The following is a 441,306-nucleotide window of genomic DNA, read 5'->3' on the forward strand; positions in this document are numbered from 1 at the left end:
CTCTGGGTCTTACGCGTCACAAACGCTCCATAAATGTTTTGGATCGAATATTATTTCTTTCACACTCGAAATGATATTTTTTTACTAAGCAGTCCTTGGCTAAATGCATGACCTGGATTAAATATATATATACCATTGGGCACAATCTTAATGACTACAGATGAAAAGAACACTGGTAAAAATTCTGAGCTTAGGGGGAACCCTCATCCTTGAATTCCTTGCTTTGAGTTAAAGAATTATCCTTCCATGATTTCTTCTTTAAAACATATTGACCCTAAAAAAAAAAATAAATTTTCAGTGCCTTTACTAACGTAAGTTGGAAGGTATGGAATAAAACTGAGAATCCAGAAATAAATCATTAAGCACTCATATTAACAGTCAATTCGTTTTTCAGCAAGAATACCAAGACAATTCAATGGTAAAAGGATAGTCTTTTCAACAAATTGTGTTGGAACAACTGGATATCTACCTGCAAAAGAATGAAATTGAACCAGTACGCCATGCCTTACAAAAAATAAAATAGACCGAAGGCCTAAATATAGTAGCTAAAACTATAAAACTCTTAGAAGAAAACAAACATAGGCATAAATCTTAGTGACTTCGGATTAGGCAAAAATTTCTTAGATGTGACACTAAAAGCACAAGCAAAGAAAAATAGATAAATTGAACTTCATCAGAATTTAAAAACTTTGTGCTTCAAAGAACAGTATCAAAATAGTAAAAAAAACAGCCGAAAGAATGGGAGAAAATATTTGCAAATCATTAATGGGAGTCTAATATCCAGAATATATAAGGAACAGCTATGGCTCAACAACAAAAAGACAATTTAAAATTAATTTAAAAATGAGAAAGGGTCTGATTAAACATTTCTCCAAACATATACAAGTGATCAATAAGCACCAGAGAAATGCAAATCAAACCACAGTGAGATACCACTTCACACACAACAGTACTACTATAATAAAAAAGAGAGTCAGTATCAAATGATAACAAGGATGTGCAAGAGTTGGAACCCTCACACTGTTGATGAGAATGTTACAGTACTTTGGAAAACAATTGGGAGTTCCTGAAAATGTTAAACACAAAGTTACCATACTACCCAGCAATTCTATGACCAGGTATATTGCCAACAGAATTGAAAACATATGTATACACAAAAACAGGTATGCTAATGTTCATAGTGGCATTATTCATAATAGCCAAAAAGTGGAAACAACCAAAATATCCATTAACTGATTGTATTAGTTAAGATTCTCTAGAGAAACAGAATCAACAGGAAATATCTATAAATATATAATTTATGAAAGTATCTCTTGTAACCTGGGGAACGTACAGTCCAAAATCGGTAGGGCAGGCTAGGAAGCTGATGATTCTGATGGAGGTCTGGATGAACTCCACAGGAGAGGCTCGCCGGCTGAAGCAGGAAAAAAGACTGTCTCTTCTGAATCTTCCTTAAAAGCCTTCCATTGATTAGATTAAACATCGGTCATTGCAGAAGACTCTCCCCTTGGCTGATTACAAATGGAATCAGCTGTGGATGCAGCTGACGTGATCATGATTTAATTCATAGCAACAGACAGGCCAGCACCTGCCCAACCAGACAAACGGGTACCACCACCTGGCCAAGTTGACGCATGAAACTGACCATGACAGACCACCCCTTGTCAACTTGGCAGGTATATACATCACCTTAAACCATACTTAATTTCTAAATAGAAAACAATAAAAGGAACATTTTTTCCTCACCTAACAATACTTAACTGTCCTGCATACACTGGAAATGCATTAAATCTCCCCAGAATACGGTGCAAGTCCTTGGGTAATATTCATTCTTAAACTTGATACCTTACAGCTTAAATACTACAACATGAACAAAACAGCATTAAGTTCTCATATCTGTAACTGATCACATGGTCGTAGTTCATATTGATCACTACCTTCATCCACTACCCATTCCATGTTCCCTTTTACCCTCAGCAAGCACTTCAGCTGGCCATGGTTCTTTGCCTGGTGGGGTGACTCAAACCTTCATCCCGGAAGTTTCAGAGCCATTGGTAGTCCTGCCTGGATTGAGTTAAGGCAGTTTTCCATTGATTTTAATCACAGGGCATGGTAGTACTAAAAGATGCCCTAGGGGATCTCCTATATTCCAGAAATAGTCTTCTTTACCTCCATTGTGTAGTTGCAGTCCTATTTTCCCCTAATAGTCAGGGTCAGTCACACTAGTCAGTAATGAAATCTCCATGGCTTGCCAGTCCAGGGACATGAGCAGCCCAAAGTGACAAGGTGGCAGTCTTAGATTCCAGTTCAATGGAATCATTGTTGTTTCTCCTGGTGGAAGCACTCCCCCTTTTGGAACTAAAACCTGTAGCCCAGCAGAAGTCAAGGTCGCAGGGAGAAGAAGCAAAAATTTTCCTTGTGGATCACTATTTCACCCCTTTGTTCCTGGACCCATGAATCCTGGCTATGGGAGAAACAGCACCATACAGCAGATGCTGATTCAGAGCATACACAGCTTCCTGAAGAACATACCCCAGCCCTTCAAGGCATTGCCTCCTAGTTGGCACTGCAATTGAGTTTTCAAAAGGCCAGTGCACTGTTCTATCAATTCAGCTGCCTCTAGATGATGGGAAACATGGTAAGATCAGAGAATTCCATGAGCATGTGCCCATTCCCATATTTCATTTGCCATGAAGTGTGTTCCTTGATCAGAAACAAAGCTGTGTAGTATACCATGACAATGGATAAGGCATCCTGTGAGTCCACAGATGGTAGTTTTGGCAGAAGCATTGTGTGCAGCGAAAGCAAACCCATATCCAGAGAATGTATCTATTCCAGTTAGAGCAAATCGCTGGCCCTTCCATGAAGGGAGTGGTCCAATGTAGTCAACCTGCCACCATGTAGCTGGCTGGTCACCTCCGGGAATGGTGCCATATCAGGGGCTGAGTGTGGGTCTTGGCTGCTGGCAGATTGGGTACTCAGAGTGACTTTAGCCAAGTCAGTCTTGGTGAGTGGAAGTCTGTGTTGCCGAGCCCATGCATAACCTCCATTCCTACCACCGTGACCACTTTGTTCATGAGCCCATTGGGCAATGACAAGAGTTGCTGGGGAAAGAGGCTGACAGGTATCCACAGAATGGGTCCTCTTATCCACTTGATTATTAAAACCTTCCTCTGCTAAAGTCGCCCTCTGGTGCACATTCACATGGATACAAATATCTTTATGTTTTTAGTACACTCAGAAACGTCTATCCGCATACCTCTTCCCCAGACCTCTTTGTCACCAATTTTCCAATTATCGTCTTCCCAAGTCCCTGACCATCCAGCCAAACCATTAGCAACAGCCCATGAGTCAGTATACAAATGCACCTCTGGCCAGTTCTCCTTCCAAGCAAAATAAACCACCAGGTGCACTGCTCGAACATTTTCGGGTGGTACCTACATATCATGCTGAACCATCTGTAAACCAGGCCCAAGTTTTCTGTTCCTCAGTCAGTTCACTGTAAGGAACTCCCCCAGGAGGCCACAGTTCTGGTCTGGGAAAGAGAAGGTAATGTGGCAGGAGTGGAGACCATGGGCATTTGGGCCACTTCCTCATGTAACTTATTTGTGCCTTCAGACCTGCTCTGGCACTATCTCATATATTCCATTTCCATTTTATGATGGAGTGCTGCTGCACATGCCCAACTTTATGGTTTGGTGGGTCAGACAACACCCAGCTCATGATAGGCAACTCAGGTCTCATGGTAACTTGGTGGCCCATGGTTTAAGCATTCAGTCTCTACTAAGGCCCAGTAGCCAGCCCAAAGCTGTTTCTCAAAAGAAGAGTAGTTATCTGCAGCAGATGGTAAGGCTTTGCTCCAAAATCTTAAGGGTCTGAGTTGTGATTCTCCTATAGGGGCCTGCCAAAGGCTCCAGACAGCATCTCTGTTTGCCATTTACACTTCCAGCACCATAGGATCTGCTGGATCATATGGTCCAAGTGGCAGAGCAGCTTGTACAGCAGCCTGGACCTGTCGCAGAGCCTCCTCTTGTTCGAGCTCCCACTCAAAATTAGCAGCTTTTCTGGTCACTCAATAAATGGGCTGGAGTAGCACACCCAAATGAGGAATATGTTGTTGCCAAAATCCAAAGAGACCCAGTAGGTGCTGTGCTTCTTTTTTGGTCATAGGAGGAGCCAGATGCAGCAACTTATCCTTCACCTTAGAAGAGATATCTCAACATGCCCCACATCACTGGACACCTAGAAATCTGACTGAGGTGGAAGGCCCCTGTATTTTTGTTGGATTTATATCCCATCCTCTGACACACAAATGCCTTATCAATAAATCTAGAGTAGTTGCTACATCTTGCTCACTAGGTCCAATGGACATGATATCATCAATATAATGGACCAGTGTGATGTCTTATGTGGGGGGGGGGAGAAACAATCAAGGTTCCTGTGGACAAGATTATGACATAGGGCTGGAGAGTTTATATACCCCTGAGGTAGGGCAGTGAAAGTATATTGCTGACCTTGCCAGCTGAAAGCAAACTGTTTCTGGTGATCCTTGCTAACAGCTATTGAGAAAAAAGCATTTGCCAGTTACCAGGGGATGTATTGATTTGCTCAAACAATATACCACATCTGGAGCAGCAGCTGCAATTGGAGTTTCCACCTGGTTGAGCTTACAATAATGTACTATCATCCTCCAAGACCCATCTGTTTTCCACACAGGCCAAATAGGAGAGTTGAATGGGGATGTGGTGGGAATCACCACCCCTGCATCCTTCAAGTCCTTAAGAGTGGCAGTAATCTCTGCAGTCCCTCCAGGAATCCAGTATTGCTTCTGATTTACTATTTTGTTAGGTAGGGGTAGTTCTGTGGCTTCCACTTGGCCTTTCCCACAATAATAGCCCTTACTCCATGAATTAGAGAGCCAATGTGGAGATTCTGCCAGTTGCTCCATATGTCTATTCCAATTATGCATTCTGGAACTGGGGAAATAACTACAGAATGGGTCTGGGGGCCCACTGGACCCACTGTGAGATGGGTCTGAGCTAAAACCCCATCGATTACCTGACCTCCATAAGCCCCCACTCTGACTGGTGGACCAGAGTGACATTTTGAATCCCCTGGAATTAATGTCACTTCTGAACCAGTGTCTAATAATCCCCGAAATATCTTATCATTTCCTTTTCCCCAGTGCACAGTTACCCTGGTAAAAGGCCATCGGTCTCCTTGGGGAAGGCTTGGAGGAAGATTAACAGTATAAATTTGTGGCAGTGTAACAGGGTCCTCCCCCAAAGGGACCTTGCCTCCCCCTCATTTTAGGACTCTGGATCTGTAAACTGTCTCATGTCTAGAAATTGATTAAGGGGACATGACCCTTTGTTTTTGTAATTCAAGTTAGACTTCTGTTGTTCACTTGACCTAGAACTATTTTGTTTATACAGCTGAAACAAAAATTTAGTAGACTGCCCATCTATTGTACTTCTAGGTACCCCATGATTTACTAGCCAGAGCCACAAGTCTCTGCTTAAAATAATCTGAATCAGATTATTTTAACTCTTACTTTGAGTCTGCTGTCTATTATCATAGCCATGTCCACCTTGCCTTTGGCGATTAAGTGCTGCCACCTGGCTTCTGCCAACTCGGGATCCCGTCATCCCCATTGTGTTTAAGGATTCCAGCTCAGTGACAGCAGTTCTCACAGTAATATCTGGCTTACAGAGAAGGGCAACTACAGAGCTTTTCAGAATGATAGCACTTGTTTCACATGCTTCTCACTGTTCTGGTGAAAGGTGCATCCTCCGGACATCCCTGGGGTGTAAAAGTAGGCTTTGCATGACAAATCTGCTGTAAAATGCCAATCTCTTTAAGCCTCTGGATCCCCTCATATACATTATACCAGGGCAGTTCTGGCATTTCAACCTCAGGTAATGTTGGCCACCTTTTGATTCATGTTTCAGTCAACCATCCAAACAGTTAATGGCTTTTCTAACCCCTTGAGCTATAATATTGAACGCAGAATCTCTGCTTAGTGGGCCCATATCAATAAATTCAGCCTGATCCAGCTTTATATTCCTCTGGCATTATCTCACACCCTTAAAATCCATTGTCATACATATTCCCCTGATTTCTGTCTATATAAATTGGAAAACTCACACAGTTCTTTTGGAGTATAACATACGTCCTCATGAGTCATACTTTGTACCTAACTTTTTTGGGCCTGTTGGAAATTAAGTCTAGTTATAGGTCTGGAAGAAATGAGAGGTGGTGGGGTGGGTCATGAAAGGAATTAGAAGTATCTTCCAAGCCATTTGCTTCAGGGCATTCATTTACAGTTTCATCTGATGAAACAAGATCAATCACTCTAGGGCTAATTCTTTCAGGTGGAGGTTAGGTGGCCAACTCCTCAGGGCAGGCTGGAGGTGGGGTGGCTATGTCTTCAGGGCAGACTATTACAGGGTTATCTAGAGAAGACTCAGCATGACCTAGGGTTTCATCCTTTCTACTGAAATCATTATCAATCCATATGTTGCTTCCTATTTTTCAGGGTCCCACTCCTTTCCAATCAATGCCCTCACTTTAATGGCAGACACCATGCAAGATTGAGATTTCGTTTACCTTGTAAAGTTGCTACTCTAACAATAAGATTCTGAGTCTGATTTTCGGAGAACTCAAGTCTACGGGTACAGGAAATAAGATTTTCCTTCAGGACACTCATAGAAACATTTACATCTGTCAGATAGCACAAAAAATTCTCATTTGAAGCCTTAAGCCCATCCCTTTCACTCATTAATGTATACAGTGTCTAGCAACAACCAGCCAACATCTCTATTCCTCCTTTTTCCACAAAACTCTGTAAAGATGTCAATAACATTATCCCCCAGAGCCTGGCTTTGTACAAGCAAGCATTAGAAGAATCAAATGGTGATATTTTGACTATCTCTTTTGCTCATACCATGGATTGGCAGTATTATTCTGATTGTGGGAATCAGAGTCCCTTAGTGCCTTTGAGTCCAATCACAGTAGAAAACCAATTGTAAAAATCAATTTTTAAGATTCTGTTTCTTAAGAACCACTCTTGGTACCAAGCTATATTAATTAGGGTTCTCCAGAGAAAAATAATCAGCAGGAAATATCTGTAAATACAAAATTTATAAAAGTATCACACATAACCATGAAAACATAGAGTCCAAAATCTGTACGGCAGGCTGTGAAGCTGATGACTCCAATGGAGTGTCTGGATGAACTCCACAGGAGAGTCTCGCCGGCTGAAGCAGGAAGAAAGATGGTCTCTTCTGAATCCTCCTTAAAAGCCTTCCATTGATTAGATTAAACATCAGTCATTGCAGAAAACACTTCCCTTGGCTGATTACAAATGGAATCAGCTGTGGATGCAGCCAACGTGATCGTGATTTAATTCTATGAAATGTCCTCACAGCAAAACACAGTCCAGCACTTGCCCAACCAGACAAATGGGTACCACCACCTGGCCAAGTTGACACATGAACCTGACCATGACACTGATATATAATTATTGTTTGGCCATAAAAATAATTACATACTGATACATGCTATAACATGGATAAAATTTGAAAACAGTATACTAAGGGAAAGAAGCTAGTCACAAAGGATCACATGTATGATACCATTCATATGACATGTCCAGAATAGGTAAATCTATGGAGACAGAAAGTGAAGTAGTGGTTACTAGGGTTGGGGTGGTTGGTGGAGGGTGGGGAATGGAGAATGATTGCTAATGGATACATGGTTCCTTTGGGTCATGATGAAAATGAACTAAAATGGATTGTGGTATGGTTGCACAAGTCTGTGAATATGCTAAAAGCCATTGAATTGTATATTTTAAATAACTGAATTCTATAAAGTGTTAATCATATCTCAATAAAGCTTTTATATAAAAAACAAAAGTAAAATAATACAATCACACTGAGAAAAGCAGTCAATGATAAATACAATATAGGGTATTATTAACAGAGAATGTAGGCAGGACATCCAGACCTAACCAGGATGGTCAGGAAAAACTTCCAAGAACATCTAAATTGAAATTCGAAGGGTAAGGTAAAATAAACTATAGTAGTGGTTTCTAAACCTTTAGGTCTCAGGACTCGTTAAACTTTAAAAATTATTGAAGACCCCAAAGAGCCTTTGTTTAAGTGTGTCGATATTTACCATATTAGAAATTAAAACTGAAAAACTTCAAAAATATTTAATAATTCATTGAAATAAGCCTTTTATATTTTAACACAAATAAGATTTTTATGAAAAATAATCATGTTTTCCAAAAACAAAAAAAAAATAAAAAGAGTGGCATTGTTTTTTCATTTTTGCAAATGTCCCTAATCTCTTTAATGCCTGGCTTGATAGAAGACAATAGGGTAGTTATATCAGCTCCAATCAATTGCTGCAACATTGTAATGTTGTAATCAATTGAATTATATAAATAAAATCCAGCCTCAAACAGAAATAAATTTGGAAAAGAAGCCCTTTTCAAGTAATAGTGGATATACTTTGATAGCATAGTTTCTTAATTGAAATGCGGAATCTGAAACCATATTAATGAACTTTTGTGCTCAATTACATTAAAATCCAGTGGTCTATCTTGCACTTGGAATATATATTTTATTCATGCATAACTTCATAATTTAGAAAACCTTAATTACCTGAGTTACTCAGATCTTCTCAATGTTGACATGTTTCATTATACAATATACAAAAATTGCATTCGTTATTTTTACAGACTCATCAGAAAAAGTCTTTAAGTGTTAGAAAACTGTCAAATTTTTTTCCAAATTCTAATATTGTTTGAAAGTTCAAATTTTGTCATTAACAACACTGTCAATTGTTTTCTTTAAAGTGACAGGCTTATTTGTTCATTTGTTCTTTCATATAAAAGCTTTGTTACATTAAAAAAAAAAAAAGTATCTAGAGAAGCTTTGAGCAACCAGCAAGAACTGGCAGAAATATCTTCCTCAAAGTAGTTTCTGGACAACTTGAAGTTGTTCAGAAAACAGTTAAAAGCAAGCACCAAATCAAGAAAAGACAACCTAAAAGAGCTAGGATTTAGGGGATACACGGGTAGTTCAGTGGTAGAATTCTCACCTGCCATAAGGGAGTCCTGGGTTCAATTCCAGCCCGTGCACTTACCCACCCCCTCCTCCCCCCAAAAAAGAGGTAGGATCTTATGGTTCCCTGAATGGCTCCTTCTCCATTCCTTACTGGCTTGGCATGGAGCCAGTTCAGGCTCTCAATGTCTTCAAGGAAAATGATATAAGCAACCTACTCTGAGATGTTCAGATAAATGGTAGAATAATGCAGCAAAGGTGGAAAATCAGGGTATCTGGTGGGTGTGGGTATGCTGGAGTTCTCTATATGGGGTTTGTATTATTTTGCAACTGGTCTGTAATTGTTTTGTTATTTCGAAGTAAAACTTTTTTTAAAAAAGTGGCTAATTAACCTTGTAATTGAAACAATCTTGTGTGCTTTTCCTCAGATAGCTATCATATGGAGAAGAAGTAGCTGCATTTCTTCACATAGAACATTAAAAATATATTACTCATTGTGCTGGTTTGAAAGGAAGTATGCCCCCTAAGAAAAGCCATGTTTTAATATAAATTCCATTTCATAAAGGTAGAATAATCCCTATTCAATACTGTATATTTGAGACTGTAATGAGATCATCTCCCTGGTTGATGTGATTTAGTCAAGAGTGGTTGTTAAACTGGATTAAGGGACGGCATGTCTCCACCCATTTGGGTGGGTCTTGATTGGGTTTACTGGAGTCCTATAAAAGAGGAAACATTTTGGAGAAAGAGAGTCAGAGAGAGCAGAGAATGCTGCAGCACCCAAAGCGGAGAGAGTCCATTGGAGATGAAGAAGGAAAACGCCTCCCGGGGAGCTTCATGAAACCAGAAGCCAGGAGAGTAAGCTAGCAGATGACGCCGTATTTGCCATGTGCCCTTCCAGCCGAGAGAGAAGCCCTGACTGTGTTCTCCATGTGCCTTCTCATTTGAGAGAGAAACCCTGAACTTCATCGGCCTTCTTGAACCAAGGTATCTTTCCCTGGATGCCTCTGATTGGACTTTTCTATAGACTTGTTTTAATTCTCGGCCTTAGAACTGTAAAATAGCAACTCATTAAATTCCCCTTGTTAAAAGCCCTTCCATTTCTGGTATATTACATTCCAGCAGCTAGCAAACTAGAACACTCACGTACTGACTTTTAATAAAATTAATATATTAGTTTCCTATTATTGTTGTTAGAAATTGCCACAGCCATTGCTCTCTGAGCCATGAATGCCATCCTTTCTTCACTGACCTTTAGACTCAACCTACATTTTGCCTCTCTATTCACCATGACCTCCACTTTTGTAAAGTCAGCCCTGTTTATCTTACTCTACCTGATTCCCCAGCCTCTGCTTCTTACTTCTCTCTCAGCTGGGGGCATAATGTTTCCCCCAGTGTTGCTAAAACTTTCTCTTAATTTTTTTAGCATATTTTTCACATTGTTATTTTGATGATTACAGGCTGACTGCTTGACTTTGAACAATTTGAGTGTGAATGGTGATCATCTCCTTTGTTTAAATCTCAGTAATTAGCATGGTTTCTACTAGAAGAGACTAGATAATACATACTGTAGTAGTTAGGTTTAGGTGTCAACTTGGCCAGGTGATGGTGTCCAGTTGCTCTGTTACTATGGACTTAAATCATCAGCATGTGAATCTCATCTATGGCTGATTACATCTGCAGTCGGCTAAGGGGAGTGTCTTTGCAATGAGTAATGTTTAATTTAATTAGCTAGATGCTTGAAAGGAGTCAAAAGCGAGAGAGCAACTGGGCCCGGCACAGCTCAGCATTCAGACCCAGACATTTGGAGATGCGGAAGGGAAATGCCTGAGGAAAGCCATTTGAACCCAGAAACCAGAAGAGAGGGCCAGTAACCATCTCCATGTGTCTTCCCATGTGACAGAGAAATTCAGATGAAAGCCGGTTAGTTGCCTTTCCTCTGAAGAACTGTAAATTTGTAACTAAATAAATTCCCTTTATTAAAAAAAAAAATTGCCTCAGACTTTTTTAAACAACACAAGTTTATTATCTTACAGATTTAGAAGTAGGAGTTCCTAAAATCAAGATTTTAGTGCAATTGTATTCCTTCTGGAGGCTCTAGGCCTCCATTTCCTTGCCTTTCCCCTTTGGAAGCTACCTACATTCCTTAGTTTAGCATTAGCATCTAAGATTAGCATCTTCAAATATCTTTATCTCTGACCCCTGCTTCTGCTAGCACGTCTTCTTTTCTGATTCTGACCCTCCTGTCACCCTCTTACAAGGACTCCTGTTTTTACATTAAGCCCACTCAGATAATCCAAGATAATTTCTCCATCTCAAAATCCTCAATCACATTGGCAAAATCCTTTTTTTTCCCTGTAAGGTAACATATTCACAGATCTCCAGCATTAGGAAGTGGATATCTTTGAGAGGCCATTATTCAGCCTACATAATTAATTTTTACTGTTTCATCAAAGACATTCTTAAGTAAAATTGATTTTTTTTATTTCAAGTACATCACAGTGAAGAATACAGTGAATACTAGTGCAGTTGGTGTCCCTGTTTCGATTCATGCTAAGATGCCAGCAGTGTTACAAACCATTGATTTTGCACCATCAGTGCAAATGTCAACACAGTGAAAAGGGCAAATAATGTCTTGTTATTATTATTATAAGAAGAAGGTGTCTTCAGGACTTGTAATGTCCTTAAAATTTCTCAGGAACTCCAGGGCTCCTCTGACCATACTTCGAGAATTGCTGAGCTAAAGGAAAGGAAAAACATATTTTTCAGGCCAAGAAAAGTGACAAGGGGGAACACAGCAAGCATGACAAGTTCTGTAAGACCGTGGTTTTGGAGGCAGGAGCTAGAAAAAGAACCCCAGAAAAGAAAGCAAGGGCCCATTCACAGAAATCCTATTAAAACATCCTAAGAAATATGGACATAATCCTGAAAGGATTGGGGTTGGATGTAGAGGGGGTGGGAGGCATTAAACTGTTTTTAAGAAGGGGAGTGATAACACCTGCTTCAGTGTGGAGATGCAAGACAGAAGGGAGGGAAATAGGTTAAAATGTTGTTGCAATTACTCAGAAGAAAAAAAAAGAAAGTGACTGGGAATTTGATTGTGATAGTGGAGATGGTAATTGAAATGGTACAACCAGCAGGTTTTGGTGATTGACTAAAGTCTTACTAACTAGGGCATGGTGATACCATTTAAGATAGAAAATCATGGAGAAGAGGTGCAGATTTGCAATGAAAAACTGATACGTTTTAGACATAAGTTTTAGTACCCAGAGTCATCCAAGGAGAGGTGTCCAGAAGGCAATTGGATATGATTTGGAGTCTGGGCTGAAGATAAGGGATTTAGAAGTCATTGGTATATAGATGTGATGATGATGATGACATCATCATTAATTGTTAACATTTATTGATTGCTAGATACTCTTCCAAGTACTGTACATTTATTATTTCACTTAATCCTCACAAAAACCCTATAAGGTCATAACAGTACTGTTTTAAGTTTTCTGGCTGCCAAAGCAAATACCAAGCAATCAGCTGGCTTAAACAATGAGAATTTACTGGCTCATGATTTTGAGGCTAAGAGAAGCCCCAAATCAAGGCATCATCAAGGTGAGGCTTTCTCCAGAAGATGAAGACACTCTAGGGCAGGATGCCAGGAATTCCTGGTCCCCAGCTTTTTTTGTCACAAGACAATACACATGGTCACCCCCTTGGCTTTTTGGTTCTGCTGACTGCCAGCTTCTGACTACTTCCTTTGTCTTTTTTTCTGTTTATCACTCTGCCTATATATGTCTCCAGTGATCCAGATTAAAACCCAATCTAATTCTTTTGGGCCACACCTTAACTGAAGTAGCATCCTCTGTTTATAGATGAGGAAACAGGCAAGAAAGGTTGATAACTCACCCAAATAAGTGAGAGAGTCAGTATCTGAACCAGGAGATCTTGGCTCCTGTATCATAACTAATGTACAACAGGTAGAGAGTGCAGGGGGAAATGTTCCCTACAGGAGATACATTTAAATCACCTGCAGGTTTTCAAATTAAGCAAACCCTATAAGCTCTGACACCCACTGCAGGTGACATCACCTTTACATCTACTTTCTCAGCTCCACCTAATGACTTTAAGACTGAATAGTTCAAGCAGGGGAACAAAGGATAGGTCAAGTCTACTTAAAATTTAGGCCTAAGAGTCACCCCCAAGAGAGCCTCTTTTGTTGCTCAGATGTGACCTCTCTCTCCAGCCAACACAACAAGCAAGTTCACCACACTCCCCCTGACTACGTGGGACATGACTCCCAGGGGTGTGGACCTTCCTGGCAACGTGGGACAGAAATCCTAGAATGAGCTGAGACTCAGCATCAAGGGATTGAGAAAACCTTCTTGACCAAAACGGGGCAGAGTGAAATGAGACAAAGTATCAATGGCTGAGAGATTCCAACAGAGTGGAGAGGTTATCCTGGAGGTTATTCTTATGCATTGAGTAGATATCACCTTGTTATTCAAGATGTAGTGGAGAGGCTGGAGGGAACTGCCTGAAAATGTAGAGCTGTGTTCCAGTAGCCATGTTTCTTGAGGATGATTGAATAATGATATAGTTTTCACTTTGTGACTGTGTGATTGTGAAAACCTTGTATCTGATGCTCCTCTTATCTACCTTGTCAACAGACAAGTAGAATATATGGAATAAAAATAAATGATAGGGGGAACAAATGTTAAAATAAATTTAGTTTGAAATGCTAGTGATCAATGAAGGCGAGGGGTAAGGGGTATGGTATGTATATGTATATTTTTTCTGTTTTCGTTTTATTTCTTTTTCTGTCGTCTTTTTATTTCTTTTTCTGAATTAATGCAAATGTTCTAAGAAATGATGAATATGCAACTAAGTGATGATATTGTGAATTACTGATTATATATGTAGAACGGAATGATCACATATTGTTTTAGTTTGTTTGTTAAATTTTTTAAATTAATAAATAAATAAATTTTAAAAAAGTTAAAAGAAGAAGGGGAAAAAGAAAAAATAAGGGAAAGGGATGGCAGAAAAGGAAGAGGTAAAGCTCAAAACCTTTCTTAATCCCATTTCTTATGATTGGGGGCTAGATGCAGTCAGTATTTCCCACCTGGAAGGCCCCAAATTTCTAAATTCTATTTCCTTCCATTTCTGCTTACAGATTCATCAATTATTTCCTGAACTCATCTTTATCTTGTAATATCTTGCCAAACGCTCCTAAAAAAATAATTGGTATTGGGGAGTTCTGGGAAGAGGGCAGAATAGGTTAGGTCACATTCACCCCTGCTCCAAGGAACAGCTAGAGAAGGGGCGGGAAGGCAACTGGGAAGGTGATTCCATGTGTAAGTGACCTGGGAGGGTCTTCTGTACCACATAGGGGGGCTCTGGTTGCAAAAGCTGAAGAACTGAGATACAGAGAACCAGAGACTATCCAGCTGGTGCAAATAGCTTAGTGCGCCCATATCCACATGGAGGCCCAGAGCCCTTGGGAGTGCATGACAGGGAGACAAGAACAAGGAAGTATGCCAAGCTGCGCTCCTTGAATGCCCTCACCCTGAGCCCCGTGACTCCCCCCACATCACCAGCGCTACAGCACTCCAAGCTCTCCTGCCCAAAGCCCACACTCGACCCACTTCACCGAGGCAAGCGCACACTCTCGCCCCGCCCCTCCCAAAACCAGTGCACCAATGCCCAACCCTTCGACCCCCACCTTCCCCTCCCTGCCCCCTGCAGGCAGTCCCCTGTGCATCCAGACCAAGGCAGCTCACTTTCCTACCAGCCACACCAGTCCCAAGTCTCCCTCCCCAGCTCTGCGCAAGTGTACATTAGTGTAAGAGTCTTCCAGATGCGTGCACACGCCCCAAGCCACGCCCCCCACCTCTGGGCAAGCTCTGACCTCAGCATCCCCGCCACACTCTCAGCCCAAGCAGGCTCACCCCCAGACCGTGCAGGCTCGACCCCAGCCTGCTGCCCCTGAGCCCAGTGTATGCACAAACCAGGTTTCTGCCCCCTAGACCCAGGCACATCAGGGCCTCACCCCACAGACACCACCCCCCCACACGTGCATAGCAACATTCCCCACACTGGGCGCCCATGCATCTATCCAGCGACCTCTTGACCCTGCACTCCATGCTTCTTTCCCACACACGTGCATACACTTGCCCCACTCCCCTGCACAAGCACCCTGTTTTCACACCTGGCAGGTGCTCATGTGTGCATCTGTGGAACATAGCCTAGTCTGCACACATGTGCACCACTGCCCCAACCCCACACACACATGCACACTTGTGCCAGGGCCCCATCTACCAGACATCACCGGCTCCTAACCTACCATACGCAACTCCCGCAACCTGTGCTCTGCCCCCTATACACTTGCACATCCACATCCCAGGCCCCCTGAATCCCTCCACCTACACAAGTACACACCTGCCCCCTGCTTTCCCTGTGCCCCAACCTCTGTGCCACCTACCTCACACTCTGACACCAATGACCCCCATGCTCCATGCACCCACCCACATTCTGCCTGTGTACCAGCTCCCGTGAACCCACTCAGCCTCCCCATCTGCCTCCCACTGCACCCTACCTCTGTGTTCCCCACACCACCCTCTGCTCCTGCGCTCCAAGGCCTACCTAAGCTGCACCCCACCCCCACAGCCCCCGCATTGTGCCTCCAGAACCCCGCAGACTGTGCCCAGGATCACAGGCACCAGCACAATATCCCCAACCCATGCCTATACCTGCACTGCAACCTATCACTGCACTGTTGTGCCCCGGATCCTGCTCCACATCCATCCCACAAATTCAAAGCTTTAGTCTACTGAAGGAAATCAACCTTCAAAGTAACCCTATCAAGATATTTACATGTCATGAAGGCAAGAGAAGATCACTAAGCATATCATGATGCAGACAGATATAGCCCAGTCTAATGACCAAATTAAAACACCAGAGGAGACACAGACTTTGGAACAACCAATCAAAGATGATCATACAACTACACTAAATAAAATCAATGGGATGGCTAATGACATAGAGGAGATTAAAAAGATACTAGAAGAGCATAAAGAGGAATTTGAAAGAATGAATAGAAAAATAGCAGATATCACAGAGATTAAAGATGCTGTAAGCCAAATATAAAATATACTAGAGACACAGAGCGGATTTGAAGAGGTGGAAGAAAGAATAAGTGAACTAAAAGACAGGGCAACTGATTTTGAATGCACAAAAGAGCAAAAGGCAAAAAAGATAGAAAATTTTTAATTGGATCTTGTGTTAGTTAGATTCAGTTGTCAGCTTGGCCAGGTGAAGGTGCCTAGTTCTGTTGCTGCAGACACAAGCCAATGGTACGTGAACCTCATCTGTTGCTAATTACATCTGCGGTCAGCTAGGAGGCGTGTCTGCTGCAATGAGTGACATTTGACTTAATTGGCTGGTGCTTAAATGACAGAACGCAATGTAGCACAGCCTAAGCAGCTCTGCATTCCTCATCTTAGCACTAGCAGCTCAGCCCAGGCCTTTGGAGATGCAGAAAGTCACCCCGGGGAAAGTTGTTGGAACCCAGGGGCCTGGAGAGAAGACCAGCAGAGAACATCTTGTGCCTTACACGTAAGAAAGAACCTCAGTGGAAAGTTAGCTGCCTTTCCTCTGAAGAACCAACAAAATAAATCCCCTTTTATTAAAAGCCAATCTGTCTCTGATATGTTGCATTCCAGCAGCTAGCAAACTAGAACAGATCTCATGGAGATGATGAACAAAACAAAGTGCACAGATAGAAGAATCATCACTGTCACAGAAGGAGAAGAGAAGAGTGAAAGGGTTAGGAAGAGTAGTTAAGGATGTAACGGGGGAAACTTCCCAACCCTCATAAAGGACATAAAAATGCAGGTCAAAGAAGTCCAACGAACTCCAAATAGAATAAATCCAAGTAGGCCTATTGTTCTAGTTTGCTAGCTGCCAGAATGCAATATACCAGAAACGGAATGGCTTTTAAAAGAGGAATTTAATAAGTTGCTAGTTTACAGTTCTAAGGTCAAGAAAATGTCCCAATCACAACAAGTCTATAGAAATGTCCAATCAAAGGCATCCAGGGAAAGATACCTTGGTTCAAGAAGGCCAATGAAGTTCACGGTTTCTTTCTCAAGTGGAAGGGCACATGGCAAACACAGTCAGAGTTTCTCTCTCAGCTGGAAGGGCACATAGTGAACACAGAGTCTTCTGCTAGCTTTCTCTCCTGGCTTCTGGTTTCGTGAAGCTCCCTGGGAGGCATTTTCCTTCTTCATCTCCAAAGGTCACTGGCTCATGGACTCTCTGCTTTGTGGTGCTGCTCTCTCTGAATCTTCCATTCTCCCAAATGTTTCCTCTTTTATAGGACTCCAGTAAACCAATCAAAACCCACCCAAATGGGTGGAGACATGTCATCACCTAATCCAGTTTAACAACCACTCTTGAGGAAATCTCATCATCCAGGGAGATGATCTGATTACAGTTTCAAACATACAGTATTGAATAGGGATTATTCTACCTTTAAGAAATGGGATTTTGATTAAAACATGGACTTTCTAGGGGGCATACTTTCTTTCAAACCAGCACACCTACCCAAGACACATTCTAATCAGTCTGTCAAATGTTGAAGAGAAGCAGAAAATCCTGAAAATGGAAAGAAAAAAACAATCTACTACATAGAAGGTGAACCACATAAGACTGAGGTCAGACTACTCAGCTAGTGCTTTGGAGATGAGAAGGTATGATATACTTAAGAATCTGAATGATAAAAGACTTCCAGCCAAGAATTCTGTACCCAGCCAGATTGTCCGTCTGTCGAAACTGAGGAAGAGATTAAAATTTTCACTGACAAACAAATGCTGAGCAAATTTGTCAACAAGAGACTGGCCCTGTAAGAAATACTAAAGGTTGTTCCGCCAGTTGAAAAGAAAAGACAGAAGAGGGAGGTCTGGAGGAGAGCATAGAATTGAAGAGTACCAGTAAGGGTAAGTTAAAGGATAAAAAGAGAGAGGGAATATAACATAGATCTGACAAATGAAATCCGAAGGATAAGATAGTGGATTCAAGAAATGCTTTTACAGTTATTATATTGAATGTTAATGAACTAAATTTAGCAATTAAAAGATACATATTCATAGAAGGGATTAAGAAATAATCCAGCTGTATGCTGCTTATAAGAGACTCATTTTAGAAACAAGGATACAAATATATGGAAAGTGAAAGGATGGAAAAAGATGTTTCATGCAAGCTGTAATCAGGAGAAAGCAAGAGTAGCTATACTAATATCAGGCAAAATATTAATTGATTTTAAATTTAAAGATATCATAAGAGACAAGAAGGACACTATATATTAATAAAGGGACAATTCACCAAGAAGAAATAACAATCATAAATGTTTATGCTCCCAATCAAGGACCTCCAAAATGCATGAGACAGACTGGCAAAACTGAAGACATTTCAACAATAGAAGGAGGTTTCAAAAATAATCCGTATTAGGTTTCTATTTTCTCTTCCCTTCTCTCAGGCCTGCACACCCAGTAGGCATATGGTCTGTTGCTAAAGTAACTACAGGCAACATTTTTGCCAAATTTTTGCCACTCCTTCTAATGGCTCGCCCCCTTTTTAGCCTCCGATATTAGGTTCACAGCAGTCTACCACCTACTTGCTGAGTCAATACCTATAGTCAAGTAGTTTTTCTAAAGAAACCCTCCTCTTCAAGCAGAGAACAAATCAAAATCTCTTTATGTGGAGCTCATGGAGGCATCTCCTAATTGCTCATCCAGTTTTATTTTAGGACGGGCATTCTGCTCCCTCTGACTAGAAGACCATGCTAGCGCATACCAAGTCCCTTTCACTTGGATTACTTCTACCTACCAACAAGGCTCAGATGGTGTCTCTTTCAGGCATCTTTTCTCAACCCCAATTACGCAACATCCAGATTTTTTAAATCATCAAGATTTTTCACACTTCCTCCTCCCCCCTCCTGAATTATTTTAAAACGAACTCCAGACGTCATTTCACTCCCATATACTTCAGAATGCGTCACTTCAAAACTGAATATTTCCTTAAATTTCCATACCATTTATAGGTAACTAGAAATAAAATCACTCTTAACAACCAAAAAGAGCAAACAATTTGTTGATAGTCACGGTGCTTGACTGTGGTAGGTGGAGGAATAGCACCCCAACAGTGTCCATGGCCTCATCTCCACAACCTAGGAATATGTTAGGCTATCTTACATAGAAAAGGGACTCTGCAGATGTTGTTAAATTAAGGATTTTGAGTTTGGTAAGTAATCCTGGATTATCTGGGTGGGCCCAATATAATCACAGGGGTCCTTGTAAGTAAAAGAAGGAGGCAAGTGCCAGAGTCTGCTTCCTCAGAGAACTACTATATGATCCGGCAATCCCACTTCTCAGTATGTACCCCAAAATAAGGCAACAGTGGCTAAGTTTGTGGTGATTTGTTAAAGTAGCAATCGAATTTGGCAAACTGTGGCAATTAGCAATATCTTGCTGAAGCTTGCATGGGATTAGTCTCCAGAAGAGCCTCTCAACTCTCTTTGAACTCTCTTAGCCACTGATACCTTATTTTGTTACATTTCCTTTCCCCCTTTCGGGCAGGAAGTTATTGTTGATCCCACGGTGCCAGGGCCAGACTCACACCCCTGGACATCATGTCCCATGTTGGGGGAGGGTAATGATTTTACTTGCAGAGTTGGGCTGAAAGAGAAAGGTCAGGGCTTCTGACCGCTGAATAATATTCTATTGTATGTATGTACTGTACCACATTTTGTTAACCATTCATTTATTGACAGACACTTGGTTTGCTTCTACCTTTTGGCTATTGTGAATGATTCTGCTATAAATATTGGTGTACAAATATCTTGTTGTGTTCCTGCTTTCAATTCTTTGGGATATACACTGAGAAGTGGGATTATTATTTTGAATTTAGGGTTTTTATTTGAGAAGGACACAATTTAAGAGATTTGTCAGAAGAGACAAGAAATAAGCATAACTCATTTAAGTACTCATTCATTTCTATAAGCCAATTAAAGCAGGAGCACTGTTAAATTTAAGATAACATAATCAAATGTAATGTTTCTTTCTGGAGTTAGAAAAGTATGCTAATATGTTTGTTCAGAAATTATTGCAAACACACAATGGAAGAATCATCTAAATTTTGGAAAAGCTTGGGATTTCTGAACAATTTTATAACTAGATCTCTCTCTATTTCATTGTGCACTGTGTTTGTAATACTTATTCAGACAGATTATGGATCAATCTAAGGATATAACTTTAAGATTTATTGACACCTTGTCCATACATGGAGCTTTCCCTCACACCATGACTTAGTTCAGTGGCATGTATCTATGGGACTCTCCTACACTCCTCTGAGAAATAAAACAAAACAAAACAAAAAGAAAGCGTCGTGCACTCCAGGATCCTTTAGGTTTCTTAGGAGGTCTTGACCTCCAAACTGGTTGTCAGAAGCATTCAGTCCTAATCTATCTGGATTTCCATTTCACAAGTTTAGGCTCATTCATACAGCTATTATATAAATCATGTAAATCTATTTTAAATTCTCTATTTCTTGTTCTAAATCCATATAAAAGCAGTTGCAATTTTTTTTCTTTCCTTATATACATTTTCTCCCCATTAAGGGTAGATCATTCTGATTGCATACAAATGGCAGATTTTTATGACCAATTCATCTCCAACAGTTTTCAGAGAGAGAAAGGAAGATAGCCATAGATAGAGAACTATAAATGAATCACAGCAAAAGCTAGGTACTTTTCTTTTGTGGGGAGGAGGAAAGCTTCTTTTCACTTAGGGCCAAATAAAGCCAACAGTTGATAGAAAACACAAAGCACAAAACTCACTAGTTGGTTATAGCAATTTCAGATCTCAGAAAGCTATTTTCTGTTCACACGCATAAATTTTTTTAGTTATTTAGCTCATAATGACTCACAGACAGGACAAATAGCGTAAAGGATGTCAGGACAAATCATCAAATTTGCTGCTTCTGTTATCCAACTTGACCGGATTACCTATGTCTGTCTACCATCTGGCCCAGACCAAATGGTTATACAATAAATAAATGAATGGATGAATGAGTGAATGAATACTAGATTTCCACGTTGCTGCCATCAGCAGTTGTACAGAAATCAAAACCACAGCTGGATCCAGCCTTGGCCAGTAGCTTGAAATCTAGAACAGAAATAGATTTAGTCAAAGTAAAGCTTTATTGTCAGATGAGAGTCAAGTCAGCAGCCAAAAAAGTGATGCTATAGACCGAAGATGAAATCTTCAAATTTGCCAAAAGGCAATTGGCTCATAGGACTCACTCCCACAGATAAGGATGTGACATTTTGGTGCTCATAGGATTTTCTAAGTAGTTCCCTGAAGAGCTTGAATTTGCCAGAAGTCTTTAGAGCTATCTAGAGTTTTATTTAGTTCAGCAATTGGAGAGGTTAGACAAGCAACCTAGTTCTTAGGGTTCTTGAAGGGAGTATGGTTTACAGGAAGGGTATGAACAAGATTTCTTCCGAACATCCCATTTCCCTGGCTTTTTATATGTTAACTTACATTTCAGATTTAGATGAGTATAGGATGTGAAAATTTTGCATCCTGATACAAGGATTCCTCTTTTGAAATCCTGACATATGGCTTTTTGATCCAGGTTTCCATATAGTATAATTACAAGTAGTTTCATTATGTTGATCTGCAAGTACCCAGGCACTTGTTAGAATTGGTACATCTGGGATAGGGGAGAGCAGGGTTAAAGTTCTTGTTTTGTCTTTTCCATAACTAAATGATTGGTTCTGAAAAGAAGTCAAAACATGGAAAATGACCATAGGTTATCAATTTTCCTTTAAAGGAAGTTCAAGTTTTGAATATTGTTGGCCCATAGGAGGGGTTAGGTCTGGGACATGATGGAGGTTTTGAACTGGTGTAACAATATGAGAGGAGGATTTGGTGTAGGAGTTGGGATGGCATGCTCAGCAATTCTTTAACTGGCTTACTCAAGATAGAGCTTTGTAGAGTTGCGTTCCCCTTCCATTACTATCTTATTGATCAGGACACATAGTAAAAACAAACTAGTAAAAGGCAATAGTGCGAAGACACTGTTCCAGCAATAGAAGTGATTCCACCCTTCAGGCAATAAGCAAGTTTGTTGTAAAGTAATAAAGATTATTAAAATCAACCAGGCTAGGAAAAGCAGCAAAATATAAGGCCAGGCAGAGTGTTCAGCTCTATTCATTTCTTATCTGCCTTCAGCTTGAAGGGAAATTTGAGATCATAAGAGATCAGGTTCCAAGTGTATTCCCATGGTGGTGGTTGGGTGCTTTTTCTTCCAATGGAAGGAGTATCTCCTTCCTGGAACACCTGGTTTTTAACTCTTGAGTGATGGATTGAAGGCTTGATGTCCTGCAACTTAACAGAAGAGTGAATAACAAACAAGACAAGGTAGTGTGCCTCCCATCTCAGCTGGAGTTGATTTCAGGGTGTAGTAAAATCTTCCAGATTTTAAGAAACACCCAATCTCCAGGTTTTACATTGTGGAGGGGGACATCTATGGGAAATAAAAGGCAGTCAGGAACACATTCATGGATTGCCATAAGGTAGCCCCTAGTGATCTGGCATATTTAATAATCTATGTTTCAGAGGCCAGGTGTGCATCTTTGGGATGCTCACTTTGGAAGAATAGTCTCCCATATACCATTTCATAAACATTTAATCCAAATCCATTTCTGGGGGTTACCTTTATCCAAAGTAGGGCGAATTTTAAGGCTTTGTCCCATGTCAAGATGAGTTCTTGGCAAATCTTTAAGATTTGATTGATTCATTCTTCCAGTTTTTCAAGTAGATTGAGGCCTCCATGGAGTACATAGATTCCAATTAATGTATAATGCCTTTGATACTTGTTGGGTGATTTTAGAGACAAAAGCACCTCCACTGTCACTTCAAATGAAGTGAAGTACTCCAAACCTGGGAATAATTTATTTTAATAAGGATTTAGCTGCTTTTGATGCTTTTTCTGCTCTGCCAGGAAAGGCTTCAATCCATCCTAAGAATGTGTCTACAAACACAAGTAAGTATTTGTAATTTCTTTGGACTCTTGACGTAAAAGTAAAGTCTATTTGCCAGTTTTTTCAGAGCTTAATCCCCTGTATTTTACTCTTTTAGCAAGAGCAGACAGAGAGGGGGTGGGACACCATTTTGGGATTGACCTTGGCATATGTTTCACAGCTATGGCTAACGTTTTGAATAATCTTCCTCATATCTGGTATCACTATAAATTTGTGCAACCAGTGATAAATAGTTTCTCAGCCATAGTGTGTGAATTGGTTTAAGTGTGATATGATTGGCTCCATTAGTTTCTCAGGCATGAATATGGTACCTGCTTCACTTTCGAACCACCAGTTGAATTACGATTAGTAAATTCCCATTCTTTTGCCTAGGCTAAGTCTTTTGGAATATATTCGGGAGATTTAAAAGGGCTGAGATCAATTGCCACAGAAGAGATCAGAATAAGTGCAATTATTAGCCCCAGTTTTCTCTGTCCTAGTAACCTGTTTTGCTGCTAGGTTGGCTTTGTTTACCAAAAGTCTGTGGGCGTGTTTCCTTTTTGGTACCCTGTACAATGAAGTATGGCTACTTCATTAGGCAGCATAACTGCTTCTAATAAGGCAAGAATGGTGTCAGTGGTCCACAGAGAAGGCACACTTAGAGTCAGTGTAGATATCAACTCTTTTTCCATTGCCAAGATGCAATTGCACTTGCACCGAACTCATTGCACTTCGGGGCATTGTGCTGACATACTTGGGGGAGAGGCTTCAGCTTCCAGGGTATTGGAATCTGTAAAGAGACAATGGCATACCCTGCTCTCCGATGTCCATGATCCATGAAGCTGCTTCCATCAGTGAACTTCTTCAGGTCTGGGTCTTGTAAGACCTAGTCTAGAAGATGAGGTCAGCTAAAATAGATTTCTTCAATTACCTGTATACAGTCATGTTTAGATTCCTCCCAGTTATTTTACACTAGGAGAGTTGCTGGGTTTAAAAAAGAAACTACCCTGAGTTTCACACTGGAATTATTGAGAAGGATAGCCCAGTATTTGCTGAGACATCTTGTCATAAGCCAAAATTCCCCCTTTTGTTTTAGAACAGATAATACATATAAGGAGTGAACACAGTCGTAGGTTGGCCAGGGTAAATTTTTCTGCCTCCTGCAGGTCACAAGTTGCAGTTACTGCTCTCATGCATGTTGGCAATTCTTGAGCCACAGGATCCAGCTGTTTGGTGAAATAAGCAACTGGTCTTTGGGCATTTCTAAAAATTTAAGTAGGACCCTAGGCCAATGTCTTGTCTTTCATGGACAAAGAGGAATAAGGCTTTTCAGGGGTCTGGCAGGCCTAAGGTAGGTGCTGTCATCAGCTTTTCTTTGATAATAGGGATTCTGGAGTCTATTCTAATAGTTCTTTTTCTTCCCCTTTTAAGGCTATATAGAGAGGCTTATCTATAAATATGTAACTTAGTATCCAAATGCAGTAGGATCCTTCCATTAGTAAAAATCCAAAAAGCAATTGCTTTTTGATGGTAGATGCAGCTACTCTGGCTAAAGTCTATTTCCTGTCGAGTAGTAAATTTTTTTGTCCTTTTGAAAATTCAAAGACTAAATATTTTACAAGTGGTTGTGATATTTAGGCTTTTTTCTTAGATACTTTGTGAGCCTGATCTGCCAGGAAATTTAAGGTTAAGCTAGTGTTATTGTCTGGATTTTCTTTAGATATAATAGTAATTAGAATTGCATCTACATATTGTAAAAGCATTCCTTCTTGAAACTGTAATTCTCCTAAGTCTTTAGCTAAAGCCTCTCCAAATAAAGTAAAGGCATTCTTAAATTCCTGGGGAAGTATAGTCCAACAAAATTGCTGTTTTACATTGGTTCAGGGATTCTCCCATTCAAAAGCAAATAGTTCCTGAGATTCAGGGATTAATGGCATGCAATATAAGGCTTCCTTTAAATCTAGCACAGTAAACCAACAGAATTCCCCAGATAGAGAGGACGGTAACATGTATAGGTTTCGTACCACCAGATGAATGTTCTCCACTATTTGACTGATGGCCCTTAGATCTTATACAAATTGTTATTCTTTTTTCCTACCTGATTTAGGACAGTTAAGATGGGAGTGTAGCATGGAGATTGGCATGGCAAATTAAATGGCATTTGAGAAAAGAATCTGTCAGAGAGTCTATACCTTCTGGAGTTTCCTTCTTTAAGGGATATTGCTTGAGCTTAAGAATGTTTGTATTGGGCCAGACTTTTACTTTTATTGGTTCTACAATCCTGGCCCTTCCCAATATCCCATCAACTCATATTTCTGGTCTTACCTTTGTAAGGATGTCGTCAGTTATCTCAGACAGAGTTTCTTCCTTTATGTGCAGCAGGGCAGCTTAAAGGGCATAAGCTGGGTCTGCTGGAACTTTAATGTTCAGGGTATCTGCTGAAAAGGTATTTGAGCATTTAATTTAGCAAGTCAAAGTAATGGCTTGCGACAACCAGGCATGTATAGGCAACTGTGCTTTAAATGAGTATTCCCCAGTTGACATGTGAGAGATTGTAAGAATGGTTTACTGAAGACTTCCAGCAAGAGGGCGAAATAGGAGAGGCTGATTTCACCCTGGCTCCTTACAACAAGAGATGCGATAGAAGAATGACCGGGACAGTGGTTCCAGGGTGAGAGTGATTATAGAGGGTCTTCTACCCTATATAGGGAGGCCCTAGGAGAAAAACCGGAGAAATTGGGACAGAGAAAACAGGGTGAATGTACTCAGTTAAGACTCTACCTACCCCTGCAGCTGGCTTGGGAAGATTTCCCCTTTGACTACATACCTAGGAGCTCCCATGATGAACTTGGAACATAACAGACGTGCTTTTCCTGTGCACAGACTCCACTTAGTCAAGGTATAGTGCCTACTCCTTTCCCCTGTGACACTCTGCTGTGGGTGCCTTTTTTTTTTTTTTTTTGGCAAAGACTGGAGGCCCTTCCCCAGGGTGGAGGGGTTGATGTAGAGTGATACCAGTCTGACATCCAACCAGCGAAAGAGACTTGTTTGGGTCCTGACACTGCTCCCAATGATTATTTGGAAACTTTATTTAAATATGCCTATGGATAAGCTAACTGAGATATCCTTTTTTGGTAGTTCTAAGTGTATTGTTGGTTTTCTTAAATAAAAATATTTAAATTAAAAAAAGAATAATTTGTCATCAATGGTTCCAGATATTCTGATTACTGAAATAGTTTTGAAGAGTTCCTTGTTTCTTATTTGAGACAAAGTGGTTCCAGTGTCTGTTAAAAAGTCTATTAATTGTTCTCCAACCAATAGATTCTCAGGGCTCCTGTTGGGAAATGACAACATGGTTAAAGTTGGAAGGTGCCCCTGGGCCCTGTTATTCTTTCATTCCCTATAAGTTGAGACATTTGACAAGTGGGTTTGCAAGATGCTTGAGTCACCCTTCTCTGAGATTGATTGGGCATTCCTTCCTCCAGTGGCCTTCTTCCTTGCAGTAGGCACATTACTCTGGCTTTAGAGTGTGGAGGAATTTTGAGTTATTTATTAAAGGGCCCGAGGGTCTTCATTGGTCTTCCCCTCTGGTTGGCCAGTCTCGTCTCAGTCTGGATAAACTTTGGCTGATGGCTGCTCCTAGTAAAGCGGCTTGACTTTACTTGAAGTTGGCCCTGATTATTAAACACTTTAAATGTAATCTCAACAGGTTGTGACATAGGCATCCCTAGTCCTCCTTCTAATTTAGACAATATCTTCCTTATATCTGGAGTACTTTGACTATGAAAGTCATATTAATCAGTCTCAAATTTTCTAGATATTTAGGATTTAAGTCAGTATATTGCCTGTATGCCTCAAATAGCCGCTCAAGAAATGCAGAGAATATAGGGGACCTAGAGATACATGGAAGTTGAGATGGGTGAACAGTTAGCTAATTAGGTTGAACTTAATTGTAAGGGAATAGATAGAAGTGAAGACAGTTCACTAGTGAGTCTGTAAGTAATACTCCAATATTGAAGGTGAACATGATTGAAAGGGGTTGTATAGACTCATATGTCCCACCAATTAACACTACAAATATACATAAGTTCTTTCATGAACTATTGCAAAGGTATGAATCTTGTACAAGGAGTGTATAATTGCGGGGCATGGGGGAAAACTGCTACTTCATGCTATTGGCTATGTTTAACAGGAAAGCATCAACAGTATCACAGCAATACCAGGGGCAGGTAATATGGGGAAAGACAAGCATTAGAAGGAGGTTTGGATTTTCTATTTAGTGAGGGTATGTTTATTGGTTATTTTTCTCTTGGGGGCAATGAAATTATCTAAAATTGAGAGTATTGATGGATTGTTGACTTTGGATTTTATACATGAAGCCCAGTAGATGGAGGTGGCTGAAAGATGCACTGAGAAGTAGATTGGCAACTAATGGTATATACATATGATCAGACACTGTGCCGCTATAAAAAGAAATGAAGTTCTGAGGCATGCAATGATGTGAACGAACCTGTGGGACATTTGGCAAGGCTAAATAAGCCAGAAACAAAAGAGTAAATATTGTATGATTTCATTTAGAAAATACTCATAAGAAAACAAGGGCCTAGATTGTAAGCTCTTATATGTATAACCTGCTCTTTAGAGATAAGAACAAAGGTGACCAGGTCATGATTAAGGTAATTCAGAACGTGGGGGTAAGGAAGACATTGTCTGTATTTTAGATCTTCACCTACTCTTTGAGACAAAAGAAAGAAAGGCTTATTTTTTCCAGAACCTAAATTTTCTGTAGCACATAATCTAACTCAACCTGTCTGGATAAATCTTTTAAAAAAATCCAAATGCAGGGAGCCCAGAAAAAGAATCAGAACCCTGTATAGCTTAATGCAATGCCTGGATACAGCCCAGAGTTTATTAAACATATAATCAAAGAGTATTGGCAAGGTGGGCCATGGTGGCTCAGCAGGCAGAGTTCTTGCCTGCTGTGCCAGAGACCCGGGTTCTATTCCCAGTGCCTGCCCATGCAAAAAAAAAAAAAAGAAAAAAGAAAAAAATATTGGCAAAGTCCCTTGAGGGATGGGAGAAAAATTATGGAACTATTAAACTTTACCACTGAGGAAACCCTGGATGCTTTGTCAAATATTAGGGACATCCAAATTAATAGGCTAAGCCCTTGATCTTGAGGCTTGCTCTTGGGAAGTTTATGTATGTAGCAGAGAAGCTCAGCCTACCTATAAGTGTGCCTAAGAGTCGCGTCCAGAAGACTTCTTTTGTTGCTCAGATGTGGCCCCTCTCTCTCTAAGATCAACTCTGCAAGTGAAACCATTACCCTCCCTGCTATGTGGGACATGACATCCAGGGATGAAAGTCTCCCTAGCGGCATGGGAGATGACTCCCAGGGATGAGCCTGGCCCTGGCACTATGGAATCAACAAGGCCATCTTGACCAAAATGGGGCAAAGAAGTACAACAAATAGGGTATCATTGGCTGGTGGGATCAACAATGCCATCCTGACCAAAATGAAGTGTAACAAATAAGGTATCAGTGGCTCAGAGTTCAAATACAGCTGAGAGGCTACTCTGGAGGTCACTGTTATGCAAACTTCAGTTAGACATTGCTACCTATCATAACTTGCCAAACACCAACCAAAATCATTCCTGCCAATCCTAAAGAATACTAGGGCATTATATAAGATTCTACAAAGATTTCATGCACTAAGATAACTTTCCAGAAACTACAACCTCCAGATGGGTCCCTGGACCAGATAAGCCCTGAAAGGCAGAGGGGCCAGCCTCTTCAGAACATTAACTAGTTCCATCCCCCTACCCCATATTATTGACAACCCCTTCCAACATGAAAAAGTTAGAATGGCCATAGCCCAAATACTCCTAAAGAGTTAAGAGAAAGATCAAAATAAAAGTTAAGTTATACAGAGAAGGTAGGGTTTAAAAAATGAGTATGACTGCTGAATCATTATATTGATATTCCTTTTAGTCTCCAGTGTCTTGGAGCAGCTAAAAGCAAAAACCTAAAATTGTGGAAATGTTAACTCTGAAATCTGTTCTATAACTAATTGTCGCGATATACTTTGAAATTTATTGCTTTTTTGTATATATGTTATTTTTCACAAAAAAAGAGAAAAGAGAGAAGGAAGAGTATAACAGAGAAGATAGGATTTAACAAATGAGTGTGACTGCTGAATCACATTGATTTTTCTTTTGGTCTTCAGTGTCTTGGAACAGTAGAAGAAAAAATGAAAAATCATGGAACTGTAAGCCATATCAAACTTTAAAATCTGTTCTATAACTACTTGTTAAAATGTACTTGGAAATTTATTGCTTTTTTGTATATATTGTAAGAATTTGAGAATTTTGCCACGCAAAGGAGGACTTTAAGAGACGTTTTTTCATGCAACACGCAAGGGGTTTATTTTTTACACATGTGTGGGGCTCGCTGAACACGCAGGAACAGAGAGCCCCCCACCTGAGTTTGTAAAAGTTTTTTAAAAGGGGTAAGATGAGGGGGGGTGGGGGTCGAGCATGGGTCACAGGTGCTGTTTTGCAAAAAGCAGATAAGAGCAGTTTTACAACAAGCACTTTTAACAGTTGCACAGCGAGCATTTCTTGAGCATGAGTCGTGGGAGTGGCTATTGCAGATAGCCGCAGTTTTACAACAAGTGATTTAGGCGCAAGGAGTCATGGGGGGGGGGGGGGCGAGAAACACATAACCGCCCTAGGAAAGTCTCGGATTGTTTACTTTTAACCTGATGGGGCCCATAATTCTTTTCTTTATAATTCTTAACTCACACCAAATGCATAGCCATGAATATAAAATGACACAAATGCTTTTGCTGGATATTTCAGAAGTTAAAATATATGTAAATAGCAAAATTAAGCAGGAAAAATTAGCTACTGTTAAGCTTTATAAAATCCCTTTTTACAATATGTTACATTTCACAATAAGAAAAAAAACATTAAAAGAGATGCAGAGGGCGGGCCACGGTGGCTCAGCAGGCAAAATTCTTACCTGCCACGCCAGAGATCTGGGTTCGATTCCCGGTGCCTGCCTATGCAAAAAAAAAAAAAAAAAAAGAAGAGAGAGAGAGATGCAGAGGCATTTTCTTTGAGTTCCTGTATCCTGAACTTCCTCTATTTTCTTTAAGCTTTTAGGTTTTGGGCCCCTTTCTACATTCCAATAACTATGCACCCTCTGCAGTGGTCTAATTAGCTTGACCCCCTTCTTTATTGGGGTTCCAATGGGGCTCTGTTAATGGAATGGCTCAGGCTTTCTGGGCTTGAATGGGACTGTTTGGTGGTAAATTGTGTAGTGTGTCAACCTCCTATCCAATTTTTTCAAAAAACATTCTGCCTTTTTCTGCAGTGAGAAGGATATTAGTAGTGCCTGAATGTCAGCCCAGGTTGGATTGTGTGTGGCAAAAACAGAAACAAAGAGGGTCTCTATCTTTTGGGGGTCCTCCTGGTAGGAAGGCATATTATTTTATCCTATTGAGTGAATCTAAAGTAGAGAAAAGATTGTGCACAAATATAAATCCTCTTGGGTGTCCTTGGTCATCAATCCAGGTTGGAACTTGCCTTAATGGAAACTGCACCACCTGGAATTGGCTAGGCCCCCAGCCAAATTGAATACCCTGTTGGGTTGGATTTGGGGAGACCATTTCTTCTTGACCAGGGATTAAAGAGCCTGTGTCTTCCTCCTCTTCCCCCTCCTCTTTCCCCCTCTTTCACCATGGCATAGGAAGGTGGAGGAGCAGTGAGGAAATCTAAGTGTAACTGTGAAAAATCTTTCTCTGTGTCCAAATCAGCCAGTATTTGTTTGGCCTGAGATTTTCCACTGTTCTTAATATTTTTATGTTTAGTCACCATTTTCATGTGAATGATGATCTTTCTGAAGCATGATGTGAAAGCTCTTCCGTATATTCTCATTTTGGGACAAGTATACAAAGCATTGAACATAAGGCATTTCATCCCATTTCTCTTCCCTCTTACAAAACAATTCTAATTGTAAAATGGTATTATGATTTAGAGACCTGTCATAGGGCCATTGTTCCCCATACTCTAATTTATACTGGGATCAGGCATTAGTACACAGAATCATCATCCTTTTTTTTTCATAGTTTATATCCAAATACTGACCAATTATCAAGGAGACATTTTAAGGGACTGCAGTAATTATTGCCAGTACCATTGACATTTCCCATGATCCCTGTGGCACCTTAACTAAGTCTTATAAAGTTTAAACTGGTAGGAAAAAAGAAAGCTAGACTGTGACTCCATTTCAGTTTCCTAAAGCTGATGAAATGCAATATATCAGAAATGGATTGGCTTTTACAATAGGGATTTACTAACTGTTAATTGTATTAACAGTTCTTAGGCCGTGAAAATGTCCAAATCAAGGCATCAACAGGATGATGCCTGAACTCTGAAGACAGGCTGCAGGCATCTGGGACTCATCTGTCACATGACAAGGCACATGATGACATCTGCTCGTCCTTCTCTCCCTGGTTTCATTGCTTCCAGCTTCTGCTTCAGTGGTTTCCCTCTCTCAGCTTCTATGGGTGTGTCCTTTTCTCACAACTTCTTTGGGGTTTCTCTGAGCTCTGCAGGCTTTTCTGTGTGTCAGGGATAGAGTTGCTTTTGTTTGTTTTATTTTCTTTTCACATGTTATATATTAAAAGCCATAATTAAAGTACTTTAAAAAAAAACTTTATACAGGGTGGAATAGGATAGGTTGAACTGAATTCAACCCTGTTTCATGGAACAACTAGAGAAGTGACCAAAAAATGACCAGGACAGCAGTTCCAGGGTATGAGTGATCACAGAGGAAGTTCTACATTATATTGAGAGGACCTGGATGAAAAAGCAAAGAAATTACGACTGAGAGTCAGGCATGACTGTACCTGTGGCGGGCTGCAGTGCACAGACAGGAGCAAGTGTCAAAGAAGCTGTATGCTCCCACACTATTGCCTATCTCTGCAGCTAGCTTAGGAGATCTTCTTTCTCAGCTCCACAGCTGGGAGCTTCTGTGTGGGAACCCAGAAGCCATCAGACTTGGTTTACCTATGCAGAGACATCTTGTGCACCTGCCCTGAGGTAGATTGCTGTGGATTCCTGGTTTTGGCTGAGACTGGGGGCCCTCTCTTCAGGAGAAGAGGGAACACAAAGTAGAGCTGATCTGACATTTGGTTAGCAAAAAAAGACTCCCTGGGTTCTGCTACTTCTATCCTATCTCCATGTAGTCCCAGAGTGCTCACAGAGTACACGGGTGGAGAGGCAGGGATGAGGGAGCGAGCCATGCTGCACTGCCAAGCACTGCTGGCCTGGTTGTGGGCAGAGGTAGTAGAAATACCCAATCTCATGGCCCAAGATCATCACATGTGGGAGCTTGGAGACCATCAGTCCCACAAGCAGACTCTCTGCCAAGGTATACAATGTCTACTCCTAAGTCCCAGGGTTGGCAGCTTTCAATGTGGACCAAGACTCGTAGCCTTGACTGGATTTGTACCTGGTAGGGTCCTGGCCCAGCCAAGTGATTTAATCAGGGGAGGAGGGCATGAGGTGAAGAGGTGACCCAAGACCACCATCTGCTGGGAAGATGTGGAAAGTGCAGTCAGGCAAACAGCCTTTCTTACTAGCTTTTAATAAATCTGCAGTTAGAGTTGCATTTCCTGTGCGAGGTCCCAACTTTGGTTTGGCAGGGAATTACTGACAAACCAAGTGCAAAAGGAGACCTTCAGGGCAAACCCAAGGAACTACAAAATCTTAGACAAGCAAGAGATAATCAGATGCCACAAAGTCAACAGAAAATCAAAAAGCACGTGAAGATGCAAGAAAATATGGCCTAACCAAATGACCAAATTAAAACACTGGAGGAGACACAGAATTTGGAACAACTAATCAAAGACGTTCCTACAAATCTCCTAAATAAGTACAATAGGTTGGTTAAAAACATAAAGGAGATATAAGTGAATATCCTTGTTCTTAGGAAATGCACATGAAAGTATTATGTGTTCAAGGAGTATGATGTGTGAGACTTTTTCTCAGATGTTTGATAGAAAAAATGATACAGCGAAGCTGGCAAAAAATTAACTTTGGATCTGGGTTTCTGGGGAGAGTTGAAGGTGTGTTGGAATTTTCTGTATGAGGATTGTATTATTTTTGCAACTGCCTTATAAGTTTGAATTAATTCAAAATAAAAAGTTTAAAAATTGGGGAAAGTGTAATTTAAATGACAAACAGAAGTCTTAATACGCTTTTGGGGTGATGGAAAAGTTTTGTAGTGGATGATGATGATGATAGCACAATATTGTGTTGCATTATTATACATTTGAATGTGGTTAAAAGGGGAAGTTTATGTTACTAGAATAAAAATTTAAAACAAAAGCCTGTAGGACTAAAAATCATCCAGTCTGAGGAGCAGAAAAAGAAAATAAGAAAAGTGAACAGAGCCTGAGGATCCTGAGGGACACCATCAAGCACACCAACATACACATAATTGGAGTCCCAGAAGAAGAAAGACTATTCAAAGAAATAATGGCTGACAATTTCTCAAGTTTAACCAAAGATATGATGATACACATCCAATGTATAACTGTATAACACAAATAATGAAACTATTGGCTGCAGATAATAGACTTTTATTAGTTGTTATCCATAGTAATGCAAAAGTAATAACAGAAGTTAATAATGGGGGCAGTATATGAGGACTCTATTTTCTGCATGGTTTTTGTATAAACCTATAACTTCTCAAATAAATATACATAATTTTAATAGGTGCTTAATAATTATTTGTTGAATGAATAAAAAAAACATAAAGGATATCAAGAAGACAATAAAAGACCATAAATAAGAATTTGAAAGAATAAATAGAAAAATATCAGATTTTATAGAAATGGAAGATACTATAGATAAAATTTTAAATATGTTAGAGACACACAACAGCAGATATGAAGAAGCAGAAGAAAGAACAAACGAACTAGAGGTCAGGACATCTGAATTTGAAGTGCAAAAGAACAAAGAGCAAAAAGATGGAAAAATTGGAATTGGATCTCAGGGAAATGATGCACAATGTGAAGCACACAAATATAAGGATCATTGGTGTCCCAAAAGGAAAAGAGAAGAGTAAAGGGATAGAAATATTTGAGGAGATAATTGGGGAAAACTTTCCAACCATTATAAAAACCATATATACGCAAATCAAAGAAACCCAATGAACTCCAGATAGAATAAACCCAAATAGAACCACTTTAAGATACATGCTAATCAGACTGTAAAATGTTGAAGGGAAGCAGAAGGTCCTGAAAAAAGTAAAAGAAAAGTAATTTACCATATACAGGAAAAGCCACATAAGACTTAGTTCAGAGTACTCAACAGGCACCATGGAGGTAAGAAGGCAGTGGGATGATATATTCAAGATTCTGAAAGAAAAAAATTTATATATTTATTTATATAGCAAAGTTGTCCTTCAAAAGCTAAGGGAATATATTAGTCAGGGCTCATCAGAGAAACAGAACTAACAGGAGATATCTGTAAGTATGAGATTTATAAATGTGTCTCACGCAACCATGGGAATGGAAGAGTCCAAAATTCACAGTTCAGGCTGTGAAGTTGACAGATCTGATGAAGGGTCCAGATGAAATCCACAGGAGAGGCTTGCTGGCTGAAGAAGCAATAGAAAAGTCTCTCTTCTTCCTTAAAAGTCTTCACCTGACTGGATTATTTCATTGGTGGGAGACATGCCTTAGTGGATCATAGATGTAATCAGCCACAAATGCAATCAACTGACTGATGATTTAATACACCAGCATTCTGGCTTATCAACAAGCCATGTAAAATCCTTGCAGCAATGGTCAGCCCAGTGTTTGCCTAACCAGAAAACTGGGCATCATCACTTGGTGACACCAGAAACTAACCATCACAGTCCACCTTTATCAACTGGCAGCTACACACATCACCTTGAAACATGCTTAATTTTCAAATAGAACACAATAACAGATATGTATTTCACCTAACAATACTCAACTGCCCTGCATACAACCAGAAATGCACTCTATCTCTCCAGAATAGGGTGCAAATTCTTAGGTAACATTCACTGTTAAACTTCATATCCTATGACTTAAAAACTATAACATGGTGGACCTTCCTGGCAACTTGGAACAAAAATCCTAGAATGAGCTGAAACTCAGCATCAAGGGATTGAGAAAACCTTCTCGACCAAAAAGGGGGAAGAGTGAAATGAGACAAAGTGTCAATGGCTGAGAGATTCCAAACAGAGTCGAGAGGTTATCCTGGAGGTTATTCTTACGCATTAAGTAGATATCACCTTGTTATTTAAGATGTAGTGGAGAAGCTGGAGGAACTGCCTGAAAATGTAAAACTGTGTTCCAGTAGCCATGTTTCTTGAAGATGATTGTATAATGATAATAGCATTCACAATGTGACTGTGTGATTGTGAAAACCTTGGGTCTGATATTCCTTTTATCTACCTTGTCAACAGACAAATAGAACATATGGAATACAAATCAATAATAGGGGGAACAAATGTTAAAATAAATTTAGTTTGAAATGCTAGTGATCAATGAAAGGGAGGGGTAAGGGGTATGGTATATATAATTTTTTTTTCTGTTTTTGTTTTATTTTTTTTTCTGAATAGATGCAAATGTTCCAAGAAATGATCATGATGATGAATATGCAACTATGTGATGATATTGTGAATTACTGATTATATATGTAGAATGGAATGATCAAAATAGGAATGTTTGCGTTTATTTGATGTTTTGGTATTTAAAAAAATAAAATAAAAGAGAAAATGGTTACAAAAGAAAAAACTTGACTGTAAAAAAAAACTATAACATAAAGAATGCAATTTATATCATATGATAAGAGGAAAACAAGATATTTACTTATGTACAAATGCAAACAAAATCATAACAAAACAAGGAGGAAGTAGTCATACAATCATATTCCTCATTTCTGTAACTGGTCACATGGTCTTATCTCATATTTATCATTACTTTCTTCTACTACCCATTCCATATTCCCTTTACCCTCAGCAAGCACTTCAGCTGGCCGTGATTCTTTGCCTGATGTGGTGACCCAAACCTTCATTCCTGAAGTTTCTGGACCATTGGTAGTCCTGCCTGGGTTGGGTTGTTACTGTTTTCCATTGACTTTAATCACAAGGCATGGTAATACTAAGAGATGCCTGAGGAGATCTCTTGTATTCCAGGAAAACTCTTCTTTACTTCCATTGTGTAGCTTTAGTTCTATTTACCCTTGATTATTAGAATCAATCTCCCCCAACAGAACAGTAATTTCCTTTTGTTCTTGTTGGTTCAGGGCCATGAGAAGCCCAAAGTGGCCGTGTGGCGTCTTAACTTCCAGCTCAATGGAGTCATTGTTGTGTCTCCTGGTAGGAGCATTCCTCTTTTTGGAATTAAGACTTGTAGGCCAGTAGAGCTTAAGATTTCGGGGAAAGGAAGCAAAAAATTCCCCAGTAGATCACTAGGGGTGATAGGGAGTGGTGCCACCCCACCCCCTGATTCCTGAACCCGTAAATCTTGGCTAAGGGAGAAATAGCACCATACAGTGAACACTGATTCAGAGCATACACAGCCTCCTGGAGAACACTGCCCCAGCCCTGCAAGGTTGCTAGTTGGCACTGTAATCCACCTAGTTGGCACTGTAATCGGGTCTTCAAAAAGCTATTCCAGCTGGAGACCTGGGTTTGATTCCTAGTGCCTGCCCATAAAAAAAAAAAAAGCTATTCCATAATTCTATCAAACCAGCTGCCTCTGGATAATGGGGAACATGGTAAGACCAGAGAATTCCACACATGGCCCATTTCCACACTACATTTGCTGTGTAGTAGGTTCCTTGATCAAAAGCAATGCTGTGTGGAATACCATGATGGTAGATAAGGCATTTGGTAAGTACACAGATGATAGGTTTTGCAGAAGGATTGCATTCAGGGAAGGCAAACCCATATCCAGAACATATGTCTATTCCAGTTAGAACAAATCACTGCCCCTTCCATGATGGAAGTGGTCCAATGTAATTAATATGCTACCAGGTAGTAGGCTGATTACCTTGGGAAATAGTGGCATATCAGGGACTGAGTGTGGGTCTCTATTGCTGGCAGATTGGGCACTCAGCAGTGGCCGTAGCCAGGTTGGCTTTAATGAGTGGAAGTCCATGTTGTTGAGCCCATGCATAACCTTCATTCCTACAACTATGCCCACTTTGTTCATGAGACTATTGGACAATGGCAGGAGTGGCTGAGAAAGAGGATGACTTGTATCCACAGGACAGGTCACCTTATTCACTTGATTATTATAATCTTTGCCACTGAAGACACCCTCTGGTGAGCATTCACTTGAGTCGCATATATGTTCATGTTCTTTGCCCACTCAGAAAGATCTATCCACATACCTCTTCCCCAGACCTCTTTGTCACCAGTCTTCCAATCATGCTCCTTCCAAGTCCCTGACCATCCAGCCCAAAGACTATATACAAATGCACCTTTGGCCAGTTCCCCTTCCAAGCAAAATGAACAACCAGGTGCACTGTTCAAAGTTCTGCTCACTGGGAGGATTTCCCCTCACCACTGTCCTTTAAGGACACCCCATAAAGGGTTTGTAGTGCTGTAGCTTTCCTTTTCTGGGTGGCCCCTGAATATCGTGCAGCACCATCTATAAACCAGGCTTGAGTTTTCTCTTCCTCAATCAATTGACTGTAAGGAACTCCCCAAGAGGCCATAACTCTGATCTGGGAAGGAGAAGGTAATGCGGCAGGAGTGGGGGCCATGGGCATTTGGACTGCTTCTTATGTAACTTACTTGTGCCTTCAGGACCTGCTTGAACCCTATCTCTTATATACCCTTTCCATTTTATGATAGAGTGCTGTTGTGCATGCCCAACTTTATGACTTGGTGGGTCAGACAACACCCAGCTCATGATAGGCAACTCAGGTCTCATAGTAACTTGGTGGCCCATGGTTCAGCGTTCAGTCTCTACTAAGGCCCAGTAGCAAGCTAAAAGCTGTTTCTAAAAGAGAGTAGTTATCTGCAGTGGATGGTAAGGCTTTGCTCCAAAATCCTAAGAGTCTGTGTTGTGATTCTCCTATAGTGACCTGCCAAAGGTTCCATACAGCATCGCTATTTGCCATGGACACACCAAGCAGTGTTGGATCTGCTGGATCATATGGCCCAAGTGGCAGAGCAGCTTGCCCAGCCTGGACCCATTGCAGAGCCTCCTCTTTTTCTTGTCCCCACTCAAAACTAGCAGCTTTTCTGGTCACTTAGTAAATGAGCCAGAGTAGTACACCCAAATGAGGAATATGCTGTTTCCAAAATCCAAAGAGGCCAACTAGGCATTGTGCCTCTTTTTTGGTTATAGGAGGGGTGAGCTGCAACACCGTATCCTTCACCTTAGACGGGATCTCTTGACATGCCTCACATCACTGGGTACCTAGAAATTTCACTGAGGTGGAAGACCCCTGTATTTTCGTTAGATTTATCTCCCATCCCCTGACACACAGATGCCTTACCGATAAGTCTAGAGTAGTTGCTACATCTTGCTCACTATGTTTAATCAATATAATATCATCAATATAATGGACCAGTGTAATGTCTTGTGGAAGGGAGAAATGATCAAGGTCCCTGGGAATAAGACTGTGACATAGGGCTGGAGAATTGATATACCCTTGAGGCAGGACAGTGAAGGTATACTGCTGGCCTCACCAACTGAATGCAAAGGTTTCTGGTGGTCCTACAGACAGCTATCAAGAAAAAAAGCATTTGCCAGATCAATAGCTGCATGTCAGGTACCAGGCAATGTGCTGATTTGCTCAAGCAATGATACTATATCTGATAACAGCAGCTGCAACTGGAGTCACCACTGACTGAGTTAACAATAATCCACTGCCATCCTCTAAGATTCATCTGTTTTCTGCAAGGGCCAAATAAGAGAGTTGAATGGGAATGTGGTGTGAGTCACCTCCCCATTCATCCTTCAGGTCCTTAAGAGTGACTCTAATCTCCCCAATCCCTCCAGGAATACAGTATTGTTTCTGATTCACTATTTTGCTAGGTAGGGGCAGTTTTAGTGGCTTCCACTTGGCCTTTCCTACCATGATAACCCTCACTCCACAAGTCAGAGAACCAATGTGGGGATTCTACCAGCTGCTGAGTATGTCAATTCCAATTATGCATTCTGGAAATGGGGAAATGACCACAAAATGGGTCTGGGTACCCACTGGGCCCACTGTGAGATGAATCTGAGCTAAAATTCCATCAATCAACTGACATTCATAAGCCCCTACACTGACTGGTGGACCAGAGTGATGTTTTGGGTCTCCTGGAGTTAGTGTCACTTCTGAGTCAGTGTCTAATAATCCCCCAAATATCTGATAATTTCCTTTTCCCCAGTGCACCATCATCCTGGTAAAAGGTCATAGTTCTCCTTGGGGAAGGCTGGGAGGAAGGTTAACAGTGTAAATTTGGGGCAGTGTTAAAGCATTCTTCCACAATAATACCCAGCCCTCCCTTCATTCAATGGGCTCTGGGTTTGTACAGCATCTCAAGTCTGTGAATTGATTAAGGGGCCATGACTCTGTTTTTGTAATTCAAGTTAGACTTTTGTTCACTTGACCTAGAATTCTTCTGCTTATACAGCTCAAACAAGAATTTAGTAGACTGTCCATCTATTTTACTTCTAGGTACCACATGATCTGCTAGCTAATGCCACAAGTCTCTGTGAGTCAGATTATTTTGACTGTTGCTTTGAGTCTGCTGTCCATTATGGTGGCCACACCAACCTTGTCTATGGTGATTAACTGTCACCACATGTATTCTGCCAACTCAGGATCCAATCGTCTCCATTCTGTTCAAGGATTCCAAGCCAGTGAAAGCAGTTCCCACAGTAATATCTGACCTACAGAGAAGAGTGACTACAGAGCTCTTCAGGGATGATAGAGCTAGTCTCATGAATTTTTTTTCAAGGTTCTGGTGAAAGATGTATTCTCTGGACATTACTGTGGTATGTTAGCTGGTCTTCTACGATCCACTCTAACATTCCAATCTCGCTAAGCCACTGAATCCCCTCATCTACGTTATACCAGGGCAGTTCTAACATTTCAACCTGGGGTAATGTCGGCCACCTTCTGATCCATATTACAGCCAACCATTCAAACAAACTGTTAATGCCCTTTCTAACTCCTCAAGCTACAATATATAGTCTCTGCTTAGTGGGTCCATATCAATAAATTCAGCTTGATCCAACTTTATATTCCCTCCATCATTGTCCTACACCCTTAATATCCATTCCCACACATATTCTCCTGATTTCTGTCTATATAGATGGGAAAATTCATGCAGTTCTTTTGGAGTATAGCATACCTCCTCATGGGTCACACTTTGTACCTCATCTTTCAGGGCCTGTTGGGACTTCAGTCTAATTATAGGTCTTGAAGAAGAGTGGTGGTGGTGGTGGGGGGTTCATGAAAAGAAATAGCAATGTCTTTCAAGCCAATTACCTCAGGGCATTCTGTTGCAGTTTTATCTGGTGAAACAGAATTAGTTGTTCCAGACAGAGGAGTGAGGGCTGTTTCCCCAGGGGAAGTGGTTACAGGTTTAGCGGGCACTGAAGGGTTAACCTTGTTAGGTGGAGTTTGGTTAGCAGACTTCTCTGAACAGACTGGAGGCTGGGAAGTTGTTTCCTCAAGGCAGACTAGAGGTCAGGAAGCACTTTCCTCAGGGCCGTCCATTACAAGTCTATCTAGCAGAGGCTCAGCAGATTCCAGGGAGTACATCTCTCCCTTACCATCCTCATCAAGCCACATATCCCCATCCCAAGTTTCAGGATCCCATTCTTTTCCCTTGCTTTAATAGCAGACACCTGCAAGGTTGAGATTTTAGTTGACGTAGTCAATCTGCCACTTGCACAATGAGGCTCTGTGTCTGGTTTTCAGAGTCTGCAATCACAGGAAATAAGACTTTCTTTTAGGGCAAACATGGGAACTTTTACATCATTTATATGGTGCTCATGTTCCAAATTTGAAGCCTTCAACTCATCCCTTTCCCTCATCACTGTATCCAGCACATTTAACAAAAAGCAGCCAACATCATTATACCTCTTAATTCCACAAACTCCAAAGGTGTCAAAAACTCTCTCACCCAAAGCCTTGACTCACATAAGTACACAATTAGCAGAATCTAATGGTGATATTTTGAGTATCTCTCTTGCCAACTCACCCACATGGACTGGCAATGCCATCTTGATTATTGGAAACAAAGTCTTTAGTGCCTCTGTGTCTAATAAGAGAGTATAAAACCAGTTGTAAAAGCCCATTTTAAAGATTCTGATTCTCAAGAGCCACTCCTGGTACCAAGCTGTATTAGTTACGATTCTCTAGAGAAACAGAATTGACAGGAAAGAACTGTAAATATGAGATTTATAAAGGTGTCTCACTCAACCATGGAATGCAAAAGTCCAAAATCTGCAGGGCAGGCTGTGAAGCTGGCAGCTTCAATGAAGGGTATGGACATAGTTGGTGCCTTATTTGGACATTTTCATAGCCTTGTCTTAATTTGGACATTTTCATGGCCTTAGAACTGTAAACTTGCAACATATTAAATTCCCCTTTTAAAAAGCTGTTCTGATTCTCTTATATCAAATTATGGCAGCTTGCAAACTAGAAATCTAACCATCACAGGAAGAGACTAAAATTTTCCCAGACAAACAAATGCTGAGAGAATTTTTAAATAAGAGACCTGACCTACATCAAATACTAAAGGGAGTTCTATTGACTGAAAAGAAAACAGGAGAGAGGTCTGGGCTAGGGCACATTATTGAAGAGTATTAGTAAGGGTAACTTAAAGAATAAAAATAGAAAGAGAGAAAAAAATATATAAAGAGAGCTGAGAAATAAAAGCCAAAGGATAAGATGAAAGATTCAAGAACTGCCTTTACAGTAATAACTTTGTGTGTTAATAGAATTAACAACATTTGCAACTTAAAAGATACAGATTGGCAGAATGGATTAAAAAATATGATTCATCTATATGCTGTTTACAAATGACTCATCCTAGATACAAGAATACAAATAGATTGAAAGCGAAAGGATGGAAAAAGATATTTTACACAAGTTGTAACCAAAAAAAAAAAAAAGCAAGATTAGGTATGCTAATATCAGACAAAATAGGCTTTAAATGCAAAGATTTCATAAGATACAAGGAAAGACAGTATATATTGATGGAAGTAACAATTCACGAAGAAGAACTAGCAATCATAAAAGTTTATGCACCCAATCAGGAGCTCCAATGTACATGTGGTAAACATTGGCAAAACTGAAGGGATCAACAGGTGTTTCAACAGTAATACTGAGAGACTTCAATACACCACTCTCTTCTATAGAAAGAACAACCAGACAGAGGAACAATGACGAAATAGAATACCTAAACAATGAATTAGACCTATGAGACATATATAGATCATTAGAACCTCCCAAACACTAACGTACATATTCTTCTCTAGTGCTCATGGAATGTTCTCCAGGATAGATCAAATTCTGGGGCTCAAAACAGGTCTTAATAAATTTAAAAAGATTGAAATTATTTAAATCACTTTCTCTGATCACAATGGAGTGAAGCTGGAAATCAATAACCATCAAAGAATCAGAAATATATGGAGGTTAAATAAAACACTCGGGTACACAGGTGGTTCAGTGGTAGAATGTTCACCTGCCATGCGGGAAACCTGGGTTTGATTCCTGGCCCATGCACTCTCCTGCTCCCCCAAAAAAGCAGAAAAATAAAAATAGCACACTCTTAAACAATGAGCGGGTCAAAGAAGAAATTGCAAGAGAAAACGGTAAATATCTGGAGACAAATGAAAATGAGAATACAACATATCAAAACTTATGAGATGTGACAACAGCAGGGCTGAGAAAGAAAGTTATTGCCCTAAATACCTATATTTAAAAAGAATAAAGAACAAAAACCAATGACTAAACAGCTCTGGAGGAACTATAGTACGAATTTCAAACTAACCCCAAAAGCAAATAGAAGAAGAGAAATAACACAAGATTAAAGCAGAAATAAATGAATTGGAGAAAAAAAAAAAACAGAAAGCATCAACAAAACCCAAAGTTGGTTATTTGAGAAAATTAATAGAGCCTTAGCTAGGCTGACAAAGAAAAAAAACAGAGAGAGGATGCGTGTAAATAAATCATAAATGAGAGAAGAGTCATTATAATGGATGCTGAAGAAATAAAAAAAAAACAAAACTAGACAACTTAGATGAAATGGAAAAATTCCTAGAAACACATGAACAACCTACACTGACTTGAGAAGAAATAGAAGTTCTCAACAAACCAATCACAAGTAAAGAGTTTCAACCAGTCATCTAAACAAACCCAGGGCCAGACAGATTCACAGGGGAATTTTATCAATCATTCCAAAAAGAACTGACACCATTCCTGCTCAAACTACTCCAAAATTGAGGGGAAAAAGAAACCCACCTAATTCATTTTATGAAGCTAACATCACTCTAATATCAAAACCAGATAAAGACACTACAAGAAAAGATACTACATGGCTAAGAGATTTCAAATAGAGTTGAGAAGCTATTCTGGAGGTTACTCTCATGCAAGCTTCAGTTTGCCATGGTATACCAAGTCCCAACCAACAGTATTCCTGTAAACCCTTCGTGTTTCACGAAGCACGAGGCCTCTAGAGGAAGCTAGTAGATGTTGCCACGTTTGCCAGGGGCCTTTCCATTTGAGAGAGAAACCCGGAACTTTCCATTTGAGAGAGAGACCCAGAACTTCAAATGGCCTTTCTTAAGTGAAGGTAACCTCTTGTTGATGCCTTAGTTTGGACATTTTTATAGACTTGCTATAATCTGGACATTTCATGGCCTTAGAACTGTAAATTTGCAACTTATTAAATTCCCCTTTTTAAAAGCCGTTCCATTTATGGTATATTGCCTTCTGGCAGCTAGCAAACTAGAATAGGATTTAACAAATGAGTGTGACTACTGAATCATTATATTGATATTTCTTTTTAGTCTCCAGTGTCTTAGAGCAGCTAGAAGGGAATACCTGAAATGGTGGAACTGTAACCCATACCATACTTTGAAATTTGTTCTAAAACTGCTTGTTAAAATGTATTTTGAAATTTATCACTTTTTTGTATATATGTTATATTTTACAATAAAAATGTTAACAAAAACTTGAGAGGATTTTTCCTAGTTTAGAGTTCGCTAACCTAGGATAAAAAGTGGGAAGCAGAAGCAATAACTGGGACATTTGTATCTTAATCTTCTATCACCCACCAGCAACTACTATCACCCTCCAGCGACTACTATCATTTCAGAAAATCTCAAATCCATTTACTCAAGCATAGCAACTCACCCAAATACACAGCTATTTTTACCTGGATAAAGAGATTATAGAAAGTTGACAATTATTCGAAATCCTAAAATGTTCCATTTCAGCAGGAAACGCTCTAGTTTAAAACACTAAAATACTTCATTAATGAGGGTATTGCGTATTTAATGAAATTAATTAAGAATGTAAAATTATGTATAAATGGGAGGGCTAGATTGGTGTTTTTCAAACAGTGTTATAGGAAACTTGTTCAGAGGCTACACGGGGGCCTTGGAAAGTGAGCAGCTAAAGCCCTGGGATTCTTTACCTATTCTCTACTACCAGAGTAGTATTATTCTACATATTGAACATTCACATACTTCTTTTGAATGAAGAATCAGATGAATTTTAGGAGTCTATCCCAGGAAAAGTCTATGTTACCACAATTAAATATTTTATTTTATTTATTTATTTATTGCATGGGAAGCCTCCAGTAATCAAACCTGGGATTTCTCGCATGGCAGGTGGGAAATCTGCCACTGAGCCAACTATATTTATTTTGAATACATTCATATATATATATATATGAATATATCTCAGGTTCTGTCTCAGGTGGTCAAAATCCACAGGGGTCATAGCTCTTTCCCAGTGAGCCCATCAATTCTCCTTAGCAATAATCTAATTAGTTGTTGCATTTAATTTTTCTCCCATGTGAATCCACAGACTTGCTTCATCTATCCTCTAAGAATACCTCCTCCACAGCAATTTTTACAGAAACGCATCTATATCAGAAAAATCTTTGTCTTAGGAATAACTTCATATCCAAGTTGAGTGCTGAATTAGCTAGGGTTTTCTAGAGAAACAGAATCAGCAGGAGATATCCATTTATACGAAATTTATTAAAGTGTCTCACGTAACCGTAGGAACGTAGAGTCCAAAATCCGTAGGGCAGACTGTGAAGCTGACGACTCCAATGAAAGGTATGGATGAACTCCACAGGATAGGTTTGCCAACCGAAGCAGGAAGAGAGATTGTCTCTTCTGAGTCCTCCTTAAAAGCTCTCTAGTGATTAGATTAAGCATCATTCATTGCAGAAGACAGTCCCCTTGGCTGATTATAAATGCAGTCAGCTATGGATGCAGCCAATGTGATCACGATTTAATTCTATGGAATGTCTTATAGCAACAGACAGACCAGCACTTGCCCAACCAGACAAATGGGCACCACCTCCTAGCCAAGTTGACACATGAACCCGACCATGACAACTGCCAATACCCCAATCTCTAATTCAGCCTTGCCAACCCCTCAGGATCCCAGATGTTGAGGATTCCATCTTCATGCACAGTCCCCCACAAAACAAACAAGTAAATTTTGATCTCTGGTTTAATTCTTTTTTAATCATTTATTTACTTTTATCATCACAATCAACCTTTTTTCTTTTTTGTGAAAAATAACACGTACAAAAAAAAGAAATATATTTTAAAGCACATCACAACAATTAGTTGTACAACAGATTTCAGAGTTTGTTATGGGTTACAATTCCACATTTTTAGGTTTTTACTACTAGTTGCTTCCAGACACTGCAGATTAAAAGAAATATCAGTAGTCATACACATTTGTTAAACCCTGCCTTCTCTGTATAACTCCACCATCACCATCTTTCTTCCACTCTTTAGGCCTATCTGGGTTATGCCCTTTCTATTTCATGTTGGAAGGGGCTCTCAATAATATGAAGTAGGGGGATGGAACTAGTTGATGTTCAGGATGTATCTGGGCCAGGGACCATCTGGAGGTTGCAGGTTTCTGGAAAGTTATGCAAGTGCGTGGAACCTTTATAGAATCTTATATAATGCCTACGTGTTCTTTAGGATTTGCAGGAATGGTTTTAGTTGGGATTTGGTAAATTATGATGGATAGCAATGTCTAACTGAAGCCTGAGTAACAGTGACTTCCAGAGTAGCCTCTCGACTCTATTTGAACTCTCTCAGCCGATGATATCTGGCTTAATTCTTAAACAATGGTGACACTTCCTAGCCTCTGCCTTGATCTTAGTTGTCAGTCATGAATTTTCCAGCATTCTTCGGTTTTCCTGACCTTCCATAAAACATAAATTCTCTATAATTTCCAGTTTAAAGCCTTAGGCCTTGACTACAATTCAGATTTTCATGCTCCCTACTCCAACCTTCAAAGGACAGATGGCTACCCACTTCTGTTTTGTCCAAGATTGGATTTAAGTACCTTTGGTCCAAACGAAGAAAGATCAGATGATCAGCAAATCCCATATCACTGCTCCAGGGACTCCCCTCAGGTATGGAGGTGTTCTGTAAGCTCAAATACCCTCAGAGGGCCACTCCTCATATGGGTTCCTGGCTGAGCTGGGTAGTGTCAACCTTATGGAAGTAGGAAGGAGACCACATATGGAGGAATGGGGAAAAGAGGAAGCAGAGATAACTCAGTGCTTTCTACACAGCTCCACCTACCCTAGTTAATAGCAATTAGCCAGGGACTGTTTTCTGTTCTTTTTTTTTTGGTCATGAACAAGCATACTGTAGTTTAAGAAATAGTCATGCTTATCAGAACTTTGTTACAGTAGTCTCTCACATTGTTCTAGTTTGCTAGCTGCCAGAATGCAATATAGCAGAAATGGAATGGCTTTTAATAAGTTGCTAGTTTGCAGTTCTATGGCCGAGAAATTGTCTTAATTAAAATAAGTCTACAGAAATGTCTAATCTAAGGCATCCAGGGAAAAATAGCTTGTTTCAAGAAGGCCGATGAAGTTCAAGGTTTCTCTCTCAAGTGGAAGGGCACATGGCAAATACAGAGTTTCTCTTTCATCTGGAAAGGCACATGGTGAATAAGGCATCATCTGCCAGCTTCTTCTCCTGGCTTCCTGTTTCAGGATGCTTCCCAGAGGGATTTTTCTTCTTCATCTCCAAAGGTCGCAGGCTGGTGAACTCTGCTTCTCGTGGCTATGTCCTTCTCTGCTCTCTCAGAAATGTCTCTTTGAATCTCCCTCATTCTCCAAAATGTTTCCTCTTTTATAGGACTCCAGAAACTAATGAAGACACACCCAAATGGGCGGAGACAACCTTCCACCTAATCCAGTTTAAGAACACTCTTGATTAAATCACATCTCCAGGGAAATGATCTAATTACAGTTTCAAACATACAATACTGAATAGGGATTAGAAGAAATGGCTGCCTTTACAAAATGGAATTAGGATTAAAATATGGCTTTTCGGGCTACGCTGGCTCAGCAGGCAAGAATGCTTGCCTGCTATGCCAGAGGACCCGGGTTCAATTCCCGGTGCCTGCCCGTGTAAAAAAAAAAAAGATTCCAAAAAATATATATATATGGCTTTTCTAGGGTATATTCATCATTTCAAACCAGTACACACACCTAGATCTTTCTATGTCCAGCTATGGACCTCTATTATGCTCCTAAATCTCCTGACAGTCTTTTGCTGGAAGTCACAATTGTGGTTTCAAATAGTTGGGTTTGTTTTTTTTTAAGGATGAAGGGAATTACAATGGCTGAAAAATTATTTTTCTTCCTCTTCTTAAAAGTGGGGCAGATGGGAGCACAAATGAAATCAGAAGGAAAGATATGCAATAAATACTGAGATGGTATAATCTAGAAATGCCTAGAGTATATAATGATAGTGACTAAATGTACAAATTTTAAAATGTTTTGCATGAGGAAAAACAAAGGAATGTCATTAATGCAGGGTGTTGAAAACCGATGGTAATTAATATTTTAAAACTTTAATTTATGTGTGAGACTAAAGCAAAAAAATGTTTATTTGGCACAAAATTTATATTTCAACTAGTGCATTTCCTAATATAACTTATGTGGACAGCTTAATTGAACACCATAAGTACATGGAACCTTGAGTAGGGCATGAGATTTTGTATGTTTGTCCAGAGTGATGCCTTGATATATCCCAGAAGGATTTGAACAGTGACTAAAAAAGTATTTGCAATGTCCTCTTGGGGGAATGGTGAGAAAGTGGGAAACTTCAACTTCCCCAAGAGGAGAATTCTTGGTATTCTCACAAGCAGTGGGGAAAACAAAAGCAATAGGCTGAGCCACCAATCTTGGGGTTTGTTCATATGAAACTTAACCCCACAAAGGATAGGCTAAGCCTACTTAAAATTAGGCCTAAGAGTCACCCCCAAGAGAACCTCTTTGCTCAGATGTGGCCTCTCTCTCTCTCTCTCAGTCAACACGACAGGCAAACTCACTGCCCTCCCCCTCTCCATGTGGGACATGACTTACAGGGGTCTGGACCTTCCTGGCAACGTGGGACAGAAATCCTAGAATAAGCTGGGACTCAGCACGAAGGGATTGAGAAAACCTTCTAAACCGAAAGGGGGAAGAGAGAAATGAGACAAAATAAAGTGTCAATGGCTGAGAGATTCCAGAGTCGAGACTTTATCCTGGAGGTTATTCTTATGCATTAAATAGATATCATCTTTTAAATTAAGGCATAACAGAGAGGCTGGAGGGAACAGCCTGAATATGTACAGCTGCATTCCAGTAGCCATGTTTCCTGATGATGATTGTATAATGGTATAGCTTTCACAGTGTGACTGTGTGATTGTGAAAACCTTGTGTCTGATGCTTCTTTTATCTACCTTATGGACAGATGAGTAAAACATACGGATTAAAAATAAATAAACAATGGGGGAACAAATGTTAAAATAAATTTAGTAGATTGAAATGCTAGTGATCAATGAGAGGGGGTGTAATGGGTATGGTATGTATGATTTTTTTTCTATTTTCTTTTTATTTCTTTTTCTGAATTGATGCAAATGTTCTAAGAAATGATCATGATGATGAATATACAACTATGTGATAAAAAGAAGGATGCTCATATTGTAGGTTGATTGGCTTTATTCACAAAATTTTTTTTTAAAAGCGGGGCAGACATTAAAAATGTATAACCTGGTATTTAGAAATAAGAACAAAGCCAACCAGGTTGGAATTAAGGGAATTCAGAAGTCAGGGGTAAGGAAACGTCTATATTTTAGAACTTCACCTCCTTTTTAAGACCAAAGGAAGAAAGGTTTATTTAGTTCAGAACCTAAGTTTTCTATAGTAAATGATTTAACTCAACCTGTCTGGATGGATCATTTAAACAGTCCAAACATAGGGACTCCAGAATAAGAATGAGGGCCTTTAATCCTGTATTGCTTAAGGTAATGCCTGAATACATCCCAGAGTATACTAAGGATATAATCAAAAAGTATTGGCAAAGTCCCTTGAGGGATGGGAGAAAAAAATACGAAACTATTAAAATTTACCACTGGGGAAACCCTGGATACTGGGTGTGATAGTTAGATTCAGTTGTCAACTTGGCCAGGTGAAGGCACCTAGTTTTGTTACTGCGGACATGAGCCAATGGTACGTGAACTTCATCTGTTGCTAATTACATCTGCAGTCAGTTAGGAGGTGTGCCTGCTGCGATGAATGACGTTTGACTTAATTGGCTGGTGCTTAAATGAGAGAGTGCAATGTAGCACAGCCAAAGCAGCTCAGCATACCTCATCTCAGCACTTGCAGCTCAGCCCAGGCCTTTGGGGATGCAGAAAGGAATCACCCCTGGGAAGGTGTTGGAACCCAGAGGCCTGGAGAGAAGGCTAGCAGAGATCGTCCTGAGCCTTCCCACATAAGAAAGAACCTCGGATGGAAGTTAGCTGCCTTTCCTGTGAAGAGCTAATGAAATAAATCCCCTTTTATTAAAAGCCAATCTGTCTCTGGTGTGTTGCATTCCAGCAGCTAGCAAACTTGTACACTGGGTCAAATATTAGAGACACCCAAATCAATAGGCCAAGTCCTTGATTTCAAGACTTGCTCTTGTGAAGCTTATGTATGTAGTAGAGAAGCTTAGACTACCTATGGGTATGCCTAACAGTCATGTCCAGAGGACCTCTTTTGTTGCTCAGATGTGGCCCCTCTCTCTTTAAGACCAACTCTGCAAATGAAACCATTACCCTCCCCCTTAAATGGGAAATGAAATCCAAGGATAAACGTCTCCCTGGCAGCATGGGAGATGACTCCCAGGCACAAGCCTGGCCCTAGCATTGTGGGATCACAATGCCATCCTAACTAAAAGGGGGAAAAGAAGTGTAACAAATTAGGTATCAATGGCTGAGAGAGTTCAAGTAGAGTCAAGAGGCTACTCTGGAGGTCACTCTTATATAAGCTTCAGTTAGAGATTGCTACCTATCACAGTTTACCAAAACCATTCCTGACAACCCTAAAGAACACTTAGGGCTTTATATGAGATTCTACAAAGGTCCCATGCACTAGGATTACTTTCCAGAAACCTACAACCTCCGGATGGATTCCTAGGCCAGAAAAGTCCTGAAACGCAAAGGGGCCAGCCTCTTTAGAACATCAAATAGTTCCATCCCCCATTCCATATTATTGACAGCCCCTTCCAGCATGAAAACATTAGAATGTACATAACCCAAGTAACCCTAAAAAGTGGGCAAAAGATCAAAGGAGATGGCGGAGTTATATAAAGAAGATAGGGTTTAACAAATGAGTACGATTGCTAAATTATTATATTGATGTTTCTTTTAGTCTCCTGTGTCTTGGAGCAGCTAGTGGTCAAAACTTAAAATTGTGGAATTGCAACCCATACCAAACTTTGAAATCTGTTCTACAACTAATTGTTGCAGTGTGCTTTGAAATTTATTTCTTTTTTGTATATATGTTATTTTTCACAAAAAAAAAGAAAAAAAGTCAATTGTGATAATGAATGAACAGCTATATGATGATACTGTGAATCACTGTACACTTTGGATGATACATGGTAAGTAATTGTGTATCAACAAAATTGTATTAAAATAACATAAAGAATGGCTAGCACAGAGTAGACAGTTTAATATTTGTTAATAGAGGAAAGGTGTTCACCATCCAGATTATTCCCTTCCCGATGCGTTACTAGGCACCTGAATGGTCTCTAAGCAAAATAAAAACCTTTTCGCTAACTTCAGTAGGTCTCAAAGGGGGTCTGGGGTCTCTACTAGTACTTCAAAATACTTTAATCCCATCATTCATTCATTCACTTATTTACTCATTCATTATTCATACTTATAAAGCCCATATCATGTAACGGACATAGCCTAGTGCTGGCCATCCATCAGTAAGTTTTCATGGAACTTTTATTCTAGTTGGGTCAGGGGTGGCATTTAGGGCGGAAGAATAATGGGAGAAGCATGTTTCTGATCTCTGTGATTTCATCCTGTTAAGTCATTCCTAAAAATATAAGACCCTCTGGTTATTTATATTCTCCCCTATTTTTCTCCCCATACTGCTTTGTGCTTTTCCCCTTGACCTGGTATATTAGCCAAGTATTGAGTCTCTTGCTTTTCCTTGCAGTAGGAAATTTCCAGACGATTATTGTATTTGGCCAAGATCCAAAATCATAGTCAGCTCTGGACCCCTGACTGATGCATCATTCTGAGCTGATTATGTAAATGGTAAAGTGCAAGGACAACAGAGATGCCATGGTAAAGAGGTTTGCCATTTGAATAAGTGATTTCATTTCTCTTTGGGTAAAAGATGAAAGGCTTTAGCTGCAAGGAAAATAATTTTACTTCCTGCAGACACTCTTTAATTAACTGTTTAATAATTACTTAACAGGACTTGTGATAAACAGAATTTGAGTCCTTGTAGAGATACAAGCAGTGTAAGATACAGACTCCATAGAAAATGGCACTTTGTTTGTGGAGAGTAGACAAAAACGTATTATGAAGGTGAGCCACATTATAAAGACTCTGCTTCCACCTCATGCATTATCCTACTTTACCCCAACTCTCCGTGTAGCCATTTTGTTTTCTTTTGATTCTCTGACCACATTGGATCCTATGACTATAATCAACCTGTTTTTTGGCTTTCTCCCTCTTTCATCTTTTCTACTATTCAAACCAAGATTTTCTTTTCTCTTCTTCCCAGATTGAAGAGTTGCTGGAGAAAATCACATCACCTCATCACCTAAATAGTTGCTCTGTAACCTTTAGCAGGTTACCGTTCAAAGCTTACAGGCAATCTGCATCTAAGGCCGGAGAAGTGAGAAAGGAAATTTTACTCCCGTTGGAAGTCAGAGTTATGGAAGAACTGGGTTAAGTGCAGTCACTGAGAGTGAAAGTTCCTGAACAGCAATTTACACTAGATGAGGAGACAAGTCTTCAATTCATGACCTAGGGTAATTTTTACAAATGCAGCAAAAATAGGGAGAGGCCTATGTGTATTTGAAAGAAAGCGTGCTGAAAATCAGTTTGGCCAAACAGAAGAGAAAGGCCAAGAGCCCTCATAGATAACAGTGACAGTGACTGTCATTCTGAGGCCTTCATTCAAGGTAAGGGAGTAAAGCATTTACAGGAGTAAAGCATTAGCTAGCATTTCCCAAATTCCAGATGACCCGGACAGATAGATGGCTTCTCATTTGTCTCAAAGTAAAATATATCATTTTGCTGAATTTAGGAAACAACAACCCAAAAACCCCAGAAAAACTTTTCGGATTTCCGCCCCGCCGCGTAAAAACTCAGGTCAAGCCCTCAAAACTCTCGCGATATTCGCGACTTCCCCTCTCCGCCCCCCGCCCTCCCTACGGCGGGAAAATTCCGGAAGTAACGACAGGCTACACGTACGTAAACGTCACCTGTCGGAAGTGATGTAGAGATCCCAGAAACCTTAGAGAAGAAGCGTGCTTAAGTGTGCTGTATGCTGCCGATTGTGGGTCTTTTAGGCATCGTGTTCTGAGTTTCTGCGTGGTGGCGTGTGGTATTCTGTGCCAGTTGCGGCCCTGCGGGCCTTTGGTGGGTTACACATTTGGGAATTTCCCGCTGGTATCAGAGCTCGTGGCTGGCCGCGCTGCACCCTGACCCGGCCTCACCATGTTGGTGCTGTTTGAAACGTCCGTTGGCTACGCCATCTTTAAGGTAGGTGGAAGATTGAACCATTGGGGAAGTGGGGGGAATGTCGGTGTTGAACAGGCTAAGGAAGAGAAAGAGCTAGGAGAAGAAGAGACTACTCCGATTTACTTGGGTATCTTTTATGTCTGGAAGGAAGGGAAAGGGTTAAGTCTAGGAAAACGCATGTTTCAGTGGGCACGTGGTCCCACCGTTTGGGGCTCCCTGTTCTGTTTTAGAATTTGGTCAGATTGGAGAGGTGGGCAGAATCCGTATTCTCAGACCTTTGGAGATTTTGATAAAAATTAGGATTTTATTGAGTGTTTTCGAGGCATCATTGAAAGGTTTTAAGTACAGGAATGATCCGGTCTAATTTATCTTTTAATAAGATAAATAACCTTTTAATAAAATTACTTTGCTGTCTAGAGAATAGAATACAGGAGGACAAGAAAAGCAGCGGGGACGTTTTTGCATTAATATAGACAAAATGAAATGGTTTGGATTAAGCTTGATGTTGAGGGAAACAACTATCGAGAGAAACTTTGAATATGGAACTGATAGGATTGACCGATAGGTTGTGTGGGTTTTTGGTTTAAATAAGTGGGTGCGTAATCCATTTACCGAGATGAGAAAGGTTGAAAGAAACAAAGTGTTCTTTTGTTATTTGTTCTTAAGCGGAAGGGGGATACTAAAAAGTTGGAACGTTAGCTCTGTGAAGTTTGCGATGCCTGTTAGATGTAGAAGTTCAGTTGTCATAGATCGGGCAGTTAAGTTTGGAGCTTTATGGGAGAAATCTGGGCTGGTAATATCAGTGGATTGTTTTGTTTGTTTGTTTGTTTGTTTGTTTGCATGGGCAGGCATCGGGAATCGAACCCGGGTCTCCGGCCTAGCAGGCGAGAACTCTGCCTGCTGAGCCACCGTGGCCCGCCCTCAGTGGATTGTTTTAATAGGGAAAATTTGGAATTAATTTACAAGTTCATCAGCATAGGACTGATTGAACAATGTAATACTTGGTAAATAGAATACTATTAATGTATAAGGAAGGATGAGGTAGAGTATCATCGAAGTGCCAGGCGCTCTTCTGGCCTCTGCTAATGTATCAACCGACCCCAAAGCTTGCACATGTTTTTTAGATTTATATATGCTGAAATAAAGCAGAGTTTTAGATTAAATACACGTGATGTGTTTCTAGTCATGACTTAACCCTTTCTATTTGTTTTTTTGAAGGATGCAGAAAGTTTAAGTTTCACTTCTGACATTTGAAAGTATACTTCTGTTTGCTCTTGTTGCATCAAATACTTATTATTTGTAAGGAAGCCAATAAAATACAAAATCAAAAGATAACTTTACCTGTTATTTCACTCATTAGAATATTTGTAATTGCATTGCTAGTTATTTTATGAACTTTATTCCTGTTAGAGCCCCCAGAACATGTCTATTTTGTTTATCCCTGGGTTTTTGAAATCTTTTCTAAATTTTTAAATACAGTTCTGAATATGCTCACTCAAAGTGATCTGTCCAATTTTGAGTCGTTGCATGGCGATTAATTTCTTCTTAAACTATTTTTATGTATACTGTCCTAAGTTGCTAAGAGGAGCAACTGCATAGTCAACTAGTTGTCTCCAAAGGCAGGAAGAAATTGGTGTATAAATTAATAGTATGGCTTCTGGACTTAATGCCATAAGATAATTTCATTTGATTTCTATTAATGAAGACTGTGCTGTACCAAAAAGGAAATCGAATAATCTGTCACAGTTTTCAGTGTTACATACCTCCAGTTATGGTGCAAAATTTTTAAAATTTTAATTTGTGTAACTAGGTGTTAGAGAAATAACTAGTCAGGTTCAAGTATGTTGAAATACTGTTTTGCATAAAATTATTTGAAATTCATAGCACTTATTACTTGACTGAATAAAAGCAAACATGCAGAGTGTTCTGGGATTCATGGTGATGGTTGCAAATCTTTGTGAATACACTAAAAACCACTTAAGTATAAACTTAAAAAGCATATATAAACAGGGCGGGCCATGGTGCCTCAGCAGGCAGAGTTCTCGCCTGCCATGCCAGAGACCTGGGTTCGATTCCAGGTGACTGCCCATGCAAAAAAAAACCAAAATGCATATAAGTACTTCTGGTGTGTGGATATTCCTAGAGATAGAATAGATTAGCGATTACCAGGGAAAGGGGGAAAGGAGTTGTTGCTTTCGTGGATACAGAGTACTTGTTTTAAATTTTTGAGATGTTATATTTCAGTGTCCACTGTACAAGGTTACTAGCTCCCTTTCATGATTTCTTTCACATTACTAAGTTATACATTTATTTTGGTTGATAAAATTTATGATTTCATGAGAATGCTTTAAACATTTCTTCAAACATTTTTAACCTTCACTCAGTAAGATTTACATTCTGTATCACTCCCCAGTATACACAGACTGACCAAGTATACACATACATGTATATCTATATATAGAAATTAATTATAAATTGTATTAAAGAAAATTATGGTTATTTCTAGAATATTACAAAGATTTAATCTGGGTCTCATGTTACAAGGCACACAGCTTAAATCTAAAGACATCCTTTAGTCTTATTCATCACAAACCTTTTGTAAAAGCTGAGGTGTCCAATGGGATAGTCACTATCCAGATGTGGCTGTTGAGCACTTTAAATGTGGCTAGTGTGACTGAGAAGAATTTTTTAAGTTTTTCACTTTAGATGGCCACATTGAACAGTGCTATGTAGCATGGCATTGTGTGTTCGTTTCCCCAAGATTTAGAGGAAGAGATTTTTGGTGTGTATACCAGATGTTCATATGATAAATGATTACTGAGCAATTTATTTTTTCCAGCTTCTGTGAGGTATAATTTACATAAATATATATAATATACCCTTTATAAATGTACAGCTCGGTATGTTTTAGTACATTTTGTATAACTGCAAAAGAATTTCCACAATTGAGTTTTAGAACACATCCCAAAAAGTTAACCTCCCGCTCATTTGCAAGTCGGTCTGAGCTGTAGGAAACCAATGATAAGCTTTCTGTCTGTGTAGTTGCGTCTTCTCTGGAAGTTTTATGTAAATGGAATAATATTGTAGTTTTTGTGTCTAATCTTTGTTTATATAATTTTTAATGTCACCACCATGCTTTGCAATCATTTACTGCTCCATTCATGTGATCCTTGGTATTTTTTCCGGTTTGGTTTATTCTGGCCAACTTTGCAGGTTCTGGAAATAAATCTAATTCAGTTGTATGTGAGGTTACATTTAAACACAATAAATCCTTAAAATTATCTTGTACACTCATCTGACATAAATTAAAGCTGGTATGCATCTTACAGTCTCATATTTCTTTGAATTTTATCCCAAAAATCTATGCCAGGTTATAACTAGGCAATAAATTTTACTGTGTGAATGTTCTGTGATGGTATTAATACGAATAATTGATGTTATCAGGAGATGTAGTTTTTAATTTATCATTGGATCTTTTCATAAAAATACATGCATAGTATCTATGCATACTATATTTCATCAAATTTTAGACTCCATTATATTACAGTGTCAATTAAATTGACCTGTCATCATTTCTAAGACTCCCAATTTCAGGGGTGTTAAATGTGGAGAGGAAAGAAGGTGCATTTTGGGATTGATAAACCCTATCCTATATGTGCGAAGTTGACTTTCATCATATAGAGTATTGGCAAGGTGTGGGGAAATAAGAACTTTTATTCACTGTTTAAGGTGAAACTTACCGAATATGTTGAGGGCAATTTGGAGGCATCTGTCAAAGTAAAATATGTATGTCATATATGATCCATTAACTCCACTTCCAGGAATATGTCCTATGGAAATGTAATATGTATTCATAGGTGTTTTCTAAAGTATTGTAATAAGAAAAAAATTGTCAGAAAGTACAAATGGTAGTACATGCATTTAGTACAATACCGAGAACTTATGCTAAGTCCATGATATGCTAAGTATATAGTATCATTCCTGAAAGTATGAATAAATAACATGTTGCATAGACTTAAAAAAGAGTCTTGAAGAATATGTATCTAAAGGTTAGTGACAGTGTTTCATAGGTTTAAGTGCCTGTTTTTTTTTCCGTTTTGCAGTTTCTTACATCAAGGTCTCATAATTGATGGTGTTTTAGTTTTAGTAAACTCCATAATAATTTCATGTGCTGATGATCATAGCAGTAAATAACAGGGTGTGTTCTGTTGAACGTGGGCAAATTAGGTAGTCTTTTGATGATGTTCTATGAATGTTATACGTTGTAGATGATTGTGAAAGGCTAGGTGCTCCTTAAAAATAGGTTATCAAAAAGATCCTAACTGGATCTGAATTCCATTTGACTTGTATGGGTGTCTTGAATCACTAATTTGACCAAAAATTTATGCTGGATAAAGAAAAAACTGGTTCATTATTTCATTTCAAAGAGAGAATTAGCTTCTACTACCCTCATTTAGCACCTGCAGTTGTACTTGAGTAGTGTAGTTTTGTATGTCTATTCTGTACCATTTAAATAAATGTATTCAAATATTTATTGCAGGTTCTGAATGAGAAGAAACTTCAAGAGGTTGATAGTCTGTGGAAAGAATTTGAAACGCCAGAAAAAGCAAATAAGATGTAAGTAATCTTGAAACAAAATTTAGCAGTTAATTTTTTAACATACTTTTGTCTGATTTGTATAATGTTATATTTGTAATTAATTTTTGCTTTCAAATCTGGTTCAAAACCAGATATAGGAAAAAAAAAAAGCCCATATCAATGTGATCCTGATTATTACAGGATTATTACAGATGTTTTATTTGAAACATAGGACATTACAGCTAACTTGCACACATTGCATTTTAGATTGGGTGGCATCCCCAAATTATTATTATGTAAGGTATTTGAAAGCACAAATTGATTTTGAATAAAGTGTGAATTTCTGTTAAGAGTAATAATTGTCAAAGACATGGAACACTGGTTATGATTAGTTCAACTTTTAATTTCTCTTAGTGATATTCAGATGTGTTTGAACTTATTCATAGCTTATTCATTCTTTATGACTTCTACTCACAACTGCCTCTGGAGTGATAAAATAACTAGTGAAGCAATGTAATAGCTAGTAAGGCTTAGAAAGATACACCTGAGTTCCCCAAGATCTCTGAATGCCAAGGTAAATAAAATAAAACTTTGGGACTCGGCTTCAGGAAGGAGAATTGGCTCTTCCTCAAGATTTAGAGAAAGATGGTTATTTCACTCTGTGAATCACTTTGTCAAATAGCCTGTTTTGTGAATGTAGTCCTAAGAAGAACTTAATTGATTGTTGTGATATCTGTGGATTTGGAGGGATCTTTATGCAATTGTATCTGTGGATACCAAAAGGGTATTTGATAATTCATCTGCTTTTGCTAATAAAAACTCTGAGGAATAGAAGGAGACTACTTAAACTTATCAGCCTCAGAGGAACAACATACTACGCAATTAGAGAAACAAAATACAGAGATGGTTGCTGTATTTCTGGTGGCACAGACCCCAAATTTGAAGCAATCTAGTTTTCCATCAGCACTGGAATGATTGAAAAAATGTACATTTTTACATTTCTTGTTGGTCCATGATGTACTGAGAAAACCAAAAGTTCCACAGTAATTTACATAATGTAATTTCATTTTTACAGTGTCGTACATCAATATATGCATTTACATGAGTATGGAGGGTGAAATTGGGGTTAGGACAGGGTAGAATAAGATGAAATAATTACTTTTTCCTTAAGTCTTTGCATTGTCAAGTATGTATCTTAAGGAACCTTAAGATTCTCAGAGCCAAAAAAACAAACTTTATTTGAGGTATATTACTAAGGCACATTGAAATAATATTTTTCTTTCTTAAGGAGTCATTTGCTTCAGTTGGCTGACTTAACCTGATTCAGTGTTGTCAATGATGTATTGTTGGAACTGAATCTAAGTGATCTAACTCACATATTCGTCACTACCACTGAGACAACAGTGAATTAACTATGTAATGATTGTTTTAATATAAAATCATATTATAAAATCTTGCATGTAAGTGTTTGGAAGAGAAGAGAGATACAATAAGGAAACAGAAATTAGAGCTGAGAATAAGCTATTTATTTATTTATTTATTTTACATTTAAATTGGTTTAATCAAAACTTCTTTGGGAGACTTCTTGCTCTTCAAATTTGGGCAAAATGTTCAATGGCGCACTCCACATCTGTTTCTCATCTGTTCCTCTTTTTTCAGGACTCTCTTTGAAGGAAGGCAGGGCTTATGCCTGATGATCTCTTAAGTGTCCATTTGGATTCTCAGATCAGCAAAATTAAAGCTTTGGAAATATCTTTAGGAGTCTACATTCACAGTGAAATTCATAGGACAGTGAAAATGTTCTCACGTGAATCATTACAAGAATCACCTCTGTTTTATTTTTATTTTACAGAGTAATGATTTAAATTGGAAACATTTGGGCACAGTAGATATTTGACATGAAAAGTAGTTGTATCAGAATGGGCATTAGAAAAATAGCTACTCATTTTACACATAATAACGAGAAAATATTCCTCTGTCTGAACACTTAAGTGTTACAAGTTCTGAGAATGCTGTACACTGAATACTACCTTATAATTAAATCTTGCTCGGAAATAATCCTTTAAAAAATGCTTTGAGGTACAAATCATCTAGTTATTACACATGAAGTCTTTTACATTTTACAAAGAGTTTAAACAAATATATCAAATAATTACAGTTCAGTATCTCTTAAAACAGCTATCAATCAGGTTCAAGGACACATTGTTCTATGATTTCCCGTAAGTTGGGGTTCTCCATTGCAGCTGCCACTCGTTCTTTGTCATTTATCTGCTTGTTGATGTCCTCTTCTGTTGAGTGGTTCCTTCAGAAATGTAGATTTCCAACTTATGTTTAAATGGTAAACATCACTGAAGTTTTACTCTTAAGCATAGACCAATAAGAGTCACCAAAGAGCAATGAGGTACTGTTGGTGTGAACCTGATAATAACCAGATAGTCTTCTTCATTTATCTCCTGAACTTCTACGCAACTTTCCGTTACCACTTCCAGTTCTTCTAAAGTATTGGGCTTCTCTGGGTCTCGGATAGTTCGAATCAAATCATAAACCTCTAGTGCTTTCTCCTCCATGATCCCGGGCCGCCGGGCAGTTCCTGGCTCAGAAAGGCCGGAGAGCCATAGGTCTCTGTTCAGCGTCCGGGAGAGCAGCCCAGACAACCGCTCCATCCTGACGCTCCGCCATCCCTGGCGACTGTCCCACTCAAGCTACCGTCTGTCAGTAGCCGGCCTCGAGAATTACCCACTTCCTGGTCTTCAAATCAGCTAAAAGAAGTCTAAAGGTCAAAGGGAGCAAAGAGTAGGTGGGACCAGACTTGGTAGCGCGGAGGAGCTAGGGAAGGCACTATTTATTTTTTAATGGCACATGTACTGGATGGGCAAATGAACATGATGAGATTTCCGACCTGAAAGGAACTAGCACTTTTTTCTGGACTATTCTATTCTGTATAGTAGAAAGGTATGCCCAGTCTTTAAATTCTAGTATCTTTGTTGTGGTTTAGATGTGGTAGTATACTTCTTTTCTTTGCTGTTAGCCTAAGTTTCCTTCAAAGTTTACAACATTCAAGTACTAATGTAAACATCATAGCCCAATATTTAGAAAACGAGTCATTTTATGAAGGATAGCTTTTTTCCATTTTCATATTTAGATTATATCTTATCTTCATTTTTAAAATTTTTTATTAATAAAACCGACATACAATATGAACATTCTTTTTTTGTCACATAGTTGTATATTCATCATGATCATTTCTCAGAACATTTGCATCAATTCAGAAAAAGAAATAAAAAGAAAACAGAAAAAAATTCATGCATACCCTGTCATTGATCACTAGCATATCAATCTACTAAATTTATTTTGACATTTGCTTCCCCGTTGTTTATTTTTAATCCTTATGTTTTACTCATCTATCCATACGGTAGATAAAAGAAGCATCAGACACAAGATTTTCACAATCACTCAGTCACATTGAGAAAGCTGTATCATTATACAGTCATCTTCAAGAAACATGGCTACTGGAACACGGCTCTGCATTTTCAGGCATTTCCCTCCAGCCTCTCTGTTATGCCTTAACTAAAGGTGATATCTATTTAATGCATAAGAATAACCTCCAGGATAACCTGGACTCTGTTTGAAATCTCTCAGCCTTTGACACTTTATTTTGTCTCATTTCTCTCTTCTCCCTTTCAGTCGAGAAGATTTTCTCAGTCCCTTGGTGCTGAGTCCCAGCTCATTCTAGGATTTCTGTCCTATGTTGCCAGGACGGTCCACATGCCTGGGAGTCATGTCCCATGTAGAGATGGGGAGGGCAGTGAGTTTGCTTTTCGTGTTGGCTGAGAGAGAGGCCACATCTGAGCAACTAAAGAGGTTCTCTTGGGGGTGACTCTTAGGCTTAATTTTAAGTAAATTTAGCTTATCCTTTGCAGGGGTAAGGTTCTTATGAACAAACCCCAGGATTGGTGGCTCAGCCTGTTGTGTTGGTTGTCCCCACTGCTTGTGAGAATATCAAGAATTCTCCACTTGAAAAAGTTGAGTTTTCCCTCTTTCTCACCAAAGAATAGCTAACTTTTCACCTTGATGCGCAGTAACAGGCACATTTCTTTTATTGGTGTGTGCTTTAGAAACCATCTAACACCTCCTTCCCAGGTTTGTGTCTTACATGGCTTTTGCAGCATCAGTGTACCCCCATAACATCAAAAATATTTAAAATTTTTTATTTTTAAATAACTTCAAACTTGTAAGGCAATAGCAAAGTAATACAAACCCCATGTCACCCCCTCCCCCTCCATTCCCACTCAAATATCCAGATCCACAGGTTTTAATATAAGGCCGCTTCTGCTGTATTATTCTGTTTACTGAACATTTGAGAGCAGATTGCACACATAACTCCTTGAACATAATATTTTATATTCCAGTTTTTCTTATGTCCCATTAATGTGCTTTTGACCCTTTTCGCTTCATTCTTAGATCCCATCCAGTATCGTGTATTGCATTTAATTGTCATCTCTTGAGTTTTTCTTTCCTTTTTTTCTTTCAACCTAAATCTTCCCATCCTAACCCCTTCCAAGCCTACCATCAGTGTGGGATTGTGTAATATTCATGTTGCATTTTCCTCACCACCTTACATTACTCACTTCCCCTTCATCCCAAACAGAAACTCTACATTTGTTTTGCATTAACTTCCCCATAGCCCCTGTCCTCCACCCCAGTAACCTGCACTCTACCTTCTGTCTCTATAAGTTGCATCTTTTCTAATGTTTTTATTTTTGTAGTTAACACAGGGCTTAAATTTAACATCCTCAATTTGTAGCAGTCTCATTTACTTTGAATACCAATTTAATAGCTTCAACAACATGCATAAAATATGTTCTTCCTATACACCTCTGTCCCACCATCTTTGTGTTGTTTTTGTCATAAGTTATATTTTCATATTATGAATCCAACCATTGTTTTTTGTTTGTTTGTTTGATTATAGTAAAAAGAAACTTGTATTTAGAATTCACCAGCTGGACTCAGTTTAGATGATCCCAGTTTTGTTGCCAACATCCTAAGTGTCATAGACAGGAACCAGTCGAGCACATGCCTTTTTCTCTCCATCAGACCTGATCAGAGTGTTGACCTTGGCCATGTCAATGTCGTAAAGCTTCTTCACAGCCTGTTTGATTTGATGCTTGTTGGCCTTGACATTCAGTGAACATAGGTGTATTGTCTTCAGTCTTCTTCATGGCTGATCATTGATCACAGGGGGCTTGGTGATGTCATAGTAAATCAAGCTTGTTTCTTCCTAGGATAATTGGGTTGTCTTCTGAGACACAGCGTCTTGGGCTGGTGAAATATGTGTGAAGTGCCATGATCTTTTGTGTGTGTGTGTGGTTGTGGATGCCTTTCATTCTTCTTGGCTTTCATAGCCTTTGCTTTGACTTTGGTTTTTGGAGAGGCAGTGGCTTCCTTCTCTGCTTTTGATTCCATCTTTGTGGAAAGGATTTCTGAAGCTCCATTTATTTGTTACTACACTTTATGTATTTCCTTTTATATCCTATAGTAAGTAAAAAGTGGGCTTACAAATAAAATACAGTGGTATAGGCATTTATATTTAGTCAGGTCATTATCCTCAGTGAAGGTCTTTATTTTTTCGTGTCACTTTATTCTGTTGCCTCTTGTCTATTAATCCTTTTCTTTCAATTTGTAAAACTCCTTAGCATCTCTTGTAGGGCTGGTCTAGTGATGATAAACTTCCTTAGTTTATCTGGAAATGTCTTGATTCATCCTTGGATGAATTCTGGATATAGAATTCTTGGTTGGCAATTTTTTGCTTTTGGCATTTTTAAATACTGCATGCCACTGCCTTCTTGCCTCCATGTTTTCTGGTGAGAACTTCATGCTTATTTTTATTTATTTATTTGTTTTGGCTCTTCATACATTTATTATATTCTTAGGCAGTTTAAACTGTGCATGACAAAACTGTCTTTATATTAATTATGGGCTATCTCACCAAAATGAAATCCTAGCTAAAATGAACTGAAATCCATGCCTGATGGATTTTTGTTTGTTTGGTTTGGTTTTTTTTACATAGGCAGGCACCCCAAAACCAATCCCAGTCTATGGCATGGTGGGCGAGAACTCTGCCACTGAGCCACCATTGCCTGCTCCACAGATTATTTTTATAAATATTTATAATTATTTTATAAATAATTTTATAAATTATTTTATAGTTTCTTCCCAACACGATCTTTTCTATGTTGAGTAAGATTTGAACTATATACTAAACTCTTCCCACATTCCTTGCATCTGTAGTTTCTCACTGTTAGGAATTCTCTGGTGTTGAGAAAGGTCTGAAGAACAATGAAAGGTGTTTCCACATTCCTTATGTGTCATGTGGTTTGTCATCACTGTGAATTCCCCGATGTTGACTAAGGCCTGAGGGTTGATAAAAAGTCTTCCCACATTTGGGCAGTGCAACGGTGGCGCAGTGGCAGAATTCTCGCCTGCCATGCTGGAGACCCGACCTGGGTTTGATTCCCGGAGCCTGCCCATGCCAAAAAAAAAAAAAATTAAAAGTCTTCCTACATTCTTTACAGATGTAACATACGGTTTTTTTTCACCTGTGTGAATTCTCTGACATTCTGTGAGTAAGAAACTGTTACAAGAGGCCATTCCACATGCCGTATATATAGGGTTTCTCACCTGTGTGACTCCTCTGATGTTCTATGAGTTTTAAGCTGCTACAGAAATTCTTTCCACAATCCTTACATATATAGGGTTTTTCACCAGTATGCATTCTCCGATGTTGATTAAGGACTGAATTACTTCCAAATGTCTTAGCACAATTGTTCCATTCACAGGGTTTCTCACCACTATGACTTATTGACTGATAAGTGACACATTGCTTCTCTCTAGATCTTTCAGAATTCTCTATTTTTGGCATTTCACAGTTTGATTACAATGTGACACAATGTGGGTCTGTTTGGGTTTATCCAACTGGAGTTCATTGAATTTTTTTTATGTCTATATGCACAGCTTTCTTTAAATTTGGGCAGTTCTCAGCTCTTATTTCTTTGAGTGTTCTCTGTGCCCACTGCTCTTTTTCTTCCTCTGGACTCCCACAATATGTATATTTGTATGCTTGATGGTGACCCACAGGTTCTGCAGCCTCTTTTCTTCTTTCCTGTCCTCAGACTGGGTGATTTCACTGATGTTTTCTTCAGATTCATCTACTCTTCTGCCAGCTTCAATCTGCTGTTTAAACACCATCACCACCACCACCACCTGAAGGAATTTTTTATTTCCTTTACTATGGTCTTGAACACAGTTTGGTTCTTTCTTATAATTTCTGTCTCTGTTAATCTTTATGTTTGTCTGTCATTTTCCTAGTTTCCTTTAGTTCTTTGTCCATGTTTTCCTTTAGCTCTTTGATCATAGTTAGGACTATTTTTAAAGTCTTTGTGTAGTATGTCTCAAGGCTGCGTCACCTCATTGTTGGTTTCTAATTATTTTTCTCCTGTTTCTTTGTATGTTTTTTAATCTTTGGGTGATATCTGTACATTTTGATATTTTAAGGTGTTATCACTGGAATCTAGACTCTGAGGCATCTGTTCCTCAAGTTTCTGTCTAGCTAATGTTATGTCAGAGCTTTCCTTGATTGCCAGCAGTTAAAGGGGGGAAAAAAAGAAAACATACCTTATCCAGTCTTTGCAGATTGACCAGTATAAGTGCACTCCTTCAGAGCTTATCCATATCATGAGTTTGAAGAACAGTTCCAGACCAAAGCATAAGGGCCTCCCTGATCCTTTCTGGTGTGCATGTGCCCATACCCCTAGGAATTTCCCCTGATTGAATACTCTGATTTTCTTTTTTCCTAGGAAAAGTTTCTTCACAGGCCTGGGCACTGTGCTGGATGTCTGTCCTACAGCCAGCATTCCGGTGCCCCTGGCAACACAGGTTGACTGCTGTCCCACAGTGTTCTGTAGGAGAGCTTGATGAGCCACCTTATACATACAGGGCAAGTTCTGGGATGGCGTGTCCCTCGCTCAAGTTACCACCAGACAAATGCTCCCAGTATGTGCACACTGATGACTCTCTCCAGAATTGGGACCTAGGATCTGTACTGGGAGCAATGGACAGCTCTGTACAGTAAGAGTAGGATGGGGCCAGCCAGGTCACCAGGAAATCATAATATTTTTAAATGGTCTAAAGCAGCCACTGTTATAAAAATCCTTTCACTTGTTTGGAGATTTTAGAAAAATGTTTCTGTCTGTTATGTTCAAAGCTTTTGTGGAAGGTCATAGCCTGGTGCATCTTACTGTCATCTTGATCTGACTTTTTTTTTTGCAGAGTAAAGCTAAAACATTTTGAGAAATTTCAAGATACAGCAGAAGCATTAGCAGGTAAAGTCAAAGACTGGGAGTTTTTTTTTTTTTTTTAATATTAGTAATTTGTATTCCTTAATAAAGGATTGTTTGCTTCAGTTGCCTGAGTTAACCTTATTCAATGTTGTCAATGATGTATTTTTGTTGGAACTGAATTGAAGTGATCTAAATCAAATTCGTCACTACCACTGAGACAACATTGAGTTAGCTTTTTTCACCTTAGGGCTGTTCCCCCCCACCCTCCATTGATGAGAGGTGAGAAGTGTTAAGGTGATCTCCCCGTGGAAACCACAGCATAATGCTGAAGCACAATTCAGTAAAAAGTTTTCTACATGGGACTAAGGTAATGTGGTTGAGTACACGGCTCTGAAAATTTTAATTCAAGGTTAAAGTTGAAATTAGCCAAGATTCACAGTTGATCATGATGGGCGGGGTAGGGTTGGGGAAGTAATAAAGTTCTTCAGGGGGTATACATTTTTAGTTGTAAAAAAACACATATTCAGTATTATTTTTTAAAAAAACCTACAGAGTAACGTAAGAGTCTTTTAAAGGGAGCATGGTCTTCAAAGAATAAGGATTGGATGATTCATATCTCTTCAGCTAGTCCTCAGGTTGGAACAACAGAAATACAGTGAATGTTAAAATGAATAACAGAGGACCAAGTATAAAGCCAATTTCATCCATTTTTCAGTAGTTTAACTTCTCATCACCACTCAGATTCTTGGTGGTATCATCACTCCTTGGTGGCTTAAAATTAGGCAAGAATTTGACAGATCCAAATATTTTGTTCATCAGCCACAATAGGAAAAGAGTATGATTCTCTTAGGGAAACTGTTAATGTCATCTGGACTTAACAAAGGGCCTTGGTGGAGGGAGGACCCAAGAATAGCCCCCTCCCCCCATAGTTGCATAGCGCAACTATGCTATGGAGATTTCTTAAATAGATGTGTTCATCACTGCCTTGAAGTTAAATATGGATAGAATTTTGGTTAAGTCCCAAGATTATGTTTAGCTATGCACTGCATTAGCTAGAAGGCACTAGCTAGAAGAAGAAGGCATTAGCTAGAAGGCATTACTCATAAAGACTGTGATATAGACACCCTCACGTGGAATTTTAAAATATTGCAACTTTGGTTACAAGTGGCTTCTTTTGCATTCTTTTTTTTTGCATATAGCCTTTTTAATCTAATTGGGATATTTCTGACTGGTTCTTCTAAAACTGTTTCTAAATGAGCAAGCCCAGACTTTGCACAAATATGAAGCAGGTTTTTGCTATTAATAGCTAAGATACATATATCATTCATATATATATCATATAATTGTCAGATACTGTTCTCAGCATTTCACAATTAACTTATTTAATCCTTAATAATCATTTGATACAGATAGTATTATAATACCCAGATGACAAAACTGATACCTAAAAATATATCTGAATTTCCTTACTTAGCTTCTATATATTGCTTAAAATAGCAGATGATAAATTGGGAGAATGCCCTATTACATAAGAATTTAAAGTTCTCGGATTCCTCTTGCACCGTCATCCCAGTGTGCTCCCTGGAAGCCAATTCTTGTTCATTGTCAAATCCCTAGATTTACAATAAATGTTTTGTGTAAATGAATGAAAGTAGTGAACTCTGTTGGGAATCCACTTATAGAAACAACTGGTGCCTTTTCTGATCTACTTTTATTAATAAGTTAAATATCACTTTATTATTAAGAAGGAATTAACTTCTGTATGTTGTAAGGCAGTTTTTACATTACATAACCAAACTAGTGGCTCTAGTTGCTAGAAAAAGATATAAAAACAAAACAAGAAGATTCATACATACCATACCCTTTACCCCTCCCTTTCATTGATCACTGGCATTTCAATCTACTAAATTTAACATTTGTTTCCCCTATTATTTATTTATTTTTAATCCGTGTTTTACTCACCTGTCCATAAGGTAGATAAAAGAAGCATCAGACACAAGATTTTCACAATCACACAGTAGCATTGCAAAAGCTATATCATTATGCAGTCATCTTCAAGAAACATTGCTACTGGAACGCAGCTCTACATTTTCAGGCAGTTCCCTCCAGCTTCTCTGTTATGCCTTAACTAAAAAGATGTTATCTGTTTAATGCATAAGAATAACCGCCAGGATAACCTCTCTACTCGGTTTGAAATCTCTCAGCCATGGACACTTTATTTTGTCTCATTTCTCTCTTCCCTTTTTCGGTCAAGAAGGTTTTCTCAGTCCCTTGGTGCTGAGTCCCAGCTCATTCTAGGATTTCTGTCCCACGTTGCCAGAAAGGTGCACATGTCTGGGAGTCATGTCCCACGTAGAGATGGGGGAGGGCGGTGAGTTTGCTTTTTGTGTTGGCTGAGAGAGAGAAGCCACATCTGAGCAAAGAGGTGCTCTTAGGGGTGACTTTTAGGCCTAATTTTAAGTAGGCTTAGCCTATTCTTTGCAGAGGTAAGTTTCTTATGAACAAACCTCAAGATTGGTGGCTCAGCCTATTGTGTTGGTTGTCCCCACTGCTTGTGAGAATTTTCCTCTTGGGGAAGTTGAAGTTTCCCACTTTCTTACCATTGCCCCAAGGGAACTTTGCAAATACTTTTTTATTCACTGTTCAAATCCTTCTGGGATATATCAAGGCATCACTCTGGACAAACCTACAAAATCTCATGCCCTATTCAAGGTTTCATGTACATATGGTGTTGAATTAAGCTGTCCACATACATTATATTAGGAAATGCACTAGTCAAAATATAAATTTTGTACCAAATAAACATGTTTCGCTTTAGTCTCACACATAAGTTAAAGTTTTAAAATATTAATTACCATCGGTTTTCAACACCCTGCATTAATGACATTCCTTTGTTCTTCTTCATGCAAAACATTTTTAAATTTGTACATTTCATCACTATCATTATACACTCTATACGTTCCTAGATTATACCATCTCAATCTTTGTTGTCTATCTTTCCTTCTGATCTCACTTGTGCCCCCAGCCCTCCTCCCTCTATCATTCTCACATTCAGCTTCATTCACTGTACTAACATTATTGTATTACAGTTAAGGTAGTATTGTGCTATCCATTTCTGAGTTTTTACAGTCAGTCCCATTTCACAATTTGTATCCCTTCTGCTCCAATTACCCAATATCTACCCTATTTCTATCTACTGATGACTTCTGTTCTTAACTGAAATTACCTATGTTCGTTCATTAATGTTAGTTCATATCAGACCATACAGTATTTGTCCTTTCGTTTCTGGCTAATCTCACTCAGCATAATGTCCGTAAGGTCCATCCATGTTGTTACATACTTCATAACTTTATTCTATCTTAACAGCTGCATAATATTCCATCGTATGTATATACAACAGCTTGTTTAGCCACTCATCTGTTGATGGACATTTGGGCTGATTCCATCTCTTGGCATTTGTAAATAACGCTGCTATAAACACTGGTGTGCAAATGTCCGTTTGTGTCTTTGCTGTCATGTCCTCTGAGTAGATATCTAACAATGGTATTGCCGGATTATATGACAATTCTATACTTAGCTTCCTGAGGAACTGCCAAACTACGGTCCACAGCCATTGTACCATTTGACATTCCCACCAATAGTAGATAAGTGCCTCTTTCTCCACATCCTCTCTAGCACTTGTCGTTTTTTGTTTGATTGATAATGGCCATTCTGGTGGGTGTGAGATATCTTATTGTGGTTTTGATTTGCATTTCCCTAATAGCCAGGGAAGTTGAGCATCTTTGCATGTGCCTTTTGGCCATTTGTATTTCCTTATCTGAGAAGTGTCTGTTCGAACAAAGTCTTTTGCGCATTTTGTAATTGGGTTGTCTGTCTTTTTATTGTTGAGTTGGACAACCTCTTTATATATTCTGGATACTAGACCTTTATCTGATATGTCGTTTCCAAATATTGTCTCCCATTGTGTAGACTTTTTACTTTCTTGACAAAGTTCTTTGATGCACAAAAGTGTTTAATTTTGAGGAGTTCCCATTTCTTTCTTCAGTGCTTGTGCATTGGGTGAAAGGTCTAGGAAACTGCCTCCTGTAATAAAATTTATAAGATATGTACCTCCATTTTCTTCTAACAGTTTTATGGTCTTAAGTCTTTGATGTTTAGGTCTTTGATCCATTTTTGAGTTAATTTTTGTACAGGGTATGAGATGTGGATCCTCTTTCATACTTTTGCATGTGATATCCAATTCTCTAGGCACCATTTACTGACAAGAATGTTCTGTCCCAGGTGAGTTGGCTTGACTGCCTTATCAAAGTCGGTTGTCCATAGATGAGACGGTCTATATCTGAGCACTATATTCGATTTCATTGGTCAGTATATCTGTCTTTATGCCAGTACCCATGCTGTTTTGACCACTGTAGCTTTGCCTGAAAATGTTTTAAATTCTCCCTCATTTTTGAAGGATAATTTTGCTGGATATAGAATTTTTGGTTGGCAGTTTTTCTCTTTTAGTATCTTAAATATATCATCCCACTGTCTTCTCGCCTCCGTGGTTTCTGCTGTGAGAAATCTACACATAGTCTTAGTGGGCTTCCTTGTATGTGATGGATTGCTTTTCTCTTGCTGCTTTCAAGATTCTCTCTTTCCCTTTGACCTCTGACATTCTGATTAGTGTCTTGGAGTACGTCTGTTTGGATCAATTCTGTTTGGGGTACACTGCATTTCCTGGATCTATAATTTTAAGTCTTTCGTAAGAGTTGGGAAATTTTCAGTGTTAATTTCCTCCATTAGTTTTTCTCTTCCTTTTCCCTTCTCTTCTTCTGGGACACCCACAACACATATATTTGTGCACTTCATGTTGTCATTCAGTTCCCTGAGTCTCTGCTCATATTTTTCAATTCTTTTCCCTTTATTTTCTTTGGCTTATCATATTTCAGATGTCCCATCCTCCAGTTCACTAATCCTATCTTCTGCCTCTTGAAATCTGACATTGTAGGTTTCCATTGTTTTTTTCATCTCTTCTACTCTACCTTTCATTTCCATAAGTTCAGTGATTTGTTTTTTCAGACTTTTGATTTCTTCTTTTTGTTCATTCCTTGCCTTCTTTATATCCTCCCTCAATTCACTGTTTTGATTTTTGATGAGGTTTCCCATGTCTGTTCGAACATTCTGAATTATTTGTTTCAACTCCCATATCTCATTTGAATTGTTGGTTTGTTCCTTTCACTAGGCCATAACTTCAATTTTCCTAGTGTGATGTTATTTTTTGCTGGTGTCTAGGCATTTAATTACCTTAATTAGTTTATTTTGGAGATTGCTTTCCCTTTTTACCTAGGATTTTCTTGCTGGATGACTTTGTTGTCTCTCTGTTCTTTGACATTCAGTTCAGCTTATTCTGGACCTCTAGCTTAGGTTTTGTTTAACATATCAGAATTTTTGAGTTGTTTTCTTGTTTCTTGCCCTGCCTGTATGGTGCCTTTTTTCCCCCCTTAGGAAGGTCTACTTAGGTATTATAGACCCCAGCCAGATTCTCCCAGACCAAACTGTCCTTCTGTCAGGAGTCACCTGCATCAGTTTTCCCTGAGGGTGAGACCCAGCAGGTTGAAAGACTTTCCTGTGAAGTCTGTGGGCTCTGTTTTTCTTATCCTGCCCAGTATGTGGCGCTTGTCTGCCTGTAGGTCCCACCAGCATAAGGTGGTGCAGTAACTTGAACTTCAGCAGACTCTTCCTGCTGGGAATGTGGTGGAGACAGAGGAGAGGTTGTATAGTCTTGTTTTAATAGCTTCTTTTTTCCGGACCCTGGGGTCTGAACACCTTGAGGGAGGGATTCCACCTGAGGTAGGCCCCAACCCCTCTCCTGGGGAAGGCACAGGCTCCAAACAAATACTCAAACAAACTTAATTCTGCCTATACCTGGGGCAGTGGAGCCCGAGAAGCCTTGCAGCTGTATCCAAAGAGCAGTCGAGCCATAGGAACACAGCTTCCAAAATGAAAAAGAAAAATCCTTTTCAGAGCAGGACCCCCATTCCTTGAGTTTGCCAATCAAGAGCTTAAGTTGGTACGTTGCTCTGTGTATCTCCAGGTCCTGTGTGCCCCCTCCTTTTCTTCAGGGCCTAGACCTTTTCAAATCTAAAAAAAACTTCTGTGTTTTTGGTTTTTTTTTTTTGTTTTTCTTTTTCCGTCAGCCCTGCCCCCTCTGTGCGAGGACAAAAACCAGCGACCTCCACTTTTACTGGAGGTTCAGCTGAGCTGGGGGCCTATTTTTAGTAGTCAGGATTTGTTTGTTAATTCCACAGTTGGAGTTGGGTTGAGCTCAGCCCTTGCTGCTGGTGAACTCTCTTTCCTTTGCCCTCTGGGAAGCAGCCTGTTGGGCAGGGCTGCTGGCCACCGCAGTTGGCGAACTCATGGTTCTTTCTGGGTGGGCTCACAGCTGGTTCAGCTGGTCCAGACTGGTGTACACTGTGTGTCCATTCACGGATGTGTCCCCAGGAGTTGTTCTGTACTATTCCTGGCTATTTATTAGCTGCTCTGGAGGACAAACTAAATCCCACACCTTGCTAAGCTGTCATCTTGGCCCCATCTCCAGAACACGTATTTTAAACCCCAAATTTTTAAAGGGTCTGGAGTGTGATGTCAGAAATCTCTTTTGATCCAGAGTCTGATGCATCATTTGCACCGAGATGTTTCTTTTTACTCGTGTCCTGTTATTAAGTTATAAATCTTCCAATTAGCTGTGTTAAGATTTGGGGCCAGTCTACAGTTGGTGAGATGAAAGGATTACTAGGGGATGCTGAAAAGTGGCTGCAGAGACAAGTAGAGGAAAGAGTAGCCTTCCCCTTATCCCTGCTACCATTCCTTTGTACTAGCATTTAAAAGTACATATTATGAAGTGTAATTAACAAGCTTCTCAATGAAGAGAAAAAAAATGTTTTCATAAATGTTTGAATAAATCTGGAATAGAAATTAAGAACTTAATTTTAAATAAGGGAGAAAATTAGGTTTACATGTTAAAGTGGGTAGTATGAAAGATTGAGAAAAAGAAACAAGAGGTTGACAGATTATTTTTTTATTGTAAAAGGATTACTAGTATATAAGGAAAGGTTAAAAAGAAAACTTATTAAAAAGGTAGACTTTAAGGAATCAACCCTGTACAAAATGTAAGAGGTTAAAATCCAACAGTAATAGCCTGAATCCTAGTTTCTCAGAATGGAGACCCCTGCAAGAGCTGTATGATAGCCAGAATTTTTTGTCCCCACCTTTAATCTGCCAGGTATCAGATGGACTAGCAATTCAAATGAAGATTGCATCAGGAGGGAGGAACAAGTACCTGGCTGCTTAAGCATAGAATGCAAACTGACAGACCTTCTTTCCTACCAGACATATTTCAGATCAGAGAAAAGCCAGATAAATATCAGAATATAGTTCATAAAGGCCCAAAAGATGGAAGTACAAGAATAAGAAAGGATGAAGGTTAAAAAGTGGCACATATAGAATGTCCAAGAAATAAAAGCAGTCCTGAAATAAAATAGGCTGCCTTAAGAGTAGAAAGTTCTTTTTTTTTTTTTTTTTTTTTTTTTTTAGAGAGAGGGAGGAAGGGAAGGAAAGACAGAGAGAAGGAAGGAAGGATGGAAGGAAGAAAGGGAAACATCTTTAAACATTTTCTTGTTTTATTATATTTTGTTTGTTTGTTTGTTTTTTACATGGGCTGGGGCCGGGAATCGAACCGAGGTCCTCCGGCATGGCAGGCAAGCACTCTTGCCCGCTGAGCCACCGCGGCCCGAGTAGAAAGTTCTTATTGCCGTTTTATAAACAGTCCTAATGACATATCTGGACTGGAGATTTGCTAAAATAAAGCATAAAAGGACATTACTCAGCCATGTTTACCCTGTGGCAGAGCCTCCGAATACCCCTATTCACAAAGTCTTGGCATGATTTTAGTATTTCACAAATCAGAATGTAAGACAGTCCATCAGAAATTACATGGTGTAAATCGATTTGTCCTCCCAAAACAGACTGTTCCCAAGATAATTTAGCTTCAGATTATTAGAAGAGTCTTGTGACACAGGAAAGGCACTGTGTACCTGGCTTAAATCCTGGCTCTGGAGCAAAAATGGGGGTAATTGTTGAGATGATCAAGTGAGATTGTGAAAAGCATAGCTTGTAAAACATTTTTACAATTATTATTTTACTTTAGCAATAAAGAAATATTTAGTACAGTCCTTTGGAATGGAAGTGGTTTTTTTTGTTGTTTTTTTTAATTTAAAGGAGGTAATAAAAAGCACTCACAATTAAAGATTTCAGAGTTAATTGTCTTACTTTTGGATTTCTTTTTCTTGAAAAGCATTCACAGCTCTGATGGAGGGCAAAATCAATAAGCAGCTAAAGAAAGTTCTGAAGAAAATAGTAAAAGAAGCCCATGAACCCCTGGCTGTAGCAGATGCTAAACTAGGAGGAGTCATAAAGGTAAATCATGATTTTCTTTGATGCCTACTAGTCAGGGCTCACCATAAATTAAATTTATTAAAATATTTAAATTTCATTTAAGCACATCTAATATGGTCAGGTAATACTGTTTTCTATAATGGTGCCGCTCTCTATATTCTTTGATGCACCCATATTCTTTTTTATTTTTATTTTTTGCATGGATAGACACCAGGAATCAAACCCAGGTCTCTGGAATGGCAAGGTGAGAACTCTGCCTGCTGAGTCACCATGGCCCACCCCGCATTCTTTGTTTCATGTTTTTCCATTAAAATTTTTCAGTTTAGCATATTTTGAATTGAGCAAATATTTTCAGCCTTCTAGGAATTAAAGCATCATTCAATTTTTGTTTCAAGTTGAGCCTTGTTTATATATGTTATGTGCAAGAAAATGAAAGCCTTTGAGAATGTAAATAAATAGTACTGCTTGAAGGTTTTTCTTTTCAGTTTATTTTAAAGCTTTTTTAATGCTAAATGTCACTCATAATATTAAATATTGTGTTTAAGTATATAATGTGACATAAACAATTGTACATGCTGTCATTTGCATACCATGAAACAGAATTGTATAAAAGAGTTGTCAGGGCGGGCCATGGTGGCTCAGCTGGCAGAGTTCTCCCCTACCATGCCAGAGACCTGGCTTTGATTCCCAGTGCCTGCCCATGTCAAAAAAAAAAAAGAGAGAGAGAGAGAGAGAGAGTTGTCCATTACACTATAACGTGAAAAAATAGTCTGCAGAACAAACTTTATTTTGTTTGTGTGTGGTGTATGGAAGTTTGGTCTATTTTTAAAGATGTGTGTGTGTGATAAGTAAGAGTTATCAGTGGCTGAGAGAGTTCAAATAGAGTCAAGAGGCTACCCTTGAGACTACCCTTTCTTTTTTTTTAAATAATTTTATTGTAAAAACTTAATATACAAACATTCTATACATAGTGTACAATCAGTGGCTCACAGTATCACATAGTTATGTATTTATCACTGTGATCATTTTTTTGAACATTTGCATCACTCCAGAAAAAAAGTAAAAAAGAAAAGTCATACATACCATACCCCTTAACCCCCCCTCATTGACCACTAGTATTTCAATCTACTGAACTTATATTTTAACCTTTGTTCCCCCTGTTATTTATTTTTTTCTGTTTTTTACTCATCTGTCCATATCCTAGATAAAAGGAGCATCAACGCAAGGTTTTTACAATCACACAGTCACATTGTAAATGTTATATCTTTATACAAGCATCTTAAAGAAACAAGGCTACTGGAACACAACTGTACAGTTTTAGGCACTTCCCTCTAGTCACTCCAATGCACTATAAACTGAAAAGGGATATCTATAGAATGTGTAAGAATAACCTCCAGGATAACCTCTCAACTCTTTGAAATCTCTCAGCCTCTGACACTTTATTTTCTCATTTCTCTCTTCCCTCTTCCCTCTTTTGGTCAAGAAGGTTTTCTCAGTCCCTTCATGCCGGGTCCCAAGCTCATCCCAGGATTTCTATTCCACGTTGCCAGGAAGCTTTACGCCTCTGGAAGTCATGTCCCACGTAGTGGGGGAGGGCAGTGGGTTCACTAGCCATGTCAGTTTAGAGAGAGGGGCCATATCTGAGCAACAAAAGATATTCTCTAGGGGTGGCTGTTAGGCTTAATTTTAAGTAGGCTTAGCCTATCCTTTACAGAAATAAGTTTCATAGAGGTGAACCCCAAGATCGGGGGCTCGGCCTATTGATTTGTTTGCCCCCATTGTTTGCAAGAATATCAGAAATTCTCCAAAAGGGAAAGTTGAATCTTTCCCCCTCTGGAGACTACTCTTACACAAACTTCAGCTAGACATTGCTCCTTACCATGGTTTGCCAGACCCCAACCAAAATCATTCTGACAACCCTAAAGAACACCTAGGGCTTTATTTGAGATTCTCCAAAGGTTGCATGCACTATTATTACTTTCCAGAAACCTACAGCCTCCAGATGGATTCCTAGGCAAAACAAGTCCTGAAACCCAGAGGGACTCGCCTTTCCATAACATTAACTAGTTCCATCCCCCTATCCCATATTATCAACAGCCCTTTCCAACATGAAAAAGTTAAAATGGACATATCCCTGGGTTGGGAGAAAGATCAAAGGAAAAGGTGGAGTTATAACAGAGAAGAAAGGATTTGACAAATGAATATGATTGCTGATTCATCATATTGTTATTTCTTTTAGTCTCCAGTGTCTTGGAGCAGCTAGAAGTAAAAATCTAAAATTGTGGAATTGTAACCAATACCAAACTCTGAAATCTATTCTACTAATTGATGCGGTGTGCTTTGAAATTTTTTGCTTTTTTAGGTATGTTATTTTCTCAATAAAAAAACTAAAAAAAAAAAAGGTGTGTGTAGATACATACATATCAACACATATTTGGGCATATTTATGGGGTGATACTAGTAGATAGTTATCTGTAGGGAAAGTGCCTATGGCTTAGAACTTTTACTTTTCATTCAGTTCTCTTCTATACAGTACTATTGATTAAAATCTTGTGTATGTGTAACTTTTTTAGTTTCAAAAAGAAATATAATAGTATAAATATTTTAAAAAATCCCCTTAAGCCAACAAACAAGAATGAAAGTATTCTTTTTCATCCTTTCATGGCTTTTGATTAATATAGCCAAACTGCCTTCCAAGAACTTATACCCATTTCACCTTCCACCAACAATATATACAGATGTTCTTTCCACAAATACAACTAAAAACTGTAAACCATTGATCAAACTGAGAAATGTGTATATTTAGATCAGTGCTGTTTTAATACTTAAGAAATAGTTTGGGGGAAGCGTTCATTTTCTTTATTTAATACAAATGTTCTTGTTCTTACAGGAAAAGCTGAATCTCAGTTGCATCCATAGCCCTGTTGTTAATGAACTTATGAGAGGAATCCGTTCACAGATGGATGGATTGATCCCTGGGGTAGAACCACGTGAAATGGCAGCTATGTGTCTTGGATTGGCCCATAGGTGAGATTTGCTGAAAAGTAAAATCAACTTATTTTTATTTAATAAACACTTACATAGTACTGTTCTAAACAAATTGCAAATAGTAATTTAATCTTCATAATAACCTTGGGAGTCAGGTGTTGAAATTGCCCTCATTTTACGTATAAGGAAAGTGATACCCAAGGTCAAAACGACTGGTAAATAGTGAAGCCAGGATTTGAATCCAGGCAGTCTGGCTCCAATGCCTTGGCTCTACCCCTCCTCGTAGGAATTCTCAACTCCTCTTACATTGGATCCCCACATATCCTGGACTTTCTCTTTTCTGTGCCAAGTCATTTCCCCCTCCTTCATCTACCTGCCAGCTCCCAATCTTATCTGTTATGTTTTCCTCTTCTGTTTTGTGTAAAAGAGATTCTTTTACTCTGATTTTTATTGAGATTTTAGAAAGAGACTAAGAAGAATACATTACCCTACCATGTTTAATGAGAGGTGCTCTGAAACAGCCGTGTTTTTTTTGCTGTACTGTGATAGTGGCATTCCTGAAAAATGTAGTGTTCTGTGAAATTGTACATTAAAAAAACAGGAGAAAAAAAATAAGATTAAAGGTAGGCTACTTAAAATCTGTACAACTTTGTAACCAGAACACTATCAAAACCAACAAATTAATATACGTTTTAACATACTAAAGGCGTGTGAAAAAGGGTGTGTACCTTTAACCAAAAGAAAGGTGACATACTTTGAAAGGGTTAAAACTGATGAATAAAGTGTACAAAGATTGAGAAGACCCTTGCAATAAATATTTCTAAGAGAAAACAGCTAAAACTGAGTCAGAATCTGAATGTGTGATTAAATGGCATTGCTTGCAGCAGTGGTTTTCAACCAAGGGCAGTTTGTTCCCTAGGGGACTTTTGGCAACATCTGGAGATATTTTTGGTTATCACAAGTCAGAGGGCATGCTACTAATATCTAATGAGTAGATCCCAGGGACACTACTAAAATAAACATCCTACAATGTACAGGATAATTCCCTACAAAAAAGAATTATTAGATCTGAATTATCAATAGTTGAAAGGTTAAGAATCCTTCATATATAGTAGTATTCCTCCACGGCATTCCATTTTTCAGTTGCAGAGTTCTGCGTTTCTTTTTTTTTCTTTTTACTTTGTTCATGTGGTAATCTATTTATTCAGGATTCTTAGCTTGTTGGGAGTATAAACACGAGATGGCTTTATTGCTGGCAGCATCTGCTCCCAACTATTACTGTTGAATTCCCGTTTCCCACAGGTAGACGGATATCAGTGATCAGACTGGCAAGATTGAATCATTTCCTAAATTTTTGGTCTGTGTTTCTTACTTACTGGTATATGGCATTAATATGCTGCAAAAAAAAATCACATTATGAGCCAATATGACCTCGTACTGTACTGACATCATTATCCTATTAATCATTTATGTATCAACAGGTTCATGTTACAGAAATACAGATTAGGTTTTTTGTTTATTTTGTTTTGTTTTGGCATGGACAGGCACCAGGAATCCAACCTGGGTCCCTGGCATGGCAGGCAAGAATTCTGCCACTGAGTCACCATTGCATCACCCTACAGATTAGGGGGGTTTTGTTTTTATTTTTGTTTTGCATGGGCAGGTACTGGGAATCAAACCCAGGTCTCCGGCATGGCAGGCAAGAACTCTCCTGAGCCATTGTGGTATACCCCAGATGAGGTTTTAAGCAGAATTAAAAATATATATTTTTTTATTGTAAACAACAAAATACAAACGTTCTTGACATGGTTATAATCAGTGGCTCACAGTATCATCACATAGTTGTGTATTCATCACCATGATCATCTTTTTTTTTTTTTTTGAACATTTGCATCTCTCCAGCAAAAGAAGGAAAAAAGAAAAAACCCATACATGCCATATCTCTTACTCCTCCCTCTCATTGACCATCAGTATTTCAGTCTACTCAATTTATTTTAACCTTTGTTCCTCCTAATATTTATTTCTTGTCCACATTTTTTACTCATCTGTTCATACCATAGATAAAAAGAGCATCAGACACAAGGTTTTCACAATCACACAGTCACATTGCAAAAGATATATCATTGTACAGTCATCTTCAAACAAACATGGCTACTGGAACACAGCTCTACAGTTTCAGGTACTTCCCTCTAGCCACTCTAATACACCATAAACTTTTTGGAGATATTTATATAATGCATAACAGTAACCTCCAGGATAACCTCTCGACTCTTGTTTGGAATCTCTCAATCACCAACACTTTCATCTCGTTTTTCTCTTTTGGTTGAGAAGGTTTTCTCAATCCCTTGATGCCAAGTCCCAGCTCATCCTATGATTTCTATCCCACATTGCCAGGGAGGTTTATACCCCTGGATGTCATATCCCACGTAGTGGGAGAGGGCAGTGAGTTTACTTGCCATGTAGGCTGAGAAGGAGGCCACATCTGAGCAACAAAAGGATTTTGTTTTAAAATGTGTTCTTTGATCTTGCAAAGTATATTGCTGTTCAGCTGATTTTCCTGTTTCCTATGTTTTAGAAAAAATAAAACAATGCAGTTCTGAAGAGGTGGATTTGTGCTAAAAAGTAATATGAAAGACATTAACATAAATACATTTCCTGGGTGCAACAGTCTTACAGATTGTTTCTCTCCTCCACAGTCTTTCTAGATATCGGTTGAAATTTAGTGCTGATAAAGTGGACACAATGATTGTTCAGGCAATTTGTAAGTATAGTACATGTGATGTCTAACCTGTTTCTATATTCCTAATTTTTTCCCATACTTTTGAAAGTTGTATCTTTTATGGTTCTATCTGTTGAAAAAGAAATCAGCGAGAACTTTAGTAAGTAAATTAGATGAATGAGAAAATGCAGAATAGAAAAAGTAAAAATTACCCCTAATTTTGACTAAATGGAGACCATGTGAATCACAGTATTTAATATTAATAAACTGATCATTTTTTCCTATGAAAAATGTTAAAGTATATGTGTATAGTTTTGTATTCTCACCCTTCACTCCTGCAAACTTGGCTTGTGTCATTAAACATTTTTTGAAAGCATAAAAGTCTTAACCATTTTCACTTTAAAAAATCCAAGTTTTATTTTCTTTTTATTTTCTTTGACTTCAGCCTTGTTAGACGATTTGGACAAAGAGCTAAACAACTACATTATGCGGTGTAGAGAATGGTATGGCTGGCATTTTCCTGAACTAGGAAAAATAATTTCAGATAATTTGACATACTGCAAGTGTTTGCAGAAAGTTGGTGAGTAACTCGTTTCTCCTTTAAGGCATTTAAAATAACTGAATTTATTTGCATCCCAAGATATCAGTTATAGTAAAAAAAAATTTCTGTTGTGTGACTCGGTATGGTTAAATTAGTGGATTCCATTTGTTTATACTAACCTCCTACATCAGAATTTTTAGGGAGTGGAGTCAGGAATATGTATTTAACAAGCTCTGCAGGGCTTTGTGGTTTATAAGCTTGGGCAGCATAGCCATTAATACCTATTAAATTTCAGAAACAAGGTGAATTTTAACTTTGTGATGGTCATTTGGCAACAGAGAACATAGCTCTCTAACTTGGATTTTCTTAAAATGGCTTCTCATAGTGAATTGGTCTTGTGGTGAATTTGCCATTAATTGGAATAGCTATAGACTTGGGGGGATATCCTATAATATAATGCTAATAATCTCTAATGTTAGTAGTATTAGTGTTATATTCTACACTAGTAGTGCAGTAGAACTGTTAATAAAAGTACATGAGTATTGTAAATAAACATGGATTACTTGACTTGTTACTAGTGTTACATTATCCTCTTACCACCCTAGAATTCCTAGTCCTGGTTTGTTCATTTCATTATAGCTGTAACTACAAACTTTATTTGCAAATATTGTCAGTTCTGTATCCTTTCCTTTTTCCCAGCTTTTCATGGAAAAATTTTCAGGGAAATTTGTATCTCTAAAACCAAGCCTCGACATAGGTAAAGCTACTAGGTCAGACTTGTTCACTTTTGTTTTGTTTAGGTGCCCTGTTCATTGGCTTTATTTCTGCATCTTCTTTTGACTGTTTGGTGGATTTTGTATAATTTGTTGAAGAGTGATTCTCCCTCCTCCTCTGCAAACATTCTGTAGGTGATAGGAAGAACTATGCCTCTGCCAAACTTTCTGAGTTACTGCCAGAAGATATTGAAGCAGAAGTGAAAGCAGCTGCAGAGATATCTATGGGAACAGAAGTTTCAGAAGAAGATATTTGCAATATTCTGCATCTCTGTACCCAGGTAAATTGATACACATAAAGTAATTGTGGTATAATTAATTTTCTGATGGCAATGATGATAGTTTTTAACTTATTGTTCACCTGATATGCAAATATGAGGGTGTACAGTCACTACCTCATCTGATGCCATCCATCTTGATTTTTATATTTGAGGTGGAAAATATATGCTAAAACCAAAGTTAGAACTACTGTTTTAATGGCATTATCTGAGTAATGAATTAATCAGAATTACATTAAGAAATCAGAGGAGTAGTTTGAGTTGTTTAATTTTGAGTTTTGTGGTGTTTATGGCCTTTAGTTTTTTCTCTGGTTAGGAGATGGGCATATAAGAATCACAAGAGAAGATGATACAAATATCTACCCTTTGGAGTTTAAAAAAGATAATAACATTGACACAGTAATTTCAGGCAGTGTAGTAAGTCGTTTATATTTGTGATGCGGTAAAATCCTCATACTAGCTCTGTGAGTCTAGGTACTTATCTCCGTCTTACAGGAAATTGTGATTAGAGATGGTTAATTCACCCAGGGTTGTACAGCGTCTCTGTGATAATCTATGTTTTTCAGAGTTTAGGCAAATGAGAATTTTGTATTCTTACCTGATCAAGTATTTATGGTTTATTTATTTTGTTCCTTATACTAGGTGATTGAAATCTCAGAATATAGAACCCAGCTCTATGAGTATCTCCAAAATCGAATGATGGCCATTGCACCCAATGTTACAGTCATGGTTGGAGAATTAGTTGGAGCCCGGCTTATTGCTCATGCAGGTGATGATTTTTAATAATTTGCAAACAGGGTCTTAAAAGGTCAGAAGTTTCTAGTTAGGACTTTTTTTTCTTTAAACTACATTTATTAAAGAAATACTAAGTAATAAAAAGAGATACATGGTATATGGGTGAGGACTAAGGACTGAGTGTTCAATGATGACTTTTACTTGATGCCTGACTTCCTGTTGGATAATGAAGGCATCTTTAGTCACTACCTCTTCTGAGACACTTCTGGTTCATAGTCATGTTTGTTATGGTTGATTAAAACAATCAGATAAATGCAATAGGAAGAAATCAGTTAACATGTTACTATAAACTCATTAGGTTAAGATTGAATAGTTTTAAGAAATTGCTACAGGTGATGTATACCCTTAATTAAGAATCTCAATTTCACTATTAAGTCTGCTTTTTTCATATGTTTGACTTTCAGAAATATTTCAGGTTAACAGATTTATAATAAACTTAATACTTGTGTATAATGATAATGTAAATATGGTATGGTATAGTGTAAATGCTGTATAATTGAATAGCTGAAAATGTGGTGAAGTTCATTATTTTATATCACTGAAGTCGTTGTAACTCATCAGAGAAGAGTATCATGTATATCAAAGTTATATTTTTGGGAACTAAGTTTTTGTTGTTGCTTTTATATTTTTATTGCTATGTTATCACACACCATACAGTTCATCGAGAGTGTACAGTCAGTGGCTCCCAGTATCATCACATTGTTGTGCACATCCATTGCCTGGTCATTCTTAGAACATTTGCATCACTCCAGAAAAAGAAACATAAAGAAAAAACTCATACATCCCATACATACCCTTTACCCCTCTCTCCCACTGACCACCAGTATTGCAGTCAATCCAATCTTTTCCTACTCCTCATCTCCCCTTTTATTTACTTATTTTTTGTCCTTATTTTTTTACTCATCTGTCCATACCCTGGATAAAGGGAGCATCAGCCACAAAGTTTTCACAATCACATGGTCACCATTGTAAAAACTCTTATAATTATACAATCGACTTCAGAAATCAAGGCTACTGGAAATACAGTTCGACAGTTTCAGCCACTTCAGTACACTATAAACTAAAAAGGAATATCTGAGGCGGGCAATGGTGGCACTGTGACAGAGTTCTCACCTGCCATGCCAGAGACCCAGGTTCGATTCCCAGTACCTGCCCATGCGGGGGGAAAAAAAAAGGATATCTGTATAATGCATAAGATTAACCTCTAGATAACCTCTTGACTCTGTTTGAAATCTCTCAGCCACTGAAATGTTATCTTGTCTAATTTCACTCTTCCCCCTTTGGTCAAGAAGTCTTTCTTAATCCCATGATACTGGGTCCCAGCAAATTCTGGGAGTTCTGTCCCATCTTCCAGGAAAATTTAGGCCACTGGAGTCATGACCTATGTAGCAGAGAGAGCAGTGAGTTCATCTGTGGAGTTGGCTGAGAGAGGCTGCATCTGAGCAACAGAAGAGGTTCTCTGAGGGCGATTTTTAGCTTAATTATAAGTAGGCTTAGCTTCTCCTTTGCAGAAATAAGTTTCGTTGTGGCAAACCTCAAGATCAAGGGCTCAGCCTGTTGAATTGGTTATCCCCACTGCTTTTGAGAGTATCAGGAATTCCCCGCATGGGGAAATTTAATATTTCTTCCCTTCTTCCTAGTCCTCCAAGGGGACCTTGCAAATATTTATATATTCTCTGCCGAAATTACTCTGAGATGTATCGGGGCATCACACTAACCTGTACAAACCAGCAGATCTCATTCCCTATTCAAGATTGCATGTAATTATGGTGTTTGAATAAACTGACCATACAAGTTAAATTAGATCATTTATGTGCTACCAAAAATATAAATTTTACACCAAATGAACATCTCTTCCTTGGCCTTACACAGAAGTTGAAGTTTTAAAATAGACTCTATCATCCCTTACCCTATACTCTGATTTATGTTAGTTCTATCCAGATCAGCTTACTTCACATCTTCAGTCAATTTCTGATCATTTTTTCAACCTTTTTAGCAGTTGCTGTATGGAGTAATGCTGACTTTCATAGCTTTAGAGCTGAGTATCAGGAGTGGAAACTTAATCACTAAAATCTTTAAATAGTAGGATAACTCTTTTAGATGTATCCATAATCAGACAAATATTTCACTGAAGTACACTTAGCTACAAGGTCATTATCATTTGGGCTGATTTCATTGTCTTCACCAAACTTTCGTAGATGTAGTAAAACTTGTAGCAGTAAAATAGTAGGGATTAACAAAAGTTTGTTGCAGTAGCTTGATACCTAGTTTTAGGCATATCTTCTTTGTCATCCATGTCTTGAAGCAATAGGGATAAATAAAGTATGAATAACTTACATAACTTTTCTACTACTGAGATGTCCTACTAAGTTTTTGTTTATTTGTTTATTTTTAGTTTGTTTATTTATTTATTTTGCATGGGCAGGCACTGGGAATCGAACCCAGGTCTCCAGCATGGCAGGCAAGAATTCTGCCACTGACCCACAGTCACAACGCCCTCAATTTATTTTTATATTTCTTGTTTAAAGCACTAGAATATTGGTAGACTTACAAAATCTCAGAAAATGAGATTAAACTTGTGTGTGTGTATGAATATATGCTTATATGTTTATATCATTCCTATGGTATACTAATGGAATGCAGAATAATAATAAGCCTTACCTTCCAATTTGTCATAGGAATTCATCACAGCTGTTTAATACATGGAACTTTCAAATACTTGGAAATGCATTTTTATAACTACTTTTTTGCTTTTGTTAGGTTCTCTTTTGAATTTGGCCAAGCATGCAGCTTCTACAGTTCAGATTCTTGGAGCAGAAAAGGCACTCTTCAGAGCCCTCAAGTCTAGACGGGATACCCCTAAGTATGGTCTCATTTATCATGCATCACTTGTAGGGCAGACAAGTCCCAAACACAAAGGAAAGGTGAGTTAAAATTGTTTTCCCACGGTAGGGTTTTTTTTCCCCCAAACAACCCATTTTCCTCCAGATCTGTATTATGAACTAACCTTTCTTGTTGTTCCTTTTTTCATTAAATGAAGAATAGTGAATTATTTAATGTAAATAGGAAGCTCTTGTGTGTACTGAAAGAAAAGGTAAAAAATCGTGATTGGCCCTGTTAAAGCCATTTTTTTTTGCTGATTTAAAGTTTATGTAAATTCTGAGATGACTTATTGGGGGCGAATATACATGTAGAATTGAAAGCTGCATAATGTGAAAATCATCAGTAAACCCTCAAATGCATTTTAGGACATGGATATCAATATTTGCCAATGACTAGTATTAATAATTGCTTTTGTTTTTCTGGGATTTACTTGGTGAGGGGTGGAGGGGTAGCACACAAAGTATTTTGCTTGGGTAGGAAAAAAAAACAATTCAACATCAACATTTAATAAATTTTGTAGAGTAATAGTGCATGAACCATGCTTAACATTTTAACGGAATCCTTTTAATAACCCTATGAAATCTAGGTGTCTGTTTTACAGATGAGAAAACTAAGGCTTAAAGTACTTCAAATCTTTTTGTTGGATGCCTAGTTGATAAAATTAACTAAAATTTAACAAATTTAGGGCCAGCATATTAGAAGAAGTGAGGAGATCAATAAAACAAAATACTAACTGGCTTGGGAAAGGATCCACAAATATTTGCTAAGCTTTTGGGGAATAGGGACTATACTGTTCTGTGATGACTTGAAGAGGTAGAACTAGAGTCACTAAGTAGAAACTAAATAAAGACAGTGGAAGAAATAGTTTTGAATATGAAATAAAAAAATATATAGTTTTGTTTTTTTCTTTCTCTAGTTTGAGGTTCAAATTTTTACTTTTTTTTTTTTTTGACATGCGCATGCTCCAAGAATTGAACCCAGGTCTCCGGCACAGGAGGGTAGAATTCTGCCACTGAGCCACCGGTGCATTGCTCAGTCTTTTACTTTTAATCATGAAATTTAAAAGCTATTATCTATCTCATGCACATTTGGAAAGATTTTCCTTAGTTGTATCTTTTTAGCCACCAAAGTGATGGAGATGATATATTATCCAATTGGCCATTACATTACGGAAAAGATTCAAGTATAAGATGCGTGGCTGAAGTATGATTCGTAATGCTTTTGTTGTTCTTGATTTTTAAAATATCTTAGAATGAATGGTGGTGTGATCATTTGCTGTAATTCTGTAATGAAAAATTATTGGGAGGATTTTTATATCGAATTAGAATATAGTTTGGAAATCCTGTTAATTTCATGGTCTCTTACTAGATTTCTCGAATGCTGGCAGCCAAAACTGTTTTGGCTATCCGTTATGATGCTTTTGGTGAGGACTCTAGTTCTGCAATGGGAGTTGAGAACAGAGCCAAATTAGAGGCCAGGTTGAGGACCTTAGAAGATAGAGGGGTAAGAACCACATCCTGCCTGTTTGTGTATCTTTATAATGTAAAAATAAGTTTATTCTTATAATTTATTTAGTTTTTAAAAATTACTGCGATACTATTGCCTGTCTTATTTTTTTCTAACTGAAAAAAATATTAGAATTCTGTGATTTAGATATTTTTATTATTATTTTAAAAGTTTTATTCACATACCATATAATCCATCCGAAGTATAAAATTAATAGCTCCTGGTATAATTACATAGCTATGCATTAACCACTATAATCTATATGAGAACATTCCCATTTCTTCTGGAAGAGAAGAAAAAGAAAAAAATACCATATATCTCTTATATCCTCCTATTACTGACATTTAGCTTTGGTTATAGTGTCTTTGTTACAGTTCATGAAAGGATATTGCAGTGGTTCTACTAACTATAGACCTTAGTTTCATTAATTGTATTTTTTCCCGTGTACCACCCTATTATTAACACCTTGTAATAATGACATACATTTGTTCTAGTTCATGTAAAAATCTTATGTTTGTACAATTAGCTATGTCATTGTTTGCTCTATGTTTCACTAAGTTATACTGTCCCTGTTTTTATCCTCTAGTTTTCTGGTGACCCTAACCTTTCTTTTTCAACCATATACACGCTCAGCTTTGTTCCTTTTACGTACGATGTTGTGCTATCATCGCACACTTTGGCTATTCATTTATGAACCTTTGCAATCAACTTTATTAAACATTTGCACTCCTTAGGCATCAAATGCCCAATCTCTCCTCTCCTTCTATCTCCTGATAACCTATGCTCTCAAATTTAAACATTAATTTGTTTATTTGGGGGGAGGGGGCAGGGAAACAAACCTGGGTCTCCTGCATGTAGGCAAGCATTCTGTCACTGAATCACCTGTACACCTTTCACATTTAAAACTGACAAAAATAGTAATTGATATTTTAGTTTGTATAAGCTACGTAGGATTGTAGTATACACCCAGATAAGTTGCTTTTTCGGTTTATAGATATTAATAATCTTGTTTCATCACTCCATTTCCCCATTTTAGTTCCATTTAGTGTCATTCCTAATAAGCTATGGTAGTTTTAGGTGCTGATTTACTTCAACTGCTAAACAGTTTTATATTATGATACATTTTATTGTGTTTGGTGTATTCCTTCTGTGCCTGTTAATATTTTCTTGTGTATTTACCAAAAATTAATATGTTGAACAGTATTTGCCATACATATATACTATTCCAAGTAAGCAAGAAGAAGATTCTCAGGTATTGCTTGCTGAACTATATATATTACATATTTCTTAACTATATTTTCTTGCCTATTAGACTATATTAAAAATAACATGGCTTAGAATTTTATTAGTAATTTTTCTTCTTAGATAAGGAAAATAAGTGGAACAGGAAAAGCATTAGCAAAAACAGAAAAGTATGAACATAAAAGGTGAGTAACATTTGGGGGAAGAAGAGAAAACTTATTGTACTCAATTAAATGCTAATTATTGACAACAGTTTTTTATTATAAACAACTGCCACCGTATCCTCCTGATTTTTTTCTTTGTCATTTACGGTTTTCTAGATTCGCTTCTAGTTTTTAATCATACCTATTTTTACATTGTTGTAATGAGTACATATAGCATAATATGTTTGGCTGTTTTCCCTGTTAATATTTAACTTACTCATTTCCAGATTTTATGGTAAATGTTTGTCATTCAGAGTCCTTATACTATGCCATTTATCCAGAAAAAAGTCTTTGTGGGTAATCCAGAATCAAACCTATAAAAAAGAGTCAAAAGACTAAAGACGGGTCTAAATATGGCTATTAGTACTATATAGTATTCAAACCTCACCATCAAATTGATAAAAGATTTGAATGTGGGTGAGTGGTTTGATTATTATCTGAGGTAATACTGGTATACGTGTATACTGGTGAAATAGTGATAAGAGGTGCATTCTGGAATATACACTATTCGTGAATATTACACTGTTCGTGAAATATTACGCTGTTCATGAAAGTAAAATGTGGTACACCTTTTCTGGGAATCAGTTTGACATTGAACTGAGAGCCTTAAAAATGTGCCTAGTTTCGTGCCTAGAACCCACGAAATTCTCCTTTTAGGACTCCTGTAGTATTATGATATAATTAGAAATTTAAGCACAGATTTAGGTAGAAAGGAATTCTGTGTATTCATTATTAATCCTTTAAGAATTTTAATAGTAAAATCTTATGCTATTAAAGGGTAGGGTGTATAAAGCAATGTACATTAACATCCCAACTATAAATATATATTCACATACATTATATTTTTAAAATATGCATGTTTAGAACAATTATTTTACTGTTTTAAAGAAAGAAAATAATTATGTGCACTTATGGGCATTAACATTTTCTTTTTTATATTGTGAATTTTCCAAGTGTTCTACAGGATCATTTTTTGTATGTGATTTTAAAAGTCTTTAATTTGGTATGTTTATTTGATGAACATGGGTCTTCTTAAAATTGTAAATGTTTAAACCTTTAAAAAGTAAAACAGCCATACATCTACATGTTCACTTAAAAATAGAGCATTACTTGGCTTGTTTTGAAATACTCTTGCATGTTCCTGTTAGTCTTATTATTTTAAATACAAAATGCTTGAAAGCACTAATTAGAATTAGTTCACATTTTAGGCACTACGTATTTCCTTTTTTGTTTTCCTGCCAGGTTAAAACAAAAGTAGACCTTTGGTTTTAGGGAATTGCCATTCTTCTGTATCTCCTTTTATTCCTCTCCCTTTGAGGATCTTGTAATAAATTCCTTTGTATAAACATTTTCATTTGTTTTCATTTAATTACCGAATGTTCTAAAACCTGAATTGGCTGCATATTACTTTCTAGTATAAGCAGATGGTGAAAAGACATTTTCTCCATTCAGTTTTCCCCTATGTTGATTGAATATTTTTCTATACCATTGTAACTGCACAGGTTGGTAAATCAGAATTCATTTAGCTTACAACTTCTCAAGTTATTGGCCTACTTGGAAAACATTAGTATCTTTATATTTTAGAAACTGTTAGTCTTCCTAAACTGGCCCAAAGCAACTAAAATGAAACAATTTCATGTGCTTATATGATATTGCCTAATGGCATTTTCTTTATATCTCCTTTGAGATTGTTTATGGAGATTTTCTAAAAATCTGGCTCTTACAGTGAAGTGAAAACTTATGACCCTTCTGGTGACTCTACACTGCCAACCTGTTCTAAAAAACGCAAGATAGAACAAGTAGATAAAGACGAAACTACTGAAAAGAAGGCAAAGAAAGCCAAGATTAAGATCAAAGGTTGGTTTGCATTTTTTATGTCATTTGTACTCTTATTCCTTAAGAACCACAGTCTTAGAGAAATACCTGCCATTGCACATTATTGTGAAACAACCCATATTGAGAGCTAATGGTGTTTTAATAAGCTATCGTGTTCTATGTAATAGTTAGATTATTGTTAAATTTATTATATTTCACAGAGGAGTGTGAAGTATTTCTTTGTGTTTGAAATTAGTATTATAGTAACTATACCAAAACTTTGCTACTTTACTACCACATGAATATAAAAATTAGAATAGAAGAAAAAGGATATGAGGTTTTGGTTTCTAAACTGTTTGCTGAAAATTGTCGTGTAGTTAAGAATGAGTGTCGGATTAGTGCAGCAATGGTTTTCTTCATTGTTTCTCTTACATGGAGTTGACTAGAAGAGTGTAACATACTGGGTATCCTGCCACCATGGTCATAATAGTTAATAGATGTTCAACAGTGAACCAGGCTGCCTTGCAAATCTTCATCTGTTTATTGAGTGCCTGCCAACTAACTAGTCTAGCAAGTATCTAAATAGCTTAGAGGTCAAAAGTGTGCTACTTTTAATGAACATGACCTACTACTACTGTCCGTCTGCCATTTACTCAGAACATGAATGAGTTCTTTAACTTCTCTGCTTCTATTTCCTTTTTAAAAAGTAAGGAAGTTATTAAACCTACCTCTGAATATTATAAAGATTCAATGAAATGATATAAAAATAAGCAAAAAAATAAAAAATAAGCACAGTATCTGGCATGTTAACTGAGCTAGCCTTCAAGTATTAGCTGTATATAGCATCAATACGACCATAATTAGAGCTACTAAGAAATGTTGAATGCCCTAATTCTAAGGGGAGAGTGTCAGGGAAGCTTTCCTAAGGAAGTAATATTTAAGCTAAGACCTAAAGAATAAGTAAGAGTGAGATCCGGATGCATACCTGGTATATTATTACTCAGTTAAAAGGGGGAATGAAGTTCAGATGCATGGTGAGTGAAACAAACCAGAAACAAAAAAGACAAGTATTGTATTATTTTGCAAGTTAAAAAAAAAAAAGCTTAGGGAGGTTGGGGGGTGGGCATGCGGTTGGTAAACCAAGAACCGATCAGAGACCATATAAGGAAGTGAAAGGAGATCTTTTGCCACCATGAGAGCTAAAAGGAAAGTAGTGTAAGATGATACGTGAGGTTTACAAAAGGAAATAAGTCATAGGAAGGCATTAACCAGTTTGAGCAAGGGTGGATACATGAATACAGGCACAGGTGGCAATGGCTTGGATTATTTTAAAAAATGGCTTTGTGTCTAAATCCTTAGCACTTGGTTCTTGATAGTAGGATAAGTGGAACAGTATTGCTATATTTCCTTTTACTTTTTAGTTTAATGACTATTAATGTGGGTCTTGGAATACAGTAATAAACAAATTAATCATAGTTTGACCCTGCCCTCTGAATCTTACTCTCTAGTACTGTGTGTCTGTGTCTGTGTAAGTTAATGTGGCTTGAGAAAGATAATAATGTTAACACTTTTGATTAGTCTACTCTTTAAATTCATGATCAGGAACTTCAGGTGGACCCCTAATACTGCCCAGCAGTCATACTGTAGTGTATTTATACTCCTAGATGACTGTATCATTGTTTTTCCTCTCTTAACTAGCACTTTATACTTTACTTAGCTGATGACTTTCCTTTTTGTTTCATGGAGAAAAGCAGTCTTAATTCCCACAAGCCCAAAGAACTATACACACCTACCTATAGTATGGGTCTCTTTATGCTTCATTTGCTTCTATTAGTATAGATGTAAAGCTGTCAATACTTCACCAAGGCTACCTCTCTACTGATGTACAGGATTACCTTCCATGTCTCCTATTCTAAGATTTGCTTGAGCAGTTTTCCCATTTCTTGCAATATCAGCTTATTTCTAAAATGCTTTTGACATAAGTCTAGAATATAGTGTATTCTCTGTTTAAAAAAGATTTTTCTTAACACCCTTCCAACCACTGCCCTTTTTTCCCCTTCGTTTATAAGAAAAGTCCTTGAAGTGATTGATTTCTAGTTCTTTAGGCTTTAGTTCATTTGTCTTAAATGTCTCCAATTTTTCTCCATTTATTTATCTATCTGTCTTTCTGTCTGTCTATTTATTTATTTATTTATTTATTTATTTTATTTTATTTTTTTTGCATGGGCAGGCACCAGGAATCAAATCCGAGTCTCCGGCATGGCAGGTGAGAACTTTGCCTGCTGAGCCACTGTGGCCCACCCTCCCGTTATTTCTTGAACTGAATATAGATGAACTTTTGCCCTGTCATTCCACTGAAACCTACTCTTTTCATCAGTTACCCCCTACGTTGCTGAAATTAAGGCCTTTATCTTATTTGATCCATTAGGAGCAGTTGAAACACCCAACTCCAAATTTTTATATTCATTTATATAACCAATAAGCTTTTCAGATTCAGTAAATAAACTAAATAGAGATCCCCACCACTCACCATCTTTTTAGCTGCACAATTTTTCCTGTCTCGTAAATGCTTTAACCATCAGCACTGGAGTCATCCTTGACTCCTCTCTCATACTCAATCTATTCTGGCAGCATATCTTGATTCTATTTTTAAAGTATATCCAGAGTCTCACCAATTCTTAGCAATGTTCACCACTACCATTCTTTTTTTTTTTTTTTTGTATGGGCAGGCATCAGGAATTGAACCCAGGTCTCCTGCATGGCAGGCGAGAACTCTACCACTGTACCACTGTCGCCCTTGCCATTCTTAATGTATCATCCACAGTGCAACCCATTAACACTGATCTCTTCTCAATTTTTACTCTCCTTACTCACTGTTCTCCAGCCACATAAGAATATTTACTATTCCTTGAACCTGCCAACACCACCTCATATACCACATCCCTACCCCCCACCCAAAAAAAAACAAAATCTAGCACTTCTGTTTTTATTTTGTCTTCGTGGAATGTTTCATTCCCAGCCTTGCCTAACCATATTGTCTAAAATGTCTACATGAATTGCCTCCCTCCAGCTTACCTTTTCTTGCTTTATTTTATTCTTAGCACCAATTATTGTCTAATATGTATAGTTTCGTTTATTTTATGTCTCCACCCCTACTAAAATACAGATTTTATTAGGATGGCAATTTTTGTTTTGTTTTCTGTTATCCAATGTCACCATTGTCTATGACAGAGCCTAACGTAAAGTAGGTGCAAATAAGTATTTGTTAAATAAATTGGATGTATATTACCGTTTTTCCACGTCTTCTTCATTTTGAAATACAAGGCAGTTATAAAAAATAGTACAGACCACACATAGAGCTCTTACATACCTCTCCCCCCCCACCAGATACCCAGATCCACCAGTTTTAACGTTTTGTCACATTTGCTATATCATTCTATTGATCCATTTTCTGAACACTTTCCTGTAGGTTGTGTACATCATGCTCCTTGAACACAGTACTGCCGTGTACACTTCCTAAGAAAAAGGGATTTCACTTATGTAACCTCCTTGAATACAACTATCAAGTTTAAGAAAGTTAACAATGCCATAAAGCTCACAGTCAATATTCCGGTTTTTTACATAGGTCCCATTAATGTCCAATTGGGCCTTTTCTTCCTCCCTTGCTAGATGCCATCCAGGACCATGTATCACATTTAGTTGTCTCTGTCAATTGTCTCTTTAATTTCTCTCTTTTAAAATTGTGAACATATGTATACATCAAACGCTTTCCCTTATCAATCCTTCACAAGCATACAATTCAGTGAGATTAATCACACTCACACTATTATGGTATCCTCGCCACCTTCCATTACTAAAATCTCCTCATCTCTACAAACAGAAGCTCTACACCCATTATGCATTAACTCCTCATTGACCCTTTCCCCCATCCTTGACAACTTGTACTTGTAGTTTGTGTCTCTGTGAGCTTGCGTATTCTCTTTGTAGTTACCATGGTACTTGCATTTAACATTATAAAATATGTTCCTATACCCCCTTGTTCCCCCCACCTTTATATCGCTCATCACAGATTACATGTTTATGGCTTATGAGTCCAAAACCACTAATTTATCATTATCCTTTATATATTTGCCTTTTAGATCCTATGGGCAGTAAGTAGAATAACAAGCCAAAAATACAGTAGTACAGGCATTTATATTGATCCATAATTTCCTAACCAGAGAGCTTTATTTCTTTATGGGCCTTTGATTTGCTATCTCATCCTTCATCTCAACCTCCAAAACTCACCTTATCATCTCTTGTAGGGCCTGTCTGGTGGTGACAAACTCCTTCCACTTTAGTTTATCTGTTGGTTATTTCTTAATCTCTCCCTCATTTTTGAAAGACAGTTTTGCCAGATACGTGAATCTTTGCTGACAGTTTTTGCTTTCAGGGCTTCAGAAAACTTCATCCCACTGCCTTATTGCCTCTATGGTTTCCAATAAGAAAAAAGTACTTGATCTTATTGGGGCTCCCTTGTATGTGACACATTACTACTCTCCTGTGGCTTTCAGAACTCTATATTTGGCACTTGACAGGTTGATTATAACATGGTATGCACAGTATTGTTCTATTTGAATTTATCCTGTTTGGAGTTCATTGAGCATCTTGGATATGTATGTTCATGTTTTTCATTACATTTAGAAAGTTTTCAGCCATTATTTTTTTGTGTATTTTCTCTGTAGATGGCCTTTATTTTAGTCATATATCTTTATATAGCTATAGGATCATGAAAAAATTCTCTTTGAGCTTCATCCCTATCATATTTATAAATTAGTGGTGTTGGAATAGACATGTCTTGAAGTATTTGTCCAAATGTATAATTAACATTGGGTAGTTGGTCAAAATGACAAAAAAACAAGGCCTTACATTTTTTGCAGAGTTCTCATACAATGTTAATTGCTATACCTTTACACTTTTCCTATTTAGTTGAAGAAGAGGAAGTAGAAGAAGAAGAGGAAGAAGAAATAATAGTGGTAGAAGAGACTTCCGTGAAGAAGAAGAAAAAAAAGGATAAAAAGAAACACATTAAAGAAGAACCACTTTCTGAGGAAGAGCCATGTACCAGCACAGCAGTTCCTGTATGTATATTTTTACATACCAATATGTATTTTACCTGGACAGAGTCTCCATATTTTAATTTACTCTGTATATAATACATTACAAAAAATGAACAGGCATTGCAAAAAATGGTTTTCGTTGAGAGGTAAAAATAAAATATGACTTTTTATATTTATACTTATAAAAGAGCGTTTCCCTAACTCTTAGTACAAAATGGGTTTGCTTTGAAGAAGTGAGAAAATGTAATATGATTTGCTAAAAGATTACTATTGTGGGTGGTTTTAAAATTTTTAGATTATTAAAAAAAATCTTAAATCTGTAATAAAATCTTTTTCTTCCCCAATTTGTCTTGATGGGAAATAAAATAGATTTGTTTTTTAATAAAGGAAGGTTCTTTTACTCATCCATTTAATCACAGCTCTCTCAAAAGCTTTTTTGTTGGTTGTTTTCAGAGTCCAGAAAAAAAGAAGAAGAAGAAAAAAAAGAGAGATAATGAAGATTAATGGAAGAAAACCATAATTGAAACTCACCTGAACATAAAATGCTTAAGATTCAATCAGGATCATCTCTTGCTTTGAAATCTAAATAAGACATTTTATTTGTCTTGACATACTCTGTTAACCTTATGTCATCTTTTCTTAGTCTTTGATATACAAATAAAAATATTTTCTTTGTATTTTAAGGCTGTGATATCTATATTTGAGGTAGAGAATCTTTGGCCCTTTCTATATTTTACTTGGCATCTGTTTTGGTAATTACAAGTGAAAGTGAGGATTGGGAATGGCTAATTTAAAACTTAGCCTTTTGGAAGGCATTGATTAGATGGACCAAGTTATAGATACCTCACTCTGTTGTGTTTCTCTTGCCTTTTTGAGCTGTTTTGTTTTTTTGTTTTTATGCTTTTCCACAATCATTCTACCCCTGTATTTATTTAAATATAGGTTTATTTTATTGTTCATTGTTTTAAATTAGATGAGCAAGACCTTTTAGCATCTCTTCAAAAGATTTTTTATATCCCTGAATTTATTTACTTGTTAGCAAATCTGAAAGGTGCAACAAAATAATTATCTTAATCACGCAGACTCAGATGTTTCTACAGTAATCTAAAATGACTTTAAAAGGAGATACGAAATGATTTTAAAGTAAATAGGGATAAAAGGAAGACAAGATGAAGAAAAAATGTCGATATAGGAGTAAGATATCTTGAGTTTCTGAGAGATGGTGTTTAATATATAAACAGCAGCTGTAAAATTAGCATGGCCACAAGTTTATGTCTTGCCTCTCTCAGTATATGCCATAATATCACGCTAAAGCCCAGTTCATTAAAAAGCATTTGGCTATACAGAATGCTAGAATCGCTATAGTTTTGAATTTCACCCCTGCTTTTCATGTGACCATGGGCAAGTCAGCAGCCCCTCTGAATTTGAGTTCCTCATCTATAATCAGAGATGATGGTCAGCTTTACCTCTCCTGATAATGGTTTGTGGAAAATGAGATGCTACAAATTGTCAAAGATGTAAATAAGTTTCAAATTTAGAATATTTGCTGGCAGTAAATGTGATAAAAATATGGCCACCCCTGTACAAAATCCTGTAATAAAGCTTGTTGTCTTGCTGTCCAGGAGAATGTTGTCATTTTGCATCACCCAATAGTAAATAAAACTATAGTCTCTAGATACCCTGTTTAATTGACATAACAAGTTAGTTTTATTTTTAACAACTTTCAATCATTACACCAGCCAAGGCCCAATACCTTCCTTATATCCTCCCTCAACTCAATTTGATTTTTGATGAGATTTTCCACGTCTGTTTGAACATCCTGAATTTTAACATGTGAAACAATATAAACCTTTGAGGACACCAATCACTAAACTACCTACTTGTTTTAAGTAGTCTTCTGCAAGATTTGGGAAGGCCTAGTTGAATTGTACAGCCCTGACCTTTTCCTGAGTGCTGGAGGGAGAATTGTGCTGCTTGAATGAGTTTTATGGATTTGGTCTGGAATGGAAAGCTCAGATAAATTTTATATACCTTAATTTGATTGGCAAACTTGAAAAAATTATGTAATTGGAAATCTACCTTTTTTTCAGGCTCCTCAGTCTGTTTACAAGGCCTTGGTTAAGCTGTTGCCTGTCCTCCAACCTCAGAACACTATCTGTATGCAGTGCTCTATCCCCAGGACTTGAGGAAAGAAGCTTCCTTTACTACCTATTAACAGCTTACTTCAGTCCATTTGTTGCATCTCTGAGGTCATCTTTAAAGATTTGGTTTAGGCTTATCCTCTATCTCAGCTCTACGACTTAGAATAATATGCAGTAGGCCTTGCTTCTTAAATCTTAATGTGCATAGGAGCTACCTATGGGTCTGGGTAAAAGGCAAGTCTGGGTTAGAACCTAATATTCTGCACTATTATTAGCAAGCTCCTAGGTGATGATGGTCTAAGATCCACACTAAGGGTAGCAAGGTACTAAGGTGAATTACTTAAACTCTTAGAGCCTGTTTGCTTATCTGAAATAGAATTGCTATGATGAGTTAATTTGTGAAGGGCTTTTCAAATGTTAATTTCCTTCTGTCAGTGTTCTTGAACACCCATTCCCCATTTAGATCATCCTTGTTCTTAACCTATCACAAATGATTCCTGGTATAAAACAGGGTCTTAATGTTTGTTTAATGATAAGTGAATGAACCATGGAGGATTTTGTGTGTATTAGAATATATATAATATGTATATCTTATAAATGAAAGTAAGATTGTTACTTCTGATTTTCCTTTCTTTATAGTTTATTTTGAGAGCCCCATTAATTGTTAGGTTCCAAGCAATAGGGCCAATATTTAACTCCAGATTTTTGGACTCTGAAGTTAATTTTTTAATTGTGTAATATATATACAAAGCAAAGAAAAAAAGCAATAGTTTTCAAAGCACTCTTCAACAAGTAGTTACAGGACAAATCCCAGAGTTTGTCGTGGGCTACCATACCATCTCAGATTTTTCCTTCTAGCTGCTCCAAAACATAGGCTAGATGGAATAAATATTTTCATCATCACAATCACCTTTTTTTTTTCTTTTTTGTGAAAACATAGAACAATAAGTTTCAAGGCACAACACAAAAGTTAGTTGTAGAACAGATTTCAGAGTTTGGTATGGGCTACAATCCCACAATTTTAGGTTTTTCTAGCTGCACTAAGATACTGGAGACTAAAATACCAGTTTAATGATTCAGCAATCATTCATTTGTTAAACCCTACCTTCTCTGTATAACTTTTTCATGTTGGAAGAGGCTGTCAGTAATAAGGGTTAGGGAGATGAAACTAGCTGATGTTCTGGAGAGGCTAGCCCCTCTAGATTTCAGGTTCAGGGATCCATCTGGAGGTTGTAGGTTTCTGGAAAGTTACCCTAGTGCATGGAACCTTTGTACAATCTTAATATAGCACCCTAGGTTTTCTTTAGGATTGGCTGGAATACTTTTGGTTGGGGTTTGGCAAGTTATGATAGGTGGCAATGTCTGAAGCTTGTGTTAAGAGTTGACCTTCAGAGTAGCCACTCTACTCTTTTTGAACTCTGTCACGGATCCCTTATTTGTTACATTTCTTTCCCCCCTTTTGGTCAGAATGGCATTGTGGATCCCATGGTATCAGGGCCAGACTCATCCCTGGGAGTCACCTCCCACGCTGCCTGGGAGACTTTCACCCCTGGATGTCATGTCCCACATAGTGGGGAAGAAAATTATTTCACTTGTAGAGTTGGGGTTAGAGTGAGGCCACATCTCGGCAACAAAAAAAGTCCTCCAAAAGTAAATATTCCTATAAATAAACCTATAGGTAGGCTAAACTTCTCCGTGACATAACTTCACATAAACTTCACAAGAGTAAGCCTCAAGATCTAGAGCTTGGCCTATTGATTTGGGTGTCCCTAATGTTTGATACTTCCCCAGTGGTAAAGTTTAATACTTCATATTTTTCTCCCATTCCTGAGGGACTTTGCCAGTAATTTTTAAAAATGTTATTGATAAAACAACATGCAAACATTCTTAACATACAAACATTCCATTCATGGTGAATCAGTGCCTCACAATATCATCACAGAGTTGTGTATTCATTACCGTGATCATTTTTTTAGAACATTTGCATCACTCCAGAAGAAGAAAGAAAAAGAAAAAAACCTCATACATACAATACCCCTTACCCCTCCCTCTCATTGACCACTAGTATTTCCATCTACCCAATATATTTTAACCTTTGTTCCCCCTATTATATGTCTTTTTTTTAATTCGTATTTTTTACTCAGCTATCTGTACCCTAGATAAACGGAGCATTAGACACAAGGTTTTCAGAATCACAGTCACATTGTAAACATTCTATCTTTATCAATCACCTTCAAGAAAAAAGGCTACTGGAACACAACTCTATAGGCATTCCCTTTAGCCACTACAATACACCATAAACTGAAAAGGGATATCTATATAATGCATAAGCATAACCTCCAGGATAACCTCTTGACTGTTTGAAATCTCTCAGCTGCTGACACTTTATTTTTTCTCATTTCTCTCTTCTCCCTTTTATGTCAAGAGGTTTTCTCAGTCCCTTGATGCTGGGTCCCAGCTCATCCCAGGATTTTTGTCCCACGTTGCTATGTAGAGGGCAAGGGCAGTAGGTTCACTTGCTGTGTTGACTTAGAGAGAGACCACATCTAAGCAACAAAAGTTGTTCTCTGGAGATGACTGTTAGGCCTAATTTTAAGTAGGCTTAGCCTATCCTTTGCAGGAGTAAGTTTCATAGGGGCAAACCCCAAGATCAGGGGCTTGGCCTAATGATTTGGTTGTACCCATTTTTTGCGAGAGCATCAGAAATTCTTGAAATGTGAAAGGTGAATCTTTCCCCCTTTTTCCCCATTCTCCTAAAGGGACTTGACAACTACTTAAATCACTCGGGGATTTATTGGGGCATCATACTAACCATCAAAATCTCATGCCCTATTCAAGATTTCCTGTACTTATGGTGTTCATCTAAACTGACCATACAAGTTAAATTAGGAAATGTGCTACCCAAAATATAAATTTTGCACCAAATAAACATCTCTATCTTTCATCTCTTACAGAAGTTGAAGTTATAAAATGTGGGCGATATCATCCTTTACCCAGTCTTCTGATATACCTTAGTCCTATCCAGAACAGCTTCATTCATATCTCTACTCAATGTCTGATCACTTTTTCAACTTTTTAAACAGTTCTTGTATGAGGTACTACTGAGTTTCATAGCTTTAGAGCTCTGCCTCTGAATCTCAGGTGTCACATAAATGCCCGGAGTTTCAGGGAGAGACCAAGTTATATACAAACAGCTCAGTATCTCAGAATTTAGAATTAATAGTTACACCTCCTGAATATATTTGACTGCTGTAAGCGCTTACAATCTAGGACACTTTACAACTTGATAACCCATGCTCTCGAGTTTAGTTCACCGAATTTTTATATTATAGTTAGTCCATATAAATGAGGCATAATAATATTTGTCTTTTTATTTTTGACATTTTATTCAACACACAGCTCTCAAGATTCATTCATCTAGTTGCATGCCTCATATCTAGTTGAATGCCTTCATTCCTTCTTGTGGTGGCTCAGTAGTCCATTGCATGTATACACCATAGTTCCCCCTTCCATTCCTCATTGTACCCTTAGGCCACCTCCATTCATTGTGGATCATGATCACTGCTGCTAGAAACACCAGTGTACAAATGTCCATTTGTGTACCCACAATTCCTTCAGGTATGTACTGAACAACGGGGTTTCAGGATCTTATGGCAACCCACCCCTAGCCTCCTGTGGTACCACCGCACTACTCTCTACAAGGGGCTCCACCTCTCATATCCCTACTGACAATGAATAGGTGCATCTCTTTCTCCACATTTTCTCTAGCACTTGTTTCTCACTGACCATTTTTAAATAGTTATATTCATACATCATACAACCCAGCCTAAGTGTATAGATGTGCCTTTGCCACCATACTCTGTCTGAAGACATTTCCTTTTCTTCCACAAAGAATACATACCCCTTTCCCAATCCCTCTGCCTGTTGACATTTAATTTTGGCATAATGCCCTTGTTGCATTCAGTGGAAGCATATTACAATGTTACTGTTGACTATAGACCCTAGCTTACAGTGATTGTACTTTTTCCCATATACCATCTATTTTCAACACCCTGCAATACTGACATTTCTTTGTTCTTCCTCCTGCAAGAACATTTTTTAATTTGTGCATTTAATCACTACCATTGTACACTCTAGGCATTCCTAAATTATACCATCTCAGACTTTATCCTCATCCTATCTTCTGATTTCACAAGTGCCCCCAGCCCTTCTCTCTCAACCATATTCACATTCAGCTTCCTTCCGTGTACTTACATTATTGTGCTACAATCAGATAATGTGCTATCCATATCTGAATTTTTACAACTGGTATTGTTGCACAGTATGTATTCCTTCAGCACCAATTGCCCAATCTCAACCCAATTTCTATCTCCTAATAACCTGTGTTCTTTACTTAAATTCTCGAAGTTCACTCATAATGTTAGTTCGTATCGGTAAGACCATACAGTGTTGGTCCTTTTGCTTCTGGTTAATTTCACTCAGCATAATGTCCTCAAGGTCTGTGCTGGTTTGAAAGGAAGTATGCCCCCTAAGAAAAGCCATGTTTTAATATAAATCCCATTTCTTAAAGGTAGAATAATCCCTATTCAATACTGTATATTTGAAACTGTAATGAGATCATCTCCCTGGTTGATGTGATTTAGTTAGGAATGGTTGTTAAACTGGATTAGGGGATGACATGTCTCCACCCATTTGAGTGGGTCTTGATTAGTTTCTGAAGTCCTATAAAAGAGGAAACATTTTGGAGAATGAGAGATTCAGAGAGAGCAGAGAAGAACGACATAGCTGAGAGAAGCAGAGAGCCCACAAGCCAGTGACCTTTGGAGATGAAGAAGGAAAGTGCCTCCCGGGGAGCTTCATGAAACAGGAAGCCAGGAGAGAAAGTTAGCAGATGACGCCTTGCTTGCCATGTGCCCTTCCAGCTGAGAGAGAAACTGTGACTGTGTTCGCCATGTGCCTTCTGACTTGACAGAGAAACCCTGAACTTCATCGGCCTTCTTGAACCAAGGTATCTTTCCCTGGATGCCTTTGATTGGATATTTCTATAGAGTTGTTATAATTGGGACATTTTCTCGGCCTTAGAACTGTAAACCAGCAACTCATTAAATTCTCCCTTTTAAAAGCCATTCCATTTCTGGTATATTGCATTCCAGCAGCTAGCAAACCAGAACAAGGTTCATCCATGTTGTTACATGTTTCAAGGCTTTATTCTGTGTTACAGCTACATAATATTTTATCATATGTATATACCACAGCTTGTTGAGCTACTCATCCATTGGTGGGCATTTGGGCTGTTTCCATCTCTTGGCAAGTATAAATAATGCTGCTATAAACATTGGTATGCAAATGTCCCTTGGTCTCCTTGCTGTCATGTCCTCGGATTAGATACTTAGCAATGGGATTGCTATATCATATGGCAATTCTTTACTTAGCTTCCTGAGGAACTGCCAAACCACAGTGTGTATACCATTTTACATTCCTACCAACAGTGGATAAGTGTGCCTCTTTCTCTACATCTTCTCCAGCACTTGTCATTTTCTGTTTGTTTGTTTATAATGGCCATTATAGTGAGTGTGAGATGATATCTCATTGTGGTTTTGATTTTCATTTCCCTAATAGCCAGTGAAGTTGAGCATCTTTTCATGTGCCTTTTAGCCATTCGTAATTCCTCTTTTGAAAAGTGTTCATGTCTTTTTTTTTTTTTTCATTGTTAAGTGACAGTGTTTACTTTAATCATTAAAATCCCCAAGGCATGTCACAGAATCTCCAAAGGCTGGACCAAATCCCTGAGATAAAAGTTCAGTTTTTTTTTTTTTATTAATTAACAGAAAAAAAGAAATTAACCCAACATTTAGAAATCATACCATTCTATATATGCAATCAGTAATTCTTAACATCATCACATAGATGCATAATCATCGTTTCTTAGTACATTTGCATTAGTTTAGAACTAGCAACACAACAGAAAAAGATATAGAATCTTAAGATAGAGAAAAAAAATAAAAGTAATAATAAAAAAAAGACAAACAACCAGACAGACAAAAAAAAAAAAAATAACAAAAATACCTATAGCTCAGATGCAGCTTCATTCAGTGTTTTAACATGATTACTTTACAATTAGGTATTATTGTGCTGTCCATTTTTGAGTTTTTGTATCTAGTCCTGTTGCATAGTCTGTATCCCTTCAGCTCCAATTACCCATTATCTTACCCTGTTTCTAACTCCTGCTGGACTCTGTTACCAATGACATATTCCAAGTTTTATCTCGAATGTTGGTTCACATCAGTGGGACCATACAGTATTTGTCCTTTAGTTTTTTGCTAGACTCACTCAGCATAATGTTCTCTAGGTCCATCCATGTTATTACATGCTTCATAAGTTTATCCTGTCTTAAAGCTGCATAATATTCCACCATATGTATATACCACAGTTTGTTTAGCAACTCTTCTGTTGATGGACATTTTGGCTGTTTCCATCTCTTTGCAATTGTAAATAACGCTGCTATAAACATTGGTGTGCAAATGTCCGTTTGTGTCTTTGCCCTTAAGTCCTTTGAGTAGATACCCAGCAATGGTATTGCTGGGTCGTATGGCAATTCTATATTCAGCTTTTTGAGGAACCGCCAAACTGCCTTCCACAGTGGTTGCACCATTTGACATTCCCACCAACAGTGGATAAGTGTGCCTCTTTCTCCGCATCCTCTCCAGCACTTGTCATTTTCTGTTTTGTTGATAATGGCCATTCTGGTGGGTGTGAGATGATATCTCATTGTGGTTTTGATTTGCATTTCTCTAATGGCCAAGGACATTGAGCATCTCTTCATGTGCCTTTTGGCCATTTGTATTTCCTCTTCTGAGAGATGTCCAAGTCTTTTTCCCATTTTGTAATTGGTTTGGCTCTCTTTTTGTTGTTGAGTTGAACAATCTCTTTATAAATTCTGGATACTAGACCTTTATCTGATATGTCATTTCCAAATATTGTCTCCCATTGTGTAGGCTGTCTTTCTACTTTCTTGATGAAGTTCTTTGATGCACAAAAGTGTTTAATTTTGAGGAGCTCCCATTTATTTATTTCCTTCTTCAGTGCTCTTGCTTTAGGTTTAAGGTCCATAAAACCGCCTCCAATTGTAAGTTTCATAAGATATCTCCCAACATTTTCCTCTAACTGTTTTATGGTCTTAGACCTAATGTTTAGATCTTTGATCCATTTTGAGTTAACTTTTGTATAGGGTGTGAGACATGGGTCTTCTTTCATTCTTTTGCATATGGATATCCAGTTCTCTAGGCACCATTTACTGAAGAGACTGTTCTGTCCCAGGTGAGTTGGCTTGACTGACTTATCAAAGATCAAATGTCCATAGATGAGAGGGTCTATATCTGAGCACTCTATTCGATTCCATTGGTCGATATATCTATCTTTATGCCAATACCATGCTGTTTGACCACTGTGGCTTCATAATATGCCTTAAAGTCAGGCAGCGTGAGATCTCCAGCTTCGTTTTTTTTCCTCAAGATGTTTTTAGCAATTCGGGGCACCCTGCCCTTCCAGATAAATTTGCTTATTGGTTTTTCTATTTCTGCAAAATATGTTGTTGGGATTTTGATTGGTATTGCATTGAATCTGTAAATCAATTTAGGTAGGATTGACATCTTAAAAAAATACTATATTTAGTCTTCCGATCCATGAACACGGTATGCCCTTCCATCTATTTAGGTCTTCTGTGATTTCTTTTAACAGTTTTTTGTAGTTTTCTTTATATAGGTTTTTTGTCTCTTTAGTTAAATTTATTCCTAGGTATTTTATTCTTTTAGTTGCAATTGTAAATGGGATTCGTTTCTTGATTTCCCCCTCAGCTTGTTCATTACTAGTGTATAGAAATGCTACAGATTTTTGAATGTTGATCTTGTAACCTGCTACTTTGCTGTACTCATTTATTAGCTCTAGTAGTTTTGTTGTGGATTTTTCCGGGTTTTCGACGTATAGTATCATATCGCCTGCAAACAGTGATAGTTTTACTTCTTCCTTTCCAATTTTGATGCCTTGTATTTCTTTTTCTTGTCTAATTGCTCTGGCTAGAACCTGCAACACAATGTTGAATAATAGTGGTGATAGTGGACATCCTTGTCTTGTTCCTGATCTTAGGGGGAAAGTTTTCAATTTTTCCCCATTGAGGATGATATTAGCTGTGGGTTTTTCATATATTCCCTCTATCATTTTAAGGAAGTTCCCTCATGTCTTTTTTTAATTGGGTTGTTTGTCTTTTTGTTGTTGAGTTGAATAATCTCTTTATATATTCTGGATACTAAACTCTTATCTGATAGGTGGTTTCCAAATATTGTCTTCCACTGTGTAGGCTATTTTACTTTCTTGACGAAGTTCTTTGATGCATAAATGTGTTTAATTTTGAGGAGTTACAACTTTTATAGGACATTTCCCTACATGTTCTTCCAGAAGTTCTGTGGTCTTAGCTCTAATGTTTAAGTCTTTGATCCATTTTTGAGTTAATTTTTGTCAAGGGTGTGAGATATGGATCCTCTTTCATTCTTTTGCATATGCATATCCAGTTCTCCAAGCATCGTTTATATGAAGAGGCTGCTCTGTCCCTGGTGAGTTGGCTTGACTGCCTTATCAAATATCAATTGTCCATAGATGAGAGGGTCTACATCTGAACATTCTATTTGATTCCATTGGTCAGTATATTTATCTTTATGCCAGAACAATGCTATTTTGGCCACTGTAGCTTTGTAATATGCTTTAAAGTCGGGTAGAGTGAGACCTCCCACTTCATTTTTCTTTCTCAAGATATTTTTAGCTATTTGGGTCACCCTGCCCTTCCAAATAAATTTGGTTATTGGATTTTTCTATTTCTGCAAAGTAAGTTTTGGGGATTTTAATTGGTATTGGATTGAATTTATAAATCAATTTGGTAGAATTGATATCTTAACTCTATTTAATTAGTCTTCCAAGCCATGAACATGGTATGTCCTTCCATTTATTTAGGTCTTCTCTGATTTCTTTTAGCAATTTCTTATAGTTTTCTGTGTATAAGTCTTTTGTATCCTTGGTTAAATTTATTCCTAAATATTTTATTCTTTTGGTTGCTATTGTAAATGGAATTTTTTTCTGGATTTCATCCTCATATTGCTCATTACTAGTGTATAGAAACACTGCTGATATTGGGGTGTTGATCTTGTATCCTGTCACTTTGCTGTGCTCATTTATTAGCTCTTTGCTTTGCTGTGGATTTTTCAGGATTTTCGACATATAATATCATATCATCTGCAAACAGAGAGTTTTACTTCTTCCTTTTCAATTTGTATGCCTTTTATTTCTTTTCCTTGTTCAATTGTTCTGGCTAGAACTTCCAGCACATTGTTGAATCACAATGGTGACAGTGAACTTCCTTGTCTTATTCTTGATCCTAGGGGGAAAGCTTTCTGTCTTTCCCCATTGAAGATTATATTAGCTGTGGGTTTTTTATATATTCCCGTTACCATTTTGAGGAAGTTCCTTTCTATTCCTATCCTTTGCAGTGTTTTCATCAAGAAAGGATGTTGAATTTTGTTAAATGCCTTTTCTGCATCAGTTGAGATGATCATGTGTTTTTTTTTTTTGCTTTGATTTGTTGCTATGGTGTATTACATTAATTGATTTTCTTATGTTGAACCATCCTTGTATACCTGGTATAAATCCCACTTGGTCATGGTGTATAATTCTTTTAATGTGCTGCTGGATTCGATTTGCAAGTTTGTTGAGGATTTTTGCATCTATATTCATTAGAGAGATTGGTCTAAGTTTTCTTTTCTTGTAGTAACAGTGTCTGCCTTTTGATATGAGGGTGATGTTGGCTTCATAGAATGAGTTAAGTAGCCTTCCCTCCTGTGGCAGTTTGAATCTGTGGTGGACCCCAGAAAAGCCATGCCCATTAATCCTCATTCAATATTGCTGGGTGGGAGCATTTTGATTGTTTCCATGAAGATGTGACCCACCCAATTGTGGGTGGTAACTTTTGATTAGATGATTTCCATGGAGGTATGTCTCTACCCATTGAATGTGGAGTTGTTTACTAGAATCCTTTTAAAGAGGAAACGTTATGGAGAGAGTCCTTTTTTTTTAGAGCCATGAGAAAGCCAGCAGATGCTGCCATGTTCACCATGTGCCCTTCCAGCTGAGAGAGAAATGTTGAACATCATCAGCCTGCTTGAATCAAGATATCATTCCCTGGATGTCCTAGATTGGACATTTCTATAAGCTTGTTTTAATTGGGACATTTTCTCGACCTTAGAACTGTAAACTTGCAACTTATTAAATTCCCCTTTTAAAAAGCCATTCTATTTCTGGTATATTGCATTCCAGCAGCTAGCGAACTAGAACACCTCCTCTTCAATTTTTTTAAAGCGTTTGAGCAGAATTGGAACTAATTCTTTCTTGAAAGCTTGGTAGAATGTATATGTGAAGCCATCTGGTCCTGGACTTTTCTTTTTCTTTTTTGGGAGCTTCTTGATGACTGGTTCAATTGTTGAGGTCATCTATTTCTTCTCAAGTCAATGTTGGTTGTTATTGCCTTTCTAGGACGTTATCCATTTCATCTACACTGGCTGGTTGATTAGCATATAATTACTCATAGTATCCTCTCATTACCTTATTTATTTCTATGGGGTCAGTGGTTATGTCTCCTCTTCCATTTCTGATTTTATTTATTTACATCCTCTTTCTTTTTCTTTTTGTCAACCTTTCTAAGGGTCCATTGATTTTATTGAGTTTCTCAAAGAACCAATTTCTGGTTTTGTTGATTTTCTTGATTGTTTTCATGTTCTCAATTTCATTTATTTCTGCTCTAATCTTCATTATTTCTTTCCTTTTGCTACCTTTGCAGTTAGTTTGCTGTTCTTTCTCTAGTTCTTCCAACTGAACAGCTAATTCCTCAAAGGCAATAAATTTCCCTCTTAGCACTGCCTTTGCAGCATCCCATAAATTTTGATATGTTGTGTTTTCATTTTCATTTGCCTCAAAATATTTACTGGCTTCTCTTGTAATTTCTTCCTTCACCCACTGGTTGTTTAAGAGTGTGTTGTTTAGCCTCCATATATTTGTCAATTTTCTGGCCCTCTGCCTGTTATTGATTTCCAATTTCATTCCTTTATTATATAAGAAAGTGATTTCTATGATTTCAATTTTTTTTTAAATTTATTGAGACTTGCTTTGTGACCCAGCATATGGTCTATCCTTGAGAATGATCCATGAGCATTTATGAAAAAGGTATATCCTGTTGCTGTGGGGTGTAGTGTTCTGTAAATGTCTGTTAAATCTAGTTCATTTATCATATTATTCAAATTTTCTTTTGAACATCTGTCTAGCTGTTTATCCATGATGAGAGTGGGGAATTGAAGTCTCCAACTATTATGGTAGAGGTGTCTATTCCTCCCTTCAATGTTTTCAGTGTTTGCCTCATGTATTTTGGAGCACTCTGGCTTGATGCATAAATACTTATGATTGTTATGTCTTCTTGTTGAATTATTTCTTTTATTAATACCTAATGTCTTCCTTTGTGTCTTTTACTTGTTTTACATTTGAAGTCTAATTTGTTGATATTAGTATAACTCCTCCTGCTCTTTTTGATTGTTTGCATGGAATATTTTTTCCCCACCTTTCGCTTTCAGCCTATTTTCAGCCTTGGATCTAAAATGAGTCTCTTGAGGACAGCATATAGATGGGTCCTGTTTTTCAATCTATTCTGCCAGTCTATGTCTTTTGATTGAGGAGTTTAATCCATTACCATTTAGTGTCATTACTATAAAGGCAGTACTTTCTTCCACCATTTTGGATTTTATATGTCATATCTGTTTTTTTTTTTTTTCTCTTTTTGTCTTTACTGATAGGCTTCATTTCTACACTCTTCTCCACACCTCTCTCTCCTACTTTTTCCTATCTGCCTGTAGTGCTCCCTTTAGTATTTCTTGCAGAGCCGATCTCTTGGTCTCAAATTCTCTGTGATTGTTTGTCTGAAAATGTTTTAATCTCCCCCTCATTTTTGAATGACAATTATGCTGGATATAGAATTCTTGGTTGGCAATTTTTCTCTTATAGAATCATAAATATATCATACCACTGCCTTCTCACCTCTATGGTTTCTGCTGAGAAATCTACACATGGTCTTATTGGGCTTCCATTGTATGTGATGGGTTGCTTGTCTCTTGCTGCTTTCAAAATTCTCTTTCTCTTTGATGTCTGACAGTCTGATTAGTAAGTGTCTTGGAGTGTGTCTATGTGGATCTATTCTATTTGAGCTATGTTGTACTTCTTGGATCTGTAATTTTATGTCTTTTATAAGAGATGGGAAATTTTAGTGATTATTTTCTCCATTAGTCTTTCTCCTCCTTTGCCCTTCTCTTCTCCTTCTGGGACATTCACAACACATATATTCATGTGCTTCATGTTGTCATTCAGTCCTCTGAAACCCTGCTCATATTTTTCCATTCTTTTCCCTATATACTTTCTTTTGTTTTTCAGATTTCAGATATGCAGTTTTCTAGTTCACTAATCCTTTCTTCGGCCTCTTCAAATCTATCATTGTAGGTTTCCATTGTTTTGTTTTGTTTTTTACCTCTTCTACTGTGCCTTTCATTCCTATAAGTTCTGTAATTTGTTTTTTCAAACTTTTGATTTCTTTTCTTTGTTCTCCCAATGCCTTCTTTATATCCTCCTTCAACTCATTGATTTGATTTTTGATGAGATTTTCCATGTCTGTTTGAACATCCTGAATTAGTTGTTTCAACTCCTGTCTCTCATTTGAATTGTTGGTTTGTTCCTTTGACTAGGCCTTATCCTTGATTTTCCTAGTATGACTCATTTTTTTGCTGGCATCTAGGCATTCGATTTCCTTAATTACTGTATTCTGGAAGTTGTTTTCACTCTTTTACCTAGGATTTTCTTGCTGGATGGCTTTGTTCTCTATCTGTTCTTTGACATTCAGTTCAACTTATTCTAGACCTCTAGCATGGGTTCTGTTTAACTGATCAGAATTTTCCAGTTCTTGTTTTTCTGTTTCTTGCCCTATCTATACAGAGACTTTTTGTGTGTGTGTGGAGGGTCTCCTCAGATATTGTAGACCCCTGTCAGATTTTCCCAGACAAGACTGGCCTTCTTTCAGGAGAAAAGCATCTCCTGCATCATTTTTCCCTGAGGGTGTGACCCAGCAGGTTGATAGACTTTCCTATGAAGCCTCTGGACTCTGTGCTTTTCCTACCCTGCCCAATATGTGGCACTTGTCTGCCTGCAGGTCCCACCAATGTAAAGTGGTGTGGTGCCTTTAACTTCAGCAGACTCTCCATGCTGGGGGCCTGGTTGAGACAGAGGGGAGGTTGTAGGCTAGCCTTAATTTCCTCAGTTTTCCAGTCCCTGGCGCCTGAATTCATTGAGGGAGGGATTTCACTTGATATAGGCCCCACCTTTCTCTTGGGGAAAGTACATTGTTTAGGGAATTAATTCCTTTCACCTGACTTTGACTCTCAGCCAAGCTTAGTTCCCCCCTTGCCTGGAGCAGTGCTGGAGACTGAGGAGGCTTACAGTTCTATCTAATGAACTGTTAACTAGTAGAAACAAAGCAGGGGGAGAAAAAAAAAAGATCCTTTTCAGAGCGGGACCTCTGCTCCGCAGGTTTTTTTCAATCAAGAGCTTAAGTTGGTACATGGCTCTATGTATCTCTAGGTTTTATGAGCCCCCTGTTTTTAGGATCTAGCCTTTTCAAGTATTTTGTGCTGTCCGACTCAAAAAACCTGTTTTTTGTTTGTTTGTTTGTTTGTTTGTTTTTCCCATCATCCCCACCCTCTCTCTGCTGGGACAAAAACTCCTAGTACCTTTATCTCTTATTCCAAGTTTATCTGAGCTGGGGGTCTAATTTCAGTACTCAGAATTTGTTAGTTAATTCTGCAGTTGGAGCTTGGCTGAAGTAAGCCTCATTGGGGAGGGGCACCAGCCTCCATGTCTTGGGGGAACTTACGGTTCTTTGTGGGGTTGCAGCCAGTCCAGCTTGTTCAAACTAGTGTACAGTGTTTGTCCGGTCACTGTTGTGGGGCCAGCAGTTGTGCTGTACTGTTCCAGGCTATTTACTAGCTGCTTTGGAGGACGAACTAAATTCCATACCTCACTAAGCTGCCATCTTGCCCCAACCAAGAAAAATATATACTTTTTTATTATCTGCTTAATATACTCTAGTATTTATCCAGGTGTTACATTAAGCTATACAGGATTAAAGGCCCTTATTCTTATTCTGGGCCTCCTGTGTTTCAGTTGTTCAAATGAGCTATCAGACAGGTTGAGTTAGATTATGTGCTACAGAAGATTTAGGTTCCAGACAAACAAAATAAACCTTTCTTCCTTTGGTCTTGAAAAGTAGGTGCAGTTCTGAAATATAGAAAATGTCTTCCTTAGCCCTGTGTTCTGAATTACCTTAATCCCAACCTGATTGGCTTCATTCTTATCTCTAAGATATATAAAACATATATATTTATAACATATATAAAAGCCTCTAAAAAATCCAGAAGTAATAATTACCACTCCGGACTAAATGTGTCTGCTATAAGAGCTTACAAAGTAGGCCCCTGTTTTCTTATAAGCATTTTCTACAGGAGACCATAATTATTCTTTCATTGCTGCCTTATTTTGCTTCCCCAAATGCCCCACAGATTCATTCACATTTTTGCATGCCTCATGAGTTCGTTTCTTTTTATAGCTGCACAATATTCGATCACACATATACACTGTTGTTCACCAATCTACTTCTCAGCCAGTGCATCCTTTAGCCACCTGCATCCATTAAGCATCATGTATAATGCCCAAAGTACACAGTGCAACAACACTCTCAATTTTAGATAATTTCATTGTTCCCAAGAGAAAGATAAGCAATAAACACACCCTCACCAAATAGGAGATCTGAACCTCCCCTTAACTCTTGTCCCTGCCCCCTAATATTATTTACCTGCTCTTGCTGTGGTACTGTTGATGTTTTCCTGTTAAACATAGCCATATAACATGCAATAGCAGTTTTTCCTGTACTTTGGACTTAAACACTCTTTGTACATGAATCATACCTTTCAAGTAGTTCTTACAAGAACTTATTTATATTTCTAGTGTTAATCAGTGGGACACATAGGTCTATACAACCCATTTCAATCATAATCACCTTCAATAGGGTAATATCACTTACAGACCCACTAGAGCCCTTATTATGTCAGACATTGTTCTAATTTATTTTACTATTTTAATCTATCAATCCTTTCTAAAAGATACTTTACACCTTCTTTACACAAAAGGAAATTGATAACAGGAAAATTAAGGAGAATGCAATTCAAATCATTGGTAATTTTGGGGGTATGATTTGAATCTAATCAATCTGCATCTAAAGCTTGTGCCCAGTGATTCTGGAAAATGCAAGCTACTCTTTGTTGGAACATTTAGTAGTAGTTAGAAGGTAACTAGAATCTTGTCATTTGAAAATCAAAATAAATAATTTGAGTCCAGCAATGAGCTATGCTTGCTACTCTTGTAGGACAGTTTGACAGTATGGTCTGTGGAGTGGTAGCTCCTTGGAGGTTTTTCACAGAACCTGCAGACCCAGAGGCTGGCATTTACATTACCTCATTTAAGCCATGTCCCAAAAGCCTGCAAGCCACCAGGCAGTAGCTTGGGAAATGACTCCCTAGAATTCTCTGGAGTACCATGCTGGTTTAAGTCAAAGGGCCCCCAGCGCTCAGCTTCAAGATACTCATTTAAGTACCAAGTCCTATGAATGCTTCTGCAATTCCTATGCTGTGTCAGAAAATGGAGGCCTTCAAAGTTGGAAGGTAAGCTATCATTTGTATAGCTGTGAGTGCATCCCTTATAAAAGTAACCAATGGTGAAGAAACCCTCATAAAATCTACAGCCCCTGATTACTCAGGATGTGGCAATACTTGAGAACTAATAGTTGTACATGAGACAAAAAAGAACATCATACCTTTCAAAAATTTGGTCTGCTTGTTTACTCATGGCAGAGAATAAAAATAAGGAGAGAAGGACTCGAAGCAATCGCCTAGCACAACGTCATTCATATCTGAGGATGCTGAGGGCCAGAGAGACCGTCACCACACATGTGGACAGAATGCTGGCGTACTCAAAGACTTTAGGCCTTTCTTTTTCTCTTACCCTCAGTGAGAAAACAATTTGTTTTATGAAAAGTGAGTACAGTCCTGAAAACCTTCAACTTCTCAATAAAGAAAACAAAATAGTACACATTTAATCAAGCCTTTAAATTTGTCTTCCAGTTTGCAGGAACTACTGAGGATAGAGAAGCAATGGAACAATACCATAAGGAGGCAATCAGATGCAGAATGTACAACATTCTTCTCATTAAAACAATAGATGGCGTGGGGGGACTGTCCTAGATCAAGGTGAGCAAAGACAGTCTGAGGTCCAGATCCAGCCCACAGCCTAATTTTGTAAATAAAGTTTAACTGGAACACAGTTATGCTCATTCATTTAAGTACTGTCCCATGACTATTTTTATGCTGCAATAGGAAAATTAAATGATTACAACAGAGATCATATGGTCCTTTATTGAAAAAGTTTGCTGGCAAAGAAACTTAAATGACAATCAAATACAATGTGTGAACTTGATTGATCTTATTTAAAAAAACTATAAAAGACACTTTGGGTATAGTTATGGAAATTTTAATATGGAACTGGGTATTAAATCGGTTCGAGGAATAATTGTTAAATTTTTTTAGATGTGCTACAAGTATTGTAGTTATGTATAAGAATGTCCTTATTTTTTTTTCAGTTTTAAAAAATATTTTTATTAATAAAACCAGTCAACATGCAATATGAACATTCTTTTATTTTCATCACATAGTTGTATATTTATCATCATTATCATTTCTTAGAACATTTGCATCAATTCAGGAAAAGAAATAAAAAGAAAACAGAAAAAAATTCATATATACCATACCCCTTACTCCTCCCTTTCATTGATCACTAGCATTTCAATCTACTGTTTATTTTAACATTTGTTCCCCCTATTATTTAATTATTTTTAATCCATATGTTTTACTCATCTGTCCATAAGGTAGATAAAAGGCGCATCAGACACAAGGTTTTCACAATCACACAGTCACATTGCAAAAGCTATGTCATTATACAATCATCTTCAAGAAACATGGCTACTGGAACATGGCTCTGTATTTTCAGGCAGTTCCTTCCAACCTCTCTGTTACGCCTTAAGTAAAAAGGTGATACCTATTTAATGCATAAGAATAACCTTCAGGATAACCTCTCGACTCTGTTTGGAATCTCTCAGCTGTTGACACTTTATTTTGTCTCATTTTTCTCTTCCCCTCTTTGGTCAAGAAGTTTTTGTCAATTCCTTGGTGCTGAGTTCCAGCTCAGAATGTCCTTACTTTTGCAGATGCATGCCGAAGGGAAGAAATATCCTGATGTCTATAATTTATTTTGAAGCAATTCAACAAATATATGGATATAAATAGATAAAGCAAAAATAGCAGAATATTAGCATTTGTTGAAATGTGTGGTGGTGCATATATGAATGTTTTCTGTACTATTTTCTGTATGCTTGAGAATGATCAGAATAAAAATAATTTTTAGAAGCAATAATACATTATTTATTTTGCTTTAATTCTTAGTTCTTTATCTCTGAAAACATGCAAGATCTTTACAGCATTCTTATTCAACAAGCATTTGCAGATATCCACCTTGAGGCAGGCACTGTGTTAGCCAGGAGAACTCAAAGAAACAAACAATGCAGCATCTACTCACAGCAAGGAGTTCACAATTGTGAACCTCAGACCTTCTTCCTGAAGGAGAGGTCATGTTCTTATTTAAGTCCTTTCTTGAGGAAAGGGAGAATGCAAGAAGCAGCAGATAAAGATCTCAATGAAAGATGAGAATCATGGAAATTATGAAGATAAAAACTGCCAAGTGGAATATGAATCTACAGAAGAGAAATTATTCCTCTCCCTTCCTCTACTAAGCACACGATCCTATATACTGAAGAAAACAAAAATCAGAAATAGCAGTGGAGCCCACTGCTTGACCAGTAATAGAGAGTTGGAGTGCATCTCACCCCAACACACTCTCTCTCGCCACCCCAGAACTACCCTCCAACATCGTTTGAGTTTTATCAATTTGGTACTCACCTGGAGAGCTGCAAGGTGCATAGAAGTGTAGGTAAGTTATCGTGTGCATTCTCAGGGCCTCGTTAAACTTGGGCTTCCTAACCTGAGCCAAGAGGCAGGGATGGGCTTGGTTCCCAGCAAGGGTAAATGTGCCTGACTCCAGGAAAATAATGCCTCAGACAACAAATGCATCTACTTATATCCTAAAATCTGCTGGGCTAGCAACATGCCAATAACCAGCTAGGCATGATGAAGAGACCACAAGCAAACTGCCAGAATGGGAAGGGACATACACTAGTAGTAAGAGAAAGTAATATATATGAAAGTGCTGGATAAGTAAAAAAAAATAAATAAAATTATATAAAGTATACTTGCTGCTATAATTATGAGCAAGTTTCACTACTTAATAGTTTGTATCCTTGGACAAGTCAACCCGTGCCCTCTCTGAACCTCAGTTTCTTCATCTATAAAGTGGAAATAATAACACTTTTATTTAGAGCTCTTTAAACTCAAAGGAAAATTTATGCAAAAGTTCTTTGTAAACTGTAAAATGTAAGGTGTTTTTTAAAAATGTGGTAACGTTAATATAAAATGTGCCATTTTATGTTAAAATAAATTTAGTTTGAAATGCTAGTGATCAATGAAAGGGAGGAGTAAGGGGTATGGTATGTATAATTTTTTTTTCTGTTTTTATTTTTCTGTTATCTTTTTATTTCTTTTTCTGAATTGATGCAAATGTTCTAAGAAATGATCATGATGATGAATATGCAACTATGTGATGATATTGTGAATTACTGATTATATATGTAGAATGAAATTAGCATATGTTAAGAATGTGTTTCTTTCTTGTAATATATTTTTTTAATTTTTAAAAAGTGCCATTTTAGCCATTTAAGTGTTCAATTCAGTGGCATTAATTACTTTTCCAATGTTGTGGAAACTATCACTACCTTCCATTACAAAAATTTATTCATCACCCAAAGCATGGACTCTTTACTCCTTAAGCAATAACTCCTCATTCCCTCTCTCCCTTACCCCTGGTAACCTCTGAAATTGCTCATTCTAGATATTTCATATAAGTGGAACCATTTGCACTAACTGAAAACAGGGTTATGTATTCTAGGACAGAGGTCAGTGAGAGGCCTGAGGGGAAAATGTGGTTACCAGCCAGCCGCTTACCAGATTCATTTACTGTTTTTTCAGGGGCAAAGCTAGACTACATTTCTCAGTCTTCCTTGTAGTTAGGAGTGGCCATGGGACTAAGTTTTGACCAATGGAATGGTAGTGGAAGTTATGTGCACTACTTTGATGCCTGGTCCATAAAAATCTCCCATCACACTCCTCAATGCCATATCCCCCTCTGCTGGTTTGATTTAGGTAACTATTCTTCTAGTTTGCTAGCTGCCAGAATGCAACACACCAGAGACGAATTGGCTTTTAATAAAAGGGGATTTATTTTGTTGGTTCTTCAGAGGAAAGGCAGCTAACTTTCCACTGAGGTTCTTTCTTACGTGGAAGGCACAAGATGGTCTCTGCTGGTCTTCTCTCCAGGCCCCTGGGTTCCAACAACTTTCCCCGGGGTGATTTCTTTCTCCATCTCCAAAGGCCTGGGCTGAGCTGCAAGTGCTGAGATGAGGAATGCCAAGCTGCTTAGGCTGTGCTGCATTGCGCTCTGTCATTTAAGCACCAGCCAGTCAAGTCAAATGTCACTCATTGCAGCAGACACGCCTCCTAACTGACTGCAGATGTAATTGGCAACAGATGAGGTTCACATACAGTTGGCTTATGTCCGCAGCAACAAGATTAGATATGCTCACCTGGCCAAGTTGACAACTGAATCTAACTAACACATGTCCACCCCTTGTCAACTCGGCAACTTCAAGCATCACCTTAAACAGGTGCAAAGACTTCTCTTCTTGCTGTGGGCCTGTGAATCTCAAAACAAGTTATTTGATGCCAATATGCAAAGGAGGATAAACACCGGATCCATGGGTAGGAACTAGGGGGAAAACCTGCAGGCAAACACCATTGGATTTCAAAGTCTGAAAGTCATTTATCCTTCAGCTGTAGAAAGTGGCAATCCTACCCTTTCTGAGGGCCTATGCAGTGGCCCGCCTCTTTCCAAATCAACCTCAGGGAACATCGAGGAGACCACTCTGGGTTCCACTCTCTCCAGGCATCAAGGCCACCCCTGGGCTCTCTGCCATTTCTGGGGCACACGCTCAACCCCTCCACATGGTGGCAGCCAGGCTCTCCCAGTCCCTCAAGGAGCGTGCTACGCCTTTTCCAAGGCCCGAGGCTGCACAACTATTCCACTGCAATGAGAGGGGAGACTCATCCTTGCCCTTCAGGGTAAACTCACCCTCTCCACACATCCAGGTGGGTCCACTCTCCTGGCCGAGGTTTCTTGGCTTCAGACCCGAACTTCCACGGTTCTCACTCTGCAAACTCCAATCTCTCCTTTTTGTGTCCTCCTCTGTCAAGATTGGTAGTAGTTCCATTTACACCAACAGTCTCTTCAAACCCTCCAGGACTTCATCATTCTCTTCACGGTTCCTCCAAAATCTTCCCTTTAGCCATCCAAAAACTGTTCCAACATATCTGGTATTTGCAAACTGCAGCAGCACCCCATTCTCCGGTACCAAATCTGTTCTAGTTTGCTGGCTGCCGGAATGCAACACACCAGAGACGGATTAGCTTTTAATAAAAGGGGATTTATTTTGTTGGTTCTTCAGAGGAAAGGCAGCTAACTTTCCACTGAGGTTCTTTCTTACGTGGAAGGCACAAGATAGTTTCTGCTGGTCTTCTCTCCAGGCCCCTGGGTTCCAACAACTTTCCCCAGGGTGACTTTTTTCTCCATCTCCAAACTGGGCTGAGCTGCAAGTGCTGAGATGAGGAATGCCAAGCTGCTTAGGCTGTGCTACATTGTGCTCTCTCATTTAAGCACCAGCCAATTAAGTCAAATGTCACTCATTGCAGCAGACACGCCTCCTAGCTGACTGCAGATGTAATTGGCAACAGATGAGGTTCATGTACAGTTGGCTTATGTCAGCAGCAACAAGATTAGATATGCTCACCTGGCCAAGTTGACAACTGAATCTAACTAACACAGTAACTATGGTCTTTGTTAAAGATAGAGAAGCTATAAGATAGGACCTAGGGTCCTGGACCCCCACTGGCATGGAGGACAGCTGCCCACGGAACAGGAAGATCCATTTTGAGCTTTATAGAAAAAGAAATAAACTTTCGTCATGTGTGAGCCATAATATTAGGTTGAAGCCATGTGAAATTGCCAATATTTGACTCTTTTGACCTACAAAAATGACAAATTTTATAGATATTTTGGCTTGTAACCTTAATGTACCATTAAGGAAGTCTTTTTAATAGCCACATTTTCAAAGATGAGAAGGGAAATTAGGTTAGGGGGCTTGAGTTCATGGGGTCAGAGATTGTAAACAGCCTATCTTGGTCCATATTTTGGCACAAAAATATTTTATTTGCTCTACAAAACGTTGGCCCACGTAGTTTTAGTAAGTTGAATTCATTGCTGATATTTAAAAAGCATTCAGTTAAAATAATTTTCCTTTGTCATTTGTCTCAACATTCAGCATCAATGTAGCAAGGCAAAAAACCTAAAGCCAAACTAAACAAAGCTAAAAGAACAAAACCTCAAAAACTAAATGAATGAATGAATAAATAAATAAATAAATAAATAAGAACAAAACCTCTCTAATAAACAAAGAATTAAACTGTGTAGGTCTTAAAAAAAGGGGGAGGGAAAATTTATTTATAGTTTGTGGTCAAGGAAGTTCTTTCTAAACTATAACAGAAATTCAGAGAACAGAAAGTTTGAGAAGATTGACAAATATGACCACATAAAATTAAAACTCTTGTAGGCCCAAAATACTGTAAAATAGTCGAAATATGATGAGAAGATATTTTCTTCAATATATAAAGATATTGAATAAGTTAATAAAAAAGGAGGAAATGTACAAATGTTAACAGGCAGCTCTAGAAAAAAGCTTACGAATGATAAATAAACTTAATAAAAGCTGTACTCTATCAAATTGCTGAAATTAAAAATAATGATAATATCCATCATTGGCAAGAAAAAGAGAAATAGACACATTATAGGGGGGTATAATATAGTGGATACTTTCTGGAACGCATTTTGCTAATAACTACTAACTTTAGTCAGTAATAACACTGCAGTAATAACACTGACTAAAGTGATGGTATTGATAATTTAATGTATGACAATAATAACGAAGGTCAGTAAGAAATAACCACAAGGATGTTATAGCATTTTTCATGATAATAAAAGGCAAAACCAAAAAACAATAAAAAATGAATGTCAGAAATAACCACAATGCCTATAAATATAGGATAATAAAAAATAGCTGTCCAAAAAGAGGCAACCATTAAAAATAACGTGATAGCTTTGCCACAGCATTGCAAGAATAAAGAACATTCTTAGCAACTAGACTGTCAACATTCCAGAAAATGTTGACATTACACTGACGGGACGTACAGTTATTGTGAAAGGCCCCAAAGAAACCCTGTGGAGATACTTTAATCACATCAGTGTAGAACTCAGTCTTCTTGGAATGGAAAAAAAAAAAAAGGTTTCCGGATGACAAATGGTGGGAAATAGAAAGGAACTGGCTACAGCTTGCGTTTTCTGTAGTCATGTACAGAACATGATCAAGGCTGTTAACGCTGAGCTTCCCGTTATAAAATGACGCTATTTATGCTCACTTCCTCACGAATGGGTCTCTTGTTGAAATCTGAAATTTCTTGAAAAATAGACCTACAGGGTTCAGATGAGGCCAGGCATGGCTTGTTCAGTATCTCAAGCCCAGAAAGTTGAGTGAATTCTTGAAGAAAATGACACTGAAGTTTTATCAAATTTAGCTACTTTGATTCATTCAGCAAGGCTCAAGAGTTAAACACAAAGATACTAAAAAAAATGGGGGGATGGTATCTATGTCTCTAAAAAAGGAACAATTCAGCAGGCTGATGGATAAAGATTTAAGAGTGGTCCAGCTATGGGAAGCAGATGCTACACCTAGGTGTGATATTTTAAAGATGTAAAAAAATTCATCTGTTGAAAAAAAATAGTGTGATAGATTTGTAGGTGCAAATTCAGAACAACGATCTCACAGATAGACTATTTAGTGGAAAAAGCAAAGTGCAAAAGAGGGTGAAACCATTTGGGTAAAAATTTCGAAGGATATATTATATTGTAGTATATGTATATGTATATATATATATATATATATATATATATATATATATATATATATATATATATATATATATATATATATATATATATATATATATAGAACCATTACCATTTTTTGAAAGAAGGATCAGAGATATGGAGATCAGAGGATGGTGAGGGAGATTTTGCTTTTCATTCCTTTCTGTGCTGTTTCATTGTTTTAAAAACCTACTTGTATTATTTTTGCCATGTATGATTTTTATTTTTTAAAAATTGTGAAGTAAATGAAACTATAGATCAAAACTACAACAGTGTATGTTTTATCTAAAGCTATGATATTGGCTATTTTGTTGTTGTTTTGTTTTCTCCCCCTACAGAGACTGACGGTTAGACATTCTTTGGTAGCTCTTTGGTTTCACTAGTGTAATTACCAAGATTTTTTCAGTAAAAAACAAAGTGGGACATGAAGGTATGAATGAACAGATTGTGTGAGATTCATCAGTTCCTAGCATATGGCTCTCCCTCAAGCCTCCATTCACTATTCTTTATACTTCCGGCTGAGAAATCACTCCATGGTTTTGAAAGTATTAAGGTCTCAACCTTATTTTAGAGCAGGAGAACGAAAATCACAGAAGAGTTAGGGTGTCAGAATTACAGAATCAGCTTCCACCTGTACAGTATTTTAGAGAAACATAATGTTTGTAAAATACAAAGGGTTGTAGTAAGGGTGAGTTCATGCAAATTATCTTATTTGATCTTAAATGATCTGTCATGAACTGAAAGAATGCAGAACTAAACATTAAATTTTATTTAATTCTATTTTTACTATTCATTCTCTGCTTGTTCCAGATGTGCTTTTGTCTTTTTCATCATCTTCCTTAGAGCTTTCCTCCATTTCTCATCAATTCTTGGAATTGAATTTCCTGTTCTCTTTCCAGGTCACAGATCTTTTCCCACCCTGTGAAATCTAGGGACTGGCTGGCCAGAATGTTACTGCATTTGTGCTCTTCTGGAGGAAATCCTTTCTTTCACTGCCAGGAATTTCAGGCTCCAACCTGAGGTGAACACATTCTGGCACACAGCCAGGTAATTGCCTTCTTTTCCTTTTAGCCATCTGCAGGCGACTGGCTGGAGCCCAAGGGTAAAATCACAGCCTCCCAGGGCTGGAAGGGACAGACTCAGGACTCCTGGGAAGTTAAAGCCAGACATTCCTTCTACATATGGAAAGGACCTCATTTAAACCATAGCCTGCCCTATTTTAATGCCTTCAAAAGGAGAGATCACACATCCCACTGTTTAAAATAGTATCATGTAAAAAATAAATAAATAATAGGGGGGACAAAGGGTAAAATAAATTGGGTAGATAGAAATACTAGCCATCAATGAGAGGGAGGGGTAAGGAGTATGGTGTGTATGAGTTTTTTCTTTTTTTAATTTTTTTTTCTGGAGTGATGCAAATGTTCTAAAAAAATGATCATGGTGATGAATACACAACTATGTGTGATATTGTGAGCCACTGATTGTACGCCATGTATGGAATGGACGCCTGTGAAGATTTATCAATAAAATATATCTTAAAAAAAACAGCAGTATCATGAAATTTTTGGTTTCATCTAAACCAAAGGTGGGCATACTTTTTCTGCAAAGAGCCAGAAAGATTTTAGGCATGGCAGACCATATGGTCTCTAATGTAACTATTCAATTTTGCTAATGTAGTAAGAAAGTAGCCATAGATAATAGCTAAACAAATGAACGTGACTGTGTCCCAACAAAATTTTATTTATGGACCCTGAAATTTGAATTTCATATAGTTTTCATGTCACATAATATTCATTTTTTCCCAATCATTTAAAAATGTAAAAGCCATTTTTAGCCTTTGGACCATACAAACACAGGTACTGGCCCATCATTTGTTGACCCCTGATATAAAATATTGGTTTTTAAACTGTGCTTTGCCAAGCCCTAGGTGCTCTCCAAGCCCACTGAGTGGAGAAAGGAGAGAGAGTTGGCTGGGCTAGGGAACCCCCAACCAGCCTTCAACTGGAGCCACTCTTCTTTTTTCACTATCGTATATTGGGCTTCCAGCTTTTGCTTTATTTAAAGAAAGGGTTCCATAGCCCAAAGTTTAAAAGTCACTGATCTACTCAGAATCCCTTCTTTTGCAACTTCAGTCCATTTTCTTATGTTCTTCCCTGAGTGGAGATAGAGAATAGTTTGTTATCTAGCTCATTTTTAGGACCTTTCAAGAATACCATCGTTAAATAATCAACAGTTCAATCTTCAAAAAGGTTTGTTCCTTCATACAACTCATAAGTCTGTCATATTTTTCCAGTATTTTCATTTACATTTGTGACCCTTCTCTCCAAATTCTTAAACGTCTACTAATTTCTCAAAGTGAAATAATCCATCAGAAAGGAAGAGCACCTTTCTGTGCATATCATCATCACACTTTCTCTTCTCTCTTTTATTTAGGGTAGCCACCAGCTCCATGGCCAGGAGGAGAGCCCAGGTTGTAGTAGAAGAGAGAGACAAGTGGCCAGGCCAGGAAGACTATGCTTGGAGTCTGGCCTGAGATGCTATGAGTGCCTCTAAGAGGGAAAATAAGTCTTGAGGTCAGGATCTGGGAAAAACTTGGGTGGAAAGGAAGCAAAGTATAAAGTAGGCAAGAGCAAGCAATTCAAGATAGATATATGTTTTGATTTGCTAAAGCTTCCGAAATACAATATACCAGAAATGCACTGGCTCGTACAATTCTAAAGCCATGAAAACGGCCAAATTAAGGCATCTACAAGAGGGTATCTGCACTCAAGAAAGGCTGATCACATCCAGGATTTCTCTGTCATGTGGGAAGGCACGTGGCGATGTCTGCTGTCCTTCTTTCCCAGCTTCTGGTTTCACACAGTTCTCTCAGCACTGTGGGTCCTTCTGACATCCCCTAGAGCATCTTCCATCTGTATCTTCAAATGCTTGTGTCTAGGAGTCCACTCTCTCTGTCGGCTCTGAGCTCTCTCTATGTTCTCTTTTATTCCCTTCTTACAGAGCCCAGTGAAAGGACTAAGATCCCTCTTGAATTGGGTGAGTCCATCTCCATGGGAACAGTTTAATCAAAAGGTCCCACCTGCAATTTGTCTGCACACACAAGATTGGATTAAAAGAGCCTGGCTTTTCTGGGATACAAAACAGTTTCAAACCAGCACAGTATCACAAGCAACATAGGGGGTGCCTCAGCCCTATCTCCCTCTCTTGCAAAAAGACTTTACAAATAAATAAGAATGGTCATTATAGCCTAAAAAAATTATCAATATACACTAACTGAGAGTTAAACTCACCCATAAATCTATCACTCAGAGACAATTACTGTTAAAAATTTAATGAATGCCCTTTCAGAATTTTTGTTATGAGCATACGATTGTATAAAACGTATATGCCACTTGAATGATTCACATGTACCTCAATTTCACCATGTCCCCCCAGAATGTCTCCTTCTGCAACCAATTCTCTATATAGATGCAAATTACCTTTTTAAATGTAAACCTATGGGACCAACCAGCATCATGTGTCATCCGATGAGGCACTGAGAATAATATATCACTTCTGTGGTATTCCTGCCCCAAATGGAAAATCTGAGTCAAACCATGAGGAAACATCAGACAAACCCAAATGGAACAATATTCTACAAAACAACTGGCCTGCACTCTTCAAAGTATCAAGGTCTTGAAAAACAAAGAATGACGAAACTAGTCTAGACGGAAGAACCAGTGATTAAAAAGACATAACTAAATACAATGCATTGTCCCAAATTGGATCTGGGGCTGGGAAACTAAATAGCTGTAATAACATTATTGGGACAATTGATGAAATTTGACTATGACCTACAGATTAGACAATAGTATTGTTTCAGTGTTAAATTTTCTGGTTTTGGCAATTAAGTTATCTAAGGGAATATCCTTGTTCTTAGGAAATACATTAATCGTTTAGGAGTGAAAAGGCATGACGTTTGCAATTTCTGCTCAAATGCTTAGAAAATGTATGTGTGTGTGTGAGAGAGAGAGAGAGACAGAGAGACAGAGAGACAGAGAGAGAGAGAGAGGAGGGGGGAGAGAGAGAGAAAGAGAAGAAATAATGAAACAATTCATGATTAAATGTAAATAGTTAGTGAATTGGAGTAGAGGGTATATAAAAGAAGTTACCTCTACCACCACCAAAAAGAGGAATCCCATCATACTAGTCTGCTGCTTATAACTCCCTAATGGCTTTCCGTGACACTAAAATGAAAATTGCTTATTAGGACCCAAAAGATCCTTAAACTGTGGATTCTGCTTCTATCACTGGTCTCATCCCCTTTCATTCCGTTATTTGATGACAGTCTTCCAGCTGCACAGGTATGATTTCTGATCCAGAATACCGTACGCTTATTCCTGCCTCAGAGCCTTAGGACTTCTGGTTCCCTCTGTCTGAAATACTCTTCCTCCAATTCACAGGGCTGACTCCTCAGTATGCAGGTTTTAGTTCATGTATTACCTCCTTGAGGTAATTTATTGCCTCTTCCCTCTACTCAAGAGACTTCAATATTTCAGTTATTTGATTTCTTACACGTTTGCCTCCTCTATTTCGTCTTTTGCATCACTTTTTATCTCCTGCGCCTAAAGAGAACATGCTCAATAAAAATTTTTTGAATGAATAAATGAACAAAGAAGGAAGGAGGTTTTGGCCGGAGAGTATATTAGTGAAGGAAGTGATGATGAGGTCTGGTATAAAAATGGGTTTGACTCTCTGAAGTGTAGTGGAGGAGATTACTTGAATGATAAATGGGGAAAGTAGATGTCTATGAAGTATTGAGGAAGGAAGTTTCAGAAGAGGAAAAGACAGTCTCTATTGCTTCCCTATTTCCCTTCACTTCTGGTTTGCTAGCTGCCAGAATGTGATATACCCGAAACAAATGGCTTTTAAAAGGAGGAATTTATTAAGTTGCAAGTTAGTTCTAGGGCCATGCAAGTCTATAAAAATGTCCAAATTAAGGCCCAACAAGAGGTCACCTTCACTGAAGAAAGGCCAATGAAGTTCAGGGTTTCTTTCTCAACTTGAAAGGCACATGGTGAACATGGTGATGTCTGCTAGCTTTCTCTCCAGTCTTCTTGTTTCATGAAGCTCCCCCAGGGGCATATTCCTTCTTCATCTCCAAAGGTCTCTGGCTTTTGGGCTCTGTGGTTCTCATGGCTCTGCTGTGGCCCTGCTGCTGTCTCCAAAATGCTCCCTCTTTTAAAGGATTTCAGTAACCTAATCAAACCCCAGCTGGAATAGGTGGAGTCACATCTCCCTCTCATCAAAGGGTGTGTCGCATTTGGCCACGTCACATCTTTGTGGAGATAATCTAATTAAGTCTCCAAAATATGGTACTGAATAGGGATTAAAAGAAAGTCTGCCTCCACAAGTGGATCAGGATTGAAACATGGCTTTTCTAGGGCACATAATCCTTTCAAACCGGCACACCTTTCTTCTTCAGAAGCTGGGAAAGGAGATGCCAGGGATTAAGACATTTGTTCTACACATTCTTGGAAACCTTTAAAACTACATTTAAATCTTTGGTGCACTCGTAGAGTACAGAAGCTGGAGAACAGCACAAGGAGTAAAAACCCTGTCAAAAAAGAAAGAAAGGAAGAAAGGAGGGGTGGAGGAGAGAGAGAAAGAGAGAGAGAGAGGGAGGAAGGGAGGGAGGGAGGGAGGGAGGGAGAGACAGAGAGAGAGAAAGAAAGTAGTTATGACATTGTAACCAAGAAATTAGAATTTAAGGGATGATTATGGTTGCTGGATAGTTATATAGACATTCCTTTTGATTTCTGATATCTTAGAGTAGACAGAAAGAAATACCTGAAATCTCTGAACTGTAATCCAGCTGCCTTGATCTCTGATAATGATTGTATAGCCTTTATCTTGTGCACTTGTGATTGTAAAACCTTGTGACTAACCTTCACTTATACCCATTTATCCAGTTTTTTTACTTTAGAGTCTGTGATCGCTAAAGACAGCCCCTAATGTTTATTTCCAACTTCATTCCTTTATGATCCGAGTAAGTGTTTTGCATGATTTCAGTTTTTTTTTAATTTACTGAGACTTTGCTTTGTGACCCAGCATATGGTCTATCCTTGAGAATGATCCATGAGCACTTGAGAAAAGCTGTATACTACTGTTGTAGGGTGTAATGTTCTGTAAATGTCGTTAAATCTAGTTCATTTATTGTGTTATTCAAATTCTCTGTTTCTTTATTGATCCTCTGTCTAGACGGTCTATCCATTAATGAGAGCGGGGAATTGAAGCCTCCAACTATTATGGTAGAGGTATTTCTCTTTTCAGTGTTTTCAGTATTTGCCTCATGTATTTTGGAGCATTCTGGCTTAGTGCATAAATATCTATGATTGTTATGTCTTCTTGTTGAATTGTTCTTTTATTAATACATAGTGTCCTTCTTTGTCTCTTTTAATTGTTTTATATTTGAAGTCTAATTTATCAGATATTAGTATAGCTATTCCTGCTCTTTTCTGATTGTTGTTTGCATGAAATATCTTTTCCCAACCTTTAACTTTCAACCGATTTTTGTCCTTGGGTCTAAAATGAGTCTCCAGTAGACAGCATATACCAGTCTACATCTTTTGATTGGGGAGTTTAACCCATTAACATTTGATGTTATTACTGTATAGGCAGTACTTTCTTCTATCACTTTGCCTTTTGGATTTTATATGTCATATCTCATTTTTTTTCTCTCTTTTTTACTTTACTGATAGTCTTCATTTCTGTAGTCTTCTCCACACCTCTCTCTCCTACCTTTTCCTATCTGCCTATAGTGGTCCCTTTAGTATTTTTTGCAGTTTCAGTCTCTTAGTCACAAATTCTCTCAGTGATTGTTTGTCAGAGGATGTTTTAATATCCCCCTCATTTTTGAAGGACAATTTTGCTGGATGTAGAATTCTTGATTGGCAGTTTTTCTCTTTTAGAATCTTAAAAATACTATACCATTGCATTCTTGCCTCCATGGTTTCTGCTGAAAAATCAGTGCAGTCTTATTGGGCTTCCCTTGTATGTGATGGATTGCTTTTCTCTTGCTGCTTTCAAAATTTTCTTTCTCTTTGACATCTGACAGTCTGATTAGTAAGTGTTTTGGAGTATGTCTATTTGGATCTATTCTGTTTGTGGTATGTTGTATTTCTTGGGTCTTTAGTTTTATGTCTTTCATTAGAGATGGGAAATTTTCAGTAATTATTTCCTCCGTTAGTCTTTTTCTTCCTTTTCCCTTCTTTTCTCCTTTTGGAACACCCACAACACATATATTTGTAAGCTTCATGTTGTCATTCATTTCCCTGAGACCCTGCTCATATTTTTCCATTCTTTTCCCTATATTTTCTTCTGTGTGTCAGATTTCAGATGTCCAGTCCCCAGGTTCAGTAATCCTTTCTTCTGCCTCTTTAAATCTATTATTGTAGGTTTCCATGGTTTTTTGTCTCTTCTGCTGTGACTTTCATTCCAATAAGTTCCGTGATTTGTTTTTTTGAACTTTTGATTTCTTCTTTTTGTTTGCCCAATGCTTTCTTTATATTGTCCCTCAACTCACTGATTGGACTTTTGATGAGATTTTTCCATGTCTGTTTGAACATCCTGAATTTGTTGTTTCAACTCCCTTATCTCATTTGAATTGTTGGTTTGTTCCTTTGTTCCTTTGGCCATACGTTTGATTTTCCTAGTAAAACTCATCATTTTTTGTAGGTGTCTAGGCATTTGATTTCCTTAATTAGTTTATTCTGGAGGTTGATTTCACTCTTTTACCTAGGATTTTCTTGTTGGATGGCCTTGTTCTCTATCTGTTCTTTGACATTCAGTTCAACTTATTCTAGACCTCTAGCACAGGTTCTCTTTAACTGATTGGAAATTTTCTGTTCTTTGTTTTTCTCTTTCTTGCCATACTTACATGGAGACTTTTTTTTTTCAGGAGAGTCTTCTCAGATACTATAGACCCCAGTCATATTTTCCCAGACCAGACTGGCCTTCTCTAAGGAGGAAAGAGTTGCCTGCATCAGTTTTTCCTGAGGGTGAGACCCAGCAAGTTGACAGACTTTCCTATGAAGCCTCTAGACTCTGTACTTTTCTTATCCTGTCCAGTATGTGGCACTTGTCTGCCTGCAGCTTCCCACCAGTGTAAAGTGGTGTGGTGCCTTTAACTTCAGCAGACTTTCCCTGCTGGAGGCATGGTTGAGGCAGAGTGGAGGTTGTAGGTTGGCTTTAATTTCTTCAGTTTTCCAGTCCCTGGGGCCTGAATTCCTAGATGGAGGAATTTCACTTGATCTGGGTCCCACCTTTCTCTTAGGGAAGGTACAGCCTTTAGGGAATTAATTCCTTTTACCTGACTCCTTACTTTGTTTCTCAGATAAGCTTAAGCCTCCCCTTGCCTGGAGCAGTGCTGGAGCCTGAGAAGCCTTGCAATTCTATCTAATGAGCTGTTAAGTAGTAGAAACGAAGTTAAAAAAAAAAAATTCCTTTTCAGAGCAGGATCCCCACCCCTTGAGTTTGTCAATCAAAAGTTTAAGTTGGTGCATTGCTCTATGCATCTCCAGTCCTTTTCAAGTATTTTGTCCTGTCTGGCTCCAAAAGCTTCTGTTTTTCTTTTTCCATCAGTCCCACCCCCTCTGCTGGGGCCAAAACTCCTAGTACCTTTATCTCTTATTCCAGGCTCATCTGAGCTGGGGGCCTATTTTTAGTAGTCAGAATTTGTTAATTAATTCCACGAATGGAGCTTGGTTGAGCTAAGCCTTTGCTGCTAGTGAAGTCTATTTCCTTTCCCCACAGAGATCCAGCCTGTGGGTTTGGGGCACCAACCTCCATGGCTTGGGTGACTTAGAGTTCTTTGTGGGATCTCAGGTGGTCCAGCCTGTCCAGACTGGTATATGCTGTGTCTTGGTCACTGATGTGGCCCCAGCAGTTGTTCTGTACTGTTCCTGGCTATTTACTAGCAGCTCTGGAGGATGAACTAAATTCCACACCTCACTAAGCAGACATCTTGCCCCCTCCCAATCCTAATGTTTATTAATGAAGGATCTTGGGTCAGCCCAGAACTAAACCACCCCAAGTCCAGAGTTATCTTGATAAACAAAACTGGTTTTAACCAAAATGGGTTCACCTGACCTGCACAGTTAGCTTAGACTTTAACTTATAAGTCACCTATACCTCATTATAATACTAAAAATCATATCCAGCATCATACTAAGGCCACCATTTTCTTATATACATTCTGTGACTAAGCATATAATCAATCTGTGCATACTAAATAATTAAATCACCTCTAATTACGGCATCTGAGGCCATTGTGCTCATTATCCTAAAAACTGCCCTTCTTTTAATACTATAAAACTATCAGAATTATTGCAGTTCAGGGAGACAGATTTTTGGCCTGATAGGCCATCTGATTTCCTGCTTCATTCTTTCTTTTGCAATAAACTCTTTTCTTTTAAACCTAGTGTCTCAGATTTGGTCACTGAGCTCATTGAACAAGACTCTGCCGCTTTTGCCTGATAACATCCTAACCTTAGTCAAGAAATTGCTTCGACTTTCTTTGGTCTGATATTAATCAGTGCCTTTAATCTTCAGAACTCTGTACTTGTGCTGCCAAGTGAAGGAAAGGAAAGCTCTGTCTGCATAATGACCAGTCTGCTGGCCTTCCCCAAATTCAGAGCTCGCCTTGAAGGGTCACCCTTCTGGTCCTGAGAAGCCCCAGGCTAGCCATAGAAATTAATGTGAAAATGTCCCTTTAGATGTCAAATCAGTAGCTTCTACCAGAAAACAGGAACAGATGAATAACGCTGCAGTCAAGGACAGGCATGTTGCTTATGTGAACATTCTAAAAATTTCCTCATAAAATACTGATACACTCCATCCTAAAACACAGTTTATAAAACCTAACCTCTATGGCCTCTTTATCTCTTGTTAGGAGCCCTTTCAAAGAGGGATGATTTATTTAAAGGTACGTTTTCCAAGACTTGTGGCTCCCACCAAAGAATTACCTTTTCTCCCATTTTCTATAAAAATTTTAAATATGTATATATATTTTTAAATTTTAAAATAGCTTTAGATTTACAGAAAAGCTTCAAAGATAGTACAGAAAGTTCCCATATACCCCTCACTGAGTTCCCCCATTGCTGACATCTTAAGTTACTGTGGTACATTTGTCACAACTAAGGAACCAACACTGGTATGTCACTATTAACTACACTCTCCACTGTATTCAACTATCACTAATTTTTCCCTAATTGTCCTTTTTCTATTTCAGAAGCCCATCTAGAATATCAGATTACATTCAGTCATCAGCTCCTTCGGGCTCTGACAACTTCTCAAATTTTCTTGTTTTTTGAGGAGTACTGGTCAGGTATTTTGTAGAATGTCTCTCAATTTGGAGTTTTCTTATATTTTTCTCACAATTAAATTGAAGTTATGAGGTTTGGAATGAATGTCTCAGAGATAAAGTTTGGAATGAATGTCTCAGAGATAAATGAATGTCTCATTATGTCAGGAGGTACATGATATCCACATGCCATCACTAGATATTGTTAACCTTCATTCCTTGGCTAACGTTCTGTTTGCCAGATTTCTCCACTGTGAAGTTACTGTTTCTCCTGCTTTATAATCTATTCCTTGGAAGTAAGCGCAAAGTCTAGTCTGCCGTCAAGAAGGTAGAGGAGGGCTGGAGGCTGGGTGGGGGGATGAAGCTCACCTGGGAAGAGAAGGTATCTACATATATTAAATGGAATTCTTCCGCAAAAAAGATTTGTTTCTTCTTCTCAATTAATTAATCCTTTCATTTATATCAGTACAGATTCATATATATATTCATATGAATATATATGAAGAATATATATATATATATACTTAATTTATACTTTGGGTCATAAACTCATATTATGTTGTTTATTTTTTCACTCAAATTGTTCCGGCTTTGGCCATGTGGAGGTTTTTCAAGTTGGCTTCTTTGTCCCTTTGACATGCTCCCATCCTTATACAAATTTTTAAACATACAAATGAAAGATAATAATTTGTCTTCTGATGAACTTTATTTTTAGCATTACATATGTGGACTTGACATTCCCTCATGAATGTAGAAGAGACTTCGTTTTAAAAGGTAATGTTTTCCTAATCTGATTGTGCTATTATACTGAGTCATGGTTTTTATTTAACTATTTTTCTTACTTGGCAAAAATTTACCCTAGTAATCTGGCTTCATTGTAGAAAATTCAGATGAGAAATGGAGAAATTACCCATAGCCTCACTATCCAGTGATAACTGCTGTTACTATTTGGTGTACTCTCCTTCTTTCCAGATAATATGCATGTGGCTATATTTAATGGCTATTTAAGTTGCTGTCTACTTTTTTGCTATTATAAATATACTTGTATATATTTAAATTCCTTATTTGTACCATGCAAATGAACCAAACTTAATTGTTTCCAGCCCTTAAAGGTTTTCAAATTCCAGCTTCCTAGGTTTCTACTGAAATCATTCAACATGGCTTCTAAATGTATTTATAGTGCCTATTATATGCCCTGTGCCATGGTAAATATCATAGCAGTTGAAGAATGAGCCCTGCTTAAAATATGAACATGGAGGCAAGAGACATAATTGTAAGGCAATTTATAATAATATATGACATAGCATGGTATGTGGTATATGTAAATGCTGAAGAATTTCAAAGAATGAAAAATAATTTCTGATCCCTAATGGTGGTTTTACATGTTTGCTTATGTGAGGCAGAGGCTGTTGGTGTTCATCAATAACTGTGTTCTTCTTATCTTCCTGGCCCATGTCGGATCTGTTTCCTAGTTTCTAATGCAATTAAATGTGGCCCTATGTCTTCATGCTGGCCAATGGAATGTGAGCAGGAGTGACAGGCACCACTTCTAGGCATGGTCCACAAAAACCTCCCAGGTGTAATCTTTTGCTATCCATCCAATTGCTGAATAGAGAGGACTTGTAGGACAATGAAAAGAGTGGAGCCATAAGATGAAGAAAAAACTGGATCCCTGGATGGCTATATGGAGCAGAGTCACTCTCCCTCCTTGTCCTATGTCCTCCTTTCCCTCCCCCTCCTCCCCGTTTTCCAGCCATTTCTTTTACTTCCTCCCTCGCCCCATCCTTCTGCTAGCCCACATTGTACTATGAAAAAAAGAAATAGGCTTTTATTATCTTAAACCACTTGGATTTCAGAGTTTATTTATTGCAGCAGCTGGAGTGGTTTACCTATATAATATACAAAAGGATATACCTTATGGGATATTTCCTTAAGGAGATACCCTGCTTGTCCGAGAACATTTCCCCTCCTCTACAAATGGGAGTGAACCCTACTGCTAAATTTATACTATGAGATGGTGAATCTCCCTTTTCCAAAATGAACCAAAGTCTTTCTCCTGGCAATTAGGACTAAGATTTAGTTAGTTCCTGCTAAGTGCTTGAACTAGAATGTCAGGCAACTTAAAAGGTATCTAGTGGTTCTTTCCTACTAAAAGCATAGAGATGTAGAGGTAAGTGCAGAAATAGAGGGAAATCAAATGGATGAAAGATCATTTGGCTCCAGAGAGATACAGTAAGAATGTGATGAATTAAGTAGCTTTTTGATTTCTGATACCTTTCCAGTTCCTGGTTCTCATCCCTTCTGAGGGCTAGTCACTTACTGTTCTTGTATCTTTATAATAAATTACCCTTTAGGAAGGTTTCTCCTGCTTGCAATAAAAAGAAGCTTCACTGAACTCACTTGTAAGGGAATAGATAGAAGTGAAGGCAGTTCACTAGTGGGTCTATAAGTAACATTACCATACTGAAGGTGAACATAATTGAAAAGGGTGGTATAGCCTTATGTGTCCCACTGATTAATACTACAAATAAAGATAAATTCTTGCATGACTACTACAAAGGTATGATTTCTATACAAAGAGTGTTTATGTTCAGAGTATAGGGGGAAAACTGTTATTGCATGCTATGGTTTAACAGGAAAACATCAACAGTAGTACCACAGCAATGCCAGGGGTAAATAATGGGGGGAGGGACAAGAGTTAAGGGGAGGTTTACATCTCCTATTTGGTGAGGGTGTGCTTATTAGTTATCTTTCTCTTGGGAACAATGAAATTATCTAAAATTGGAGAGTATTGATGGACTGTGGACTTTGGGAGCTATACATGATGCCTAATGAATGCAGCTGGCTGAAAGATGCACTGACTGAGAAGTAGATTGGTGAAGGATGGTATAAACATATAATTGAATATTGTGCTGCTACAAAAAGGAATGAAATTGTGAGGCATGAAGCATTGTGAATGAACATGTGGGACATTTGGTGAGGCAAAATAAGCTAGAAACAAAGAGCAAATATTATATGGTCTCATTTAGAAAATGCTTATAAGAAAACAGGGGTCTAGATTGCAAGCGCCTTAATGTAATACACCATATCAACAAATCAAAGCAGAAAAATCACATGATCATCTCAATTGATGCAGAGAAGGCATTCGACAAAATTCTACATCCTTTCCTGTTGAAAACACTTCAAAGGATAGGAATACAAGGGAACTTCCTTAAAATGATAAAGGGAATATATGAAAAACCCACAGCTAATATCATCCTCAATGGGGAAAAACTGAAAACTTTCCCCCTAAGATCAGGAACAAGACAAGGATGTCCACTATCACCACTGTTATTCAACATTTTGTTGGAAGTTCTAGCCAGAGCAATTAGACAAGAAAAAGAAATACAAGTCATCAAAATTGGAAAGGAAGAAATAAAACTATCACTGTTTGCAGATGATATGATACTATATGTTGAAAACCCTGAAAAATCCACAGCAAAACTACTAGAGCTAATAAACGAGTACAGCAAAGTAGCAGGTTACAAGATCAACATTCAAAAATCTGTAGTGTTTCTATACACTAGTAATGAACAATCTGAGGGGGAAATCAAGAAAAGAATCCCATTTACAATTGCAACTAAAAGAATAAAATACCTAGGAATAAATTTAACTAAAGAGACAAAAGACCTATACAAAGAAAACTACAAGAAATTGTTAAAAGAAATCACCGAAGACCTAAATAGATGGAAGGGCATACCGTGTTCATGGATTGGAAGACTAAATATAGTTAAGATGTCAATTCTACCTAAATTGATTTACAGATTTAACACAATACCAATCAAAATCCCAACAACTTACTTTTCAGAAATAGAAAAACCAATAACCAAATTTATCTGGAAGGGCAGGGTGCCCCGAATTGCTGAAAATATCTTGAGGGGGAAAAAACGAAGCTGGAGGTCTCACGCTGCCTGACTTTAAGGCATTTTATGAAGCCATAGTGGTCAAAACAGCATGGTACTGGCATAAAGATAGATATATTGACCAATGGAATCGAATAGAGTGTTCAGATATAGACTCACTCATCTATGGACATTTGATCTTTGATAAGGCAGTCAAGCCAACTCACCTGGGACAGAACAGTCTCTTCAATAAATGGTGCCTAGAGAACTAGATTGCAAGCTCTTATAGTAGTTAGTCCTGAGTGGTAATTATTATCTCTGGATTTTGAGATTTGTTTTATATATGTATAACCTGATATTTAAAGATGAGAATGAAGCCAATCAGGTCAGGATTAAGGTAATTCAGAACACAGGGGTAAAGGAGACATTGTCTATATTTTAGAACTTCATCTACTCTTTGAGACCAAAGGAAGAATGTTCATTTTGTCCAGAACCTAAATCTTTCTGTAGCACATAATCTAACTCAACCTGTCTGGAAAGCTCATTTAAGCAATTGAAACACAGGGAGCCAAGAATAAGAATGAGCACCTTTAATCCTGTATTGCTTAATGTAATGCCTGGATACATCCTAGAATATATTAAGCAGATAATCAAAAAGTATTGGCAAAGTCCCTTGAGGAATGGGAGAAAAAATATGGAACTATTAAACTTTACCACTGGGGAAACACCTGATACTGTGTCAAACATTACGGACACTAAAATCTATAGGCCAAGCCCTTGATCTTGATGCTTGCTCTTGTGAAACTTATATATGTAGCAGTAAGTTTAGCCTACTTATAGGTATTACCTGTAGGAAGAATTATTTCTGGAGGACCTTTTCTGTTGCTCAGATGTGGCCTCACTCTCTCTAAGTCCAACTCTGTATGTGAAATCATTGCCCTCCCCACTATGTGGGACATGACATCCAGGGGTGAAAGTCGCCCTGGTGGAGTGGAAGATGACTCCCAGGGATGAGTTTGGCCCTGGCACCATGGGATCAACAATGCCATCCTGACCAAAAAGGGGGAAAGAAGTGTAACAAAGTATCAGTGGCTGAGAGAGTTCAAATAGAGTCAAGAGGCTACTCTGGAAGTCACTCTTATGCAAGCTTCAGTAGACATTGCTACCTATAATAACTTGCCAAACCCCAGCCAAAACCATTCCAGCCAATCCTAAAGAATACCTCAGGCAATATATAAGATTTCACAAAGGTCCCATGCACTAAGGTAATTTTCCAGGAACCTACAACTTCCAGATGACTTCCTGGACCAGATAAGTCCTGAAACCTAGAGGGCCCCAGCCTCTCCAGAACATCAACTAGTTCCATCTCCCTACCCCATATTACTGACAGCTCCCGCCCCAACATGAAAATGTTAGAATGGGTATAACCGAAATACCCCCAAAGAGTGGGAGAAAGACCAAAGGTCTTGATGGTGGAGTTATATGGAGAGGGTCGTGTTTAACAAATGAGTATGATTCCTTAATCACTGAATTGATTTTTTTGTCTCCAGTATCTTAGAGTAGCTAGAAGTAAAAATCTAAAATTGTAACCTATACCAAACTCTGAAATCTGTTCTACAACTAATTGTTGTGCTGTGCATTGAAATTTATTGGGGCTTTGTGTGTGTGTGTGTGTGTGTGTGTATGTTATTTTTCAGAAAAAAGGAAAAAAATTCTATTGTGATGATAAAAAATATCTATTCCTTCTAGCCTCCTATGTTGTGGAGCAGCTAGAAGTGAAAAATCTGAGATGACGGTATGGTAGTCCATGACAAACTCTGGGATCTGTTCTGTAACTACTTGTTGAAGAGTACTTTGAAAACTATTGCTTTTTTCTTTCTTTGCTTTGTATATATGTTATTTTATACAATTTAAAAAGTTAAAATTTTTAAAAAAAGAAGCTTGACTAAGATGCTATATATTTTTGAAGTAATTTGCATATAATGCAAGGTAATGTAGTATAGAAGGGAAAAGTGCCAGTCTGCCAGATTTATGTTCTAGATGTCCTTGCCACTTACACGTCAGTATGACCTCAACATGTCCTAACCTCTTTGAACCTCAGTTTCATCATCGGTAAAATGCAGGTTGGAACTAGATGATGTCTAATAGCACTCACAACTCTATACTGTTTGATTTTTTTCATATGATTCTGAATTTAACCATGTAAAATAGGCAGTATTTTCTCCATCTTACAATCAAGTTAACCAATTTATCAGAGATAGAGTTCCTGATGGAAACAAGGCCCAGTAGCATCCCATGGTCTGGGGCTGGAATGGTGGAGCAGTGTAAAAGATTGTAGTTTTTTTTTGTTCACTGTTTCTAAAAAATAAAAGGAAACTCAAAAATGAGATTCTACTTTGCAAAAAAAAAAAAAAAAAACTTTTTTGGTCTTTCTCTATACATGCATAACCTCAATGACTCTTGCATGATTTTTATCAGGTGAAATCATGTCAGTGTGAACCAAGGAGAAGTTCTAAAGGGAATAATGTCACAAGTAAGCATTTTGCAGCCAGGGTTATGTTAACTTAGGAATAATTCTGTTCCAAAAGGTTAAAGTTTTGCCTCAAAGTTAAAGAGCAGGTTAGCAGCAGACATAGACACAATCCAGTCTTCTACCACAGGACTCTGGGCCCTCCACCATGTGGAAAGGTTTCAGAGAGCAAGGTCAAGATCAAGGAGATGGCTTTTCCCATAAGGTGGCACGAGGTGATTGCTAAAAATGGTTCACTATTCACTTGACCCAGAAAACCCTACAAAATCATGCAAATCAAGAGGTTCAAATCTTCATGTTCACTTTAAGAACACCCGAGAAACTGCTCAGGCCATCAAGGGTATGCATATTGGAAAAGCCACCAGGTATCTAAAATACGTCACTTTACAGAAGCCATGTGTTCCATTCCATCTACAATGGTGGTGTTGGTAGGTGTGTGTAGTAGTTAGATTTAGTTGTTAACTTGGCCAGGTGAAGGCACCTAGTTCTGTTGCCGTGGACATGAGCCAATGGTACATGAACCTCATCTGTTGCTCATTACATCTGCAGTTGGCTAGGAGGCGTGCCTGCTGCAATGAGTGACGTTTGACTTAATTGGCTGGTGCTTAAATGAGAGAGCGCAACGTAGCACATCCCAAGCAGCTCCGCATACCTCATCTCAGCACTCGCAGCTCAGCCCAGGCCTTTGGAGATGCAGAAAGGAATCACCCCAGGGAAAGTTGTTGGAACCCAGAGGCCTGGAGAGAAGGCCAGCAGAGATCGTCCTGTGCCTTCCCACATAAGAAAGAACCTCAGATGAAAGTTAGCTGCCTTTCCTCTGAAGAACTAATGAAATAAATCCCCTTCTAATAAAAGCAAACCTGTCTCTGGTGTGTTGCATTCTGGCAGCTAGCAAACTAGAACAGTGTGCCCAGGCCAAACAGTGGGGATGGACGCAGGGTCGGTGGCCCAAAAAGAAAACTAAATTTTTGTTGCATGTGCTTAAAAATGCAGAGAGTAATGCTCAACTTAAGGGTTTAGAAGTAGATTCTCTGATCATTGAGCACATCCAGGTGAACAAAGCCCCTAAGATGCGCCGCAAGACTTATAGAGCTCATGGTTTAATTAACCCATACATGAGCTCCACTGGCCACATCGAGGTGATCCTTACTGAAAAAGAACAGATTGTTCCTAAACCAGAAGAGAAGGTTGCACAGAAGAAAAAGATATCCCAGGAGAAACTGAAGAAACAAAGACTTACGGCTCGAGAATAAATTCAGTTTAAAATAAATACAAATGAAAGCTAAAAAAAAAAAAAAAAAAGATCAAGGAGATCTCAATTTTCTCTTAGTAGTCATTCTTGATTAATATGAAGCCCCAGAGTCATTACAACAAAATCAGAACAATGCCATATAACAAACTTCTGTTAAGGCAAACAACATGTACATGAAGTTCTGTCTGCTTTCCCACATTTGATCACTCAAACGTGTGCCCTGAATAGTTAGAAAATGCCCCTGGAAGCTTAAATATTGCCTTTTCCTATATATCTCTACTCTTAGCAAGCACCCTTGGGAATTGCTGTCTAGTGACCATTTGTCAAACCGCTGACATTCAATGTCATCCTTCTTCACTGGCAACCTCTCTTGGGAGAGGTACTCTGCCATGGGCCCTGAGCATCCCTGCACTTTTTTGCTAAGTATGCCAGACTACAAGACTTATCATTTTCCTGATGCTAATCAGTTTTTATAGATAGTCTCATAGGAATTAAATAGGTCAAAGCAACTATACTGACTGTGGTGTAATTGGCTGTGACTCCCCAGAAAGGAGGGGAGACTGGCTTGCTTGCCACTTGCTCAAAAAGTGCTGGGGCCTTGACCCAGGGTCCCTTTTCTGTAACACAACTCACTGGATGTATAGATGTCATCTGGACCCATTGCACTGTTCCCTTGGTACTTGAGCTAATGCTCATTCTATTCACTATGCCATGAGTAACAAAATTCGCTATCTTTGACCAGTAGTCTCATGTTTTCTGCAGCATCCATGAAACAGTAACAAGCTAATTTGTTAAGTTTGCAAGTGGCCTTTACAGTTCTTTCATTCTCTTTTCCAATTTTGCACTCATCCCACAGCTTCCCAATGTTTGGTCTCCTGGAGTATGGGGTTATTTGACTTTTGGAATATGCAGAGAAGATAAAGATCTGCAAAAGTCAAGGACTTCAAAGCTCTGGGCTCTTCATTCATCATTCATTCCACAAGCACAACAAATGTATGTACAAAGGATCACTGAAATTCGCAAGAACAGATGGCAACTCTTTTAGGAAAGTCCAGGAAGGTTTCACCAGGAAGGTTGCAGGATAACTGGGATTTGAAGTATGAGTAGAATTTTGCCAGGTAAACAAAGAGAAGGTTTTGTTCAGGTGGAGAAAATAGCATAAACCTTATTCGATTATAAAATACTTCTTTAAATGCAAATATTTCATTGTGGATTTCAAACATGGATAATACGAACATCTTAATATAAATTATACTATTGCCTAATTTTACTCACAGATTGAAGGTTCCAGGATAGCATAAAAATTCTGAGTTCCTAGAAACAGGGGACAGAAGTATGGAGGTAGAGGTGCTAAAGACAACTCTGTGGATCTCAGGAAAGCTTTGGCTTAATGCTCAATTGTCTGGTACTTGTTAAATACATGATGGTAGAGGAACTGGTGTTGATACTAATCTCAAGGATAATTAAAGGGTTCTAAACTATCAGGACTGATTTACTAATGCTGACTTCAAAGTAAAAGAGTTAACAATAGTATTTTACCTTTACATAGCATCTTAGAATGCTCATAGCATTTTGTATCCAATAACTTATGTGCTGGTTTGAAAGGAAGTATGCCCCTTAAGAAAACCCATGTTTTAATATAAATCCCATTTCTTAAAGGTAGAATAATCCCTATTCAATATTGTATATTTGAAACTATAATGAGATTATTTCCTTGGTTGATGTGATTTAGTTAAGAAAGGTTGTTAAACTGGATTAGGGATGACATGTCTCCACCCATTTGAGTGGGTCTTGATTAGTTTCTGAAGTCCTATAAAAGAGGAAACATTTTGGAGATTCAGAGAGACTCAGAGAGAGCAGAGAATGCTGCAGCACCATGAAACAGAGAGTCCACCAACCAGTGACCGTTGGAGATGAAGGAAGACGCCTCCCGGGGAGCTTCATGAAATAGGAAGGCAGGAGAGAAAGCTAGCAGATGATGCCGTGTTCACCATGTGCCCTTCCAGCTGAGAGAGAAGCCCTGACTGTGTTCGCCATGTGCCTTCTCACTTGAGAGAGAAAACCTGAACTTCATCGGCCTTCTTGAACCAAGGTATCTTTCCCTAGATGCCTTTGATTGGACATTTCTTTAGACTTGTTTTAATTGGGACATTTTCTCGGCCTTAGAACTATAAACTAGCAACTCATTAAATTCCCCTTTTAAAAGCCGTTCCGTTTCTGGTATATTGCATTCCAGCAGCTAGCAAACTAGAACAACTTATTTGAACACTGAGGCTCAGAAAAAGTGTTTTGATCACTAACCCCAAGGATGACTTTCCTAACTAGCAATGCTGGACTAGTAACCAGGTGCCTTGACTAGGGCTAACATTCTTTTCATTGTACTTCCGGAACAAATCCGACTCTTAGGGTGAGGATGATGAGAAACTTTCAGAGGATTTGCAGGAAGGGATATAGTCAGTAAACAGAAAGCTCATAATCAAGGCCAAGATTGTGAAAAATCATAGTGTTCTGAAAAACAAAGCCCCAAATAGTGTAATGTTGGATGACTGTTTTTGAATTCCTTTAATTCTCTATCAAGTTGGGTCTTGCACAGACCTTGAGTTTCACCTTTTGTTTATTACTTGGCTTGAGTCACTAAGTCAGTTGATCACACAGCTGTAGTATGCAGGCCAAACACCTGAGGGCTGATTTTTTCCCACCTCTGCTTTATGATTAAAATTTTTCAAGTGAGTAGGTGTTACTTGCCAAGAGGGAGCTTAGTTTAAAAAGACCTAACAAGGAACAAAGAGTCCTAGTTTCTTTTCCTCAGGAAACTTCTGAGCAAAAAAGTAAAGAAACTTAGTTGAACATTAATTTCATTTATTTGATTATAAGTCAGTAAAGTCAAACTCAGTATTTCTTGATCATTGTTCACTTTCTTTTATATCATCATAGCTTTTCCTGTTCAAGAGTTGTTTAAGTTAAAAGATTTGGAGTTCAGCTAGAATAGTTCTGAGTAATATTTTTCTACAGAATGTGCATGGATAATATATTTTTTGGGTCCTTGAATCATCGATTATGTGTGAGAATATTCTCTATTGACACTGCACATGAACAGCTTAGCCTGGGTGTAGGATTCTTGGATCACAATCTGTTTCCCTCAAACTCTGCGGATATTATTTGACTGTTTTCTGGCATTTGGTGTTAAAGTAGTGAAGTGTGATGATATTTTCTCTGAGGCAGCCTTTATTTTAAAATAAATTCTCAAATGTCGGATTTCATTTTTATATCCCTAAGATTAAAAAAAAAATTCTGATTATAAAAGAAGGTTGGAGAGGGTGGTACAATAGTAGCTCAGTGGCAGAATTCTCACCTGCTATGCTGGAGACCTGGGTTCGATAGCCAGAGCCTGCCCATGTAAAAAAAAAAAAAAAAAAAAAAAGGCAAATTGGAGATTATAGAAAATTTGGAAAGTACAGAAAATATAAGAAGAAAATTGAAATAGCTTATGAATCTAAACCCCAAGTAAACCACTGTTCATATTTTTTTTTTGGTGTGTTCCCTTCTAATCTTTGACTGGGGTGGTTGGGGTTGGGAAAGGAGGAAGGGTGTGTGTGCCAAACCACTTTATTTAAAGTATAGGTACAAATGAAAAAACTTGGTAAATGTTTTGGTTTTTTTTTTTACAAGAGAAAAATTTCATTCAAATTAGAAAAAAAATTGTTCTAGTTTGCTAGCTGCTGGAATGCCATATACCAGTGTTCTAGTTTGCTACTGCTGGAATGCAATATACCAGAAATGGAATGGCTTTTAAAAAGGGAAATTTAATGAGCTGCTAGTTTATAGTTCTAAGACCCAGAAAATGTCCCAATTAAAACAAGTCTATAGAAATGTTCAATCAAAGGCATCCAGGGAAAGATACCTTGGTTCAAGAAGGCCGATGAAGTTCAGGGTTTCTCTCAAGTGAGATGGCACATGGCGAACACAATCAGGGCTTCTCTCTCAGCTAGAAGGGCACATGGTGAACATGGCGCCGTTATCTGCTAGTTTTCTCTCCTGGCTTCTGGTTTCATGAAGCTCCCTGGGAGGCGTTTTCCTTCTTCATCTCCAAAGGTTGCTGGCCCATGGACTCTCTGCATCGTGGTGCTTCAGCATTCTCTGCTCTCTCTGAAGCTCTCATTCTCCAAAATATTTCCTCTTTTATAGGACTTCAGAAACTAATCAAGACCTACCCAAATGGGTGGAGACATGTTGTCCCTTAATCTAGTTTAACAACCACTCTTGACTAAATCACATCATCCAGGGAGATGATCCAATCACAGTTTCAAACATACAGTATTGAACAGGGATTATTCTACCTTTACAAAATGAGACTTATATTAAAACATGGTTTTCTTAGGGGGCATACTTCCTTTCAAACCAGCACAACCAGAAATGGAATGGCTTTTAAAAAGAGAAATTTAATATTTGCTAGTTTACCGTTCTAAGGCTGAGAAAATGTCCCAATTAAAACAAGTCTATAGAAATGCCCAATCAAAGGCATCCAGAGAAAGATACCTTAGCGCAAGAAGGCCAATAAAGTTCAGGGTCTCTCTCAAGTGAGAAAGCACATGGTGAACACAGTCAGGGTTTCTCTTTCATCTGGAAGGGCACATGGTGAACATGGCATCATCTGCTAGCTTTCTCTCCTGGCTTCCTGTTTCATGAAGCTCCCTGGGAGGCGTTTTCCTTCTTCATCTCCAAAGGTCGCCTGCTGGTGAACTCTGCTTCATGGTATTATAGCATTCTCTGCTCTCTCCAAATCTCTCTCATTCTCCAAAATGTTTCCTCCTTTATAAGACTCCAGAAACTAATCAAGACCCATCCAAATGGGTGGAGACACGCCTCCACCTAATCCAGCTTAACAACCACTGTTGATTAAATCACACCTCCAGGGAGATGATCTAATTACAGTTTCAAACATACAATGCTGAAATAGGGATTAGAAGAAACGCTGCATTTACAAAATGGGATTACGATTAAAACATGGCTTTTCTAGGGTACATACATCATTTCAAACTAGCACACTGCTTTATTTTTTCAAATGAGCAATGGGCTATTTACAAATAAGCAGATCTCCAATAACGTTCATTTAAATGGCAATTCTATCACTGTCTGAAGTCTAAATTAAAAAATGTATTAAGGATTATTTGATCTGTGAGTTAAAAACAAACTTTCTGGTGTAATGACAGATTAATTTTATTTTTGTCCCCCCAAATACATGATTACAAAAATTGTCAAAGAACATTTAATATTTATTAAAACAGTAGGGAATATAAAAATTAAGGAGGGGAGCATTTTCAAAAGGAAATCTTTGGAGAGCAGTTTATTGCAAATAATACATACTAAACAGTGAGTGCACACTCCTGATAAACATAATACTAATATCTAACAGGTACTCCAGAAATGGCAGAGCCCAAAACAATGGGTATTAAATAAATTAAAGGTACTTCAGATACAAAGGAGAAACCAAAACAGTAATTAAAGAATGAAATAACTATTTCCGTCAACATAACACTGACAGCAAGGATGAAGTGAACAAAACCCGGTGCAAGTTTTTCCCCAATGTTTCTTTTTAACGCCTTTTTTTTTTTTTTTTGCACGAGCAGGCACCAGGGACAGAACCTGGGTCTCCGGCATGGCAGGCGAGAATTCAGCCTGCTGAGTCACTGTGGCCGTCCTCCCCCATGTTTTAATCAGGGCATTTAAGGCTTGCATATATTAAGTTTATTACAATAATTCTTCTTTGCCACTCTAAATATTAATATTTTACCCTTAAAAAGAAGAGTCAGGAAGAGAGAAAAATGCCAAATTCTTTTTGAAATTTACTGCCAGGTCCACTTAGGCTAAACTACTGACAGTCTGTACAACTAGAAAAGCCACATGCATTTTTCTTTCCTCATGTCACTTGCTTTAGCACCTATAGGACCACAGGAAGCATAGTTTAGGGGAAATAATCAACATAGATGATGATACAACTATGACCACACTTCCTTACTTTACAACTGAAACAATAAATGACTTAAAAAAAAAATAGTTGTTGTTATAGAAAACCCAAAAGATAGAATCTGTGCAGTGTTAATAGACACAACTGAACATCTGTTAGAGTGACAGTGTTCTGTTATAATAATGCTTTGTAGGAGCATCCATGTTGTCTGCCATAGGATTGTAGAAAAAGATTTGTAAAGGAAATATAAAAAAGTTTCGTTCTGGCAGTGTGCGGTGGCTCAGTGTCAGAATTCTCACCTGCATACCAGGAGACCTAGGTTCAATTCCGGTGCCTGCCCATGCAGACAAAAAAAAGAGGAAAAAAGTTTTGTCTGTTAGGTACGTTTGAAGTCATGATTAAGCAGGTCTGCTACATAATGTTTCAGTAAGATGTGTTTAAAGGCAAGCAATAATCATGTTTTTGTTCAAAAAGCTCGATCTTAATCTTAAAGGAGTAAGAAAATTATATGTAAAATATATCCTTGTATGGATTTCAAAAACTCATCATATAAAATTTTTAAAAAATAAATTAGATAATTCAAAGTGCCTTTTCCAGGAGAGCTGGACATAGCTGCCCTCCCTGAGCTGTTCTTATTGCTGCTTTTACTAACTTGTTTTTTCCTAATCACATTTTAGTTTAATTGCTTTGTGAACCTATATGTGGCTGCTTTGGTGAACGTTTTGATACAACTTCTAGAGAAGGTAAAGGTAAACCCAACATGCATGGAATGCTATTGGGACAATGGAAGTCACCCTTGTGGCTATGGGGAAACCAGCATAAGGTTTAGCTCTCATGATTACTGCTTGGTTAAGTAGGCAACAATTCTTCAGTGGATTTCAGGTAATGAGGCTCAGTGAAGTCACACAAGTACGGTCAATTTGTGGCCAGTTTGTGCAATTCCAATTGTGTTTTATTCACCTTTTTTCCAAGTGTAACTCACACTCCTTTGCATTTAGCCCTCTCTACTACCAGTTCTCACATCCTGATTTCTTGATATCCTGAAGGAAGATTTGATCACCTCCTTGGTTCTGCAGCCTCCTGAGTATCTTAGCATGTTCCCTGTACTCATGAGATTGGTAAAAAAGATATTTGACCGAAGTTCTTCAAAGCCACGTCATTATGGTCAAGGTAGTAAGAGATGGGCAGGTAGATGTAAGAGACATAGAACTCCAGGTTAATCTAGTGATTGATGCCAGTCTTTGAGTCCTGGTTATAGTTCTGCCACCCCTGTGTGGTAAATGGTTATTAAGGCAGGTGGTTGAGGAGAAACAGAGGTGGCTGCCCTACACTGGAGCAGCAGTGAGGCCTTGAGGCAGTCTATGGGCACAGTGAGGAGGTGGTGGAAGACTGGCTCTGAGTAGCCACTAGCAGGCCAGAGGTCTGTCTTCTGTTCAAGCACTGTTTGAAGCAGGAAACTGGGGCAACTCTCTGAGATGATGTCTGGCCCAGTCTTTTACTTAATGCATTACAAAATAAAGTAAGATTTTCTGCTCCTCTGTATTCAACAGAGAGTCACATTTTTTAGTGCAGTGCCAGCCACATGGCAAAGATTGGAGCAAATATATTTGGCCATTTTGGGCTTCTGGTCACCAGAGCTGTTTCTAATTTTTGTAAAGTGAAGGTTGTTGTCATCAGCAATTTCATTGACCTCTACTACATGGTGTACATGTTGCAATATGATTTTACCTATGGCAAGTTCAAAGGCAGGGTCAAGGCTGAGAACAGGAAGCTTGTTATCATTGAGAAGACCATTTCTATCCTCCAGGAATAAAACCACACCAACATCAAGTGGGATGATGCTGAATATGTTGTGGAGTCCACTGGTGTCTTCACTACACTGGAGAAGCCTGGGGGTCACATAAAGCATAAAGCCAAAAGGGTCATCATCTCTGACCCTTCCATCAATGTCCCCATATTTGTGATAGGTGTGAACCATGAGAAATATGACAATATCCTCAAGATTATTAGCAATGCTTCCTGTTCCACCAACTGCCTGACTCTCCTGGCCAAAGCCATCCATGACAACTTTGGCATCATGAAGATACTCATGACCACAGTACATGCCATCATTGCCACCCAGATGACTGTGATGGCTCATCTAGGAAACTGTTGGCATGATGGTTTAGAATATCATCCCTGCATCTACAAGTGCTGCCAAGGCAGTGGGCAAGGTAATCCTTGAACTGAATGGGAAGCTCACTGGTATGGCCTTCCACATCCCCACCTGCAATATGTCTGTCATGGATCTGACCTGCCAAATACAATGACATCGAGAAGATGGTGAAGCAGGTGTCAGAGATCCCCCTAAAGGGCATCCTGGGCTACACTAAGGACTAGCTTGTGACGTGTAACTTTAAAAGTGACACCTCACGCTTCCACCTTTAATACTGGAGCTGGCATTGCCCTCAATGACCACTTTCTCCAACTCATTTCCTGGTATGATAATGAATTTGGCTACAGCTACAGAAATGTCCACATGGCCTCCAAGAAGTAAGAGCCAGACCATCAGCCCATAGAGGAAAAGAGAATCAGACAGCTACTGGAAAGTCCTTGTTCCAACTCTACCCCTTAATACCAAGAATCTCCAGTCCTCCACAGTTTTCATCCCAGACCCCAAGAAGAAGGGGAGGGGCTTAGAGAGCCCTATCTTGTCTTGTACCATCAATAAAGTACCCTGTATCCTGCCAAAAAAAAGAAAATAATAATACTTACAATTTTGCATACAGTAGAGAAACTTTTAAAATTATGTGAATTTGTGAACAAGTCTAAGATATTTAATTCAAAGATACTTGGACATTTGCAGCTATGGATGCTCATTGAGAACATGATAAAATAGAAACCTTCCAGAAAATGCAATATATACATACTAGCACAATTCTGCACACAATTTCAAAGAATTTATGACGCTCCTCTATATATTCTTAATTAAGAAGCCTTGATAATAATAACTAACCTTTATTAAGTACTTTATATGTGTCAGGCACTCTTCTAAATGTTTTATATGTATTAATGAGTTTTAACTTTATAATAACCCCATGAGGAAGCTGTGGCAGATTGAGTCATATACCCTAGAAAAAAATGTGTTCTTAATTTTAATCCATTCCTGTGGGTGTGAAACCATTGTAAATAGAATCTTTTAAAAATGTTATTTTTATTTAAGGTGTGCCAACTGAATAAGGGTGGGTCTTAACCCCATTATTGAAGGCCTTATAGGAAAAAAAGCTATGAGAAGAGTTAGAATCCAGAAGTCAATGGAACCCAGAAGAGAAAGCAGAGGACATTGACATGTGATGGGAAAGCCAAGGAACTCAAGGATGGATGCCAGCAAGAACACTACCAACCCTGGGAGGAAGAACGCCTTCTAGACTCTGAAACCACAAGTCAATAATTTCCTATTGTTAGTAAAGTAAGAAAGAGGGTAATATTATCTCCAATTTTCATGTGAGGAGCTTAAACCAGGGGGAAGTTAGTCAACTTATTTAAAGACACAAATTAGAAAACGGTGGAACTGAAATTTTAGTATAAGTGATCTAACTTCAGAGCTATACTTTTAGCCATTAATCTATGATGCTTCAAATGAGTTTTTGTGAAGGCTCCATTGATATAACTTCTAAGAATATTATTGTGCTGATACATTAAGGCAGACTCAGGACACCTAGGAATACAGACTTAATAACGACTACTACAGTTTGAAGAGCCCTCTTCTGTATTAAACCATTAATGGGACCAAAAAGAGCTTTGAGGCTACCACATAGTTATAGACACTGAATGTAACTATTTTAAAACATGTTCCCAAATTATTTGAAACACTTCCCATTGAGTGGTGGAGTCTAGGTATCTTTCCCTTAAACTTTGGAGCATCTCTGTGACTGCCTCATCCAAAAGAGAATGACACAAGTGATGCTATGTGAATTTTCAAGGCTAGATCATAAAAGTGCCACACACCATCTGCCTTGAACTCTTGGGATGCTTGCTTTTAGAAACTAACCATCACTGTGTGAGAAAGTCCAAGCAGGCACATGAAGACACCACATGAGAGCCTAACTGTGATCTCATCCAACAGCCAGCATCAACCCCAAACATGTGAAGGCATCAGATGATTCCAGCCTTCAGCTGCTAAGTAACCCCAACCTTTGAGTCTTTCCAGCTTAGTCTCCATATGTCACAGAGCATAGATAAGCCATCCTTGTTGAGACCTTGCCCAATTGCAGATTTGTGAGCAAAGGAAATTTTATTATTGTTTTAAGACACTAGGGTTTGGGATAGTTTATTGTGCAGCAATGGTAATTGGAAAACTTGAGTATATTTTATGCTCTTCACCTCCACATTCCTTTTTACATACACATACACACACACACACCAGGCTCATGGATTCCAGCTGATATCGTACTTAATCAGTTGCTATACATGATGAGTCTGTCTCCCTCAAATTGCTTTCCAACTAACTTTGGGTTTAACTTCAAAAGTAAAAACAAAGACTGTGGCAAATAGCAAAAACAAGGCTGCTATGTAGAGTCTTTTAGTCACCCCAAATACCTGTTCTCCCCTGCTTTGGTCATGGAAACTCCAATTTTTAGTTGTGTGGCCATGTGACTTCGTTCTTGTCAATGATATGGATGGAAAAGTTTTGAGAATTAAAAGAGTTATACATGGAAAGTACTTAGAACAATGACTGGAACATAAAAAGTCCTTAATGTAAATGAGGGAACAGCTTGGGTCCTGAGGGCATTCCTGACAGGGCAAATTTGACTTGTAGGTTTGATAATACAAAAGGGTAAGAAATCAAAGCCCAGGGTCTGCCCCATGCGGAGAGTCTTCATACCTTCAGAGGGCAATACTATCAGAGATAGAGTGAACTGGAAGTTGACCAGCTCTTGGAAGATTGGCAGTCACATCACCTGGGAGGCACATCCATGCATTTATTGTAATGTGGTCCAGAACTGGTGGTATTCTTACTTCTGCACATTCTCTGTAGGAGAAGTCACCTTCATCCTAGACCTCATATTATTCCTAAAAATAACTTTTCAAGGACAATGAACAGGACATAGTTAAAGATAACAAGAATAGAAATTATTAGGCAAGTATTTGTGGAGATAGCTTACTTAAAGTTAATATAACAAATTGAGCAAATTACCAACAATGTGCTAAGAACCATTAAAAATGTTTGAAGCATGAATATCCTTTTTAAATTTCTGTAGGAGTTATCTTAGTTTTCTCTGTTTCCCCACCCTCACATCTAATCAGCTCAGTAGATTCTATGCCCCAAATATGATAATCCATGTCTGTGCCTTAGCTTAAACACTTATCTGTTCTCATCTAGGTGCTTTTTTTTTTTCTGGCTGTTCTAGCTTGCTAGCTGCCAGAATGCAACACACCAGAGATGGAATAGCTTTCAATAAAAGGGGATTTATTCAGTTAACATATAGTTAACGTATAGTTCTTCAGAGAAAAGGCAGCTAACTTTCATCTGAGGTTCTTTCTTTCGTGGGAAGGCTCAGGATAATCTCTGCTGGCCTTTCCCCCAGGTTTCTGGGTTCCAACAACTTTCCCCAGGGTGATTCCTTTCTGCATTTCCAAAGGCCTGGGCTGAGCTGCGAGTGCTGAGATGAGGTATGCCGAGATGATTGGGCTGCGCTATGTTGTGCTCTCTCATTTAAGCACCAGCCAATTAAGTCAAACGCCATTCATTGCAGCAGGCACACCTCCTAACCGACTGCAGATGTAATGAGCAACAGATGAGGTTCAGGTACCACTGGTTCACGTCTACAGCAACAGAACTAGATGCCTTCACCTGGCCAAGGTGACAACTGAATCTAACTACCACAGGTGGGATATATGAGTTTTTTCTTTCTGTTTTGTTTTGTGGAGTGATGCAAATGTTCTAAAAATGATCATGGTGATGAATACACAACTATGTGATGATATTGTGAGCCATTGATTGTACACCATGTATGGACTGTATGTGTGTGGAGATTTGTCAATAAAAATGTTAAAAAAACAAAAAAAAAAAAACAAAGGCTACAATATAAGAGAAAAAAAAGGTCAAGAGCTTGGCCTATTAACTTGGGAGTCTGTAATGTTTGAGACAGTATCAGGGGTTTCCCTGGTGGTAAAATTTCAAATTTCCATATTTTATCTCCCATCCCTCCAAGGACTTTGCCAATACTATTTTATTATCTGCTTAACCTACTCTGGGATATATCTGGGCATTACATTAAACTATACAGAATTATAAGCTTTCATCCCCATTCTGGGCTCCATGTGTTTTGGTTGCTTAAATGATCTATCCAGACAAGTTGAGTTAGAGTATGTGCTACAGAAAATTTAGGTTTTAGACAAAATATACCTCTCTTCCTTTGGCCTCATAGAGTAGGTGAGGTTCTAAAATACAATGTCCTCTTTACCCCCATATTCTGACTTACCTTAGTACTGACTGGATTGGCTTTGTTCTTTTCTCTAACTGAAGCCTGATCTCTTTTTCAATTTTGTTAAAAGTTGTTATATATGGCAATGCTGCCTTTCACACCTGCAGAATTCCTACTCTGAGTCTTAGGTGTCACACAGTGCTTTGGTTTGTAAAAGCTATTGGAATGCAATACACCAGAAATGGAATGGCTTTTAGAAAGAAAATTTATTAAGTTGCAGGTTTACAGTTCTAAGGCCATAGAAATGTCCAAATGAAGGTATCCAGGGAAAGATATCTTAATTCCAAAGAAAGGGCTGATGAAATTTGAGATTTTGCTCTCAGCTGGGAGGGCACATGGAGATGTCTGCTAACTTCCTGTACTCATTTCATAAGGCGTCCCCAGGGAGCATTTTCCTTCTGGATCACCATAGGTCTCTGGCTGTGTGAGTCTTGTTGGCACTGGTGGCTCTAAAGCTTTTTCCAAAATGGTTCCCTCCTAAAGGACTCCAATAAGCAACCCTACCTTGAATGGGTGGAGACACACCTCCATGGAAACCATCTAATCAAAAGTTACCACCCACAATTGGGTTGGTCACATCTCCATGGAAACAATCAGAAAGATACCACCCAGCAATATTGAATGAAGACTACAGGACATGACTTTTCTGGGGTGTGTAATAGCTTCAAATTGGCACACACTGGTACCCAAAGTTCCAGAGAAATACCAGTTTATACATATATAGCACAGCCTCTCAAATCTAGAAATAACAATTACAGCTCTAGAGTAAATGTGACTGCTATAAAAACTTACTGCCTAGGCCCCGATTTTCTTATAAGTATTTTCTAAATGAAACCGTTCAATATTTGCTCTTTTTTTTCTGGCTTATTTTGCATCACATAATGTCCCCCAGTTTCATTCACATCTTTGCATGCCTCATGACTTCATTCCTTTGTGTAGCAGCACAATATGCCATCATATGTATACACCACAGTTTGCCATTCTACTTCTCAGTCAGTGTATTCTTCAGCCACCTCCATCCATTGGGCATCATGTATAATGCCCAAAGTCAATAGTCCATGTCTCAAACATTATCCTCACTTATAATCATCAGTAGTATAATCATCAACACTCTCAATTTTAGACAATTTTCATTGCTCCCAAGAGAAAAATAACTGATGAATACACCCTCATCAAATAGAAAATCTAAATCTCAGAATTCTCTCTTTAGCTTTAGCATTTGATTGTTTGATTATAACTTGGCATGCAGTGGGTCTATTTGGGTTTATCTTGTTTTATTCATTAAACATTTTTAGTATCCATATTTATATATTTCATTAAACTTGGGAAGTTTTCAGCCATTATTCCTTTGAATATTCTCTCTCCCCCTTTCCCTCTTTCTTCTCCTTCCAAGATTTTCACAATGTCAGTATTGGTACACCTGATAGTGTCCCACAGGTTCGTCGTGTTCTGTTCACTTTTCTTCTTTCTTTCTACTCCTCAGACTGAATGCTTTCAATTGTATTCTCTTCAAGTTCACTGATTCTTTGTTCAATCTAATTTTGAACCCCTCTAGGGAATTTTGAATTTCTGTTACTGTGGTCTTCTGCTTGATTTGATTCCTTTTCACAATTTCCACTGCACTACTCATAGTTCCTGTTCATCTATCATTTTCTTGATTTTCTTTCATCCTTTGTCCATATTTTCCTTTATCTTTGAACATATTTAGGACCATTTTATTACAGTCATTGTCTGGTATGTCCCAGGTCTGGTCCTCCTTATTGATAGTTTCTGATGTTTTCATCTTCTCCTTTGCCTGGACCATCACTTCCTGTTGCTTTGTATGTTTTGTAACCTTTTGTTGAAACCTGGACATTTTGATATTTCCATGTTTAATCCCTGGAATTTAGACTTTGAGGTGTCTGTTTCTTAAGATTATGTCTAGCTAGTGTTATTAAAGAGCTTTCCTTGAATGCCAGGAGCTAACAACAACGACAGGAAAAATAAACAGAAGAAGGAAAAAATAAAACATCTTTCCCAGTCTTTGCAGCTTGGCCTATGTAAGTACTCTACTTCAGGTCTTTTCCATACAATGAGCTGAGAAAATAGACTCAAGTCATAGTATAGATCTCCCTGATACTTTCTGCTCATGCCTCTTATCTTGGGCATGTATGCATGTCCCTAAGAACTCCCCCCATTTATACAGTTATGAATGTCCCCTCTATTCTTAGAAACAGTTTCCTCATGGTCCTGGGCACTGGGCACTGCGCAGTATATCCTACAGCCAGCAATCCCTTGTCCCAGGCAGCACAACTTTATTGCTGTCCCATAGCATTCTATAGGAGAGTTCAGTGAGCTGCCTTCTACATGCAGGTCAAATTCTGGGGCAGTGATACCATCTAGCCATGACCAAACAGATTGGGACAGATATACATGCCCCCAGTGTAGAGGTTACTCTTCTCTCTCTGGAACTGAGACCAGAAGTCTGCACTGGAAGTCTGGGCCAGCTCTGTGCCCAAACAGTGAGCCAGCCTGAGCTCCACAAGATCCTGCCACTGTAAAAGTTGCTTTCTTGATTCAGTACCCACTTTATTATTGCAGTCCTTTAACTGTTTTCTGGAGCTTTGGAAAAGATGTTTCTCTCAGTTCTTTCTGATTATTCATTATTCAAAGCTTCTGTGAAGGGACAGAACCCTGAAGCGTCTCACTCTGCCATCTTGATATGTAGTTCTTTTATTTTTATGGAGTCAAATATATCATTCTTTTCTTTTATGGCTTCTGAACATTACCTGTTCAGAGAATCCTTTCTCAATCAAAACAATTTTTCATAACAGTGTTACTAGTCACATGTAATAAAATTCATCCTTGGAAAGTGCATAATTCAGTGGGTTTTAGTATATTCCAGAGTCATATAACCATCATTATTATCTTATTTTAGAACATTTCATCTCCCCCAAAAGAAACTCCATACCCATTAGCAATCAATCCCTATTTCCCCTTCTTTCCAGCCCTGACAACCACTAACCTACTTTCTGTCTCCATAGATTTGCCTATTCTGAGCATTTCATATAAATGTAATTATATAATATGTGGACTTTTGTATCTGGCTCTTTCACTTAGCATACTATTTTCAAGGTTCGCCCATGTTGTAGTATGTATCAGTACTTCATTCCTTTTTATGGCTGAATAGTAATATTTATCCATATAATTTGGTTGATGAAACTTTGGATGGTTTCCACCTTTTGGCTATTATGAACAAGGCTGCTATCACCATTTGTGTATAAGCTTTTGCTTGAAGACCTGTTTTTAATTATTTGGGGTATTTATCTAAAAGTGGAATTGCTAGGTGTTCTGATAACTCTATGTTTAACATTTTGAGGAACTGCCAAGCTGTGTTCCAAAGCAGCTACAACATTTTTCAATTCTGCCAGCAGTGTATGAAGGTTCCAATCCATGTCCTTGTCATCACTTGTTATTGTCTTTTTTTTAATTTTAGCTATCCTATTGAGTGTGAATGGCATCTCATTGTGGTTTTTTTGTGTTTTTTTTGCATGGGCAGGCACTGGGAATCGAACTCCAATCTCTAGCATGGCAGGTGAGAACTCTGCCTGCTGGGCCACTGTGGACCGCCCTCTCAGTGTGGTTTTGATTTGTGTTTCCCAAATGACTAAATGTTGAGCATCTTTTCATGTTTTTATTGGACATTTGTATATCTTCTTTGAAGGTAATTCTATTTGTATTAGTCAGAGGGAATTGGCTCACGTGAGTGTGGAGATTGGCAAGTTCAAATTCTGAAGGACAGTTCTCAAGTTAAAGTATTCAATGCATTAACCACAAGAAGTTGACAAAATCTTCAGAACTTCAATTGATTGGACGAGACTTCTTTTATTGCTAAAGGCAATGATTATAGATGTAATCAGTCATAGGTACAAACCACCAACTAATGATTTAAATTCATATAATAACTTTACAATAACAATCAGGCCAGTGCTTACTTGACCAAACAACTGGACGTCAAAACCTAGCCAAGGGGACACATGAACTTAATCAGCTCACTACTCAAATTCTATATACATTTTAAATTGAATTTTCTTTTTTGTTGTTGCTGGGTTGACTTTTTTATGTATTGTGGTTATTGGATGCTTATCAGATGTGGGTTGGCAGGTATTAGCTCCCTTTCTGTGGATTGTCTTTTCTCTTTCTTGATAGTGTTCTTTAAAGCAGAAATATTTTTAATTTTGATGAAATCCAATTTAGCTATTTTTGTTTAGTTGCTATTACCAAATCCAAGGCCACAAACATCTGTTTTCTTCTAAGAGTATTAAAATTTTATCTTTTACATTTAGGTCTTTGATACATTTTGAGTTGAGTGAGGTAGAGGTCCACCTTTATTCTTTCACATATGGCTATCCAGTTGTACCAGCATCATTTGTTGTGAAGATTAGCCTTTCCCCACTGAATTGTCTTTCTATCATTGTCATAATCAATTGGCCATAAATGTATGGGTTTATTTATGAACTGAGAGTTCTATTCCATTGATTTATCCTTATGCTAGTACCACGCTGCCCTGGTTACTGTTACTTTGTATTAAGTCTTACATTCAGGAAGTTTGAATTTTCCAGTTTTGTTCTTTTTCAAGATTGTTTTTGGCTTTTCTAGGTCCCTTTCCTTTCCATAAGAATTTTAGGATCAGCTTGTCAATTTCTGCAAAAAAAAGAAAAAAAAAACAGCTTGGATTTTTATAAGGATTGTTCCCATTCAAATTTTATTAATATATTTACTCATAATTTCTTCTGGTACTTTTGCATGCCAGTATTATTAACAAATCTCTCTCAAACCCTCTTTAAATATTTCAGCCTTGCAATCCAGAAACAGGCTGCTAAAAGATGCAGATTTTTCAGGCACTCTGAACATTTGCCTTCTCCATCCAACTTGGTATAAAAGATGCCAAATACTGTAGTACTTGATTATTACCTACAGGGAACCATTAACTTCCAACATAAATGTAACAGTATTATACCCACATTCAGAAACCAGATTTTGAATCAGATGCTATAGTAATTGGTTTGCCACCTCTACCTTGAAAACTTTTCTCCCATGTTATATGTCCATGTGCCAAATGACTGAGACTTTAATTCATGCCTAATGGTACCTGGCTCATGCCTGATTATCTTGATAGTATGGCATGGTGATGAAGAACAAGACATTCAATTAATAAGCAAACTCTATACTCTGTATCTTATTTTATAAAGCATCTCTTAATGTAATACAAAAAATGAATTATGATTTGACTTGACTCTAACTGTCCTGTCCAAAATTAGAATTCTGAAAATTATTCTCTATTATATCACCTAATACCATTTAAATCTCATTTGATAGGGTTAGTTGAAAATACCTTTTTGTGGCTGTTTTGGTTTGCTAAAGCTGCTGGAATGCAACATACTAGAAATGGAATGGTTTTTGAAAAGGGAATTTATTAAGCTGCAAGTTTACAGTTCTGAGGCCATAGAAATGTCTCAAAATTAAGGCATCCAGAGAAAGATACCTTAATTCCAAAGAAAGGACCGATGAAGTTCAGGGTTTTTCTCTCAGTTGGAAAAGCACATGGTGATGTCTGCTAGCTTTTCTCCTCATTTCATAAGGTTTCCAAGGGGTCATTTTCCTTCTGCATCTCCAAAGTTCTCTGGTTGTATGGGCTCTGTTGGCACTAAAGCTATTTCCCAAATGGTTCCTTCTCAAAGGACTCCAGTAAGCAACCCCATTTTGAATGGGCAGAGACGCATCTCCATGGAAACCATCTAATCAAATTTATCATTCACAATTGGGTGGGTCACATCTCTATGGAAACAATAAAAAAGATCCCACCCAGCAATATTGAATGAGGATTAACGAGCATGGCTTTTCTGGGGTACACAACAGTTTCAAACTGGCACATTCCACCCTCTGGATCCCAAAAAGACATGTTCTTTCCATAAACAAAAAACATTCATTCCATTACAATATCAGGAAGGCTTAACTATTTCAATAAAATTACAAATACAATACAAAGTCAGAAAGAGTACAAAATTTCATTAAAGTCAGCTACAGACATGGTCTGTACTAAGGCAAAATTCTTCTCTGGCTCTGGACCTCTAAAACTCAGAACAAGTTATCTGCTGCCAATATACAAAGGAGGAAAAGTCATAGTATACATATTTCCATTCCCCTAGGGAGAAATTGGAAGGAACATAGGGGTCATCTGACCCAAACAGTTCTGAAAACCTGCATGGCAAATTCTATTAGATTTCAAAATCTGAGAGTCATTTGTCTTCAGGGCTTTAGAAAGCAGCATTCCCACCCTTTCCAAGGGTTGTGCAACAGACCTATTCTCTCCAACTGTAACCTTGGAGAACATTGGGGAAGACGACCTTTTTCTTGGCTCTACCCTTGCCAAGCATTGGGGCATCACCTAGGCTCTCAGCTTTCTCTGAAGCACCAGCTTAACCCCTCAGAACAATGTCGTGGCAGTGAGACTCTCCCCAGTCATCCACAAGGAATGTGTGCTCCATTTTCTCCAAGGCCTGAGGCAGCATAACTCTTCCAGAACATCTAGGAAGAAGGACCGCCCCCTGTTTTCGGGGCAAACTCACCCTGTCCAAGCGCATGGGTGAGTCTGCTCTCCTGGCCTAAGGTTTCTTTCTTTCTTTCTTTTTTTTTTTAAATTTTATTTCGTTTTATTTTTTTAAATACCAAAAAACACCAAACAAACGCAAACATTCCTATTTTGATCATTCCATTCTACATATATAATCAGTAATTCAGAATATCATCACTTAGTTGCATATTCGTCATCATGATCATTTCTTGGAACATTTGCATCTATTCAGACAGAGAAATAAAACGAAAACAGAAAAAAAATGTATATATACCATATCCCTTACCCCTCCCTTTCATTGATCACTAGCATTTCAAACTAAATTTAACATTTGTTCCCCCTATAATTTATTTTTATTCCATATGTTCTACTCGTCTGTTGACAAGGTAGATAAAAGGAGCATCAGACACAAGGTTTTCACAATCATCACATTGTGAAAGCTATATCATTATACAATCATCTTCCAGAAATATGGCTACTGGAACACAGCTCTACATTTTCAGGCAGTTCCCTCCAGCCTCTCCATTACATTTTGAATAACAAGGTGATAACTACTTAATGTGTAAGAATAACCTCCAGGAAAACCTCTGGACTCTGTTTGGAATCTCTCAGCCATTGACACTTTGTCTCATTTCACTCTTCCCCCTTTTGGTCGAGAAGTTTTCTCAATCCCTTGATGCTGAGTCTCAGCTCATTCTAGGGTTTTTCTCAATCCCTTGATGCTGAGGCTCAGCTCATTCTAGGATTTCTGTCCCACGTTGCCAGGAAGGTCCACACCTCTGGGAGTCATGTCCCACGTGGACAGGGGGAGGGTGGTGAGTTTGCTTGTTGTGTTGGCTGGAGAGAGAGGCCACACCTGAGCAACAAAAGAGGTTCTCTTGGGAGTGACTCTTAGGCCTAATTTTAAGTTTGGCCTGAGGTTTCTTGTCTTTAGACCTTAGCTTCCATGGTTCTGCCTTCAAAGTTTTTTTCCTTCAATATGTCCCATTTCTGTCTCTTTTTAGTCCAGACTGGCAGTAGTTCCTTTTATGCAGATCCCACAACACTTTCATTGGTTTTCTTTGCTGTGCACTCAGATCATGCCCATCAAACAAAAGGACTTTCCAAAAATCCTTTCTGGATAACTGCATCTCAAATGCTCACGTGTTCTGTAATGGCTGACTGCTTCCATGTTTAGTTAAATCTTCATGTAGGGCACTAACCAGACCATCAATTTCTGGTTTCTTTGTACTGGAGAGGTCAGTTCTCACCTTACCTCTTTCCTGTTGTATTTTACTAGAAGCTTCAGGAAGAAACCAGGCTGCTTTTTCCAGTTAGTTTGGAAATTTCCTCAGCTAAGTATCCTGGGTTGTCACCTTTACATTCTAACCTCCATCTGATAGCAGTATTTCATTTGGCCAAATTATCTGCCATTTTAAAACAAGGTCGCCTTCCTTCCAGTTTGCAGTGACACATTCCTCATTTCTGTCTAAAGCCTCATCAGAGATGAGTCCACATTTCTACCAACAGTCTCTCCAAAGCACTCTATGTCTTCTCTATCAAGCATCTCACAACTCTTCCAGAATCTTCCCCTATCCTTTTAAAAAGCTGTTGCAACATGTTTGGTATTTGCAAACCACAGCAGCACCCCACTTCTCCAATACCAAAACATGTTTTGATTTGCTAAAGCTACAGGAATGCAATATACCAGAAAGGGAATGGTTTTTGAAATGGGAATTTATTAAGTTGCAACTTTACAGTTCTAAGGCCATAGAAATGTCCAAACTAAGGCATCCAGACAGAGATACTTTAACTCCACAGAAAAGGCTGATGAAGTTCGGGGTTCTCTCTCAGCTGGGAAGGCACATGGTGATGTCTGCTAGTTTCTCTCCTCATTTCATAAGGTTTCCCAGGGAGCATTTTCCTTCTACATCTCCAAAGCTCTCTGACTGTGTGGGCTCTGTTGGCACTAAAGCTTCTTCCAAATTGGTTCCCTCTCAAAGGACTCCAGTAAGTGACCCCACCTTGAATGAGTGGAGACATCTCCATGGAAACCACCTATAATCAAAAGTTACCACCAATGTTATGTTGAAAAAAGAATCTGTAAGCAGCAAATCCACTGTGACTTGCTCATAGTTACAGGTGCATAATTTCTGTTTTAGAAATGAGTGTAAAAAGTACGATATGGAAAAGATGTGATGTATCCATTCTGGAGAAGAACTGTGTTGAGAGCATCACAACAAGCTCTTATTTTTGAGCAGATCTAACCAAAGGCAATGCTCCCTTCCTTTGTTACATCAGTCCTTCGTTGTTCCTACAGTATTTTTTTTTTTTGATTTTACAAAAGGGATTTATTTGGTTACAAATTTACAGTTCAAAGGCCATGAAAATATCTGAACTCAGGCATCGACAAGAAGATACCTTCACTGAAGAAAGGCCGATGGCATTCAGGGTTCCTCTGTCTCATGGGAAGGCACATGGTGATGTCTGCTGGTCCCTTGCACTACAGTATTCTTGTAAGGACAGATTATCTCTGTCTCACAAAATAATCGCAATAAAATTCTAAAAAAAAAAAAAAGTTGCCACCAACAATTGAGTGGGTCACATTTCCATGGAAACCATAATAAAGATCCCACCCAACAATATTGTTTGAGGATTGAAGAACATGGCTTTTCTGGGGTACACGACAGTTTCAAACCAGCACAGTGGCTTTGCCCTATTTTTGCAATCTATTCTCCCATGTGTTTTCTTATTCCATTTGTATAAGTCTTCTCATGTTACCATTGATGATATATCTTTTTAACCAATAATTTAAAAACAAGAGTTAAACCAACTTTATATTTCAATATACATTGTCTTCCAAGTCATAAACTTTTTCACCAGCAAGAAAATCAAATGAATGAACAGCTCTAAACTTTGAAACAGACCCAACGGTAGTCTGTCAGAGTCACACAGAAGGCTATCATATGACGAAATGAACAGGGAAGAGATTTACTGATCAACTAGTGAAAGGAACCAGGGTTTAGAATTAGTTGCCTTTCATTTTTCACATTCTGTCCTTTAGATCCATCTTCCCCAGTACTTTTCTTTTGCAAGTCAAGAATCTTTTAACTTAAAGTAACAGAAATCCATCTCAAACTTGTTTAAGCAAAGAAACAAATTGAGAGTTGAAAGATCAAGATGGCAAACCTGAAGGAGTTCAGACAAGTGTAGGATCCAGAAGCTCAAATGATGCCATTAGAGCTAAGTCTCTTTTGTCCTCTCTCACCTTCTCTTTACTGTGTATTGGTTTCATTCTTAGGCAGGTTCTCTTTACTTTGGCCTGGGCAATGTAAGGCAAAAGAGCTTTTCTTTCCTATTAGCTAATAACAATAATAGCACTCATTGAGAACTTTTTAAATATTTGCTCTAGTTCCCAATGCGAATGTAAACCTCCTGAGGCTTGTCCTTACGTATCATTGGACCCTCTAATATGATAATGAATACATGGGCACTCAAATATTTGTTTAATGAAAACAGGAAGCTAAGTCTAGAGGCAGGAAGGCTATTTGGAGGATGGCCAGCGTGGTAGTTAGATTCAGGTGTCAACTTGGCCAGGTTAAGGTGCCTAGTTCTATTGCTGTGGACATGAGCCAATGGCATGTGAACCTCATCTGTTGCTGATTACATCTGCAGTCAGCTAGGAGGCGGGCCTGCTGCAATGAATGATGTTTGATTTAATTGGCTGGTGCTTAAATGAGAGAGCTCAACATAGCACAGCCCAAGCAGCTCAGCATACCTCATCTCAGCACTTGCAGCTCAGCCCAGGCCTTTGGAGATGCAGAAAGGAATCACCTCTGGATTCTGAAACCCAGAGGCCTGGAGAGAATGCCAACAGAGATTATCCTGAGACTTCCCACATAAGAAAGAACCTCAGGTGAGAGTTAGCTGCCTTTCCTCTGAAGAACTAATGAAATAAATCCCCTTTTGTTAAAAGCCAATCCGTCTCTGGTGTGTTGCATTCTGGCCGCTAGCAACTAGAACACCACCCATACTCCTTACCCCTCCCTCTCATTTGCCACTGGTATTTAAATCTACCTAATTTATTTTACCCTTATTTCCCTATTATTTATTTATTTTTATCCGTATTTCCTTTAACCATCTGTCAATACCCTGCATAAAATGAGATCAGACTACAAGGTTTTCACAATCACACAGTCACATTTTTTAAAAAAAATTTTTATTAATTAAAAAAAAAATTACAAGCACAAACATTCCCAACACATACACTCAGCAATTCACAATATCATCACATAGTTGCATATCCATCATCATGATCATTTCCCACACATTTGTATCAATTCAGAAAAAGACATAAAAAGACAACAGAAAAATAAAACAAAAACAGGAAAAAAAAATTTTACATACCATACCCCTTACCCCGCGCTTTCATTGATCACTAGCATTTCAAACTAAATTTATTTTAACATTTGTTCCCCCTATTATTTATTTTTATTCCATATTTTCTACTCATCTGTTGACAAGGTAGATAAAAGGAGCATCAGACACAAGGTTTTCACGATCACACAGTCACATTTTATAAGCTATATAATCATCTTCAAGAATCACGTCTACTTGAACACAGTTCAACAGTTTCAGGTACTTCCCTCCAACCAGTCCAATACACCATAAACTAAAAAAGGGATATCTATATAATGTATAAGAATAACCTCCAGGATAATCTCTCAACTCTGTTTGAAATCTCTCAGCCACTGAGACGTTGTCTCATTTCACTCTTCCCCCTTTTGGTCAAGAAGGCTTTCTCAATCCCATGATGTCAGGTCCTGGTGAATCCCAGTTCGTTTCACATTGCCAGGGACATTTACACCCCTGGGAGTCATGTCCCACATAGAGAGGAGGGCAGTGATTTTCCTGCTTAGTTCCAAACCCTTGATCTTGAGGCTTGTTCTTGTGAAGCTTATTTATGTAGTGGAGATGCTAAGCATATCTATAATTATGCCTAAGAGTTACTTCCAGAGGGCCTCTTGTTGCTCAGATTTTTCTCTTTAAGCCCAACTGTGCAAGTAAAATCATTATACTCCCCCCATGTGAGGCATGACATCCAAGGGTGAAAATCTCCCTGGCAACGTGTGGGACATGACTCCCAGTGATGAGCCTGGGATCAACAATACCTTCCTGACCAAAAGGTAGAAAAGAATTGTGACAAAATAAGGTATCAGTGACTGAGAGAGTTCAAATAGCATCAAGAGGCTACTCTTATGCTAGGTATCTTCAGCTAGATATTACCATTTACCATGTGTTCTAGTTTGCTAGCTGCTGGAATGCAATATACCAGAAACAGAATGGGTTTTAAAAAGAGGAATTTAATAAGTTGCTAGCTTGCAGTTCTAAGGCTGAAAAAATGTCTCAATTAAAGCAAGTCCATAAAAATGTCTAAATTAAAGCATCCAGGCAAAGATACCTTGGTTCAAGAAGGCTGATAATGTTCAGCATTTCTCTGTCAGCTGGAAGGGCACACGGGGAACCTGGCAGCATCTGCTAGATTTCTCTCCAGCCCTCTTGTTTCATGACGCTCCCTGGGAGGCATTTTCCTTTTTTCACCTCCAAAGGTCACTGGCCGGTGGACTCTGTGGTTCTCCCATCCTTCTGTCCTGGTTCTGTGGCCCTCTCCTCATTCTCAAAAGGAACTCTCTCCAAAATGTCTCCTCTTTTATAGGATTCGAGTAAACTAATCAAGACTCATGTAGAATGGGTGGAGACATGTGTCCATCTAATCAAGTTTAATATCCACAATTGATTGAGTCATGTCTCCAATGAGATAACCTAATCAAGTTTCCAACCTACAGTACTAAATAGGGATTAGAAGAAACCATTACCCCCACAAGATTAATTAGGATTAAAACATGGCTTTTCTAGGGTACATGCATCCTTTTAAAGTGGCACACCATGGTTTGCCGAATCCCACCCAAAACTATTCCTGCCAACCTTAAAGAACACTTAGGGCTCAATCTGAGATTCTACAAAAGTGCCATGTACTATGATTACTTTCCAGAAAACTACAACCTCCAGATGGGTTCCTAGGCCAGATAAAGTTTTGAAACTCAGAGGGGCCAGCCTCTCTAGAACATCGACTAGTTCTATCTCCCTATCCCATATTATTGACAGCCCTTTCCTACATGAAAAAGTTATAATAGGCATAACCCAAATATCCACAAAGGTTGGTAGAAAGATCGAAGGAGAAGGAGTAGTTATAGCAGAGTAGATAGGATTTAACAAGTGAGTATGACTGCTGAATCATTATATTGATATTTCTTTTAGTTTCCAGTGTCGTGAAGCTACTAGACAGAAAAAAAAAAAAACAAAATTGTGGATCTGTAAGCCATACCAAGCTCTGAAATCTGTTCTGTAACTAATTGTTAAGGTGGGTAAATAAGTAAACATTCTTCTTCTACCCTAGGAGATGTACATGGCAGTATTAACTGTTCAAAGAGCATCATGTATACAACCTACACTCAAACGCTTGGAAAATGAAGAGAGAGAGAGAGAGAGAGAATATGACATGGCAAATGTAGCAAAATTGTAAAATTAGTTACACTGGCTATGTGGGAGGAAGGGGTGTGTTGTGTCTGGTTTGTAGTATTTTTGTACTGTCCTGTAAGATTGCGAGTATTTCAAAATAAAAAGTGTTTTTTTTTTAAATAAAAGAACTGCAAAAAAACCAAGCAAATAATAAACCAAAGATCAAGTAACATCAAGAAACAATTGACACAAAACGGTCTGGGGAGAAGAATTTTCAAACTATATTTAGGAAAGGACTGAAATCCCTAATATACAAAATTCTTTTATAAAATTTAGAAAAAAGAATATTGGGGGGAAATGGGCAAAGAACAAGCAGAAGTGATTCTCAAAAAAATAATACAAATGTCTAATTAAGAGGGGAAAATGTCCAACATTATTTAAAGAAATGCAAGTTAAAAATAAATCAAACTATCATTTTCACATATTTTCTTTTTAACTTTTTTTATTGTATAATATAATATATATACAAAGCAAAGAAAAAAGTGATAGTTTTCAAAGCACTTTTCAACAAGTACTTACAAGACAGATCCCAGAGTTTGTCATAGGCTAAAAATTCATAATAGACATAGCTGGTCAGAGTGTTAGGGAACAGGCATTGTGGATGAGAGTGTAAATTAGCACAAACTATTTTGAGGGCAGAACACCTTTGTTATAAAAGAGAAAAGTAAGTTCATAATAGACTTTGAGCCAGTTAAACTCTGCGGGAAAAATTAAGTAATAAAAAAAAAATGAGTGACATACTTTTGAAACATGCATTTAAAAAATTGTATAACTATTTCCTCTGCTAAATAATTCTTGCCAAGTAGAAATTCAAGTTACACACAGGAGACAATTTTTGCTTTTAGATGAATAGTGTCTTCCTGTCAATGCTTTACCTGTCTCTCTTAAAGACTAGATTAAGTTTCTTTCGTATGGGAATTTCTAAACAGTTTAAAGGCATTCATTTGTTCTCACAACTCTGTGAAGTGGGTATGTTCGCAATGAAACTGAGAATGCAGTAAATTAAATGCTATTAATTCATTGGCCTTTTTTTTCTTGAAAAGACATAAAGCAATTTTTGAGTGGATAAGGCAAACTAAAATTCACATTCATATTTCAATTTCTCTAAAACACAGGTATTTTATTTTTTTCTGCTTTCTAAATAATCTGAAATATTTAAATTTAGTTTATGTTCCAATAGTTGAATGGGACTTTGTTTCCTAAAATAAAAAAAATTATTCTGAAGTATACAGTCAAAAGTTAAAGCTCTGTTGTAGCTTTATTAGAGATCTGCTTTCTTCAATTATCAGAAATACTTATAGCTGAAGTGTGAGTGATGTGGTTTAATGACAAAAAGACCTATTTTTAAAGATGTTGGCCTGGCACTATATAAGTGTACAATACATTGTTGAAAATGGCAGCATGTTTTCACTTGTGCCATGCATTGTGCTAAACATTTTGTATACATTATCTCATTTAACCCCACACAGTAACATGTGAAATAGTTACTATCATATAAATCTTATTTTACAGAAGGAGACTGACATGAGGCTTACTTAACATCTCATTGAAGGTACCTAGTCAGGCAGGATTTTTTTTTTCTCTTTTTTGATGGGGGGTGGAGGGGTTGGCGTGTGGTGCAAGATCGGGGAATCGAACCCGGGTCTCCCGCATGAAAGATGAGCATTCTACCACTGAACCACCCGTGCACCCCGCTAGTCAGACAGAATTCTAATCATCAAGTCAAGTATGCCATTTTTTTTTTTAAATTTTTTTATTAACGGAAAGAAAAAAAAAAAAGAAATTAACACAACATTTAGAAATCATACCATTCTACATATGCACTCAGTAATTCTTAACATCATCACATAGATGCATGATCATTGTTTCTTAGTACATTTGCATCGGTTTAGAGGAACTAGCAACACAACAGAAAAAGATATAAAATGTTAATATAAAGAAAAGAAATAAAAGTAGTAGTAATAGTAAAAAACAACAACAACAAACAAACCAACAAGCAAACAAAAACAAAAAAAAAACCCTATAGCTCAGATGCAGCTTCATTCAGTATTTTAACATGATTACTTTACAATTAGGTATTATTGTGCTGTCCATTTTTGAGTTTTTGTATCTAGTCCTGTTGCACAGTCTGTATCCCTTCAGCTTCAATTACCCATTGTCTTACCATGTTTCTAACTCCTGCTGAACTCTGTTACCAATGACATATTTCAAGTTTATTCTCGAATGTCCGTTCACATCAGTGGGACCATACAGTATTTGTCCTTTAGTTTTTGGCTGGATTCACTCAGCATAATATTCTCTAGGTCCATCCATGTTATTACATGGTTCATAAGTTTATCTTGTCTTAAAGCTGCATAATATTCCATCGTATGTATATACCACAGTTTGTTTAGCCACTCTTCTGTTGATGGAGATTTTGGCTGTTTCCATCTCTTTGCAATTGTAAATAACGCTGCTATAAACATTGGTGTGCAAATGTCCGTTTGTGTCTTTGCCCTTAAGTCCTTTGAGTAGATACCTAGCAATGGTATTGCTGGGTCGTATGGCAATTCTATATTCAGCTTTTTGAGGAACCGCCAAACTGCCTTCCACAGTGGTTGCACCCTTTGACATTCCCACCAACAGTGGATAAGTGTGCCTCTTTCTCCGCATCCTCTCCAGCACTTGTCATTTTCTGTTTTGTTGATAATGGCCATTCTGGTGGGTGTGAGATGATATCTCATTGTGGTTTTGATTTGCATTTCTCTAATGGCCAGGGACATTGAGCATCTCTTCATGTGCCTCTTGGCCATCCGTATTTCTTCTTCTGGTAGGTGTCTGTTTAAGTCTTTTTCCCATTTTGTAATTGGGTTGGCTGTCTTTTTGTTGTTGAGTTGAATAATCTCTTTATAAATTCTGGATACTAGACCTTTATCTGATATGTCGTTTCCAAATATTGTCTCCCATTGTGAAGGCTGTCTTTCTACTTTCTTGATGAAGTTCTCTGATGCACAAAAGTGTTTAATTTTGAGGAGCTCCCATTTATTTATTTCCTTCTTCAGTGTTCTTGCTTTAGGTTTAAGGTCCATAAAACCACCTCCAGTTGTAAGATCCATAAGATATCTCCCAACATTTTCCTCTAACTGTTTTATGGTCTTAGACCTAATGTTTAGATCTTTGATCCATTTTGAGTTAACTTTTGTATAGGGTGTGAGAGATGAGTCTTTTTTCATTCTTTTGCATATGGATATCCAGTTCTCTAGGCACCATTTATTGAAGAGACTGTTCTGTCCCAGGTGAGTTGGCTTGACTGCCTTATCAAAGATCAAATGTCCATAGATGAGAGGGTCTATATCTGAGCACTCTATTCGATTCCATTGGTCGATATATCTATCTTTATGCCAATACCATGCTGTTTTGACCACTGTGGCTTCATAATATACCTTAAAGTCAGGCAGCGCGAGACCTCCAGCTTCGTTTTTTTTCCTCAAGATGTTTTTAGCAATTCGGGGTACCCTGCCCTTCCAGATAAATTTGCTTATTGGTTTTTCTATTTCTGAAAAATAAGTTGTTGGGATTTTGATTGGTATTGCATTGAATCTGTAAATCAATTTAGGTAGGATTGACATCTTAACTATATTTAGTCTTCCAATCCATGAACACGGTATGCCCTTCCATCTATTTAGGTCTTCTGTGATTTCTTTTAACAGTTTTTTGTAGTTTTCTTTATATAGGTTTTTTGTCTCTTTGGTTAAATTTATTCCTAGGTATTTTATTCTTTTAGTTGTGATTGTAAATGGGATTTGTTTCTTGATTTCCGCCTCAGCTTGTTCATTACTAGTGTATAGAAAAGCTACAGATTTTTGAATGTTGATCTTGTAGCCTGCTACTTTGCTGTACTCATTTATTAGCTCTAGTAATTTTGTTGTGGATTTTTCTGGGTTTTCTACATATAGTATCATATCGTCTGCAAACAGTGATAGTTTTACTTCTTCCTTTCCAATTTTGATGCCTTGTATTTCTTTTTCTTGCCTAATTGCTCTGGCTAGAACTTCCAACACAATGTTGAATAATAGTGGTGATAGTGGACATCCTTGTCTTGTTCCTGATCTTAGGGGGAAAGTTTTCAATTTTTCCCCATTGAGGATGATATTAGCTGTGGGTTTTTCATATATTCCCTCTATCATTTTAAGGAAGTTCCCTTGTATTCCTATCTTTTGAAGTGTTTTCAGCAGGAAAGGATGTTGAATCTTGTCAAATGCCTTCTCTGCATCAATTGAGATGATCATGTGATTTTTCTGCTTTGATTTGTTGATATGGTGTATTACATTAATTGATTTTCTTATTTTGAACCATCCTTGCATACCTGGGATGAATCCTACTTGGTCATGATGTATAATTCTCTTAATGTGTTGTTGGATACGATTTGCTAGAATTTTATTGAGGATTTTTGCATCTGTATTCATTAGAGAGATTGGTCTGCAGTTTTCTTTTTTTGTAATATCTTTGCCTGGTTTTGGTATGAGGGTGATGTTGGCTTCATAGAATGAATTAGGTAGTTTTCCCTCCACTTCGATTATGTTGAAGAGTTTGAGGAGAGTAGGTACTAATTCTTTCTGGAACGTTTGGTAGAATTCACATGTGAAGCCGTCTGGTCCTGGACTTTTCTTTTTAGGGAGCTTTTGAATAACTAATTCAATCCCTTTACTTGTGATTGGTTTGTTGAGGTCGTCTATTTCTTCTTGAGTCAAAGTTGGTTGTTCATGTCTTTCCAGGAACCTGTCCATTTCTTCTAAATTGTTGTATTTATTAGCGTAAAGTTGTTCATAGTATCCTGTTATTACCTCCTTTATTTCTGTGAGGTCAGTAGTTATGTCTCCTCTTTCATTTCTAATCTTATTTATTTGCATCCTCTCTCTTCTTCTTTTTGTCAATCTTGCTAAGGGCCCATCAATCTTGTTGATTTTCTCATAGAACCAACTTCTGGTCTTATTGATTTTCTCTATTGTTTTCATGTTTTCAATTTCATTTATTTCTGCTCTAATCTTTGTTATTTCTTTCCTTTTGCTTGCTTTGGGATTAGTTTGCTGTTCTTTCTCCAGTTCTTCCAAGTGGACAGTTAATTCCTGCATTTTTGCCTTTTCTTCTTTTCTGATAAAGGCATTTAGGGCAATAAATTTCCCTCTTAGCACTGCCTTTGCTGCGTCCCATAAGTTTTGATATGTTGTGTGTTCATTTTCATTTGCCTCTAGGTATTTACTAATTTCTCTTGCAATTTCTTCTTTGACCCACTTGTTGTTTAAGAGTGTGTTGTTGAGCCTCCATGTATTTATGAATTTTCTGGCACTCTGCCTATTATTGATTTCCAACTTCATTCCTTTATGATCCGAGAAAGTGTTGTGTATGATTTCAATATTTTTAAATTTGTTAAGACTTGCTTTGTGACCCAGCATATGGTCTATCTTTGAGAATGATCCATGAGCACTTGAAAAAAAGGTGTATCCTGCTGTTGTGGGATGTAATGTCCTATAAATGTCTGTTAAGTCAAGTTCATTTATAGTAATATTCAGATTTTCTATTTCTTTATTGATCCTCTGTCTAGATGTTCTGTCCATTGATGAGAGTGGTGAATTGAAGTCTCCAACTATTATGGTAGATGTGTCTATTTCCCTCTTCAGTATTGCAGTGTATTCCTCACGTATTTTGGGGCATTCTGGTTCGGTGCATAAATATTTATGATTGTTATGTCTTCTTGCTTAATTGTTCCTTTTAATAGTATATAGTGTCCTTCTTTGTCTCTTTTAACTGTTTTACATTTGAAGTCTAATTTGTTATATATAGTATAGCCACTCCTGCTCTTTTCTGGTTGTTGTTTGCATGAAATATCTTTTCCCAACCTTTCACTTTCAACCTATATTTATCTTTGGGTCTAAGATGTGTTTCCTGTAGACAGCATATAGAAGGATCCTGTTTTTTAATCCATTCTGCCAGTCTATGTCTTTTAATTGGGGAATTCAGTCCATTGACATTTAGAGTTATTACTGTTTGGATAATATTTTCCTCTACCATTTTGCCTTTTGTATTATATATATCATATTTGACTTTCCTTCTTTCTACACTTTTCTCCATGTCTCTCTCTTCTGTCTTTTTGTATCTGACTCTAGTGTTTCCTTTAGTATTTCTTGCAGAGCTGGTCTCTTGGTCACAAATTCTCTTAGTGACTTTTTGTCTGAGAATGTTTTAATTTCTCCCTCATTTTTGAAGGACAATTTTGCTGGATATAGGAGTCTTGGCTGGCAGTTTTTCTCTTTTAGTAACTTAAATATATCATCCCACTGTCTTCTAGCTTCCATGATTTCTGCTGAGAAATCTACACATAGTCTTATTGGGTTTCCCTTGTATTTGACGGATTGTTTTTCTCTCGCTGCCTTCAAGATCCTCTCTTTCTCTTTGACCTCTGACATTCTAACTAGTAAGTGTCTTGGGGAACGCCTATTTGTGTCTAATCTCTTTGGGGTGCGCTGCACTTCTTGGATCTGTAATTTTAGGTCTTTCATAAGAGTTGGGAAATTTTCAGTGATAATTTCTTCCATTAGTTTTTCTCCTCCTTTTCCCTTCTCTTCTCCTTCTGGGATACCCACTACACGTATATTTGTATGGTTCACATTGTCCTTGAGTTCCCTGATACCTTGTTCAAATTTTTCCATTCTTTTCCAGATAGTTTCTGTTTCTTTTTGGAATTCAGATGTTTCATCCTCCAAATCACTAATTCTATCTTCTGTTTCTTTAAATCTGTCGTTGTAGGTATCCATTGTTTTTTCCATCTTTTCTACTTTATCTTTCACTTCCATAAGTTCTGTGATTTGTTTTTTCAGTTTTTCTATTTCTTCTTTATGTTCAGCCCATGTCTTCTTCATGTCCTCCCTCAATTTATCGATTTCATTTTTGAAGAGGTTTTCCATTTCTGTTCGTATATTCAGCATTAGTTGTTTCAGCTCCTGTATCTCATTTGAACTATTGGTTTCTTCGTTTGACTGGGCCATGTGTTCAATTTTCTGAGCGTGATCCGTTATCTTCTGCTGGCGTCTGGGCATTTAGTCAGATTTCCCCGGGTGTTCGACCCCACAGGTTGAAAGATTTTTCTGTGCAATCTCTGGGTTCTGTTCTTCCTATCCTGCCCAGTAGGTGGCGCTCGTGGCACACGCCTGTCTGTGGGTTCCACCAGCGAAAGTTGCTGTGGGTCCCTCAGCTCTGGAAAACTCTCGCCGTAGGGGAGGTTCGGCAGCCGAAGCGTCTTGGAAGAATGCCAGCCGGCCTGGGGTTCCAAACGCGGGGAGGGTCGCCGGCCGTCGCAGCACAGGAGAGCGTCCGGCCAAATTAGCCAGTCGGCCCGGGGCACCAAGCGTGGCGGGAGGGCGCCAGCTGTCGCAGCCCGGGAGAGTGCACTGTTCCCAGCTGACGGGGGAGTCACGTGTTTGGAAGGGATCCCCCGGTCACTGTTCTCCGCAGTCTGGGGATTTCCGACCCAACTATATCAGTTGTTCCGGGGGGCCTCGTGTGGTGGGGGCACCAGCCGCCGCGGCCTAAGGGGACCGCCTGTCCAATTCTACCAGCTGGCCCGGGAAGGTGGAAGGGAGGGACTCCGGTCGCTTGCCGTCCCACCCAGGAAAGCCCGTGCCCCTTGGTGATCTCACCAGAGCTGGTTCTCCCAGATAGTCAGCCGTTCCAGGATGGGGTACGCTGTCCCTTTGATCTCCCTCGTGGCTCTGGGAGCTGCTCTGTATTATCTCCACTCCCCCAGTAGCTGTTCTGGAGGAGGAAAGGTGAGGGCGGCAAGGCTGTCGAGGCTGGTAGCGGAGGAGCTCAGTGAAGGTGGGGGAAGAGGGCACCATGGTGGTTGGAGAGCAGCCGGAGCAGGAGGGGGAGGAGGGGGGAGGAGGAGGGCGGGCGGCTCGGCTGCTGCGGGGCGTGGGCGCCGCGCGGCGGGCCGGCGGAGAAAGAGAGGGGAGAAGGAGGGCGGGCGGCTCGGCTGCTGCGGGGCGTGGGCGCCGCGCGGCGGGCCGGCGGAGAAAGAGAGGGGAGAAGGAGGGCGGGCGGCTCGGCTGCTGCGGGGCGTGGGCGCCGCGCGGCGGGCCGGCGGAGAAAGAGAGCGGAGAAGGAGGGCGGGCGGCTCGGCTGCTGCGGGGCGTGGGCGCTGCGCGGCGCGCCGGCGGAGAAAGAGCCAAGTATGCCATTTTGATCATGCCATTTTGACCGCATTTTTATTCCCCTATTTGAAGGAAATGGGTGTTTTTAACCTGCCATTTTGAATGCTACATTTATTAATATATCCATTTAAACTACAGTTATAACCAATTTAATCTTTAATTAAATTTCTAAGCAGTACATTCAAACAACTTCCAGGGTTTTTTTCTACCTCGTTTTTAGTTTACAAAATTATGCTTAGGATCAAATTTTTCCATGTATATTTTACAATGGCATTCATTTCAGTCATCAGGTTTTTATCCTCATCAAATTTTGTCAATTATAATATTGCTATCATAAGCTTTCTTTTGTAGCTATTATTCCCATGAAATTTGATTTTCCCTCTGATCCAGTTAAAACATTCTTCAGATCAAACTGGGGTCTAAACATCCTATTTTAACCTGGGGTATAAGAACATAGGGTCATTTCTTATAACGATAATGGTAATGATGAGACAAGTAATGCCTGCTCTAGCCACTTCATAGAAGGCTCAAATGTAAAAATAGATGTGAAAGTGCTTTGTAACATGTAAAAGTTAAATAAGTGTTGATTTTCTGGAACCCTGCTAGAAGGCAGGAATTTTCCTATTCTTATTTCTTCTGTGATAATTTTCACAAAATGCTTTGCAGACTTCAGCTGATTTTCTAGGTGTATCCTAGTGAGCCAGTAAACTTCATGCATTGCTCTCCTGTTATTTGTTTTCTTTTCTGACCTCATTAAATTACCTTTTTTTCTCTAGCCCTGGCACTGAAATCTACTGTGATGTAGAGACTAGCTTTGGCACTGCAATGGGTTCTTACCATTGGTTATTAGTTTCATCATCTTGTTTGCTGCAGTTGTTGCATGGTTAATGATAGCATTACTGGCTGGCTTTTCTTTGAGAAAAATTAAAATAAGTCTTTCACCACATAACATATCTTATGATGGATGCAGTTGCCTAGTTTTTACAAGAAATTCTTCTTATCATCGCTCTCTCTTGCTTAATATACCACTTATACTACTTCACTTTAAAGGATGTAGAAAGGCCACTGTTAATCTAAGCAAAGCTTAGAAATTCTAGTATCTATTTTAAACCTAAAATGTAAAAGTTAAGGTATTTTTTCCCTCCTTTATAAATCCTAAAACAAATTAAGATTTCAGGCATTCTTTTTAGCAAATTAAATTGTTTATAAATATGCTGATGATATCAAGTAAAGGCCCATAAGAAAAGAGTGATCCAATTACATCATCTTCATTTTATCCTGTCCCTAAAACTAAAATAAGGAAACAGATCTTTCCTTTAAGACTCTTCTACATTTCTCAAACCTGGTTCTGTTCTTACAAAGTATTCTGCAAAATGTATGAGATTTTGTAATATAATTATTATTGAACAAATACTTTTCACTTAAGAAAATAGTCTTACTGAGATATGATTCAGATACCATAAAATCTGTTCATTTAGACTGTACAATTCAATACTTTAACTCACAAGGAACAAGGGAGTCTTGTTTTCTTCACAGTTGTATGACCAACATCACAATCAATTTTAGAACATTACTTCAAAAAGAAACCCTGTACCCATTAACAGTCTCTTCTCAGTTCCCCTCTATTACCCAGCCCTAGGCAACCACTGGTCTACTTTCTGTCTCTATAGATTTGCCTATTCTAGACATTCCATATAAGTGGAATCATACAATTTTTTATCTTTTGTGATTGGCTTCTTTCATTCAGTATAATGTTTCTAAGGTCCATCTATGTTGTAGTATGTATTACTCCTTCACTCCTTTTTATGGCTGAATTATACTCCATTGCACGGATATAGTACTATATTTTAATTAGCTATTTATCGGTTGATGGACATTTCGGGTGTTTCCACCTTTTGGCTATTATGAATGGTGCTGCTATGAACATTCACGTACAAGTGTTTTGAGTGGACATATGTTTTTGAACAATTTTTTTTTTTGGCATGGGCAGGCTCTGGGAATCGAACCTGAGTCCCTGGCATGGCAAATGAGAATTCTGCCACTGAGCCACTATTGCCTGCCCGGAAATATATATTTTTTTTCCAAACATTTGTTTTTATATCTCTTGAGTGTATATGCAGGAGTGAAATTGCTGGGTCATCTGGTAATTTCATGCTTAATATTTTGAGGAACTGCCAAACTATTTTCCAAAGCAGCTCCACCATTTTACATTTTTACCAGCAATATATGAGGGTTTCAATTTCTCCACATACTTTCCACCACTGTTTTTATCTGACTTTAATTTTAGCTATTCTAGTGAGTGTGATGTGGTATCTATTTGTGGCTTTGATTTGAATTTCCCTAATAACTAATGATTAAGCATCTTTTCATGTATTTATTAGCTATTTTTACATCTTTGGAGAAATGTCTATTCAGATTTTTGGTTATTTTGTAAATTGACTTTTCATTTACTTTTTTTTCCTTAGAGAAGTTATAGGCTTACAGAAAACTCACGCATAAAATAGAGTTCTCATATATCACCCTATTATTAACACATTGCATTAGTATGGTACATTTGTTACAATTTATGAAAGAACTTTATAATTATACTATTATCTATAGTCTATCATTTACAGTAGGGTTCACTGTGTTGTATAGTCCTATGTTTTCTTTTTTTAATTTTTTATTCTAGTAATTTGTACGCAATCTAAACTTCCCTCTTTTAAATGCATTCAAATACATAATTCAGTGCTGTTAATTATGATCATAATGTTGTGCTACCATCCCTACCATCTATTACCAAAACTTTTTAGTTTACTTTTGGTTAAGAATATTCTTTTCATATCTTAAATTTGAGAAATTCTCCTGCTGTTTCTCTGTTACTTAGAAGATATGCTTTGTAATTGTTCATTTATTCATACGAACAAGTATGGTATTTACTGAGGATCTAATATATGTCAGAATTATGCTAAATCCTGGGGCTCAAAGGTCCCAGCCCTCAAGAAATTCACAATCTTGAGGCTCTCTAAGGAGATGATTTGCAATATAATGCTGTAAATGCATTTGTAGACTTCACAGAGGGAAATTAAATGTCTCAACAGTAAAAACCCTACATGGATATAGTCGAGAATATTTTAACTAATAGTAAAGAAAAAATACAATAGAGTACCCACTTTTGGTGCAAGGTGGGAAAAAGCAAAGTATACAAATTATACCTCTCTTCGGTCACTAAGGTATAGCTGATCAAATGAAAAATGGGGAACAGCTGATTGAGCGACGCTGGCATGGAGCTGAGCTTTCATGGCAGAGCAAAGAGGAAAGAGGTCACTTCCCAGGTCTAAGTAAAATCAGCAGTGGGCACTTTGCAGAGCATTGACCAAGGCTCCTCAACAACACAATTAATAAAATCTATGATTGAAGTGCTCATTCAGAAATTGAATGTTTAGAGACTATCACCGTTTTTGCAAATAATAAAGATATTAGAAGCCACGTTGTATCCCAGCCAGACCTGCATGGTACAACAGTAGGATGCATAAAAGAAAATCAGCACTTGGACTGCACAAAGAGAGAAAATAAAGCAGAAAACACAGCTTAGCTGTTTATGACTAAGGTTTTTGACCAGTTCTATAACGAAGAGGAAATGGAAATAAATATCAGAATCTTGTGCGTGTTATATGATTTATTGCATATAGACAAGCTTGTATTGACTGCATATATGAGTTCTTTTAAACTGTGGTTTCAGCCACTTAGTCAGTCAGTTTGACTGTCTTCATAAGATTTGTTTTCAGGAAGCACTTTCAATCTAGCTAAACATTGGATCTGGTGGAACCCAAATGACTGAGAGAGTCAAAATTCTGCTGCCACTTCCCCATATAAGAACTGTTTAGGAAGTTGAAAGAGGGATCAGACTTTGACTAGAGAAATGAATGAAGCCGATCTGGATAGGACTGGGGCTCTGGATGAGAATGCAGGGTAAAGGATAATATCATCCATATTTTAAAACTTCAACTTCTGTCTGAGACCAAAGGGGGGAGATGTTTATTTGGTGCAAAATGTATATTTTGGGTAGTGTATTACTTAATTTAATTTGTATGGTCAGTTTAGTTGAATACCATTTAAGTACATGGAATCTTGAATAGGACATGAGATTTTATTGATTTGTTCACGTTAGTGTGATGACCTGATACATCTCAAAGTAATTTGGGCAGGGAATAAGGAAGTATTTGCAAAGTCCTCTTTGGGGACTGGGGAGAAAGGAGGAAATATTCAATTCCCCCATTTGGAGAATTTCTGATATTCTTGCAAGCATTGGGGACAGCCAATTCAATAGGCTCAGCCCTTGATCTTGGGGCTTACCCCTATGAAACTTATTCCTGCAAAAAATAGGTTAAGCCTACTTATAATCATGCCTAAGAGTCATCCCTAGAGAACCTCTTTTGTTGCTCATATGTGGCCTATCACTTTAAACCAACTTGCAGGTGAACTCACTGACCTCCCCACCACGTGGGATATGACTCCCAGGGGTATAAATCTCGCTGGCAACATGGGACAGAAATCCTGGGATTCACTGGGAACTGCCCAGCATCATGGGATTGAGAAAGCCTTCTGACCAAAAGGGGGAAGAGGGAAATGAAACAAAATAAAGTTTCAGTGGCTAAGAGATTTCAAACAGAGTTGAGAAGTTATCCTGGAGGTTATTCTTATGCATTATATAGATATCCCTTTTTAGTTTATGGTGTATTGGAGTGTCTGGAGGGAAGTACCTGAAACTATTGAGCTGTGTTCCAGTAGCCTTGATTCTTGAATTAAGAATTCAAGAAAACCTTGTGTCAGATGGCCCTTTTATCCAGGGTATGGACAGATGAGTAAAAAGATACGGATAGAAATAAATAAATAATTGGGGGATGTTCTAGTTTGCTAGTTGCTGGAATGCAATATACCAGAAACAGAATGGATTTTAAAAAGGGGAATGTAATAAGTTGCTAGTTTACAGTTCTAAGGCCAAGAAAATGTCCCAATTAAAATAAGTCTATAGAAATGTCCATCAGGGGAAAGATACTTTGGTTCGAGAAGACCAGTGAAGCTCAGGGTTTCTCTCTCAAGTGAGAAGGCACATGGCGAACAAGGTCAGGGTTTCTCTCTCATCTGGAAAGGCATGTGGTGAAATGGCATTATCTGCTAGCTTTCTCTCCTGGCTTCCCTTCATGAAGTTTCCCGGGAGGCATTTTCCATCTTCATTTCCAAAGGTCACTGGCTGGTGGACTCTGCTTCTGGTGGCTCTACTCTCTCTGAATCTCTCTCATTCTCCAAAATGTTTCCTCTTTTATAGGACTTCAGAAACTAATCAAGACCCACCCAAACCCAAATGGATGGAGATACACCTCCAGCTAATCCAGTTTAACAACCACTCTTGATTAAATCTCATCTCCAGGGAGATGATCTAATTACAGTTTCAAACATACAGTGCTGAATAGGGATTAAAAGAAGCGGCTGCCTTTACAAAATGGGATTAGGATTAAAACATGGCTTTTCTAGGGTACATACATCATTTCAAACCAGCACGGGGGATAAGGGGCAAAATAAATTGGGTAGATTGAAACACTAGCGAGGTATGGGATGTGTGAGTTTTTTCTTTTTATTTCTTTTTCTGGAGTGATGCAAATATTCTAAAAATGATCGTGATGATAAATACACAACTATGTGATGATATTGTGAGCCGTGGTTGTACACCATGTGTAGACTGTCTGTGTGTGAAGATTTGTCAATAAAAATATATATTTTAAATTCTGCTGCCAAAACTACTTGTTTATTATTTTTGTTCCACAGAAGATTTGAGAAGGCTTATACGAATAATACAATATAACCAAATAGAAAAACGTCACAAATCTAACCTGTAATAAAGGTTATATTTTAATACTGAATAGAATATTATATCCAGAAGGCTTTAATAAATATAAGGATGTGTTATTGATGGCAGTGCCATCTGTGAAGTAATTTTTTTTTTAATAGCAGAAAGTTTTCCCAGTGTTTTTGCATTTCCATACGTTGAGTATTAATTTTTGTTCTGGATACCAAAGACCCCCTATTGTTGTTGTTGTTTAAAAATTTTTTTGACCAGAGCTACAATTCTGAAATAATATTTATTTTTTTTCTGATTAAAAATAATACATTGTAGGGATTTAAACATATATAGAAAAGTATAAAGGAGAAAATGAAATTGAAAAATCACCCATAATCCCTCCACCCACCCACCTCGAAATCAAAACGAGGGACAATAAAAATAGAAGAGGAATGCTACATTACTCTAGAAGTGTGAGTAAAGTTCTTTGGGGACAGAGAGGATAGGGCAACTAATACTGTCTGGGGAATTGGGAAGTGCTTAACTAAGGCAGTGACAATTATGCTGGGTTTTGAAGAAAAAATAGGAGATAGGTTGGTGAAGAAGGGTTAGGGAAAGGCATTGAAGTGGGAGGGAATAGAATGTAGAAAATGATAGAGACTCCCTTTTTTTTAGTTTAAAAGAAGATAAAAGTTTGGGAAGAGCCTGGTGTGTTCAGATAACTGCCAGAAGTTCACTGTGGCTGGAGTATAGCGGTAGAAGAAGATAATCAGGTTGGAAAGATTGTCGAAGACCTTTGTTTGTAAAATTAAGGATTTAGGCTCCATCTTGTAGGATTTTCCTTAGTTATATGAGATAAGTAAGGTAATGGATAACTTGAAATGTGATGTTGATCATGCTTAGCCCTTTAACTTAAAAGCCATTACTTAGCCTAATCACTCCATCAGTTTCTCCCCTTCTTCAATGTTCTATTACTCAAGTTTTGTGATCAAGAGGGAAAAAAGGATCCTTATAGGGAGCTGTAGGAAGGCGAGATAATGGCAAATAAGATTTCTTACAGATGTTCTATGTAAAAACTTGGCAAGCAAAATGTATATGAGTAATCCTTAGCTGTGAAACCATTCTAGTAATGGTTTGTATTTGGTGCATTTTCCTAAAGTGAATTCATTTTTGGTATTTGGAAAGATTATTCTGTAATATTTGAAAGAGGGAGAAAAAACCCCACAAATCTGGTAGTTTCATTTTTCTTCTGTGCTTTAAGAAGAATACATGCATAGAGTCCATTTCTGTATGGTAGCAGATGTACACTAAAAAAATGGATTAATATCAGAATTATATACTAGAAAATAACCTCCCAAAGAGAGAGTAGATGGCATTAAACATGCCAGAGATACTGTAAGCCTCATACTGGATGAAATAGCGACACGTCCTGAGATGAACAGCTCATGACCAGCCTTCTTCTTCTTTTTTAAATATTTTTTATTGTGAAATATAACATATATACAAAAAAAGTGATAAATTTCAAAGTACAGTTTAACAAGTAGTTAGAGAGCAAATTTCAAAGAATGGTATGGGTTACAGTTCCACAATTACAGGGATTTTCTTCTACCAGCCTTTTTAAAATCATTATCTTTATAACTAATGCTTGGATTTTGCTCCTTAAAAAAAGAGTGGGAGGAGATAGTGTCATGGTAGCATAATGTTGTGAATGTAATCACTTTATACTTAAAAGTTATTAAAATGAGAAATTTTATATTGTATATAGATAACACAATAAAAATAACTAAAAAAAGAGTGGGGAGTTCTTCTTGCTTTCTTGGATATTTTGGGACAAAATTTAGACAAAGGTTTTAACCTAAATTTGTTATATAATTTTTATACTTACAGCTAAAGAAATTTTTAAATTGATGTTTTGTTTTATGGGAAAAAGAATATATTCAAGTAAAAAACTTTCAAATTTTAAATCATGATTAATTTTGTGTTTGGAAAATTAAAAAAAAATTTTAGTTCTAAATATTGAATAAATTTTAACTAGGGAAATTCTAGGTTAAGAAAGAAGAGAGTAAATTTTGATGTGGATATTTTTGTGTTTCATGGGCTTTTAAAAAGAATAAGTACTTATCTTACACAGGGTGAAGGTTGTGAGATGAGTATTACAGTAGCTCCAGCTGCTCTTGAAATTTGTGTAATTTCTGCAAGCAGATGGTTCAGTGCAGTTATTTGGAGGTCATTATGAAGGGCCAGATAAATATTTATCAAAAGCCAGAAAAACTAGAATACAAGGCCAAAAGACTGTCTTGTTTTCTAACTTCAGTGTATCTCAAATGCTATGCAATGGCCTCAGCATCTAAGTGAGAAAAATGTAGACGTGCTTAATAATTGGAAAAAGTATTGAAAAAGTATCAAGCACTTTGACTAGAATGCAGTGTAGAAATCATAATGAATTTTTTTCTAATCCTCAAGATACAAATAAGCGTACCCAGGATCAAATGCTTGCCTTGTTTTGTGTCCTCAGTTGGCTGGCTTTTCACTTCAGTGACTACTTATTGAACATTTTCTGGGTATGTAGTAGTTCATGATTTAGTCACTGTCTTTGACATTATAAATCTTTTTTGGAAAATAAATTTTGCTCATTGAATAATTATACATGAGATAATTAGAAGAAAATACCTTAGGCTTTTTGTCATTTCTGTAATAAACTGATTAGATGACTATGTAATGCTCATCATATTGAATTACAAAGCTTTTTAGAATTAATAAAGATATAGCATTTGTAAAATGTTCCATATCTGGAAGGAATTCAATAAATGCTGATTGATTAATAACTTGTATTATTAGTTATAAGGTATGACTCAGACCTTTTGGGAGTCAGAAAATCAACTTCTATAAGCTGGTCTCATATTGGAAGCTTCATCAAAATGGAAAATCTCTTGCATCTATATTCTGGTTATGAACAGTGGGAATTATGACAATAAAGAAGAATAATGTAAAATACAATTATTTCTTTTCTATAAAATTGTGTGATTTAGAACTTAAAACAATCTGAATAGTCCCAACTGTTAAATGAGATAATTTAAAACAAAGAATCATTACTCTTATCCCAATATAAAGGAATTTACAGTAGAAAGTCTTTTTTTCAAGTATTTCTGTTTTCAACTTGTATCCTTCAGGGTAAAGATGAAAACCTACATTATATAAGAGTTTCTTGATATAGAGAAGTTGTTTAGGTGAATAAATAATAGGTATTTAAGCCGACAGTAAACTTAGAGACATCTAATCCAAACTTCTTATTTTACACATGAGGAATTGAGGCCTAGAAAACTGAAAGAGGCCTAGAGTGTAGGGCTGTTCTTCAAACTTTAGATTCCTGGTTGTACTAGAGTTTTCTAGAGAAACAGAACCAACAGGAGGTATCTGTAAATATGAAATTTATCAAGGTGTCTCATGCAACCATGGGAATGAAAAAGTTCAAAATCTGCAGGGCAGGTTGTGAAGCTGACAGCTCTGATGAAGGGTCTGGACGAAAACCACAGGAGAGGCTCATTGGCTGAAGAAGCAGTGAAATAGTCTATCTTCTTCCTTAAAAATCTTCAACTGACTGGATTAGCTCCTTGTGGAAGACCCTCCTTAGTTGATCACAGATGTAATCAGCCGCAGATGTAATTAACTGAATAAAAAATAATTAACTGAAATAGAAAAAAATAAAAAGAAAAAATAGACCAGCCTTCCAGTTTATCAACCAGCCAGGTTATATCGTTGCAGCAACGGTCAGGCCAGTGCTTGCCAGACCAGACAACTGGTCATCATCACTTGCCAAGTTGACACCAGAACCTAGCTATCACAGTGGTTTTGCATTTTTCCCCCTCCACACCTGACTACCTGATTTACTGACAAAGACATGTACTACAGATGCTGAATTTTGCCATTCTGCTTTGGTTTAAAAAAACACTTGAATTTTTGCAGCAACTTGATATGGTTCTCTTAATATGTGAATAACCAAATCCTAACGCTGCAAAACTATTCAAAATTCCATATTTGAATTCTTCCATTTCCCATTTTGGCTTTTTAGCTACTATAGTTTCAGATAATGTTCTTCTAATGCTCAGCTTTTGTGATTTGTTGTGTGTCTGGTATATCCTTGATAGCTGTTACTGAGGCCAGATGTTGTAGACCCTTATACTGATTTTTTTTTTTTTTTACATGGGCAGGCACCGGAAATCGAACCCAGGTCCTTGGGCTTGGCAGGCAAGCATTCTTACCTGCTGAGCCACCATGGCCCACCCCCTTATATTGATCTTTATAGAGTCTTTGTATTATTTAATGAGATGTCTATAGTTCAATTTGTTCCACAGAGCTGGTAATTAAAAAAATACTTTGCTATTCCCTTTCATAATTTCCATTTGCGAGTAATGGCCCAGATTTGTAAAAATGGACTGACATAATGATAATCTTACACCGATGTTACATTTCTTTAGTCTTGTCATTTGGATATTTATCCATTAAATGCAACATAAAATATATTAGTCTACATAGGCTAGATTACTCTCACTAACAAAAACTGTATAATCTTTCTTTAATATAAAAGTTTACTTTTCACTCAGGATAATGTGCAATATGGATCAATGAGAGAGGCTTTCCTCAGTTATCAGGGACCCATGCTAAATGGAGGCTGTGCCATCTCATAGCTTTACTTTCTGGAGCACTTGGCTTTCTTGGTTGTTGTTGTGGGGAGAGTTGGAATGTAATACTGGCTCTTCTGTGATTAACAACTTCTGTGCTTTACTGGCTCTATATCTGGAGTGTAATACTGGCTCTTCTGTACTTTGGTGTGAAAGTAAAACACATCATTTCCATTACAGCTCACTGGTCAGAACTAACCACAAAGGAGCTGGGAAATACTAGGGAACAAATGATAAGTTTATGGAGTAACAATGTCTCTGCCACACATTAAATTGGCTTACAGGAGAACTACCTATTGTCCAGACTCTTCATCCTTCTTCTTCCCACAGTTTACCTCTGAACTTATCTATCCTGTAAAAACATAAATCTTAAAGCTAATAATTTCATACTCTAATCATGAAAAATATAAAATATGAACAAATATTTTCAGGGGTTTTGAGCTGGAATTTATACATGTATTCTATATGAAAAATTTTTCTAAGCAAATCAATTAAAAAACGTGAATAAAATCCCAAGAAGCATTTTTCTGTTAAGTGGACCAATATTTCATATGCTTTTATAGATCCATTATTGTATTTAACTCATTATTACTTTGACACGATGTGTTTCCATAAATCAAGTATTTGTATATTCTATAGGTCAGTCCTCATTGATTCATTACTCAGATGTCCTTTTCCCTGACATTCTAAATTAGTAAATGTTTACTCCTGCTTTTTAAAACTTAGGTCCAGACAACTAATACGGTCTAACTAATAATATAAGTCTTAAATCAATAGTGATCCTAATTTGAAAAAAGGATGTACCCAGAGGCAAAGGGACTATGGTCATGAATAAAGATCAGTTTTATCTTAACTACTCCATTCCTAGGTTAAATGGAAGCTTCACAGAACCTAGGAACTTCAAAATTAAAATACCATCCCTATTCACCCTAAGGCATGACATAGGACCTAAGGCAATTCTAAATAATTTCAATTCAATTCATTTCAATATATATTTTTCTTATTGAGTATTAGGTGCTGGCTAATGTGCCTATTGCGGGAGATAGAAGAATGAATAAGACATTACCCTTCTTAAGTAGCTCACAATCTAGTAAAGGAGAAAATGAAAGCAAGTAATCAAAATACAGTGTGACAAGTGCAACATTAGAAGCTTATAAAAAGTACAGAGTAATGTAAAAGAGGGAATAATTAATTATATTTGGGGTTTGGAGTGAGAGGAACCATCTTAGACGTAATACTGTTTGAGCTGGATGTGAATGATAAACAGGAATTCACCAGTCAGAGGGGGAAAGGACATTCCTGGCAGGCAAAACAGCAAGTGAAAAGGTACAAACGCAAGTGTGTTTGAAGAATGTAAATTCTTTGGGATTATGGAGCTCTGTGAAAGCAGAGATACTGATTGTTTGCTCATTGTATCCATACTAGCCTTGTATAGAACCTGGAGCACAGTTGGTATTCAGTGAAATTTGTTAAATGAAGGAATGAAAGAGCGGGAGCGAGGGACCAAATGATGTTGGGCCTTGTGTCATTCTAAGGAGATTGAACTCAATCAGGTACCTCCCATTGGCTGAACCTAACTGAAAGTCATCAGGCAAGGGAGTCTTGGAAATTCAGTTTTGCAGGGTTCAACCCCTAAACAGAGAAGAAGGAAAGGGAGGGAATGCACTTGAGAGCAAACAGGCGCATGACCCACACCCTTACTATGGCCTACTAGCCATGTGTAATTTGCACGTCTACCTCTCTAACTTAATCTCTTGTGCTCCAATAAACAGGCCTCTTTTCACTCCTCAGGCATACTAAGCTTGATCTAACTACCTCAGGGCTGTTGCCTGTTTCTTGAGACAAGAGGGCTTTTACATCAGGTTTCTGCCTAACCATTGGTTCTTTCTAATCATCCAAATTTCAGGTTAAGTGACACTTCTCTAGACAGGCCTTCCCTGATGGGTCCTTCTAAGGTAGAATAGCTGTTCTTCTCATATTGTCTCTCAGTGCTAAGAGGTAAGTTATGGGCACACCCAATGACACACATGATCCATATCCTTGTATCCTTTCCCCTTGAGAGTGGGTGGAGCCTATGACTTGCTTCTAACCAACAGATTATGGCAAAGGCAACTGAATATTAATCCCATGATTATATTATGTTATATAAGACTCTGTTTTTAGAAGACTGGAGTGAGAGAGACTCTCCTTGCTGGTTTTGAAGATCTAAGTTATCATGTTATAGGGATGTCTAGGGACAGAGAAATGTGGCAAGGAACTGCAGGGGTCTCTGATAGCTGAGAGTAGCCCCTAGCAGAGAGTTAGCCAGAAAATGGAGGCTTTCAAAGACTGTGTGTATCTGTGTGTGCGATTTCACTGGGCAGGCATATGTGTAGCTCAAGGACTTCAAGACCAGTATGTCTAATATTCTGTTTTAAGATTTCCCTTACCATGTTATAATTTTTTTTTTTTTAACTCTAAGTCTCAGTAAAATTTTTAATCACATACAGAGTATCTTAAAGAATAAATGGAGGATGCTTGTATCTACTCTGGCACTGGCAAGGAAAAGCTCTTATGAGATGTCAGTAAAGACGTTCAGAGCAAATCAGGTACATTTGGGAAAAATATAAATCCTCCTCTGGGATCCTTCAAATGCTTGGGGAGGAGCTAGGTCCTCCTGTAGTCAGTCACTCAGGACTCAGCCACTTAGATTATTTAATTTTGCTCTTGAAGGGAAGGGTAACCACAGAAGCTAGGATAATTACAATTTCAAAATTTTAGACAAAAAAAGGAAGGAAACAAAGGGGACAAGAGGTCTAAGTACCCAAAGAAAAGCAATTTGTTTTCTCCTTTACATGTTTTCAAAAGAGAGAGACTTAGGTTGCTTTTCGGTCCAGAGGATGTCAGGACTGTCAATCTCCAATCTCATTTTCCTTGTATTTCACAACTGAGAGTTTTTCCCCTTCTTCCTGTATCTACACCTTGGTCTTCTAAAAGGAGACTCTTCCATGTCCCATTTCTCAGTTTAATCCTAAGGATTAAATCCTAAAATTTCCAAGCAGCTTCAGGTAGCCTTCCCTGAAGGGTATGCCCAGTGCTAACATTTGGTCTCCTGTGTTTTTTTTGCTAGAGTTAAGAGTTTTTCTTCTATTTTTTCTTTGACACCACATCTTTATGATTTAAAAGTTTGGTCTTGGAAGTATCCAAGCCCAGGTAACTCCTATGTGTTCTCATGCATGTAACAGAGATTTTGCCTTATTCCTTATTCTAATTCTTGTTCTAATAATCTGCCTTCTTAAGATCAGGGTTTTGATTTGCTTTTGTAAATCCTCCACCTCAGAGAAAAGATCATTCCATGAAGGGTCCTAATAAATAGTTAAGGTCTATCAGTCTCCCAGATGCTATTGGTTTGCCCACCTGGATATCTCTGCTGCTTCCTCTTCCACCAAGGTTCCTTACCCCAGAATTTCTCCCATAAGTTAGAAAACACTCTTATGTGTTAGGCTTTGGAAAATATTTATCCTTGGACACCATGGTAGTCATTAGGGCTGTTCACAGATATTCTAGTAACACAGTAGGATTACACTTCACTTCTCTTTTGAAGTTAGGTTTGGCCTTGTGATTTCAGTGGTCAATAAAATGTGAATGAAATTCACATTTATTGAAGCGTGTTGCTTCTGGGTAGAAGCATTTTAATAGAGCAAAACACTGCCACACTAGTAATTGAATTTCATGATCTCTACTGTGGCAATCTTGAAAGCCTGGGTCTCAGTGAAGCCTCTACCAGTCTGGGGCTCTTGGTGACTGCAATGAACAAAGCCCATTTAATGGATGCTGTGATGAACTTCCCAGATCTACCTTTTAGAACTGAAGTAACACTTGCTCCTAATTGCTGCAAATGGTGACTGACAGCTCTCAGCTGGTTCCCTCTCTGGGAGTTGCTTTGGGCTGAAGAGAGCCCTCTCACACAAGGGCCTCTCCCTTCCCCAGGTGCAGCCCATAAGCAATCACTGGTTGATGTGGGGGTATAAAGACCTGGCCCCAGCCTCAATTTAGGACAATGCTGAAGGGCCACCCCAGCTAAAGGGCTCCCTACAGGATAATGTAAAGCTCTTTTGCAACTGTGTAACAGTTCAACCTCTCTCTCTATTCAATCCTGCTTCCCTCAGTCCCCACAAAGGTTGTATTGAGAGCACTATCCAATATATCTCCTGATCACAGAGTTTCAGGGTCTACTTCCTGGTGAACCAGACTTGTGATAGACCCCCTGATGACTTGTGCCTAACATGTAGGGTGTGTGAGAAATAAATTAATGTTGCAATAAATTACTCAGATTTGGGGAATGTTTCTATAACCTAGCCCATCCTGACAGGTACAGATGTTAAACCTCACCTGCCAGCCAATCCTTTGTTCTCAAAGAGCTTGACTCTATTGCCTGTCTTGTCTTGGTGAACAGGCCCAGTGCATAGTTTTAGTTCTTTTCTTATGTTCTTTCTCACTGTGAGTGGACAGTCATGTCCCAACTGGAGAGGAACAACAGGAAAAGGAAGAGGGTGGTCTATCAGGTTGTCTACTAAGTATTCCTACCAACAAAGTGGCAAATAGAAACTCCTTTCTCTTTTCCGTGTAATTTATCACATATGTACAAGGGTGCTAAATGTTTCTTAGAAAAAAATTTATGCAAATAAAAGTTGAATAATCAAATACATAATCCCAAGTTGAGGAAGAAAACCTATATATTACTAATAAACTTTCTGTATCCCCAAACATACCGAAACCCTATTTCTCTGGATGTTTGTCTCATTTCTTAAAAGACAAAAGGTAAAACAATACCATTTTCTTATTTTAGGCGTTTCGGGCAAAACAAAATTACAGAATCAAAGCATATGCTCCTTTCCCCTCTTCACTTAAGGGACTTTACTATATAGAAACATTTCTTTCTGCCTGGAGGGTAAACAGTACAAAAATATTTCAACTAAAAAGAGTCTGAGAATCTTGGGCTGGTATTACCAGAATCCATAAATAAAAAAGATACTTAGTTTGATAACAACAACCAGTTTAAGGACTGTCGAGATTTGTTTACATCAACGTTGGATAAAAAGATAAAAGCGGCTTGAATAAGCAAAAGCAAAGAGTATCTCTAGGAGTGTATCTCTGCATGTATCTTAGCAACTGCCCTTAGCCACAATGAAAGACCAGCAAAACCAGCCTTCAGCATTACCCTTTGCTTAGCGGGGGAGGGGAAGGGTAAACTTCACCTCTACCATTCCCGTACCCCCACCCCGACCCCGCAAAATTTCCACCTCGAAGCTCAGTAGTAAAACCAGACTTCCGATCATGGCGACACGCACGTCACCTTCTTCCCTCTGCCCTAGCAATATCCTACCCAAATCGACTTGATCAGGGGTGAAGGGGTGCAGGGCGGCGAAGAGCGACCCCCTACTCTCATCTTCGTCGCTTGGGTACAAACGAGATTTACAAATCTTAAAAAACAGACTAAACAGATCGTTTCCGGATCCAGGGAAGCTACGGTACCAACCGCACCTTCCCATTTCCTTGGGTGCCAACACTCGTCCCCAGCCTCTACCCTGGTAGCAACTCTCCACGGCTTTTCTTCTCAGCAGCCCTGAAAAGCTCCCCGCCCCCAGCTTTGTGAATAAAGGCCCACCCTCGAAGTGTAAACCGCACTGCAGGCAAGCACGTACAGCAAGACGGCTTATGGATTTTTAAAAGAGAGCGCTTTCTTTCTGGCTTCACATCCTTCCAAATGTTCAATATTCCTGTCAGCTAAGAATGGCGAAGGGAAAGGTGCTTGAGGAATGCTGTACGCCAATGAGAGCAAAAAAAAAAAAAACCCACACCAACTTAGGGGTGGTCTTTCTAATTCTGGCTTTTGCTTGAGTCAGTGAGGGAAGACCGAACAGACTAAGGTCTCCGGTTCGGGGAAAGGCAGGCCTGTCTGGATTCTTTGGGCTACGGAGAGGAAGGCTCCGGCCCGGGGAAACAATGGAGCGGCTCGGCTCCTCGAGGCTTTTCTCCAGGAGACACGGAGGAGACGGCGACGTCTCAGTCTGGAACTAAATCACGGAGCTTAGAAGACTTAAGAGAAAGCTGGACAAAAGATGTGGCCGCCATCCCAAGTACACACACAAACGCCAAGCCATTCACGTAAGGAAGGTGTGCGTGTGTCGAAAGGAAAAGGCGTTGCTGCCCACCACGGGCTGCCGGCCCCACCCCCGGCTCTAGGCAGCTCAGGGGCCGAGACCCGCCGCGCGAGGGCCGCCGAGCGCTGCCTGGGCGGGCCGGGAGCGAGGGGCGGGGCCGGGCGGGGCTGCGGGCGCGCGGGCGCAGTGAGGGTCTGGTCGCGCCGCCGCCGCCGCCCGCGCTGCACCACAGGCCGGAGACAGACTGGGCCGGGAAGAGCCGGAGACTGAGGAGGAGGAGGCGGACGCGGAGGCGGAGGCGGGGCGACTCCGGTGACCGAGAGCGCCGCAGACTGGCAGCTGCGGCGACTCCCCCCCTTTGTGTCTGGTCTGCGCGGAGCCACTGGAAGTGCTTCCCGGAGGGGCGCTGGGTGTCTTGACCCTCGCTGCCTAACCCCCTTCCCGGCTACCAACATCCGCCCTCCCGCCGTCCCCGCCCTCGGCCCGAGACGCTCGAGCTCCGCCCGGAGCCCAGTGTTGCGGGAGAACTAGGCGGCGGAGGCTACGGCGGCAGCGGCGGCTTCCTCCTCCTCCTCGAGGGCTTGTGATTCGCTCACCGGAGCCAGAGAGGGAGGAAGATAAGGCTTTCACGGTGGAATTTACCTCAGAATCTAACTGCAGGAATAAAAATCAGAGAGGATAAGAGAAGAGTGCACCGGGAAAGGCAAAAAAGAAAGGGCAGCCTCCCCGGCACCCCCTTGCACCAGCAGCCTCCCTGCCGACCCCTCCCCTCCCCCGCTCCCCACCGCCCCTCAGCCCTCCGGAGCTGCCCTGTCGGACCCTCGCAGGATTGTTCCGCGAAGGCGTGAGAGCTGCGAGTTTGCCCATGGAGGCAGTCACCTTTTTCGATCTAGTCGAGGAAGAGGGTTTGTAGCTGGTGAAATCGGAGTGAAGGGAGCACCGAAGCGAAACTTAAAAAAAGGAATCCTGCGCTCCCGGAGCCCCGGGCGATGCGACTCGGGCCGCCGGGCGCCGCCGCTGCCCACGGGGCTTCGCCCTTCCCGGCGGTGGGGGACTGGCTCTGATCTCGCCCTCCTCCCCCCTCCCCACCCCCCATCCAATCCTCGACCTCCGCCCCTCTGCTCCCTGGATATGTTTTCTCCCAGACCTGGATATTTTTTTGATATCGTGAAACTGCGAGGGAAATAACTGCAGGGATTTCTTCTCGGTTCCCTGCTTCTCACGGACATGCCTTCAGTTTGGGAGGCCGAAGCACCCCGTCCTAGGCGAATGAACCCCCGCCAGCCGCGAAGGAGAGAAATGTAGGGGATTTCTACAGCGGAATGAAAGCTCTGCTGCTGGGTCTTCTCATCTGCCATTTGTCCTTTCAAACTGCTTTGTAACGCGGGCAGGATAAAGCAGCCGAGAGAGAAGACGAGCTTCCTGGCAGTATTTCTCCGCCCGTATTTACTTTCCATATTTCTTTTTCTTTGCCTTCCTGCTTCTTGGCTGGCTCAGGGATGCCTTCCTCTCTGCAGCGGCGCTGGCGAGTGTCCTCGCTGCTATGGGCTGTCCTGCTGGTCAGCACTGCGGCCGGTGAGTAGCCCCGATGGCGCTTCCCGGCCACTTCCCCTGCGGTAGACGAGGGAGGGTACCGCAGAGGCCGAGGCCTGCGCCCGTGTGCCCGCGCGCCTCTCCCGTGCCTTCCAGGGAAAAACCTGCAGGGTTTTTGTATGGTTTCCTATCCCCCTCCCAAATTCTCACCCCCTACTGAGGAAGAAAAGACATGTTGGGTGTGGTATCTTGACATTTTTAGCTGTGAGGTAATGCAAGGATTAAAAATAATATTTTAATCACCAGTGAACAGTGTCTATTATGAGATCTTTAGAAACAGAGCTATAATTTTTTTTTTTTAATACGAAGAAGCGAATTTGGCTTATAGGAAAAAGAGCAACTATAAACATACACGAACCTTATTTTTAGATTTAGAGCACTCTTCGGAAATCCGTGTTTCTTTCATTATTCAAAAATCTTATACAATGAATAGAATAAATGTCGTGGAAGCCAGAACTGTGAGATTCTTACTACATTTATAATACTGTTAATTATTATTAGCTTTAGTATTATTTTACAACAGAGTATTTTTTTAACGATATCTCCATCATGTTATTTTGGATCCTTATACTTTATATGCTTTTGGAATTATTGAGCACGGAAGTGTTTTCAGTAACTTTTCTAGTAGTCATCTGGCATCTCTTGGCTTTCCTGTCATTGAGACAACTTTGACCTGACATCAGACTTACAAGATATTTGAGCCCTGAAAGTTCTTTGACCTTTTACTGAGCTTAAAGGGATATGGTAGTCATTCTTTCCCTCGGATATTTTCTTTTTAGTTCTCAGACACCTTAGAAAAAATGTTCCGATTGCAGTTACTTCTCAAGCAGTTTTTTTGTGGTCTGCTTTTAGAGATTTTCTATAGTAAATAGTTACATATAATTTTCAGATTTGGTTCAGGATGGCCAAATAGATTATGCATTTATAAACGAGTCATGAGCAACATGACAGTTTTCTAATTATTCTTTTACTTTTGTAAGTGTGTAATTTTCACAGTCATTAAATTTCTCATTGTTGTGTTAGACACAGGAGTTATTTCCATCTTAAAAATCTGCCCTGGAAAAATACTGAAATTGAAGTTTCACTTTTTGCTTTTGCTGTTGTTGATTGGTGTCTACTGTCTTTATGAAAATTTATGCACTGGTGTTAAGATAATTTGAATTTATGAATTGAGTGTATTTTGAAACTTCTATTTTGTGAACTTAATTCTTTTTGGGGTAAAAATAAGCGATTGTTTTCAAAGTTTCTTTATATTTTGTGTTAGCTATTTCAATTTTCTAGCCTTAAGCCATGTGGCTCTTGTAAAATATGAAGAGTCAAAGGCCTTATGCTTAAGCATTCATTCTGTGAGCAGAAACCTCACACTAGACTTTTCAGTGTTCTTTGTTATTCTTGACCATTTGAATGCAGTTTCTCATTTATAGTGCCATGCTTATTTTCTGATCAGACCTGATAAAAGTAAGAGGAAAACAATTTAAAAATAAACTTAATTTCTATTTGCTAAATATTCTTAAGATTGTGTCCCTTAAAGGGTTAGTTTAAAAGAAGCACTGCTTAAAAGTGGTTTTAGTCTTTTTTTTCTTTAATATTACATAGCGTTATAAGCCAAAATCTGTGAAGCTGAATTTCAGAGCTATAATGATTATAAAACAGCTAATATTTATTGAGTATTTGCTAAATACTAGCAGCTGTTTAATAGCTTTACATCTATTTTCTCATTTGATTCTCATGATAATTCTATACTCTAGGTTATTACTAATGTCCTTTTACAGAAAGGGAGAGTATGATACAGAGAGTTTAAATAACTCACCACACAGTAGATTGTGGAGCCAGGATTATAAGTTTCTAGAGCCCATATCCTTAACTATCATGTTATTGATAACAGCAACAAAAACGACAAATCTTCATTCTAATTGGGAATATGAGATAAAGGAGCACTTTCATTACTTTATCAGCCTTCCAAAAGAAGCAAGGGTACTTGGTAGGATCTTGCTACAGGACTGAGTATGTGAAGGTTATAGTTTTGAATGTGTAAATTTTGCTTTGTCTGATATTGGGTGGCTAGTGTAGCATTATGAATTACGGAGTGACTAGAGAGGACCTGTGTGGTAACCAGACAGGTGCAGTAGTACAGCTGAACAGGAAAAAATACTGAAAGACTGGCTGACATTACATCCTTTTGGGGGGGCGTAGATAAATCCTCTCTTTCGAATCCTTCTTTCCCACCAGCTCTACCTAGTTCTTAAACTCCTTAATTCTAAGAGCAGTTGGTATGCAAAGAAAAATAATTTCTGAAAATAAGATGTGCTCATTTGGTTTATAAATGAACTCTTAATTTGAACAAAAGGACCTAATACAGGTATTATTGAGGATCAGTTTCCGTAATACATATGAAATAATTCAGTTGACTAGATTGCAGTTTTACATTTATCTTTTTAGGACCCAAATATTGTCTAAAATGAGATACCTCTAGTTAGTATTCCTGGGACAGTTAGTGAATATTGTTGAAGAAATGGAAGTGTAGTTATCTGTATTTTAGTTTTTTTCAAAGTGCAAGTACTTCAACTGTTTCACTTGATAAAACAAGTGAATGCAGATTTTTGAGCCCTACAGTCTTGAGGTACTGAAGGGATCTCTCTGGGACCTTTTTTTTTTTTAAACTTATAACCCAAAAGTTCTCACTCAGACTATTTGAGAACTATTGCTATGTGTGTATATATATATAAAGATGTGATTCAGTTTTTGATGCATAATAATTGACAACCACAAAACTTTAGTGGCATACAACAATAAGCATTTATTCCTTGCTTATCGTCTGGGATTTGACTTGGACTACTAGCTCCATGTGTTTCATTCTTGGACCAAGGCTGGAGGGAGGGCAAGCATCTATTTGGGAGAAGCTTGTATTGTGACAGTGGTAGAAATATGCAAGAGGGCAAGCCCAGCCCCACCAGCAAGCACATTTAAAGACTCTGCTTCTCTAACATCCCATTGGCCAAAGCAAATAATATGGTTAAGTCCAGAGAATAGGAGTAGTGTAGTATATTTTGCTGGTAACGAGGCCATAACAATTATATATGCAAAAGATGCATATATAATACTATTGCAGGGGAATAAAGAAGTGTTCCTGCAGTTTACCACATGATAAGGAAAGATGGTCCAGGAGAGGGGAACTCTTAGCATTTAAATGGTACCAAACTCGTGATTAGACCATTGCATAAAAATCACATGAACTGTCTTGGTCTGTGGGTGATTTGTGGTGGTAGTGGTATTGGTATTTCTTTATGTATGAAATGAGGGGAGAGAGCTGCCTATACCATACAAGGACACCATCTTTCTTTTATTGAAGGCCAACTTTTTTAACAGTGAAAGAGAAAACATTGACTGTTAATCTCTGATAAATTCTAACTATAAAAGCTGCAGAGTGAAGCAATGTAATTCACTTAATTTTATAACTGACCATGCCACTTATTTTGATACTACTCATATATTGCCTTGTGTTAAATATTAGTTTTATGTATTTGCCTTGTCCTCTCGACTAATAATCACTTTTAAAGAACGGGGTTTATATGTTAAATTGTTTTGTAAGCTGCCATATTCCTATGTACATAGAAGATGTTTAAGAAATACATAGTGAATGAATAATAAAAAAAGGAATTGGAGCCAGGAAGTATTCTAGTATTGTTTACTGACTCAGGTGACATATTAGTAACTTATACTTTCTTTGTCCCAGTTTCTCCAATTATAAAGTAGTTTAAGTGTGTAGTGGAGGGGCTACTGTCCTAAGAGTTAAGGAGAACTGGATTCTGTGTCATTCTGAGCAAATAGGCTCTTAACGAAGTTTTCTCAGTTGTAAAAGTATGGGGTTGGACTAGATCATGTTCAAAATGTAGATTCTTGGGCCCCAGTCCAGATCCACCGAATCTGAATATCTGGACCCAGAGCTTGGGAATCTACGTTTTAAATGAACACCTCAAGTAAATCTCAGTGTTTGAGAACTACTGGATCTAAGATTCTTATTAATGCTCAGGTTCTACAACTTTACTGTTTCTACTTTTTTGTGCTAATTATAACCTATTCTGGGTCTTTTATTCAGTCAGCTTTGGGACCAAATGTTTTTTATTTTGTACTTTAAGCAGATCCCAAACCTTCTTTTAAAAAGTTTTTAATTGTTTTCTCTTGTCTATTCTTAGTCTTAAAGGCATTATTTTCTTTAATAAAAAAGGCTTTGTTCACTGTATATGTTAATTTAGTTTGCATTTTTACTTTTGCTATTTTATTTTCCTTTTCCTTCTGCAAAAAAGAAAAATTACTTGTTAGTAGAAAGAAGTGCATTTACTTTTAATAAATTTGTATTGGTATTTTTGATAAAGTATAGATAAATGGGCTAGTGCTGAAACTAAAGTAGACTTGATAGCATTGTGTTGATTTTTAGTTACAAATTAATATTCCATGGAGCCATCCAAGTAGATACATTGTATATATTACATTTCTATCCACTTAAGAAGTATTGTATTCTGATTTGATTGATGCATGCTGGAAAAAATAAATATGGGTGCTATGACATCTGGGAATTCGTGAATTTTGACCGTCTTCCCTAGTACTTAACATATGTTTAAGACTCATATTATCAAACTGCTTTTCTTTTCTAGTTAAATGATTCTTTGAATCATTTCCAGAAACAATGAAGAAGACCTTGGTTGAATTTTTAATGCAATGAACCTGTTTTTCTTTTTAAATTTTTAATCTGTGAGATTGATATAACAGCTAAAACTATAGGATTACGGGAATACATATAATTTATGTATAGATACATGGGGGTAGAAACAAGCCTGTAAATAAATGACATGAACATTTAGAATGCATTGCCTAATCAGAACTATTAGTACTTAACATTTTTGCTTATTCTTTGTTGCCTATAATACAATAAGTGTTTAACAAGAAGTGTTTTAGACCCAGTTTCTATTAATATGCACCCATAGGGGTAGTACGGAAGAGTAGGGGAAGAAATGAAGTAACTAGTAAACAAACATTTATTAGTGACTTCTTTGTGCAATGTTTTTTTAAAAATATTTTTATTGAGAAATATCCATACACGTACAATCCAGCCCTGTCATACAGTCAGTGGCTCACAGTATCATCACATAGTTGTGTATTTTTCACCAGGATCATTTCTAGAACATTTGCATCCCTTCAGAAAAGAAAAAAAAAGTACTCATACATCCCATACCTCTCCCTCTCATTGACCATTAGTGTTTCAGCCTACCTAGTTTTTACCCTTAGCTCCTATTATTTATTTATTTTTATCCTTTTTTTTTTTTTTTACTTATTTGTCCATACCCTGGATAAAAGCAGCATCAGACACAAGATTTTCACAATCACACAGTCAGGCTGTAAAAGCTATGTAGTTATATAGTTGTCTTCAACATGCAGTTTTTTTTTTTTTAAGTGTTATGGGACAATACAAATTAAAATAAGTCCTCTCTTTATGTCATAAAGCCTATATTCGTTTCTGAAACAGAAGTTAGATCTCATGCTATGTGAAGCAAGTTGTAAATCCTTATTTCTTCGTCTCTATGCTTACCTTTCAGGATGAAAAACACCTTTAGGTATTCTGCAACGCAGGAAAAGAGATCGTGTTCCTGTGTGTCTTCTAACTGATCTCGGCTTACCTTTTACAGCTGTCTTCTCTGCCATCCTTCTTGAAAGAGTAGTGAATACCTGTTGACTTCCAAATCCTGAACTCATTAGCTTCTTTCCCCCAGTGTATTGATGGTCAGCAGTGACTTCCTAATTCAAGTTAGGAAATGACTTGCTGAATATAGTCACTTCTCAGTTTTGTCATCTTTGATTTTTCTACTGAATTTGAAAGTTTTGGTCATCCCTTCCTTGGCACTGTCCCTTCCTGACTTTAGTGACTTTACATTTCCCTGGTTCTATATTTTTTCCCTTCCCTCCTCCTCTACCCCCCAAAAGGTTCCCCCTCCCCCACTTAAATTGTCTTGAGTTCATTTTCTTGTATTGCTACTCCCCTCCTTTGTTGATGTCAGTATACTGTGGCTTTAACTATCCCTGAAAGTTGATGAATTCTAAGTCAGCGGGCACCAGAATTGGAAGGCAAAAGATCTGAATCCCTGTCTGGCAGTAGGTGCTGTTAGCTAGTCTATTTTTAAGAGCTTTTTCACTGCTACTGAATGTTTCTGTGTGAATATGCTTATAGCATCTCAAACATCTTTTACATTTCTCACTTATGAGGATCTCTTTATCTTTTAAGCTTATTTGTATACCTTTTATGACACTTCTTATTTTCTGCCTTGGGCAAGTAGAAAGGTGATGTCTTTGTGTATTTTGGGTACAAGAGAGCATTAGAGTTTCAATGATTTTGATGTAAGGAAAGACACTCTATATGTATGTTGCTATAAATCTCGGCATATGTGAACAGAAATCATTTGACCTAATAAAAAATTTCTCTGTGTGTGTAATCTCTCTCTCTCGATGTACATGTATGTATATAGTACTTTTGTTTATGTGTGTATATAGTACTTTTGCTTATATACTTAGTTATTAGTAAGTATATAGCACTCTGAATGATATACTTGGTTGTTATTAAATACTCCTAGTACTTTGAATTTAGCCTTGGTTGGAGAAAACTATGGGGCATTATGAAATTGGAAAAACATTACTTTGAAATAAAAATTTAAGCTCTTGCAAAATCATTTTACCTTGATTATATATGTTGAATTAGGATAACAAGTGTTGGAATCTCTTTAGGGATATGCTTGAATGAAAATAAAAGAATTTGATAATCAAATAGAAAGGATGCTCTAAGAATAGTTGGTATCTTAGAATTTTCGAATTGGAAAGGACCTTAGAGTAAATTTTATTCAATTAGATGGTTAGTTAAAAACGTTAGACTTTACAACCTTGTCTATTTTATTAATTTGTTTAGAAGCCTTTAAAGATTATTTACTGAGATTCATATCACATAAAATTAACCATTTTAAAGTGAACAATTCAGTGACATTTAGTATATTTATAATGTGCAACCACCATCTCTGTCTAGTTCCAAAACATTCCTTCATTCCAAAGTAAAACTTCTAACCCATTAAGCAATTTCTTCCCTCCCCCAACTCTCCCACCTCCGTAGCCCCTGGTAATCACTTATCTGTGTTCTGTCTCTGTGGATTGATCTGTTCTGGATATTTTGTATAAATGAGATTATATATGTGACATTTTTTTGTCTGGCTTCTGTCACTTAGCATAATGTTTTGAAGATTCATTCACATTGTAGCATGTATCAGTATTTTACACCTTTTGTCTTTTTCTTTTTTTTAAATTGTGGTTTTATATATATTGCATATTATATAAATATATATATGGCATAAAATTTACTTTTTAAACCATTCCTAAGTGTGCAATTCAGTGGCATTAATTACATTTACAGTGTTGTGCTACCATCACCAAAATCCATTACTAAAACCTCAGACAGAAACTGTACTTGTTAAGCAGTAACTCCCCATTCCTCGTTCCTCTGTACCCTTGTTACGTCTGATCAACTTTGTCATGAATCTGCTATTTCTAGATGCTTCATATAAATGAAACTGTACAATATTTGTCCATTTGTGTCTGACTTATATCATCATTCCACATGATACATATTTTTTGAACATTTTTTATTGTGAAATATAGCATATATGAGCAACAGATTTTAAAGTACAATTTTAACAAGTAGTTATAGAACAGATTTTAGATTTTTCCTTCTAACTGCTCCAAGACACTAGAGATGAAAAGAAATTTCAGTGTAATGATTCAGGAGTCGTATTCATTCGTTAAATCTTGTCTTCTCTGTTATAACTCTTCCTTCTCCTATGTTCTTTCTCTCAATCTTTAGGGATATTTAAGTATGCCCATCCTAATTTTTTCATGTTGAAAAGGGGCATCAACAGTATGGGGTAGGGGAATGGAATTGGTTGATATTCTTGGAGAGACTGGCGCCTCAGCATTTCAGGACTTCTCTGGCCTGGAAGTCATTTGAAGATTTTAGATTTCTGAAAAGTAAACTTAGTGCGTGAAATTTTTGTAGAATCTCAGATAGATCCCTGAGTGTTCTCTAAGGTTAACAGGAATGATGTTGGTTGGGGTTTGGCAGACCATGTCAATTAATAATATCAAGTTAAAGCCTGCATAAGTGTAACCTCTAGAATAGCCTCCCAACTCCATTTGAACTCTCCTTAGCGGCATTTCTCACATTTCGAGTGAGACTTTCATCTCTGAATGTCTTGTCCCCTTAGTGGGGAGGGTAATGTTTTCTTTGCCAAGTTGGGCTTAGAGACAGAGAGAGACCACACTTGAGCAACAAAAGAGGTTTCCTGGAAGCAATTCTTAGTTATAATTATAGGTAGTTTTTGCTTCTCCGCTACAGAAATGAGTTTTATAAGGGCAAACCTTAAAATCAAGGGCTTGGCCTATGTTCTTGGAATTTCCTAATGTTTGAGAGAATACCAGGGGTTTTCCAGGTTCCCCATGAAATTTTCCAGGTTTATTTGTGTTGTAGCATCTGTCAGTGAATTAATTTCATACATTTTATGGCTGAATATATACTCATATGTATATATGTATATACTATACTAAACTTGCTGGATATATTCTTTTGACTCTTTAAAATTTATTTTTATTGTGGTAACATATATGTACTATAAATTTGCTGTTTTAACCATTTTAAGTGTACAATTCCATAGTATTAATTTCATTTACAGTGTTGTGATATCATTGCCAAAATCTATTCCTAAAACTTTTAATCACCCAAAATGGAAACTCTGTACCTGTTAAGCAATAACTTCCCATGCCTCCTCCCTTTAGTCCTTGGAAACTTCTAATCTACTTTTGTTTCATTTAAATGGAGAAATAAAGAGGTAGTCAACCTGATCATTATTGATCAATATTCAGCCTTTCCTTTTGTGATAAGAATATAGTTAAGAGTTTAACATTATTGACCTATATTCAGTCTTTGCTTTTGTAGATAAGACTAGTCTATGGACAAATTTATATAATTGCAATAGGCACTCTTAAGCCAGCCTTTTTTTTTAATGCAGTTTTATTGAGATATATTATATATTCACATACCGTATAATCATCCAAATTGTGTAATCAGAGGTTTACAGTATCATAGCTGTGCATTTATCATCACAAATCAATTTTTGCACATCTTTATTACTCAAAATAAAAAGAAAGAATAAAGGTAAAAAAATACATGTAATAAAGAACACACACTGGAGACCTGGGTTTGATTCCCGGTGTCTGCTCATGTAAAAGAAAAAAAGAACACCCAAAACATCTCATAACCTATTATTTATTTATTTTTTGTCTTTTTTTTTCTTACTTATACATCTGTACTCTGGATAAAGGGAGTATCAGTTCCAAGGTTTTCACAATTGCAGGGTCACACCTTAAAAGCATTATAGTTAGTCATCTTCAAGAATCAGGGCTATTGGATTTCAGTAATTTCAGGTATTTTCCTCTAACTACTCCAATACACCAAAAACTGAAAAGGGATACCTGTGTACTGCAGAAGAATAACCTCCAGAATGACCTCTCAACTCTATTTGAAATCTCTTACCCACTGAAACTTTATTTTCTTTCATTTCTGTTCCCTGTTTTGGTCAAGAAGTCTTTTTCTTTTTCTTTTTTTTAAGTTTTTATTGTGGCAACATATATACAACATAAAATTCCCTTTTTAACCACATTCTAGTATAATTCAGTGGTATTAATTACATTCCCAGTGTTGTGCTACCATTATCATCTTTCAGTATCAAAATTATTTTATCCCTGCAAACAGAAACTCTGTCAATTAAGCGGTAACTTCCCATTCTGCCCCTACCTTAGGATTTGGTAACTTGTAATCTGCTTTCTATCTCTATGAATTTGCTTATTCTAGGTATTTCATATAACTGGAGTCATACAGTAGTTGTCTTGATATGTCTGACTTATTTCACTTAATACCATATGTCTTCATGTTGTCTCCATGTTGTACCATGTATTAGAACTCGATTAATTTTTTATGACTAATATTCCATTTTATTTATATACTACATTTTGTTTATCCATTCATCTGTTGATGGATACTTGGGTTGCTTTTACTTTTTGTCTATTGTAAACAGTACAGCTGTGAACACTGGTGAATCCCTGTTTTCAGTTCTTTTGGGTTTATAACTAGAAGTGGTTTTGCTGTGTCATATTTTAATTCTATAGCTTTTCACAAGTAGCTGTACAATTTTACATTCCCACTGACACTGTTATTTTCAGCATTTTAAATAATAGCCATCCAAGTAGGTGTAAAGTGATAGATCGTAGTTTTGATTTGCATTTCCTAATAGCTAATGATGTTGAACATCTTTTCATGTGCTTATTGGCCATTTGTGTAACTTCTTTGGACAAATGTCTGTTCAAGTTCTTTGTCCATTTGCTCATTGCTTTATCTCATTGCTGGTATATAGGATATAAGTGATTTTTATTATGCTAATTTTGTACCTTACAACTTGCAGCATTTATAAATTAGCTCTAGTAGCCTTCTTGTGGATTATTTGGGAGCTTTTATACATAAGATCAAGTTATCTGCTAATAGAGATCATTTTGCTTCTTCTTTTCCAATTTGGATGCCTTTTAGTTTTTCTTGCTTAATTGCTATAGGTAGAACTTACAGTTCAGTGTTGAATAGCAGTGGTGAAACCAGGCATTCTTGTCTTGTTGATCTTAGAAAGAAGGCTTTTAGCCTTTCATTATTAAGTGTGATGTTAGCTGTGGTTTTTCATGTATCTCAATTTATCATATTGAGAAATCTCAGTTCCTAAAATATCTTTCCTATTTTCCCCTGTTTTTTTTTTTTTTTTAAACGAAGAATGAGTGTTAAATTTTGTCAAATGCCTTTTCTGTGTCAACTGAGATGTTTGGTAGTGTTTTTCCTTCAGTCAAGTTAATGTGATGTGTTACAAATTTTGTTTTTCTTATGTTGAACCATCCTTGCATTTCTGGAATGAATCCCAATGGTTATGCTGTATAATCGTTTTAATATGCTGTTGCATTCAGTTTGCTAGTATGTTGTGGATTTTTTTCATCTATACTATAAAAGATATTGGTCTGTAATTTTTATGTATTGTGATTCTTTATCTGTTTTTGGTATTGTGGTACTGCTGACTTCATATTTGTTACGAATTGTTCTGTTCTATTTTTTGAAAGAGTTGGAGGAGGATTGGTGTTAATTCTTCTTCATATGTTTGTTAGAAGTCAACAGTAAGGTCATTTGGTCCTGGACTTTTCTCTGTTGAAAGGCTTTTGCTAACTGATTTAGTCTCTGTTGAGATTTTCTAATTCTTCTTGAATACTTTGTGTGTTTCTGGGAATTTTTTTGTTTTGTCCAGGTTATCTCATTTGTTGACACATTTGTTCATAGTATTCTTATAATCCTATTTAGTTATATAAAAAGCAGTCTTTTCAATCCTATCATGCCAGGGCCAGGCTCATTCCCAGTAGTTAAGTTACACATTGCCAGGGAGATTTACACCCTTGGGAGTCATATTCTGCATAGGGGGAGGGCAGTGAGTTCATCTGCAGAGTTGACTTAGTGAGAGAGATCACATCTGAGCAACAAAAGAGATTCTCTGGGTGTGACTCTTAGGCATAGTCATAAGTAGACTAGCTTCTCCTTTGCAAGAATAAATTTCATACAGACCAGCCCCAAGATCAAGAGCCTGGCCCATCAACTTGGTAGTTCCTAATGCTTGTGAGACAATCAGGTCTTCCCCAGGTGAGGAGGTTTAGTATTTCCACTTTTTTCCCCAGTCCTCCAGAAACCTACAACCTCCAGATGAGTTACTTAACCTTTCAGATAAATACTGAAACCCAGAGGGACTAGCCTCTCTAGAACATCAACTAGCTCCATCCCCCATACCATATTATCAACAACCCTCTCCAAAAAGAAAAATTTAGAATAGGCATAGCCCAAATACCACTAAAGATTGGGTGAAAGAGCAAAGTGTAAAGAGGAATCGTAACAAAGAAGATGGGATTTAACAAATGAGTATGATTGCTAAATCATTGTATCAATATTTCCTTAGTCTCCAGTGTCTTGGAGCACCTAGAAGGAAAAACCTAAAATTGTGGAACTGTAACCTGTATCAAACCCTGAAATCTGTTCTATAACTACTTGTTACATTGTACTCTGCATAAGAGTAGCTTCCAGAACAGTGTCTCAACTCTGTTTGAACTCTCTTAGTCACTGATACCTTGTTTTGTTACATTTCTTTACTCCTTTTTGGTCTGGAAGGAATTATCAATTGCACTGCATGAGGGCCAGACTCATCCTTGGAAATCATGTTCCATGTTGTCAAGGAGACTTCCACCCCTGAATATTATGTCCCACAAAAGGGGGAGGGTAATGATTTTCCTTGCAGAATTGGGCTTAGAGAGAGGGAGAGAGAGGCTGCTTCTGAACAACTAAAGAGCTTTCCTGGAAGCAACTCTTAGGTTTAATTATAGGGAGTCTTAGCTCCTCCACTACAGGAATAAGGTTCAATAGGGAAAAGCCACAAAATCAAGGGCTTGGTCTCTTTTTCTTGGGGGTCCCTGGTTTTTAAGAGCATACCATGGGTTTCCTACATGGGAAAGTTTAGCTGTTCCATATTTTATCTCCAGTCCCTCAAGGGACTTTACCAGAACTTATTTTTTTATCTTTTATTTTTATTCAGATACAGTCATACTCATACATTCCATCCAGAATATATAATCATTGGCTCACGATATCATCATATAGTTGTATATTCATCACCATGATCATTTTTTAGAACATTTGCATCACTCTAGAAAAAGAAGTAAAAAGAAAAAACTCATATATTTTATTCCCTTTACCTCTCACTCTCATTGACCACTAGTATTTCAGTCTACCTAATGTATTTTATGCTTTATCCTCTCCTGTTATTTATTTTACTCATCTGTCCATTCACTGGATAAAAATAGCATGGGACACAAGCTTTAAACATTGTAAAAGCCATATAGTTATATAATTGTGTTCAAGAATCAAGGTTACTGGAACACAACTCAATAGTTTCAGATACTTTACTCCAACTACTCCAGTACACCATAACTAAAAAAAGAATATCTGTATAATGCATAAAATAGCTTCCAGGATAACCTCTTGACTCTGTTTGAAATCTCAGTCACTGAAACGTTATTTTGTCTTGTTTTTCTCCTTCCCCGTCTTGGTCAAGAAGGCTTTCTCAGTCCTATGATGCCAGGTCCTGGCTCATCCCGGGACTTCTGTCCCATGTTGCCAGGGAGATTTACACCCCTGGGAGTCATGTCCCATTAGTAGAGAGGACAGCGAGTTCACCTGCCAAGTTGGGTTAGAGAGAGATGCCATATCTAAGCCCAGAAAAGGTTTTCTGAGGGTGACTCTTGGGAATAATTGTAAGTGGGCTTAGTGTCTCATTTGTGGGAGTAAATTTCATAGGGGCAAGCCCCAAGATTAAGGGCTGAACCTATTGAATTGGTTGCCTCACTGCTTGTGAGAATATCAGGAATTCCCCAGATGGGGAAGTTGAATATTTCCTCTATTATCCCTAGTCCTCTAAGGGGACTTTGCAAATATCTTTTTGTTCCTTGCCCAAATTACTCTGGGGTGTATCAGGGCATCATACTAACCTGTACAAACCAACAAGATCTCATGCCCTATTGAATATTCCATGTGATTATGGTGGTAAATTGATCATAGAAGTTAAATTAGATAATGTGCTACCCAAAATAAAAATTTTGCACCAAATAAACATCTCTTCCTTTGGTTTCACACAGAAATTGAAGTTTAAATATATGACTATATCACCCTTTATATTCTGCTATACCTTAGTCCTATCCAGATTAGCTTCATTCATATCTCTAGTTGAAGTCTGATCCCTTTTTCAACTTTTTTTTTTTAGATTATACCATCTCTGTCTTTATCATATATCTTTCCTTCTGATTTCATTTGTGCCCCCAGTCCTCCTCCCTCTATCATTATCACATTCAGCTTCATTTACTGTTCTTACATTACTGTATTACATTTAGGTAGTACTGTGCTATCCATCTGTGAGTTTTTACAATCAGTTTCATTGCATAATCTGTATCCCTTCAGTTCCAGTTACCCAATACCTATTGTATTTCTATCCCCTGATGACCTCTGTTCTTAACTGAAATTATCCAAGTTCATTCATTAATGTTAGTTCATATCAGTTAGACCATATAGTGTTTGTCCTTTTGTTTCAGGCTAATCTCACTCAGAATAATATCCTTAAGGTCCATCCATGTTGTTTGATGCTTCATAACTTTATTCTGTCTTGCAGCTGCATAATATTCCATCATATGTATATACCACAGCTTGTTTAGCCATTTATCTGCTGATGGACATTTTGGCTGTTTCCGTCTCTTGGCAATTGTAAATAGTGCTATAAACATTGGTGTGTAAATGCCCATTTGTGTCTAAGCCCTGTTGTCCTCCCCAATGGTATTGTGGGGTCATATGGCAGTTCTGTAATTCTATAATTCCACAACGGTTGTGCCATTTGACATTTCCACCAACAGTGGCATTTCTACCAACAGTGGATAAGTGTGCCTCTTTCTCCACATCGTCTCCGGCACTTGTCTTTTTCTGTTTTATTGATAATAGCCATTCTGGTGGGTGTGAGATGATATCTCATTGTGGTTTTGATTTGCATTTCCCTAATAGCCAGGGAAGTTGAGCATCTTTTCATGTGACTTTTGGCCAATTGTATTTCCTCTTCTGAGAAGTGTCTATTCAAGTCCTTTGCCCATTTTGTAATTGGGTTGGCTGTCTTTTTGTTGAGTTGAACAACCTCTTTATAAATTCTGGATACTAGACCTTTATCTGATATGTTGTTTCCAAATATTGTCTCCCATTGTGTAGACTGTCTTTTTACTTTCTAAATGAAGTTCTTTGATGCACAAAAGTGTTTAATTTTGAGGCATTCCCATTTATTTATTTCTTCAGTGCTCATGCTTTGAGTGTAAAGTCTAGGAAACTGCCTCCTATTATAAGATTGATAAGATATTTCCCTACATTTTCTTTTAACAGTTTTATGGTCTTAGATCCAATATTTAGGTCTTTGATCGATTTTCAGCTAATTTTTTAATCAGATGTGAGATATGGATCCTCTTTCATTCTTTTGCATGTGATATCCAATTCTCTAGGCACCATTTATTGACGAGAATGTTCTGTCCCAGGTGAGTTGGCTTGACTACCTTATCAAAGATCAATTGTCTGTAGATGAGAGGGTCTACCTCTGAATACTGTATTCAATTCCATTGGTCACGATATCTATCTTTATGCCAGTACCATGCAGTTTTGACCACTGTAGCTTCATAATACTCCTTAAAGTCAGGTAGCGTGAGACCTCTGACTTCATTTTTTTTTTCCTCAGGATACTTTTAGCTATTCAGGGCACCCTGTCCTTCCAGATAAATTTGGTTATTGGTTATTCTATTTCTGAAAAATAAGTTTTTGGGATTTTAATTGGTATTGCATTGAATCTGTAAATCAATTTTGGTAGAATTGACATCTTTTTAGTCTTCCAATCAATGAACACGGTATGCCCTTCCATCTATTTAGGTCTTCTGTGATTTCTTTTAACAAATTTCTTAAAATTTTCTTTGTATAGGTCTTTTGTCTGTTTAGTTAAATTTATTCCTAAATATTTTATTCTTTAGGTTGCAATTGTAAATGTAATTCTTTTCTTGATTTCCCCCTCAGATTGTTCATTACTAGTGTATAGAAACACTACAGACTTTTGAGTGTTGATCTTGTAACCTGTCACTTTGCTGTACTCATTAGCTCTAGTAGTTTTGCTGTGGATTTTTTGGGGTTTTCGACATAGTATTATATCGTCTGCAAACAGTGAAAGTTTTACTTCTTCCTTTTCAATTTTGATGCCTTGTATTTCTTTTTCTTGTCTAATTGCTCTGGCTAGAACTTCCAACACAATTGAATAACAGTGGTGATAGTGGACATCCTTTTCTTGTTCCTTATTTTAGGGGGAAAATTATCAGTTTATCCCCATTGAAGATGATATTAGATGTGGGTTTTTCATATATTCCCTTTATCATGTTGAGGAAGATTCCTTCTATTCCTTTCCTTTGTAGTGTTTTCAACAGGAAAGAATGTTGAATTTTGTCAAATGCCTTTTCTGCAGCAATCGAGATGATCATGTGGTTTTTCTGCTTTGATTTGTTGATATGGTGTATTACATTAATTGATTTTCTTATGTTGAACCATCCTTGCATACTTGGGTGAATCCTACTTGGTCATGATGTATAATTCTTTTAATGTGTTGCTGGATTTGATTTGCTAGAATTTTGTTGAGGATTTTTGCATCTATATTCATTAGAGAGATTGGTCTGTAGTTTTCTTTTTTTGTAATATCTTTGTCTGGCTTTGGTATGAGGGTGATGTTGACTTTGTAGAATGAATTAGATAGCTTAATTTTTTTTTTAAGAGTTTGAGCAGGATTAGTACTAATTCTTTCTGTAATATTTGGTGGAATTCACCTGTGAAGCCATCTGGACCTGGACTTTTCTTTTTGTGGAACTTCTTAATGACTGATTTAATTTCTTTACTTGTGATTGGTTTGTTGAAGTTGTCTATTTCATCTCTAGTCAAAGTTGGTTGTTCATGCCTTTCTAGAAAGTTGTCCATTTTAACTACATTGTTGTGTTTATTAGCATAAAGTTGTTCCTAGTATCCTCTCATTACTTCCTTTATTTCTGTGGGGTCATTGGTTATTCTCCTCTTCCATTTCTGATCTTATTTATTTGCAAACTCTCTCTTCTTCTTTTTGTCAGTGTTGCTAAGGGTCCATCAATCTTACTGATTTTCTCATAGAACCAGCTTCTGGTTTTGTTCATTTTCTCAGTTGTTTTCATATTCTCAATTTCATTTATTTCTGCACTAATCTTCATTATTTTTTTCCTTTTGCTTGCTTTGGGGTTAGTTTTCTGTTCTTTCTTTACTTCCAAGGGACAGTTAATTCCTCGATTTTTGCCCTTTCTTGTTTTGTGATATAGGCATTTAGGGCAATGATTTTCCCTCTTAGCACTGCCTTTGCTGTATCCAATAAGTTTTAATATGTTGTGTTTTAATTTTCATTTGCCTTGATATATTTGCTGATATCTCTTGCAATTTCTTCCTTGACCCACTGGTTGTTTAAGAATGTGTTGTTGAGCCTCTGCACATTTGTGAATATTCTGGCACTCTGCCTATTACTGATTTCCAACTTCATTCCTTTATGATCTGAGAAAGTGTTTTGTATGATTTCAGTCTTTTAAAATTTATTGAGACTTGCTTTGTGACTCAACATATGGTCTGTTCTTGAGAATGATCCATGAGCACTTGAGAAAAAGGTGTAGCCTGGTGTTGTGGGGTGTAATATTTTATAAATGTGTGTTAAGTCTAGCTCATTTATTGTATTATTCAAATCTTTGTTTCTTTATTGATCCTTGTCTAGCTATTCTGTCCATTGATGAGAGTGTGCGATTGAAGTCTCCCACTATTGTGGTAGTTGTGTCTATTTCTCTTTTCAATGTTTGCCGCATGTATTTTGGAGCATTCTGGCTCCGTGCATAAATATTTATGATTGTTTTGTCTTCTTGTTGAATTGTTCCTTTTATTAATACATAGTGTCCTTCTTTGTCTCTTTTAACTGTTTTACATTTGAAGTCTTATTTGTTGGATATTAATATAGCTACTCCTGCTCTTTTGTGATTGTTATTTACATGATATATGGTTTCCCAACCTTTCACTTTCAACCTATGTTTATCCTTGGGTCTAAGATGCATTTCCTGTAGACAGCATATAGATGGGTCCTGTTTTTTAATCCATTCTGCCGGTCTATGTCTTTTGATTGGGGAGTTTAATCCATTAGCATTTAGTGTTATTACTGTACAGGTAATACTTTCTTCTACCATTTTTCCTTTTGATTTTATATGTCATATCTAATTTTCCTTCTTTTTACCTTTACTCATAGTCTTCATTTCTATACTCTTCTCCACACCTCTGTCTCCTGTCTTTTTGTATCTATCTCTAGTGCTCCCTTTAGTATTTCTTGCAGAGCTGGTCTCTTGGTCACAAATTCTCTCAGTGATATTTTGTCTGAAAATGTTTTAATTTCTCCCTCATTTTTGAAGGACGATTTTGCTCGATATAGAATTCTTGGTTGGCAGTTTTTCTCTTTTATTAATTTAAATATATCATCCTACTGTCTTCTCACCTCCATGGTTTCTGCTGGGAAATCTATGCATAGTCTTATTGGGCTTCCCTTGTATGTAATGGATTGCTTTTCTGTTGCTGCTTTCAAGATTCTCTCTTTCTCTTTGACATCTGACATTCTGATTAGTAAGTGTCTTGGAGTACGTCTGTTTGGATCAGTTCTGTTTGGGGTACACTCCACTTCTTGGATTTGTAATTTTAGGTCTTTCATAAGAGTTGGGAAATTTTCAGTGGTAATTTCCTCCATTGGTTTTTCTCCTCCGTTTCCCTTCTCTTCTCCTTCTGGGACATCCACAACACGTATATTCGTGTGCTTCATGTTGTCATTCAGTTCCCTGAGTCCCTGCTCATATTTTTCCATTCTTTTCCCTATATTTTCTCTTGCTTGTCAGATTTCAGATGTCCCATCCTCCAGTTCACTAATCCTATCTTCTGCCTCTTGAAATCTGACATTGTAGGTTTCCATTGTTTTTTTCATCTCTTCTACTGTGCCTTTCATTCTCATAAGTTCAGAGATTTTGTGTTTTCAGACTTTTGATGTCTTCTTTTTGTTCATTCCTTGCCTTCTTTGTATCTTCCCTAAATACACTGTTTTGATTTTTGATGAGGTTTCCCATGTCTGTTTGAACATTCTGAGTTAATTGTTTCAACTCCTGTGTCTCATTTGAATTGTTGGTTTGTTCCTTTGACTGGGCCATATCTTCAGTTTTCCTAGTGTGAGTAGTTATTTTTTGCTGGCATTTTGGCATTTAATTACCTTAATTAGTTTATTCTGTAGATTGTTTTCACTTTTTTTTTACCTAGGATTTTTTTGCTGGATGATTTTGTTGCCTATCGGTTTTTTGACATTCAATTCAGCTTATTCTGGACCTCTAGCTTAGGTTTTGTTTAACAGATCAGAATTTTTCAGTTCTAGTTTTCTTGTTCCTTGCCCTGCTGTGTGGTGCCTTTTCCTCCCTTAGGTTGGTCTACTTAGGTAGTATAGACCCCAGCCAGATTTCCCCAGACCAAACTGGCCTCCTGTCTGGAGGAAAGAGTCGCCTTCATCAGTTTTCCCTGAGGGTGAGACCCAACAGTTTGAAAGACTTTCTTATGAAGTCTCTAGACTCTGTATTTTTCCTATCCTGCCCAGTATGTGGCGCTTGTCTGCCTGTGAGTCCTGCCAGCATAAGATGATGTGGTACCTTTAACTTCAGCAGACTTTCCCTGCTGGGGGCGTGGTGGAGACAGAGGAGAGGTTGTATACTGGTTTTAATGGCTTCACTTTTCCAAACCCTGGGGTCTGAATTCCTTGAGGGAGGGAGTCCACCTGAGCTGGGCCCCACCCCTCTCCTGGGGAAGACACAGGCTTCAAACACTCCAACAAGCTTTAATTCTGCCTATGCCTGGAGAACTGAAGATCAAGAAGCCTTGCAGCTGTATCCAAAGAGCAGTCAAGTTGTAGAAACACAGCCATGAAACAAAAGAGAAAAATCCTTTTCAGAGCAGGATCCCCATTCCTTGGGTTTGCCAATCAAGAGCTTAAGTTGGTATGTTGTTCTGTGTATCTCCAGGCTGTATGGCCCCTCCTTTCCTTCAGGGCCCAGGCCTTTTTAAATCCAAAAACACCTCTGTTTTTATTTGTTTTTTCTTTTTCAGTCAGCACTGCCCTCTCTGCGCCAGGGTAAAACCCAGCAACCTCCACTTTTACTGGAGGTTCATCTGAGCTGGGGGTCTATTTTTTGTAGTCAGGATTTGTTAATTCCACAGTTGGAGTTTGGTTGCGCTCAGCTCCTGCTGCTGGTAAACTCTCTTCCTTTCCACTCTGGAAGCAGCCTGTGGGGGAGGGGCATGGCCACCGTGGCTTGGGGAACCTATGGTTCTGGGTGGGCTCACAGCTGGCCCAGCTAGTCCAGACTGAGGTACGCTGTGTGTCTGGCCCCTGATGTGGCCCCAGCAGTTGTTATGTACTGTGTGCCTGGCTATTTATTAGTTGCTCTGGAGGACGGACTAAATCCTACACCTTGCTAGCTGCCATCTTGGTCCTTCTTTTTCACCTTTTTAAAACAGTTGCTGCATTGGGTAATGCTTGCTTTCATAGCTTCAGAGCTCTAACTCTGAGTCTCAGGTGTCACATAAATACCTGAAGTTTCAGTAAACAACCAAGTTATACAAAATGGATCAGTTTCTCAGAATTTAGAAATAACAGTTACAACTCCAGAATAGATGTTGCTGCTCTAAGAGCTCATAATCTAGGACTCTGTACGGTAGGCCTCAATCTGATAACCCACGCTCTGGACTTTAATTCTCTGAATTTGTGTATTATTAGTCCATATGAGTGAGGCATGATAATATTTATCTTTTTGTTTCTGATATGTCATTCATCATACTATTCTCAAGGTTCATGCACCTAGTTGCATGCCTCACAACTTCATTCCTACTTGCAGCTGCTCAGTAGTCCATTGTCTGTATATACCACAGTTCCCCTTTCCATTCTGCAGTCATTGTACCCTTAGACCACCTCCATCCGTTGTGAATCATGACCACTGTTGCCACAAACCCCAGTGTGCAAATATCCATTCATGTCCTCACTCTCAGTTCCTCTAGGTATGTACATAGCAGGATCATATGGCAACCCCACCCTAACCTCCTGTGGAACCATTATGCTGCCCACCAGAGGGGCTGCACCACTCAGTTTCTGAACCAGCAGTAAACAGTTACTTCTCTTTCTCCACATTTTCTCCAGCACTTATATTCTCTCTGTTCATTTTTAAACAGTTTTATTCGCATATCATACAATCCAATCTAAGTAAAAAATCAGTGATTCCTGGTATAATCACAGCCATGCTTAACCACCACAATTTACGTGAGGGCTTTTCCATTTCTTCTGTGAAGAATCCCATTCCCCTCTCCTATAATATCCTCACTTATTGACATTTAGCATTGGCATATTGCCTTTGTTACATTCTGTGGAAGCATCTTACAGTGTTACTGTTAACTGTAGACTCTAGTTTGCATTGATTGTATTTTTTCTCCCATATATCATCCCATTTTCAACACCTTGCCGTGTTGACATTCATTTGTTCTCTGTCATGAAAAAACACTTTTTTTTTTAATTTTTAATTTTTTTATTAACGGAAAGAAAGAAAAAAAGAAAAAAAAATAAAAATAAAAAAAAGAAATTAACACAACATTTAGAAATCATACCGTTCTACATATGCACTCAGTAATTCTTAACATCATCACATAGATGCATGATCATCGTTTCTTAGTACATTTGCATCGGTTTAGAGGAACTAGCAACGCAACAGAAAAAGATATAAAATGTTAATATAGAGAAAAGAAATAAAAGTAGTAATGATAGTAAAAAACAACAACAAAAAACCCTATAGCTCAGATGCAGCTTCATTCACTGTTTTAACATGATTACTTTACAATTAGGTATTATTGTGCTGTCCATTTTTGAGTTTTTGTATCTAGTCCTGTTGCACAGTCTGTATCCCTTCTGCTCCAATTACCCATTATCTTACCCTGTTTCTAACTCCTGCTGGACTCTGTTACCAATGACATATTTCAAAGTTTATTCTCATATGTCCGTTCACATCAGTGGGACCATACAGTATTTGTCCTTTAGTTTCTGGCTGGACTCACTCAGCATAATATTCTCTAGGTCCATCCATGTTATTACATGCCTCATAAGTTTATCTTGTCTTAAAGCTGCATAATATTCCATCGTACGTATATACCACAGTTTATTTAGCCATTCTTCTGCTGATGGACATTTTGGCTGTTTCCATCTCTTTGCAATTGTAAATAACGCTGCTATAAACATTGGTGTGCAAATGTCCGTTTGTGTCTTTGCCCTTAAGTCCTTTGAGTAGATACCTAGCAATCTACTAGGGTTGTATGGCAATTCTATATTCAGCTTTTTGAGGAACTGCCAAACTGCCTTCCACAGTGGTTGCACCCTTTGACATTCCCACCAACAGTGGATAAGTGTGCCTTTTTCTCCGCATCCTCTCCAGCACTTGTCATTTTCTGTTTTGTTGATAATGGCCATTCTGGTGGGTGTGAGATGATATCTCATTGTGGTTTTGATTTGCATTTCTCTAATGGCCAGGGACATTGAGCATTTCTTCATGTGCCTCTTGGCCATCCGTATTTCCTCTTCTGGTAGGTGTCTGTTCAAGTCTTTTTCCCATTTTGTAATTGGGTTGGCTGTCTTTTTGTTGTTGAGTTGAACAATCTCTTTATATATTCTGGATACTAGACCTTTATCTGATATGTCATTTCCAAATATTATCTCCCATTGTGTAGGCTGTCTTTCTACTTTCTTGATGAAGTTCTTTGATGCACAAAAGTGTTTAACTTTGAGGAGCTCCCATTTATTTCTTTCTTTCTTCAGTGCTCTTGCTTTAGGTTTAAGGTCCATAAAACCACCTCCAGTTGTAAGATTCATAAGATATCTCCCTACATTTTCCTCTAGCTGTTTTATGGATTTAGACCTAATGTTTAGATCTTTGATCCATTTTGAGTTAACTTTTGTATAAGGTGTGAGATGCGGGTCTTCTTTCATTCTTTTACATATGGATATCCAGTTCTCTAGGCACCATTTATTGAAGAGACTGTTCTGTCCCAGGTGAGTTGGCTGGACTGCCTTATCAAAGATCAAATGTCCATAGATGAGAGGGTCTATATCTGAGCACTCTATTCGATTCCATTGGTCGATATATCTATCTTTATGCCAATACCATGCTGTTTTGACCACTGTGGCTTCATAATATGCCTTAAAGTCCGGCATCGCGAGACCTCCAGCTTCGTTTTTTTTCCTCAAGATGTTTTTAGCAATTCGGGGCACCCTGCCCTTCCAGATAAATTTGCTTATTGGTTTTTCTAATTCTGAAAAATAAGTTGTTGGGATTTTGATTGGTATTGCAATGAATCTGTAGATCAGTTTAGGTAGGATTGACATCTTAATTATATTTAGTCTTCCAATCCATGAACACGGTATGCCCTTCCATCTATTTAGATCTTCTGTGATTTCTTTTAGCAGTTTTTTTGTAGTTTTCTTTATATAGGTTTTTTGTCTCCTTGGTTAAATTTATTCCTAGGTATTTTATTCTTTTAGTTGTGATTGTAAATGGGATTTGTTTCTTGATTTCCCCCTCAGCTTGTTCATTACTAGTGTATAGAAAAGCTACAGATTTTTGAATGTTGATCTTGTAACCTGCTACTTTGCTGAACTCATTTATTAGCTCTAGTAGTTTTGTTGTGGATTTTTCCGGATTTTCGACGTATGGTATCATATAGTCTGCAAACAGTGATAGTTTTACTTCTTCCTTTCCAATTTTGATGCCTTGTATTTCTTTTTCTTGTCTAATTGCTTTGGCTAGAACTTCTAACACAGTGTTGAATAATAGTGGTGATAATGGACATCCTTGTTTTGTTCCTGATCTTAGGGGAAAAGATTTCAATTTTTCCCCATTGAGGATGATATTAGCTGTGGGTTTTTCATATATTCCCTCTATCATTTTAAGGAAGTTCCCTTGTATTCCTATCTTTTGAAGTGTTTTCAACAGGAAAGGATGTTGAATCTTGTCAAATGCCTTCTCTGCATCAATTGAGATGATCATGTGATTTTCCTGCTTTGATTTGTTGATGTGGTGTATTACATTAATTGATTTTCTTATGTTGAACCATCCTTGCATACCTGGGATGAATCCTACTTGGTCATGATGTATAATTCTTTTAATGTGTTGTTGGATACGATTTGCTAGAATTTTATTGAGGATTTTTGCATCTATATTCATTAGAGAGAGTGGTCTGTAGTTTTCTTTTTTTGTAATATCTTTGCCTGGTTTTGGTATGAGGGTGATGTTGGCTTCATAGAATGAATTAGGTAGTTTTCCCTCCACTTCGATTATTTTGAAGAGTTTGAGGAGAGTTGGTACTAATTCCTTCTGGAATGTTTGATAGAATTCACATGTGAAGCCGTCTGGTCCTGGACTTTTCTTTTTAGGGAGCTTTTGAATGACTAATTCAATCCCTTTACTTGTGATTGGTTTGTTGAGGTCATCTATTTCTTCTTGAGTCAAAGTTGGTTGTTCATGTCTTTCCAGGAACCTGTCCATTTCATCTAAATTGTTGTACTTATTAGCATAAAGTTGTTCATAGTATCCTGTTATTACCTCCTTTATTTCTGTGAGGTCAGTAGTCATGTCTCCTTTTCCATTTCTGATCTTATTTATTTGCATCCTCTCTCTTCTTCTTTTTGTCAATCTTGCTAAGGGCCCATCAGTCTTATTGATTTTCTCATAGAACCAACTTCTGGCCTTATTGAATGTCTCTATTGTTTTCATGTTTTCAATTTCATTTATTTCTGTTCTAATCTTTGTTATTTCTTTCCTTTTGCTTGCTTTGGGATTAGTTTGCTGTTCTTTCTCCAGTTCTTACAAGTGGACAGTTAATTCCTGCATTTTTGCCTTTTCTTCTTTTCTGATAAAGGCATTTAGGGCAATAAATATTCCTCTTGGCACTGCCTTTGCTGCGTCCCATAAGTTTTGATATGTTGTGTTTTCATTTTCATTCGCCTCTAGGTATTTACTAATTTCTCTTGCAATTTCTTCTTTTACCCACTTGTTGTTTAAGAGTGTGTTGTTGAGCCTCCATGTATTTGTGAATTTTCTGGCACTCCGCCTATTATTGATTTCCAACTTCATTCCTTTATGATCCGAGAAAGTGTTGTGTATGATTTCAATCTTTTTAAATTTGTTAAGACTTGCTTTGTGACCCAGCATATGGTCTATCTTTGAGAATGATCCATGAGCACTTGAAAAAAAGGTGTATCCTGCTGTTGTGGGATGTAATGTCCTATAGATGTCTGTTAAGTCTAGCTCCTTTATAGTAATATTCAGATTCTCTATTTCTTTATTGATCCTCTGTCTAGATGTTCTGTCCATTGATGAGAGTGGTGAATTGAAGTCTCCAACTATTATGGTATATGTGTCTATTTCCCTTTTCAGTGTTTGCAGTGTGTTCCTTACGTATTTTGGGGCATTCTGGTTCGGTGCATAAATATTTATGATTGTTATGTCTTCTTGTTGAATTGTTCCTTTTATTAGCATATAGTGTCCTTCTTTGTCTCTTTTAACTGTTTTACATTTGAAGTCTAATTTGTTGGATATTAGTATAGCCACTCCTGCTCTTTTCTGGTTGTTATTTGCGTGAAATATCTTTTCCCAACCTCTCACTTTCAACCTATATTTATCTTTGGGTCTAAGATGCGTTTCCTGTAGACAGCATATAGAAGGATCCTGTTTTTTAATCCATTCTGTCAGTCTATGTCTTTTGATTGGGGAATTCAGTGCATTAACATTTAGAGTTATTACTGTTTGGATAATATTTTCCTCTACCATTTTGTCTTTTGTATTATATATGTCATATCTGACTTTCCTTCTTTCTACACTCTTCTCCATGCCTCTCTCTTCTGTCTTTTTGTATCTGACTCTAGTGCTCCCTTTAGTATTTCTTGCAGAGCTGGTCTCTTGGTCACAAATTCTCTCAGTGACTTTTTGTCTGAGAATGTTTTAATTTCTCCCTCATTTTTGAAGGACAATTTTGCTGGATATAGGAGTCTTGGTTGGCAGTTTTTCTCTTTTAGTAACTTAAATATATCATCCCACTGTCTTCTAGCTTCCATGGTTTCTGCTGAGAAATCTACACATAGTCTTATTGGGTTTCCCTTGTGTGTGATGGATTGCTTCTCTCTCGCTGCTTTCAAGATCCTCTCTTTCTCTTTGACCTCTGACATTCTAACTAATAAGTGTCTTGGGGAACGCCTATTTGGGTCTAATCTCTTTGGGGTGCGCTACACTTCTTGGATCTGTAATTTTAGGTCTTTCATAAGAGTTGGGAAAATTTCAGTGATAATTTCTTCCATTAGTTTTTCTCCTCCTTTTCCCTTCTCTTCTCCTTCTGGGACACCCACAACACGTATATTTGTGCGGTTCATATTGTCCTTGAGTTCCCTGATACCCTGTTCGAATTTTTCCATTCTTTTCCGGATAGTTTCTGTTTCTTTTTGGAATTTAGATGTTGTATCCTCCAAATCACTAATTCTATCTTTTTTCTCTTTAAATCTATCATTGTAGGTATCCATTGTTTTTTCCATCTTTTCTACTTTATCCTTCACTTCCATAAGCTCTGTGATTTGTTTTTTCAGTTTTTCTATTTCTTCTTTATGTTCAGCCCATGTCTTCTTCATGTCCTCTCTCAATTTATCGATTTCGTTTTTGAAGAGGTTTTCCATTTCTGTTCGTATATTCAGCATTAGTTGTTTCAGCTCCTGTATCTCATTTGAACTATTGGTTTGTTCCTTTGACTGGGCCATATTTTCAGTTTTCTGAGTGTGATCCGTTATCTTCTGCTGGCGTCTGGGCATTTAGTCAGATTTCCCTGAGTGTTGGACCCCACAGGTTCTAAGATTTTTCTGTGAAATCTCTGGGTTCTGTTTTTCTTATCCTGCCCAGTAGGTGGTGCTCGTGGCACACGTTTGTCTATGAGATCCACCAGTAAAAGTTGCTGTGGGTCCTTTAACTCTGGAAAACTCTCACCGTAGGGGAGGTTTGGCAGCCGAAGCGTCTTGGAAGAGTGCCAACCGGCCCGGGGGTCCAAACTCGGGGAGGGTCTCCGGCTGCCGCAGCACGTGAGAGCGCCCGACCAAATTTCCTAGTTGGCCCTGGGCGCCAAGCGTGGCGGAAGGGCGCCAGCTGTCGCAGCCCGGGAAAGTGCACTGTTCCCAGGCGGACCGGGGAGTCACGTGTTTGGAAGGGACCCCCTGGTCATCGTTCTCCGCAGTCTGGGATTTCTGACCCAACTCTTTCAGTTGGTCCGAGGGGCCTCGCGTGGTGGGGACGCCAGCCGCCGCGGCCTGAGGGGACCGCCTGCCCAATTCTGCCAGCTGGCCTAGGAAGGAGGAAGGGAGGGACTCTGGCCGCTTGCCGTCCCGCCCAGGAAAGCCCGCGTTCCTCGGTGTTCTCACCGGAGCTGGTTCTCCCAGACAGTCAGCCGTTCCAGGACGGGGTACGCTGTCCCTTTGATCTCCGTCGTGGCTGCGGGAGGTGCTCTGTATTGTCTCCACTCCCCCAGTAGCTGTTCTGTAGGAGGAAAGGTGAGGCCGGCAAGGCTGTAGAGGCTGGTGGCGGGGGAGCCGGTGAAGGCGGGGGAAGAGGGCACCGTGGTGGTTGGAGAGCCGCCGGAGCAGGAGGGGGAAGAGAGGGGAGAAGGAGGGCGGGCGGGTCGGGTCGACTGCTGCGGGGCGCGGGCGCCGCCCGACGGGCCGGCGGAGAAAGAGAGGGGAGAAGGCGGGCGGGCGGGTTGGGTCGGCTGCTGCGGGGCGCGGGCCGAAAAAACATTCTTGTATTTGTATATTTAATCACCATTATTGTCCAGTGTAGGCATTGCCAAGTTATACTTTCCCAGTCCTTACCCTCTATCTTTCCTTCTGGTGTTATCATGCCTCCCACCTTCCTCCCTCAACCATATTCACACTCACCTTCATTCAATGTACTTAGAGTATGGTGCTACCATCAGGTAATATTGTGCTATCCTTTTCTGGATCTTTACAATTAGTCTTGTTGACCATTCCGTAATCCTTCAGTGTGAAATGATCAATCTCTACCTTCTTTCTATCTCCTGATACCTGTGTTCTTAATTTTAACTCTCAAATTTCACTCATTAATGTTAGTTCATATTAGTGAGACTATACAGTATTCATTCTTTTGTTTCTGGCTAATTTTACTCAGCATGATGTCCTTAAGATTCATCCATGTTGTTACATGCTTCATGACATTATTCTGTTTTACAATTGCATAATATTACATTGTATGTAATATCACAATTTGTTTAGCCACTCTTCTGTTGATGGACATTTCAGCTGTTTCCATCTAGGCAATCATGAATAATGCTGGTTGGTATAAACATTGGTGTACAAGTGTCTGTGTCCTTACCTTCATTTCTTCCAAGTATATGTCTGGTTATGTGATTGCTGGATCATATGACAATTCTATACTTTGTTTCCTAAGGAACTGCGAAACTGCCTTCCAAAGCAATTTCACCATTCTGCATTCCTGTTCTAGTTTGCTAGCTGCCGGAATGGAACACACCAGAGACGGATTGGCTGTTAATAAAAGGGGATTTATTTTGTTGGTTCTTCAGAGGAAAGGCAGCTAACTTTCCACTGAGGTTCTTTTTTACATGGGAAGGCACAGGATGGTCTCTGCTGGCTTTCTCTCCAGGCCCCTGGGTTCCAACAGCTTTCCCCGGGGGTAACTTCTTTCTGCATCTCCAAAGGCCTGGGCTGAGCTGCAGGTGCCTAGATGAGGTATGCCTAGCTGCTTGGACTGTGGTACGTTGCGGTCTCTCATTTAAGCACCAGCCAGTTAAGTCAAACGTCCTTCATTGCAGCAGGCACACCTCCTAACCGACTGCAGATGTAAATCAGCAACAGATGAGGTTCACGTACCATTGGCTCATGTCCGCAGCAACAGAACTAGGTACGCTTACCTGGCCAAGTTGACAACTGAATCTAACTACCACAATTCCCGACAGTGAATAAGTGTGCCTCTTTCTCCACATCCTCTCCACCATGTGTTGTTTTTTTTTTGATAAGGCTATTCTGTTAGGTGTGAGATGATATCTCATTGTGATTTTGATTTGCATTTCCCAAATAGCCAGTGAGGTTGAGTATCTTTTCACATATTTTTGTATTTCCTATTTTGAAAAATGTCTGTGTCTTTTGCCCATTTTTCGATTGGGTTGTTTGTCTTTTTGTTGTTGAGCTGTAAAATCTCTTTAGATATTCTGGGTATTAAACACTTATCTGATATATGGTTTCCAAATATTGTCTCCCATTGCATAGGCTGCCATTTTACTTTGCTGGCAGAGTCTTTTGATACAGAAAAATGTTTAACTTTGGGGTGATCCCATTTATTTTTATTTCTTTTTTCATTGTACTTTGTGTGTAAGATATAGGAAACCACTTCCTTTCACGAGATCTGTAAGGTATTTCTTTACATTTTCTTCTTAAAGTTTTATGGTCTTAGCTTAATGTTTAGGTTTTTGATCCTTTTTGAGTTAATTTTTGTATAAAGTGTGATATATGGGTCCTCTTTCATTCTTTTGGATATGGATATCCAGTCCTTCCAATACTTTTATTGAAGAGGGTGTTCTTTCCTAGTTGAGTTGAAGGCAGCCTTTTAGTGAAAGTTTTTTTTTTCTCAAAATTTAAGAAGTAAAGAGAAAAATTGCTACTAATCCCACAACTCTAATGCTATGTTTTGTTTTGGTGTATTTCCTTCTAGTTTTTTTTTATAAAGGCATATACTTTTTTATGACTTTGATTATATAATATCTATTACTAATATAAAAAATTTTTACGTGGAATAATACATCACAAGTATGTGCAGTCTAATAACTATCATTTTAATGGCTATATGATATTGCAGTGAGTGCTTTTGTTATTATTTACTTAATTCCTATTGAGGCATGTGTAGATTATCTCTGATTTTCTACTCTAATCAACAGGGCATAGTAAATACTTTTGTGCATATGTCCTTATATTTTGCTTTATTAGTTTTCTTCTTGAACTTTTAGCAGTCTGACCTAATTCATCATTCTCTTTTCCTTGAAACACTTTCTTCATTTAGTTTCTAAGACACCAAATTCTCTGGTTTTCCTTCTATTTTCTTCCCTCCTTCATTAGTTCCTCTTCATCTCTCTGAACTCTAAGTGTTTTATAGTCCCAGGATTCAGTCTTTGAATTTTTACTTTTCTCTATCTACACATACTGTTCTATTTTGCTAGCTGCTGGAATGCAATATACCAGAAACAGTATGGCTTTTTAACAGGGGAATTTAATAAGTTGCTAGCACACTCAGCCCCACCATGTGGTGGCAGCCAGGCTCTCCCCAAACCCCAAGGAATGTGCTTCACCCTCTCCAAGGCCTGAGGTCGCATGACTGTTCCACTGCAATGAGGTGCCCATCCTCTGCCTCTAGGGCAAACTCACACTCTCCACAAGCTTGGGTGGGTCCTCTCTCCTTGCCTGAGGCTTCTTGATTTCAGACTTTAGCCTCCATGGTTTTGCCTCTGAAGTTACTTTTCCTCCAGTGTGTCCCTTTTCTGAACCCCCCCCACCCCCCCACCCCCGTTCAGACTGGCAGTGGCTCTCTTTATACAGGTCCCACAGCACTCTTGTTGGCTTTCTATGCAGTAGCCTCAGATCATGCCCATCAGACATAAGGAGTTTTCCACAAATCCTTCCTGGATAACTCTGTGTCCGATCCTGGCTTTCTCTGAAATGGCTGGCTGATTCACATTTGGTTAAATCCTCACACAGGCCACTATTCTCTGCGGTCTCCCTTTCTGGAGGCCCAGAATTTTCCAGGACATCGATTTCTGGTTTCTTTGTATTCAAGAATTCAGTTTTCAGCTTATCTCTCTCCTGTCACATTTCACTATAAGCTGTGAGGAGAAACCAGAATGCGCTTTCCATGTTTAATTTGGAGATCTCTTCTGCTAAATATCCACGTTCATGGCTTTTAACATCTGCCTTCCAGCCAAAGCCGCTAGGCAATTTTGTCAGATTATCTGCCTTTTTAAAGCAAGGATTGCCTTCTTTCCAGTCTGTAATGACACATGCTTCATTTCTGTCTGGAGTTTGGTCAGAGGTATCTTTAGAGTCCACATTTCTACCAAAAGTCTCTTCAAAGTATTCCAGGCCTTCTCTGTCAAGCTCCTTACAACTCCTCCAAAATCTTCCCCATATCCATTTAAAAAGCCGTTCCAGCATGTTTGGTATTTGCAGACTGCAGCAGCATCCCACTCCTCAGGTACCAAAATCTGTTCTGGTTTACTAGCTGCCGGAATGCAATATACCAGAAACGTAATGGCTTTTAAAAAGGGGAATTTAATGAGTTGCTAGTTTACATTTCTAAAGCCAAGAAAGTGTCCCAATTAAAACAAGTCTATAGAAATGTCCAATCAAAGGCATCCATCCAGGGAAAGATACTTTGGTTCAAGAAGGCCGATGAATGAAGTTCAGGGTTTCTCTCTCAAGAGAGAAGGCACATGAAGAACACAGTCAGGGCTTCTCTCTTAGCTGGAAGAGCAGTGGTGAACACGGCATCATCTGCTAGCTTTCTGTCCTGGCTTCCTGTTCAATGAAGTTCTCCCAGAGGCGTTTTCCTTCTTCATCTGCAAAGGTTGCTGGCTCGTGGACTCTCTGCTTTGTGGTGCTGCAGCATTCTCTGCTCTCTCTGAATCTCCTTCATTCTCCAAAATGTTTCCTCTTTTATAGGACTCCAGAAACTTCTCAGGACCCACCCAAATGGGTGGAGACATATCATCATCTAATCCAGTTTAAATTAAATCACATCATCCATGATCTGATTACTGTTTCACACATACAGTATTGAATAGGGATTGTTCTGCCTTTACAGAGAGGAATTTTGATTAAAACATGGCTTTTCTAGGGAAATATGTCCTTTTAAACCAGCACACATACTCTCTTGGTGATCTCAACCTCACATGATTTCAAATAGCATCAAGAGACTTAAAAGTTGCAAATTTATTTCCATCCCAAACCTCTTTCCTTGAAATCTAGATGTAGCTAACTGTGTATTTGATATTCCACTTGGATGTCTAATAGTTATCTCAAACTTAATGCATCCAAAACTGAACTCCTGTGCTTCTTCTTCAAGCAAGTTGCTCCCATAGTCATACCCAATTCAGTAAATGGAAATTCTGTCCTCCAGTTGTTCAGGCCAGAAATTGGGGATATCTTCTGTTTCTTTTTATTGCATGTTATGTTCAGTCTGATAGCAAAAACTTGGCTCTATCTTCAAAATATATCTATAGTTTGACTACTTCTTACCACCTCCATTGTTACCACCTTGATCTGAGTCACCATCTCTCTTCACTTGAAACTTTTCAGTAGTGTCTGTTTTCTCTGTTTCCATCTTTGTTTCATTATATTCTCTTCGACATAGTAGCATGGGTGATCGTTTTCAAACATAAGTCAGATCATGACATTTCTCTGCTTAAAACTCTCCAAGGCTTCCCTATCTCATTCGGAATATGTCACTTTTAACATGTACTACACTGGGGGCCCCTACTACTTATGACCTCATCTACTAGTCTCTTTCATGCTCGATTGTTATTGTGCTTTTTATTTTACAAAGAAGTAAAAATTCAGAAAATCCAGTATTTTAGAAGAGGTTGAATTTAACATATCTTAATGTATATAATTTAGTAGTGGCTACAATTAGTGAGTGAATCTATTATTGGGGGAGTAGTGCAGGAATAAGGGAGAAGATGTGAACCTTTCTTGCTTTTATTATATCCACTGAGTGCCTTACATATTTATTGTGTTTTCTCATTATTCTCTAAACAGTATTATTATTTTCCTGTATTCTGCAGAAGAGTAAACTGAGAAAGTGGGAGATCTGGTATCCAAGCTCAGGCCTCTATGGCTCTAAAGCAAAACCCATATATAATATATACAGTGTTAGCCTGAAGGTATAAGATATTTAGAAAGTTTCAGGCATCTGAAAATCTTATTGGCATTTTAATCATTCAGGAATAATTGTCCAGATTTAGTATGTCTTATAAAACTATAGTTATAGTTTCTTCTTTTGCTATAAATGGCAGTAGATGTTTTGGCTTTTGGTTTTGTGGGTACCATTCAATGGTGGATAATTAAATTTTTCATTAAAATTTTGTTTTTACTAAAGCTGTCAGAATGCAGTATACTAGAAATTGATTGGCTTTTACAAAAGAGATTTATTAGGTTACAGATTTATAGTTCTAAGGCCATGAAAATGCCTTTTTCAACTAGGAAGGCATGTGGCTAGCATCTGCCGGTCCTTGCTTCTGGTTCTTGCTTTCAGCTTGATTCCAGTGGCTTTTTCTGTGTCCTATGGATCTTCTCATAGCTCTCTGGGGCATTTCTCTCTCTAAGCGACTGTGAGTCCTCCCTTAGCTTCTCCCAGGCAAACTCTGTATTTTGTCTCTTAGATTAGCATTTCCTGGGGCATTTTCTGTCTCCAAGCATCTGTGTTTTCTCCAAAATGTATCCATCTTAAAGGACCTCAAAAAGCAGATTAAGACTCACCTTGAATGGGCAGGGTTACATCTCCATGGAAACAGTCTAATTAAGTTTCCACCAAACAGTAGGTCTGCCTCCCCCTCAGGATTGAAATAAAAGAACTTGGCTTTTCTGGGGTACATAACAGTTTCAAACCAACACAAACTTGGTAGCTTCGTTTTTCGAAAAGAGAGCTGGTCAGATCAGAAGAGGGATGATGACATATTTAATTGAGGCTAAGATTTTAATGTTTGCGTCTGTTGTTAGTGATGATAACCCCTAGGGGCCAGTCTGGTCTGAAGAGTAACTTTTATATGTAGTTCCTACACAATGGATCATTATAATGTGATAAGTAAAGTAAGATTAAAAATGGTCAAATGATAGCAAGAGATGAATTTTTCATATTACTTATTGAAACAGAATTTGATGTGGGAGATAACTTTTCTGGAATATTTAATTATTTTTTCCTTTGTATAAATCTGTGTGTTAACTTAATGAAATGTTATAAAAAATGTAAATTTATGAATTCAGTTTAGTCTTTAGCAGTAACTTTTCCATTTACCCAGATGTTTTCCTGCAATTATTGTTTTGTGTATTTACTTAGGTTTATGTGAAATTCAGTTTTACCGGTTCCTTGTTGCTAAATCCCTCTTTTAAAAGCCTTATGGTAGTCTTAGATTTGTACTAAGTCCTGCCCTCAGCAGTTAATAGATTCTACACTTCACATCACCCAGGTAATGAAAATAGATTAAATTCTGTGACTTAAAATAGATTACAAAAGAAAAAAAGAAGCTTACATATTGGGAGTGTAAGGGTAGTTCAGTGGTAGAATTCTTGCCTGCCATGCAGGAGACCCAGGTTCAATTCCTGGTCTGTGCACTTCCCAAAACACAAACAAGCAAGCAAAACAAACAAAAAGCAAGAAAGAAGCAAAAATTCAACAAATGGTGCTGCAATAATGGAATATGCAGATGGAAAAAATGAAATGTGACCTCGTCATACAACATACAAAAAAAATAGATTACATTTTAGTCATTTGCTATTCAAAGCAAGTGTTTTAAGGCACAACGTATAGAAGTATATCAATCAGGATAGGCTGGGTTATTCTAAAACAAGGGTTATTTCTTGCTCATGCTGTATGGCCATTGAGAGTTGGCAGGTGTATTTACTCATCATAATCATTTGGGGATCCAGATTGATGGGAGTACCATCATCTTGATAATTGTTGGTTGCTGTGACAGAGGTAAAAGAGATCACAGGAGGTTCTCATGGGCATTTATATGTGCTTCCACTTCAACTCACTGTCCAAAATTAGTTCAGAACTAGTCTCTTAGTTCCCTCCAACCTTTGGAAAATATGATCTTTCCAAGTGTCCAGTGGGGGAATTTGGAGAAAAGGACCAATGATAGCCAGAGGAATTAATAAGATAAACTTGTATTGACTTCGCTTTGAATTTTTTTTTTCGCTTTGAATTTTAAGACTTGTTTTTACTTTAAGATTTGACTTTCAAGATTTTAGTAAAAATCTGTTTTTTTTAAATTCTAAAATTGTAATGCAGGATGATTGTAAAAAGGTTTTTAAATGATAATTGTACTGGTTTGAAAAGATTTATGTACCCTAGAAAAGTCATCTTTTAATCCTAATCCGATTTTATAAAGGCTGCTGTTTCTTCTAATCCCTATTCAGTATGTATGTTAGAAACTCTTATTAGCTTATATCCATGGAAATGTGACTCAATCAGTGTGGCTGTTAAACTTAATTAGGTGGAGAGGTGGGTCTTGATTACTTTACTGGAATCCTATAAAAGAGGAAGCATTTTGGAGAAAGTGGGAGATTTGGAGAGAGCAGAGAAAAACGACAGAGCCACGAGAAAGCCAAAACAGAGAATGCTTCAGAACCACGAAGCAGAGAGTCCACCAGCCAGTGACTTTAGGCAATCAGGAAGGAAGACACCTCCCAGGGAGCCGGAGAGGAAACTAGCAGATGATACATGTTCACCTTATGCCCTTCCAGCCGGGAGAGAAACCCTGAACTTCATCGGCCTCCTTGAATCAAGGTATCTTTCCCTAAATACCTTAGATTGGACATTTCTATAGACTTGTTTTAATTGAGACATTTTCTTGGCCTTAGAACTGTAAACTAGCAACTTATTAAATTCCCCTTTTTAAAAGCCATTCCGTTTCTGGTATATTGTATTTTGGTAGTTAACAAACTAGAACAATAATGAAATATGGAAAATAAAATCCCATTTCCTCTCTGTTTTCCTCTAATTCCATTTCCTACATGTAATTACTGTTAATAGTTTGGTGTATAATCTTTCATACTTTTTGTATCCACTATAAATAAGCATCTGCATATAATTAGAGTTTATTTTCTAAATGAGAGTGGAATGATTTATATATTTTACACACATGGGAAGCATTTATTTGAGGTTTAACATGGGATTATACAAATAAAATTTCTATAAACACAAATGCATATTGAGTCATAACATAGATAGCAGAAGAGAAAGTAAAAACTATTTGGCAGCTAGATATAATTGGACATATTGTGTCTTGTATTCTAGGAAGTCTTTTATAAAATAATCATCTTAGATCTACAGAAGACCAATCTTCAGCACTCTCCTGCAAGATGGGTTACTTTAGCATTTCCTCCTCTTTAGTGTCCTTCTTTAATATGGCTGGTAATAGTTTTGGTGATTGTCATCTCCTCAAGATGCCTTGCCGTATGTCTGTTGGCTGCTTGTAGTCTGCATATACCTGTCCGTATCCATAGTTCCCATCTTACACAGTATAATCATGTCCACCATATTCATTATAGATCTGGTCACCACCATAGGTATTACTTTAATTTCAATATCCTTGATCATAATAGTTTTTAAATTCTTGGTTCCAGTTTTGCCCCTGACCTAATCCACCAGCTGCAGCCCCTCTTTCTACTTTCTGTTGTTGCTTTTGCTGCCTATATACCTCTTTGGGTTGTACAGCTTTGATTTCACACTTCCCAAAAGCAACTTCATGGTATCTGCTTTCTAATAATTTTTTTACTGGCTTTTCATCTGTGTAGGTTATAAAGCAAAATTCTCTTCTTTCATATGTTTTTTTATCCATGGGAAGTTTGATATTTTCCATCTCTCCAAATGCTCCAAAAAATACTCTAACTTGTCCTTTAGAAGTTTCTGGGCTCAGTCCACCCACAAAAACTTTTTCTGGGGGGAATTCTTTCCTTTTTAAACTTTGGCCCTTAAGGAGTCTATCAATTTGCCATCCAGTTTGTGTTTTTCAATTCTAAAACCTTGTCAACATTAGCAGCATCTTTGCAAAGCACAAATCCAGATCCTCTTGATCTTCTAGTGACTGGATCTGTTTTAATTGTGCGGTCTACAACCTCTCCAAATTGAGACAAATATCCAGCCAAATCTTTCTTGCTTGTACTCCAGCTCAAGCTCCCAATAAATATTTTACCATCATCCTTTTGGTTCTTGCTCTTTCTGATCTTGGATCCTTTGCGAATTCCTCTACATTACTGTACTTGTTCCTGTACTTCGTGGTGTCAGTTATTGGCAGGGGAATGCTGGTATAGTCACTGTAACAGTGCAGTGGAACATTGTATGGAGCTAGATTAAAAATGGCAGTAGAAGAGCTGTGCATAAATTTTTGTGACTATTCATGCATGATAGTTTTAGATGTGAGAGCATTTGATTAAGGCTTGCACCTTGAAAATTTTGATCAGAAATGCCATATTTTCTGCAAAGAAGGTTGCACAGCTTCTGTTTCCATCAGCAGTGTATGAAAATTTATATTTTCTTATACCTTTTCCAAATACTTTGTATTATCAATCTTTTTAATTTTTACCAAGGCAAAATAGTTGTATTTTGTTTCAATTTGCAATACTTTTTAGTGAAGCTGAACTTCTTCTGGGCTTTATGTTATCTTAGAAAAGCTTTCATCGTTCTTAGAATTGCAAAAATGTTATCTTATAGACTGTAGGTCTATAATTTTATATTTTCACATTTAGATAATTTAATCTGTCTGGAATTATTTTTAATGTGGTACCTACATTAATTTATAATAATACCGTGAGGTGGGTATTGTCATTATGTCCGTTTTACAAATAAGGTATTTGAGGTACAGAAGGTTAAGAAGCTTGCCCAAGGCCACACAGCTAATTGGTAACAGAGTAGGAGTATAGACCTGGCAGTCTGTGCTCTTAATGGCTGCGCTATACTCCTATATATATATAGCCAATTTGTCTTTTCATCTCTGAATTCTGAGTAGAGAAAGTGTTTTATATGGGTAGTGAAAAGCGTCATTTACAGGCAGTTATTTAGAAATGTGTAAAATACATGTCTGCTAATATGCTATAATAGATTTTATGCTGGTCATGGTAAATAGGTACCTAATACCAACAGCTTGAATGCCTGAGCATTGAAACCCAGGTATTTTTTGTTCACACTTAAAACCCTTATTTATTTTAATTAAAAGAAATTTAAGAACGTTGTTTGCTGGGGTTTCTATGTTATACAAATTGAGGGACCACAAAGGTGGGGTCGAATGGGGGAGTAGGCATGGGAGAAAAAGTAATTTGTTTAATTTCCTCCCATACTGTTTTTCCTTTCCCATCCAAACTGTCTGGCTTTGTCTGGCCTTATTGCCCATACTTTTGATTTCTATACTGGTGTAGGCTCCAGAGAAGCATAGTTCTTTAATTTTGTAAGATCTTGGAGGTTTGTGAGTTCTGACATCTTCAAACAGGAGCTTTGATATTGGAAAGTCTTGAGGCTATTGCTTAAAGCAACAAATTCTATTTGAAAAGAGAAGGCAGGACAATTAAATCAATGACAGTATCAGAAGGAAGTTAACAGAGATAGCCAGGTGTACTAAAATTAGGAAGAGAATGGACTCTGGGGGCTGTATTAATAATCATCCTGTGAGTTAGGTGAGCTGATTCTTGAAATCTTTGCAGCCCATTTTGCTTATTTATGTCACTAATTATAGAATTTGTTGTGTAGAAGATGACGTCTAGTTAAGGTGTTGAGAGAGATTCTTGTGAGATTCAGTTGAGTAATGTCCTCAGTAATTATCTTGAGTATTGTGTTGGAGAAGCAGTGAATTTCTGTAGCTAATGAATAATTACATTATTCTTTAAAGGGACCTGTTGTTTAAAAGATTTACCAAAAATACCTGACATTTATAAAGTAATATTCGTATATAGAAAAATATAGCACATACTACAGAGTAACGAAAGTGAAATAGCTATAAAAATTTAATAATATTAGCTGTCTCCTTTATGAATGCCTACTGTGTGTCAAGCACAGTGCAGAGTGTTTTTACATACATTTTCCTCTAATCCACAGAATGGCTGAAAAATAGGTATTTTTCTATTTTAGAGTTGGAGAAGTAGACTAACAGAAATTAAGTACTTTGTCGAATGGCATATACTTCTAACAACAACAAATTACTTGTTGAATTATTTATTGAATTCCTCCTTGTGACAGGCATTGTGCTAATAAGGATTACATAATCCTTGTATCACCTTTGCTGAGGCAGATTTTTTTTATATATAGATAAGGAGGCTGAGGCTCAGAGAGGTTAAATAAATCACCTAAAGTCACACATTCAGAAAGTGCAGAACTGGGATTCATGCCAAGATCTATTTTTTGTTGTTTGATTTCGAGAAGTCTCTGCTCTTAACCATAGTGCTGTATGTCCTTTCAGTTTCCAAGTGAGCATATATTCATGGAATATCTACCATTTACTTACTACTGTGTTAGGGTACAAAAGAGTATGAATCATGGCCCCGTTATTTGAGAATCTCAGAAGGAGCATCTCTAGCCTTTGATATCCCAATATATTATTTTCTTAATTGTTTTCTCTATATAATTGTTATATCCTCTTTTACTTTATTATCTTGAATTTAGATTATTATTTCTGAATTAGTACCTTGGGGGAAAGCAGCATTATTACTCATTTCTCAGACCATAAATTTTGAAAAATAAGGGTTATTTTATATACTAAAGATTATAGACTTAAAGAAAAACCAATAGGTCTATGAATTGGAGGTTAGCTTTATTTTTGGTGCATGGGCTGGGACTTGAACCTGGATCTTACCACGTGGCAGGCGGCATTGTAACCCTGAACCAGCTGTGCACCCTGGAGATTCAGCTTTTGAGAACCAAATTTCTATCCATATTTGACTTTTGGTGGTATGGGATAAGTACATAAACCCCAAGAATATAGCACAATGAATTTTCACAGAGTAAAAATACTAGAGTATCCCAAAACCAGTATTTTACCAGAACCCTAGAAGTCCTCCTGTGCCTTCTACCCTCAACCAAGGATAACCACCATTTTAACATCTAGTAGTGAGTACAGGCTGAAATTTTTAACTTTTTTTAATTGTGAAATATAAAATATATACAAAAAAAGCAATAAATTTCCGAGTACATTTTAATAAGTTATAAAACAGATTTTAAAGTTTGGTATGGGTTACACTTCCATGATTTTTCATTTTTTCTGCTAGCTGCTCCAAGACACTGGAGACCAAAAGAAATATCAATATAATGATTCAGCAGTTGTGCTCATTTGTTAAATCCTATTTCTCTGTTATACTTCTTCTCTTTAAATAACATATATACATAAAAGCAATAAATTTCAAAGGACATCAAAACAGTTAGTTGTAGTGCAGATTTCAGAGTTTGGTATGGGTTACAATTTCACAATTTTAGATTTTTTATTTCTAGCTGCTTTAAGGAACTAGAGGCTTAAAGAAATATCAGTATAATCCAGCACTCATATTCGTTTGTTAAACCCGACCTTCTCTGTATAACTCCACCATCACGTTTGATCTTTCTTCCACTCCTTAAGGGTGTTGGGGCTATGTCCATTCTAACTTTTTTATGTTGGAAGGGGCTGCTGATAATATGGAATAGGGGGATAAAACTAGTTGATGTTTTGAAAGGACTGGCCCATCTACATTTCAGGACTTAGCTGGTCCAGGGGCCCATCTGAGGTTGTAGGTTTTGGAAAGTTACCCTAGTGCATGGAACCTTTGTAGAATCTTATATACTGCCCTAAATATTCTTTAGGATTGGCAGGAATGGGTTTCGTTGGGGTTTGGCAGGTTATGATAGGTAGCAATGTCTAACTGAAGCTTGCATAAGAGTGACCTCCGGAGTAGCCTCTTGACTCTATTTGAACTCTCAGCTACTGATACTTTATTAGTTACACTTCTTTTCCCCCTTTTGGTCAGGATGGAATTGTTGATCCCAGGGTGCCAGGGCTGGATTCATCCCTGGGAGCCATCTCCCATACTATAGGGAGACTTTCACCCCTGAATGTCATGTCTCATGTAGTGGGAGGGCAATGATTTCACTTGCAGAGTTGGGCTTAGAGAGAGAGAATAGGCTGTATTTTAATTCTTACATTTGGCATACATCTTCCTGGCCTGTGTAGGTTTTATGTTAATTTAGCCTAACAATTAAAATTTTATGAGAATTTGATTTAACAAGAAAAAGCAATTATGTAACTTTTTTCTAATTTTATTATAATATTCACAAGCTATCCATCATTTCTTTTCCTAATACGCTCCTGTGCTGGTTTGAGGCTATGATGTAACCTACCGAAGCCATTTTCTTTTAATCCTAATCCAGTTGTGTGGGGGCAGAGCTAATTTTAGATTAGGTTGTTTCCCTGGAGATGTGATGTACCCAACTGTGGATGTGACCTTTTGGTTAGATGGAGATGTGACTCCACCCTTTCAAGGTGGTTCTTGATTAGTTTACTGGATTCCTTTAAAAGGAAACATTTGGGAGAAATGTCATATGCATACATTTGGAGATGCTTGGAGACAGCAGCTCAGAGAAAAGGCCACTGGAACCAAGAGCTGAAAGCAACAAAACTTGTGAGCTAAGGGCCAGCAGACATTACCATGTGCCTTCCCATGTGCAGAGAAACCCCCGATGGGAATCGGCCTTTCTTGTGTGAAGTTATGCTCTTGTTAGGGCCTTAATTTGGACATTTTCATGGCCTTAGAACTGTAATTTGTAACCTAATCCCCTGATCCATTTCTGCAGCATTAGCAAACTAATACTGCCCACCCCTCTTTTTTTCCCCCTATTAGTTCTGCAATTACTGTAGTTATTACTGTGCTTACCTAAAGGTCAAACTTACCATTTAGCCCTCCTTTAAAGATGAAGGACATTAATTGCAGTAGTGTAAAAAGGAGAACTAAATGGGCTGAATTGACTCTTAATGTTTTTTGAAGATATGCAAGAAAAACCTGAAGGTTAATAGGTAGGATCACATAGAATTAAGTAGATAAAAGGGGGAGAAACATTTCTTAAGTTTCCCTTACCTTCATAGTTCCTAGAGATCCTGCTTGGGAACTTTAGAGGGAAATGACAAATGAAGTAAGGGTGTGGAAGATACATCAAAGTAGCCACTTGTTACTTAAAAAATGGCAGCATCATCAGATGTAAAATCTGTCAATTTTGCCACTGAGTGAAACTTATATTTTCCCTCAGCTTATATTTTTTCTTTAAAATTTTTATTTTAAGAAGGTCAGTTTTTTTTTATTAATTAACGGAAAAAAGAAAAATAAGAAATTAACCCAACATTTAGAAATCATACCGTTCTACATATGCAATCAGTAATTCTTAACATCATCACATAGATGCATGATCATTGTTTCTTAGTACATTTGCATCGGTTTATAAGAACTAGCAACACAACAGAAAAAGATATAGAATGTTAATATAGAGAAAAAAATAAAAGTAATAATAATAGTAAAAAAACAAAAAAAACAAAAGAAATCAGACAGACAAAAACAAACAAAAAACAAAACAACAACAACAACAAAAAAAATACCTATAGCTCAGATGCAGCTTCATTCAGTGTTTTAACATGATTACTTTACAATTAGGTATTATTGTGTTGTCCATTTTTGAGTTTTTGTATCTAGTCCTGTTGCACAGTCTGTATCCCTTCAGCTCCAATTACCCATTATCTTACCCTGTTTCTAACTCCTGCTGGACTCTGTTACCAATGACATATTCCAAGTTTATTCTCGAATGTCAGTTCACATCAGTGGGACCATACAGTATTTGTCTTTTAGTTTTTGGCTAGACTCACTCAGCATAATGTTCTCTAGGTCCATCCATGTTATTACATGCTTCATAAGTTTATCCTGTCTTAAAGCTGCATAATATTCCATCGTATGTATATACCACAGTTTGTTTAGCCACTCGTCTGTTGATGGACATTTTGGCTGTTTCCATCTCTTTGCAATTGTAAATAACGCTGCTATAAACATTGGTGTGCAAATGTCCGTTTGTGTCTTTGCCCTTAAGTCCTTTGAGTAGGTACCCAGCAATGGTATTGCTGGGTCGTATCGCAATTCTATATTCAGCTTTTTGAGGAACCGCCAAACTGCCTTCCACAGTGGTTGCACCATTTGACATTCCCACCAACAGTGGATAAGTGTGCCTCTTTCTCCGCATCCTCTCCAGCACTTGTCATTTTCTGTTTTGTTGATAATGGCCATTCTGGTGGGTGTGAGATGATATCTCATTGTGGTTTTGATTTGCATTTCTCTAATGGCCAGGGACATTGAGCATCTCTTCATGTGCCTTTTGGCCATTTATATTTCCTCTTCTGATAGGTGTCTGTTCAAGTCTTTTTCCCATTTTGTAATTGGGTTGGCTGTCTTTTTGTTGTTGAGTTGAACAATCTCTTTATAAATTCTGGATACTAGACCTTTATCTGATATGTCATTTCCAAATATTGTCTCCCATTGTATAGGCTGTCTTTCTACTTTCTTGATGAAGTTCTTCGATGAACAAAAGTATTTAATTTTGAGGAGCTCCCATTTATTTATTTCCTTCTTCAGTGCTCTTGCTTTAGGTTTAAGGTCCATAAAACCACCTCCAATTGTAAGTTTCATAAGATATCTCCCAACATTTTCCTCTAACTGTTTTATGATCTTAGATCTAATGTTTAGATCTTTAATCCATTTTGAGTTAACTTTTGTATAGGGTGTGAGATATGGGTCCTCTTTCATTCTTTTACATATGGATATCCAGTTCTCTAGGCACCATTTATTGAAGAGACTGTTCTGTGCCAGGTGAGTTGGCTGGACTGCCTTATCAAAGATCAAATGTCCATAGATGAGAGGGTCTATATCTGAGCACTCTATTCGATTCCATTGGTCAATATATCTATCTTTATGCCAATACCATGCTGTTTTGACCACTGTGGCTTCATAATATGCCTTAAAGTCCGGCATGGTGAGACCTCCAGCTTCGTTTTTTTTCCTCAAGATATTTTTAGCAATTCGGGGCACCCTGCCCTTCCAGATAAATTTGCTTATTGGTTTTTCTATTTCTGAAAAATATGTTGTTGGGATTTTGATTGGTATTGCATTGAATCTGTAAATCAATTTAGGTAGGATTGACATCTTAACTATATTTAGTCTTCCAGTCCGTGAACACGGTATGCCCTCCCATCTATTTAGGTCTTCTGTGATTTCTTTTAGCAGTTTTTTTGTAGTTTTCTTTGTATAGGTCTTTTGTCTCTTTAGTTAAATTTATTCCTAAGTATTTTATTCTTTTAGTTGCAAATGTAAATGGAATCTGTTTCTTGATTTCCCCCTCAGCTTGTTCATTGCTAGTGTATAGAAACACTACAGATTTTTGAATGTTGATCTTGTAACCTGCTACTTTGCTGTACTCATTTATTAGCTCTAGTAGTTTTGCTGTGGATTTTTCAGGGTTTTTGACGTATAGTATCATGTCATCTGCAAACAGTGATAGTTTTACTTCTTCCTTTCCAATTTTGATGCCTTGTATTTCTTTTTCTTGTCTAATTGCTCTGGCTAGAACTTCCAACACGATGTTGAATAACAGTGGTGATAATGGACACCCTTGTCTTGTTCCTGATCTTAGGGGGAAAGCTTTCAATTTTTCCCCATTGAGGATGATATTAGCTGTGGGTTTTTCATATATTCCCTCTATCATTTTAAGGAAGTTCCCTTGTATTCCTGTCCTTTGAAGTGTTTTCAACAGGAAAGGATGTTGAATCTTGTCAAATGCCTTCTCTGCATCAATTGAGATGATCATGTGATTTTTCTGCTTTGATTTGTTGATATGGTGTATTACATTAATTGATTTTCTTATGTTGAACCATCCTTGCATACCTGGGATGAATCCTACTTGGTCATGATGTATAATTCTTTTAATTTGTTGTTGGATTCGATTTGCTAGAATTTTGTTGAGGATTTTTGCATCTGTATTCGTTAGAGAGATTGGTCTGTAGTTTTCTTTTTTTGTAATATCTTTGCCTGGTTTTGGTATGAGGGTGATGTTGGCTTCATAGAATGAATTAGGTAGCTTTCCCTCCACTTCAGTTTTTTTGAAGAGTTTGAGGAGAGTTGGTACTAATTCTTTCTGGAATGTTTGGTAGAATTCACATGTGAAGCCGTCTAGTCCTGGACTTTTCTTTTTAGGAAGCTTTTGGATGACTAATTCAATTTCTTTACCTGTGATTGGTTTGTTGAGGTCATCTATTTCTTCTTGAGTCAAAGTTGGTTGTTCATGTCTTTCCAGGAACCCGTCCATTTCATCTAAATTGTTGTATTTATTAGTGTAAAGTTGTTCATAGTATCCTGTTATTACCTCCTTTATTTCTGTGAGGTCAGTAGTTATGTCTCCTTTTCCATTTCTGATCTTATTTATTTGCATCCTCTCTCTTCTTTTTGTCAATCTTGCTAAGGGCCCATCAATCTTATTGATATTCTCATAGAACCAACTTCTGGTCTTATCGATTTTCTCTTTTGTTTTCATGTTTTCAATTTCATTTATTTCTGCTCTGATCTTTGTTATTTCTTCCTTTTGCTTGCTTTGGGATTAGTTTGCTGTTCTTTCTCCAGTTCTTACAAGTGGACAGTTAATTCCTGCATTTTTGCCTTTTCTTCTTTTCTGATATAGGCATTTAGGGCGATAAATTTCCCTCTTAGCACTGCCTTTGCTGCGTCCCATAAATTTTGATATGTTGTGTTTTCATTTTCATTCGCCTCTAGGTATTTACTAATTTCTCTTGCAATTTCTTCTTTTACCCACTTGTTGTTTAAGAGTGTGTTCTTGAGCCTCCACGTATTTGTGGATTTTCTGGCACTCTGCCTATTACTGATTTCCAACTTCATTCCTTTATGATCCAAGAAAGTGTTGTGTATGATTTCAGTCTTTTAAAATTTGTTAAGACTTGCTTTGTGACCCAGCATATGGTCTATCTTTGAGAATGATCCATGAGCACTTGAGAAAAAGGTGTATCCTGCTGTTGTGGGATGTAATGTCCTATAAATGTCTGTTAAGTCTAGGTCATTTATAGTAATATTTAGATTCTCTATTTCTTTATTGATCCTCTGTCTAGATGTTCTGTCCATTGATGAGAGTGGGAAATTGAAGTCTCCAACTATTATGGTATATGTGTCTATTTCCCTTACAGTGTTTGCAGTGTATTCCTTACGTATTTTGGGGCATTCTGGTTCGGTGCGTAAATATTTATGATTGTTATGTCTTCTTGTTGAATTGTTCCTTTTATTAGTAGATAGTGTCCTTCTTTGTCTCTTTTAACTGTTTTACATTTGAAGTCTAATTTGTTGGATATTAGTATAGCCACTCCTGCTCTTTTCTGGTTGTTATTTGCATGAAATATCTTTTTCCAACCTTTCACTTTAAACCTATGTTTATCTTTGCGTCTAAGATGTGTTTCCTGTAGACAGCATATAGAAGGATCCTGTATTTTAATCCATTCTGCCAGTCTATGTCTTTTGATTGGGGAATTCAGTCCATTAACATTTAGTGTTATTACTGTTTGGGTAATACTTTCCTCTACTATTTTGCCTTTTGTATTATATGTATCATATCTGATTTTCCTTCTTTCTATACTCTTCTCCATACCTCTCTCTTCTGTCTTTTCGTATCTGACTCTAGTGCTCCATTTAGTATTTCTTGCAGAGCTGGTCTCTTGGTCACAAATTCTCTCAGTGACTTTTTGTCTGAAAATGTTTTAATTTCTCCCTCATTTTTGAAGGATAATTTTGCTGGATATAGAATTCTTGGTTGGCAGTTTTTCTCTTTTAGTAACTTAAATATATCATCCCACTGTCTTCTTGCCTCCATGGTTTCTGCTGAGAAATCTACACATAGTCTTATTGGGTTTCCCTTGTGTGTGATGGATTGTTTTTCTCTTGCTGCTTTCAGGATCCTCTCTTTCTCTTTGACCTCTGACATTCTAACTAGTAAGTGTCTTGGAGAACGCCTATTTGGATCTATTCTCTTTGGGGTGCGCTGCACTTCTTGGATCTGTAATTTTACGTCTTTCATAAGAGTTGGGAAATTTTCAGCGATAATTTCTTCCATTAGTTTTTCTCCTCCTTTTCCCTTCTCTTCTCCTTCTGGGACACCCACAACACGTATATTTGTGTGCTTCATATTATCATTCAGTTCCCTGAGCCCCTGCTCAAATTTTCCCATTCTTTTCCCTATAGTTTCTGTTTCTTTTTGAATTTCAGATGTTCCATCCTCCAGTTCACTAATTCTAACCTGTCTCTTGAAATCTACCATTGTAGGTTTCCATTGTTTTTTTCATCTCTTCTACTGTATCTTTCATTCCCATAAGTTCTGTGATTTGTTTTTTCAGACTTTCCATTTCTTCTTTTTGTTCATCCCTTGCCTTCTTCATGTCCTCCCTCAATTTATTGATTTGGTTTTTGAAGAGGTTTTCCATTTCTGTTCGTATATTCAGAATTAGTTGTCTCAGCTTCTGTATCTCATTTGAACTATTGGTTTGTTCCTTTGACTGGGCCATATCTTCAATTTTCTTGGTGTGATTTGTTATTTTTTGCTGGCGTCTGGACATTTAATCAGATTTCCCTAAGTGTGAGACCCAGCAGGTTGAAAGACTTTCCTGTGAAGTCTCTGGGCTCTGTTTTTCTTATTCTGCCCAGTATGTGGCGCTTGTGTGTCTGAGGGTCCCACCGACAAAAAATGTTGTGGCTCCTTTAAGTTTGGAAGGCTCTCCCTGCTGGGTGCGTGGTGGAGACAGAGGAAAGGTTGTAGGCTGGTTTTAATGGCTTCAAATTGCAAAGTCCTGGGATCTGAATTCCTTGAGAGAGGGATTCCACCTGAGTTGCGTTTCACCCCTTCCGTGGGAAAGGTTCAGGTGGTAGAGAGCCCTGAAAGCAGCCTGTTTCTGTGTTTGGGGCAGGTGCAACCTGTGTAATCCCGGCACTGAGTCCAGAGGCGACCAAGCCTCCGTAGAAACAGCCACAGAAGGCTCTGTTTCGCCCCCTTTCCTCTTTTTCAGTTAGCCCAATAGGCGACTTCTGCTTTGATCAGTTTCGCCTGAGCTGGGGGCCTATTTTTAGTAGTCAGAATTTGTTTATTAATGCCACTATTGGTGTTTGGTTGGACTCAGTCCCTGTTACTGTTGGAGACTCTTTCCTTTCCCTCCGGGAAGCTACCTGTGGGGAAGGGGCGCCGGTCGCCGGCCGCTGTGGCTTGGGGAACTCGCTGATTCGAGCCTCGCAGCCAGACCGGGAAGCCCCCTGTGGGGGAGGGGCAGCAGTCGCCGGCCACCGCGGCTTGGGGAACTCGCTGATCCGAGAAGCCGCCCGTGAGGGGTGGGTGCCGGCCGCTGGCTGCCGCGTCTTGGGGAACTCGCCTCTCCGAGACTCTCAGTCAGTCCGGGAAGCCGCCTGTGAAGGAGGGGCGCCAGCCGCCATGGCCCGGGGAAGCGTGCGCCGCTTGAGGAACTCACCACTGTGGAGTCTCACAGCCGGTCCAGCCATTCCAGCCGTTCCAGACTGGGGTACACTGTGTGTCTGGTCTCTGTCGTGGCTCCAGGAGCTGTTCTGTACTGTTTCTGGTTATTTAGTAGTTGTTCTGGAGGAGGAACTAAGACACATGCACCTTACTAAGCCGCCATCTTGGCTCCCCATTCCTATAGGCTTGTTTTAATCGGGGCATTTTCTTGGCCTTAGAATGTAAACTACCAACATTAAAAGCCCCCGTTTTAAAAGCCATTCCATTTCTGATATGTTGTATTCCAGCAGCTAGCTAACTAGAACACATGGCAATTAGCAGTATCTAGATGAAGCATGCATTCCAGAGAAACTTCTGGAATAGCCTGTTGACTTTATTTCAACTCTCTTAGCCACTGATACCTTATTTTGTTACGTTTCTTTTCCCTCTTTTGGTCAGGAAACACGTTGATCCCCCAGTGCCAGGGTCAGGCTCATGTCTGGGAGTCATGCTTGCCCCATGTTGCCAATCATGTCCAACATGGGGGAAGGGTAATGAGTTTATTTGCAAATTTGGGCTTAGAGAGAGAAGGGCCACATCTGAGCAACAAAAGAAGTTCTCTGGGGATGACCCTTAGGTGTGTTTGTAAGTAGGTTTAGCTTTAGTATTACTGAAATGAGTTTCATAAGGGCCAGTCTCAAGATTGAGGGCATGGCTTATTAAGTTGGGAGTCACCAGTGTTTGAGAAAATATCAGAAATTTCCCAGGTGGGGAAGTTAATGCTTGCATATTTTCCTCCAGTCTCATAAAGGACTTTGCAGATGCTGTCCAAAGTACTCTGAAATGTATCATGATATTACATTAAGCTATACTGAATCACCAATTCTCATTCACTATTCTAGGCTCCATGCCTTCACTCTCAATTTTAGACAATCTTCATTGCTCCAGAGAGAAAAATAACAGATATACACAGCCACATGCAAAAAAGAAAACCCCAAACTCCCCATATCCCTTATACTTCCTAATTACTTACCTCTAGAATTGGTGTGGTACTAGTAAGGTGTTGCTGTTAAATATAGTCCATAGCATGCAATAGGTAATTTTTCCTATATACCACTCTATTATTGACTCTCTATACAATACATTTGAAGTAGTTCATGCAAGAACTTATTTGTATTTGTATTGTTAATTGGTGAGAGACATGATTTTGGACAACCCATTTCAGTCATATTCACCTTCAATAGATGCTATTACTTATAATCCTAATAATAAACTACTATCGGTTCTATCCATTTCCAAACATTTAAGATCAACCTTGTTAACAAATCTGTACATAATAGGTAACTACTCCTTCTTCTCTAGCTTCTGTCTATCACTAGGCCACCTGTATTCTGCATTTTAAGATTCTGAGTTCACATTTTCTTGGTGATTCATATCAGTGAAATTATATAGTATATGTCCTTTTGTGTAAGTTTCATCCATGTTGTTACATACTTCAGGAATTCATTCCTTTCTATTACTGCATGATATTCTGCTATATGTATATATCATTTTGTTTATGCGCTTAACTATTGATGGACCCTTGGATTGTTTCCATCTTTTGGTCATTGTGAATAATGCCACTGTGAACTTCAGGGTGCAAATATCTTCATGTCATGCTTTTAGATCTTCTGGGTGTGTACTGAACAGCAGAATTGTCAGGTTGTAGGGCAACTTGATATTTAGTTTTCTGAGGAGTCGCCAAACTGTCTTCCTCCACAGTGGCTATACCATTTTACATTTCCACCAGCAGTGAACATGTGTTTCATTTTCTCCACATGTTCTCCAACATCTGCGGTTACCTGATTGTTTAATAGCTACCACTCTTATAGGCATGAGATGATATCTCATTGTAGTTTTGATTTGCTTTTCCCTAATAGCTAATGAAGATGAACATCTTTTCATGTGCTTTTTAGCTATTTGTATTTCCTCTTTGGAAAAGTGTTTATTCATATCTATTGCCCATTTTATAATTGGGTTGTTTGCCCTTTTGTTGTTGAGTTGTAGGATTTCTTTATATATACTAAATAGCAAACCCTTATGAAATATATGGTTTCCAAATATTTTCTCCTATTGAGTTGGCTGCCTCTTCATCTTTTGAAAAAGTCCTTTGAAACACAGAAATAGTCAATCTTGAGGAGTTCCCATGTGTCTATTCTTTCATTTTTTTTGTGCTTTGGGCATAAGGTCTAAGCTACTACCTCCCATCACTAGGACTTGAAGATATTTATCTATATTTTCTTCTAGAAGTTTTATGGTACTGACTCTTACATTTAGGTCTTTGATCCACTTTGAGTTAATTTTTATATTGGTTATGAGGTGGGGGTCTTCTTTCATTCCTTCGGATATGGATATCCAGTTCTCCTAGCCTAATTTCTTGAAGAGGCTATGGTTGCTTAAAATGCAAATGCAGCTAAAAGGGTTCATGAATGCGGAAACCCTCTTTTTTAAAAAACAAACAAAACCTTTGTTTACTTTTGATCAGGGAAAGGACAGCCTCAGCATCAGCTTGTCACCTAGTCATAAATCTGAATTTACAGAATTTACCACCCTAAAGACACTGCATCTCTGACTTTGATAATACAACTTAAAATAACATAACCCGCCTTCAGTTCCTTATTAAGATTGCTATGTTAAAAGAACAGAGACTCCTTTGTGATAGCCAGCATTGGTACTTGACCTACGTGTAAGGTCAAAAAGCAACAAAGGAACAAGGCTAAGAGCATTTGACTTAATAGCCTAGCAAATACAAACATAGGAAAAAAAGAAACTAGTTGCAGGCATCAAATTTTTGTAAAAGCAGGTTCATCAACATAAAAAATGTATACTTGTTTGTTAAATCAACTAGTGTGCCATGAATAAGCTTTTTTCATGATGATCCCATCGAGCTAATGTGCAACCATGTAAACAAATTTTCCCTAAACCCAGTTAACTGTACTGAAAACAAAATTCCAAGTTTGGCACTATTTACACAAAAAGTCCTCCAAGACAAGGGAGATCTGCTATAATATTAACTGTCACACTTGAGATTTGCAGTAATATACAAAAGATTTAAACCATTTTTTTTGCCACTACTCCTTCCTATGTTGGATATGGAAGTGCTTAACTACTCAGGTTCATGCAACTGCATTAAAATGATGAGATTTACTACTATGAGTTTTTCTAATAATTTACACCACAGGGGCAGTTACCTCCATCATTGCTCCCTAAGAATGCCCAAACAGAGAGCATTTTGTTCGGTTCAAAGGTGGCTGTAGCATAATACCAATTTAATATGATTTTATTCTGTTGTTACTTCAAATATCTTACCTAGAGTAACAACTTTTGATTCAGTTTTTCTTCCTCTTTTAATTTAGTTTTAGTGGGTAAATTTATGTCTGTCTGCCAAAATCCTTTAAATTTGCTAAGTACTTTTTTTAAAAATGACCCAAGCCTTTAATAAAAAATATTATAATAGCAGAGAAAATAATAATAATAATGACAAAGAAATTAGACATAGGATTCAGGGTAGAATAAACTGCAAAGGCTTTGTTCCCTAAAAGACCAACACTTGGTCTGAGTTGGCCTTAGCTTCTGTCCCTTCTGAATTGTCCTTGCTTGCTGGCTTCTCATCTTTCCCCATGAGATGGATATTGTGCTTTTCCCAGAATTCTTTTAGTTTTTATCCTTTTGCCTGAAGCTGCTCTGTTAGCATCTCAATAATCTCCTGGATCTGCTCCTTGTTATTCTCCAGTGCAGGCAGTACAGTCTGCTCCACCAGCACTCCTCCAACCATGTGGTAGCAGTTGCTGGGTCATCTACCTCTTTCAGCATATCAGTCACTAGACTGCTCATTCAATTCCATTTTCAGCTCAGCAGCTTTGGATGCCAGGCCTCGCAGTTTCTGCTGAACATGGTTGAACCCAGCAATTACCTGCTCTGCTGACACGGCCCCGTTTTCTGCACGGCTTCCGCAGCTCTGGCCGGTATTGTTTGCCATCTTTGCCGCCTGCTGGGTTTCCCTTGCTAACTACTTTTTTTTAAAACTTTTTTATTGTATAATATAACATATATACAAACCAAAGAAAGAAAAAAAGCAATAGTTTTCAAAGCCTCTTCCTTAAGTAGCTAAGGACATATCCCATAGTTTGTCATAGGTTACCATACCATCATCTCAGATTTTTCCTTCCAGCTGTTGCAGAATATAGGAGGCAAGAAGGAATAAATATTTTTTAGCATCACAGTAGACTTTTTTTTTGAGAAAAATACCGTATATACAAAAAAGTAATAAATTTAAAAGCACAGCACAACAATTAGTTGTAGAACAGATTTCAGAGTTTGGCATGGGTTACAATTCCACAATTTTAGGTTTTTGCTTCTAGCTGCTCTAACATACTTGAGAATAAAAGAAATATCAGTTTAATGATTCAGCAGTCGTATTCATTTGTTAAACCCTCTGTGTAACGCTACCATCACCTTTGATCTGCCTGTTGCACTCTTTAGGGTTATTTGGCTACAGCCATTCTAACTTTTTCATGTTGGAAGGGGCTGTCAATAATATAGGGTAGGGAGATGGAACTAACTGATGTACTGGAGAGGCTGGGCCCTCTAGGTTTCAGGATTTATCTGGTTCAGGGACCCAGCTGGAGGTTGTAGGTTTCTGGAAAGTTACCTCAGTGCTTGGAACCTTTGTAGAATCTTATATAGTTCCCTAGGTGTTCTTTAGGATTGGCTGAAATGGTTTTGCTTGGGGCTTGGCAAGTTACGATAGGTAGCAGTGTCTAACTGAAGCTTGCAGTAGAATGCCCTCCAGTGTACCCTCTCGACTCTATTTGAACTCTCTCAGCCACTGATACCTTATTAGTTACACTTCCTTTCCCCTTTTTGATCAGGATGGAATTGCTGACCCCACGGTGTCAGGACCAGACTCAGCCCCGGGAGTCATCTCCTGTACCGCCAGGATGGAATTGCTGATCCCATGGTGCCAGGACCAGACTCAGTCCTGGGAGTCATCTCCCATACTGCCAGGGAAAGTTTCACCCCTGGATATTGTGTCCCATGTAGGGGGGAGGGCAATTTCTCTTACAGAGTTGGGCTTAGATAGAGCCTTGATAACTACTTTTGACCCTCTTAAATTCAGTTAGCTGTAGCTCCTACCACAGTTTTACAGTGGTTGGTCCCTGTGTATATATCTGGAGATGTTGACGTCGTATTGTAATTAGCTAAAGTTTTTCTAGGAGATCACGGACTCTGAAGAATTAGCAAGTCATAACAGATGGTTTTCCAAATAGGAACAACACAAAATCTTTTCTGTTCATAAAAGGTGCTACTGTTTTGTACCATTAAAAAGCAATTTTTTTTCCAAAATGTAATCACACTACCACGACGATGTCTCCAGATATAGAGGGAAAGGATATTATTCAGCTGTGGTGGAAGCCTAGGTTAACAGGGAGAGGAAACCTAGAACAGAGAATGCATCTACAAAAATGGGGTGCATGGATGGTTCAGTGGTAGAATGCTCACCTTGCATGTGGGAAACCTGGGTTCGACTCCTGGATCCTGCACCCTCCTACCCCCCTCTTCCCCCCCCAAAAAGAATGCATCTACAAAAATTGGGAACAGATAACACTTGACTGGCTATTTGGGAAGGACCATGTTCCTCCCTATGGACCAACACTCCCTCCAAAGTAAACTATGTGTTCATTATTGCTTATTTAAAATTATGTTTTTACAGAGCTATTTAGTACCTGACACAGAAAAACAATCACAATAGGAAGAATTTGAGGTTTAGATGAAATCATACAAATAAAATGTGTATAAACACAAATCCATCCCAAGGCATAACACAAATAGCAAAGAATAAAGTTTAAGAAAACTAAATGACAGCTATGAACAGTTGGACAGTTGTGCCTTGTACACTATAAAGTCTTTTACAAAATAATCATCTTAGAGCAACAGAAGACCAATCTTCAACATTGTCCTGTAAGATGGGATACTTTAGCATTTCTTCCTGTTTTCTCTAAGGTCCTCTTTTAGTATGGCTGGTAATTGGTTGGTGATTGCCACCCCTTCGAGATGCCTTGCCAAACGTGCTCTGTTGGCTACTGTAGTCTGCTTATCCCTGTGCATATTCATAGTTCCCATAGTTATACCAAGTATGATCATATCTGCCATAGCCACTATAGTTCTGATTTCCACTGTGCTGGTTTGAAACTGTTATGTACCCCAGAAAATCCATGTTCTTTAATCCTCATTCAGGATTCACCTCATTGCTGGGTGAGATCTTTTTTATTGTATCCATGGAGATGTGACCCATCTAATTGTGGGTGGTACCTTTTGATTAGGTGACTTCCATAGAGATGTGTCTCCACCTATAAAAGGGTGGGGCTGCTTACTGGAGCCCTTTAAGAGGAAACAGTTTTGGAAAAAGCTTCAGTGCTGACAGAGCCCATATAACTGGAGACCTTTGGAGATGCAGAAGGAATATGCTCCCGGGGAAATCCTTTGAAACAAGAAGCTAGAGACCCCAGCAGATGCCAGCCACGTGCCTTCCCAGCTGACAAATGTATTTCAGACCCTTTTCCATCGGTCTTTTTTGAACCAAGGTATCTGTCTCTCAGTGCCTTAGTTTGGACCTTTTTATAGCCTTAGAACTGTAAACTTTCAACTTAATGAATTCCCTTTTTAAAAGCTGTTCCGTTTCTGGTATATTGCATTCCGGCAGCTTTAACAAACTAAAATAACCACCATAGGCACTATTGTAATTTCCGTATTCTTGGTGATAATCGTTATTAAATCCTTGGTTTCAGTTTTGGTCCTGACCTTGTCCACAACCCCAAGCACCACCTTGTCCAGTAGCTGCAGCTCCTTTTTCTCCTTTTTTGTTGTTGCTTTTGCTGCTTATATACCTCTTTGGGTTATGTAACTTTGATTATATACTTCCCCAGAACCAATTTGATGATATCTGCTTTGTTATAATTTCTTTGCTGGCTTTTCATCTGTACGTGTGATAAAACAAAACCCTCTTCTTAAATTTATTTTTGTATCCATGGGAAGTTCAGTATTTTCTCTCTCTCCAAATGCTCCCAAATATTCTTTTGTTTGCTCTTTTGAAGATCTGAGCTCTGTCTGCCCACAAAAACTTTTTTGAGGAAATTCTTCCTTTTTAAAATTTGGCCCTTTTGGGGGTCTATTTGCCATTCAGTTTTCATTCTTTCAGTTTCAAAACCTTATCAACACTAGCAGCATCTTTGAAAAGCACAAATCCGAATCTTCATGTTCTTCCAGTGACTGGATCTGTTTTAATTGTGCAACCTTCAACCTCTCCAAATCAAGACAGATAGTCAGATTTGTCTTGAATATATCCCAGCTCAAGCCTCCCGTAAACATTTTACCGTTCTCTTGCTGATACTTGCTCATGTTAGTCTTGGATCCCTCTCTGAATTTCTCTATTTGCTGTACTTGTTCATGTCCATCCTGGTGGTGGAGTTGTCGGCAGCAGGGATGCTGGTGCACAGGGAGATTTCCAGTAGCAGCTGTGGCAGAGCGTTGTATGGAGCTGGATTTAAAATGGTGGCGGAAGATCCAAGAGTGCTTTTTGTAAAGAGCTCTATTGTTGGCACAGTTTTGCTTGTGGGACCACTGTTTTAGGGGAAGCCTGTAATGCCTAAAAGTTGCCAGTAGTTCATTAAGCTGATGTTGGAATATTGCCAGACACTGAGTTGGTTGAGAGCCCAGTGTTCTCAGACCCAAGAGGAGCAGTTGCAAAGTTGGTTGACATGAGGGTGGGAAGTAGAATAGGGATTTTATGCAATAATTTATGTGTCTGTTGTGCCAGTAAGTTTTTTTACACATCCAGTTGTTTTATTGTGAAATATAACATAAACACAAAAAAGTGATAAATTTCAAAGTATATTGTAAGAAAGCATAAAGTAATTATGGAAAAGATTTCAGAGTTTGGTATGGATTATAGTTCCACAATTTTAGGTTTTTCCTTTTAGCTGCTCCAAGACGCTGGAGACTAAAAGAAATATTGATGTAATGATTCAGCAGTCATTTTTATTGTTAAAACCCATCTTCTCTTTTATAATTCCATCTTCTCCTTTCATCTTTCTCCCAGTTTTTAGGGGTATTTGGTCTATGACCAGTCCAACTTTTTCATGTAGGAAAGGGCTGTTGATAATATGGGATAGGGGAATGGAACTAGTTGATGTTTTGGAGTGGCCGGGCCCTCTGAGTTTCAGGACTTACCTGACCTAGGAACCCATTTGGAGGTTGTAGGTTTCTGGAAAGTAATCATAGTGTGTTGAACTTTTATTGAAACTCAGATAGAGGCTTAGGTGTTCTTTCGGATTGGCAGGAATGGTTTTTGTTGGGGTTTGGCATACTATGGTAAATAAACAATATCTAGCTAAAGCTTGTATGAGTAGGCTTCAGAATAACCTCTTGGCTTTATTTGAACTCTCTCAGCCACTGATACCTTATTTTGTTACAATTCTTTTCCCCCATTTGATCAGACAGGCATTTTTGATCCCTCGGTGCCAGGGCCAGGCTCATCCCTGGGATTCTTATCCTGCATTGCCAGGGAGACTTTCACCCCTGGATATCATGTCCCACATAGTGGGGAGGGCAATGATTTTACTTGCAGACTTGGGCTTAGAGCAAGAGAAGCCACACCTGAGCAACAGAAGAGGTCCTCTGGAAGTAACTATTAGGCATAATTATTGGTAGGCTTAGCTTCTCCACTACATGAATAAGCTTCATAAGAGCAAGCCTCAATACAAAGGGCTTGGCTTATTGACTTGGGAGTCCCCAGTGTTTGAGACAGTTCATGGATTTCCCCAGTGGTAAAGCTTAATAGTTCCATATTTTTTCTCCCATCTTTAAGGGACTTTGCCAACACTTTAAAATTATCTGCTCAACATATCTGGAATATATCCACATTACATTAAGCTATGCAGAATTTCAAGCCCTCATTCCCATTCTGGGCTCCATGTGTTTTTAGCTGGGCTATATCTGTCTGCATTTTCATGTGCTTTGTGATTTTCTGTTGACTTTGAGGCATTTAATTATCTTGATACCGTTACTCTGGAAGTTGATTTCTTTCAGTTGTCTAAGGTTTTGTATTTGCAGGACATGTAAGATGTGGCAGTGCAGAGGTGGGGTGTGGTGCAGGATGAGGGTGCTACTCTGGTGCTTGGAGGCATGGGGTGTGGGGTGCTGCTGGTCAAGTAGGAGAAAAGGGGAGTGTAGGGGTAGGACATGGTGCAGGCAGGCCTCAAGTGCAAGGGCAGGGTAGGGCATGGCATGGTAGACATGGAGTCAGGGCACAGTGGGAGGCTGATTGTGGGGGCTGTGTGAATGCACAGGTGGCGGGGCTTGGGTCTTCATGTGTACAGAGCATGGGGGCACTGGAGTGTGGGGTTGAAGTTGTTGGGGTCAGGGAGCAGGTGCATGGGCTGTGGCTTAGGTACATAGGAGGGGTGGGGCTCGGATATGTGGCGCCCAGATGGCGGAGCATGGGGATCAGCATATGGTAGTGGGGAGGCAGCATGCATAGGCCCTTGAGCGTGGAACTGTCAATGGGTATGGTTTGAATTGCTTTGTTGTCCCTGCCTCCCTTTCTGTACACTCCTGAGGGCTCTGGGCCTTCATTTTTTTTTTTTTTTCCATCACATAGTTGTATATTCATCATCATGATCATTTCTTAGAACATTTGCATCAATTCAGAAAAAGAAATAAAAGATGACAGAAAAATAAAACAAAAACAGAAAAAAAATTATGCATACCATACCCTTTATCCCTCCCTTTCATTGATTACTAGCATTTCAATCTACTAAATTTATTTTAACATTTGTTCCCCCATTATTTAATTATTTTTAATTAATGTTTTACTCATCTGACCATGATGATAAAAGGTAGATAAAAGAAGCATCAGACACAAGGTTTTTACAATCACACAGTTACATTGCAAAAGCTATATACAATCATCTTCAAGAAACATGGCTACTGGAACACAACTCTATATTTTCAGCCACTTCCCTCCAGCCTCCTTGTTATGCCTTAACTAAAAAGTGATATCTGTTTAATGCATAAGAATAACCTCCAGGATAACCTCTTGACTCTATTTGAAGTCTCTCAGCCATTGACACTTTTTGTTGTCTCATTTCTCTCTTCCCTCTTTTGGTCTCAATCCCTTGGTGCTGAGTCTCCTGCTCATTCTAGGATTTCTGTCCCACGTTGCCAGGAAGGTCCACACCCCTAGCAGTCATGTCCCACATAGAGAGGGGGGAGGGCAGTGAGTTTGCTTGTCATGTTGGCTGAGAGAGATAGACCACATCTGAGCAACAAAAGACGTTCTCTTGGGGGTGACTCTTAGGCCTAATTTTAAGTAGGCTTAGCTTATCCTTTGTGGGGTTAAGTTTCATGTGAACGAACCCCAATACTGGGGACTCAACCTGTTGCTTTGGTTGTCCCCACTACTTGTGAGAATATCAAGAATTCTCCACTTAGGGAAGTTGAATTTTCCTCCTTTCTCACCATTTCCCCAAGGGGACTTTGCAAATATATTTTTTTTCACTGTTGAAATCCTTCTGGAATTTATCGAGGCATCACTCTGGACAGACCTACAAAATCTCATGCCCAGTGTTCAGTTAAACTGTCCACATAAGTTATAATAGGAAATTTACTGGTCAAAATGTAAATTTTGTACCAAAGAAACATTTTTTGCTTTAGTCTCACACATAAGTTAAAGTTTTAAAATATTAATTACCACCTATTTTCAACACCCTGCATTATTGACATTCCTTTGTTCTTCCTCATGCAAAACATATTTAAATTTGTACATTTAGTCACTATCATTTTGCACGCTAGGCATTCCTAGATTATATCATCTCTGTCTTTATTGTGTATCTTTACTTCTGATTTCATTTGTGTCTGGGCCTTCATTTGAGAAGGTTCATGGTAGGCTCAGTGCACTATTGGGTGGTCACTGAGAGTAGGAATGCTTGTTTACTGGGGCTTCTAGGTTTCCCAAGGGCGCTCCAGGCTGCAGAGCTGAGGGGGCTGATATTCCAAGCTAGCTGCAGGGTCAGGCACTTTCCTGGGCATTGCCTCTTATCCCCAGTAGAGTCCTGATGGAACCCACTCACCCTGTTCTCTGTGTCTAACCTTCCTCAGCTTTTTCCTGTAACCTTTCTGTACAGTGTAGCAGATCCTCTCAGGTCATTTGCACCCTAGAACTGCTCTCCTGATTGTTTTCTGTCACTTCTCTTTGCTGTTTCTTGGAGCAGGGGTGAACTCAGTCTATCTTATTCTGCCATCTTCCCTGTGTCAGTAAGTTTAACATGCCTTCTAGAATTAATTTAAGCCTTTAAAGCCCTCTAACTTTTTGTACAGTACCATTCCTGTTACTGGCCTTTCTTTTCTTTTTTTTTTTCTTTAGTCAGTGAGAAATGATATTGATAGCAAAACTTGCAAATTTTTTCTTGTATAATTATGAATAAGGTAATACTTATTTTTCATTTAAATTAGAAATCCGATTAGAATTGATGCTCCTTGAAAGCTAGTTTATGAAAGCTCATTTTAAGAAAAGATTATAACCCGGTAAACTTATTCAGGTATTATAATGTTTATATTTTTGTTTTAAAAACATTTTTGAGCCTACTACTTATGTTATTTTATGTTTATGAGTTCTCATTTGGGGGTAATATTTTAAGGACTTTTACTTTCTATTTTTTACATGTGGTAATTAAATTTTTTTGCCAAAGTAAGTTTATAATATTACGATTAGAAATACAATTTTAAATCCTAATAAAATGACTTATTTAAAATCATTTCAGAACTAAAATTTTGTCTTTTACCAGATATCTGGATTTATAGATAAGTGTTTAGTCAACATAACCATTGTTTATTTAATGCCAAGAATAGTTAAAGAGCACCAGATATAAGTGATAGTGTGTTATGTTAGATAGATTCTCTTTCAGTATTTATAGTCAAGGACTTTATTTAAAAAATTGTTTGTGTATGTGTGACTTTCACTTAAATGCATGTGTTAAAAAACACTTGATTGGATAGTGCATTTCCTAATTTAACTTGTATGTCAATTTAGTTGACTACCATAAGCATATAGAATCTTGAATAGGGCATGAGATTCTGTTGGTTTGTCCAGGTTAGGTGATTCTCCAATGTATACCATAGTAATTTGGGCAGTGAATAAAGAAGTATTTGCAAAGACCTCTTAGGAGACTGGGGAGGAAGGAGGAAATATTCAACTTCCACATTTGGAGAATTTCTGATATTCTAACAAGCAATGGGGACAACCAAATCATTGTGCCGGGCCCTTGAACTTGGGGTTTGCCCCTATGAAACTTATTCCTGAAAAGGATAGACTAAGCCTACTTGAAGTTAGTCCAAAGAATCACTCCCAGAGAACTTCTTCTGTTGCTTAGATGTGGCCTGTCTCTCTAAGCCAACTTGCCAAGTGAACTAACTGCTCTCCCCCTATGTGGACGTGACTCCCAAGGATGTGATATCCCTGGCAGTGTTGGATAGAAATCCTGGCATGAGCCAGGAGCTGGCATCAAGGGATTGAGAAAACCTTCTTGACCAAAGGGGAAGAGAGAAATGAGACAAAGTATCAGTGACTGAGAGATTCAGACAGAGTTGAGAGGTTATCCTAGAGGTAATTCTTGTACATTATATGGATATCCCTTTTTAGTTTATGATGTATTGGAGTGGCTGGAGGGAAATACCTGAAACTGTTGTGCTGTGTTCCAGTTGCCTTGATTCTTGAAGACAGTTGTATAAAGATACAACTTTTACAATGTGACTTTGTGACTGTGAAAATCTTGTGTCTCGTGCTCCTTTTATCCAGGGTATGGACAGATGAGTAAAAATATGTGGATAAAAAATAAATAAGTAATGGGGGAACAAAGGGTAAAATAAATTGGGTAGATGGAAATAATAGTAGTCAATGAGAGGGAAGGGTAATGGGTATGGTATGTATGAGTTTTTTTTTTTTCTTTTTATTTCTTTTTCTGGGATGATGCAGTGTTCTAAAAAGTGATCAGGGTGAATACATAACTGTGATGATATTGTGAGCTATTGATTGTACATTCCATGTATGGAATGTATGTATGTGAAGATTTCTCAAAAATATTTTTTAAAAAACTTGAACCTTTTGCTTTTTAACATTTTCAAAAATAGATATGAATAATTTGGCTAAAGTAGACAATTTTGCAAAAAGAAGCCTTTTTCTTTATATAGTGTTTTTTATATATCAAATTTATTTTGCCATTTCTTCAGTGATTCAGAAAAGATAGTGATGTTTGAGTAATACATTAGTTCAGTGGCTCTCCAAATGTGGTTCATGGACTTTTTGTGGGTCGCTAATAGCCTTTCAAGGAATCTGTGAGGTCCAAAGTAGTTTCATAATAGTTTCTAAGACGTTATTTACTATTTTCCGCTGGATTGATATTTGCAGTGATATTGCAGAAGCAGTAGTAGTAAAGCTGCTGGCTACTGAGCTCAAGTTAAGACAACATCTGTACTATTTTCATCTTGTTTTTCACTGCTAAAAACTTGTAGTTTTTAAAAAAGCCACTTTCACTCAAGAATGTTATTAGTTGAAGCAGTAAAAATTAATTTTATTAAACCCAGACCTTTGAATACTTGTCTTTTTAATTTTTGCATGGAAAATATAAATATCTCATGGCTTACTGAAACTGAAGTATAATAGTTGTCTTGAACAAAAAGCACTTGTATGATTGTTGAATTGTGAGCAGAACCAGCTGCTTTATTTCATGAAATACAATTTTACTTTAAAGACAATTGACAGACAAACTATGGTTGTTCGTGGGTATTTGGCAGAAAATGAGTGAAGTGGTCTTGTCATTTCAAGGAAATCAGCTAACAGAATTGAGTGCCAATGATAACGTTTAAGCTTTCATGTGAAAATTAGAATTTTGAAAAACTTGTTTCCTTCACAAGCATGATACATAAAGACTTTTCTGAGGAGATCTGTGATGATGTTAACAATGTGATTTTTTAATCACATTTTAATATAAGGAAATGTGTCAACATTTGGAAGAGCTGTATAACTCTGTGAACCAATATTTTCCAAATGACCAGTAGTGCATTATGCTGTAAAATCCAGCATGAGTAAAAGATCCTTTCAAAGAGACATAGTTCAATGGATTTTAATGTAACAATATCAAAGTTTACCAGTATGCTTTAAGATTCCACATTGTAACTAACGTATAAGAACTTAACACTTGTTACGTTTTGGTATAAAAAGAATATTTTATAATTATCTGTAAAGGCTATTAAACTACCGTATCTGTATAAGCTGGATTTTCTTCAAATACTTAACTAAAATGACATCACAACAGATCGAATATGGAAACAGATGAGAATATAGTTATCTTTTATTAATAAGCCAAATAGTAAAGAGATTTGTGAAAATGTAAAACTGTCACTCTTATCTCTCATTTTTTAATTTTGAAAATGTAATTGTTTTTCATGAAATACATTATTCATGTTAACAAGCAATGGGTTTATTTTTAACATCACAGCAGCTCTTAGGGGTTCTCAAAGAAGTATTGAGTCCCAAAAGTTTGAGAACTACAGTAAAAGTTTTTGTGCTAAGAGAAGATAAGGGGACTTCCCGATCAGATATTTTCAACTATTGAAATGTAAAATTGTGCATTGAGCGTAACTGAGCATCAAAACAACCTGGAATAGTTATGTATTATTCCAGTGACCATGTGATTATAATTTGAAATGATTAGATGGAATGGCCCAAGAGAGTATTTTATTTGGATTACATTGTTTTCCCCTCTGTTTCTGACATACCCTTCTTGAAAAAGAAAATAATTAACTTCTGGATATTTGAAAGCTCTTAAAAATTCACAGTATTCCTAATTTTATGTCAAGACTGTCAGCTATGGAAGGTTTTGTTTGTTTATAGTTTGCAAAGTTGTGAGAGCTCCTCAAATTTCGTAATTTCATTTCCCACCTTGGAAGTTTGAATTCTAAGACAAAGTAAGGAGCTATGTAAGAAATTTATAGACCGTTAGAACATAACTCTAGGTTAAGTGCTACATCATTCTTGATTTTTAATGAATATTTCATGCACTTACTTTTTTCATTTTTAAAAACAAGTACCAATGTATTTACTTTAGTACAGTTTTCAACCCTCTTAGGACAGAGTAAAACATCTTTTTTGGGGTATTATTTCATTTTGTTCTGTCTTCTGTCGTCTTTCCTATTCTGTTTCTTTTTTCCCCCAGACTGCAGCAAATCTTTTATTACTAATAATTAAATCTCTCATAATGCTTCAAACAACTTCAGATACCATCTCATATCTCTAATACAGAGCAGAGTAGGTATTCAATAATAGAATCGAAAAGTGTTAAGATTCAGGCTTCTGATCTTATCAGGTGGTGACCAGGCAAAACTTATGTGTCATATTCCCATGTTTTGCAACAGTGTGTCACACTCTCCTGCATCTGAGTGGAGACAAAAGTTTCTATTTCATATTGTAAATGCAGGAAGTTGAAAGGGATAAAATCTAGTGAAAACACATTTATTTCAATTCAACTCTTAGTTAAAAAACAAACGAACTCGTTTTGAGGGAAAGGAAGACATGGGACTAAGAATCAAAACTATGACATTGCATCTTGTACCTCTGGAAACAATCTGTTGTATTATGGTTTTTTTTTTTTTGGTATGATGTTTTAAATAAAATGGTTCTTGTGTTTGTAAACGTGTGCTGTTTATTATCTGAATTTAATTAAAAAAATTTTTTACAAACAAAACAAAATTTAAAGCTTATACGGTGAACATCTGCCTAAAAAAAAAAGTCATTTGTTACAAAACTGTGAGGATACCCAAGCAAGACCCCACTTAAAATTCATCAGCATGAACTCGAGAACTTTTGTCTACTGTTTCTCCGAGTTAAACTGGGCTTTTAAAAAATTTTTTTATACTTAAAAAAATTTTTTTAAAAATATGACAACAAAGAAACACATTCTTAAATATGATTATTCCATTCTACATAAAAATCAGTAAGTCACAATATCATCACATAGTTGGATATTCATCATCATGATCATTTCTTAGAACATTTGCATCAATTCCGAAAAAGAAATGACAACAGAAAAAAATTCATATATACCATACCCCTTACCCCTCCCTTTGTTTTTTTTAATTTATTTTTTATTTATAATACATAACCACATACAAACTCAAACATTCTTATCGTATGATCATTCCATTCTTGTTATATGACCAATAACTCACACTGTCATCACATAGTTGTATATTCATCATCATGATAATTTCTTAGAACATCTGCATCAATTCAGAAAAAGCAATAAAAAGAAGATAGAAAAAAATTCATACATACCATACCCCTTACTCCTCCCCTTCACCAGCATTTCAAACTAGTAAATTTATTTTAACATTTGTTCTCCCTATTATTTATTTATTTTTAATGCATATATTTTACTTGTCCATCAAAAGGCAGACAAAGGGAGCATCAGACACAAGGCTTTCACAACCACACAGTCACACTGCGAGAGTCATGTCATCATACAATTATCTTCAAGAAACATGGCCACCAGAGCTCAGCTCCAGATTTTCAGGCAGTTCCCTCCAGCCTCTCCATTATATCTTGACTAACAAGGTGATATCTATTTAATGCGTAAGAATAACCTCCAGGATAACCTCTCAACTCTGTTTGGAATCTCTCAGCCACTGACACTTTATTTTGTCTCATTTCACTTTTCCCCCTTTTGGTCGAGAAGATATTCTCAGTCCCTTGATGCTGAGTTCCAGCTCATTGTAGGATTTCTGCCCCACATTGCCAGGAAGGTCCACACTTTGGGAGTCATGTCCCACATACACAGGGGTAGGGCAGTGTGTTTGCTTGCTGTGTCTGCCAAGAGAGAGAGGCCACATCTGAGCAACAGAAGAGGTTCTCTTGGAGTTGACTCTTAGGCCTAATTTTAAGTAGACTTAGACTGTCCTTTGTGGGATTAAGTTTCATATGAACAAACCCCAAGATTGGAGGCTTGGCCTATTGCTTTGGCTGTCCCCACTGCCTGTGAGAATATAAAGACTTCTCCACTTGGGGAAGTTGAATTTTCCCCCTTTCTCACCATTCCCCCTAGGGGACTCTGCAAATACTTCCCTGTTCACTGTTCAAATTGCTCTGGGATTTATCAGGGCATCACTCTGGACAAACCTACAAAATCTCATACCCTACGCAAGGTTCCAAATACTATGGTGTTGGATTAAGCTGTCCACATAAGTTATGTTAGGAAATGCACTAGTCAAAATATAAATTTTGTACCAAACATTTTTTACTTCTCTCACACATAGGTTAAAGTTTTAAAATATTAATTATGATCTATTTTCAGCACCCTGCATTATTGACATTACTTTGTTCTTCCTCATGCAGAAACATTTTTAAATTTGCACATTTAGTTATTATCATTATGCACTCTAGACATTCCTAAGTTATACCATCTCAGTCTTTATTGTTTATCTTTCCTTCTAATTTCATTTGTGCCCCCAGGCCTCCTTCCTCTATCATTCTCACATTCAGCTTCATTCAATGTTGTAACATGATTGTATTACAGTTAGGTAGTATTGTGCTATCCATTTCTGAATTTTTACAATCAGTCCGTTGCACAGTCTGTATCCCTTCAGCTCCAGTTACCCAATATCTACTGTATTTCTATCTCCTGATGGTCTCTTTTACCAAGTGAAATTCTCCAAGTTCATTCGCTAATGTCATTTCATATCAGTGAGACCATACAGTATTGGTCCTTTTGTTTCTGGCTAATCTCACTCAGCATAATGTCCTTAAGGTGCATCCATGTTGTTACATGCATCATGACTTTATTCTGTCTTACAGCTGTATAATATTCCATTGTATATATATATATACCACAGTTTGCTTAGCCACTCGTCTGTTGATGGACGTTTTGGCTGTTTCTGTCTCTTGGCAGTTGTAAATAATGCTGCTATAAACATTGGTGTGCAAATCTGTTTGTGTTCTTGCCCTCATGTCCTCTGAGTAGGTATCTCAATGGTATTGCTGGATCATATGGCAATTCTATACTTAGCTTCATGAGGAACAGCCAACCTGCCTTCCACAGCAGTTTTAACATTTCACATTCCCACCAACAGTGGATAAGTGTGCCTTTTTCTCCACATCCTCTCCAGCACTTGTCGTTTTCTGTTTTATTGATAATGGCCATTCTGGTGGGTGTGAGATGATATCTCATTGTGGTTTTGATTTGCATTTCCCTAATAGCCAGGGAAGTTGAGCATCTTTTCATGTGCCTTTTGGCCATTTGTATTTCCTCTTCTGAGAAGTCTCTTCTGTCTTTTTGTTGTTGAGTTAAACAGTCTTTTTTTATATTCTGGATACTAGACCTTTATCTGATATATCATTTCCAAATATTGTCTCCCATTGTGTAGGCTGTCTTTTTACTTTCTTGACAAAGTCCTTTGATGTGCAAAAGTGTTTAATTTTGAGGAGTTCCCATTTCTTTCTTTCTTCAGTGCTCTTGCTTTGAGTGTAAAGTCTAGGAAACTGCCTCCTATTATAAGATTGATAAGATATTTCCCTACATTTTCTTCTAACAGTTTTATGGTCTTAGATCTAATGTTTAGGTCTTTGATCCATTTTGAGTTAATTTTTGTATAGGGTGTGAGATATGGATCCTTTTTCATTCTTTTGCATATGGATATCCAATTCTCTAGGCATCATTTATTGAAGAGACTGTTCTGTCCCAGATGAGTTGGCTTGACTGCCTTATCAAAGATCAATTGTCCATAGATGAGAGGGTCTATATCTGAACGCTCTGTTCGATTCCATTGGTCAGAATATCTGTCTTTATGCCAGTACCATGCTGTTTTGACCACTGTAGCTTCATAATATGCCTTAAAGTCAGGTAGTGTGAGGCTTCTAACTTCATTTTTCTTTCTCAGGATATTTTTGCTATTTGGGGCATTCTGCCCCTCCAGATAAATTTGGTTATTGGTTTTTCTATTTCTGAAAAGTAAGTTTTTGGGATTTTAATTGGTATTGCATTGAATTTGTAAATCAATTTAGGTAGAATTGACATCTTAATTATATTTAGTCTTCCAATCCATGAACACGGTATGCCCTTCCATTTATTTAGGTCTTCTGTGATTTCTTTTAACAATTTCTTATAGTTTTCTCTGTATAGGTCTTTTGTATTTTTAGTTAAATTTATTCCTAAATATTTTATTCTTTAGGTTGCAGTTGTAAATGGATTTTTTTTCCTTGATTTCCCCCTCAGACTGTTCATTACTAGTGTATAGAAACACTACAGACTTTTGAGTGTTGCTCTTGTAATCTGCCACTTTGCTGTACTCATTTATTAGCTCTAGTAGTTTTGCTGTGGATTTTTCAGGGTTTTCAACATATAGTATATTATCTGCAAAGAGTGAGAGTTTTACTTCTTCCTTTCCAATTTTGATGCCTTGTATTTCTTTTTCTTGTCTAATTGTTCTGGCTAGAACTTCCAACACAATGTTGAATAACAATGGTGATAGTGGACATCCTTGTCTTGTTCCTGATCTTAGGAGGAAATTTTTCAGTTTTTCCCCCATTGAAGATGACGTTAGCTGTGGGTTTTTCATATATTTCCTTTATTATGTTGAGGAAGTTCCCTTGTATTCCTATCCTTTGAAGTGTTTTCAACAGGAAAGGATGTTGAATTTTGTCAAATGCCATTTCTGCACCAATTGAGATGATCATGTGGTTTTTCTGCTTTAATTTGTTGATATAGTGTATTACATTAATTGATTTTCTTATGTTGAACCATCCTTGCATCCCTGGGATGAATCCTACTTGGTCATGGTGTATAAGTCTTTTAATGTGCTGCTGGATTCGATTTGCAAGAATTTTGTTGAGGATTTTTGCATCTATATTCATTAGAGAGATTGGTCTATAGTTTTCTTTTTTTGTAATATCATTGTCTGGCTTTGGTATGAGGGTGATTTTGGCCTTGTAGAATGAGTTAGGTAGCTTTCCCTCCTCTTCAGTTTTTTTGAAGAGTTTGAGCAGGATTGGTACTGATTCTTTCTTGAATGTTTGGTGGAATTCATATGTGAAGCCATCTGGTCCTGGACTTTTCTTTTTGGGGAGCTTCTTAATGACTGATTCAGTTTCTTTACTTGTGATTGGTTTGTTGAGGTCGTCTATTTCTTCTTAAGTCAATGTTGATTTTTCATGCCTTTCTAGGAAGTTGTCCATTTCATCTGCATTGTCGAGTTTATTAGCATAAAGTTGTTCCTATTATCCTCTCCTTACTTCCTTTATTTCTGTGGGGTCACTGGTTATGTCTGCTCTTCCATTTCTGATTTTATTTATTTACATTCTCTTTTTCTATTTGTCAGGCTTGCTAAGGGTCCATCAGTCTTACTGATTTTCTCATAGAACCAACATACAGTTTTGTTGATTTTCTCGATGGTTTTCATGTTCTCAGTTTCATTTATTTCTGCTCTGACCTTCATTATTTCTTTCTTTTAGCTTGCTTTGGGGCTAATTTGCTGTTCATTCTCTTGTTCTTCCAAGTAGACAGCTAATTCCTCGATTTTGCTCTTTGTTCTTTTTTGATATAGGCATTTAGGGCAATAAGTTTCCCTCTTAGCACTGCCTTTGCTGCATCCCATAAATTTTGATATGTTGTGCTTTCACTTTCATTTTCCTCAAGATATTTACTGATTTCTCATGTAATTTCTTCCTTGACCCACTGGTTGTTTAAGAGTGTGTTTTTGAGCCTCCATATATTTGTGAATTTTCTGGCACTCTGCCTTTTATTGATTTCCAACTTCATTCCTTTATGAACTGAGAAAGAGTTTTGTATGAGTTCAGTCTTTTTAAATTTATTGAGATTTGCTTTGTGGCCCAGCATATGGTCTATCCTTGAGAATGATCCATGAGCACTTGAGAAAAAGGTGTATCCTATTAGTGGGGTGTAATGTTCTATAAATGTCTTTTAGTCTAGCTCATTTATTGTATTATTCAAATTCTCCGTTTCTTTATTGATCACCTGTCTAAATGTTCTGTCCATTGATGAGAGTGGGGAATTGAACCCTTCTCTTCTCCTTCTGGGACACCCACAACATGTATATTCGTTCACTTCATATTGTCATTCAGTTCCCTGAGTCCCTGCTCATATTTTTCCATTCTTTTCCCTATATTTTCTTTTGCTTGTCAGATTTCAGATGCCCCATCCTCCAGTTCAATAATCCTATCTTCTGCCTCTTGAAATCTGACATTGTAGGTTTCCATTGTTTGTTTCATGTCTTCTGCTGTGCCTTTCATTCTCATAAGTTCTGTGATTTGTTTTTCCAGACTTTCAATTTCTTTTTATTGTTTTGTTCATTCCTTGCCTTCTTTATATCCTCCTTCAATTTATTGATTTGGTTTTGATGAGGTTTTCCAAGTCTGTTCGAACATTCTGAATTAATTGTTTCAACTCCTGTATCTCATTTGAATTGTTGGTTTGTTCCTTTGACTGGGCCATATCTTCAGTTTTCCTAGTATGATTCATTGTTTTTTGCTGGCATGTAGGTATTTAATTACCTTAATTAGTTTATTCTGTAGATTGTCTTCACTTTTTTTTCCTAGGATTTTCTTGCTGACTTTGTTTATGTGTTCTTTGACACTCAGTTCAGTTTATTCTAGTCTTAGCTTAGATTTTTTTAATAGATCAGAATTTTTCAGTTGTTGGTTTTTTGTTTCTTGCTCTACCTGTATGTTGCCTTTCCCCCACCCCTTAGGAGGTCTGCTTAGGTATTATAGACCCGTCAGATTTTCCCCTACCAAACTGGTCACCTCTCAAAGGAAAGAGTCATCTATGTCAGTTTTCCCTCAGGGTGAGACCCAGTAGATTAAGAGGTTTTCCTATGAAGTCTCTGGACTCTGTGTTTTTTCGTATCCTGCCCAATGTGTGGCGCTTTTCTGCCTGCGGGTCCCACCAGCACAAGGTGATGTGGTACCTTTAATTTCAGCAGACTCTCCCTGCTGCGGTGTAGTGGAGACAGAGGAGAGGTTGTAGGCTGGCTTTAATTGCTTCCCTTTTCCAGACTCTGGGGTCTGAATTCCTTGAGGGAGGGATTCCACCAGAGCTGGGCCCCACCCTTCTCCTGGGGAAGGCACAGGCTTCAGAGAATCTCTCAAACAAGCCAGTTTCTGCCTATGGGGCATTGGAGCCTGAGAAACCTTACAGCTGTATCCAAAGAGTAATCAATCCGTAAAAACACAGACACAAAAGAGAAAAAGAAAAATCCTTTTCAGAGCAGGACCCTGTTCCTCAGGTTTGCCAATCAAGAGCTTAAGTCGGTAAGTTACTCTGTGTATTTCCAGGCCCTGTGTGCCCCCTCCTTTCCTCCAGGGCCCAGACCTTTTCAGATCCAAAAAACCTGTTTTTTTTTGTTTTTTCTTTTTCTGTCATCCCTGCCCCTTCTGTGCCAGGGCAAAAACCTGCGACCTCCGCTTTTACTGGAGGTTCAGCTGAGGTGGGGACCTATTTTTAGTAATCAGAACTTTTAATGAATTCCACAATTAGCATTTGTTTGTGCTCAGCCCCTGCTGCTAGTAATATCCTTTTCCTTTCCCCTGAAAGCAGCCTGTGGGGCAGGGGCTCCGGCCGCCACAGCTTGGCAAACTCAGGGTTCTGGGGGCCTTGCAGCCGATCTGGCTGGTCCAGAGCAGTGTACTCTGTGTGTCCGTCCGGTCGCTGACGTGCCCCCAGCAGTTCTGTGCTGTTCCTGGCTATTTACTAGCTGCCCTAGAGGACCAACTAAACCCCACACCTCACTGAGCCACCATCTTGGCTCTTAAACTGAGTTTTGATAGAATAGGAGCTGCCACTGCCTCCTGTGTCTTCAGTCTTGCCTTTCTCCATATCTGTCCTTGGATTTGTCTGTCAGAGACTTTAGAAAGGAATGGTTTCCATAGGGAACAAGTCGATACCTCAGAAATTTCAGACCAATCTTACTGGCCAGGCATGAAGCACATACAAACACAAACATTCTTACCATATGATCATTCCATTCTTGATATATAATCAGTAACTCACAATATCATCACATAGGTATATTCATCACATTGATCATTTCCTAGAACATTTGCATCAATTCAGAGAAAGAAATAAAAAAAAATTCATACACATCATACCCTTTACCCCTCCCTTTCATTGATCACTTGCATTTCAATCTACTAAATTTATTTTAACATTTGTTCCTCCTATTGTTTATTTATTTTTAATCCATATATTTTACTCGTCTGTTGATAAGGTTGGTAAAAGGAACATCGGACACAACGTTTTCACAACCATACAGTCATATTACGAAAGCTGTATCATACACAATCATCTTCAAGAAACATGTTCCGCCACTATCTTGCAGTTCTTTTCTACATCTTCCAACTCCTGTATCAGCCCCTTTTCCTCCAGTGTCAGCTCCTTTAGCTCCATCTGCAGCTGTTCAGTATCATCCACATTTATTTGCTCTAAGATCTCCAAATAGTGTTTATAGTTCTGATACTCATTTTCAGTGATGTTGAGCTAGGTATCTGGCTGAGATAAAAGAGTATCTGTGCATTCATCACACAGTTGGTGATTCACATCTGTCTGGTTTGACTTGATGTCAGAAAAGTCCCCAGTGACCTTCAGTCTTCAGCTGAGATTCCCATTGGTGCTGACACTGGATGCCTCCCCAGTCAGAGTGAAGCTTTTGGCACTTTCTGTAGACATAATCCTTGCCGGGGGGATGAATATAGGAGAGACACTATCCTAGAATTTCAGTAAATGGCTCCTCTTCTCAGTTAGCTGCTTCTTCCTGTGTCTTTCCTGGTTTCACCTGGGCTGTGGTAAGTAGTGAAACTGTGAGCTACTGGGCAGTGACATGTCCAGGATCTTGAAGCTCATGTCCAGTTTCAGGGGTTGGTTGCAATGGTGGCACACAAAGCTCACCTGTATGGTGGTGCTGGACGTCTTAGATCCCTCCTTCACTTGGGCCTGGAGCCTGCCACCAAGGTAAGGTCTGGTCTGTCATGGGGGAACCATGGTCTGGGATCTGTCCTGGAGCAATGCCAGCCGAACTGGCATTGCCCTTCTACTTCTTTTTGTACCCATTGTCATCTGTCTGTGAAAGTTACAAATACTGGTTTTAAATCCCATGGCAATTAGGGTTTAGTAACTTCTTTAAATCCTGTTTGTTTATGTTTGAATTTGTGGTATTTGTGAAGATGGTTAATCTCTAAATGTTCTCTAAAGTGTTTTCCAAAGAAGAAATGTAGTTTTAAAAATGGAAGATGCAGGGCAGAATGAAATTGTGGATTTGAGTAAATTTAGCAAAGTTTGTACATAAAATGCATCATAAGTACATTTATCTGTGTCCATTTTTCTAGCTCACTCGAGTTAAAAATATACCACATCTGTAGTAGAATGCTCGCTTTCCATGCAGGAGACCTGGGTTCGATTCTCAGATCAAGCACAAAAAACAGACCTCATTTCTCACCTAATCATAGTTGAAATATGACATTCTCAAAAGCAAACCGATCACTGAATTCTAAATAGACTTTGGAAAAGACAATTCAGAATACAGAGAATTAGGTTTTTAAAATCAGTGTTACGTGAATGGGATAAGTAAAATGTAGTATATTCATACAGTGGGATATTATTCAGCTTCAAAAAAAAAGTGAAGTTCTGATATATGCTACAACATTGATGAACCTTGAAAACACTATGTTAAGTTAAATAAGCCAGACACAAAAGAACAAATAATTTATGATCTTAGTTATATGAAATATCTAGAATAGGTATTTTGTAGACACTGAAAGTAGATTTTATATTAGAAGTTACTTGGGGCTGGGAGAGGAAAGAATGAATGGAAGTTATTACTTAATGGGTATAAACTTTCTGTTTGGAGTAATAAAAAAGTTTTAGTAATAGATGGTGGTGATGGTAGCACAGTGTTCTAGTTTGTTAGCTGCCAGAATACAATATACCAGAAGCAGAATGGTTTTTAAAAAAGGGACTTTATTAAGTTGTTAGCTTATAGTTCTAAGGCCGAGAAAATGCCCCAATTAAAACAAGTCTATAGATATGTCCAATTTAAGGCATCCGGAGAAAGATACCTTGGTTCAAGAAGACCGATGAAGTTCAACATTTTTCTCTCAGCTTCAAGGGTACATGGCAAACATGGCAGCATCTGCTGGCTTTCTTGTGGCTCTACCAAAAGGGACTCTCTCCAAAATGTTTCCTCTTTTAAAGGATTCCAGTAAGCAACTCCACTTTCAGTGGGTGGAGACACACCTCTATGGAAACAATCAAAATACTCCCACCCAGTGGCTTTTCTGGGGTCCACCACAGATTCAAACTGGCAAATTCCACCCTTTGGACCCCCAAAAGACATGCCCTTTCCAAATGCAAAATACATTCATTCTATAACAGTATCAGAAAGCCTTAAACCATTTCAGTAACAATACATTTAAATACTAAGTTAGAAACAGTATAAAATCTCATCAAGTCAGTTACAGGCATGGTCTGTCTTGAGGCAAAATTCTCCTCTGGCTCTGGATCTGTAAAACTCAGAACATGTTATTTACTGCCAACATATGAAAGAGGAACATTCATAAGATACATATACCCATTTCAGGGACATGACAGAGGTCACTGGACCTACACAGTTTTGAAAACTTGCAGGGCAAAGTCCATAAGATTGATCAATTGATTCATTCATTCCATAAGATTTTAAAGTCTGAGAGTCATTTAGCTTCAGGGCTTCTGAAAGCAGCAGTCCCACCGTTTCCAAGGGCCTACGTGAAGGCCTGCCTCTTTCCAAATGCAACCTTGGGGGACATCGGGGAGGCCACCTTTTTCTTGGCTCCAACCTCTCCAAGCATCAGGGCTGTACCCAGGCTCTCCCATCTCCAGGGCACACGCTCAACCCCTCCATGTGGTGGCAGCCAGGCTTTCCCCAACCCCCAAGGAATCTGCTTCACCTTCTCCAAGGCCTGATGTGGCATGACTCTTCCACTGCAACCAGGTGGAAGGCTCATTCTCTGCCTTTGGGGCAAACTCACCCTCTCCATGAGCTTGGGTGGGTCTACTCTCCTGGCCTGAGACTTCTTGACTTCAGACCCTGGCCTCCATGGTTTTGCCTCTGAAGTTATTTTTTCTCCAATGTGTTCCTTCTCTGAACCCCCCAGTCCAGACTGGCAGCAGCTCTTGTTGGAGGAGCCATAAAAAACAAAAAAAGGAGGAATTGTTGGAGAAGCCATAAAATATCACCAACATGGCTGCCGTGGCTGATGCAAGGCAACACAAAATGGCTGACCTTAAATCTGCCCTCTGCCCTAGCAACAACGGTGACCAATCCCAGAAATCTGCCCTCCACCCTAGCAACAATGGTGACCAATCCCAGCCTGACACGTACATCTGCCCTCCACCCTAGCAACAACGGTGACCAATCCCAGCCTGACACGTACATCTGCCCTCCACCCTAGCAACAACGGTGACCAATCCCAGCCTGACACGTACATCTGCCCTCCACCCTAGCAACAGTGGTGACCAATCCAGCCCTACACGTGCCCCTGCATGCTCCCAGCCTATATAAGCCTGTGCACTTCCTCAATAAAGCGGACGCCTTCCACTCACCCCTGAGGATTGTCTCCTGAGTCGTGTGCTGTGTGCTCTGTGTCTGTGTGACTGACTCAGTATGGCCACTTACCCCAGCCATCAGCTACCCAACAGCTCTGTTTATACAGGTCCCACAGTACTCTTGTTGACTTTCTATGCAGTAACCTTGGATCATACCTATTAGACATAAGGAGTTTCCACAAATCCTTCTTGGATAACTCCATGTCTGATCCTGGCTTTCTCTAAAATGGCTGAATGGTTCCATATTTGGCCAAATCCTCACATGGAGCACTATTCTCTGGGGTCTCCCTTTCTGGAGGCCCAGAATTTTCCAGAAATTCAATTTCTGGTTTCTTTGTATCCAAGAGTTCTGTTCTCAGCTTATCTCTTTCCTGTCACATTTCACTATAAGCTGTGAGGAGAAACCAGGTTACACTTTCCACATTTAATTTGGAAATCTCTTCTGCTAAATATCCAAGTTCATGGCTTTTAAAATTTGCCTTCCAGACAAAGCTACTAGTCAACTTTGCCAGATTATCTGCCATTTTAAAACAAGGATCGCCTTCCTTCTAGTCTGTGATGACACACATCTCATTTTTGTCTAGAGCCTGGTCAGAGGTATCTTTGGAGTTCACATTTCTGCCAGGATTCTCTTCAAAACATTCTAGGCCTTCTCTATCAAGCGTCTCACAACTCCTCTAGATTCTTCCTCTTATCCATTTAGAAAGCCATTCCGACATGGTTGGTGTTTCAAACTGCAGCAGCACCCCACTCCTCAGGTACCAAAATCTGTTCTGGTTTGCTAGCTGCCAGAATGCAATATGCCAGAAACAGAATGATTTAAAGTTGCTAGTTTATAGTTCTAAGGCCGAGAAAATGTCCCAATTAAAACAAGTCTATAGACATGTCCAATTTAAGGCATCCAGGGAAAGATACCTTGGTTCAAGAAGACCGATGAAGTTCAGCGTTTCTCTCTCAGCTGCAAGGGCAGATGGCGAACATGGCAGCATCTGCTGGCTTTCTCGTGGCTCTACCAAAAGGGACTCTCCAAAATGTTTCCTCTTTTAAAGAATTCCAGTAAGCAACTCCACCTTCAGTGGGTGGAAGCACACCTCCATAGAAACAATCAAAATGCTCCCACCCAGTGGCTTTTCTGGGGTCCACCACAGATTCAAACTGACACAGCATTGTGAATAGAGTACCACTGAATTGTACACTTAAAAATGGTTAAAATGACATTTTATGCTATATATATATATATATATATATATATATATATATATATATATATATATATATATATATATTACCATAAGAAGTCAGTGTAATTATTCAATTCAAAATGTGTATTGAGCACCTACTTCATACCAGGTGTGGTTGAATATGAAAATAAATGTGCTGGTTTGAAAGGAAACTCACATTTTAATCAAAATTCCATTTCATAAAGGTAGAATAATCTCTGTTCAATACTGTATGTTTGAAACTGTAATCAGATCATCTCCCTGGATGATGTGATTCAGTTGAGAGCGGTTGTTAAACTGGATTAGGTGACGACATGTCTCCACCCATTTGGGTGAGTCTTGATTAGGTTTTGGAGTCCTATAAATGAAGAAACATTTTAGAGAAAGAAAGAGATTCAGAGGGAGCAGAACAGAATGACATAGCCACAAGAAGCAGAGTCCACCAGCTGGCGACCTTTGGAGATAAAGAAGGAAAACATCTCCTGGGGAGCTTCATGAAACAGGAAGCCAGGAGAAGAAGCTAGCAGATGATGCTGTGTTTGCCATGTGCCCTTCCAGATGAGAGAGGAACCCTGACCATGTTTGCCATGTGCCTTTCCAGATGAGAGAGATATTCTTGACTGTGTTCGCCATGTGCCCTTCCACTTGAGAAAGAAACTGTGAACTTCATTGGCCTTCTTGAACCAAGGTATCTTTCCCTGGATACCTTTGATTGGACGTTTCTATAGACTTGTTTTAATTGGGACATTTTCTCGGCCTTAGAACTGTAAACTAGCAACTCATTAAATTCCCCCTTTTAAAAGCCATTCCATTTCTGGTGTATTGCATTCTGGCAGCTAGCAAACTAGAACAATGAATGAAACTGTCCTAGTTCTCAGGAAATTCTCAGTTTTATAGTGAAGATTCATGTATAACCTATTATAATTAGAGTGGTGAATGAAATTGTTTTAGTTTTCTAACTGCTAAAACAAATACTATACAATGAGTTGACTTAAGCCACAGGAATTTATTGTCTTACAGTTTTGAGGCTAATAGAAGTACAAAATTGACAAGCAAGGTAATGCCTTCTCCCTGTTCTGGGTGCTAGGGCTGGCTGCTGGTAATCCTTGGTCCTTGCCTTTTCTGACACGTGGCAGTGCATATGGTAGCAGCTCCTTTCTCTTTGGGGTTTTGTTACTTCCTGCTTCCTGCTCTTCCCATGGCTTTCTCTGTGTCAAATTTCCTTTGCTTAAAGGACTTTGCCCATATTGAATTAAGGTCCATTCTCATTCAGGTTGGGCACACCTTAATTAATAACATCTTCAAAGGTCCTAATGGCATCATACATATGGGACCAGGGGTTGGGACCTGAACATACGTTTTGTTGGGGACATTATTCAGTCCCCAACAGATATGAACTAGGATTCAGGTCTTTTGGAATATTATGCTCTTTACTTATCAGTTAAAGATGATGGAATTCCTAGAACACTATAAACCCTAAATCCAGTAGCTTTTTATTTTGCTAGGTTGGTGATTTTTATTTATTTATTTATTTTTATCGAGAAATATTCAAACTTATACAGTCCATGCATGGTATACAATCAGTGGCTCACAATATCATCATATAGTTGTGTATTCATCAGCATGATCATTTTTAGAACATTTGCATCACCCAGAAAAAGAAGAGAAAAGAAAAAACTCATACATCCCATACCCCTTAACCCTCCCTCTCATAGACTACTTGTATTTCAGTTTACCTAACTCTTTTACCCATTATCTCCCCCATTACTTATTTATTTTTTAAAACTTATTCTTTTTTACTCATCTGACCATGCTCTGGATAAAAGGAGCATCAGACAGAAGGTTTTCACATTGTAAAACTTATATAGGTATACAATTGTCTTTAAGAATCAAGGCTATTGGAACACAGTTCAACAGTTTCAGGTACTTCCCTCCAGCCATTCCAAGACACCATAAACTAAAACGAGGTATATATATAATGCATAAGGATAACCTCCAGGATAACCTCTTGACTCTGTTTGAAATCTCTCAGCCACTGAAATGTTATGTTGTCTGATTTATTTCTTCCCCCTTTTGGTCAAGAATCCTTTCTCAGTCCCATGATGTTGGGTCCTGTCTCATCCCAGGAGTCCTGTCCCTTGTTTCCAGGGAGATTTACATCCCTGGGAGTCATGGGGGGAGGGTAGTGAGTTTACCTGATAAGTTGGCTTAGGGAGAGAGGCCACATCTGAGCAACAAAAGAGATTCTTGGGGGTGACTGTTAGGCATAATTATAAGTAGGCTTAGCCTCTTTGCAGGAATAAGTTTCATAGGGGTGGAACCCCAAGAATTTGGTAGTTGAGCCCATCGAATTGGTTGTCCACACTGCTTGTGAGAATATCAGAAATTCCCCAGATGGGGAAATTTAATATTTCCTCCTTTTTTACCATTCCCAAATTACTCTGGGATATATCAGGGCGTCATACTAACCTGTGCAAAACAAGATCTCACTTCCTATTCAAAATTCCGTGTAATTATGGTGTTGAAATAAACTGACCACACAAGTTAAATTAGATAATGTGCTACCCAAAATAAAAATTTTGTACCAAATATCTCTTCCTTTGGTCTCCCACAGAAATTGAAAATTTAAAACATGAACCCTATCATATTTTACCCTGTATTCTTATTTACCTTAGTCTTATCCAAATCAGCTTCATTCATAACTCTAGTCGAAGTAGGTCAATGGTTAACTTTTTTTTAAAAACTCATTCCCATAAGAAGCTGATGAAATTTAGGTACCATCTTTCAAGCTACATGGCATATGTGCATGCTCATGCACTAACACCATTGTGTAAGCGTATATTGTTGCTTAAAGTTGTAAACAATTTAAGATTGCATAGTTGGTCTCATCTGGAGTATATTCTTGACTTTCTGGTGATGACCTCCTTGTCTAGATTGTTTCACATTGCCTTCAACACTGGCTGGATAGTTTCCATAGGGAACGGTTCCTTCCTTAGTTTTAGGATATCTTATATTGTACTTTCTTGATAATTTTTCAGTGTCAGAAAATGCAAAACTTAAGAATTGCACGGAATTTTTTTCTCTATGGAAGATTAAAACCGGTGTAAAAAAGCAATTTAATTTGGTTTAACAAACGTGCAAACTGTTTTAAATTAACTCATTATGGTATATTTGGCAAATAAGGGCAGTGGAGTGAAAGGTTTGGATTTGCATTTTATGATATGATCTTGGTAATGATTTAATTTTTATGAACCTCTGTTTTATTCTTTGTAGAATGAGAAATTGAATTCAAAGCCCCTTTCTAACTCTAAAACTCTGTCTTGATAAATTATTTGGATAATATTTTAATTTAGGATTTGAGCTGTTGTGGTTAGGCATACATTTCATATAACTGCCTGTTTGAATTTTTGGTCAAGAATTTTATTTTAATAGTACCAATAAAGTTGAAAGACAGTATTATGATTAAAGTTTTATGAAATGGTGTCATCCTAGGTTGTTTGTGTTTCTTGGAACACTGTTGTCTCTTTCTGCATTGCAGGCAAATTGTGGTGTGAAGAGAAATTGTGTCCTCTTGGGGCTGTGGAGCTGCTGTTCTCCAGAAAATTAATAATTTTCTTTGTACTCTGTGATTGGGCAAAGAGACTGTTATTTTTCTGAGGATCTCTGCTAGTCCCTTTGTAGATCCTTGTCAGAAGGACCCCGGAATTAAGAACACTGATTATATGCTGTTAAGTATTTATATGTAATGAATTGTTTAATAGAAACTGAGACTCAGGCAGGAACAGAAGTCCCACTGTTTCGGGTTCTATGAAGTGAATGTATAGTTTCCTTAGTGTGGAATATTTTATACCTTAAATTGCTCCCTAGGTCCACATGACTAATTGATTATAGTTTGACCCCTGCTTTAAGGGGAAATCTTATAAAATAGAGCATCAATGAATAAATAAACCTCTTATTTTTATCAGTGTTGTGCCAGAGATTAGTACTTTTTAGGTTGTGGTGGTATTCCAGGTTGGGGTTAGGGATATGTTAGAGGTTGTTCTTAGTATAATTCAAATGTTTGTCTTATCACAGTTGTGCCTTTGCTACTATGCTGGGATCACATGATAAACTTAAAGCTTTGGTGACATGATGATGTATTGTTGGATATTGTAGTGATCTGCTGTTAGTAGTGGTTGAGGCCTGTGTTAGTGTATCTGAACAGTTCTGTTTAGGCATAATTCTCCATGCTTTTATATGTTTTGTCCATTTTGGGATACCTGGTTGGCAATTGTATCATCTAATATGTGGGTATTTCTCCTTAATAATATTGAATTCATATTGTAGCCTGCATAAATGATATACCCTGGAGTTACATAGTTAGTGGTCCTGTTGAAGAGGTTCTTTTAATTCAGGATTTCAAAAAGAAAACAAAAGGATTGATTGCGAAAAATCCAACCTATTTATTGTGTAATAAAAATGTATACCTGACTACGATCATTTATAGGAAGCTAGGTAAAATATATAATGGTTAAGTCTTGATGTCCAAAAATTTGTGGGTTGTCTTATTTAAAATGTCTTCTATGAAATGCTTTTAGCTTTGCAGTTTAGGTGACAAAATAATGTCTTATAGTTATTTCCTCACAGAAACCACACATCTATGATTGCTTATCTCTCATTATCAAATGTCCACCTAACTGCTGCAGAAGGTTAAATTGCTTTTTATAAAAAGTTGACCTCAACAAATTTTTGCTGTTTAGGTTTCATTATCACCACACAGTGATTGCACTGGCACAAAAAGTGTATAAACTCTAGGGAGGAAACAAATCAATGTAAACCATGAGAGAGTTAATGATTCTCCCCAAAAACTCTCATTTAGTTAGATAAATGTATGCAAAACACTTAGCACTACTGTGCCTGGCACAGAAGAGGTATGCAATGAGTGTTTTAAAAATGAAGTAAAAATTCAAATTCTCATGAATGTAAGTATTAAGTATATGAGGCATTTCCAGGCACTGTAATCAGTGCAGGAAATAGGGCGTAGGATTTAGTAGGAAACAGGAAGACTACAGATGTTTTTACTTCGCATTCCACTTGAACTATCTTGGAAGCACAGGATAAAATATCAAACAGTAGTTGTATACATATTTTTTTAAATCTGTTTCTTTATCTACTTGTTATTATGTTATCATGTTAGGACACTGAGGCTGGAGGCCAGAATGCCTGGAATTGATTCATTAATATCAGGAACAGTGTGACTGTTTTTGTCAAGGAGTTACTGAGGATTTTTTTCCATTTCCATTCATTAATCAAGAAAAATCTCACTAGCACTATTCTTAAATTTTCATTAAACACGTGTATAACTTCAAAAAACCAAATCATTCAGATCAATAAGAATCTTGGGAGAACCCAAAAAGGAATATATAAACAATAATAAATTAACCTAACTGTTTTATAAATGAACAGCATAATCGCATTGAAGAAATGGGGATGAAAATAACTAACCTAAGTAATTTTGGAAAACCTAAGGTTAAGACAAAAAGAATACACAATATTGTACTCTATTTAGTAAATAAGTTTCTCATAGGAGTATTGAGTGAGCAATTCTGAAACTACTTTAAATATTTGCTTGGATTAAACAAATAAGAAAAGATATTGTGGATAATGGAAACTAGGTTCTTGCTACTTCTTTTTGCTGAAGCAGTTACAAGTAATGACAGCACAGTTGCAATGAATACATTAGGGCTCAGACTTTGATTTCTAAATAATATAAAAGGAACCAAGGCACTGTTGAATCTAGGGTTGGGTCAGGAAAATCAGGGTTGGGCCAGAAAGTAATGAAGTGCTGCTCAGAAAATGATGGGGACATGTCAGAAGAACACAGCCAGGTTAACGGCACTTCCAGTGACCAAAGCTGGGACAATTTAATAATAAAATAAATAATGGTAGTATTTGGATTAGAATCCATAGAATAAATAATTTATTAATTCATACTGTCATAAACAAACAACAAATGAAAGAGGAGGAACATCTCTTCATTACTATAGAATTTTAGTTAATAATTATAGAAGAAATGATGGAAATAGAAACTCATCATTAGACAAATACCACAGTAATAGTAGTTACAGGCAAGGACCAATCAGTGGATGCTGAAATTAGTAGGTGAGTAAGCTATTTGCATAGTATCAAAGTATCTTCCTCATGAGGTAACTAAGAATTATAAAAGGAAACTTTTATTTTCATAGAGAAACATGGGAGATAAGGCTCTACCCAAGTGACACATATCTCATTTACCTCCTGATATCATGCTCTGAGAACGTCACAATATCACCTTTATGCTATTCTTGCCAAAAAAATTCACAACATCATCCAATCATGAAAACATCCAAATTGAGGGCTGTTCTACAAAATAACTTACCACTACCTTTTATAAGTGTCAGGGTCATGAAAAGACAAAGAAAAGCTGAGAAACTATCAGAGATTGAAGGCAACTAAGGATTTGTGACAATTTAATGCAATGTGAGTTTCTGGATTGAATCCAGGGATAGGAAAAGACATGAGTGGGAAAATTGGTAAAATTCAATAATCCCTGTAGAATAGCTATCTTACTGTGTCACTGTTAATTTCCTGTTTTCCGTAATTCTACTGTGGTTATATAAAGTGTTAATATTAGGGGAAACGGTGAAAGTTATACAGAAACATTGTACTATTTTTGCACTTTTTCTGTATGTTTAAAATGATTTCAAAATAAAAAGTAAAAAAGGTATGTGTCCCTTATAATTCTAAAACTATTTAAATTTTAGAAGGAGTTCTGGAGGGAATAAAATGAAGTCAGTAAAACTTACAACTAAATTTCAATTAATTCTTTAGGTAGACCCAATTATCCTTGAGAAGTTTTACTTTAAAATTGGTGTGAAAAGTATGTTTTCCTCTGTCTAAATAGATATTTTGGTTCATGTAATTATGATTTAAAAAATTCCAGCCCAGATGAAATTAGGAAATAAAACCTTTGAATCTAAAACAGGGAACTCCCTGATCTGGGAAAATCTTCGATATAAGGTAAAGAAAACAAGCCCAGCTTTAATTGAGCCTTCACATTTATAGTCAAAAAAACAAAACAGGGGCAGGCAATGGTGGCACAGTGGCAGAGTTTTCAACTGCCATGCCGGAAACCCGGGTTCGATTCCTGGTGCTTGCCCTTGTAAAAAAAAAAAAAAAACAAAAAAAACCTTGCTCCAAATCCTTGTGGATTGAGGGTATTTTTCAGCCTAGAGAGAAGGTATGCTATAATTGAGTACAAAATGCAAATCTTTGAGGAGAAAAATGTCTGGATGTTTGAGCTCTGTAAATAGAAAAGATGAGGAATGATTAGTGGCTAGGAGCTACAGGTAGAATGGTTTGAGGTTGTGGGGAAAAACTGGGAGCCTTTAACTTAATGGTACAGAGATTGCAGTGTAATTTGCTTTAAAGTGAAAGTTTTAAAAGGGAGAAGAGCAACTTGAAGGGAAGCATGTGTTGATTAAGATAGAAAGGTTCAGGTTACAGAAGCTGGATGTTTATTTCTTTATTCTCTGAATATAATGAGAACTAGTCAGGAAAATTTTAGGAGATTTGCCTATGTTAGAAATTTGCAAGAATGAAAGTTTCGACCTTTCAGCTTGACATTGGACAGGGACCTATCTATAATAGATAAAAAGATCAGTGACTGACAGAGGGACGGAAATAAAGATTGTTAACACTTTAAATTGGTCCATTCTGCAGCTTGAGATTGCTGTAGGCTCTCTTTATTAGTTCTTATTCTAAATAGAGAATATAATGCAGAGGTTGCAGAAGAACTTACTGAAGTGTATTAATCCTTGGACCAAAATTGGGAAATAGATGGTGTGATGAAAAGTTGATAGAATTGGAATAATACAGTTTGGGAAACAATGGAGGCAGATAAATAATCAAATAGCAATATTTTAGTTAAAATGGTTGCTATCTGTTTTTCTTGGCAAAGTCTCTTGATGACAGAGAAAGAAAGCCTGGTTAATGTGTTTACAACTTTGAATCAAACACTTTAGACCTAATTTGCAATTAAAGGGATGTGTTTATGGACAGGAGAACCATTTTTGTAAAACACCAACAAGATTGATTTGATTTCTTCATTTAAATAATGATCCTCAAACTTTATTGTATGTCAGCAACACCTGGAGGGCTGGTTATGACGATTCCTTGGCCCCTTCCTCCACAATTTCAGAATCAGTGGATCTGGGGTGGAGACTTTGAAATTTGCATTTCTAACAAGTTTCTAGATAATGTTGATGCTATTAGTTCATTAGCATGACTACGTGAGATCGCACGCTGAGAACAAAAGGTCTAGAGTGCCTCGCACAATGTTTCTCTGCCAGGGTGATTTTTGTCCCCTAGGGAATATTTGGCAATGTCTGGAGAGATTTTTGTTATCAAAGCTGGGTGGGAATTGCTACTGGCATCTAGGAGATAGAGGCTAGGGATGTTGCTAAACATTCTGCAGTGCACTGGAGAGCCCCCCACAACAAAGAATTATCCCAACCAGAATCTCAGTAGTACCACGGTTGAGAAGCCCCGGTCTAGCAGGTTTTCTTAACTGGGGTTCTATAAGAAAACTAAATCTTAATGCTGTAAGGCATCTAATGGATGTAATGAATTAACTTTTCTCCAGTGCATCTAGAATTGTACGTCCTTGGGAAAATTGAAAAGTAGTCATTCAAATAATTTTCTGTGTTTGTAGTTCAGATGAAGAAACCTGATCGAGAAAGTGTAAAATACTTAAGGACAAAATAGACATTCTTCGAGATAGGGACCTGTCCAACTTGTCTGTATTCGGTGGAATAGATTATATGAATCCTAAAAATCAGTTTTTGCTTTAGTGTCCTGGCTGCTGCTAAAACAAATACTATCTGACAACAACAGGATTTTATTTGCTCACATTTTCAGGGACTAGAATGCTTGCTTCCACTCCGAGTCAGTTATCTTCTGGCTGTCTGGCAATCTGGGATTCCTTGGCGTTTCCATCACACACCTTGGCTATGCACATGGGTGTCTTCTCCTTTCTCTTCTGGGTTCTGTTGACTGCCTGCTTCTGCTCCCTGTGGCTTTCTCTCTTTTTTTTTTTTCCTGTAAGGCCCCCAATATTAGGATTAAGTCCCATCCTGATTCATTTGGGCCGCTCCTTAACCGAAGTAACCTCATCAAAAGGTCCTGTTTATAATGGATTCAAACCCACAGGAATGGGTTAAGATTAAGAAGATGTTTTTCTCGGTATATAGCTCCAAGCCACCACAGCCCTCAAATCTAATCTGAAAACAAAAAATGATTAAGTCAGTGAGTCCTTAATTTCCTCCTGGGCAGGCAAGGCACGAATCTCTTTCTAGCTTAAATTCCTCCTCTAGATGGCGGGCTGTTGCTTTTGCTGCCTGTTCTGCCTCTGTGGCCATTTGTAAAGCTCCTAAAATGGGCCAAGCTATGACCGTTGATACTTGGTGTTCTTTTTTCTTTTTGCTAAAATTTAGTTGTCCTGCTGTTTGTTGCAAAACAGTTAGCAACCCTCTGGAATTTTTAGGGCATTGCTATACTCTCATGGTAGTCCCCATTTGTCCTGGAGGATAGCCACTGCTCCCCACATGAACCATATGGGCCAATTTGGGATTTTCCCCATGGATTCCCCCTTCCCAGTACTCATACCCTCTATAGCCAATGACCCTTCAGTCTCCTGGCTGGCTGGCCAGTTGTTCTAACCTAGCTCTTAAAGACCATGGTTCAGCACAACCTCCAAGTCGAAGAACGCATCAGGCACAAAGCTAGACATGAATTATTTATTAGGACTTATGAACAGAAAGAGAAGATTCTTTCCAGTGGTGGCTGTTTGGGAAATGGAAGTCAGTGCTCTGCAAGGGGGGTGGGGGATGGGGTATGAGGGACAGCTTATAAGAGTTTAGGACAAGGACATTCCATAGGGTATGAGAACTGAATTTTATCAGGGTCTTGTGACATAGGGATTTGGAGATATGTTATCAACCTATCAGGGGAGAGCAGTTTCAATACTTTACAGGATAAGTGGTTTATGATACAATCTGTACATTCCTTCCTCCTTGAGGAGGTCAGTTGACCTTTAATTTCTGTCCTGGTCATGTAGGTAGCTATGTGTAATAGCTTACTGTCAGTATGGAGGGGGAAACTAGGCCCTGGTGTCTCCACATAAACATACTTTCTCATCTGCCCATTCCCTGTAGTCCATCAGAACTGCAAGATTTATTATTCTTTCTTGCATGGTTCTGTTTATATTGTTCTTGAATGCATTTATAACTCTCTACTTGGCTTTTTAGGTGGTCTAGTGTAAATTCTCCATCTTTCCTCATGCCTGTTGCTAATGCCTATGGCATTTTATTTACTTCTCTCATGTCATGATTCCTTCAAAAACTATTTTTCTTCCTGTATTTCTTCACTGAGGTATTTTGATTTTTAAAGAGAAGTTGTGGGCTTACAGAACAATCATACATAGAATATAGGATTCCCACATACCACCCTACCACCAATACTTTGCATTGTTGTGGAACATTTGTTACAATTGATGATAGCACTTTGTTTTAATTGTCCTTTTTGAATGTGAATATGATTGAAAGGGGTTTAATAGAGCCATGTATCCTACCAGTTAACACCACAAATATAAAGGTATGAATTTTGTATAAAGAATCAACAACAGAAGGGAATGGGGGGAAAACTATTATTGCAGCTTGTGGTCTATATTTAACAGTAAAACATTAACTGTGCCATAGCAAATAATTGAGATGGAAGGACAAGAGTTAAGGGACATTCTGTCATTTGTTAAATCCTATCTTCTATGTATAACTCCTCTTTAGGGGTGTTTGGGTTGTGATAATGCTAAATATTTGATATTGGAAGGGTCTGTCACAATATGAAGTAGGGAGATGGAAATATCTGATGTTCTGAAGAGGCTGAGCTAGGTTTCAGGACTTATCTGGACCAGGGACCCATCTGGAGGTTATAGGTTTCTGGATACTCTAGTGCCTAGAACCCTTGTGGAATCTTATATATTGCCCTAGGTGTTCTTTAGGATTGGCTGGAATGGTCCTAGTTGGGGGTTGGCAGGTTATGATAGGTAGCAAGGTCTCACTGAAGCTTGGTTAAGAGCAACCTCCAGAGAAGCCTCTTGAATCTATGTGAACTCTCTCTGCTGCTAATACTTTATTACACTCTTTTCCCCCTTTTTGTCCCCAATTTTCTTGTAAGTATTTTCTAAAGGAGACCATGCTATATTTGTTCTTTTGCTTCTGGCTTGTTTTGTACCACATAATGTACCCAAGGTTAATTCACCTCTTTCATGCCTTATGACTTTGTTCCTTTCAGTGGCCGCACAATATTCCATCATATGTGCACACCACAGTTCGCCATTCTACTTCTCAATGTATCTTTCAACCACCTCCTTCCATTGGGCATCATATAATGTCCACAGTCAGCAATCCATGTCTCACATTATCCTCACTTAGTTGTACAATAATCAACATTTTCAATTTTATACAAGTTTCATTGCTGCAAGGAGAAAAATAACTGATAAATACCCTCACCAAATTAGAAAATCCAAACTTCCCCTTAACTCTTTTTAACTCATCTCAAGCTTCTGTGTATTTCTAAGTCCACTATATTTGTATTGCAAACCTCTGAGTTTTACTTTATCGAGTTCATAATAAAGAAATCATACAGTATCTATCCTTTTGTGCTTGGCTTATTTCATTCATCATTATTTCCTCAAGGTTCAGCCATGTTGTCATATTCTGCAGGACCTCATTTCGTCTTACTGCTGCATAATATTCCATCATATGTATAAACCACAGTTTATTTGTCCACTTGTGTATTGATGGATACTTGGATTGTTTGCACCTTTTGGTAATTGTGAATACTGCTGCTATGAACATTGGTGTGCAAATGTCTGTCGTCACTGCTTTCAACTCTTCTGGGTACATACTAATTAGTGGTTTTGCTGGGTTGTAGGGCAACTCGTTATTTAGTTTTCTAAGGAACCGCCAAACTGTATTCCTAACAGCTGTGCCATTATACATTCCCACCAGCAATGCAGAAGTTCTCCAATTTGTCCATATTCTCTCCAATATTTGTATTTTCGTTTGTTTGATAGCAGCCATTCTTATAGGTATGAGGTGATATCTCATCTTAGTCTTGATCAACAATCTGTGTAGCTAAAGAAAATGAGCATCTCTTCATGTGTTTTTGTTCATTTGTATTTGCTCTTTGTAAAAATGTATATTCATATCCTTTGCTCATTTTATAATTGGGTTGTTTGTTCTTTTGTTGAGTTGTATGATTTCTTTATGTATACAGGATATCAAACTTTTATCTGATACCTGATTTTCAAATGTTTTCTCCCATTGAGTTAGCTACCTTTTCACCTTTTTGGCAAAGTCTTTTGAGGCACAGAAGTATTTGATTTTGAGGAGCTCCCATTTATCAAAGTTTTCTTTTGTTACTTGTGCTTTGCATATAAAGTTTAAGAAGATACCTCCTTTACCAGATCTTAAATATATTTCCCTATAGTTTTTCTTAAGAGTTTTATGGTATTGCCTCTTATATTTAGGCCTTTGACCCACTTTGGGTTAATTTTTACATAGGGTGTTAAATAAGGGTCCTCTTTCCTTTTTTTTGGCAGTGGAGGGTGGAGCACGGGGCATGGGGCCTGCTTGGGGGTCATGAGGGGGCAGAGCAGGACAAATTGCTGGATGGGATGTGGCCATGAGTGGTGATGCATGAGTGCTGGGTGGCAGGGTATGATGGGGTGTCTTGGGGTGGGGGGTGGGGGTGGGACACGGGTACATGTATGCAGGAGGCATTGGCGGGGAGGTGCTTGGGACATGGAGGAGGTTGCCTTGCAGAGGGGTGAGTACGGGAGGGCTGATGCATTGGTCGTGGAGGTCTGGACACAGGGCAGGGCAATACGTTCATAGGTGCTTGTGGGGGCAGGATGCGAAACACATGGGGAGGGATGCGTGGGAGGGTGGTATGGGAGATATGTGAGTGTATAGGGTACAGGGGTTGGGTGCATGTGGGTGGGGTACATGTGCACAGGTTGGTGCAGGGTGCTGGGGGATGCTGGGTATGAGGTGCATAGGTGTGCAGGTGCAGGGGTTTGGGGTACGTGTGCACAGGGTGCTGTGTGGTGGGTCCAATGTGCAGTGTGATGAAGGTTTGCGGGTTAGTGCATGGGATGCAGCCCACGTGGGTGCCGGGGCTACATGCACAATGTGGCTTGTTTTCTCATCCCTACCTCCTTGTCTATGCACTCCTGAGGGAGGGCTCTGGGCCTCCCACTGGAAAGAGAAGCGGTAAGCTCTGGTGTGATAGCTGGATGGTCTCTGTGAGTAGGGAAAGCTTCGGAGTTCCCCAAGGGAGCTAGCTCCAGGTTGTGAAATTGAGGGGGCCGATATCTCAAGGTAGCTGCGGGGGCAGGCCCTTTGCTGGGTGTGACCTGTTGTCCCCGGTGGAATCCCGATGGAGTCCACTCCCCGCTTTTGCTGTGGCTCAGTTCCTCAGCTTTTTCATCCAGGACCTCCCTGTTCAGTGTAGCAGACCCTCTCAGGTCACTCGCGCCCTGGAACTGCTATCCAGGTAGTGCTTTTTTCACTTCTCTAGTTGTTCCCTTGCAGGAGAGGTGAACTCAGCCTATCCTATTCTGCCATCATCCCAGATGTCCATGGCACAATTTTTAAGATTGCACTTTTTGTGTAACTGTTTTACTCCCAAGAAAAAGCTTCCTTTCCTCCATTCCTTCTCCAGGAATCTTGATCTGTTCTGTTTTTGTTTTTGTGCAAAATTTTCTCCCCAACTCCTGTGATTTGTTTAAATTTTCTGTCTCACTCAGTGCCCTGTTTTCCTTAACCTTTTCAGTTACGGGACCCTCCCGTATTAATAGCAGTTCAGTATAACCCTCTCTCCACCTTTCTGTCTCTCTTTCTCTCTGAGTCTTTTCTGCCTCTGTTTTCTTCCCTGTTTGGGTATCCTGTCCCAGGGTAGCAAGATGGAGTCAATTTAGAAAGGTGGGTCATTCTAGAAAAGTCTCTTTTGCATTTAGGTGGCCCAGCCCACTAAACTGGATTAGTGAGAGCACAACACTTCTTACCAGGCTGTCTGAACATAGTCTCCTTCCCACCTCACACCCTCATCAGAGGCCCTTCCATATGTAGCACTCCTCAGTGGCTTGTGTTCTGCCCTGGGTCTCTGTGGACTTGGGTCCCTATGCCTGGAGAGGCAGTCATGCTGTTGTAAGTGCCTCTTATAGTCCATGTCCCTGGTTGGAGATGGAGGGATCTGGGTCACTGCCTCTGAGCAACCGCCAAGCTGCATGTGGGTCTGAGTGAGGGGGAGGGAAGAGAACAAGCAGTCTAGGATGGAAGGTTCCTACTTAATAATTTTCTTTTTCTTCAGTTCAGCATGCTAGAGCCCTTCTCCAGTCTCTCCTGTCCTCCATAGTTCTAAGCAAGTGGAATTTGTTCTTTTATTTGCTGAATCTTTGGGGAGGTTTTTTTCAGAGGATGTCTTACATCACCATGTTGATAATGTCCTCTAATGTATTTTTTTCTCAATTAAAAAAAAATTTTATTAGTAAAACCAATCAACATACAATAAGAACATTCTTTTTTTTCCCATCACATAGTTGTATATTCATCATCATGATCATTTCTTAGAACATATGTATCAATTCAGAAAAAGAAATAAAAAGAAAACAGAAAAAAATTCATACGTACCATACCCCTTACACCTCCCTTTCATTGATCACTAACATTTCAATCTACTAAATTTATTTTAACATTTGTTCTCCTTATTATTTATTATTTTTAATCCATTTGTTTTACTCATCTGTCCATAAGGTAGATAGATAAAAGAAGCATCATTTTCACAATCACACAGTCACATTGCGAAAGCTATATCATTATACAATTATCTTCAAGAAACATGGCTAGTGGAACACAGCTCTACATTTTCAGGCAGTTCCCTCCAGCCTCTCTGTTACGCCTTAACTAAAAAGGTGCTATCTAAGTGCTATCTATTTAATGCATAAGAAAAACCTCCAGGATAACATCTTGACTCTGTTTGGAATTTCTCAGCCATTGACACTTTATTTTGTCTCATTTCTCTCTTCCCCTTTTTGGTCGAAAAGGGTTTCTCAGTCCCCTGGTGCTGAGTCCTAAGGGTTTCTGTCCCACATTGCCAGGAAGGTCCACACCCCTGGGAGTCATGTCCCACATAGACAGGGGGAGGGCAGTGAGGTTGCTTGTCGTGTTGGCTGAGAGAAAGAGGCCACATCTGAGCAACAAAAGAGGTTCTCTTGAGGGTTATTCTGAGGCCTAATTTTAAGTAGGCTTAGCCTATCCTTTGTGGGGTTAAGTTTCATATGAACAAACCCCAAGATTGGGGCTCAGCCTATTGCTTTGGTTGTCCCCACTGCTTGTGAGAATATCAAGAATTCTCCCCTTGGGGAAGTTGAATTTTCCCCTTTCTCACCATTCCCCCAAGGGGACTTTGCAAATACTTTTTTATTCCCTGTTCAAATCCTTCTGGGATTTATCAAGGCATCACTATGGACAAACCTACAAAATCTCATGCTCTACTTAAGGTTCCATGTACTTACGGTGTTCAGTTAAGTTGTCCACATAAGTTATATAAGGAAATGTACTAGTCAAAATACAAATTTTATACCAAATAAATATTTTTTGCTTTAGTCTCACACATAAGTTAAAGTTTTAAAATATTAATTACCACCTATTTTCCCTGCATAGGGAAAATAAAACACCCTGCATTATTGACATTCCTTTGTTCTTCCTCTAATGTATTTTTAATGTGAGCTGCTCCCTTCCTTTCTCTGGTGGCACCACTTCCACAGTGATTCAGCTGCTTACATATCTTCTTGATCAGCGCGACTCTAGTTGCAAGAAAGATGACTGCACCCTGCAACCAGTTCTTATCAGCAGATGTGAGAGGAGAGAGGGCATCACTGTTTTAGAGGATCACTGAGCTAATGATACCACCATTTACCCTCTTGACTAGGCCACAGACAGAGGGGTAATCTTTGGCTCTGATTGTTCCCTTAACTCCTGTTCCTACTAGAGCATCCAATGAGACAACACGATAATCCTATTTTTTCTAAGAGAAGGGAACTAACATTATCTAAAAGCAGCTTTAACACATATAGCATACAGAAATTATTTCCTTTAATCCCCACTATAACCCTTGAGGGGTTTTTCTTATTCCCATTATACAGTTGAGGGAACTAAACTTCAAAAGGGCTAAGTAACTTGTGAAAAGTCACATGTTAAATTTTTTGTGCAAGTCCCATTTGGTTCCACAAATATCTCTCTTATCTGTTCCCTTCTCACTTCTTTGTTTCTGCTTTTATCATTTCTCTCCCTAGATTATTACACTGACTTTTTAGCTGGTAAAATGTCTCCCTTCGCTTCTTCCCCCATCTTTTTTTCATACTCAGCCAGAATACTTTTGTTCGTTTTATTCTCCCTTAAAATTCTTCAGTGGTTCCTTGTGGTCTACAAAATGAAGTTCAAACTCCTTATCGTGGTACATCCATCATCTGGTTCCTGCTTACATTTTCAGCATCATTTCCTACTACTCCCTCTTCCCCACTCTGCATTCCAGCGGCACTGAGCTATTTATGGTTACTGGAACTTAACACATTCTCTCCAAGCTTTGGCTTATGATATTCTCACTGCTTGGAATTTCCTTCACTTGTGGTCTGCCTTGTGGATTCTTACTTATCTATCATGATTTAACTTAAGCTACATCTCTGTGATGTGGACATTTCTTAACAACCCTTGGTGTTCCTTAGAGGGACTTTGTTCCCTAGAGGGATAGAGTTAGTCTTGTCAAAATCCTTTTTTCTTGTTTCTAGTAGAGCACTTACCTACTTTGTTTCGTTCACCTCTTAGCGGAGTCCTTAGGGGCAGAGACTTTTTTCTTGAACTCATGAGTATCTTTTTAACTCTCGTGCCTAGCATAGTACCTGGCACAGTAGGTATGCAGCATTTGTTGAAATAATTTCTTTCTGTTTTATGATATATATACATGATTGTTTTTCCCATTAGATCATGCGTTTCTTGAGAGTAGGGATTGTTTTTCATTTTTGTATTCCTTGGACAAGAATTGTTGATTGAACTAAGTTAATTGCATTATGAAATAGATGACGTGCATTTAACCAGATAGGTGCCTAATTAGGGCTGCTGGACTCCTAGTTTTAACTGACTTTACTGATGTATGGATTCGACCATTCCTTTTTACCACAATGCCAAATTGATAGGTCCTTTGAAAATATACACTTGTAATCAGAGCATTTAATAAAATTAGCAAATATCTGGACAAGATTAATCCATATTTTAAGAACTCAATATGATTCTGAAATAAAAATTTAGGAAGAATTAGTATTTTCATGATCAGAGAAATGAAAACTAAGGTAAATGTCCCCAGCTATTAAACAAATTTCAGTATAATAAAATATGCTATTTCATTAAGACTTTCGGAAATAAAATTTAAGTAGTAGTTCAGTGTTTTGCTGTCTATCATATCTCTTTTGCTGGAAAGGATGACACATTTTGCATTGGCTTATTGTGTTTATTGTGTACAAAGTAGTGTGTTTGAGTATAATAGAAAGATAAATATATTAGACTACTAGAATTATTTTTTCTGGAATTGAGTAAAAGGATGCAGTTGTTTTCAGGGTATTCTTATGATATCAGTGAGTCTTTAGAACAATATAAACATACATATGATTTTGTTTATATCATGTTTTGGTGACCTTAACCAATTGAGTTGAACCTCTCTGAGTCTCAGTTTCTTAATTTGTAAAATGATATGCTCATAGGCTTATTTATTTAAATGAGCTTTTAAATTGAAAATGTAAAACATACATTTGAAACTTTTTAAGTATAAAGAACCGGAAACTTAGAGACAAAGTTCGCAGCCCATCCCCCTGCCGCGCACTCCTGGCTGTCTGGCCTCACAGACTAACCGCGACAGTCCATTTCGTTTCTCTGTTCTTTTGCGCACCATGCCTGGTTCCTCCAGCGTTGCCGCTATGAAGAAAGTGGTTCAGCAGCTCCGGCTGGAGGCCCGGCTCAACCGCGTGAAGGCTTCCCAGGCAGCTGCAGACTTGAAACAATTCTGTCTGCAGAATGCTCAACATGATCCCCTGCTGACTGGAGTATCTTCAAGTACAAATCCTTTCAGACCCCAGAAAGTCTGTTCCTTTTTGTAGTAAATTGAATCTTTCAAAGATATTACTGAACTGCTCTCCTAAATATTCTTGCTCATTTTTCTAGGTTTTCTAAACCACTTTTCATGAACCAGTGAATATTCAAAGGAGGGCTAAATTTGAAACCTGTACAAAAGCTTATAACAGTAGCCTGTAACACATGTGCCATACTATACAAATTTCTACTTTCGTCAGTCCTTAACATCTACCTCTCTGAATTTCCATGAGTTTCTATTTCACATGGGTAATTATTTTGTATATACTGGCAACAGCATACAATAAAATACTTAGTATTAGAAAAAAAAAAACTTTTTAAGTATAAAAAGTTATACAGTGAAAAACATCTGTTTTCTACCCTAGCTCTCTAATTCTTTGTCTTCCTGTTTCAAAGTGTGGTAGTTTGGAATTGTATGTAAAAACATATTCTTAAACTTAATCCATTCCTGTGGAATTATAAGTATGATTTTAAAAAAATTATTCATTATTATTGTTTATTAAGATCTCTTCATACACCATACCAGTCCATTTAAAGTATACAGTCAGTGGCTAACAGTATCGTCACATAGTTGTGTATTCATCACCATGATCATTTTTAGAACATTTGCATCACTGCAGAAAAAGAAATGAAAAAAAAAACCCCATACATCCCATATCCCTTACCCTTCCCTCTCATTGATCACTAGTATTGCACTCTACCCATTTTTTTTAACCCCTTATTCACCCCCCCATTATTTATTTATTTTTTGTCCTTATTTGTTTATTCTTCTCATACCCTGGATAAAGGGGACATCAGCCACAAGGTTTTCACAATCACCTGGTCGCACTGTAAGTGTTACATAGTTTATACAGACATCTTCAAAAATCAAGGCTTCTGGAATACAGTTCAAAAGTTTCAGGTATTTCTTTTCAGTGATTCTAATACACTAAAACTAAAAAGGAATATCTACATAATGCATCAGAATAACCTCTCAAATCTATTTGAAATTTCTCAGCCACTGAAACTTTATTTTGTCTCATTTCTCTGTTCCTTGTTTTGGTCAAGAAGGCTTTCTCAATCCCATAATGCCCCATCCTAACTCAACCCCAAGAGTCAGGTCCCACGTTGCCAGGGAAATTTACACCCTGGGAATCGTGCCTCACATAAAGGAGAGAGCAATGAGTTTACCTGCTGAGTTGGGTTAGAGAGAGAGACCACATCTGAACAAAGAAGAGGTTCTCTGGGGGTGACTCTTAGGCATAATTATAAGTAGGTTTAGCTTCTCCTTTTTAGGAATAAGTTTCATAAGGGCGAGCCCCAGGATTGAGGGCTAGATCTATTAAATTGCTTGTCCTCTGTGCTTGTCCCCAGGTGGGAGAGTTTAATATTTCCTCCTTTTTTCCCAGTCCCCAAGGGGACTTTGAAAATCCTTTTTTTATTCTCTGCCCAAATTGCTCTTGGATGTATTGGGGCATCACACTAACGTGTACAAACCAACAAGACCTTGCTCTCTATTCAAGATTCCATATAATTATGGTATTCAAATAAAAGGACCGTACAAGTTAATTTAGATAATGTGCTACCAAAAATATAAATTTTGTGCCAAATAAACATCTCTTCCTTTGGTCTCACACAGAAGTTGAAGTTTTAAAATACAGAACATGTCATCCTTTATTCTGTATTCTAATTTACCTTAGTCCTATCCAGGTCAGCTTCATTCGTATCTCTTGTTTAAGTCTGATCACTTTTTCAACTTTGTAAACAGGTGCTCTATGGGGTAATGCTGATTTTCATAAATTCAGAGCTCTAATGCTGAGTCTCAGGTGTCATACAAATACTTGAACTTCCAAAGAATAACTAGGTTATATACAAATAGCTAAACATCTCAGAATTTAGAAATAACGCTTACAAGTCTGGAATAGATGTGACTGCTGTAAGAGTTTACAGTCTAGGAACCTTTACAGTAGGTCTTAACCTGTTAACCTATGCTCTCAATTTCAGTTCTCCAAGTTTGTATATTATAGTTAGTCCATATGAGTGAAGCATGATAATATTTGTCTTTTTGTTTCTGATATTTCATTCAGCATACTGTCCTCAAGATTCATTCACCTAGTTGCATGGCTCACACAACTTCATTCCTTCTTGCAGCTGCTCAGTATTCTTTTATATGTGTACACCACAGTTTACCTTTTCATTCCTTAGTTAATGTATCCTTAGGTCACCTCCATCCTATGCAAATTGTGAACACTGCTACCATAAACACCAGTGTGCACATGTCCATTCATGTCCCCACTCTCAGTTCCTCCAAGTTAAGTATGACATTTTGGTGAAGTTACTTCAGTTAAGGTATGACCTACCTCAATCAGGATGGATCTTAATCCTATCATTGGAGTCTTTCTTAAGTGGAATGAAATTCAAAAAAGAGAAAACAGCAGGAAGTAATCAGCTGAAATTCTGGAATCCAGAATGAAAGGCGACCATGTGCATTGTCATATGACAGAAGAGCTACACACCCAGGAATGCTGGCAGCCAGCTGCAGTACACCAGTCTTCGGGAAGAAAGCATTGCCTTGATGATGCCTTAATTTGACTTTCTGTTAGTCTCAAAACTGTTAGCAAATAAATTCCCATTATTTACATATCCCTTTGCATGTTATCTGCTTGAGCAGCCAAGGGAACTAAAACACAAAGCAATCATTTCTATCAGTTTCTTATATCCTTCCAGAATATTATATGTAATAAGTATAGTAATGTAACATATACACATATAGATATGTATCATTTCAGGGTTTATGTCACTAAATATACGATGTAATACAGTAGACTTTAAATGATAAGTGTTAGTTCCTCTCCCCTTCCTTTCATGAAGAAAGAGATGACTTTTTCAGGGCTCACATAGTCAGAAAATTCTTCTAGGATTTGTATTCATTTTTTAGTCTAAAACACTCTTAAATTTCATTCTTTAGTCATTAGGGCAATGGAAATGCTAAGCACTTCACACTCACAAGGATAGCTGTTATTGAAAAAATGGAAAATACCAACTGTTGGCAAGTATGCAGAAAAATAGGGACCCTCATGCATTGTGGGTGGGAATGCTAAATTATGTACCTAGTTGGAATGTGGTTTGGTTCCTTCTCAGAAAGAATTATATGATCCTGCAATTCTGCTTCTAGGTATATACACATAAGATTTGAAAACAAGGACTCAAACAGAACTCATATGCTAATATTCATAGCAGCATTATCCACAAGAGTGAAAAGGTAGAAACAGCCCAAGTGTCCATGGACAGATGAATGGATAAACAAAAAGTGATACATATATATATATATATATAGTAGGCTATTATTTAGCCGTATAAAGGAACGAGTGCTGATACAACAGCTACAACATAAATGAGCCTTAAAAACATTATGGTAGGGCAGGCCGTGGTGGCTCAGCAGGCAGATTTCTCACCTGCCATGCTGGAGACCCAAGTTCGATTCCTGGTGTCTGCTCATGCAGAAAAAAAAAATTATGGTAATTGAAATAACCCATACACCGGTGGACATATATTTTATGATTCCACTTATGTGAAATGTCTAAAATGGGCAAATTCAGAGACAGAAAGTAAATTAGATGTTTCCAATAGCTAATGCAAGGCCCGGAATGGCTAGTTGTTGCTTACTGGGTACAGAGTTTCTCTTAGAGGTGATGAAAAATTTTTGAACATAGTAGTTATGGTTGTAGAACCTTCTGAATATAATTATTCTACTAAATTGTACACTTAAAAAGGTTAAAATTGGCAAAATATTGTTATATATATATAACTATAAATATATATGTAGTTATATATATATGTCACTATATAAAACCTTTTTTTAGAAAAGACCTCTCTCTATATTATATTTTCAGACTGTTAAACAAAACATGAAGCTTACAGATTTAATGTACTAGTTACTTAGTTTTTTCTAGTATACATTAAAATAAGTATATAACTATTAAAATTGAATATATATTTAATTTCTGGATCACAAATGTTGCTCATGTTCACATGTAAACAGAAAAGTAAATAATTTCCAAAGCCAGGTAATAATTTTTTTCTTGTTGGTCATTTGAGGTTATTTTCTATCATTTCATTAGTGCAATGGTACTTAACAGGTAGGGATTGGGTAGATTTTGCCCACTGGAGACAGTTTGCAATGTTTGGAGACATTTTTGGTTTCAACAACAAGGGGATGCTACTGGCATCTACTGAATAGAAAACAGGGATGCTCGTAAACATTCTAAGGTGTACAGAATGCTCCATAACAAAGAATTAACCAGCCCAAAATACTAGAGGTGGTGAGATTGAAAAAATGCCAAAACCCTACATTAGCATGAATAATCAATATTTATTACTCTAAGTCATGGCTTCTCTCATTCTTTCTTTAATTATAGTCTGTGTTGACTCCTCATTTTATTATTTTATAATTAAAATCTAATTGTTCCAACCCAGCTCTTAGAGGGCTTGGGTCAGGGCAGTCCCAAGACCAAAGGACATGTCAGTCATGAAGTTAGAGGTGAATTTTAATTTGAACTTATGAGCAGGAGTAGATCTCCTACCCTGGCAGCTGGCCATGGAAAATGTAAGTTAATGCCCTGCAGAGGGGGCAGGTAAGTACAAAGGTTTAGAAGAGTTTAGGACTAGGGTGTGAGCAGCAAGGTCTCCTGACCTGGGGTTTGTGAGCTTTGTTATTGACTGTGATCAAGGGAGGGATTCTTGCTTTGTTTAAGATACCATCTATACATTCTTCCACTCCTCTACCCGCCACATCCCCCGAGGAGATTTGATGCTTTAATTTCAGTCCCAGTCTTTGTAGGCAGCTACATGCAGTAACTCATTCTCAATATGGGGGAGGGGCTTAGGCCCTGGGTCTCCACAGTCTATCCCCATGCAGCAGACTATGTTGACCATAGGACAGATATTGCATCTATATTCCACAACTGTATGAGACAACAGAACACTAGGAGTCCCAACACAGAGAGATAACAACCCCACAAAGAGATGCTGCCATAGTCAAAAAGGGGATTAAACCATTTCCCAGTTACTAGAAATATGATATAAAGAGTTTTATAAGAAAGCATGGATATAGCACTGTCCCCAAATACAACATCCTGTAAATGCAAAGGTTCTTTCTCAGATTTTCTGATATGTTGAATTCTGCAAGGCCAGCAGGGTATTCCATGCAGTCCAATTTGTAGGAATCACAGTCCAAGGAAGGCTGGTAGTGCCTGAAGATGACAAGTCCATGCAAACCAGTTTGGGTCTGATTTTGGGCGTGAGTTACTTGAAGCCCACTGTGGGTAGATGTTTGCTAGGGCACTGTGGGTGGAAAGAAAGTTGTTTATGGGGAACAAAAAAGGGTCTAACAATATACATGCTAGAGTTCCATTGGGTGACAAGGCACTAGGCAGATGAATATTTTGGGAAGGTTTTAAAATATCAGATATTTTCCCCTTGCACATTTTGAGAGTCCTCCACTGTAACATTATATTAGTCTTAAGCATAAGAAGGTCTACATAATAATACACAATGTTCCTATGGGAATAGGATGCCCCAGATTGGTGATAAAAAATTTAACAGGCATTTTTTGTTTCATATTACAATATTTTGGGTGACTCCTATTCCCCATAGGCTAAACATTCTCAACCAGCGCAGCTGTATAGACCAGCAATAAGGTGAAAGGAACTCATTTCCCCCTGTTTTTATGGTGTGAGGCCTAGGCAACAGCAAAGTATTATTATTCCTACTTTTAAGCTGTAAAATAGCTGTCCCTTTCATTTGTATCCTCAGAGCTTACCTTGGTCCTGAAGTTAGCATTTTGCTAGGGGCTAGGGCTGCAGCCTGCTGAGTTACATTCAAGCAAATTAAGGCTTGATACAGTTTCTTAGTCCGCTTTTGCAAGGACCTCTTACCATCTTTCAGCTAGTTTAACAGACTATTCATTCTTTCAGTAAGGCCTGCATGTGTGGGATTGTAGGGCAGATGGAACATCCACATCATGTTCTGATCCATGGCCCAGGATTGGGCTGTCTGCCCAGTGAAAGGGTTCCCCCAGTCACTGTTTATCTGTGTAGGCACACCATGCAGAGTGCTCACTTCCTGCAGACTTCTGATGGTGGCCCAGTGGTTTGCCTTCCTCTCTGGAAAAGCTAACAACAGTCCTGTAGATGTGTCCATGGCAGTAAAAGCATGCCTTGCCTCCTCTGAGAGCAGAAGGGGACTGATGTGAACCACTTGCCACTGGGTCACTGGGATTTGTGACTGGTCAGTGTGTTTCATGTGTTGTGATAGCTTACATGGTTGAAGCAAGGAGCAAAAGCCACTCCCTAGTAATGTCTACTGGCTGTTGGTACATGATTGGCAGCTACAACTTTCTTCACTGGCAGGTGTCTCAGGTATCTTTCCACAGTTCTTGTCCCAGAAGAGTCAACTTATGACTCTTCATTGTTCCTGCTTCCTGGTTGCCATCCAGTAGAAAGGCCTTTGTTAACAGCCCACCTGTTGGTATGGATAGTTAGCATGGCTCCTGGCTCATGTACTATTACTATCTATGCTACTCTTAACTTAGCCCATTGACTGCTTTGCATAGCATGTCTCCCACCATATAGTGTCAGTACAGGGTTATACTGCCACAGCTTTCCATATGGGAGGCTGCTCACTAGTGGACCCATTGGTGTACCAAGCTGTGCCAGTTTGAAAGGACATATGTCCCCTAGAAAAGCCATATTTTAATCTAAATCCTATTTCCTAAAGGCAGAATAATCCCTATTCAATACTGTATGCTTGAAGCTATAATCAGATCATTTCCTTGGAGATGTGATTTAATCAAGAGTGGTTGTTAATGGGTGGGTCACGGTGGCTCAGCAGGTAAGAATGCTTGCCTGCCATGACCGAGGACCTGGGTTCGATTCCCGGTGCCTGCCCATGTTAAAAAAAAAAAAAAGTGGTCGTTAAGCTGGATTAGGTGATGACATGTCTCCACCCATTTGGGTGGGTCTTGATAAATTTCTGGAATCCCATAAAAGAGGAAACATTTTGGAGAGTGAAGGAGATTCAGAGAGAGCAGAGAATGCTGCAGCACCATGAGGCAGAGAGTCCATGAGCCAGCGACCTTTGGAGATGAAGAAGGAAAATGCCTCCCAGGGAGCTTCATGAAACAGGAAGCCAGGAGAGAAAGCTAGCAGATAATGCTGTGCTCGCCACGTGCCCTTCTAGCTGAGAGAGAAACCGTGACTGTGTTTACCATGTGCCTTCTTACTTGAGAGAAAACCCTCAACTTCATTGACCTTCTTGTACCCTGGATGCCTTTGATTGGACATTTCTTAGACTTGTTTTAATTGGGAAATTTTTTTGGCCTTAGAACTGTAAACTAGCAAGTTATTAAATTCCCCCTTTAAAAGCCTTTCCTTTTCTGGCATATTGCATTCCGGCAGCTAGCAAACTAGAACACAAGCAGACTCAGGAATGGTATCTGTCCCTTCTATAATGGGCATTTCACCAGCTATTTCAACATCTAAAATTGCTGTTGAATCTTCTATATAGGATGGTCTGAGACTCGTGAATTTCTGCACTCAGAAGGCTGGTATTGAAAATGCTGCACTGTAGCAGGTAGGCTTTCCATTTGGCAGACTGCTCAGCTAGACACTGCCAGAGTGTGGCTTAGAAGCCGTATCATTTATCCACCCCGGAATAAGGATGGCCATTTTCAAGGTGACTGGGCATCTTTGTGTCAGTCCCTCTATTTGCAATAAGGCACTATATGCAGCATATAATTGCTTTTATAGAGGGCTGTATCTCGGTGCTCTCCCTTTCCATAATTGTGAACAAAAGCCAAGGGGCATTCATTTAGAATTTTGCCTCTGTAACAGACCCCACCCAAAGGCATATCAGTGCTGACTACATCCAGTTAACAGGGTTGGTCTTGATTTACGCCCCACAGTGTATGTGTCTGTGCTGTTGCCAGTTTGCCTTTTCAAAAGCAGCCTGTTGTAGGTCCTCCCATTTCCAAGTACGAATTTTTCTAATTAGCATATACAAAGATTGTAAAATTTCGGTTGAAGAACAAAACGTTTCCAATACCCCAGCAACCCCAGTAAGGCCATTAGTTGTTTTGACATATGCAGTGTAGGCAAACATTTTACCTTATTAATTACTGCAGAAGAAATAATTTTTGTCTTACCCAACCATACATTTAAGAATTTGACAGGGCGACCAGTTGCAGTTTGTGTGATTAATTGCTCATCCTTGACTCTTGGTGAGATAATGGTAAGCCTGAGGTTTCTTTTAGTTCAGAAAGAGAGTTACTGGTTAACATGACGTCATCGATACATGAAATAGATTTTTCCACTCAGCCAAGTCCTTTGCCATGAAACTGTTGCAGATGGTTGGACTACGTAAATGGCCTTGTGAGAGCATGGTGAAAGTCCTTTGTTCTTTTTCCCAAGTGAAGACAAAAGCAAGTTGACTGGCTTTATTTAATAAAGTAATAATGGCATTATTGAGTACTAATTCCTTGTAGTAAAGCGGCTAAATTTCTTATTTCTTTTCCTGAAAGTAACACACCCTCCGCACTAGTGTCCCAAAGATGTTGTAGCCAATTCAGCAGCACTTCTTTAGGCTTTTGTCTATTTTGATTCCCAATTTCATGTAATTCAGCAGTGGTATAGTCCTGCATGGTAACTAAGATCTTCTGGTGAGGAGGGGTGCTGGGGTAGCCACAGCAGCAGCAGCACACTCAGCATCACCCTCCCCCACTGAATGGGGAGGGAAGGGTGCTGAATATGTTCTTTCTTAACTTTTTGTTGGACCAGAGGACAAATAAGCTTCTTTTCCTCATTTTTAATATTTCAGTTAGACTGAGGCTCATCATCATCTGAAGAGAAATCAACAGGATCCTATATTTATGGGTTACAGTCAGGGGAAGTCAGGATATGCCTCACTTGTCCCTTGGGCAGTCTACACCCTCTTTCTCTGGCATATGGAATGCCAGTATTTCTAAACTCCTATCTACATGGTATATCCTCATATTCAGAGCATCCTTCAAATCTGCTTGATTTATACACAAATCCTTTTCTAATTTTTCTTCTTTTAGTCTGCAAACTGCTGCTTTAGCAGCCTGGGCCTCTTCTGTGGCTAGATGCACAGCTCCTAATAGGGGCCATGTGACAGTTTTGGTGGCCTGATGGCTTTCCATTTTCTTATGAAATCCTAAATATTCTGTGGCCTGCTATAGGAGTTCTAATACTAGGAAAGTAGCCACGCCTCCACACATAAACACTAGAAACCAACTTGCTATTTCCCCCATGGATTCTCCCTTCCTAAGACTCATGCTTGCTACAGCTGGCAACTCTTACCATTTGTTCCAGCCTAGCCCTTGGAGGGCTTGGGTCAGAACAGCATGAAGACCAAAGGATACGTCAGTCATGAAGTTAGAGATGAATTTTAATTTAGGACTTATGAACACAAGAGGATCTTCCATGATGGTGGCTGGCCATGGAAAATGGAAGTTAATGCTCTGTAAAGGGGGCGGGGAAGTGCAAGGGCTTATAAGGGTTTAGAATAAGGGTATGAGCAGCAGGGTTTTGTGACATAGGGTTTTGTAGTTTTGTTATCAACAGTAATCAAGGGAGGGAGTCTTAATGCTGTGTTAATGATACCATCTATACATTCTTCCACCATCCCACCCATCCCCCACCCTCTGAGAAGATTTGATACTTTGATTTCTGTGCTGGTTATTGTAGGCAGCTAAATGCAGTTACTTATTCCCCATATGGAGGAGGGGCTCTGAATCTCTACACTAATGTGATCCTAGATTAGATGTTATCTAATGTTCAACAAGATGTGTACATCTATTCTTTTTCTCAGATTCTAATTTAAAAATATTTGTCATTTTATCACATAGTCATTTACTTTGCAAATTTTCACCTTTGTTAAAAACATACTAAAGGAAGCTGAATTATTTGAGAAAGTAGTTCTCAAGTGTTCGATCCAGTTTGCTGCTTTGAGGTTGACCAGGTCCTATTCTGTGGCTCTCTGAGGCTGAAAATTATATAGCCATTTCCAGCTGTTTTAGGTAGCAGCCATCTAGGATATTCCAGAGTGTTACTATTCCAGGTCTGGAGGCAAACAAGGCCTATGTCTAAATGTCATCTTTACTGTACTTCCAGGCTATTTAGGGCTATTGTTAATGTAATCTCCCTTGGAAATCGGTCTACAGATAGATAGGAAAATACAGGAGAGAGAGATCTGGAGAAGAAAATAGAAATGAAGTCTGTTGGTAAGGGTAAAAAGAGAAGAAATAAGATATCTTTATCAGAATAAAGCTATGATGTATAGAACAACATAGATGAACTTTGAGGACATTATGTTGAGTGAAATTAGCCAGAAACAAAAGAACAAATACTGATGGTCTCACTAGTATGAACTTTAACATTAATGAGTGAACTTTGAAAGTTGAAAAAACAGGTTATCAGGAAATAGAAAGAGGGTAGAGATTGGGCATTTGATGCTGAAGGAGTTATAGAGTGTTCAGCAGGATTGATTGTTAAGATCCAGAAATGGATAGCACAATACTATCTGATGGTAGCACAATATTGTAAGTATACTGAACAAAGCTGAATTTGAGTATGGTTGAAAGAGGAAGGCTAGGGGCATGTATGACACCAGAAGAAAAGATAGAAGACAAAGACTGGAACTGTATAACTTAGCAAAACCTAGAGTGCATAATGATGGTGATTGAATGTACAAATTTAAGAATGTTTTTACATGAGGGAGAACAAATGAATGTCAACAGTGCAAGATGTTGAAAATGGGATGGTATATGGAAAAAATACAGTCAGTGCAAACTAGGATCTATAATTAACAGTAACACTAATATGCTTCCATTAAGTGTAAACAAAGGCAACATACTAAAGCTAAATATCAAGAAGGGGTGAATATAAGGGAGGGGTATGGGATTCTTGGTGTTGTTGCTTCTCCTTTTTATTTAAAAAATTTTTAATCTTCATTTTTCTTTTCCTCTTCTTTCTTTGCGGAAGAAATGGAAATGTCTTCATACAGATTGTGGTGGTGAATACATAACTATGTGGTAATATTGTGAACCATTGATTATTTACTTAGGATGGATTATATGGTGTGAATAAAACTATTTAAAAATAAACCAGAAGGTACAAGTGCTGAAGAAAATGTGGAGAGAGAGATGTACCTAGTCACTGTTGGTAGGGAAGTAGTATGGTGCAGACCTTCTGGAGGGTGATTTGGTGGTTCCACAGGAGCCTAAGTAAGAGTTACCATATGACTCTGCAACCCCGTTATTAGGTATATACTAGGAAGAACTGAAAGCATGGACATGAATGAACATATGCACACTGATGTTTATGGTGACAGTAGTCACGATTTGCAATGGATGGAGGTGGCCTAAGGTACATTGATTGTCAGAAGGGCAAACTGTGATATGTAAATACAGTGGAATACTGAATGGCTGCAAGAAGGAGTGAACTTGTGAGACATGCAACTAGGTGAATGAACCTCAAGGACAGTATGTTGAGTGAAATAAGCTAGGAACAAAAAAGACAGATATTATAATGCCTCAATAATATGGACTAACTACAGTGTGCAAACTCTGAGAATTGAATTTGAGAGCATAGGTTATCAGAGGAAGGCTTAGTGTAAAAGTTCCCAGACTAAGCTCTTATAGCATTCACATCTCTTCCGGAGTTGTAACTGTTATTTCTAAATTCTGTGATGCTGGGCTTTTAGTATATAATTGAGAAATTTCCTGGAACTTCAGATATCATTGTGACACCTGAGACTGAGAGCTAGAGTTCTGCAGGTATGCAAGTCAGCATTACCCCATACAGCAACTATTAAAAAAGGTGAAAAAGAGATCAGACTTCAATTAGAAATATGAATTAAGTTGATCTGGTTAGGACTAAGATGAATCAGACTAAAGGATAAAGAAATATTGCCTATATATTTTTCCTCTATTTATTTTTTCATAAAGCTATGCATTTATCATCAAAATCGACTTTTTTCTTTTTTGTGAAAAATAACATATATACCAAAAGCAATATATTTCAAAGCACATCGTACCAATTAGCTGTAGAACAGATTTCAGAGTTATTCTACAATTTTAGGTTTTTACTTCTAGCTGCTCTACAAATACTGGAGACTAAAAGAATTATTAATAAAATGATTCAGCAATCATACTCATTTGATAAACCCTACCTTCTCTTTATAACTCCACCATCACCTTTGATCTTTCTCTCACTCTTTAGGAGTATTGGGGCTAGGCCCGTTCTAACTTCTTCATGTTGAAATGGGCTGTTGATAATATAGGATGGGGGATGGAAATAGTTGATGTTCTGGAGAGACTGGGATATTGACTGTATTTTAAAACTTCGACTTCTCTGTGCGACCAAAGGACGAGGTGTTTATTTGGTGCAAAATTTATATATTCTGTAGCACACTATCTAATTTAACTTGTATGGTCAGTTTACTCAAACATCATAATTACATGGGACCTTGAATAGGACATGAGATCTTGTTGGTTCCTACAAGTTAGTGTGATGCCCCGATACATCCCAGAGTAATCTGGGCAGAAGATAAAAAAAGTATTTGCAAAGTCCCATCAAGGGACTGGGAAGAAGGTGGAAATATTAAACTTCCCCACCTAGGGAATTTCTGATATTCTCACAAGCATTGGAGACTACCAATTTAATAGACGAGCCCTCAAATCTTAGGGCTGGCCCTTATGAAACATACCTGCAAAGGAGAAGCTAAGCCTACTTAATTTTATGTGTAAGAGTCACTCCTCAAAAGTCTCTTTTGTTGCTCAGATATGGCCTTTCTGTCTAAGCCAACTCAACAGGTAAACTCAGTGCCCTCCTGCCTACGTTGGACATGATTCCCAGGGGTTTAAATCTCCCTGGCAATGTGGGACTTGACTCCTGGGGATGATACTGGAGCTTACATCATGGAATTGAAAAAGACTTTTTGACTAAAAGGGGGAAGAGAAATGAGACAAAATAAAGTTTCAGTAGCTGAGAGATTTCAAATGTATTTAATATATATATTTATGTATTTCAAATATATATCAAAGATATAATCACATACATCAGTAAAATTGCATTTAAAAAAGAATCTTGACATTTTCAATTGTTAATGTTAATTAATATATCTATTTTTTCTGTTAGGGTAATGAGAATTTTTTTTTTTTTTTTGGGGGGGGTGGCTTAAAACAGAACTTTATTGGCTCATAGTTCTGGAGGACAGAAGCCCCAAATCAAGGTGTCAGCAGGGCCCTGTTTCCTCTGGTTTGTGGGGAAGAATCCTTCCGTGCCTCTTCCTAGCTTCTGCTCGTTTGCCAGCAATTATTGGCATTGCTTGGCCTGTGACAGCATAACTCCAAACTCTGCCTCAGTCATCACATGGCCTTCTCCCTCTGCGTGTGTCTCTCTTCTCCCCTTCTAAGAACACCAGCCGTACTGAAGTAAGTGTGACCTTATTTTATCTTGTCTAACTCCAAGGGTTAGGGCTGGTACCAAGGATTTAGGACTTTCAGCATATCTTTCTAAGAGACAACTCAACCCATAGCAACTGGTATTTATGCAAATGCAAGCCTGCCCCCCCGCCCCCCCCAGTTCTTTCTCTACAAACTTCCTTAGGGAATTCATCACACACTCATTAACCTGTCTTCTCACCTATAATTTAAGATCTGTCATCTCTCTCTGACCCTGTTCAAACTACTGAACATGATTGCTCAACCGCCTAGCTCTTTGTCTCCAGTCCAAAGTAAGCTTGTCTGTTCCATATTCCAAATGTTTCTTCAACTCGAAAAAGTTGCACTGCATCCCAACTTGTGCTACACAGTATTGTCTTCTGCTTTCCTGGTCTTATTGATTGCTTTTTTTTTTAACTTCTTCTTTGTTGAAGTCATCTTTTCCCAGAAACAATCTATGGACTGTTCACTGCAGAAGGGTTGATGTCATCCGGAATAGCTCTGTCAGCTGGGAAGGCATGTCGCTGGCATCTGCTGGTCCCTTGCTCCTGAGCTCTGTTGCTTTCAGCCTCTGTTTCCTGTGGGAGTTCCTCACTTGTTTTGTGGGCTTTCACTTAGTTCCTCCAGGGCACAACTGTGGGTTCTGACTTGCTGAGCATCTCATGGGAAGGCACATGGCAATGTCTGCTGGACTCTGCCCATGTCCAGATACCTGCTCTCTCTATTGGCACTCCAAACGTCTCTAAACATCCATGCCTCTGTCAGCTCTGAGACCCAGCTCTCCAAGTGGGTGCATCTCTAATGAGATTTTTTAGCTAAGGCTGGAATTAATTTTATGAAGAAGGATAGTGTAAGGATGGAAATATGTTGCAAATAGAGAGAGAGAATATAATATGTAGAAAGTTCAGTACAAGCACATCTGTGTTTCTCAAACAAATAGCTGGTTGCATTTATTTTCAGGAACATTTGTAAACCTGATTGCACAGAGTTTATAGCTATGCTCAGAAGTATAAATTAATATATAGAAATATTGGTTCTAGGAAATAAATAATCATACATCTTTCCTCTGTGTATGTATGAAAGTACTATTATGTGTGTACGGAATGGAAAATCACCACCCCTTCTCTATTCCCACCCCCCCCTCCTAACTCCACCCCACCCCCACCAAGTTATTTAATTTAATATCGAGCATTCAGGGACTGGAGTCAATTTTAGTTTGATCAAAAGTGCAGCCAACTGATAAGAGAGAGTAGCTGCCAGATGTACAGTTAATATTGGATTGGGAGCTATAAGAGTCCGTATTTACTACTGTTTTTCTAATTCAGAAAGATGTAATATTTCTGTACTCCCACTGTGGTTTGGGAAGTTTTATGTCTCCTGAGTTTCCTAAATCAGTGTTTTTTAATCTGTAGGCTCTGACCACCATTAAAACAAACAGACAAAAAAGAATAGAAAATATCAGAGTGCATTGCACATAATAAGCCTTACATTGTTCTAAGTTAACTATAAAATGGCACATCATTGCAGAATGATGGTAAATTAGGCTTTTTCATGATGTTTTATTCTGATAAAGAGATCTCATTTGCTTCTAGGCTTTGTGATTTGCCATAATGCATGACCTACCTTTTGAATTAGTGAGCTCCCCACTCCTGAAAATATTTAAGTACATCATTTATCAAGGATGGTACCTGTAGGATGACTTGCTGCTTTATATGAAAAATTTTATTTCATAGGTTCTTTCCAACTAATATTTTGTAATTCTCTTTCATGGTCATATTCTTAGGAAATGATATATTCCTTTTGTGTAATTTTTACAATTGTACTGGAAATAACCTCAGCCTGAATTGACTTTGTTGAACTTGGCAGTTTTGCAAGAGACATGACAGTAGAGTTCTCTACTAAGTTTATACAATAAAAATTGTCTTACAGTAGGAATTATATTTCACTTAGCTTCTTTCTTTTTTTCCATATTCTCCAAGTGGAAATGTTTTTCTCATCAATTATCATCTCTTTTTGAGCCTCCCTCAAAAGCCTTAAATTAACTTTTAGGAATATATAAATTTTTATATTTTCAATTTTGCAAATAAAAAACAATATGCATTGTTATATAAAGGTGTTTTTATTGATTCATATATATATATTTTTATAATACCTTTATTGCGATATATGTATATATACACATACCATACAATTCACCCACTTTAAGACTACAATTCAGTGGTTTTTTAGTATATTCACAGAGTTGTGCAGCTATCACCACAATCAATTTTAGAATATTTTCATCATCCTCAAAATAAGCCCTGGGCCTGACATCTTTGCAGAGAGTAGCCTGTTTCTTTCTTCAAATAATGCTTGAATAGAATCTGACATTTGACCTCTTTGGCTGGTTGCTCTGAGCCAACTGTCTGCCACTTTCTCACTGCGCCCCCTGGCTGCCCCTCTCCTCAGCCACCTGCCTTGATGACACAGTACCCCTCACAGGTGTGGCAGAACTACAGCCAGGACTCAAATGTCACCATCAATTGTCAGATCAATCTGGAGCTCTATGTTTCTTAAGTCTACCTATCTTGTATCTTCACTACTTTGACCATGATGACTTGAAGAACTTTGCCAGATATTTTCTTCATCGATCTTGTGAGGCAATGGAACATGTTGAGAAACTTAGGAAGCTGCAGAACCAATGAAGTGATCAGCTCTTCTTTCAGGATATCAAGATCTGACTGTGAGAACTGATAGAGAGGGCTGAATGCAATGGAGTGTTAGCTACACTTGAAAAAAAGGGTGAATCAGGTGCAACTGGAATTGCACAAACTTGCCACTGACAAGAATGACTCCAGTTATGTGACTTAATTGAGCCTCATTACCTGAATGAGCAAGTAAAATACATCAAAGAATTGGGTGCCTACTTATCTAACTTGTGCAAAATGGGAGTCCTGGAATCTGACTTGTCAGAGTATCTTTTTGCCAAGCATACCCTGGGAAACAGTGATGATGAGAGCTAAAACCTTATGCTGACTTCTCCATAGCCACAGGGATGACTTCTGTGGTCCCCGTGGTAGTGCATGCATGTTGGATTTACCTTTATCTTCTCTATAAATTGTATCAAAACATTCACCAAGTTCTATCATTTGTACCATTTCTCCAAATAAAGTAATTTAGTACTCTTTACCCCTCCCCCCAATGTAAAAATAAGCCCTGTACCCATTAGCAGGGAATCTACTTTTTCTCCTTCCCCTATCCCCTGGTAGCCACTGGTCTTTTTTCTGTTTCCCTTAATTTGCCTACTCTGGATGTTTCATGTAAGTCGAATCCTACAGTGATATGGTCTTTTGTGACTGGCTTCTTTCACTTAGCATAATGTTTTCAACGTTCATCAATACTTAGGAGTAGAATTGCTGGGTCATACCATAACTCTGTATTTAGTTTTTTGAGGAACTGCCAATCTGTTTTCCATAGGGGCTGCACCATTTTATATCTCTACCAAGTGTGCAAGGTTTCCAGTTTCTCCACATCCTCACTAACACTTATTTTCCACCTTTCTTTATAACCAGCCTACTCTGTATGAAGTGCTTTCTCATTGTAATTTTGATTTGCATTTCTCTATTCATTAATGATGTTGAGCATCTTTCCATATGCTTATTGTTGGAGATGTGTCTATTCAAGTCCTTTACCCATTTTTAAATGGTTGTTTGTCTTTTTGTTGTTGTTTTGTATGAGCCCTTAATATATATTTTCTATATTAAATCCTTATCAGATATACGATTTGCAGCTATTTTCTCCTATTCTATAGATTTTTAATTTTCTTCATAATGTCTTTTGGAGCACACAAAATTGTTTTTTGTTTGTTTGTTTGTTTGTTTGTTTGTTTTTGGTGCACAAAAAGTTTTATCTACTTCTATTGATTGTGCTTTTTATGTCATATCTAAGAATTTATTGCCAAATTCAAGGTCATGAAGATCTTCCTCTATGTTTTCTTCCAAAAGTTTTGTGGATTTATATTTAGGTCTTTGATCCATTTGAGTTAATATTTATATATTGTGACAGATCAGGGTTCATCTTCATCTTTTTGAGTGTGGATGCTCAGAATTTTTTTTTCTTTTTTCTTTTTGTCATGGGCAGGCATGGGGAATTGAATCCGGGTCTCCAGCATAGCAGATGAGAATTCTGCCACTGAACTGTTTCATTTTTAATCAGCTTTTTTGTGGCCTTTCTATTTAGTTATCTCTGCAGAAATGGCTTAGCATAGTAGGCCTCGGACTTCTATCCTTGGAAAAAGCTGGCTTGCAATTGGTCCTTGTTTTGCATCTGAGAACTTGGATTTCAGCAGTGTTCCCGCCAACCCTTAATTGATAAGAGTGGTTTTTTCTATTAAATTGTGCAATCAATATGGTTTATGTTGAATGCCTTCTTTCCTTCTCACTGTATGGAATTTAGGTATGTTATAGGCAGAGGGTACCTATGTGTTCAGGCTTCCCCACCCCCCAGTGAAATATTTGGACACTGAGTTTCTAACTGACTCTGTATTAGACAACATTTCATATATGTTATAGCAATTCAGTGCTGGGGGAATTAAGTACATTCTTTGTAACTCCATGAGAAACTTGGAAGTTTGGAAACTTGCACTCGATTTACTCCAGACTTCACTCCATGTGGCTTTTCCTGTTGCTGATTTTGCTTTGTATTCTTTGGTTGTAATAGCTCATAGTTGTGAGTATAACTACAAGTCCTGTGAATCCTCCTAGTATATCACTGAAGCTGGATGTGTCTCAGGGACTCTTGACATAGCATCAGATTTATGAACATAAAGATATCTGACATAGCATCAGATTTATGAAGAGGAACCTTATGAGGATTTTAATATTTCTACTCTGCTCTCTCTTTGAAGTTATAGGAATACTTGACAGAATGACAGTTTAATCTATTGTAATCTGGCTGTAGAAATATAAATTAAGAGCTAATCATTTCATTTTTGAAAGGATTACTTTACAGAATGATTTGTGACATTTGAAAAATAAGGGACTTCTTTACTTAATTTCTTAGTTGTGAATTTAGAAATTTGAGGTTATACCAAATTTTATAGGAACATTTTTGTTAAGGTACTCTCTCTTTTCTGTATTTCCTAAGAGAATTTTGGTGATACTCTGAAACCCCACTTATGTTTGTCCTGGGAAGTTTATATTCTGGGAAGGGTGTACTGTTGCTTCAGTTATTCAGTTATTTACCCTATTACTGCAAGGTTCCCATGTTTGTTTATTTTAGATAGTTAATTTTGACACTTAGATAAACATAAGCCAAACACACAAGCCTACCCAGAATAAGTCCCTGAACTTTGTTCTGGGGTAAAGATAAGGAATTTAGTTGTCTCTAGTACAGATAAACTATTATAACCACTGAAAAATGGATGTTATATGATTCTTGTATTCTTTAAATATAGAGTGACAGTGAACTTCTTATTAAAAATTCCTGCTAATAAAACTTAAGATTTATTCATCCCATGCCAATATAATTTTACTCATCCATAAAACCTGCCTTTTAAAGGATTGTAGATCAGGCACAGGATTCTGTGATTTAGTGAAACATTTCTTCATTTAATATGTTTACAATATGTATGAAAAATATTAAATTCTCCTGAATATGTTGTCTTGTTCTTGTTCAGTTTTATACTGTATCTTGCCTTTTGGCAAATGAACTTGAGATATAAACTGAATGTATTTAAACTGTGGAATTAGATGAGTTTTGATAATTGTATAAGCCCGTAAATTCCCCACCATAATCAGCATGCCGAACATTTTCCGTACCTCCAGAAGATTGCTTGTGCTGGTGTTTGAGAGGATGTGGAAAAATAGGAACACTCGTTCAATGCTGGTAGCAATGTAGAATGGTACAGCCACTGTGGAACAGTTTGGCAGTTCTGCAGAAAGTTAAATATAGAATTACCATATGCCCTGGAAATCCCATTTCTAAGTATATACTCCAAAGAATTGAAGGCAAGGTCTCAAACAGATAGTTGCATGCTGATGTTCATAGCAGAATTATTCATAATTGTCAAAAGATGGAAGCAACCCAAGTGTTCATCAACTGATGAGTGGATAAATAAAATGCAAAATATATACATTCATTACATTCACAATGCTGTGCTCCCATCACCACCATCAGTTACCAAATTTACAGTCAACTCAAATAAAAACTCTGTACAACTCAAGCCTTAGCTCCCCTCCCTACCTCCAACCCAGCCCCTAGTACACTCCAGATTCTGAGCTTGCTTATTCTAATTACTTCATATCAGTGAGATCATGTAATATTTGTACTTTGGGGTCTGGCTTATTTCACTTAACGTGATGTCTTCAAGGTTCATTCATGTTGTTGTATGTATCTTTTTTATGACTGAATACTACTTCAGGCTCATCTGTGTTGTATCAGAATTTCAGTCCTTTTTATGGATGAATAATATTCCATTGTATGTATATGCCACATTTTATTTAGTCCATTCATCAGTTGATGTACACTTGTGTTGCCTCCACCTTTTGTCTATTATGAATAATGTTCCTGTGGATATTGGTGTATTAACAGTTTTGAGATTGATCTATATTGTTGCAGGTCTCAGTAGTTTATCCTCTTTTACCAATTGGCTAGTTTTGGTGTGGACGTGTTTCATTTCGCTAGTCTACCCAGCCTTTTTTTTTTTTTAATTAAAAAAATGGTTCTAACAATACTTCTTGTCAGTGGTAAAGTTAGGAGAAGGAAGCATATAGTTCCATATGTTGAAGATAACAGCAGTAAAAAAGAGCTGAGCTCCTATCCTTATAGAGCTTACAATTTAGTAATTGACACAGAAAAGTAATAAGAAATGTGGAGAATGTGAATAAGTGTAGAATTTTGTGATAGCATTTGTAGGGAATTCCCCCTTCACTGGTCTGGGGTAATTGTGGAAGGTTCTTTGGAGAAGAAGTGTTTAGGCTGAATAGGAGTTAAGTAGATGACACATTCCAAGTGTAGGGAAAAGAATACATAAAGTTCTTGAATGAGAAAGAGAATGGCATTCTATGGCTGGAGTCTGGATGAAGCTGAAAGATGATAGGCTAGTGTTAGATCATGCAGGTTAAGCATGATGTATTTAATATGTACATCATATTAAGCATTTTGAAAATTATCCTGAAGGTAGTGGGAAACCACTGAAAGGATTCAAGCAAGGAGGTGATATGGTCAAATTTTAGATCTCAGTTTATACTCTCATCAGGTATTTTGAGTACTTTATTTCTAAAAATTCAACTTGCCATGTTTAATTCTGTCAATTACTCAGTTTTTTTTATTGAGAAAAATCTCTACACCTGTACTTTCTATACATAGTGTACAATCAGTGGCTCACAGTATCATCACATAATTGTGTATTCATCACCATGATCATTTTTTAGAAACTTTGCATCACTTCAGAATAAGAAATAAAAAGAAAACTCATACATACCATATACCTTACCCCTTCCTCTCATTGACTTCTAGTGTTTCCATCTACCCAACTAATTTTACCCTTTCCACCCCCATTATTTATTTATTTATTTATTTTTATCCCTGTTTTTTACTCATCTGTCCACACCCTGGATATAAGGAGCATCAGACATGAGGTTCTTATACAGTCACACTGTAAATGTTTTTGTATAGTCATCTTCAAGAATCCAGGCTGCTGGAACACAGCTCAACAGTTTCAGTTACTTCCCTCTAGCCACTCCAATATACTATAAACTAAATAGGGATAGCTATATAATGCATAAGACTAACCTCCAGGATAACCTCTCGACTCTGTTTGAAATCTCTCATCCACTGAAACTTTATTTTGTCTCATTTTTCTCTTCCCTTTTTTGGTCAGGAAGACTTTTTCAATATCTTGATGCCAGGTTCTGGCTTATCCCAGGCTTTCTTTTCCATGTTGCCAGGGAGATTTACACCCCTAGAGTCATGCCACACATAGGAGGGAAGGCAGTGAGTTCACATGCTGAGTTGGTTTAGAGAGAGAGAGAGGCTGCATCAGAGCAACAAAAGAGGTTCCCTGGGGGTGACTCTTAGACATAATTTTACGTAGGCTTAGCCTGTCCTTTGCAGGAATAAGTTTTATAGGGCAAAACCTAGGATCGAGAGCTTGGACTGTTGATTTGGTTGTCTCCACTGCTTGCAAGAATATCAGAAATTCTCCAAATGGGGAAATTGAACATCTCCTCCCTTTTCCCCATTCCCCCAAGGCGACCGCACGAATACTTCTTTATTCACTCCCCAAATGGCTCTGGGATTTATCAGGGCATCACACTAACCTGGACAAACCAACAAAATCTCGCTCCTTATTCAAGATTCCATGTACTTATGGCAATTCAACTAAACTGACCATAAAAGTTAAATTAGGAAATGCACTACCCAAAATATAAATTTTGCTCCAAATAAACATCTGACCCTTTAATCTCACCCAGAAGTTGAGGTTTTAAAATATGGCCTATATAGTCCTTTACCCACCCGTAGTCTACCTTAGTCCTATCCATATCAGCTTTATTCATATCTCTAGTTGAAGTCTGATCCCTTTTTCAGCTATTTAAACAGTTCCTGTATGGGGTACTGCTTACTTTCATAGCTTCAGAGCTCTAAGTCTCAGGTGTCACATAAGTACCCAAAGTTTCTGGGAAAGATCATGTTATATGCAAACAGCACAGTATCTCAGAATTTACAATTAACAGTTATACCTCATGAATATATGTGACTGCTGTAAGAGCTTACAATCTAGGACCCTTTACAATAAGCCCCAACCTGATAACCCATGCTCTTGACTTCAGTTCACCAAATTTTTAAGTTATTGTTAGTCTGTATGATTGAGGCATAATATTTGTCTTTTTTTCCCTGACATTTCATTCAATATACGGCTCTTAATTTTCATTCACCTAATTGCATGCCTCACACTGGGGCCATTACTGACTAATGGTTATATATAGTTTATTTTCTTATTGTTTCTAATTAAGTAGAATTTAAATATCAAGGGACTGCTAGAGTAGTATTTAAAATTTCCATTTATGTAAGAAATTTTATTTACAGGAAATATATTTGGGGAAAAGATAATAAACCTGGTATTTAATGCTTGGTGACAGTCTTAATTCCTGCAGCTCAGTAAACTTTATGTTGTTGCTGTTATTGTTATTCTGCTAATTTTTATTTTGATTAGATGGTCTACTGGGTAAAACAGCTATTATGCAGCACTTGTATATGCTGTCAGTTGAGAGTGACATTTAAAAACATTTTTCATGGTGAAAGATAGATACAAAAAAGCAATAAATTTCTAAGTACATTTTAAGAAGTAAATATACAGCAGATTTCAGAGTTTGGTGTGGGTTTCAGTGCCACAATTTCAGGTTTTCCTTCTAGGTGCTCCAAGACATTGGAGACTAAAAAGAAATACCAGTATTATTCAGCAGTCATACTCATTTATTAAGTCCTAACTTCTCTGTTATAATTCCTCTTTCTCCTTTGATCTTTCTCCCAATCTTTAGAGATATTTGGGTTATGCCCATTCTAACTTTTTTCATGTAAGGGTATGGAAGTGGTTGATATATCTTGGGGAGATGGGCCTCTCTGGGTTTCAGGACTTATCTGGCCTAGGACTATCTGAGCGATTTAGGATTCTGAAAAGTAAACTTACTGTGTGCAACTTTTGTTGGATCTCAGATAGAGCCCTAGGTGTTATTTAGGGTTAACAGGAATGATGTTGGTTGGGGTTTGGCAAACCATGGAAGTTAACAATATCTAGCTGAAGCTTGCATAAGAGGAGCCTCCAGAATAGCCTCTTGACTTTATTTGAACTCTCTTAGCCTCTGATACCTTATTTTGTTACATTTCTTTTCCCCTTTTTGGTTAGGAAGGCATTATCAACCCCATGGTGCCAGGGCCAGGCTCATCCCTGGAGTCATGGTCCACATTACTAAGGAGGAAACTCCCTGGATATCATTCCCACATAGCTGGGAGGGTTCCTTGTAGAGGTGGGCTTGGAGACAGAGAGGCCACATCTGTGCTATGAAGAGGTTCTCTGGAAGTAACTCTTAGGCATAATGATAGGTAGGCTTAGCTTCTCTGCTACAGAAATAAGTTTCATAAGAACATGCCTTCAGATGAAGGCCTTGGCCTGTTGACTTGGGAGTCCCTAGTGTTTATGTTTCAGGGGTTTCCCAGGTGGGGAAGTTTAATAGTTCAATTTTTTTCTCCAGTCCCTCAAGGTACTTTGCCAATACTTTTAAATTATCTGCCCACATACTCTGGGATGTATCTGGGTATTACATTAAGCTATTCAGAATTACAGTCACTTATTCCTATTCTGGGCTCTATGTATTTGAGTTGTTTAAATGAACTATCCAGACAGGTTGAGTTAGATTGTGTGCTCTAGATAATGTAGTTTTTGGGCAAAATAAAACTCTCTTCCTTTGGTCTCATACAGTAGGTGAAGTTCTAAAATATGGACACTTATCCCACCCTATAATCTGAATTCTGATTTACCTTACTTCTAAGCAGATCTGCTTTGTTCTTATTTCTAATTGAAGACTGATCTCTTTTTCAGTTCCTTTAACATACCCAGTAACTTTTTTTTCTTTTTTTTTATTAACGGAAAGAAAAAAAAAAGAAATTAACACAACATTTAGAAATCATACCATTCTACATATGCGCTCAGTGATTCTTAACATCATCACATAGATGCATGATCATCGTTTCTTAGTACATTTGCATCGGTTTAGAGGAACTAGCAACACAACAGAAAAAGATATAAAATGTTAATATAGAGAAAAGAAATAAAAGTAGTAATAATAGTAAAAAAAAAAAAAACCCTATAGCTCAGATGCAGCTTCATTCAGTGTTTTAACATGATTACTTTACAATTAAGTATTATTGTGCTGTCCATTTTTGAGTTTTTGTATCTAGTCCTGTTGCACAGTCTGTATCCCTTCAGCTTCAATTACTCATTATCTTACCCTGTTTCTAACTCCTGCTGGACTCTGTTACCAATGACATATTTCAAGTTTATTCTCGAATGTCTGTTCACATCAGTGGGACCATACAGTATTTGTCCTTTAGTTTTTGGCTGGACTCACTCAGCATAATATTCTCTAGATCCATCCATGTTATTACATGGTTCATAAGTTTATCTTGTCTTAAAGCTGCATAATATTCCATCGTATGTATATACCACAGTTTGTTTAGCCATTCTTCTGTTGATGGACATTTTGGCTGTTTCCATCTCTTTGCAATTGTAAATAACGCTGCTATAAACATTGGGGTGCAAATGTCCGTTTGTGTCTTTGCCCTTAAGTCCTTTGAGTAGATACCTAGCAATGGTATTGCTGGGTCGTAGGGCAATTCTATATTCAGCTTTTTGAGGAACCGCCAAACTGCCTTCCGCAGTGGTTGCACCCTTTGACATTCCCACCAACAGTGGATAAGTGTGCCTCTTTCTCCGCATCCTCTCCAGCACTTGTCATTTTCTGTTTTGTTGATAATGGCCATTCTGGTGGGTGTGAGATGATATCTCATTGTGGTTTTGATTTGCATTTCTCTAATGGCCAGGGACATTGAGCATCTCTTCATGTGCCTCTTGGCCATCCGTATTTCCTCTTCTGGTAGGTGTCTGTTCAAGTCTTTTTCCCATTTTGTAATTGGGGTGGCTGTCTTTTTGTTGTTGAGTTGAACAATCTCTTTATAAATTCTGGATACTAGACCTTTATCTGATATGTCATTTCCAAATATTATCTCCCATTGTGTAGGCTGTCTTTCTACTTTCTTGATGAAGTTCTTTGATGCACAAAAGTGTTTAATTTTGAGGAGCTCCCCTTTATTTATTTCTTTCTTCAGTGCTCTTGCTTTAGGTTTAAGGTCCATAAAACCGCCTCCAGTTGTAAGATTCATAAGATATCTCCCTACATTTTCCTCTAGCTGTTTTATGGTCTTAGACCTAATGTTTAGATCTTTGATCCATTTTGAGTTAGCTTTTGTATAAGGTGTGAGATACAGGTCTTCTTTCATTCTTTTACATATGGATATCCAGTTCTCTAGGCACCATTTATTGAAGAGACTGTTCTGTCCCAGGTGAGTTGGCTTGACTGCCTTATCAAAGATCAAATGTCCATAGATGAGAGGGTCTATATCTGAGCACTGTATTCGATTCCATTGGTCGATATGTCTATCTTTATGCCAATACCATGCTGTTTTGACCACTGTGGCTTCATAATATGCCTTAAAGTCCGGCATCGCTAGACCTCCAGCTTCGTTTTTTTTCCTCAAGATGTTTTTAGCAATTCGGGGCAACCTGCCCTTCCAGATAAATTTGCTTATTGGTTTTTCTAATTCTGAAAAATAAGTTGTTGGGATTTTGATTGGTATTGCATTGAATCTGTAGATCAATTTAGGTAGGATTGACATCTTAATTATATTTAGTCTTCCAATCCATGAACATGGTATGCCCTTCCATCTATTTAGGTCTTCTGTGATTTCTTTTAGCAGTTTTTTGTAGTTTTCTTTATATAGGTTTTTTGTCTCTTTGGTTAAATTTATTCCTAGGTATTTTATTCTTTTAGTTGTGATTGTAAATGGGATTCGTTTCTTGATTTCCCCCTCAGCTTGTTCATTACTAGTGTATAGAAAAGCTACAGATTTTTGAATGTTGATCTTGTAGCCTGCTACTTTGCTGTACTCATTTATTAGCTCTAGTAATTTTGTTGTGGATTTTTCTGGGTTTTCTACATATAGTATCATATCGTCTGCAAACAGTGATAGTTTTACTTCTTCCTTTCCAATTTTGATGCCTTGTATTTCTTTTTCTTGTCTAATTGCTTTGGCTAGAACTTCCAACACAATGTTGAATAATAGTGGTGATAGTGGACATCCTTGTCTTGTTCCTGATCTTAGGGGGAAAGTTTTCAATTTTTCCCCATTGAGGATGATATTAACTGTGGGTTTTTCATATATTCCCTCTATCATTTTAAGGAAGTTCCCTTGTATTCCTATCTTTTGAAGTGTTTTCAACAGGAAAGGATGTTGAATCTTGTCAAATGCCTTCTCTGCATCAATTGAGATGATCATGTGATTTTCCTGCTTTGATTTGTTGATGTGGTGTATTACATTAATTGATTTTCTTATGTTGAACCATCCTTGCATACCTGGGATGAACCCAGTAACTTTTTAAAGTACAAGAGCTCTATTATAGTACTTGTGCTAAGATTAGGAATAGGAAGTATTTTTGGAGGAGCAGAGGTTATCAGTATAGTTTGTAGTTGTGCTTTAAAGAATAAAGCAAAATAATTATCACTGCTCTAATTTATGTGTAGTGGTTAGTATATTACATAAACTATGTAGAGCTGCTCTGTACAGTTTGTCATTAGCCACATGTGATTACATTTACATTTAAATTAATTAAAAATAAGCAAAATTGAAATTCATTTTCTCAGTAGATGTAACCATACTGCACTGTCCAGTTTGTCATTAGTCACATGTGGCAGGCAGGTGGCTACTGTTTTCGTGCAGATTATAGAATATTTGTGTCATCACAGAAAATTATAATGGATGCCACTTTTGTAGAGTATTTGGAGATCTTTCAAGATGGTTGGGGATTCTGTGAAAGAGATTAGTCCTATTTTGTGTAAGAGGTAGGCCTTGTGATCACTTGTAACTTGGAGTCTGCTCTTCTCAGTAAAAAATCCTTTAAGGGGGTGCATGGGTGGTTCAGTGGTAGTATGCTTGCCTTCCATGTGGGAGACCCAGGTTTGATTCCCACACCATGTACCCCACCCCTGCCAAAAAACACACTTTAAGAAGTGGAAAGCTTTTTTTGTTTAGGGAGAGATGATTAGTTTCATTTTAAAGTGTTTTTTTAAACCCTATGATTTGTTAAATCATACTGTATCCTTTCATATGAGTTTTATTTTATAATTAGAGTAGTATTGCTAATTACGTCTTTCATATTTCATCATAAAGGTCACTATGATTGTATCTGTATGTGTAGCTCTTTTCAAAGTCCTCCCATATATATCTACTAGCTACTATGAACCTGAGTTTGGAGAATGCATGTAAAATGTATAGTGTATGTAGCTTCACAGATGGTTATCCTTAGAAAAGGCAGAGTAGTGTGAACTCTTCTAACAACTATAAATGTATGAGTTGATCTGTATTCTCCCCTCCCTCCCTTCCTTTCTTTATTAAAAAAATTAAAAATTTCAGTTAGTGAATTTTTGGAGGGGGATCTCCCATTCCAGTGTGCCTGCCAAATTGCTCCTGTGTTCCAAGTAGATTTATGCCATATACACACAATACACACAGAGGGACGGAGGTCAGATGAGCACAAGCTAAGGAGACACTCAAACACATATTTTTAGCATCTAATCCAAAATAATGAAAGAGATTAAACCTTATTTCAGAGGGTTTTGAGATAAAATAATAGCCTTATATTAGTTGGATTTTGCATATTGTAGCTGTCACATCATATTTCAGTTATTTATTGCTTCAGAAGATGTAGGCTCTTGTTCACTCCTTCATCTCCGGTATTTGGCAAAAGTTTTTTCACAAAGAAGATGCTCTATAATTATTTGTTGAACAAACATTGAGCCCATAACAGTTGTCTTATATATACTTTTAAAGCTCCCATAATATCTATCAAAGTACTGAGTACCTATAAGCCAATCAGAGTACTGAGTACCTATAAGCCACTGAGCCAGCTTATTAATGCATGCTCCCTGTGTGTACTATACTGAGATATCCATTTAAAGATGTATTATATGTAGAGATCTGATTTTAGCAAAACAGAACTTTGAGATGTTTTGACCATTTATTATGAATATTTTCTTATATAAAACAGTCAATATAATTACAATTTTATAATATAATCCTATATAATCAATCTTCATGTTGGCTCCATTGTGGTGAATTTATATTAGTGTAAATCGTTCATCATGGACATGAGATAATGCTTTCTCTTGACTATCATGTTTTTGTCGATTTCTTGTGCAATGTAAATCTATAGAGATATTTTCTTAAATAAAAGAGGAAATAGAAAATAATACTATAAATAAAAAGATTTATTTTTAGCAAGCTATGATTTTACATTTTTATAAGTATGAGAGATATGCCATTGGAATCTTTGAAAACATATGCTAACTTCTGTGTCAAACTTTCATTTTTTTTCTAGCATCAAACAATAGGACGAGATACTTTCTACTCAAAGGGCAAAACATCGGTCACAAGTTTAATTTGTTTTTGAAGTAAATAGGCACCTTCAGTTTAAATGATGTGATAACATATGGCCAATTCTGTGTAGTGATACTTTTTTAATGCATTAATTTGTCACACCTATAAAACATTTAAACAAATTTCAGTGCTTAATGCTCCTGTTTTCTGTCTTTCCTAGGTTAGTGCTCTCTGTTAGAATTAGGCCTCCGTCCTATTCTCTCAAACCGTCCTCTTTGTTCTTTCTTTATCACTAAATTTAACATATTCAAAGTTGATAATAACCAAAAGGTAATCACTTTTCTCATTTCCAAATTTTTCTTTATTTTCTTAAAAAACATTGCTTCCTTTTTATTTGACGTGAATGTTTTACATTCTCAAATCCAATTTTCTTATTATTTTGTTCTCCAATTTTTATTTGCTTGGAAGTAAACCGCTATTTATAACTACAATTTTATGGCTGCCAGATCTCCCCAGCATATTAATTGGTTATCACTAGATTCTAAAAAACTTCTGAAAAAGCCATTCTCTGTAATTGTGTACAATTTCCAGTGTTTTACATCTTTGAACCTCGTTTGCATGCTGTATCTTGAAGACAGAAAACATATAAGTTGCTCTCAAAATGTTGGACCGAGAATGTTAAGCTGTTCTGCTGACAAAATCAAGATTGTTTTCATACTGGCTCTGCTAAAATCCTTTTTGTCCCCTTTAAGCCTTTCCCTTTGATTAAGTGAACTCTCTTTTGTTGCTTTTCTAAAGTTCTGGTTTTTGGAAATCTATTTCTTAAAGTTCTGGTCAGCTACCACCTGGCTACTTGATCCCACAGCTCTCAGATTCCTTCTTTTACCAACCCTTTAGTTTTTTATTATAAGCTTACCATATTTTTTTACAACTTTGGGGTAAATATAATTTATCAACAGCTCTACTTGTTTCTGTTGAATAAAAATAAACACTACTCCTCATGAAAAAATGAAACATTAGAAATCTTATAGATTGATTCTATATCTGAAAATTATTTAGTATCAAACTAGAAAAGATGATATTTAAATTGTTTGGCCTTTGGCATTAGAATACCCATAAGAATATTTTTAAGCAGGGGGAAGAACACCTGTGTACCAACATCATGAAGAATTTCAGTATAAATAAAAATTCAATAGGAAAAATAAAATTAGTGTTAAAGGAAGTAAAGAACAGATATGATTGATGACAAGATACAAAATTGAATAAGTGGCAAGGAAAAATACCTCGAGAACCTCTCACAGAAGCAGACAAAAAGATGAAAGTGATGAAAGGGAATAGGCTGATTTTGGAGATAATGGTTCTAGAACAGAATTGTTGCTTCTGAAACAGAGATAAGAAAAAAGGTAATGAAAACAGTTATCTCACATAAATTAGTGTTATTTTGCTTTTCTGGAAAAAAAAGACCAAATTCTTTATAGTGAAAAAATTCAGACTATCAAAAATACATAAGAAAAAGAAAACACTACTTAGGCACATACAATAGTTTTTTGAATTAGAAAGAAAAAAGAAGAAAAATGAATTCATAAATATTTATAACTAGTTCAACCTTTCCATAAACAAAAATATATGTAAAAAGGAATTAAGCATCACCTCTGAAAAATCAAGGCTTATTATGAGCCATACTAACAGTTTTGATGCAAAAATGATTGTTCCAGGAGGAAGGGGAAGCAAGAAAATATGAGTTTTAAAACCAGAAGCAGCAATTCATTTGAGAATTCAAATCAACTAGATTCAGTTGTCTCCTCAATGAGAAAGAAAAGAAAGACCTCACATTCCTTTTACATCCTTTTAGTTTATTGGCATATATAGCCACATAATTTGGATTAATTGTGTATTTTTTATTTTGCCAGTTTTCTTAAAAGCCAGGAATCATACCTTAAATTTCCTTAGTAACTTCCTAGTATGGGGTGGACTACTGATAGTTCTTTCACATGTGAAACTGTTAGGAGTATTGCAGAATATTTAGCATCCCTGGCCGCTGCACTAAAGGCCAACGAAAACTCCCTAGCCATTTTGACAACCAGAAGATTTAAAAAAAAAAAAAAGAAATCATTTCCACACATTTCCAGCCCCTGCCAGCCTCTTGCAACAACACTGGGGTACTCATATGGTTGAGGCCTAGCAGGTTAGGAACTGATGTTCTAGGTCCCTATAGGGTCAAACGTATTAATGATTCATATCTTTCATTAAAGATGACCTTACATGATTTGGTCAAAAGGACTTTACTACAGATGAATTGTCTACAGTTATAATTTAATGAAAACCACAAAATAATTTCATGAATCATTTTTCCAATTATTATTTTAGTATATCAGGGAGGCAGTTTTACAAACTGCTGTTTCTTTGGGCATTTCCCCCTTTTTCATCCTTATGTACTTAGCTAGAAATGTTAAGTAGACATATGAAAATATGTTTATTTTTAAATCAGTATCTCCAAAATATCCATCAAAACAATGTTAACAAGTAATATATGATAATTGAAATATAAGAAATTTAAGAAGGAAAAAGTAGCAACCCTTTTAAAAATTCAGATCCCTAAAAAAATTTTTATGAATTTTTTTTGTAATGAAATTGATTTAAAAATTCTTACTAGAGAAATAATGCATGTTCTTTGTTATAGCAAAAGAATCTAAAAGGGCAGAAAAGCAAAAAGAATGTAAGGAATGTTCAGATCTATCTATTCCACAGATGATTGATATTTATACATTTTGTTTTTTTAAACTGTTTAGAATATAAAAATTTGGTTGAAAATATTTATAAATTCAAAGGAAAAGAATTTTTAAAAACCTAAATATTTCTGAAAAATTGGCCAAATGACTTAGTGCCCATAAAGTCACTCCATGATGAAAATGACAGGTCTGGGATCAGACAAACATGGGTTTAAATTTTTTCCCTTGCTTAATAGTGGTGTTATTCACAGGAATAGTATAATAAATACTTCTTTGTAAAATTGAAATAATAATGCTTACCGCATGCTCTAGTTTGCTAGCTGCTGGAATGCAACATACCTAAGATGGTTTGGCTTTTAATGAAAGGGGATTTATTTTGTTAGTTCTTCAGAGGAAAGGCAGCTAACTTTCATCGGAAGTTCTTTCTTACCTGGGAAGGCTCAGGGTAATCTCTACTGGCCTTCTCTCCAGGCCTCTGGGTTCCAACAACTTTCCCCGGGGTGATTCCTTTCTGCATCTCGAAAGGCCTGGGCTGAGCTGCTTGGGCTGTGCTATGTTGAGCTCTCTCATTTAAGCACCAGCCAATTAAGTCAAACGTCATTCATTGCAGCAGGCATGCCTTCTAGCTGACTGCAGATGTAATCAGCAACAGATGAGGTTCATGTACCATTGGCTCATGTCCACAACAACAAAACTATGTGCCTTCACCTGGCCAAGTTGACAACTGAATCTAACTACCACACCGCATAAGATTTTGGGAGGATAATCAATATTTCCTTGGAGTTATACAGTGAAGATAGGATTTAACAAATGAATATGAATGCTGAATCATTAAATTGATATCTTTTTTAGTCTCCAGTATCTTAGAGCAGCTAAAAGTAAAAACCTTAAGTTGTGGAATTTTAACCCTGTCAAACTCTGAACTGTGTTCTACAGCTAATTGTGGTGCTGTGCTTTGAAATTTATTGATTTTGTGTGTGTGTGTGTGTGTGTGTGTGTGTGTGTATAGTTATATTTTTCACAAAAAAAAGGAAAAGAAAAGTCGATTGTGATGATCATTTAAGCCTTGTAGCCTCCTATATTCTGGAGCAGTCGAGAGGATCGTATCATAGTCCATGACAACCTCAGGGATCTATCCTGCAATTATTTGTTGAAGAGTGCTTTGAAAACGATTGCTTTTTTATTTCTTTGCTTTGTATATGTGTTATACTATACTATAAAAAAGTTAAAAATATATAGAAGACATAAGAAAGAACTGACAATCTATAATAATAATGGAAGACTTTAACAAACATCAGACCAGAATAAAAATTTTAGTGGAAAAATGTAACAATATATTTGTTACATATTTGTTATATATATAATTTATATATATTTGTATATATTTGTTATATATAAATTCAAATATATATAAATTATATATATAAATTGTATTTGAAAATTAATTATGTTTATATAATGTAGCTAAAAAATTATAAAATTAAACTTCACTACATTGTAGATGAAAAAATAAATAAAAACCTCAGTAAGTCTCCCCCCCCCACCAAAATATACCACTACAATAGTCCGAGGAAAAATACTCAGTAGTCCCTTGTACTGAAGGGGCAACCAATGCCAGTTAGTTTTCCTCCATATACATAATCCGATTTAAGTAATACCTATATAATATTTGCCATGTAATTTATCAGGTAACAAGTATTTACTGAGTGCCTCTACAATCAACACTGCTGCCATGTTTATAACATTAGAAGGCACCTTCAAAGTGTAGGGCTAGGCAACTACAGTATTCGCAAGTAAGTAGTATGGAGTTCTGACTCTCAAGCATCTTTTATATAGCCTACTTAGAGACCAGAACATAGACTGCCATTAGTGAAAAATAAGTGTGACTTTATTTCTAAATTATGAAACACTTCAGACAGTCTTCTAGAAAATATTTACTAAGTCAACTAAATGGCCAGAAAATACAATATGATTTTTACCACTTTAGTTAACGAATAGAAGAAAAGTTATTGATAAACCAGATTACAAAATTATTTAAGCCTTATTAGAGATTGAGTAGGGAAATTTATAATGCTTTTCAGAAAGACTAAAATTTTATAAAATAATGTTTTCAAAGAATGTAAAAAATTAATTTGTCATTCTTTTATCTGCTTTATTTTTAGCTTCCCAGAATCAAGAACGGCTTTGTGCTTTTAAAGATCCCTATCAACAAGACCTTGGGATAGGTGAGAGTCGAATCTCTCATGAAAATGGAACAATATTATGCTCAAAAGGTAGCACCTGCTATGGCCTTTGGGAGAAATCAAAAGGGGACATAAATCTTGTGAAACAAGGTAAGTAATAATTTTTCTTGCCTGAAGTGACTTTGTGTCTCATATGATTGAAATTAATCTAAACAGGACATAGGAGTAGATTAAAACCCTGTCTAGAAAAACAATGAACTCAAATGTGTATATTCATGATATTGTGAATTACTGATTATATATGTAGAATGGAATGACCATATGTTAAGAATGTTTGTGTTTGTTTATGTTTTTTAAAAAATTAAAAAATTAATTTAAAAAGTTAAAAAAAGTGTATATTCATGCATATTTTCATCCACAAGTCTAATATTTGCAAAGGGTAGTTTTTTCTTAGCTTATTTTAATAATATCTTTCTTATTATGTTAATCTTTTCTCATCATGTGAAGTTTGGAAAAAGAGAAACAAGTATACATTTCCATAGTCTAAAATGTTTAAAAATATATTTTCATTAGGTATGTTTTCTATATATGTCTAATGTTTATAATATATGTATATTTCTCTTTTCAAAATTAGCTTAATATTGGATAAACTGTTTCATACCTAATTTTTCCTACTTTAAATGATACCGTGATTTTCCCATGTCTTTAGATATTCTCTGAAAACATTTTTAATCTCTTCTCACTATTTAATTGTACACTATATTGCACTTATACGTGACTGTTGTTGGACATAATGTTTTCAGGTTTTTATTTAATCATGCTGTAGTGAACATCTTTGAATATAGATCTTTGATTATAGCTGATCCTCCCTTGAAATAGATTCTGCAAAGTATAAATATAAGGTTATATAACATGGGTATTTATAAGGTTCTTCTAAAATTTGCCATGTGACTTTATAGATTTGCTATATTAATTTACATTCCCTCCATGCCCTATATTTACATTCCCTGCATGAGAAGTGTTACTTAATCTTTGTTACTATTATGTATTATTACTATTTCTTAAAATTAAGACAATTTAATAGGTACAGACAAAAATGAAATCTTGGTGTGGCTTTAATTTCTATTTAATAGATAAATGAATGGTTAAACATTTTGATGGTGGCTTTTCTTTGGGGGTTGAGGGTGAAATGCCTATTGTATACTTAGCCATTTTTCTGTTTCTTAAAAACAGTTGTTTCCTATTGATTTGTAAGAGTGTTTTACAATATACGTTTACTTACTGTCACATTTGTTGCTTTCCTTTTAGTTTTATCATATTATCTATATTATATATTAATGTTGTTTATATTAATATTGATTTGCAGGATGTTGGTCTCACATTGGGGATCCCCAAGAGTGTCATTATGAAGAATGTGTGGTAACCACTACCCCTCCCTCAATTCAGAATGGAACATACCGTTTCTGCTGCTGTAGCACAGACTTATGTAATGTCAACTTTACTGAGAACTTTCCACCTCCTGACACAACACCATTAAGTAAGTATTTAAAGTAATTTATGTTTCTTTATAATTCCTTTCTCTGAAGATTTGCAAAATATAACAAATATAACAACATCCAGGATTAGCAGGACTGAGAGGGCAAGTTTCAGTATCATAAGGCTGTATCTTTCTAACATCTGAAATCTCAAAGAGTTGCACCAGAATTTCCAAGGTATTGGTATTTTACCAGATAAGTTTGAATCGAAATATAGTACATTCCAACCCCAATGGAGGAAAATTTGGCAATATTAAGAAAACTACAGATGCATGTACTCTTCCATACAGTACTTCCATTTCTAGGAATTTATCTTGAAGATATACCTTCAACAGTATGAATTTTTTGAGCTTTACTGTGGTCCAGGGATAGAGGTTAGTGGATTTACCACAGGACTTAAGAATTCTTAGTTTAAAGCAGACATACATGGAAAGGTAAAGGACTGGAATGTCTGAGGGTGGTGGGGATGGTCAGCTTATCGTTCAGGACCAGCTGTGGGTTTTAGGAGAGGTGTGTGAATTGTGTGGATGGTAGCTGTAGATACAGGTTTGAGCTCTGGAGGAATTTATGCCCCACGGCTGGAAAGCTAGCCAATCATTAACTAGGTCACAGGTCAGTATTGAGGCAGGTGGCTTAGCTGAACTAAGATGGATGCTGAGGCAGCATACAACATTTTCCATACTTAGGACAGGAGACAACAATAACAACAACAAAAATAAACACCTTTCCCAGTATTTGCAAATTGGCCTGTATGAATGATCTTTCAGATTTTAGCCTGCCTAATAACTACTTTAAAGAATAGCTTGAAGTGAATGCTTATGGTCTTCCCCTGTCTTTTCTGAGCATCTTGTTCTGAGAATATATCATGGCTCTATGAATTCCCCCATTTACACAGATCCCAATATTTCTTTTCCTCTAGGAGATAGGATGTCCTCCCTATCCCATATGTTACACTCATTGTCCCACAGCTGGCAATCTTTTGCCCCAGCTTGATTTGACTGTTCTTTTACAGTGTTCTAGTAGCTGTATGTGCTGCTACTATGTACAGGACATGTTCCGTAATATCAAGTTTGTGATAAGTGTCCTGGTCCGTTCTTCAGATTGCCACCAGACAGATTGCCACAGACATACATGCACCCTAGTATGTGCACAAGCTTACCCACACTAGGGATGCAGGACAGCTCCTCACTGAGCTGGTAAGATGTGGGAGAAGGACTGCAAAGGCAGCATGAGGTTTTCCTATCTCTTTTCTGGGGACAGGGAAAAATTTTTTTTCAATTATGAACTCAGTCCATTTGGTGAATTTCAAAAGTGCAATGCTTTTATTCATTTATTAGTTAAAAGTTAGAAATTAACTTTAAAAAATCAGCAAATGGCAAACAAATTTCCTTGAAAGTTAGTCACATATATGACATATCAGCAAATGACAAATACATTTCCTTGAAAGCCACAGTCACGTATGTTATAGTCATATATAGTACATCACAGAAAAGAGGAGGAGCAAGATTTTCCTTACATTTTTGTTACCTTTTTCTTGATTGTGTATTTGCACCATTACTGCAACCCTTCAGTTTCTAGAGGTGAGAGAGATGTTTCAGCTAATTTTTGCTTGCCGTTTAAAGATTTGTGGGGCACAAAACCCTATAGCATTTTACACTGCCATCTTGTGATGTCACTAACTACTGGAATTTTGATGGGAATTCTGTTAAATCTGTAGATTGCCTTGGGTAGTATTGACATCAAAAGTCTTTCTGTCTGTCGACACATGATATCTTTCCATTTATTTAGGTCTTTAATTCCTTTTGCAATGATTTGTAGTTTCCAGCATAGGAGTCTTTTGTGCCCATGGTTTAATTTATTCCTAGGTGTTTTATTCTTGTAGATAACTTGTAAATGAAATTGTCTTCTCAATTTTCTTTTAAAAGAGGTGTGTTTTTTTTGGGGGGGGGGTGGGAGAGGGGATGAGTTGAATGGTCTGGGAAATGAACCTGGGTCTCCCTCATGGTAGGTGAAAATTCTACCACTGAACTACCCTTGCCCACTCCCTCAATTTTCTTTTCAGAGTGTTCATTGCAGGTTTATAGATGCCTACTTTATTTTTGCACGTTGATCTTGTACTCCACAACTTCCATTTATTCATTAATTCTGGTAACCTTTTTTATGGATTCTTTGAGATTTTCTGTATATAGTATCATGTCATTTGTGAATAGAGAGAGTTGTACTTCTTTCTTTCCAATTTGGATGTCTTTATCTCATTTTTGTATCAAATTGCTCTGACTCGGACTTCCAGTCACTGTTATTAACTACAGTGTTAAATAGCAGTGATGAAAGTGGCCATCTTGTTTTGTTCTTGATCTTAGGGGAAAAGCTTTCAGTCTTTCACCATTGAGTATGATGTTAGTTGGGGGGTTTTATAAATGTACTTCGTCTTGTTGAGAAAGTTCCCTCCTCTTCATAATTCTCTGAGTGTTTTTATCATGAAAAGGTGTTTTATCATGAAAAGGTGCAGAATATATCATGAAAGTACCAAAAGAATTATGTCAAATCCCTTTTCAATTGAGAGGATTGTATTTTGTTTTTCTTTATTTGATTAGTGTGGTGTATTACACTGATTGATTTTCTTATGCTGAACTACTCTTGCATTCCTGGGATAAATCCCACTTAAGCATACTGTATGTGGTTTAATATGCTGATGAATTTGGTTGCTAGTATTCTGTTGAGTGTTTTTGTTTTTCATAAGGGATATTAAAAAATAAAAAGTTTCCTTTTCTTGTGATTTCTTTCTCTGGCTTTGGTATTATGCTATTACTGTCTCTCGTTAAGGGAATAGGTTCCGTGTTTGACTTCTCATTATTTGGGAACTCTAATGACTACTAGTCAGTGGGTCTGTACCTGTTTAGTTCATAATTATAAATAGAGCTGGCTCTAGACAAATTGTGGAATTAAGGAAGGTTAGGTACTTTACTTTTCTTGACATCTGAGGCCCTAATTATTTTGGTAATCCTTACTCTGTTTTACCCAGTGTCCCTATCTGGTATATTCTTCAGGAACTGCCCTTCTTTCCTTCATTAACATTTACTGTTCTTAATCCTGTTCCCTCCTGGGTTTAGACATTAGTGGTGGATAATTATTTAATGGGTCTTGACTTGCAAAAGTATTTGTATTAAACTGACAGTTCTTAGAGAATCTTACTTCAATTGAGATAAATTCAGTAATGAAATTTTAGTTCACTTTATCATCATCATAGAACTCTTAAACTAAGTAGCCTCTTTTCAATAAAAAGTATGAAGGGAATTTAGGCATTTAATATGTGGTAAAATCTAAGCTAACTAAATTAACATTTTTGAATACTTGCTATGTGCCAGATACTGTTCTAAGTGCTCTATATGCACTAAACCTTTACATTTTATCCTCATAGAAACACAAGACTAATCATTGCTGTATTTCTATTTTACATTGAGAACACTCAGGCACAGGCGTGTGACTTTGGTAAAATTAAGTGGTAGAACAATGATTCAGACCCAGGTGTTGTGGCTCTGGACTATGGTTCATTAACCATTACTCTCTGTGTAGGGTGCCTGTTTATACTTATTGATTTATTTCTTTACTGGTTTGTTTTGGGAGGAGGGAGTGAAAATAAATTTTGAAAACACTGTACTACCAAGTATTTTAAGTTGTTTTGTGTGTTCATATGACACATTACTTTATTATTCTAATTGCCATCTCATTTTAAGGAATATATATCTTTTTTAAAAGAAACTTCCCATCACAACTGTAAATGGGAAGCCAATGTCATAAATAGAAGGTATCTTTGAAAGTAAATATGAAAACAAAAGTATATTACTGACTTGCTAGATACTGTTGAATGCTAAAATATCTGAAACCTAAAGTTTACTTTTTTGGTGTTGAAGAGGATAATATCATATATTTGATAGGTAATACAAATACATTGTCTCCCAACTTGAGATTTTCTTCTTGAATAATCAGACAGAAGAAAGAAAACTACTTTCACTAATCAGTGTCCAAATGCTACCTAAACCAGAAGTATGGCACTATAAGACATGAGCTATATTATTCTGAGGTGTCCTTTGCACCCTTAGAGTTTGCAGTACCTGCCATGTTTAAGCAGAATGTCAGTCTTTATTTTAATTGAATGACCTTATATCTATAGTATTCTTTTACCTTCTTATACCTTTAATTCAATCTTATGTGTTTTTAAATTTTCCAGAGTTTGAATAATGTGTGTAATTATTGCTAGATTTCAAACTTATTTTAGGACAATTTTTAAATAAAATTTCTAGAATTGGTATAAATAATCTCCCTAACTTATATAAAGTAAACAAGATAAGTCAGTACCAATGCATCCTCTCTATGTATCAGTTACTTCATATGCAAAATAATAGTATTACTTAAAGATAATTTACATAAAGCGATTAGCATATAATAAATATTTAATAAAAGTTGTTAAGGTAGAACTGTCCTTATACTTTTTTAGAAATCAACTCTTATAAACATCCTCTCTCATTTAATTCTCCTTTAATCAAGAAGGGTAATTTCTGCTGATTTTTATTTATTACATGAGAGTCTATATTCTGTGATCCTGTTTTCACAATTTTGAAGGAAGGATTTTTACTGTATTTCCTATGAAATTTATTGTTTTCTTGTCCTTATTGGGATCAGAACAAAGATATCTCCTGCATCTTTCATAGCCAGTTAAAAAAAAGTAGAACTATAAGAAGTATTTCTGAAACAATGAATACGATGTTTTGTTTTCCCCAAGTGTATAATTTTCCAGTTATTTTAGCTATATATATATATATTCAGTAATGAAATTTTAGTTCACTTTATCATCATCATAGAACTCTTAAACTAAGTAGCCTCTTTTCAATAAAAAGTATGAAGGGAATTTAGGCATTTAATATGTGGTAAAATCTAAGCTAACTAAATTAACATTTTTGAATACTTGCTATGTGCCAGATACAGATATATATATATATATATATATGTCAGATGGCTTCTGACATGACTCTGGCCCCTTGTTATTCCTACCCTTTTTGTAATCCTCTTTTCCTGAGTGTGGGTGGGACCAATGAATTGCTTCTAAGAATAGAATATGGCAAAAGTGACAGAGTGTTACTTCCCTGGGTGAGTTAAAAAAGACTGTGTCTTCCATCTTGCTAGTATATTCTCTGGTTCATCTTGCTTGTTGCTTAGCCAGTCACAGGAAAGGAGCTGAGGACCTCAAACCTGTAAACAACTGAATCCTACCAGTAACCACTCAGTGAGCTAGAAAGCCAGTACTGCCTCAGTTGAACCTTGAGATGGCTATGGTACTGGCTTATATCTTGATGCAGCTTTTTGAGAGATTTTGAAGCAGAGCACCCAGCTACACAGTGCCTAGATTCCTGACACACAATAATTGTGAAATAATAAATGTATGTTGTGTGAAGCCATTATATTGTGGAATAATTTATTATATAGCTATAGATAACTAATGCACATATAGTTAAACATTTATATTTATGCATAAAGACCCACATAAACAATGTTTGAGATGAGGGTGGGCAATAAAAAGCGATACTTTTTAAATTTTTGGCCATTTTTATTCTTTCCCCACACTTGTCGATTATTATTTTCTTTTTTCCTTTTTTTTTTTTTAACCTTTCCCTGTTTGACACTTCTGACCCCCATTCTTTTTTTATTCCTTCTTTTTCATATGAAAATCTCTGAATGTAGAGAAAGGTTTTAAGAATATTACAATTAATAAATTCTTACATATCCATGTAGATTCAAGAATTAACATTTTCCAGATTTGTTTCTCTCTCTGTGTATATATATATATACACACACACAAATGCATATAAATTTTTATTGCTTTCTTATTGTTGATCTGTTTGAAAGCAAGCTGCAATCATATATATCTCTTAGAAATTAAAGATAATATACCTTTCTAAAATCCAGAAAATTGAGAATAATTCCATAAAATCAGCTGATACAGGATCTAAACTCAGAATTCCCCATAGTGCCTGTTTTTTCCAAATTCAGGATCCATTAAGGTTCACACATTGCGCTTCATTATTATGTCTCTTTAATTTCAGTGCTATTTGAAGCCCTTATGTAACCCAGAACGTGCCATGTTCTTTTAATCCATTCCTGTGGGTGCAGACCTATTGTGGGTGGGACCCTCTGATTAGGTTGTTTCAACTGAAGTATAACTCACCCACTTCAAGTGGTTTTAATCCTTTACTGGAGTCCTTTATGAGAGGATAAAAGGCAGAAAAAAGCTGAGAGAGCTTAGAGACAAAAGTCCTAGACAAGCGAAGAGCAGTACCCACAGGACGTAAGGAGGAAGCCACTGGAACCAAAAGCTGAAAGCAGTGAAACCCAGGAGCAAAGCACCAGTAATCACCAGCCATGTGACTTCCCATGTAGCAGAAGTATCCCAGATGCCGGCAGTCTTTCTTTAGAGTCCAGGTATCATCCTGTTGATGTCCTAATGTGGACATTTTCATGGCCTAAGAACTGTAAATTTTAAGTTGATCGGTCTGCATGGTAAAAGCCAATCACTTTCTGGTATATTGCATTCTGGTAGCTTTATCAAACCAAAACAATTTATTTTAATCTATTATAGTTTCTCCCTCCCTTAATTTATAATCCATGACATTGGCTTTTAGGGAATCTAAACCAGTTTTCCTTATATTCCAGGTTTGTCAGTTTGTTTTCATATGGTGTTCTTAGTCCCTTGAGATTTCTAAATTGGAAGCTAGATTTAGAGAATTGATTTTGTTTGGGTTAGACATTTTTGGCAGCCTCATGGGTGATGTTGCATATGTCATATTGAATCACGTCAAGAGACTAATATCAAAGTGTCAACTATAAAATCTTTCCATGGGAAAGGTATGCTTTCCCTTTGTGGTTGACAGGTAATCTGTAGGTAGATACTTTGGCACCCTGCACATAATTTTCTTCTTCAATAACCTTTTTACCTAACAGTTTTAGCATGTAATGATAAATCAGTGATTATATTGAGTTGTAAAGTTGGTGAGTTTCTAATTGTGTCATTCCTTGTCATTTATTAGCTGTCATTCTTATTTAAAACATAATGTTTTTTCTCATCTCCTTTTTTTGTTTACTATAGACTTGTGTTTTTTTGTTTTAGTGCTAAGACACCTGTTGCTGTTTTTTTTTTAATAACAGCTTTTTTTGCGATATGGTCACATAACATTCACCTTTTAAAGTATACAATTCAGTAGTTTACAATTATTCAAAATTGTGCAGACACCACTGTCTAATTCCAGAACATTTTCATTACCCCAGAAAATCACTCTAAATCCATTCGTAGTGGTTTTCCTACAACATTCCCCTCCTCAGGCCATAGCAACCACTAAGCTACTTTCTGTCTCTATGGATTTGCCTAATCTGTAATTTCATATAAATAAAATCAGACAATATGAGACCTTTTGTATCCGGCATATTTCATGTTTTCAAGTTCTTCTATGTTATAACGTGTATCAGTATTTCATTCCTTTTTATGACCAAATAATATTCCATTGTATGGATTTCCAAATTTTGTTTGTCCATTCTTCTGTTGTTTCTAGGGTTGATTCTAATTTGGAGGCTAAGAATAATGCTGCTATGAACATTTGTGCATAAATTTTCATGTTGACATATGTTTTCAGTTCTCTTGGATTTATGCTTAGGAGTGGAATTATTGGATCATATGGTAACTATATTTAACTTTTGGGGAACTGCTATGCTATTTTCCTAAGTAACTGCTCTATTTTACATTCCTACTAGCAGTGTTCAAGGATTCCAGTTTCTTCACATCCTCACCAGCACTTGTTATTGTTCATCTTTTTTATTATAGCCATCCTAGTGGTTGTGATGTGGTATGTCACTGTGGTTTTGTTTTACATTTCTCTAATGATTAATGATGTTAAACATCTCTTCATATACTTATTGAACAGTGTATGTCTTCTTTGGGGAGATATTAGTTCAAATCCTTTGCCCTTTTTAAAACTTGGAATTTGTCTTATTATTGTTAAGTTGTGAGGTATGAGTCCTGTATACAGCCTAGGTACAAGTCTCTTGTTGTATATATTACTTCCAACTATTTTCTCTTGTTTATGGGTGGTCTTTTCACTTTCTTGGTGGGTTTCTATGAAGCATAGAAGTTTTAAATTTTGATGAGGTCCAATTTATTGACTTTTTCTTTTTTTTTTTTTTTTAAAGTGAAAATAATATATCTTTATTTTAAGGAAATTTTTATTACCTTGTAGATACAAAAACCTAAATTGATGACTAATTAAATACTGCTGAATTACCTTAAAAAGAGATTTTTTAAATGTATTTTTCCTTGTTGTATACAGAATTTACTAATAGAAAGCAATTGAAATGCTCTTAGCAGGTCTTCTTTAAAATAATTAATTTTTTTTTAACAAAGCTTTGATAAATCATGTTTTGTCTAAGCCGAATTTCTAAAAAATTTTAGATGAGTATGGAATTATAATTAGGACATTTAATTTTTTTTTTTATGTTTTAAAATACTCTTTTTTTAAAAATTTTTTTATTAACGGAAAGAAAAAAAAAAGAAATTAACACAACATTTAGAAATCATACCGTTCTACATATGCACTCAGTAATTCTTAACATCATCACATAGATGCGTGATCATCGTTTCTTAGTACATTTGCATCGGTTTAGAGGAACTAGCAACACAACAGAAAAAGATATAAAATGTTAATATAGAGAAAAGAAATAAAAGTAGTAATAATAGTAAAAAAAAAACAACAAACAAGCAAACAAAAACAAAAAAAACCCTATAGCTCAGATGCAGCTTCATTCAGTGTTTTAACATGATTACTTTACAATTAGGTATTATTGTGCTGTCCATTTTTGAGTTTTTGTATCTAGTCCTGTTGCACAGTCTGTATCCCTTCAGCTTCAATTACCCATTGTCTTACCCTGTTTCTAACTCCTGCTGAACTCTGTTACCAATGACATATTTCAAGTTTATTCTCGAATGTCCGTTCACATCAGTGGGACCATACAGTATTTGTCCTTTAGTTTTTGGCTGGACTCACTCAGCATAATGTTCTCTAGGTCCATCCATGTTATTACATGCTTCATAAGTTTATCTTGTCTTAAAGCTGCATAATATTCCATCGTATGTATATACCACAGTTTGTTTAGCCATTCTTCTGTTGATGGACATTTTGGCTGTTTCCATCTCTTTGCAATTGTAAATAACGCTGCTATAAACATTGGTGTGCAAATGTCCGTTTGTGTCTTTGCCCTTAAGTCCTTTGAGTAGATACCTAGCAATGGTATTGCTGGGTCGTATGGCAATTCTATATTCAGCTTTTGGAGGAACCGCCAAACTGCCTTCCACAGTGGTTGCACCCTTTGACATTCCCACCAACAGTGGATAAGTGTGCCTCTTTCTCCGCATCCTCTCCAGCACTTGTCATTTTCTGTTTTGTTGATAATGGCCATTCTGGTGGGTGTGAGATGATATCTCATTGTGGTTTTGATTTGCATTTCTCTAATGGCCAGGGACATTGAGCATCTCTTCATGTGCCTCTTGGCCATCCGTATTTCCTCTTCTGGTAGGTGTCTGTTCAAGTCTTTTTCCCATTTTGTAATTGGGTTGGCTGTCTTTTTGTTGTTGAGTTGAACAATCTCTTTATAAATTCTGGATACTAGACCTTTATCTGATATGTCATTTCCAAATATTGTCTCCCATTGTGTAGGCTGTCTTTCTACTTTCTTGATGAAGTTCTTCGATGCACAAAAGTGTTTAATTTTGAGGAGCTCCCATTTATTTATTTCTTTCTTCAGTGCTCTTGCTTTAGGTTTAAGGTCCATAAAACCGCCTCCAGTTGTAAGATTCGTAAGATATCTCCCTACATTTTCCTCTAACTGTTTTATGGTCTTAGACCTAATGTTTAGATCTTTGATCCATTTTGAGTTAATTTTTGTATAAGGTGTGAGATACGGGTCTTCTTTCATTCTTTTACTTATGGATATCCAGTTCTCTAGGCACCATTTATTGAAGAGACTGTTCTGTCCCAGGTGAGTTGGCTTGACTGCCTTATCAAAGATCAAATGTCCATAGATGAGAGGGTCTATATCTGAGCACTCTATTCAATTCCATTGGTCGATATGTCTATCTTTATGCCAATACCATGCTGTTTTGACCACTGTGGCTTCATAATATGCCTTAAAGTCCGGCATCGCTAGACCTCCAGCTTCGTTTTTTTTCCTCAAGATGTTTTTAGCAATTCGGGGCACCCTGCCCTTCCAGATAAATTTGCTTATTGGTTTGTCTAATTCTGAAAAATAAGTTGTTGGGATTTTGATTGGTATTGCATTGAATCTGTAGATGAGTTTAGGTAGGATTGACATCTTAATTATATTTAGTCTTCCAATCCATGAATTGACTTTTTCTTTTGTTGTTTGTGTTTTTGGTGCCATGGCTAAGAAACCATTGCTTAATCTACAGTCATGAAGATTTACTGTTCTGTATTCTTCTATGAGTTTCATAGTTTGAGCTTTTCAATTTTGGTCTGTGGTACATTTAAGGTTAATTTTTTTTATGTGGTATGAAGTAGAAGTCCAACATCTTTCTTTTATATGTGTATATCCAGTTTCCCAGCATTATTTATTGTGAAGAGTATGTTTCGCCAATGAATTGTGTTGGCACTTGAATTAGCATTGCAGTTTGAATCTGTTATACACCCCCAAAAAGCCACTTCCTTTAATCTTCATTCAGTATTGCTAGGTGACTGCAAAATTGCTAGCTTTTTTATTGTTTCTGTGGAAATGTGACCCACTCGATTGTGGATGGTAATTTTTGATTAGATGGTTTCTCATTGAAGGCAGGGTTGTTTACTGGAGCCCTTTAAGAGGGAACCATTTTGAAAAAAGCTTGAGAACCCATACAGCCAGAGATCTTTAGAGATGAAGAAGGAAAACGCCCCCAGGGGAGCCTCATGAAGAAAGAAGCAGGGAGAGAAAGCTAGCAGACTTTGCCATGTGTTCTTCCAGCTGAGAAAGAAACCAAAAAATTCATTGGCCGCCTTTGAGTCAAGGTAACCTCTTGTTAATGACTTAATTTGGACATTTGCATAGCCTTGCCTTAATTTGGGTATTTTCATGGCCTTAGAACTATAAACTTGCAACTTAATGAATTCCCCTTTTTAAAAGCCATTCTGTTTCTGATATATCACTTTTTTGCAGCTTACAAGCTAGAGCAGTTATTAGCTGCCAGAATGCAATATATCAGATACAGAGTGGCTTTAAAAAGGGAAATTATTAGAAAGCCTTAAATAATTTCAATAATAATTCAAGTGCAGTACCATGTCAGAAATAGTATAAAATTTCATCAGGGTCAGCTACAGGCATGGTCTGTCCTAAGGCAGAATTCTCCTCTGACTCTGAACCTGTAGAACTCAGAACAAGTTATTTGCTGCCAACATGCAAAGGAGGGATTGTCATTAGGAAACATATTCCCATTTCTGTAGGGAGAAATTGTAAGGAACACAGTGGTCACTGGACCCAACCAGTTTCAAAAACCTACAGGGCAAACTCCATTAAATTTCAAAGTCTGAGAGTCATTTATCTTCAGGACTTTAGAAAGCGGCAGTCCCACCCTTTCCAAGGGCCTGTGCAGCATCCCACCTCTCTTCACATGCAAACTTGGGAGACATTGGAGAGACCACCTTTTTCTCGGCTCCACCCTCTCCAAGCATTGGGGCTGCACCCAGACTCACTGCCATCTCTGGGGCACATGCTCAACCCCTCCATAACAATGTGGTGGCAGCCAGGCTCTCCCCAGTCCCCAGGGAATATGTGCTGTATCTCTCCAAGGCCTGACATGGCACAACTCTTTCACTGCAAGGTGGTGGAAGGCCCACCCTCTGCCTTCTGGGCAAACTCACCCTCTCCAAGTGCTTGGGTTGGTCCACTCTCCTGGCCCATGGTTTCCTAGCTTCAGACCTTAGCTTCCATAATTTTGCTTCAAGTTATTTTTCCTCCCATGCATCCCTTTTTTGCCCCTTAACCCAGACTAGCAGTGGTTTAATTTATACAGATCCTACAACATTTGTGTTAGTTTCCTGTGCAGTAGTCTGGGATCATGCCCATCAGACAGAAGGGCACACAAATCCTTCCTGAATAAGTCCTCCAGTACTGGCTTTGTTCTCAAATGTACTGGTCCCACGTTTTCCATGTTTGGTTAAATCCTCACGTGGGGCATTATTTTCTGGGATCTCCCTTTTTGAAAGCCCAGAATTTTCCAGACCATCAATTTCTGGTTTCTGTGTACTCAAGAGTTCAGTTCTCAACTTATCTTTGTCCTGTCGCCTTTCACTATAAGCTGCAAAGAGAAACCAGGCTGCACTCTCCACATTTAATTTGAAAATCTCTTCTGCTAAATATTCAAGTTTGTAGCTTTTAAAATCTGCCTTCCCTCTGAAACCAGCAGTCAATTTTGCCAGATTATTTGCCATTTTAAAACAAAGATCACCTTCCTTCCAGTTTGCAATAACACGTGCCTCATTTCTTTCTAAGGCCTTATCAGAAGTATTTTTAGAGTCTACATTTCTACCAACAGTCTCTTCAAAGCATTCGAGGTTTTCCCTATCAAGCTTCTCAAAACTCTTCCAGAATCTTCCTCTTATCCATTTAAAAAGCTGTTCCAACATGTTTGGTATTTGCAAACTGCAGCAGCACCCCACTTCTCTGGTACCAAAATCTGTATTAGTTAGTAAGCTGCCAGAAAGCAATATACCAGACAGAACAGCTTTAAAAAGGGGAATTTATTAAGTTGCAAGTTTACAGTTGTAAGGCCGTGAAAATGTCCAAATTAAGGCACTAACAAGAGGTTACGTTGACTCAAGAAAGGCCAGTGAAGTTCTAGGTTTCTCTCTCAGTGACACGGGCACATGGCAAAGTGTGCTAGCTTTCTCTCCTGGCTTCTTGCTTCGTGAAACTCCCCTGGGAGTGTTTTCCTCTTTCATCTCTAAAAGTCTCCGGCTATGTGGACTGTGTTGGTTCTGGTGGCTCTGGTTGTCCTGAGCTTTTTCCAAAATGGTTCCAGTAAGCAACCCCACCTTGAATGGGTAGAGACACATCTCCATGGAAACTATTTAATCAAAAGTTACCACCCACAATTGGGTGGGTCATATCTCCATAGGAACGATCAAAAAACTCCCACCAAGCAATAATGAATGAGGATTAAAGGACATGGCTTTTCTGGGGTACACAACAGATTCAAACCAGCCCAGCACCCTTGTTGAAAATTCTTTGACTGTGACCATAAGGGTTTTTTTCTGAATTCTCAATTCTAGTCCACTGATCAGTGTGTTTCCTTGTTTCTATATTGTAAGTTTTGAAATTGAGAAGTGTGGGTTCTCTAACTTTTTTCTTTTTCAAGATATTTTTGGCTATTCTAGGTCTCTTGCATTTCCACATGAATTTGAGGCTCAGCTTGTCAATTTCCACAAAAGAGGCAGCTGGAATTTTGATAAGAATTGCATTGAATCTATAGATCAATTTGAGAAGTATTGCCATATTAACAACATTATGCCTTCCAATCCACAATCATGGATTGTCTTTCCATTTACTTGTCTTAATTTTTTTCAACAATGTGGAAGTTTTCACTGTACAAGTCTTAAACATTTGTCATTATACTTATCCCTAATTATCTTCAGAGTAGCTTATTGTCCTTAGTTAAGACCATAATGTATATACCATTTATATGAAATAATTTTAAATTTCATGTGGAACTCCTAACTCAGAAATATGATCTTTTATATTGCCCTTTATTATTTTTACTTTATTAATGTTCAGTTTTAATTCACTGCTTTATTAATGCTCTTATTTTGGAGAAAAATGAACAGAAATATTATATATGATTGTTCAGTTGCACAAAGAATTTTAGAATGCTGGAGACGGCAAGATTCTAGTTCAAAGGCATGTAGTTCAACTCTCACTTTATAGAGGAAGAAATTGAGGCCCACAAATAGGTCGTGAAATATATATGATAAAAAATAATGCATCAAGTAAGTAGATTTTAAAAAACTAATGGTATAGATACATTTGCATCTAGCTTTGGGATTTTGCCAATGTGTTTTGTCATAAGATAGAATCATATCACATAAAATTATCACTTGAGTAAAAGAATAGGACTCACACCTAGTTTCTTAAATGTGTGGATTCAGTGCATAGTGTGACTTAGTGGTCATATAAATGTCTGCTAAAATAAAGGAATGACATGCATGGATGAACAGCATTTACTTGAGAATATTTTGTATTATGACATTTAAAATGTTAGGCTACTAGGAACTAGATATGAGTTTTGTATCAAGGTTTAATATTGTAAGATAGCAGGAAGATAAAGTGGTATACAACAAGCAATTCAGGCTTTAAGAATTAGATTTATCTTGTATTTTGTGTATTTTGACACTTGAAATGTTAGATTAATAGATAGTAGATCTGACTTCTAAACCAAGTAATGTGAAATAACAGGAGAACAAAATGGTATATAACAAAGAAAACAAGCTTTAAGAGTTAGATCTAGATTTACATTTCTTCTGAGTTTTAAAAATAAAAGAATGTATATAAAACATTTATAGTAATGGCTTTCAAATACCAAGAACTCAGTATAAAAGCTGTTTATTATTCAGAGTTCATAATTATTATACAAGAAATATTAATTTCTAAAAGGTAAATCCAAATTATATTGACAGATATAAAATGAAAAAAGTTCCATTTTCCTCTCTGTTCCCCCCAATCCCACATTCCAGAGGTAGTTACCACTGAGGATTTCTTGTGATTCTTTCTAAACATTTTCTATACTTATACAGTTATATACAGTCAGACATGCACGACTCCCTTTGCTTTCTCTCTTTTTTTTTTCTGTCTTCTAGCACAAAATTGGATTATAGTATAAATGTCCTATAATTTGGTCTTTTGTTGTTGTTGTTGTTAGAGCATCTCAATCTGGAGAAAAATGCTATTATGCATCCTAAATTTCTTTATATATATTGGACTTATAGTTTATGGCAACAGAGTGATAATAGTCTTTAAAAAAATGGCTATGTATTATTTAATAATCCAAAGGAAATTTTTTATGTTTCTGATGCAATGGAGGGATTGAAAAGCTTTGAAGGAGCTTGGAAGAGGAAGCATTTGACCTTTATAGGACAGATAAGATGAAGACAAGCAAAGATTCTAGGAATTGAAACTTTCAGTCAGGGAACATTGTTCATTATCATTGCAGATAGAATTCCATAGTATTATTTCCTTTCCTTTTTTCCAGTTGTGATCTGTGAAACTAAAAGTTCTTAGAAGTAATTGTAATTTTCAGCTGTTACAGGAACTACTTTGAACAGGATGGATATCCTAATCAAATTACATTGGTTGTTTTAAAAATAATGTTCCCTGAATAAAGGTCTGTTGTTTGAAAAAATAGAGCTTGTTATTTTATGCTATTTAATATCAGTCTTAATATTTCCTACTTAGCTTTTTTCCATTTTTTTTAAATACAAGAAAATTGACAATACACTTAGAACCACCAAAAATGGGTATCTTAGCTTACCATAGGCATATTTAAAGTATCCCATATAATCATTGTAAAGCTTGTGTTTGTGCAGTAAGTTTCATAACACCAACTTAAAATTAAGGCAATAAGGAAAAATTCTAAAAATTCAGATAGCAAAGTTCTTAAATTGTAAGTATTAAATACTTAGATACCATTTGATCAGCTGTCAAAACTGTGAATGTTCTTAAAATAGCCAATAGTCCTATTTAGTTTTGAAGATCAGAAATTATTCAAATAATAGAAATTAACATCTCTATGCTTTTTTCTCCCTTTGTTAGAGAAGTCGTGGGTTTATGAAACAATCATACATAAAATATAAGATTCCTATATATCACCCTATTATTAACACCTTAAATTGGTGTGGAATATTTGTTAAAATTCACGGTAGTACAATTTTTTAATTGTACCATTAACCGTAGTCCATGTTTGTATAGTGTAGTTCCATGGATTAAAAAAAAAAAATTCTGTTACCATGTATACAATCTAACATTTCCCCTTTTAATCACATTCAGGTACATATTTGAGTGCTGTTAATTACGTTCACAATATTGTGTTACCATGAATTTTAACAATAAACACCATTCATTACCATAACATTTCTATCACTACGAATAAGGAATCCTGTTTGGAATTGTAAGCCTTGAATTCCCATTTCCTATCCACACCCTGTCCCCTGGTAACCTGTATTCTAGTTTCTGACTCTGAATTTGCTTATTCTAATGATTTCAAATCAGTGAGGTCATACAATATTTGCTGTTTGTATCTGGTTTATATGATTATGCAGGTTTAAAATATATTTAATGAGACAAATTATGACTGGTTTTCATTTGAAAATTTTTTCTATTAGAATATTCTCTTGGGGGGTTATTAATTTCTTACGGCTTCTACAACAAATTACCATAAAATGGGTGGTTTAAAACAGAAATTTATTTTCTCACAGTTCTGGAAACTAGAAGTCTAAAATCAAAGCATCGACAGGGTTAGTTCTTTTTGGAGGGTCTGAGGGAGGAAACCTTTCATGCCTCTCTCCTAGCTTTTGGTGGCTGCTGGCAGTGCTTGATATTTCTTGGTTTATAGCTGCGTAACTCCAATCTCTGCCTCCATCTTCTGTATGTTTCAGATCTCCCTCTGCCTTTCTCTTATAAGGACATATGTCATTGGAATTAGGACCCACCCTAATCCAAGATGATTTCATCTTGATATCCTTAAATTCATTACATGTGTAAAGATCCTTTTCCCACATTTACTGGTTCTGGGGATTAGGGTGTGGGCGTATCTTTTATGGGGACTTGATACAACCCACTACAAAAAGTTAATGAGAAATGATAAGAATTTAAAAATTGTGATTTGAGCAACTCTGGTACTCTCAGAAGATACCAAATAGGTGTTTACTCATCTATCTGTAATTATAGTGTATACAGTAAATTCTAACACAAAATTGCTGTGATTCAGTTTCTCATACTTCCATTTACTTGTATATAAATCTGAAACTTGGATTTGGATAGCTTAGTGTCTACCAAATGCATGTTTGTTATTCCTGACTTCATTATTTCCCATCACTGATATTTTTTCATATCTGCATGTGACTATTAGAGTGGGCAAACAGAACAAGTTGTTATTGAATCATGGTGACCCTGACAGCCCCCAGACAGAAGAGTGGTGACTCTTTGGTCTTTCAATTGAGTAAATATGTTTGTCCTACCCTTTGAATTACTATGTTTTCTTTCTTTTTAGCAATACTGGGTTGTATAAACAGTCATATTCAATAAACATTTTTCATTTCAAGTCAGTAAATACTAATCCTCCCCTACTATGTGCAAGACCTTGTTTTGCCATAGAAGAATTTGGAAATTCACATAATCAAGGAAAATGAATAGGTTTCCTTTGTTTATCAAAAAAAAAAAAAAAAAGCTCATGAGAAACCACATTATTTAAAATCCAGATAGGCTGTCGGTTGATTGATTAATTGTTTGATTTATTTATTTAAATAATGATTTTGGTGTAAGGGGATTGAATACATAACTTCACATATTTTTTCAAACCTTGATTATGTCTTCTTTGAAAAGGAAATAGTCACAGGTAGGTATTGCTGTTAAATACAAATATATTCAGCTTCATTATACTCTGAAGGTACAGTAGATATAACTAGAATACTGTGAAGTGACAAGCAGCAGCAGACATTTCTTATTAGAACTTGACTTAAGGTAACCTCATGTTCTTTTGTTCTTATGCACTTAAAGGCGTTTTTGTTTTGTTTTGTTTTTTTAGACAAAGGGTGACTGCTATAATATTTGACATTCACGTGAAAATTTATCTCTCCTTGTGAAAAATACGGCTTTTTTTTTTCAATTTGATAAAATAACACGTTTTGAATAACTTAAATGCCATATTTGGGGGGGGGTGTGCATTGTAACATGTAGCATTTTTATCTTGCTTTTTTATGGTTCTGGCTATTGTTCAATGCTAAATTTCCTCTACTTAGATCTTAGCAAGCTCCAAGCCTCCTGTATTTGCTGATCTGAACTTGAAGCTGTGTTCTTACTCCAAATGTATTCATTGTTTCTGTTCAAGATTAACTTTGTTTCTATCCTATGGATGGGCCCAAGTTTCTACACAGGCTTTTTTTTTTTATTATTTTAAATTAAAAACAAATTATATTGAGATCTATTCACATACCATATAATCATCCAAAGTGTACAGTCAGTAGTTCACAGTATCATCATATAGTTGTATATTCATCACCACAATCAATTTTTAAACATTTGTGTTACTCAAAAAATTATAAAAACAAAAAAGAATACCCACAACATCTATACCCCGTACCCTCTCAACTAATTTTTTTGGTCTTTATTTTCTTAATCATATGCCCACACACTGGATAAAGGGAGTGTCAGTCACGTTTTTACAATCACAGGTCTAATAGTAAAAGCTATGTAGTTATACAGCCATCTTCAAGAATCAAGACTACTAGATTTTACAGTTCAGCAGTTTCAGGTATTTCCTTCTAGCTACTCTAATACTAAAACCTAAAAAGGGGTATCTATATAATACGTAAGGATAACCTCCAGAACGACTTTTGACTTTATTTGAAATCTCTCAGCCACTGAAATTTATTTTGTTTCATTTCTCTTCCCTCTTTTGGTCAAGAAGGCTTTCTCAATCCCATGATACAAGGTCCAGGCTTATCCCCAGGAGTCATATCTCACATTGCCATGCAAATTTACACCTCTGTGAGTCATGCCCCACATAGGAGGGAGAGCAGTGAATTTAGCTACAGAGTTGGCTTAGAGGGTGGCCACACCTGAGCAACCAAAGAGTTTCCCTACAAAACATAAACAATAAATAAAGACTGAGATGGTATAATCTAGGAATGCTTAGAGTGTGCAATGATAGTGACTAAATGTACAAATTAAAAAATGTTTTTGCATGAGGAAGAACAAAGGAATGTCAGTATTGCAGGGTGTTGAAAATAGATGGTAATTTATATTTTAAAACTTTAACTTATGTGTGAGACTAAATGTTCTGGTTTGCTAGCTGCCAGAATGCAATATACCAGAGACGGGATGGCTTTTTAAAAAGGGGAATTTAATAAGTTGCTAGTTTACAGTTCTAAGGCTGAGAAAATGTCCCAATGAAAACAAGTCTATGGAAATGTCCAATCAAAGGCATCCAGGGAAAGATACCTTGGTTCAAGAAGGCCAATGAAGCTCATGGTTTCTTTCTCAAGCGGAAGGGCACATGGCGAACACGGCGTCATCTGCTAGCTTTCTCTCCTGGCCTCTGGTTTCATGAAGCTCACTGGAGGCGTTTTCCTTCTTCATCTCCAAATGTCACTGGCTTGTGGACTCTCTGCTTTGTGGTGCTGCTGTCTCTGAATCTCCCATTCTCCAAAAACGTTTACTCTTTTATAGGACTCCAATAAACCAATCAAGACCCACCCAAATGTGTGGAGACATGTCATCACCTAATTCAGTTTAACAACCACTCTTGACTAAATCACATCATCCAGGGAGATGATCTGATTACAGTTTCAAACATACAGTATTGAATAGGGATGGTTCTACCTTTATGAAATGGGATTTTGATTAAAACATGGCTTTTCTAGGGAGCATACATCCTTTTAAACCAGCACACTAAAGCAAAACATGTTTATTTGGTATAAAATTTTTATCTTGACTAGTGCATTTCCTAATATAACTTATGTGAACAGCTTAATTGAACACCATAAGTACATGGAACCTTGAGTAGGGCATAAGATTTTGTAGGTTTGTCCAGAGTGGTGCCCCAATAAACCCCAGAGTGATTGGAACAGCAAATAAAAAAGTGTTTGCAAAGTTCCTTTGGGGGAATAGTGAAAGGGGGGAAATTCAGCTTCCCCACATGGAGAATTCCTGATATTCTCACAAGCAGTAGGGACAACCAAAGCAATAGGCCAAGCCCTCAATCTTGGGGGTTTTTCATATGAAACGTAACCCTGCAAAGGATAGGCTAAGCCTCCTTAAAATTAGGCCTAAGAGTCATCCCAAGAGAACCTCTTCTGTTGCTCAGATGTGGCCTCTCTCTCTTGGCCGACACAGCAAGCAAACTCACTGCCGTCCTCCTCTCTACATGGGACATGACTCCCAGGGGTGTGGACCTTCCTGGCAATGTGGGACAGATATCCTAGAATGAGCTGGGATTCAGCACCAAGGGATTGAGAAAACCTTCTCGGCCAAAAGGGGAAGAGAGAAATGAGACAAAACAAAGTGCCAGTGGCTGAGAGATTCCATACAGATTCTAGAGGTTATCTGGGAGATTATTCTTACACATTATATAGATATCACCTTTTTAGTTAAAGCGTAACAGAGAGGCTGGAGGAAACTGTCTGAAAATGTAGAGTTGTGTTCCAGTAGCCATGTTTCTTAAAGATGATTGTATAATGATATAGCTTTTGCAATGTAACTGTGTGATTGTGAAAACCTTGTGTCTGATGTACCTTTTATCTACAGGTATGGACAGATGAGTAAAACAAATGGATTAAAAATAAATAATAGGGGGCGGGCCATGGTGGCTCAGCAGGTACGAGTGCTTGCCTGCCATGCCTGAGGACCCAGGTTCGATTCCCGGTGCCTGCCCATGTAAAAAAAAGAAAAAAAAAATAATAATAGGGGGAACAAATGTTAAAATAAATTGAGTAGATTGAAGTGCTGGTGATCAATGAAAGGGAGTGGTAAGGGGTATAGAAAAAAAATAGGGGAAACAAAGGCTAAAATATATTGAGTAGATGGAAATACTACCAGTCAATGAGAAGGAGGGGTAAGGGGTATGGTATGTATGAGTTTTTTTCTTTTTTCTTTTTATTTCTTTTTCTGAATTGATGCAAATATTCTAAGAAATGATCATAGTGATGATATTGTGAATTATTGATTATATGCCAAGAATGGAATGATCATATGGTAAGAATGTTCATGTTTGTATATTGTTATGTTTAAAAAAAAATTTAAAAAAAAAAGAAGTTCCCTGCAGAGGTTTTTAATACACCGGATGTAAAAATGTCAGAAATGAGAAATTCTATGGTATAACCATCTTCTTTCAGATTTCTTTTGCTAACTGAGTGTTTTTGAGTTTGTCAACATTTTGGATAAGACCTCAGTTATATAAGAGTATATGATACATTGTATTATTTTAATGCCCCTGATCAGCACTCACTAAATGCTATTAGTCCTCTCACCACAGTCATTGTGACAGTTTTAGAAAATGTACCATACACTTTCAAATACCTCTCCTAGCAAGAATACCGCTTGCCTTAGAAAGAAAGGGTATTGTAATTTATATAGACCTATCCTCTTTGCTAATGGAAAGTTTAATGTCATAAAGTAGAGAATGGGGAGACATAATTTCTGTCTCTCTTTTGAAATTGTCTGGTTATTTATCAGTTTGAGTTCTGAAATATCTGGATATTTTTTAAATATCAAAATAATAAAACATGCATTGAAGACTTTCTGCCCACATTTTGTACCTATTAAATTTTTACTCATCACAGAAATGAGTTATATGGGTCATTATACTTATAATCAAGAACCTTTTAGAGTATTATTATTATGTACTGCTATGGTTCTTCTATTTTGAAAGATTATGTAAACCTTGCAAATTATACTTATCACAATGAATTCCTCCATTTTTATTAATAAGACAAATATACCTGTCTAATTAGAGCTTTTAATAAGCAGATCAAACTATTTTTTAACTTTGTTCTGTAAATGAAATTTCACTCAAGCAGCTTAAATGTAAATGTGTGATTTTCAAGATTTTATTTAAACATTGAATATTTAGTTTTAGTTATGCAGTTTTCTACATTGTTGAATATAGCCTGTCATTTATTGTAAGGATCAATACTTCTTATTTTTTGTAGGTCATTGGTTTTTGTTGTTGATTTTTGACTTGTTGGATTAAAGGACCAGAACTACAGAGCAGCCACTCATTTAAAAAGATGAATCTGGTTGGCAGTTTGATCAAATATATAATAGTAAGAGATTTTTTTGTATGTGTGTAACTTAAATTGCTTTTGGAACAGCAAATAAAAAAGTCTGAAGGGCCCAGAGATCATAAGATAACTAAGTTGTCATGTTTGTTTGTTTTAAAACCAAGCTAGAGTTGGATTAAAAATAAAACTTCTTATGTTGGCCCATATGTCTCCAGTGCCTCGAAGCAGGACATGTGGGTGCCCAGATTTGGGGATAGGAATATGTACAGGGAGAAAGAAGGGAACAGAAAAGAGAAAGTAAAGTTTTTTAAAAAAATGAAGAGCAGGGTGGAATTGGGAAAAAGAACTGAGAGGAAATGGGGAAAAGAGTGTCTGTCCTGGAGAAGATAGAGTATCAGCAACAATTGTTCTAAGCCCCCATAGCCTCATTACTGCCTTAAGTATTTTGTCCCTTTAGCTCCCTACCCTCACTATCTAAGGAGTATGGTTTATAGGAACTGAGCAAATATTTATGGATGGTTTTGGTGGGAATAATCAGAACAATCATGATCTAGAGAAGACAGTATTCCTTTTTTTTTTTTTAATTTTTTTATTAATCAAAAAAAAGAAAAGAAATTAACACAACATTTAGAAATCATTCCATTCTACAAATGCACTCAGTAATTCTTAGTATCATCACATAGATGTACGATCATTTCTTAGTACATTTGCATCGATTTAGGGAAAGAACTAGCAAAACAGCAGAAAAAGATATAGAATGTTAATATAGAGAAGAGAATTAAAATAATAATACTAATAATATATATATATATATATATAAAGGAAAAAGAAAAAAACAAAAACAAAAGATACAAACACACAAACAAACAAACAAAAAACCATATTTCAGGTGCAGCTTCATTCAGTGTTCCAACATAGTTACATTACACTTAGGTATTATTGTGCTGTCCATTTTTGAGTTTTTGTATCTAGTCCTGTTGCACAGTCTGTATCCCTTCAGCTCCAATTACCCATTATCTTACCCTGTTTCTAACTCCTGCTGGTCTGTTACCAATGATATATTCCAAGCTGATTCTCGAATGTCGGTTCACATCAGTGGGACCTTACAGTATCTGTCCTTTAGTTTTGGGCTAGACTCACTCAGCATAATGTTCTCTAGGTCCATCCATGTTATTACATGCTTCATAAGTTTAGTCTGTCTTAAAGCTGCATAATATTCCATCGTAGGTATACGTCACAGTTTGTTTAGCCACTCGTCTGTTGATGAACATTTTGGCTGTTTCCATCTCTTTGCAATTGTAGATAATGCTGCTATAAACACTGGTGTGCAAATGTCCGTCTGTGTCTTTGCCCTTAAGTCCTTTGAGTAGATACCTAGCAGTGGTATTGCTGGGTCGTAATCCATTCTGCCATTCTATGTCTTTTGATTGGGAAATTCAGTCCATTAACTTTTAGTATTATTACTGTTTGGATAATATTTTCCTCTACCATTTTGGCTTTTGTATTATATATATCATATCTGATTTTCCTTCTTTCTACACTTTACTCCATACGACAGTATTCCTTTTAATTCCCTTTTCTGGAAGATAGGTTGTGTGTGTTTAGAAGGTCCCTTTTTAAAATATTTGGGGATAGGAGATAAGGGAGCAATAGGGGAATTGTGGAAATTATGAATTAGGGATTTTAATGATTTAAGGTATGGATTAAGGATGGTTTTCTGGGCATTGTTAATTTTATAAAACCCTGTCCAGTTTGTACTGAGGGCCTATTTTCTTCCATCTCATTTCTCAATCCCCAAAGTTTTCTGTCTGCTCTGTTTCTACTCTTGTGCATCTTTTATTAATTCTGTCCTTCTTCGTTGCCAGCCAAAACATTAGAAATAGCAAGAGGACATGTACTCTATTCAGTTGTCTGCTTTGCATAATATTTTTCTATTGCCAAAAAAATTAGATACTTTAAAAGTATTAAATATTACTGGAAAACCAGATATATGTATTTGTGGAATGTTTCTTTGATGCTTAATAGAAATCACCTACATGATCTTCTAATTGTTATTATGTCTTCCACTCATTACAAAAGAAAAACAGCTGCATTTGGTATATAGAAAAGCAGCTATATATGTTGTGAATGAATTTCAGCCATATATAACAACATGGGTAAATTTTCAAAGCTTATTACTTAATAAAAGAAGCAAAACACAAACATTCCATTTATTTAAAATTCAAAAGCAGGCAAAATTAAGCATACCGAGGTGGTAAAATTATCAAGAAAAGCAAGGAAATGATTATGACACGTCGGGATAGTGACTATCTTTAAGGCAGAGGGAAGCTGTTTTGACCCAGAAAGAGAAAGCAGGAGGCTTTTGGGGTGCTAGAATTGTTATTTCTTGGCCTGGTTGGTGGTTACATTAGCATTTGCTTCAAAATAATTTACTAAGCTCTATATTTATAAACACTTTTTTGTGACAAATGTAACCATTTACATAAAATGTAAACCATTTTGTAATAAAAATTGGTTGAGGAAAAGGAAAACTATTATGTGAATTGGGAAAACTCAAGAAGGGAAAAAAGTAGAAAATAGATGAGCAGAAATTTAATTTTAACAAACTAATAATTTTTCCCTATACATCTCTCTCTTGCTTTCCTTGTAAGAGTGAACATGGGTTAGTCATAATTAGAAGACCATCAAATGGTGGGTGGAGGCTAGTATTTGGGAAAAACAGTTTTACATATTTGGGACAATTTTACTTACCATTTCTTTCAAAGTTATCTGTACAATGCAATTCATATTTTAGTTGTCTAGTCAGTAAATGGTTGGAAGGTTTTGTTTCTTACAAGCTACATATGTTCAGAGTGATTAATGAGGCAAGTTAAGTTTTTTAAATTTATTTTTTATTTTTGATACATAACCACATACAAACACAAACATTCTTATCATATGATCATTCCGTTCTTGTTATATAATCAATAACTCACACTATCATCACATAGTTGTATATTCATCATCATGATCATTTCTTAGAACATCTGCATCAATTCAGAAAAAGCAATAAAAAGAAAACAGAAAAAAATTCATACCCCTTGTTGCCCCTCCCCTTCACCAATCGCCACCATTTCAATCTACCAAATTTATTTAAACATTTGTTCCCCTTATTATTTATTTTTAATCCATATGTTTTACTTGTCCATCGATAATGTAGACAAAAGGAACATCAGACACAAGACTCTCACAACCACACAGTCACACTGTGACAGCTATATCATCATACAGTTATCTTCAAGAAACATTGCCACCGGAACACAGCTCCACATTTTCAGGCAGTTCCCTCCAGCCTCTCCATGATACCTTAACTAAACAGGTGATATCTATTTAATTTGTAAGAATACCCTCCAGGACAACCTCTCAACTCTGTTTGGAATCTCGCAGCCATTGACACTTGATTTTGTCTCATTTCTCTCTTCGCTGTTTTGGTCGAGAAGATTTTCTCAGTCCCTTGATGCTGAGTTCTAGCTCATTCTAGGATTTCTGTCCCACGTTGCTAGGAAGGTCCACACCCCTGGGAGTCATGTCCTATGTAGAGAAGGGGAGGGCAGTGAATTTGCTTGCTGTGTTGGCCGAGAAAGAGAGGCCACATCTGAGCAACAGAGGAGGTTCTCTTGGAGTAACTCTTAGGCCTCATTTTAAGTAGTCTTAGCCTTTCCTTTGCGGAATTAAGTTTCATATAAACAAACCCCAAGATTGGAGGCTCGGCCTATTGCTTTGGCTGTCCCCATTGCCTATGAGAATATCAAGAGCTCTCCACTTGGGGAAGTTGAGTTTTCCCCTTTTCTCACCATTCTCCCAAGGGGACTTTGCAAATACTTCCCTAGTCACTGTTCAAAATCGCTCTGGGGTTTATCGGGGTATTGCTCTGGACAATAAGGGCAGATTTTGTAGGGCAGAATCTTATGCCCTACACCAGGTTCCAAGTACCATGGTGTTTGATTACACTGTCCACATAAGTTATATTAGGAAATACACCAGTCAAAATATAAATTTTGTACCAAATAAACACTTTTTGCATGTCTCACACATAAGTTAAAGTTTTAAAATATTAATTACCATCTATTTTCAGCACCCTGCATTATTGACATTCCTTTGTTCTTCCTCATGCAGAAACATTTTTAAATTGAGGCAAGTTAAATTTTAAGTCTTAGACATACAATATTAAACACCAATTTGAAGGAAAAATACTTGTTTGTAGGACACCAAACATAAATCTGATTATGATTATTGAATAGATTGTTATTCCAAACATATTAAATAAAATAAATCAACATTGTTTATTCCTTGTGGAAATGTTTGTTCAAAACATTGAGATAATATATCATAGTTACAGAAACAATATTTTAGCAGTCTGAATTATTTCACTTACAAATTAACTGATCACATTGTTTTGACTTAATTCTAACAAGCTAATAATTTTTCCCTATAGATCTCTCTTGCTTTCCTTATGAGAGTGAGCATGAGTTAGTTATAATTAGAACATCAAATGGTGGGTGGGGGCTAGTGATTGGAAAAGACAGTTCTACATATTTGGGACAGTTTTACTTACCATTTCTTTCAAAATTAGCTGCACAATGCAATTCATATTTTAGTTGTCTAGTCAGTAAATGGTTGGAAGGTATAACTTTCACTTCTATAGTCAAATTATGTCATGGTCATTTTATAAGAACAAAGATCTTTAGTGTGAATTCTGGATTTAGAAGTACCATTTATAGGCTAGTTAGGAAAATCAATATGAGATCTATGAGAGACTTTTTCTTTGGTTTTTTTTTTTGTTGTTTGTTTGTTTTAAATAATATTGCAGTGATGAGAGTTTCATTTTTCTAATGCTGATTTAGGCTCAGATTGACTTTTCTTACTGAACTAGGTGCACTCTATTCTCAATTGAAGCTTTCTAAGAAATATTAAATAATTATTTTCAAACGTTGTTGGTTGGAGTAATAAATTCTTAGAAAAAAAATGTATAAAACAAAAAGTAAAATCTGAGTAGGATAGAGGCCACCTTATTGTAGAATTATACCAGAAATATTTTGAGAACATATTAAAAATGTTTTTTTAATACTTTAATAGAATAAAAACCAAAATTAGCTTAAAGTCTCCAAATTAATCTTATTGCTCTTATGTGTACTAAAATTCTTAATTTATTTGCTTAAATGCTATATTTATATTTCTTATTTAATGATTTTATTCCAGTGAGATAGAATTCCCCTTGTTAGTTTTAATTTACTCTCTAATAAAAGAAGCCAAATGCTGCAGTTCAGTCTCTTCTAATCACAAAACAGCTATTTTAACTACATTTTAAAGAAATTAAAATAAAAAATACAAAGTTAAAAAATAGGAGGTATAAGTATTAAATGTCTTTCTTATCCATCCTTTTTTCCCTAGTTACTTCAAACTGTTTTTTCTTCTTCCTTCAGTTTTTATGTTTATACCTATATTATTTCACAGTTATTCTTTTTATAATTAAGCCACAAAATGTCTTTGATTCAGCAAAGTACAGGTTGTTTTTGGTTTATTGTTGACAATATATCATAGCTACAGAAACAATATTTTAGCAATTTGAATTATTTTGCTTAACAGATTAACTTAACTGATCACATTGTTTTGACTTTTAATGTTCTTTGGTTTTATGAAGAGCACATTGTTTTTTTTTAAAAAAAAACACTAATCCTAATTTGCCTTTTACCTTTTCTACATAGAGTTGTAAAAGTTTAAGGAATGCGTGTAACCAATAGTATGTTATATTTAAGCTTCCTTTTGCTGCATGCTTCACATGCAACAATGTTATTCTTTCTTTGACACAGGCCCAGACAAAGGCTGAGTGTAGCAAGGAAGCAGACAGCCCGCCTCCAGAAGTGGCCCCGGCCTGGCTCCAGGATTTGTAAACAGAAACATCCCAGGCTCCAATGAGGCAGACAGCAGTTCCCTGTCTGTTCTGTATTCAGGAAGCACCTCCTTGTAGAAGCCCAGTGATTGCACTCAGGCATACATAGCAGTGTTTATGTTTGGCTGAGTATTTAACTGAGAAAAGTAGTAGGGAGGAAGAAAAGGATTTATTACAGCTAGGGAACCAGGAAATTTCAAGTATAGCAGGTACTGATCATATATGACATCAAAAGATTTTTTTAAAAGAATCAAAACAAACAAAACTTAGCAGTTTTCTAGTTAAAGGCCTCTATTTAACACACATGTGAATACGCACATTGAAATATTTTTCCTGGCAGTTTTTCAAGGATCTCATACTGTTAGACTATGTGATATATCCTGGAAAGTTTTTCATTTGAAATATTTAGCCACTCTATAGTTTTTGACATACTTAAATTTTATTTTAATGCTTTATCTTCCCTCCCTATTATGTGAAAATAATTTCCTATTTTGGGTTAATGGATATTTTAATGTGAAGTTGTATTGCATTTGCTTTGGTAAATTTGAGAATAAAAGTAAAGAGAATGCTGAGCCTTCAAAAAAACATGAGAAGACTCATACAGAATTTTAGGAAGACCTTAAAAGTCACCTAGTGTAACTTTATTTTTATGGATAAAGAGGTCAGGGCCCAGAAAAAAAATTGTATGACCTGGTCATTGTGGTTAAAGTAAAAACTAAAACTTATGATCTCTTTCCGCTAAAATGCTTTCCTGTCATTGCCTGGAGTATTTTGGAAGTGTACTGTTGCTAATTACAGAACATTTATTTTTCTAACAATTGATTGTTTATGATAATATAAACTATAGTTAGTTTACTTTTGAAATTAAATCATTTGCCTATCATGGTTTCTAATACTTTGACATCCTGCCTCAGGACATTTTCCTACCTAGGAAATCTCATTTTATGCCATTTTCCATTCCTTATTTTTCCAGTAGCACAAAATACTTTTGAAATACATCTTTCTCTTCAAAATTTCCTATTTCAAAGGGAAATAAATCAAAGTTGACACTGAGATTTCTAACGTAGTTGATGGAGATTGAGGGAGTGAGGTGGTACAGTACTGGTTTACCTTTCTAGACTCAGCTATGTATGTGTCTTATATGTGTCTAGAGCATAACCAAGAATCAGAAAGCAGGCTAAGAATCCTATGAGCAGCCAAGATCAATGTTACAGAATCTTTTTATTGAAATTCATTATTTTTTAGGAAAATCCCTTCATCATTTTCTTTTAATATTTTTATTGTGATATCTTCATGCACTGTACAGTCCATCCTTAGTATATAATCAGTGCTCACAGTATCATATAGTTGTGTATTCATCACCTTGATCATTTTTAGAACATTTATATCACCCCAGAAAAAGAAATAAAAAGAAAAATTCATACATCCCATAGCCCTTCCATCATCTTTTTTTTTTTAAATGCTTTTTTTTTTTGCATGGCAGGCACTGGGAATTGAACCCAGGTTTCCAGCATGGCAGGCGAGAATTCTGTCAGCTGAGCCACCATCGCCCATCCCCTTCCTTCATCTTTTATGTCTGTTTTTTTTCACTTTACATTCATTTTTATAACCAGTTAAGCCATCTAAGTTTTTTTTTAAAAAATTATTTGTTTTTAATTGTGGTTAAAATATATATCACGTTAAGTTTATTTTAAACATTTTTAGTGGACAATTCTTTAGCATTAAGTAAATTGATAATACTATTTAATTCTAGACTAGGCCATCTGTTTCTAAAGCCCAGACTGGATTATAAGTAATTCTAAGGTAAGCAAACTGACAATGTCTCAAAGAGGTAGCCAAGAGTGAGATGAAAAATTGGAAATTATATGCAATATTTTTAAAATCCAGTGGTCTCAGACTCCCTAATAGACCCTGAGGGTATTACCAAAGACTGATTGATAGCCAAAATGATGATCGCAGTTATGTAGAAAATAAATTTACTTCAATATGTTTTGTTTAGGAAGTTAGGAAAATAAACATTGTGTTGTTAAGAGCATTTCATACAAAATGGTTCAAGTAAAAACAAATGTAATTATTAGATACTCATTTGTCTCTTTTCCTTTTTTTTTTTGCCATGGGCAGGCTCCGGGAATTGAACCTGGGTCTCAGCATGGCAGGTGAGAATCCTGCCACTGAGCCACTGTTGTGTCACCTGACATCTTTTGTTCTCCTGTACTAATCACTTTTCAGTGATACTAGCAAAATTGGTTTATAAACAATCAAAATTGGTTTGGGATGGGTGGAGATAAGTTTATTTTTTAGTATGTTTAGAGATGATAGCTGTGGTAGTTTAGGTTCAGGTGTCAACTTGGCCAGGTGAAGGTGCCTAGTCTGTTGCTGTGGACGTGAGCCAATGGCATGTGAAGCTCATCTGTTACTCTGATTACATCTGCAGTCAGCTGGGAGGTATGCCTGCTGCAATGAATGATGTTTAATTGGCTGGATGCTTAAATGAGAGAGCTCACATAGCATAGCCCAAGCAGCTTAGCATACCTCAGCTCAGCCCAGGCCTTTGGAGATGCAGAAAGGAATCACCCTGGGGAAAGTTGTTGGAAAACAGAGGCCTGGAAAGAAGACCAGCAGAGATCGCTCTGTGCTTTCCCGTGTAAGAAAGAACCTCAGTTGAAATTTAGCTGCCTTTCCTCTGAAGTACTATACATTTTTAACTAAATAAATCCCCTTTTATTGAAAGCCAATCCATCCGGTGTGTTGCATTCTGGCAGCTTTGGTAGACTAGAACAATATCTTTAAAATATTCAATGAGAAAAAAAAATATTCAATGATAAAATAGAGTATATTTGTTAGAGAAATTCTGTATTTACATGAATTGGTTAATGCAGTTATGTAATCTACAGGTTTCAGAAATCAGTGCAGCTGCTGTATCCACACATCCAGCTTTTCCTGATGCACAAGTTTTTCCCTACCCAGCTAAAATGTTGATTCAGATTGAGGGCAGAGACCTAATTTACTATGTTCAGTTTCAAAGATTGGTCAAAGGTTTTAATTGTCAGCTCCTCGCCATTGGTTTTCTTTTGTGTATGTGTGTATGTGTATGTGTGTGTGTGTGTTCTCACCATTGGTTTAAATAATTGATATTTGACTCTGCAACTAGTTTCCTACTTAAGAATGTCTTTGACTAGGCCATATGTCATATGTAGAATGTAATATTTCACGTTTCTATCCCAGTAGTTTTTCTCAGTTTAGCTACACATCCCATATACAGGAGAAAATACCACTCAAGGCTGTCTTTCCTCTTATGCCAAATAAAACCAATACTTATGTACTTATGCTCTTATGAAGCCTGTTATCTCCTAATTTTTTCTATGGCTCATCTACCATTCTGAAGACTGATAATAGCTATTCTGATCTATTCTCAGCTATTTCAGCAATTTCCTTCTTATTAGTAGAAGAGCATATAATAACTACAAAATCTATTGAATTCCACTGCAGAATAGGTTGGCTTTTTATTGATATTGTTGGTCCTTTTTTTTTTTTAAACCATTTTTCCTTATCACAGAAACTGTAGCTTTACAGAAAAATCATGCATAGCAAAGAGTTCCCATATACTACCCTGTTAAAGCTTACATTGATTTATTTTGTTCAGTCATGAAAGAACATTTTTATAACTGTAGTATTAAGTTTGTTCCATTGTTTACATTACACTGGTTGTACAGTCCTATGTTTTTTTAGGTTTTGTTTTTAAATTTTTATTCTAGTAACATATCTACAAATTAAAATTTCCTCTTTTAACCACATTCAAATATATAATTCATGCTGTTAATTATGTTCACAGTGTGTGCTACTGTCCCACTGCCAAAACTTTTCCATCAGTCCATATTAAACTCTGGCCCCTGTTTTTTTATGGATGCCATCCATAAAGAGTTTGATCCCATTGTTTATTTTTAAAATAGTGTCGTTTATTAATTTTGTTGTATAAAATATGGATCTTTCGCAGGAGAAATCATACCTTAGTGTATGTTTCTGATGCTATTCAGAGCTTTATAATTTGGAAATGTCATTAACAAAGTCTTCTACATATGTAGAACAAGCTGCTGTTTGAACAGGGATACATGTGAGGAACATTCTTTGATTTACAACTATCTTTATTCCTTACAAAATCTGTTTCCAGTTTTCTTGGTTTCATGAATGATTTATAACTGCATTTATTCCTTAGAACATGTTGTTTGTACTTTTCTTGTTGGCTTCATGATCAACCCCTGCTCAAAAAGACTTATCCAAGACCTAAAATTCAATACCAGTTTTATCTGTCTGCCTTTGTGGTTTTCCAAAAGTCTGCATCTATGCAAAACAATTTAACTGTATCTTTTAAGTGTGGTTCTACCTCCTCCCCTTGTTTACTTCCTTAGTTCTTTCTAAAGAAAGAATTTGATCATCCAGTTTTTGACTAACCTTTTCGTATTTGAAAGTAGGGAAAGAGCAGTAAGAAAGGATAGAGGATAATAGCTCATCCATTGAGCAAATGTCTCTTGCTATTTAATAAAAGCTGTAACTCAAAGGTGACAATATAAACTGCTTATGAAATTAGATGACTGTTTTATGTTTATGTTTAGGTTGAAAGTGATCATCAATTTATTATGCCTTTTAATTGGCAGAGATTTTAAGTAGAGTTTTTTTTCTTACAGTTAATTTTGTTTCAGATTCCAGAATTTCTAAACTCTCAAAACTTCAGAACAGGTTAGAGCCCAAAAGTAAGATGTTGGAAGCTAATTCCTTATTGATAGCAAAACATTAACATTTTGTACCCAGCTACTGAAGGGCACAGCTCATACATAAAAATTGGTAGTACATTGTCATCTCCTAGAGGGCAGAAAGTAGTTTTTAAAAAATGATAGTTGTTGAATTTTCTTTTGTTTAGAATAGAGGTAATGCATGTTTGGTACAGAGAATTTGGAAAATACGTATATGAAAATCACCCAAATTCTTTATTAACATTTTTGTGTTTGTTTGCAAGCTGCCAGAATGTAATATACCAGAACTAGAACAGCTTTTACAAAGGAGAATTTAATAAGTTACAAGTTTACAGTTCCAAGGGAGTGAAAGCAAATTAAGGCACCAACAAGAAATTACCTTCACTCAAGGGAGGCTGATACGTATGGAACACCCCTGTCAACTGGGAAGTCACGTGGTTTGCATCTGCTAGTGGCCAACGCCCGGGCTCCATTGCTTTCAGTCTCTGTGTGAAGATTCTTACTTTGCTTCTCTGGGGCTGACTTTTATCTCTTGGCTTCCCTTGGCTCTCTCCAGGTTCTACTTGCTTAACATCTCATGGTGATGTCTGCTGGCTCCAAGAATCTCCAAACATCTGTGTCTCCATTCTCCATGTGTCCACATCTCTGTGAGCTCGCCTGTGAAGTTTCTGTCAGCTCTGAGGCTTCTGTCGTTGCTCTAGGCTCAATCATTTCTGACTCTCCAAAATGTTTTCTCCTTTAAATGATTCCAGTAAACTAATTAAGACCCACCTTAATGGAATGGGTGGAGTCACATCTTCATCTAATCAAAACTTAAAACCTACAATTGGGCATGTCTCATCTCCATTGAGATAATCTGATCAAAAGATTCCTACCTGCCTTATTGAATAGGGATTAAAAAAAAGGCTGCCTCATAACATTGGATTAGGATTAAAACATGGCTTTTCTGGTGTGCATAATACTTTCAAACTAAAATTGTCACAATTTTAGTGCATTTATTTCTAGTCTTTTCTCTGTGCATAAGCATTTTATAATAAATAATAAATTATAGCATATAAAACATAGGCAGTTTAAATAAAATGTCATCAAACAAGTCAAGAAATAGAACATCCCTGAAGATCCCCGAGTGTCTCTTCTTAATCTCTTCCTAATCACCACTCGTATTTCCCCCTAAAGGATAACCATTCTTCTGAATCTTCTGATTATCCTTTGCTCTCTTTGTAGTTTTTCTATCTTGTTATATATGTCCAAAGAATTTACTGTCATTTAGTTTTTCAGTTTTTGAACTTTATCAAATTAAATCATAGAATGTTCTTTTGTGTAATATGTGGTCTAAATTTCTGGAGTAAACCATTAAAAGAACAGAGTAAAACTTCTACAAGAGAAAAAAATAGTAAATGATTAAAAAAAATAATCATTCCAAAAGAACTTGATAGGAGAGAAAAATAAGAAGGTAGGGCAAGGGCAAATAGCCTAAAATAAGATAGATGGAAACACGGAGGTGTCATTATTTATATTAAATGTAAATGGATTGAATGTTCCAGTTAAAAGGCAAAGATTGTTTGGACTGAATTAAACATACACTAACAATTCAACTACAGTTTAGTTTGTTTATAAAAGATACATCTAAATCATAGGACTATAGAAAGGTTATTATTAAATGAATTGGAAAAATACACAATTAGCTATATTAACAGCAATTCAGATCATTGTTAAGGCATAAATTTTTTTATTTTATTTTTTTAACATGGGCAAGCACCAGGAATCGAACCTGGGTCCTCAGGCATGGCAGGCAAGCACTCTTACCTGCTGAGCCACCGTGGCCTGCCCAAGGCATAAAATATTATCAGAGGAAACAGAGGGTCACTTCATGATGACAAATATTCTATTTGAAAGAAAGACAGAACAATTTCCAGCCTTAAAATATAAGAACCCAAAATTGATGGGACTAAAAGAATAGTCAAAAACTGTTATGGAACATTTTAATACACCTCTCTAGTAATTGATAGAAAACACAGTAAAAAAAAAACTGATAGAAGATTTGATCTACTCAATAAGTAGAAAGATGTTCACAAGCTACATGTAAAGGTGAAAAAATATAAAAATTTTAAGTTGGGTTTTTAAAGAGTTCTTCGTATCATAGGACACTGCTGCATAAAAAGAACCAGAATACAAAATTGGAGAAAGTAATTCCAATTTTGTTTAAAATGCTATGTATAGGTTGAAAAAAAATACTGTTTTTTTCCCAGCAATTTATCTGTGATATACATAGATAAATTTTCATTGCAGTTGTCTTGTTTGGGATTTTATGATCTTCTTGGATCTGTGGGTTGATATTTGTCATCAGTTTTGGAAGAATCTTGTGGATTGCCTCTTTTAGTATTTCCTCTGCACCGTTTCCTCTCTAGAATTTTCTTGCACTAGAATAGGGGACTGAATGAATGTAGTATGTAGTTGAACTGTACTTGGGCTTCCTTGTTGCTTTAGTTTGATTCAGTTCACCATAGATTTTGAATGATTTGTGGACAGGTTAATCTCCCTTTAGCAGGGCTAAGATCTGAGTACCTATTCTTTCAGTTCTGCCTTTCCCTCAGCTTTCAGTAAGCCCTTTACTGTGGCATTTGGGGGAAGATATCTCTCAACTTTTCTGCCCCTTTTCTAGCCACAGGTGGCCACTGGTTTGTAATCAGTGAGGGCTTAGATTACCTAGAGGGTTTCCTCAGTTATGCCTTCTCTTCAGACTTTAGCAAGCCATAAAAAGTGAAATCTCAATGTAAAATCGTTAATAGTTTGCATTCGTGTTAAACATTCTATGCTTTTTTAATATATAGTGATTAGTTCTTCAGGATAGAGAATTTGTCTTCTGTAGTTGATAATCTGTAACTTTTTTAATGTCCACAGAATTTAGAATTAAGAACTTGATTTTCCTAAGTAAAACTAAATGTCTTATGCCTTCTAACTCCTGGTTGACTTTAAAACCCACTTTTCCAAATGGTAATGTAGTCCAGTTTCTTTGGGGAATTATAACATTGGCTATCTCAAGTTGTTTGCAAAGACAGTTTTATCCATAATTGCACATTATTTTTTTTGTTTTATTACTTATAAATTCTGTAAAGTGATATTTTATTACTATATACTTCTAAAATAAGCACAAAATAGAAATTACAGAAGATAAAAGTAAAAATAAAAACAATCGCTATTTTTCCTAAGCCTCCAATAGCAGCTTAATACCCCACTGACCTAGCCTCAAGAAAGCACAAAGCTAGGTTGTCCCTGGGACTTAGAATATGGGGAGTGACACATTAATATTTAACTTTAATTCCTTTTTTACGCAAGACCTAGGGAATCTTTTCTATTGACTCAAATTTGTTTGAATTACACAAGAAAATAAAAAGCTCATTTAAATAACCAGACTTTCTAATTTGGAAATAGTAAAGCTTTGTTTGATTTTATGTTACATATTATTTCAGTGAAAGAGTAGGCTCACTATGTGAAAAATTAAGTATATTTGGTCTGTTAACAGCAACAATAAACTTTTTGTTTGTTTATTTGTTTGTTTGGCATGGGCAGGCTCTGGAAATTGAACCCAGGTCAGCGGCATGGCAGGCAAGAATTCTGCCACTGAGCCACCATTGTACCACCCTAGCAATAAAATTTAAACATGTTTTTTTCAATGCTAACTAGATGAAATTCGCTTTAATTGTATGTATCCTTACTTTCATAAAATTTCTGCTGATTCCAATGTTTATAGCAGCATTATTTACAATTGCCAAGAGATGGAAACAGCTAAATGTCCATTCACAGATGAGTGTCTAAACAAGCTGTGGCATATACATATGATGGAATATTATACAGCTGTAAGACAGAATAAAGCTATAAAGTATATAGCAACATGGATGGACCTTGAGGACATTAGACTGCGTGAGATAAGCCAGAAACAAAAGGACAAATACTGTATGATCTCACTGATATGAACTAACATTAGTGAATGAACTTGGAGAATTTCATGTAAGAATAGAGACCATCAGGAGGTAGAAATAGGGCAAATATTGGGTAATTGGAACTGAAGGGATACAGATTGTGCAATAGGACTGATTGTAAAATTCAGCAATGGATAGCACAATACTACCTAACTGTAATACAGTAATTTTAGTACAGTGAAAGAAGCTGAATGTGAGAATGATAGAGCTAGAAGAGCTGGGGGCACAAATGAAATCAGAAGGGAAAGATAGATGATAAAGTCTGAGATGGTATAATCTAGGAATGCCTAGAGTGTACAATGATAGTGACTAAATGTACAAATTTAAAATGTTTTTGCGTGAGGAAGAACAAAGCAATGTCAATATTGCGGGGTGTTGAAAATAGATGGCAATTTTTATTTTAAAACTTTAACTTATGTGTGAAACTAAAGCAAAACATGTTTATTTGGTACAAAATTTATATTTTGACTAGTGCATTTCCTAATATAACGTGGACAGCTTAATTGAACACCACAAGTACATAGAACCTTGAATAGGACATGAGATTCTGTAGGTTTGTCCAGAGTGATGCCCCGATAAATCCTAGAATGATTTGAACAGTGAATAAAGAAGTATTTGCAAAGTCAGCTTGGGGCAATGGCGAGAAAGGGGAAAAACTTAACTTCCCCATTTGGAGAAGGCCTGATATTGTCACTAGCAGTGGGGACAACCAAAGCAATAGGCCGAGCCCTCAATCTTGGGGTTTGTTCATATGAAACTTAGCCCCACAAAGGATAGGCTAAGCCTACTTAAAATTGGGCCTAAGAGTCACCCCCAGAAAGCATCTTTTGTTGGTCAGATGTGGCCTTTCTCAGCCAACATGACAAGCCAACTCACTGCCCTCCACTTCTCTACATGGGACATGACTCCCAGGGTTGTAAATCTTCCTGGCAACGTGGGACAGAATTCCTAGAATGAGCTGGGACCCAGCATCAAAGGAATGAGAAAATCTTCTCAACCACAAGGGGAAAGAGCGAAATGAGAAAAAATTAAATGTCAATGGCTGAGAGATTTCAGAGTCGAGAGGTTATCCTGAAGATTATTCTTACACATTATATAGATATCACCTTTTTAGTTAAGGTATATTGGAGAGGCTGGAGGGAAGTACCTGAAATTGTAGCGCTATGTTCCAGTAGCCATGTTTCTTGGAGATTATTGTATAATGATACAGCTTTCACAGTGTGACTGTATTGTTGTGAAAACCTTGTGTCTGATGTTCCTCTTATCTATGGTATGAACAGATAAGTAAAATATATGGATTAAAAATAAATAATAGGGAGAGCAAATGTTAAAATAAATTTAGATTGAAATGCTAGTGATCAATGAAAGGGAGTGGTAAGGGGTATAGAAAAAATAGGGAAAACAAAGGCTAAAATATATTGGGTAGATGGAAATACTAGCAGTCAGCGAGAAGGAGGGGTAGTGGTGTGGTATGTTTGAGTTTTTTCCTTTTTATTTCTGAATTGATGCAAATGTTCTAAGGAATGATCATGGTGATGAATATACAACTATGTGATGACAAAAAGTTCTGGTTATTAACACCCATTACCTTTTAATTAATTTGCCATTCTATTCTGGAATTTTTAGTAATATATTTCATTCAATCTGATTGAAGGGCAGCTTCCATGATAATGAATCTGGAAAACATATCTGAAAGTCATTAGTAATTTGGGAAGATCAGTAGGCACATAATAGAGATTACATGGTGCTCACATGCCATGTAATCATCCAAAGTGTATAATCAGTAGTTCACAATATCATCATATAGCTGTGCATTTATCATAACAATTTGTTTTTTTCCTTTTTTGTGAAAAATAACGTAAATACAAAAAGGCAATAAATTTTAAAGCACATCACACAATTAGTTGTAGAACAGATTTCAGAGTTTGGTATGGGTTACAATTCCACAATTTTAGGTTTTTACTTCTAGCTGCTCTAGGATACTGGAGACTAAAAGAAATAGCAATATAATGATTCAGAAGTCATACTCATTTGTTAAACCCTACCTTTTCTATAGGTAGGATTATCTATCTATAGATCGGTGTCCCACTCCTTAGGGGGTTTTAGGCTATGCCCATTCTAACTTTTTCATGTTGAAAGGGGCTGTCGATCATATGGAATGGGGATGGAACTAGTTGATGTTTTGGAGAGGCTGGCCCCTCTGCATTTCAGGAGTTATCTGGTCCAAGGACCCATCAGGAAGTTGTAGATTTCTGGAATGTGACTCTAATAGACTAATGTGACTATATTATAGAGTCTAATATGACTCTATAGAATCTTATATAACCCCCTAGTTGTTCTTCAGGATTGGCTGGAATGGTTTTGTTTGGGATTTGGCAGGCTATGATAGGTAGAAATGTCTAGCTAAAGGTTGCATAAGAGTGACCTCCAGAGTAACCTCTCGACTCTAATTGAACTTTCTCAGCCACTGATACCTTATTTGTTACATTTCTTTTCCCCCATTTGGTCAGGATGGCACTGTGAATTCCACTTTGCCAGGGCCAGGATTATACCTAGGAGGCATCTCCCATGTCACTAGGGAGACTTTAACCCCTGGATATTGGTCCCACATCAGGAGGAAGGCAGTGATTTAAATTGCAGAGTTGGGCTTAGAGAGAAAGAGGCCACATCCGAGCAAGAAAAGAGGTCCTCTGGAAACAACTCTTTGGCATACTTAAAGGTAGACTAGTCTTCTCTGCTACATACATAAGCTTTATAAGAACAAGCTTCAAGATCAAGGGTTTGGCCTATTGATTTGGGTGTCCCTAAATGTTTGACGCAGTGGCAGGGTTCTCCCCGGTGGTAAAATTTAGTAGTCCCTTTTTTTTTTCCCATCCCTCAGGGACTTTGCCAATACTTTTTGATTATCTGCTGAATATATTCTCGGATGTATGCAGGCATTTCATTAAGTTATATAGGATTAAAGGCCCTCATTCTTTTTCTGGGCTCCCTGTGTTTGGATTGTTTAAATGATCTATCCAGACAGGTTGAGTTAGATTATGTGCTGGAGAAACTTCAGGTTCTGGACAAAATAAACCTTTCTTCCTTTGGTCTCATAGAGCAGATGAAGTTCTAAAATATAGGCAATTGTCCTCTTTACTCTGTGTTCTGAATTACTTTAATCCTGACCTGATCAGCTTCATTCTTATCTCTAAATACCAGGTTATACATACTTAAAACAGCTTCTCAAAATCCAGAAATAACAATTACTGTTTCGAACTAAATGTGACTGCTATAAGAGCTTACAATCCAGGCCCCTGTTTTCTTATGAGACTGTACTATATTTGCTCTTTTGTTTCTGACTTATTTTGCCTCACCAAATGTCCCCACAGGTTCATTCACAATGTTGCATGCCTCACAGCTTCGTTCCTTTTTGTAGCAGCCCAGTAATTCGATCATATGTACACACCATTGTTCGCCAATCTACTTTTCAGTCGTGCATCCTTCAGCCACCTCTGTTCATTGGGCATCATATGTAATGGCCAAAGTCAACAGTCCATCAGTACTTTTACTTTTAGATAATTTCATTATTCCCAAGAGAAAAATAACCAATAAACACACCCTCAACAAATAGAAAATCTAGACCATAAACTCTTGTCTTCCCTCCATTATTTACCCCGGTATTGCTGTAGTACTGGTTGATGTTTTCCTGTTAAACATAGCCCATAGCATGCAATAGCAGTTTTCCCCTTATACCCCGAAATTATGCACTCTTTGTACAGGATTCATACCTTTGCAGTAGTTTATACAAGAAATTACTTTTATTTGTAGTGTTAATTGGGGAGACACATGGGTCTGTACAACCCCTTTAAATCATGTTCACCTTCAATGTGGTGATATTACTTATAGACCCACTAGTGAGCTGTTTCACTTCTCTCTATTCCCCTACATTTAAGTTCAACTTCATTGGCTAACTATTCACCCATCTCTAGCTTTTATGTATCTCTAGGTCCCCTCTATTCTGTATTATAAGGCTCTGATTTTACCTTCACCATGGTCATAAGAGTGGAGTCATACAGTATCTATCCTTATTTCACTCAGCATTTTGTCTTTAAGATTTATCCATCTTGTCATGTGCTGCAGGATGTCAGTTTGTCTTACAGCTGCATAATACTCCAATGTATGCATATGCCACATCTCTCAATCCAATCATCTGTTGATGGGCACCTGGGTTGTTTCCATCTTTTGGTGATTGTGAATAATGCTGGTGTGAACATTGATGTGCAAATGTCTGTTTGTGTCACTGCTTTCAGCTCTTCTGGCTATACATCGAGTAGTGCTATTGCCAAGTCATAGGGCAACTCGATATTTACTTTCCTAAGGAATGGCCAAGCTGTCTTCCATAGTGGCTGTACTAAAATTCCCACCAGCCTTGCATAAGTGTCTCAATTTCTCCACATTCTCTCTAACATTTGTATTTTCTTGTTTGTTTAATAGGAGTCATTCTTATAGGTGTGAGGTGATATCTCATTGTAGTTTTGATCTTCATTTCCCTTATAGCTAATGAAAATGAGCATCTCTTCATTCGCTTTTGAGCCATGTGTATTTGCTCTTCAGAAAAATGCCTATTCATAACTTTAGCCCATTTTATAATTGGGTTGTTTGTTCTTTTGTTGTTGAGTTGTATGATTCCATTATGTATACAGGATATAAAACCTTTATTCAATGTGTAATTTCCAAATATTTTCTCCCATTGACTTGGCTGCCTCTTCACCACTTTAACAAAGGCTTTTGAGGTACAAAAACATTTGGTTTGGTAGTACCCATTTATCTATTTTTTCTTTTGCTGTTTGTGCTTTGGATATAAAGTTTAGGAAGCTACCTCCTATTACTAGATCTTGAAGATGTTTCCATACATTTTCTTCTAGGAGCATTATGGTACTGGTTCTTATATTTAGGTGTTTGATCCAGTTTGAATTAATTTTTGTATGAGGTGTAAGGTAAGGGTTCTCTTTCATTCTTTTGGCTATTGATATCCAGTTCTCCCATGCCCATTTATTGAAAAGACTATTTTGTCCCAGTTCAGTGGATTTGGGGGCCTTGTCAAAGATCAGTTGACCATAGATTTGATAGTCTGTTTCTGTGCTCTCAATCTGATTCCATTTTGCCAGATTCTGTTCTGTCTTTGTGCCGGTACCATGTTGTTTTGACCACTGTGGCTTTATAATAAGTTTTAAAATCAGGAAGTGTTAATTCACCCACTTTGTTCTTCTTTTATAGGATGCTTTTAGCTATTTGGGGTCTCTTTCCCTTCTAGATGAATTTGGTAACTAGTTTTTCCAAGTATTCAAAGTAGATTGTTGGAATTTTGATTGGTACTGCGTTGAATCTGTAGATCAATTTGGGTAGAACTGACAACCTAACTACATTTAACCTTCTTATCCATGAGCAGGGAATGTCTTTTCACCTGTTTAGATCTTCTTTGATTTTTTTTAGCAGTATTACATAGTTTTCTGTGTAAAAAAGTCCTTTATGTCCCTAATTAAGTTCATTCCTAGGTACTTGATTCTTTTAGTTGCTATTTTGAATGGAATTTTTTCCTTAACTGATTCCTCGGTTAGGTCATTGCTTGTGTATAGAAATGTTGCTGATTTTTGCACATTAATTTTATATCCTGCCACCTTACTGAATTTGTTTATTAGCTCAAGTAACTTTATTGTAGACGTCTCAAGATTTTCCAAGCATGGTATCATGTCATCTGCAAATAATGAAAGTTTTACTTCTTCCTTTCCAATTTGGATGCTTTTTAGTTCTTTGTCCTGCCTGATTGCTCTAGCTAGAACTTCTAGAACAATGTGGAATTATAGACCTAAGAGAAGGCATCCTTGTTTTGTTCCTTAACTTAGAGAGAAAGCTTTCAGTCTCTCACCATTGAGTACAATACTGACTGTGGGTTTTTCACATATGCTCTTTATCATATTGTGGAAGTTACCTTTGATTCCTGCCTTTTGAAGTTTTTTTATTAAAAAAAAAAAAAAGGTGTTGAAGTTTGTTGAATGCTTTTTTTCAGCATCAGTCAAGGTGATCATGTGATTTTTCCCTTTCATTTTGTTAATGTGTTGTATTACATTAATTGATTTTCTCGTGTTGAACCATCCTTGCATTCCTGGTATAAACCCCACTTGGTCGTGGTGTATAATTCTTTTATTGTGTTGTTGGATTTCATTTGCTAGTATTTTGTTGAGAATTTTTGCATCTGTATTCATTAGGAAGATCAGCCTATTGTTTTCCTTTCTTACAGCATCTTTACCCAGTTTTGGTACTAAAGTGATGTTAGCTTATTTAAAATGAGTTAGATAGTGTTCTTATTTCTTCAGTTTTTTGGAAAAGTTTGAGCTGGAGCTGTGTTCTTTTTGGAATATTTGATAAAATTCCGTCTGTGAAGCCATCTGGCCCTGAGCTTTTCTTTGTAGGAATATTTTTGATGACCGATTGACACTCTTTATTTGTGATTGGTTTGTTGAGATCTTCTGTTTCTTCTTGAATCAGTGTAGCTTGCTCATGTGTTTTTTCAGGAATTTGTCCATTTCTTCCAAATTGTCTAGCTTGTTGGCATATAGTTGTTCATAGTATCCTCATGTTTTTTTTTTAATGTCTTCAGAAATGCCTCTCATTTCTGATTTTGTTTATTTGCATGCTTTATCTTACTTTCTTTGTCAGTTTTGCTAGTGGTCCATCGATTTTATTGATTTCTCAAAGAACCAACTTTTGGTTTTATTGATTCTTTCGTTCTCGCATTCATTTAACTCTGCTTTAATCTTTATTATTTCTCTTCTTCTGTTTGCTTTGGAGTTAGTCTACTGTTCTTTCTCAAGTTCCTCTATCAGTTAAGTCCTTGAGTTTTGCTCTCTCTTCTTTTTTAATATAGGTATTTAGGGCAATAAATTTCCCTTTCAGCGCAGTCTTTGCCACATCCCATAAGTTCTGATATGTTATATTCTCGTTTTCATTTGTCTGTAGATAGCTACTGATTTCTTTAGCAACTTCTTCTTTGACCCACATGTTGTTTACGAGTGTATTATTTAATCTCCATACATCTGCGAAAGTTACCATTCTTTGGTGGTTATTGATTTCCAGCTTCATTCGTTTGTGATCAGAGAAAGTGCTTTGAATAATTCAGCGTTTTTAAATTTATAAAGACCTATTTGTGCCCCGGCATATAATCTATCCTGGAGAATGTTCCACGAGAACTAGAGAAAAATATATATCCTAGTGTTTTGTGTTCTATATATGTCCATTAGGTCTAATTCATTTATCAGATTGTTTAAATTATCTATTTCTTTATTCAGCCTCTGGTTGTTCTGTGTATAGAGGAGAGTGGTGTATTGAAGTCTCCTGCTATTGTTATTGAAACGTCTATTGCTCCTTTCAAACACTCCTTTGCCAGTGTTTGTCTCATGTACTTTGGAACTCCTTGATTGGAAGCATAAACATTTGATTGTTATTTCTTCTTGGTAATTTGTCCTTTTTATTACTATATAGCGTCCTTCTTTGTCTCTTATAATGTCTTTAGATTTAAAGTCTATTTTGTCTGATATTAGTATAGCTACCCCTGCTTTGTTTTGCATGGAACATCTTTTCCTATCCTATCCCTTTCAGTCTGTTTATTTCCTTGCAAATTTGTCACCAGTTCTTCAGATAAGGCCCTCAGACCTTGAAAAGCTTTGGTGATAGTTCCATTTGGGACTGTATTACTGGGAATAAATAAATGTATAACAGCTATCCCTGACCATAATGCTAACGCCTCCATTTTTTGGCTCACATCATGTCTAGGGTCATCCTATTCTCCAGTCACTCAGCTGGTAGCATCCAGTTCTTCTCCTCTTCACTCAACTGCATCCTTGGTGTAACTGATCTGATTTAGCCAATCCACATTTTTGTTAATGGTGATCCACCAGAATTAAGGATGACTTAAATCCTACAGCTACTTAATTTCTAGCCTTTAACTCACCTGGAATTTCCCTTAACACCCCTATATAAACTCGGTCCTCCTCCTTTCTAAATGTCAAAGTGAATGGAATGGCCAATTGGACCAAAGCACAGGTTCCTTTCCATTTCTTGGGTAAAACTGGTCAGAGGATGCCCTTTCCACAATACCACCAAAGGTGTGATTAAACTGGAGAAACTGCCAGTACTATCCTCAGTCACATCCCGTGCTTGGGTATACAAGACCATGATCCCAAGGTCTTGGGATCTTCTTCCTATCTAGAGGGACAGGCAGAGGGGTTTTCTGAATTGAGGCAAGAAGCCGGTATGGCCTTGACTTTTCCACCCCTGACTGGAGGGAAAAGAGAGGACAACATACTGTCATTGTCACCAGGAGTAGTATTCTGAAAAAGAAGTACTAAGCCCTTGAATTCCTTATCATGTTCCTCCATACCCATTGGAAAGGGCATGGCAAGAATAGTGGGTCACCCTGTTGTGCAAGCATAACAGTTGCTTTTGTTTGAACTCTGGACTGTATATTTGATCCAATCCACCCAGGCATTTGTATTTCTGCACCCTCTCCATACCCTTATGATTTGCTCCAGATTTTCTGTTCTGTCCACCCTAACAGCTTTGGGATTATTCTGTATTGGGGCTATAGAAGAGTTAACTAGAGAGGGTGTTATTGGTGTTGGGGACAGGACTGGTATCCTGAACCTTCCTAAAGGGTCTTTTCCAGTGAGGTCTGCCCCCATCCTATATATTCTATCAACTATTACTGCATCTAGGTTGCCATCCCCTGCTGGATGTTTGTCTGCTTTCTTGATGGTTATCACCACCAGCTTACACTACCTTCAGGTCTGTGAAGTTAATTCCATGTCCACAGTTCATCCTTGAAATTGAACAGTCCATCATATACCATCCCAGCAGGGACAAGGAGAGACTTGACTGTAACACCCCCGTACTGGTTCTGGACACAAGTATTTGTTTTTCCCACAGTTGCCATTGATTTGTTAAGTCTCCGCAATCTGCTTTTTGCTAGGCATCAAATGTTAGTCCTGGAGGACAGGACTCCTTCCCTCCAGGCTGTAACCTACCCCTGGCAAATATTTCAGAAAACCTCTTTTACCCCAGACTGCCTCAGCCCAGCATCTCTACCCTCCATCAGCTGCTTCCTTGCAGTAACTTCTCATTATTCAGCCTCCACTCTCCAGCAAATGCATTCTTGTGTAAACTCCTCCTATTTATTATATGCCCTCCAGCATTTATAACCCTGCATGCCTAAGGCAATGTTTAAATTTTCAACTTTACCGATGGAAAGCTGCCAACTCCAAACTTAGCCCCCTATTTCTGAAAACTAGCTAATAGGGGCTTGCCTAAACCTTGCCCCCTAACTCCTTAACCCTAATCAGTAAAAACCCTCTCACCACCACCCCCGCCACCTCGGGGCAACTGTTTTTCTCTTTCGCTTGAAATGCTGCAGAGGTAGTTTTGTTTTTCCCTGAAATAAAGCCTTTGCCTAAACTCTTTTGTTACACCTCCATCTTGATAACTTTGCTGAGTTTACCTTTCATCAAACTGTACAGTTTGGGGCTTTAAACCTTCAGTTACATTCATTATCCATTTGACAGGGCTTTTTGTGTCCCCAATTTGGAATATTATGAGCAGTATAATTATTCTCATTTTTAAATTGGGCCCCAGATCCCTCATCTGTCTTCCTTGGGTAAAACTTTTCTTTGGCCAGGGTCACTATTAACTATGTTAGATTAAAGTACAGAATCCAAACTCTAAATCCGAAGTCCCTTTTACCCTCCCAACCATTGTCTCTTTAATGTGGTTTTAAAGGGTCCGAAGTTGCAGTTATTTCTCAGGAATCAGACTGTGTTGTTGGGTACTTATTGTCCAGCTTAGGTATTTGTCCTTTCACTTGGGTGTAGTGAGCCCAGACTTCTCTGCCATCCAGATGACCATTTCTGTTGTCAACATCCTTCCCAGTCCAGTTGGAGTTTGGAGTCTTTCCACAATTTCATGAGGATCCAGCTGCCAGGTTGTGCTATGAACTTTTATGTACAAATTTTTGCTTGAACACCTGCTTTTGGTTTTTTGATACTGTATATCTAGAAGTGGAGTTTCTGGGTCATTTGATAAATCTAAGCTTATGAGGAACTGCCAAACTGTTTTTCACTGTTGCTGTACCATTTTGCATTCTTACCAGCAATATACAAGAGTTCTGATTTCTCAATACCCTTGTCAACACTTGTTATTTTCTGTTTATTTATTATAACCATCCTATTTTGCATGGAACAGTATCTTATTTTGGTAAGAGATTTTTTTGTTTTGTTTTACATGGGCAGGCACTGGTAATCAAACCTGGGTCTCCAGCATGGCAGATGAGAACTACACCTGCTGAGCCACAGTGGCCCTCCTAAGATGTTTCTTTTCTTTTCTTTTTTTTTTTTTCCTTTTTTGCATGGGCAGGCACCAGGAATTGAACTGGGTTTCCGGTGTGGCAGGCGAAAACTCTGTCTGCTGACCACCATGGCCTGCTCTTTTGGTAAAATGAGTTTTTATATGCAGCTTTTCTTCCTATAATTTACCCTTAAAGTTTAAAAGTAGATACTATTATTAGTATAATAAAATCCATTAATAATCAACAAATTTCCTGCCAATTAAATGTATATTACGGAGTGGGGAGTTTTTCCAAAGGAGTCCATGTGGGAGACCTGGCTTCAATTCCCAGCCCATGTACTCCCTCCCACCCCCCAAAAAAATCAAGAAATGGTGCTGTAATAATAGGATAGTCACATGTAAAAAGAATGAAATGTGATTCCCACTATACAGCATACCAAAAAAAATTGTATTACAGTGTTTATTTGTAAACAAGTGTATATGTACAAGTGTATTTATATAGATATATTGTTTTTTACTTTTTAATATGCAATTGTGCCTAATTTGAGGCAAAGCCACTTATGTAGAGCAGAAATGTCCTTCAGAGGGATTCTTTGCTATATAGACGTCTAGTTTAAATCAACACACAATTACGATGTTCCAAGTATAAAGGCTTTAAAATAGGTATGCTTATTTTGAGTGAATGTAAACAATGATTATATAAGGATTAGCAGTTGTCAGGCTCTGCATCTGGTCACTATTACCAAATACTGCCTGAATTCATTCCACAAAAAAAATAATCAACAATTACTTTATATGTTAACTCATTCCATTTTAGACGGCTCTCTTTGTAAGCAGTTAGTTCTTCTGTATACTGAGCTGAAGACTGCTGTCCTTGAACATGTTAATTAGATCTGGTTATTGTCTCCAGCTGTTCAAAATAAGTCCATTTTTCCACATGAGGACTGCTATCTTACCCTCCCAAGTTTTCTCTTCAATACTTTCTGTGCATCACATTTCAGAGTTCTTATGCTGTCACTGTCCTGGATGTGCTTTAGTTTATGGACATCATTCTAAAGGGCATTGCTCTAGACATGATCTGACTCACAAAATGAAATTAACACATAAAATAATTTACGTGGTCATAATAGCCTTGCAATTTAATATGTGTTCCCATTTTGAAAAATTTGGCTCAGAGAGGTGAGGAAATTTTTCCAAGGTATTATAGTAAGTGGAAGAATGAGATTCAAGTCACATTCATATTTAACTGGATTTAAATAGTTAACTTTTCATATTTAATGAAAAACCAATCTTTTTTCATTAATAATACTATCCATTTTGTTAAACGTAACTATCATATATTGCATAAGAGCCATGTTAACAGACACTACCGCAAACTTTACAGATATTTTCCGATTTAAGCCTCATAGCACATTTGTGAGATAGGGAGTATTATTTTTATAGACAAAGAAATGAAGCTCAGAAAAGTCAAGTAATTTGCACAAGGCCACTGAGCAAGTAGTGTAGAGCCAGCATTTCAACCCAGATAGGAGTAAGCATTATACTCTTCTGCCTATGCTGTTTCTTAATATACATGATGTTTCAATAATTAGTGTCCCCAAATGCTAATTATTAAAATAGGTATTTCGATATCCCCGATATGTATAGGATAATTTGTATGATTTAAAATATATACTATTTGCAATGATCACAAATGATCACAAATTGATGGAGGCAGCAGCATCAGAGCCCTCTCTTGATCTAGATAATCCGAAACTGTTGGAGGTAAGGCTACTATTAATGTTTCTTTCATTTCCTTTAATGCAAAAACCTTGCTGATTCAACTATATATTGATACAGCTTTTCTGAAGGGCAGTCTATCAGTGTTTAACAAAATACAAAAAAAAAAAGTAGACTATTTTTTTTTTCAGGTCCACCTCATTCATTTAACCGAGATGAGACAATAATCATTGCTTTGGCATCAGTTTCTGTATTAGCTGTTTTGATAGTTGCCTTATGCTTCGGATACAGGATGCTGACAGGTAAAAATATCACTTTTTGTCCTATTGTTTATTTAGCATGTTTATTTTTTCCTTTTTAAAATTTCTGTGCTATAGTAGCTCCATCCTTCTCTCTAAAAAACCATTTTTTTCAATTTTTACAAAAATTCAAACATACACAAAATACCTACTACTCAGCTTCAGCAGTTATCACATATGAACAATATTGTTTCATCTATATTTCCCACTCACTCTTCCTTTCCATGCTGCTGGATTATTTTGAAGCAAATCATAGATATTATGTATCTAGAAACACTTTTTCTCTCAAATATAAAGACTTAAAAATATATATAACCACAATTCAATTTTTACATCTTAAGAAAATAACAGTAATTTTTCAACATCATCACATGTCCAGTCAGTTGTAATAAACTTTAGGTCTGATAGGTATTTTAAGAAATCAGAACCTATTCATTCATTTGAATATCTTTAAAAATAATCTTTGAAGCTCTTACATTATTTCTTAGAATTTTAAACTTCTAGGTCTATTGCTGGAACCATTTTACAGAATTCAGCTTTTAAGTTATTTAAGCTATTCATCATTTATCTTCATTTGTAGATGATTCTTAATCTAATAAATAGTTTGATTTCCATTAACATTAAGGATAAATTTTGCTGCCAACTCTTCTATATATTACAATTCTAAATTGTAATATAACAAATGAGTAATAAAGATCTTCATTTTAAGAAACTTCTGATTCCTCTTCCTACAGGAGACCATAAACAAGGTCTTCACAGTATGAACATGATGGAGGCAGCAGCCTCAGAGCCCTCTCTTGATCTAGATAATCTGAAACTGTTGGAGGTAAGGCTACTAGTTTATTATGAACTATGTTTTTTTCTCTCATAATACACCTAAGACAGTGACCTCATTCACTAGCTAATTCACTCATTCATTCAAACAGCATTTACTGAATGTCGATTTTCTATCAAGTCCTATTCTAGGCCCTGGGAACATAGATGAACAATACAGATAGCGCTTTTGGGGCTTACAATCCAGTAGAGGCGATTCTATAAACAGGTAAACAAATGAATGTATAAAATCAATTTGAATACTAGAAAGTACTATGAAGAAAAATAAAGTGGTAAGGAGATAAGAAAGTGATAGGAAGGGGTTGTTATAGAAAGAATTGTTAGAAAAGGTCTCTATGAGGAAGCAACTTTTGAATAACTTGAAACAGTATGGAAGAAAATGCACATGTTAAATTTTGAGATGTGTGTGCGAGACAAGAAATCATAGTAGATGTAAAATATTCCTTGGCTATGTATATGTTACATATTTTATAGGTACATATGAATATTGCATATTCTATAGAAGTTATTTTTAATTTGTTAGGATCTCAGAAACAATTTAAAAAGTCCTCATCATAGTGAGTATTTTTATTGTCTTTATTAGGAAGAACTTTATAACTGTGATCCCCAAATCATATCCTTAGCTAATAGATATAATAGATTTGACTATATAAAACATTTTTAAAGCCTTTTTTTATGGGAAAAATATATAAAGTTGAAAGCTAAATATGGAGAAGGAGCCAAGATGGCAGCTAATTGAGGTGTGGGATTTACTTTGTACTCCAGAGCAATTAGAAAATAACCAGAAACAGTACAGAACAACTGCTGGGGCCACATCAGTGACTGGACACACAACGTACACCAGTCTGAACAAGCTAGACCAGCTGTGATCCCACCAAGAACCGTGAGGCCCCCAACCTGCAGTGGTTGGCGCACAGGCTGGTTCCCAGAGGGGAAAAGAAAAGAGACTTTACTAGCAGCAGGGGGCTGAGCAACCAGGCTCAAACCGGTGGAATTAATTAACAAATTCTAACTACTGAAAATAGGACCCCTGTTCAACTAAACCCTGATTAAAAGCTGAGGTTGATGGTTTTTGCCCCGGCACAGATGGGGCAAGGCTGACAGAAAAAAAAAAAAAAACCAAAAACAGGGTTTTTTTGGATCAGACAGCACAAAATAATTGGAAGGATCTGGGCCCTGAAAGAAAGGAGGGGGCACATAGGACCTGGAGATACACAGAGCAATATACTACCTTAAGTTCTTGATTGACAAACCCGAAGAACTGGGGTCCTGATCTGAAAAGGAGTTTTTATTTTTTCCTTTTCTTTTTTTGTGGCTGTGTTTCTATGGCTTGACTACTCTTTGGATACAACTCCAAGACTTCTCAGGCTCCAACTGTCCCAGGCAAGGACGGAATTAAACTTGTCTGAGAGTTCATCTGGAGGCTGTGCCTTCCTCAGGAGAGGGGTGGGGCCCACTTTAGGTGGAATTCCTCCCTCAAGGAATTCAGATGCAAGGGTCTGGGAAACTGAAGCGATTAAAACCAACCTACAATCTCTCCTCTGTCTCACCCACATCCCCAGCAGGGAGAGTTGACTGAAATTAAAGGTACCACATCACCTTATGCTGGTGGGACTCACAGGCAGACAAAGCGCCACATACTGGGCATGATAGAAAAAGCACAGAGTCTAGAGGCTTCATAGAAAAGTCTTTCAGCCTGCTGGTTTTCACCCTCAGGGAAAACTGACACAGGTGACACTTTCCTCCTGATAGGTCTGGGGTAATGACTGGCATCTATAATACCAAAGTAGACCCTCCTAAGGGGTGAAAAAAGGTACCATACAGGCAGGGCAAGAAACAAGAAAACAAGAACTGGAAAATTCTGATCTGTTAAACAAAACCTAAACTAGGGGTCTAGAATTAGCTGAAATGAAAGTCAAAAAACAAATAGACGGCAAAGTCATCCAGCAAGAAAATCCTAGGTAAAAAAAGTGAAAATAATCTCCAGAATAAACTAATTAAGGTAATTAAATGCCTAGATGCCAGCAAAAAGTAATGACTCATACTAGGAATATTGAAGGTATGGCCCAGTCAAAGGAACAAACCAAAAATTCAAATGGCACCCAGGAGTTGGAACAATTAATACAGAATGTTCAAACAGACATGGAAAACCTCATCAAAAATCAAATCAATGAATTGGGGGAGGATATAAAGAAGTCATGGGATGAACAAAAAGAAGAAATCAAAAGTCTGAAAAAACAAATCACAGAACTTATGGGAATGACAGGCACAGTAGAAGAGCAGAAAAAGACAATGGAAACCTACAATGTCAGATTTCAAGAGGCAGAAGATAGGATTAGTGAATTGGAAGATGAGACATCTGAAATCCAACAAGCAAAATAAAATATAGGGAAAAGAATGGAAAAATTTGACCAGGGACTCGGGAAATTGAATGACAACATGAGGTGCAGATATATATGTGTTGTGGGTGTCAGAAGGAGAAGAGAAGGGAAAAGGAGGAGAAAAACTAATGGAGAAAATGATCACTGAAAAGTTCCCAACTCTCATGAAAGACTTAAAATTACAGATCCAAGAAGTGCGGTGTATCCCAAACAGAACAGATCCAAATAGATGTACTCCAAGACACTTACTTGTCAGAATGTCAGATATCAAAGAGAATTTTGGAAGCAGCAAGAGAAAAGTAATCCATCACATACAAGGGAAGCTCAGTAAGACTGCATGTCTTTCTCAACAGATGAGAAGACAGTGGTATGATATATTTAAGATACTAAAAGAGAAAAACTGCCAACCAAGAATTCTATATCCAGTAAAATTGTTCTTCAAAAATGAGGGGGAAAATTAAAGCATTTTCAGACAAAAAAATCACGGAGAGAATTTGTGACCAAGAGACCATCTCTCCAAGAAATACTAAAGGGAGCACTAGAGACAGATAGGAAAAGACAGGAGAGAGAGGTGTGGAGAAGAGTGTAGGAATAAAGACTATCAGTAAGGGTATAAAAAGAAGAAAAATTAGTTGTGACATATAAAATCCAAAAGGCAAAATGATGGAAGAAAGTATTGCCCGTACAGTAATAGCACTAAATGTTAATGGATTAAATTCCCTAACAAAAGACGTAGACTGGCAAAATGGATTAAAAAGCAGGACCTATCTATATACTGTCCATAGGAGACACATTTTCGACCCAAGAATAAATATAGGTTGAAAGTGAAAGTTTGGGAAAAGATATTTTATGCAAATAACAATCAGAAAAGAGCCGGAGTAGCTATACTAATATCCAAAAAATTAGACTTCAAATGTAAAACAATTAAAAGACAAAGAAGGACACCATGTATTAAATAAAGGAACAATTCAACAAGAAGACATAACAAGCATAAATATTTATGCACCGAGCCAGAGTGTTCCAAAATACATGAGGCAAACACTGAAAAGAGAAATAGACACATCTACCATAATAGTTGGAGACTTCAATTCTCCACTCTCATCAATGGACAGAACATCTAGATAGAGAATCAATAAAGAAACAGAGAATTTAAATAATACAATAAACTAACTAGACTTAACAGACATTTATAGAACATTATACCCCACAACAGCAGGATACATCTTTTTCTCAAGTGCTTATGAATCATTCTCAAGGATAGACCATACGCTGGATCACAACTGAAGTCTCAATAAATTTGAAAATATTGAAATCATGCAAAACACTTTCTCAGATTGTGAAGGAATGAAGTTGGAAATCAATAATAAGCAGAATGCCAGAAAATTCACAAATGTGTGGAGGCTCAACAACACACTCTTAAACAACCAGTGGGTCAAGGAAGAAGTTACGAAGGAAATCAGTAAATATCTCAAGGCAAATGAAAATGAAAACACAGCATATCAAAATTTATGGGATGCAGCACAGACAGAGCTAAGAGGGAAATTTATTACCCTAAATGCCTGTATCAGAAAAGAAGGAGTAAAAATCCTGTTCACTTGAAAGAACTAGGAAAAGAACAGCAAACTAATCCCAAAGCAAGCAAAAGGAAAGAAATAATGAAGATTAGAGCAGAAATAAATGAAATTGAGAACATGAAAATAATCAAGAAAGTCAACAAAACCAGACATTGGTTCTGAGAAAATCGGTAAGAAAATTCAACTTCCCCATTTGTAGAAGGTCTGATATTCTCTCAAGCAGTGAGGACAACAAGATCAATAGGCTAAACCCTCAATCCTGGTGTTTGTTCATATGAAACTTATCCCTGCAAAGGGTAGGCTAAGCCTAAGAGTCACCCCCAGAGAACCTCTTTTGTTGCTCAGATGTGACCTATCTCTCAGCCAACACAGCAAGCCAAGTCACCGCCCTCCCCCTCTCTACATGGGACATGACTCCCAGGGGTATATACCTTCCTGGCAACGTGGGACAGAAATCCCAGAGTGAGCTGGGACTCAGTATCGAGGGATTGAGAAAACCTTCTCAGCTGAAAGGGGGATGAGAGAAATGAGACAAAATAAAGTTTCAGTGGCTAAGAGATTTCAAATACAGTTGAGAGGTTATCCTCAGGTTATTCTTACACAGTATATAGATAACCCCTATTTCGTTTAAGATGTATTAGAGAGGCTAGAGGGAAGTGCCTGAAACTGTAAAGCTGTGTTTCAGTAGCCATGTTTCTTTAAGATGATTGTATAGTGATACAGCTTTTGCAAAATGACTGTGTGATTGTGAGAACCTTGTTCTGATGCTCCTTTTATCTATGGTATGGACAGATGAGTAAAAAATACGGGTTAAAAATAAATAAATAATAGAGGGAACAAATGTTAAAATAAATCGGGTAGAGGGAAATACTAGTGGTCAATGAGAAGGAGGAGTAAGGGGTATGGTATGTATTATTTTTTCTTTTTTCTTTTTATTTCTTTTTTGTGGAGTGATGTAAGTGTTCTGAGAAATGATCATGGTGATGAATATGCAACTATGTGATGATATTGTGAGCCATTGATTGCACACCAAGTATGAAATGTTCATACTTTAAGAATGTTCGTGTTAACAAGCACTCACTACCCTCTCCATGTCTACATGGGACATGACTCCCAGGGGTGTGGACCTTTCTGGCAACGTGGGACAGAAATCGTAGAATGAGCTGAGACTCAGCATCAAGGAATTGAGAAAACCTTCTCTACCAAAAGGGGGAAGAGTGAAATGAGACAAAATAGAGTGTCAATGGCTGAGAGATTCCATACAGATTCGAGAGGTTATCCTGGAGGTTATTCTTACGCATTAAATAGATATCACCTTGTTAGTCAAGATGTAATGGAGAGGCTGGAGGGAACTGCCTGAAAATGTAGAGCTGTGTTCCAGTAGCCATGTTTCTTGTAGATGATTGTATAATGATATAGCTTTCACAGTGTGACTGTGATTATGAAAACCTTGTGTCTGATGCTCCTTTTATCTACCTTACCAACAGACGAGTAAAACATATGGACTAAAAAATAAATAATGGGGGATGATGCTTAGGGGGGCGGGCAATGGTGGCTCAGTGGCAGAGTTCTTGCCTGCCCTGCCAGAGACCCGGGTTCATTTCCCAGTGCCTGCCCATGCAAAAAAAAAAAAAGAAAGAAAGAAAGAAAAAAACTGGTAATAAATGCTTATTTTAATAAGAACTTTCAAATAAAGATAAGCAAAACAGAAAAAAAGAATGTTTGTGTTGTACGTTGATTGGTTTTATTAATATAAAATTTTTTTTTTTTTTTTTTTTTTGAGAGGGAGGAAGGGAAGGAAAGACAGAGAAGGAAGGAAGGATGGAAGGAAGGAAGGGAGGAAGAAAGGGAAACATCTTTAAACATTTTCTTGTTTTATTATATTTTGCTTGTTTGTTTGTTTTTTACATGGGCTGAGGCCGGGAATCGAACCGAGGTCCTCCGGCATGGCAGGCAAGCACTCTTGCCCGCTGAGCCACCGCGGCCCGCCCTAATATAAAATTTTTTTAAAAGCCAAATGTGAAAAAATATTTTCATACATAAGAAAATAATAAACAGCTGGTATAAATCAAGATAAGCCTTTAAAGACAGACAAAAGAAATGAGCTTCCAAGTCACAAAAGAATTAAGTGTAGCAAATAATGTACAATGAGATATCTGATTTAGTAGATTGGTATAAATACTAATTAAAACAACAGGATTTTATCAGGATTGAATAAAAGAAACATTCCCAAACATTGCTGATTTAAGTGTGTATCAGTGCCATGTCTCTAAAGGTTGTATACAACACATTTCTAAAGAGATGTGTCAGTATGTTAAATTTTAACTAACCTAGAAATAATGAATCAAATGTAACAAACATCCTTAAATGAATTCTGGTAAATCCCTAACTAGTTTCAATTAAAAAGTGAGAGGAATCCCCAGAAGCCAAAAATAAAGAGAATGGGTTAGATTTTGCTTGTTCTTAGTGTCCTGAGTTATGTTGGAATGTATCAGGAACATTGTGAATATTATGTTGTGGAGACCCTGAATTCTATTATGTTCCTCAGTATGTTAATTTTTGTTTGTGTTAGTAGGCAGTTAACTTCTTTGGACACAAAATTGCAAACTTATCTCTTGGGCAGAAGCTCAAATTCAGTTGTTATTTTGTCTTTAACTAGAGACTGTCTCATGTATTCATTGGATTTCCCCTTCTTTGATTCCCTCCTTTCTGGGATTCTCCCCTCACTTTCTAGGAGCTGTCCTTGCCCTGAATTTTGTCATCTTGTTCCTTAGGCTAGGAAGACTATGGATTTTCTCTTAAATTTTAGCTCTCCACACAATGCTGATTAAAAGCTGCCCTCAAGCTAAAAGCCATAAAACGGGGTGACTCTCTCCAAGCCATTCCCTTCTTTTACAGTTTAGCTCCCCTCAAAATTAGTCTGCTTTTTGTTCATTCTCCAGTGCCTTTGAATCTTTTTTTTTCTTCATTTTGTTCAGAATCTGTAATTATTATCTGTAGTAGGACTGGGTTTGCTGGAGCCTCCTCAGTCATACCAGAAGTGGATTTTATGGGTTTCTTGATAATGGAGTAATTTAAACTGTAAGCAATAGAAGGCTGTGGCATACCATGTGGGTTCATACATTATAATTTTTAAGCTCAATTGTTGTAATTGTTATATGAATTAATACCCTGCTTTAAAAATTTACAGCTGATTGGCCGGGGTCGATATGGAGCAGTATATAAAGGTTCATTAGATGAGCGTCCAGTGGCTGTGAAAGTGTTTTCCTTTGCAAACCGTCAGAATTTTATCAACGAGAAGAACATTTACAGAGTGCCTTTGATGGAACATGACAACATTGCTCGCTTTATAGTTGGGGATGAGAGAGTCACTGCAGACGGACGCATGGAGTATTTGCTTGTTATGGAGTATTATCCCAATGTAAGTTATTAAAAAGTGAACTGACATTATCTGTCAATCAATGAATATATAGTGGAGGACCACTGTAACATAGAGTGGTATTGGTTATTAATGGTCTGGAGTGAGCTAAGGATCTCATGCCAGTATGTGAATCAGTTACATCATTAATTATACTGTTTAGTTCAGCTTGTTCTCTCTCTCTTTTTTTTTTTGTTAGCAAGACTTTCTCAATTAAGGGAGTAGTGCTTTCGTTGACATTCATTCTGCTTTCAGGTATAACTCCTTTTCTTCCTATTACAGACTGATAATTATCAGTTGTAGATGCACAGTTTGAGTAGCACAAAAACCTTTTCTTTGTTACTTGTAAAGTATACAGTACTTGTATTTTACTGGTAAAAGAAGCAGTATAATTAAACAAAAATTTAAAATAGTTATTTTTCTGTCTTATTTTGATAGATTAAAGAAACTTTTTGAAAAAATAAACATTCATAATTTCTAATATCAGAGACTTAAAAATTGATAAAGCTTAAATTCTCCTTTCCCTTCCATCCTCTTCTTCATATCTTCATTCATAAAGCGTCTTACTTTTTCAACATTCTGAAATGTCATAATTCATTTAGATCATGTTAAAGTAAATGAATTCTACTTTCTTTTTGGTACTGTTTCCTCTATATAGGGATCTCTTTGCAAGTATTTGAGTCTCCATACAAGTGACTGGGTGAGCTCTTGCCGTCTGGCTCATTCTGTAACCAGAGGATTAGCCTATCTTCACACAGAATTACCACGAGGAGGTAAGACAATGAATGAAAGAGGAATGGCACACTTATGCATTCAGAATTCACAAAGGGAATTTTTAATCATATCTTCAAAGTAGATGGATATTTTATATTACAGCAGATTTATTATTAGACAGCTTTTTTGAAAGATATGGCATGAGGAAATGTATTTGAAATGAAAAAGAAAGAAAAAGAACTTCAAGATTCAAAGGATCATGGATCCCTTTGAGAATCTGATTAAAGGTCTGAACTCTCTTCCTAGGTTTATATACATAAATTTAGAATGCATAGAAAATGATGCTTTTTATGATTCTAGGGGATTCATCTCTGGACCTTAAGTTAAGAACCTCTGAGCTAGGCTATGTTTTATCTTCCCTGAATTCATTGTGTTTATTTAAATAAACTGTAAAACATTATCACTTCCTTAGTTTTAATATCACATGAATCCTTATTCTATGGGTTGGTCTTCAGTGTATAAAACCCAAATGTATCTTTTTATAAATCATTGCTTCTATGAGCTAAAATTAGGTCTGGCCAAATCTTTTGGGGTTGGGGGTGATAATAGTGACTTCAATAAGAAAGAAACGGTTTTCTTTCTCATGTATGACTTTAGACGTAGTCAGTCTAGGGTTGGTTTGGTGGCACTATAGTTGTTATCAGGGTTTCAGGCCCCTATATTTCTTCTCTACTATTCTTTAAAATGGCTTTCATTTTCAAGATCACCTCATTTTGTCCACCATGCTGTTTTCTAGTCAGCAGGGAGAAGGCAAGGGTGGTAAAAGAAATTGTTTGCTCCCTTCTACAAAAATCCCACTTTTATGCTTATGTTTTATTTTCCAGAACTTAGTTACACTGCTATATTAGCTGTAATTGAGAATAAGATATAGTTTTTTAGCTGGTGTATTCCTGCCTCAAATAAAATTAGGTTATATTACTAAGTAGGAAGGGGAGAACAGATGGTGGGGAGTCTTGTCTTTGCCTGTGTCACAGACTTCTGTAGTATGTTCCTTATTTTAAATTCTGTGTTTTTAAGCTTTAATACATTTTTTTTCATAGTTGGTCAGGGATCTCTTTAATAAGCTTCAGCATATTAACCTTTTGGACTATGGCCCTTTCTTCTTCTTCTTTTTTTAAAATCTCATAAGGGTTTAATATCCAAAATATATGAAGCTATCTTAAACGTCAACAACAAAAAAACAAATAACCCAACTAAAAAAAATGAGCAAAACCTGAATAGACATTCCTCCAGAGAAGATAAACAAATGGCCAATGAACACATGAAAAGACACTCAACATCGCTAGCCACCAGGGAAACGCAAATCAAAACCAAAACGAGATACCATTTCACACCCATTAGAATGTCAAAAAACAAGACAAAATGAAAAAAAAAAAAAAGAAAATAGGTGTTTGAAGGATATAGAAATCTAGGAATACTTGTTCATTGTTGGTGGTGGCTTCTCAAATTGTGAGGTATAGAATTACTATATGACTTGATAATCTCACTTCTAGGTATATACCCGAAAAAATTGAAAACAGGGAATATGACACCCTGTTGGGTTCTGTTCTGCATCTTCCTAATAATAGCCCGTGAAGCCGAGAACTTCCCATATGTCTCTTAGCCATTTCTGCCTCCTCTTCTGGAAAGTGTCCATTTATGCCCTCTGCCCATCCTTCAGTTGGGTTATCTGTCCCCTTGCTGCCAAGTTATAGAATCTCTCCTTTATTCTTAAATATAATAATTCCTTTTAAAAGCTAGCTTAGCATAGAACTTAAAATACCGTTCTAATTCCCCTTTTCAAGTTTTCCAAGATTCAGCAAGGTTTTAAAGCAAACTCTGAAAAGAATGATTGCCATTAAATAGGAGTTTTATTTAAGCACCACTATTATTCTCAAACATTTCCTATTGTTATCACTAAATAGTTACCTTTTTAATCTGAGTATATTACTGCTATTGAATGTAAGTATTGTAGCTCTTTGAATTTATGGTTTTACCTAATTATTTAAAAAATATTCCCAATTATTCCATACTGTTTTTTTTTTATTAATTAACGGAAAAAAGAAAAGAAATTAACCCAACATTTAGAAATCATACCATTCTACATATGCAATCAGTAATTCTTAACTATTCCATACTGTTTTAAGCATTTTATGGTAATCTTTCAGAGAACAAATATTCTGCCTAGTGTCCTCAAATGTAACTTTACTGTTTAAAGTAGAAAGTTGGTAGCTAGGAATAATATTCTTAATGCTTATATAGCTGTTCGTTGCTTTGAAATAAGGAGGAATTGAACCTATTTATTAATTTGAAATTTAGAGTCATTGGTTTTCCCTATGAATTTTTCCTTATAATAATAGCAGTGCAAGCTTACTATCAAAAATTTGATGAAGGAAGAACATCATACATAGATCACTCAAACCTCATCAGAAAACTACTTGTAACTATTTTTTTGCATATCCTTCCAGCTTCTTTGCAGTGTGAGTGTGTGTGTGTGTGTGTGTGTGTATGTGTATGTGTATGTGTGTAAGTAGCTATAGAGGGACTGATTTTTTCTCAGGTCTTTTTTAAAAATATATATATAATTAAAATAATACCAGAAACACAGCTTCCCAGTTGGAGACAGAACCTCCCAGTCGCCCTGTAACTTCTGTGAGGGACCCAACCGTGGCACGTCATCAGAGCCATCCTGCGCACAACACATGGACCAACCATCAGAGCTACCTCCTATGTCCTCTGGTTGGTCCTGGAAGTTCTGGACACTGCCTATATGGTGACTGCTGATGTGTGAACTGGGCAGGATCCTGTGTGGCAAGCCAGTGGCATCATGAGTCTCCTGCCCTACTTCGATCACGATTGTAGGTCATGGTTCCAAGCAGCTAGGCATCCCCACTGCTAACTTCCCTGAGCAAGTCGTAGATAATCTGACAGCTGATATATCCCCTGGCATTTCTTATGGTTGAGCTGGTGTTGAAATCGAAGATGTCCATAAGATGGTGATGAGCATAGAATGGAACACATAATACAAGAATATGAAAAAAGTCCATGAAAACTCTGATTATGCATAGCTTCAAAGAGGACTTCTATGGGGAAATCTTTAATATGACATCATTGGCTACCTCAGACCAGAAAAGAACTTTGATTCTTTAGTCATTTATTTCAGCAATTCAGTGTGATATTGAGGAAGCTAAGAAACAACTAGAACTGCCAGAACATTTGATTTGAAACTCCAGGAAGACAATTTCGTCCAGGTTCCTAAAAGCAAAATAATGAATGGCCACTGAGAAAAAAATCATCTTATTTGTTCATTTTCTGTTTTCTAGTATTTCACTGCTCATAACTACACAGTCCCATGTTGGCTATGTTTTTTAAAAAAATCATATTCCTATTGTGAATTAGATTAAACAGGCAATGTAAATCTATATTTATGCTTCAACTGTTAAATTAAGCACATTATGCCACAGTACTAAAAAGATTTCATTTAAAAAACAAGATTCTTTTTTCTGTAATATGTTGATTAAAAACTCTTTAAAAGCTTTTTAAAATGACCCACTAGAAAAGTCTTCAGTTTCTTAAGATGGAAATAAAACATATATAAGTATAAGTGAATATGTTTTAAGGCATATCACTAGTTTGAGATGAGACATTATTCTCATAGTAAAATACCAATATATATGTTCTTGTATAGCATGTGCTGTTAAACAGAGAAAGCTTGTAGAAGTAAATGCATTAAACAGAGGTTTGGTAGAGTATCAGAAACCTAAGAGGAAAAATCCAAACTTTATATTTGTGATGTGTGCATTGATTTTTTTGCATTAATGTGTTGTAGTAGTTAGGTTCACGTGTCAGCTAGGCCAGGTGATGATGTCCTGTTCTATTGCTGTGGATTTAAATCATCAGCATGTGAAATACATCTATAGCTGATTACATCTCTGGTTGGCTAAGGAGAGCACCTGATCCTCAATGAGTAACGAATTTAATTAGCTGGAAGCTTAAAAGAGAGAGAAGAAAGCTGAGCTGTTCAGACCCAGACCTTTGGAGATGCAGAAAGGACATTCCCTGGGGAAAGCTATTTGAACCCAGAAGCTGGGAGAGAGGGCCAGCAGACATTACCATGTACTTTCCCAAAACAGTAAATTTGTAACTAAATAAATCCCCTTCGTAAAAGCCAATCTGTCTCTGATGTATTACATTCCAGCAGCCTTCGCAAATGTACAAACACAAGACATGAAGACTTGTGAAATTTCATTTCAGTCATTTCCTTCATGAGATAAAAATCATTGTACTCTGTTCCATTTTTACATAGATTTGCCTCAATTCTAAATGGTCTTGAATCCCTCCTTCTACCATTTTTTATTTGTATTTTAAGACAAAGCAAAATGAGTGTTTTTCAAATATGTAGTTCTCATTTTTGTGTTGGATAACATTCTCTTCTTTTTGTGAGGAGATATTCTTAAACATTTTTGTTGGTTGATTCTTTTTTTCTTTAAATAATTGCCAGTGTTGAGTTTTTGTTTTGGTTTTTTATATTTAGATTAGCTTACAACTGTACACTTAGAGTAAATCTAAATAAATCATTTATATATACCAGTTTCTTAAAAGAATACAAAATTCTTGGGCTTCCTTTCCCCTGAAAATATTTAAGAGCCAATTAAGTTGTGAAAGAGCTTGAAAGTTATTTTTCACATAATTATGTTCCTGAGAAAATCTTAATTTTGTAGTTGTGTATGTTCAATGGCAGTCTAAAGAGTACCTGTGGCTTGGGGGGAAAGCATAAGTAATAAAGTTCTAGTTAAATGAAAATAATACTTATGCCATGCTTTCCTTTGACATATTTGTTCATCCAGGAAGAGCTTTGCCTAGTATATGGGATTAGGATTAAAACATGGCTTTTCTAGGGTACATACATCCTTTCAAACTGGCACAAGTGCTGTGTCACAGGGCATAATCATCATATGTTCTGTCCTTTCTCTGCTCCCCCCTCACGGCTGCCCCCCCAAAAAAAAACAGATGAAAATTAATACTGAGGGCAACTTAAAAGGAAGTTTTTTCTGCTTCACATTGGTGAAAGCAGGAAGAGTAGTGTTTTAAGTCTTATCTTGTCTCATCTCATCATATCTCTTTTCTTCTCTCTTCCCTCCCGCTCCCCTTCTCTTTTCTTTACTTTCTAAAATCATAGCAGGAAGCACTCCCCAGTTTTCCCTTCTGCCTGCCTCACTGACTCATTGTACCTTATCCCCATCTTTAGCTTAGTTTCCCTACAGTGTGAGATCATTTGTTTTAAATATTGAGTTTGTATTAGTATGAAGACATTTTCTAATGTCTCCATGTATTTTCCTATTTAAATATCAGCTACAGATTATACCCCCATAAACTTTTGTTGTGGTTTTATCCAGAGCATGATAGGCAATTCTTATAGGAACTAAATAGGAGCCAAGTTGGTAAAAGCGTTGGAAAATTGAAACAGGAAGTAGAAAGAAGAGAAAATTAGAAATTAACTCAGATATAGAAATATGGTAATTTCTGTATTTTCTTCCAAATGAGCTGTTACTTTATTCTTTATATCAAAGGATCATTATACTTCTGTCTTTAGTTTCCTTGTTGAAATTACAGTCTAATATTCATTAATGAGAGTAATAAATCTATATACTGAGTCTGTTTATACCTAAGTACAACCACACAATAAGCTTATCAGCTTTGTTTTGATTGCTCTATTTCTTTATACACATATGAAAATATTATATAAATTTCAAAAATTGTGCTACAGAATTTTTTTTTTCATTTTCAAAGTTATGGTTTTCTTTAGTGTAAGGTTTATATAAGGTTTCCTTATAGATGTAGGAAAAAATAATGTTTTTCATGAGGGGCTTAGATTAGATTTACTCTCTCAGCAAGCATTTATTTTTCTTTACTCTGTGTCAAGCTTTTTTTTTTTTTTTTAAACATGGGCAGGCACCGGGAATTGAACCCGGGTCCTCTGGCATGGCAGGCGAGCATTCTTGCCTGCTGAGCCACTGTGGCCCGCCCTGTGTCAAGCTTTTAAAATTCCTGTAAAACATATTCTCTGTCTGCCTTCAAATAGCATGTAGTCTAGTGATGAGATTAAACAAGTAATGCATTGAGTGTAATACTGCTTTGTTTCTCTGTAAAAATCGGAACAGGTTTTTAGATCTTGCTGGAGGACACCAGCTTCTCCACTTCTTCTCTCAATCCACTATAAAACTATTTGTAGTGAAATTTGAAGAACTAAGGGTGGGTGTAGAGACACGGCTAAATAATAGAACACATAGAAGTTTTGGAGCTACATCAGTTTTTCATTAATACTTGTTTTAGACAAGCTGACTTTTTTGGTTATACCAAATATTCCTTCTTCTCTTGCCTCCTTTTGTTACCCTAGAATGAAGAGAAAAAAACAGATATGTGTTAGAATTAGAAGTAGCAACGTTGCTCTTACTTATAGCTGACTATTTAATGCCTACTTAACCATTTATTCAACAGGAGTTATGTGGAGATATACTAGAAAATAGTGATGATTGTGAGTTAAAATTTTGGTTTCCTGTGTCCCATTTTGATATTAGAAATTTAATGGACACAAAATAACACCATTTTCTGCATTTAGTTAACTCCTATTATTTGCATGCTCATTTCATGTCTAATAGTGGTATTTAAGCATTAATAAATATTGGAAATTATCCAAACAGATCATTACAAACCTGCAATATCCCATCGGGATTTAAACAGCAGAAATGTTCTGGTGAAAAATGATGGAACCTGTGTTATTAGTGACTTTGGATTGTCCATGAAACTGACTGGTAATAGACTTGTGAGGCCAGGGGAAGAAGATAATGCAGCCATAAGTGAGGTGAGTGGATACAAAGGTATCACAGAAAATACTTTGGAAAACACAATGAATTACATCTAAAAATCCACTAACCACACAGGATATTATCTTTATATGCTGTCAATTGCAACATATTAGTAATTACAAAATTAGAAAATATAAAATGGTATTGCATAATTTGTAAAGTTAATCAGTTCATTTTGGAAATCCCTGTCATTCCATCTCATTTTTAAAAAAATTATTGATAAAACAATGTACAAGCACATACATTCTTTTTTTATTTTTAAATTTTTTTTAAATACCAAAAAACAGCAAACAAATGCAAACATTGGTAACTTTTGATCATTCCGTTCTACATATGTAATCAATAATTCACAATATCATGAATTACGTCTCATTTTGATAAGAATTAAGAGGAGGTTTGTAAGAACTGATTTTTGAAGGAAGAATAAAGTTAACAAGTTTGAGATGGGATCCAATCTACTGATGACATAGTTTCCTTATTCAAAGTCTATAAATATAGGTAAATATAAAATGTGATATAGCGTGTGTTATGGTAATTTAACTTCTCAGATTGTGGCAAAGAGTTCACATGAGCCACAGTCATAACTGCATGACTTTGTGTGAGCCATTATGAAACATTCTTTATAGCCCCCCCACCGCTTATTGTAGTCTGAAGATGGACTTTAGACAAGACAGACCTCTAAGAATGTAAACCATAGACTCTAGAGAAAAATGTTGGGATCATCTTGTAGTATCCCTAAGTTCAGGAATTTATAGGTCATTCTCCCATCGTGATCACCTGTTAAAAAACCACAGCATCAAGATATCTTGGCTTCTCTGGGTACCACATAAGATCAATGGGCAACGTTTTAAGTGTCATGTTATATAAGTAAACTCTTTTAGGAACTTGAGTCTGTATACTGACAGGACAGAAAGATAATAGTGCTACTTTTCTATTTAAATCAGTAGTTTTCAACAATGGGTGATTTCTGCCCCTTGGGGACCTTTGGCAATGTCTGGAGACATTTTGGCTGTCACAACTGGGGAGGGGAGGAGAGTGCTAATGGCATCTAGTGGATGCTGCTAAACATCCTATAATGCACTCAACAGCCCCCCAAAACAAAGAGTAATTGGCCCCAAATGTCCATAGTGTTGCTTGTAAGAAACCATGGTTCAAATGAAGAGTCAGTGATAATGCCTAGAGCTATAGTCACTTTTTATGATTTCTAAGGTCTCTAATCTATGTTATGATTTATCTTTATTCTAAGCTATCAGAGAAGCACATTTAAATTTTTATTTTCTTAAATTCTAAAGAAACAAGTGATAAATGAATAAAATCTCATTGTGAAAGTTTCTCAAAATACAGATAAAACAGATATTCTTTCTTAACTCACAAATTCAAATATGCTCTCTAAAAATAATCACTATTACAGTGTGGAGCATATCATTTCCATCCTTTTTTTCTACATTCACATATATATGTCTATATATGCATAAATGTGTTACGAGTTTTTTAAAATATTAAGTTGTGTACATAATAGCTTTGTAATTTTTTCACTTACCGTGTCTTAAATTTTTTTAATGTTGATGCACATAGAAAGGTGTATCTTGTTTTTTTTGATAAGTGAATAGTATTCAGTGGAATGGATTTACCAAAATTTATTTTGGAAAAGCATTTTATAGTTGAAAGATAAGGTACACAGAGATTCAGTGACATGCTTAGAGTCAAATAACATGTCATTGTCATGACTAATGTAACAGAGTATGCTACTGTTTCTGAAAAAATATCACTCTAATTTATCAGGTTGGCACAATCAGATATATGGCACCAGAAGTTCTAGAAGGAGCTGTGAACCTGAGGGACTGTGAATCAGCTTTGAAACAAGTAGATATGTATGCACTTGGACTTATCTATTGGGAAATATTTATGAGATGCACTGACCTCTTCCCAGGTAAGAAAATTGCTGTTAAAAGCCGAATGCTTTGAAGTGAAACATAATAATAAGCATAAAAGAAAATATAACTTTTTCTACCTGTATTAAATAGCTTTTATGTAAGAATCTTTTAATTTTCATTTAAACCTTTAGTTCACTGCCATCTAGTGTTCACATATGTTATTACAGAAGGATATGAATCAGAAAATTTTCTTGCAAAAGGATTTCACATTTACTTCTGAGTGGAAGTTTAATTATTTGCCCATAGCTTAACTGTGTTTAGTTTTCTCTGTGATTACTTTGGCCCTCATCATTTTCTTTAGGTACCCTCTGAGCATTTGAGACAGGCTGTACTTGTAGTATTTCCTGAGTTGACCCAATAGGAAATTAGAAGCAATGAATTATCCATTGTGAACATTGTAAGCACCCTTCCTTTCTTTTTTGTCTTTCTTCCCTTCCCTTTCCTTCTTTCCTTTCTGTCCACAGTAATAATCTGGAAGTATTGTTTTAGTGACATACATGATTTAAATTATTCACTCAGCATTTTTTAACAACTATTTTATTCGAAGAACAACTACTGCTTTTGATCTAATAAACAATAAAGAGCAAAATCGTGTTTGAATAGGGGAAGGGCAATTAATTCTTGTTTGCAGAACATTATTGTAGCAGATTTGTAGGATGACTTGAAATAGAAAGAAGTAGAGGCATTTAAAAAGGAAAAATAAGAGAGTTGTATCAAGACACATTAGAATCTTGGATATGAAAAGGGAAGAGGGGGTACAACTGAAAGAAAATGCAGAGAAGGAATCTATAGTTCTGGTTAGCTCTCAGAAGAAACGGGTTTAAGAAATGAAAAAGATTCAGAAATTTGAGAAATAGGGTGGCAGCCAGAAAATTATTAGGAAAGATGAGTTAATTTTAGAGATTTTTGGATAGGGTATTAATAGAATACTGAAGAAATTTTTAAAAAGAAATTGAAGAGGATATTGAAAGAACTAAGGTTAAAGTGATTAGGAACTGTCTACACGTAGATGGTAATTAACAACACGTGAGTAGATTAACTCCCATAAGGGAACAAATGAAGAGAGAGAGAAATGAAAGACTGAATATTGGGGGACACCCTAAAAACATTAGTGAAGTTGAAAAGTGATCAGAAAAATAATGAGACAATGGGGAAATCATAGTTTCTTGGAGGTGGTATTAGAAATCTTTCAGAACCAGGATTGATGGTAATTAGATGAACCAAAAATATTAAAAAGAATAGAATAATTGTAAACTTCTTGTAAGACATTTTTCAAAACTTTTATGATTTATCTCTGACTGTAGTATATGCTTTGACCCTAAATGGAAACCATGTGTAGTAAATGCTGTCTCTCTCTGCAGAATATTACTGAAATAAATGAGTTAGGTATTTATATTACAAGGGAGACATGAAATTTTGTGAAGTTTAAAAAGGGGGATGGAGGGAATGAAGAGAAAAAGAAGTCAAGGGAGAGAAAAAGGAAGAAAGAGAACAAGAGTAACTTGAGGAAGGGATTAAAGCTATCCCTAACTGCTAGACACCTAATTAACAAATGTCAGATGGGTGAGAGGCAGGGAATGGTAACTGATATTCTTAGATATAGTATCTATTTTGGACAGTTTGAAAAAAAATGAGATTCTGAAATTTCACCTTAGTAATTCAGTGATTGTAAAGTTTTAAATAAACCCAGTAAAACTAGTATCTTCCATGACGATGTCATTAACATTCATCTTTGTGTCTTCAGTGCCTCCTAACTGTTATCTCTAAAGAGTAGCTTTTGAACAATTAGGTTTAAAATCACAAAGATTTAGTGAACATACATTTGGTAATTCTTAGTATCATTCCAGTCACAAAACAAGATTGTATATCAATTTCATTTAGCAAGTTTTCTAGTTATAATTACCTGATTAAAGTAAATAAGTGAAATTGTGAATTTTGAATTATTCTATGAAATCAGCATTTGAAGAAAAATTAACTAAAGAATGTCACTTGTATGGTGTATGTGTGTGGTGTATGTCTCAGAGGGACAGATCAGATATGTTGGTAAATAGGGAAATTTTATCATACAGGATTTCAAGGTAGAAAATGATATACTAACTAACATGATTAAATCCTTTAGTTTGGTCTTTCAAGTTCATTTTTAATGGTCATTGATCAAAAGTATGTATCAACTTTGATGTTTAGAGTATGTGGAAATATCAGTTACATTTACAGATAGCCCAGTATTCAAATAAACCTGGGCTATGCTTCATAGATTATAGCATTAATCTTTGCAAATCTTTTTTTATATTGATGGAGCACAAGTATTTATAGATTGTTTTTAATATACAAATGGAAACAAAACAAATTGCATAAATTGTAGCATACTTTTCTTCAGGTTCATTTTAGCTTTGTATTATCTTCATCTCATTGAATGGGATAAGGAAAGCATTGGTTGCCTTTCTGCTGACAAGAAAACTGAAACATGGAATAGTTAAATGACTTTTCCAAGGAGGAGATGAAGTCAGGATTAGAATTTAATGGCCTTTTATCCTCCATTCTCCTGTTCTTCCTTGTAATTTATCCTGTCATTTTAATAGAGCAGGGGAAGGAGAAAGGAGACAAGAAAAGTCTCTAGTTCTTCTGCCTGCTTTGCCAAGATTTTGACTAGGTCACTGGTTTTTCTAGGTTTTGGTCCCTGTGATCATCTGCGTGGCTCAATTGGTTTACTAATAACTGTAATTTCATCATACGTTTTTTTAAAAATCAGAAGCTTTTTATTATAAGTAGTTAAGTTATGCTTTGGTAATGAATAAGGTTATTAAACATAGTAGACTAATGATATTTTTAAATCTTTAATCTGAATACTATTTCTTAGTTAAGAGGAATTTTTGTATCAATATGTTGATTTTTCTGTGAAATACCATTATCATAAAAATTTCTGTGACATTTGATACCATCTGGCTGGGCTATTCATAGAGCCAATGACATAAGACATGGTTCCTATAAACACATATCTACTTGTAGTTGGTTTTATAGACATGCTTATTGTACTAGAGCCTGGACTTTTTTCTCATCTTCACAGCTTTCCATCCTTGTATGGGATCAGGAATATTTTCAGGTATTAAATATATCTTGTATATATAGTAATCTTTTTCCCCTAAATTTAGTAATAGTAGAGATAATTTAGAAATACCATTAGATTTATTAACAACCTTTTTTTTTGTATGCTGTATGGCAGGTGTAACATTTCATTCTCTTTTCCATGTGTGTATCCCATTATTACAGCACCATTTGTTGAATTTTTTTGTTTGGTTGGTTTTTTGTTTGTTTGCTTCTTTTTTTGGGGGAAGTACATGGGCTGGGAATTGAACCTGGGTCTTCCGCGTGGCCAGCGAGAATTCTACCACTAACTACCCTTGCACCCCTTCAATAAACATTTCTTTTTATTGTATTCCTTTATTTGAAAAAAAAAATCTTCTTTTAGTACCATGCTGCTGTGTACCCCACCCCACCCTCCAGGAACAATTAGAATGTTTTATATATGTTATATATATATATGTAAACATTTTATAAACCAGAAGAATGTCTCATATCTCAATTTCATCTAAAAGCTATAGAAAGTTCATTTATCTTAGCATCGGCACACAGGAAATTGTGTTTGAACCTTCCCTGATATTCTTTCTCTTCTGAATTTTTTTTAAACTTTTTTATTGTGTAGTATAACATATATATAAAGCAAAGAAATAAAAAAGCAATAGTTTTCAAAGCACTGTTCACAGGTAGTTACAGGACCAATCCTAGAGTTTGTCATGAGCTACAATGCAATCCTCTCAGATTTTCCTTCTAGCTGCTTCAGAATATAGGAAGCTAAATATTTTTTTATCAGCACAATCAACTTTTTTCTTCCTTTTTTTGTGAAAAATAACATATATACAAAAAAGCAATAAATTTCAAAACACAGCACCACAATTAGTAGTAGAACATATTTCAGAGTTTGACATGGATTACAATTCCATAATTTTAGGATTTTACTTCTAGCTCCTGTAAGATACTGGAGACTAAAAGAGATCAATTTAATGATTCAGCATTCATATTCTTTTGTTAAATCCTGTCTTCACTGTGTACTCCACCATCACCTTTGATCTTTCCATCCCTCTCTTTAGGGGTGTTGAGCTGTGGCCATTCTAAATTTTTCATATTGGAAGGGTCTGTTCAACAAACTTTTTAAACCAAATGAAAGCATTTATTAATAATACATTAAACCCACAGCAAGGTCTCTTTAGAATTTCCCTATGTGCCTTATGGAGTTTTAGAGAATAATTTGTGACAAATTTCCTTGCTTACATGTTTATCAGAGGTAGCCTAATTATTCTATCATTTTATGATTGTTAGAAATTTTATTCTGTCCTTCTTTTCTGAAAATACACAGGTGAATCTGTACCAGAATACCAGATGGCTTTTCAGACAGAAGTTGGAAACCATCCTACTTTTGAAGATATGCAGGTTCTGGTATCCAGGGAAAAACAGAGGCCCAAGTTCCCAGAAGCCTGGAAAGAAAATAGCCTGGTAAGAAAAATCTAAATTATTAAAAAGAGGATTTATTATTGAATATGTTTTAATATTGTTTAAAGCAAAAATAGGCTGCTAATTATGTTAACAGATTTTAGCATTGCCTAATGCCAAAAATCTAACTTATTTGATTTCTATGGTATGTTTTCAAGTTTTTCAGTATTAATAAAAGTACCATTTTTCCATTCAGTTTTTTCCAAGTATGAAATGTTATTTAGAAGGTGGTGCAACAGTGGTGCAGTGGCAGAATTCTCGCCTGCCATGCCGGAGACCTGGGTTCAATTCCTGGAGCCTGCCCACGCAAAAAAAAAAAGAAAGTTATTTAGAGAGACTAACTGATGTGTCTGAATTTTGCCAGATTAAATAGCAGCTGGAATAATTGCATGTTAATATTTTAAACATTATTGAAACTCCATCTTATTCTCTTGAGAGTGATACAAACAGTTTTAATTAGTGCAGATTTACAGATTCAGCACTAATAGAAATTTAGACCTGCAAGAAACCAAGGTATGGCCTGTAAATTTTGCTTATTAAAAATGTAGTTCACAACACTGAAATATCTTCAAAGGCTCCTGCCATTTAGGAAAATATTGCTATAATACTGAAAACATCGTACAAATATTTACATGAAATACTTTCATAATTGATTTTTATGTAAGTTGGATCATCTCACTATCCATTACCATTTCTGAAGTTATAATTATAAACATGCTATACTTATAGATCTGTTTCATTCTCTCTATGATACCCTTCATTTCAGAGGCTAGAAGGGTTGGTGATCTAATTTGTTAGAGTACAAATTGTTCATAGTATTCTCTTATAATTCTTTTTAGTTCTGTAACCTCAGTAATAATGTCCCCACTTTCATTTCTGATTTTAGTCAACTTGAATCTTTCTTTTTTTCTTTGTCAGGTAACTAACGGTTTGCCAATTTGTTAATCTTTTCAAAGAACTAATTTTCATTTTGTTGATTTTCTCTGTTGTTTTTCGGTCTTTATTTCATTTATTGTTGTAACCTTTATTTTTTCCTTCCATCTGCTAGCTGTGGATTTAGTTTGTCCTTCCTTTTCTCATTCCTTAAGATGTAAACTAGGTTATAGATTTTAGATGTTCTTTTTTAATGTATCTGTATACACGTATAAATTTCTCTCTGAGCACTGCTTTTGCTTCATCTTTTTCATGCTTTTATTTTGAAACCCTTTGGGTTTTTGCATCTAAAGTGAGTCTGTTATGACAACATATAAATAGATCATGTTTTTTTATCCATTCTACCAGTCTCTACCTTTTAATTGGAGTGTTTACTCCTTTTACATTTCAAGTAAGTACTGCTAAGGAATGACTTACTTCTGTCGTTTTACTATTTATTTCTGAATGTCATGTATTTTTGTCCCTCTGTTTCTCTACTACTGCCTACTTTTGTGTTTAATTAATTTTCTAGTGTACAGTTTGATTCCCTTCTCATTTTCTTTTCTGTATATTTTTTAGTTATTTTCATAGTGATTATCTTGAGGATTACAATGAACATCTTAAGCTTGTAACTGTCTAGTTTTAATTAATGCCAGCTTAGCTTCATTAATAAGCAAAACTGAACCTATACATCTTTTTTAAAAATATTTTTAAACTGTGAAATATAGCATATATGCAAAAATAGATTAATTTCTTAGTTATCATTATCCACTCTGGACATCCCTAAATTATACTGTCTGTCTTTATCCTGTAATTTTCCTTCTGATTTCATATGTGCCCCAGCCCTTCTCCCTCTATCATACTCACATTCAGCTTCATTCAGTGTACTTATATTATTGTGCTCAATCAGGTATTATTGTGCTATCCATTTCTGAATTTTTACTGTCAGTCCTGTTACACAGTCTGGATTCCTTCAGCACAGGTTACCTAATCTCTACAGTATTTTTATCTCCTGATAGCCTGTGTTCTTAACTTCAATTCTCCAAGTTCACTCATTAATGTTAGTTCATATTAGTAAGACCAACACCTGTACATCTTTATCTGTCCCTGTTTTTATTGTTATTGTCACATCTGACATCATTATGCATTGTGTACCTATTATCTAACATAGATTTATATTTATTATTTTATATTCTGTCTTCTCAGTCATATAGGAAAAAAAGTGTTACAAAGTAAAAATACAATAATACTTTTTATTTACTTGTTACTTTTACCAGTTTTTATTTCTTCATATGACTTTGAGTTACTGCAGTATCCTTTTATTTTAGACTCCCTTTAGCATTTCTTGCAGGGCAGTCTACAAACAACAAATTTCCTCAGCTTTTTTTTATCTGAAAGTATCTTAATTTTTCTTTTTCGTTTGTCTTTTTTTTTTCCTCTCTCTCATTTATTCTTGATGGATACTTCTGCCAGCTGTGGAACTCTTGGTTGACTCTTTTTTTTTTTTTACATGGGCAGGCACCAGGAATCGAACCTGGGTCCTCTGGCATGGCAGGCAAGCATCCTTGCCTGCTGAGCCATCGTGGCCCGCCCTTGGTTGACTTTTTATTTTTCATTCAGCACTACATGTCATTCCACTGTCTTTTGGCTTCATGGTTTCTGATGAGAAATTGGTTATTAATCTTATTTAGGATCCATTGTATATGACTAGTCACTTCTCATTGTTTTCAAGATTCTTTTGTTATCTTTGGTACAAAGTGTTGTGGTGTGGAACTCTTTGAGTATATCATACTTGAAGATTGTTGAGCTTCTTGAATGTGTAAATTCATGCCTTTTATCAAATTTGTGAAGTTTTCAACCCTTGTTTCTTTAAATATTTTTTGCTGTTTCCTCTCTTTTCTCCTTCTGGGGCTCTCAATTAGGTATATGTTGGTGTCCTTGGAGGTTTCCCGTAAATCTCTCAGGCTCTATTCTTCCTTCTCGTCAGACCATGTAATCTCAATCTATTTGCCTTCAAGTTCACAGATTATTTATTCTGACTGCTCAAATCTGCTATTGAACCCCCTCTAGTGATTTTTTTGTTCATTTTAGTTATTGTACTTTACATCTCCAAAGTTTCTGTTTGGTTCCTTTTTAAAATTTCTGTCTCTGTTGTTATTCTTTATTTGCTGAGACATTGTTCTCCTGGTTCTCTTTATTTCTCTATCTGTGATTTCCTTAGCTGTTTGAGCATATTTAAGACAATTGATTTTAAAACATTTGTGTAGTAATTCCAATGTCTGTGCTTCCTCAGGGACAGTATCTGTTAATTTTTTTTTTCTACAAATGGACCATCCTTTCTCATTTCTTTGTATGTTTCATTTATTAAAAAAACACTGGACATTTTGATTATGATGTACAAATTAAAAAAAAAAATGAAAATCAGAAATACTATTTAGGTCTTTGCAGAATGGCTCTGGATTGGTCCAATCACTAATTTGATGTTTATCTGGGTATTTTATAACTATGCCTTAGCCTTCACTTCTTTCTTGTACTGAGTCTAAAGACTAGCCAGCTGTTCTAATTTGCTAGCTACCGGAATGCGACACACCAGGGATGGGTTGGCTTTTAATAAAAGGGGATTTATTTTGTTAGTTCTGCAGAGGAAAGGCCACTAACTTTCAACTGAGGTTCTTTCTTATGTGGGAAGGCACAGGGTGATCTCTGCTGGCCTTCTCTCCAGGCCTCTGGGTTCCAACAACTTTCCCTGGGGTGATTCCTTTCTGCATCTCCAAAGGCCTGGGCTGAGCTGCGAATACTGAGATGAGATATGCTGAGCTGCTTTTGCTGTGCTATGTTGAATTCTCTCATTTAAACACCAGCCATTTAAACCAAACATCATTCACTGCAGCAGGCATGCCTCCTAGCCGACTGCAGATGTAATGAGCAACAGATGAGGTTCATATACCATTGGCTCATGTCCACAGCAACACAATTAGGCACCTTCACCTGGCCAAGTTGAAACCTGAACCTAACTACAACACCAACAAAGAAAGCATATGGTTCTTTTCTGAACACCTGTCCTGCCCTGAACATGTGTGTGCCCTTCTAGGTCTCCAGTATACTTAGGAGCTCTTCAAAGCTCTGTTGCCTCAAAGATTGTTATTGCCCAGATTTTTCTCCCTGGCTTTCGGCATGTTTTTTGTTTGTCTCAACTCAATTCTTACTTTTTGCCCAGGCAGCCATATGTTAATATGGCCAATAGTTCATATGAACTTCAGTGTTTTCTACTGATATCTTCTTTATAGCCATAGGAGTTTCTTCAGCCTGTGAGAGTTCTTAGTGAGGTAAAGAAAAGTTGGCCCCTTGCATCAGTCCTTCAGGGAGCCCACAGACAAGTCAAAATAGCATAATTCTTTGGGAACAAAATCTGCTTTGCTGTCTTCAAGACCAGGTATCCACATGAGAAATGTAGGGTGTCATCTTCATGATGGCCACTATGTTGGCGGGGTGGGGGGCAGGATAAGACAAGACTAACTTATATGGCCACAAACATTTCCTGCCCTATTTCAGTGGCCTGCATCCTCGTTAAACATTCACTTTGGTAGCTATTGATCTCTGACTAGCTTCTAGAGTCCTGATAAGGTTGATTCTGGCAGGGTTTTTTGGTGTTTTTTTTTTTTGCCAGATTTGGTGTTGCTGGAGAGGGATGTCCTGCAAAGTTCCCTATACTGCCATTTTCACTTACATCCTCATAGAATGAGTTGAGCTTTACTCTCCCATCTTTGATTTTTTGTAAGAGTTGTGTAGAGTTAGTATTTTTTTTTCTTAAATGTTTGTTGGAAATCATTTGTGAATCTGGGCCTAGAGCTTTCTTTGTGGAAAGGTTTTTAACTACATATTCAATTTCTTAATAGATATAGGAACTACAGGCTATCTGTTTCATCTTGATTGAGTCTGGGTAGTTAAAGTCTTTCAAGAAATGTTTCCATTACATCTGAACTGTCAAATTCCACCTCAATATTTGTTTCAAGACCGTAAACTAACCCGCACTTGGTAACTTAATCTTCCAGTTCAAGTTAAGTTCATTTCCCTAATCTTCTCTGTATCCTTTCATTCTTTCTAGGATATTCAGCATTATATATTCTATTTCTGAAACAAATGACTACTTTCTCTGGACCATATCATTGCTTTGGGGGTCCTCAGCATTCTATTTTAGGTCCAACTCTTTTGATTTTTAAAAAATACTTTTTACTGTGAAATATAACAGAAAAAACATTAATTTCACAGAACATTTAACAAGTAGCTACAGAGAAAATTTCAAAGTATGGTATAGATAACAGTTCTGCAATTTCAGGTATTTCCTTCTAGCCGTTCTAAAACACTAGAGACTAGCAAGAAATAGCAATATAAAGATTCAAAAGTCACAATCATTTGTTAAATCCTATCTTTTTTGTTAATGCCTCCTTCTCATCTGATCCTATTTCTAATCTCCAAGGATATTTGGACAATGATCATTCTAACTTCATCTTGAAAGGGGTATTGACATTATGCAGTGTGGTGTTGCAACTAGTTGATGTTCTTGGAGAGACTGGTGCCTCTGAACTTCAGGGCTTATCTGGCATAGAACAGTCTGGAGGGTTTAAGTTTCTGAAAAATAAACTTAGTAAATAAAACTTTGACAGAGCCTCAGATAGAGCCCTGGGAATTCTTTAGAGTTTTCAGTAAGACTATCGCTTGGGACTTGGCATACCATGGCAGTTTACAATATCTAGCTGAAGCTTGCATAAGAGAAACCTCCAGAATAGCCTCGACTCTGTTTCGAGTCCCTTAGCTACTGACCTTATTTTGTTACATTTCTCTTCCCCCTTCTGGTCAGGGAGGCATTGTCAATTCCTTGATGATAGGTACAGGCTCATCCCTGGGAGTGATATCCCATATTGCCAGGAGACTTACATCCCTGGACATCATGTCCCACATAGAGGGGGAGGGTAATGAGTTTACTTGAAGAGTTTTGGTCTTAGAGATAAAGAGACCACATCTGAATAACAAAAGAGGTTCTCTGGAGGTGACCCTTAGGCATAATTATAGGTAGGCTTAGATTCCCAGTTACAGAAGTAAGTTACATAATTGCAAGCCTCAAGATTGAGGGCTTGGTTTATTAATTTGGGAGTCCCAAATTAATAGAGAGAATATCAGAAATTCCCCAGGTGGGGCGTTTAATAGTTCCATATTTTTCCTTCAGTCTCTCAAAAAACTTTGCCAATGCTTTTTTATTATCTGCCCAACATTTTCTGGAATTTATCAGGGTATTACATTAAGCTGTACAGAATTATGAGATCTCATTCCCTATTCTAGGCTCCATGTGGTTGTTCAAATGAACTGGCCAGACAGGTTAAGTTGGATTGTATGCTACAGAAAATTTAAGTTTTGGACAAAGTAAACATCTTGTGCTTTGGTTTCACACAGAATGTAAAGTTATAAAATATAGACGCTATCATCCTTTACCTTGTGTACTGAATTACCTTAATCAACCAGATCAACTTCATTCTCATCTCTAATTAAAGAGTTATCTCTTTTTTGGTGTCTGTAACAGTTGCTGAATGGAGTAATGCTGACTTTCAGAGGTGCAGAACTCTAACTCTGAGTCTTAGATGTCACACATGTACCTGAAGTTCCAGAGAAATACCAAGTTATTTGAGATGTTAAGATAGAGCACAACATCTCAAAATGTAGAAGTAACATTTAAATCTTAGGAAAGAATTTGGCTGCCATAAGAGCTTACAATCTAGGCCTTAGTTTCCTAAGTATTTTCCAATAGAAACCATACAGTATTTGTCCTTTTGTTTCTCAGCTTATTTTGCTCAATAAAATGTCCTCAACATTCGTTCACCTTTTTGCATGCCGTACTTCTGTCCTTTCTGTAACCACACAATATTTCATCATATGTATACACACACAGTTCATGCTTCTGCTTCTCAATTGATGTACCTTTTGACCTCCTCCATTCATCAGTGTTGTGAATAATTCCACCATATATATCAGTGTGCAAATGTCTCTTTTAGTCCCTGTTTTCCATTCTTCCAAGTATATTCCTAGTAACAAGATTGCTGAATCATATGGCAACCCTATATTTAGCCTCCTGTGAATCTGCTGTATTACTCTCCAGAACGGACTGCACCATTCTACTATGCTACCAACATTGAATCAGTATACCTCTCTACATTTTCTCTAGCACTTTTATCTTTCTGTTTATTTGTTTATTTATTTATTTTTAATCTGCAGATTTTGTGTTATTTTAAATAGGAAATTCACATAGTATATTTTCTATCCAAAATAAGCCATCAGTGTCTCACAGTATCCTCACTCGTTTGTACATTCATCATCACTCTCAATTTTAGACATTTTTCATTGCTCCAAAGAGAAAAGTTACAGACACTCCCACACCAAAGAGAAAACCCTAAACACCCCATAACATTTATCCTCCCCCCAATATTTACCCATAGTATTATTGTGGTACTAGTCAGGTATTCCTGTTAAATATAATCCATAGCATGCAATAGGTAATTTTTCCTGTATACCACCCTATTATTAACTTTTTGTACAAATGTCATACCTTTGAAGTAATTCATGCAATAGCTTATTGGTAATTGTAGTGTTAATCGGTGAGATACATGACTTTAACGAACCCCTTTCTTTCACTAATATTCACCTTGAATATGGCACCATTACTTATAATCCCTCTAGTGAACTACCATACCTTTATCCATTCCCATACTTTTAAGTTCAGCCTCATTAACTAGTCTGTACATATTAGGTAACCATTCCTTCTTCTCTAGCTTCTGTCTTTAGGTCCCCTATATTCAAATGTTGAGTCTGAGATTTCATTTTCTAGGGGACTCATATTAATGAAGTCACATAGTATCTGTTTTTTTGTATTCTGACTTGTCTCACTCAGCATTATGTCCTTAAGTTTCATCTGTGTTGTCATATGCTTCAGAATCTCATTGTTTCTTACTGCAGTATAATATTCCATTGTTTGTATATGTCACATTTTGTGTATTCACTCATCTGTTAATGGATACTTGAAGAGTTGATGGTTTCCACCTTTTGGCAATTGTGAGTAATGCCACTATGAACATCGGTGTGTTATGTCATTGCTTTCACATCTTCTAGATAAATACTGAGTAGTGGAATTGATAAGCATAGGGTAACTTGTTATTTAGGTTTCGGAGGGATCATCAAACTGTCTTCCACAGTGGCTATACCATTTTACATTCCTACCAGCAGTGAATAACAAACCAGTCACAAGTAAAGAGATTCGAGCAGTCATCAGAAACCTTCCTACAAAGCAAAACCCAAGGCCAGATGGCTCCATAGGGAAATTTTACCAAACGTTCCAAAAACAACTAACACTTTTCCTGCTCAAACTCTTCCAAAAAATTTTGAAGAAAAAGGAACACTACCTAGTAACTCATTTTATGAAGCTGACATCACTCTAACACCAAAACCAGATAAAGATACTATAAGAAAGGAAAACTACAGGACACTCTCCCTAATGAATATAGATGGAGAAATTCTCAACAAAATATTTGCAAATCAAATCCAAAGAAACACTGAAAGAATTATAAACCACAACTAAGTAGAGTTCATTCCTGGCATGCATGGGTGGTTCAAAATAAGAAAGTCAATCAATGTAATACAGCACATTAACAAATTGAAAGGGAAAAATCACATGATCATGTATTAAGTTTAAGAACCTGTTTTTCTGGGATACATTCAACTCCAAAACACCACAATTAAATATGATCCTGGGGCAGGCCATGGTGGCTCAGCAGGCAGAGTTCTTCTCTGTCATGCTGGAAACCCAGGTTTGATTCCCCACGCCTGTCCATGCAAAAAACAAAACAAACAAACAAACAAAAAGCTACAAGGTTTAGGGCAGGCCATGGTGGCTTAGCAAGCAGAGTTCTGGCCTGCTATGCCGGAGACCCAGGTTCGATTCCCGGTGCCTGCCGATGCGAGAAAAAAGAAAAAATGATCCTGGACTGGATCTAGTAATGGAGGAGAACTTGCCCAAAAGGGCATTATTGGGACATACATGCAAACTGGAATATAGACTGAGAGCTTTATATCAATGTTAAATTTCCTGAACCTAATAAATGGACTTTAGTTATACTAGTAAATATCCTTGTTCTTAGGAAATATGCGTGACAGTATTAAGTGCTCTAGGAGAATGATATACAGCTCTCAAACCTTTAGAAGATAAAGAGAAATAGTAAATGTGTCAAAATGCTAGAATTAGTGGATTTGAGTATCTGGAAGTGGGGAATTTTGGAGTTTTCTATATGATTTCATATTATTTTTGTGATTGTTTTGTAAGTTTGAAATTATTTCAAAATAAAATATTTTAAAAAATCAAATCATGCTAAAACTAGTGGGTCAGAGGTAAATGTCAAACAGGATATTTGCAGAGACTCTAACTACTTCCTCCAGAAAACACTGATTAAAAATTTTTTTTAACATACTGATTGATTATAAAAGGAAAAAAGAGTAACTTTATGGTGGCAAAATCTGCAAGACACCATCTATGTGATCATGTTAACTTCATAATCATGTACAAATGAAAATTGTGTACTGCCTGCTAAGATCCTGTATTAGTTGTTAAAGCTGCCAGAAAAGCCATATTCCAGAAATGGAACAAAGAGAATTTATTGAAGGACAAGTTTACAGTTCTAAGGCCATAAAAATGTCCAAACTAAGACATCCAGAGAAAGAAACCTTTAGTCAAGGAAGGCCAGTGGTGTCCAAATTCCTTGTCATCTGGGAAGGCACATGGCTGGCATCTGCTGGTTCTTTGACTCTTGGTTTCAAACAACTTCCCCAGGACCATTTCTTTCTGCATTTCCAGGTGTCTCTGTGTCAGCTCTGAGCTTCCTCCAAATGTCTCTCCTTTTAAAGGACTCTAGTAAACTAATCAAGATCCACCTTAAATGCATGAAGTCACACCCCCATCTACTCAAAAGGTCATGCCCATAATTGGCTGTATCACATCTCCATGGAAATAATCCAAAAGGTCATGCCCATAATTGGCTGTATCACATTTCCGTGGAAATATTGAATCAGGATTAAAGAACTTGGCTATTCTGGGGTACACAACACTTTCAAACCAGCACATTCTACTCTCTCGACTCCAGAAAGATATGCTCTTTCCACATACAAAATGCATTTGGTCCGTTACAGTACCACAAAGCCTTAAACCATTTCAGTAATAATAAAATCACATCAAAGTCAGTTACAGACATGATTTGTGGTCATGTGAAACTCAAAACAAGTTATCTGCTACCAATTTACATAGGAGGAACAGTCATAGTGTACATGTTCCCCTTTCCATAGGGAGAAATTGGGAGGAACATAGGGGTTACTGGACCGAAACAGTTCTGGAACTTACAGAGCAAACTCCATTATATTGCAAAATCTGAGAGTCATTTATCATCCTCAGGGCTTTAGAAAGCGGTAGTCCCACCATTTCCAAGCACTTATACAATGACCCTGCTCTCTGCAAATGCTGGAATGAGGGTTGCAAGCTTGAGGAACTTAGAGAACACTACCCTCTTCTTGACTCCACTCTCTCCAAACATTGGGTTAGCATCCAGGCTCTTTGCCATCTCTGGAGCACATGTGCAACCCTCTCAGAACAGCAGGTCTTGCCCCAATCCCCAAAGAATTTGCTCCGCCTTCTCTTAGGCATGTGGCACCAAAACTCTTCCTGAACATTGCTGTAGAAGGCCTACCCTCTGCCTTCAGGGTAAACTCACCCTCTCCAAATGCATAGGTGCTCTCCTAACCTGAGATATTTTGGCTTCAGACCTTAGCTGCCACGGTTCTGCCTCTGAAATAATTTTTCCTTCAATTTGTCCCTTTTCTGCCCCTTTAAGTCCAGACTGGAATGGTTTCATTTAAATAGACCTCGCAGTAAATTTGTTGATTTTCCATGTAGCATGTAGGGATCAAAGCCATCAGGAAATAGAACTTTCTAGAAATCCTTTCCAGGTAACTCCATTTCCAATCCTGGGTTTTTCTGAAATAGCTAACTGGTTCTGTGTTTGGTTAAATCTTCATGTGGGGCACTATTCTCTGGGTTCTCACTTTCTGAAAGCCCAGAATTTTCAGACCATCAATTTCTGGTTTCTTTGTACCCAAAATTCTGTTCTCAACTTATCTCTTTCCTGTTGCATTTTACTTTAAGCTACAAAGAGCAACCAGGCTGCATTTTCCACATTTCTTTTGGAAATCTCTTCTGCTAAATATCCAAATTCATCACTTTCAAATTCTGCCATCCATCCAATACCAGCACATAATTTTGCCAAATTCTCTGTCACTTTAAAACAAAGATTGCCTTTCTTCCAGTTTGCAGTAATACATGCATCATTTCTCTCTAAGACCTTATCAGAAATATGCTTAGAGTTCAATTTCTACTAACAGTCTCTTCAGAGCATTCCAGGCCTTCTCTACCAAGCTCCTCGCAAGTCTTCCAGAATCTTCCCCTCATCCATTTAAAAAGCCATTCTAATATGTTTAGTATTTTCAAGCTGCAGCACCCCACTTTCCTGGTATCAGAATCTCTTAAGTTGGTTAATGCTGCCAGAAACACAATATACCAGAAATGAGTTGGCTTTTATAAAGGGAATTTATTAAGTTACAAGTTTACCGTTCTAAGGCCATAAAAATGTCCAAACTTATTTACCTAGTCTCATGGAAAAATGGGTAAAGTTTTTTAGGGAATCTGCTTTATTCGATTAGTGCGATTATCTCATAATCATCCCTGACCAAAATTTTCATCAGAATCCCCCACCTTGGCCTCCCACTTGGGCCAATCTTAGCCATAAATGTAAACACATTTTAATATCCCTTATTTAAAACAGTTTTAAAAACTATAAGGCTTTTCAAAATACACTATCACTTTGAGTTTTCACCCAAATCTAGGAAGCAATTATTGTGGCGTTTTGGTGGAGAAAGGTAAAGCTATTGATAAGTCCAGTCATTTACAAAGCCAGAAAAAATCAGTCCAAAACATTATTCCCCCACCATTGTACTTAAAAACTGATCCAGCAGATAAAACTGTTCAACACAGATTTTTAAAAAATTCTCTAAACTATACCAAGAAAATTTTTAGATCAAATTAATATTTTGTTCCCCTAATCATTTTATAACCATAATAATAAAAGAACCTAAAACAATGAGAAAGATAAAAATGTAGACAAAAACGTTGAAAATAAAATAATAAACTGAATCCAGAAATGTATATACAAATATATATTACAAATAAACAGGATAGTTCATTTATAAAACTACTAAAAATTGTTCATTACATTACCAAATTTAAAGAGGAAAATCTATATGAAATTCTTAATAGATTCAGAAAGACCAACCCCTTGATAAAATTTGACCACTGTTCAAATACTCTTAGGAAACTGGTGTAGAAGTTACCCTCCATATCCTGATAAAGACTATCTACCAAAAATCAAAAGCAAATATCTTACCTAATGATGAAATTTAAGAAGCATTCTCTTTAAATGAATAGCAGACAAGAATGTCTCCTCTCTCTGCTTCTATTCAATTCCTATTTTAGAGATGTTAGCTACTCCATAAAGAAAAAGAAATTGAAATTGGAAAGATATGAACTCACATTATTTATAGATGTGATTATCTACACAGAAATTCCAAGAGAACTTATAAACAATTCAAAGTAATAAGTAATTTGGCAAGGTTGCCGATATTAAGCTACAAAAATCAGCATTCCTTTCCTCAGCAGTAGCCTATTAGAAAATGCAATATTTTCTCAAAAATATACCTCATACAATAGAAACAAAAACTACATGCTTTCTAGGAATAAATTTAACAATATGTACATGACTATAATGTTTTTAATTATAAAACTTTATGGAATAATATAAAAGGCAACCAAATTATGAACCAATATGCCATGTTCACAGATGGGAAGATTCAATATCTTGGAAGTGGGCAGTTCTATCTAAATTACGTAATTTCCATAAAAATTTCATCAGAATTTTTAATGGAATTTGACAACCTGACTTTAAAAGTAATAACAGATTTTAGATTCCATGAGAGCACCAACTTTAGCTTGCCACTGTATTCCTTGTGCCTAATAGTTCCTGGCACATAGAAAGCACCCCAAAAATGCATAATGAAGTGTAGTGTTGTCATGCAAATAGAAAAATAGAACAGAGAACTTAAAAATATACTCTCATACATTTGGGAACATGGTTATATAATCCAGAGGAAGGGATGGTCTTTTCAAAAAGAATAGTACTGGGTGGGGGTGGGGGATGGCAGTGCAAGGGTTGCTCAGTGGTAGAATTCTTGCCTGCCATGCGGGAGACCCAGGTTCAATTCCCGACCCATGTACTTCCCAAACAAATAAAAAACTAAATAAAATTCAGCAAATGGTGCTGCAATAAGGAAATACTCACATGGAAAAAAAATGGAATGTGATCCCTGTCATATAGCATACAAAAGAAAAAAATGGTACTGGGTTCCTATCCATGTGGGAGCTGGTGAGAAAAAATGTCTTTAATTCCTCCCTCACAGCACATATAATGTGAAAGCAAAACTAAAATTTTAGAAGAAATAGAGGAGAATATTAAGACATTAGGATATGGAAAAATTTCTTCATACACGACATAAAAGTTACATCAAAATTTAAAGGTGTAAAACAAAAGATACCAAAACCAAAGTCTCAGAAATTGTCCCAGCCAAGAGGAAACTAAGGAGAAATGAAGACTAAATGTAATTTGGTATATTGGAACAGAAAAAGTCCTTAAACAAGAAGTAAGGAAATCTGAATCACGTATGGACTTAATTTAATAAAAATGCATTAATATTTGTTCATTAACTGGACAAACATACATACTAATACTAATAGAAGGTGTAATGGGGAAATTAGGTGTAGGGTATGGGAAATCTGTACTGTCATAATTTTTCTGTAAATTCCAATGGATTCTAAAAAATTTACTTAAAAAAAATATCCAAAATAAGGCATTCAGGGAAAGATATCGTGACTCAGAAAGGCCAATCTGGAAAGGCATGTAGCTGGTATCTGCTGATCCTTTGACTTTTGGTTTCAAACATCTTCCGTAGGGGCATTTTCTTTCTGCATCTCCAAACATCTCTCTCTGTGTTGGCTCTGACACTTTTTCCAAAATGGTTTCCTCTTAAAGAACTCTAGTAAGAAACCCCTTGAATTGGTGAAGATACCTCTTCATGAAAACCACCTAATCAAACGGTCCCACCCACAATTGGGTGGGCCACATCTCCATGGAAACAACTTAGTAAAAAAGATCCCATGCAACAGTATTGAATCAAAATTTAAGAACATAGCTTTTCTGGGGTACTCGACAGTTTCAGACTAGCACAGATGCCACAAGAAGATCATAGCACCACTTGTATGACTTTCTACCAAAGTTGTAAACCTTCAGTCTAATCATGAAGAAACATCAGACAAACCCAAATTGAGGAACATTCGAAAAAATAACTGGGATATAGATGATATTAGGGAAGGGCCTTCTAGGAAGATGGCAGAGTAAGTATTTGCAGAGTTTACTCCTCTTCTGAAAAACAGATAGTAGGTAGGAGAAACTCTGAAACTGCTGTTCTGGAGTTCCAGAAAGGGGTCTACTGTGCAGCATCCAGGGAAGAGCAAGATGAAGAAACTGAAAAAAATTGGTGAAAAAATGTGAATATTTCACTTGGCCTTGGCTCTTGGTGTCTATCACCCACCCTTGAGGCAGGCGACTTTGGGTTGGACAGGTATCTGCCTGCACACTGGGAGAGCTGTGGAAGTCTCCCCCCAACACACACATATGCACATACACGAGTATAGAGGTAGACATGTCCCAGTACTGATCTAGCTATTGGATGGCAAATTTAAACTGCTGGGTCCTGCTCCTTTAGCCTGTCCTAGACAGGTGTTGCTGCACCATTGTTTCCCCCCGTGACAGAAGTGCAGCTGGTAAGAGGACTAAAAATAGTCTGCCTTCTTAGGCCTCAGGGGAATAGGTTGCAAAAGGGGTACCATCTGCTGGGCAGGCCAGGAAAGTGTAGCCTTTGGGAGTTGGAGAAAAGGTCTTCTTGGTCTCTTTCCTGACTCTTTCCCTGAGGCCCTTTGGAACTGATCTGCACTTCCAGTCTGTATCCCTGGCCCAGTTTTGGCTGGGAAATACTGACAAATCAAGTGTCAGAGGGCGGGCCATGGTGGCTCAGCAGGTAAGAGTGCTTGCCTGCCATGCCCGAGGACCCGGGTTTGATTCCCGGTGCCTGCCCATGTAAAAAACAAACAAACAAACAAAACAAATCAAGTGTCAGAGAAGAGCCTTAACACAAACCCAGTAGACAACAAAATCGTAGACAGAAGAGAAACTGACCTTCAGAATAAGTTCATCAAAATAATCAGATGCCCAGATATTAGCAAAAATTACAAGCTATACCAAGAAACAGGAAGATATGACCCAGTAAAAGGAAGAAATAAAACTGGAGAACATACAGAATTTGGAACAGCTAATCAAAGATGTTCAAACAAATCTCCTAAATCAATTCAAGGAGATGAAGGAAAATATGACCAAAGAGATAATTGATATAAAGACACTAGGTGAGCATAAAGTAGAATTTGAAAGTGTGCAAAAAAAAAATAACAGAACTTATGGGAATGAAAGATATAATAGAAGATTTTTAAAATACACTAGAGCTACACAACAGCAAATTTGAACAGGTAGAAGAATCAGTGAGCTAGAAGACAGGATATCTGAAATCTTGGAATAAAAGATTGAGAAAAGAATGGAAAAATTTGAGCAGGGTCACAGGGAATTGAATAACAGCATGAGGTGCACAAACCTATGCATCATGAATGTCCCAGAAGAAAAAGAGAAGGGAAAATGGGCAGAAAGAATATTTGAGGAAATAATGGGCAAATATTTCTGAACTCTCATGAAAGACATAAATGTGCATGTCCAAGAAACGCAATGTACTCCAAACAAAATAATGCTGAATAGACCTACTGCAAGACACATAATAATTGGAATATCACTTGCCAAAGATAAAGATAGAATTCTGAAAGCAGCAGGAGAAAATCAATCCATCACATACAAGGTAACTGTAATGTTTTGGTTTGCCAAAGCTGTTGGAATACAATATACCAGAAATGGATTGGCTTTTACAAAGGATCTTTATTAGGTTACAAATTTCTGGTTCTAAGGCCATGAAAATGCTCCAGTTTAGGCATCAACGGGATGATACCTGGACTCTGAAGAAAGACTGCCAGCATCTGAGATGCCTTTGTCAGCTGGGAAGGCACATGGCCAGCGTCTGCTGGCCCTTGCTTCCAATTCCATTGCTTTCTGATTCCAGTGGCTTTCTCTCTGTGTCCTGCGTGTCTTCTCTTAGCATCTTTAGGGTGTTTCTCCCTAAGTGTCTGTGGGTCCTCTCTTAGCTTCTCCAGGAAAAACTGTGAGTTTCATCTTTTAGCTTCCCTTGGCTCTCTCCAGCTTCTGGCTCTTTCAGTTTCTGTGAATCCTTGCTTAGCATCTCCCAGGGTGTTTCTGTCTAAGTTCTCTCCATGAGCTCTCTTAAATTACTCCAGTAAGCAGATTAAGACTCACCTTGAATGGGAAGGGTCACATCTCCATGGAAATAACCTAATCAAAAGATCCCGCCCTATAATAGGTCTGCAACACAAGATTGGATTAAAAGAACATAGCCTTTTTTGGGGTACATGAAAGATTCAAACCACCATACACAATAAGAGTAAAGTGCTGGTTTCTCATCAGATACCATGGAGTCAAGAAGGCACTGGTATGATATATTTGAGATACTAAAAGAAAAATACTGCCAGCCAAGAAGTCTCTATCTGAAAAAACTTCAAAAAATTAGGGAGTGTTGGGTGATGCAGTAGTGGTTCAGTGGCAGAATTCTCACCTGCCATGCCAGAGACCCAGGTTCGATTCCCAGAGCCTGCCCATGCCAAAACAAACAAACAAAATTAGGGAGTGTTTAAAATATTCACAGATAAACAAAAGCTGAGAAAGTTCATTGACAAGAGTCCTGCCTTACAAGAAACACTAACGGGAGACTGCATGCTGAATAGAAAAAAACAGCAGAGAGAGGCTTGGAGGAGAGCATAGAAATGAAGATTATCCAAAGGGTAACAAAAAGGGAAAAAGAGAGACAAAAATAAAATATGACATATAAAATCCAGAAGATAAATGGTTGAAGTAAATACTGTCCATACAATAATAACATTGAATATTAATGGATTAAACTCCCCAATCAAAAGACACAGATTGACAGAATGGATGAAAAAATAATGATCCATTTATAGACTGTCTACAAGATACTCACCTTAGACCCAAGGACACAAATAGGTTGAAAGTGGAAGGCTGGAAAAGATACTCCCTACAGACAGTAACTGAAAGCTGGGGGCCATTATACAAATATGGAACAAAGTAGACTTTAAATGCAAAGCCGTTAGAAGAGACAAAGAAGGACATTATTTATTAGTAAAACGGATGAATCCACCAAGAAGAAATAACAATCATATATATTTATGCACCTAACCAGGGTGCCCCAAAATACATGAGGCAAATGCTGGCAAAACTGACAGAAGTAATAGATGCCTCTACAATAATATTTGGAGACTTCAGTATATACTCTCGTCAGTAGATAGAACACCTAGACAGAGGATCAACAAAGAAACCAAAAACTTGAATTATGTGATAAATTAACTAGGAATATACAGAATTTTGTACCTCGAAACAGTAGATCATATTATGGTTGGTAGTAGTTTATTAGACTTTGCCCCTGAAGTGCAAGCAACAAAGAAAAACTAGATAAATGGGACCTCTTCAAAACTGAAGACTTTTGTGCTTCAAAGGACTTTTTAATAAAACGTGAAAAGGCAACTAACTGTTTTGGTTTGCTAAAGCTGCTGGAATGCATATACTGGAAATGGGTTGGCTTTTAGAATGGGGATTTATTAGCTTACAGTTTACAGTCTTAGGCTATAAAAATGTCCAACTCAAGACATCAACAGTACAATACGTGGACTCTGGAGATAGGCTACCACCATCTGGGACATCTCTGTCACATGGGATGGCACATGTCCAGCATCTGCTGGTCCTTCTTTCCTGGGTTTCATTGCTTTCAGCTTCTGGCTTCAGTAGCTTCCTCTGTGCTTTCTGTGGATCCTTGTCCTGGTTTTAAACTGTTATGTACCCCAGAAATACCATGTTCTTTAATCCTGAGTCAATATTGTTGAATGGGATCGTTTGATTAAGTTGTTTCCATGTAGCTGTGACCCACCCATTTATGGGTGGGACTTTTTAATTAGGTGGTTTTCATGGAGATGTGTCTCTGCCCATTCAAGATGGGTCACTTAGTGGTGTCCTTTAAGAAGGAAACATTTTGGAAAAAGCTGCAGAGCTGACATAGGCAGACATGTTTGGAAATGCAGGGGAAAAAATGCCCCAGGAAAGTTGCTTGAAATGAGATGTCAAAGACCCCAGCAGATACCAGCCATGTGCCTTCCCAGCTGACAAAAGTGTTCAGGACCCACTGGGCTTTCTTGAGTCAAGGTATCTTTCCTTGGATGCCTTAGTTTGGACATTTTTATAGCCTTAGAACTGTAAACTTGCACTTAATAAATTCCCTTTTAAAAAGCCATTCCATTTCCAGTATATTGCATTCCAACAGCTTTAACAAACCAATACAGTCTTCTCTTGGCTTCTCTAGGTTTTTCTCTGATCTTCTCTGAATTTTCACGTCTTATAAAAGGATCCAGTAAGGGGATAAAGAGCCATCCTGGGTCAGGCCACAACTGAAATAACCTAATCAAAAGTTAGACAGCTACAATAGGTAGCACCCACAAGAATGGATTAAAATAACATAATCCTTTCTGGGGTATATATCGTCTCTGTGATGGTTAGGTACTGGTGTCAACTTGGCCAAGTAATTATGCCCTGTTGTCTGTTCAGGCAAAACACTGGCCTCGCCATTCCTGCAGGGATATTTTGTGGCTGGTTGATAAACTGAGAAGCTAGTGTATTAAATCATCAGTCAGTTGACTGCATCTGTGACTGATTACATTTGCCATCATGTGAGGCATGACCCCCCACACACACATAACCAGATAATGCAATCAGTTGGAGGCTTTTAAGGAGGAAGAGAGATTCTTTCACTGCTTCTTCAGCCGGCAAGCCTCTCCTGTGAAGTTGATCCAGACTCTTCTTTGGAGCCACCAGCTTTATAGCCTGCCCTATGAATTTTATGCTCTTCCATTCCCGCAATTGCATGAGACACCCCTATAAATCTCATATTTACAAATCTTTCTTGTTGGTTCTGTTTGTCTACAGATCCCTCACTAACACAGCCTCCAAACTACCACAACATCTTACTCAATAGGAGTAAATATTTGGAAACCATGTATCAATACTGTAATAATATCCAGGATATATAAAGAAATCATATCCAAACAATATAAAAATCAAACAGTCCAATTTAAAAGTGGCCAGAAAGTATGAATAGACATTAAAATACAAATGACCGAAAAGTACATGAAAAAATGTTCAGCTTCATTAGCTGTTAGGGAAATGCATAGCAAAACCACAATGAAATATCACTTCACACCTACTGAAATGGATGCTGTTAAAGAAATAGGAAACCATAAGTGTCGGAGCGAATGTGGAGAAATAGGAACATTTAGTCACTGCTGATGGGAATGTAGAATGGTACAGCTACTGTGGAAAACAGTCTGACAGCTCCCCAGAAAGCTAAGTATAGATTTGCTTTATGATCCGGCAATCCTACTATTTGGTATATACCCAGAAGATCTGAAAGCAGGGACGTGAACAGATACTCGTACACCAGTGTTCATAGTGACATTATTTGCAATTGCCAAAAGATAGAAGCAACCCTAGTGTACATCAACTAATGAATTTGTAAACAAAATGTGTAAATATAGACACCCCAACCAGGACCATTCCAGCCAATCCTAAAGAACACCTAGGGCAATATATAAGATTCCACAAGGGTTCCATGCATTAGAGTAACTTTCCAGAAACCTACAACCTCCAGTTGGGTCCTTGGTCCAGATAAGTCCTGAAACCTAGCCCAGCCTCTCCAGAACATCAGATAGCTCCATCTCTCTACCCCATATTAGTGACAGACCCTTACAATATCAAAAATTTAGAATTGCCCTATCCCAAACAACCCTAGAGAGAAGTATGGAAAGATCAAAGGTGATGGTAGGGTTATACATAGAAGATAGGATTTAACAAATGAATATGAATGCTGAATTATTAAATTGATATATCTTTATCAGTTATAAAGATTATAAAATACTGGACAATAGTCTCCAGTATTTTAGAGCAACTAGAAGTAAAAACCTAAAATTGTGAAATTGTAACCCAAGTCAAACTCTGAAATATGTTCTACAACTAATTGTGGTTGTGTGCCTTGAAGTTTATAACTTTTTTTGTATATATGTTATTTTTCACAAGAAAAGAAGGAAAAAAGTCTATTGTGATGATAAAAAAATATTTAAGCCCTCTAGCTTCCTAGATCCTGGAGCAGCTAGAAGGAAAAATCTGAGAGGATCATATGGTAGCCCATGACAAACTTTGGGATCTGTCCTTTAACCACTTGTTGAAGAGTGCTTTGAAAACTGTTGCGTTTTATATAAAAAAAAAAAGTTAAAAAAGAAAAATGTGTATATATGTGTATATATATATATACACACACACACATACACACAGTGGAATATTATTCAGCAGTAAGAGGAAATAAAGTAGTTCCCTTACTCACGTTAGTGACATGGACAGCACAGGAATGAGGAGAGAGACTTGCAAAGAGAATGCAGTCAGCTAAGCACAGGAATCAGTGAAGGGGCACTTTTTTTGAAGAGGAAAATGGACTTCTTATAAAGGAAGGCATAGGCATTCCAGGAAAATGGCAGAATAGGATAGGCTTAGTTCACCCTTCTTCCATGGAAAAACTAGAAAAGTGACAGAAAAATGACTGGGATAACAGTTCCACGGTGCAAGTGACCAGAGAGGGTCATTTACACTAAATGGGGAGATCCTTTATGAAAAAGCAAAGGAATTGGGATAGAGAGGACAGAGTGAGTGTGCTTTGTTGTGATTCCACCAGGGAAATGGGGTGGCATGCAGGAAAGTGGGGTCTCGAAGGAGTGTTGCGCCCTGGCACTTCTACCTGACCCCACAGCTAGCTGGGGAGATCTGACCCTGCAGCATGGAAGCCAGAAGCACCCTTGGGGATCCTGGAAGCCAGCAAACTTGCTTTCCCTGGGCACATATACCATCTATCTAGTGCATAGTGCCTACTGCTTCCTTTTCCCTACGGAGGCCTAGATCCCTCAGGAGTGCATAAGTGGTAAGACGGGAACTAGGAAGTGAGCAGTGCCAACCCCATGCCCCACACTGCAGCTCACCCCACACCTTGCCCCACATACCGTGCACCATGCCCTGTACTGCAACTTGCCAAGCTAACAGGAATTTCCAGGTTGGCTCTGGGCAGGTGCAGTTGAAATAACCAGTCCCAAAGCCCAAGGACATTCCAAGCAGGAACCTGGAGGATACCAGACCTATTGGGCCCACAAGCAGAAACTCCTCCAAGGAGCTCATTTTCGGTGGGCCACAGTGGCTCAACAGGCAAGAACGCTTGCCTGCCAGACCAGAGGACCCGGGTTTGATTCCCAGTGCCTGCCCATGTGGAAAAGAAAAAAAAAAAGAAAAAAAGGAGCTCATTTCCCAGCCCCCAGCCATGAGGTTGGAGGCTTTCAGTATGCTCTGAAAACAGCAGACTGGGCTGGATTGCAACTGGTCTCCATCCAGCTCAGGTGGCTATACAGTTTGGGAGAGGTGTACTCAAGGGGAAGAAGAGGCCCAAGTGCACCATCTGCTGGGAAGCAGCAGAATGTACAGTCTAGCAAACTGCCTATCTGTCTAGCTTTAAACAGATCTTAAATAGAGCTGCATCCCACTGTATGAAGTTTGGGCCTTGGTTTTGGGGGATTACTGACAAACCAAGTGAAAAAGGGGACCGTCAGTGCAAACCCAAGCAAATTGAAAACGTTAGGCAAGTAAGGAAAACAACTTTCAAAATAACTCTATCAAAATAATCAAATGCCACAAAGCCACCAGGCAATCTCAAAGCACATGAAGATGCAGGCACATATGGCCCAGCCCACTGACCAAAATAAACACCAAAGAGACATAGAATTTGGGACAGCTAATCAAAAATGTTCATATAAATCTCCTAAGTAAGTTCAGTAGGTTAGCTAATGACATAAAGAATATCAGGAAGACACTGGAAGAGCAGAAGGAATAATTTGAAAGAATAAATAGAAAAATAGCAGATCTCCCAGAGATGAAAGATACTGTGGACCATAGTAAAGATATACAAGAGAACGGAGGGCGGTTCAATGGTAGAATGCTTGCCTTGTATGCGGGAGACCTGGATTTGATTCCTGGATCATGCACCCAAAAGAAAAAAGAATACCAGAGACACACAACAGCAGGTATGACGAGACAGAAGAAAGAATAAGCAAACTAGAGGACAGGACAATTGAATTTTTTTTCTTTTTTTTCTTTATCTTTTTTTATTATTGATTTTTTTCTTTTAAAAAAAAAATACCAATAAACACCAAACAAACACAAACATTCTTAACTTCTGATCGTTCCATTCTACATACATAATCAATAATTCACAATATCAACACATAGTTAGTTGCGTGTTCATCATCATGATCATTCTTTGGAACATTTGCATCTATTCAGAAAAAGAAATAAAAAGAAAACAGAAAAAAATTCATACATACCATACCCCATACCCCTCCCCTTCATTGATCCCTAGCATTTCAATCTAAATTTATTTTAACATTTTTCCCCCTATTATTTATTTTTATTCCATATGTTTTACTCGTCTGTTGATAAGGTAGATAAAAGGAGCATCAGAGACAAGGTTTGCACAATCACACAGTCACATTGTGAAAGCTATATCATTATACTATCATCTTCAAGAAACATGGCTACTGGAACCAGCTCTACATTTTCAGGCAGTTCCCTCCAGCCTCTCCATAACACCTTGACTAACAAGGTGATATCTATTTAATGCGTAAGAATAACCTCCAGGATAACCTCTCAACTCTGTTTGGAATCTCTTAGCCACTGATACTTTATTTTGTCTCATTTCACTCTTCCCACTTTTGGTCGAGAAGTTTTTCTCAATCCCTTGATGCTGAGTCTCAGCTCATTCTAGGGTTTTTCTCAATCCCTTGATGCTGAGGCTCAGCTCATTCTAGGATTTTTATCCCACGTTACCAGGAAGGTCCAAACCCCTACGAGTCATGTCGCATGTAGACAGGGGGAAGGTGGTGAGTTTGCTTGTTGTGTTGGCTGGAGAGAGAGGCCACATCTGAGCAACAAAAGAGGTTCTCTTAGGGGTGACTCTTAGGCCTAATTTTAAGTAGGCTTGACCTATCTTTTGTGGGATTAAATTTTATATGAACAACCCCCAAAATTGGGAGGACAATTGAATTTAAACACACAAAAGAGCAAATGGCAAATAAGATGGAAAAAATTGGAATTGAATCTCAGGGTAATATAGACAACATGAAGCACAGAAATATAAGAATCATCAGTGTCCCAGGAGAAGGTAAGAGAAAAGGGCTAGAAAGATTAGTTGATGAGATAATGGGGGAAAATTCCCAACCCTCATAGAAGACACAAATATGCAAATCAAGGAACCCCAGTGAACCCCAAATACAATAAATCCAAATAGACCTACTCCAAGACATATGCTTATCAGACTGTCAAATGTTGAAGAGAAGCAGAGTCCTGAAAGCAGCAAGAAATAAGTGACTTGCTACATACAATGAAAACCTCCTAAGACTGAGTTCAGAGTTCTAACAGGTACCATGGAGGCAGGAAAGCAGTGATATATTTTAAGATCCTGAAAGAGAAACACTTGCAGTCAAGAATTCTTTTTCTACCTAAAGAATTTTAATCTCCTTTAAAAGTGAGGGAGAGATTAAAATTTTCAGATAAACAAATGCCAAGAGAATTTGTCAAGAAGAGACCTGTCCTACAAGAAATACTAAAGAGAGTTTTGTCAACTGAAGACACACACACACAGGAGAGGGAGGTTTGGAGGAGGGCACAGAACTGAAAAGTACCAATAATGGTAACTTGGAATAAAAAGACAGAGAAGGAAAAGAATATATAGATTTGAGACATAAAAATCAAAGATAAGATGGTAGATTCAAAAAATGCCTTTGCATAATAACTTTGAATGTTAACAGAGTAAACTCATGAATTAAACGATACAGATTGGTAGAATGGATTAAGAAACATGATCCATCTCCATGCTGCTAACAAGAGACCCATCTTAGACCCTAGGGTACAAATAGATTGAAAATGAAAAGATGGAGAAAAAGGTTTCTACAAGGTGTAAGCAAAAGAAAGCAGGTGTAGCTATACTAATTTCAGACAAAATAGATTTTAAATGTAAATATGTCATAAGAGACAAGGAAGGACCCTACATTTTAATAAAAGGGACAATACACCAAGAAGAAATAACAATCATAAATGTTTATGCTTCTAATCAGGGAGCTCCAAAGTACATGAGGCAAACACTTGGCAAAACTGAAGGGAGCAGCAGATGTTTCAACAATAATAGTGAAAGACTTCAATTCACCATTCTCCTGTACAGGTAGAAGAATTAGACCGAGGATCGACAAGGAAATAGAGAACTTAAACAATTTGATAAATGAATTAGACCTAATATACATGTATAGATTGTTCTCTAGTAGTCATGGTAGTGCTTATGGTACATTCTCTAGGATGAATCATATGTTGGGGCACAAAACAGGTCTTTCTAAATTTATAAAGATTGAAATTATTAAAAGCACTTTTTCTGATCACAACGGAATGAAGCTGGAAATCCATAACAACTGAAAAACCAGAATTTTCACAGATATATGGAGATTAAATAATACATTCTTGAACACTCAGTGGGTCAAAGAAAAGATTGCTAGAAAATTGGTAAATGTCTGGATACAAATGAAAATGAGAATACAACATATCAGAACTTATGGGATGCAGCAAAGGTAGTGCAGAGAGGGAAATTTATTACCCTAAATTGCCTATATTAAAAAAGAAGAAAAAGCAAAAATTGAGGACTTAATTGCTTACCTAGAGGAATTAGAGAAAGAATAGCAAAATAACCCCAAAGTAAATAGAAAAAAAGAAATAAAGATTAAAGCAGAAATAAGTGAATTAATGAACAAAACCATAATAGAATTAATAAAATTGAAAGTTGGTTCTGTGAGAAAATCAGTAAAACTGATGGACCCCTCCCTACCTCAGCTGAAAAAGAAAAACAGAGAGAGGATGCAAATAAACAAAAACTGAAATGAGAGTATGTTTGTTACCTTGGGCCTGAAGGAAAAAAAAATCATAAAAGGTTTACCCGTTTGAAATTGTTGTGTATCCCAGAAAAGCCGTGTTCTTTAATCCTGATTCAATATTTTTGGTTGGGATCTTTTGATTAAGTTGTTTCCATGGAGTTGTGTCTCCACCCAAGGTGGGTCGCTTGCTAGAGTCCTTAAAAGGGAACCATTTTGGAAAAAGCTTCAGAGCCCACACTGACAGAGACCTTTGGAGATGGAGAAAGAACATGCCACCAGGGAAGCCATTTGAAACTGGAAGCTGGGAGAGAAAGCTAGCAGATATGTCCATGTGCCTTCTCAACTGACAGAGAAACCCTGAATGTCATCGGCCCTTTCTTAAGTCAAGGTATCTTTCTCTGGATAGCTTAGTTTGGACATTGTGCCGGTTTGAAAGGATGTATGTACCCTAGAAAAGCCATGTTTTAATCCTAATCCCATTTTGTAAAGGCAGCCATTTCTTCTAATCCCTATTCTGTACAGTATGCCTGAAACTGTAATTTGATCATCTTCCTGGAGATGTGACTCAATCAAGAGTGGTTGTTAAACTGGATTAGGTGGAGATATGTCTCCACCCATTCAGGTGGGTCTTGATTAGTTTACTGGAATTCTATAAAAGAGGAAACATTTTAGAGAAAAAGATTCTGAGAGAAGCAGAGAATGACAGAGCCACAAGAAAGCCACAACAGAGAATGCCGCAGAGCCGCAAAGCAGAAAGTCCCCCAGCCAGTGTCTTTTGGAGATGAAGAAGGAAAACACCTCCTGGGGAGCTGGAGAGGAAGCTAGCAGATGACGGCATGTTTGCCATGTGCCCTTCCAGCTGAGAGAAAAACCCTGACCGTATTTGCCATGTGCCTTTCCATTTGAGAGAGAAAGCCTGAACTTCACTGGCCTTCTTGAATCAAGGTATCGTTTCCTGGATGCCTTAGGTTGGACATTTCTGTAGATTTGCTTTAATTGGGACATTTCTGTGGCCTAAAAATTGTTAACTTGCAACTTATTAAATTCCCCTTTTAAAAATCCATTCCGTTTCTAGTATATTGCATTCTTGGCAGCTAGCAAACTAGAACAGATATTTTTATGACCTTAGAACTGTAAACTTGCAAGTTAATAAAATCCTTTTATAAAAGCCAACCCAGTTTTTGGTATATTGGCATTTCTGGCAGCATTAACAAACTAAAACAAAAGGATACTATGAACAGCTATACACCAACAAAGTAGACAACTTAGATGCAATGGACAAATTCCTAGAAACCCATGAACAATCTGCATTGACATGAGAAAAAATACAAGATGTCAACAAACAAAGTGCAAGTAAAGAGATTCAATCAGTCACCAAAAATCTTCCTATAAAGAAAAGCACAGGACCAGGTAGCTTCACAGGAGATTTTTATCAAACATTTCAAAAAGAACTAACACCAATACTGCTCAAACTCTTCAATATAAATTGAGGAAAAAGGAACACTACCTAATTCATTTTATGAAGCTAATGTGACTCTAATACCAAAACTGGATAAAAATGCTACAAAGAAAAGAAATACAGACCAGTGTCTGTCATGAAGAGGGATGAAAAAATTCTCAACAAAATACTAGCAAATTGAATCCAACAAAACATAAAAAGAATTATATACCATGACCAAGTAGGGTTTACAGCAGGAAAGCAAAGGTGGTTCATCACAAGAAAATCACTCACTGTAATATAGCACATTAACAAATCGAAAGGAAAAAAAACACATAGTCATCTCAAATGATGCTGGAAAAGTATCAACAAAGTTCAGCATCCTGTTACGATAAAAACACTTTAACAGGTAGGAATTGAAGGAAACTTCCTCAATATGATAAAAGCTCAGTATGACACTAGCGATTTCCAAGTCAATGGCTAAGTCCTTGATCTTGAGGCTTGCTCTTATGAAACTTATTTCTGTAGCAGAGAAGCTAAGCCTACCTATAATTATGGCTAAGAGATACACTCCCAGAAGATATCTTTTGTTGCTCAGATGTGGCCTCTCTTTCTTTAAGCCCAACTCTGCAAGTAAAATCATTACTTTCTCCACTACGTGGGACATGACACCCAAGGGTGAAAGTCTCCCTGGCAATGTGGACATGACTCCCAGGGATGAGCCTGGCCCTGGCACCGTAGGATTGACAATGCTTTCCTAACCAAAAAAGGGAAAAGAAACATACCAAAATAAGGAAACAGTGGCTAAGAAAGTTCAAATAGTGTTGAGAGGCTGTTATGGAGGCTACTCTTATGCATGCTTCAGCTAAATCTTGCTGATGGGTGCAGTTTGACAAACCACACCAGCACCATTCCTGTTAAACGTACAGAACAGCTAGGGTTCTATTTGAGAATCTGCAAAAGTTTCATGCACTAATACTACCTTCCAGAAACATGAAACCTCCAGATGGTTCCAAGGCCAGGTAAGTCCTCCAACCCAGAAAGCCAATTTCTCTAAGAACATCAACTAGTTCCATCACCCTATCCCATGTCGTTGACACCCCTTTTCAACATGAAAAAGTTAGAATTGGCATAGCCCAAATCTCCCTAAAGATTGGGAGATCAAAGAAACATGATGAATTATAACAGAGGCAATGGGATTTAACAAATGAATATGACTCCTGAATCATTATATTGATATTTCTTTTAGTCTCCAGTGTCTTGGAGTAGCTAGAAAAAAAAATCTGAAATTGTGGAACTGTATCCCATACCAAACTTTAAAGTATGTTCTATAATTATTTGTTACAGTGTACTTGTAAATTTATTGCTTTTTTGTATATATATTTCACAAAAAAATGTTTTTAAAAAATGAAGCATAAATAAGTTAACAGAGTCAAAAAGATGACAAAATAAAGTTCTGAAGCACATGACAACATGAATGAACCCTGAGGACATTATGCTGAATGAAGTAAGCCAGGCACAAAAGGATAAATATTGTATGTCACTAATATGAACTAAATATAATGAGCAAACTCATGGAGTTAATATCTAGAATATAGGTTACCAGAAATAGAATGTGAGTAGGGAATGGGGAGCTGATGCTTAATTTGTGCAGAATTTTTAATAAAGTTGATTATAAATGTTTAAATGTGAAATGGATAAAAGTGATGGTAACACCTTTTTTTGTATGTCTGGTCTTATTTGTTACTCTTAGAAAATATTATTTTTGATTGAACTCAGACTTAGAGGTAGAAGCTCTCAGGACACCTTCTGTTTCTTGGCAGTCTGTTCTTGGTGTTTTTCTTTGACCTCCTTCACTCATGGCCAAAAGTTTAGCATATTCTGAGACTTTTTCCTTATTTTTCTTAATATAATCTTTCTTCAGGGCAATTAAAAGCAATGAATCATGTGTGATTATGATTGAAAATGGAAATTTAGGGCCATTTGTGTCATTAGAAGGAAAGCTAGAAATGAAACATGGGCCTGTATAACATAGTGAACCCTATTGTGAAAGATGAAGGTGGTTAATAGTACAAATATAAGAATGTTCTTTCATGAACCAGAACAAACGTATGCAGTTATTACAAGGTATTAATAGTATGGTGATATATGAGAATATGTGCCCCAAATGAAAACTATGAATGTAGTTAACAGTAATATTTTAATATTCAGCTGTAACAAAGTTATTGCACCAATGCTAAGTATAAGTAATAGGGTGGATATGGTATATAGAATTTTTCTTTTTGGAGTAATGAAAATGTTCTAATTTGAGTTGTGATGATGAAAGCACAACTCTCTAATTGTACCAAGAGCCACTGATTGTACATATTGGATGGATTGTATGATATGTGAACAAAACTGCTTTTTAAAAAACAGTAACTGGCCTGTAATCTTCAAAAGTGTCAAGGCCAGGAAGGGCAAGAAAATTAAGTTTAAGATTATTTCACAATGAAAAGAATCCTTATTTCATAAATTGGAGATTGAAGATAGCCCACTGTCAAAATTCCTTCAAACTTAAAACTTGTTTTTTTTTTTTGTTCTTTTTTTAACCTTTTTTTAACTGTATAATATAACATATATACAAAGCAAGGAAAGAAAAAAGCAATGATATTCAAAGCACTCTTCAACAAGTAATTACAGGACAGATCCCAGAGTTTGTCATGAGCTACCATACCATCATCTCAGATTTCTCCTTCTAGTTGCTTCAGAACATTGGAAGCTAGAATGAATATATATATATATATTCATATATATATATATATATATATATATATATTCATATATATATATATATATGTATTTTTTTATCATCACAATAAACTTTTTTTTTTCTTTTTTGTGAAAAATATACAAAAAAGCAATAAATTTCAAAGCATAGCACAACAATTAGTTGTACAATAGATTTCAGAGTTTGGTATGGGTTATAGTCCCTCAGTTTTAGGATTTTACTTCTAGCTGCTTTAAAATACTGGAGACTACAAGAAATATCAATATGATGGTTCAGCAATCCTACTCATTTGTTAAACCTTACCTTCTCTGTCTAACTCCACCATTACCTTTGATCTTTCTCCCATTCTTTAGGGGTTACTTGGACTATGTCCATTCTAACTTTTTCATGTTGGAAAGGGCAATCAACAATTTGGGGTAGGAAAATAGAACTACCCGATGTTCTGGAGAGTCTGACCCCTCTAGATTTCAGGACTTATCTGGTCCAGGGACCCATTTGGAGGTTGTACGTTTCTGGAAAGTTAACCTAGTGCATGGAACCTTTGTAGAATATTGTGTATTGCCTAGGAGCTCCTTAAGATTGGCTGGAATAGTTTTGATTGGGGGTTGGCAAGTTATGATAGGTAGCAATGCCTAACTGAAACTTGCAGAAGAGTGACCTCCTGAGTAGCCTCTTGACTCTATCTGAACTCTCACAGCCACTGATCCCTTATTTGTTATGCTTCTTTTCCCCCTTTTGGTCAGGATGGCATTGTTGATCCCATGGTGCCAGGGCTAGACTCATACCTAGGAATCATCTCCCATGCCACCAGGGAGACTTTCACCCTTGGATGTCATGTCCTACATAGTGGGGAGGGCAATGATTTCACTTGCAGGGTTGGGCTTAGAGAGAGTGAGGCCACATCTGAGCAACAAAAGAGGTCCTCCAGAAGTAACTCTTAGGTATACCTATAAGTAGGCTAAGCTTCTCTGCTACATACAAGAGCAAGCCTCAAGAGCTAGGGCTAGGCCAGTTGATTTGGGTGTCCCTAATGCTTCACACAGTTTCAGGGGTTTCCCTGGTGGTAAAGTTTAATAGTTCCATATTTTTTCTCCCATCCCTCAATGGACTTTGCCAATACTTTTTGATTATCTGCTTAATATATTCCGGGATGTTTCCAGGGATTACATTAAGCTGTACAGGATTAAAGACCCTCATTCTTATTCTGCACTCCCTGTATTTCAGTTGTTCAAATGATCTGTCTAGGCAGGTTAAGTTAGATTATGTGCTACAGAAAATTTAGGTTCTGGAAAAAATAAACCTTTCTTCCTTTCATTCCAAAGAGTAGGTGAGATTCTAAAATATAGACAATACCTTCCTTACCCCGTGTTCTGAATTACCTTAATCTGAACCTGATCAGCTTCATTCTTATCTCTAAATACCAGGTTATACATATATAAAACAGATTCTCAAATTCTAGAAATAATAATTACCACTCCAGACAAAGTGTGATTGCTATAAGACCTTATAATCTAGGCCCCATTTTAAATGAGACCATACAATAATTGCTCTTTTGTTTCTGGTTTATTTTGCCTCACAATGCATGACTCACAACTTTGTTCCTTTTTGTAGCTGCACAATATTTGATCATATGTATATGCAAAATTGTTCACCAGTCTACTTTTCAGTCAGTGCATCCTTCAGCCACCTCCATTCATTAGGCATCATGTATAGTGTCCAAAGTCAACAGTCCATCAACACTCTCAATTTTAGATAATTTCATTGTTCCCAAGAGAAAGATAACCAATAAACACACCCTCACCAAATAGAAAATCTAAAACTTCCCTTAACTCTTGTCCCTCCTCCCATTATTTACCCCTGGTTTTGTTCTGATACTGTCGATGTTTTCCTGTTGAACATAACTGATAGCATGCATCAGCAGGTTTTTTTTATATTTGTAGTGTTAATCAGAGGGATACATGGGTCTGTACAACCCCACCGAATCAAGTTTACCTTCAATATGATAATATTATTTATAGACCCACTAGTGACTGCTTTCACTTCTATCTATTCCCTTACGTTTGAGTTCAACCTCATTACCTGACTATTCACCCATCTCTAGCTTCTGTGTATCTCTAGGTCCCCTATAATCTGTATTATAAGCCTCCAATTTTACCTTTACTGTGGTCATAAAAGTTGAGTCATGCAGTATCTATCCTTTTGGGTCTGGCTTATTTCACTCAGCATTATGTTCTCAAGGCTCATCCATCCTGTCATGCTTTTTGTCTTACTGCTGCATAATATTTCATCATATGTATATACCACATTTTGTTAATCCATTCCTCTGTTGATGGGCACTAGGATTATTTCCATCTTTTGGCAATTGTGAATAATGCTGCTATGAACATCAGTGTGCAAATGTCTGTTTGTGTCGTTGCTTTCAGCTCTTCTGGGTATATACCAATAGTGCTATTGCCAGGTCATAGGGCAAGTCGATATTTAGTTTCCTATGAAACTGCCGAATTGTCTTGCATAGTGGCTATATCATTATACATTTCCACCAGCAGTGCGTAAGAGTCCTAGTTTCTCTACATCCTTTTCAACATTTGTGGTTTCCTGTTTGTTTAATAGTAACCATTCGTATAGGTGTGAGATGGTATCTTATTGTAGTCTTGATCTGCATTTCCCTTATAGCTAATGAAAATGAGCATTGATTCATGTGCTTTTGTGCCACCTGTATATGCTCTTCAGAAAAATGCCTATTCATATCTTTAGTCCATTTTATAATTGGGTTGTTTGTCCTTTTATTGTTGAGTTCTGTGATTTCTTTTTGTATACAGGATATCAAACATTTGTCTGATGCATGATTTCCTAATATTTTCTCCTATTGAGTTGGCTACCTCTTCACTTTTTTGACAAAGTCTTTTGAGGTGCAAAAGCATTTGATTTTGAGGAGTTCACATTTATCTATTTTTTTCTTTTCATTGCTTATGCTTTGGGTGTAAAGTTTAGGAAGTTACCTCCTATTGCTAGGTCTTGAAGATGTTTCCCTACATTTTCTTCCAGGAGCTTTATGGTACTAGTTCTTATATTTAGGTGTTTGATCCACTTTGAGTTAATATGTTTATAGGGTATAAGGAAATGGTCCTCTTTCATTCTTTTGGCTATTGATATCCAGTTCTCCCATGCCCATTTATTGAAAACTGTTTTGTCCCAGTTCAGTGGATTTGGGGCCCTTGTCAAAGACCAGTTGACCATAGATTTGGTGGTCTATTTCTGTGCTCTCAATTCAATTCCAGTGGATTCCACAAAGTATTTCTATCTTTGTGCCAGTACCATGTTGTTTTGTTTTTTTGTTTGTTTTAAATTTTGTACCAAATAAACATTTTTTGCTTTAGTCTCACACATAAGTTAAAATTTTAAAATATTACCATTTATTTTCAACACCCTGCAATAATGACATTCCTTTGTTCTTCCTCATGCAAAAACATTTTTTAAATTTGTACATTTAGTCACTATCATTATACACTCTAGGCATTCCTAGACTATACCATCTCAATCTTTAACATCTGTCTTTCTTTCTGATTTCATTTGTGCTCCCAGCCCACCTCCCTCTATCATTCTCACATTCAGCTTCATTCAGTGTTTTAACATAATTGTATTACAGTTAGGTAGTATGGTGCTGTCCATTTCTGAGTTTTTACATTCAGCCCTGTTGCACAATCTGTATCCCTTCAGCTCCAATTACCCAATATCTTACCCTATTCCTATCTCCTGATAGTCTCTGTTACCAATGAAATTCTCCAAGTTTATTCACTAATGTCAGTTCATAGCAGTGAGACCATACAGTATTTGTCCTTTTGTTTCTGGCTGATCTCACTCAGCATAATGTCCTTAAGGTCCATCCATGTTGTCACATACTTCATAACTTTATTCTGTCTTACAGCTGTATAATATTCCATTGTATGTATATACCACAGTTTGTTTAGCCACTCATCTGTTGATGGACATTTTGGCTGTTTCCATCTCTTCGCAATTGTAAATAATGCTGCTATAAACATTAGTGTGCAAATATCCGTTTGTGTCCTTGCCCTCATGTCCTCTCAGTAGATACCTAACAATGGTATTGCCGGGTCATGTGGCATTTCTATATTTAGCTTTTTAAGGAACTGCCAAACTGCCTTCTACAGCAGTTGTACCATTTGACATTCCTACCAACGGTGGATAAGTGTGCCCTCTTTCTCCACATCTTCTCCAGCACTTGTCATTTTCTGTTTTATTGATAATGGACGTTCTGGTGGTTTGTGAGATGATATCTCATTGTGGTTTTGATTTGCGTTCCTCTCATAGCCATGGAAGTTGAGCATCTCTTCATGTGCCTTTTGGCCATTTGTATTTCCTCTTCTGAGAAGTGTCTGTTCAAGTCTTTTGCCTATTTTGTAATTGGGTTGGCTGTCTTTTTGTTGTTGAGTTGAACGATCTCTTTATAAATTCTGGATACTAGACCTTTATCTGAAATGTCGTTTCCAAATATTGTTTCCCATTGTGTAGGCTGTCCTTTTACTTTCTTGACAAAGTACTTTGATGGGCAATAGTGTTTAATTTTGAGGAGTTCCCATTTCTTTCTTTCTTTCTTCAGTGCTCTTGCTTTGGGTGTAAGGTCTAGGAAACTGCCTCTTGTTATAAGATTTATAAGATATTTCCCTACATTTTCTTCTAACAGTTTTATGGTCTTAGATCTAATGTTTAGCAGTCAAGTCTTGAAGTTTGCTCTTCCTTCTTTTTTAATATAGGCATTTAGGGCAATAAATTTCCCTCTCAGCACAGCCTTTGCACATGCGTAAGTTCTGATAAGTTGTATTCATATTTTCATTCATCTCCAGATAGCTACCAATTTCTCTAGCAATTTCTTCTTTGACTCACTGGGTGTTTATGAGCATGTTACTTAATCTCCATATATTTGTGAAAGTTCTCATTCTTTGGTGTAAAACTTGTTTTTGAAGTTGAATTAGTAGACATATATTGAAGTAGCAATGCTGTGGATCAACAATGACTAAACTATGGTGTTGAAGAAACATTTGTAACTTTTTATAGCTGCTTGCTCTTGTGGATAGTCTTCAGGGAATTAAGTTAAAGCTTGCCTTCTTACTTGTTCCTCACCTTTTGGAAATGTGATCCTTTACAAATTCCTGAAGTCTGAAGTATTTTATTATAGTTATGTAAGCTAAAGGTCACAGAAAATTGATTTTTCTTTAACTTCATGTGGTAAATTTAAAATATCCATATGATTTTTTAAAATTTTTAAATAAGCATTGTTTAACTTTGTATTATAGGCAGTGAGGTCACTCAAGGAGACAATCGAAGACTGTTGGGACCAAGATGCAGAAGCTCGACTTACTGCTCAATGTGCCGAAGAAAGAATGGCTGAACTTATGATGATATGGGAAAGAAACAAATCTGTGAGCCCAACTGTTAATCCAATGTCTACTGCTATGCAGAATGAGCGGTAAGACCCTAGAGGTTTAATAGTATTGGAAACTGAGACCAAACGAAGAACAGGAAATAAATACTATTCAACTAGCCTAAAAGTGTAACGATTAACTCATAAATTTATAGTTCAATATTCCCATCTACTCCTGAAGATATTTATTTGGTATGAGTTCAAGAAGGAGTCTCTGTTTTTGTATCTAAAGATACAGTAAAAGAGATTAGTCTTTCTCTATCAATACTCCAATTTCCCTACAATAATAAAGGTAAAACATTTTCGTAGTTCAAAAGTTTATAAACACGTGTGTGTGTGTGTGTGTGTGCATAGTCTCATTTATCCTTTGTTGTTATAGAGGGATTTTTATTTCATTCCTACAACTTAGAATTGTCACACTATATTGTTCCATGTTTGGGAAGAAAAAAATCTTCCCCTAGATGTTTTTTCCCAAACATGAGAAAACCATTTAGTTCAATCAGTTGAATCCAATTGATTCATTCAATTTGATGAATTTGTAATTTTATCCAATACATGTTAAAAATTTTCACAGAGTCATCCAGGAAATGGTTACCAGCTTAAAACTGAGATAAAAATACACTTGATTTTTGAGTTATTTGTTTTGCTGTTTTCTGTAGTTCTGATTTCTGAGAGAAATTTATACTCTGGGCCAAAAATTGGGTTAACTTTACTTATGTTTAAGTAGAATTAGTTTCAGCATATAAACCCTTATATCTTATACATCAACCAGTCAAGGAAGGTAGTTACTAATAATTCTAAATATAAATGTTCTTTCTCACTTTAGACATTCCAGGGCAGTTTTCTATTTTTATCCCTTCTTATCTCCATATTTTCCATATACTCTAGAATGCTATTTGCGTATCTCTCAAGGGTAGACTACTTTTACCATAAGTGCTTTTGAACTTTTCTTGGATGATAAGAAGAAACTTTGACTTGCCATCTCCTGCTTTGGCCATCCTTTGCATGTTGTGACATTCAGCTTTATCCCTTGCATGCATCTTCTCATTTGTAGTCACCACTAAGTAGTTTCCCCTAAATCATAACTCCTCCCATAGTCATTCTCACTACAGATTTCATATTACTGTCATACCCTCCATAACTTCTTCTTTTGTGCAGTACAACAGCCTTTTCTTCTTCCCCTTCCTGTTGTTTCCCTCATACTTTCATCAGTCTTCTTTCATAGCCCTTCTCCATTGGTAATTTTCTCTAGTAACACTTGTATCTATTTATGTTCCCAATGTTTATACCTTGATCGTTTTCATTGAAGCTGCTACCCTACATTTTTTTGTTTTGGTTGGTTTTTTGTTTTTTTTTTTGCATGGGCAGGCACTGGTAATTGAACCCGGGTCTCTGGCATGACAGGCAGGAATTCTGCTGCTGAGCCACTGTGATACTGCCCTACCCTGTGTTTTATTTTAACCTTTTTTTTTTTTAAACATACCAACACACAAACACAAACATTCTTACCATATTATCTTTCCATTCTTCATATATAATCAGTAACTCCCAATATCATCACATAGTTGTATATTCATCATCATGATCATTCCTTAGAACATTTTCATCAATTCAGAAAAAGAAAAAGAAAGAAAAAAATTCATACATCCATACCCCTTACCCCTCACGTTCATTGATCACTAGCATTTCAATCTACTAAATTTATTTTAACATTTGTTCCCCCTATTATTTATCCATATGTTTTACTTACCTGTCGATAAGGTCAATAAAAGGAGGATCAAACACAAGGTTTTCACAATCATATAGTCATATTGTGAAAGCTTTATCGTTTTACAATCATCTTCAAGAAACATGGCTACTGGAACACAGCTCTACATTTTCAGCCACTTCCCTCTAGCCTCTCCATTACACCTTAACTAAAAAGGTGAAATGTAAATTATGCATAAGAGTCACCTCCAGGATAACCTCATGACTCTGTTTGAAATCTCTCAGCCACTGATACTTTATTTTCTCTCATTTCTCTCTTCCCCTTTTTGGTCGAGAAAGTTTTCTCAATCCCTTCGTACTGAGTCCCAGCTCATTCTAGGATTTCTGTCCCACATTACCAGGAAGGTCCACACACCTGGGAGTCATGTCCCACGTAGAGACGGAGGGCAATGAGTTTGCTTGTCATGTTGGCTGAGAGAGAAAGGCCGCATCTGAGCAACGAAGGAAGTTCTGTTCTCTTGGGGGTGACTCTTAGGCCTAATTTTAAGTAGGCTTAGCCTATCCTTTGTGGGGTTAAGTTTCATATGAACAAACCCCAAGATTGGGGGCTCAGCCTATTGTTTTGGTTGTCCCCACTGCTTGTGAGAATATCAAGAATTCTCCACTTGAGAAAGTTGAATTTTTCCCCCTTTCTCACCATTCCCCCAAGGGGACTTTGCAAATACTTTTTTATTCAGTGATTTTAACCATTTTTTAAATAATAGAAATATATTACAGTGTTATGCTCAAGAACCATCACTCCCAATAAGTGACCATGACTGTGGAGAACTCTTGATAACTGGAAAGCATTTCTGAGTCTTTGATACTTTATCTGAATGTTCTATTCTGCCTTATATCCTAGGCTCTAGGACTTTCACTTATATAGTTCAATCTACCCAGGAAGATAAGTTCTGTTATTAAACTGTGCTTCTTAAAAGAGGCACTTTCAAACGACCTAAAGTTTATGCTCTCCTTGCCATTTGGCCAATGGATTTTAATTGATAACACTTTGTTGAGTAGAGTATCTAGAATTATGGGACTACAAAAGAAACATATGCCAGGGTTTTTGCATGGAATTTAGCATCTGGTTGTGTAAGCATCTTCAGTATAGAATTTATAAAGATGTACTTGGTGATGTTATAAAGCTCTGTAAACAAAAATAATGAATATGTATAAAAGTAGCAACTAGGTACACATAGTTTTTCAGAAGGTTTAACTCATATAAAGGTAGCATGATAGCAAGTAATTAACTGACACGTGATTATTTGACAAGGATTTTAAAATAACATCTAAAATAATATGGGTTACAAATAAAATAAAAAGCAGCTCAGACTTTAAAATTGGAGGTGGTTAAGTTGAAGAAGCAGTTTGTCATAAAAATACTTTCTTAATATGACCCTTTTTTCTTTCTTTAAGCAACCTCTCACATAACAGACGTGTGCCAAAGATTGGCCCTTATCCAGATTATTCTTCTTCCTCTTACATCGAAGATTCTATCCATCACACTGATAGCATTGTAAAGAATATTTCCTCTGAGCATTCGATGTCCAGCACACCTCTAACAATAGGGGAAAAGAACCGAAACTCAATTAACTATGAACGCCAGCAAGCACAAGCTCGAATCCCCAGCCCTGAAACAAGTGTCACTAGCCTGTCTACCAACACAACCACCACAAACACCACTGGCCTCACTCCAAGCACTGGCATGACCACTATATCTGAGATGCCATACTCAGATGAAACAAGTTTGCATGCCACAAATGTTGCACAATCAATTGGGCCAACCCCTGTCTGCTTACAGCTGACAGAAGAAGACTTGGAGACAAACAAGCTGGACCCAAAAGAAGTTGATAAAAACCTCAAGGAAAGCTCTGATGAGAATCTCATGGAGCATTCCCTTAAACAGTTCAGTGGGCCAGACCCATTGAGTAGTACCAGTTCTAGCTTGCTTTACCCACTCATAAAACTTGCAGTAGAAGTGACAGGACAGCAAGACTTCACACAGGCTGTAAATGGCCAAGCATGTTTAATTCCTGATGTCCCAACTACTCAAATCTATCCTCTTCCAAAACAACAGAACCTTCCTAAAAGACCTACTAGTTTGCCTTTGAACACCAAAAATTCAACAAAGGAGCCCCGGCTGAAATTTGGCAGTAAGCACAAATCAAACTTGAAACAAGTAGAAACCGGAGTTGCCAAGATGAATACAATCAATGCTGCAGAACCTCATGTGGTGACAGTCACAATGAATGGAGTGGCAGGCAGAAGCCACAATGTTAACTTACATTCTGCCACAACCCAGTATGCCAATGGGGCAGTACCATCTGGCCAGACAGCCAACACAGTGGCACATAGAGCCCAAGAAATGCTGCAGAATCAGTTCACTGGTGAGGACACCCGGCTGAATATTAATTCCAGTCCTGATGAACATGAACCTTTACTGAGACGAGAACAACAGGCTATCCATGATGAAGGTGTTCTAGATCGTCTTGTGGACAGGAGAGAAAGGCCACTGGAAGGTGGCCGAACTAATTCCAATAACAACAACAGTAATCCATGTCCAGAGCAAGATGTTCTTACACAAGATGTTCCGAAGAAAGTAGCAGATCCTGGACCATCAAAGCCAAGACGAACACAGAGGCCTAATTCTCTGGATCTTTCAGCCACAAATGTCCTGGATGATAGTAGTATGCAATGTAAGTAAAAGGACTTTGTAATCTTTCCTGTATGTCTTTTGGGACCTTTAAGTAACTGCTTATACATGGAATCACATTGCATTTCAACTAGTGATTATTTTACCTTTCCCACTTTTGGAAATAAAATAAGAAACCATTTGGCTGGCAATCAAAATTAATTAATTAGATTATTATAAATAAATTAATTAGATTATTGTAAAGGGAAAAAAGATTTTTCATCACTGATAATTAAAAAGCCAATGTTACAATACTTCGAATAATTACCAATAGGACATGTGCCTCGTGTGGCTGTTGCTTTGTAATACAACTTACGTACTTTTAAGAATGGTAGAGATTAAATACTCACCAGTTTAAAAGCTCCAAAGTAAAGTGATGTCTATACAACTTTGAAACAGTTTGTTGAGTATATTAATATCTATTATAACGCTATTTAGATTTTATCAGACTAATGTTATTAAATCTTAAAAGTCCAGAGAAATTTCAGAACATCAGCAGAAACTATAAAGTTGGTCTCAGTTTCTTACTTTTATCTTTTTCAAGAGTTATGTATTGAGATGTCCACATGCCTATAGCACTATGCCTATAGCATTGTGCTGTGGGCTCCATATCATCTTAAACAAATAAGTTGATACTTGGTTTCTGGCCTTTTTTATTACGACAGAAGATAGGAGAGTTCACCAAAATCTGTTAACAGTCATCATTATACAAAATGTTTTCTCTTATAGACTGAAAGCACTTGTGAAAAAAAAGTCATATTTTATGGTTGTTAAAGGGCTACAGAATGGGTTAAAGGCAGGCTACCATTCTCAAAAACTAATCAGTAGAATCTAGCCCCTTGCTTGAATGACTTATAGGCTAGTTTGCACACTCTTTTGCAGGGGTCTGTATTAGTAAAACATCTCATCAGGTATTAAGAGATTGAATTATTAGAAAATTTGTATTCTAATATTCCTGCCATTCTTCTGAAAAATACTGTATGCTAGCACCTTTAAAGTTTAATCTACTTTGTGCGTGAAGTAGAATGATTAAATGCATTTTGCCAAGTTAGAGCCTCTATCAATACCAAAGGATTTAAGAATATAGTTGAGAAAACTTTCTCCTCTGTTTTTGCTTTTAATGTTTTTTTTTTATTATTTTCTTCTTTGCCCTATGAAATAATTCATTATTAAATTGTCTTACAGTCTCAAAAATAAGTTGGTTAGGCTTTGCTAAAACATATTGCCTGGCATCATGAATTTCAAGAAATGTCCTTTAGTACCTCCTGCAGACATTATTTTTACCTATTCTTGAGTTACAGCCTTAACCCTTTACTTCTTAATAGTTTCTTTTTTAATATAGTTCATTTTTCTGTGCTTTTATTTTCAGTAGGTGAGGCAACACAAGATGGCAAATCTGGATCAGGGGAAAAGATCAAGAAACGTGTGAAAACTCCTTATTCTCTTAAGCGGTGGCGCCCCTCCACCTGGGTCATCTCTACTGAACCACTGGACTGTGAGGTCAACAACAATGGCAGTGACAAGGCAGTTCATTCCAAATCCAGCACCGCTGTTTACCTTGCAGAAGGAGGCACTGCCACAACCATGGTGTCTAAAGATATGGGAATGAACTGTCTGTGAAATGTTTTCAAGCCTAGTGAGTGAAATGTTTTCAAGCCTAAGGAGTGAAATCATTTTTTGCATCATTTAAACACACAGAAGACACTTAAAAAAAACTGCTTTATCCCCTATTAGCTTCCCCTCCCACCCCTGCAACAAGGACTTGCTTTAAATAGATTTCAGCTATGCAGAAAATTTTAGCTTATGCTTCCATATTTTTTTATTTTGTTTTTTTTTAAGTTTTGCACTTTTGTTTAGTCTCACTAAAGTTGTATTTGTCTGTTATGACCACAGAATTATATGTGTATATCAAAAGTGGTCTCAAAATATTTTCTTAAGGAAAAAAAGTAAACGGTGTGTTGCTGGGAAATCAGTTTGGACCAGTTTCTAAAGGTCATTGAAACAAGAAAATTAAGACAGGTTTGCCTGCTGTGGTGTCTGAGATCCATGTTTTATTTCTGGGCACAAGCTAGTTTATATGTTGATACGTTCCTGAACATAGTATCTGTTGGACATCTCTCTTGTGTTTTGTTTGAATGTGCAATAGTCTATAGGCCACAGATAAGCTTTCTTATAAACTCTCTTCCTAATAGGGCATACATTCTTCCATAATAAAACATTCTTCCTGCCCACCCTCCATACTTTTGGTAGGTCAGTTCTATGACAGTGAATTTTGCACAGGTGAAAACAACTACCTGATTACCTTTCTTTTTCCTTATCATGAAGAATTCAGAAACATTATCTCAAAGGGCTATAAAGAAGGAACCACCAAAACCTAATTTGAAATGCCATTTCTTTTAACCTTCCAAATCCTGAACGTTTCCTTCCAAGTATTTTAATAAACATTTTTGGTTCTGGTTTTGGAAGTTCATATGAGAGCATAGAACAAAATAAAGGAAATCAAATATTAGCTTTTAAAATTTTATTTTATTTTTATATGTATGTTCCATATTCATCTAGTCAAGTACATTTTTATTGGAAAACTTAAAAGCTATACTTATATGGAATTTTTAAGTAGGTAGATGGTTAAGACAATATTGTGTTATAGCCTTCATTCTCTGTATGGGCAATCTTTGAGTCAAATAAAATTACATTTTCTGTTTGAAATAACTTTAAAAGTAATGCATAGTTTTGAACTATAGTATCTTTTCTTTCTCTTCCTGAACAACATCTGGTGACTTTACATGAAAATAATTATTCTCCCCATGACCTAAATGCTGTGTGGAAAAATCATTCAAATGGTATGCCAATTCCCTGAGGAAGGAAGGATTATTGCCAAACCTACCTGTTTAGAGCAGAATGAGACTTACCTCTCTTTAGAATTGTTTCTTTGCTAGTGCTATTTTCATAATTTCTCCTTTTGCCAGATTTTCACAGGAGCTTTGATACATGATCAGTGCTAATTATATACATTAAATTCAATATGCCTTTTATTAATATGTATCCTTCAAATCATATTGTTTTTTTAAAACTTCTCTGCTTCTTTCATTACTGATAATCTTCTCTAAAACAACTCCTGCATGTTTTTTTTAAATGAAGCACTTTCTTTCAAATAAGGGATACTTTTTTATAAGCACAGATTATTTTTATCAATTTGCAAACAATGATAATCTCATTTTATTTTCAGCTTCTCAGAGTATTTTAAATAGTTGTTATCTAATTAACTTCCGATTAAAATTTCCTGGGAGATAAAAAGCTAGGAGAAAAACACAAATTACCAAATTCTAGATTTAGGTTTTTATCTCCTGAACCATGTTTACTCATTCATATTCCTCTCTCTTCATCATAGCTGAAAACATCCTAAATTTTCCAATTTGCTGTCCAAAATACTTGTGACTTACTTGCATATAAGCCTTCTCTTGTTTGCTCTTTGTTGTGATCTTATAAATTAAATGTTACAACACTTCATGTATTCAGCTAAATTGCTGAATGTAGTTTTGAATTATTAGAATTAAGATTATTTTACTGGTGTCCAGGATTTCCGTCTTTTATGTTTTATTAGCCTTTCTCTTGATTCAAACCCTTAACACATTTTTATCCTGCATATAACTTTTTTTTCATGCAGTTGTTATTCTTTTATCTTTCCCTGTAAATTTTCACTTAGTACTCTTGTCTTTAAATATGTCTTTCACCTTCATTTTAGAATATTCTGTCTGAAACACATGTAGGACATCTTTGAATCAAAATAAATTATTTTTCTTCTCCAATTTGAAGCATTGAGAGGAAATGATTATATAAAGTTTAAATGATCTTTTCCTGCCAGAAGAAGGGTTATCTTATGTTCTGCTATACTTTTTATTTGGACCAGTTTGATTGTAAGTGTTCCAACATTTTTTAATGCTTAATAAAAAATGCTTTCAAAAATTAATATGCTAGAGTTTAAAAAAAAAAACCTCCTGTAGTTTCCCATTTCATACAAGCATGCTTAAAACGAATTTCCTTTACCCAGATTTTTTTTGGGGTGGGGGCGGGCAGTGCGTGGCCTGGAAATCGAACTCAGGGCTCCCATATGGAAGGTGAGAATTCTACCACTGAACCACCCATGCACCTCCCCAGTTTCTTTTTTAGTATACTTTTGAAAAATTAGGAAAGTAAAAAATTTAGATAATTTTAATAAATTTCTAATGAAATTGTACATCAAACTGATTGACTTTGACTCAATATACAAGCAAGCAAAAAAAGTTTAAATTAGACTCCGAAATCATTTGCTTGGTAACTTTGTCTAATACTGTTTCTTAAAGCTAATATTTAAATACTATAAAAAATTTTGCAGAAGGAAAATGTTTGGATCCTTTTGAACAAAAGGCCAATCAACTAAAAATTATTAAACAATTTCACTGGATGTTAAACATCATAATAGATCATCAGAAGCTAATATTAGTTCCCTAAACTGAAGCCTAATTGTATGTAAGAATTAAGTCATCAAAAAAACTTGATTTGAATTGTGTTTAGCTGAAAATGATTTGATTATAATTCCTAAAAATTTTTGCCCTGTTTAAAATGCAAAGTAGAAAATAACACTGTTATCAGTGTAGAAAGTTATGGGAAGGTACAGGAATGAAATAATACTTATTGACCATTTTATTCTTCACAGCGATGATATTAGGATTATAGTTAAAATTCTCACTTTGCAGATGAGGAATCTTAAGTTAATAGAAGCTAAGTAACTTGCCCCAAATCCACATCTAGTAATAGATAAAGCTAGTATTATAACCCAAGTCTACCTCTCCACATCTCTTTTATCCACACCTCATTGCCTATACCCTTTATGACAGGATGTATAATGTGCTGACATTTTGTAAGAAATTCAGTCTTAACTCCAGCACAATCATGGTTTGCATATAAGCCAAATCAGATTCCTTAATGATTTTGAAGTTAGGCAAACATAGGATGTATAAACATGTCTATGTGATTGTTGCTGGAGAAACAATTACTAATGCAAAACAAAATTCAATCCCACATCTGCCATCATGAGTCTTAAAATTATTTCACATCTCTTTGCTCCTAACGTTGTTATACTGCAAAACTAAAGGTAAAGTAAATTTTAAGGGAAAAATAAAGGAGACTTTTTTCTAAATCAATTCCATGCTAGATCAGAGTAATAGATTTAACATGAACTTTCAGTCTCGTCAGTCGTTTGACTCCATATGGAAAATTATTTGCTTTTGGTGACTTCAGAAAACTTTCTGACCCAAAGAACTAACTGAGTAGGACTTAGGAAGGATACAAAGATAATGTCCTTTTTAAGAGCAGTTAGCTCCTTACTTGTATCCACTTGTTCCAAAAATTATATGTCAGTTTTAAAATATGAAAATAATTGAGAGGAAAGAACACTTAAGTAAATATCACAAAATTTGGCAAGTATTTTTATTAAAATGTTTTCAAATTTGGTTTTTACAGCCATATGGAATACCAGTAGGCTACAGCTACTTACTAAGGTTTCCAGTCTCTGTAAACCTCTCTTGAGAGTCTATTTCAATAAACTTTTTATTCTTTTTCATATTTATGGACACAGACATTCACTAGTGGTAGTTTGGTCATAAAACTTAAGATTGCATTATATTTATTTACAATCTTTTATAAATTTATGCTGAATTTACTATCAGTTATGAAGTTTATTAAAAAGTTATTCACATATTGCTTTGTATAGTACTTTCATCTTCCCAGCTAACAACTTAGAATTTATATTCATGTTAGTTGATTATCTAGACCAGTCAGTCATTCTAGAAATTGTGTAGCACCCCACATAAACTCCAGAAGTCTTTTACAGACTGGGTTGTCTATAAAATATTAATGCCTTTTACTGGCAGTTCACTCTTCACATAAAATTGCATATTACCTTTAGATTCTGAACTATGCAAGCTACTAAAACTACCTTGCATGATCCCCTCCTAAGTATACTCCTTGTTTAAATAAATCTGGCAAATCACTGTTTGAGCTTGTTACACAAAAGCTGTTAGAAAAAAGAAGGCTTTTCTCCAGTTTCCAAATTAACATAAAAGAGGAAATCAGGGCTCTCTGGTGTACCTAGCCATTGCTTTTCTTAAATCACCTTATAGTTTATGCCTTATTCTATCCCTTGGTTATCTGACTTGCAGTCTGTGTCAGTGAAGTATTCCTTAGATCTACCCTGCCTCCCTCCTGCTTCATTTTAAATCCATTTCTCATATCCAGTAGGAAGAGAAGAGAGCAGCTGGTCATCCTCAACGTTGCTATTCTTCAGTGTGCTTCTGGCTTTTCAACGTCTAAGTCTTCAGACAATTGTTTTAGTTCCTTTAGCTTTTTCTCCTTAATCCTGTTTTAATAACTTTTATTTATATTTAAGAACACGTAAACTTATATTTATGTTATATTCAAATTCATTACTCTAGTTAAGTAATTTAATTGTTCAGTAGAATTGAGATTAAGATGCTACCATTTGACAGTAGATTGAACCATTAGACTATCAGCAAAATCAGCACTTAAGTTTTGTTTGTATTTAACATTTTCTATTGTGGAGCTTTATGATTTTATATTTTCATTAGTTATAACTAAAAAGCCATGCATACAGAATTATAAATCATTATTTTACCATTAAACACTTTTTATTAACCTATATGCAGTAAGCTTAATATTATGTTTGAGCCACAATGTTTTACATATTTCTTTACATCAAATATTTTATCAAACACTAAATGCAAGATTACCTTTCAAAAACAAACTATTTAACAATCAGATATTAACTATGAACATTTTTGTAGACCACTTTTGAATTACATATAATTGTATGTACAATATAGACTGGACTGTAACAAATTTCTTTTTAACTTTTTTAATGACTGGTTCAAATCGAGTATCTGTGCATATAAAGGAAAATTTAGGAATTTATCTCATGGCAGATACATTTGAAAGTAAATACTTCAGAAAAAGAATGCTGTATATTAAAATTATGCCCCAAATAAATCAATATTATCTTGAAAAATCCAATTCCATTATTATTGTAATGTTCATAGTGTTACTCTTAAACATTGTAACATTAGCATTCATTTTTAAAACTTAATTTGAAACCCAGATTTTAAAATCTTAGTATAAGAGAAGGAATCTTTACAATTAAATTACAAAATTACATCATTAGTGAATCCAGTATATGAGTGAATTTTCAAAGAAATTACTGTATTTTAAATTACAACTTGATTTTTTTTCAGTATTTTTAAAGGCAGCACATGGGTTTTTTTCCCCCCATTTTGTTTGTACTTTTAAATTTCAGAAACATTTTCTGTTTTAGACTAACTATATAGACATTACTTAAAAACTCAGGGACACTTTCATCCCTTTGCACACTGAAAAAGTTCAGTTGGTAGCAAGCAAGCAATTGGACCCGGGTGAATATTGAAAGTATTTCTTGCACAATTCATTTAATATTTCATCTTATGATTCAATACAAAGTACATAGATATGATGGCAGATTTCATTAACTATAAAAACTTGCCAAGTTCTATGAATACTGAATAGAGAGAATGACTCAACTAATTGGCCACATGTTGCAGCAGATGTAATACCTACATGTTGTAGATATTAGATTTGAAGCACCTTCAAACCATTTCTGTCCTTTGATTAAATGATGGGGCAAATTGTTTCATTTTCTTTCTTTTTTTTTTCCCCACATGAGCAGGCATCAGGAATCAAACCCAGGTCTCTGGCACTGCAGGCGAGAGCTCTGCCAGTAAGCCTCCATGGCCTGCCCTCTTTCATTTTTTTAATGAGAGAACTTAAGTCGTTTCTCTGAGATGGAATTTTCTCATGAGGCAATTTGACTTTATAAAACTTTTCTTATTAAAGTGAACTAATGAGGTTAGAGCCTTAGTAATAACTTGGATGGTTTTGAGAAGGTAATCTATGGTAACCCATGTATTTATCACAATGTTCCAAACAGAATTTTTCTTTTAATCAGATAAATTCAAGCTTCAAACTGGTATACTTTGTACCTAAACTCCTAGCCACAAAGTAGTTTGTAACTAGTCTTTTGTCTCAGGCTCTCCACTTTACTATCAATCCTAAAGTATGTAAGGGAAACACATTTTTAGAAAAGCTTTAACAGTAAGAAAATTAAATTGCTAAAAGATGCTTTGAAAGATAGTTAGGTCCCTGTTTGACATTGAAATGCTTGGCTTTGGTGGCTTTCCTTTTCTGCCCACATTTATTTATTTAAATAGTTTTGTATGGCTTGTCATTTTGTTTCCATAGAGATTATATTGCATAAGTGTTTGTATTCGCTGGAATCATCCTTATTTTTCTGCTGATCATTTTTCAAAGATACATGGATAACTAAAATACACTAACTTTTAGGTTATTGTAGTAGCTGAAACATGGAGGTGTGTAGCTGCCATGCTTTTTCTGAACGGACCGGAGAAACGTAAGTGATAGAGCATTCACTTCTGAGCATGCTTTTCTGGAAAAAGAAAAGCTAAAAAAATTGGCAATTCCTCAGAAACCTTTCTTGTTAACGGGTATCTTTTGTTAGTGTGTTTTGCTCTTATAATACAGATAAAATATAAAAATTTATGAATAATGACTTTCAGTTATTTTGCTTTTGTATAAGCTGTTTGAGACCTTGCTATGCTGTACAAGTTGTATTTGATGAATCAGTGTGAGTATGAAATAAGCAAATCACTTTTCTTTTGTATTATCTATGGATGCCACTTTAAAAGGTGACATTAAGCCACTAAAGAATTTTCTATGAATAATTGTAATTAGGTAAATGCTTTGATATATATAAAAACCTAAATAAAAAGATTGTATTGATGCAGAGGCATTGGAGAAGGAGATTTTAAGACAGTTCTTTAGGTTTAAAAAAGGCTTGCTGTAAAATGGTGCATTATTCCATTTATTAAAGATCATATTAATGACAATAGCAATTGTATCTTGATTTCATGAGGCCACCACATACTATGATTGCTAGTATGACATTGTGGATATTTTGCACTAGAATAATAAATCTTCTACCTCATATGACATTCATAATTCAGTATGATATATTTTTTACAACTGAAGTTAGAATAATACTTGCTAACTTCCTGACCATCTATTATACACCAGGCACTGTGTTGCAACTTCACAAACATCGTTGATAATTCTTACAACAATCCTACAAAGTACATATTAATGCCTCCATTTTATAAATGAATTAACTTAGGCTCCGAGAAGTTGAATACCTTACCCAAAGCCACAGAATTGGAAACTAATGAGATTCTAACCTGAATGTGACTGAGTTTAATAGAGAATAAATTTCATTTTGCTTTGAACTACAGTTTTCAAGTTCTAGATGTGGCAAGAGAAACTCAAAAATAAAAGTAAAAATGTTTTTCTTGGGTTTGGTAGAGTACCCAGGAACAAGCATGAAACAATTTGAAGGTGCTGAAAAGCTACCAGGTACAAAAACAGCTATATATATTGGCTTAATACTGTGCCTGTGCTTCACATCATCAAA

At 37.2% G+C, this 441,306-nt stretch overlaps 2 protein-coding genes, 4 non-coding genes and 5 pseudogenes across 11 annotated transcripts; 8 read left to right on the top strand and 3 right to left on the bottom strand.

Moving 5' to 3' along the window:
- Positions 1-53,201: 53,201 nt before the first annotated feature.
- NOP58 (NOP58 ribonucleoprotein) lies at positions 53,202-96,331 on the top strand. Of its 5 annotated transcripts, XM_077154732.1 has the most exons (15): positions 53,202-53,483; positions 58,003-58,079; positions 66,366-66,418; positions 74,712-74,833; positions 77,703-77,839; positions 80,497-80,561; positions 80,965-81,099; positions 81,969-82,114; positions 82,754-82,880; positions 85,667-85,830; positions 87,158-87,292; positions 88,661-88,722; positions 90,467-90,597; positions 95,524-95,675; positions 96,108-96,331. In XM_077154732.1, the coding sequence occupies exons 1-15, from the start codon at positions 53,439-53,441 to the stop codon at positions 96,156-96,158; spliced, it is 1,602 nt and encodes a 533-aa protein (XP_077010847.1). In that variant the 5' UTR covers positions 53,202-53,438; the 3' UTR covers positions 96,159-96,331. The 5 variants fall into 5 exon arrangements, with proteins under 5 accessions (XP_077010847.1, XP_077010848.1, XP_077010849.1 ...); XM_077154733.1 differs by lacking the exon at positions 66,366-66,418; XM_077154734.1 differs by lacking the exons at positions 53,202-53,483; positions 66,366-66,418 and adding an exon at positions 53,490-53,589.
- On the top strand, positions 59,363-59,448 carry LOC143678594 (small nucleolar RNA SNORD70). The gene has a single exon (XR_013173374.1). It is a non-coding gene; the product is annotated as a small nucleolar RNA SNORD70 (small nucleolar RNA).
- Positions 59,853-60,868, bottom strand: LOC143677980 (cytosolic iron-sulfur assembly component 2A pseudogene; annotated as a pseudogene).
- LOC143678593 (small nucleolar RNA SNORD70) lies at positions 66,518-66,604 on the top strand. The gene has a single exon (XR_013173373.1). It is a non-coding gene; the product is annotated as a small nucleolar RNA SNORD70 (small nucleolar RNA).
- LOC143678597 (small nucleolar RNA SNORD11B) lies at positions 82,158-82,245 on the top strand. Its single transcript, XR_013173377.1, has one exon. It is a non-coding gene; the product is annotated as a small nucleolar RNA SNORD11B (small nucleolar RNA).
- Positions 83,027-83,109, top strand: LOC143678596 (small nucleolar RNA SNORD11). The gene has a single exon (XR_013173376.1). It is a non-coding gene; the product is annotated as a small nucleolar RNA SNORD11 (small nucleolar RNA).
- A 41,871-nt stretch (positions 96,332-138,202) lies between the features above and the next one.
- Positions 138,203-139,234, top strand: LOC143676502 (large ribosomal subunit protein uL22-like; annotated as a pseudogene).
- A 50,644-nt stretch (positions 139,235-189,878) lies between these two features.
- BMPR2 (bone morphogenetic protein receptor type 2) lies at positions 189,879-440,728 on the top strand. 2 transcript variants are annotated; one of them, XM_077154739.1, is made up of 13 exons: positions 189,879-191,237; positions 319,292-319,462; positions 320,679-320,849; positions 369,859-369,969; positions 370,701-370,792; positions 377,946-378,176; positions 378,832-378,946; positions 385,628-385,788; positions 387,575-387,722; positions 392,138-392,274; positions 427,176-427,348; positions 430,466-431,745; positions 433,114-440,728. In XM_077154739.1, exons 1-13 carry the CDS (start codon positions 191,162-191,164, stop codon positions 433,359-433,361), a joined length of 3,114 nt encoding a protein of 1,037 aa, XP_077010854.1. In that variant the 5' UTR covers positions 189,879-191,161; the 3' UTR covers positions 433,362-440,728. The 2 variants fall into 2 exon arrangements, with proteins under 2 accessions (XP_077010854.1, XP_077010852.1); XM_077154737.1 differs by having other exon boundaries at positions 189,880-191,237; positions 433,111-440,728.
- LOC143676841 (prefoldin subunit 2 pseudogene) lies at positions 242,890-243,498 on the bottom strand (annotated as a pseudogene).
- On the bottom strand, positions 262,627-281,805 carry LOC143676842 (beclin-1 pseudogene; annotated as a pseudogene).
- LOC143677982 (guanine nucleotide-binding protein G(I)/G(S)/G(O) subunit gamma-5 pseudogene) lies at positions 285,367-299,328 on the top strand (annotated as a pseudogene).
- Positions 440,729-441,306: the final 578 nt, after the last annotated feature.

The sequence above is a fragment of the Tamandua tetradactyla genome, chromosome 3, assembly GCF_023851605.1.
Source record: "Tamandua tetradactyla isolate mTamTet1 chromosome 3, mTamTet1.pri, whole genome shotgun sequence".
In the NCBI taxonomy this organism is placed as follows: Eukaryota; Metazoa; Chordata; class Mammalia; order Pilosa; family Myrmecophagidae; genus Tamandua; species Tamandua tetradactyla.

Bases quoted from the DNA above. Each gene is read 5' to 3' on its own strand.
- NOP58 (XM_077154732.1), top strand. From the start codon at position 53,439: ATGTTGGTGCTGTTTGAAACGTCCGTTGGCTACGCCATCTTTAAG. The intron at 80,562-80,964 runs GTAAGTATAGTA...CTTTGACTTCAG, and splicing joins AATGATTGTTCAGGCAATTT to CCTTGTTAGACGATTTGGAC. The intron at 81,100-81,968 runs GTGAGTAACTCG...AACATTCTGTAG, and splicing joins CAAGTGTTTGCAGAAAGTTG to GTGATAGGAAGAACTATGCC.
- BMPR2 (XM_077154737.1), top strand. From the start codon at position 191,162: ATGCCTTCCTCTCTGCAGCGGCGCTGGCGAGTGTCCTCGCTGCTATGG. The intron at 378,947-385,627 runs GTAAGACAATGA...TTATCCAAACAG, and splicing joins CACAGAATTACCACGAGGAG to ATCATTACAAACCTGCAATA. The intron at 392,275-427,175 runs GTAAGAAAAATC...TTTGTATTATAG, and splicing joins CCTGGAAAGAAAATAGCCTG to GCAGTGAGGTCACTCAAGGA.